The 477,981-nt window shown below is 42.7% G+C and overlaps 2 protein-coding genes, 2 non-coding genes and 1 pseudogene across 8 annotated transcripts; 1 reads left to right on the top strand and 4 right to left on the bottom strand.

Moving 5' to 3' along the window:
• Nucleotides 1–4,301: 4,301 nt before the first annotated feature.
• Nucleotides 4,302–4,386, bottom strand: TRNAR-UCU (transfer RNA arginine (anticodon UCU)). Its single transcript is given in 2 exon segments — nt 4,302–4,337; nt 4,350–4,386. It is a non-coding gene; the product is annotated as a tRNA-Arg (tRNA).
• Nucleotides 4,387–4,905: 519 nt separating this feature from the next.
• BCAR3 (BCAR3 adaptor protein, NSP family member) lies at nt 4,906–299,265 on the top strand. Of its 3 annotated transcripts, XM_012439670.2 has the most exons (18): nt 4,906–4,967; nt 6,181–6,324; nt 8,471–8,568; nt 32,770–32,894; nt 40,456–40,585; nt 65,261–65,561; nt 140,044–140,094; nt 172,445–172,772; nt 218,263–218,302; nt 270,185–270,313; nt 272,721–273,163; nt 277,978–278,081; nt 279,110–279,762; nt 285,455–285,570; nt 289,743–289,914; nt 293,672–293,783; nt 294,098–294,310; nt 298,640–299,265. In XM_012439670.2, the coding sequence occupies exons 6-18, from the start codon at nt 65,495–65,497 to the stop codon at nt 298,816–298,818; spliced, it is 2,607 nt and encodes an 868-aa protein (XP_012295093.1). In that variant the 5' UTR covers nt 4,906–4,967; nt 6,181–6,324; nt 8,471–8,568; nt 32,770–32,894; nt 40,456–40,585; nt 65,261–65,494; the 3' UTR covers nt 298,819–299,265. The 3 variants fall into 3 exon arrangements, with proteins under 3 accessions (XP_012295093.1, XP_012295099.1, XP_021523758.1); XM_012439676.3 differs by lacking the exons at nt 4,906–4,967; nt 6,181–6,324; nt 8,471–8,568; ... (4 more) ...; nt 172,445–172,772; nt 218,263–218,302 and adding an exon at nt 248,205–248,661; XM_021668083.2 differs by lacking the exons at nt 4,906–4,967; nt 6,181–6,324; nt 8,471–8,568; ... (6 more) ...; nt 270,185–270,313; nt 272,721–273,163 and adding an exon at nt 276,944–277,139.
• On the bottom strand, nt 98,318–100,772 carry LOC105708316 (long-chain-fatty-acid--CoA ligase 1-like; annotated as a pseudogene).
• Nucleotides 299,266–306,431: 7,166 nt separating the features above from the next.
• On the bottom strand, nt 306,432–409,303 carry FNBP1L (formin binding protein 1 like). Of its 3 annotated transcripts, XM_012439678.2 has the most exons (17): nt 409,185–409,303; nt 356,110–356,225; nt 340,404–340,457; nt 339,063–339,210; nt 338,241–338,303; nt 331,923–332,027; nt 330,844–330,972; nt 328,970–329,116; nt 327,020–327,223; nt 325,458–325,616; nt 320,885–320,899; nt 317,488–317,597; nt 314,700–314,832; nt 314,231–314,325; nt 311,932–312,080; nt 309,942–310,100; nt 306,432–308,646 (listed from the first exon to the last, which is right to left on the bottom strand). In XM_012439678.2, exons 1-17 carry the CDS (start codon nt 409,206–409,208, stop codon nt 308,639–308,641), a joined length of 1,818 nt encoding a protein of 605 aa, XP_012295101.1. In that variant the 5' UTR covers nt 409,209–409,303; the 3' UTR covers nt 306,432–308,638. The 3 variants fall into 3 exon arrangements, with proteins under 3 accessions (XP_012295101.1, XP_012295100.1, XP_012295103.1); XM_012439677.2 differs by having other exon boundaries at nt 306,432–310,100; XM_012439680.2 differs by lacking the exons at nt 320,885–320,899; nt 325,458–325,616 and having other exon boundaries at nt 306,432–310,100.
• Nucleotides 409,304–431,164: 21,861 nt separating this feature from the next.
• Nucleotides 431,165–431,288, bottom strand: LOC135272672 (U4atac minor spliceosomal RNA). The gene has a single exon (XR_010340672.1). It is a non-coding gene; the product is annotated as a U4atac minor spliceosomal RNA (small nuclear RNA).
• Between the last annotated feature and the right edge of the window lie 46,693 nt (nt 431,289–477,981).

Here is a 477,981-nt window from a genome sequence, read left to right as displayed (position 1 = left end):
AGTGCTTGGAGTACAGGTGTTAGCCACTGTGCCCGGCCTGTCTGTCTTTTTTATTATAGCCATCCTACTGGGTGTGAAATGGTATCTCATTGTGATTTTGAACTGAAAAACTATTTTAAATAGTAAGATAATTTAATGAGATATAAAATTATTATTTAAAATATCAAAAGCCTTCTGATATATAAATAATAACCAGTTACAAAATATAGTGGAGGAAACAATGTCCCCCCAAAAAACATAAACTATCTGGAAATAAAGTTAAAAAAAGGCAAGATACACACTCCAGAAGAGCACATACAATGATAGTAATAAACACATAATTACTACTGAACAATGAAAAGGCATAGCTGTTCTTTATTTCCTCTTGCTGCTCTTACACAGGAAGACTCAACATCCTAATTCAACGCTCCCGCTCCCGCTCCCGCTCCCGCTCCCGCTCCCGCTCCCGCTCCCGCTCCCGCTCCCGCTCCCGCTCCCGCTCCCGCTCCCGCTCCCGCTCCCGCTCCCGCTCCCGCTCCCGCTCCCGCTCCCGCTCCCGCTCCCGCTCCCGCTCCCGCTCCCGCTCCCGCTCCCGCTCCCGCTCCCGCTCCCGCTCCCGCTCCCGCTCCCGCTCCCGCTCCCGCTCCCGCTCCCGCTCCCGCTCCCGCTCCCGCTCCCGCTCCCGCTCCCGCTCCCGCTCCCGCTCCCGCTCCCGCTCCCGCTCCCGCTCCCGCTCCCGCTCCCGCTCCCGCTCCCGCTCCCGCTCCCGCTCCCGCTCCCGCTCCCGCTCCCGCTCCCGCTCCCGCTCCCGCTCCCGCTCCCGCTCCCGCTCCCGCTCCCGCTCCCGCTCCCGCTCCCGCTCCCGCTCCCGCTCCCGCTCCCGCTCCCGCTCCCGCTCCCGCTCCCGCTCCCGCTCCCGCTCCCGCTCCCGCTCCCGCTCCCGCTCCCGCTCCCGCTCCCGCTCCCGCTCCCGCTCCCGCTCCCGCTCCCGCTCCCGCTCCCGCTCCCGCTCCCGCTCCCGCTCCCGCTCCCGCTCCCGCTCCCGCTCCCGCTCCCGCTCCCGCTCCCGCTCCCGCTCCCGCTCCCGCTCCCGGCTGGAGTGCACTGGAACAATCTCAGCTCACTGCAACCTCCACCTCCCAGGTTCAAGCAATTCTCATGCCTCAGCCTCCCAAACAGCTGGGATTACAGGCATGTGCCACCACGCCCAGCTAATAGAGACAGGGTTTCACCATGTTGCCCAGGCCGGTCTCAAAACAACTGGCCTCAAGTGATCCACCAGTGTTGGCCTCCCAAAGTGCTGGGATTACAGGCATGAGCCACGGCACCTAGCCCAATTGTTTTAATCTATAAATATAACAAGACTCCAACAAAAATACCTCCTAAAATTAGTGCCAGACTAGCTGTAGCTAAAGCTCATGTGAAATGATGATAAAGAATTGTGGCTTTACCCATAGACCCAGCCTTCCTGGGTTCTCATCCAGGCTTGCTGCTTATTAGCTGTGTATCCTTGCACAAGTAACTTAACCTCTCTGTCTCAGATGCCTCTTCCATAAAAGGGGATAATAATATCTGCCTGGTAGGGCTGTCAAGAAGATTGAATGAAGATACATAGAGCACTGAGAATAGTAGCTGGCACATGACAAATGCCAAATAAGTGCTAAGTAGTAGTATTAGATGGAAAAATAATTCAAGAATGGGTAGAAAAATCTTTAAACAAAAGTAATGAGAGAGGACTGACCCTACTAGATATTAAAACAGCACAGTTCTAGTGAATCAAAATTAAGACAGAAAGATCAATGGAATAGAGCAGAGAATCTAGAAACCCACATGCAGCAGAGAATCCAGAAACCCATATGCATGTGGGAATTTAGGAAATTATAAATGTGGCACTTCAAATTGCGCTGTGTAGGAGTGTTCACTGTAGGAGTGTTCATTAAAAGTGATTTTGGGACAAAACTTCCACTTCACTCCTTACACAAAAACACATTCCAGATGAAGCGAAGATAAAACCATAAAAGGAAAGCCATTAAAGAAATTACTTAATAATCTGAGTATAGTATGACCCCAAACCTAGTATGACCCCATAGTATGACCCCAACCTATAGTATGACCCCAAATTTTTGTAAGACAGAAAAACAAAAATACCACAAACGGAGTCAAATAACAGACTGAAGAGGAATTGTAACATATATCACAAACGGCTGTTTTTCATGATACCATAGAAAAGTGAACACAACTCAAGAACAGATAAATTATGGGAAAAAATTACAAATTATTCTATGTGTGGAAAGATAATCATCTTGATTCATAATAAAAGGCACAACCCAGGCATAGTAGCTCCCGCTTGTCATCCCAACACTTGGGGAGGACAAGATAGGAGGATCACTTGAGTCCAGGAGTTCAAGACCAGTCTAGGCAACATAGAGTGACCCCCATCTCTACAAAAAAAATTTACAAATTAGCTGAGTATGTTAGCATGTGCCTGTAGTTCCAACTACTTGGGAGGCTGAGGTGGGAGGATTGCTTGAGCCCAGGAAGTTGAGTGTGCAATGAGCTGTGATAGTGCCACCGCACTCCAGTCTGGGCAACAGAGCAAGACCGTCTCAAATATAGTAATAATAATAAAATTTATTTTAAAATATATGTACATGAATTAAAATCACAGCTAGAAGCCACCTTTTGAGAACATGTGGGTTGTGTGGAAACAGACACTCTCACATTGCTAGGAAGAGAAAAATGGATAAATCTCTATGAAGCAATTTGCCAATATCTATTAATGTACAGATTAAGAATACACAAACCTTTGAAACAGCAATTCAACTTTCTTCTTTTTTGAGATGGAGTCTCGCTGTGTTGCCCAAACTGGAGTGCAGTGGCACGACTGACTCACTGAAGCCTCTACCTCTCAGGCTCAAGTGATTCTCCTGCCTCAGCCTCCCCAGTAGCTGGGATTACAGACGTGTGCCATCATGCCTGGCTAATTTTTGTATTTTTAGTAGAGATGGGGTTTTGCCACGTTGGCCGGGCTGGTCTTGAACTCCTGACAGCAGGTAATTCGCCCGCCTTGGCATCCTCCCAAAGTGCTGGGATTACAGGCGTGAGTCGCTGTGCCAGCCACAATTCAACTTTCTAGGAATCTGTCCTACAGACAGATGTACTTGTGTACAATAATATAAGAACAAGGATGTTCACTGATGCATTATTTGTAATAGGAAAATACTGGAAATCTAAATGTCCAGCTATTGGGACTGTTAAATCATTACCATACGTATGCACAATGGAACAAGGCAGCTCTATATGTATTCATTCCTAAGTAAAACAAGTATAGCATACAATCATTTGTGTTTTTAAAAGGATACATATCACATATATCAATAACATTAATGTTATGACATAATAGATGTTAAAAATGCTGACATGATCATAAAATAAATCTGAAAATATTTCCAAGAAACCATTACCACTAATGGCCTGTGGAGAGAATTGCAAGGCTGGCCTATAGGAATAACAAGGATGTTTACTTTTCCCTGTACCCTTTTTGACAATTTTGGATTTTGCATCTTTTGTGTGAATTATCTTTCATTGTATTTTATGAGTTTTAAGGTTTCATTCATTCCTTATTTGCTAAGCTTGTGCAAAGCTAAGAGTTGTCAGAAAAAGAGATACAGTAATTCCTGTCCTGAGAAGCTGATGGGCAGTGGGCCTTGGACCTCTTTGCACTGAAATAATGGGGGAGGAGAGCGGGCGACCTTAGAAATGCAGATCCTGGGCCCCGCCCCAGTCTGACCGAATTAGAGTCCCAGAGTGACAGCAGAAATCTCCATTTTTGACGGGCTCCCGCTGGGATTCGGGTGCCTGCCTGCTCACCTGGAAGCCTCCATGCTGGAGAGGCAGTCAGCTGGCACAGTCCACGCAGGGCGTAGGCGCGTTTTCTCGTCCCTCCCTCGCAGCCGCAGCCCCGCTCAAGGCGCGGAGGTGTCACCCGAGATTCGGGCCTCCCCTGCACTCTCCTTTAGGCCAAAACCGCGACCCCTCGCTTTTTTGTCGCTTCTTTTCCTTTGCCGCTGCCACCGCTCTTCTCAGGACTTAGATCGACTGCCAAGTCGGCTGAGCCGGACCTTGCGCCACCGAGGCCCGGGGAGCTGAGGGGCGCGGGGCCCTGCGACCCGCTTGAGAGGAAAGGACCGTAATGCAGTGACTGCTAGAGCAGGGAATGAGAGACGAATTAAGCTGTTTAGCAAAAAATAAAAAAAGAAAGAAAAAGCAGACATGATTGGGGCAGAAGATAAATAGTAGGGAGACGGGAAAAAAAAAAACCACGACTCCGCCGGGACTCGAACCCGGAACCTTTGAATGCCTTCAGCCTCTAGAAGTCCAATGCGCTATCCATTGCGCCACGGAGCCACCTGTTGGAGTCTCGGCGCATCTGCCATGTTAAGCCAGAGGCGACGGTCCCGCTGTCTTCCGACCGCCTTTCCAGTCGTCAGTGTCGAGACCCCGCCGCCGCGCTCAGGGCACTGCCATCCGCCTTAGACACGGGCCGCAGGCTCCCGACCTCCCCGCAGTGGTCGCCCCTCAACTAGGTCGGCAAGCCAGTTGAGCGAAGGGCGGCCGCAGTCTGCCGTCCCGGCTGGTCAGTGTGAGGGCAGCCGCAACCCGGTCTCCTGCCCGGTCCGGGCCCAGCCGTACAAATCACGGTCGCGCTTTTCCCTCCCCGGCTCCCTTCCTACCCCAAGCGCCCCGCCTACCAGGTCTCTCCGGCGGCCGCTCCCGCCCGGCCGGGACCCCAGAGTTGCAGGCCCAGGCCGGCCGTTGCACCGTTAAACCGGGTCGGTGACGCCGAGCACTTACATCGCGCCGGTGAGCGGCAGAGGCCGAGCGGCCGCCCCTCGGGCCACGAGACGTAGGCGGCGACCCCTTCTCAGGCCTGGGCTCTTCCCTCGCGGCCCAGGCCGCCTAGACCCCCTGCAGCCTGCCGCGGCGAGGTCTGTGTGCGTGCTTGTGCGTGTTTATTTGCGCGGGGATCGGAAAAACGGGGTTTGGGTTGCATTTCGCTCCCCACAGACCCAGAGCCGAATTTCTGAGGTATCCGGGCTCTGGTGGACTGAGGAGGGCGACGCGCCCCGCTCCGCGGCATCCTCCGAGAGCTCATCTTGCCTCCAGCACCTGCTTCCGGGGACGCTGAGCAGCCGTCCCGAGCCCGCGCGCCCGGGGCCCGCGGCTGCGTGGGCGGCATATGGGAGGGTGACAGTACGCGTGGGAGCGCTGGGAGCATGCGTGAGCGGGTGCATGCGGCCGGAGGGCGCGCTCCCGAGCGCGGCCGCGGCGTTTCCCGGGGGTGCGGGCGGCGGGGACAGTAGAAGGCCTGGCGTCGCTGCCCGGAAGGGTGCGGTCGCCACGAATCTGAGAAGTGGCTGGGTGGGGGCTAGCGGGTCTCCAGCGTCTGCAGTGATCCCCATCCGCAAGACCCCGAAGCCCTTCGAAATAGACGGGCTAAATAAAAGCCGCGTGGTTGCTATGCAACTGCCGCAGCGAAACCGAACGCCCGGCCCCGCCTACGGAGGATTCGCAGGGCTGCCCCTGGGCGCGCTCTCCCGCTCGTCCAAAGCCTGTTTCCGCACCAAACCCGCCAGCCGCAGCCCACCCAGTGCTCCACGCCCCCCTCCCCCCGCCGCCTCACTGCAGAATAGTCTGGCAGAGTTCAAAAAGGGAAAGGGAACTCCCGGGAAGAGTAGTGTGGTAGGGATTTTACGGTCTTAAATATTTAACAAGCCCAAGAGTAAGCTATGAGGCGGGTGCACACTACCGTCTCCTTTAGAATATAAAGGAGGGAAACCATCTAAGACAGGTTAAAGAACTCGTGTAGGGACACCCAGCTAGTGAGCGTGGAGAACTGTGAAGAAGCTGATATTTTGTTATGTTTGCAAACTAACACGTTAGCTTTCACAGTTTCATCAATGCTGACAGAACACCCCAGACTTCTGAGTCAGAGGTAAAAGACTATTACAGCAAAAGCAGTAGCCAGAGCGTCACCAAGCTTATGTTGGCTCCCTGGACCCTAATTCTCACAGGAACAAAGCACACAGGCCCAGATGCATGCTTACACACAGATGGTTGCATTAGAGAAGAGGTATGCTGAGCTTGGGGAACCCACCATGTTATAGTGAGCAGTAAGCAAGCCTGCTCTTTGTTCCGTAGGGAGACATTATCTCATCCCTCAAGATTGCTCGCTGCAAACACAACGCTGAGAAATGGCCCAAGTAAAGTGTGATCAGGGTCTTGCATTCTTGGCACATCGTAAGAACGTGCAAGGACGCTAATGGTAAATCACCTCTCCAAACAGTAAGTGGCAGAACGCTGTTTGGTGCCAGGCCTATTTAATTCTACTGTAATGTAAACAAAATTTCTTGACAGCATGCTGTATATGTGTGTGTGTGTGTGTATGTATGTGTGTGTGTATATATATATATATATATATATATATATAAAACATTGTTATGCCCCTTTAATGAAATAAAATGTCTTCACATTGCATGCATGGGGAATTCTCACGTGGATAAAATTAGCCCTTAAAATGAAATATGGTTTTAAATTGTATTTATTTAAACAAATCTTTTTGGAATTCTGAAATACGCCAGGCACTGGTGGCATCTCAGAGTCTCCACTGGTCCTAGGAGTTGCTCACAGCCCAATGGGAGGGGAGATGCTCTGTGTGCCTGTGGGAAAACCATACGGAGGAATTCTGCTGGTGGTATTGGAGCCAAATCTCAAATGATGAGGAGTCCTTGACGTGATTAAGTGACAATTGAGACTCATACATAAAAATTCTGGAAAGGGGGAATTGGAAAAGAAACGATGTACTAAGGAAAGATGTGTATGTGTTTAATTCCATTTAATGAATCAAAGGAATACTTTTAGATATTTTTTTCCTTCTACTAGATGAGACCAAAATAAATCTTATATTATGAAAAATATTGGCGATACAGTGTTAGCAGCGAGTGTGGGAAAACCAGGCTTGAGTGCAGCCTCCTGTGAGCTATCAAGGTTGTAGTTTTTGTGCTCTGCAATTAGAAGACTCCTTTGGGAGGCTGAGGTGGGAGGATCACTTGAGGTCAGGAGCTTGAGGTTACAGTGAGCTATGATCGTACGACTGCACTCCAGCCTGGGTGACAGAGTGAGACCCCGTCTCAAAAAAAAAGGAAGAGGGAGAAGACTGGGAAAGTCACAGCCAAACATGGTCAGGTGTGTTGTGGTTCTCTGAACAATTAATAAGCAGTTTATAGGTAGCAATGTTACCATGTAAGAAAAATGAAAAGAGTATTTAGTTGCCATCTGGGGAGAAAGATTCGGTGGGTTTTGTTTTCCCCTTTTCTAATCTGGCTGAATTTTCTCAGGCTGTATGTACAGTAAACAGCCATTGTACAACCTGAACCAAGAATTCTCAAAAGTGAAAAAGCAGCCACTTCCTTTCTGCCAACAGAGGGAGTCAAAGCATGGTTTATAACCATCTTCAATTGGGTTAATTTCTGCACATCTGCAGTTTGAGTTTGCTGGAGAGCAAAGCCCTAAATTAAACACAGCTTCATGTTGGTGTTTTTGTTTTGTTTTCATTTTTTGAGACAGAGTCTTGCTCTGTCACCCAGGCTGGAGTGCAATGGCAAGATCTCGGCTCACTGCAACCTCCACTTCCCTCGTTCAAGCGATTCTCCTGCCTCAGCCTCCCAGGTAACTGGGATTACAGGAATGTGCTACGGATAATTTTTGTGTTAGTAAAGACAGGGTTTCACCATGTTGTCAGGGCTGGTAAAGTGAACTCCTGACCTTTTGGTCTGCCTGCCTCGGCCTCCCAAAGTGCTGAGATTATAGGCGTGAGCCACTGCACCCAGCATGTTGGTGTTTTAAAGTTTAGATGCATTATACATCTTTGGGAATCTGCAGTAACACCTTTAATGTTGGTACAGCAGGATTATTTTTAAGTTACTGTGTGGTTAGTGATTTCAGCCTTCCCAGAAGCTCTAGAAATCAACTGTACTTCTGCTCTATATATTTTTTCACTAGCTTTGCTTTACTCCAGAGGGATAAGGTTGTGGAGTACCAGTTTAATTCAATTCAATGAGTATTTAGGGACAATACAGTTAGGCCTACTGTGGGAATAAAGTGAAAGTTTAAGACATAATTCCTACCTTCAAGGACACTCCAAATTTCCTAGGAGAAATGCAGTCTATGAATGTGAAGCAATAAGCAAATGAAGCAAGGTAGCATGTGAAAAAGTGGCAAAATGATGGGGTATCCCTACCAGTAAAAATTTTTGAGTTTGCATCCACAAAGAATACGCATGCACTATTGTACTAATTATAAAACATACCTGAAAAGGAATTTTTAAAGGGTGAGCTTGTTAAAAAAACAAAAACTGATAGTAGGGGTTAATAGTACAGCCTGTGGAGTCAGGCCCCTGTCGTTCAAATCTTGGTTCTACCTTTATTTGCAGGACAGGATCCTTAACTTCTGTGCCTGAAAAATTATAAAATTATTATGAGAATTGCAAGAGTTAATCCTCTCAAGGATTTATCTCAGTCCTGGCACATGGTAAGTGTGTAACAAACATTTGCTATTGTGTTAGTAAGCAACTCTCAATAAAGAAACCCCACATCCTGCAGAAACAAAGGGCAGTACAGATTCAGCATCAGCTAAATTTGTTGCAACTGGAGGGACATTCTGCAGCTCCCTACCCCACTCCTACTCAGCTGTACATTTCCTTTCTGTTACCAAACAGAATGCAGCTTCTCAGATTGAAAACATCTATCTTCAGCTTCAGTTTCTCACAGTTCTCAGTTCTAGAACCTTAGGCACATTTTTATTTTATTTTATTTTATTTGAGTGTGGGCCGACCCCCACCCAGCCACTCAGGCGGGCAGGAGGGCGTGCACACATTTTTATTTTCATTTTTCCCACCACATGATTTCCCAAAACAAGGGTACCGTCCACCCTTAAGGACTTAGTAAGACTCATTTCTTGCTAGATAAAATCTGCTCACCCTGTAATCCCAGCACTTTGGGAGGTCGAGGCGGGTGGATCACGAGCTCAAGAGATCGAGACCATCCTGGTCAACATGGTGAAACCCCGTCTCTACTAAAAATACAAAAAATTAGCTGGGCATGGTGGCGCGTGCCTGTAATCCCAGCTACTCAGGGGGCTGAGGCAGGAGAATTGCCTGAACCCAGGAGGCGGAGGTTGTAGTGAGCCGAGATCGCACCATTGCACTCCTGCCTGGGTAACGAGCAAAACTCCATCTCAAAAATAAATAAAAAATAAAAAATAAAAAAAATCTACTCACAACATTGAAATGAAGGCCTTTTTCATCCTAAAATCTATTCAAAACATTGAAATGAAGGCCTTTTTCATCCTAAAATATATTAGTGCTGAGTTTGATTATTGAGCCAGGCCAATAGCCAAACCACATTAGGTGGCCAAGAATAGGGGAAGGAAATGACAATTTTCTAGGATGAAGAAAAGCAGGCATCAAGACAAAAATGAGGGTCGAGTGGGTCTTTATGGAAGTACAGTTTGGGGTGATGGAAGATGTGTCAACAGATGAGGTTGGGAAGGTAGGATCCAAGCCAGATATGGCAAAAGGGGTTAGGGCAGACTTGATTCAGGATAAGGAATGTGGCAATGGTTCCCATCTGGCGTGAGAAAGGCTGTGCTTTAGAGTGATTACTGTAGGAGGGATGTGTAGGCTGAATGGAGTGGGCTAGAGGGTCAGGGAGACTGCTGCATCCTATTTAATTTGAATGATTTCTTCATCTCTTCAGCAAGCTGTCTGAGGGTCTAGTTGTATTGACCTCGGGGCATACAAAGATGAAAAAAGCATGTGCTTGGCCTACAAGTTTTATAGAAAGGATGACAGGCCAGGCTCGGTGGCTCATGCCTGTAATCCTAGCACTTTGGGAGGCCGAGGTGGGTGGATTGTCTGAGCTCAGAAGTTCAAGACCAGCCTGGCCAACACGGTAAAGACCCGTCTCTACTACAAATACAAAAATTAGCCAGGTGCAATAATGTGCACATGTAATCCTAGCTACTTGGGAGGCTGAGACAGGAGAACTGCTTGAACCCGGGAGGCAGCAGTTGCAGTGAGCCAAGATCAACTGGGAGTCCCTGAATTAAAAAAAAAATAAAGAAAGAATGTCAGGTACACAAAAAGCTGTGATGTAAAGTAAAAAGGTCTTTAAGTGAGGTACAGGTGTGGTGATATGGGACTTCAGGGAAGGCAGAGATTACATTCTGAGAGAAGGAATTAAGGAGGGAGGCTGCATTTAAAATGAGCTATCTAACCTAGGACCGACTGGCATACAAGGAATGCTGTGGCTGGGGCACAGGAGTAGAAACCAGACTCAGGGGATGTGAGGAAGAAGATAGGTCAAGGCTGGGAAAATGATGGCGGCTGAGCAGTTCAGTGCACAGTGTCTAAAAGAGTGCCACAAACGTGGCCTTGGTTGCAGCAGGTGCCGGTAAAGGTCATTGGAGTTCAGAGTACTGGTGACAAAGTCAGGCATGGTTCTGTGCCATTAGCCTGTTCACAAGAGGACACGAGTCAAAGCTGAGGATAAAGGGAACATGATCTGGCCCCGAAAGGGGAGGGCTTGGGAGACTGATTTCAGACTTAGCCTGGTAGGCTGGTATTTAGAGAAGAGGTCTAGTCATGAAGGAAAACTGAGGCAGATGCAGGTATATTATATATGAGGCAGGCGGCACCACCAATTCCAGATCCAAGTAGTAGACTCAGGAAGAAGGTAGGACTATCTTGTAAGTGGCAGGTACCTGTCTCTGGTGTTAAGATGGCTGCACAAAGGCTGAGCCTTACTTGGGGCTTCAAGGCTGACCAGGCTGGTGCCTGCACAAACAAAAGACCATATTCATTCATTTGAGCATTGAGACTAGCCAGGCTCTCTACAAGCCTCTTGGGACACTTTGGTGAAGAAAACAAATGCTGTCCTTGCTACCATGGACCTTGCAATCTTGAGCAAAGTCAGACGGCAGAGCATGGATGAGTATAGGAAATAGGCATGACTTAGGAGATACAGCTAAGAAAGTCAGTGAGGCAAAGATCCCAAAGTGCTTCAAATGCAGGGCTATGGAGCTTGTCTTGAGCAGCCCCATGCCACCTCCTCTGAGAATTTTCCCAGACATTCGTCTGCAGCCTAGTCTGGTGGTGGTGGGGAGGGACTCCTGGGTTCCTAGGGTACTTTCACAGCTCTATAATTTTCTGTGTGGTTTTCTGTCTCTTCTCTCAGACAATAAGTATCTTAGGGGAGTGAGAGGAAGGTGGGGGGAACATGTCTTCTTTTTCTTTATCTGTGTAACCTTAATCCCTAGCATTGTGGCTAGCTTACGACAAGCAGCTTTGGATTTTGATTGAACAAATGAATGAGTCCTGTAGGCAGTAAGGAACCTACTTGACTATGTGCCTAGCTTATCTTTTGTGTTAAGGCAGAAGCTCTTGTAAGCCAAACATCCATGCTTTCTAGCTGTTTTGTAATTCTCCCCAAGGCTTAGCAGAATGCCCTGTACACTGTGGACACTCCATAAATGCCTTAATGCCTTTGTGGAAGTAGAAGTTGATCTTCAATGTCCTAATTTCTGCTTTCAGTGACCCAATTTGGGGGAGTAGGTCTTAAATTTCTTCCCCTCAGAATGACATCTCTGCCTTTCAAGTTCTCAACAAGCTAGTAGGGTGACTTTTTGGTAAGTGTATTTGGGAGGAAAGGCATTCTGAGCCCCAGTCCTGGGTCTCACAACAAATAACTGTCTATTAAAGCTTAGTGAATATTAACTGTTTAGCAGTTGAAAATAATAGTGAAGTAATAATAACATCACACCAGGCCCTTTTCTGGGTTCTTCATGTATCTCAGACCTCACTTAATCTTCATAACAACCCTCTAAGATAGACAAGATCATTGCCCCATTCCAAGATGGGAAGGCAAACCACAAGGAAAGCACCAGGATTGAATCCAGGCATCTGTCCCCAAGTTCAAAGGTACCCTGGACTTCAGCAGTTTCTCCTAGGAAAGAGATCAGGAAAGAATCGGCAGGCAACTAGGAACAGACTTGTTAGACCAGTGGTCTTCAAACTCTATCATGCTGTAGAATCGTGACGCCCAGGATGCACAGTGAGGCCAGTTAAATCAGAATTTCTGGGGATGGGACCCTGGCATCAGCATTTTTTAAAACTCCGTAGGTGATTCTCCTATATAGCCAAATTTGTAAACAATGCCCTCTGCCTTCCTACAAAAATGCTGACCATGGACCAGAAGCATCAGCATTACCTAGGAGCGGATTCGAAGTGCAGGATCTCAGGCCCCACCCTAGACCTGCTGAATCAAATCACTAAGATCCCCTATGTGACTCATTTGCACTAAACTTTCAGAGGCATTGGTTTAGGGCTTAGGTATTCAAACTGTCATTATTCCACTTGGTCTTCTGTTATTAGCATTAATTTAAATCCTTAATAAGCAAATCTCAAAACTCCATCAATAAGCTCAGAATTAATCTGATATATTGGCCCAAAAAATGACTCAAGAGGAAAATAGGACCTTTTACTTCTCATTGTGTGGGGCAACTGAGGAAGAAAAGTTATATTGCTAATGGTGTCTAACAGATTGTAGGTTCAGTCCAATTTAGAAGAGGCAGATGAATAGCTCCTGGCTGCCTTCCTTCTTCTGAGTCAGAAGGATCAGGCCTACGACTTCAGTTAGGTGATGACCATACTTGAGTACCAAGCTGATTGATAAAGAAAATCCTCCAGTGAGAGGTATCTAAACTTCCATGACTTCTGCTGTTTCCCTGTGGTATGTTCCTGTTATAGACCTACAAATGACACCAACAATCCCTGTCCCAACTGAGATCTTGTTGTCATTCAGCTTTCTGAATCTAACTATATACATTGCCCACTTTTTAGTTTAGTTTAGTTTTGTTTTGTTTTGTTATTTTATTTATTTATTTATTTTTGAGTTGGTGTTTTGCTCTTTTTGCCTGGGCTGGAGTGCAATGGCGTGATCTCGGCTCACTGCAACCTCCACCTCCCAGGTTCAAGCGATTCTCTCACCTCAGCCTCCGGAGCACCTGGGATTACAGGCGTGTGCCACTATGCCCCGCTAATTTTGTGTTCTTAGTAGAGATGGGGTTTCACTATGTTGGCCAGGCAGGTCTCAAACTCCTGACCTCCAGTGCTCGGCCCCCCTCCACCTCCCAAAGTGTGAGGATTGCAGGCATGAGCTACCACGCCTAGCACTTTTTAGTTTTTATTTGCTTTAGTTTATAACTAAATAACTGAAACTTGGAACTAGACTCAGAATATGTCTTATTTCATCTGAAGGACATGGGGCCCACTGGGATGGTCCTCACTATTTCACTATTTTTTGGTCCTTGCCCACTTTTTCCTTGAAATGATTCATTTTGTGTATTTTATTATATCTCAAGACATCAGGTAGATAGTCACAACCAGTAGCAAATGCACTGGCTGAAATCACCCTCCTTGCTCTGGAATGTCTGCCCTTGAATGCAAATTAATTTACTTCTGGATCCCTGACGGTGTGATCGTATAACTGTGAATTCATCTGTAGAATGGTAAGGTCAGTATGCCTTTTTTCTCCGATCTCCAGTAGCAGACTGCAAAATGACCAGAAAGGGGAGGGCTACTTAGCATCAAGTTTTTCCACACTAGTAATGGAGAGATGCTATGGTTTGGATACAGTTAGTTGTCCCCACCAAAACTCAAGTTGATATTTGATCCCCAGTGTGGCAGTGTTGGAGGTCGGACCTAGTGGGAGGTATTAGGGTAATGAGAGTGGATCCTTCATGAATGGCGTGGTGCTGTTCTCCTGGTAGTACATGAGTTCTCTCTGTTGCTAGACTGGATTACTTCTCATGGATATGGATTTGTTCCCATGGAGTGGGTTGTAATAAAGATAGGATGCTCCTCAGGTTTTTCTCCCTCTTCATACATGTTCACTTCCTTTTTGATCTCCTTTGCCATATTGTGATGTAGCACAAAAGCCCTTGCTGGAAGCCCAGGGCCATGCCCTTGAACTTCTCAGCCTACAGAACTGTGAGCTAAACAAACCTCTTTTCTTTATAAATTACCCAGTCTCCGGTATTCTTTTATACCAATGCAAAACAGACTAAGTGCAGAAGCATAAAGAGAGAAAGAGAGAGGCCATCCCTTCCCCTCTGTTTCTCTGGATTATCTTACTTGCTGGCCAAGGGTTTGTCATTTCTACACCTGTGGCAAACAATAATGATACATGGAAAGACCCTGTAGATATTGTCCTCATAGAGTTCATGCTAGAGCCTTGAACGTGACTCATGTGGGTGTTGAATGGATGGGTGGATCAATGAATTAATTCTTCAAGTACATTTATGACTGGGGCTGATACTGAGCTTATAGGTGCTAACATGGAGTAAGGGCCAGAGTCCATTCCCATTGAGTAGGCCACCCACCACGCTGCTGGGCTGGCACCCACACTGTACCAGTCATTACAGATGGCACCTAGAATGTGAGACTGTGGCTCCATGTTGCAAGCTGGAAAACAATGTTTAAAACCCAACCTGATATGGCTTACTCATAGGACTGGTTAGAGGGAGATAAATGGAAACTGACTGGCTAGGAATCTTGAAGGAGTAGCAGTCTCAGAGCTTCAACAAGATGGATCTTGGAGCAGAAATAAGAATTTAAAGTAAGTTGAACTGAGAATGGATTAATATAGCTCCCTGGTAAATCTGGAAGCAACAGAGAAGTAAAAAGGAAGGAGAGACTAGGAACGGGAGCTGAATGGGTAGCTCGTTGAAGTTTGGGGAAATTAAGAAAGAGCAAAAAGAAAGAAGGTGTATCAATTATATTCAAGTAAGTGAATGAAGCATAGAAAACACACAACACAGAGCAACTGAAGCTTAAATGAACTGGAACTTTATTCTGTATTAGGTAATTGTGTTAGTCCATTCTCACATTGTTATGAAAACATACCTCAGACTGGGTAATTTACAAAGGAGGTTTAATTGGCTCTTGATTCCACAGGCTGTGCAGGAAGCATGATGCTGGCATCTGCTTGGCTTCTGGGAAAGCCTCAGGAAACCTACAAACATGGTAGAAGCAAAGAGGGAGTGAGCACTTCACGTGGCCAGAGTAGGAGGAAGAGAGAGTGAGTGGGGAGGTGCTGTACATTTTTAAACAACCAGACCTTGTGAGAACTCTATCATTATACAGTACCAAGAGGGGATGGTGATAAATCACCGATAAACTCCACCCCCATGATCCAGTCACCTCCTGCTGGGCCCCACGTCCAATGCTGAGGATTACAGTTGAACATGAGGTTTGGGTGGGGACACAGATCAAAAGCATTTCAGTAACAAAGTCTGGAAGTAAGCCACTCTAGGGACAGAAATGTGTGGTACATTTTCTCACCCATCATAAGGCTCACAGCCAACACTTTTTATAACAAAAGACAGGTTAACAAGGGAAAAACATAGCAAATTTATAATTTAATCAAAGTTTTAGGTCGGGTGTGGTGGCTTATGCCTGTGATCCCCAGCACTTTGGGATGCCAAGGTAATACAGGAGTTATTAAGAAATAATTTTTGCACAGCTAGAAAGTGTGAGAGTTCTCGGTGGAATTTTCCTTTAATGAAAAGCAGCCCCAAACCATTTCTTCTCTAACAAAAATCAGCCTGAGAAGTCAGGCATAGATATGCAAACTAGGAGCTTTTATATGTACATGCAGGCAACAGTACCTGAAAGCCAGGTACTTTCAGTATGGCATCTCCCACCCTCTGTTCCTTGTCAACATGTTTACAGGTGTCATGGCAGCCTCCAGGTAAAACCACGTATACAAGTATCATGGTCACAGCCAAATGTAGACCATGTTTGCATAATAAAAGACTAGGGTGGGAGGGACAGTCTTTTCACGGGCTATGTGAGTGGCACACCTGGTCAACCCAATCCCCTGAGCCCTATGTAAATCAGTCACCACCTCCTCAAGCCTCTGTACAAAACTAATTGCTTTCCACTGCACCTGAGACCCTCTTTTGAATGACCTGCTTTCTCAGCATGAGGAAACTTTTTCTCTCTCTTCTTTTCCCATTAAACTTTCCACTCCTAAACCCACTCCTCATGTGTGTCCATATCCCGAATTCTTTCTCAACTGAGACCAAAAGCCAGGGTACATTCCCCAGACAACAGTTCAAAGGTGGGCAGATGACTTGAGCCCAGGAATTCAAGACCAGCCTGGGCAACATGGTGAGACCCCATCTCTATTAAAAATACAAAAATTAGCCAGGTGTGGTGGCATGTGCCTATAGTCCCAGCTACTTGGGAGGCTGAGACACAAGGATTGCTTGAACCCAGAAGGCAGAGGTTGCAGTGAGCCGAGATCGTATTATTGTGCTCTCAGCCTGGGTGACAGAGCAAGACCCTGTCTCAAAAAAAAAAAAGTTTTCATGATGCAGGAGACTTGAAAAATGAATACACAGACACAGGGAAAACTGTCCATTTTTATGCATAGATTTGATGAAGGTGATCAGCTGTATAGAAATGTGATTGCACAGAAAGAATATGATCCAATGGTAATAAACTCGAGGGGCAGGAACCCATTGAGGCCTGTCTGTTCAGATTCTTCTGTGAAGCATTCCTTCCTCCCAGGCAGAGGGCAGAACCCTTCTGGAACAAGGATAACCTGCAGTCAGACAAGGTAGGTCAGGGAATTAATTTATGGCTAGCTTCTGCACAGAAAGGCAGAGGAAGCAATATTTCTAGGTTTTATGGTTTAATTTGGAAGAAAGCGATTCTAGTTTCTATGACTTGCCTTGGGGAAGAGGAATTATGATTTTTTTTTTTAAGAGACAGCGTCTTACTCTGTCGCCCAGGCTGGAGGGCAGTGGTTGCAATCACAGCCCAGTAACCTTGAACTCCTAGGCTCAAGTGAGTGATCCTCCTGCCTCAGCCTCCTAAGTCATTGGTATGACAGGCACATGCTACTATGCCCAGCTAAATTTTTGTATTGTTTGTAGAGACAGGCTCTTGCTTTGTAGCCCAGGTTGGTGTGCAGTGGTGCAGTAATAGCTCACTGCAGCCTCGATCTCCTGGGCTCAAACAATCCTCCTGCCTCTGCCTCCCAAAGCACTGGGATTACAGGCATGAACCACTATGCCCCGCCAGGAATTGTGATTTCTATGACTGGGGAGAATGAGGGGCAAGAGACAAGAGGGCAGGAGAAGGTCAGAGAGAACTTGCTTTGGGGGCGGCTTCTGAGGCCTTCCAATCTCTTTTAGTTTGCGGTACTCAGCATGCCAATTCTCTCACTCTTCACCAAATTCAGCTCACGTTTGCTGAGCTCCTTCTGTACATCTTACTTTGGGGTATTAGTTTCTGAGCCCCAACACTATCCATCACTTCTCTCCCTGCCCCCTGTACTTTCTCCTTCCCTTCCTTTTCCTTCTTTCTCTCCTCCTTTCCCTCCTCCCTTCTCTTCTTCTCTCTTTCCCTCCCTCTTTCCTTTTAGATGTATTTACAGGAGGGCTGGATATAGAATCAGGAGACCTAGAAACCTGGCCTGGTCTTGTCCTTAACTTAGGGTAAGTAACTCAGCCTCTCTGGACTCAGTGTCCTCATTTGTAAAATTAGGGGCTGACCAAGGGAGGATCCCTAGGGTCCTGCCCAGTTCCAAAATGCTTTGGTCCTCCGTGATCCATAAGACTGAAGGAAGTGGCTGAGACAGCACCTCTCATGTGTGGCATCAGGACAGCCCCTGGCTGGATCTCAGTCTGCTAAACTCCCCTGCCGTGTAAACTCCCATTCAGGCAGATGTCACTTAGATTTTCCCCACTGGCTCCAGATAGGGCTGCTTTGGATAAATGACAATCCTGTTTTGCTAAATTTGACCAACTCAAATCATGCCATATGTGCCTCATTACAAACTTGTCCTTGTGCCAGCCAGATGGATGCAGTGCTTTTTGGCATCCCAGCTAAAGGTTGAAATGGCCTTCATGATGGCACAGCCGGCCTGGAGAGGTGCTTTTGTTTCACTTGTTAGACACCATGTTCTATTTCAATTCTGTTTCTCTAAAGTGTTTTCATTTCTCTATTTGTTCAGTAAACACCTCTCAGGTAACTGTATGGCCATGGCAATCTGAGGGGCTCCATAATACAAACCAAATAGGTCACAGTCCCTTCCTTTCTGGAGCTGGCACTCACTGTGGCCTTCCTGGTATTCCACAATCTCTTCCTACCTAAGTCTCCAGCTTTATTTCCCTCCACTGATGATTCCTCCCTGTTGTATTGTCCTTTTCCCTGGGGAGGTTTTGCACATGCACATGCTCAGCCTGAACAGGAACCCCTGTTCAGGTACCCCAGGTACACATATGCATGCGCGCACGCACACAAACACACACCTGCACGCACACATGTGCACACACACACACACCCCATCTGTTCTGCCCCCAACTCCTGTTATATATTCCCTTAGCACCCTAACTTTCCTTCTCAAAACAGTCTCCGTCTGGTTACTCCTTTTTAAGTCTTCTCCCTCACTGGACTGTAAACTACCTGGCAGCATGAGGAGCCGGGTCTCTCTCAATCACTGCTGGATCACTTCCTGGCACACAGTAGACCCTCAATAAATGAAGTATGCATGAATATGTGGATGAATAATCTGTGAAAGGGAGAGACAAATAGACAGAGATAATATATCCTGTCAAAATCACAGAAGGAGTGGGGACAAAGACTGGTAGACAGACCTATAGAAAGGGACACCAGCAGCTGTGATAGAGAAGGGATGGGTGGCAAGGTCTCAGAAGAAATTTGTACCTGATCTTGAAGAAGGAGAAGGAATGAGTAAAGTGAAGAGGAGAGGAAAGTGCAGCTCAGGCAGAAGAGGCAGCATGAATAAAGACAGGAGGTTGTGGGCCTGGTATTTCCAGGGTCTGGAGAGAAGTTCATGAGGCAGGTGTGGAACATCAGAGGCTGCCAGGAGAAGCTGTGAGCTCCCAGACACGCCCTCCTCCTTTCATAAGAACTTGCAGAATCCCTGACTCTGGAGTCGTTATCGTGGCAGGGCACTCTAAAGAACGGAATTCTTCCTTCCCTCTCTTCTCTTTCCCTTGCTGCTTGTCATCCCTTCTCTCATTCTTCACCAAATTCAGCTCACATTTGCAGAGCTCCTTCTGTGCATCAAGAGTTAGAGAGAGAATTTTCTTCTCACTATCTGCTTTGAAAGATGAATCCAGCTCCAAGTCAGAAATGCTTCCACTGGGCTGGAACTGTGGTCAGGGAAGAAGATGAGAGCTGGCATGTGGAAAAATTAGGGCAGAAACAGAATCTTGGTGGATCCCAAAGTAGGCACAGATTTAGAGGGGCCAGGTTAGCGGAGTTACCCAGAACAGATATGGGTCAAAGAGCAAGCCTCTCTCCTGATGGGTACCCTTTAATGATGCCCTCTCCTCTGCTCGCATGGCCTGGGGGCTGGTTGACAAGTGCCCCACCTACGGGTGCTGACCCCAGAGGTTTGGCTCTGGGGAAGGAGGATGGAAGGCTGAGCTCAAGGTAGAGAAAAGGGGCACCTGGAATCCCCACGGCAAGGGGCAGGCAGAGAGTGCAGAAAAGCAGGGAGAATGACCTGTTTCCTTTCCATAAAAGAAATGGTACTGTCTCCTGCTGGGGTGACCTCTGCTCTCCGCTCTGAAGAGACCTTAACTTTTAACTGTTTAGGTTGCTTTTCTTGATCAGAGAGAAGCTCGTGCCTGCAAAACCTCCCTGTAGGTAGGCGGGAGAATATGCCAAGGGAGGCTGCTGTTGTACAGCTTCTAAAAGGAAAGTAGGGTGGGTAGCATGGGATCTCAAGGCCAGGCTGCCCCTGGTGAGTGCAGACTCTAGCAAGACATCAAAGGCCCTTCATGTTCGGGTCCCTGCCTGCTCCTCCAGCCTCATCTTTTCAGCAGTATTCAGTGCCTTTCTCCAACCATGTCCAAACTCAGAGCTGGCAGCCCTGGAAATGAGACTGGAACCCTGAGGTTGAGTGGGGGTCATAGGCGTAGCACTCCAATATTGTATCTTGAATTACGGTGTCAGGCTTTGTGTTACTGCTTCCAGAACTTGACCTTGGATGTGGAGGTAATGTCCTATACATCACCCAGAGAATCCATTCTAGAGCTGACTAAACCCACTGAGGAGGTCTCTGTATGCCCTCGTGCACCCAGGTGGGTGGCTGGCAGCCACGCCCAACAAAGCTGCCTCTTTCACAGAATCTTTCTTGGGATAGCTTAGTTATCCCATGGAGAGGGATGGTCCCCCCTGGCCACCTGGCCACACAGAACAGAGGGCCCGGATGGAAACTTGGTTAAATTCAAATTAAGTGCATTTTGTGATGAGACAGAAGAAATGAGGAAGAAGAACAGCCCTGTGGGTAGCTTTGGGCTTGCAGAAGGCATGAAAAAAATGTCATCTGAGGAAGGGGGAGAGGAGACAAAGAGGTTAGTGTGACAGGAAGCCTGGGAGGAATTAAGCCAGGAAACAGTAGGAGGAAGAGAGGGCCACTAAGAAAGGACGAGGGTCTTTTCCAGGAGGAGGCTGAAGAACAAAGGGAGAGAGGTGGTGGGGGTAAGGCCAGGGATGCAAGGAGAGCTTCTGGACCCTGAGCAGTGTTTTCCCCAGCACTGAGAGTTGTCATTGGAGGCCTGTAGCCTCCATGTTGGAGGAGCCAAACCCAGCCCTCTCCAGAGGGAGAAGAAACAACGGGCCTTTTTAGCTGAAGGAGTCAGCCTCCACCTACCTACCAGCCATGGATGGATGAGCTGCTCCTGGCCCCTGACTTGCATGTTCAATGCCAGCAGTGCTTTAGAGAGGTCAGCAGCAGCACTGGAGAATCTGAGGGAAAATGTGGACAGAAGCTGCTGGTATCCATACTGTTTTGTTCTTTAGGAGTCCTAAATGGTGCTGTGGGAACAGTTCACAGTGGTAGTGAAGGAGGCACTAAATTTAGGCAAGATGTAGAGAGGACATGGTAAAGTTGGCCAGGCCACATTGGCCAGACTGGGGTAGTGACTGAGAGTTCATTTGTTCATTCAACAAACATTAGTTGAACGTCTACTAGGAATACCGCAAACAAGACAAACTCCATGATCTCCTGGATTCTAGTTTATATTCTAGGTTACCTTCTAGTGAGGGGTGACAGACAAGTAAACAATGAGACACTTTTCTGTGTATGTTAAACAAGCTCCTTGTTTGTTTGTCTTCACTTCCCAACCAGGTCAAGGCTGCCAAGACTGTCTTCTCTTACAGCAACAGCAGAGCAGAAGCACAGTCAGTACTTTGCCTGTCAACATCTTCTTGACTTGCACAACATTTTTATACATTATTCCTCTCACCATTTCCAAAATAGTCAATAATCCCTTCAGGCGTGGGAGGGAAAAGGAAGATATCAGAGGGCAGATAGCTCCAGAAGAAGAGACCACTGCCTCCTAACTGTATTCCTTCCACCAGCTTCTCCTAATTCACCTTCCTACACCCCTGGAGGAATTCTGTAACATGCTAATGTCGCCATGGGACTTCCTGCTTTAATGGTTTAGACTGTAAATTGGTTGGGATGCTTTTGACTCCCAAGAAGTAGAAAACCCTGACTCAGCTGGCACAGTCATAAAGACACTTAGCACCTCACCCAGCAAGTAACCTGGGGAAGGTGGCTGCTGGTAGGTTAATTCAGTGATTGACTACTAGGAGCCGAAGTCCTTCCCCTCTTTCAGCTCTGTCATTCCCAGGCTTCACCCCTTCAGAGTGGCATGATGGCTACTGCATCCAGATACCACAGCACTCAGCAGGAGGAAAGACACTTCTCTCTGTGCATCTACAGCAGGGAGGGGACCTTTTCCAGGGCCCCAGCAGATTGCCTTCATGACTCATGGGCTGGACTTGAGTGATGCCTCTTCCTAAATCACTGGCAAGGGAACTGGATTTCCATGGTTGCCTCTGAGAAGCACAGTGCCATGGGTGGAGTAGATTTCCTGATCTAAAAAGGGAGCTCTGTTAGTCAATGAGTCAAGGGTGAGTGGTGATGAGTTGATGGGTAGGCAACCACAGGTGTGTGTTACAGATAACTTTGTCTCACTTTCAGGAAAAAATCAAACTCTGTAGCAAGATATCAAAGGCCCTTCATGTTCAGGTCCCTGCCTGCTCCTCTAGCCTCATCTTTTCAATAGTACTCAGGTGCCTTTCTCCAACCATATCCAAAGTATTGCTGGCTGGGCACAGTGGCTCACACCTGTAATCCCAGCCCTTTAGAGGCCAGGGCAGGCAGATTACTTTGAGCTCAGGAATTTGAGACCAGCTTGGGCAACAAGAGGAAAACTCTGTCTCAAAAAAAAAAAAATTAGCCAGGCAAAGTGGCATGCACCTGTAATCTCAGCTACTTGGGAATCTGAGGCAAGAGAATCGCTTGAACCCAGGAGGTGGAGGTTGCAGTGAGCCAAGATCATGCCACTGCACTCCATCCTGGGTAATAGAGCAAGAGTGTCTCAAAGACACACACACACACACACACACACACACACACACACACACACACACACACACACACACAGTATTGCAATCCATCTGAACCTTCTCTGTTCTCTAATGCTTCAATGCCTTTGACCACACTGTGTTCTGGCCCTTGCTGCCTTGTTCTTTCAGGCACCCTTGCTATTCTAATACTCTCCCCAAGTACATCCCAGCTTCCTAAACCTTGCTTGGCCCCCGCCTCCAGGTGGAATTAGAAGGTGCTCCTTTGCAAGTGGCTTGGTTATTGCAGACTGGTACAGTGGTTAAATATAAGGTACAGAAAGCACATACTCCAGCTCTCATGCTTACAGGCTGGGTCACTTCAGGCAAGATATTTAACTCTCTGAACAATCTAATTGATTCTTCTTCTGTGAAATGGGCATAATGATGGTAAAAATGGTCTAATAATAGTACCTACCTCATTAGGTTTTTGTGAGGATTATAAGGTATGCTAAGTGCTTAGCACAACACAAGGAGTATTGTGCTAAGTACATGCATACATGCATAGTGCTCAGTAAATGCTAATTATTTTTATTTGGTGGTAGATATTGTTATTAGCACCCTCATGGAGGGGCATCTGTAGACACACATACAAATAGAGCATCCTCCAGAATGTGATTCCAAGACATTTGCTCACTTTTCAAATGGCCCTAACATTTCACCACCCAGTAACTGCATACTGAAAGACAGGCCCCTGTAGTCTTTGGAGCTGTGGTATTTAGTGTGGGCAAACAGCATGGTGTGTACCGCAGACATTTTTGAAGGGTTTCTTTACCAACACCTCTGACCTCCGTCTGCATCCAAGGGCTATCTCTAAAGAGAAATTGAAGGCATCCACCCACAGATTCACAGAGCTCTCTCTAGGCCCTTCCCTTATCGGTCATCTCCTTAGTGAGATCAGAGGAGGTTCTGCTCCTGGCCTCTGCAGGATATTCCCGCCCTCTAATCTCTGAACTTAAATGGAATCTGGGTTAGAAGGGTCCCTGAGGGAGTCTCAAGGGAAGACAGCCGATTTACCCACTCCAGACCCCTCAGTGTTGGAGAAAGACCTTCAAGAGGCAAATGAAGATTTGAAGGTCTAGTAAGGCTCATATGTACTTGTGACATAATACAAAATATGCATTTGGCCTCTGCCCCAGTTCCTAGCACAGAACTCCTAAAACTCTTGTAATTTCCAGAGTGATAGGAGTGACAGGAGCATCTTTTTTTATAACATTTGGTCTTGGTCCCTAGTTCCTGATGTAAGAGCTTCTAACACCCCTGGAATTTCTGGAGAAATAAGATGTTAACTTGTATGCTAATGAGTTGACTCTAGGCTGGGTGGGGGTGGAGGAGCTAGACAGCTTCAGGGTGAAGTCAGCTTACCAGAGGAACCAAGCATACAATTAGAGGGTTGGAACTATCAGCCTCATCCTCTGACCTCTGGGAAGAGGGGAGTTGGAGATTGAGTTCAATCACCAGTGGCCCCTGATTTAATCAGTCATGCCAGTGTAATGGAACCTCCATAAAAACCCTAAACAATGTGATTCAGAGAGCTTCCAGGTTGGTGAACACATCCACGTGCCAGGAAGGCAAATGCCCAGAGAGAACATGGAAGTGTCATGCCTCCTCCCACATACCTTGCCTTATGCATCTGTTTTATTCGGCTGCTCCTAGGGTTGTATTCTCCATAATAAACTTACCAGAGTAAGCAAAGTATTTCACTCAGTTATGAGAAGCATTATAGCAAATTTTTGAACCTGAGGAGGGGATTTTGGGAACCCCCAATTTATAGCTGGTCAGTCAGGAATACAGGAGACTTGAGACTTGTGATTGGCATCTGAAAAGGAGGTCAGTTTTATGGGGCTCATCCCTTAACTTGTGGGGCTTGTGCTAATTCCAGGTAGTTAGTATCAAAATTGAGTTAAATGGTAAGATCCCTGGTTGGTGTCTGCAGAGAACTGAAGAAGTACTCAGTTTGGAAAACCTACACGTTTTGCTGTCAGAAGTGTTAAGAGCATTGAAAAGTAGTTTTTCTTTTGGTATTCTTACCAATTTGTGCAGAAATTGAGGTCCTGATGGATCCTTAATACTTGAGTAACATCTTCAACTGTGTTTGTGTCAATGTGTTCTGGGTTTGGAGTTTACTCTTAAATAAATCTGGCTCCTAAGCAAATTAACGCAGGAACAGAAAACCAAATACCACATGTTCTCACTTATAAATGGAAGCTAAACTTTGAGTACACATGGACACAAAGAAGGGAACAACAGACATACTGAGGGTTCTCACTTATAAATGGAGGCTAAACTTTAGAGTACACGTGGACACAAAGAAGGGAACAACAGACCTACTCTGTTGTTCCTGAGACCTACTTGAGGGTGGAGGTTAGGAGGAGGGAGAGGACCAGAAAACTATCAGGTATGATGCCCATTAGCTGGGTGATTAAATAATCGGTACACCAAACCCCACGACACACAATTTACCCACGTAATAAATATGTACTTGTACCCCGAACCTAAAATAAAAGTTGGAAAGAAAAATAAACAAATAAACAAACAAACTGGAAATAGATAAATACATCTGGCAAAGTTTTATAGTGTTTGTGGTAGGTGAAAAGATACTTGCACCCAGCAGCATCTGCCTGAATTTTCTCTGTAAGTTGCAAAGTCCCAATATTTAACACAGGTCACATTTTAGGATTAGAATTTTAATCCACTTTCAAGTTTATTCCTCGAAAAATAAAAATAAAAGATCCAGAAAAGAGCTAAGAGTAGGAAGCAACCTACCTTTGTATCTTTCGCTAAGGCTCGTATATTTTGACAGTTAAAAGCAAAAGCAAGTGGGCTTGGTAACCGGTGGGAGGAGTGGCCAGGGAAGGTGCTCACAACGTATGAATTGGTTAGCAAAATCACTTTAAAATGGGCAACCCACAGAGAATATAATTATAATAACATGTGGATTGGTGCCTTTCTATCTCAACATTATTATAACAAACATTTAATTGGTACTTTTCTACTTACAAAAATATCATACATACATTACTGATACCTAATATCTAACAATTCTTCAGCACTTACAATGTACCAAGCACTGTTTTAGGTGCTTACACTCATTTGCTCATTTAATCATTACTGACCCACAGGGCTGTATTCCAGTGCCTCCTTAGCCTGCTATTTAAAACCATTCCTCACCTACCCACTTACTCTCCTCCATAGCACTCACCACTCTCTGACACACTGTGTGTTTACTTCATTACCTGTCTGTGTGTCTGTGTCCTTCCACTAGAAAGTAAGCTCCCTGATGGTGAGAATTTGTTTTATACCCAGCCCTTAGAATAATGCCCGACATATAATAAAACAAATGGCTGGTCCTCAGTAAATACTTGATTAATGATGGAAAGTACTGTTACCTCCCATTTTACACGTGAGGAAACAGACGCTGAGTGGTTAAGCAGCTTGCTCAGATTACAGCTAGGAAGAGGCAGAACTGTGATCCAAACCCAGACACTCCCGCTCTAGAGACACCCACAACCACAACTGCAGGCAGCCCAGGTGCACAGCACTGAGTCAAGAGAATTGTGTAGTAGGCACAGAACAAGGTATTTAGCTTGTGGGAAGCAGAGGAAGGCCCCGAGAAGGAGGCGGTAGGCACCGAAGATTAACGTCAGCTCTGTGACACTTGTGCTTTAGTCTGATCCTGGCTAATGGTGCTGATATCAGCCTCTAATGAATATAGTCACACAGAAATCCACAGATATTTCTGAAGTCTTCGTGTGTATAAAGCACTGATCTTTGTGATAAGAAAGAGCACTGTACTTTGTGATAAGAAAACTACCACAAAGTACAAAAAGAGACACTTGGCACTCAAGGAGCTTATAACTGTGGAAAGCACTAGCATATGAAAAATTAAATAGCAAAGTCAGCAGTATTAAGGGTGCTGTAAAGTGGCATGTGGTTAACAACCAAACCAGGGGCCCTGGGAACCAGTGCTTCACCCCTAAGTAGAGAGTACTCAACGAAGCCTGGGTAGGCTGGGAAGTTTTGTGTGGTGTGGGGCGGCGGGGAGCAGAGCTTCCTTGGGACTGGCAGAGCCAGGAGGGCTGAAGAGGTCTAGGGGAAGGTGAACTGGGAGGATGGGAAAGCAGGGAGGAAGAGAGCTCCTTGGCAAAAACTGCTGTGAGGCAAAGTACTGCAAAGGTGCTGGGCAGGGACGTGGGGGGTAAACAGAGCCAGTCAGCTGCAACCAGTCAAAGCCAGGATGGAGAATGTCGTATGTAGTTTGTGCGTGGATGTCACCTTGAGCTGGGAAGCAACTCAGAGACTGATCAGGAAGAAGAATAGGAGTAAAATTGGAAATGCTGCCAGAGATGACATGGAAGACCACGGGGAGGGCCAGAAAACCAAATGGCTAAGGTCACGGGCTATAGAGCCCAGCCTGACTTCCAGTTCCACCTCTGCCACTTCTGAACCATATGAAAGGCCATGACACTCAACTTTCAGAGACTCATTTCCTCATCTGTAAATGAGAGAGAAAGAAAAAATTGTCTCATGGCGTATCTGTGAGGTTAATGCAATGAGATAATATGATAACATGTAAAATACTTAGCACAGTGCTCTGTAAATGGTAGCTTTTAAAAACCATGGAAGTGACCCACTGGAAATGCTGGGTTCGCAGCCCCGAGAACCAGAAAGCAATGCCAGACCATGATGCCTGCTACCCCTGTTCTGCGGGCAACCCCCACAGCCCCTGCTTTGATGCCCAGTGACCCATTCCTTCCCTCATACACGCAAGTGCCTGCTCACATACAAGGCTAAATCAAACTCCTGCAGAAACACGACAGGAAGCTGAAAAGATAACATAAAGCAGAAGCTGTTACCAGAACAGTGCTGGTTGAACAGGATGTGAGGGGACCAGGGAAACAGATGGCTGAGAAGCAGATATTGTGGAGCCATCCAGGAAGGTATTGCCCTTCCAAGCTCAGGACAGAGAAGCTAGTTCTATTATTATAACTTTGTTTTGTTTTGTTTTTTGTTTTTTTAATGTACTGATTGCTTGCTTGCCCCTGAAGGCAGTTTCAGGACTTCAGCAAAATACAAGTTAGCACCTGCTTTTATAAGTATTGCTAAGATAGTTTTAGTTTGGGGGGTTTTGTTTGGTTCTATCTTCATTTTTGTTGCATTCCTGAATATCCTGTTTCTAGCCATGGTGGTTGTTTTGACATTGTCAGTCAAGAACTCAGTGAGCAGTAGCTTAAATGCCTTCAGTATTACCATCTGTTGCTTGTTTAAACAGTTTTAATTTCTTTTTTTGAGACAGAGTCTAGCTCTGTCACCCAGGCTGGAGTACAGAGGCATGATCTCAGCTCACTGCAACCTCCGCTTCCTGGGTTCAAGTGATTCTCCTGTCTCAGCCTCACAAGTAGCTGGGATTACAGGCGCCTGCCACCATGCCCAGGTAATTTTTGTATTTTTGGTTGAGACGGGGTTTCCCTGTTTTGGCCAGGCTGGTCTCAAACTGAATCTCATGATCTGCCTGCCTTGGCCTCCCAAAGTGCTGGGATTACAAGCGTGAGCCACCATGCCTGGCCCAGAGTTTTAATTTCTAAAGGTTTCTATGAATTACTCACCAATGAAAGAAAAGCTAGAAATTGCAGTATAATTTCAGAATATTGTTTGGGGTATATGGTCATGAGAAAACATAAAACTGTATTCTCCTATGAATTCCTGAGCAAAATTATCCTACAGTGATAAAATAAACTAGTCATAGGTGGGCTTCCAGTGCAGCTAATTTATATTATATGCCTACTGTGTGCCTGGTATAGCACTAGATTCTGGGTATACAATGGTGAACAAGACAACATAGTCCTCACTCTCTTGGAATTTTCTAGTATAATTTTCCAACTAGCAGTTGGCCTTTTGCATAGCCGGATGGTCTGCATATGCACCTCTTGTTCTTTGAGTAGTAATAATGTGTTTGTGAATGTTCCACTCCCATTCTTCCCCAGCATCCTTTGTATGCAGAGTGTACTGTACACATGGCTGAGGGATCAGGGAAGGTGTAAATCAGATCCTGTAAACCCAGCACCCATGGCAGCACTCTTCTAACCTCCTAATCAGTGTAGACAAGTGTGGTTGCTACCTAATAAACCACTGTAAAATTACATTAGAACTCCTCATTATATCTTTTGGCTCAAACATGTTCTCCTATGTCTGCTGGTGTCTAGTACATCTCTGTACAAATGTTACATGGCCCTTTCCCATGTTGTATTTCATTTTCCCTTCAGAAGAAGCCTGTGTGGCAGAATGAATCAGGCAATGGTATCTCACACATGAATGAAAAGTGGCTTCCCTCCCATTCTCCTGGGGAGGGCTGCTTCCCCAGTTTGTGAAGCCCACTCCTCACAGCCTAATCTGCAGCTCCAGCTTTACCAAGTGAGGTTCATTTCATATTCAGTATTTACTGATCACCTGCTATGTGTGAGACTCTTTCCTCTGAACATGCTCCTAATTCCATTTGTTGAGTTATCAATCCCCAGGAATCCCAAGATCCCCAAATATAAAGACCCCACAGAGAAAGACTCAAGTTCACTACTGCAGACACCTCTGTTCTGAAGAGCAAATTTGAGTAAGAAAAGAAACAACTAACTATGTTTATGCTGAGAAATGTTTCTCTTCTTTCTCTCCCCCTTGATCTACTTATTTCTCATAGTTCCCTGTCTCTGAGCTTCTCCCTGGGGCCTACAAAATGCAACTTGCTGGAGTCCTGGGAGAGCACTGAATAAATATAAAGCGATAATGAGAAGGCTCTGGGCCACCTGGGAGATGCTAAGTGCAGCCAGGAGGCCCGGTAGGACCTGAATGCCTGCCCGGGGATCTCAGATGCTGTGTAATTGTTGCTCAGCTTGGTTCCTTTACCCAATAAACTGTAGCTCAGTGGGGCAAGTTGTATATTGTGCTCTCTGTATACCCCTACTGCAGTGTCTGGTGCTCCATAAATAGTTATTAAAAGAAAGAAGGCAGGCAGGTAAGGAGGAAGAAATGTGTGCGGGTGCACTAAGCTTCTGAGGTTGCACTTTTTCTTTTAAGACAGAATCCTTGGGTTAGTTGAGGTGAAAGCCCCGTGGATAACCTGTTTGACACCTGGTTAGTGGGAGTCAAGGGGTGCATGCACCTCCTCTGCTGGCTTCCATGCAGGAGCTGTGTTCAGTCTCAGGGGCATTATCAGCCTGGGGGCAGCTGTGTGGCTGTAACCCCAGTGGATGCCAGTGTAACAGCGGTACACACACCAGTGGTGACCCCCAGATGGGCCCACAGGGCAGAAACACTAAAGGCCAGGCCTCGGTCTCCCTGGGGGCTGCCTGGAGTTCCTTCACAATAGCAACAAAGGAACCTGTTGTTCATGGAAGCCTCAGGCAAGGAAGCAGCTCTGCCATGGTGGCTGTGGAGCCCAAGCCCATTGGAGATTTTGCAGGTAGTGGACATGAGTCCTGAAGAGCAGCTTCGGCACTCCAGGGACCACCAGGCCTTGCCCACCCAGAAGTCATAGCCGCCAGCGTAGACTTTAGCTTGGGAATACACTGCATGACCATCTCTGTGGGATCCCTTCACCCTCAACCATCCTATGAGGGAAGCAGGACAGGGATACTACATTCTACAGATGTGGAAATTGAGGTTCAATAAGGCTAAATTACTTGCCTAAGGTCACACAACCAGTAGAGTGTCAGGGTTTGTACTCAGGGCATCTGGTCCCTTGTCAATCACATCAGCGGAGGCATAGCAGCTGCAATGTTGAGAATGATCAGCAGAGGACAGCCTCCACAAAGAGGCCATTTAACTGCCTTGACAGAGATGAAAGCTAACATACCGGTATTGGGGCCTGTGTCACCACCTGCTCCCTAACAAGATACACTGAAAAGGATGCAACATCAATTCTGTGATTTTCCTGTCATAAAAAGCTTACCTAAACCTAATCCTGAAATGCCAGATAAACTCAAAATCAGGGCAGTCTAACAAGCAACTGGCTGGTACCCCTCAAAATTGCCAAGGTCCAAAAAGTCAAAGGCAGAACTGTTCCAGGGTAAAGGAGGGCCATGACAATTAAATGCAACTTAATGCAATAAATGTTTGATCTTTGGTTGGATCCTCGGCTGAGAAAAGATAAAAAATGTAAAGAAATGTAAAGGATATTATTGGGACAAATGATGTAATCTGAATTTGGACTATGGTTTAGATAATAGTATTGTATCAATGTTAAGTATCCTAAAGTTGTAATCATAATATGTTTACATAAGAGAATGTCTTTGATCTCAGAAATATTAAGGGGTAAAAGGGTATAATGTCTCCAACTAGCTTTAAAATAGTCAAGAAAGAACACAGAGAGATAGTGATAAGGCCACAAAGAAATGGAGCAAAATATAAGCAATAGGTGAATCTGGGCACAGGGCACATGGGAGTCCCTTAATACCATATTTACAAGTTTTCTGTAACTTTTAAATTATATCCACATTAAAAATGAATGAGAGAGAGAGAAAGGGAAAAACTGTCCTAGGTTCTCCAAAGCTTTGGCCTTGTGGTAGCCACACCTAATTTGAGGCAGTGAAAGCTTTCTCAGTCGGGGGTGGGTGGTAGGTGGTGAGGAGAGGCCTCTTTTTAGTAAAGTGTGGCTTCAGCCCACTGTGGACCCTTGACCTTTGCACTGGACTGGCCAGAGTAACTTCACACAGAGCTTACCTGATAGTAGATTTACCTGACCTAGGAGGCCTTTGCTCAAACATTTTGAGGGAGTGAATATAATTTACACCTAATTCACACCTATAGGTGGAGGAGGAACAGTGGACTTAGCTGAATGCAGAATGGAGCTCTAGGGGCTGGGGACACAGGGAGCATTCCAGGGCCTGTGAAATACAGTGGAGGGTCATCTGGAGGAGGGGTACAGGGTGGAACCACCACCTACAGCTTTGCTGGGGCAAACCTTCCAAAAGGTAAGACTGCTGGAATCTAAAACAGGGGAAATATTAACAGTAAAAAGACTGCTATGAGAGCAGCCATGAAAAAGGACATAGAGTAAAAGCTGTTGGGAATGATGTGTTAGAACCACTTGGAGGATTATCAGAATTCTGATTCGTTTAGGCCTGGCATGGAGTGGAGAATTTATATTTCTAAAAAACTACCTGGTGCTGTTGGTCTGGACCACACTGTGAGTTGCAGTGGTGTTGCAGATGATTGTGTCCAGCCCACCCTGGAGGAGTAATACCTGTGAGAACATGTGGCAGTCACAATCAAAGAGGTCCAGGGTTGACCATGGGGTACCTCTAGCTGGGCAGTAGGGATTAGGGACAGACAGCCTCATGAATGAAATGCCACTTAAACTGGGTTTCAGAGGATATGGGGTAGAGGAGGGCCTTCTAGGGAAGCAAAGACCCAGAAAACAGTCCAATCCAGTATATCATTTGGGTTCCCTGGGGAAATGATGGGAAGAAAGGCAGTTGGGGGGCCTGAGTGCCAGGTCAGGAGTTTGGACCGTATTTGGCAGGTGGTGCAGAGGCTATGGTGGAGACATGACCAGAGGCCGGGCTTTCAAAAGATTGACCTGGTAGAGATATGAAGGACAGATAGGAAAGGGGGAGACTGGAGGTGGCAAAACTAGACAGGAGGTCCCAGCAGTGGGCTTCCTGGGAGGGAAGGGCCTGGAGAAAGGGGATGACAAGTGTGCATAGAAAATAAGGGAGTTTAAGCATTCTAACAGAGTGGGAAGTAGAGTCACACAAAGAACCCATTTGTTCCGGTAGACTTTTGGCCCTGAGTTACCACCAAAATTGATAGGAAGCATTCAAGTCTTCAAAGATGTTTTTTTAAAAAAATCAGTCCATTAAATATATTTATAGGACATTTATTACTGAAAATTAAGTGTGAGCTTTCATATGAACATCGTCAAACTCCTAGGCAGCAAGTGGGCAGATGGAGACAATGATATGCTGGGAATCACTTACCAGCAGGCTGGGAGTCAGGAGAGCCCTGATTTGTAGTGAACGTCAATTTCCAAGCTATAAAATTCTCCCATAATGGCTGATTTCAACTAACAACATGATGTCAAGTAGCTTGTAAAATTCTAGAAATGTAACAGTTGGCTCTTGGGAGCCAGTACGCGCTGTTTCTAGCACACTCCAGAATGTAGAACAAATGACAGGAAGTGGTTGGAGCCATGTATAAGTAGTGTATACATTTCTTTTCAGCATTGGTTTCCGAACCCAGAGAGCCAGGATTACCTGTGGAAGCAGCTCACAGGCTGATGACTTTTGGCTCCAAGCATTGAAGCATCAGTTAACAACAGTTCTTCCCAAAGAAAGGAAAATGGCAGGTAGGTTGGATTTGTTCTAGAGCCCCAAAGCTGGGAGGATTATTTTACATAATAGAGAAGCATCAAGGAAAAGGAAGAGTCTTAAACTAAGAGGAAAGAGACCTGGTGTTTGCACATATCTCTGTCTCTGATACTTAGCAGCTGTGTGCTTAACTGCTTTGAGCCTCATCCTCTGTCTTTAAAAGCAAGGACAATACTAATAGTGTACACAGCTTCATGTAAAGCCCAGAAGGCATTCCATACCAGTCAGACTTCTTCACAACCCACTCTTTCCTCCCTGCTACAGCATTCACCCTTCTCCACTTAGGTTTATGCCGGCCCAGACCCTGTATCTGCACCATAGAACACAACCCATCCTCACGTCCGAGGGCTGTCCCACGCCTTCAGGGTAGATCTGGAAGCCACATTGGCCAGCCTGCTTCAGAGAAGAAGGCAAAGGGAGAGAAACTGACTGTGTCCGCGTCGGCTTTCATGACTGTGCCTTGGTCCCTCACAAGCTGTGCTTCCTTGCCCTTGGATTCTAGTCTTTCTTTTTTCTGATAATTTTTTTCTTTTGGCTTAAAATTGGGATTCTGTTACCTGTAACCCAAAGAGCCTGAGACACCCTAATTATCTCCCTTCAAAAGTTCTAGTAGAGACAAAAGACACTGACCCAGGAATCAGATTTGGGTTTTGACCTTGGACAACTGACTTCACCTCTCTGGGTCTTGGTTTCTCATCTGTAAGATGAATCAGTGAACCAAATGAATATAAATGAATTTTAGCACCAGTGTACTACTCTGTTCTACATAGCTTTAGCCTAATGGGAGTATATTAGAGTTAAATGCCCACTCTATTCCATTAGTCAGAAATGAGTTTATTTGAATGACCAGAGAGCTTTGGACAGTATTCACACAGTGCTGAGTAACTCCCTAACCAGTCCTGTCTGGGCACAGGTGACAGCTTAGTTTGCCTGGTGTCTATACAGGGTCTTCTAACTTGTGCAGGATTGTGAAAGGCTGCTGACAGTGGGTCTTGGCATGGAGAAGGATGATGCTGCAGGGATGTGAGGTTTTCATGAACATTTTTGAAGGCATTAAAGTGTCCTAGGATTCCTGACCTGGCATCAGAGTATGCTGATGTGGGCCAGTTTCCTGTCTGAGACTTTGAGAGATGGATGGAAAGAGGTGAATATTTCATCAGTCATGACCACCTTCAGTATTCACCGTGGGAGATGCTTTCCCTGTGTTCAGGGAAAACTTAAGGGCTAATTGTCAAAAGTTTTTTTTTTCTTTTAATTGTAACAATAAAAGAATAATTGCTATGGAAGATGCATATATTTATAAACTGTAAAGAAGAAAGTGAAATAATCTGTTAACCAAAGACCCAGACATAATTTCTAACAGCAATTTCATTTATATCCCTCTAACTCCACGCCATCAGCTTTTACACAGTCTTATAAACTGCTTATCTTAGAAATGTTTGGGAGAGTTAAAGACCTAATAAAGGTCTTTAATGATTTAAGTTCAAATAATACCAAAGACTTTATCATGAAAAACAGGAGTCACCTGCCCCACTACACTACCCCTTAGCCTTGATACACCAAAGCAAGTTTTAAGCATCTTTGTTTTGAGTTTCTTTGGTGGTTACCTCCAACAGAAGATGCTATTTATTAATTTAGCAACTTTAGTGTCTATTGACTTTCTACAGCCATAGAGGAGTCAGCTACTTCTATCCCACTCCTGTCTCCTCACCCATCCTTCTAAATATAGTTAAATCACTATTCTCAGATCTTTCTCCATCTCCTCCTCAACTTCAAAGAACACAATTAAACCCTCATTTCCTGTTCCATCAAATATAGATAGTATCTCTTTACTCTTCACTTTGTTAAAGGAACACTCGGCACCAAACCCTTTCCTCCCGCTTCTCTCTTTTCTACCTCTCAACCTCTGTCAGCCTGTTATATACTTTTACACTTTGTTTTGAAATCATTTTTGAGTTGGTTATGTTTGTCTAATATTAATTCTACAAGTTGAAGACCAGAAAATAATATTTATCTTATTTTGGCTATGGAAATATAGTTCACAGCAGATAAAGTAGTGAACTAGGATTAAATTTCTTTATGGAACCAGTGTCTCTACCCAATATAGAATATTTCTGGAACAAATTATCTTATTTTCTTTTGTTTTTAAACCCACCAATTTTCTTTATCTTATCCTCAAATCATATTTTCCATGCTTCAATCAAGCTATTTTTTTTTTAACTGATTCTACTTCTGTTCTTTCCAGTTCCCCTCCAAAGACAAAACAAAACTAAAAATATCTTTCTTCTCTTATTTCCTCTTGGTCTGTAACATTGTTGCCATACTGCAGTTTCTCTTCATTGCTCTCAGTGTTCAGAGGCGTATTTTTCAAGTCCTGAACAGCTTCCTCTTTCTTAATTTATACATTCATTTTGCTGAAGTGTATTCTCAGGTAACTTTCTAGAAAATGCTGTACAGGAGGTAGAATTCTGCTTTCATATCTGAAAATGCCTTTATTCAACTTTTCACTTAATTAATAAATTGGCTGGGTATAAAATTGTAAGTCAAACACTATATTACTCAAAACAGAATCTGTTTTTTTTGCTGGAATCTGTTAGCATCTACTTTTTATTCTTGGTGTTCTGAAAGTTTTCAATCATGTATCTATGTGTGGGTCTTTTTGATTCATTTGTTCTGGGCATTCATTGGGTCTGTTGGGGCTCTGGAAACAATACCCAAAAATATGGCCCTTTAACATGCTGAACTAATGAAGCCGACTCAAGATCTCTCTCTGATCGTCCCTACCTCCCTTTCTCTCTGATCCTCTTTCTGAATGTGCAGAGAAGGACTCTGTCTGCAATTTTTTCTTTTTTCTTCTTTCTCTCTTTTTTTTTTTTTTTGAGACGAAGTTTTGCTCTGTCACCCAGGCTGAGTGCAGCAGTGTGATCTCAGCTCACTGTAACCTCTGCCTCCCCAAACCTCCCACCTCAGACCCCCACCCCGACTGCAAGTAGCTGGGACTACAGGTCTGTACCACCACACCTGGCTAATTTTTGTATTTTTTGTAGAGACAGGGTTTTGCCATGTTGCCAAGGCTGACCTGGAACTCCTGGGGTCAAGCAGTCCTTCTGCCTCTGGCTTCCAAAGTGTTGAGATTAAAGGTGTGAGCCACAGTGCTGGGCCCGGAATTTTCTTAGTTGACCCAGAAAACTTCTTTCCAAAAGAAGCGCAGTTGTCTTAAGACTCCTTCCCTAGGAAGCTCACCAACTAACCAGGAAAGATTAATCACTGGGGAGAAGAGACAGGGAGCCATCACCACACCCACACAGACTATTAATTTATTCTTCTGAGAGTAGCAAGAAGAGATTACCTGGTTGACTTAATCTGCATAATAAGACAACTTTTCTCCACAGTGGAGTTCTACCCCTAGCCTTCCACCACCTCCCCTAGAGCTCAGAGAAACTTTTCCCAGGCCATTGTTGTTTGTGCTCATTCATTTCCCCTGAAAATCATTTGCTCCCACACCCATCATTCTCCATCTCCCCTTCCTCTGTGAAGAAGGATATAAAACCCTCACGGGGTTATTGAGTAGTCATTCTCATGGGATTTCCCTGTGCTTAGGCATGTTAAATAATTTTTCCCCCTCAATGATCCTTGTTTTGATGTTAAATAAATTTTATATGTCTTTTTCTCCTATTAATCTGTCTTTTTTTCAGTTCATTTTCAGTGAACCTTTAATGGATGGAGAGGAGGCTTTCCCCCACCCCTACGGGCCGTATCAATCAAAGACACATGTCCTTCATTTTAGAAAATTCTAGCCGGGCACAGTGGCTCATGCCTGTAATCCCAGCACTTTGGGAGGCCGAGATGGGTGGATCACAAGGTCAGGAGTTTGAGACCAGCCAACATGGTGAAACCCCGTCTCTACTAAAATTACAAAAATTAGCTGGGCATGGTGGCAGGCTCCTGTAGTCCTAGCTACTTAGGAAGCTGAGGCAGGAGAATCGCTTGAACCAGGGAGGCGGAGGCTGCAGTAAGCTGAGATCATACCACTATACTCCAGCCTGGGTGACAGCGCAAGACTCTGTCTCAAAAAAAAAAAAAGAAAATTCTACAACTCTTTTTTTTTCTTTTGAGATAAGGTCTCACCTTGTCACCCAGGCTAGAGTGCAGTGGCATGATCTCAGCTCACTGTAGCCTTGATCTCCTAGGCTCAAGCCATCCACCTCAGCCCCTCAAGTAGTTGGGACTACAGGTGTGCACTACCCTGCCAGCTAATTTTTGTAGAGACGGAGTTTTGCCATGTTGCCAAGGCTGTTCTTGAACTCCTGAGCTCAGATCTGCCCACCTTGGCCTCCCAAAGTGCTGGGATTACAGGTGTGAGCCACCATGCACAGGCTTCTACTATTCTTTTAAAACTTCTGTTGAGGTTCAGAAAATGATAACCCAAAATATGATACTTTGACATGATGAGTGCTTTCAATTAAAGAAAATTTAAAGGCCTAAAAAATAAGCTGCAGAATCAAGGTCTCTTTCTGACCTTCCTCCAGCCCCATCTTTCTGATCTTTCTGGAAGCACTGGGATGGGCTCTCTCTAGAAATTCCTTTATCTTACTTAAAAAAAAAAAAAAAAGTCTGAAGGAAATGTAATTATCTTAAAACTCCCTCCTAGGAATCTCATCAAATAACCAGGGAAGTTAACCACTAAAAGTTGTTACCGCACCCGGACAGAGTTTTCATCTGTTCTTCTGAGGGCAGTTCCAAGAGATTACCTAAGAAACTTTATCTGCATAAGATGACCTTTGCTCTTGCATAGTTTCACTCCTCGCCTTCCACGTTAGTCCCTTCTAGCTTTCAAAGATAATCATTTATAAAATAATGTCTGCCTCGCAGGTTCATATATCACTCCCTTATGAAGAGAATATTTAAGCCTTAACCATCTGTCTTCTCTTTGAATCTCATATTTTGTGTATGGCTTCTATGTTTATGCACATTAAATGAATTTCTATGTATTTTTCTTACATTAATCTGTCCATGGTTAGATCATTCCAGCAAACTTTCAGAGTTGGTAGAAGCAAAGTTTTTCCTCTTTCTTTTGTTTTAATGTTTTTCTCTTTTTGGACTTCCTGTCTTTTAGATCTCAAATCTTTATATCACCACTTTAGACCTTTTGTCTTTTTTTTTTTTTAATCACATTTTACATTTCTTTTCAAATCTATACTTGGGAGATTTCTTCAACTTCATTATTTAACCTCATCATTATTTTGGAAACCATATTTTTAATTTCAAAAAGCTCTTTCTTGTTCTCTGATTGTTTCTTTTTCATAACATCCTCTTCTTGTTTTGTCACTGTGACATATTTTCCTTAGTTTTCTCTGAGATTTTTAGAAGTCGTTGTTCATTTGTTCAATCCTTTTTTTCCCCCTATGAATTATCTTTGTTTCCTCTAAAATTGTGTTTGTCTGTTGGTTTATTTTTCCTTTTTCCTATTGCAGACTTTCCTCTCATGTCTGTTTACTCTTGGCTTTTCATTTCTGTTTAAGACTGAGGCAATAAGGAGGCGAATAGAAAATCTTAAGAACATAGGGAGAGCTTGTCCACTGTCAGGGAATGTTGATAATAAGTCATTCTTTTTGTTGAGAGTCCTGAAAGGCAGGAATGCAGAGGGCTTCACTCTGGACTTCCACATCCCATATTGGCCGCCCTAGTACTCCACAGGCAGTCTATTCAGTCTCTTCAGAGAAACACTCTCAGTGTTTTACCTAGAGGAGGTGATTGACACCTGTCTATGCAAGCACGGGTGTCAACTGTTGCACATATAGAACTTTAATGGGTTTCAGCCCCATTTTCCATTCCTGCTATCTAAGATCCTTTTCGTTTCCAGACTCAGATCACCTCTCACCTTCTGTGGAGAGACCTTGAGCTCTTAGCTGCAGCTCACTCCACCCGGCTGTATTAGCCAATATTCGTGCAGCTATTTCTGTTTCCAAGAAATTCGCTGAAATCTCTGTCTGCTGAAAGCAGATTCCTATGTTCTTCTTTGTTGTAGGCTTATGCTGTTTTAATTCCTGAGGTAGAGGATTCCTAAACTTAAATTGCCATATGGTACTCTATAATATGGTTGTATGTTAAATTGTAGCAAATGTATAAACAATGTTATGATGAAGATCCTGATAGCTAAATCATTACACACATCCATGGCTTTTTATTTAGAATAAATTGTGAGAAAAAAATTGCATTAAAATGGAAGCAGTTGTGTTTTAAAATAAATTCAACATGCATTTACCTTTAGGGTCCAGAAATCCCAGTCACAGGTATATACCAAGATAAATGAAACATAATTCCACACAAAGACTTGTACACAAGTGTTCATAACAAGTTTATTCTATGCATGATGGCTAAAGACTGTAAACAACTCAAATGTTCATCAACTGATGAATGGATGAACAAATTGTTAAACAGTGGTTCCTCCTTATCCACGGTTTTACTTTCTGCAGTTTCAGTTGCCTGCAGTCAACTTTGGTCCAAAAATATTAAGTGGAACATTCCAGAAATAAATAGTGTCCAAGTTTTAAATTGCATCCTGTTCTGAGTAGTATGATAAAATCTTATGCTGGCCGACTCTGTCCTGCCCAGGATGTGAATAATTTCTTTGTCCAGCGCATGCATACTACATACACTGCCTGTCTGTCAGTCACTTAATAGCCATCTTGGTTATCAGATTGGCCCTCATGGTATCACAGTATTTGTGTTCAAGGAATCCCTATTTTACTTAATACTGCCCTGAAAGTGCAAGAGTAGTGATAATGCCATATTGTTATAATTGTTCTATTTTATTGTAGTTATTGTTGTTAATCTCTTACTGTGCCTAGTTTGTAAATTAAACTTTATCATAGATATGTATAATGCCATCTCAGAAGAAGAAAGATTTGAATTTTAGAAGAGGTCCAAAATGGTTGTAGATTAGGCATATGGGTAATAGAAGATAGGCCTACGAATTAAAGCTGAACTGTCACCTGTGAGGCTGGAGTTTGCCAAAATTAAAAACAAAAGAATTTTAAATATATTTGAAATAGAGATGGGATCTCACTATGTTGTCCAGGCTGGTCTCAAACTCCTGGCCTTAAGCCATCCTCCCACCTCAGCCTCCCAAAGTGCTGGGATTACAGGCATGAGCTCCCATGCCCAGCCTTCGGATATTTCACTGACATGTACTTATGGCCACCTTGCCTATCATCAGATGCTAAGCACAGAGGCAGGATAGGATCAATCATCCCTCTCCAGAACCTAAGATGCCTACATATGCGTTAAACCTTTACCCTATACATGTCAATAGCATATTATAAGAATGACATCTTTGCTTCACTGCTCCCTCTTTTCATTTCCTATGTTGCAAAACATATAAATACTGTGCTTCTTGTACCCATTTGGGGATGCCTTCTCGGTGTGCCTTGAGTTTGTGTTTCCAATCTATAGTCCTTAAACTTGGCTCACCGTAAAATTAACTTTGATTTTTTTAAAGTCCATAGTGCCTGTTATTTTAACCTTTTGTGTCCACAGATGGCATAGTTGGCAGGATTCTAACAGAATCCATGGACACCCTGGACTCATTCTCTGGGACTCAGCACTTAGTACCAGAATGAACCCATTGTGTTTGGACCGACTCTGGAGGAACCACTGAGTATACAGGGTGAGTTGCCTGGAATCTGAACCTCTCTCTTTTTTTGGTAGAGATCTATTTCACTTTATTCTGAGATATTTCCAGAATCACTAAAAGGAGTAGTAAATCCTGGGTTTGCTAAATTCTTCCTGTGCTTGTTATTATTATTCTAAATTGCTAGGAAGGAAGAAAGGAAAAAATTAGGTCAACTAAGCATTGCTGCAGGTTAGAGTGGCAGTTTCTTTGATCAGCTGAGTGTTTTCAAAACTTTTTGTCTGGTCCAACCCTTTACATTCTATATGTGAATAACTGAGACAAAATTGCTCTTAAGATATGGGCCACTGTCTTCCTCCAGGCTGATTCTCGGGTACTCATAGGTGGCTAAAAATCATGTGGAGGTATTGCAGGAAATCCCTCATGACATGTAGTAGCCCAGAGAGCTTCACTATCAACAGAAGAACACTTAAATTGCAATAGATCCTCCGGGGGATGCTCATAAAGGTCAGTCATCTCGTGTTTGAAGCACCTCACTGCTTCAGCAGGTGCACATCTCCCAAGATGGAGAGGATTAACTCCAGGGTAAAAGCCTGAGGAGTGAAGTTCATAAGCAGCACATTTTTGACCCTGAACACGATTAGTTTGTTGCAGACAAGGGAGAAGGGGAGAGTCTCTTTATGTGGACAATTGGAAGAAGCTGGCTCAAAAATTACAAAAAGAATGGGATAGTTATCTCCAGGGGTATTTAGAAACTTCTAAAAAAGGGAATGATCAAATTGCTTCCATTTAAGAGGTGAGCCGCAAGATCCTGGAAACTGTTTCTCTACTGCAGAAATTGTCTGAAGTTTCCACTGTCTCACCTCCTCCTCTGACCATTCTTCTGATCCTCTAGAACCCTCTTATTCTTTGCTTTCAAAACTGCTAGCCACTCCCTCTTCCACCACCCACAGAAGTTTTGACACCATGTGTTAAAGAAAAGCCTAACCCACAGGGAAAACCTTCAGTGGCTCATACTTCCTGGACCAAGGCAGAACTTAGAGCTCTTACTAAGAAATTTCCAGATCCCACCCAGAATACTATTGGTTTTACTAAGGAGTTTAGTCTAGCTGTAAGAAATTACGAATCTTGGCCATTTAGCTCTTTGTCAGTTGGTTCACATGTTAGTATCTGAAAGAAAAGCAAGGGAATGGTGTCAAAGGCTGACTGGAAAGATCCACTAAACAGTTGTCTTTTTTTTTCTTTTAAAGTTAAGATCTCACTTGCTGCCCAGGCTGGAGTGCAGTGGTGTGATTATGAATCACCACAGTCTTGAACTCCTGGGTTCAAATGGTCCTCCCACCTCAGCCTCTTGAGTACCTGGGACTACAGGCACACACACCAGGCATGCACACCTGGCTAGCTTTTTAAAATTTTAAACATTTTTTTGTAGCGATGAGGTCCTACTATGTTGCCTAGGCTCGTCTCTAACTCTTGGCCTCAGGTGATTCTCCTGCATTGGCCTCCCAAGTCGCTGGGATTACAGTCATGAGCCACCACACTCGGCCTGAGAAACTATCTTCTTAACGAACAGCTGCAGACCAAGCAAAAGCTTGAGAACTGACAAACCATTTAGCCTAAGCAATTCCCCTGATATTTCCTAAGACCACTGACTGGTCTAAAGTCTGGCAATGTAAACAAAAACCAAACAAGATCGAGCTGGACTACTTTGAAAGATTTGAAAAGGTTATCAGACAATATTTGGGAATGAATGAAGAAAGTCTAAGGAATCATCCAAATGATTCTATTTTAAATTTACCTTCGTTAAGAGATTGGATGAGCCATTGGCCATGGTGGTCAAAATACATCAAATAAATTGGGATTCTAGGCCGAGACGGGCGGATCAGGAGGTCAAGAGATCAAGACCACCTGGCCAACATGGTGAAACCCCGTCTCTACTAAAAATACAAAAATTAGCTGGGCTTGGTGGCTAATAGTCCCAGCTACTCGGGAGGCTGAGGCAGGAAAATTGCTTGAACCCAGGAGGCGGAGGTTGCAGTGAGCTGAGATCCCACCACTATACTCCAGCCTGGCGCCTGGTGACAGAGCAAGACTCTGTCTCAAATAAATAAATAAATAAATAATAAATCGGGATTCTGTGCATACTTCAGAACTAGTGAAACTTGATGATAATTTGGCCAGTTATACAGAAGAAAAGCAACGAAACCACTAAAATCATGAATTTACAGATTCAACAACTTGCTGTTCAGTTCACCTGATCTAAACTGAGGCCTTGCTTTCAAAAAAGACTCAGAAACATCTAAAGATGTTTGTTGTTATTATAAGAAAACAGGACATCTAAAGAAAACTTGCAGAATACTGAAATGGTGCAGAAACAAAAGAAAGAAAAGGCAATGAGGGATGGGGACTCCGAGGGCATTGAGAGGGCTTTCCCCCTTCTTTTGCAATACTCTGTGGGAAGTGGAGCTATGTATATATAAATGGAGAACGAACCAAAGTATTAGTTGACATGGGAGCTACCCTTCCTGTTCTCAACCCTACGTTTTTAAAGAATGTTCTTCCTCAGAGTAATCAAACGGTTAAAATGGTAGGGATATCTACCCAACCGGTGACTATATACAAATCAGAACCTTTGCCTTTCCAACAGGGAAATTTAGATGGACATCCTTCTTTTGTTTTGGAGCCGTCCACACCAATACATCTTATAGGAGGAGATTTTTTTGGAACTTTATAATGCTCATGTTTCCTTTTTCAAAAAGAAGAAAAATGTTTTAAAAAAATAATTGAAAGAGGATTAACTCAAAATGATAAATCAGAAAATTCAGAACAGATAATCATCCAAATTCAATCATCAAGTATTAAGACAAAAAAAGAACTTGAGGCTTTATTTATTACTTATTTATTTATTTTGAGACAGTCTCATTCTGTCGCCCAGGCTGGAGTGCAGTGGCCTGATCTCAGCTCACTGCAACCTCTCCCTCCCGAGTTTCAGCAATTCTCCTCCCTCAGCCTCCCAAATACCTGGGATTACGGGCATGGAACATCAAGCCCAGCTAATTTTTTTGTATTTTTAGTCGAGACAGGATTTCACCATGTTGGCCAGGCTGGTTTTGAACTCTTGACCTCAAGGGATCCACACCCTCTTGGCCTCCCAAAGTGCTAGGATTACAAGTGTGAGCCACTGCACCTGGCCAACTTGATGCTTCATTAAGCCAAATCTCTTTAATTATTTACTGTCTGAATCATCCACCAATGTCATAAAAATTTTAACAGCACCTCTATATGGATATGAATGGATCCAAAGAAACCATTTCCAAATATTAAACAATAGCCATCAAAACAGGAAGCTGTAATAGGAGTAAAATCAATAATCAAACATTTTATTGATAAAGGATGGATTATCTCTTCCACCAGTCCTTGTAATACTCCCATCCTCCCAGTATGAAAACCTAATGGGAAAGGATGGAGATTTGTACAAGATTGGAGAACCATTAACAAGATTGTGATTCCCCATCTTTCAGTAGTCCCAAATCCCCACACATTCCTTTATTTAATATACCAGTAAGCAGCGAATTTCACTAACTGACTTATGCAGTGCCTTTTGTTTTTTAGCATACCAGTAAATCCTAACAGTCAATATTTGTTTGCCTTTACCTGGGACAGCTGTCAATATACCTGGACTGTTATGCCTCAGGGTTATGCTGAAAGCCCAACTTATTTTTCAAAATATTAAGGGCTGAGATGGCTGAGCTAAATTTTGAGGAAAATTCCACTCTACTTCAGTATGTGGATGATCTCCTATTATGCTTTTCCATTCTACATGATTGTAAAAATGACACCCTGTAGTTGCTGGAACAATTAGCTAAAACAAGGCATAAGTTATCTAAAGAAAAACTCCAGTTTTGCTTAACAGAAATAAAACATTTGGGACATATAATTTCTAAGGGGGAAATACATATAAATCCAGATCAAGTAACTGGAATTCTTGCATACCTAACTCCAAAGACTGAAAGACAGCTTAGGAGTGTTTTAGGCTTAGCTGGCTACTGTTACAGTTGGATACCCAATTTTTCTCTCATGGAACAGCCTTCATATGCATTGCTGAAAGATCAACCTGACCCCATACATTGGATATCATAAGAACAAATAACTATTCAATAAATAAAGGAAAATCTTACAAAGACCCCTGCTTTGAGCCATCCAAATTATCAGCCATCCAAATTATTATTTTTCCTTTCTGTTTATGGAAGCCATGGCATCATCCTGGGTTTCCAACCCCAAAACACAGAGGAAAATGTAGACTTATTGGCTATTACAGTCAGCAATAGACTCTATAGCTCAGGGGCTTCTCTTGTTGGATGGCCATTTCAGGCATTATCATGTTTTTCAAGGCTACTCAAGAAACTGTAATGGAGGCTCCCTTGACTATATATGTACTTCATTCTGCAGAAGCTTTTTTTGAATTCACATCATACACAACATTTTTCTGTCAACTGTCAACTGATTGGCTTTATTCCAATGTATTTTCACCCTCTGCTCCACACATTACCCTCTCTTGCTGTAATACTCTTAATCTCACAAGTTACTTCTTGAAGCAGCTGAGGAGATACCTCATGACTTTATAGAACAGCATACACTCTATATGCTGTATTGTTCTACTGCTAATAGAACAGCTTTTGATGCACAGTCAGAATTTACAGGAGACACCACTGCAAAATGCTGATGTTACCTGGTTCACAGATGGATCATATCTAAAGGATAAATTTGAAAAACACCAAACAGGCTATGTCATTGTGTCTCATGTAGACATCGTAGAGAGAAATTTCTTGCCTAAAGTAAAATCAGCACAGTTGGATGGATTAATAGTACTTACCATAGCTTATCTAACTGGCCAAAAATCAAGTAACTAATATTTATACTGACAGCCATTACACTTTTGGTGCAGCTCATGTCTTTGGAATGTTATAGAAATAGCGAGGCTATTTAACCTCCTCTGGACATCCTATTAAACATGGCTCTCAAGTTTCTGATATTCTGGAAGCCATCCAATTACCAAAAAAAAAAAAAAAAAAAAAAAAAATTGGCTATTGTTAAGAGTCCTGGACATTCCAAACACGACTCCCTGGAGTAAAGGAAATCATTTTGCTGATGCTGAGCAAAAAAAGAGTGCTTAATGCTAATATCAAATGAAACTTTAGAGATGGCCATGTTTAAAGTGAAGGAGCTCAAGAAAAGGCTCCAAAGAAGAAAAAGCAAATATGACTAACTAAGGGAGAATGCTTTTCCCCCGACTTGCAAAACATAATATAGACCCAGTGACAGAAAAGCAAATCCCTATTTTGCCTTTGGGATATCAATTTCCTACGTTACAACATGTCCATGAGTTCATTCACTGGGGACCTGAGAAAATTGCATGGGGAAAACACTATTACTGGAAACCCTTACCTACAGTAGGTCATAAGGTTTATGCTAAATGTCCAATTCGTCCTATATATAATCCAGGAAAGCCTCTTCTGAATCTCAAGGGCATTTCCCTTTGCCCACCAGACCTTTCAATATTTGAGAAATGGATTTTATCTACTTACCTCCAGCTCAGGATTACAAATATGTATTGATTATAATTTACATGTTCTCTCAATGGGTTGAAGAATTTCCTTGAGAAAAAGCCACAGTTAAGCAGTAGGAAAATGTTTGATGGAATGGATAATTTCCTTTTGAGGAATTCTTTCCAAATTACATAGTGATGGAGAACTCATTTCAGTGAATAGATAATTCACTTAATGTATAATGTGGCCTATTTTCCAATATTTTTATTGTATATGCCATCCCCAGTCTTCTGATTGGTGGAATGAACATATCAAAAATAAAACCCAGCTGGAAAATTACTGAAAGCTTTTCCTATTACTTGGCCCAAGCCTCTTCCATTGGCTTTGCTTAACCTAAGAGCAGCTCTTAGGAATAGTACATCAGTTATCCCATGAGATAATTACAGGTTGACCTATGAAAGTGAATGGCAGTTTATTTGAACCAACTTTATTGAAAGGAGATATACTCCATTATTGACAAGGCTTAACTAAACTTCTTTCTAAAAAACTAAATTGTAAAAAGAGCCTTAAATGCAATAGAGGCAGGACTTGGGACATTAAGACAAGTTGAGAATGTATTTAATGACAAAAGACATTTACAAGAAAAGTTGATACTTAACAAACTAACTAGAATAAAAAGAAAACTTCTTTCAGAAGGAAACTGAAGTTTGAGAAGTTGCATGGAAAGATAATGATGCTATTGCTAAATGGATAAATCAAACTGCCCAGCTAACGAGGGACTGTGCCAAAGCCCAACAATCAGAAAAAGCATGGGTTCAAACTCAACAAGGTTATTGACCATGCAATCCATATGGAAGCAGAAATGACCTCTAAAACATGGCCGATAATTTTGGATGCAGAAGCACAAGGTATACATTTATGGAAAACACATGGGCCCTCTTCTTCCTGGAAAATTACTAACAGGGTACATAGCCTGTACTCTTAGAGCTTCAGCAACCCACATATACAGTAACCAGAAATATAATGCAGTACAGCTAGTAGAAATAGGGATCATTTTAAATAATGCCCTTGTTTTCCCAATGAGCAGTTGATGGGACCATACTAAATAATAATATTTGGAATCCAATTTCAGTTTTAGATTGTAAATGAATTCAGGAAGAATGGTACTGTCCCCAAAACATCTGGAATCCTGAAATCATGGAAACATGGTTCCTAATTTCTACCCCTATTCAAAATAATATATAGGAAAGGGACGTTTTTGTTTGGAAGTGAAGACAAATAAGACTGTAAGTGTTTTAGATCTTACTTGAAAGCAGATAGTATTTGATTTAAATTATACTGCCATTTAGTGCACTACTGGATTCATAGGAAAGCTAGCTTTAGATATAATAATGAGGACACTGATAATCAAATATTTTGGGAATTGGAACTCAACCCTATTCAAGTTGTACTCCCAGCAGAAAATGAATGGTAAGTTAAGTAATTAGATATTATAAATCATGAGTTAATTACAGTTCTGGATAAATACACTCAAATATACCAAAAAGTGCATATAAAAGCAAAGGGAGAAGGATGATTATTTGATTAAGCACAAACTATCAAAATGTATGTTCAGAGTTCTTTTCTATATGTTATTTCTTTTCTTCATTGTCTTTAGCTAAATGAACCTCTCAGTTGTTCACTGTATTGTTTATTATTTTTCTAATATTTCTGTTACAAATGTTATAAATGCTACAGGAACTGCAAATGTCATAGAAAGAGTAGAATTCCAGCTAAAATTATGTTACTTTATCAATTTGAACTAACAGCCATAGAATGTAAGTAAAGGCAGTCTTCTATGGCCCATTTTGTCCAACACACTTTCTCCTCTACTCTGACCAAGTGGGGAAAGGCTTCCCATTAACTTTTGTTTAGCCCTAAAGTCCCAAGGCTTACAAAAGATATCAAGCTGGATATTCCTCCACCTGACTCCTCAAGTCCCTTACCAGTATGACTGACCATGCAATGCATCGTTGCCTCTAAAGAGTCTCTCCTAAGGAAGTAATCCTTATTACAATCCTGATCTCGTTTCTCCCTATGCTAATGAGAATACATTAGCATAAAACAAGGGGTTTTGGCATTCTGGAAGGAAAAATAGGAGCCTCCGCGTCTTCACTGGAAAACCAGATGATAGCACTTCATGTAGGGGTGAACGATAGCATCAGGACATTACAGAATTCTGATTTGATCCCATATGTTCTCTCATTCTAAACAAACGAGACCTAGTCTCTTCACATTTCTTTCTTTCTTTTTTTTTTTTTTTTTTAAAGATGGAGTCTCACTCTGTTGCCCAGGCTGGAGTACAATGGTGTGATCTCTGCTCACTGTAACTTCCGCCTCCGGAGCTCAAGTGATTTTCCTGCCTCAGCCTCCTGAGTAGCTAGGATTATAGGCACGTGCCGCTACACCTGGCTAATTTTTTTGGGTAAAGACGGGGTCTCATCATGTTGGTCAGGCTGATCTTGAACTTCTGACCTCATGATCCACCTGCCTTGGTCTCCCAAAGTGCTGGGATTAGAGGCATGAGCCATGCACCTGGCCACATTTCTTATTATTTGGTCTTCAAAGCCCTCCTTTGGAGGATTCTGACCAAAAGTGAGGAATTGTCAGCAAAAGTAAAATTTGAAAGAAAAAAAATCTGTAAGAGGCCCAATGTAGGTTTGACATACAGGTAATAGAAACTAGGCCTATGAGCTAAAGCTGAACTCTCACCTGTGAGGCTGCAGTTTGTTGAATATTTCACTGACATGTACTGATTGCATCCTTGCCTATCAGATGAAACATGAAGGCAGTATAGGGTCAATCATCCCTCTCCAAATCCTAAGACACCCATGTACTCGTTAAACTTTTGCTGTATATCCATCAGTTACATGTTTGCTTTGTCTTATGTATAATGTCACTAAGCACCAATCAGAATAGTCAGAATAGCTTCTTTCAGAGATACAATTTGTAACATATGTATATATACATGAAACTTAATATACAATATGTAAATATATGTAAGATATATTTGCAAATGATGACTTCACTGCCCCATCTCTCATTTTCTATGACACAAAATGTGTAAATACTGTGCCTCATGTAACACACTTTAGGATGCATTCTCAGTTTATACTGTCTGTATTTGTGGGCTATAGTCCTTGTACTTGGCTTAGAATAGAATTAACTTTGGTTTTTAAAGTCTATCGTGGCTGCTATTTTAACCTTTTGAGTCAATACCTGTGGTATATATAGATATATAGTATCTATGGTGAAAAACATACTATATATAGGTCTTAATACTGTCCTCAGTTTCAGGCATCCACCAGGGAGCTTGGAATGCTTTCCCCCATAGGTAAGGGAGGACTACTGTATATTTAGACAACAGAATGCTGTTCATAAGTAAAAGAGAACAAATTATTGATACCATAACAACATGAATGAATCTCAGAAATGTGTTGAAAGAAGCTAGACACTAAAATGACCATAATGTATAGTTCTAATTTATATGAAATCTAAAGTAGGCAAAAATAATCTGTAGTGACAAAAAGCAGTTTAATGGTTATCTGGGGCAGGGATGAGGGCCAAGAAATCTTTTGGAGGTGATGTAAATCTTCTATATCCTGATTGAAATGGTATTTATAGTGGTTTATTTGTCAAAACTCATCAAAGTAAATAGGTACATTTTTGTATGTAAATTATATCTCCATAAAGATAGAAATATTATGGAGAATAATATTATGTTTGTATTTTAAAATAATCTTTACAGTGTTTTCTTATTACATTTCTTATTACAAATTTTCTTAATACATTGTCACCAAAAAAATAAAAGCAAGAGAAACTTCAAAGAAATTTATTTTAGAAAATGAAATTTCATCATAATCTCACACTGCTCTCCACTCCCACCCCACCCCAAGATACAGACTCAATGATTAGTTTTGTGTTTGTTCTTCCAGATTACCTAATAAATATACTAATACATATCTATGCATACAATTTTTGTGGATGTGAAATGTTACTATATACATACTCTTGCAACTTGATTGTAACATTTTTAAGGTTTTTGGCTCCTGCAAAAAGCCGTTGCTTTCCCCCATAGGGAGGGCCTAGCAAAAAAACCCTTCATTTAATAGGTCTTTACATGTTAAATTCAGTGTTTTTGTTTGCTGATAAGCATTTCCTCTTGCACCAAAAGACAATATTTTAATAGGATGGGTGTGGTAGCTTGTGCCTGTAATCCCAACATTTTGGGAGGCCGAGGAGGGAGGATTGCTTGAGGCCATGAGTTAGAGACCAGCCTGGCCAAGAATTATACACATTTTTTAAAATTAGCTGGGTGCTAATTTTTAGTATTCCCAGCTATTTGAGAGGCTGAGACAGGAAAATAGCTTGAGCCCAGGAGTTAGAGGTTATAGTGAGCTAGGATCATGCCACTGCACTCTAGCCTGAGTGACAGTGAGATCCTTTCTCAAAAAAGAGAGGATATAAAGGAGGAAAAATAAAGGAAGGGAGGGAGGGAATATTTTAACAACATTTGCTGGTATTATTTTTTACTAAAATCACACATTCTCTAACTTTTAGCCTAAGTTCTTGTAGCCTAAATTGTTTCTACTACTAAAAGGAAAGCAGGTCTCAGTGGGACTCTGGGTGGTAATTGGGACCGAACAGTGACTTGGTGTGGATTAAGGCTGCCCAAAGAGTGGCCAAAAAATGAGGTTATAGGAAGATTTGAGCAGTGAGTGGCAATGGTCTATCTCTGCCAACCAGAAGAGGCTCTGGTTCCCACAGTCATCTCAGATTAACAGCAGATTTCTCAGCAGAAACCTTACAAACCAGAAGGGATTGGGGTGCTATCTTTAGCCTCCTTAAACAAAATAATTGTCAGCCAAGAATTTTGTATCCAGCAAAACTAAGCTTCATAGATGAAGGAGAGATAAAGTCTTTTTCAGACACAAGTGCTGAGGGAATTTGCCACTATCAAACCAGTACTATAAGAAATGCTAAAAGGAATTCTAAGTCTTGGAACAAAACCTCAAAATATACCAAAATAGAATTTCCTTAAAGCATAAATCTCACAGGGCCTACAAAACAGTAACACAATGAAAAATAACAAGGTATTTAGGTACTAACTAACATGATAAATAGAATAGTACCTCACATCTCAATACAAATGTTGAATATAAAAGTTCTAAAAGCTCCACTTAAAAGATACAGAATGGCAGAATGGATAAAAATCCACTAACCAACCAGGTATATACTGACTTGAAGAGACTCACCTAACACATAGGGACTCACGTAAACCTTAGGTAAAGAGGTAGAAAAAGACATTCCACGCAAATGGAAACCAAGAGCAAGGAGGAGTAGCTCTTCTTATATCAGACAAAATAGACTTAAAGAAACAACAGTAAAAAAAGACAAAGAAGGACATTATACAATGATTAAAAAATTAGTCCAACAGGAAGACATTACAATCCTAAATACATACGTCCTAACACTGGAGCTCCCAAATTTATGAAACAATTACTACTAGACCTAAGAAAATGAGATAGACGGCAACACAATAATAGTGGGGGACTTCAATACTCCACTGACAACACTAGACAGGTCATCAAGACAGAAAGCGAACAAAGGAATGATGGACTTAGACTATATCCTACAACAGATGGACTTAACAGATATTTACAGAACATTCTACCCAACAACGGCAGAATATACATTCTTCTCATCAGCACATGGAACATTCTCCAAGATAGACTATATGATAGCCCACAAAACAAGTCTCGATAAATTTAAGAAAATTGAAATCATATCAAGTATCTTCTCAGACCACAGTGGAATAAAACTGGAAATAAACTTGAAAAGGAACTCTCAAAACAATACAAATACATGGAAATTAAATAATCTGCCCTTGAATGATCTTTGGGTTAACAATATAATCAAGATGGAAATTAAAAAATTCTTTTTTGCTGAATGACATTAGGACACAACTTATCAAAACCTTTGGGATACAGCAAAAGCAGTGCTAAGAGGAAAGTTCATAGCATTAAATGCCTACATCAAAAAGTCTGAAAGAGCACAAACAAACAGCCTAATGTCACACCTTAAGGAACTAGACAAACAGGAACAAACCAAACCCAAACCCAGCGGAATAAAAGAAATAACAAAGATCAGAGCAGAACTAAATGATTATTCATCTTAAGTTTGCACCCACCATCTGTCTCAGATGCCCCCTTTCCTCTATTCCTTCAAGCTTAACACCAAGCCCACTATATCCAGTCATTGAGGACACAGGGCCTCTGTCACCTGAGAAATGAAACTGTGCTTCCTCCCCAGACAAGACACGGACGGCTTAAATGTTAAACTATGAGCATTTCTTTAAGAAATAAACTGCAGGAAAAAATGTCTTGAAGGGCTACATGGAAGATGTGTGAAGTATAGATCTCTAAACTTAGAAACAATCAGTGATTCTTAGGTGCAAAAGAATCATCTGGAAAGTGACTGAAAAATGCAGCTCTCAGGCCCCATTCTAAGGCAGTTGGCTGCAGGGGACAGTGTGAGAGTCATAGGTGGAGAAACACTGGCTCAGATGATCAACTAAAATGCTCAGTCTTCACACATAAAAAGGGTTTGGAGCAATGGTATGCTCAGTTATGGAAAGGTTGCCACTCTTTCCTCAGCCTGATGCTGGGTTTGAATTAAGCTTCAGATTGTCCATTTCCACCTGTTATTTGTCTCAGTGAGTTCTTTCTCAGCCTTGGAAACCTGGAAGGAAAACACCTTTTCCTTTTACCTTAAAAATTTTGGTTTCTGTGCTTTTGGAGGTTCTGAATTGATCTTGGGCCTTTCTTTGCCCTTGAGGAGTGTCTCTGGCTACAAATTCAACATTTGATCCTTGTTCCCCTTATCTATTTCTGTGTAAAAAGTTACTCCAAGGCTTAGTGACTTAAAACAATGACGTTCATTTATTTTAATGATGACTCTGTAATTTAGGCAAGACTGAGCAGGAATGGCTTTGTCTCTGCTCTCCATGGTCTCAACTGGGGCTACTTAAATGGCAGCAGGAGGACCCACTTTGAAGATAGTTGACTCACATAGCTGGCCAGTTAGAGCTAGCTGTTGGCTAGGAGCCCAGCTGAGTGTGTGAGCTGGGTGCTTTTGTTCCTCTCAACATGGGACTCTCCACTTCACAGGGGCCTTGGGCTCCCTCATAGTATGGAGGCTGGGCTACAGGTATGAGCATCCCCAGGGAGCAAGGCAGAAATGCATGGCACTTTTATGACTTACTAGCTTTGGAAGTCACATCATATAATTTCCACCATACTATTGCTTCAGGAATTCATAAAGTCCCACTCAGATTCAGGGGAGGAAAAGTAATCCCCACCATTTGATGGAAAGAGTGTCATGGTTACCTTATAAAAATAGCATGGGGATGGGAGGTGTTATTGCAGCCATCTTTGGAAAGTACAGTCTGTCACCAGACCCTGACCTATTTTGTATTATGTCTATGGGTTTTTCTTAAAAGCATTAGTGATGCATATTCACTAATTATTGTTAGTTGTATTCCATCTCATTTTATCCTCTTCACAATCCTGTGATGTAACTAGATATTTTTGTATACATCCAACTGTGGTTCACAGACATGTTTTGTATAGCTAGCACATTATTTTAAAAATTGTGAATTCTTATGTAAGTATTTGAATTTCTGGCTTCTCTTCACAATCATAAGATTGGATAAATCTAGGTCAAGCTTTCCTCCTATCAGCAGTGAGCTGGAGCTGAGTAGTGGTGGCTCCCTCAGTAAAAGCCTATCTTCTCTGTTTGCCGCAGTTCCCACCACTCCCTGTTACCACTTAACTCATTACATTTTATGTCCCACAAGCATTTGACTTTGAGGTTTTCCACCTTAGAAAAAATAGGCCCAGGAAGGATGTTAAAGAAAGACCTTTTAGATCCAAGATGGCTGATCACTAGCAGCTCGGGCTCATAGTTCACAGTGAAAGCGCAGAGAACGAGAGGACGCCACACTTTCAGACGAATATTTGTTGCTCACGGACCAGGAGATTCCCAGCAGAGGAGCCCCACGGGTCGCCAGGGTGACTCTTGTGGCCGGCGCGGCAGTTTTGCTGGTGCCTTAGCGCGCCAGTTTTTGGTGCAGAGTCCGGAGATTCCCGGGCAGAAAAGCACCATTCATCTTAACACCGTTGTTTTGGCCGGCGCAGTGGATTGCTCAGATTTCGGTGCTGGGAATCAACAAGTTGGACGTCTGCTGAGAGACCTAGTTAGAAAGTCGGTAATTACAAAGACAACAGACGGATAAATATATAATGAAGGGAAGAAATCAGCATAAAAAGGCAGAGAATACTCAAAATCAGAATGCCTCTCCCTCTACAGGGGATCGCAATTCCTCATCAGTAACGGAACAAGGCTTAATAGATTACGAGTGTGTTCCAATAACAGAAGCAGGTTTCAAAACGTGGGTGATAAGAAACTTCTGTGAATTAAAAGAACTTGTTCTAACCCAATGTAAAGAAACTAAGAACCTTGAAAAAAGGTTTGACGAAATGTTAACGAGAATGGACAATTTAGAGAGGAATATAAGTGAATTGATGGAGCTGAAAAACACAACACGAGAACTTTGCGAAGCATGCGCAAGTTTAAACAGTCGAATTGATCAAGTAGAAGAAAGGATATCAGAAGTCGAGAACCAGCTCAGTGAAATGAAACGAGAGGACAAGATTGGAGAAAAAAGGATGAAAAGGAATGAGCAAAGTCTCCAGGAAATATGGGACTATGTGAAAAGACCTAATTTACGTTTGATAGGTGTACCTGAATGTGATGAAGAGAATGAATCCAAGTTGGAAAACACTCTTCAGGATATCATTCAGGAAAACTTTCCCAACCTGGCAAGGCAGGGTAATATTCAACTCCAGGTAATACAGAGAACACCACAAAGATATTCTTCAAGAAGACCAACCCCAAGGCACATAATTGCCAGATTTATTAGGGTTGAAATGAAGGAGAAAATACTAAGGGCAGCCAGAGAGAAAGGTCAGGTTACCCATAAAGGGAAACCTATCAGACTTACAGCATATCTCTCAGCAGAAACCCTACAAGCCAGAAAAGAGTGGGGACCAGTATTTAACATCCTTAAAGAAAAGAACTTTCAACCCAGAATTTCCTATCCAGCCAAACTAAGCTTTATAATCGAAGGAAAAATTAAATCCTTTGCGAACAAACAAGTACTTAGAGAGTTCACCACCACCAGGCCTGCTTTACAAGAGCCTCTGAAAGAAGCACTATACATATAAAGGAACAACCAATAGCCTTTCCAAAAATATATCAAAAAGAAAAGAACATTAACACAACGAAAAATAGGCCCAGATTCTACTATGGAAAATTGTAATAGCCATACCCTTAATTTGGAGTTTCTGAAGTACTTGCTATAGAAAGCTACATTTTGGGGTTTCTGTTTTAATCCTCTCTCTCTTTGGGGAGACTGTAAGGTTACTGTTTCTTTTTTGAAGGGCACCTTCAGCTGTCCACTGACTGAAATGAACGATATGCCCTGAATCCCAGAATGGCCCAGCTGCTCAGTTCTAGCCCTTCCCTTCCAGGCTGGCCCTTTTGGAAATCCCCAAGATGGAGCAGAACTCTCCATAATCCCTTGAATTTGCTTTCTTCACTGCCTGATCAATACTGGATCCGTATACCTTGGAATTCTCAACAGGAGTAAGGGCAGCTCATACAGGGAGCACCAATGTCAAAGTTTTCTAACACCACCATCTTGCCTAGAGCCAAGTCTGCACACAAAGACCTCCGCTCTGGAAGATAAGTGCCCAGTGTTCATCCACTGTTCAGAACTAGTTCTCAATATTCCTAATGGCACAATGCTCACTTTGTCCTTTCAAGGGCTCTTGGTTTTGTTTCCAAAATGTCAACAGATAACTCTTAACTGTTGATTAAACAAGCAACAGCATTGCCTAAGGAGAGCATTGGCTGCGTGGTCTTCATCAAGCCCACTAGAGAAGCTCCAGCCTGCACAGAAAGGACAGTCTGGGCCTGACGAGGCAACTCTGTCTGATTAGGACACCTTTTTCCCCTTTGGCTCTTGGGTTTTTCTTTAGCTCTTTGATGCTGGGAGAACTGCTCACCCTCAGCATGGCTGATGCTTAGGAGTAGGAAAAGTCTGTGGTTTTACTCCTGTTAACCTTCTGAGTAGGGTCTGCCACCAAATTAGGACATTCTGTGGCGGGCAGTTCCCCACTTGATCCTGCTCCATCACATTCCCTGTCCTCCCCTCATCAATAACCATAATCCTAAATTTTATGTTTATTCTCTACTGTTTATTAGAGATTTTACCATCTATTCTGGATATCTATGGCTTAACAAAATGCCCCAAAATTTAGTGGTGTCAGTCTTTTTTTTCTTTACAAATCCATTATTTGAGCAGGGTTCTACAGGAAAAACTCATCACCACTTTGTATAGCATCACCCATGCAGCTCAACTGAGGGCTCTTGAATCCACTTCTAAGATGACTCACTGCTGGCTGGCTGTTAATGCTGGGATGAGGCCCTGGGACCTTTGTTTGTCTTCACATGGGCCTCTCCATGTGGCCTGGACTTCCTCACAACATGGTAGATGAGTTCTAAGGGTAAGCATCCCAAGAGAGAAAACCAGGCAAGAAAGCAAACCTTGCCTTTTGTGACCTAGCCTCAGAAATCACATAGTGCCTATTAATTGAAGCAGTCCCAGAGTCCCACCTGGGTTCAAGAGGAGAGGATAGTGACCACACTTTCTTTGATGGGAGAGTGGTAAGGTTCTGGAAGAGAGATGGGAGCAGAAATGTTGTAGCTATTTAATTTTGCTTGTTTTATACTTTATAGAAACATCCATACTAAATATGTTTTTCTGCAACTTTGTTCCCTCAACATTTATGAGTCACTTAGATTGTTGGGAAAAGTTCATTTATTTTTAGAATTGTGTAATATTTCATTGCAATTATTTGCTACAATTTAGTTATCTGTTATTTTGTTGAATGTTTGTGCTTTTTCTATATGTTTCCAGTCCTTTTTTCCTACATATTTATGCTTTTTGCTATTTTGTACAGCTGCTCTGAACATTTTCATAAAACTCTGCACATGAGCCTAGGGCAAGAATTCTCAACCAGGGTGATTTTTAGCAGTGTCAGAGGCATTTAGCAAATGTCCTACATACTTTTTATTTTCATGACTTGGGTAGGAGGCATTGGTACTGACATCTACCAGGTAGAGACTATGGATGCTGCTAAACATCCTACAGGACAGCCCCCTATAATAAAGAATTAGCTGGTCCAACATGTCAGTAGTGCTGAGGTTGAAAAATCCTAGCTTAGGGTATATATGGAGGAGTAGAATTCTCTCTTGATGATAGGATATTCACAGTTTCAACTTTACTATATAATACTAAATTGTTTACCCAAGTGGTTGAGCAAGTCTATACTCTTACCAAAGGGATGCTCCACATCTTCTGATATTGTCATTCTTCTTAGATTTTGCCAATTCATGTTATTTTTCCTTCTGAAATTCATGTTTGTGTGCTTTGTCTATTTTTATAGAGTCTATTTTTATAGGATTGATTTGTAGGCATTATTTATATATTCTGGATACTAACTCTTTGGTGGTTGTACGTGTTGAAAATATCTCCTCCCAGTTTGTGGCTTATCTTCTCACTTCTTCCTGGTTCTTTTGATGAACAGATGTTCTTGAGTTTCATGTAGTTAAATCCATCAATCTTCTACTGTCCTTTAAGGTTTGTGATTTAGGGTTATCATTTAAGAAAGGATGCCCTGCCCTGAGGTTCTCATTGCTTCCCAAGCCTGGCAGCATTTTGGGGCTTCATGTTTTCCAGCTGGCAAGACCTGGAGTTCCTCTTGCTGACCCCAGAGGTGACTGACCTTCCTTATTCTCCACTGTGTTTGCTCAGTCCCTATGAACACTTAGATTGGATTTCCTAATGTACTCCATTTTCCCTGCTGGGATTGGGCTCTTTCTACAACCTCTCTAGCCCTCTCTACCCAGGACTGGATTCTGCTGTTTGGGGACTGGCCTTGAACTGACTTCTCTGGAACCACAGTGCCCCACTTAGCATCAGCACTGCTGAAGATGTCCCTTAGATATTAGCCTTGCCAGGATTGAGCCCCAGTTTTCTATAGTACTTGGATGGTTTCATTTGTACTCATATGGGGTATTCTCCTCTAGGGCTAAAATCAAGAGTGGGGTAAAGCTGAAGATGCCAAGTGGTACCCAGGAACAGTGCTGCTCACAGGAGGGGCACCCCAAGATGAGCCTATCTGCTCTGACCACATACCTTCTAGCCAAGCCTACCTACCCAGTGCCCCTCAGAACTGATCATGATTAAAGGACAGCCTTGGTGAGGTCTGCTCCATCCAGGGAAATCATTCAGAGTTAATTTTGCTCCCTTTTCCCTCCATTCCGATCCTGTCCACAGCCTGACTTCTGATATTTTCTCGCTTCTGGATCCTCCTCCCACTCTTCAGATTTCACATTGATCTGGGTTTCCCTGGCATTGACACTCAGTAAGGGCTTTGGGCAAAACCCACCTTTTGGTTTTAGAAGCTCCATTTGCCCCAAGAAAAGCACCTTATCCTGGCTCAAGTCATGATGACCCAATGACCCAAACCCAAGGACCTAGATAAAGTTGAAGAGATATGGTTAAGGTGCCTAACCTGAACAATTGTCGAGCTTGGGAGAAGATAAATCTTAAAATGGGGAACAGGCAGTAGGTGAAAGTAAGAGTCTAAAAAGCCAAACAGCAGGAAGAGATAGGAAAGTAGACAGGTAGAAGAGGATTTGAGAACCCAAAATGTATACCTATGATGCAGAGCCAGCATGGGAGGCATTATAATGGCTGACAGCATGGATCTCCTATGTAGATAGGCCAGGATCTCTTAACCTTACTAATTGTGCAACCTCAGGCAGGTTATGCTCCCAGAGCCCTGTTTTCATCATCTGGAAAGTGGGGCTAGTGTAATAACTTGCTCAGTTGTACAAAGATTACATGATGATAAATATGTAAAGCATTTGCATAGTATTTGACACAGAGTAAGTGTTCGAAATGATGGGCATTATCAATATTAATTGATATTAATATTCATGGACTAATGAACAGAGGACCAGCTGCCCAGTTCCTTGATGGCTGTTTGGCACACACTGAGGGTCAGCACATTATGGCCTGTGTATCAAATCCAGCTTGTTGGTTGTGTGGCCCATGAGCTGAAAGTGGTTTTTACGTTTGTAAATGGTTGAAAAAAAATCAGAAGAAAAGTATTATTTCATGATGTGTGAAAATGACATGAAATACAAATTTCAGTGTCCATAAAGTTTTACTGGAACACAGCCATGCTCATTTATTTTGTATTGTCTTATTTTCTGCCTCTCCAAGAAAGTTTGCTGACCCCTGGCATAGGCCAAGTGGACTAGGGGCAGGTGCTTTAGTCAGCTGGACCTTGAAGAACTGGGCAATCTCCTCCACTCCACAGTTCTATGCATGCTGGCTACGCTTCTTTTCCCACTGGCCCTCCCCTGGGGTTCCAGAGTACCTTTTGGTCAAGCCTGTCCCACTTGACCCAGGGCACTGGGGTCTAGATTTCTGAACAATAAGCCAAATCACTGCAGAATCATAGGGGGAGTCAGGACAAGGCCGTTTTGAGATTAAAATGAAATAAAACCTGTGAAAGTGCTTCATAAATGCAAGGAATGTTATTATTTAGCAAATAATGGTTAAATGGTATCAGTGAGGTTTGGATGTATTTTATTCTTTGTAAATTTAGTAGTGTATGTTATGGTCACTTTTAACAAAAGGTGTTATTAACCAGAATACTCTAATTTCTGTCCAGATCAAAAAAGATTTTAAAACAAATGAAACCATCCACAATACATGTCAAACCCACACCCAAAATGGAGTTTTGAGCTTCTAGCCCTTTCTGCAAAGAAAATCCTGGCTCCTCCATCTTGTTTTTTTTTTTTTCCTCTCCTCTTCACTTCCTCTTACTATCTCCATTTTGTTTTCCAGTCTCTGTGCTTGTACTTTGGGCTACCTGATTGCTTTGGGTGGCCAGAGTAGAGAGCAGATCGATGTCATTGTGTTTGAAGAAGCCAAGGAAATGTGAGAGAACAGTTTTAAGAGAATCATCAGCCTAGGGTGGACATGTCCCAAGTGATGGTAAGAGTTTGAGTGGAAGGAACATTATGAGTCAATTCCTCAGTCACTATTATTGGATAACCAGGATTTGGCAGGAAAAGTAGAAGGAAGAGGCAGATGGCATAAGAATCAAAGGACATTTGTACAAAGGAGAGATGAGCAAAGTATCAGGGGAGCTAGGACAATGCTGATGGCCTCTGAGTCCCCACAGCAGATGGGAAACTGAGCAGCCTTCTCTGAAGAAGATGGCAAAGGAAGGCTACAGAGGAGCCCTCTAGGGGAGCAGAGGAGAAAAGGCTGAGGTTTGGGTGTTGTCTACCTTAAGCAGGCCCTGAAGGGTGGGAGGGAATTCCAGGAGCTGTGGGGGATGAGGTCAGTGGGAAGGAGGTTGGAAGCAATGTGGGGTTGAGAATGAGAAGACAATTCCTGAGGGGTTTACCTTTCGGGTGGAGGCCAAGGGCAACAGGAACTGGAGTCACCTAGGATTAGCTGGTCCCAAATTGTAAATGGAGCACTGGGGTCAAGTTGTTCCCATCCTGGGACTGGGGGAGGAGGGAGGAGTATGCATGAGAGGCCCTGCTGGCCTGGAGGTGGGTATTGCAGCTGCCACATGCCATTCCCTTGCTGCAAAATCCTTTAGCAGAATGTCTGCTATCCAGGAGTACGTGCATTGGTGAGTTTGTTCTCATTTCCTGAACAACTTACGCACTAAGCAATTACTTAAAAGCACTGAAGGAAGAGGCTCAGGTTTCTAATGACATTCTGTCAACATGACTAATGCCACCCTGGAACACCCTTCCCCTAGGTATCTGCATGGCTCACTTTCTTCTTCAACCAAGTTTCCCTCAAAGAGGGGCCTTCTCTGACCCCAGTACCCATATAGCCCTACTCATCACTCACTATCCTCTTGCCTTGCTTTATTTTCCTTCATTTTACTCATGTCCACCGACTCATCCTGTATTTGTTTATAGCCCTGGCCAAGTTATTGGACTTTAGGAATGGCATCTTTCAATTAGAAGTTGTTGCTACTCTAATATTAGATTTTGTTAACTATTGGGTAGCCTCTTTTCACCATGCTTCCTATACAAAAATGAATTGCCTAAAACTCAGCATCCATATTTCTCCCTCAAAGTTTTAGACAGTAAAATCTGACTGTTAGAAACTTAGCTGTTTGCCTTCACTGCTCCTCCTCCCATCTTGCCTTCCTCCTTAACTGCTTTTTCTGATGTTGGCCAAGATATCAGAACCTGAGCTTAGTATCAGAAAAATTGAGCTCCTACCATGACCCCACACCAAAGTCTGAGGCTTTCAATAACAAAGACAGTTAGACACCCTCCTTTCCCCAAGAGCCTATATGTTGTGAAGGAACTGATAATTAAACGTGATTATATAATGGTTTAATGAGAACCACAACAGGGGAGGTGTTACCTTCAGAAGGGCTTCCCTTGAGGAATGATACCTGAGTATTAAACTGCAGGATGAGTAGGATTCGGCTGAGAAAAGAAGGGTTGGAGAAAAGTGGACACCAGGGAAAAATCCCTGATTCTAGAGAAGTGGGTCTTGTTGGAGGAGCCCGAACTGCCAGGCGCCTGGGAACCCAGTAGGAAGTGTGAGTTGTGGGTAAAACCAGGGCTGTGACAAGCTTAGAACCAGATTATCCTAAGGCAAAAATAACCATTTCACTGCTCCTGCTGGTTTGGTTGGCAAAAGAAAAAAAAAGGACTCCACGATTTTAGTAATCAGGTTGTTGGTAATAATATTGGTATTATTATTCTGTCACTATTCACTATATATAGTATAGGATTGACCAAATAAGTAATTAATTGGCTAATGTTGAAAGAAACCAAGATTTTTCACTATAAAAGACATGCAAATATAAAATTTTAAAAATTAGTAAAAATTCTATAATTTTAAATTTGAATGAAATATATTAGTATAAACTGATGATACATTTTTATATCTTAAAAATAATCTATATCCTAGCTCTGAGCACTATTAAGGCCTAGAAACAATGACTAGTCAAATGTAGGGCATGCCCCTAGTGCTGGTTTGTAGTCTCTCAATTCTGTTTCCCACCAAATGGAACCAGGGTCTCTTGCAGAAATGGATGGTCCAGAGCAGGAATTGCATATGATGAGTCTGAAACATGACATACCAGATAGTGAGGAAAGTGTCAGAGATCCCAGGGGTCATGTCAACAGGACTCAGAAGTCAACTTGTCAAGGCTCTCACTGGCCACAAATGGGACAATGTGAACATAAATAAGAGTAACTGAAAAGGACTGAAAACCACATGAATCCTGTTGGAAATTCACAAGTTTATAATGATGTTCAAAAAAAAAACAAAAAACACGATTCTTCGCCTTTGGATGTAGAGGGGAACCAACTCTTTATTCTGAAAACAGGAAAGTAAAGAAAAGGAATCTACTTCTGCCATATAAATTGAACCTCAGGGTAACCAAATGGTAGAGGAGAGAATGTTTCTTTCCACAGGAGTATTCTAGCCAATAATTTAGAAGAAATATTGGTCCAGGTGTGGTGACTTACACCTGTAATCCCAGCACTTTGAGAGACCAAGGAAGGAGGATCATTTGAGCCCAGGAGTTTGCCACCAGCTAGTCCTAGGTGACTCCGGTTCCTATTGCCCTTGGCCTCCACCTGAAAGGTAAACCCCTCAGGACATGTCTTCTCATAGCGAGACTCCCATCTCTACAAAAAAAAAATTTTAAATTAGTCAGGTACAGCGGTGCATGCCTGTGGAGGAGGAAGAGGAGAAGGAAAGAAGAGGAGGAGGCTGGGAGCAATGGCTCATGCCTGTAGTCCCAGCACTTCGGGAGGCTGAGGTCAGGAGTTTGAGACCAGCCTGACCAACATGGAGAAACCCCGTCTCTACTAAAAATACAAAATTAGCCGGGCATGGTGGTGTATGCCTGTAATCCCAGCTACTAGGGAGGCTGAGACAGGAGAATCGCTTGAACTTGGGAGGTGGAGGTTGCAATGAGCTGAGATCACACCATTGCATTCTAGCCAGGGCAACAAGAGTGAAACTCTATCTATCTCAAAAAAAAAAAAAAAAAAGAAAAAAAAAGGAAGCAGTAGAGGAGGAGGAAGAAGAAGAAGAAAGCAGAAGAAGAAATATTATTTACAAGCCATTAAAGAAACAATTATTCTAGGTAACGATAATTGTTATTAGTTTCCTGCGGCCACATAACAATGTACCACAAACTGGCTTAAAACAACAGAAATTTATTGTCTCTCAGCTCTGGAGGCTGAAATGAGAAGTCAAAATACTGACAGGGCTGTACTCCTCTGAAGCCTCTAGAAAAGACTTCTTTTTTTTTGTTTGCCAGTGAACATCCTCAGTATTCCTTTGCTTGTAGAAGCATCACTCCCTTCTCTGCCTCCATGGTCACATGGCTATCTTCTACCTGTGTCTCTCTGTGTTCAAATTGCCTCTTATAAGGACTGAATCAGGACCCACCCTAATCCAGTATGACCTCATTTTAACCTGATTCCATCTGTGAGAACCCTATTTCCATGATCATAGGCACAGTGTTGGTGGATAGTTAAAAGTTCGACACATCTTTTTGGGGAACACAGTTCAACCAGTAATAATCATCAGGAGCAGCTTAGATCACAAATAGGAAGACACCAGACTTTATATATTTTCTGACAGAGTATACCACCTACTGCCAAGGAATTAGACACAAATCAAACTAAGTCTAGATCTACCTACCAATTTACAGGAAGTAGAGAGTACAGAAAGGCATGTTAAAAATTACCTCAGGCAGTAGAATCAGCAAGATCCAGAATGCGGGAAACTCTACAAAACAAATGACTTGGTTTCTTTGACAAATAAATTGCAAGGAAATTCCAGGAGAGAACTCTGTAAATTATAATAAAAGGGACATAAAATTCATAACAACTGAATACAATATATAAATTTTGTTTGAAAATTTAAATACTTACTAGATATTTAATAAAATAAAGGGCTATTGACAATTTAAAAAATCTTAATGATATTGTGGTAATGTTTTAAAAAAGAGAGTCCTTGACTTAGAGAAACATTTCTTCAGATAAAATGGCATGTTTGGGGATGGGAAGACACTAGGGGGGTGGGTTGGGTATAAAACAAAGTTAGCCTAGTTAATTAATGAAGCTTGGTGGTGGGGACATGGAGATTCATTATATTATTTTCTCTGTTTCATATGCAGACATTTTTTAGCCTATAAAATTAAAAAGAGTTAACATGCAGTATGTTTAGTTAATGCTTCTCAGCTTGGGAAGTATCAGAACCCACCTGACACTGCTGAGGACACCTCCCTCCCTTACCCTCACTGACATCTGCTGTTCTAGATACTTTCCTAGGAAATTAAGTTTCTCTTTTCAAACTTACTCACTGCAGCTTGATTGCTGATGAAGACCTTTTGTTTGTAGGAAGCACCTGGCTAGCTGAAGAGAATGTTTTTCATTAGGCAAGAAAGGAATTTTTCAAAACCCCTTTTATTATAAAATGCTATATACATACACAGAATCAAAAAGAAAATTCAAAAAGTGCAGAAAAATTAAGATCACTCCTCCGCCATTCTACTTTCTAGAGTCTTCACTGCTTCAAGTTTCTTGTGAATTGCTCCAGACATTTTTCTAAGCATATACAAAAATAAGCATGATTTGGCTTACCTAAGTATGTTTGCAACTTTGCTTTTTTTCCACCCAGCAATATATCTTAGAGACATTTTCATAGCAGCAAATACACATCCTCCTCTTTTTTGTTCCATTATGTGGAAAATCATATTTATTTCAAATCCGTACCTGATTGGCAGGCACGTTTTTTCCAGTGATTTCTTCTTAGAGATAATCCTGCCACACCCCTTCTTGAACACATATAGAAAATGAATTTTTTTTTAAATATGCATCTCTTAAGAAAGCCCCTCCTTTATCCTTCCAGCTCAGGACAGGAAGTGCTCCATGGTATGAAGCAAGCACACAACAAACATCCTGGACGTGTCTGCATCACCCTGTGACTCATCACCTGAACGAGTGCTGGTCAGGTAGAGGCTGGAGCAGTCAGGAGCATGCCTGGTTCTCGAGGCACGTGGAGAGCACCAGCACACCAGCGCCTGAAAGTGCACAGCTGCTCCCAGGCTGAGGGTGCTTGATACGCCCCCGAATCCCCTCTTGTATGATGCCCCAGCCCAGGAGAGATAAAAGCATCAGCACCAAGAGATTCACCTGCCTCCTGTCGTTAGGTAAGTTCGCAGGCACTGGCGTTGAAAGATTCTGGGACTGAGGGATATTAAACTCAATTAAATTTACCTGCTGCAGCAATTGCTCAGTTGGTGGTGTGTCCAAGTTAAGGCACTAAAATGCTAATGTGCAGCACCAGTGCCTCTGATGGCTTAGCGGCTTCTCTGAAAGTGGGTAACCAGAGTAAGCTTTGATTTTAGCATACTCTATTTTTTAAAAAATGTGGTTTGTGTTTAATCCTCTGGAAGTCCTTTGTGTCAGCATGGCTTTTCTTTTCTGCTGTGTGGGACTTTATACAAGACATCTCTTGCCAGATTTTGGAATTTTCTGGCAAGGAAGAGAAGCAATTTGAGTAACCTGGCCACAGACAAATACATTTCACTTCAACAAAGCTTTTCAAATGTCATTGAAGATGTGTGAGAAACCAGATAGAAAGCTATAGAAAATGCTCTTTGAAAAAGTATTCTCTCATTGACTGCTTAGTGAAGCTCTTGCCATCCAATCTCCTGAATGGGATAGATAACTTCATGCCATCTCTTTGCCAAGGAGAAGTTTGTTAGACCATAGGGACAGGGCTTGGGAGACGGTCAACTGTCTCAGTACAGGCTACGTGGGGCCTCCTTTACAGCCTGGACAATAAATATCAGGGCTGGGAGCAAAATGCACATGATTTGGTTTGCTTGTCTTTTTCTTTTTCTTTCTTTTTTTTTTTTTTTTGAGATGGAATCTTGCTCTGTTGCCCAGGCTGGAGTGCAATGGCACGATCTCAGCTCACTGCAACCTCCGCCTCCCAGGTTCAAGTGATTCTCCTGCCTCAGCCTCCTGAGTAGCTGGGACTACAGGCACATGTTACCACGCCTGGCTAATTTTTGTATTTTTAGAAGAGATGGGGTTTAACCATGTTGGCCAGGATGATCTCTACCTCCTGACCTTGTGAACCACCCATCTTGGCCTCCCAAAGAGCTTGGATTACAGGCGTGAGCCCGCTGCACCCGGCCACTTCTCCTTTTTAAAATAATTCTCATGTGCCTGTTTGAAAAGTTAACATAGGCTTACTTAGTCTCTCCCTGAGGAGTATATTTTGGAGTTACTCCTGATTGCTCTTAACTTCCTATGTGAAATTTGGCCAATTAATAGTTATTGAAAGACAAGCATATGCTTACTTTAAAGGGACCAACAAAGTTCTTGATCATCTGACAACTTTGATGTTTCAATAACAGCATTTGGCTTATGAATAGAGGCTACTTAGAAATGATCAATTTAGTGGGACTTGAGGTGGGAATTCAAGTGGTGAATGGAGGAGGACTTGAGTGGAAGTCCTGTGAGGCCAACACGAGAGATGCAGAATGAGCTGGCTAGAAGGAGAAGGCTGTTCTGGTTTTTATTTATTTATTTATTTATTTTAAAAAAGCATTAATATCAAGAAAACACAAGAAAAAAGAACTAATGGAGGTGTGCTGGCTTGGGTGAAGGAATGGACTCACCTAGAAGGTACTGGTTAGGCTGGGTCAGAGCTTTGGACACAGTTCACTGCTGATATCCAGCACCATGTAGAAAGCCAGTCCTAGACTTTATGGGCACTGGGCACTAACTGATTGTGCAGCTGGAGCCTGGTCCAAGACTTTCATGAGCAGGGTCCAGTCACCAGGTTTCATGGGGCTGTGGAAATAAATTCTGCCCAGCGACCAAGTGGATTAGATCCCAGGAGACAGACACTGATTCTTAGGAAATCACACACGGAAGCTTTCTGTCTACCCTGCTCTTCTTCCCACCTGCATAGTGGTGTCCCATTTCCTGTCCAGTCTCCCTAAACAGCATTTATGTTCTGAACTAGTTCAGCTCCATAGAGGAGCTTTTGTTAAGCACTCATTAGCTTGTAAGATATTTTCTTCACCTATGAAATTCTCTCAAGCCTTTTGACATTGTCAAGTGCCACAATGATTGATTTGAACAACTGTGACTTTCAGCTGCCTGAAAACTTGTAATGCCATCCCTGTGGATTGTAGATTCAAACTCAGGCATCTTTCAGTCAATAGGAGGAAACATTAGAAGGGGATATAGGGTCCTTTCTCCCTGCCTTTGGGGTCTGTAAGCTAAAACCTGTTTTTCCAACTAACCTGTCAATCTTCTAGTCAATCTTGATTCTAGTTCCTTTAAATTGATCAATTTCCTGGAGAGGCAGAATACCAGGGGTGCCTGGTTTAGGAATCAGAAAGCCTGGGTACAGTATTATCCCTACCACCAATGACTATCCATGGCCCTTCAGCAAATCTTTCAGTATTTCCCCTTAAGTAAAAAAGAAGAGGTTGGATCAAGATGCACAAAGATTTCAATAGCCCAAAAGGAAGAGCTGAAACTAACAAGATTAGATTTAAAACAGTTGGTTGCAGAGATAAATGCTGGGAAAGAGCTAACATTGCTATTCCTATAGAAAAGCCTCTGTTACCCTGAGCTGAATGTGAAACAAGAGTGAGCCATGGCTGCTGGTATAGTTCACCATCACTGGCAGCATTGATAGAAGCTAGGAGGTTATAGGCCTGCCTTACTGTGCCCTAGTCTGGCCATGGCGTCTCCTGCCCCCAGTCTCACATTTTCCTCCAATCCTCTAACTTGTAGTCAGAGTGATTTGTCTTAAAATCCAAATTTGTTTGTGTCACTCTCCTGCTTAAAAGCCTTCAATGGCTCTCCATTGCCCTCAGCATAGAATCTTATACAATGTCTCTCGTGCTTTGGCCCCTGCTTACCTGTCCATACTATCTCTTATACTCTACTGATCCATAATCCTCACCTTTGATAAGGCTAGAGCAAATCATATCCCACTTCTTCCTGGAAGCCCCTGGCATGGAGGGAGTTATTATGCCTCTCATAATGTTAGTGGAAGGCTAGGCATTTCAAAGGGAACAAGTGACAAACCCAAGTACATTCAGAGGAGAGTGATAAGGATGAGGGCTATGGGAATAAGGTTGAATTACAAATAACTGAAGAAGCTGAGACAGGGAAGCCTGGAAAAAAGAGCATTGTGAGAGGCATAATAACTCACTTTCCTTCCAAGTACTGCCAGGAGGAAGTGGGATATGACTTGCCCTGGCCTCACCAGGGACACAAATAGTATCTCTGGTAGGAGGGAGATGGACGTGTTGCAATCTAAGAAGCAGCTTTGGAAAATGCTATGATGTGCTATATTTGGATACATTTGGTAGAGGAAGGGTGTACCATGGAGAAGGGATGGCTTCCTGGTGACCCAAGGAGCAATCTGGCCCTAAAAGGCCTCTGTGCCATCTCAGGAATGTGATTGGAAGGATTCTTGTGTTGGGTGAGGTGTTCATGTAGATAAAATATTAAAGATCCTGCAGAACATGGATTCTAAGATCTGCCGTTCCCTGGAAGCTCTAAAAATCTGTGATTCTCTCATCTAGAGAGAATCACACAACACCACACAATTTAGAAAACTAAACAGACATTCTAACTTGTGACTTATTTTCCTTAGCAGCTTTAGGGTATTTTACCTATTCCAAATCTGGCCTTGATGCCTGGTTTACTTCATTGTTCCACTGGGAAAGGAAAAAGGGACATAGAGACATTATATAACTTGTTCTAATTTTTGCAGATAATGAAAAGAGGCAGAATCTTAATAGGAAACAGAACTCTTTCAGTTCCTAGGCACTAAAGCAGATGCTTTTCTGGGTCCCTGATGACTTCATGTGCCAAGTTGCCCTATAAAGTGTCGTGTCTCTTACCATTTTGCCTGAATTCCATATATATAGTTCAAGAAACAACTCTGACAGGGTGACTGTATGTATGGGCTCTGGAATTAGATTGCCTGTGTCACCTTAGAAAAAGTCACTTAATTTTGCTGTTTCTCATATTTCAGCTTCTCTCAGTTTCCTCATTAACCTTGGGTTAATTCCATTATCATATCCATTTTATTGATAGAGAAATGGAAAGATGAGGATAAGGATAAAATGAAAACATAGCACATGGCTATAGTAAATGTTAATAAACATTAGTATTATCAGTACTGGATGAGGACTGGACTTGAGAATAAAGATAATTGATTTATCATTCCTGTGTGAAAAGCATAGTGCAGTGGTCTTTAGACTATTTGCTGTGTAGCCTCAGAAGTTCTTCAGAGCTTCCACTGAGGGCCTGGACTGGGTTTAATGGGTGACAGATGTCACCACTGGCATAGATGAACTACATGGGGTGGGGAGTGTGCACCAAAATGGTGCTTCTATGCTGCTGTCTGTGGTCCTGAAATTCAATTTGTTAATAGGACCTAGTTAATTCTCTAGAAAACTAGTGGATACTCTATTGCCCCGTGTCTTTCCTGCCTCCCCAATAACTCCTTTCCTATGGCTAGTCCTCCCACCAACTACTAGTTGGATAAATTGCTGATAATCTATTGAAGCATAGTTTCCTTATATTTTAATGTAGGCATTTTCTACCCAGCCCCTCTGTATGTTCATGGGGATGCTCCCAGGCTATATATCATCCTATATATATAAACTTCTCCCTCAATTCCTACCTGAGGGGCACACTCAGAAAGGGGCAACATAGTGACAACAAAAAATGTTTGCCTCTGAGCTCCTTCCTAGTAGAGTTACTGGAACCCCAAGCCTACTGAAGGCATAGCCCAGTTTCTACCTGCAGAGTCCAAGGGGGCCCACGCAGATTTTTAGCAACGATTCAAGTTTTTCCAAGGCCACGATCAGAACAGAGCCACTCTCTGCACTGTCTCCTGGTGGACTACGGAGCTGTCATTGCCTCTGCCATTACTGATGCTGTACCTTCTTTCTGGTAGTCCTTATGGTGGGGACAGGGCAGGGCACTCCCGCAGCAGGGTCACAGGCTCTTCTGTTATATGCATTGAAGTATTCTTTTGCTGTTTCAATTTAAAATCATCTCAAGCAAGGCCTTGGGATTGATTTCCAGTGGAGGCTGGGCCAAGGGACAGTTGAGCCACCTTCTGTCCCCCACTATCTTGCTCAAAAGCCTTTCCCTTTTCTGTCTCATAAGCCCAGACAGTGCAATCCATCACTATTCTGGATAAAGTCCAGCCTCCACTGGGCCCTCCTCAGGGAAGACAGAGGGGGCACGCTGCTTTTGTCCTCTTTCTTGGTGTCAGGGTTTTATCTGACATCCTGCAGCACAGCTGCATTCCCAACACCCTCATCAAATAACTCTCCTAAACCCACAAGTGGGTCTTCTAAGGGCATCCCGTCAGCTGGGCTCCCTCTGGGATCCCCAGTCCAACATATGAAAGTTCTGCACCAGAGGAGTTTTCTACATTGATAGAGTGTTATTATGAGGAAAGAGTTGGAAAAAATTTCCTTTTCATAGATGCATAAAGCAGAAAACACTCTTGGTGTTGATTTGGCCCATCTTTCTGTCTCCAAGTGGAGTTAAACTCAAACAATAATGCTTTATACTTAGAAAGAGAGGAAAACACCTTCTAGAGATTAAAATGCAAAAACGCTCCCTTATAAGTTGGAGGATTTTTTTTTCTCCTAATGGCCACATTAATTCTCTGGTGGTGCAATTTGAGTCCTTTGCCTATTGTTCTGTCCTCAAGGGGAATCAGAGAGAAGATCATAGCCTTTTTAAGTATTTCCATCACGTTGCATTTCTCTCTGGCTGAGTTCTTCTCCACCTCCCTCCTTCACACACACACACATTCCTACCCACATATTTAGTCCTAAACTGTAATCACCTATGTCCGACTTGGCTCTTGGAAGTGAAGAGGGAGCCCTGTGTTTGCAATACCATGCGCATATTTTCCCCAAGAGCTGCTTATGCAGCAATCCAGAAATTCCTGTTGCTCCGCCTTTTAATTAGTTCAGGGAGTTGCAGCCTAACGGTGTGGGTATGCTTGCCAGCTGTGCTTTTCGGGAAGTTATATTGCTGCTCCTTCTGTCTTCTCCCTCAGGGTTGGGAAATTACAGAGCCTGCTCTTTTTACCCTGCAGAACCCCAGGTGCTCCAGGGCCTTTTCTGGGCCGTGCTCAAAGGCCCTTGGGGACGAAGGTGGCAACACTCAGATCTCAGGTTTTGAAGCCTGCTATCCTTAAGCAGGGTGGCAGAGATGACCTTTGAACTAAAAGGGATTATTTTAATCTGTGACTGATCAGTCCCCTCCAGTGACCTACTGTAGAATCAGTGCTTGCTGGGACCAGAAGAGGGATTTTATGGCTTGAGAGGTACCTGCATCTCTCCGAGGCAGGTCCCTGTTTGTTCTACAGGCTGCCAGATACCTTATCTCCATGAAATGAGAGGCCTCCAGCATCCCCTCCAGCCCCACTTCCTGTGATATCTCTACTTCCCCACAGAGGCTCTGGGCTGGCTACATGGCTGAAATTAAATCTCTCATTGCTGCTGACTTTTTAATTAAACTTTTTTCCCCTTCATATTTTGTTTGTGCATTCTCCCTCTGGGTGATCACATTGCACTTCCAACTCTGGTTTTAACTTCTACTGATTACCAAGGTTCAGCACATCCCCCTCCTTAAATGGGTGGGTGATGGTGTTTTTCCTGGCATCCTCCCACAGACACTTTTCCAGCTCAGCTGAGTGGTCAGTGCCTGTCTGATTTGCCCAAATGGGTAGTGTAGGTTTCTACCCCACACTTTGCACTCAAACCCATCAGGGCACAATTTTCTTTCTTCACTTATCTCAACCTTGGGCATGGGCATGGATTCCACTGTTTGTTTCTTCCTGTTTGTATACCTGCTTTTTGTTGGGCTGTTGTACACACACACACACACACCACTCAGTCTTTAGAGCAGAGTTTCTACCAGCCCTCCTCCTTGGCACTTGGCTTCTCCAGCACACCATCTCTTTGCAAATGGGGTCATTCATTGTTGCTCTGGCCATTGACTCTAATCTGACAGCCCTGCAAATAGCCACTTGCTCGCCATGTAGTCCCAGCACATCACATTGATTTTCACCGAGTATAACTTGGCAAAGCCTGAAGACAGGCACCAGCCCTGCCACGTCCCTGTCTTTTTCAAAGCCTAGACTAAGAGCACAAACCAAGAGGCTCAGAACTCTTTGATAAATGATGTTTTCCAAAACTAGGAATATGTGCTTCTGTAACCCCTATCTAGTTTCAGAAGATCTGCCTAATTGAAATGTTGTCTTGGACGTTATATTTATTTTTCAAAATAACGATGTAAATAAAACTGTTTTTTTTTCCATTTAACCCATTTCCTGTTTGCCTCAAGAATACTCTTGTCTCTAATCCTAATGTAACAGAAATATATATGATGTTACATTAGGATTAGAGACGTTATGTTCAGAAATAACTCCAAGAACAGTTTTTATATATTATTTTCATACTGAAAATCAGATTTCCTTCAGCCTCAAAGAGTGCATTTATGTAAAATTAAATGAGCGTGGGCAGTGAGCCACACTTTTATTTTCTAAACGGGAAATGGGTTAATTTTCAAAAGGCATAGTACATTCATATGTTTTGAAACCCAAAAAGTAAACTCTTTTTTTTTTTTTTGAGACAGGGTCTCACTCTGTCACACAGGCTGGAGTGCAGTGGTGTGATCATGGCTCACTGCAGCCTCGACCTCCCAGGCTCAAGTGGTCCTCCCACCTCAGTCTCCCAAGTAACTGAAACTACAGGCACATGACACCATACCTGGCTAATTTTTATATTTTTTGTAGAGGTGGGATTTCAACATGTTGTCCAGACTGATCTGGAACTCCTGGCCTCCCAAAGTGCTGGGATTACAGGCATGAGCCACCCTACCCAGCCAAAAAGTAGAAATATTCTTAGCAAAAATGCTTTCTCCCAGTCTTGTTCCCTTCTGCTCAGTTCCTGCCCTGCCTCTGTAACTACCGTTCTTGGTTTCCTGTGTTTAAGATGGATCTTAACAGTCTTGTAGCAGATTCAAAAATCAGTCAACTACTTCAAAAACAATGACATGCTGGCTACTTAAATAGAAAAGGGAGCCTTTTTTCCGCTCTGTCACACATTTGCCACTTAGCATTGAATTACCTGCCCTGCTCCCTACCCTTAGAGCTATATAAATTCTGTCCTAAACTTTTTCTGTTTCTGACAGTCTCTACAACATAGCCTTTGTTGTACTACAAATTTTTGTCTCAGCCATCTTTGTCTAAGTTTCTTTGTTTCAATGTCTTAAAGCTTAAAGCAGATTTCATTACTTGGAAGCTTAGTGAATTGGCCCCAGTTAATCAGATAAGCACTAAATAAATTCCCTGGAAACCTCCAACAGATAGACTTTAAAAGATCCAGCACAATTGGTTTATCCTGACAAGATTACAGCTGATATGGTGAAGATGGAGGAGACTCTGGTTATCTGAATAACTTGAAGTGGACTCCAAGAAAGAGGAAGGCATTGGGAGTATGGCAGGCAGCAATGCTCAGGCTCAGGCTGGATGTGTGCTGTGGCCAGCAGCTCTGGACAGCAGTCAGTGAACCAGGCAACAAGAGCCCAGCATTCCTGCAGTCAGACAGAAAATTCACCTGGGAAGAGGGACCTTCAGAGAGCTCTGGCTGCTCACTTTCTAGACGCTCTTGCCTCTCAGTCTGGAGGAAAGACCCTGGATAGCTCAGTCATGGTCAGCACCACCTCCAAGACTGCACAGCACAGTCCTCCAATACTCTACCCCAAACACATGCACACTTAATGTCACCTAATGCATTTGTCCCAAGTCTTCACTTCTCTACAAAGAGCTTTTAATTCACTGGCTCAAGTGGCTCTAGATGAGTCAGGAGAGGTCACCAATGTGGTTTCCTCTGAGGAAACTCTCTCCACAGGGTCATTTTATAAACTGACTATCCCACACATCTCTGTGAACTGCCACTGCATTTAAAGATGTTGGCGGCCCAGCGAGGTGACTCATGCCTGTAATCCCAACACTTTGGGAGGCCGAGGCAGGCAGATCATGAAGTCAAGAGTTTGAGACCAGCCTAACCAACATGGTAAAACCCTGTATCTTCTAAACATACAAAAATTAGCCAGGTGTGGTGGTGCACGCCTGTAATCCCAGCTACTCAGGAGGCCGAGGCAGGAGAATCACTCGAACCCAGGAGACAGAGGCTGCAGTGAATGGAGATTGTACCACTGCACTCCAGCCTGGGCAACAGAGCTAGACTCCATCTCAAAAAAAAAAAATAAATAAATAAGATGTTGGTCAAACTCATGGAAGCAGAGTAGCATGGTGGTTGCCAGGGATTGGCAGAAGGGGAAAGGGGAGGTGATGGTCAAAGGGTACAAAGTTTCACTTACACAAGAGAAATATGTTATGGAGATCTACTATACAGCATAGTGTCTGTAGCTTAGAATACTATATTGTATACTTAAAATTTTCTAAGAAGGTAGACCTTATGTTAAGTGTTCTTACCACACACACACAAATAATGATAATAATAATAAAGGGAATGGGAGGAAAGTTTGAGTGATGAATAGCCTTGGTGGATGGTGGTGATGGTTTCGCAGGTGATATCTACAGATTCATCAGGTCATATACATTAACTTTGTCCAGATATCTACCTGTCAATCATATCTCAATAGAGTGGTTTAAAGAAAAGAGATGCTAACTGGTGACCATAGAGATGGCCCCAGGTCCCACAAGGTTTAGAATAACCAAGAGCAGCTCACACCTGTAATCCCAGCACTTTAGGAGGCCAAGGCGGGCGGATCATGAGATCAAGAGATTGAGACCATTCTGGCTAACATGGTGAAACCCCATCTCTACTAAAAAATACAAAAATTAGCTAGGTGTGGTGGTAGGCACCTGTAGTCCCAGCTGCTCAGTAGGCTGAGGCAGGAGAATCGCTTGAACCAAGGAGGGAAATTGCAGTGAGCCGAGATTGCGCTACTCCACTCCAGCCTAGCAATGGAGTGAGACTCCGTCTCATTAAAAAAAAAAAATCAAGACCAGGGAAATGTGCTGTGGTCTCAGTAGGTAGTTTTAATATTAACACTGGATTGTGAGGCTGTGAAAACTGATCATTCCTATGTGGTGAATGTGTTTTCTTTGGTTATACCCATATTAAATATTTATTAAGAAAATGTTACTCCCAAGCCACACCTAGTAGGAATGGTTATTGTACACAGCACTGGGGACACACAAAGGAAAGCAAGTACTTGCTTTGGGTAAACCACTTGATCTTCAATTAGATTTTGGGAGGAAAATACAGGGTCCTGGCTATGAGCTGTGCCCATCTTTAGCCACCTCCCCTAGGGGTAGCCCCCAGGATATCCACTGCAGCTCATCCTGGCCTTGGGGATATTCTCTGGCCTCTGAGCAGGGGCAGCTCAATCCTTAGGGCTGCCTGGCATAAGAACAAATTCCCATTTAAACAGGAGATGCAAACACACATGTGTGCTACAGGGGGTGGACACCTTCCCCCAAGACTGTGTATGTGGCCTGGGGTAGACTGGGCAAGAGGATACCTCTGGACCAGACTCCCACTTAGGAGGCAGAAGTGCTCAATCAGGGGTAGAGATAGCGCCCAAAGGAGGCTGGAGACCAAAACTGAAGAGAGGAAGCATTCTGACCAGGTCCCCTACACTGAAGAACCCAGGTAAGTGTGAAAGCCCAGGTGAGAGGCAAGGATTCTGGACACCCTGGGCACTGAGGAGAGGAGCAGGAGGGGCAGGCCTGGTGTTGTGGGGAGCCAGGTCTCCTGGTAGCAATGTGGGGATGGGCCAGAGCAGAGGCATGCAGGTGGAAGGCTGTGGCAGCATTTCAGGAAGAGAATGGTGAAGACTGCAGCAGAGATGGGCCCGTGGGAGGCAGGAGATTGAGGCCACAGATGTCACAAGAGTAGATGCTGTAGGGCTTGGTACCTGGGCTGGAGTGGGAGAGGGGAAGGAGGTCTCAGATCATGCCCATGTTTCTGGCTTGTCTGATGCGATGAATGGTGGTGTCAGTCAGAGATTGAGACATGGAGGAATTGTTGGGTCTGTGGAGAAAGAAGATTAAGGAGGCCTGAGAGTGGCTGAATGGGAAGAACCTATGGACATCCATATTCCAGAAATATCATCACAGGAAGGAAGGAAAAGAGATAGGCCCCCAAAGGTGTGGGTGGATTAAGAAGCACAGACACACAGACACAGGCAGTGGGGTGGGGTGCTTCTGGTGGAGGAGGGAAGGGGCTGTGATGAGTCAAGTCTGCTGTGGCAAGCAGGAGACAGGGGCCTGTCTGGAAATGACAGCAGCCTTCAGTCCTGCCTGAAGACTGCCAGTGGTGGACAAAGAAATGAATGTAGGCTTTCAACAGCACTTTCCAGATCTACATGTGATCAGGTGGATGGGTGCGCGAGGTCCAAGGTACTCCATCCTTGATGAGTGGAGTCATGGAGGGTGACAGAGCTGGATCGCATCAGTGGTGTGCTGGAGCCAGCTCCTGCAGGCTCAGCTCACGGACTGTGCACCTCTCTTCCTAACTGCATTCAGTGATGTCTATTCATAACTTGAAATCAGCCATGGTGGGGGCATTTACACCATGGAGATTGGCAAATGCTGCAAGTCAGGCCTTTATTTTCCAGAAAGCCAATGTGAAACATTTATTGGCATACCATTGGGGTGGAAGGGGGAACAGAGCTGCATGTGGTCAAGTGAAAATTGGTAAGTCCAGAGAGAGAGGTGGGCAGGAGCCAGAAAATGAGCTAAGAAGACTAGAGAACAACTGAAAAGCAGTATAATTACAGTGCATTGCTTGAGAGTGTGGAATTTAAAGCCTGGAGGCTTCAGTTCAAATTTTGGCTCTGCCACTAGTTGTGTGACCTTGGGCAGGTTATTTAACCTCTCTTGGCCTCAATTTTCTCCTTTATGAAATGGGAGAAATAATGCTTGTTTCTTGAGGTTACTTTGAGATTTCAACACATTTTGCATGTAAGCACTTAGAACAGAGCATAGCACGCAGTAAGCATTCAAAAATAAGTGTTAGCAGGCTGAGTGCAGTGGCTTATACCTGTAATCCCAATACCTTGGGAGGCCAAGGCAGGAGGATCACGTGAGGCAAGCAGTTCAAGACCAGCCTGGGCAACATAGTGAGATCCCTACTCTACAAAACATTTAAAAATTAGCCATTTGTGGTGATGTGCACCTGTAATCCTAGCTACTCTGGATGCTGAGGTGGGAGGATTGCCTGAGTCTGGGAGTTTGAGATTACAATGAGCTGTGTTCGTGCCACCACACTTGTGACAGAGCAAGACCCTGTCTAAAAAAGCAAAACAAAACAAAAAAAACAGTGTTGGCTATTATAGAAGAGTTTATGTAGATCATGACATGATTGTATTTGTCTTTTGGAATGAACCCCGCAGTGTAGAGAATAGATTGAAAGGGGCAAGAGAGAAGGCAGGAAGAGCAAGCAAGGAGCAGTCATTAGACAAGACATGGGGGAGCCTGAGCTAAGGTGGAGAGAAGAGAGGAGATGTGAGGGAGCTTGAGGTGGAATTGAGGGAACTGGGAGATTAATTGACTATGACTCAGGAGGGAGAGAGAGAGTGTGTGTGAGTGAGGTGACTAGAAGAGGCTTTGGGAAAGAGGTTGGGCTCAGGCTGGGGTTTGAAGGGCCATCTTTGCAGAGAGGAGGGAGGAGGAAGCAATTTTGGAAGAGAACAAGAGTTTTTCAGAGTATTGGGGTTGGGGATGGTGTACCTGGTAGTGGCTGACAGTGATTGGGTTCAGGAGTGAAGGGTGTAATTTCAGCAGAGAAGCATGAGTTCATAGCACAGTCAGGTCTATCTGTGGCCTGACCTGCTTTTGCCTGGCCCTGGGTCTCAGCCAGGTATGGCTGTCAGCACATGTCCTCCTGCTGCCCGTGCCAACTTGTCTGCATCCACTGCTGCTGACACTGCTGCTGACACTGGGTGTACAAGAGCTCTCAGCAGCATGGTTCCGAGTTCTGACCCAATTCTATGGTCAGCATGATGGAGAGCCTTGCTTGGCAGTTTTGTCTGCTGTGTATGTGGATGGTTCATGAAGCAGAGCTGAGGACAGTGACCCTTTAGGGGGTCTGTTAGCATGAGTTGATGTGCATGGAGGCTTTCATTTATTAGCAAAGGAGGTGGAATCTCTCTTGTTTGTTAACTGTGCATCATGAAAGTGAGAGAAGGAACATGGAGGAGTAAGATGTGTCTGTCCTCAGCCTGGTCCCTGGTGCTGCTGTTTTAGACCCCTATGGAGAGACAGTTTGGAGGAAAAGTTTAAAGAGCTATTTTCATGAGGGACTTTGTGATACTTAGAGCACATATTCTGCTGCTGTGGGACCCTGGTGACAAGGTGTGGCACAGAGCCAGTGAGAAGACCATGATCCCAACTCTTGCAGGAAGTCAGTACCCTGGGCCCGGATGCTGGTGCTCTTATGATAAGCCCTGACAGCCCAGACAGCAGTATGGTACCCTTAAGTGGCTTCTTGAGTGAGCGTATCAATGAGAGAAAACCAGAAGGAGACAGGAATAGCAGGGAGGATGCTATTGATGTAATCAATGGACTGGCTCATGGGCATGTAGGCAAGTGGGGTAAGAATATGATCTTCATGTTACTGAATTTCTTTTGAATTAAACAGGATCCACAGGAAGGTGGCCTGGGGATGTTCAGATTACCCGTCAAAGTGAAACGTTAGAAGACCACATTCGTGCTAGGTTGGCTGGCTTGAGCTTGGGGTTTGCCATGGCTGCCCCAGCTGGGATGGCTGAGGGCACGCAGTAACTGCAGGACTGGGTGCACTCAAGATAGGTAGTTCATCTGTCTCCAGGGCTGTCTGGGTCACCACCTGCACCTACTCTCATGGTGAAAACAGAGAAAATATCTCAGCCAAAGACCAGCCTGTGGTTTCAACAGGTCCAGGGTGGCCCTTGCCTGAGCTGGAGTGTTCTTTGGTGATAGGATGGCACCTACTGAGGTGTTAGGTATTACTCTGTGGGGAAGGTCTGGATGAATTGGGGAATCAGGGTTGGAACTTCAGCCTCAGGAGGCAAGGCCTCCTCTCTGAGCAGGTCTACACTGGTTGTGTTCACTGGTTCCAACTTTGTAAAGACTAAATTGGTTCAGGACATTGGGGTCAGCAGAAATTGGAAGAAACTGCTATGGAGATTGAGTGTTCTAGGGAATGGAGGCTCCACACCCCCTGTCATCTCGGTCTTGTGTCTCTACAGGGGGAAGACTCCTGTCACCAGCTCTGTCCCAGCAGCATTCTACTCCACATGTCTAAAATCATCTCCTTGACCCTAAATTCCTGCTTTCCATATTTGTGTTAATGGCCCCAGCATAGAACCTCAGTAGTTATCATTTCTGAGTGTCCTACCTTCTGTCCCATCTCACTCCTTCCAACTAGAGTGGCTCATTTTCCCTTTTAGATTCCACTGTCTACCATGGTCCATGTGGACCATCAGTCACATGCCTTGCTCCTCTCTGGCCTCAAAGGTGGCATGAAATGGAAATCTGGTCAATCAGAGACCTCTATTCCTTGGGCCACAGTGATAGGTCCAAGGATGAACTCCTGACCAAGGCCTGGCCAATCAGAGTCTTTCCTGGGACCTTTCTACCAGAGGTCATGAGAAAGCTCACCTGTGTTTGTTGAGAGATGAGTCTGGGGCTGCCTAGGACACTCACCTGCCCACAGAAAGAGCTTGGCCTTGAGTGGAGCTGTGCCTGCAGCAAGAAGCATCCTTACACTTCCTAGTGACATGACTAATACATTCCTTCTTTTTTTCTCTTTTTTAGCTAATTTATATCGATTTCCACCATTTGCTAATAAATCTAATGTAACCACAACAGCATCAAAATTTGATTCCTCAAATTTATCTTTATTTTATTAGTCTCCATAATGTCTCTCATATCTGTTCCTTCGTTTCCATCCTCACTGGAATGAGTAAAGCACTTGCTACTATGTTTTATCTTGCTTTATACGTGGAAGACACCCTCCTGCTCCCATTTCTCACCGAGTCTCATCTGAGTCAGACCTTTATCACCTTATAAGTTGAGCCCCCACTGAAAATCATAAAAGATCAAAGTCGAATACCTTAATTCCTAGTGCAAGACTTTGTTTGATTCTAATCTTTCTGTTCAACCCTCCCTTCCCCCATTTCTCTCCTAGATGACCTCTCTGAATGGTTAGCTTGAAAACTCCAAAAATGCCTTTCTTTTTTCCTGTGGGCCACATTTATTCATTCATTCACTATGGCCTTTTGTATGCCAGATTCTTGCTTGGTCTTTGCCAGGAACACCTGCTTTTTAAAATCTGAATCCTGTTCCTGCTTTCACACCTAGTTTATGTTAGCCTTCCTCCAGAAAGCTTTCCCTGACCTACTGACCCATTCACTGGATGGGTTCAGTTCATCCCTGGACCTTTCACTGTGGCCCAAGGAATAGAGGTCTCTGATTGACCAGATTCTCATTTCATGCCACCTTTGAGGCCAGAGAGGAGCAAGGCATGTGACTTGACTAATGGTCCACATGGACCGTGGTAGACAGTGGGGCCTAAAAGGAAAAATGAGTCACTGGTCTGTTCCAGCCCTGGACCTCAACAGCACCTCCTGTGTGGCTTTCTGGTGCACTCGTGGCAGCTCGTTGTGCTATCATTTTCTCTTTCTTATGTGTACTTATCTTCTCCCTCCAAATAACGCAAGGGCAGGTATGTTCCTTCTCTCCCCTGAATCATTTAGTGTGATGCTTGACACCTAGTGGGCTTTCCAGAAACATTTGTTATTTGGTTACTTAAATGTCTGATTGATGGAGTTGGCATGAAAATGAAGAAAAAGCAGGAAACTTAAAAAACAAGAATTGTTTGTGAGGCCCCAATGGCACTCTTGGCTCCACACACTGCTTCACCTAGCACCCATAGAGACCACTTGGTGACACAAGAGGGGCCTCCCTGGTGGCGTCCAGCAGACAGCCTTCTAGCCAAGAACTGCTCCTGCCCCTCCTGAATGCCCAGCTCAGTGTGGAGCTGCAGTTACCCATGGCCAGTGTTGCTTAGGAAATTTGCCGGAAACTGGAGGGTTAAAAACCTCTCTCTTTTTCATGAAGGGTAGAGAAAGAGAGATCTTTCCTGTCTATACTATGCTTAGCTTTTGGCACCTTCCTGTTATCATAATGGTTCTTTGTTGGTGGCAAAAGCCTTTTCAGACCCGTGAGGCAATATTTCACCCTTGGTCACACTTTAAACGTTGTCAGGGGCTGGCTAACTGTGCCGCAGGCTGTGGGTTGCATCAGCCTGTGTGTATGCTTGTGAGGTTAGTTTGGGGATAATGTCTGGCTGGGGTTATACCTAATTTTGCATAATAGTGTTGGGAGAGGGGTAACAGGGTGCTAACAGTTATACAGTAAATGCTCTTGACTACAGCATGCAGGCCCAGAACTTTCCACCATTCCCTGCCATCTGACCAACCATCTCCCTGATGGCCTGAGAAAGGTTCACAGTGCAGAGAGTTGGACTTTTCTCCTATTCTGTTCTCATATGGCCTCTCCTCAGTTGCTACCCACTGTCCCTCCTCCCAAATGCAATAGAAAAATGAAGATGGTGGCAATGATCCCCAGGGAGTGAGCAGAGAGCAGAGAACCACATTGGACCTGATGAAGTGATGTGGTGAATGCTGATAGGCAGACATCACTCCTAGCTTTGGTCAATATCTCAGCTCCCAAGAACATTTCTCAGCTATTCTCCTCATCCAGTGTCTATGAGTCTGCTATACTTTAAAAATGACATACACTAGGAAGTGCAAAGCAGGGTAAGGTTATACTCACCTTTGGGAATCTAGTAAAAGTTTCATAGATTTAGACCATCTTAGAACTGGCTCCCAATTAGGGGTGTTTCCCAAACCAACTCTTTGTCTGCACTGGAACTCTCCTCTTAGGCTTAAACTGGTCATCTGGACTCCATCTATAAGATGGCAGCCAGTTCTTCTTCATACTGGGTCTGCCCTGCAGCTTCCAGCTGACACTTGTTCTTTTCCAGCCACTGACAGGACTCTCTGAAAACTCTTCTTTGTCCTCCGCTAGTCCTGTATCCCGATGGATCAGGCCAAGGCATTGACCTAGAGCAGTGCAGACCAGAAGCCACAGCCTTATACTTCTCTTTCTCTGATCTCTGACAGGAGCAGGTCCTGGAGAGGTGCCCAGATCTCCCTTATGGACCAAGACACTTGTCCTCCTGACTTTACGAGTGCTGCCTGCTGTTGGGTTCCTCCCTGGGAATTGCCCTCAGCCAATGGGAGCTGCCTCCCAAAGGTTACATGCCCTAGGCACAAGTGGACGATGTAGTGGTACCAAGGTATCCTCCTTTCCCTCCATTCAGGACATCTCCAAAGGGCCAACTTGGCTTCAGAGCTCCCTGTAAGATCAGCTGAGGCCTCTAGTACAATTGTGTCAACTACTCAACCCTGTGTCGGAGCCTCCTTCTCTCACTCCCTCATGGGTGTTGTTCCCAAGAGCACATTTGCACACAAATTTCCTTCCCAAAGTCTGTTTCCCAGACAACCTGACCCATGGCACTTAGAGACAATGGGCAGGAGGCTGCCAGCACAGGGGCCAGCATGTGCATTCTGCATGAGGAAGCTGTATGGTAGGAGAAGCAATGCCTGGAGACTGTACACCAAGGAGGTTGGGAGGGTGATGAACGAATGCCCTGGAGAAGGAATAGTTACTCTGGAGTACGCCTGCCTTGCCCTCTGCAGCCCATGCAGGGTTGCCTCTTCCCAAGTGGAGAAAGAGTAGAGAAAAAGTACAGAGGAGTCGTGATGCTTTCCGAAGGGTCAACTATTTACACAACAGTTAACCAAACACGTATTGTAAAATGATCTTACTCCTTGTTGCTCGGGCAAACTTCCCTCCCAGTCATTGCTTCTCTCTATTGAAAGTTGGCCTGGGAATTGGTGCAGTGAGACTTCACAGCAGCTGTCTCAGTGGAGTGTAATGTGAATGCAAAGTGAACATCAGAGAAAAGAGAAAATGGGGGCAGCTGCTGTCTGTTCTGCTCCTCTGTGGGAGAAGAGGGGTGTAGAGAAGAGAGGTCATCAGGTAGGCCTGGCCCCACTTCTTTGATGAGGCTTCGGTCCTCAGGCCCCATGATTGTGTGTCCCTTTTGGAAGACCACTCCTCACTATGACAGTAGACAGGAGTGAAGGTCTTCCTCTTTGTACCTCAACATGGATTCCAGAGGCTAAGCACACTAACCTGCCCATCAGACCCAGAACGGACCCCAATCAGCAGAGACTTTCCTACTGTGGGAGCTGAACTGGAACCACAGCTAGTAAGGGGACATGCCTGCACGTCCTCCCCACCCCTTCCTGACCCCAAAGAGGCTAGTCCAGTTCAGCATCTCTGCCTCTCCCATTCCAGGCAACTCTAGAGGCCTAGAGTGTACATTTTGTAAGGCCAGGCATCTCCCCATTTGGGGATAACCATTATATAGCATTTGGAATGGGAATGCCAGGGACTAGTCATCAAAGCCATGAGACTCTCTGAGTGCTGTTGGTGCCAAAAATCATTCTAACCCTTCCCAGAAGCTGTACCTGGGCATTCCCTGGAGTGTTCCTTATGGAGCAGGAACAATGGGCACAGATACACTTCTATTCCAAATGGAATATTACCTCTTGGGAACCTACCAAGGCCCCTTCAGTTTCTGTTAAGGTTCTTGTTCAAATGTAATTTAAAAAAATATGCTTTATAACCATTTTATTTGGAATTTGAAAATTAGCACATATACTGACTTGCTTTATCAGCTCTTCCCCTACCTTTAAGAGATCCCAGAGAATAGAAGAAATGAAATGCAAAATTTACAAGAATTTGTATAACATAAAGTGGTGCTGGGCTCTTCAGTTAGCCATCAGGGTGTTTCCTAGCATGAAGCACCAGCCACTCGTGTCCCATGCAAAGGAGGGCTCTGGATGACTTGGGGGTGGTGGGGTGTTGATTATTAGACCAGGGAGTGGTATTACAGAGCTGGAATGGCTTGGGAAGGGGTTAAGAGTGAGCACTCTAATAACAGCCTTTGGATGACCCTGGGCCAGACAGTGTTTTCTAAAAGAGGGGGAACCCAAGCCACCAAGGGCACTAATACACAAGGGGGGAAAGAAAACAATTTTAGACCACTGCATGCAATTAAAGAGGAGCTTATCTGGTTCTTTTAGGTTGTAGATCACTCTCAAATCCTGCTTATCAGTTCTGTTCATTTTGTCTGTGCCATTGGCAGTTCTCCACAATCCACTGAACTTGTCAGAGGCTCTAGACAGGAAAGCCACAAAGCCCATGAAACGGAGGATGTATTCTCCCCACTCTTACTTGTCAGGGGGAGGTGAACTGCAGTAGGAATCTGGCTCTTGCTGTGGGAATTCCCACTCTGGCTTGAGCCCTGGAGTCAGCGTGAGTCCAGATAACCCTGAGATGGGACACAACACAAAAAATGTAAATGGTGCAAAAGCCCCTGTCATCAGATATTATCTGAGATAATTTTAAATGATTAAATATTTCCTACCTTTTGCATGCACTCACACGCATGCACATGCACACACACAACACACATACCTCTTCCCTCTGTATCTTTTTATATACAGTCATATGTAGTTAATGATGGGGATACATTTTGGAAAATACATTATTAGGTGATTTTATTGTTGTGCAAACATCATAAAGTGCACTTACACAAACCTAGATGGTATACCTCTGCTGTATGGTATAGTCTGCTGTTCCTACGCTACAAACCTTTACAGCATGTTATTGTACTAAATACTGGAGGCAACTGTAACAGAATGCTAAGTATCTGTGTGTCTAAACATGTCTGAACATAGGAAAGATACAGTGAAACTACAATATAAAGATTTAAAATGGTACACATGTATAGAGCACTTACCATGAATGGAGCTTTCAGGACTGGAAGTTGCTCTAGGTGAGTCAGTCAGTGAGTGGTGGGTGAACGTGAAGGCCTAGGACACTACTGTGCACTACTGTAGACTTTAGTTTAGTAGCCTAAACACTGTACACTTAGGCTACACTAAATTTATTTTAAAACTTTATTTTCTTTGTTCAATAATACATTAACTTTTAACTTTATAAATGTTTTAATATTTTTAACTTTTTGATTTTTTTTTTTGAGATGGAGATGGAGTTTCACTTTTGTTGCCGAGGCTGGAATACAGTGGTGCAATCATGGCTCACCATGACCTATGCCTCCCAGGTTCAAGCGATTCTCCTGCCTCAGCCTCCTGACTAGCTGGGATTACAGGCCTGCGCCACCATGCCCGGCTAATTTTGTATTTTTAGTGGAGATGGTGTTTCTCCATGTTGGTCAGGCTGATCTCAAGCTCCTGATCTCAGGTGATCTGCCCACCTTAGCCTCCCAAAGTGCTGGGATTACAGGTGTGAGCCACCACACCCGGCCTTGATTATTTCATACTGACACTTAGCTTAACACACAAACACGTTGCACAGATGTGCAAAAATATTTTCTTTATATCCATGTTCAGTAGCTATTTTCTATTTTTAAATTTTTTACTTAATTTTTTTTACTTCTTAAGTTTTTTTTTTGTTAAAAACTAAGACACAAGGACACACATTAGCCTCAGCCTAGACAGTGTCAGGATCATCAGCATCACTGTGTTTCATCTCCACATCTTGTCCCACTGGAAGCTCTTCAGGGGCAGCACACATGGAGCTGTCCTCTCCTAGGATAACAGTGCCTTCTTCTGGAATACCTCCTAAAGCACCTGCCTGAGGCTGTTTTACAGTTAACTTTTTTTTTTAGTAGGGTATGCTCTAAGTTAACATAAAATTATAGTATGATAAATACATAAACCAGTATCATAGTCATTTATTATCATTATCAATTATGATGTACTCTACGTAACTGTATGTGCTGGACTTCTCTATGACTGGCAGTGCGGTAGGTTTGTTTACAGCAGCATCACCACAAACGTGAGGAACGTGCTGCACTGCGATATTGCCACAGCTATGACATCACTAGACAACAGGAACTTTTCAGGTCTGCTATAATCTTACGGGACCACTGTCATATATGTGAGTCATCATTGACTATGTTTATATATTTCTGATTCTTCATCTGTACAATGGAGACAAAGAGAAAGTCTGGCTCAATTTCACCTCTGAGATATGTTGTGTGGGTCAAATCATATCATGCAAGCTCTCCAGAAAGATGAAGTGCTGTAGAAATGGAAGGCATTTCCACCCATAACCGTAATTTCATTACTTGTTATCTGATTACTCTCTATCTTGCCCTTTGTGTTCGGGGAGCAATGGAGGCCTGCAATTTAGAGTTAAACTCTCAGTGATCTCTGTGTTGACAACGCCAAAGCTGGAGGAATCCAGCAGGACGTGAGCATGGTTTTCCCAGAAAGCTGACTGAGCAGTTCTGCAAAAGTTTGCAAGTACAGGGCGGAATTCCATCCAGCCTTGAAAGCTTGAGCCAAGACTCAGTATCAACAAAGCAAAAGTTTCATTTCTTTGACTGTGGGAGTGCTAGTCCCACCCTTTAGATGGCCATTCAGTTTTAAGTTCAATAAGCATTTTGATTGAGAAATGCTTTGCTGAGGGGTGAAAAGTCCTTGGCTTTGAATGACAAATGAGCAGTTCAGTGGCTCATGTCACAGTCTGGCCCAGCCAAAGTTGACTCCCTGGGTGGAGCATCTTAGTCACAGAGCCAGTGCCTGCTGTAGGTGTGCAGGGCTCCAGAAGGGTGTGTGTGTGTGTATATGTGTGTGTGTATGTGTGTGTGTGTGTGTGTGTCTGGGTGTGTGTGTCTATGTGTTTCTATGTGTGTGTGTTTGGGGAAGGGAGCAAGGTTGTAGGAGCATTTCTTATCTGCTCTTCTCTGCAAGATTTCCTGTGATTTAAGTCACAGTAAAGTACCCATAAGCCCATAATGCAAAAGAACCCCAAAACCAACCCAGCAGCCAACCTTGGCAGCATATAGCTGCTCTGGTCTTTAGATAGTCAGAAATGACACTTGTGGGCTCTCAGGCAGTCACTGGGTTGGGCTGCCTATTAAAGCACCAAATGGATGTATTTACCCCTGCCAAGTCTGAAATAGTCCTAGTCATGTGTGTGTCTGTGTGAGCATACGTGCACACACACGCATGCAGTACAGGGTCTGCCTACCTAAAGCAGACAAAATTCTGCAGAATGGCTGCCTCACCAGTCAAGAAGACCACCAAGGAGAGAGAGGTTGATGTGTCTCCACTACCAAGAGACAGGCTTCTGTCAGCCGGTGAGACATCCCATCCAACAATGTGAAACTGGCCACCATACCCTTGAGATGTCAATATTGAAAGTGTAGCTGCATCTTTGTTCACTGTTATGAAGTTGGGCGTAACACAACCTGAGTGGAATAAAAAAAACACAGGTTGGAAACACATGATCTGGATTTGAATCTCAGCTCTATTATTCACCTGCTATAGACTTTGAGCAAGACCTCTCTGAGGTTATCTCTTCACAGTAGGTAGAGATAAGACCTACTTCAAAGGTTCTTAAAGGCATGCCTACCTGAGTCAATGAATGCAAAAACATTCACATTTAAACTGTAATTTTAAAGCACAATACAAGTAAACAGCATTATTACCATTAAAGAGATTAACTTAGCACTGTGCATCACATGATTCATCACAGGCCATCTATGAGATATGAAATAGAGAGGTAAAGCTCACAGTAATAAAAAATATTGCCAGGGCTTTAATATAACCAGTGCACTGTTCTTTTCCTAAACAAATAACAAACAAATCTTGCCAGAGTCAAAAAGCAATGGTTTCGACCACTTTTTCTGCTTTCTCGAAAGGCAGCCTTCCTTCAAGTCTAGTCCTTTCTCTATGAAAAACGGTGAAGGAGGCACCCTCTTTGTTACAGATATGGAGTGTGGCCCTGTGTGGATCAAGCCAACGTCCTGCCTTCACTGGGCTCACAGACAACACTCACAAATATCACAGAACTCAGATCACTACCTCCAATACTTTTTCCTTCACCAAAGAAGGTGTGTCTGAACATAAGTGAGAGCAATGATATCATATGCATACCCATGAATCCACTCTTATCTTTTTATTTTGAATGCACTCCTATTTCAAACCTTTGGTACTTTCTATTATTGATAACAAATTACGTGTGATTCACCTCACAACCAATTGACATGTGATGTCACAACTGAAAGTCAAGATTGAGGACAAATGTCTGCAACCGTGGGTGAGGGGAGAGATTTGTTTTATGCATCTTAGTATTTCCCATGCCCAGGTGGATGCTCACTGCTGACTTGAATTGGCTCTAGCCTAGGAAGGAGAATCCTCACAGCTCCCGATCCATGAGCTCTGGGGCCATTCCTAATGCAGAGGGGCTAGCTGGGTAGTCATAGCCCTTTTAGGAGCTTCACAGTCACATGACAGGAGACCAGAAATGGCCTCTACAGGAGAATTCAATGTGGGACAAGCCAGCTCCCTTCACACTCTGTGGTAGTGACAGTTTTAAGTGGAAGAGTTAGTGCCCAGCTTCTTCCATGCCTGCCTTTGAAGAGGGTGGCCTCTTGCCAGTAAGAAGTGCCTGAGGTTTGGGTTTGGTGAGGGCTGGATGAAATGAGTGTGCCGGTGGTATTGCCAGGTAATAAATGTGAACAGCCAAAGCAAACCTTCAAATGCACAGCAAAGAGCTGCATTCTGAGCTGTGTTCCTAAAGACGTTCAAAATCACATGCCTCTATCTGGGTCATGTGGGTGGATCTGTAACTCAGGGCATCCACAGATGCCAGGGCCAAAGCTGGCATGGCTGTTCCCCACTAGGCTGGGAAGGCCTTGCCAGGGCAGTAGCCCCAGCCACACACCCTTGTGTTGGAGCAGTCTGGAGGCTGCCAGCCTGTGGGGCTGGCTGAGAACACCAGCATATGGGGAATCTTCTAGATAATTTGTCACAAGTGTGCTAATGGCTCTGGGGGCCAAGAGGAAATGGGTCATACTGCATGTTTGGAGATTGGAATGTGTGAATGAGTTGCTCTGTGAATTATTTTATATTTTCTCCCTGGAGTTCAGAAGAAAACTAGTTCTGATGGGCTTGGCCAAGGTTTATGAGGCAAGGCAGGGCTTCTGAGGTGAAGCTGCATGGCTGTTTGAGCCCGAGGCATGGCAGGATTGCTGCCAGAGTCTGGAAACCTCTCTGGTTATACCAGGCCAGCTTGGTACCGGGTGTAAAGTTACTCAGGTCAGAAAATGCAGAGGTTTCATTCCTTTCTTGAAAGAAGGGAATTGTAGGCAGCAAGTGGGAAAAGAGAGGAACCGTGGGAACCAAATAGATGAGGGCATGAGGGAAAGGCCGTCACAATGGAAGTCCAGAGGTTTGTGTTCACAGTCATGCTGCCACCCACTGCGTGGGAAGAGTCAGCTGCGGCTCAGAGGTGGGCTTTGCAGTTAAGCCAGGCCGAAGTATCAGCCCTGGCTCTGCCACTTCCTCCCTATGGAATTGAAGTTGTTAGCCCCTTGATCTTCAGTTTCCTCGCTGTGTGAGGGGAAAATGATGACTTCCTCCCTGAGTTCTGGTGAGGATGAAGTGAGGTGAGTGTGCAGGCCTTGCTGCTGTGCGTGGCGTTTGATGTTGTTTCTATGGTCACTGTGGTCATTGTTACCCAGTGTGACTGTTCTGATGACCGTGGCTCCATCACAAACAGCACGAATTTAGTGGCAGAAAAAAACCAACTATTTTATCATGCTCATGGATTCTGCAAGGTTAGAAATTCAGAAATGGCACAGCAAGAAGGACTCATCACTGCTCCGTGATTTCTGGGGAATCTTCTGGGAAAAGTAAAGATCCAGGGTATCTTGATGGTTGGAACCTGGAATCACCTGGAAGCTCATTCACTCACATGTCTTGAGCCTGACCTGGGAGGGATGTGACAGTTAGAATCGCCAGCCAGAGGGCCTACACATGGCCTTTCCATGTGGCTTCCCCACAACATGGCAGTCTCAGGGTAGTTAGACTTGTAACACGGTGCATGGTTTCTCCAAGAGCCAGTGTCCCAAGAAAACCAGGCAGAAGTGGAATCGTCTTTTCTAACCTAGCCTCAGGAAGTTGTAGCATTCTATGGGTTACAAGTGAGTCTCTTTAAGTTCAGCTGTCTGTAGTCAAAGAGAAGGCAGCTATGGATGGGAAGACTAGTTAAAGAATTTTAAAACCATCATTGTGACTATAGAAAATAATAATGCCTCATGCTTACAGAATGTTTATAGTTTCAAAAGCCCATTCACTTGATCCTCACAATGCCTTTGAGTGGTGAGCAGGACAGGTTAGCAAAATTCCATTTTGCAGATGTGGAAACAGCTTCAGAAAGGCTGCCACTTCATTCCCCTGAGCTACAGGATGAAGAGTTTATTCAAGATGCCCTCACTGGTGCCTGAAATGTGGTGATTTTCCGTTCCTTGCTGAAGGAGGCAGTCCTGAGCAGTTGGCTTTAGTGAAGGAAGCAGTTTGATCAGAACTCTTTACTGTTAGAACAACTTCTGTGACTTCCTAGGGCAAACTGAATTGCTTCCACTTAGCCCACACCTGGATTCTTGAAGGCGGCTAATTTTAGATTCTTTGGTCTGGTGCCAAATATCAAAGGAGAGTTGAAAGAATAACTTTTGTTCAATTGCAGTACAAATTCCTTCAACTGAGACAAATTCTGGTGCCTCATATTAAGATAGGGAAACCCCCATTTATCATATATCTTTAAGCTGAAACATTTCAACCAAAGCAGGAGAATTAAAAAAAATCAAGATCATCTTTAAGCAAATTACTCACTGAGCAAATACCAAGAATGAAGATTTTTAAGAGTATAAAATTACTAAATTTGTGCAGGTGCAATTTGCTTTACATAATACTTGTGTTACTGATTTGGTGAGTGGAAATTAAACATGTATACTTTAAGTATATTTTAAATTGACTTGAGAGCAATGTATGAATGGGGAATTTCCTAGTAAAGACTCCTGTGCAAATTTACTTCCTAGTTTCAGTTTTGTTAATTAGGGTTTTTAGAGACTGGATTTTCTTAAAGTGGGGCCAACTTGTATCACATAGTTTCCTAGTGACTTAAAGAATCTGGTTTTAGAAATTGTGAGCCTTTTATCTGTTGAAATGTCGACTTTGAAGATTGCATTAACAGAGTTTGTTTCCTTTTCTTTTATTAATGATTTATATTTTTAAAAATACTGTGAGGGAAGGGTAATAAGAAAGAGAACTATGAAGAAACATTAACCAAAACTTAAACCCAAATATATTCTTCTTTAGTGGCTCTGGAAGCCATAGTGAGAGATTAATATGCAATTAATACACATACACACACAACACACTCAGCACACACCATAATTTCTTTTTTTCTTTCTTTTTCTTCTATTTTTTGGGTGGGGGACAGAGCCTTGCTCTGACCTTGCTCCTGACCTCAGGTGATCTGCCTGGCTCAGCCTCCCAAAGTGCTGGGATTACAGGCATGAGCCACTGGACCCGGTCCCATCATTTCTTTTGTTGAAGGATACAGTAACATTTCTTCGAGACTTATGCAATGCCCTGTCTACAACAATGCTGGGCACAGACACCGCAGCTGGTGCTACTGGACACTGGACACTACTTCTAGAACAGTATAGGGGCCACTCTCTACTTTCCACAGGGATTCTTCTCTTATACTTCCAATCTTGAGTAACAGCATCACATCATCCTATTTGCAGTTGTTGGTGTCTGTCTTCACCCAAAGTGGTTAACCTACTCTTGTACATATCTCTCGATTTTGTCTCTTCCCCTGGTCCCAGCGCCCCTATGTTAGTTTAGGGTCTCATTAGTGCTCACCTGCCCTATTAAAACAGGTGGACATAGCAGCATCTATCCTCACCTGAATGGAGCCACAAGTGTGCGCCTTTTGAGCCTGGTTTCCCATTCAAAGGTGGCTTTCAGGAGGTGCATCTGGTTGCCAGATCCAAGGCTGCATGTGTGCACCCTAGCTGAGAGGGAAGCAGGAACCAGTATCCAAACTGCCTTTGCTTCCCACCTAAACTCTTAAGGTGGAGACTTCGAAGACAAAACCTGTTTAGAGGGGCTGGTCAGCCATAAAGAATGATGAATGTCCATTAAAAATATGAAGAATGAAGAAAGCAAAGAAGACCAAGACCAGAGCCCTGGGGAAAGCCAATATTTAAGGGACAGAGGAGAAAGAGACAGTGAAGGAAACTGAGAAGGAAGAAACAAGATAAAAGGAGATTCAGAAAAGTAGGAGTGTTGCAGAAGCCTTGGGAAGAGAGAGCTTTGAGCAGGACTGAGCAGGGCATTGCAAACGTCTCAAAGAAATGTTACTGTATCCTTCAACAAAAGAAATGATGGGACTGGGTCCAGTGGCTCATGCCTGTAATCCCAGGACTTTGCTGAAGACAGCAAAGGTGCTGAATCAACATTTGACTCGAGTAGACTCACCACCATAATGTGCCAGTTTAGTTTTAAAAACTAAATTGAGTTTAGAATTACAAGATGCAGATCTTGAATTTGATAGTTAGGAGGCAGCCTTTCACCTGTGGGAGAGCATTTTTAGGGACAAGTAGTGATAAAAGCCAGACTCCAGGGGTCTCAGGAGTGTGGGAGTTGTGTTAGTGAAAACAGAGTGTGGATCACTCTTTCAAGACAATTTGACTGCAAAGGGAAAAACAAAGAGAAAGTCGAAACTAAGGAGTGGCACAGAGTGGTAGGGTGTGGAGTTGGGTTTTTGAGCCTGGGGCACTTTGACTACATTTATAGGTGTACGTGCTGGGCAAACCTTGTGTTTTCTGAGGATGTCCGCAGGCTGTGGGGAGAACAAATTTAGTAATGACCTCTCCCTTTCTGCTGCTCTGAGAAAGTTGCTCTGTTCTACAAAAGTATTAGTGTTCTTTTTAAGACTAAACTACCCATGAAGCTCTCCTTCTTTAAGGATTAAGTACATAGAAAGTCTCAACTTTACATCTAGTGTTTGCAGATGTCTACTGCAAGAGGCATCTTGAAAGGCTGGAGGGAGGTGTGAGGGTTAGGGTGGGAGTCTTGAATTGAGCACAGCCTTGTAGCATCTCAGCCCAGTGCATCTTTTCCAGCTCCCGGACAGGAATGGCACCCAGCCCATATTCCTTTGGACCTGGGCTGACGGCTGCTGCTGCCACTCCTTCTGTGACTATCCCAGAAGACTTTGCAAATTAGATGCTCTTGACATCCTCCTACCCACATGCTTACAAATCCCTGAGCTGATCCACAGCCAGCTGCCTTTTTCCTGGTCGAGCACAAGGAAAGCATTAGACTTCCATTGAATTTTTCGTCCAAGTTGCATCCTTCTATCATCCCAAGACCTCTGTCTCACCTTTAGTTTCATACAAATACTGTGTTTAAGTGAATAAAAGCTTCTATCTTCTGAAGAGTTCTAAGCACTTTCACTTATGACACTCCCCTAGAAACATGCCCAGGACTTAAATATTTTTTGGTTTGTTTTTAATTTTTTAAACTAGAGATGGGGTCTTACTATGTTGCCCAGGCTGACCTTGAACTCTTGGTCTCAGGTGATCCTCCCACCTCAGCCTTCCAAAGTGCTGGGATTACAGAAATGAGCTATCATGCCCAGCCATAAAATGTGTTAAACGCCTTACTTTTCAGATGGGGGATCTAATGAAGAAGTAGATAGGGTTGCCTGCCTGCTACCTCTGCCTCCCTGCCCCACGCATGGTTATGAACACCTGGAAGAGACAAGATGAGAATCCAGGACACTTTCTTCTGCTTATCAAGTAGCAAGAGACAAGAGACTATTCAATGTTGATTTGATTGTGCTAGGGATAGAGGGGATTGATTCAGGAGAAGAAAGGTGGTGGGTGGGTAGGAGAAAGATAAGTGCATCTTGATCTCCACCTTTAATTTGCATAAAACATTTCCGCTCAAGAAGCCAACGTTTGGTAATTTCTGAATAACCACAAGAGCCTATGACAAACCAATTCTGGAAACAACTGAACCATGGGCCCCTCTTCTCTTCTCACAAATGCTGTTGATAAAGGCTCTGTTCATTTGCTGAAGGGTGAACTCATCTGTCTTCAAAGCACCTAACTCCTTGGAGGTGGGCAGAGACTGAATCCAACTGCCAACTGCCATCTGCACAGCCAAGCTGGCAGAATCACCTCTTTCCCTCCACTCACAGTCACATGACCAAACCAGCAGGTTCTTGGAGCATCTGCTTCTGCCCCACATGGTGGGCTCCACCTGGGAGACTTTCCATCACAGGCTCTTTGAAAAAGAGTCTGCTTCTTTGTGGGAAAGAGAATTGCTGTCATCCATAAGACTTCTGACCCCAGCCACCAAACAAGGGTATACCTGGTGGGTAGGGCAGACATGTGCTTGCCTGATTTCTAGCTATGGTTCCCTGGAGATAATTAAGTAAAAAAAGAAATGCCTTTGGGTTTTGGCCCAGCTCAAAGTAAAATTAGAGAAGGCCTGGAAGGGGAAAGAGAAACTGCAGTTTGGGCAAATCTCTTTCATTTGTAGTTTCTTTCTTCTCTCAGACACCATGGCAGCTTGCTTCCTAAGGGGATTTCCTTGTCGGGGAAGACATGAAACCCATTGCATTTGGCTGAGCATCCTGTTTAACGAAAGCAATGAATCATGTCAGTGAGGGAGGTCTAGAGAACTGAGCCAGGGAAGGCGGGACAGGGGTTTCTGCTGGCCTCAGGCTTGGTCCCCTTTATGATCACAGTACAGTGGGAAAAGCAAAGGTTTCATGGGATGTGCCCTAGAGAGCCCAGAGGGAAGCTGGGGGGTGCATCTCGCATTCAAACCCAGCTTACCTCTGCCTTAAGTGGGACCCTGGGTCCTGTGTATGCAGAAGGGCCAGCCTCTCTTCATCATACTATACAGATTGGTGGCCTGAGAGAGATTCAAGTAAGGTCCCAGATTCTCTCTTGCACTCATTTGTTGCTAATGGAAAGTGCTCCTATTGGAGAAGCACTTCACATTAGCAAAACGGTCTTCTCATTATGACTGCCTCTACAGTAGGCTCATTTTATAGGTATTTACCCCTGTGGAAATGTGTCCTCGGGAGGAAGACAGGGACTGATCAGGATAGCTTGCCAACTTCATACTTTGCATGGGCCTAACTCTGCAATCAAGCACCAATGGGAATAAATAATTTTGCCACTAAATTGTAATGTGTCTAAGACTCTCATCACACTCTAAGCTTTGGCATTCCAATCTGTAAAGTGGGGATAATAATGCTTACCTAATGGGGCCATTGCCAGGGTGAAAGGAGATTGCAGATGTGAATGCCCTGGATAACTGTAGTGTGCAGTGTGGGTGGTGGGGGCTATTCTTGCATACAATCTGCTGCCTCTCAGGCCTCAGGCTAATCAGGCCTGGCTAGGTTAGATCCACGGGTCTTCCCTGAACTTTCTATCCCCTCCCACTACACATCCCCATGCCCTTCCCCAGCATCCTTTTATGTTCATCCTGATATCATACTGTTGGCACCATTAAGCCTTAACCTTTCTTTTTAAGAAACAATAGTTATGTGGACTGAGAGATGACAGGCACACAGACCTATGATCTTTATACAAAGAGACACATTAAATAAATACCTATTTACATTATAGACAAATAATGTAGTCAGTGTACTCAGGAGTGGCTGGGTAAGAACGGGCTTGTCTGTACTTTCCTGGCTGATTGAGTGCTCTCATCAAAGTCCCCACAACATTTTCCAAACAGAGTCAATCTGGGAAAACACCACCTGCTTGGATCCAAATTAGACAAGTGTCTCAAGGAAAAGCCGTATCAGCACTTTCTCCTTTGAGGTTCATGTTTTAACAGTGAAAGGGAAATATTTGGTAAATTTAAATGAATTTATTTTTATGAACCTCCAATGCAAAGACTGTATGCTCCAGAGCGGTGGAAACTAAGCTGGACTATGTGAGATTTTGGAGCAGTTGGGACTGTCTGTAGGACTCTCAAGCTCTGCCTGTGTTACTGGCCCACTGATCTGGAAGGCTCACCTCCAGATCGCTCTTTTTCCTGGTCTCAGTTTTTCTCTCTTGCATGACGTGGTACATCAAATAAAACTTTGAGAAAGTGCAATTAATTAATTTATAGTCTGTTTCTCATTCCCTATTAGATGAAATGTTTTAAGAAAAAATACACAGCATAAGTTTTTTAATACATCTTGATAGTTTTAATTTCAAGCATCTCTTGAGAATACAACTTCCAAATCAACTTACATTTAAGTTTGAGGGATCTTTGGAGAATGTTGGCCTAGATTTTGCTTGGGAGAGGTTACATCAAGGGAAAGAATCACCACAGACAAAGAAAACACAGCCCTGGTCAGGGTACAGCTAGTGTGCAGTTTGCCTGAAGCAAGAGTCCATGAAGGGAAGGTAATTAGGAGCAGACTAAGGAAGTTGAGTTTTGCTCTGCTGGCAGTGGAGAACCAAAGAGGTTTTCAAGCAAGAGAGTAAAAATCAGATGAATTCACAGAGTAACAAAGTCTCTTTATCTTGAATTGTCTTTTCCTTGCCCACAATACATCTGGATGTTGTTCTTTTTTTTTTTTTTTTAATTTATTATTTTTTTTATTTTTTGAAATGCAGAAATATTTATTTTGGTTTCCTTTATTCTTTTTGGAAATTCTGTTTTGGTTTATTAAAAACATAGAAATAGCTAACACTTAAAGCAAACATTCAAAACCCCAAGGTGACAAATTACTGACTTTTTGTGCAATTAAGAATACATATATGAAGTTAGGCTACCAAATAGTGTTATTATAATGACAATTCTTTAGTGCAAGCCCTGTTGTGCTTGTATATAATACATGTACTCTCACATACCCCAAAACAGCTGTTTTAAATGTATAAATGACAGCTTAATTCAGTCAAATGTGGCAAAGACTCACAATAAAGTGAAATGCTGTTAATTTCCCAAATTAACTTAAAAAAATCCCTTGAAAAGTTAATCCCAGGAAATGAACTTTCCAGATTTCTACATCTTAGAATTTTGGCTTGTCAAACACATTTCATAGAAATCAGGTAGCATTATAAGAACATTTGTTTATTATTGTCCATTTCAGTAAGTACCCAAGTATATTTACTCCCTTAATATCTTTAAAGAAATGCTTGCCTGAGAGTTTATTTTTTGGGGAAAAAGGCAAGTTAATCCCAACATGATCTTTTGGTATGAAAACCACATTAAAAATCCGTTGGCCATTACACAGAGTGAGTGGTTCAGTGAAGATAAAGTAGACAGTTATTCAGGCATCACAGTTGAGCATGACTGATCCAGGTATCTCTTTCTTGAAATGCTTGTCTTCACTGTAGAATCTAAGGCAGATTTTTAAATAACTCCTGAAAAAGGATGGAGCAGGGGAATCAGACCTGCAGAACAAAGTCCAAGAGCATTCTGCCATGAATGAGAATCCATGCGCTCTGATGAGCACCCATTTGCCAGAGGCTCCATATCTGCATGGTTCTGAGCTGGATCTGCCCTTCTGCTTACTGGAAACTTCAAGTTCCAACAGAAACCACAGGGACTGGAGAAGAACATGAATTTCATAACCCTTATGAATCAGAAGGGTTTTGTGAGTGCCTGTGAGAAGGGGCAGTAGCAGGGATTTAAAAAAAAATCTCTGGTCCACTTGTGAGGACAGCCAGGACAGTTGTTCTTATTTTTAAAGGGCACACTTCCCTCCAGTGCGCTGTACTCTTCAGAGCAGCAGACAGCTGCAGAATTTGCAGCAAGTAGCAGACATCTCAGAGATAGCAAAGTCCTAACCCCTTGGTTAGAAAAACAGGGAGACAGAAGATTTGAAACCCACCTTTTTAACTGAGGAAGTCTCAAATAACTGAGCACATTTATAGTTTCCCCTTTACAATTTTTAAGGCTCATTTTGGAAAGTGTGTATTACCATAAACATGGTCTGCAACATGAGGTGACTGTAAGGCAGTGTTCCATTTCCTCTAACATTCCTATGAGAAGAACCCCGAATAGACAAGTCAAACACAAATGCTTCCTTCCCTACACTTGCTGTATTCAAAATTACCAACATGAAGGCCATCAGCAGGAGAAGAGATTGTGGAGCTGTGCCATTTCCTCTGAGCTTTCTTCCTCACACTAAACCTTGATAGTGGAATAAAGTTCATCTATCTGCGACCTGAAATAGTTCCACAGCTCTGGCCTTTTCTTCTTCATTGTTGGAGTCAGAAGGCCATTGTAGATAGAAAACAATTCAGGGTGCAGTGCGATGCCTTTGACCTGTTCAAATGGTTTTAGACCAGAATCCTTCCCAAGTCTCACATGTCTTCAAGGATAGCGTTTCTGACATCCTTATTTCTGCACAGTTCCTCAAAGGACCCATCAAATCCTCTCTTTTGGGCCCAGGAACATAATGTCTTGATATCTGGTACCACAATTGCAATGAGAAATGCCTGCAAGCTTTCTCCGTGGACAAACACCTGAGCAACAGGCTCACTTCGCAGGTAGATATTTTCAGCCTTTTCAGGTGCTATGTACTCTCCTTGTGCCAGCTTAAATATGTGCTTTTTCCTGTCAGTAATCTTCAAGGTGCCATTTGGTAACCATTTTCCAATGTCCCCTGTGTGTAACCAGCCGTCTTTGTCCAAAGCTTCTGCTGTTTTTGCTGGGTCCTTCAAGTAGCCCTGAAATACATTTGGCCCTTTCACACATACCTCGCCCTCGCCCTTGGCAGCGATGTAATTCATTTCTTCCACATCAACAAGTTTTATCAAATTGCAAGGCATCGGGGCCCCAACATGACCTGCGGTCCAGTGTCCAGGCACGGTCAGGCAGCACCCGGCAGTGCACTCGGTCTGTCCATAGCCTTCATAAAACCGACAGCCCAGGGCTGCTCTGAGGAACGTCAGCACAGTGGCAGACACCGGTGCCGCTCCTGCGACCATCAGCCGGACTCTTCCGTCCAGGCTCGACTGTATTTTGTGGAAGATCAGCTTGTCCCACAGGCTGTTGTTTCTGATGCTGCTGCTGTGAAGTTCTGCTTCTTTCCTCTTGTAGGCAAAGTCCAAGAGCCATCGCTTCAGTGTGGTGTTTGCTTGTCCGAAAATTCGGTCAAACATCCGGTTCAGCAGTCTCGGAACCACAGGGAAGACGAGGTTGAAGAACCTTGAGGTCATCCATAAGCAGCCTGATATCTCCTTGGAAAAATCCGATTTTAGCTCCATGACACAGCCTTACACACTCTACAACTCTCTCAAACATATGGGCGAGAGGCAAGAAAGTTATCAATATCATCTGGGCAAGGAATGACTGTATTCTGTCATTTTCACAAAAGCTGAACAATCACTCACTACATTTCGATGAGTGATCAGTGCTCCTTTGGGGTTGCCTGTAAGTCCCACTTGTGAAACAAACCACTGCAAGATCTTCGGGTGCTGGAGGCTTGGGCTTCTGTCTGTCAGCTCTTCCCAGGTCCTCCATTGCCTTCATGCTGATGACTTCCACCCCACACTTCTTGCCTTGTTCCACCAGTTCACTGCCGTAGGCATCCATGAGAACTATGATTTTAAGGCCTGGTGTTATTTTCAACACCCTCCAGTAAGAGTTTGGCCTTCTCTGGCTTGTCAACAAAAACCAGAGAGAGTTCAGCTTTGTTGACTATGTACGTGATGGCTTCAGATCCAAGGGTATCATAAAGTAGAACAATCACCATCGAATAAGCAAAGCATCCTTGTTCAATAATCACCCACTCTGGTCTATTTTGAGCAAAGATGCCAACAAACTGATCTGGGGCGGCCTTGAAACCCTCCTGGAGCAGTGCTGAGCCTATGCACTCCAATAATTCTGCAACCTGCTTGTATAAAAGCCATTCATGGGGTTGGTCTGGTTTCTGAGAGCCTAAACAGGGGCCATTATTTGACACATGTATTTCCCTCTGGAAACCTTCGTATAATGTTGTGACATCCTTATAGAAATACACCAAGGGCTCATCACTGTCAAGTAGTGTGGATCTTCGAGCACCACCACTACCCGCCACTTCCACCAACTGCATGGAGAGGTCACATGGTGGCTTCAGGGCTTTGGGTCTCGTGGCATACCAGAAAGTGGTGAGTGCTGCAAAAGCTGCGAAGCCCATAAGCGTGTTGGTCGGAAGAGTGCGCACATACTGTCGGAAGTCAACCAGCTCTGGCATTCGAGAATACCGGAACAACTCATGGGCTTGCATTGTCCTGTGTTGATAGTTCTCTAAGCTGAATTCTCCTCCGTGGGCGGGCCGCTCCACCGCCGGCTGTCACTGCAGCCCACTCCCTCTGGAAGTTGTTCTTGAATTGGCCTCTGCTGAAAAACTGAACCCATGGATGACAATGTATTCCATCACTGTCTTCTCAAGGCCTGCTATAAGGTATCTCTGCTTCCACAGTACAATTGCTACTAGACTCCTAGAATCCCAAAACAAAAGGAGATGCTTCTGGGAAGTGGCGATGAACTGTCATGCCACATCACTACATTCCACTAGAAAGAAGGCTCTAAGGCTCTTCATGTGATAAAGATGCAAGTGGCTTGCAAATCAACCAGTCCAATACAAATGAGAAAATTGAGGCCCAGAGAATAATTCATCCAACACTTCCATTATCATTCATAGGCTATTGTTATAAGCTTTATGCTGAGCACTGGGGATACATAAAAATAAGACAGCATCCCTGTCCTCGAGGAGCTTATAGTCTGGTAGAAGAGAGGAACACATAAACAGAAATAAAGTATCTCAAGAGGCATTTAGAATTAGAATAAGCGATTGCTACAATGGCATTCAGCTCCAAGTTTCTCCAGGGATCACAACTTATTCCACCACTGTCTTTTGAGTCTGCGATAGGGTGGCTCTGCCTTCACAGTACAAGAGCTGATAGACTCCTTGTATCCCAGTAAGTATGTATCCTCATGTCTATAACAAAGCAGGAGGCTTTAGTGGGTGATAAATGGATTTGGGTATTATGGAAAAATAAGAAAGAAATGCTTGACACAAACTGAGGATCACCGAAGGCTTCCCAGAACTGGTTAGTGGCCAGCCTCCAGGGGGCCCCATTGATTCTCGCCTCCTGGATTCATGCCCTTGTGTAATTCTCTCCCACACTGAACCTTGGCAGGCCTGTGTGACCAATACAGTATGGTGGAGGGGTTGGTAGAGGTGACAAATGGCACTTGAGTTTCAGTTTAATTTCTTGGGTCACCCCGGGGGAAAGCAGCCCCCTATCTTAAAAATACCCAAGATGAGGTCCCTGTGGAAAGGAACTGAGGCCTCCTGCCCACAGTCAACATCAGCTCTCCAGCCAAGTGAACGAGCTGCCTTAGGAGTGTGTCCTGCAGTCCCAGTTAAGCCTCAGCCGATCACACTCCTGACTGACGTCTGACTACCACCTCATGAGCTAGCACCAAATTCCTGATTCATGGAAACAGTGAGAGAAAAGAAATGATTGTTACTGTTTCAAGCCATTAAGTATTAGAGTAGTTTCTTACACAGCAATAAATAAGAAACCTAGCACCTGTATTAAAAACACAAGTCTTCTGTTATGCAACCCAGTAATCTCTCAACTGTATTCACTTTAGCACTCTGTCAACATTTTTTTCTGATACCAAAAACTAATCAAATAATTTTTATTAACCTACATAAAGAGTTTGACTGCCTATGATTCAATACATATGATTTAATAAAATAAGTTAATTTTGAAAATTAAAGAGTAATTTGAAAAAAGGCTTATAGAGTTAAGCAGAATATTCTTTTTCTTTCCAATTCTATTCAGTATGAAAGAAGTGGCATTCTTTCTTCAGTTCCCTTCTTTATATGATGGCATTTTGGCAAGAGAATTTCTTTTCTGTGTGGTAGCATTTCTGAAATAGTTATATGTGGGTTTGTTGTTTGTTTGTTTTCAAAATAGTAGGTTTACAAAAAAAGATCTCTGTTTCAGTTTGCAAAATAATCTACTTCAGCAGGAACCTAGGATGGTCTTGTCAGTGGTTTTAAACACAACAGATTTTTAGTACCAGCAACTTTATTCTCAGACTAATTCAGTGTGGGAGAGTTCACCAAAAATAGATGACAAGAATGAAATCTGTGTAGATAGAAAACTGCTTCTAATAGGTGTAAATCCCATTTAAGCAGATGCAGGTGTGCAAGCCAATTAGCGAAAATGGAACCTGGAGAACAGAGAGAACTGGTCCCCAGGGTCCCCTGGGAGTAGTGGGTTTTAGTCACAGCCTGTGTGAGGAACACAACTGAGATTTAGGAGATTATTAGAAACTATTAGCACCTTGTCAACTACAGGAGTCAAGAGGCCTCTTGCTTTAAACCTTGAACTGTAGTTTTCCACTTTCTTCCTAAGACTGCGAAGACACAGTTGGTGGTTATATGGAGCAACTCTGCTGGCTGAATTCTCACTTTAGAGAGCTCTTTGGATTATAGCAGGAGGCACAGTTCAGCAAGCATACTGTCCCTCACTTTAATTCTCCTGTTTCTAAGTCTTCTGGTTAGCAAATTACTCTTCCAAAGAGATCTCTTCACTCTGATGCCCTGCACCACCCACCTGCCCTTCTCCAGTGCCCTGGATAAATTCAAAGGGACATTTTAGGAGTGAGGAACGCTGGTTGGAGGTGCCAGACCCAGACAACTTTCCATTCTCCTGTCTACACTGAAGTACTGTGCAGTGGAGGCAGGTACATGGGCTCTGATTTAAATGAAGACGCCATCACTTACCATCTGGGTTAAATGAACAGATGATTTAACCTCTTTGGAGCTAGTTTTTAATCATAATGCATTTCTTACCATGTTATTATGCTTAAATTTTAAAAATAAGGCTGGGCACAGTGGCTCACGCCTGTAATCCCAGCACTTTGGGAGGCCAAGGTGGGTGGATCACCTGAGGTCAGAAGTTCAAGACCAGCCTGGCCAACATGGTGAAACCCTGTTTCTACTAATAAAAAATTAGCCAGGTGTGGTGGCACATGCCTGTAATCCCAGATACTCAAGAGGCTGAGGCAGGAGAATCACTTGAACCTGGGAGGTGAAGGTTGCAGTGAACTGAGATAGCACTGTTGCACTCCAGCCTGGGTGACAGAAGTGAAACTCTTGTCTCCAAAATAATAATAGTAATAATGATAAAACAATAGCTTCCAGTTATTGAGCACTTGCTGTGTGCTAGGCATTATTGTAAGTGCTTTATGAATATTCACTTATTTAATCCTTAAAACAACCTTATGAAGTATCCACTTTCATCCTCCTTGTTTTACTGAAAAGACAACCCAGGCACAGAGAGTAACTTTCCCATGGTCACAGAGTTAACAAGGATCACAGTGAGGCATCCCAGACAGTCTGACCTGCATCCATGATCTTAATATTGAACTGTAATGGCTTTGTGGAGGTATCAGGCATTAATAATAATTTAGGGTGTTATTGTTCAGCATGTTTTCCCCAAGTTGCAAGCTGGTATCAAATTCTGGGCCCTGCTGCCATTGCCATCATTGGAATGTTGGGGCCCAACCACCAGCCCCCACCATTAACTGATGGTAGTTACAACTTCCTTCAAGTACCACATCTTAAATTACATTTCTGGCTCCATTGAGCATATTTCCTGAAGCCACCTAGAAGATTTAGGCACTTGTCACTTGATGTCAGCCAAGCAAGGACTCTAACTCAGAGACAAGCAGGCAAAAAGCCAAGCTCTCACCCTGGTCATCTGCAGCTGTTATCAATAAAGCCAGTTGCAGAGGATGTGGAAGTCGGCAGACACACTTGCATCTAAGGGCTGAACACAATGCTGTCAGCTGGAAACACAGCCATTGCTCTCGGGTAATTCCTAATTTCCTATCAAAAATAAACAAAAAGCACCCCCTACTGAATTTCCCACTTGGCTTCTCTGCTTGGCAGCCAGTCCCTAATGCCTATCACCTAAGACAGCAAAAATATTAGGCTAGGCTGCTGGACTAGAACAAAAAGGATGGGAAAGGCCATCTCTTCCCTGACCTCTGATCCGCTAAGCGACTGATCTTGTGGGAATCCAGATGGATGAGGGTTCTGGGGGCTGGAAGGTAAGGGGCCAGCATGTGCAGTGAGGGAGGACTAAGCAGAAGACAAAAGAAGGAAAGAACACTGAGTGAGCAGAGTGGAGAAGTTCAAGACCCCTTCCTGTTAGTGGTCTCCCTGTATCTTGCTGGAAGTCCAGGCCCACCCAGGGCCCGCTGAGCAAGTCTGTCTTTGGGTAAGGGCAAACCCTGACAGGCTGACGGGACAGAGGTTACAGAGAGATTCTGGCTGAGCATCTAGAGGCTGCTCTCTGTGGGATTAAAGATGGACGGCCCAGCTTGTGGCTGAGCCTGGAAGCCTCTCCACAGCACAGCCCTTTGACTTTGTGCTGTAATGCCTGTGTCCATGGGAAAGAACGTCTTAGTGAACGTGCTAACTTTCCTAGGCTGGATGCCACACACACCTAGCCATTGTGGTTGGCATTTGGTGTCACCATGAGCGACTTCCTGGGTGACAAGATACCTACCTGAATTGACTTGACTTTTCTCCCCAAATGAAAATGCCTTCCTGTTGTGATTTTGTGCCATCACGTCTCAAATTTGGGCTGGCATTTTGGAGGCTCTTTTCTTTTTCTTTCTTTTTCTTTGAGACAGTTTTACTCTGTCGCCCAGGCTGGAGTGCAGTGGCATGATCTCGGCTCACTGCAATCTCTGCCTCCCAGATTCAAGCAATTCTCCTTCCTCAGCCTCCCGAGTAGCTGGGATTACAGGCATGTGCCACCATGCCTGGCTAATTTTTTGTATTTTTTAGTAGAGATCGGGTTTCACCATGTTGGCCAGGCTGGTCTCGAACTTCTGACCTCAAGTGATCCACCTGCCTCGGCCTCCCAAAGTGCTAGGATTACAGGTGTGAGCCACCACACCCAGTCAGCTCTTTTCTTTTTCCATGTACTGTGCTCATTTTTTAGGCATATTCCATCCCCTTAGGGCAGGACTGAGTACATAATTTTCAGGGTCCAGTGCGCAATGAACATGCAGGAAGGGCCTCATTCAAAAGTTAATAGGAATTGCAAGATGGCAGTCGCAGAGCATTAAACCAGGCGCAGGACCCTTCTAGCTCAGGGCCCTGCATGGGTTCTAAGAGGCTACATTTCTGTAGGCAAGGTTAACTGGGTCAAAGATGACATCGTATACATTTTTGGTCATTTTTAATTTTAGAATATTTTAGTACTGTTTTTAACAATCAACATATAAAGATTTTAACCAGTCATTACTAGTTCTTTTTTAAATATAGAGGACCTTAAATTTGGGAGATATGAATATCTAGGCATCCCTTTTATTAACACTTAACTGATTCTAATACTTAACATAACCCTAATTTTCTCCCATCATTGAGTAACACTGTGTTTTCCATCTCACAGTCCTCCGTGGCTCTGAAATGTCTCCTCTTAACTGGTGTAGGGGTCGCCTAAGGATGTGGCAGCTATCATGAAACCATGCTGCCCAGAGAGGACCATTTCCCCAGGGAAGGGAAGTTTATCTCCCATTTGTACAGCTAGAAACCCAGGCAGCAGAACCTGGGAGATTAACACCGACAGCACAGAGGAAGAAAGACGTTTAATATTGTCCAGCAAGTCAAGGTGGGAATTCCAGGAGATGAGAGGCAGTGCCAGGTACCTTTCCACCGGTTGCTTGGGTGGGGACAGGGAAACATATCCTCAGAGGACTGAGGCCGAGGTTTTGCCCCCTGCTCTTCCCACGGCTCCCCTTCTCTGGACCTGGCTCCTAGGTTATCCTTTGTTCACCGGATGGTCCTAACTAAAGTTGCCAGATTCAGCTAATAATACATACAAAATTCAAATTTAACTGGATAGGCTGTATTTTATCTGCCACCCCCAGTCCTAACCCTGCCACCCCTCACCCCACCCTGTCTTGGCTGACTCAGGACTGGCTTCTTCATGACTGTAACTGCACCCAGACCAGTGCTCTCCCCACCAGCGTCTCCCACCAGGCTTTCTTGGACTTAGCTGCTGCCCTGCCCTGCCCTGCCCTGCCCTGCCCTGCCCTGCCCTGCCCTCTGATGGGGACTTCACAGACAAGCTGTTAACCACCATGGAAGATGTCAGTGCCAGGCGAATACTCATCTCCAACCTGTGGTCAGCTCTGCCGGGGCCTCTGTGCATTCCTTCCCAGTGCAGCTCATCCTTGGCACTGAGACCCGTGGCAGGGGAGGGCGGAGCATAGGCTTGGCTCCATCACCAGCCTGCAAGGTAGGCCCAGAATGCATTGAGGTGGTGATTGTGGCTTGGGAATGCTTGTTAGACAAATTCTTCTCTTCAATTTCATTTCATTTTAAATTTCCCTTTCTGGAAATTAGCATGAAAAGTATTGAGTGTCAGCAATGTGCACATTTCTTGGTGATATGTTATTTAATCCTCATAACATACTCACCTCATAATACTATGACGTGAGTAATATTGTCCCTACCTTGCAGATAAAAAGACTAAGGTGCCACCATCTTCCTACTGGTAGATTTCAAAGCTTGAATTAAACTCCGGTCTTCTAAATACAAGCTCAGGGGCTGGGTGCAGTGGCTTACCTCTGTAACCCCAGCACTTTGAGAGGAGGCCAAGGCAGGAGGATTGGTTCAAGCCAGGAGTTCAAGATCAGCCAGGCAGCAAAGCACGACCCCGTCTCTACAAAAAAAAATTAAAAATAAGCCTGGCATGGTTGTGCTTGCCTGTCCTAGCTACTTGTGAGGTCGAGATGGGAGGATCACCTGAGCCCAGGATTTTGAGATTATAGTGAGCTATGATTGTGCTACTGCACTCTAGCCTGGGTGACAAAGCAAGAGCCCGTCTTAAAAAAAAAATCCAAGCCCATGCTCTGTTATTGCACAGTTTCATCACTGGCCATCCAAGCAGAAACTGTTGAATAATGAATTGTTCATACCTCACTCTTTGTCCAATCTCATCCTTATGTCCTTATGATTTTGCCACTGAAATGCCTCTCGATGTCACTGTATTGGCTTCCTAGGGCTGCTGTAACAAACAATCACAAACTGGGCGGCTTAAAACAACAGAAATTTATTCTTACAGTTTAGGAGGCCAAAGTCCAAAATCAAGAAGTCAGCAGGGTTACTTCCTTCTGGAAACTCCAAGGGGAGAAGCATCCTGTGCCTCTCTCTCTGCCTCTGGTGATTGCAGGCATCCTCGGCATTCCTTGGCTTGTAGCTGCATCGCTCCAGGCTCTGCCTCTGTTATCACATGGTTTCTTCCCTGTGTGTCTCTCTGTGTCTAGGTACATCTCTCTCTCCTGTCTCTTATATAGGCATCACTTTCTGGATTTAGGGCCCTCCCCAGTCCTCTGTGTCCTCATCTTAACTAATTACACCTGCAAAGACCCTATTTCCAAATAGGATCACATTCTGAGGTTCTGGGTGGACAGGAATTCTTGGGGGACACCATTCAACCCAGTACAACTGCTATTTCTCTAGTCTGGACTTTCACCATCACCACTGTTCCGCTTTGAGGCTTTCCCCTCTCCAGTTCATTCATTGCTCAAAAATGTGCTTTCTGAAAAGGAAATCTGACCACAGCACTCCACAACTTAAAAATGGTCACATGTCTAAATGGCTTCTAGCAGTGGTTCTCAAACTTGAGTGTGCAAAACGATCACCTGGAGAGCTTCTTAAAATTCAGGTTAGAGAGCCCCATCCCAGAGCTTCTGATTCAGTAGGCCCTGGGAGAAGCTGGAATCTGCATTTCAACATGCATAAGATGATTCTGATGTAGACAACTGTAAACCATATTTGGAGAAAGGTTTATAGGATAAAATACAAAAGCCTAACAGAACCCAGCACATAGAAAGCACTCGATGAAAGCTAACCATGGTGATTTTTTATTTTCACAGCTTTGCTCATTTTGCCTACTTTTCCTGGGAATTTTTTTCCTCCCTTTATCACTTGGAATAGTTTCTTTCATCCTTCAAGATCCAGTGAAGAAGGCATCATCTCTGTAAAGCCTTCCTGGGCTCCCCTAGTGCCGTGTTAGTTACTCTCTTCTTGGCCGTTCCCCATAATTGTTGCTGGTATTCTTTGTTCCGGTACCATCTCATGCAAAGGAATCACATATTTCTGTCTACATACATGAACAGTTTGAGGGTGTCTACCATTCTGTAGGGATTAGTAGAAAGTCTAGCGTATTTTATAATTAAACTCCTTATTCGTCTCTTCATGTAATTGAGTGTTCAATTTATTGTTTTAAAATGGAATTGCATGATTTTTTTCTTAATTTAATTCAATAATTGTACTAGCTCTTCTTTCTTCTTACTACACTGCCTGTTTTCTCTCTCCTAGACGCTCCAAGTTTCACACTGTGGTCAGTGTGCAGTGACTAGTCTGGTTGGATTGTTTCGCATTCCAAATACCTTATTTAGGAACTACGGCTTACCACCCACTTGTAGACACAACCCTTAATTCTGGTGGCAGGAATGTTCTTCCTCTGCTCTGCCTACAGAATCCATAGGAAGGATACCACATGCTGTGCTTTAAAGAGTTGTATCTGAGTCTCATAAGGAAGTTTGGCTCCTACCAGTGAAAGCTAGAAGCTTATTTGGTGGGGCAGGCCATGGAAGCTAGCTGCCTTGGCCCAAAATATCATCTTCTCTCTCTGAGAATATTATCCCAAGACCACTTTATGCAATAAATGGATAAATGAGCTTTTCATGGGCCTATAAAGATTTTGAGACTTGAAAAACTGTATGTATTTTTTCAAAATAGGGAAAGGAAACTGCATAATCAAAATTGATAAATGGAATTAAATGTCTACAAAATATAAAATGATTCAAACTAGCCAACTGCATCTGAGCTTAACTCTGATGTGGTTATGCATGTTATATTTCATGTGGATCACATTTTAATAATTTTTTATATGGGATGTGGTCTCCAAAAGCAAAAGTGCCTGATCTTTGTGAGGTTCTCAAAATGATCCCATGTTGTCTGCCATGAAGGAGCTCATGACATTGAGTGGAGTCCATGTGAGGAGTGGGAATGGAGGAGAGGAGAGTCCTTATCTGGACAGTCAGATCGAAAGAATCACATGGAAAATTATTGCACGATCCAGGCTTTTGGCATGTGGTTCCACAGGTGAAAGAGCAATTGTATAGATGATTGCTGCTCAGCGTTTGGCACTGAGGTCCAGGCCAATTCTGACCAAGCCAGAGAGGACACCAAAGGCCTAGATCCACCAAACCCAAAGGGCCTAAAACTTACATTGCGTTTCATCAACAAATATTTACTGAGCCCTATTATGTATCTAGAACTCTGCTAGTGCTAGGGAACACCACAGTGAGCGAGACAGGCAACATCTCGCTCGAGGAGTTTACAGCGCAGTTGAAAGAACAAACTCCAAGAAGCTACCACCAGTGGAAGAGGATTGCAAAGGGATGTGCAGGCTGTCATGGGTGTCTGAAAGAGGTTAATCTAGTCTGGGAGTCAGGGAGGACCACTCAGAGGAACTAACATTTAGTATGGTAACTGAAGGGTGAGTAGGAGTCAGCCACAGGAAAGAGTTTCTCAAATAAAGCCTTGTGCTGCCTTAACATGGTGTCAGAAGCCAGGAATGGGCATCCTCTATGTGCCTGCTATTCTGAAGCCCCTTCTGACTGGCCTAGTAACATCTCTGAGTCCCTGCCATGGCTTCCTGATTCACCCTTTCCTGCTGGAACTACAGCTACCCTTGCCTCTGTTGCTGGGGCCCTCCCTGCCTGGATGTAACAGCCTCTGCACTAGATGGCTTGCCCTGGGTGGCCCGTGAAAAGCTATACTGCTGCTACCATCTGTTCCCAAACATCGCCACTGCCCTGGAACACCACACCCCCTCCCACCCCATCTGACCTCCTCAGAGGTCAGCCCAGGTCAGAGCACACTTGTGTGTCACCCTCCTTTGGCCTTGGTGACTGCAGGAGTCAGCCACCCACCCTATTGTAGTCCCACCATTTCCCTCTGGCTCAGGCTTAGCTTCAATCATACCATGTGGCAGATCCTACAGAAATGCTGGAGTCATAGAGCAACGTTTCCCAAACTCAGGAATCCAATGCATCCTGAAAATATATCCATGCACTCCAGTTTGAGGAACATTGCACTGAAAGATAATGCAGTCACTTCTTATTGACATGATTATAAACCAAACACAAATGTGTGCCTTGAAACTTCATGTCAGTACTTTGTGTAAGGTATAGAATGTTTATTCCTTTAGATTAAAATCAAAATGGATTTTAAAATTAATCATTCTTTCAGATGGCAGATCTCACTTTAAAGCGTACAGCCTTAGAGTAGAAAGAGTGCCTCACCTTTCTGAGCCTCAAGCTTTCCCATCTCAAAAATGGGTGTGCATTGCCCGACTCTTGCATATTTCACAAATATTGTGAATGTATATTATTAGGTGAGGCACGTAAGACACCTGGAACTCCATCTGAAGAGGCCATGTAATTACGATTGTATATTATTGTTATTTGTCTTCATCCTGTCTGCCAGCTGAGAGAGCCAGCCCACATTTGCTCAGCAGCCTGGAACTTTCTCCTCTGATGAAAATCCAGTTCTCCCTATAGAAATAAAATAAGGCCAAATATTTAGGAGAAAAGTCACTGGTTTCTTTCTACTCAGAGATTGGATTTTGGTTTTAGGTTCTGCTTTTCAAATTAACTTGTCTACTGTGCCTATGTGGCCTAATGCTTAAAAGAAAAAGGAATGTTTGAATACCCTTTATACTAGTACCCAACAGGCCAAGGGCTCTGAGAAAATGTGAGGATCTGGAGAAGGGTAGACACATGCACGCACACACACACCGCGTGCATACACATGTGTGTACGCTCACACACACATCATCTAGCTGTGCTGAAGTCTCTGGGTAGAGAAAAGGGTACTGGCCTGTGTTTGCACTGTGCCTTTCATCTGGAGTACACAAAGTTCCTGGCAAGGAAGGCAGGCTTTGCCACTCTTCACCACCCCACTGGGAGGCTGCTTCTCCAATCAAGTCCTGGGGGATATCCCACTGGAACCCTGTGTGTCTCCTCTAAGCTCTCCTTTACCCCAAGTGCAACCCTCCTCCTGAACACCAGACCCCTGTTCCTGGCCATTTTGTCCTTAGTCCCCCTCCACTGTCCTGCCCACTGTTTGTGTAGTGGGCGGGTGGGGGGACGTACAAAAAATCCCAAATATTAAGTAAGCCAGGGCATCTTTCCTGTGGCTCTCCTGGTTTGGTATGTCTATACTTCCAGGGAACTTGTCCTCAGGTGGGCCTGAGAAGGAGACAAATCTTCAGCTGTTGGTGGGGAGGAGTTAGAATATTTGGAGTTTTCAGTGCACTATTCCTCAGGGACAAAAAAAAAAAAAAAAGCAGCCAAGACCCAGAATCTAGCAAGGATCCATAGTCCCAGATTCTGCTCTGGTAGAAGACCTGGTAAAATGCTGCAAGGGTCTCAGTGTTGCTGGGGGACTCAGATATTAACTCCATTAATAGAGTTTGGGTCAATGCAAATGCTTCTCCCTCTGCCTCTGCAGTTGTTGTTTGTGTTTAGCTGGTCTTTGTCTAGAAATGATCATTGCTACATGTGGAAGAGGCACCATTTTGCAGTGCTCAGCCTATATCGAAGGTTTCTGAAATTGCTGCCCTGAGGTCAGGCAGGTTGGGAGGAGGAGAGACCTCTTTACTTTCCTAAGACTGTTTTCTGGAGTTTGGGGTTTTGGCAAAGGCATCATGGCTGAAGGACAGTGGGATCTCCCCTAGGGGACCTCAAAGCAACTGCTGAAGTCGTTTTTCTCTGTCCTTTCAAATCAGATCTTTTCTTTTCTTTCTTTTTTTGAGACAGGGTCTCGCTCTGTCACCCAAGCTGAAGTGCAGTGGTACAATCTCAGCTCATTGCAACCTCCGCCTCCCAGGTTCAAGTGATGCTTGTACCCCAGCCTGCCAAGTAGCAGGGATTACAGGAACCCACCACCAAGCCCGGCTAATTTTTGTGTTTTTTGTAGAGACAGGGTTTTGCCATGTTGGCCAGGCTGATCTCGGAATTCCTGGCCTCACATGATCTGCCCACCTTGGCCTCCCAAAGTGCTGAGATTACAGGTGTGAGCCACCCCAGCCCAGCCAGATCATCCTTTTCAGACCTCTTTCATTTTCTGTCTCCCTCTACCTCTTGGTGCTGATTTGTCTGTCCTGAGGCTTTGTTGGCTTTACAAAGCATTCTATGGCACTGAGCACATTGTCTAGGAACAGGTTTCACTGCCAAGACCCTGTCCTAAACACTTAGCTGTGCTAATTTTGGCTCCACACTGTGAAGCCACCGGTTCTGTGAACCTCTTTCTATTCCCTAAATATACCAATTCTCTCTCTTTTTCTTTCTCACTTTCTCTGGCAAATAGAGTCTCTCTTGGATGTGCAGATGCTAGAAAGAAGTCACCTGTCCATGCGGTGTGCTCTTTTTGTTCTTGTGTGCCAGCTTTGCCCACCAGGCCCACTTCTGAGCCTCACCCATGGGGCCTCTGCCTCTACAGGCTCCAGGGTCAGAACTCTTGCTGCCCTCCTTCTCTTTTCTCAGAGGTGGTGGGGGCGGGGGAGGAGAAGGCCCCTGGAAATCTGGGAGGACACTGTTCCCACTTCCTACTCCCCAGCTGCTTGGGGCATTACATCTGAAAAGGACTGTTTGGGAGATGCTGGACAGTGATGCTGTCCAGGCTTGACTCGACCTGCAGCAAGTATAGAGTATGGGGTTTTGAACCTTATTTTGGAATCTGTCAGCCTTGTGCTGAGCCAAAGGGAGAGAAAGTTGCTTGGATTCAGGTGGCACTTGAAATACTTCATTTTATTTCACTTTAACATCTACTGTTTATTTATATAAGACACAGGCTTCCCACTGATGTTTTTATCCCATTTAGAACATGTTTTCATAGCTGAGCCCCTGGCCTTGTACCTTCTTCCTTTCCAGCCTCTGAGATAAAATGGGTTGATCAGAGGGTGGAGCAGACCCAGCGGCTTTCCCCTGGCATAGAATCGTTGTTGTGCCTCTCCTAGATTAAAACAAGAAAGAAAGAAAAAACAAACTAGCTTTAGATGAACAGAAAAGTTGCAAAGATAGTATATTTAGGAAATTCCCATAGACTCCGCACCCAGTTTCCCCGTTGTTAACCTGTTACATTCCCATGGAACGTTTGTCACAATTAAGAAGCCAACATTGGTACATTTTACTAGTGAGTCAGTCCACCCTTTATTTGGATTTCGCTAGTTTTCTCCCTGTGTCCTTTTCTGTTCCAAGATCTCATCCAGGATACCACACTGCACAGAGTCGTCCATGGCCTCCTCTGGCCTGTTTCTGACTGTTTCTGACTTTCCTTGTTCTGACGACCTTGGCAGTTCTGAGGAGTGCTTACTTGTCAGGTGTTTCGTAGCTTGTCCCGTGGTTTGCATTTGCCTGCTGCTTCTCTTGTGAATAGACCAAGGCTATGAGCTCTGGGGGGGAAGAGCAAAGAGGGCCAGTACCTTTCCTGTCACAATGTACCAGGGCACACGCTGCCCACGAGACTTCTTCCTGATGTCAGTTCACCTGATCACCTGACTGAGGAGTGTTTGCCAGGGTTCTCTACTGTCAAGTTCCTTCCCTGCTTTCCATACCATATTCTCTGAAGCAAGCCACACTCAAGGGAGTTGGGGGAAGGCGGTAAGCTCCACCTCCCAGGCGAGGGAGTACCTACACATATTACTTGGAATCTTCTGTAGGGGAGATCCCAGACATGGTGTTTTAAGTAACTCAGACATTCCCTCCAGCACTTACTAAAGGGACACTGGTGCCGGATGTGTGGATTTTGCAGGACTGGACCTCAAGTATCTCATGGGCCATACCCTGGGGTTTTCAGTTCCTTGGTGTGAGGGAAAGCAATTTGAATATGCAGAGGACAGGACTTATGTGTATAAACATGTAACCACTGTATAAAATCACGGAGTCATTCAAAAATGTTTAGCAAGGGTCCATAAATGCAGAGCATTCTGCTGGGTGCTGAAGGCCTGGAGCGGCAAATAAGACTCAATCTAGGTCCCAGGCGTGGCAGGCTGGAATGCCGTGCAGGCCAGCAGATATCTCTGCACACCCACTGTCAACCCAATCCTAGGGGCCAGTGAAGCAGCAACTACAAGCATGACGAGCAATAAGATGGAAAGTTCCAGGTGCTATCGGAGAGCTGTTTAGGGGGAGTCAGCGAAGGGCTCTCTGTGGATGTGAAGGATGGGCAGGAGCGAGCCAGGTGTTGGCGGGGGAGAAGCAGGGAAGGCTTCCAGGGAGAAAAGCTCACCAGGCCAGAACGACATGTGTTAAAAACAAACTAGTGTCAGGAGGGACATCTGGAGGAACTGAGAGAGGCTTATATAGAAATAAAACCGCTTCCTGGAAAAACATCACATGATAATTTAGTCATATGGAATAGTTCTACTTTCTTAAAATAAGCTTATTCTATTCAACTTAAGACATAAAACGCACTAGTGTTTGATAATAGATTTATGCTTTAATATTCTGCTAAATTTATGTATAAACATGCATAAAATTCAAGTGTTTCAGAACTTAAGTGCTAAAACTGAAAATGTATACTAGAGAGAAGCGTAGAAATGACTGGAAGGGTATTTTAGTGCAAGTTGATGTGGCCCCAGTTCCCCATCTCAGGACAGAGGCTCTCATTTCCTCAGATGCTGGAGTGGTGCCTGCTGAGGGCTCACAGCCAGACCACCCTAGGCGTTGCCTTCTTCTGAGGGGAGCTGCCCACCCATGGTGTACCCTCCCGATGACTGGCTGATGCAGAGGTATCAAGGCCTGGCTCCCTGGCCTTAATCTCAGACAACTCTGAGAAGCCATCCCAGCATCAGGGATCCTGGTGGGGTGGGCTAAGGCCTCTGTGACAACTGCACCCCAGTTCAACTTCCCCTCTTCCCAGTGCTACTTGTCTCACAGCATGTCAGGTCTTGTTTGTCCCCAACATATGATCATTCAACTTATGATTTTTAGACCTCTTGATGGAGCAAAAACCATCTACATTCAGTAGAACCCGTAATTCCAGTCTCCATACAACTTTTCTGTTTCTCACTTTCAGTACACTATTTAATAAACTACATGAGATATTCAATACTTTATGATGAAATAGGCTTTGTGCTAGGTGATTTTGCCCAACTCTAGGCTAATGTGAGTGTTCTGAGTACAGTTAAAGGAGGTGAGGCTAAGCTATGATGTTCAGTAAGTTAGGTGCATTTTCAACTTAAGATATTTTCAACTCACAATTGGGTTATAGAGACATAACCCCATTGTAAGTCCAGGTCATCTGTATTGTTTTCCAGCACATTCCCCGTAAACTGCTTACATAAAAATCTCTGTCTCAGAATGTATTTCCTGGGGAATTTGATCAGGGAGTGTGGTCCCTTTAAATGATACGGATGCAGGGAAGAGAAGTGCTGGGTAGAGGAGAATGTGGTTCCTGGCTAGGCTCCACCTGCACGGACCTAGGTGAGGACAGGTATTTTTGTTTTCCTGCCCAAATGTTGCATTCCCAAGACCACCCTGGCCTGCCACAGCCTCATCCTGTGTCTATAAAAGCCCTGAGACCCTAGTAGGCAGACACACAGGTGGCTGGACATCGAGAGGAGCAGATCAGTGGAAGGAGACACAGTGGCTGGAGGTCGAGAGGAGCATGCCGGCAGAAGCGCAGTGACAGATGCCAGCTCCCTCGCAGGCCATTGACCGGCAGTGGAAGGAGGCAGAGTTTGACTGGAGCAGTCAAAGGAGAGCCCAGGTACCTTGCACTCATTCTCCAAGCCCACGTGTGATCCGATTCCACCTGTACACCAAGGCAAGAACTCAGGATACAGAAAGCCCTCTATCCTTGCAACATGTAAGGGTCTAATTAAGCTTAAGATGGTTGACACAAGCCGTCTGTAGATGGCGAAACTGAAAAAGCACCCTGTAACACACACCCACTGGGGCTTCAGGAGCTGTAGATATCCACCCCTCGACACTGCCATCCATGGGGTCGGAGCTCCACGACCTGCCCGTCTTATGCTCCCCTAGAGGTTTGAGCAGTTGAGCAGTGGGGCACTAAGGAAGCAAGCCACTCCCCTGTTGCATGCCCTGCGAGGGGGACAAGGGAACTTCTCCTGTTTCACTAGGGTTGCTGTAACAAATTTATCACAAACTTGATGGCTTAAAACAATAGAAATTTATTATCTTCCCAATTCTGGAGGCCAGAAGCCTCATGTCAAAGTGTCAGCAGGGATCCACTCTCTCTGGAGGCTCAAGGGGAGAAGCCTTCCTTGCCTCTTCCAGCTTCTGGTGGCTCCAGGCATTCCTTGGTCTGTGGCAGCATCGCTTCAGTCTTGCCTTGGTCTTCGCATGGCCTTCTCCCCTGTGTCTGTTTCTTGCCCCGTCTCTTCTCTTATAAGGACTTGTCATTGGATTTAGGACCCACCCCAATCCAGGATGTTCTCATCTTGAAACTCTTACTTCATTGCATCTGCAAAGACCGTTTTTTTAAAATAAGATTATAGTTATAGGTTCCTAGTGGATGTATCTTTTGGCAGGGGGCACTATTCAACCTGCTGCATACACCAACATATTAAAGTGATTATATCCCAGGATGGGAATGGGATTTATAGGTAACTTTAATTTTCTTCTTTGTACTTTTTTGTTTATTCCAAATTTTGTACAGAAGGTATATATAACTTTTGTAATGGTGATTTTTTAGAGCTGGTGGTTTGACCTAAAGTGTGCAGTCTGGATTAAAATGTACCTGCCTCTTGCGTGTAGGGCAAGAGGTACCAGCCACAGGTAGACTGAAGGACTCTCCCATTACAAAATGACTGGATCCCCAACTCTTGAATAAAGTGCAATTTTTAATACATTGCTGGCTTACAAGAAGTATGATGAATCTCTAAGTTCTCTCCCAGTCTTTTCTACCCCAAATTCAAGAATTGAAACTAAATCTGGGTAAAGCAGTAAATAACCAAGAGTGAAAGTTGACCTGAGAGTAAGTGCCTATCTAGGAGCTAGTCCAGGAGAACAAGCCTTGGGCTAGTGGCAAGGTAAGGCTGCCACGTTAAATCCAGGGACCTCTTAAGGGGCTTATGTGGTTCCAGATTAATGCATCACATGGATCTAGACGGAAGCAATTGCAAACTTCCTCTGCAGGAAAGCATCCCCATTTAGAGCCATAGGATTCTACAGATTAAGACTGTGCCAATGCAAGCTTACAATGAAAGATCATCAAACTCACAAGGAAACAAAACCACCATGTACAAGAGCCAGGAGAAGGAGCAGACAACAGATTAAAAATTATTAGATAGATAGAAGTTCTGCGAGGATTTCTACAAATCAAAAAGAAGAAAACAACCCAAGAGAAAAGACGAAAGGAGTCATAAAACAGGCATTTCACAAAAGAAGAAAGACCAGTGTTTGATAAACATGTAGAAAGCTGCTCAGCCTCAGTAGTAAAGGTAATACAGGCTGCTGATGAATACAAAATCAGTGTACAAAAATTAATTGTATTTCTAGTCACCACCTGTGGGCAGAAATTTAGCGGTTTGTTTTTTTAAAAAAGATACTACTGCAAAGCAACAAAAGTAATGTATTTCATAGACTCTAAGACACCATCAGTGATACGAGGAACCATTACTTTATGCACTCTAAGAAAGGAAAACTGCAAGATGCCATCAACTATAAGACACAATCCAGGCTGGGCGCGGTGGCTCACGCCTGTAATCCCAGCAGTTTAGGAGGCTGAGGTGGGCAGATCACGAGGTCAAAAGTTCCAGACCAGCCTGACCAACATGGTGAAACCCTGTCTCCACTAGAAATACAAAAATTAGTTGTGCGTCGTAGTACATGCCTATAATCCCAGCTACTCAGGAGGATGAGGCAGGAGAATCACTTGAACCTGGGAGTTGCAGTGAGCTGAGATAGCACCACTACACTCCAGCCTGGGCGACAGAGTGACTCTGTCTCAAAAAAAAAAAAAAAAGACACAATCCAGATTGTGAGCAAAAGTATGAGAGCTATGTGGAGAAAAGTATAACTTTATTCAAAGGTACTAAAGAAGGCCTAAAAGTCACGAGGTAATCTGAGTTCATAGACAGGAAAACTCCCTATCACAAAGCTATCAGCTTTTCTTAAAATAATTAATTAAAGCAATTAAGTCAATGCAATTCCCCTCACAATCTCAACAGAATTTTTTTGAGATACATGATAAGATAATTCCAAATTTAGGTGGGCTATAAAGTATTAAGAATAGTTAAATAGGCCAGGCATGGTGGCTCATGCCTGTAATCCTGACACTTTGGGAGGCCAAGGTGGGAGGATTGCTTGAATCCAGGAGTCTGAGACCAGCCTGGGCAGCATGATGAGACCCTGTCTCTGTTAAAAAACAAACAAACAAAACTTTATTTAAATTCACCGAGCATGGTGGCATCCACTTGTGGTCTCAGCTACTCGGGAGGCTGAGGTGGGAGAATCACTGGAGCCTAGGAGTTCGAGGATGCATTGAGCTGTGTTCACACCACTGCACTCCAGCCTGGGCGACAGAGTGAGACCCTGTCTCAAAAAAAGAAAAAAGCTAATAACCTCTGAAGAAGAAGAATAATGAAGAGGGAGTTTCTCTACCACATATTATTGACTTTCTATAAAGTGGTGCTCAAAACAAAATGTACTAATGCCAGAATGGAAAAATTGGCTAATGGAACAGAATAGAGAGCCCAGAAATAGACCTGCCAAATATGGAATCTTGATATAAGATGGAAGTGAAGTTGCAGATTTCTGGAAAAAGAAAGGAGTAGTAACTAAGTAATGATAATTGGTGGTTAACAAGGGACAAAATTGGATCCCTACTTCACCCCGACCCAAATATCAACTCTTAGTGGATTAGTGTTTCAATGTGAAAGACAAAACTTTAAAACTTTTAGAGAGACCACTGAAGAATATCTCTGTGACTTCAGAATACAAAAATATTCATTAAATAAGAGCATTAATCATAAAAGATTCATAAATAAACTACATTAAAATTAATATACCACAAAGAAATAGAAAAGACCAACCCCCAAACTGGGAGGTACACATATAATCAATATAGGATTTCTTTCCAGAATATGTAAAAGATTTCTACAAATCAGAAAGAAATACACAAACAACCCAAGAGAAAAGATGAACAAGAGATATAAGCAGGCATTTCACTAAAGAAGAAACACAAATATGTGATAAATATGTGGACAGATGCTCAGCCTCATTAGCAAATGAAGTACAGGCAGGCTGGGCCATCTTAAGGCCCTCACAGGCCCTATGTGATACTTATTTCTGGAGGCCTAATCTTATAATATTTCACATACTATCATGCATCCACATCCCACATGAAATTTGTTCATTCAGTACATAGTTTGGAGTGCCTACTGGTGCCAGGAAATGTTGTATGTGCTTGGGATGTATTGTTGAAAAAAAGTGGGACGTAGACGATGAACAGAAGGAGGTGAAGTATGTAGTGATGCGGGCTACAGAAGGCAAAGCAGGGCAGGGTAAGAAGAAGCGGGTGGTAGGGACGGATGGGCTATAGAAGGCAAAGCAAGGCAGGGTAAGGAGAAGCGGGTGGTAGGGATGGACGGGCTACAGAAGGCAAAGCAGGGCAGGGTAAGGAGAAGCGGGTGGTAGGGACAGACGGGCTATGGAAGGCAAAGCAGGGCAGGGTAAGGAGAAGCGGGTGGTAGGGACAGACGGGCTATGGAAGGCAAAGCAGGGCAGGGTAAGGAGAAGCGGGTGGTAGGGACAGACGGGCTATAGAAGGCAAAGCAAGGCAGGGTAAGGAGAAGCGGGTGGTAGGGACAGACGGGCTATAGAAGGCAAAGCAGGGCAGGGTAAGGAGAAGCGGGTGGTAGGGACGGACGGGCTACGGAAGGCAAAGCAGGGCAGGGTAAGGAGAAGTGGGTGGTAGGGACGGACGGGCTATGGAAGGCAAAGCAGGGCAGGGTAAGGAGAAGCGGGTGGTAGGGACGGACGGGCTACGGAAGACAAAGCAGGGCAGGGTAAGGAGAAGCGGGTGGTAGGGACAGACGCAGGTGGGACTCACCCCACAGGTGCTCACAGTGTTTCCTTCAGCTGATTTCTTCCTCGGGTATCAGCTAAGAACGGTTTAGAGGGCTAACGCCTCTCAGAGGTCTTCACGGGTGGGTGGAAGTGGAGAGAACCCCTTGAGGACACCACCACCACCTCCATCCTATTCAAATACCAGCAGCAGGTCAGGGGTAGGAAGGACATTGCATCAGCCTCCCACCATCTTCTCCAGGACCTCCCTCTCCTGTGGCCCATCCCAGAGAAGGGACCCACCTCTCCAAGACCCACTAGAAGGGACCTTTCTGAGACAAGAGTCCTTGGACACCAGGCTGGGTGGCAGGAGGGGAGCTAGGTAGCTCAGACTGGCTAGCCAGTCATCCTTGTAGACACAGGCTTACAATGCTGCAGGAAGCAGGCATTTTCTGCAATCCGATCCTCTGATGCACCCCCTTGCACTAGAAAGAATCTAAGGCAGCGTTCTGAACTCTGCGGGTACCACTTATATGTACAAATTGGGTGGAGTCTATTCCTTGAAAGTTACAACAATCCAACAAATGAGGGCTCCTGTGTGTGAGGGCCCAAAGATAAGGCCACCCCAGCAGAAGCAGCCCAGGAAGGCACTGCAGGCCAGTAATGGACACAGCCTTTCAGAAGTCCACTCACAATGGGACTGGTGTGATGGTGGCCCTTTCTTTACCAATGTCCCCACTTGGGAGGCTGGACATGGAGCCCCAGCCACCAGCGCTGGCATCATAACTCTAGGGGCCTCGGCTCCCCTCTGCGGGGCTCCCCTCGTTTTCACTTTGGCTAAGCTGCCGAAGCACAGGCTGCAGCCAGTGGGATTAGTGCTCAGCCCTCCTTAATCACTTGGTTGCCCCCCAACCTGCTTGTCAAAAGCTCCTCCTGCCCTGGACAGAGGATCAGTTCATTTCTTCCAGGTCTGCAGGGACAAAGGCACTGCTATGAGGTCCCCAGAGGGAGGTGGCCAAGTGGCTTCTCTTTCATAATGGAATTCGACATCTCCTCGTAATTAGAGACCACACAGGATGGGAAAATAAGAGCAGGGCAGCCCTTGTAGCGTGAAAACCCATCTGCCTTTACCAAGAGAGCCGCTGAGAGGCCCTGCATTCCAGTCCCAGCTGTTTAAAACTCCTGGCCTCCTTCAGTGGTTATCGCAGCCTCTTTTTCCTTTGCCTCCTCCTAGATCAAATTCAAGGTCCTATCTCTGAGACAAGGTTTATGTCTCTGGGGACATCCAGTCCCCAAGAACAACCTCCCAAGGCTCGTTGTTTCTGAGGCTGCTGTGGCAGAGAAAGACATTGAATAAAGGCGTTGAGGGGGGAAAAAAATCAAACAAACTAAAACCAAGCAGAAAGTCAGAATCCATCCTTAAAGAGATGCGCTCTTCCCAGGAGACTCTCCCAGAGAGCTGGTGGGAAAGACTGGGCCTGAGGTCCCTGGAGGGAGGAGCCAATGGAGGATGCTGAAGGCCTGAGAGGAGCATAGGACTCTACCATCATCAGTGAAAGCAGCTTCCATCCTGGTGGGGAGGGAGCAGCCAGACCATTCCAGCACATCGCTCCTTTGAATACTGGGTGCCCACACCCAGATGGCCTTTCCCTAAAGGAATGTAGGCCTGTCACCATGCAGGGTATCTGTTTGCCTTTGAGCCAACAGGGCAGCTCGGCCAGAGGACACTGGAGTGTGTTTTTCTATTTCAAATCTCCCTGCAAACCACTTTCCTGGCTAAGATCACTAAGATCTGTACCCCTGCTAGGAGCATCAAGTTTCCAGAAGTACCTTATTCCTGGGGCCAAGTCAGTGTTTCAGGGAAAATTGTTTTTCTCCAGCTACACTTCTGGGACTGCCCCTGAAGCTGGGGTCCATTGGTTCCTTTCTTTCTTCCAGGCATTTTGAGGTCTTGCCTGAGAGCTTAGAGATCTCCCCAAGCCTCTAATCACTGCTGCTGCTTTGTTCTTCAGGCAGTGACCTTTAATGACATCATCTCACCCCCCATCTATTTGAATCTCCCATTCTTTTTTCCTCTTTCTGGGTTAGAGTGAAGGATTTTACTCTCAGGGGCCTAATCCTTTCGCTCTTGTGTGTGACTAATTCCCTCCCCTCCCCCTCGGCTCCTGCAAAGAGGAAGGGGCCTGTTTGCCCGATTAGAGGGTCTGCAGCTCTTGTCGGCAATCAAAGCACAAACATATTCCTCCGGGTGATTTCCTGCCTTGAGAGCCCAGCCCGGAACACAAGCCTCCTCTGTTCCCTCACAGCCCACCAGTCCCTGGGACTGGGACTTAGGCAAGAGGATTTATGATATAGAAAGTAGTAAGTCACCCTTCCAACCTGGCAACATCTCGTGCGAAAGCAAGTTGTATTGTTGTTCAGACAATGGCTCCCAGGAGGAGAAATAGTGTCACTCAGAGCCCCACAGTCCTCTAGTGGCTGCCTGTGGCTTAGGGTGTGCAGAGGTGACACAGCGCAGGATGGAGGCCTTAGTATCCCTAGGGCTCCCCATGGACCGCAGCGGGTTAGCTGTGGCTGCTGATTTCTGAAGTTAAAAAGCACATAATTATGGTATTGTTTGACTGCCAAGAATTCTGGGTTAATCTCAGTTTTATTTTGACTGCTACCGAAAATAGTAGCCTGTCCCCAAGGACAGCAGTAAAGGCCAGGAAGCCACAAACAGAAAAGCAGGCCTGAGATCTAGGAGGCCCTCACTCGGGAGTTCTGGGGAGGCTTAGATGCGTGGGATCTAGTACTGGAAGCCAAGTCACTCCCAGGCCCTCCCTTCCACAGGCCTGTCCTTAGCCACCAGCCCCAGCTGCCCCTTCCCCATGGGACCTGACCAAGGCTGTGGAGAGCTGCAGGATGGCCTGTCCCCAGCACACCCATGTCCCCTGAGGCACTCAGGACAGACCCTGTGACAGTGTGGAGATCTGCTTCTGTGATTTGGGGAGACAGGGCCAATAATAATAATAGTTGTCATTACTGAGGGCTTGTGACGCACCGGCTGCTGACCTAAGTACTCCTGCACGTGGTAATTCCTTTAGTCGTCACAGCCAGTCTTTGTGGTAGGTACTCTGATGATCTTCTAACCTGGCCAGAGCCACCATGGTTAGTAGGTAGTGGAGACAGAATTTGGACCTGAGGAATCCTTGCTCCAGTGGCCACCTCCCCTACTTTGTCACATGGCCTCTCAGGAGGTGAGTGGAGGCAGAACCCAAAGGCTCAGAAAGCAGAGCTCTCTTTGGAATCCGCAAGAGAGGCATCAGTTCCTAAGTGGAGGCCACGAGAACGGACCTGGGGAGGGGTGGTTCTCCTTCTTGGAGCACAGATAGAAGATGTGCCTCAAACATTCTCCATCATACTTAGCAAACATTTACCAAGGGTTCCAATCTGTTCCAGAGGTCTCCTGGCCACTGGGCCCTGGATCTCTAAGAAAAGTTCTGCGGCATTCCCGGGATAAGAACAATACAAAGTCATGTGTGCTCTTAGAGAGGAATGCTTTCTGCATGCAGTCAGGGAGGGCTTCCTAGGGGAGGGGACACTCAAGTTAGATCCTAAAGGATGCCAGGATTCTTCTGGGTTGTCAAAGTGGAGCTGAGCTCTCTGGGCAGAGGGGACAACCTGGGCAAACCACTGCTGTATTCCACCAGGCTCAAGATGTTGTTCTTGAGAATTCTGTTCCTGAGGATTCTGAGCCATTGGGCCCTGGGCTCCAGTCTGCAGGACATGACAAGAGCTGAGTAACTGTCCCCTCCCAGCTACTACTGATCCCCACTATGCTGCCTTCAGAGGAACCTTTCCTACCCTTCTTTCCTGCCCCACCTAGATGATACCCATCCAGTCTGAGGCATCTTTGAACTTCTAAAGTGCCCAGAGCTGCCAATCCAGCCGCTGCCAGTGGCTTCTAGCCCAGCAGTGCCACAAGGGTCAGCCTCGCCTCGGCCAGAAGCACCCACAGAGCTGGCTCAGGCCCGCCCTGCTGCCCAATGCCCTGATGCACTCCCAACTCCGCTTCACTCCATCCACCCCTGCAGGCTAATGGCAGGGCAGGCGGACACATGAAAGCACAGAGAAAAGCACAGGGCCTGGGGTTCCAGCAGCTTCTTCATTCTTCTCTCTTCCTCCCAAGCGAGGAAAAGGCACAAGGAAGGCCAAAGGGCCAGGCCCCCAGGCCCAGGGTGCGTGGAGGCAGATGGGGCTGTGTTTCTCCTGCTCCTCAGAGCATCCTCCTCCTTTCTACCTTTTTGTTGTTGTTCAATTGTTCTGTTTTGTTTTTACTTTTTCTTTTTCTTTTTTTTTTTTGTGGCTGGCTGGAATTCCATGTTGTTCAATTGTTTTAACAAAAGTGATTCTGAGTTCTTTTATTAGGAAAAAACAAACACACCAGAAACAAAGGCAGTAGGAGTTTTAAGTCTTGGCCTGTGGAGGAGGCAGTCGCAGCTCCCGAGCATGGTCCTGACTCTGGGGCTCCGTCAGCTGCTGCGGTCTGGGAAGGCAAGTGACTGTGTAAGGCACCGCCATCCAGGGAGACCAGGGACAGAGGATCAGTTCATTTCTTCCAGGTCTGCGGGGACAAAGGCACTGCTATGAGGTCCCCAGAGGGAGGTGGCCAAGTGGCTTCTCTTTCATCATGGAATTCAACATCTCCTTGTAATTAGAGACCTCACAGGATGGGAAAATAAGAGCAAGGCAGGCAGAAGCCCCTCTACTGAGCGCTGCTGCAGGCCCCTGTTTTAGCAGGTAAAGAAGGAGATTCCAAAGTTAGGTTCTATTGTGGCCAAGAGCACACAGCCAGGAAAGAGTGACACCAGCCTCTGGAGTCCAGGAGGAGGACTTTGTCTTTCTTTCTGCAGTACTAGGGAGTGCCTGATCATATGTATCAAAGTTTAGAAAACTACTTCTATCTTCCCTCGTTTTCTACCTGCTCAAATCCCATTTATTTTACCCGACTCAGGCCAAATGACATGTCCTTTGACATGAAACTTCTCCTCATCCTCTGGTTGGAATTCAGCATCTGCTACAAGTATACAGGAGTATGTTTAAATTTATAATTTAATTTTAAGAGCTGTGAAGGCGAGATGTTTCCAGTGAAAGTCTTTAGACTCTTGGAAATATTAAATGTGACAAACAGAACCACATGAAGTAGACTTTAGGCTTTCCTGTCTTTTTAGAGTGATCTGCAAATGAACAGACAAAAAGTTCAACCCTCTGCCACCAGGAATAAAAGAAATTTGCTCCGAGCGTGGTGGCTCATGTCTGTAATCCCAGCACCTTGGGAGGCCGAGGCAGGCGGATCATGAGGTCAAGAGGTGGAGATAATCCTGGCCAACATAGTGAAACCCTATCCCTACTAAAATTAAAAAATTAGCTGGGCATGGTGGCACACACCTGTAGTCCCAGCTACTCAGGAGGCTGAGGCAGGAGAATTGCTTGAACCCGGGAGGCAGAGGTTGCAGTGAGCCGAGATCGTGCCCCTGCACTCCAGCCTGACGCCTGGTGACAGAGCGAGACTCTCTCAAAAAATAAAAAATAAAAGAGATTTGCAATTGCTTTGATTTTGTTTTTAATATTAAGCTTAGACCCCCTCCAAAAATGCAGGCCACACTCTCAGACTCTTCAGACTCTTACCTATCTTTTCCACAATGAGCAGCCTCAATATATAACCCTGCAAAGGAAACCATCCTGTCACCTAAAGACAGGAATCTGGTTGTGCACAGTTCTTCGTCTCGCTCTGTCACCCAGGCTAGAGTGCAGTGGTGCGATCTTGGCTCACTGCAACCTCCACCTCCCTGATTCAAGCAATTCCCCTGCCTCAGCCTCCTGAGTAACTGGGATTACAGGGGCACACCACCATGTCTGGCTAAATTTTTTGTATTTTTAGTTAGAGACGGGGTTTCACCATGTTGGTCAGACTGATCTTGAACTCCTGACCTCAGGCAGTCTGCCCGCCTCAGCTTTCCAAAGTGCTGGGATTACAGGGGTGAGTGACCATGCCTGGCCTCTTATCTCTAGTTCTTACTTGCATGTAGCCCTTGACCTAAATGCAAAAGCGACTAACTTTTGCTGCCTAACAAACTGCCCCAAAATTTAGTTGTTCAGGGCAACAGCAGTTTATTTAATTCACGATTACAAGCTCAGCAGTTTTGGCTGGGCTGAGCTGGGCCTCCTTCGGGGCTGAGCTGGGTTCACTCCTGTGTCTGTGGTTAGCTAGCAGGTTGGCTGGGGACTGGCTGATCTGGGAGTACTCAGCTGGGATGACTCATCTCTGCTCCCTGAGGTCTCTGATCCTTCAGCAGGTAGCCTGGCCTTATTCACATGGCAGCAGCACAGATCTAAGAGTATAGATGCTGTCCGGTTTCTTGAGTTCTAGCTAAGAACTACTACAACCTTGTAACCTCTGCATTTTGTTCATCAAAAGGCAAGCCCAGAATCAAGGAGTAGAGAAATTAATTCCACTTATTGACAGAAAGCACTGCAAAGTGTTGTGTCCTCAGTGTGTATCTACTGAGCCCATTTATAGCTTCCCGGCTCGCACACCTGCATCTCCCTGCCTGAGTCCACGCTCTGTTCCTGTATGTTCAGCCTCTGCATGAAGGAGACTAGAAGATCAGAGTGGATGCCCTCCAGTCAGCCCCTCAGCCAATGAGGAGGGGAGCTGACGGACAAATCCCCTAGGTTCTTTCCCTTAGTCAGATCATTTCAAGGTGTGTTCTACACAGATTCTCCAAAGGGCTGTGGGAGATCGAGCGCAAGTTTCCCATGGTGGTCACCTGCTCATGAGGCACCCTTTCTCAACATTCCTTTTTGTCGTCTCATGTCCCCTCTACCTTACCACACTACTTGCAACCAAATCCTTCTAGGGCCTGCTTTTGGGGAAATCTATGCTAAGACAGGGAGGTAAGAGATAGATCACCCCTGATCTCATAGGCCAAGCTAATGAGTTTGAATTTATCTTGCAGGTGGTTGAGCTTCAGTGGGTTTTGAGCAGCAGAAATTGGTGTCTTACAAACAATGTTAGTGGCAAAGTAGAAACTAATAACACCCAGTTGCACTGACTTCAGGCCTGTGCTGTTACGTCAACTGTATCCTATTGCTATTTCAGGCTTTGAATGTGAGAATATGCAGATCTTTTACAGTCCATTTATTTTTAAATAAGTAGTAAATACACATGGCGCAAAATTAGAAAAGTGCCAAACATTTATTGTTAGAATCATTTTTCACCACCAAAGGAGCATTTAAATAGCCATTGTGTTTAGAGTGCATTAAGACATACGGAGTTAGCTTTTGGCTCCTTCTGAGGCCACTCCTGGTGGCATCTTTCCCTCTCACTCCCGCAAGCCTGTTCTGGGCCTTCCCAACACCCTGCAGCCCACAGATCTCTCTGCTGGAAGGGCAGGAGAGAGACGCTGACATTTGTGGTCCCAAGGAAACTTGGCGGGGCTGGTGGATGCCATCCTTGCTCCCTGTCACCACAAATAATTGCAGGCTAGCTGAGCGCTACTCAAATGCATTAAGGTTTGTGGCTTGTTCTGACAGAAATTGAAAAAGGGCAACGACAAGGCCAAGCCTACAGCTTTTATTTCAGTTAGCTGGGGAGAGGAAGAGATAATGATTCATAACACTCCAGCTCTTCACATTTCTCCTGAAGAGCCGCCATCTGTCTATAACGTGAGGGAAGAAGTGCTGTCAGGTTAATTGCCTTGCATCAGCCAAGCCGTCTGCATTTATTTAAATCAAGTCAAGTCTATAAATAGCGTTTGCTGTGGGCCAGCCCTGAGCTCCGCTCTCTAGGGTACTCAAACAAGTGTGAGCCACCAGCTCTGGCACCCTAAGAGGCAGGCTGGTGAGATGGCAGTTCTGGTAGCTTTAGAACCAGGCATGTTCAGTAAGAATCCCAGCCCCATCATCAATCAGCTGAGAGATCTTGGATAACTTAGTCGATCTCCTCAGAACCTCCATTTCCTCACCTTTAAAATGGTCCTGCCTACTGCAGAGGGGGAGGTGGAAATCTCAAAGGCAATGCTTTGCTTCTGTCATCTTTCTTGGGAACTTACAACCTTTCCAGGAAAGAAAGATAATTTTACTTTGCGAAAAGTTAAGAAAACATTTCTAAAAGGTAATCAACAGTTCAAAACATAACGAGAAAAGAAAGGCGATAAACACATGGGGTGATGAATTGCCAAACACTAGTGTTTGCTCTAGACGTTGAGCCAGGGAGAATGGCAGGGCGAAGAAACAAGGAGGTCTTCCTGGCTTGTAATTTTATTCTGTTTTTGCCTAATACAAAATTGTGTGCCTGGCACATGGTAGGCGTGCAATAAATATTGTTGAATGAGTGTTCAAGTAAACTAATAAATGAATGAATATTCTGTACAGGTTTTGTCACTGAACCTTAGGAAAGATACCCAGATGAGAGTATGTAGAGATGATAAACAGATGGAATGGGAGGCTTTTATTTTAAAAAAAAAATACTTTTCTCAAGAACTCTTTCTGGTATGTAAAGGCAGGAATTGAAAATGGATATGACAGGAGCTTACAAAACTGTGAAAGTCATGGATGAGACTATTATCATCTCTTTTAGATTTTTTATTAATTTATAAATCTTCATTAAATATATTTGTGTTGCTAGAAGTAGATACAGGATGACCTTTGAACTATATGAAGTTTTAGGACATCTGAAAAAAAAAAAGAAAGGAGGTCTTAGTTGTGATTAGTACGTTAAAAGAATTTTTATCCGTTTACACTGGAGGCTGAAAATACAAGTAAGCCAAGAGGGATTTGATGAATTCATGAAGGCTGATCTCAGAGTAAGTTGCTTCAGATTCCTCAGGGATTTTGAAGCTTATGTTCTGAAGGACTCTCATGTTAGAGACAGAATGCTGGGCTGTGGTGACCCTGGACCCAGCCTAGGAGCACACTTCTGTGGTTTTGTGTTTCTTTGGGGAATATTTAAGAATATGTACTGGGTGGGGTTCTAGAGACCAAGAACACAGCATTGGATCAGATGGTGTCCTAGACCTCCAGCACCACCAGTCTAGAGACAGAAGCAGATATGGGAAGAAATACATTTCACTTTATTGAGTTAAGTTCCATAATAAAAGTATGATGGGAGCTCTTTATGACCTCAAAAGTGTGATGACAATAATTAAATGTCTGTGCATGAAAGAGACTTGACAATATTTGATAAATAAATAAATAAACGATGAAAGACACCTGGTAGAAGGTACTAAGAGTAGGTACTCAATGCTATATGTCCTTTTGGTCACCAGGAAGAAACCTACCTATTTATTTTCAAAATTAAAAAGAAGTTGCTATAAAAATTGTTTTTCTAATTTATTTTTCTTGAAATACAGAATTTTATTTAGAAATTGTTTAAAGTAGGAAAAAACCCTGTCAAGAAAGACCAGATGCAAAATGGGTTCCCAATAAAATGGAATTTTAGAGCAACAAAAGTCTAAAAGGCCCCAAAAGAGAAATAGCACCACAGCCATTTGAACAATAGCCAGTTACTTGCATCTTTTGGCATTGTTAATCACTGAATCTGGGTTTTCCTCTGAATTCCACACACAGCATGCACTAATTTTATCATAAAATATTTGCTTTCTACACACATTTTAGGAAAAGCTACCACCAGAAACAAATCAATACAAATACAGCAAGGACTGAACAATCTCAGTAGTGGGTGAGATACATTTTGCAGAATCCCGCCAAACAAAGGAACTGAATAGGCTGTGGGCAAAGCAAATGAAAGAGAGTCAAGGAAGGAAATATTTTAAATATTAATAATTAATTCAGACACGGTACTGTATTTTCTGCAAAAGAAAATTAACATTTAGGAACACACGAATGAATTTTATCTCCAAAGACATTAGTGCACAGGCAAAGTATTCAGATTACAGTGGAGAGCTGGGAACAGCAGATACCAAAAACACCCCAGCCTTGCAGATCCCAAGACAACAATGGCCTTCACTGACCACTCTGTTTGCCAGAGGTCCAGAAAGAACTTGCAGCATGATCACCTGCCTGCTGCACTTCCAATTCTAAGCAGCAAACTTCAAGGAGCCAAAGAGGAGTCCCCAGTGGGCAAGGGGAGCAGAGGAGAGAAACATGGTAAATGTAAACCCAAAAGACGGCAAAATGGGATGCAATCTCCATTCATATCCCAGAGATGTGGGCAAGGCCCAAAAGTAGTTGTTAGTTAAAAAACTGGGCATACCTCACTTCCCCCAAAACATAATACATAGAAATTTTGGGGACAACTGGAAAAATAGAGAAATGCTTAGTGAAAACCGAGCTCTTCAACTAGAACATCTCAGGACTGAAACACATCCTCTATTATCCAGGCAGTGATATCTCTTGCTTTTTAGCAGGGAAGCAATTGGTCAATGACACCAAATGGCTTTACAGGACTTTTTAAATGTTTCTTTTAGACCAAAGCCTAGGCCTATCAGGATTCAAGCAGCCCTGCAAGACCTGTGACAGCAGGTTCCAGAGGGTCCAAGGTCTGGCCCTTTCTTCCCAGATACAATGTCAAACGCAAAATCTTCTGTCACGTTACCTTTTATATTTTGAAATATGGAAGAATATTTTAAATACTCTTAAGGCATTCATTTATGACAACATTCTCTGATTTCACATTAGCTTAAAATTCAATTCAGTCTTTACATTTCTCCACTGAGGTCACCGCCTCAGCATATTACATAACACCTGCTCCAGCACTCAGTGTGACCTGCATCTGCACGGTGAGTCCCAGGGTCAGCCTCTTTGTTTCCCAGGTGAACCAACTAGATGTTGATACTGCTCTGCTAGAAGGTAAAAGCCCCTAACTCAAACTTATTGGAAAGGGAGTGAAACGTCCGCAAAGTGCACTTTAAGAAGAGGTTCTTTTTGCTTATGAGAACTGAGAGGTTTCTTTGGCTTATTCAGTGCTGGAGCAACAAGGGAGGGACCCACTGCAGTTTCTTGACCTTGTCTGGCACCGCAGGGTCATAGTCTTTTCCATCATAGTTTGCATCAAAAAAAACTCCTTGAACCACTGAATGAATTCAACATTGTCCTGAAACTTTCATTTTACTAATTTGTCCAGAGGAATTATTTTGTCAACACCCATCCTCTTAAAACGCACTTGTAGTATTTAGTTCTAGCTTAGCTTGGAATTTCACTTCTTCAAGGCAATGGAGCCAGGGAACAGCAAGTCCATAAACTGACAATAGGCAGCCCCTGAGCACAACTGTTCAATCTTTGTCAGATTCAACTGCAGAAACTCATTGATCCAGGCCAGCATGCCATGTCGACTTAGATCATCACTGGTCACTGACGTTGACTGTAAGTTCACTGCCATCTTCAGCTCTCGGCAGAACCGTGTCCACTGCCCGCAACGGCTCCAGTTCCACCTTCTGTCTTTCTAATTTGTTAAATGCCTCTCCCCACTTGCATTTTAGAATTCCCATGTACTCAGAAAATGTTTGTGGATGCATGGATGGATGAATGAATGAATAAGTAAGAAAAATAATGAATTTTTTTGCTTCTAGACATGGGCGTATTTTTCAAATAGAAATTTATTAATATTTGAAGGTTCACTACAGTCAAATTCACTAAGTAACCATTTTAAATATTGCTATGTGTGAAAGTCCTGGAAGCTACATGATTTAATAGAAAAAAATGGCATTTCAGTTTTGTGAATCATTGCTGTGGGTTTTTTAATCTGCATTTCCAGAAATCTTGAAGGGGGAAACTCTGTGGAATGGCAGTTACAGGCCAAAAGTCATTTTTACTAAATATTGATTTTAGCAGCAAGGAACTCTTACTTCAGTGAGACTTCTCACACTTCTCCTACCCTGCAGTAAGCACATTCCGCTCTGCATGTTGCTCAGGAAGGCTGCCTCTCTAAAGAGCCTCAACGTACTTCCTAGAGCCTGGCATGCTTGATGACATCACCAGGAATTTGGTGATTGGAAGGCATAGGTCCAGCAAAACATCTTGAACCAGGAATCTGGACCTCATTAAATAATTGGTCCTTATGAGAAGCTTAGTCTCAGGTCCATATCCATGAGCAAAGAGTTCTGTGGCTTCCTCAAGCTGCCTTTCTCCCCATCTACATTTGACTACCTCCTGCCCCTTATCCTCCCTCCAATAACAAACGCCACTAAGATGAGACTCTAGAGTTATACTGTCCAGTATACAAGCCACTACCCATGTCTGGTTATGTAAGTCAATTAAAATTAAATAAAATTGAACATGTAATTCCTCAGTCGTACTAGCCACATATCAAATGCACAAAAGCCACATATGTCTATCGGCAACTATGGTGGACAGTGCAGAGAACATTCTCATCACCACAGAAAGTTCCACTGAACTGTATTGCCCTAGAGAAAAAGGAAGATGAAAGCTGAGGATGCAGGGGGTAATTTTCAAGAAAGGCTGATAACATCTAGACCAGCCATATACAGAGAAGGAACATTCTAGCAGGAAGTTGCCACAGGATGCAAAACTAGGCAACAAGTGAAAGGTATGAAGGGAGAGAGTACAGCTTTGGGACCGGAAGCCAGGTTAATCCTGATTTTAACCAAGTATGCGCCCATGAACAGGTCACGTGAGCTCTCGGAGCCTCAGTCTTTTCATAAGGGAAATGGTGATAATAATAGTTTCTATGCCATAGAGTTGATGTGAAAATTAATGAGACAATTAGCGTAAGGTGCTTAGCATGCTGCCTGGCATATGGAAAAAGGTCAAAAATAGTGAGGCGGGGAGGGGTAAGAAAAAAGAAAGGAGAGAACCTAGTGAGAAGACGGCGGACCTGGAAAGAAGAAATGTCCAGAGGATGTTTACGTGAACCTAGTCAGTGAGCACTTTACGATGGCTGGAGAGTAAAAGTCGGAAGGACAGCGCGACAGAGCAGCTGGACCTCAGGAAACCTGAGGAGCACGAGGGGAAGATCCTCTGGCCGATGGTTGGAGCTGCGTCAGGCAGGCATGATCCCATATGATCCAGTCTTCGTGCCCGTCTGTGGCAGCAGGAATTGTGCTGCTCATGGGAGTTTAGCTGTACTCATGTTTATGCCAATGATTGCATTCTTGAGACCAAGGAAAGCATGGAACAGATGTGGCTTTCCTGGCATAGGCTGGGTGAACCAGGGTTAGGGACAGAGGGGCCAGACCATGGTCACGTTGATACAGGGAATTAGAGTAAAGGGAAGAGGATGACATCTATTTAGTGCTTGCTACATGTTCAGCACTCACATATCCAATTGCGCTTCGCCCCGCAACAGTAGCCACCCCCAGTTTGTGGGAGAAGAAACTGGAGCTCACCAGAGTGAAGGAACGTGCCCAAGATCACACAGTCAGTAAACGAAATTAAGGATCTCAGCCCTGTATTTTTTCATCATCTAGCAGAGTTCTATGTAATGTCCATGTTGCACGGGGCACAAACATGAATAAGACAGGATTCTTGTCTGTAGGTGCTTCTTTAGCAGTGAGGCAGACAAGCTAAGAACAAGGTGAGAACAACTAAAGGTAAAATGTTCAAACTCATCCATGTAGGAAATACTGTACTTATTGAATCTCTAGTACGTGTCAGGTACTGTGCTAGGCTCCAGGGATACTCTAGTGTGCTGTGTTTACAGAAATGGCTGCACTTTCCCCTTTTCCTATATCCATACCCCTTTGCACTATGACTTTGCAGCTACTTCCATTAAAGTTGAGTCTATTCTCCACCGATTGAATCCAGGCTAGTCTTGTGACTTGTCTTGGCCAATAGAATGTGGTGGAAGTGATACTGTACCTCTTCCAAATCTCGGCTTTAAGAGGCCTCGTACCTATCCATTCTTATTCTCGAAACTCTCTAACTGCCATGTGAACTCATCCAAGCTAGCTGGCTGGATAATGACAGACACATGGCCCTTTCATTTTTCATTGTCCCAGTCAATGGCCAGCCACCTGACAGACATGAGTGAGGCCATTTGGACCCACACCATACATGTATATCTTCAGGGAAAGGAAGCAATAATTAAGCCAGCCTCCCACGATGGCCCCAGAGATCCCCATCCTGGTATTCACACCATGTATGGTTTCCTCCCACACTGCACCAAGGGTGGTCTGCGTAACAATGGCGCATGGCAGAAGGGATGATGTGTTGCTTCTGATACTAGTTTACAAAAGCCTGCAGCTTCTATTTTGGGTGCCTTGTCTCTCTCTCTCTCTTTTTTTTTTTTTTGAGATGGAGTCTCACTCTGTCACCCAGGCTGGAGTGCAGTGGCATGTCTTGAACCACCTCCCTGGTTCAAGCAATTCCCCTACTTCAGTCTCCTGAACAGCTGAGATTATAGCTACGCGCTACCATGCCCAGCTAATTTTTTTGTATTTTTAGTAGAGATGGGGTTTCACCATGTGGGCCAGACTGGTCTTGAACTCCTGACCTCAGGCAATCTGCCTGCCTTGGCCCTCCCAAAGTGCTGGGATTACAGTCGCGAGTCACTGCCCCCAGCCCTCTCTCTCTCTTTCTTATTCATTCTGGGAGAAGCCAGCTTCCACATCCTGAGAACACCCAGTCAGCCCATGGAGGGGTCATATGGCAAGGAACTGAGGTCTCCACCCATAGCCTAAAAAGCACTGAGGTCCACACTGAATGAGTGTGGCAGGAGATCCTGCTGCTCCAGATGACCAAAGCCCAGGCTGACAGCTTGAATGTAACCTCTTGAGAAACGCTGAACCAGAACCATGGAGCTAAGCTGCTCCCAGACTCCTGACCCAAAGAAAATGTGAGATAACAAATTTTTGTTTTAAGCAACTAGGTTTGGGGATAATTTGTTATGCAAGAAAAGATAACTGACAAAAGGAGTTAGCTAGATAAAGCAGGGGGAGGGGTGGGAGTGCTCCAGACAGAGGGAACGGTGTGAGGTGTGGGTCCTCAGGTAGGAGGGAACACAGACCCAGAAGAAACTAAAAGACTAATGCAGCAGGAGTTCGGGGAGCAAATGAGGCCGAAATGTCGTTGGGGTCAAGACTTGCTGGGTGTGGCCTGGGGGGTCTTCTTAAGAAGTTTGCATTAGGAGTGATAAGAAACCAAATTATTGAGGAACCAGCATTAGGGCTCCAAGGAAACCCAGGTATCCTGGCTAGGATAAAGTCTCTCTCCCTGCCAGTCCTCCAGATTAGTAACTTTGGGTTTTTAGTTTTCCCTACATAAAGGTGCCCTTCAAGGTCTCCAAGGAAAGGGGCAAAGGGAGACGTAGCAAACATCCAGTGTGGTAGGGGTAAGGCTTCTCCAGCTCCAGCCATGCCAGGCAGCCAGGTCCAGCAGAGCTGTGCTTTCCTGGCTGGTCAGGACTGGTCCCTCCAGCAGGGGCAAAGCCACAGACAAGGGGCACAGGTCTGGGGAGGGAGCCCACTTCTTAGTCAGTCTTTCTTGGTTCCCAGCTTCCCAGCTTCCCACCCCCTGACCATCAGGAGTGAGTTTACACTGTTTTACAAGGACTAGGGCACTTGAACTCTTACTTCATTCTCTCATGGATTTGGTCCAACTGGCCTAATCTTTTTTCTCTAGTGAAAAAGACTCTAAAGATACGAGATGTCCCCCAAAACAACTTTGCAGAAAACCAAAAGAAACACAGCATTGAACAGGTCCATTCATTTTGTGACTTGATTATAGAGAGACAATTTATATTTTTTTCTTTTAAAAATATATATTTAAGATAGAGATATAAAAAAAATTACATGATGTTCCATCAAGGAGATACATTCCACCATGATCACCTTAAAGGAGCAAAGCCCTAGTCCTAACATAGGACGGTTGAGTTGATCGGATAAAGAGTCTTTTTTCCCAATCTACAATCCCATAGATCTTAACTTTTTAAAAACCACAACAGTTTTTCACTGAACAGCCTTCCTTTTTCTCTTCTCATCTCTAGTCTAGGGGATATTCCCCTCCCTCCTTCTTGCTGTTCCAAGGGCAATCAAGAGGGACTGCCCGCTGAGCATTCACCGCTGTCAATCCTAATCTAATGCCAGTAGTTCGAGACATCCTTATACAGGGTCACCCACACTAAGAGAGAAGGCCCTGTGTTCCGGAGCCCCTGGCCAACACCTGTGCAGACCAAGGCCCGCTCCACTGAAGAGCAAGGGACGAATTGGAGGACAGAGTGTGTTGTCAGAACATCAGCGCTTGCTCAAAACCACTTCCCAGTTGGGCACATTCATTGGCCTCTCTTTCCCTTGAGTGTGCTTTGAATAGACCACAGGCTGGCTTGGAGGGACGGAAGAAGGAGAAGACACGTAGCTGTAAATCAGTGTCACCTCCCCCGCTCAGGGTCAGAGGAGGAGAACGTGGGCACCTCCAGGAAGGCCTGGTGTTATCAGATGTGCCTGAGCAGTCATGAGCACCCTGCTCTGCTGCCCTGCAGCCTGTGGACTCCCCCTCATTCCTCTGTTCTGCAGCATCAAAACAGATGCCCTTGGGAGAGGAAAAGCTCTGACTTCATCAGGGCTCCCAGGCCCTCCTTTCTCCAAACAGAACAAAGCCTGCTTAGCTTATCACAGCACTTCTTGGTGATTTTTTTTAATTAGCCTCTTCAAATGTGCAATTGACTCTCCTGATATAAAAGTTGTGAGCCCAGTTTTAGCAAGCCTGTAGCTTAGAAGCTAATCACCATCAGCGTCAACAGAAATCATCTGAATGCTCTAAGTACTGCCAGCACTTGCTAAAAAATGAAACAGCCTGCCAACCTCCTCCTGCCTGTGTCCTTGGCATAGCCCTGGTGGGGCAAAGGAGCCCCAAGGACCCCATTGTTCTTTGGAAAGAAAGAAGCAACTCTAGCCAGTTAGGGTATTTGGGGGATTATTGAGATGGTCTTTTTTTGTAGATACGATGTGGTTGGTGAATAGGGTGAGTTATATAGGGGACTCTATGATAGTGACATTTGAAAAGATTGAAGGGGGAACTGAAACTGGTTTCTGTGAGCCCAAAGTTTTATTCAGCCAGCACATGCTAGAATTTGCTACCACTATTTTTATTTTTTTCCAGAGACCTTCACGTTTTCTGAGAGTAATGGGATGCTGGGGAGAGAACTTATAGATAAACATATGAGATGGAAAGATAATGACCTCTTGCGAAGGATCCACACTGTTGGTTGGATTAGCTGTGTGGAAAGCGGTATGTGAATGATGAGGGTTAAAGAGAGAAAAACAGGCAAAACCAAACAAGGCCCCTTGCAAACAAAGTTAAGATGGTTTTTGGATTCATCTGCCCTCCTATAGGTTTCGCTTGTTTAGCTTAACATTAGTCCCATCTGCCAGAGCTTGGTGGCAAGGTCCTTAGGGGTTTAATTGTTCTGTGAGACCCTGGAGCAGGGTAAGAAGTGGCCTGGTGTCAGAGTAGAGCAGTTGGCCTATTACTGAAGGTTGTGGTTCTTTTCTCTACGCACGTTCTATGTAAGTGAGTAGTAAAAGGATATGCTTATCTCCTTCCTTTATTGTAGCCATCCACAAAGTTCCATTTCCTGCTTGAAACCTCTGACTCAATGGCTAGAGGAACCCTCCCTCACCCGTCTCCTCCTGTCTATGCTGGCAACTTTTGAGCCACCTCCTTGGGTCACCACCTTGCAGAACACTCCAGATCCATTGCTTTTACACACTGCCTTTTACCTCTTGTTTATTTTGTGTATGCAGGTCACTTGTTGTTTAGGTTAGATTGAAGTCTGGTGGCCAGGCATGGTGGCTTACACATGTAATCCCAACATTTTGGGAGGCTGAGGCGGGCAGATCACAAGGCCAGGAGTTCTAGATCAGCCTGACCAACATGGTGAAACCCCATCTTTATTAAAAATAAAAAAAATTAGCTGGGCATGTTGATGTGCACCTGTAATTCCAGCTACTCAGGAGGCTGAGGTCGGAGAATCGCTTGAACCTGGGAGGTGGAGGTTGCAGTGAGCTGAGATCACACCATTGCACTCCAGCCTGGGCAACAGAGCAAGACTCCATCTCAAAAAAAAAAAGATTGAAGTCTGAAAGATAGTATACCATATCCACATGAGCATTTAATATTAACATTGTTTTCTTTTTGATGTAACATTCAGCTTCAGCCTAGGAGGCACCCTGAATGATCCAGTCTTGGGAACCATCAGAGCTATTATTATTATTATTATTTTGTTGATTTATTTATTTACTGAGACTGAGTCTCACTCTGTAGCCCAGGCTGGAGTGCAGTGGCATGATCTCAGCTCACTGCAACCTCCATCTCTTGGGTTCAAGTGATTCTCCTGCCTCAGCCTCCCCAGTAGCTGAGATTACAGGCAGGTGCCACCAAGCTTTGTATTTTTAGAGAGGGGGTTTCACTATGTTGGCAATGCTGATCTCGAACTCCTGACCTCAAGTGATCTGCCCACCTTAGCCTCCCAAAGTGCTGGGATTACAGGCATGAGCCACTATGCCCAGACTATTATTATTAGTTTAAAGAATAATCACTTAATGTGGATTTTGCACATCTACTGCATTTGATCCCTTTCTGAATAGTTTTCACTGTTTTTTATAATTACTGTACTTCACAATACAGGAATTTCGGAAAACGGAGAAACACTCTGGTGTTTAGAATTTTTAGTACATTTTTAGCATTTTTTCAGTGCATATAGATTTATTTTCTGTTTTCAGCAATAATAGTATACAGTTTGTTTTACACCGTATACTATTAAACTGTATATTGTTTACTTTAGTAATAGATCATGGATGTATTCCCATGCTACTATAGAAATTATAATGGCTATGTAATATTGCATTATATACATTTATATAAGCAATTCTCCATTATTGGACTTTCATTTATCAAACATTTATATAAGCACTTACTATGTACCAAGCATAGTTCTAAGCTCCAAATAGATATTAACTCATTTAACTCTCACAATAGCTTTATGAGGTAAGTAATATTTTTATCCCCATTTTGCAGATGAGGAAATTGAGTCACAGGCTAAATAACTTGTCCCAGGGCACACCTCTTTGTAAGTGATGGAGCCAGATTCAAACCCAGACAATCTGGCTCCAAAGTCTGTGCTGTAATCACAGCCCTCTGCTTTTCTCCCTCTACCTCTATTGAAAAGTAAAAACCTTCCTTTACCTGGGAGAATAGCTTAATCTTCATAAGACTTCCCTGGCAAATAAGGGAACTGCTGTCCTGTGAGTCACTGTTATTTATAATTAAATCTTAAGCTGCTGAGACAACAGGCAAAGAAGCATCTGGGCGGGATGGGCAGTGTGAGCTCTGCAGCCTGGAGAAGGTGACTCCAGGAGAGGCTGTAGACTTGGATCCAACAAGCCTGAGGCCCGGGTTACTCACCCACTGGCAGAACCCAAGGGGCTTCAGCCTCCCCTGAAGCTACTGTAATTTCCTCACACCCAACTGAGAAGGTCTTTCCTTTGCATTCTGCTATAGGAGCTGCTGCATCTGACCCAAGCTGGCCCGGAGAAGGGAGGAAGAGGCAAGGTAGGAAGTGGCCTGGCTCCCTGCTGCTCTGCCCCAGAATGCAGGGCAGAAACTGCAGCTGGAGCTGTGGTGTGGTGTTGATTCGCCTATAAAGTGACTTCTGGGGCAGCGCCTGGAGTGTATGGGAATCCTCTGATTAACCTGCAGAAGCTCCAGAGTAGTTGTTTCTGGGTGACTCTAGGATCCTTATTCATCGCAGCCTTGAGACTGGGCTTTGGCTTCAGCCACCTCTTTCTTATCCTCTCCCTTCCAATAATGACAATATGATATCATAGCTGACCGTAACTGTTACGTCTGACATTTAATTCATTCTAACTCATTACATTCTCACAACAGCGCTATGAATTAGAACGATGGTTACCATAATTATCCTTATTTCAGTGGTGAAGAAAGACAGCCACAGGGAGGCTGAATAATCTGCCATAGAGGGAGAAGGGTTTCAGGTACTGGGAGCACCACAGGGTTATGACCTTGACTTGAACCTGTATCCCGAACAGACCCTGCGAAGGGAGCTGTGGCTGGAGGGGAAACTGCAGCTGAGCCACCTTGCTCCTCTCACCCCTACTGGCAGGAGAAGTTTTAAACAAGCAATTGGCATTTGACGGGGGGAGTGTTAGAGCTGGAGGTGGTCAGCAGTTGTATTTTATTGAAGCACCTTGGCAGTCATTTGCAGGGCTGGTAGCAGGTTTATATGACATAACGTTCCTGCTCTCTTCCTGGGGGGTCTGTCAGTTTTCCTTCATTTCCTCATTTACAAGGGAGACTGGAACACATATACCCCACATTCAAAGTCAATGTCACAGGGCAAATGGGTCCAGGGAAGCATGATTATCATCGCAGTCCTAAGACCTGCTGCTCTACATACTACCCAGCCCATGAAGTTCTCTTCCAAGCAGAAACTCCACACCTCGGGTTCCCACCTGGGTCAAGACTCCACCCTCTTCTCTTAAATATAGAAACAACCTGGGTAACACTGGAACCAGCTCAAGTCAAACTTCCCACTCTAGGAAGATCATTGACCTAACTTGATAACAATGTATAGAAAAGATGCTTTAAACAGAGCTAAGCTTGGCAAAAACTGGCTTTCCTGCAGCTAAATGCATGCTGGCATGTACCTATTGAGTTTTGGAGCAACTACCTCTTAGGAATGTGTGTGTACTTTTGTCTTAGGAACAAGAAAAGATACATGGTTTTATCTGCCATAGTCCTTGAAGATAAGTAAACCGTGAAAAATAAAAGTGCAATGTCTGATAGGCTTTTAAAAATAAGAATTGCTGCTCTCCTAGTTGGAGCCACAGTAATGTTATCACCTTGAAAAATGAGGCAGACCCCTGACTTGGCCATCTACCATCTATTCTCCCCACCATAAACAGACGGATCACTTAAAGTGCAGTAGATCATGTCACACTCCTGCCTCAAAACTTGCAAGGACTTCCTTTCACACCCTGATGAGGCCCACACTCCTCACAGGGCATTCATAAAGCACCCCTGACTCTGGAGATGCCATGCAGTATAGTATAATAGCTAAGTGCTCCATGGCTATGGCACCAGCTGGAATCCTGGCTCTGTCCCTTACTAGTGGTGTGACTTTGGCCAAGTATCTCCACTTCTCTGTGTCTGTGTTCTCATTTATAAAATGAGAATAGCAGTACCTACCTCATAGATGTACATAATGAGCGCCCAACAGCCAACTCAGCTGTTTTTATTATTACTTTTGACCTCATCGTCTCTACTTTCCCCACCCCCACTCATTACCCTCCAGTCACAGCAGACTTCTTTCTGTTCCTCAAATTTACCAAACTCATGTCTACACATGGACTTTTGCCCTAGAGTGTCTGAAACTGTCTGCCCACACCCCCTCCCACCCAGGCCTGTGAGCTGCTGGTTTCTTCTCATTTTCAGGTTCCAACTAAAGGCACCTCCACAGGTGCCTTCCCTGACCACCTATTGACCACAAATTAGCCCCGAGTCTCTTGCTAGCCCTGTGCTACCCTGTGGAGATTTCTGTGATGATGGAAATGTCCTGTATACCACTAACCACTAGCCACGTTGGCTATTCAGCACCTGAAATGTGGCTATTGTGAACTGAAGAACTGAATGAATTTCACTTAATTTTAATTCATTTAGACTTAAATGTAAATAACACATGTGGCTCCTGTATTAGACAGTGTGGCTATAGCCATTACCTGACTTGTGGTATTTGTCACTCCCTGGACTTGTCTTGCTGATTCATTTATCTGTTGTTTGTGGTCTGTGTCCCCTAACCAGAGAGTAAGGTCAACAGAAGTGGCGGGGGGCCTTATGCACCTTGCTCACCGCTGTGTCCCCCTGTGCCTAGGAAAATGTCTGGGTCTTTGTGGAGGCTCATTGAGACAATGGGCATATAAAAACACTCTGTAAACCAAAACACATAACATAAATGTAGTATATTGTCATTATATGTATATATAATTTGAAAGCCTCCAGGAGTATCTCTCTCTCTCTCTTTTTTTTTTTTTTTTTTTTGCTTTTTTCAGGAGACAGTGTTTCACTCTGTCACAGAGGCTGGAGTGCAGTGGCACGATTATAGCTCACTGCAGCCTCAAACTCCTAGGCTCCACTGGCCTTAGCCTCCTGAGTAGATAAGACTGCACTGGCCTTAGCCACTGCACTGGCCTTAGCCTCCTGAGTAGATAGGACTGCAGGTGTGTACTACGACACCTGCTAATTTTTAATTTTTTTTTTATAGAGACAGAGTCTGGCTTTGTTTCCCAGCCTGGTCTGGAACTCCTGCTTCAAGCAATCCTTCTGCTTCAGCCTCCCAAAGTACTGAGATTACATGTGTGAGCCACCGTGCCTGTCTGTGTTTCACGTTTTATTTAAAAATCCCTAATACACAGAGTTGATCGTTAAATGCCAATAATTTTTAAAAGTTGTTTTCCTGTTTGGAATGTATTTTTTATTTCTTCAAGTGAGACCCCCTCACCACACAGGTAATATATATAATCTGTAGTCCCTCTGGAAACTTAAGGAGGGCCTGGCCTGATCACTATTCCAATTCTAGGTGATTTCTGAGCACCTGTCTTCGGGTTAGGTAAAGTAGGGCACACTTGTGAGCTCTCTTGCCTAGCACAGGCCGTGGTGGCCAGCCCTGGACCGCAGGGGGCAGGATGCTCCCTTTGCCAGCCCCTGGGCTGTTCATCTGCTACCCAGAGGCCACTGCTCCGGGCTTGACCGGGATCAGGTCTGAAGCCTCTGACGTGCGTGGGCAGCTGCCATTCTATCGTGAAAACATGAGTTTTCCTAAGGGGATTGCAGTATTCTGGAAATTAAAAACAAGGTGGGAGCAAGTCATCTCCTTCCTGTGGGAGTAGCTGAAGCTCAGTTGTTCTGAAATACAATGCCTGGCGCTCCTGGGAGGGCTGGGACCTGGCCCGTTCCATGCCACTGGGCGGTGTGCAGTTTCCAAAAAGGGCTGGGGCTGTTATCTGACCTCCTGTCTTAATGAAGTGCTTTGGCTTCATGTCTGCCTCTGAGAGAGCTCTGTGACTGGAGCAGCAGAGTCAAATCGAAGACAGAAGACATCCCCCCTACTCCCACCCCCAACCCCACCTGGGCCTGAGCTGAGGACCTCCATGAGCACAGACTCAATGCTGCTTCCATTGCTCAAAGCCAGTTGCAGGGTCTGGGAACCAGGCTCAGCTTGCTGTGCCAGGCTGGCCTGGACCTCCCCTGACCTGGGCCTGAGCTGATAAGTTGGGGGCACAGTCAGGAGACAGTTGGGCTGAGGTTGTTTTTAAGACTACTTGCTGGATGTGGTGGCTCATGCCTGTAATCCCAGCACTTTGGGAGGCCAAGGCAGGCAGATCACAAGGTCAAGAGTCCAAGACCAGCCTGACCAACATAGTGAAACCCCGTCTCTACTAAAAATATAAAAATTAGCTGGGTGTCGTGGCAGGTGCCTGTAATCCCAGCTACTCAGGAGGCTGAGGCAGAAGAATCGCTTGAACTCGGGAGGCAGAGGTTGCACTGAGTCAAGAGTGCGCCATTGCACTCCAGCCTGGGTGACAGAGTAAGACTATGTCTCAAAGAAAATAAAAATAAAAATAAAAATAAAAAAGACTCCCCTGTGGCCCATGTGCTTGGATTTCTTGTCAAGGCTCTCCCTCCCGACCTGCCTAACTTGCCCCTCCACCGCATACCTGGGCACACGTTTTCTTCCCATAACATCAGACCCGAGATTCTCAGAATGAGTACAGGGCTTATTCATGGAGGTGCAGCTAAAGGAAGGGGCCTGCTGCAGTGGTGTACTGTGCCTGGGGGCATGAAGCAGAGACTTTCCACCATGAGAATTTCATTCCCACAACACCAGTGGGTGGATCGATATCTTTAGGAAGGTGAGGTTTCTTTTGTGGAGAAAACACCAGGAGCAGTGTGTCCACCCCCAATGCCACCCCCAGCCACAGGCTCCTGGATGGCCGGTGTTCTTCCGTGACACTCACCCAGCCCTTCTCTGTGTGAGGCCCCTGCCTGGACCACGGCCAGGTCCCACCGTGCCTCTCAAGGTGGCTCACGTCTTCTTGAGGCAGGTACCAGGAGGATGACTGGCCACTCAGGGACGCAGGAAGTGGCTCTTCTGCATGGCCTGCCTGGTGAGTCACCTGGAGAATGCTGGGCCCACGGCAGTCCTCCCAGTCCCCAAGGTCGGTAGACACCAAAAAATGGAGACAGAATCATCCTTGGAGAGAGGCCTGGGGCAGGGCTGGGAAGTGGGCAGAGTGGGGACAAAGAGGGCCACCACGTAAAAGAGGCCCCCTGTGGCCCTGCCCGGCCCTCGTCACACACGGTGCTTGGTCTGCACAGCATCTCTTTTGTCCCAGTGGCTTCATTTTGTTTCTGCTTTTCATAAATGCTTGCTAATTTGGCTTTATCTTTTTCAAAATAATATGTCATTGTGAAGAGATGTCCCCTGCCAGGCATCTTTAGGGCTTTTCTCACAGCCCAGCAGACCAACACACGTTGGGGCATCAGTGCCCCCAGCCTGGGGGATCCTGACTTCCATTCCAATGGAAGAGACGTGGGGTGGCCTGTCCCTGCCTCTCTTGAAGGTGTATTTTGGGTTGGAAGGACGCCTTGGGCCCCCTAAGGCAAGCTTAATAAGGGAACCAGTGACAGCAGAGAACTCAGCCACACAGCTCCTTTTGAGGAAAGTGGGGACCTCGCGATGACCACTGTGGTTATTCAGCACCTGCGTGTGGCAGGCCCTGTGCTCTGTGCTCCTTTGACATCGTCGTGTCTAATTCTCAAGGGCCAGTCCAAGGACGAGTATTCTCATTAACCCCATTCTCCAATGGGGAAACAGAAGCAGAGAGGTGAAGGAATTTCCCCAAAGTCACACAGCTTCAAGCAGCAGGGCCACTGCTCAAAACGCAGGTCTGTCTGCCCCCGAAGGCTGTGCTTTTATAATACCACACCACGTGCCTCCTACTGGGCGAGGTCCACTGAGGGTGCCACATCCCTGCCCTGAGCTAGGTGCTGAGGGCATAGCAGATGCCTGTGGGCAGCCCCTACCCTCTGCAATAGCTCAGAGAAATCTGCTTCCCTCCCCAAAAGGCCTGAGTCAAAACCCTCTCCACTGATGAAATGTTTCTTCCTGTGGAATTCCGCTGAAAGATGGCTCCCGACTGTGTTCGTTTGTTCTCCACAGGAGAATCCTGTAGGGGAAAGATTATCAAAATATTTGCCGGCCTTGCAGGGAGCGTTCAGAGTCGTTGCCGGAGTGCTACTGGATGTGTGAGGTGCTGCTGTTCCTTCTGGCTTCTGTTTGTATCTATCTGCCAAGGAGGGGAGAGGGGCAGAATCTCTGTTTAACCTATAGGGGGAAACTATATTTAGAATTCTGTGAGCCCACTGGGGATGCTCAGGTACAGTGCAGATGTCTACCGTGGCATGTCCAAATAGATAGGCATTTAAGGATTTTCTAGGCCAGGTGCAGTGGCTCATGCTTGTAATCCTAGCACTTTGAAAGGCTGAGGCAGGCAGATCTCTTGAGCTCAAGAGTTTGAGACCATCTCAACAAAAAATACAAAAGTTAGCCAGGTGTAGTGGTGTGCACTGTGGTTCCAGCTACTCTGGAGGCTGAGGTGGGAGGATGGCTTGAGCCCGGGAGGAGGAGGCTGCAGTGAGCCAGGATTGCACCACTGCACTCCAGCCTGGACAGCAGAGCTAGACACTGTCTCACAAGAAAAACAAAAGAATATTCTAGTTTAAAGCATTAGGAGAGATCTAAACTTTGAGCTGGGTGAAGTGCAGTCGGCATACTCCTGAAGTCGGGTGTGCTGAGCCACCAGGGTGAAGGAAAGAGTCTCGGCTTCTGGTCAGAAGACCTGACAGCTTGACTGGCTCTGCCCATGACTGGCTAGGCAAGTCCCTCGCCTCCCTGAGCTCGCTGCCTTACCTGTGAAGTGGGTAGGGTAGCTAGGGGAGATAATCTTTATCTTTGAGAGGCAGGGCAGCATCTGGGAGCCATGCTGTCCAAGTCCCTTCATCAGAGCTGGGAGATGGCAGCAGCCTCTGTTTACTCATTTGTACTGTGTGTGTGTGTGTGTGTGTGTGTGTGTGTGTGTGAAATGGGTCTATATGTAATGTCTGTGGAACAGTGCTTGGCTATTACATATTAAGCACTCAGTAAACTTGGCTATTATTATTTATGGCCCCTCCCCACTCCCACATGAACTATACTGTGGGTCTTGGCAATCATTCTCTGAGAGAAAATGCTTTAGCTGAACAATGGATTGAAAAGCTGGCTGGAGGGAAAGAAGATTCTTCCCTGCTGGACTTTAAAAACAAGACATGGGGCCGGGAGGAGGAGAGAATCACTGAGGGCCTATATATGATCAGCTGATGAGTTCTTCTGCCCACTCCCCAACAAGGTACAGCTTTAATGCAATGATTTCACCCCTATAGAAATCCTTGAGGATGGGGCAGGGGGAGGCAGGAGTGTAAATTTCCCCAGCGCCCAGGCTCCCTGATAGCATCTTGGAAGCATGAACGGGAAGAAGACTGTAGGGAGATTGGCTCAAGTGCTGAAGCAGAACTCTTCAAACGTTTCCTGTTCCTTTTCACTATTTTGGGTTTCTCTCTCCCCAAGGGAAATACTTTGCAGGTGACACAGTGTGAGTTAAGAAAACCCCATGTCTCAGAGCCAGACAGAGGGGAGAATTCAAACTGGATCTCTACAGTTTACTGACAGACCAGGGCTATTTCTTCCCTCTGAGATTCAGTTGCTTCATCTGTAAGATGGAGATAATGATATTTGTTTTACAGGGTTGTTGGAGAATCACATATGAACATACATGTACAGCAGAAAGCAGGGACTCAGAAAAGCTCGGTTCCCCCTGTTGCATCCCTCCCTGTCTCTGCCTAGGGGGTGCTCCACTTGCCTGTCCACCTTCTGTACCAACCCAAAAAAGCAGGAGGCACCATTCCCTTGTGTTGTGTGCTGTTAGCCTTCTGAGCAAGGCTATAATCTTCCTAGAAGTTCCCAGGCACGTTAGAACCTGTGGGCTGTCGTCAGTAGTGGATACTGTTAAGGTGAAGCTGTAAATAGGAATTAAACAAGAGGAGAAAACTCAACAGCCCCTTTTCACCTGACATTAGGCTACAGACAGATTGGTCACAGACTGAGCTCAGCAGCCAAGGTTGACACTAAAGGCTGAGCACAGTGGCAGCCACGGGGCAGACTAAGGACACCTCTGTTTAGCACGTATCCTCCGCCCCATTCAGGACTGGGTTGTTGGAGTTTAGGTGGCCAGGGCCGCAGTCATGAGTATACTGCCCTCTTTCCTCTGGCCATGGAGGCCTTGTGGTTGGGGTAGGCTTGGAGGGAGTAGAATGGTCCTGAAGGGGTTAAAGGAGGAATAGGGCACAGGAATAGGGCCTGGGCTGTGTCTCAATGGGCTGAAATTCTAAGCTCCCATCCAGTAAGGTCCTGGGGCTCCCAAAGCCCTCGTCATCTTCTGTCAGACCCTGGGTTCCTCTTATGTTCTCCTAAGCTCTCTCATGGCTGCTACCAGTGTCTTATCTGTCAAGGTTGTGACAATCCCACATGGTACTTTTTGCAGATTAGAAACAGGCATCCCCTTTCCCCAGGAAACGCAGTCACGTGACAGGACACACAGCTTGTGGTACAGGGGCATCGGCTGGATTTCAGCCCCAAGTTGCCCCCTTGGCTGAGCTGCCTTGTGCAGTGAACAGCGTGGCAGGCCTATTTCCCACGCTCTGCTTCAATGGTCAGGACTGGCCATACTTCCGCTGCTGCCTCCTCTGAACCTGCTGCTCCTGCCTCTGCTGTAGCCCTTCCCATGAGCAAAGCTGGCTTTCAAAGGTCACAGAAGGTAGCCTGGACATGTCAGCTTTTCTAGCCCTCTCTTTGAAAGGGCTTGTGGTCCATTCCAGGGCTGGGTCAGAAGACACTTGAAGTTTGCCACAGAGTCCAATTGTATAATTTTCTCTCTGGCATCACTCAGCACTCCAGACCCAGGTGCAGGTCTCCCCATCCCCTATAGTAGTGAGAATCCCCTGCCTATCCAAGGCTGAGGGCAGCACACCCACGACTGCATTCAAGAGTGTTCCCAAATCCTGGGGCCTCTGGCACCAGTCTTGGCCTCTTCACTTCTCCTCCCAGCAGGACAGGTAGGCTGTCTTATAAACAGTGCCTTAGGGGCCTGTTCTGGCATCTCAGGATGCCTGAGGTGGGCAGGTAAGTGGGCCACGCCCTCCCTCCCACCTGGACTGTCCCCTCGCCACTGACCTGGCCCTTAGGGTTCTGGTAGTCTGAAAACATGGCATTTTATGATTCCATCTTTCCCCCTTTGAAACCCACATCCACATCCCTGTCAGAATATCTGGACCACCTGCTTAGATGTGAACAGTCTGAAGCCAAGTTTCTGGTAGCTCTGCCAATAGCCAGGAGAGGCCACTCCCTTTGAGGGGCAGAACTTGAGGTGTGAACTTGAACCTGGGTGGTCCTGGCGCTTCACTGTGAGAGGCTGAAGGAGGGGAGGGCTGGCCTCAGACACATTTGTGGGTGCATGGAGACGCCAGCTCCCAGTCACTGAGGTAACAATCAGGGCTGGGGGAAGCTGTAACACCCTGAAACAGTCCTCAGACTTTCTCTCTGCAGCTAATAGCTGGATTTACCATATAATCTGGTAAGTGGAAGGTGACAGAACACATTTGAGAAGCACCAACCCAGCCAGATAAAGCCAGAAAAGAAGTTGCTGGGGACAAGATGCCTGGGCAAGGGATGGGATGGAGAATGTTTAGATAGAGAATGAGAGAAACTGTAGGAGCAGTGGTGTGGAGGCATTGAATACAGGGGCGAGTTCAGGGGAATCATCATGAGGATTTGGATTTCCACTTATGGGTGGCAAGAAGCTCTTAAAGGGCTTTAAGTGGTGGAAGGATGGATCAAGCTTGCCTTTCAGAAACATCACTCTGGGACCTGGGTGGAAGACACACTGGAGAAGGGACAGACAGGATGGGAGGGAGGGAGACCAGCGCGGGGGGCAACGGAGAGTCCAAGTGAGAGAGAAGGGGCCCCTGGGCCAGAGTAGTCGTGGGGGAGAGGAGGGCGTGACTTTGAGGAATGCTTAGGGATGAAGTCCCCAGGCCTTGGTGAGAGATTGGCTGTTTGTTATTTGTAAGTGGGTGGAAATGGAGAGAGACTGGGACCCAGGGTGGTTCCCAGGGTTCCAGCTTGGGCAATAGCTGAATGGAGATGCCATCCTAATATGTGAGAATTCAGGAGAAGAGGGAGCTGGCTGTGGAGCGTGCAAATTTTAAACTGTCCCATAATCAACATTTAGCAAACCATTTTGATGTAAAAACTAAGCTAAAGACACAGAGCTGGGCACAGTGGCTCATGCCTATAATTCCAACTACTCAGGAGGCTGAGGCCACTTGAGCACGGGAGGTCAAGGCTGCAGTGAGCTTTTTTTTAATTTTATTTTTAAGACAAAGTTTCCCTCTTGTTGCCCAGGCTAGAGTGCAATGGCGCGATCATAGCTCACTGCAACCTCTGCCCTCAGGGTTGAAGCGATTCTCTTGCCTTGCCTCAACCCCCAAGTAGCTGGGCTTACAAGCACCTGCCACTACGCCCAGCTAATTTTCTGTATTTTTAGTAGAGACGGGGTTTCACTCTGTTGTCCAGGCTGGTCTCAAACTCCTGACCTCAAGTGGTCCACCCACGTCGGTTTCCCAAAGTGCTGGGATTACAGGCCCGAGCCACTGCACCTGGCCTACAGTGAGCTTTGATCTCACCACTGCACTCCAGATTGGAGACAGACCTTGTCTCAAGAAAAAAAAAAAGCAGCAGCATCAGGTTGTGTTATACTGTGGAAGTGTGTGTGATGACCAGGCAGAGTAGACCAAGTGCAGGACTTGGATACACCCATTTTCAAGGTGGTTGGGGAAAGACGACACACAGGAAGACAGACTGGAAACTGTCAGAGAGGTAGCAAATGAGTCAGGAGAAAGTGTCTCAGAGGTCATGAGAGCTGAAAGATTCACAGAAGAGGAAGCAGTCAACAATGTCAAATACAGCAGAAAAGCCAAGTAACACAAGTTCTGAATCCTGCCCACAGGATCATGCACTAAGGAAGTCATTATCAACCTCAGGGAGAGCAATTTCAGAGGAGCGGCTGAGGCAGGGGTGGCTGCAGAGAATTACAGAGTCTTTGGTGAAAGGAAGACAAGAGAATGGATAAAGATGGTAGACGAGGGCATAAAATCAAGCAAGCTGTTCAGGGCAAGGGAAATCTGAGCAGCTGAATTGGCTGAGCTGGAACAGCCAGCTGAGAGGGAGGCATTAAAGATACAGAGAAAGAGGGTGATTGATAGAGTGGGATGGGATTTGGATGGATGGCAGCAAGAACATACTGGGTGGGTTTCTACTGAACCGCAGGAGGGAGACAGTGAAGAGACAGGTGGAGAGGATGACAGTGATGGCAGTTCCACTGCAGGGGGAGAGGGTGGGAGTGGGAGCTGGTGGCTTCATGGGCTCTAATTCTAGATTTGTGGTGGGGTGAGCCTGCAGGGTTGTGGGGTTTCTCTGAAGATCTCAGAGAAGATGGAATGAATTAATCTGAACATTGTTGTGTAAGTACAACAGAAAGATATGGGTCCAGACTGGCAACAAACTAGCTCGTGTGATTAACCACGGGTGGGAAGGAAGAAGAAAGCCCAGGAGGGGCCTGACAGACCAAAATGATGTTGATGCATGAAAGGATTATGCTCAAGGGCCAGGTGCCAGGGAGCAGGAATGCAGGAGGGCGAGGGGAATGTGAGCAGAAAGAGGCTATTGGTGTGAACTTACCTCGAGAGGAGCAGTCCCAGGCAATAACGAGGCCCAGGTGGGCCAGAAAGTAGGCTGAGGTTGAGCACAGGTGAAAATGATGAAGTTGGGAGGTCATTTTACTGTGAGGCTGGAACATTGGAGGTGCTGTCACAGGACAGGAGTAGGTGGCTTTGAGAGCCCCAGCCATGTCTAGGGTGAATTAGGAACAGTGTTTGGTGGATGCCAACAGGAAGAGTATGATTCGGGATTTTTTTCCCAAATGTGTTTGATCATAAGGACACACGGGCTCTTGTTAAACATGGGCCTCCAGGTCTCACTTGGATCTCTCCAACTCAGACCTCTGGGACAGGAGCCAGGGGGTCTGCATGATTCTGATGATCAAGTGATTCTGACAATCAGGAAAGTTGAAGAAGCTTGATATTAGGAAGGCATAGGCCTCCAAGTATGGAGAAGGGGACTATAGAGAAGAATGGATGAGAGGTTTGGAAAAGAAAGGAGTCGGGAGAAGAAAGAGGAAGGGCCAGGAGAGCCGTGAAGAGTGGAGTGGTGGAGAGAATTCATGCCCAGAGGACTCGCATTTTGGATGCTGAGCAAGAATGATGTGATGTGAAGCACTCTGGGGTCATGACTGGGCTCAGTCACAGTAGCCGGGGTCCCATGGTGGCTGGGAGGGCATCAGTCCCTGGAAAATCTTTTTGTCCCTTGGTGATTCACACAGGGCATCTCAGGATCCTGGAGCTGGCACCAAATTGACATGGAAGTGGATCTGCCATGTGTGATGTGGATCACCAGTGTGATGTGATTTCCACGTGTCAGGGCCCCCTACCCTGCGCTCTGTGAGCATCTCTCACTGGAAATTCCACCAGTAGCTGGGCAAGGCTGAAGCAACCAGGTGTGAAGGGAATGACATGGGCTTTAGAATCCTGGTCAGATCTGTATTCTCATCCTCTGATATGTCCTAGACATGCAACCTTGGGCAACTTAGCCTCTCTTTGAGCCTCAATTTCCTCATCTATAAAAGAGGGATAATAATACCTGCCTCAAAGAGCTGTCGTGAGGATTGGGTTGGCAAAGCACATAGAGTGCCAAGAGTAGGTGCCCAGGGGCTCGAGCAAGAGTCAGAGCCTTGGTGGTGGAGGCCACCGTCAGCTCCACTCCACACTGAGAGCCCAGAGCAGCTGGGAGACGGACAGTGGGAGGGAAGCACAGGAGGAGAGGGTCCCTGGAGCTACTCTCGCATTTCTGCCCCCTACTAGTTACCAAAATCACAGCAGTCTGTGTTTACAGAGGCATCTTACCTGTCCTCTATTTTAACTGTGTTACCAAGGTGGTAATAGTATAATATTATTTTTGTATAAAGTGATAAAGGACCATCTGATCTGTTGTCCCCAGCACCTTGCATTTTGGGGGACACTGTGTGTTCATTATCAATCTATTCTGAAATAAGAAACAGAAACCAGAAATTTAATCATCTAGTACACAGTCCACAAGAAAGGCCAATGACTCACTTCAGAATATGCGAGGATTGTTCACTCATTTCCTTCCATGTGGCGTGTTTGTCACTGCCTGGTCATGCTGTGAGGAAGAGCTGCTCTCACCTTCGTGTTCATGAACCTGAGACAGACGAGGTCACATGGAGATCACTGAAGGGGTTCGCTCTTCCTGGAAATGCTGACAACTGAGAAGTTTGCCTCCCACAGCCGTATGGAAGGTTTTGTGAGGAGGAGGTTAGGGTAGCACGAGGGCTTAGCTCCCCAAGTGCTGTTCCCTAAGCCTAGTACAGGAAAAGGAAATTTCCCAGTTCTGGATGGGGGATGACTGCTGGCTTGTTCCCTTGCAGGAGGGCTGCTGAGCTGGAGCAGTGCCTCTCACACAAGTCACTGGGAGGCTTGTTAAAATGTGGATTCTGAGTCAGTGCCTTGGGGTGGGGCTGAGATTTGGCATTTATGACAAGCTCCAGGCATTGGAGAGGCAGCTGCTCCACAGCCCCAGGACGGGGCTAGGACTCCAGGATCACACCTGTGAACCATCTATGTGGTTCCTGCCATGGGGAAAATTCAAATGTGTGTGGAGGCTTGACTGTGGTTTCTGACCTGCTTGAGACCCCACATGCCCGACTCTATGTCTGAAACTCTGTTCAAAATCACAAATATCTATGGAATGCCTAGCAAGTACCAGGCACTGGGTTAAGGTTACCTCACCCAGATTGCTTGCTTCTCTTAAGACTCACTGTGCCATTCCACACCACGCTCAAGCAATCAACCCCAACCTCTCCCACTCACTCCAAGGAACAAGGGTTCACACTGGGAGGTGAAGTGGGCAGTGGAGTCAGGGAGGCCAGTTTAGGGAGCTCCACATCCCAGCTCTGGGAACTTGGCTGGTTACTCTGCCTTTTTATGCTTCCCTTTTCTCTTCTATAAAAAGGGCTTAATAACCCCCACCCCTCTGGCTTGCTGAAAGGATTAACTCAGATGATGCACGCAAAGTTCTTAGCCCTGGGCTGATAAGCGTAGCTGTTAGGATTCATATCTGGGTTGTGTTTCCTCCATTGGAACCTTCGGTACTCTGTCCCTCTTTGCAGACACCTAGGCCAATTCTCGTGTGACTCTTTATGCTTGACTCTGTTACTATTTGGAAATTATTCTTACCATTTGGAAGATATTTGGAAACCTCAGTACTGTCAACAGCACCATTAAAAGCGAGTTCCAAATGGTTACCACACAAGAGGAGTGCCCCACAGCACCTGTGCGTGTGTTGGGGAGGGGGGTTCTTGTGAGGAAGGAACCAGAGAGGAAAGGGCCAAACTGGCAGCCTCTTGCAGCCTCCGCTCGCTGTGCCAGCTGCTCCTGCATCAGGCGCTGAGCCGTGCAGCCCGCACTTCATTCCTGATAACGCGGTGCCACAAGTTGTAAATCACTTATTTCAAAAACAAACTGGCCGTCCCTAGATTGTCTCTCTCATGGCACAACTTTCACTCACTTGCATTCCAAAGGGGTTTTAGAAACATTGTTTAACTTTTCATCATGGCATTTTTCAACCATACACAAAAGTAGAGAGAATAGTGTAAGGAACTCCAGCTTTCAGAGTTGTCCACATGGTAGCAGCAAAAGGGCTCTTAAGTGAAAGAGAATGGTGTGGGATTGTACACCCCTGCCACTCACGTGGGAGTGAATTGTACATATTCATGTCTTATTGGAAAAAAGGCTGAGAACTCTGGGTCTTTCCTATTCATTTCCATTTGAATTTTTTTTTTTTCCTGGAGAATGGGGTAATGACCCTTACTTTGCAGGGATTGACTGAGCCTGAGAAATGGGCTGCTGGTCAGAGCCCCACAAATGGACACTCCTTCCTGGGCTTTGCCTGCCCCCTGTGCTCCTGGGTGGAAAAAGGAAGGAACAGCAGGAGGCTGCTGAGGGAGCAAAGACCAAGTATCCACTCTGGCCCCTCCCACCACCGCTGGCAGCCACCTGCCTGCTGAGGCTGCCTGTCTCCTGCAGGGTGGATTGCGTCCTGCTTTGTAGAGTGATAACTGCTGTAAACATAAGCACCTTAAACAGCCAAGAGAAAGGGACAGTAATGTGACTGCGGAGGGTGTGTCTGTCATACTTGCCCTTGTGTCGATTTAGCTCTGAAGTCCAGGGGAGACCATTTTCCCCACTCAGCAACAGCAGCCTGTGAAGTAATGGGAGGCAGTTCCCCCAGTGGGACCATTACCACTACCATTTCTATAATGCTTTCCTTCTGAGAGGCTGAAGTCACCACTTCCCAACCCTGATAGCCCCACACTGGCTCAGGCAGTAGGTGTTGTGGAAAGAGGATGGGGTGTGGAATTAGAACGTGTCACTTTCAGTCCTGGCTCTGCTGTGTAATCTGCTTGGTGGCCTTGGATAATCCCTGCGCCTCCATAGTCTCCTCCTAAGAATGAGTATGATGACATTTTCCTCCAGAATGACTCTGAAACTCATATACATATTATCAGTTTTGCTGGCTTAATTGGACTGACTTTAGGCAAAGCTGTGAAACGGAAGTGTCAATTTAGCATTTTCTACTTTCTCAGATTCCCCTTTTTCCCAAGTCCCCCCTTTCCATGCACCCTTGAAGCACACAATAATGTCAAGAAGACGACCTGTAAAACCAATATACATGAAAGGGCTAGTAGTTTAATCTCAATAGATAAAAGAGTCTACATTTATCAAGTGCTCACTAAGTGCCTGGCACTAAACATATTTTTTGTAGTTTTCCCAAAGCATCATGAGGTATAACTATTATCCTCATTTTACATATGAGGAAACTGATCTGGAAGTTAGACACTTGCTAGGAATTGCACAGCTAATTTGCAAAATCTGGGATTCAAATGCAGATGTGTCTGATTCTAAAAGCAGTGCTATTTGTTTATTTAATCTTTTTGAGGCACTGAACCCTTGTGATTAAGAGCACAAAGTCTGACCCAGATGGCCTGGGTTCAGAGCTCAACTCCTTTACATACTGCTATGTGACCTGGGTAAGGACCATGTCCTCACCTGTAAAAGGGGAAAAGAACAGAGCCACCTCACAGGATTATTGTCAAAATCAAATGAGATAATGTACATAGGGCTCTTAGAACAGTGCCAGACACATAGTAAGCACTATGTAGATTATAAAACAAAATAAAAGCAATTAGTGATCATCAGAAAAAAGTCAGTTTACCATAACGTGAAAGAAAAGGTACATCCTTTTGTGCTCACCAGTCAACTTGACTTCTCAAACAGTTTGATGGGAGGAAATTCCTCCAGACACTTGAACATAATCCCACACAAATGCACGCAATTACAGAAGTCTGCTATTTTCACATGAAAAGGGCAACTTGTATTTTCATTTAACATTTCACAGCCATCTTTCTGTCAGTACCTATGGAATTATCTTATTCTTATCAGCTGCAGAGTGCATGCCAAGTATAGATGTGCTATAATTAAATCATTTATCTACAGATTTTCTGTAAATGATGCGACCATGAGCATTTCAGGATGTTTCTCTTCGTATGTACAGGTGAGTGAACTCCTGGAAGGCTGACTTTGCTCTTAGAGATTGAATTAGTACATCCAAGCAAGTCAGATTTTTCTGTCAGTCTGGCTTCTTCTGTATGGGGGTGCTGGTGAAGCATAGATGCTTCATGTTCCCTGCATTTCCCTCAACCACCTGCATTCCTCCTGCAATGGAACAAGGTGGCACAGCTCATCATCACCCATCCACCCCCAGCCCCGGGGCAGCCCAAAGCATCTAAACTGAACCCTTTCCAGTCATAACTCAAGAAAGCAATCACGTGGCCATTGCCACTAGATTTTACATACATTTGTGTCCTCTCTCTTCATTTCCATAATCAAGCTCCCTGCCCCCCTGCATCTCCTCCCTCTCCTTTTTTCTCTTTTATTTTCACGGGCATCACCAGCATCAACAGTCTGTTTCCAACACTTTTCTTTTTTTTTGAGATGTGGTTTTGCTCTTGTTGCCTAGGCTGGAGTGCAATGGCGCGATCTCAGCTCACTGCAACCTCCGCCTCCCAGGTTCAAGCAGTTCTTCTGCCTCAGCCTCCTGAGTGGCTGCGACTATAGGCATATGCCACTACACCTAGCTAATTTTTGTATTTTTTTAGTATACTTGCTGCCAAATAGAGCACTAATTTTTGTATTTTTAGTAGAGACGGGTTTCACCATGTTGACCAGGCTGGTCTCAAACCCCTGGCCTCAGGTGATCCACCGGCCTCAACCTCCCAAAGTGCTGGTATTACAGGTGTGAGCCATCCAGCCTGGCCCCCAGCACTTTTAGTCTCTCCCTTCTCTGCGTTCCCACAGCACTGGGAGCTCTGTTGCAGCCCATCCTTCCCTCCCTCCAGATCCATGCCATGCTCCCCGCTAGGATGAAAGTCCTGGTAATGTGATCACCTTCATCACCCAGGGCTAGTGATGCTTTCCATATGGTAGATGCTGAATGAATTTTTAAAACTTTGTTTATATTTTTGAAATATGTTTTTGAATTTATTTTTAAGTAACATTTTACATTATGAAAATAATATATGCTGGCCAGGCACAGTAGCTCACGCCTGTAATCCCAGCACTTTGGGAGGCCAAGGTGAGCAGATCACCCAAGGTCAGGAGTTTGAAAGCAGCCTGGCCAAAATGTTGAAACCCCGTCTCTACTAAAAATACAAAAAAAACAAAAAACAAAAACTTAGCCAGGTGTGGTGGCGTGCACCTGTAATTCCAGCTACTCAGGAGGCTGAGGCAGGAGAATCGCTTGAACCCAGAAGATGGAGGCTGCAGTGAGCTTTGATGGCTCCACTGCACTCTAGCCTAAGCGACAGAGTGAGACTCTGTCTAAAAACTAAATTTAAAACAATTTTAAATACATACATATATATGTGTATACACACACACACACATTTACTGTAAGGAAAAACTGGAAAGGAAAGCTGTGTACATAAGGAAATTAAATTATCTGGAATTCCTATCCAGAGACATTTTGGTGTATTTCTTTCCAATTGTTGAATTAAGAAGCTAATTTATGAAAAAAAAGCTAGTAATTAGACTGAGGAAGTAGATGGGAAACAGGGTCCAGAGTTTGGTGATAAGAGTAAGTGCTGAAATGGGTGATTTAAAAATAGACAATCAGGTTGAGGTGTACTTTGCACAGAAAATGAGACTGTGTTGTCAAGAACTTCCATCTTTTTTTCACTCTCTCATTATTTATTCTATAGTATTTACCGAGGATCAGTAAGCCATAGTCTTCAGACAATGATTTCTCTGGCCATTGTGATAGTGAGTATGCAGCTATCACACAGGTGTTGTGGAAGCTGAGTTGACTTCCCTGCCTAGTAGACTGGGCACCAAGTTCATGACTAGCTCTGCAGGGTAAGGCTTCTGAAAATAATTGCAGAATTTTGCCTTTCTGGTCCATATCAGAGTGGCCAGCTCTTTGTATCAGTAGTTATGATATATTAACTTCAGGGAATTCTCAATCTTTCTTTCTGGGATTGTTCAAGTTCAGCTTTTCTGATTTGTCTTCCTTTGTGATAGCTTAAGCACCTGTTATTCCTTACCTGTTACTGTTAGGGCTTGGCAAAGCAAGAACTTTAGGGATTGTTCTTTGTTAAAATGCATTTCATCTAATGTCTGCCTCAGCTGCTTGTTACCTAGTGCTGTTATGGGATGGGACTCAAGCAATGCCTGTGGCAGCAAGGAATCAACTCCAGGTTGAGTGCTCCCTGACAAGCCTCTTGTGTTGCTCAGAAGTCATTGTTATGTTGTCCTTTCACGTGTCCCTTTGGCAAAGCAACCCAGGGTTTCCATATTTAAAAGTGTAAGTGTGGTTGGGCGTGATGGTTCACGCCTGTAATCCCAGCACTTCGGGAGATGAGGCAAGTGGATTATTTGAGGTCAGGAGTTCAAGACCAGCCTGGTGAACCTGGTGTAACCTCTTCTCTACTAAAAATACAAAAATTAGCCTGGCATTGTGGCACATGCCTGTAATCCCAGCTACTTGGGAGGCTGAGGTGGGAGAATCGCTTGAACCCCGGAGGCAGAGGTTACAGTGAGCTGAGATTATGCCACTGTACTCCAGCCTGGGTGACAGAGGGAGACTCCATCTCAAAAAAATAAATAAATAAAAATAAAATAAAAGTTTAAGTCAAGCCTGGTTGTGGACTTGAGGAAATTTGAATTCTAAAATTGTTTATAGTATGACCGACATTGAGGGGATTATATTTATTTAGCCTATGGGGAGCTTTATGATTAATATAAAGGTGAAAGGCCAAAGGAGTTCATTCATTCAATAAGTACTGAGTGCCAGGCCCCAAACTAAGAACAAAACAAAGACAAAACCAGATATAGATCTTAGAGTTTATAGAGCAACAGGTATCCAACAGCAATAACAGAAATGAATAATTACCAACTGTGACAAATTCCAGGAAGGAGAGGGTGCTGTAAGGCACATATAACCAGGGAACCTGACCTATGCTGGGTGTCAGGGAAGGTTTCCTAGGGAATAGAACATCTGAGCTGCAATTGATTATTTAGTTTGTGGTACCTGAGTCTTCTCACTAGTGAAATAGGGGTACTCCCCTCTTAGAGCCACAGAGACACTAGAGGAAGAGTGGTCATGGACAAGAATGAGCTTTGAAAAATGCTGAGTGTGCCTAAAACTGAGTAGGTCCCTCCAGCCAAAGGCAGCTGTTCTCTGGCTTTGACCTCTGTCATCAAGCCAGGCAATTACTCAGGCACTTCAACTGAAGACCTTTGATCATTCTCCTCCACTCTGCCAAGCAGCAGGTGTCAGAGAGACCTGGGGTTAGCTTTGGTTCTGCCACTTAAATCTCATTTGAACTTGAGTAAGTTTCTTAATTGGTAAACCCACTTTTCTCATTTGTGAAATGGGGGCAACAATAGTATCAGCTCATGGCTTAAAGCTTGTAAAGCACTTAGCATAGTAGCTGGCATGTAGTCACTTCTAAACCAAGTATAGCTAAAGTTATCGTCATTGTTATTGCTAATGATTACCTTTTTTTTCTTTTTCTTTTTTTTTTTGAAACGGAGTCTCGCTGTGTTGCCCAGGCTGGAGTGCAGTGGCGCGACCTTGGCTCACTGCAACTTCTACCTCCTGGGTTCAAGTGATTCTCCTCCCTCGGCCTCCTGAGTAGTGGGGACTACAGGCACCCGCCACCATGCCCAGCTAATTTTTTGTATTTTTAGTAGAAACAGGGTTTCACCATGTTGGCCAGCTGTTCTCGAACTCCTGACCTCAAGTGATCCACCCACCTTGGCCTCCCAAAGTTCAGGGATTACAGGTATGAGCCACTGCGCTCAGCCTAACTTTTTTTTTGTAATGGGGGCTCAGCGTATTGCCCAGGCTGGAGTGCAGTGGCTATGAACAGGCACAATCATAGGATCATAGCACACTACAGCCTCAAGTTCCGGGCTCAAGTGATCCTCTCTCAGCCTCCCGAGTAGTTGATACTACAGGCATGCACCACAGTGCCTGGAGCTAATTAATAACTCTTGCCAATTATTTCTTTGTAATAACTTTGGCCTTTTACCTCTGTTCCCACCAGCCTAGAGAAAGCCCCTGTCATTTGGTAAGAATTTACTCCATAGAAGCCTTCTGATCAGCGCCCCACTGTGGCTCTCACTTCTCTAACTCATTCTACTTGCTTCCTAAAATAACAGTGTTTTGCATATATCACCTCTTTTAATATTATCATTGAAAAAATATTTGAAGCTCATAGCACAAAGAGCTAAACTTCTTAATATGGAAAGAAGCCCTAGAATATTGATATGAAAAAGACCTACAAATGTGTAGAAAAACAGAAATACAAATGCCAAAAAAGAAAAAAAAAAAGGCTACTAAACATGAAAAGACAAGCAGCCTCACTTATTATAAAAGAAATGTAAATGAAAATTACACTAAAATTTATAGTTTATCAAGTCGACAAAAATTAAAGGTGTTATTAATAATACCTTCTGGCCAACGTGTGGGGGAAATAGGCATTTTTTTACATTGCTGGGGAGCAGAAATTGGTACAATCCTTATAGAAGGCAATTGGCATTATTTATCAAAATTACAGAGGCATATAGCCTCTGACTAAGCAATTTTACCTCTGGAAATTTATTTTACAGAATACTCACATTTTTTATTCATTGCAGTATGATTTGTAATAAGAAAGGATTGGAAACAAGCTAAATGTCCAGTAAATTATGGTTCATCTCTTTAAAGAAATGCTATGTAAAAAAGAATAGAGTTGCTCTGTACTAATATAGGAAAATCTCCAAGATATATTAAGTGGTTTTTAAAAAGTAAAGTGTAGAACAGTGGGCATAGTATGTTACTTTTTGGGTAGGGATGGGATAATAACGCATGCACTCACACAGACATATACAGAAGCTCTGGTTGGCACACACAATAGCAGTACTTGTCTCTAGTGGGAGGGGGTCTGGGCAGATGGGAGACAGAAGTAAAAGGGGAACTTTTCATTGGAGACCTTATATAGTTTTAACTTGTGAACCATATTGCAATGGTTCTGTGAATACTACCCAGTCAAAAAATTATATTTATTCCCACTATTAAACCATTAACATATTGAGGATCTACTGTGTGCTAGACCCAGGGGATACAAATGTGAATATGGTTGTGGTTTCGTGGAAAGATTCACTGAACTTAAAATACCCATGGCTATAATCCCAGCACTTTGGAAGGCCAAGGCAGGCGGATCACTTGAGGTCAGGAGTTTGAGACCAGCCTGGCAAACAGGATGAAACCCCGTCTCTAATAAAAATACAAAAATTAGCTGGGGATGCTGGCACGTGCCTGTAATGCTAGCTACTTGGGGGGCTGAGGCAGGAGAATCACTTGAACCTGGGAGATGGAGGTTGCAGTGAACTGAGATTGCGCCATTGCACTCCAGCCTGGGCAAAGAAGCGAGACTCCGTCTCAAAAACAAAAACAAAAACAAAAAACAAAAAAAACCCACTTGATTCAAATTTGGATTCTGCTTCTCACTAGCTATTCATCTTGGCACACAGGCATGCAACAAGTATTTATCAAATGAATTTATGGTTGAAGTTACTTAATGTTTCTGAGACTGTTTCCTCCCATGTAAGATGAGTATAGAGATGCCTCCTATCTCACAGTGATATTGTGAAGACAATGATAGAATGTGTCACCACATCTAGTGATAATTAATGAGATCTGTTATGTGCTAGGCACTTTTACATCCATTATTTCCTGGACTTCTCATGGGAACCCGTGATGTGGGCATATATTCACTTACTCATGAGGAAATGGAGGGACCGAGGGGAAGAATGGCTTGCTGAAGGTTTTCTTCTGGTCTTTATTGCTACCTCCCCCATGATGCTCTGCACTAGAAACTTTGTAGGTTATGCAGGAGGTACTATATAGTAGGTACTCAGAGAACTTGGAAAATCAAGAAAAACTAATGTTTTCCCACTATTCTTAGTGACATCTCAGAGCAGCAGAAAATCAGTAGATGAATTTTGGATACTTCAATTTAGAAATATACTAGCTGGTCTGTTTGACATTCACTGCACTAAACACTTAGGGAAAATACAACAATGAAATATTCATGCTTCTAATAAAACAGGAAGGATAAAGACTAACCCACAAAAATACTCATAAGGGAAAGGTAGAAACTCAGTCTAAAGGATGCTGCACTTAGAATCTTGTAGACTTACTAACAAGTGTTTCTCATAAGGAGTAAAATGATATACCCGATATGGTACAATTTGTAAAATGTTTTTCTTGGAGTAAAACATACAAGCAGATCGTGCACAAATCAATTGATTTTTATAAACTAAAGGACAGGTGATTTTTATTAAATGACATGGATTAAGAAATAGAATATTACCAGCACCTGGTATCCACCTCTGGGATCCCTTTCTATCACAATCCATAGCTCAAGATAACCACCGTCTTCACTTTTAACATCATAGATATGCTTTGACTATTTTTGAAATTTATGTAAATGGAATTATATAGTATGTACCCATTTGTGGCCAGCTTCTTTCACTCAATATTATATTTGTAAGCTTCACTCATTTTGAGTGTAAATGTAGTTCATTCATTCTTATTACTATGTTGTATGTTACACCTTTTCTCTCTCTTCTGCTGATGGACATTTGGGTTGTTTTCCTTTTGGCTGTTATAAAGAGATACAGGCCAGGTGCAGCGGCTCACACCTGTAATCCCAGCACTTTGGGAGGCTGAGGCAGGCTGATCATGAGGTCAGGAGTTCAAGACCAGCCTGACCCACATGGTGAAACCCCGTCTCTACTAAACATACAAAAATTAGCTGGGCGTGGTGGTGCAGGCCTGTAATCCCAGCTACTCAGGAGGCTGAGGCAGAATTGCTCGAACCTGAGAGGTGGAGATTGCAGTGAGCCTAGATGGTGCCACTGCACTCCAGCCTTGGTGACAGAGTGAGACTCCATCTCAAACAACAACAAAAACAACCAAAAAAGATACATTATAAACATTTTTCAACATCTTTGGTGAATATGTGTATATATCTCTGTTGGGTGCATACTTAGGGATGGAATCGCTGGGTTGTAGGATACATGTTAATTCAGATTTCTAGATAATGCCAAACAGGTTTTTAAAGTGGTTGTAAAAAGTTCACTTTGACTAGCAGTATGGTCAGGCCCTTTTTTTTTTTTTTTTTTTTGAGACGGAGTTTCGCTAGTTACCCAGGCTGGAGTGCAATGGCGCGATCTCGGCTCACTGCAACCTCCGCCTCCTGGGTTCAGGCAATTCTCCTGCCTCAGCCTCCTGAGTAGCTGGGATTACAAGCACGCGCCACCATGCCCAGCTAATTTTTTGTATTTTTAGTAGAGACGGGGTTTCACCGTGTTGACCAGGATGGTCTCGATCTCTTGACCTCGTGATCCACCCGCCTCGGCCTCCCAAAGTGCTGGGATTACAGGCGTGAGCCACTGCGCCCGGCCGGTCAGGCCCTTTAATTGTAGTCATTCTGGATGATATGAAGTTAGATCACATTGAAATTTCAATTTGCATTTCTGGGATGTATAATAAATTGAGAACTTTTCCATATGTTTATTGACTTTTTTGAAAAATACCTGTTTGTCCTCTCTTCAGAAATGCCAGTTGAAATATTCTGCCTGTTTTTAATTGGATTTTTCGCCTTCTTCTTGCTGATCCATAGGTGTTCTTTATATATCTGTAAACAATCCTTTTTTTGGATATATGTGTTGCAATTATGTTTCTCTGTGGTTTGCCTTTTTGCTAATGTTGTCTTTTCACGAACAGAAGCTCTTAATTTTAATCTTGTCTAATGATCAGTTTTTTCTTTTAAGACATTGTCTACCCCAAGGTAATGAAGATTTTTTTGGACATTTTCTTTGGATCGTGTTATTGTTTTACGTTTTACCTTTAAAATCCATCTGGAATTGATTGGGGATGGGGGAGTCAGTTGATCCAACACCATTTACTGGAAAAACAGAGCCAATCTGACTCCCAATAGAGCACAACAGCACCTGACATAAATCAAGTGACCACATATTGTAAATCTGTTTTTGGACTTTATTCCATTGGTCAGTTTGTCTATCCTTCTACTATTTCTATGGCTTTATAATGGGTCTTGATATACGATAGTGAAAGTCTTTTCTAGTGGGCTCCAGTTTTTCACCCCATCAAACCACCTAGTGCTGAAGTGCCACCTCCAACTCGCGCTTTGCTTTCAATACGTCCGTGCGAGTGCGATTGATTTGCCCGTTCCCGTGGCTGGTTCGTTTGTAGTTACCTGAGTCTTTGTCCCATCAAAGCCCTTCACACCGAAAGCCAGCCAGGTGTCTGCAGACGAGCAAAGCAGATCTGCTGGGTAATTAAATAACGCGGGGAAGGGGGAGGAGTAGATTAGACGAGGTTGTCTCTGGAGAGAGCTTCCGAAAGGAAGTGATCGAGCTATACTGAGGACTGGCTCCTCGGAGAGATACGAAGAGAGCCAAACTCTAAAATCCGGGCAGAGGAGGGCCAGGCGAGGTCGCCGAATGTAAATGTCTCGGGGGGTTCCGCCAGGCAGCGCGAATCGGCTCGCCGGGGTGTGGCCGCGGAGCCGCAAATCACTAGTTGAGGGCCGGAGTGCCCGCCGCCGGCTCAGAGTTGCGCCTGCTGCTGCCCGGGCCGGGGTCGAAGCTGCGGGGCGCACGGGCTGGCAGCGCGCGGACTTCTCGGCGGGTACGCCCCGCGAACCATGAGCGGCCCCAGCTCCCGGAGCAGCCGCCCCGCCTGCAGTGCGAGGCAGGCCGCGCGGCGCCTTTGAGCCCCCGCCGGAGTTCCGGAGAGTTCGAGCGCCCAGCGCCGAGCCGGGAGGTGAGTCTCCGCCGCGCGCCCAGCGTCCTCGGGGTGCTGTTCCTCCCGGGGCGCCCGGACTTCCCCCACCCCGGTGAGGACGCGCTAGGAAGTTTGTTGGGGAAAGTTAGGCTCTGGGGAAAGTAAAGCTGGCGGCTGTTGGTCCCTACCCTCCCCCTCGGCGGATCTGGCGTTGGAGGCGGGGGTGGCTGAAGTGGGGTCTGGGGCTTGCGCACTCCCGGCCCTCCGAGCGCCCTGGGACTCCGGGGACGCGGCCCACGGCGGGGAGCGCTCAGCGACTGAAGCCAGCCATCTCTGCTCGGTGGCACTCGAGCGGCATCTTCCCTGGCTCTGGCCTCGCCCGACCCCCTGCCCGTCCGGGCTGCTCGGCCGGCCACCCATCCCCGTCCACTCCCGCCCGGCGTCTCTCTGCGGAATCCGGCCGGAGTCGGGGATATGCCGGGGCTCAGAGCGCTCCGCTGGAAGCCCAAGGCTCGGGGGAGACGAGTTCCTCCGCTAATCCCTTGGGAAGTTTGCAAAGAAAGCGAAGGAGCCTGCCCTGTAACTGTTGACAACATCTCCCTCCCTCTCTCCCTTTGTTGAGAAAGAATGAATAGTCGGTTGTGTAGCTCCCTCCGCGTCGCGGTAGGGAGAGGGGAGGGGAGGCGAAGGGAGGGACGGTGGGCGCGATTTGGGAAGGAGGTTCGGATATATCGCACAGCCGATCCCTCCTTACCCACTTAGGCCGCTAAGGGCGCCGCCGCTTTAAAACAGTGTGATCAGGTGTAGACACTCGTCGGGGAGGAGGTCGAGCGGACTCCGAAGCATCTGGCAAGGCGGCATGTTCCTTGGGGCGGTGGGTCGGGTCATGGTTGGAGTTTTGGGGGTGGAGAACTCGTGTTGGCGTTAAGTCGCTTGAAGCAAGGTGCAAAGGAGGAAAAACCATTCGCCTAACCTCATGTCTGTTTTCGCTTAAAGCTGTTGGCTGAGATGAAAAATAGAGCCGTGCATTCAGATTCTTTTAATCCTTGACTTTATCTCTCAAGGCTACGCAGACCTCCCCATGGAAAGTACATTGGCCGAGGGAAGGTCAGTTTGGGAGCTGATAGCCTCCCTTGTGTTGCCTGGGACTGAGTTGAGATCCTGGGGGCTGGGGGAGACCTCAGTGCTGGGGGTGGGTCCCAGCTGAACAAAGGTCCAAGTGGGAAGGGGCTACCCAGATAACAACGGGGAAGCCGGCAGGCAAAGCGCTTGTCTGCAGGTGCACCAGGGGGTGTTGAGGGTAAAGTAAAGACCTTGCCAAGCCGGGGCTCCCACACCGCCCCAGCTCCAACTTTCTCTAAACTGCTGCTGAGAAGGCTGACATTTCTAGGATGACTAACCAAGGTCTCAGTCTCCTGTTCATATAGAAAGAACTGCTTGTCAAATGCATGCTAATCTTAAGAACCTTATCGGGTAAATCCTGTAACTGTGTTGCTCTAATGACAATCCATGGAAGAATTATTCATACTTGAATCATTTGGCCAGACTTCATAAGTTTACTTCAAAAATAAAGGGATATTCTTAATTCCTAAACCCAAGCAAAACTTCATTTGAAGTGAATAAGCCAATTGAATATATATGGTTGTTCCATCTCCTCTCCCTGGCTGGCTCTCCAGAGAAGATATAAAACTACAGATCCAAGTTGTAAATTCTCTTCATGGGGCAGTCAAGATGGTTACATTTCCAGAGTTTAAAATATAATGAAAGATTTTTAAAGCCAAGCCCACATCAGATAACCATTATGAGTTTAACTTGAAAATATCCCATTTCAGAAACAAAAGAGTAAAATCCAAACAAGTGGGCTGCTTATCTCTGCCTCAGCTTGCAAGATCATCAGTTTCTTTGAGAATCATTGTAAAACAAGTGAGTTGGGCCTCCGTTCACAAGCATTTCAAAGCGCAGAGACTGACCAGGCCCAGGAGGCAGCGCATATGGTAGAGTTTGTCAGGCTTGCTCTTGTTCCTGGTGTTTACATGGGTCTCAGACTTTCATACCAAGATGCAGTCTTTGACCTTTGTATAGTATTTCAAAATCTGGCATTAGACTGAGTCAGGATGTTGTATCTGTTTTCCTGCACAGTAGAGAGTAGTCAGATGGTCAGAGTCTCACCCAGGCTTTTTTCTAAAGACTGCATGTAGGCTCACTTGGTATGCCTGTGTGTGTTGTCTGTGTCTGTGTCCTGCTTGACTTGGTGTCTTCGCATCTATTGTTCTAGGTTAAAACATTTCCCTCTCCGTCCTTCCCAGTTGCAGTCTTCATTTGTAAACTCTCAGTGACTTCCTTTGCTAACTCTCAGTATAACAGAGATACAGTGACTCTTATCTGACAAGACAGACCTGGCCCCTGCCCTGCTTAGAGGGGACCTACTATTTACTAAGTGCTTGCTGTATTTCAAGAACTTGTATACACAATCACTTTTAATTTTTACGACAATCTTATGAAATAGCTGTTAAGTCATTTTTAAAATAAGAAACTGTCAGAGAGAGGCCAGGTGTGGTGGCTCACGCCTGTAATCCCAGCACTTTGGGAGGCTGAAGTGGGTGTATCACGAGGTCAGGAGATGGAGACCAGCCTGGCTAACATAGTGAAACCCTGTCTCTACTGAAAAATACAAAAAGTTGGCCAGGTGGCGCACGCCTGTAGTCCCAGCTACTTGAAAGGCTGAGGCAGGAAAATCGCTTGAACCCGGGAGGCGGAGGTTGCAGTGAGCCAAGATGGCGCCACTGCACTCCAGCCTGGGCGACAGAGTGAGTCCCAAGCCATATAGCTGGTAAGTCAGCGGCAGAGTAGGGATTTGAACCTGTAAATATCTGCTTCCAAAGCCTAGGTTCTAAGTCATACCATTTTATTTTTTAAAAATCAAATGGGACAGCCAGGTGCAGTGGCTCACGCCTGTAATCCCAGCACTTGGGGAGGCCGAGGTGCGTGGATCATGAGGTCAGGAGTTCAAGACTAGCCTGGCCATATAGTGAAACTCTGTCTTCACTAAAAATAAGCTGGGCATGGTGGCACACGCCTGTAGTCCCAGCTACTCAGGAGGCTGAGGCAGGAGAATCACTTGAACCCGGGATGTGGAGGTTGTGGTGAGCCAAGATCGTGCCACTGCACTCCAGCTTGGGCAACAAAGCGAGACTCTAGCTCAAAAAAAAACAAAAACAAGTGGTACATAGGAAGTATATAATGACTAGGGACATTGAGACAGAAACATTTCCACGTGGAGAAAACATGGGAGCCAGAGGCTGGAGTCGGGTTTAGTCTCCATGGTGCTGTCGTTCCAAGCACTTGTTCCTACGGCAAGACCTCTGCATTTGCTGGATCCCCTGCCTGGAACTCCCTTCAGATCTTTTCTTGACTGGTTCCTTCCCTTCCGTTTTTTCAGGTCTTATGTTGTAACCTTTTCAGAGAGGCCTTCCCAGTCCACCCTAATGTAAAGTAGCCCATAGCATCTTTTGTTAGTTCATCCTGTTTTATATTCTTTAACCTGCTTACAACTTGGATGTTACCTCATTTATTTTCTTTTTGTTTGTATAGGTTGGATTCCTCCATAAGAGCAGGACCTTGTCTAATTTATAATATCCTCAGCCTAGGTACACCATGAGCCCTCAGAATATAAATTGAATGAATGAACATTTATTTCCCTTATCTAGAAAAATGAACTGGGAATTACCAGGACCTATGGTCATTACTTACTGGCTGCTTCCTCCAGAGTATTATTAACTTCATGAGGACAGACAACTTCTGTCTTGTGTAATGCTGTCCCCAACACCTAACACCATACCAGCCATAAAAGAGGCCCTCCCTGAGTGTATGTGTTGAAGAATGAATGTTTCTACTGATTGAATGATACCTCTTCATCATCACTGAATTCTGTTTCTCAGGTAAACAATTCTGACTGAATTGCTGTGTACCAGAGAGACTCACAAATCCAGAGGTTCTCAATCCTGGCTTCCCATTGGACAATACTGGAGACTGATGCCAGTGTCCCACCCACAGAGATTCTCATTTCATTGTTCTGGGCTGAGGCTTAGGCATCAGGATTTTAAGAGCTTCCCAGAGGATTCTTATATGCAAGAGGTACTTTCACAGCTGTTATCACATCTGATAATAACAAGCTAAGGAATCTACTCTCTGGTTTAAATATTCCCTTTATGTTGATGACTCCTAAAAATCTCCATCTACCTTCACTCCTAATTGTGCATACCAGTATTTAACCTCCTCCTAGATCGAACTATTCGCTGGTAACTCACGTGCAGCAGCTCCAGTGGTGCACATGGTTCCTGCAGGGGTCTCCTTCTCAAACTACTCAGCGTGTTACAGCATCACACCACCTCCCATGGCTGTAGGCTCCTTCGTTCCAGCCAGATGCCTCGAGCTCTGATGTCTCTTCACTTTCTCCTTCCTCTCCCTTCACCCAGCTGCTGCCCCAGGTCAGACTCCATTGTTCCTCCATGGATTGTCACCATCAGCCTCAGTGACCTCCCTGCCTCCTTTTTCTCTCCCCTCCAGAACAACCAGAGTCACTTACCTGGGTACAGACTGGGTCCTGTCCTTCCCTTCCAGATCTTCCCTAGCACTTACAGTCAAGTCCAGACACCTCAGCAGGGCCTTCAGGACTCCATGGTCTGGTCCTAACCTGACCTGCTTCTGGGAAATGCTTCTCAACTTCACTGGAGCCACAGACACAACTTGGAGTGTCCTGAGCCTGTGGGAACCTTCCATGCCTTTATGCATCTGCCACTGTAGCATCCTCTCGGGAGGCTTTTCCCTACATGTTAACTTTTCAAAATGCTTTGTCTCTATTGTTGCCCTCTCTGAGACTCCTCAAGTGTTTTGTCAAAATTGTTCCTTCCAGCATAAGCGTTTCTGTTTATGAATTATTCTCTCTTAAGTTCATGGTCAGGTACTGGAGCTTAAGCATTTTGTTTCTCCAGGCATCTTCTATGAAGTAGGCACTTAAATGTTGAACTGAAGGTAGGAAGGGGAAGTATTAACATCCCTTGTTATGGGAGAACAAATTGAGGTGTTGGTAACTTGAAGGGCATTTTAGAACACTTTAGGGCAGTCTTGAAGTCCAGATAGATTTTGGAAAAGCAGAGAGGAAACAGGCTGCCAAAGGCACTGGTGTTAGGATGACTTTTGCCCATCACACTATCCTGGAAATAGATTTGATCGACAATGTGGCCCTATGCACATAAAGAAGTGTGGTAGGGTGCTGCAGGCCTCCCCATGAGGTTCTTTAAAATGATCCAGGCCTGTCTGTGAAGAAAGAAGTTGCCGATAGCTGAACAGGCGAGAATTCACAAGGGGTGTGTGTGTGTGTGTGTGTGTGTGTGTGTGTTGGAAGAATCCTAGTTGGTTTACGTCACTTGTGTTCAGGCAGGGGGGCTAGGGAGTTTGGTTTCCTTTCTAATACAGATGGTTGGCATTGAGCAAGTGCTGATGGTGTGCCAGGTACTGGCCAGAGCTGGGGGGGCTGCACGGGACTCTGTCCTATTGTTCTGCACCCACTGTGAGCAGGCCTTGTGTGTGGTCCCAGTTAGACATAGAGCAGGCAAGTTCCAGAATTACTGGCTTTGACAAAGAACTGAGGACAAGGTTAGGATTCTATACCCTTAGTAAAGATGCTTCTTCCACCTGACGCCCCTACCTCTGTGCTTCTCCCTGTCTTGTGTGGAAGCAGTGGAACATGTGTGTTTTGTTGCATACACACATACAAACACGTGTTTTCTTTACACACTCCAACGTCATTGTCTCGGTTCCACTAGTAACAGCTTGTGGAGGGCTGCATTCTTGGTTGTCCTCAAGCCATGTCCCAAGTCCGCAGTTCCTTTGTAGAACCGACTTTGCAGTAGTGCTATTAAGTGACGATTTTCACTCAAAGCTCTTCCCCAAATAATGCAGCGGAAGGTGGGCCGCGACGAAAGAGGGCTGCAGGACTGGAGAGCACACTGAGAGGCAGCTCTCCTCACCAGTCTGGGGGAAGGGCTGTGTGTTGGGCTTGGCCGCCCTGCAGTGCCGTCCAGACCAGCCAGATTCTGGTATCATGACTAGTGTAGCACGGATTCTGGAGCCTGTGTCTCCAGGGGCCAGCCCTCTTTTTTTGTTTTGCCTCCTATTTCTTTTCCTCTGTACATTGGCCTTAAAAATGTCTTATATAATTTGTCTTAGGCCAAAACTATAGTTTGCTTTGGAGCTGGAGGCACTGCCTCTGCTCAAGGTAAACATTTGGCCCCGTGGTCCTAGCTAGGAGCACGTGTCAGGTCCAGTTCTGCACACAGCTCGTGTGCATTCTTTCTTCCCTTTCCACGCTCCCTTTGCCCCCCACCCTCACCACTGTTTTTCTTTTCTTCTTCCCTTTTCCTGTCTCTTCTTCCCTGACTGTACAGGCACCCATGGGCATTGCCTAACCCTGCTGGTGGCAGGCAGATCCTGACTCCTCTGGGTGCCATGTACCTGCAGCCTCCTCCCTAGCGGCTTTCCTCTGCAGCTGAGCCCTCTGGTATATGGCTGAATGGCCCACCTCTTGACCCCTGACCCTAGCCCATGTTCACTAATTAGAGTACATTGATTTATTTATAAATACTGGGTCTTTGCCAGAAAAATTCTGTCCCATTGTCATGGGTAGCACAACTGAGGGCTGGTCTGGCACTGAAGGCAATTCTAGCAGCTCAAGAAATCCAATAATTTCCACCCATTCTTATCATTTACAGGGTGGTGGAAATATGTGAGCTAATTATCTAACAGTTTATAATATTTTCTTTCACGTACTTATTACTGCAACTGTGAGTCCTCCCTGAATCATCTTTTTTTGCTAGTTGTGTTTTTTCCATCAGTCATCTGAAATAATAAATGGCTTATATGCCACTAACAACTCTGAAAGTATTCACTCTCTTGGTTTTGCTGCCAACCCAGGAGAATTCCTATGTAGGATCATTTCAGGAGGAAGATAAGTAAACTTCCCGATCTTATTAGACTCCACTATGATGCCATTAAATGTTGATCTGTTAATGGTCTGTGAATATTTCATTTTATGTGCCATATTTCCATTACTTTTTGTAAGAAAGAAGTCAGTTCTTGTGACTCTCTTAGATTTATACCTTCACTCTTTTCTTTTCCCCTTAGAGTTGAGAATTATGGCTGCAGGAAAATTTGCAAGCCTTCCCAGAAACATGCCGGTGAATCACCAGTTCCCCCTGGCCTCGTCCATGGACCTTCTGAGCAGCAAGTCCTCTCTCACTGAGCATCGCACAGATGCCTATCAAGACGTGTCTATACACAGCACCCTTCCACGGAAGAAAAAAGGTCCTCCTCCCATAAGGTCCTGTGATGACTTCAGTCACATGGGCACCCTCCCCCATTCCAAATTCCCACGGCAGAACTCGCCTCTGACCCAGGACGGCGTCCAGGAGAGCCCACGGCAGGACCGGCAAGGCGAAACCTTCACCTTCAGGTAACTTCTGTAATTTCACAAGTGAAGATGATTTGTCTTAAAGGGCTTTTTAAAAAGTTTGTGTTAGGAAAAACGTCAAACATACACAAAGTTGAGCAAATAATTTAATTACTCCCTTGAGCCGGTCACCCGGCTCCAGTAGTTCCCAGCTCAGGGCCAGTTCTGTTTTGTCTGTCTACCTACTTCCCTCCTCTGGTATTATTTTGAAGCAAATCTCAGATTTCATGTTATTTTATCTGTAAATATTTTGATCTGTTCCTTTCAAAGATAATGACTTTTATTTTGAAAACTATATAACCACAATATAAAAAACTGTAACACCTAAATAAAAATTAACCACTTCTTAGCATTATGTAACATTTGAGGGTATTTTGAAATCCATCTTCCTCTGTCAAGTCCCTTAAAAGAAAGCCCAAGTATTTTTTTTTATCAGATTGTGAACTATGTCCATCCACTTCTATAGAGATGCCACAATGTCTACAAATTGACCCCATATCTCCTTATATTTAGTTGTCAGCATGCTGAAATAAAATTTTATATGGATGTACCATTAGTTCAGCTTCAGAACACTTGGACAAGAATTGATTTTTCCCTCTCTGTGACAGAGATCTGAGTAAATGAGCTTAATGGTTGTAAATGCTTTTTCTCTGGGTTTGTAATGGGCCTGGCTGTGACTGGTTTCTGTCTGTTAGAGCTAGTGTGGAAACTGCACTCCTTTTCCTGTTGGGGAAGATCAGCAGCCTGTGATGCTATCTGGTGAAGAGTGGGGCAGTTTCTTTTATTATCTCTCTTTTTGTCCAATGTTGTTCTTTGATCTTAGCTCATTTATTTGTTCAATATCTATATATGGAGCACTTATATTAGAGTATGTTGATTTTATAAGCCCCAGGGCTTACCAGGAAAATTCTGCTCAGTCCTTCTGATTATCTTAACTGAAGGGCTGGTCCAGCATTGAAGACATTCTAGTGGCCAAATTATTGCAGCAATCTGTGCTTGCCCGTTTATAGGGGTGGTGGAAATATGTGAACTAACAGGCTAGCAGTGGAACATCTGAAGCAATGTCTTCCCAGAGCTTACATTCTAGTGAGCGACTTAGGTAATACATACAAATAAATAAGACAATTGCAGATTATACCAAATGCTGTAGAGGAAATGGAGTGATATGCTGGAGATTTATTGGAGGTAATACGTTTTTGGTAGGATGAACAGGTTTCTGAGATGGTATTTAAGCTAAGACTTGCATAAGAAGGGAAGGCAACCACGGGCCTCCCAGGCTGTTGCAGGCATAGGGAAGGCAAGTGCAGAGAACTGGAGGTGAGAGTAAGTGTGGCATGTTTAAAAACCCCAAAATGAACTAGAATGGCCTGTGGCTGGAGTGTAGCACGTTGAGAGGAGAACAGTGTCGGTGTCGGTACAAAGCTAAGGTGAACGAGAGTTCAGAATTATTTTCAGTTCCATAATTGCAATAGTACAGAAAATAAGTGGAGGCCCAGATCATGTCCATAGAAACCATTAGAGAGCCCTGAACTGCTTCTGACACCAGATTGGAACATTCCTTGACCTGGGGGTTAGAAGGTCCTGGACCCACTCCACAAAATCTAGGTGGGTGACCTCCCAGCTCAGAGAGCTAGCAGTCAGCCAGTGCTGGAATGGGTGAACACAGAGGCGCATACCTGTGCACAGGATTGTTAATATCGCATCATTGGCACTTAAGGGGCAAGAATGCAGGAGGGAGCAGCAAAGACAGGTAACTTCTGGCCTGCTAAAGATGAGCACAGATGCCAGGCTGCATGATGTGGAGTCAGAACCAACTAGCTGGCTTCCAGTGGACTGCGTTTCATTTATTAACTTGAACTGCACTGAGTGAGGTGTCTACCATATACTAGACACAGACAGTTTATAGACTCACTCCTTGAAGTTCTGAGGCCCTGGCTAGGTGCCAACTCTTACAAAGGGAAACTCCACACACTGGGGGGTGGGTAGGGAGGCGGTAGTAATGGAGTCACTCTTCCTATCTTGGGGAATTTTTTGGTAAACACCCAAGGTCCAAGCTGTCAAGCTGCCAACAGTTTAAAGCTTTTTGATTTGAAAACTGACTTGGACAGAGGCCATATTTCTGTAAAAGATGTTACCAGAGGGTGGGTGCAGGACCTGAGTTTGAAGTCCAGGCTGTGGAAGACTTAAGCACTGCTGGTTTAAGGTTTGTTTATGATTGAGAGCTATATTAATCCAAATTCACATCTTTTTTTCTTAACTGAAAATATCTTACTGTTAAAGATGAATACAGGAATAACAAATGTGTATCCCTCAAAAACTGTGTTGAGTGAGAAGATGCATGGTTCTCTGTCAAAGGGTCATAAAGTCCTACCCCACTCTGTTCTATTATTAATATATTTATTTTTCTAACACATTTTTTAAAAAGTCCTGAGGCGTTCCCAATTTTGAGGAGTTCAAAATACCTTACAAATTTTTTTTGTTCAGTATTTCTAATAAGATTATAAGCTGCCTCATTTCCGTTTTGAAATCAGCCATGATGTAAACAGAGTTTTTACATATGAAAAGCTAGGACCAAGCAGCCTGAATGGGAACCCAAGGCTCTAGAGAGGGAGGTTTTGCCAAAGGTGCCGCAGCAGAAATACAGTGAGGGAAATAGAACTTCTCATTCAGCAATTTCAGTTGAAAGGAGCTGTGGAACATCAGCCATTTGCACCAGCTCAGTCACCTCTTTTTTTCTTTTCATAGTGAATTCAGGGGTTAATTTCAGTTGACAGTGACTTGCCCAGATGTCAGCTCTGAAAACACTGCATCCCTTCGCCTTGGGTATTGGCCTGACGAATGTTGGCATGAAGACAGTGGGCCGCCTTGGATGTCTCCTGCGTCCCCTATCTAGCTCCGTGGCCAGTAACTGACGGTCGCTCAGAGGGAGGCCCTCCAGATAAGCACCTCCTTGTCCTGTGAAGTACTCTGTTGCAAGTTTGTGCTTTTCCCAAAAAAATAGTTTAGCTTATTAGTCATTAAAAAGTCACCTTTATTATAATTGAACATTCATTGAATATCCATCCTGTGGGAGGCCCAAGACAAAGCAGAGGAAGTCTCCTCTTTGATCTTAAAACTTGCATGATTAAGCTGTCATATCTATATGTGTCATTTCCTCCTGAATTATTGATTCCTACACTATTAATCATTAATTATCCTGATTATTATTTACACATTCTTAATTATCCTAATAATTATTAATTGTTATCTATCTCCTACATTTTGGAGTTTTCAGAGAGCTTACAAGATATGTTCATAAACTATCTTGTTTGAACGTTGCAACCCTGTATGAGAGATGTAGCAGATCGTTATGAACACTGTTATCTCCATCATTAGTATCATCATTTAGAGTTGAGGAAATGGATTCAGGGATATTGAGGCACCTAAGATCATACCTAATGGATGACTGAGGTAGGATTAGAACCTAGAAAGTATTCTAAGGCTTGCCCCGGACAGTGTGTTCCATACCAGCTATGGGCATCGTCTGACCTATCTTCTTGCACAGGAGTCAGTAACCTGCCTGTATTCAGTGGCTTGGACACCTGCTTTGGGGAGAATGGAGCCTTACCTGTCAAGAGCCAGGCAGAAGGCTCACCTGGATGGGGTTGGTCTCTTTTGGAGACTGTATCTGTTGTCTTTGTTGTTGTCCTGGAAGGAGTTGTCTTCTCTTTTGGAGACTGTATCTGGTGTCTTTGTTGTTGTCCTGGAAGGAGTTGTCTTCTCTTTTGGAGACTGTATCTGGTGTCTTTGTTGTTGTCCTGGAAAGGGTTGGTCTCGTTTGGAGACTGTATCTGGTGTCTTTGTTGTTGTCCTGGAAGGGGTTGGTCTCTTTTGGAGACTGTATCTGGTGTCTTTATTGTTGTCCTGGAAGGGGTTGGTCTCGTTTGGAGACTGTATCTGGTGTGTTTGTTGTTGTCCTGGAAGGGGTTGGTCTCGTTTGGAGACTGTATCTGGTGTCTTTATTGTTGTCCTGGAAGGGATTGTCTTCTCTTTTGGGGACTGTATCTGGTGTCTTTGTTGTTGTCCTGGAGGGGGTTGGTCTCGTTTGGAGACTGTATCTGGTGTGTTTGTTGTTGTCCTGGAAGGGGTTGGTCTCTTTTGGAGACTGTATCTGGTGTCTTTGTTGTTGTCCTGGAGGGGGTTGGTCTCTTTTGGAGACTGTATCTGGTGTCTTTGTAGTTGTCCTGGAGGGGCTTGGTCTCGTTTGGAGACTGTATCTGGTGTCTTTGTTGTTGTCCTGGAGGGGGTTGGTCTCGTTTGGAGACTGTATCTGGTGTCTTTGTTGTTGTCCTGGAGAGGGTTGGTCTCGTTTGGAGACTGTATCTCGTGTCTTTGTTGTTGTCCTGGAAGGGGTTGTCTTCTCTTTTGGGGACTGTATCTGGTGTCTTTGTTGTTGTCCTGGAGGGGGTTGGTCTCGTTTGGAGACTGTATCTGGTGTGTTTGTTGTTGTCCTGGAAGGGGTTGGTCTCTTTTGGAGACTGTATCTGGTGTCTTTGTTGTTGTCCTGGAGGGGGTTGGTCTCTTTTGGAGACTGTATCTGGTGTCTTTGTAGTTGTCCTGGAGAGGGTTGGTCTCTTTTGGAGACTGTATCTGGTGTCTTTGTTGTTGTCCTGGAAGGGGTTGGTCTTCTCTTTTGGAGACTGTATCTGGTGTCTTTGTTGTTGTCCTGGAAGGGGTTGTCTTCTGTTTTGGAGACTGTATCTGGTGTCTTTGTTGTTGTCCTGGAGGGGGTTGGTCTCGTTTGGAGACTGTATCTGGTGTGTTTGTTGTTGTCCTGGAAGGGGTTGGTCTTCTCTTTTGGAGACTGTATCTGGTGTCTTTGTTGTTGTCCTGGAAGGGGTTGTCTTCTCTTTTGGAGACTGTATCTGGTGTCTTTGTTGTTGTCCTGGAAGAGGTTGTCTTCTGTTTTGGAGACTGTATCTGGTGTCTTTGTTGTTGTCCTGGAGGGGGTTGGTCTCGTTTGGAGACTGTATCTGGTGTCTTTGTTGTTGTCCTGGAAGGGGTTGGTCTCTTTTGGAGACTGTATCTGGTGTCTTTATTGTTGTCCTGGAAGGGGTTGGTCTCGTTTGGAGACTGTATCTGGTGTCTTTATTGTTGTCCTGGAAGGGGTTGGTCTCTTTTGGGGACTGTATCTGGTGTCTTTATTGTTGTCCTGGAAGGGGTTGGTCTCGTTTGGAGACTGTATCTGGTGTCTTTGTTGTTGTCCTGGAGGGGGTTGGTCTCGTTTGGAGACTGTATCTGGTGTCTTTGTTGTTGTCCTGGAAGGGATTGTCTTCTCTTTTGGAGACTGTATCTGGTGTCTTTGTTGTTGTCCTGGAGGGAGTTGGTCTCATTTGGAGACTGTATCTGGTGTGTTTGTTGTTGTCCTGGAAGGGGTTGTCTTCTCTTTTGGGGACTGTATCTGGTGTCTTTGTTGTTGTCCTGTCTGCCCGTGGATGTACTTGTGGTTTTGGAAGGTGGCCAAAGCCAAAAGCCAGGGAGCTCTTAAACCTGCTGCTTGATGTCACAGAAGGAGCCTTTGTTCCGAAAGTGGACCCAGGTTTCTCTTGATTTCCTCTTGATATTCACATCATTCGGCTGATATCCCCTTGATTCATTTATCTTCAAGGATGATTTTTTAATTTTATTTTTATTTTCTATAAGTTATTGAAGTACGGGTGGTATTTGGTTACGTGAGTAAGTTCTTTAATGGTGACTTGTGAGATTTTGGTGTACCCAGCACTCGAGCATTATACACTGCATCGTATTTGTGGTCTTTTATCCCTCACTCCCCTCCCACTCTTCCCCATAAGTCCCCAAAGTCCATTGTGTCATTCTTATGCCTTTGCCTCCTCATAGCTCAGCTCCCGCATATCAGTGAGAACATATGATATTTGGTTTTCCATTCCTGAGTCACTCTATTTAGAATAATAGTCTCCAATCTCATCCAGGTCACTGTAAATGCTGTTAATTCATTCTCAAGGATAAATTTGTATTCGAGTCTGGAAACTTCCTTGGGCTGAGAGAGGACTGGTTCCTGTTTTCGGGATGTCTGTGTTGCTAGAATAGCTAAGAGATCAGAGCTTGGAGACCATTCAGGTCTTTTCCTGCCTGTGGGTACGTGGAGGCACACATTCCTGGGAACAGCTGCGAGTGCCTAATTCCTTCTGCCTCTTGTGCTGTGGGAGCATGTGGTGGGACAATGTGGTGTTTCATTAGTTTGCATGAGTGGAGCTGACTGACTCATCACAAGTGTTTCAACTGACAGTGGCCAGAAAGTCTGCAGAATTATCCCTAGTTAAAATCTGGTATGCTTTCCCAGGCAGTAAGTAACCTACCCTGTCACAATGTCAGATCTTCAACGTTGAAGCAAAGATGTAAGGTCCAGGATCTATGTAGCTTTTTCCTCTAAAACACTGATTTAAAGACCTAACTCTGGACTGTGTCAATGCTGTCATCTGAAAATGGTTTTAGTTGTTCCTCTTCAGAACCACTGATTTCTTTGACTATTGCCTTCTCCTTAACAAAGCAAGGTGTTCCCTCAGACATCTAAATACACCAGCCTTTAGCTCAGAGTTAATCAGAAGGATGTACGATATGAAGATCCACACGCAAACATCTGCAGTTTATTTATACCCAAGCGTGTCTGCTATCTGCAAATTGGAAGCTTTTTATGTACTTTTTGGAGAAGAAAATTGGACTTTGAGTTTTTTAAAAAAATCTTGAGCCGGGCGCAGTGGCTCACACCTGAATCCCAGCACTTTGGGAGACTGAGGCAGGTAGATCACCTGAGGTTAGGAGTTTGAGGCCAGCCTGGCCAACGTGGTGAAGCCCCGTCTCTACTAATAATAGAAAAATTATCCAGACATGGTGGCACATGCCTGTAATCCCAGCTACTTAGGAGGCTGAGGCAGAAGAATCGTGTGAACCCGGGAGGCAGAGGTTGCAGTGAGCCGACATCACACCACTGCACTCCAGCCTGGGTGACAATAGTGAAACTCCATCTCAAAAAAAATTTTTTTTTTCTAGATTAATAGATCCTATTTAACAGAAGGTATAATTACTGAGTTAGCATCGTGACAGTGCCTTTTTAACAGCCCAAGTTCAAGAATGTTTCTGGAAAATAATAGTCCATGGGTTGAATTTATGTTTTTATAAACTTAAAGTTGAGTTTTACTAACGTTTTGAATACCCCTTGGTGTTTGAATGCAGCCGTTGTGAATGGTTTAGTCAATTCTGAGAAATGGTGACTATCCTGGCCCCTGGTGGCTTCTAGCATGCTGAGGACAGGAGCAGCTGGGTTAGAGGTGAGCTCAGCTCCTGCATCTTGTGCCGCTCCTGGGTTAAAGAAGCTCAGACTGTGGGGAGTGCCTGCAGTTCTACCAGCCAGCTGTCTGGTGGTTGTCTAAATCCTCTACTGACAAGGATGATTTGAACCTCAATGCCAAGATCTGTGCATTCTCAGCTGTTCTGGGGCAAAAAAAAATTTTAACTGATTGCAAACCACAACCAAGAAAATGATCAGAGAATTACACAATGCAGTCCTTGTTGAGTGGAGCTGCTTAACATCGCCTCTGGACTGCACCCCTCCTCCATCCCGCCCCAGGAGAGACCTGTTTTAAATCATGTTTTTTCAGGCCACCCGCCTGCCATTTGGGAAAGGTCAGGTATTTTAGTCTTCTGGGTTTTTCATGCCCCTCAATATATGTTAAACCACCTTGTAAACTGAAGGTGCTATGCAGTCACAAATTATTACTCATATTCTTATCGCGTGTGGATTTGTGAGCCTGCTGAGCCTGGCTAGAATATGCAAGCTGGAGAGGTCTTAGTTGCAACCTGAAGGAGTAGTTGCTGTGGTTGATTGGAAGGAGACTGTCCTCAGGGGGACTGGACTGGGTGGCCAGACTGGCCTGAGCTACATGGCTGATACGCCCTCGGGTCGTGTTTCATAATGGTGTCACTATCCAGTCTTTTCCCAAGAGGCTATCGGTTAAATTGGATGTAGAATTTCAAGCTGTCTTCTCAGAGGCCCCAAAGACAAGCATGTAGGGCCTCGTTTGGAGGGTTGTGCTGTTAATTTACAGGTTATAGAGGTCTGAGAAAGCTTCCCTAGGTGCCCCAGCTTCTGTGCAGTGTGGCTTGTCTGTAGTTCCAGTTTGCTTGTGAATGTAATCACTAAAGATAAAAGAACTCCTTTTGTGAAGAGGAGAAAAAGCACAAGACAGATAATCCAGAGGTTTCAGTTCGGATCCTTGTTTTTGCCACTTATTAGGTACGCAAACTCTACAGCAAGTTCTAAACTGTAAAATGGGAGTGAAAATAACCTACCCAAGGAGTGCTATGAAGGTTAACTGCTGACTAAATATGAAGGTTCCACAGAATGTCAGTGCTCTGAATTTCACGCTTGGGCCTGGTACACCTACTGGGAGTCTGCGTTGAACAGGTCCCATGCCTGCCCTAGCTCCCACCTGGTCACCAGCAGTTTCTTCTTTTCCTGCTCAACTCTGCTGGGATGCCTGGCCGAAAGCCACTGAGGCCTTTGCTGGGATGTCAATGTAGCCATGGCTATCAAAGAAAACCACTAGTGTCCTTGACACCGACTCCAGCAGCCTGACCTGATAGCTTTGTGATCTTGGGTAAGTTAGTTTACCTTTCTGAGTCTCCATGTCTTCAAAGGGTGACTCTAAGGATCAGATACAATCTCATGTGAGGGTGCCTGACACAGAACCTGGCATGGAGGAGGCTCAGACTGATTGGTTTCCTTCCTTCCTTCCTCCTGGAAGGCTAGAGCTGGGTGGTGCCTAATCCTCTGGTGTAACCTGAGATCACGTTCAATGACGGCAGCTTCTGTGGGAGAAAGTTTCTCACTTGTTGATGGAGCTTGGCTAGAATCCCTGTGTCTGAGTCTGCCCTACAGCAATGAGTCTTGGCCAACACTCATAGTTTACAGGTATAACAACCATACAGTGCACTAAAATATCAGCATACCATTGTACTAAGACACAAAACAGAGCCTGTCTTCAGGGAACGGGCCCCAGCCCTTGCCCAATTGTTCGTGTACTTAATGTCAGTGTCTGCTGTTTATTCTTTGATGCATATTTATTAGCTTGTCTTATGCCAGGCATGGTACTAGGTGCCAGGTACCTAGTGAAACACAAAACAGATGTAGCCCCTGTCCTTAGGGAGTTCTCAGTTTAGGGGCATTCAGGCAAAGGCATCATTAAGTACATAAATACAAAATGAGGAGGTACAAGGAAGATACAACATCAGAGGACCCCAAATTACTTAGACTGGTGGAGAGAAGGCCTCTCTGGCATAGGTATTTGAAGATTTAATATAAAAAGGGAATATATTTCATTAATAATTTTTATGTAATCATGTTGAAATGATAGTATCTTTGAAATAGTAGATTAAAGAAAAGATTAACATAAACATCATCTTTTTTTTTTTTTTTGAGATAGAGTTTCACTCTTATTGCCCAGGCTGGAGTGCAATGGTGCCATCTTGGCTCATCGCAACCTCTGCCTCCTGGGTTCAAGTGATTCTCCTGCCTCAGTCTCCAAAGTAGCTGGGATTACAGGCGTGCACCACCATACCCAACTAATTTTGTATTTTTAGCAGAGATGGGGTTTCTGCATGTTGGTCAGGCTGGTCTTGAACTTCCAACCTCAGATGATTCGCCTGCCTTGGCTGCCCAAAGTGCTGGGATTACTGGCATGAGCCACTGCACCCGGCCATCTTCATCAGTTTTTTTAAGTTGACTACTAGAAAATTTAAAATTACCTATGTGGTTCGCATTGTGTTTTTATTGGATAGCACTGGTCTAGATTTGGGTAAGGAGTTCTGATTTTCTCTGTAGGGTAAAAGGACATCTACCCTTAAAAGATTTTAAGCAAGGGAATGGCACGATCAGTTTTTAGAAGATTGCTTTGTCTCTGTGTGGAGAATGATTGATGGAGAAGAGGATGTGGGGGAAGGCAGGAGGTGGTTGTAAAAGTACAGGGAGCAGGTGGGGGTCTGTACCAGGGTGGCTGTAGAGGAGAGAAGTCGGTAGATTCAATACACAGTTTGCAGGTACAGTCTGCCATATCTGCTGAGGGCTGAATGTGGTGGGGTGAGGGAAAGGTATAGTCAAGCGTGGCGCAGGCAGCTGGGCGTATGGGATAGGGTCATTTGCTGAGATAAGGAAGCTTGGGAGAGGACCGAGTATTTATTTATTTGGTTGATTGTATTTTCTTAGGGAAGGGGGTTATAGTAGATTGCTGAGAATCAGGACTTCTGTTTGGGGTAGGCTAAGTTTGAGATGCATGCATGTCTAAGTGGAGGTGTTAACCAGACAGACGGTTGGAATTATGAGCCTGGAGCTCTGCAAAAAGGTCTTGCCTAAAAGGTATAAAGTTAGGAGTCTGCACACAAATGAAATTAGAGCCATGGAAATGGATGCCCTCATCTAAGGAGAGATCTAGAGCTCTGTGTAAAGAGTAAAGGGAAGGAATCCTAAGAACGACCCCAGAGGAACCTCAGCACAGTTCATTCCAGGGAGTCAACAGAGGGGGCCGAGTGCAGAGAAATGAGATAGGCTATTGATAGATAGGATCTGGATAGGGTTGGTGTTCAAAGGAAGATTTTTTTTTTTTTTAAGATAATAGACAAAATTCAATAGAATATTTTGCCATTTAAACTGAAACAAAGTACATTTTATCCTTTACTTGATTTTTTTAATCAATATGTTTTATTTGGTTAAAACAGACCTATTTTCAGGGCCACCTTCCCTGGGGTCTGTGTCAGCAGCATGGTGTTTGTACTCCTGTGGTTCCTTCCTAGTGGGCCTGGACATTTCCAAAGGACCCTGGAGACAGAAGAGGTACATGGGCACTGCACTGTCTGCTTTTGCCTGAGAGGTGATGGCTGCTTTTCCAAGGTTTAGGTGGGTGGCCACATTGAGAGGATGAATGTCTGCCCTGGAAGACAGGTCAAGGGGGTATGTTCCTTTATCTGGTAGGCAGAAGTCCTTCCTCTTAGAGGCTTGAGGACAGCATCTCAAAACCATAGCATTTTATTCTGCCTCTGGATTAGTTAGAAAAAGCCTTTACAAACACACTCTTTCAGAAGCCGGTAGGAAATGGGTAGGGGGTGGGGTAGATGGGACTAGTGGGATTGGAGGAAGGGCAGATAGATAGCAGCCAAACAAAGCATCTGCTTTTATCAAAAGTGCTGCGTTTGGGCTTAGACAGCCTGAAGCCTGGTGATTCAGATCCTCTCTGCCTGCCAAGAGACATGCTGGCCTTGATACGGTTTTTCTTGTTCTTACCCTATTCAATTTGACTGACTGCTGCCAAGTTAAAATTTCAACAGTGGCTTTTAGCTTCATGCTGTCACTAGAATTCTGCTGAGCCCAGGTTAACCCGTGACTGGGTCAAGTTTTTAATCAACCAATACAACTTTGTATTAGTCTTGGATTCTTATATAGACTCACAATAGTGTAATGTGGGATATTTAAATGATGCCGTTTTAACAGGAGGGAAACTGAAAAAGGAGTTTAGTTGCCATTCTTTTAATATAGTTCATGAGCACATTCATCAGGCATTTCTATGTTTTCAGATAAGACAGACACTGACTCATAGAAAAGTAGGAACTGGCTGTTGAAATGAAAGAAGCAGGCATTTTAGAAGTAATCGGGCTTTAGAATCTCTGACAGCCAGGGAGGGAAATGTGTTCTCATCTACAGTCTACCCTGGACTGTAAGAAAAAGGATTCCCAAAGTCGAGGGACATGATAAACATGGTCCCATGGCCTCAAGTTCCAAAAGAGAAACACGGTTCAGGACAATTAAAAACAATGCTGTGAACTGGGCACGGTGGCTCATGCCTGTAATCCCAGCACTTTGGGAGGCCGAGGTGGGCGGATCACCTGAGGTTGGGAGTTCGAGACCAGCCTGACCAACATGGAGAAACTCTGTCTCTACTAAAAATACAAAATTTTTATTAGCGACAGGGAGGGTTGTGCTGGGTGTGGTGGCATATGCCTGTAATCCCAGCTACTCAGGAGGCTGAGGCAGGAGAATCTCTTGAACCTGGGAGGTGGAGGCTGCCGTGAGCATAGATCATGCCATTGCACTCCAGCCTAGGCAACAAGAGAGAAACTCCATCTCAAAAAAAAAAAAAAAAAAAAAAACAGTGCTGTGACCCCACTTCCAAAGGAGGAAGAGGTATGTGGCCATCTAGGTAGCTCTTCTGTTTCAGGATGCACATGAAAGACTGACTCCAGTCTGAGCCTCCTGCCCCTTTAAAGGATTCCCCCAGTGTGGTATGGGAGCCAGGGCCACTTTGATGTGTTCATTCACAAGTGTGTTGAACATTGGTGTACCAGGCTTTGTGCCAGGTGCTGGAGCTTCAAAGACAGAAAGGCCAGGTCTTTATGCATTTAAGGAGCCCCAGGAGAAAGGGATGCCATTTGAACCACCTCCCCTTTGCAGTACCCATTCTCCATCTTCTTTGCAAGTGACCTAATTTCTCATCCATGGTACCGTTCCACTGGTTTGATAAGCAATCCTGCCTTTCCTGACCTCTGACCTTAACATTTTTCCAGGTATCATGTTACTTTTTCTCCTTGAGTTGCTGACTACAGGTGGCACTTTCTAGATAACCCTTTCCTCTGGACCTGCCTTCTCTGTGCTGCCACTTCCTCTGTGCTGTCCTGACCTTGGACCCTGAGCCAGACCCAGGAAAGATCGGGTCATGCAACCAAGGTCCACATCAGAGGGTGGCTCTGGGCTGTAAAAGAAACAGAGTGCAAAGTGAAAAGAGGACTTTGAAAAATGCGAAGGGTTACAAAAGGGCTTTCAGAAGTTATGTTTGGAACAATAAGACCAAAGAGAGGGGTTTGTGAGAGAAACCAAACTGCTGATGTTCGGCTTGCATTTTTTTCCATCAAGAAATGACTTCTCTGATTGGAAAGGGTAGGACAAATGTGAAGCAAGAATTGCTGACCTGGAGTGGATGAGGCCATGACAGGAGGCTCTGATGTCACCAGATAAGGTGAAGCCCCAAAGTCCAAGAAGACTGAGGGAGTGTGAGACTGAGATCATCAAATCATGTGATGTTGGAGGAATAATGTAGTAACAGCTACAGGAAGGAAGCAGGTGGATACATAGTTTAATTTTTTTAAAAAGGGTTTGGGGAGATAAAAGCTACAAAATGATAAGCTTGATATTGATCTCAGGAAATACTGTATTATAAAGTGGATTATCAAGACATTGATTTTTGAATACTTGGTAAAGGAAGCAGTCACCATTAGTAGCTATCGGGGCTTTGCTAAAAGCCAGTCATACCAGATTAACTTTACTTCCTGGGGTTACTTGGTTGGAAGCTTAGAAGAATGTTGAGAAGGCATGCATGCAAATCAGTCACTGGAGCTGTCTGTGGGGTGAGGGAGATTCAGGCTAGATGATAGTGCAGGAAGCATGCTGGAGGCTATGTCCCCTGTTTTCATCAGTTTAAAATAAATCATCTAGACAGTTATATTGGCATATAGATCACATACATGAATGACAAATCTAGGGGAATTGCTAATATGTCAGAACAACAGAAATGAATTTTTGTTGTTTTGTGTTTTTTGAGACAGAGTCTCACTGTGTCTCCCATGCTGGAATGCAATGGCACAATCTCAATCTCGGCTCACTGCAACCTCCACGTCCCAGGTTCAAGTGATTCTCGTGCCTCAGCCTCCAGAGTAGCTAGGACTACAGGCATGTGCCACCACACCCAGCTAATTTTTGTATTTTTAGTACAGACGGGGTTTCATCATTTTGACCAGGCTGGTCTTGAACTCCTAGCCTCAAGTAATCCACCCACCTTGGCCTCCCAAGGCGCTGGGATTACAGGCATGAGCCACCGCGCCCAGCCGAGATTTTTTTTTAAAAAAGAGATTTTGGTATTTTGAAAGAGCAAACCAAATCTAATTGAATAAAACTTGAGAGAGAGAAAGAAAGACTTACATGAGAGCCCAAAACCATTCATTACAAGGGAATGTATGGGGCTCGGCTAAACAGCCACACATGAAAAATATTTCAAGATTTGGAAAACTGCAGCCTCAGAGTGAGTCAGCAGCATGCTATGGCTATCAAAGAAGCTACTGTGATTGTTAGGAGCATTAACTGAAGTTAATATTTCTGACCATGGGAGGTGGTCACACATGGATGCCCAGATCGTACCTGGTGAATTGTTTTTAGCTCTAGACATCAGAAATGGAAGGTGAATCTGTCCCTTACTGCAGAGCAGTGAGCTTCTGTTAGACCTCGCCGGCTTTGAAGCACTTCTATTGCTTTAATCTTGAAGTATCCCTAACATTCTTCTGTATTCGTGAAAAGGAACTTCTCATGTCATGTGTTAACCCTGGGTAGAGAATATAAAATGAGTGCCAGTCTTAATCCTGCTAATTGCTAGTAAAGCATACTTTAACAAATAAGATCAATGCATATGTTGTAAGATGTGGAAAAGTGAATCTCTTCTCATTTATTTTGCAAGGCGATGAAACAAAAATATTTAAATGCCCATCTAGAAGTGTTGTAGTTCTCTGTTTAAAGCTACATTGGGGCCAGGCATGGTGGCTCATGTCTGTAATCCCACCACTTAGGGAGGCCAAAAGTGTTATAAAAAATTATTTAAAAATTATCATTTTTTTATAATTCATAAAAATATTTAAAAATTATATTTTTTATAATTCATAAAAATTATTTTAAAATAATTTTTTATAATTCGTAAAAATTATTTTAAATTATAATTTTTTATAATTCATAAAAAATTAGCTGATTGTGGTGGCACACATGCCTATAACCCCAGCTACTTGGGAGGCTGAGGCAGGAGAATCGCTGGAACCCGGGAGGTAGAGGTTGCAGTGAGCCAAGATTATGCCATTGCACTCCAGCAATGATTCTGTCTAAAAAAAATTCTGTCTAAAAAAATTTAGACAGAGCAAAATTCTGTCTAAAAAAAAAAAAAAAACTACATTGGGCCAGGTCCGTTTTCTCATGCCTGTAATCTGAGTGCTTTGGGAGGCTGAGGCGAGCAGATCACTTCAGGTCAGGAGTTCGAGACCAGCCTGGCCAACATGGTGAAACCTTATCTCTACTAAAAATACAAAAATTAGCCAGGTGTGGTGGCAGGCATCTGTAATCCCAGCTACTCGGGAGGCTGAGGCAGGAGAATCACTTGAACCTGGGTGGCAGAGGTTGCAGTGAGCCGAGATCACACCTTTGCACTCTGGGCTGGGTGACACTGCAAGACTCCATCTCAAAAATAAATAAATAAATAAAATTACATTGCTTTAAAATTAGCAAAGGCTATATGCACAACATTCCCCTGCCTGCAGTGAGAAAGTAACTCTTTATTGGGACCTTAATATGATTGTCAACATCAGTAAATAACCTGTTAATCTAAGCAGACACTAGCTGATACTTTTCCAAAAATGTTATTTCTACACTCACCAGGCCTGTCCCATCTTAAGACTCTTGTTTTCTCATTTTGCCGGTAAACAGATAGAAATGGCCCTGTGGTTATCTCCCTGATTAAGTTTCTCCCTGGTATTTTAAACATGTTCAGAGAGACTTATTTTCAACAAGAGCAGCCAGACTTTCAGTGTGACTTTGAAAACATCTGGTCTCAGTGGGGCCGGGGAGCCGGGCACCGCCCTGGCAGCAGTGATGTTCTGTGCTGAGGGAGTTCTATCTGAGGCCATCACAGTTCAGTAGCCGGCCTGTGGCTAAGTTATCCCCTTAATGAGGGCGCCCATCAATGCAAGAACAACATTTCTCTCTTGTTCCTTCTCTCCTTCCAATGTCTTCTTCCCTTGGTGAGCTCAGAGTGTAGTGGGAGGAAGGTCTAGGTCTTCCATATAATGGAGAACACACATAAACACACACACACACACACATACACACACGTTTGCTCAAACCAACATACTTGGAGCAACTGCACGGGAGGTACGAAGGTGAATACGGTATGGTCCCTGTTCTCAGTGAGCTCATAGTCCACTAAGGGAGACACACAGGAATACACATGGGATATTGAATTGTAATTGTTTGTCATCACAAAGTTTTATAATTCACAGGAAAGGAGCACTGAGGAGATGTCGTTGATTGTATGAATTGTGTGTATGGATGGGAGTGGGAACTTGTGGTCAGAGAAGGTGGGAATGAATGGGAAAAGGATGGGGACTCTAGGCCTGTTGTTTCAGGGAATTCCAAGTAGTTGAATTTGCTGGAGTACAAGGAGCAAGGTGAGGCGATGAGGCTGATGAGTTGGGCAAGACTTTAGAACCATGATTGTCATCTAATAAATATAAAATGAGAATGCTAGACTGTTCCATGTATTAATCTTACCTGATAGAATATAATTATATATGTAACCATATATATAATATATAATTCTATTATAGTAGAAGGAATATTATCCAGTAGATGCAAAATCTTGATAGACTTAAAGCCTGCTGCTGGAGGCATGGTGGCTCATGACTATAATCTTGGTGTTTTGGGAGGCGGAGCAAGGAGGATTGCTTGAGCCCAGGAGTTTGAGACTAGCCTAGACAGCATAGCAAGACCCCATCTCTACAAAAAATAAAAAATTAGTCAGCTATGGTGGGGTGCAACTGTAGTCCCAGCTACTCAGGAGGCTGAGTCGGGACTGATTAAGCCCGGGAGGTTGAGACTACAGTGAACCGTGATTGCACCACTGCACTCCAACCTGGGCAGCAGCGAGGCCCTGTCTCAAACAACAATAAAAAACCCTGTTGCTGTTTCTCTTTCCCCATCCCTTCATTCCCACTTCTCCCCAGCTAAGATTTGGAGATGTTGCTGAAACTTCATGCTGGAGAACAAGGGGTGAAGCCTCTGGATTCCAAGGCCATATACAGATGCAAATGAGCGGAAGCCCCCAGGTTGCCTGTGGTGGGCACACTGTCTCCCAGTTGTTCAGTTCACCTTTCCTGATTGCGTGACATACCCTGATGCATGGGTTGGTTAAGATTGGTGAACTAGTGGACTCTGAGGCCGAGATGTTTTCCCCTTGAGGCTCACTACTTCCGGTAAACAGAGAGCTTCAGCCCACTGGCTACACTCATCTTAAGTCTTGTTGTGTAATTAAGTGTTCTAGTAATTAGTTCATACATTGTAATTAAGTGTTCAGGAATGACTTGATTCATGATGAATAAACACCAGCAAAGCAAGAACTCCATCCCAGACATGTAAGCCTTCTAGTCCCTGCCCTCAGTAAGTTTTAAATCTAAGAGTTTTGCATAGTGCTTTTATATCCAGGAAGCTTGCTCTACCTTTCTTTTTTATTTTTGAGACAGGGTCTCACTCTATCACCTAGGCTGGAGTGCAGTGGCGCCATCTTGACTCACTGCAACCTCCAACTCCCGGGTTCAAGCAATTCTCCCACCTCAGCCTCCAGAGTAGCTGAGACTATAGGAGTGTGCCACCATGCCTGGCTAATTTTTGTATTTTTTTTGGTAGAGACAGGGTCTCACCATATTGGCCAGACTGGTCTTGAACTCTGCTCAACTCTCTTATAAGCTCTGCATAGATTCTTTGTGTGTTCTACGCAGACAGTCATCATTTGTGAATCATTACACTTTTGTCCTTTCTTTTCCAGTCCTGATACCTTTTATTTATTTTACTTTATTTAACTGTACTGGTTAAGACCTCCAGGATGATGTTGAAAAGAAAGCAGTAACAGTGGACATCCGGTCGTGTTTCTAATGATTGATTTTAGTGATGCTTCTAATACTTCACCATCAAGAATGATGCTTGCTGTTTTTGGCAGATACCCTTTTCAGGTTGAAGAAATTCTCTTCTATGTCTAGTTCATTAAGCTTTTTTTAATCCCAGAGATAATGAAAAGGTGAGGATTTTTTTTTTCTTTTTTTTTTTTTTTGGACCATACATCAGACTTAAAGGATTTTTTAATGCTTTTTTTTTATCAATTTGATGTCCAAAATTATTTTTCTCTTTTAATCTGTGAATGTGGTAAATTATATTAACAGGTTTTCTAACAGTAAACTGACTGTATATGCCTAGAATAAACTTTATTTGATTATGATATGTTATACATTCTTGGATTTGGTTTGCCAATTTTTTTTTAGGATTTGTTCATACCTACCCATGTGATATTAGCCTATGCTTTTCCTTTCTTTTCCTGACTTTGTTTTTGGCATCAAAGTTATAATGCCCTCTTTTTCAAGTCTCCAGAAGAGTTTATATAATTTTCAAGTAACAAATAATTTCAAAGTTTGGAAGAATTTGCTATGTAGTAAAACTATATAGGCCTGATACACACACACACACACATATACATACACACACACATACACACAACATAGATACAACATCAACATACACACAAATAAATATTTATATATATTTATATATACATTTTTTTTTAGACGGAGTTTAGCTCTTGTTGCCCAGGTTAGAGGAAATGGCGTGATCTTGGCTCACCACAACCTCTGTCTCCTGGGTTCAAGCGATTCTCCTGCCTCAGCCTCCTGAGTAGCTGGGATTACAAGCATGTGCCCCACACCTGGCTAATTTTGTATTTTTAGTAGAGATGGGGTTTCTCCATGTTGGTCAGGCTTGTCTTGAACTCCCGACCTCAGGTGATCCTCCCGCCTCGGCATCCCAAAGTGCTGGGATTACAGGCGTGAGTCACCGTGCCCAGCCAGGCCTGATATTTTCTTTGTGGGAAGATATTGAACTACTTCTTAAGTTTATTTTTAATGGTTATAGGACTATATTGATTTTCTGTTTTTTTGTTTGTTTGTTTGTTTTTCCCAGACAGAGTTTCACTCTTGTTGCCCAGGCTGGAGTGCAATGGTGCGATCTTGGCTCACTGCAACCTCTGCCTCCTGGGTTCAAGTGATTCTCCTGCCTCAGCCTCCTGAGTAACTGGGATTAAAGGCACCTGCCACCATACCCGGCTAATTTTTTTGTATTTTTAAGTAGAGATAGGGTTTCATTATGTTGGCCAGGCTGGTTTCAGGTGATCCACCCGCCTCGGTCTCCCAAAGTGTTAGGATTACAGGCATGAGCCACGGCGCCTGGCCGATTTGTTGTTTCTGAGTCTGTTTTGGTATTATCTTTTCCAGGAACTAACAGAGTAAGAACTTTATCACCCTCTTCCCCCAGAGGATTAATCTGTCCATGAGAGATCTGCCACCATGACCCAGACACCTTCCATTAGGCCCCACCCACAACATTGGGAATCAAATTTCAACAAGAGATTTGGAGGGGACAAACATCTAAACCCTAGCACCATGCTAATGGGTGTGAGGTGGTAGTTTGTCTTTTTAACTCCACAAATGAGACATCTGTCTTGCTTTATACCATCAGTTCTGATTTTGAATTACCTACCTGCTTACCAGTTTCTTCGTGAATCGTGTGTTTCTAGATCTGAGGCTTTCCTTTTGGCATCCTTTTCCTTCTTCCTGAAGGGCATTCTCTGTTTTTGTTTGTCTGGAATTCTCTGTATTCACCCTCGTTCTTAATGGTTTTGCTGGGTACGAAATTTTGAGCACTTCACTTTCCCTTTTGGCTGATGAAAATCTGCTATCAGTTTAATTGTTTCGGTACTTTCTTTTCTTTTTGACTGCTTTTGAGATCTTTTCATTGACTTCGGTGGTCTGTAGTTTTGTTGCAATGTCTCTAGGTGAAGATTTACTTTTTGTTTATTCTGCTTCAGATTGATTGCAGTGTCTGCATCTGGGGATTAGTATTTTTTTTTTATTAATTTTGAAGATTTCCCATCATTATTTATTTGACTATTGTCTTTTCCTTTCTCTCAGTTTTCTCCTCTAGAGCTCTGGTTAAATGTACTTGGGGCTTTTCTACCTTCAGTGTCTCTTTCACACCTTCCATTGCCTTTTCTCTCTGTGCTATGTTCTGTGTGATTACTTTATGTCTTTAATTCATAAGTATTTTCTTCAGTCATATCTAATTTGTTATTTAACCTAGCCATTGGTTTTGATATTTTTATTAAGTTTTTTACTTCTAGAAATTATAGTAGCTTCTTATGTTCTCCTGTTTATTCTGAGGCCGCTTATGATTTTATCTTATTTTTAAAAAAAAAAAAAAGTACCATACACTGTTATTTTATAGTCTGTGTCTGATATTCCAGTATCTGAAGTCTTTTTATTTTTTTGAGAAAGTGTTTTACTCTGTCACCCAGGCTGAAGTACAGTACATGATCATAGCTCACTGCAGCTTGACCTCCTGGGCTTAAATGATCTTCCTACTGCAGCCTCTTGAGTAGCTAGGACTACAGGCGTGTACACCACACCCAGCTAATTTTTAAATTTTTTGTAGAGACAGGGCCTTGCTATGTTGATCCTCACACCTTAGCCTCCCAAAGTGCTAGGTTCATAGGTATGAGCCACCGCACCCAGCCTCTAATTAAGTCTTTGTGGATCCCAATCTATTGTTATTTCTGCTGACTTTCACTCTCTGGGGCTTCTTTCCCAGTGCATATGGCTGTTTCTGAAAGGGAATTTACGTTTAACCAAATTTGTGGATAACCTGAGTAGCATTCTGTTGAGCAAGTTTTCCTCCAAAAAAGTTTCACATTGTTTCATTACTAGTGGGCACTGCCAACCCAGATACTTTGATTTCTCTATTATGGATTTCTCTATGAAAGCAGGTAATATGAATTTGAATTCCCAACCAACATAGAGAGTTGATCCGTGGTTACGGATTCTTAGGAGAGACTATTTTAATGCTATTATTTTTTCCCAGCAGCATTTGTGTGGAGACAATAGGTTTCTTTCTTGGTTCTCTTTGCTAGAGCGTGTTTTATTTTTAGCCCATTTCTCTCTCCTTTGGGGTGGGGGTAGCCCCATTTTGATGGTTTCATGGTTACACAGGGCTTCAGGGCCCAGAGGGCATCCTCCCTGCCTTCCCCCTTGCCTTTCTTTTGTCGTTTATGTTTTGAATGGATTTATTCTGTTTCTGTTTCTGTTTTGTATATGCGTATGTATTTCTTCTCTTTTTTTTTTTGGAAGAAAGAAAGAAAGAAAAAAAGAATGAAGAAGAGGAAGAAAAAGGAAGAGAAAGAGAGAGAGAGAATGGGAGTATTGCTTTCTTGCCCGGGCTAGAATTGCAGTTTAGAAATGGGTATTGAAAACCTCTTTTATACCAATAATTATACTTAATGATGTAGACAGGAAAGAATAAGGAAAGAAAATAACAAACAAGCAGCCAACCAATATTTCATTTAAACCTATGAAATGCTATGCGATTACTGAGGAGTGATTTACTTCCAATTATGTAGTCACTTTTGGAATAGGTGTGATATGGTACTGATAAGAATGTATGCTCTGTGTATTTGAAGTGGAGAGTTCTATAAATGTTTATTAAGTTTACTTGTTCCAGGTCTGAGTTCAAGTCCTGGATGTCCTTGTTAATTTTCTGTCTCGTTGATCTATAGAATCGTTAGCTCTTCTTGTTACATTGATCCTTTTGCCATTATGTAATGTCCTTCTTTGCCTCTTTTGATCTTTGTTGCTTTAAAGTCTACTTTATCAGAGGCAAGAATTGCATCTCCTGCTTTTTGTTTATTTGTTTATTTTTACTCTCTGTTTGGTTGGTAATTCTTCCTCCTTCTCTTTGTTTTGAGTCTTTGTGCATCGTTGCATGTGAGATGGGTCTGGATGCAACATATCGATGGGTTTTGGCTTTTTATCCAATGAGAATATATATAAGTTTAATACTGGCATTTGATGCTAGCTGGCTGTTTTGCCCATTAGTTGGTGTAGATTTTTCATTGTGTTAATGTTCTTTGCTTTTTCATATATTTTTGGAAAGGCTGATATTGGTTGTTCCTTTATATGTATAGTGCTTCTTTCAGAAGCTCTTGTAAAGCAGGCCTGGTGGTGGTGAAGTCTCTAAGTACTTGTTTGTTCGCAAAAGATTTAATTTTTCCTTCGCTTATAAAGCTTAGTTTGGCTGGCGTGTGTATTTCTTGAGAATTTCCCTTTCTTGGACTTTAGCGACATGTTTGAAAATATATTTGTAATTTAACTATCATTTAGTTTTCAGAATTCCTGGTTTACCATATTGAGCAAATGAAGGTCTTATAGTAAAAAATTTCAAATTTTCTGAGGCCTTAATTGGATTGCTTAGATGTAACACAAGGTTGATTATTTGTGGTTTATTTTGTATTTGTCCATTTTTACTCTTATTAATTGGTTACTATGTTCAGGTACTGTTCTAAGGGCTCAGTATACATTGGTGAGCAAAAGCGAAATATCCCCTGCCCTCATGGAGTTTATAGTCCAGTGGAAAAGACAAATAAGCAGCGGCCACTTACTGGGCAGGATGATGGAGAAGTGCAAAGGTTATATACAATTGGGCATTCTTAACTAGGGTCTGCACAGCTCCCTTGTTTTGTTGTTCTCTGCTTTTCCTTCATGGATTAACTATTTTTGTTGGTCCGAAGGAATCCCTTAAATGTTTGTCATATTTCATTGTACTTTTTGGGAAGGATTTATGGGTCCGTAATTTGAAGGATGTGAAAGACTCTCCTGAACTTACTTGCCAGTGAGAGGGAAGGAGAGCTTATTTGTCATTCAGTAGTTGGCATGGCAGCAGTCATATGTGCACTGGTAGCCACGGAAAATAAGTAGTAATGAGGAGAAGTCTTATTTTTTCAGATCCCAGTGGTCTTGAAAGTGTCTAGTGTAGTGCTTGGAGGACAAGGTGTTTGCTAATTCATTGTTAAATGGATTGAGTGCCTACATGTACCAGGCACGATCTACTTAGTTCCCTTGGAAACAATTCTGTGAGTGTCCTTACCTCTCTCTTCCCTTTCATTCACCAAAGCCAGTCATTTACCAAGATCTATCTATTCTTGGGAAAATTTCTTAAATCTTTACACTGTCCCCCCACTTCCCACACTCTAGTTCAAGTGTCATCATCATCTTTCATCCAGATGATGCCAACATCCTCTTCTTTGGTCTTTCTGAGTCTGTCTTGCCCTTCAGCTAATCTAATTTTCATGCTGTTGCAGGGGGACTTTTCAAAAACACAAATCTCTGGTTATTTTCCAACTTAAGATCCTTCAATAAATCCCACTGTTTTCATGATAAAGTCTAAGCATGTTTGTGTGGCCTCCAAGCCCCTCGTGACCCGGCCCCGCCTCCTCTCCAGCCTCAGCTCCCAGCCCGTCGTGACCTGGCCCCGCCTCCTCTCCAGCCTCAGCTCCCAGCTCCTCGCCGTTGCCGCTGCTGCCCCAAACCCTGCGCTTAGGTTTCTCATTCTCAAGAATCCAGCAAATGCTCACTGGGCAGCTGCCATGTGCAAAGCACTGGGGGTACCAAGGTGAATAAACTAGACGAAGTCTTACCTTGGAGGGTTGTATTCCAGAGGAAAGATAGACCCTGAGCAAATAAACATTCACTGTAATATCAGGTATGATGGAAACAATAGAGCCAGACTGGCAGATAGAAGGGAGTGTTGGGGCTAATCTAATAGGCGAGGCAAGGAAGATCTCCTGGAGGAGGTGGTGTGTGAGCAGAGACCTGAATGGTGGGAGGGAGTAAGCACCTGAGTTTCTGGGGATGAATATTCTGGACAAAAGAAGTCAGTACCAAGGCACTGGAGCAGAGGCAGGCTTGGCATGTCTGACAACAAGAAGAAAAAGTCAGTGTGGCTGAAATGGAAGAGTGGAATAGACAATGCGTATGTTCATTTTCTTTTGCTGTGTAACAAAAACTTGGCGACTTCATACCCATTCATTACCTCATAGTGTCTGTAAGTCAGAAGTCTGGTGTAGCTCGGCTGAGGTCTCAGTTCAGGGCGTCCCACTCAGGATGTCAGCTTTGAGGAAGAATCTGCTCCCACACTCATTCAGGTTATTGGCAGAATTCAGCTCCTTATGGTTCTAGGACTGACGTCTCTGTTTCCTGGCTGTCAGTGGTGAGGGCAGCTCCCATCTCCTGGAGACCACTTGAAGTTCTGTGCCGTGGGCCTTCTCCCAGGCCCTCTTGTAACACTGCACCAGCAGCAGGATCCCGCACATCAGTCCCCTCACGCTTCGTGTCAGGCCCACCTGGATGATCACCATATCGTAACATCAACTGACTTCGGCCCTTAATTCCATCTGCAAAATCCCTGTGCAACAGCACTAATCTAAATGACTAATTTTTAACTGAGTAGCTGGGGAATGTGAGTTTTGCGGGGCTGTCTTAGGAATTCTGCCTGCCATGAAGTTGGACTGGTGGCTGTAGTCGTGCGAACCAGGCTCGTAGGGCGTGGTAAGGACTTGAGGGTTTTGTTCTGATGAGGTGGGAGCGGCCTGAGTAAAGACCACTGTGGCTCTGGGTGGAAAGCAAATTGTGGAGCTGGCGAGAAGCAGAAGGTATTGCAGGTGTCCAGCGGGAGATGGTGGCCTGCGCTCAGGTGGCATTGACTCCTGAACAGCTTGTGCGGTCCCCTACATGTACCGTGTTGCCTTGTGTCCCTGTCTTTGCACATGCTTCTCCTGTTGCCTGGAGCATTTCTCATTACCACCTACCCCATGTGGGACTTCTTCACTGAAACAAGTCCCCACTGAGTGCTCCAGACCCAGCTCAGATGCTGCCTGGAGGCCCCTCCACAGTGTTCCCACCTCCTGGCACCTTCTCGTCAGTCTGAGCTGTGCTGGGTCTGTTAAGCTGTTTTTCACCCTGGCCTGTAACCTCTCTGGAGTCAGGGCTTTATCTTTGGTTCCTGTGTTTGCATTGTGTAGCCTAGTCCATGGCATATTGTAGATGCTTGATGATGTTTGTAGGATGAATACAAGAACTGTGGGAGATGATTGGGCATGAAGAAGACATGTTACAACTGTTGGAAAGCTCACTCTTAGAGAGAAAGAGCACTTATAAATAAATATTCAATACAATGTACCGGAATACAGACACCATGCCACGTGCACAGACGTGCACCACCTCTGCAGATTACTAGTATGCGTGGAGTTCAAAAGGAGCCTTTATCCTCCTCAGTCTGCAATAGATGGTGCTAGCTTTTCACATTCCTCCACTGCATGAAATAATGACAGTACTGCAAACAGTTCCATTTTGTTATATCTAAAAGGACATTTGTTTGGCAATACTCTTAGCCGTTAATTTATTCTATAATATTTAAAGAAGTAGACAATCATTCATTTAAAACATTCTATAATTTAAGACTGACAAGTGACCTTCCTTCCCCATCTGTATTCCAACCACTCGGAAACGGTTTATACTAGTGAAATTTTGCTGAAGAGCAGGACCTCTTAATTCAAAATAGCAAACACAGATCAAGTGTCCTTTTAAGAGGGAGGAAATTGTCAATCTGGTTGCTAATGAGAAACAAATTAAAATAGTTAAGTATATCATTTCTGTGACTCAACTAAACATTTCTCAAGTTTGAACTTTAAAAAGTGGAACGCTGTAAAGAATGATTTCACCAAAGTAGACACAGTGATGTCATTTAAAACTTCATAAGCTTAAAAGCAATGTAATGAGAGAGTCCAGTTTCACCCTGCTGGCTTCTCTGTTGGCCATTCACAGTGGGGCAGCGTGCCCGCCAGCAGGGGCTGAGGTGCCTGCCAGACCCTCCATTGCAAGTAGAGATGTACCCACCATGGAATCACATGGTTAAGGACTCATAATTGGCATAAGCCAAAAAAAGTTATAAAAAAAAAAAAACCCGAAAAACCTTTTCATTTATATTGCCAAGTTCCTCTGTTTGTTTTCTAGTGATCTATCTTGGAGAATAGAAGTCCGTGGTGCAAGAACTGTTTGCTGTACAGTCTTGTATAAATAATTGGATATTCTATTTTCAATTAGAGGCTGGGGCTATAGGGCCAACTATGATGCTTTCTAGCTCCCTGGAAAGGGCGGTTGGGTGTGGAGAATGTCTTCTTTCTGGTGAGCTGCGATTGGGTGGCTGGCTGGGAAAGGAGACACAGCATTTCTGCATTTAAGTATAATTTTAATTTGGTTCAGATTTTTAAAAGTTTTTGGAGTTGTAATGGATTAACTTGGTTTTATGATACTGTCCTTATATTCCTTCCCTTGCTTCTCAAAAAGGGTGGGGAGAATAAGCAGATCCAGGACCCCTTGGAGCCCTGAAACTAGAATCTGAGAACACTTGAACTCCCGTTTGCTCTCAGAACGGAATGAACAACGCTCCCTTAGCAGGCCTGCTGGGTTCACCTGGGGGCAGCGCTAAGTGGAACTTCAGTCTTAACCCTTTTCTCTGCTTTCAAGGCCTTTTAGATGAAGAAAAGCAGAATAATTTCATGGGAAGTACCAGATACCCCCTCCAAAGTTCTCTGGGTAGTTTGCCTGACTTTTTTTGGCCTCACTGCCGGAGAGCACCACTGGTTTGTCTGTGCGTGGCAGCGTGGGCTGACATGTTGAGGTGGGGACCCGGTGCGGATGCTCCCACAGGCCTGGTGAGGTCAGTGCTGGCGCAGGCTTGGGAGGCTTCCCAAACTTGCTGCGGCTTCTCCTGGCTTCCCTTTTATAAAAGCAGGAAGGGAAGGAGGTAGGGTAAGGCCAGAGAGGGAGGGGTAGTGGCAACTTCTCCATACCTTTTCTTTTTCTTTTTTTTTCTTTTTTGAGACAAAGTCTTACTCTGTCACCCAGACTGGAGTGCAGTGGTGCCATCTCGGCTCACTGCAACCTCCACCTCCCAGGTTCAAGTGATTCTCCTGCCTCAGCCTCCCAAGTAGCTGGGATTACAGGCACCCACCACCATGTCTGGCTAATTTCTTTTTTTTTTTTTTTTTTTTTTGTATTTTTTTGTAGAGACCAGGTTTCACCATGTTGGCCAGACTGGTCTCAAACTCCTGACCTCAGGTGATCCACCCACCTCGGCCTCCCAAAGTGCTGGGATTACAGGTATGAGCCACCACACCTGGCCTCTCCATGGCTTTTTTATAGCCTCAGTGTTGAATAGTCAGCTGCACATCTAATTGACTTCTTTAGCCAATACTCCTGAGAGCCTCAACTTGCTGGCACTGTTCCTGGACATTCAGTCGATTGTAGTCCACATCTGGTTCAAGCCCCAGACTCCTCTTCCAAGCTGACTCTCCTGTTTTATGGTCTGTAAGTTGAGGATAGTACCACTTTCTTCACAGGATTAGGAAAATTAAATCTTTTAGTTTATGTAAGTCACTAGCACAAAGTAAGTGCTCAATAAATGTTTTCTTGTTTTTAAAAGACAGATATAGCCAGGCATGGTGACTCACATCTGTAATCTCAGCATTTTGGGAGGCTGAGGCAGGAGGATCACAAGGTCAGGAGTTCAAGACCAGCCTGACTAACATGGTGAAGCCTGTCTCTACTGAAAATACAAAAATTAGCCAGGCGTGGTGGCGCTCACCTGTAATCCCAGCTACTCAGGAGGCTGAGGCAGGAGAATCGCTTGAACCCAGGAGGCGGAGGTTGCAGTGAGCCGAGATTGCGCTACTGTACTCCAGCCTGGGTGACAGAGCGAGACTCCATCAATCAATCAATTAATCAATCAATCAATCAAAGCTAAAAGACAGATAACAATCTCTACTTTCACACGCTAGCTGTTTCCAACAGCCTGGACAAAGGCCTATCCAGCTTCCCATCCACCAGAAGACCATGGACCTTCACACCCACCTTGGAAGGCAGTTTATCCCATTTTCAGATGGTGATGTGAAAATCACCTGAAGTGATGCAAAAATCTTCCTCCCCGTAGGTCCCCCTGGCTGAGCCTAAACGGAATATTTGCTCCTTCTTCCATACAGAAGTTCTAAGCTGTTACTGACAAGCGGCCTATGTCTACCTTCTCCCCAAGCCCACTCTCACCCAGGCTAAATGTTCCTCTTCCTTTTGATCTTCCCATGTTATATGGCTTCAATACCTTCTCTCCTTCCTGGTTGCTAGTTTTCTGGAGCTGTCCTGGGAGCCAGCGTTCTATTTATTCCTGTTTTATTTACTTTCAGGGTATAAGTGAATAGTCCAGATGTGCTCTGACAAATGGCTCCTACCTTCTTTCATTCTGGTTTTTAATCTGTCAATGTTGCCTAACATCCCCCTGGCATCCTTGATAAATGTATCCTGCTGTTTCACGATTAAACTTGGTCAAATTTCACATCTTTCCCATATTCTACTTGCACAAGTGAAAGAAACCAGGAGGTGCTGAACAATCTGTGTCTCCCTTAGCCCAGTGCCCTTCGCTACCAGCAGTTGGCTCTCCTCGTTCTCAGCCTTCTTACCCTAGTTATTAGAGTTTTCTTGTGCTTCTTAATTTTTCCTTTCTGGTTCCTTAAAGCTGGAGCTGGTGTTCAGGAAGACTTCCCTGCCCTCTAAAGCAGGGAACAGTCAGTGAGAGCAGTCAGTCTCCCTGGGGAAGTTAGGTCCAAGCAGGGGGAAGGATGACTACTGATGTAGGGTGGACTGCAGGAATGGTACAGACCAGGGAGGCTGCAGCCGGGAGCCAGGCTGAGGGAAGGCGCATCAGGGAGGGCTTCCTGGAGGAGGTTGGACCAAGACCCACTGGTTGGGACAGGCAGTCTCGGCTGGAGTGATGGTGGACCTCGGAGAGAAGAGGAAAATGAGGCTCCTCAGGTAACTTGGGGCTTCCAGATAGCTGGTCCTCAGTTTTGCTGTCAGGACACTGAAGTACTACTGATACGAATTAGCAAGTTTTAATCACAAGTAGGAGAAAATCTAAGCAAGCACTGACCAATGATAGTTAATGTTAGAGACTGTGGGAGAGAGAGCTGGGAAGACAAACCTCAAACTTCTTTAGCCAATTAATGGAAATTGTCCATTTTGTTCTTTTTCTCATTTATCCCCATCTCTTTCATTTAAGACCTTAGTTTTTAAAGAGTCTCCTTTTGGGTCTCTACTGTCAAACCTCATTAAACACCATCCCTTTTCATTTTTAATGTGCAATTTCCATTTACTAAGAGTAGCTTTTAGAGAGAGATCAAGTTCAAACCATTTACCTCTACACATAGCACCTCTTTCCTCCATCCCATTATGCCTCTCACTAAAGCAGAACGAAAACCCTCACCTCAAAACCCTGGCTTTTATTGCAGACATTTCAAGGAAATGGCGCTGGATGGCTTTAATAAAATTTTCCCTAATCTGAGTCATTTATCCAGTGCTGTGTCGTATTTGAGTGACCCATGTTACTCTTCTCATGTAGAGATAGTCCACTGGCACCCAAATATTTCAGAATTTTAAGTGAAAAAGAAAAGATGTATTTCAAGAAAACAATCCATAGGTACTTTATCATGCTGTTGGTCTGATGTCATTGTTTGGGGCTACCTTATAAGTGAGAGCACCTCAAATCTCCTTTGGTACTTTAAGTCATAACCAAGAGCAGCAATGTGAGGGTCTCTTTGGAAGCAGAGTGTTCTTCTATTTAGAAAAAGTGTTTTCTCTAGAATATCCAGTAGGACTCTCTAGAATGTCCGTAGAACTTTTTGCAGTGTTGGAAATATTCTGTAACTGGGTCATGCTAGCTGCTAGCCACTAGTGTAACTGAGGAGCTGATTTGTAAATTTTATTTGGCTTTAATTTAAATAAAGGCTTGTTTAAACATCTTAAATTTTATAACTTTTGTTGTCGTTGAGATGGAGTTTCACCCTGTCACCTAGGCCGGAATGCAGTGGCACAATGTCAGCTCACTGCAACTTTTGCCTCCTGGGTTCAAGTGATTCTCCTGCCTCAGCCTCCCAAGTACCTGGGACTATAGGCACCCACCACCACACTTGGCTAATTTTTGTATTTTTAGTAGAGACAGGGTTTCACCATGTTGGCCAGGCTGGTCTCGAACTCCTGACCTCGTGATCCACCTGCCTCGGCCTCCCAAAGTGCTGGGATTAGAGGTGTGAGCTGCTGCACCTGGTCAAATTTTGTAAGTCTATTAACCTGTATGTTTTTATGTTCCGGTCTCAGGAACCCTTTTTTACCCCCAGACCATTTTACCTTTTCTTGTGAAAAGGGTTCAGGTTCCTAGCAAGGAGTTGCATCTGTAAGACAAATTTGATAAGGCTTCTTAAACAGTCCTCTGATTCTGTGGGAGGGGCACTCATGTTTAGGGCAAAAATTCACCACACAAGATTCTTTCTTATAAAATTTCCTTTTACTTTCTTTACCAAAAATGCCTCTTTCTATCTTCAACTTTTTTTTTACATCTCTTATTTCCTGATTCCTTTACCTTGTTTTATACATAACCCTATAAGGTTTGAATTAGACAAAGATATTTTGCCTTTAATAAGAACATTAAAAAGAAAGTGTTTTCCTGTAATTCTTAAATTGGAAATTACCCAGATACCTAATATCAGATACCTTAGATCGTAAATTATGACAAGTTTGTTTATGAGCATTTATTCCATTACATTGACCTGATTAATTTAATAGTTTACCTAGATTATTAACAGAAACTCTGAAAGCTAATATTTAAAGTTATTTTCCTATTAGCTATTTTTATAGCTGTGAATTTCAGGTATTTAAAACTTGAAATAAAACTTATGGCAATAAAACTTATGGTTAATTTTAAGGGTATTTATACCAATAACTCAGGATTTAGCTATTTTCATTAAGCCAACAATATTTCATAGGTATACACAAGCAGAGATTATTCTATCTTGGGCTGGGTTTTATAATTTATAACCCTTATGGCAAATTTTATAGTATTCTGCAGGAATAAACATGAAACCACTTGATTTTTTAAGATGCTAACAAAATGCTAACCATTTTTAAGACATTGCTAATATTATTTTACCAATAATTTTAAAGCCACCTTATTTATTAAACATTTTACTTAAGTCATGAGTATCTAGGTAGTTTCCAATCTAAGAATTACAGGACCACATTTTCTTTTTAATGTTGGTATTAAAGGTAAAATATCTTTGTCTAATTCAAACCTTCTAGGGTTATGTCTCAAAGTGTTCAACTAATCTTTTAAGTATCTGATTTAAGCACTTTTATATATTAAGCCAATTAATTAGAGCTCTTTGTATATTTTTAGTAGTGAAACATTGTGTACACAGCATATAAATACATAGATGTATTTAGGCATGCTGATGGAAATATATTTTATAGATTCCTAAAGACTTCCTTTTTCCTTTTTTTCTAGTTTAGACTTAAAATTCTTGATAATATGTTGCATCACTCTAGGCAGTTCTCAGCTAAATAGTCCTAAATTTGCATATTAAAAGAAATAACTCAGGTGAAGATCAGATAGCAAAATTTACATGATAAGGTACAGGGAGAAAAAGTTTGGTGTGCTAGAGGAAAATTAAAATGAATTAACTTGCCAATTAAAGTTATGTAATTTATAAAGGCCTTTTTAATATATACAGATACATACATATACAGACACACACAGATCCTAAAGCTTTACTCATACTTTAGCCATGAAATAAGTATAAATTCGCCAGCTTGCAAAAAAAACTTGTTAGATCTAAACAGTGGTTTCTATCTCAGTAGAAAAGTAACAGCAGATGTAAAGCAGGCAGAAAGGAGAAGAGAACTTAGGAACTCTGTAGTTTGCAGGTCGACCTTAGGGTTCTTTTCCTTAATGCAAATGTGTGCCAAGACCATATTACTTCTATTTTACATAAACTCTGGCAAATAGAGATGCCGTAAAACCTGCGAAGTACTTGAAAGGGGGTCGTTCTCCTTGTTTTCTCCTTTTTTTTAGATTATTTCTTTCCCATTTTTTTTTTTTTTTTTTCTTAAAAAGAGGAAGGAATTGAGCTGTGACCTAGGGTTTCTGTGTGGTAGATGGATATGTGTCCTGGACGAGCCATTTTTAAATTAATTTTTGTTGGGGATTTCCTTGCAGGGTTGCTGCACGTCGTGGGGGGGTCAACCCCCCAGACACTCTCACGAGACCCCCAGTCACCCAAGGGTGCCTTTTGGCTGGGAGGAGCAAATGCCCTTTCTCTTGGGAGCCAAAAAAACCCAAGTCTCTCATTTCCCTATAAAAACAACAGTTCAGTTTCTCATGCAAATATGCCCAGGCAAACTAAATTGAGATTAATTCCAAGAGAAAAAGCAATAAATACCCTTTAGAATGCATCTCCGAACTAGAATTAGAATCCTTAAACAACAAATTCCTAGGAGAAAATCCAGCTCAAAATAAATTAAGTCCCATCAACCAAAACGGGAGGCCAGAGCTCAGGAGGCCTTCCCAGTTCCACCAGAGAAGAAGCTCAGACTCTGTGGGGCTTCAGTGGGCCCCAGCTGGTACCTTAGCTCTGGTTTTGGGCAACTTTTTCGGGGTTCTGAGTCTTCTCTGAGGCCCCACGTGTTTTGATCAAATAATTGTCAATGAAAAGAGTCAAACTCTGTAAAATATTTGAAGAGATTTATTCTGAGTCAATTAGAATGTCCACGGCCTGTGACACTGCCCTCAGTAGGTCTTCAGAGCACGTGCTCCAGATGGTAGGGGCACAGCTTGGTTTTATACATTTTAGGGAGGCATGAGAAATGAATCAGATACATTTGAGAAATACATTGGTTTGGTCCAGAAAGGCGGGACAACTCAAAGCAGAGGCTTCCAGGCTGTAGGTAAATTTAAACATGTTCTGGTTGACAATTGGTTGAGTTTGTCTAGAACTGGGGATTGATAGAAAGGAAATGTTCAGGTTAAGGTAAAAGATTGTGGAGACCAAGGTTCCTTTGAAGTCTTATACAGACTTCACTTTGAGACAACAGATGACAGATGTTTCCTATTCCAATCTTTAAAAGGTGCTAGACTTTTAATCTCTTTAGGATTCATAGGATCTGGAAGAAAAAAATCTACCTATGTTAATAGAGATTCTTTACAGATGCACATTTCCCCCCACAAGCTTTACAGGGCCACTTCAAGATGTGGCAAAAAAACATGTTTTGGGGTAAAATATTTTGACTTTCTTCTTTGTCACATAATGTTACACTAGAGTCAGATTGGAAAGTAAGTCACAATACATAGGATTAAATAACACCCATTTGATGAAAATTTATGGTTTGTGGGGCATGACTCTCCAGACCCCTTAGATAGGAATTTGGGCAAGATTAAAAAAAAAATTGGAGCTTAGTCCTTGGTATGTATCCAAAATATACAACGTGATGCTATGGAATACATGTAATAGTTAAAAGGTTACTATAACGAAGCAAATTAACATATTCATCATCTCACATAGTTATCTACTTTTTTTTGTTTTTGTGGCAAGATTAATTGAAATATACTCAGCATGAATTCTAAATACAGTGCGTTGTATTACCTGTAGTCCTCATGTTGTCCGTTGGAGCTCTAGGCTTGTTCATCCTACATATCTGCTGCTTTTTATCCTTTGACATACATCTCCCCATTTCCTCTGCCTTCTGCTCCCATCCCCATAACCACTGTTGTATTCTCTCTCTATATATATTGGATTTAAAAAAAAAATTCCAGGCCAGGCATGGTAATCCACACCCGTAATCCTGTAATCCCAGCAATTTGGGAGGCGGAGGTGGAGGCTGAAGCTGAGGCTGTGGCTGTGGAGGATCGCTTGAGCCCAGGAGTTCAAGCCCAGCCTGGGGAAGATAGTGAGACCTCATCTCTACAAGAAAATAAAAATAGTAAATAGCCAGTTGTGGTGGTACATGCCTGTAGTCTCAGCTTCTCGGGAGATTGAGGCAAAAGGATCAAAAGCTGGGGAGGTTGAGGCTGCAGTGAGCCTCGATTAGGCCACTGCACTCCAGCCTGGGTGACAGAATAAGACTGTCTCAAAAAAAAAAAATCCACATATAAATGAGATCATGCAATATATTTTTTTCTGTGTCTGGCTTATTTCCCATAGCATAATGTCTTCCAGGCTCACCCATGTTGAGGCAAATAGCAAGATCTCATTCTTTTTTAGGGCTCAATAATATTCCATTGTGTATGGAATATATATACATGTATGCGTGTTTGTGTGTATATTCATATATGTATATATATACACATGTATATTGGGCCACCACATATGTGTGTACACACACATATGTACATATACATATATACACACATACACAAAGCCACCTGCCTTGAGGTAACCCCCCTGCATGGGACACTGCTAACTGTACATATGTATGTATATTTCCATATGCATACATATATACATATATGTATTAAAGTAAATGTTAAAATTTTATTTTATTTTTATTTTCCTTTTTCTTTTTAATATATTTTATTGCACTTTAGGTTCTGGGGTACATGTGCAGAACATGCAGGATTGTTGCATAGGTACACACATGGCAGTGTGGTTTGCTGTCTCCATCCCCTCGTCACCTATATCTGGCATTTCTCCCCATGTTATCCCTCCCAAACTCCCTACCCCGCACTGTCCCTCTCTTATTCCCGCACAACAGACCCCAGTGTGTGATGCTCTCCTCCCTGTGTCCATGTGTTCTCATTGTTCAACACCCGCCTGTGAGTGACAACATGTGGTGTTTGATTTTCTGTTCTTGTGTCAGTTTGCTGAGAATGATGGTGTCCGGATTCATCCATGTCCCTGCAAAGGACACGAACTCATCATTTTTTGTGGCTGCATAGTATTCCATGGTGTATATGTGCCACATTTTCCTTGTCCAGTCTATCATTGATGGGCATTTGGGTTGGTTCCAGGTCTTTGCTATCATAAACTGTGCCTCAATGAACATACGTGTGCATGTGTCTTCATAATAGAACGATTTATAATCCTTTGGATATATACCCAGTAATGGGATTGCTGCGTCAAATGGAATTTCTATTTCTAGGTCCTTGAGGAAGCGCCACACTGTCTTCCACAATGGTTGAACTGATTTACACTCCCACCAACAGTGTAAAAGTGTTCCTGTTTCTCCACATCCTCTCCAGCATCTGTTGTCTCCAGATTTTTTAATGATCACCATTCTAACTGGTGTGAGATGGTATCTCAATGTGGTTTTGATTTGCATTTCTCTAATGACCAGTGATGATGAGCATTTTTTCATATGTTTTTTGGCCTCGTATATGTCTTCTTTTGAAAAGTGTCTGTTCATATCCTTCTCCCACTTTTGAATGGGTTTGTTTGTTTTTTTCTTGTGAATCTATTTTAGTTCTTTGTAGATTCTGGATATTAGCCCTTTGTCAGATGTGTAAATTGCAAAATTTTTTTCCCATTCTGTTGGTTGCCGATTCACTCTAATGACTTTTTCTTTTGCTGTGCAGAAGCTCTTGGAGTTTAATTAGATCCCATTTGTCTATTTTGGCTTTTGCTTTTGGTGTTTTGGTCATGAAGTCCTTGCCTATGCCTACGTACTGAATGGTTTTGCCTAGGTTTTCTTCTAGAGTTTTTATGGTGTTAGGTCTTATGTTTAAGTCTTTAATCCATCTGGAGTTAATTTTAGTGTAAGGTGTCAGGAAGGGGTCCAGTTTCTACTTTCTGCACATGGCTAGCCAGTTTTCCCAACACCATTTATTAAACAGGGAATCCTTTCCCCATTGCTTGTTTTTGTGAGGTTTGTCAAAGATCAGATGGTTGTAGATGTGTGACATTGCCTCTGAGGCCTCTGTTCTGTTCCATTGGTCTATATCTCTGTTTTGGTATCAGTACCATGCTGTTTTGATTACTGTAGCTTTGTAGTATAGTTTGAAGTCAGTTAGTGTGATGCCTCCAGCTTTGTTCTTTTTGCTTAGAATTGACTTGGCTATGTGGGCTCTCTTTTGGTTCCATATGAAGTTTAAGGTAGTTTTTTTTCCAGTTCTGTGAAGAAGGTCATTGGTAGCTTGATGGGGATAGCATTGAATCTGTAAATTACTTTGGGCAGTATGGCCATTTTCATGATATTGATTCTTCCTAACCATGAGCATGAAATGTTTCTCCATCTGTTTGTGTCCTCTCTTATTTCGTTGAGCAGTGGTTTGTAGTTCTCCTTGAAGAGGTCCTTTACGTTCCTTGTTAGTTGTATTCCTAGGTATTTTATTCTCTTTGTAGCAATTGTGAATGGCAGTTCGTTCTTGATTTGGCTCTCTTTAAGTCTGTTATTGGTGTATAGGAATGCTTGTGATTTTTGCACATTGATTTTGTATCCTGAGACTTTGCTGAAGTTGCTTATCAGTTTCAGGAGATTTTGGGCTGAGACGATGGGGCCTTGTAAATATACAGTCATGTTGACTGCAAATAGAGACAATATGACTTCCTCCTTTCCTAATTGAATATGCTTTATTTTTTTTTCTTGCCTGATTGCTCTGGCTAGAACTTCCAGTACTATATTGAATAGGAGTGGTGAGAGAGGGCATCCTTGTCTAGTGCCAGATTTCAAAGGGAATGCTTCCAGCCTTTGCCCATTCAGTATGATATCGATTGTGGGTGTGTCATACATAGCTTTTATTATTTTGAGAAACGTTCCGTCGATACCTAGTTTATTGAAAGTTTTTAGAATAAAGGGCTGCTGAATTTTGTCAAAGGCCTTCTGTGCATCTATTGAGATAATGTGGTTTTTGTCTTTGGTTCTGTTTGTGTGGTGAATTACGTTTATAGACTTGCATATGTTGAACCAGCCTTGCATCCCTGGGATGAATCCTACTTGATCATGGTGGATAAGCTTTTTGATGTGCTGTTGCAATCAGTTTGCCAGTATTTTATTGAAGATTTTTGCAGCAATGTTCATCACGGATATTGGCCTGAAGTTTTCTTTTCTTGTTGAGTCTTTGTTGGGTTTTGGTATCAGGATGATGTTGGTCTCATAAAATGATTTGGGAAGGATTCCCTCTTTTTGGATTGTTTGGAATAGTTTCGGAAGGAGTGGTACCAACTCCTCTTTGTATGTCTGGTAGAATTCAGCTGTGAACCCATCTGGACCTAGCCTTTTTTTGGTTGATAGGCTGTTAATTGCTGCCTCAACTTCAGCCCTTGTTTTTGGTCTATTCAGGGTTTCAACTTCTTCCTGGTTTAGGCTTGGGAGGGTGCATGTGTCCAGGAATTTATCCATTTCTTTCAGGTTTACTGGTTTATGTGCACAGAGTTGTTTGTAGTAGTCTCTGATGGTAGTTTGTATTTCTGTGTAATCTGTGGTGATATCCCCTTTATTGTTTTTTATTGCATCTATTTTATTATTCTCTTTTCTTTTTTATTAATCTGGCTAGTGGTCTATTTTGTTGATCTTTTCAAAAAACCAGCTCCTGGATTTATTGATTTTTTGAAGGTTTTTTTGTGTCTCTGTCTTCTTCAGTTTTGCTCTGATCTTAGTTATATATTGTGTTCTGCTAGCTTTTGAGTTGTTTTGATCTTGCTCCTCTAGCTCTTTTAATTTTGATGATAGGGTGTCGATTTTAGATCTTTCTTCGCTTCTCATGTGGGCATTTATTGCTATAAATTTCCCTCTAGACACTGCTTTAAATGTGTCCCGGAGATTCTGGTATGTTGTGTCTTCGTTCTCATTGGTTTCGAAGAACATCTTTATTTCTGCCTTCATTTCATTATGTATCCAGTCAACATTCAAGAGCCAGTTGTTCAGTTTCCATGAAGTTATGTGGTTCTGAGTTAGTTTCTTAATCCTGAGTTTTAATTTGATTGCACTGTGGTCTGAGAGACTGTTTGTTATGGTTTCCATTCTTTTGCATTTGCTGAGGAGTGATTTACTTCCAATTATGTGGTCAGTTTTAGAGTAGGTGTGACATGGTGCTGAGAAGAATGTATATTCTGTGGATTTGAGGTGGAGAGTTCTGTAAATGTCTATTAGGTTTGCTTGGTCCAGGTCTGAGTTCAAGTCCTGGATATCCTTGTTAATTTTCTGTCTCGTTGATCTGTCTAATATTGACAGTGGAGTGTTAAAGTCTCCCACTATTATTGTGTGGGAGTCTAAGTCTCTTTGTAAGTTGTTAAGAACTTGCTTTATGCATGTGAGTGTTCCTGTATTGGGCACGTATATATTTAGGATCGTTAGCTCTTCTTGTTGCATTGATCCTTTTACTATTATGTAATGTCCTTCTTTGTCTCTTTTGATCTTTGTTGGTTTAAAATGTTTCATCAGAGACTAGGATTGCAACTCCTGCTTTTTTTTTGCTCTCCATTTGCTTAGTAGATCTTCCTCCATCCCTTTATTTTGAACCTGTGTGTATCCTTGCATGTGAGATGGGTTTCCTGGATACAGCACACTAATGGGTTTTGACTTTTTATCCAATTTGCCAGTCTGTGTCTTTCAGTTGGGGCATTTAGTCCATTTACATTTAGGGTTAATATTGTTATGAGTGAATTTGATCCTGCCATTTTGATGCTAGCTGGTTGTTTTGCCCGTTAGTTGATGCAGTTTCTTCATTGTGTTGATGCTCTTTACCATTTGGTACGTTTTTGGAGTGGCTGGTACTGGTTGTTCCTTTCTATGTTTAATGCTTCTTTTAGGAGCTCTTGTAAGGCAGGCCTGGTGGTGATGAAATCTCTGAGAAATTGCTTGTTCTTAAAGGATTTTATTTCTCTTTGCTTTTGAAGCTTAGTTTGGCTGGATACAAAATTCTAGGTTGAAAGTTCTTTTCTTTAAGGATGTTGAATATTGGCCCCTACTCTCTTCTGGCGTGTAGGGTTTCTGCCAAGAGATCCGCTGTGAGTCTGATGGGCTTCCCTTTGTGGGTAACCTGACCTTTCTCTCTGGCTGCCCTTAGCATTTTCTCCTTCATTTTAACTCTGGTGAATCTGACAATTATGTGCCTTAGGGTTACTCTTCTTGAGGAATATCTTTGTGATGTTGGGGAAGTTCTCCTGGATAATATCCTGAAGAGGGTTTTCCAGCTTGGGTTCATTCTCTCCGTCACATTCAGGTACAGCTATCAAAGGTAGATTAGGTCTTCTCACATAATCCCATATTTCTCGAAGGCTTTGTTCATTTCTTTGTACTCTTTTTTTCTCTAATCTTGCCTTCTTGTTTTATTTCATTGAGTTGATCTTCAGTCTCTGATATCCTTTCTTCTGCTTAGTTGATTCAGCTATTGAAATTTGTGTATGCTTCACGAAGTTCTTGTGCTGTTTTTTTCAGCTCCATCAATTCATTTATATTGTTCTCTAAGCTGTTTATTCTCGTTAGCATTTTGTCAAACCTTTTTTCAAGATTGTTAGTTTCTTTGCGTTTGTTTAGAACATGTTCTTTTAGCTCAGAGAAGTTTGTTATTACCCACTTTCTGAAGCCTGTTTCTGTCAGTTCATCAGACTCATTCTCTGTCCAGCTTTGTTCCCTTGCTGATGAGGTATTGTGATCCCTTGGAGGTGGAGAGATATTCTGGTTTTTGGTGTTTTCATCCTTTTTGCACTGGTTTCTTCCCATCTTAGTGGCTTTCTCTACCTGTGTTCTTTGTAGTTGGTGACTTTCAGATGGGGTCTCTGAGTGGACGTCCTTTATGTTGATGATGAAGTTATTTCTTTCTGTTTTTTAGTTTTCCTTCTAACAGTCAGGCCCCTCTGCTGTAGGACTGCTGGAGGCCCACTCCAGACCCTGCTTGCCTGGGGATCACCTGCAGCAGCTGCAGAACAGTAAGGATTAACGCCAGTTTCTTCTTCTGTTATCGTCCCCGAAGGATACCCACCAGATCAGCCTGAGCTCTCCTTTACGAGGTGTCTCTTTGGATATATGGGGGTTGGGGATCTGCTTGGGAGACAGTCTGTCCCTTATAGGAGCTCAACTGCTGAGCTGTGAGCTCTGTTGTTCTGTTCAGAGTGCTGAGCAGGTACGTTTAAGTCTGCTGCAGCGGAACTCATAACCGCCTTTTTTTCCCAGGTGCTCTGTCTTGGGAAGGTGGGGCTTTATAAAAGTTCCTGACGTGCTGCTGCCTTTTTTCAGAGACGCCCTGCCTGTGAGGAGGTAGCCTAGTCACAGTCTGCCAGCAGAGGCGTTGCTGAGCTGCCATGGGCTCTGCCCAGCTGCTGTGTGAACTTCTTGTAGTTTTGTTTATGCAGGTATAGTTAGAACTGCCTTGGTAATGGCAGTCTGCCTCAGTAATGGCGGACTGTCTCGATAGTGGTGGACTGCCTTGGTAATGGTGGACACTCTTCCCCGCACAGAGCTGGACCATTCAGGGTCCAGCTGTGCTTGCTGTGAAACTCAATCCAGAGCATTTCAGATTGTTGGTCTTTGTGGTGGTGGGACCCGCCGAGCCAGATCACCTGGCTCCCTGTTTCAGCCTCTTCTTTTTCAGTTGAATGGGTGGTTCTCTCTCCCAGGCATTTCAGGCGCCAGTTGAAACAGCTGCCCTTATTTGTGTGAGTTTTTGTGTGGAGACCCACTGCGCCAGCTCAAACAGCCATGCTGGAAACTCATGGCACTTTTCTGCCCAGAAATCTTCTGGTCTGTGGGCAGTAAAAATTCGTTTGGAAATGCAGTGATCACTCACCCTCTGCGTTCTCACTGGGAACTGCACTCCAGAGCTGTTCGTATTCGGCCATCTTGGATCTGCTTTTTCTCAAGTTTTGACTTTCATCTTACCACTACTAAAAGTTATAATTTTCTATCATTTTGAATTTGCCCCCTAAAATTTTATTTTAAAGTACATAGGAGGATGTGTGTAGGTTATACGCAAACACTACACCAATTTAGATAAGCGATTTGAACATATACATATATATATACACACACACACGTATATATATATATGCCCATATACATATACACTTATGTGCATATACGCATATGTATATATACTTATGTACATATATACACGTGTATATGTATATACACGTGTATATACACATATGTATATGTGTATGCATATGTATGCATATGTATATGTGTATGCATATGTATGCATATGTATACACATACACATATATATGTATATACACATATATTCCATATACACATTGGAATAGTATTTAGCCCTAAATAATACTTACATATAGGTGTATGTATGTATGTAGAGTGCAGAGCAAGGCAATGCCACCAAGCTGTACTAATACTCATTGTATTCTTCAGCCCTGTGCTCTCACAGTTCTTTTTAAAAAATTAACTTCTTGGACTGGGCATGGTGGCTCACCCCTGTAATTCCAGCACTTTGGGAGGCCAAGGTGGGTGGATCACGAGGTCAAGAGATCAAGACCATCCTGGCCAACATGGTGAAACCCTCTCTATACTAACATTACAATAGTTAGCTGGGTGTGGTGATATACACCTGTACTTCCAGCTACCTGGGAGGCTGAGGCAGGAGAATTGCTTGAACCTGGGAGGCGGAGGTTGCAGTGAGTCGAGATCCAGCCTGGAGACAGAGCGAGACTCTGTCTCAAAAAAAAAAAAAAATTAACTTCGGCTAGACACGGTAGCTCACGCCTGTAATCCCAGCATTTTGAGAGGCTGGGTGGATCACTTGAAGCCAGGAGTTCAAGACCAGTCTGGACAACATGGTTAAACCCGTCTTTACTAAAAATACAAATTTAGCTGGACATGGTGGCCGGTGCCTGTAATCCCAGCTACTCAGGATGCTGAGATAAGAATCCCTTAAACCCAGGAGGTGGAAGTTGCAGCGAGCTGAGATCATACCACTGCATTCCAGCCTGGGTGACAGAGCAAGAGTCTGTCTCCAAAAAAAAAAAAAAAAAAAAAAAAATTTAGTTTCTCTTAAGAATGTTATTAAATCACAGCTCTTGAATATACGTCTCTTTAGTGTTTTGTTAAAATAGGAAGTAGATATCAAATAATTCTGTGCATACCAAAGTAAGATGGTTGTCTGGGAGGAAAAGCCCTTATTTGCATTTTGATTGCTGCCTAAACCAGCCATTTTTTCATGATGTGGTATTTCCTTGAAAAGTGCTCTTAAACACCTTGTCTTTCAAAGCTGTCTCCCCAACCCCTGTCCCAAGGAACCAGAAAGAAAAAATTAAGGAGAATAAGAAAAATATAATAAAGAAGTTGTTCTAACTGAGGCAGGGTTGTGGGGACAGCACAGACCCCCTGCCTCGAGGTAACCCCTCTGCTGGGACAGTGCGAACTGCAGCCAGTGTTACCCCAGGAACCCGGCCTGGCCAGTGTTAGTATCCTGCTGCCTCCTCAAGAGAGGTTGAAGTTCGGCCTGAGAGAATGAGCTCAGGGAGTGCAGGGAGTTTTTTTTTCTTTTTTTCTTTTGAGACAGAGTCTCACGCTTGTCGCTCAGGCTGGAGTACAGTGGTGCGATCTTGGCTCACTGCAACCTCCGCCTCCCGGGTTCAAGTGATTCTCCTGCCTCAGCCTACGGAGTAGCTGGGACTACAGGCATGTGCCAGCATACCCAGGTAATTTTTGTGTTTTTAGTAGAGATGAGATTTCTCCATGTTGGCCAGACTGGTCTTGAGCTCCTGACCTCAGGTGATCCACCCACCTCGGCCTCCCAAAGTGCTGGGATTATAGGCATGAGCCTCCACGCCCAGCCTAGTACAGGGAGTTGTCATGTGCATCTCTAGAGAAAGGAAGAGAGGAATGTTTAAGCCTTCAAAAGGTGAAGGGAAAGGGATTTTGCAACCAAATCTGATGGGTAAAGCAAAGATTCTAGGCACAATTCTAAACAAAAATACTAAAATAATGATATGCAGTGTGCTTGAAAAAAGGGAGTTAAAGTTAAAATCACAAATCACGACTGTATGGTCTTGGTATTTGACAGATATTTTCCCAAAAATTAATGAAATGAAACTCAAGGAAAATATTTGACAGCGTTTAGTTGCCAGTGAAAAAAATCTGGGCTTTCAAATAAAAATTAGAATTTTGGAGAATGTATATCCTCCACCATAAGCTTGACAGTTCCTAACACAGCCCTTCCTCATCCATGAATTCAGTCAACTGTAGATTGAAAATATTCAGAAAAAAATGGATGGTTTCATCTGTACCGAACATGTACAGACTTTTCCTTGACATTTTTTAAAAAACAATACAGTGTAGCAGCTATCTATATAGCATTCATATTGTATTAGGTATTATAGTAATCGAGAGCTGATTGAGAGTACCTGGGAGGGCGGGGCAAAGTCGCTCACACCTGGAGTCACAGCACTTTGGGAGGCCAAGGCAGGAAGGATAGCTTGAGGCCAGGAATTTGAGACCAGCCTGTAACATGGTGAGACCCCGTCTCTACAAAGAATGTTTAAAAACTAGCTGGGTATAATGTATGATGGCATGTGCCTGTGGTCCCAACTGCTTGGGAGGGCGGAGGTGGGAGGATCACTTGAGGCCAAGAGATCCAGGCGAAAGTGGGACGAAGATGAAAAACAGCACTTCAGTGGTCCTGACATCTTTCTGTACTCCCAGGAGCAGACCACTAGGCCAGACAATGCCTCTAAGTCTCAAATGTCAGTTCAGTAGAAAATCAGGGGTTCAAGAACTTAAAGGGGACACACAACCAAAATGCTGCTGACAGAGTTTTTACTCACTAGCTGAGTGGTTCCATGGACCCAAAGCCTGATGACGTTGGCACAGTGTCCAGAGTATGCACTTGGAGGCGTGAGTATGGTACTGACGCCACAGAGACCTTCAAATGATGAGTGTGTCTGCTTACAAAAAGTCTAAACCCCTTTCAAGAGCTTAAGCTCTTCTCCAGTCCTTTGGCCCTACACAGGGACTCTTTTCAGAACCTAATCTGTTTGCCTGCAGAGGAGCATCTTGGATGCCAGAGTACCCCTGAGCATACACCCTGTGCACAGCCCTAAATAGATAAACCAGCCTGAGGATGGCTTGGGGGCTGGATCCATTTCCCCCACAAGACAGATGTGTCCCTGACCTGTGGGGTTGGGACTGCTTGTGCCCCAGCCAGGGCCTTGCTGCTCTTGTTCAGAGGAGTGCTGTAGTCTCCGTCTCCTGGGGCTCTCTCCACAGCCAGTGAATCTGTCCACTCCCACGGGTTTGGGGTTGAGCCACCCTCCAAGGTGACTGCTTCCCAGTAGGGCCCCCCTGCCTTCTGATGGACGCAGACTTTCTGTAGATACGCTAAGACAGACCAGCTTCCCCCACTTCAGAGGACAGACTAGCCTTGCAGCCTTCTGAGTCATTCTGTCCTTTTTAAATGATCACATCTCTGCGGGGATAATTTATGCCTTTAAAGGCAGCTGTCTTCACACAGTTGGGTTGGGGAGCACCTCATAATAACCCTGCAGAAACCAAAGACATTAGCTCTCCTGTCTCTCCTTTCCTCTCCTTTTGCCCTAGTCAAATCTTCTGTCCCTTTTCATATTAAGTCCCCCTCCTCAAGGCTGGGTGAGGTGGCTCACTCCTGTAATCCCAACACTTTGGGAGGCCGAGGAGGGCGGATCACGAGGTCAGCAGTTCGAGACCAGCCTGAGCAACATGGTGAAACCCCATCTCTACTAAAAATACAAAAATTAGCCGGGCATGGTGGTGCGCGCCTGTAATCCCAGCTACTCAGGAGGCTGAGGCAGGAGAATCGCTTGAACCCAGGAGACAGAGGTTGGAGTGAACCAAGATCCCTCCACTGTACTCCAGCCTGGGCAACAGAGTGAGACTCTCTCAAAAAAAAAAAAAAAGTCTCCTCCTCAGTGCCACCTGCTGATGTGTTCTTAGTTTTGCTATTTTTAATTATTTAATGACTTCAAATTTTAGATACAAAGGGGATACATTTGCAGGTTTGTGACATGGGTATGTTGCACCTAGGTAGTGTGTGTAGTATCTAACTAGTTCTTAGCCCACGTCCCCACTCACAGCCATGTCCCCAGTGTCTGCTGTTCCCCTCTTTATGCCACAAGTACCCAGTGTTTAGCTCCCATTTGTAAGTGAGAACATGCAGTATTTGGTTTTCTGTTCCTGGGTTAATTTGCTTAGGATAATGGCCTCCAGCTGCATCCATGTTGCTGCAAAGAACGTGATTTGCTTCTTTTTTATAGCTGTGTAGTATTCTATGGTGTGTATGTACAGCACTTTCTTTCAATTGTCCTATCGTGATAAACCTAAGAGCAGCCATTAGATGCGGGAATAAAAACACTGGGCACACAGAACAGTAGGATGAATTGCTGAGGTTTCAACCGGTAGTGGGTGGGTAATAGCCAGCGCTGAGAAGAGAGGGCTCCGTTCCCTCTGTCACCCAGGCACTAGGCAACCTGGGGCAGCCCCTCCACCCACCTAAGCCTCTCTTTTCTTGTTGTCAATGTGGGAGCAACACAGTTACTGGTGGGGACGTTTTGGGGATTAACCCAGATACCACTAGTGACCGAAAGTGCCGCATGTCCCCATACCCAGTCCTGCCTGCCTCCCGCCTCTACCCTCCCTGAGCTTCAGACTTTCAGTTTCTATGCTCAAGTAAATCTAGAATTACTACATATAAATAGTCTAACACTCTGGGGCCTGAATTTGACAGGAAAGCATGTGGGAGCTTCTAGACTGAGGTCATGGTGGTATCTCCCACCCCACCACACACACCCTGTTGTGAATACTGTCTGGGAGGTGGGGCCCAGCTTAATAACTTAATGAGTAGGGTGAAATAATGTTGGACACATTATATTCAATGTAAGAATGCATCGTTCCCAACCATTCTCACATTTATATTTTCTTTTTTCAGAGAGCCACATCTTCTGGACCCAACTCTGGAATATGTGAAGGTAGGAAATCAAGATTAAACATGTAGCCATGACCCTGTGTAGCAGATTTCCCGTTTGGAACACAGTGTTGCTAAGTAATGCTGCAGCCTGGTCTGTGTAGAAAGCTGGTTAGACTCTCCCAAACAACAGGGAAGAAATTTGACTCCCTTAGGCATTTGGGAAATTTTGTAAGGGTCTCACGTCATCGTATTACAGGTACGCTTATCTGGCCCTTAGAGCCAGACGTGTTTTAAAATTCAGAGATTTTTTTTCCCCCAGAAAGGTAATATGGTATGTATAGTAATACACCCAGAGAGGTTTGGGGTCAGCACTCCATAATCACACTCATTATTTTCACAGTGACATGTAAGAATATTCACACTAAGAGGGATAAATAGATGACAAATGATTTTATGTAGTTCAGGTCATATTTTGCCACCAAATGAGGTTGCTGCCAAGTGAGGTTTTTTTTTAACTGTAGTTTTCAGAGTTTTTTGGATTTTGGAATGTAGACAGGGAATTGTGGACCCGTGCTTACCTTCAGTGGAGGACTGAGGGCTCCCTGAGATTTTATGAGCCGTCTTTTCCTTTCCAACAGCCACCCTCTTGTTCAGGGCGGATCTGGGGCCAAGTAGTAATATTAGTTACTTACTTTCCAACGGGGCTGTCAGTCAATGCTTCTAAATATTCAGCCCTTCAAAATAATGTATTTCTTGTGAGCAGGAAGAAAAGATGCTTTTCACTTCTTCCCTCTGCCTTCTCATTTTCTGGTGTTGATGTTTGCTTTATTTTCTTTTATTTTTGAGAACTGTAATCTGGTACTTCCTTCAGAAGAAAGAAGTCTGATTGTCACATTTAGTTTCTTGGATTTACAACAACATACTTACTTTTTGGGAGAAATCGTGGCAGTAGTTAGTGTTCAGAGTCAGGAGCCTCATTCCATCTTCACTGTCCCAAGGGCAGGATCCCAGATTCAGAGTATTTAGGCTTTCACTTCTGTGTGTACCTATGCCTTCCTCCAGAGTTCTGGCATTTCTTCCTTCTTTAAAAGACCAGAGGGTGGATGGGAGAGGAGGAAGCTCCAGCAGAACCACTTGGCAGTCGTAGTGAAGTTTATTGGAATGGAGGCGGATATTCTTTTTTCCCTTCTCTTACACCTGAGTGACGTCTGAGCTGTGTTTTCATGGAAGCAAATGTGTAATCCTGAACCCGCAGGGCTACCACACCAGAATCTGGTCAGAGCTTTATAAATGCTGTATCTTTGTCCGTCTCAGATGCATCACATGTTTTTGTGCAGGTTGTGCATTGCAAACTATTAGAGGATGCTATTCGCATAGACTATGATTTAACTTAACAAAAAATGCACTCTGGAATTCTGCAGTGCGTAACAGCAGCCCTTCAGAAGTCACTCCATGCCTTGTTTCAGAAATTGGCTGTCTCCTACCATGGGCATGGCTGTGTGTGTACCGCCTTTCTTTACTCCAATACCTCACTCTTTTCTTCTACAAAAGTCTAAACCCCTTTTAAGATAATTTGGTGGTGAATTCTATTTGTGTGTGTGTGTGTGTGTGTGTGTGTGTGTGTGATTTATTTTTTTTTTTAAGATGGGGTCTCGCTCTTGTTGCCTAGGCTGGAGTGCAATGGCGTGATCTCGACTCACCACAACCTCTGCCTCCCGGGTTCAAGCAATTCCTCTGTCTCAGTTTCCCAAATAGCTGGGATTACAGGCATGTGCCACCATGCCCAGCTACTTTTTTTTTTTTTTTTAAATATTTTAAGTAGACGGGGTTTCACCATGTTGGTCAGGCTGGTATCAGACTCCTGACCTCGTGATCCGCCCACCTCTACCTCCCAAAGTGCTGGCATTACAGGCATGAGCCACCACGCCCAGCCAATTTGGTGGTGAATTCTAAAGCTAAATATAGAGGATTTTGGAGTGGCCTGTTGAGGTATTATCCAAGCTACTGCATCTCGTTTTTGAATATTGATCATAGTGAGTTAAGTGGTGTTGACGAAGAAGAGATATTGGACTTGTCAGTGACTTCTGTTTATCTGGGCTCTGTTCGCCTTCTCCTGGCAGTGGGATGTGATGGAGCTGCTCTTTGAGGTTCGGAGGGTTCTCCTTTTCAAGAACTTGTTGAGGTATTCTGAAGGGTACCCTTTCCTCCTAACTCGATCTGATCTGGTCAGAGCCTTATAAATGATGTGTCTGTATCCCGCCTGAATGTATCACTTTTTTTTTTTCTTTTTCTCACTTCACCGTTGATTAGAGGGATGATTTGGGAATGTGTTGGGCCAGTGTGAGGTATTTTCATTTGCCTCTACAAACACTAAGGCTCTATAAGCACGCTTATAGAGATCTCTGACCTGAAGGTCCAAGGGGACCCAGGGACCCATTTCTTGGCTCAGGTCTGTTGTAGCATTTCTCATACTTAGTTGCCCTGTGGAGCCAGGCTGACCAGTGCCAGGAAGGCCGGACTCATAAGTTGATGCCAGCTGGTGCCACATGGCTGGAGATAAATCAAGGGAGGTAGGAGAGTTGCAGATAAACTGGGGTGCAGTTTGACCCCCTTAACTTCTTCTCTACAGTCCCCTTCTGCATTTAATGCCTCTTAAGCTTGGAGAAAAGTAGTTCTATGTGAATTATGTTGTATCATAAAGGCCCCTTCCAGTAGGTTCAGATTCATTGGCTGAAAAAACAAGCATCAAGATGCCAAGTTTTAGGATCCATTGTGACCCCAGAATGGGGGGAGTCTTATCGCATCCTGAGTCCCCCAGGATGAGAGGGAAGCACCCAACTGTGGCCAACAGTCAGCAGTCCAAACCCTGGCAGGAGCTCCAGCCCCAGGTCTTCCTCCCTCCCTGTGTCTTATAAATGTTGCTCACCTCCCCATCGGAGCATTTCCAACCATCTTCCTTGGTTTTTCCAGTGCCCGAGCAGAAGAGAGAGGCCTGGGACTGCCTCCTGCCTCCTTGGGTCTGGGAGAGACAGGGTTACTGAGGCTGACCCCTGTAGCTGGTGGGGCAATGGGACTGCAGTGTCGTGGCAGGAGAGAGCTGAGTGGAGAAAGAATCCAACATTCAGCTCTGGCGGTTTGTCTGTGTGTTGTCTAGCGCCGCACACAGTTTGTGCTGCAGTACATTCATGCCAGGTGAAAGGGGACCAGTTTGTTGGTTGCTTAGCTACAAGTTGTTCATCCCAAGTGGAATGGAGGGAACTATGCATGGCTGAGAAGCCCAGGGTTGTTGGCAGCTCTTTTACCTTGTCCGGCAGGCCGGCCTCCTGCTGCGACTCCTGACAGCACCGGGATCCCAAAGGCTTAATTTGATGTTTGGATGTGGTAGGAAAATAAATTGCTGATCCAAAAGTAGCCCAGGGATTTGGGGATCTCATTCTTCACTGTTTTTGTCTCTTTTATTCTGGCACTCAAAGGAGAGAATTTTGGTTTTTTCTTTTGTTTTTTTCCGTTTTTCTCCATGTTTTCCTAGCCTTCTCTCCTCACAATTTTTTGCCCCCACAGTAGCTCAAAACATGATCGTCTTGAGAGTCTGGTTTTACCTTTTGTCTAATCATGAGGTCCTTTTCTCTGGTCAAACATAACTGATTCTCTTTCATTGCGTTGAAAGGAAAGATTTCTTCCAGGTTGGAAAGCAGAACCCTCCAGAGTGGCTCCACCCTCCTCCTGCTGTTTACCATGTAGTTAGTGACTTTGGTTCCTGGTATACAGCTCTGGAATTTTCCTCTGCGTACCTAGCATACCTTACCCTAGATAAAACCAAACATTTTTTTTTTAATAGGAGGAAATATCTTTTAGAGCCAATAACCCTAGGCAAAATTGTGAAATAGAATTTTATCTCTTCACTGCTCAGCCTACTCACTGCCCCATTGCATTTGGCCAGATTTTTGCCTCATTAAAACACAATTACACTGTGTCCAGTTTCTTAGACCACTGTCAAGTAGTTGCTTAGAAAATCTGATAAAATAGTAGTGCTAAAATGTTAATAAATGGTAACAGCTCCATGTGTTCCCCTTCCTGGATAACATTCCAACAGACACTCCAGGTCCACATCCCATGAGGCCCCCAGCCCAGCGAGAGAGCCGGGTCCACACTCTGGTTCTTTTTTTTTTTCTGAGACAGAGTCTTGCTCTGTCGCCCAGGCTGGAGTGCAATGGCGCAATCTTGGCTCACTGCAACCTCCGCCTCCTGGGTTCAAGCGATTCTCCTGTCTCAGCCTCCTGAGTAGCTAGGATTATAGGTGCCCACCACCATGCCCAGCTAATTTTTTGTATTTTTAGTAAAGATGGGGTTTCACTGTGTTAGCCAGACTGGTCTCAATCTCCTGACCTTGTGATCCACCCACCTCGGCCTCCCAAAGTGTTGGGATTACAGGTGTGAGCCATCACACCTGGCCCATACTCTGATTCTAATTAGCAATGTGACCCTGGCCACCTTCTCTCTGTGGGTTGCATCATCCCCACAACTAGTAACCTTGGGGTGGGCTAATGTTCCTTCTGTCTTAAGGTTTTAGGATTCTTAATGCCTGGAATAGGCTAGAGAGGAAAATCTTATAGCCAGTGGTAAGGAGTTCTTAACTGTATGATCCCTGTTGATCATAAGATTGGCAGATTGATTAGAATAGGATAGCATTTTATGTTGTATCTTGGACATGAAGACCAAGACTGTGACGGATCATAACTGCCATCACCGTGTTCCCGGAAGAGTGGAAGTTACCCCAACACTCCTGCATTGCTCTGTGATCCATCATGGTTAACTTCCGTAACCCCCTTTGAACCTGTGAAGCCTAGGCTCACTTCTACTCTTTATTATTCTCCTCCTTTTATTTTCCTCTGGAGCTGCTTCTTTAAGCTTCAGAAGTTGCCCCCACAACCTGCACTAAATATAAATTTATATTATTTCCACTGGCCATGGTGGCTCACACCTGTAATCCCAGCACTTCGGGAGGCTGAGGTGGGTGGATCACCTGAAGTCAGGAGTTCGAGACCAGCCTGACCAACATGGTGAAACTCTGTCTCTACTAAAGATAAAAAAGTTAGCTGGGCATGGTGGCGGGTACCTGTAATCCCAGCTACTCAGGAGGCTGAGACAGGAGAATCTCTTGAACCTGGGAGGCAGAGATTTCAGTGAGCTGAGATCGCACCATTGCACTCCAGCCTGGGCGACAGAGCAGGACTTCATCTCAAAAAAAAAAGAAATTATATTATCTCCTTCTCCTTTATACCTATATTCTTTTTAGGCTAAACACTAATGCTGTTTTATTTGTTTTGTTTTTTGAGATAGGGGCTTACTCTGTTTCCTAGGCTGGAGTGCAGTGGCGCAGTCATAGCTCACTTGAACTACTCAGCTCAAGCAACCCTCCCATCTCAGCCCCCTCAAGTAACTGGGACCACAGATGACCACCACCATGCCTAATTTTTTTTTTTTTTTTTTTTTTTAGAAGCAGGGTCTCACTGTGTTGCCCAGGCTTGCCTTGAACCCCTGACCTCAAGTGATACTCCTGCCTTTGCCTCCCAAAGTGCTAGGATTACAGATACGAGCCACCATCCTGGGCCAAGACTACTTCTTTTTGGCCTCTTCACACACCAGCCCTACAGTTATTTTAGTAAAGAGTTTCTTTTCTGGGGATGGTTTAAGCTGTACTTTTTTAAGGGAGAAAGTGATTGGCTAGGGCAGGGCTGGGTGGTTTTTCTTTTAGAAGAAGTGTTTATTATACATTTTCCATTTTTAAATAAGTTGTCTTCAAAAGCCAGGTGTGTGGGCTCATGCCTGTCATCCCAGCACTTTGGCAGGCCGAGGCAGGTGGATCACCTGAGGTCGGGAGTTCGAGACCAGCCTGATCAACATGGTGAAACCGTGTCTTTACTAAAAATACAAAATTAGCTGGGCGAGGTGGTGCATGCCTGTAATCCCAGCTACGCAGGAGGCTGAGGCAGGAGAATTGCTTGAACCTAGGAGGCAGAGTTTGCAGTGAACCGAGGTTGTGCCACTGCACTCCAGGCTGGGCAACAAGAGTAAAACTCCATCTCAAAAAAAAAAAATTTAAATAAATTGTCCGCAAAAAAAGATACATTAGAAAATATGGTAAAGTAGAAAAGAAAATTTGGAATGCCTGTTTGTTTTTTTTTTCTCAAATTAGCCATGAGTAGACAAGTGTTTTTTGTGGCCGGCTGTAAACAGCATGCTTGCCTGCCTGTGGACAAAGTCCTGCTCTCCAGGCGACTACAGTGGGGAAGTGTCAGGACGGAATGCAGCCTTTTGTTCCTGGCTAGATTCCTAGTGAACGCATGTCCTTTTTCTTTTGTGTAGTCAGCCTTGGTGGGTTCTTGTTAGACCCACTGTGAGCTGTAATAGAATGACCTGCAGTCCCTAAGCTCGTTGCGCAGGTTAGGAGAAGAAAGGAAAGGCTGTAGCTGTTATCCTGAATGGGGACAGAGCCCTGCAGATTCTTTCTTCACAGTGCAGATAACCCCAGAGAAACTCAAGAAGCTGTCCTTTGTGGGGTCAGTGCTCCAAAAATTCTCCTTTCTAAAGGGTCTTCTAGGCCTGTAGATGTTACAGGCCATCCAAGGCTCAGATCTCAGCAAGACCATTTCCTGCAGCCGGCTGGGGATACATTAGGTCACCCAGCATCTTTAAAAAGGAGTAATTATGCAAATTCTAATGCCAAGAATAAGTGCCCTGGCTGCCGGAGACCTCAGTGGAGAAGGGATGGCGTGACCTCAGCTCCCTTTTTGTGCTCAGGATGGCTGCAGCCATGGTCACTGTTAAATAGCTGTCTTTGAGGGAAGCCTTTTCTTCCAGCAGGAAAGCAGGCCAGTCTGCTCTGAATTAGCCAGCTCGCAAAGTCATGAAAGGGACTTACAAAAACAATGGCATGCTGTACATTCCGTGAGATTTTAACAAGTTATATGAACCAAATAATGGGCCGATTGGCTGGCTCTGCAGGTTTTTGCCTGAGTGTGCACATTGGCAGAGCCAGTGCCGTCCCCTGTGGGACCAGAGATCAAATGCCGCTAGCGGTGAATGTAAAACAGCCCTGGCCTGCTCTGGGGCCCACATGCAGAGGGATGAAAGGGAGCTCCCATCCAACTTCTTCCACTCTGCCCCAGAAACATTCTCTGCAGATGTTCTTAGGAGGTTTGGTGTTACTACAGTTATTAAAAAATGCTGAGGTAGAACGTTCCCACATCCTAGGTGTGGACGACAGTCTCCCTCATTCAATGGAATCGTATCCTTTGGGTCTGTGAAACTGTCATTTATAAAAAGTAAAACCTTATCATGCAAACACATGTCCATATAAAAGTCTATATGCATGTTTATAGTGACGTTACTCATAATTGACAAAAAACTGGAGGCAATCCCAAAGTCCTTTAACTGGAACAAACTAATACGCCCATACAATGGCATATTATTCAACCATAAAGAGGAATGGACTTTTATTTACTTAGTTTTTTTGTTTGTTTGTTTTTTTGAGACAAAGTCTCATTCTGTTGCCCAGGCTGGAGTGCAGTGGTTCGATCTCAGCTGACTGCAACCTCTGCCTCCTAGGTTCAAGCGATTCTCCTGCCTCAGCCTCCTGAGTAGCTATAATTACAGGTGGGTACCACCATGACAGCTAATTTTTGTATTTTTTTTAGTAGAGATGGGGTTTCACCAAGTTAGTCAGGCTGGTCTCTAACTCCTGACCTTGTGATCCGGCCGACTTGGCCTCCCAAAGTGTTGGGCTTACAGGTTTGAGCCACCACGCCCAACCTACTTATTTTTTTAAGAAACGGAGTCTCACTCTGTTGCCCAGGCTGGAGTTCAGTGGTGCAGTCTTAGCTCACTGTAGCCTCAAACTCCTGATCTTGAGTGATCCTCCCACCTCAACCTCCTGAGTAGCTAAGACTCCAGGCACTCACTACCACACCGAGCTATAACTTGTTTATTTTTTGTAGAGATGGGGTCACCCTGTGTTTCCCAGGCTGTCTTCAACTCTGGCCTTAAGCAATCCTCCTGCCTTGGCCTCCCAAAGTGCAGGAGGATTACTTGGCAGGATGTGAGCCACTGCATCCAGCCTCGGAGTGGACTATTGATATACACAGAAACATACATCGTATTAGTCTGTTTTCACTCTGCTAAAAGACATACTCAAGACTGGGCAATTTACAAAAGAAAGAGGTTTATTGAACTTACAGTTCCATATGGCTGGGGAGGCCTCACAATCATGGCAGAAGGCAAAAGACACGTCTCACATGGCAGCAGACAAGAGAAGAGAACTTGTGCAGGAAAACTCCCCCCCCCTCTTTTTTTTTTGAGACAGTGTTTTACTGTGTTGCCCAGGCTAGAGTGCAATGGCATGATCTCGGCTCATTGCAACCTCCACCTCCCAGGTGCAAGCAATTCTCCTGCCTCAACCTCCCCAGTAGCTGGGATTACAAGTGTGCACCAACATGCCCAGCTAATTTTTTTGTATTTTTAGTAGAAATGGGGTTTTGTGCTGTTGGCCAGGCTGGTCTCTAACTCCTGGCCTCAAATGATCTGCCCGCCTCAACCTCCCAAAGTGCTGGGATTGCAGCATGAGCCACCGCACCTGGTAGAAACCCCCGTTTTTAAAACCATCACATTGGCTGGGCATGGTGGTTCATACCTGTAATCCCAGCACTTGGGAGGCTGAGGCAGGCAGATCATGAGGTCAGGAGTTCAACACCACCAGCCTGACCAACATGGTGAAACCTAGTCTCTACTAAAAATACAAAAATTAGCCAGGCGTGGTGGCACATGCCTGTAATCCCAGCTACTCAGGAGGCCGAGGCAGAGAATCACTTGAATCTGGGAAGCCGAGGTTGCGCCACTGCACTCCCCACCGGGTAACAGAGCGAGACTGTCTCAAAAAACAAAACAGGCCAGGTGTGGTGGCTCAATGCCTATAATCCTAGCACTTTGGAAGGCCCGAGGCAGGTGGATCACCTGAGTTTGGGAGTACAAGACCAGCCTGAGCAACATGGAGAAACCCTGTCTCTCCTAAAAAATTAGCAGGGCATGGTGGCGCATTCCTGTAGTCCCAGATACTCGGGAGACTGAGGTAGGAGAATTGCTTGAACCTGGAAGGTGGAGGTTGCAGTGAGCTGAGATCACGCCATTGCACTGCAGCCTGGGCAACAAGAGCAAGACTCCATCTCACAAAAAAACAAAAAAACAAAAACAAAATAAAACAAAACCCATCAGATTTCGTGAGACTTATTCACTATCACAAGAACAGCACAGGAAGGACCTGCCCCCGTGATTCAATGACCTCCCACCAGATCCCTCCCACAACATGGGAATTCAAAATGAGATTTGGATGGGGACACAGCCAAACCATATCACGCACGAATCTTGAATACATTATGTTGAGTGAAAGTGGGCAGTCTCAAAGGCTGTATACTCTGTAATTACGTTTGTATGATATTCTAGAAAAGGCAAAACTTACAGTGACAGAAAACAAATGAATGGTTGAAAAGAGGTTGGGGAAGAGATGAAGTGCACCAGGGAGCTTTTGGGGATGATAGAAATAGAAATATCATGATTGTGGTGGTGGTAACCCAACTGGGGTTTGTTGTCCATGCTCGTGGAATTGTACTAAAAAGGGTGACTTTTGCTGAATACAAATTATACCCAATAAGTCTGACTTTAAAAAGCAAGCTAGACTGGGCATGGTGGCTCACTCCTGTGATCCCAGCACTTTGGGAGGCCGAGACAGGTAGATCACAAGGTCAGGAGTTCAAGACCAGCCTGGCCAACATGATGAAACCCTGTCTCTACTAAAAAAATACAAAAATTAGCCAGGCATGGTGGTGTGTGCCTGTAATCCCAGCTCCTTGGGAGGCTGAGGCAGGAGAATTGCTTGAACCCGGGAGGAAGAGGTTGCAGTGATTCAAGATTGCACCACTGCACTCCAGCCTGGGTGACAGAGCAAAACCCTGTCTCAAAAAAAAAAAAAAAAAAAAAGCAAGCTAAAGCCTTATATTATATTTCAGTCCTTCAGTGATGCCACCTCAGTAGGAGAAATTTTCCATTTTGAGATGGGCCACATCAGGGAGGCCAGACCACTGATGAAATGGAGAAAGTGCTGAGCTTGAAAATTTTTAACTGCAGTAGCTCATTCAACAGATATTTTCTTTTCTTTTCTTTTCTTTTTTTCTTTTTCTTTTTTTTTTTTTTTTTTGAGATGGAGTCTTACTCTGTCACCCAGGCTGGAGTGCAGTGGCACAATCTTGCTCACTGCAATTTCCACCTCCCAGGTTCAAGAGATTCTCCTGCCTCAGCCTCCAGAGTAGCTGGGACTACAGGCATGCGCCATCACACTTGCTAATTTTTTTTTGTATTTTTAGTAGAGATGGGGTTTCACCATGTTGATCAGGCTGGTCTCGAACTCCTGACCTTGTGATCCACCTGCCTTGACCTCCCAAAGTACTGGGATTACAGGTGTGAGCCACTGCACCCAGCCACAAGATTTTTTTGGTATATACCATGTGTTCGTAATTGTTTGGTCAGGTCAGACCAGGTGGGAGGAAAGGGTTACCAGGAGCCTGACCTGAAATAGCAGCAGTGGAAAGTTAGGCCATGTGGTGAAGGCCTTTTAGAGACAGAATTAAGACCCAGTTATTAGGGAAGCTGAGAGATTCTAACAGGATGTAAATGGTGCAGGTGAGGGAGACAAGCTAGGGGCCCTGGGACCACACCAGTACCTAGCATTGTACCAGAAGCCAGTTAATAGGGAGGAAAGGGGATGTCCATTTGGAAACCTGTTGCCACCGTGACATTAATCTTTGAGCATTTGTGGATATCTTTAGACCAAGGGGTCAGCAAACTATAGCCTAAGACCAAATCTAGCCTACCAGCTATTTTTTTTAGCCACTAAGCTAAAAGTGGATTTTATATTTTAATACGGCTTTTTTTTTTTTTTTTTTTTTTTTTTTTTGAGATGGAGTTTTGCTCTTGCCCAGGCTGGAGTGCAATGACATGATCTCTGTCACTGCAACCTCTGCCTCCTGGGTTCAAGCGCTCCTCCTGCCTCAGCCTCCCAAGTAGTTGGGATTACAGGTGCCTGCCACCACCCCTGACTAATTTTGTATATTTTTAGTAGAGACAGGGTTTCACCATGTTTGTCAGGCTGGTCTTTAACTCTTGACTAAGCTGATCCACCACCTTGGCCTCCCAAAGTGCTAAAATGGCTTTTTAAAAATCCAAAGAAGAATGGCAAAATTATACAAAGTTCCAGTTTTGATGTGTGTCAATAGTTTTATTGGAAGACAGCCATGCCCATTCATTTATGTATTGTCTGTGGCTTCTTTCCCTATAATGGTGAGATTAAGTACAGATTATCCTCCACTTACGATGGGGCTACGTCCCAATAAACCCATCATCAACTGAATATATCTTAAGTTGAAAATGCATTTAATACACCTAATGTAGTGAATATCATAGCTTAGGCCACTGAACACTATAGCTTACCCCAGCATCACCCAAGAGTATCATAGTGCATGTTGCTAGCCTGAAAAAAATGACATTTCAAAATTTGAAGGACAGTTTTTACTGACTATGTATCACTTTAGCACCATCGTAAAGTTGAAAATCAGTGAAACCATTGTTAAGTTGGGGCCTCTGAAGTTGTGACACTATGCCCCAAAAACCTCACAGAACCTTTTATAGAACGAGCTTTCCGAGCCCTGCTCTAGACTGTTCGCACCTTTACTGTTTCTGTTTTGCCTTCGCAATAGTGTATAGCAGGCTTTCAACAAAAGTGAGTCCTTGGGCAAGTTTTGTGATCTTGCACAATCACAAGGACTGCTCTTGTCACGCTGTGCAGGATTTGGATGCATCTCTGCATCTTGTGAAGTGTACCTGTCAGCTCCGAGCAGTATCTCTCTGCTGCCCTGGTCAGTTCTGACATCTTTAGCCCCGATGGATGAAAAGGTGTGTGGGGCTGGATGGGTACTGGAACCCTGGCTGCTCCTGCCTGGGGCTTGCCCGGATAACTCCTCAGGCCAGACACTGCTTTGTCAGTGCAGCCTGAGATGTTTTTCTCATGCCCCAAGTCAGAGAGAAGTGATTTCTCACTGGGCCTCTGAACTTGGTGGTTTGAGACAAGGTCAAACGCTGTAGCTGCCCTCTGAAGTTGCTGAAAGGAACATGGCCTGGCCAGTGAGAAGAATAAGACCAGATTTACATTCTGTGTGAATTTGTATTCTGTGCTGCAGGCCTCAGCCCTGAAGCTGAGGCACCATCCTCCCTAGCTCAAGGAAAGATTCTTCTGAGATCCCGAACTGTAGGGATGGCTGAGAGACTCAAAAACTAACAGGCAAGAATTGAAACTGTGGCTTCTGACAGGACTCAGCTCCATATTGGGCTTCGAATCCAGCGTGGCCTGTCGACCTCTAACCTCGTCTCCTGCCACCCTGGTAGTCACTGTCCTCTACCACCCTGGCTTTCCCTGGTGTCCCTGGGGCTTTGCCTTCCCATCCTCCTGGAAGGTTCTCGGGCAGAATAGCTGAGTGGTTTGGAGTGGGTGCTAGGACACTGCTGTGGGTTGAATTATGTCCCCCAAAAGCGATATGTTGAAGTCCTAACCCCCAGTACCTGTGAGTGGTGACCTTATTGGGAAATAGGGCCATTGCAGATATAATTAAATTAAGATGGGCCATACTGCACAAGGGTGGGCTCTAATCCACCGGTGTCCTTATAAGAAGGGGATTTAGACCAGACACACAGACACAGGCATAGAGGGAGAAGGCCATATGAGAACAGATAGAGACGGCGGAGAGTTGGTGGGGGGATAAGTCTGCTAGCCGAGGAGTGCCAGCAACCACCAGAGACGAGGAAGAGCCAAGACAGGCTCCTCCCTGCAGGCTTCAGTGCCAGCGTGGCCCTTTGGATATTTAATTTAGGATTTCTAGCCTCCAGAGCTGTGAGACAATAAATACATTTCTATTTTAAAGTCGCCAAGTTTGTGGTAATTGGTCATGGCAGTCCTGGGAAACTAATACAGATCCAGAGCCCTGTCTTAGCCATTTTTTGGTTGTATGACCTTGGGCAAGTTACCGAAGTTCCCCTGAGCTCAATTTCCTAAACAGTGAATGAGAAAACTGGGCATTAAGCAGTGAATACAGGTGAAGTTCTTAGTTCTTAGCACAGTGCCCTGCATGTGTAAATACCAGTAAATACCAGCTTAGCACTCAGTAAATACCAGCTTAGTGACTGTGAGCATTTAATGCACCTAATGTAGTGAATATTATAGCTTAGGCCGCTCCCTATGTGGCTGGTTCATTTGACTCACATTTCACTGCCTCAGAATGGCCTTCCCTGACATCCCTACTAAAAGCGGCCCCCAAGTCACTATCTTATTACTCTGTATATTATCCTCATTTGTCCCAAACTTTGTTTATTTTATTTTATTTTTGAGATGAAGTTTTGCTCTTGTTGCCCAGGCTAGAGCACAATGGCACGATCCAGCTCACTGTAACCTCCCCCTCCTGAGTTCAAGCAATTCTCCTGCCTCAGCCTCCTGAGTAGCTGAGATCATAGGCACCCGCCACCACACCTGGCTAATTTTTGTATATGTAGTAGAGATGGGGTTTCGCCATGTTGGCCAGGCTGGTCTTGAACTCCTGACCTCAGGTAATCCACCCGCCTGGGCCTCCCAAAGTACTGGGATTACAGGCGTGAGCCACTGCACCCGGCCTGTTATTGTTATTATTATTGTTATTATCATTTGAAACAAGGTCTGGCTTTGTCACCCAGGCTGGAGTGCAATAGCACAATCTCAGCTCACTGTAATCTCTGCCTCCCAGGCTCAAGCCATGCTCCCACTTCACTTCCTGAGTAGCTGGGCCTGCAGGCATGCACCACCACACCTGGCTGATTTTTGTATTTTTTTTTTTAGACACCTGGTTTCACCATCATGTGGGCCAGGCTGGTCTTGAACTTGTGAGCTCAAGTGATTTCACCTGCCTTGGCCCCGCAAAGTACTGGGATTATGGGTATGAGCCACCACGCCCAGCCTTATTTGTACTTCCATTTTATTTTATTTTCATCCCATTTTTATTTTTGAGACAAAGTCTTGCTCTTCGCCCAAGCTGGAGTGCAGTGGCTCACTGCAACCTGCGCCTCCCAGGTTCAAGTGATTCTCCGGCCTCGGCCTCCTGAGTAGCTGGGATTACAGGTGTGAGCCACCATGTCCAGCTAATTTTTTGTATTTTTAGTAGAAACGGAGTTTCACCATGTTGGTCAGGCTAGTTTCGAACCCCTGACCTCATGATCCGCCTGCCTTGGCCTCCGAAAGTGCTGGGATTACAGGCATGAGCCACCACACCTGGCCTTGTTTACTTTTAAAAATAAAACTTCTCACTAGAATGTGAGTCCTGAGGACAAGGACCTTTCTTTGGTTTAGTGACTGACTTAGCACATACACCAGATGCACTAGGGCATTTATTTTAACTTTTCATTTGTGTGAGTGCCGAGTAGGTGTATATGAGATATTTTGATACAGGTCTACAATGTATAATAATCAAATCAGGGGAAATGGGGTATCCGCCACCTCAAGCATTTATTCTTTGTGTTACAAACCAATTATACTCTTCAGTTACTTTAAAATGTACACACACTGGGCACTTAAATTTAGGGAAGGGGGAATGCAGTTGTTCCAAAAACTTTGATGTTCCCAAAGCAGGTAACGCTGATGTCTCTAAAATTTTCCCAGAAGTTCTTAAATGTTTTTATTTTAAAACAGCAAAGAGGTTCCCACACCTAACCTCAGTCTACCTTCTCTTTCCCACCTGGTATAAAAACTGTGGGGTTGCTGTTGACACCTTAAATATTTACTCATATATTTGGGCATAGATATATACTGTTTTTAAAAATGTAGTTCTGGCAACTTCTATAGCTTAGACCTATCTACTCTTTGGGAGATCTTGTTAACTATAGCAGTCAGTAACTTCAACACCAAAATGAAAGGCCTGCATTTCTAGCTTTAGAATCATTTGCTGTGAAGCTCTTCCCTCTAGTGGTCATCAGTGTCACGACAGTGCAGTGTTTGGCTACAATATTCTGAGCGCTTTTAATATTAAATGTAATAGCACGTAAGGACATTGTATTCAACTGCAGAAAAAAGAGCTGTGTTTACAATACATGAAAAGGTAAGTGGTTTTCAATGGACTTATATAAGGTAGGTTAAAATTGTCAAGGAATTTTATTATTAAAATTAATTGTCAATGTTCTTGAACGAAAAGCTCTAAAATGCTGTAATACTGTATGTAGATTTTGAGATAGGAGGTTTGCATTTGGCTTGAAGTCTTACCTCTGTTAACTAAGAAGTTTCCTGGAAAGAACTTGTATTTGAATCGCGATTTGATATCTGAAAAAACGTCTTGGCTTGGCAGGAAGGATGCTGGTACTGGGTAAGGCAGAAGACCCCATGCCTGGGTGACAGCGTGTGCCCAGGCTGACTGGAGCAGGAGGAGCCTTGGGAGAATGGCAGATGCTCCATGTTTCTTGAATGGGAAAAGAGATTCTCGGAAGAAATCACTTTGTTAAGAGAACAATGAGTTTGGGAAGAATTTTATTTATTTATTGTGAAACTATCTAACTACATATAACTTTGCAACTTGCTCTTTTCACTGGACATCATTCCGTCTTAACCATGTGGGCCTCCCTCCTCCTTTCCTTCCCTCCAGTATTCCATTGTATGAAATGCAGGTCTAGTTAACCAGTTCCCTACTGACATTTGGGCTTTGCTAATGATTCTGTTAGAAAGAGTTTTTTGTGGCTAGTACATAGTCATTTAGTAAATATTTGTTCAGTCTCTTCCCTGAGCTGGTCACTATTCCAGGGGCTGAGAATACAGCAGCGAACGAAACATCCCTGCCCTGCTGGAGCTTTTACCTTGGGGGTGGAGGACTGGGAAGACAGTAAGAAGGACAAGCAAGTCGATCCTGTCAGCTGATGACGAGTGCTTAGCAGAAAAGATGCAGCAGGGAAAGGAGCTATGAAAGTTGGGGTAGAGGGACATAAATTTTAGATAGGGTGACCAGGGAAGGCCTCACCGAGAAGGTGACTTGGAAATGCAAATCAACTGTGATGTCTAAGGGGGAGAAGAAGGGCAAGGCTGTGAAGCCAGCCTCTTCCACGGAGGGACGAGGGGGCCAGAGGCTGGAGCTGGTGAAAGCAGCTGATGTTAAGAGCAGCAGAAGGTGATGTGCGAGGGATTGTGTACTGCCTGTGTGTCAAAATAAGGACTTTTAATTTTTTTCTGGAATGAGATGGGAGGCATCTCAGGTTCATTTGGCTTCTTTGTTGTTGCTAGACTACAGGGGACAGGGACAGAAGCAGGGAGACCAGTTGGGAGGCCACTGTGATTGTCTAGATGAGAGATGATGGTAGTTTGGACCTGTGAGAGCAGGGGAAGGGGTAAAGAAGGGGGTTCTAGGAATGTAACGTGAAGGCAGAGCAATCAGCACTTCCTGATGGATCGGACATGAGGTGGGAGAAGAGAGGAGCCGTGCGTGACGCTGGTAGGATGTGCTGTTGTCAGCGGAGGTGTCTTGGCGTGCATTTGTGCCAGAATGTCCAGAAGATAAAAATCTAGGAGTCGAATGACTCAGTGTCATTTAATAGGTCAAAATAAAACTTCTTGGCAACTAAAAGATTTTTTTAATTTGTCGTTTCTTACATTTTTCTGTTTCTAATTTTTTTCCAATAGTGTTTTTATGGTAGTTACTTATAAAAATAAAAACACCCCCATAATTTTATACCTCAGTCTATTCTGTAGATAAGATACTGAAAACTTGTGGCTCAATCAAAATTATGTAAAACAAGTAACTTAATTATTAGAGCAGAAGTTCTTAAATTGTATTGTCTGAAGACCTCTTAAAAATTATCGAGGACCCTAAAAAGTTTTTGTTATACAACTTCTAGCTATTGATATTCATCATGTTAGAAATTAAAATGGAATATTTAAAAATGTTTATTTAACTTATTTTTACTTAATGAGCATTTCATGTGTGTTATGTTTATTCATTTAAAAATGAGAAACCTATTATATATCAGTGAATGTAAATTTATGGTAAGAGTGGCATTGTTTTACATATTTGCAAATCTCCTTTGTGTCTGATAGAACACAACTTGATTCCTATATTTGCTTTGGTGTTCACTCTGTTTTATGTTATTTTGTTTGAAGTTTAAAATAATGTGGCCTTGCATAGGTGTGCAGTTAAAAAAGGGAGGAGTATTTTAATCACCTTTTCATATCATTACAGATGTTAGTCTTTGATACTAGACTAGAACTCAGCAAGTTGTAGTTCTTTAAAGGTTAATTGCAGTGTGGACTCTGAAACCCTGTCAATGAACTTGTTTCACTTTATTTCCTTAAAATTCAATTTGAGGCCAGGCACGATGGCTCATGCCTATAATCCCAGCACTTTGGGAGGCCGAGGCGGGCAAATCACAAGGTTGGGAGTCTGAGACCAGCCTGGCCAGTATGGTGAAACCCCATCTTTACTATAAATTAGCCAGACATGGTGGCAGACACCTGTAGTCCCAGCTACTCAGGAGAATCGCTTGAACCCAGGAGGTGGAAGTTGAAGTGAGCTAAGATCACACCACTGAACTCCAGCCTGGGCGACAGAGAGAGACTCCGTCTCAAAAAAAGAAAAAAAAAATCAATTTGAATGGATCTATCTTGGCAATTTGAATGGATCTTTTACCCTTGCATGAGTTTATGTCATCATGCATTGGCCATTTGAAAAATATTGGTTTACAAGTTATGCAGATCTTATAAATGTTTCACTATATAATATCAAAACTCACATTCATTAATATGACCACCAATCTCATCAGAAAATAATTAAAGTATTGGAAAGCTGATACTATATTATTTCACTATATAATATCAAAACTCATGTTCATTAATATGACCACCGATCTCATCAGAAAATAAAGTAATGGAAAGCTGTCAAACTCGTGGTGGTGAATACAAGTTTTCCAAAATTCTAATATTCACTTGAAACCTGGAATTTTATCATTGGTAACAAACACTGTCAGTTGTTTTCCCTGAAGTAACAGGCTCACTTTGTTCCCTTTTCAGACAATGGCTGCCAAATAAATACCCAAGTCTGAATAACCAAGTTTGTCAGAGATTCTTTGAAGTAAAAATGGCATTCCACAAAAAAGCAGCTAGTTGAGCCCTAATTCAGTTCTACAGCTGCTTTTCCTTCAGACAACCTCTGTGCTTGGAAACGCGGCAGAACTGTTTTCTGTGCATGTCCCGTTGCATCGTACAGAATACTAAAGAGACATGTCCTCGAGGGCCCAGATTTAATAAAGTGAATAATTCTCACTGCTTCATCAAAGACTTCTAGGTGGAACTGGCTACTTTTCTTCAATTCTTTGATCCAGTGGGAGTCAAGCAAGGGCCCCTGGTAGAATTTGGTGCCTCTGCCTTGCTTTGTGCTGAGGCACCAGGAGTTCACCCGTCATAGCCTTTGCTCCACCAGTATAAATGTCAACCCAGTGAAACAGGCAAAAAATATCTCCTTATTATGAAAATAAGTTTTGACCTCTCAGACCCCCAGAAGACCCTCCCCGACCAGCCTGAAGTGCAGACCACACTTTGAGCACCACCATACCAGCGGGGCTCTTGCTACTTAAGAGCCTAAAAGCTGCAGAAACAAAACACAAATAATCCCCTCTTGTTTATCTACATCCATCTTTGCTTCTCTAGCAAAGTTTACTTTCAGCTCAGCTTGCTCAACAGTCGCATTTACATTTAAAGAGACTGATTATTAATATAGAAAAGACATTAAACTTTCATTTAAAAATGAGGGAAAAATTGAGAATCAGTCCTCGAAGTAAGGGTCTCAATTGTGGGGCTGTTCCTTCTAGTGGAGTGGATTGCAGCACCTCCGGAAATGCTAACTGTGTGTAACACAACGAAGTCGTCCTCATGATATACCGTAAGGATCTAGTTACTCATCATACACTACAAAGTGCTGGGCCAGAAGCAATTGTAGCTCTCCTCTCAGTGTTCACATTAAAACTCTGAAATCCCCAAGCTTGGGGAGGCCAAGGCTGGGGTTATGGCGAGATGCTCTGCTTGAATGTGGAAGTGCAGTCAAGGGATAAATTCGTTGGAGGGATTTATTTCCTTGGGGCAGGCTGGAAGTGCTCATTCTCCTGATCCTTAAGCTTTTATTAATTGCTGCAGCCTGGCTCCTTCAGTGCTCCCAGTGTGGATTCACTGGCTGAGCTCCATTCGTCCTGTATGTGAATGAAGATAAGGCTGTGTCAGACCCTGGGAATGAGAGCATGCTGTTTGGCCCTTCGAGGCAATTTCCTTTGGAGTCCCAGCTCTCTCCAGATGGCATCTAATTGTTTCTTGAATGACCTCAGTGTCCAGGCTGCAGAAACCTGGTCTGAGAGGCCATTTCACATATTTATTAGCCTGTGGATGAGAACTTGCTATATAAAGCCCCCATTCACACTCTCAAAAGAGCTTTTTGTGTAGAAGAAATGAGGAAGCTGATGGACTGTTTCCTGTGACCACCAGTCTCCAGCTGGATACTTATTTTTAGCAGGCCCAGGTGGGTATATTTTGAAGGGGTCTGTGTGGTCCAACTGAGCCCATCCTAGTTCAGTCCCCTCCTGTCTCTCTTCTCTTGACAGAACAGAGTCAAGTCCTCTTACTTGCTGGTTTCAGGATTACTTGAACAGAGTACAGGTGGTGTGAGTTTGGAGTTACTGCATTTTGGAAGCCCCTCCCAGTTTGGAATCCCAGCTAGTTCAGAGTTTGAGAGTGTAAGATGACTCTTAGGGCCAAAGTACGAACCAGCCCTAATTCAGCCAGAGGCCGGCATGGCTGGTTCACCCAGTGAGGAGCATAACTTCTGGGTGGCCTCACGCCTCTGCAGTTCTGAACTATTTTTGGGGAGAGAGGGAAGGGCCCCTACCTTTCTGCAAATGTGATGAATAAGAGCCATGTCTCTAGAAATATGCATGCACACTTACTGCGTGTCTTAGTTCCAGGTGTTTGTGGACCCCAGGTTGAGAATCCCTGAGCTGTCCAGATGTTCAGTGGGCCCCTATCATGTTCAGGCATTCCAATGATGACAATAAGATGTGGGTCATGAGGGCCAGCAGACAAGGGCACCGGTCATTTTAATGAGTGCTTCAGTAGCTGAACCTGGAGGACAGGGTTAGAGCTAGGGTTCCTTACTGGGGTAAGCAGAGTAATAGCAAGGGGAGAAGGAAACCCCTATGGGCCCACACAGACTGAGAGCGGGGGCTCCCAAACTTCCAGGCCACATCCACCTAAGGACTGTCTAAGGAGCACGTGTGGGAAGATTTGAATGTAATTTGGAGATGATGTAAATGTCCCATCCTTTGACGTGGAAAGACGTCATCAGGGTTGCCCTCCCAGGTGACTGTACCTGGAAAAGTTCACCTGGCGTCAGTAAGGGAATGTCTCAGCCAGTACCTCTGAATAGGGTCCTGTTGCCTTCCACACGGCAGAATAGCCTTTTGGAAGCATCCTGGTGCCACGTAAGCAGGGCTGAGAGTGCAGTTGGTTCGTGCTTTCCCTTGGTTGGGAGGTGCTGGGCATGGGAGCAGAACTCACTCCTACACCAGTGGCACAGGACATTCCAACAACATGAATCCCTCTCCCTCTTCCTGGAGGCAAATTCATATTATCTTTATCCTTGAAAACTCAAGACAGTTCAGTTCTTTCATGCAAGTCCCTGGAAGAGATTGCAAAACACCATTAATTTCCATTCATTGCTGACACGGGAGTGCACAGCCCTATTATTAACGGGTGTATAATATGCGTGCTTTCATGTAACATCAGTTCATGTTGGCTCCTCGTAGCGTTTCTCAGATACAGAGATCACATTTTATACACATAATCTCTAACAGAGCCCAACACAGTATGTTACATCTCCGTCTAAGTTTTAATCTCACACCGATAAGGTGAGCCTGTAAACGCACGTTGATGGTGTGAGCTAGGAAACTTACCTCTGAGCAGGCAGGGGAGAAGCGGCCTGGGTCGATGACTATGTGTGGGAAGGAAAACGTCGTTAGGACCCTAAGTCTCTTGCATCTGCTGCTCTCAGCACTTTGGCCACGTTCTCTTCCATCAGCTTCTTCATGCAGTGGGGGCGTGGCTGTGGTCTGCTCCAGGCTTATAGTCTTAAAGCTTGTGGTCCAAGGGGAAAAGCAAATGTCTCCCTCAGCCCCAGTCTGAAAAATCTCAGGGAAGGACTCTGCTTGGTTTCATGTTGTTCTTGGGCCATTCCGTGTTCAGTGTTCTGATTGGCTCACACATCATTAAAAGGATGAATACACATGCTACTCAGTAAAGCTTTTAAATATAATGGCCACCACCTGCTGTCTCTACAATTTCCTCCCTACATTTTTAGGATGAGAAGTATATTCTGCTATATTTCTATTATCTCTACCTATTCAGGGTACATATATAAAATGTTGACACATGAATGGTAAGTTTTGCAAAATAATAATAATCTTTTCAAGTCCTAGCCCCATCATTCCCTAGTTTATCTACTTCCTGGTTTATGTAGTGGATACCCATTGCCTCCAAGTTTGCCAGATTCACTGCTGTTACAGAGAAGTTATGGGCAGGGGGTGGGGGTGTCCAGAGGCACTGTGGATCCCTGACGATCTAGAGCTTGGCCTTGGACAGATTCCCACATCTTATCACAAGTGACCCAGCCAGAAGGCCTGGTGTTCCTGGAGAGTTACCCAGATGGGTTTCTGCTGCTCTCCCTAGTAATTCTCCTTTCCTCCACCCAGCCCTTCCACCCATTTGGGTATACGTTGCAAGGCGTTCTCAAATCCTTGAGCCACTGGCAAAAGGAATTCATTGTCCCCACCTTGGCCAGGAAGGGCAGATGTTGGCCTTCTGGATGTCACTCCTGCGGACGGCATTGTGCCTGGCAGTTGATACGTTAGGAAGTGAGCAAACTGGCCGGCAGTCAATGAGGTCCTTCCGTGCGCAGAACCCTCTGAGTCGGCCTTTTCCTGTAGAGGAAGGAGTACTGTTGTGTTTCAATATGTGACAAAGGCGGTCCCTTAGGCCTTCCTGTGCGGTAAGACTTTGTTGCCTCCTGGTTCTTCTCAGATTGTGACGTCAGCATCCATCTGTCCCAGCCCTGCCCTTCCCTTTCAACTGTGAGTGGACTAGGATTTCTGATGGACTATTACAGATGTGACCTGCTGTCTGTGTTGCCAAGAATATCTGTCCCTTGGTTGGAGGGAGACTTGCCTTTCAGATTTACATAAGATAAAGCACTTCTGGTGACCAGGTGTTCTCCATGCGTCCCTCATCACACCTGATAGAGCCAGCCATTCTGATTCATTGTCGTTTTAATCATTAATTTTAAGAGCTGTTTGATCCCACATGTGAAATGGAGATAATAGTACTCCTCTCCTAGTGTGAGTATGAAACAGGACACTATGGTAGAAGTTCTCTGTAGAAATGCCGGCTCCTGGGGACCTTGCACACAGGGTGAGTGAGGTGAAACAATGTCTGTGATTGCTGCCAGCTTCTTCAGGGCATCTCTGAAGTCTGGTGAGGAGGGGTTGTTGAGAGTCAAATTTGTAGCTCTTTGAATTTACTATCCTAAGTATTATATGCAAACAAGTTCCTTCCACCCGCTGAGTGAAGAGGTTCCCCTGCTGGTTAAAGCAGTGAGGAACTGCAATACTGGCCCCAAGGCTGTCTGTTCCCTCCTCCTAGCAGCCACATCCCTGCCATGGCCTGAGTGTATGCAAGTTGGCCAGCCAAGGGTGGTTTATCGGTCCTCACTCACTTCCGTGACCACCAGAGTATTTTTACCTTCCTTCCCACGAGCCCCGAATCTTTCTCGATCAGAAGGAATTTTTTGGTCATATGACTCTGAGATTGGGTACAAGTAATAACCCCTCTCCTCAATGAACACAACAGTTTGTATATGGTTTCTAGTGGCTCATGGAAGCCCCAGTCCACCCCTAGGTTCAGAATTCCTAATCTGGACTGATTCTCAGCTACTTTGGCAGGTTGCAGAATTATCCAGTACATCACTCAGATGGTGATGACCATGATCAGCATATGACCACGAAAAAAGGATATTTTCCCACTGAAATAGTTTGTTTACATGGCTAGAATTTGTTTGACAGCAGAAAAGCGATTGATAAGACCATTTTCTCTCCAGGCTGGAATGTGTGGGGTTACTACTGACTCCACCTCTCACCTAGTGCAGACCCCGCCCTCTGCCCCTAGATTCCTGCCTTCCTAGGCAGGTGATCCCTTGCAGGCTGGTTCATCCACTCAGGCACTTGGCAGCCTTGCTGGGTGGAGACGGGGGTGGGTGGTTTTGGAAGAATACACTGTAACTCTGGCAGATTCTTGCCATCAGGGGCTTGAGAGAAGGAGGTCTAGGCAGAAGGCAGTATCTGGGAGGAAACAGACAGAAAGTCTAGTGAGGGCAGGCAGAGGGGTCACAGCATCCAAGGAGCTATACCAGACATGGCTGTAGTGCTAGGAATGGTTGATATCAGACAACCCAGTAATACAGGCCAGGGAAGTATGAAGGCCTCCGGCATATGGGAAGTGGCTCTCTGGGGATGCTAAACACACGTGGAAGATCTGTTCCTAGGGCTGAATTGCAGGGCCAGGGGAGGGGGCGGTGGGGCTGGGGGAGTGAGGATCTTGTAGGGTACCCAATCAGGACTGAGGCTGTAGTCCAATTCTGCAGCCAGCTTGGTCCCAAGGCAGTGGGAAAGGAGGGCTAACACCCAGGCCCCATAGGCAGAGGGAACCCACAGGATTCCCAGTCAGAGTGGCTCAGACAAGGGTGGTACATGGAGAGCTGGTAGCTGTGGATGGACCCAGGAGTCCTCTGGGTTAGGATCACGTGGGCTGTGTATACACCTGCTGCCTGTTAAATAACTCCTAACATGACAGACTCTGGAGTAGAAAATCCTGACACATCTGAGCAAGTGTAATTAAAACCATATGTGGTATTTTAATAAGCAGTTTTAAAATTTAATGAGTAACATATATTTTAAGGCTAAAAGCTCTTAAAAGTCTCCTTATTATATCAGTTTTAAGTATACCAGCTGGGAGCCAGCCGGTGGTCAGTGGCTTATGGCATGGGTGGGTGTCCACCCTTTTCTCGTGGCTACAGGCATGGTTTCTGCGGCCCAGCATGTGGGTGGGCGTGTGCCCTGCGAGCGAAGTGGGGAAGATGGGGTCTGTTGCCCCTTCCTTCACAGGGGTAAAGAAGCCCACGTTTGTTGACTGCCTGCTGTGTGTTGGGTGCCAGGGCCACCATGTGATATCCGTCTTGATGTTCACAATAACCTGGTAAGTTTGGGGAGGAAACTGAAGCTCAAAGAAGTTAGTTAATTTCCGAAGGTCACCCAGCCAGCTAGCGGTGAAGCCTGGAACCCGTCTTGGCTCTCCTGCTTGTCTCCTACCTCCAGGGTGTGTTACAGAGTCGTTTGGAAGACGAGCAGATGTCTGTCTCACAGCTCAGTTTTGGAAGATGCCATTTTACAGTGGAGATGGGAGAGAGGCAGCTGTTCCTGGCTGGTAAGGCCTCCAGAGGGCCCTGGACATGCCCCTCTGCCCATTTCTGTAGCACTCTGCATGGGAGGGACCTCTGAAGGGCTGTGTGGTGTCTGCCTTTTAGTTGTTCACATAGCTCATGCCTACCAAAAGTGGAAGGAAAGGGAAAGAGAAAAGTGTACGGCAGGAAAACCCAGGAGCTGAGACGGCAGGGAAGTAAGTGATTGCTCCAGGTGTAATTGTTGGCATAGTAAGTGTAGAAGAAACGGAATCTGGGGAAGTAGGTGGTGAATCATCATGGATGGATAAGACTCCAAGGGTATATGGATGGGCTTTAGTGGATACAAGAATCCCCTGAAGCAGAGGTGTCCAAGAGGGAGAAATGGTTCTTAGTTTCTGTTTCTGGTTGGACCAGTAAAGCCCCTTCATCCCTCTTTTCCATTTGTCACCAGAGACAGAAACTAAAAACCATGGCTTCGGCCTGGCGTGGTGGCTCATGCCTGTAATCCCAGCAGTTTGGAAGGCCAAGGTGGGCGGATCACGAGGTCAGGAGATCAAGACCATCCTGGCCAACATGGTGAAACCCCGTCTCTACTAAAGTACAAAAAAAAAAGATTAGCCGGGTGTGGTACCACGTGCCTGTAATCCCAGCTACTTGGGAGACTGAAGCAGGGGAATCGCTTCAACCCGGGAGGGGGAGGTTGCAGTGAGCCGAGATCACGCCATTGCACTCCAGCCTGGTGACAGATAGAGAGTATGTCTCAAAAAAACAAACAAAAAATCCCCCATGGCTTCAGGCTGTTAAATGCCTAAAACAGAACAAAACAGAACATCAACAACAACAAAATAAGGCAGCTCTAACAGTAAAGCATTGCAAGGATGTGTCTTGCTCTAGAAGGAGGGTCCGTGGCTTTCATCGAATCTCAGAGAAGGCCAAGATCATCAGATAGTGAGTCTGCCATTTGAGAGCTTGGGATTATCTCCTGTATGTGTTCTTTTTTCTTTTTCTTTTCTTTCTTTTTTGCCTTAATGCTAAAAACAGAAAATTGAGCTTGTGTAATACAGGATTTTTGGGGTGACACCAGGAACTACGTGGTAGTGGTAGAGAGGTGCACGGGGCAGAATTTTGTGTGATAGTGTAAGAAATCAAAACAGAGCAGAGTGCGTAATTTTGCTTCACATTACTCAGTTATACAATTTTAATAGCTAGTTAGAGAAACAGAGATCTGCTGTGAAGGCTGTACTTAGTGTCTGTTTGTGTGCTCGGCAGATCAATACTGCTTCCGGATAGAGACCATCTAACAGCCGTACTTCCATCCCCTTGAGGAATCTGGGGAAACTGTCAGACCAGGATATGTACAGCAAACACTCCTAAAAGCACCCTCTGTTCACCAGGGCGGGCGAACGTCTTGTCCACAGCAATACACAAAGGGGGCCAGAGTCTCGTTTGCATTCCCTTTTGGAGCAAGAAATCAATCAGATTTGCATATAGGGAAATGTGTGGAACTGTCTTTGGCAGCTTCCACAGCTACTCAGCCTGGCTGGAAGAGGAACTGACCTCTTGCCCAAAGTCCTCTCCTCCTGTCCTCCCTGGTTTCCCAGCTCTTCTCCCTGAGGCCCTCTCGCTCTTTGTGGGAAAGTGTCTGGGCTCCTGGCTCATTCTTTCAGAATCAGGCAGAGACAGGGTAGGTACTGGGGAAATCTTGAAAAGCAGGGCTGTGGATCAGCTTGCCTCCTTCTCTGCCTAGGGCTTGCCAGGCACCTGCCACACTGCTCTCTAGGGAGCCAGATATGCGGAGGGTCTCCTCCCTGTGACACCAGGCTGGTGCTAGGCCGGGCAAGGTCCAGGCTAATCATTGCCTACTTCCTAGGGCATGAGGAGAGATGGAGCTGGTTCCATCAGCCTCATGCCCTAGCTCATTAAAGCTGTCTTTGTTCACTGAGAGCCAGATCACTGGTGTTTAGGGGAAGCAAAAAGCCAGAAAGCATTGATCTTTGGGGGAGAGGGAGTAGGATCAAGGATCTTAGTAGTTGCCACAAGATGTTTTGAGCTGTTTTGATCATGATGAGTGGTGTTCACCCCTGACTGACATCCCTTTGGGCAGGAACGAGCCAGGCCTTGAAGCCTGGGGTGAGTCACTGTCCTTAGCCATGGGCAGAGTCACTGTCCATGGGGCTGCTTGACAGAGCCCAAGAGTGCCTCAGTATAAGCCTTGATGCCCTGATTCGGGGGGGCTTTGGGGAGGGTTTGGGGCTCTGGGCAGTACTGTGTTCGAGATGCGCCGAAACACTGAAAAGCAGGTACCTGGCAGGCATGTCTTTCTCCCGCCGTCTCCCTCCGTGCCTCGTCAGAGAGAGGGTCTACCTCACTGGGAGCCGGACCTTCTAGCGGGAGCCGTGGTGCTTTGGGAAAAGGACTCTGCACTCACTCTCTCGGCCCTTCTCAGCTGAGGGGCTGCTGCCAACAGGAAGCATGTGTCTGCTGAATATGGCTGGCAGGCAGCTCCTGCTTCCATGGTTACTAAACTGGGAAGGTTAGTATTAGGGCTGTCCAAGGAAAAACTGGCATTGAGGGCAGTGCTTATGCAGGGGTCTTCCTCTGGCTTGCTTTAACTGTCTTTTTGAATTAGGGGGTGGGCAACATTTGACCTGAGCTAATGGAGGTTTTCTTCAAGGACCTACCTGGCTTCCCAGCCCTGGCTTTAATCACAGCTGTTTTCCTCGGGGTCGAGGGGCAGGCCTTCCAGGCAGCCAGAGAGGGGTAGTGCTGCTCACCCTTCGGGACCTTTTCCAGAGCTCAGAGCTGCCTGACTGGGCCCCTCCCTTCCTCAGTCCCTGGGAGTTCCTTAGAAATGCCCTCCCCTGTCCCCAAAGGGGCATGGTGTTTAGAAAACCCTGCATCCAAATTTGATGAGTCCCCAGTTCCGTGCACCAGATCATCAGAAAGTGGCCCACTGCCCCAGGTCACAGCCCTTTCATGGGCTGTGTAACAGGTTTAATTATAAGACATTTAAAAATCTATTGTGTTTCTTCTGTGTGATCAGACACCAGGTTCTGCAGTCTGAGGTTGGAGTCCCTAGACCTTTGTTCTCTGCTGAGTGGCACACTGGTCTAGTCCTCTGTTTCTTTGTAACTAGAATAATCATTGTGGGGAGAACGGAAGGAATTGATCAGTGTAAATCGGTGATGTTTTAAAGCTTAACAAGTCAGTGAAGGACACATTCATGCAATTATCATCTTTAGTTACAAAAACAACACGTTATTTTAGTCTTCTCCTTGACCGTTTCAGGAAAAATTGATTAAAACCTTTGAGTGCTGCTTCAGAAATTATTTTTGGTGTGGAATAAAAATGAAAGTGCTTAGAAAACAGTTACCTAATAAGATTAGTCCATTATTTAATCCTGGTGGAACAAATTCTTTGGGTATTTTGGAGATATTTCTTAGAATAAACAGAGAAATCCTCAGGTAACCAGAGCTGTGATTCCACAGTGGCCTAAGTGTCTTTGATTTTGTTTTTACCCTGGCTCTGGATCACTTTATTTGTAATTCTATGTGATTTACATGTCTGAGTTATTTGCATATTACTTTCAGGAATGCATTGCATTCATGATTTCTAGGGGAAGGGTGCCTGGGCTTTGAAAGCTCTTGGCCGATTAATCTCACTGAATTTCTGTGCAGGATTTCAGGCACTGCTCCCCTCCCTTTTCCCCGGCCTGGGATGGTACCTTTCTAGCCTCTTGGGGAGGTTTTTAGCTTGAAGGAATTGTTATTTTCTCTCAAAGGAGAATACCAGGTAAAAATGACCCCTTCTGTGGTGGCTAAAGGCCTGATTGATGAGTCATGCCCACAGAACCGCTGGGACTTGGGCCTGGCTGCTCATATGCACTTACCCTTTGAACCCCATCTAACAGAAATGAGGGCAAGCCAGAAAACACTCCCTCACAGGTGCAGTGCTGAACCTTGGAAGATGGTAGGGACCCACTGACCAGACAGTCTTCAAGAGCTCTTTCAGCTCAGAAAACCCTTCTGAGTTCTGCCACCCTTGGTGCTTCCTTCTAGGTTTTCTGGTGGACTTTCTGTGGCCTGGGAGTCCTCAGGACTGCAGACCAGACCTCCAGAGTCAGAGAGGAGAAGGAGTGAGGGAGGAAAGCAGCCAAAGGAGCAGAAAGGACGTCATCGCCCACACTTGGGGCTGTGGTGATGGAACCTCACTTAGCAGCTGCATCCCCGTGTCTACACATTGGTCAGGCCAGGCCCTTGCCCTGGCATGGGCGTGCGACTGTGGCTCTCCGTACCTGCTCACTGGGCCCAGAACAAACAAGTTTCTATTTTTGCAAGCAGACTTGGCCTAGTCCAAAGGCCGAGGTCTCTTAAGGATTTGACGCTAATCCCATTGGATATTTCTCATACCTCCCTCATGCCCCATCTGGTATTGTTCCTTTCTGGACTGAATAGGTCTTGTTTCTTCCTCATTACAAGTTTCTGCCTGTGTGAAGTTTTAGAAAGCTTCATGACACATTCCGGTTTTGAGTGGCCGAAGCTACAAAAAGTTAGTATTTGGAGCAGTAGGATAGGAGAGGAAGAGCGACAGGCAGAAACCTGGATTTGATTTTTAAAAACGAAAGCGATTCATGGAGCATCCGCTATAACTAAAATGAAAGAGGAAAAGCAGTTCGTTTTCCCTAAAGGTTATGCGGCTCTTGGTAGGGGTAGAGGGCTCACATCACAGGGAATCCAGGAGGGCCTTGCCTGGCTGCATTGGATGAGAGGTTCGTGTGCAGGATCTAGGTTACGCAAAATGGGTAATCAGAGTGGTGACGAGTAATGAAAGTGAAGGATTTAAAGGAGGGCGTAGGACAAACAGTTCAGTCAGGAGGAGCATATAGTCCCCATCCTCCCAACAGGTCACACAGCCAGGTGGGAGGGCATAAGGCACTCTGGGTGTTTGCTGACAGACTTGCTAATTAAACCCAAAAGGCAATATTGCTTTGCCAGTAGTGATGGCTGTGCCAACGTTATCAGCTGCTAAACTGGCTGCCAGGAGCATCTTAATTAAAAATAAACAGCTCTGGAGGTGGGCTAGGGAGAGTGAGGACAGGGATCCTGCCTGGGTTACTTAGGACATCTAGGATTGCTCCTAGGGAAAGTCACGTTGAGGCCACCTCCTTTTCTCAAAGGAGCCTCTGTTCATAGCAAGGTGGTGTGATATGTACAACTTGCCCTGCTTCCTTAAATCCCTGGGTGCTGAAGTAACAAGCAAACAGAAGCACTAGGAGCAGGTTGCATGGTACAGTTCAGCCTCAGAAGAAAATACTGGGGGGCAGGAAGGCGGATGCTAATGATTTCTGCCTGGTCTCTAAATTGAGGGGACAGCTAAAGCCTAAGGCCTCCTCTAAGAGGGGTTAGAATTTCATCAGAAAGCAAGTCTGGTCACATGAGAATTTCTGGCACTGTGTGCATGGCAGGCTGGACACCAGCCTGCGAGAATTGAGCGAGTGGATCGTATTGGCTTCAGCAGAGGGGAAAAGTCCCAGACTAGCCCTGGAGAAGGAGCCGACTCACTCCCCTGCCTGCCGACTCCCCTGACTTCTGGGCAGAAGCAGCACAGCTGCTGTGGTGGGCTAGGGCTTTTACATCTGAAGCCCCCTTTATTTTAACCCTAAAGAAGGCGTGTGGTCCCCGGGACTGAAGACTGAAAGATGCCTAAGGAATGCAATGCTCTCCACGCCCTCTCGGCAGCTCTGTGCTGCTTCTATCACCGCAAGTCTTTCATTGGAGTCAAGGTAGGTTTGCTTTGGAAATAAAGCACATGTATAACTCTTTCGGGGGGCCCTGAAAGCACTAGTTTCCTAAAGGGCAAGAGAAAAAGTTTGCAGCTTGCTGGTGGTAAAAACAGAGGTGCTTTCCTTGACTGACGGGTCTTCAAAAGCCCCTAGTGGTATACCTTCCCTGGAAGCAGAGCCAGTGGCACAGAATGGGGCGGGCTCCTTGTCTGTTTGGGGCTGAAGCTGTTTTTCAGCCTGAGTTTTCCTTAGGCTGAAATTTTATGCTAAAGTAGCTCAATAAGACAGAGCTATTTTTCTTCCTCGTTTTTGTCTCTCTCTCTCTTCCTTCATTTCTAATGAATGCAAGGTGGCTGAGCCCTTTTCTCTGTTTATCCTGCTGGTCCATTAGATATCAATAATGTATATAATGTACAGAAGCCACAAGATATTTTCTTTCAAATGGCAGCCAGGTTTCAAAACATCTCAGAGTTCAGAACTGTTGTCTTGACTGCTCACATTTTAACATTTGTCATAAGACACCAGTGCCAAGAGCTTTGTATATCAGTACACTATTTTGATGAAAATATTCAGAGAACCTCCGTTGGCTAATTCAAGATGAGGCCTGTGTTCTATGTTGCCTGCCTGCGACGCACTAGGAATTAAGATTAATATAGGCTTTCGTTGATCTTGGGGTTTGCCTGCCTTGGAAAAAGCCTGCGGACCTCATTTATTCCTGGGAAACTGGACTCTGAAAGTTCTGAAGGAATCCTTCCCTCCGCGAAGCAGAGCTCCCTTTCCTGTGGGACTGGCTTATGCATTACCTTTGAAAAGGCTGCAACAGGGTTATGATGCTTCCTTCTTCTCAATATGCTTTTGTAAAAAAATCAGAAAAACTACCTGTTAGTGGGAGAAATCCTTTCTGCATAAAAATATACATAGTGGGGAAAGGATGAGCCTCCGCTGATTTTGCTCTCTGGTAGGAGTGTTCATTTTTGTCCCTTTGTCAAGAAATTTGATGGAGGATGAGTAATTAATTATCGGTTAGAAGCGTTCTGACTCGAGCCCCTTTCTGTCCTGGAGCCCAGTGGAGTGATGCAAGGCCCATGTGGTTTCTGGCCTAAATATGGATTGTTCTAGTGTGGGGCAGATGAAGTCATGCCATTAACGTATTTTAAAGCTTCCAAGATAGACTGGGAGGTCCCAAAGGGTATGGTGCACTTCGGGGACTGGCAGTAGGTTTCACTCTAACAGAAGTCCTTCCACAAGCCAACTTCTGCTAATTCAGAAAAGTGCAACTCAGCATTGGGTATATGAGGGAGTCGGCCTAGAAATATCTGGGTCTGACAGATGAGATTCTGTTTGGGCACCCCTGTTTGTCTGCAGTTACAGCCCCAAGGCTGCATAATGTGTAGAAAAGGCCGTTTAATGTATGGGCTTAGTCGGAAGCTGCTGTCCTTCAGCTTGTCCGCTCTCTCCCGCTCCACTGTGGCCACTCTCAGCCGTTGACTATTGGTAGAAACACTCCTCTTTCCAGCCGGGCTTCCTGCTCCATTCCCAGTTTGTCGAAGTCTTCATAGCACAGAGAGAAGGCCTGATCTGCTCACTCGCTGGAAACTGTAGCCCTCAGTCCCAACGTAGAGTTCCCCAACTGCACCCTCAAAATGAGTCTCCCTGTTTTATTTGGCTTAGCTAGTTACTTGGGAAAGAAATCTGCTTGTACCTAATCCCCCATCCTGCCAATGGCGCCCCAGTTGATAATGCCGAATCGCTTTATTGATTCGCACTTTAATTAGGGGTTTCAGATCTTGCTGCTCATAATTAGTTTCCTTTGCAATTAGAGTTTCAAAATTAAATTGTGATTGATTGCCTGATAGCAAAGAGGAAATAAAGCTCCAATTCTTGACCATGTATACTGCTTCCCTTGGCATGAATTTCTCATACCAAAAATAACACTGTGGTAGCCATGGTAACTTTCCGTTTGGTCTAATCCATATCATCTCTAGAGAAAGTATGATGGTATTAATAGTGTTTGTTGTATGGGAAGAAAACTAAAAATATAGAGGCCCCTTCCTTACATAGGAGAACAATTATACTGATGTTTTCAGAGTGTAAGATCTTATTTGCTTAGGGCTTACAGAATTTAGGATGTATTCAGAGGCCTCATATGGATTTGTGTATAAAGACCTTGGAAGGGAATTAAGTGGGAGGCCAAAATGGAGAGCAGGATCAGGGATGTGCTGGCCCTCATAGAGTTGGAGCCAAATACTGGGTGTTCCAGCCATGTTGAGGGTCGTGACTGTATCCCAAAGGGGTTCACCGTAGACAGCCATTTCATAAAAGACTACTGCACCTTTTTTTCTGGGGAAAAAAAGAGGAAAGTGTATTTTGTTTAAGCCCAGTGGAAAGGAGCTTGTAATGGAGATATTCCAGATCATAACATTAATAGACATTCAAGTTCTAGAGTCCATGGGTGTTGAATGTCGCCCCTTCCATGCAAAAGCACTCGGTTATGTGGGGAGGGGTGGAGCAGTCAATGAGAAGCAAGGCATGGGTCCTGCCTTCAAATGGCTTACCACAAGAATACTATTAGGTCATAATAGCATTTCGTTACATTTGCAAAAGACTTTCAAATGTGAGTTCTTTCACATCTTGTTCCATTGGGGTCTCAAAACAAGCTCTGTGTGCTGTGAAGACTTTAACAACTTTGCCTCATTGGAGTCTGAAAATAAGCTCTGTGAGGTAAGCAGGACATTAATTTACCCTTTCCACAGAGGAGACACCAAGGCTCAGAGAGACAGCCTGCCCAGAATCATTTCATGGGGAACCAGGAATAGAAATCACATCTTCTAGGCTGAAGCCTAGTGCTTGCTATTTATTATTTATTTATTTAGAAATAGAGTTTCACTCTTGTTGCCCAGGCTGGAGTGCAATGGCTGCAACCTCCACCTCCTGGGTTCAAGCAGTTCCCCTGCCTCAGCCTCCCAAGTAGCTGGGATTACAGGTGCCCGCCGCCACGCCTGGCTAATTTTTGTATTTTTAGTAGAGATGAGTTTTCACCACGTTGGCCAGTCTGGTCTTAAACTCTTGACCTCATGTTATCCGTCTGCCTCGGCCTCCTGAAGTGCTGGGATTACAGGTGTGGGCCACCGTGCCCGGCTGCCTAGTGCTCTTTCTACTGTACTATATTAAGACAAGTGATGCCTAAAACATGATATTGTATATGTTAATAATTTTATTTTGCAGTTCAGTTGGGACAGAACAGTGTGAGCCTATTTTTTAGAAGAGCTTCAGGGAGGATGTGGGACTCTTTTTTTTTTTTTTTTAAGAATATTTAACCCCTTTTAAATTTTTCTCCTTTTTTTTAATAACTGGGGATTTGGATGGACAAAGGAAAGAATGGTATAGGGATGGCATTTCAGCCTGGGGAAGCCACAGACCCAGTAGCTCAAAGAAAAGTCACTGGCATTTGGAAGAGTGCAGAAGGCCAGGCCTGCTCAGAGCAGAAGGTCCACTGGGAAGGTTAGTGGGCGACATGGTCAGAGAAGTCACGGAGGATCTAGGAATAATCCCAGCAGCCAGGCCTCTAGTACTAGGGGTTAATAAGTATGTGAGGCACGTTTCCCCGCTGGCTTTTATCCGATTGCGTCCCCAGTTCAGCTCAGCAGTTGCTAGCTGTGGTACCTTGGATGTGTCTTTCTTTTCTGGGTGCTGGGGACCCAGTGGGAGTTGTTGGTGCTGTGGGAAGAAGCTCTGTGGTAATACCGTGCCTGACGGGCGTTCTGCAGACATTTATCTCTGGCCGACGGAAATGATCGGTTATCAATGATGTGGTGGTGCCCTCTTTAGAGGGTGCCGTGGCTCCCCGGAGGAAAGGGCCTGGCATAGATGGGGCTGGAGTGGGGAGGGTCAGGGATGGCCTCCTGCAGGGAGGGAAGGCCTCTGCCGAGTCTGGTGAATTCGTAGAAATTATCCAGAGAAGAAGGAGAATTGGCCTTCTCGGTAGAGAGAGGAACACGCACAAAAGTATAGAGATGTGGAGTACCCAGGTGTGGGTGGCGGGAGGTACCAGCCCGGAAGGGGAGAGCAGGGAGCGGCCGCTGGCAGGCCCACCTCCAGGTCCCTGGTGAGCTGGAGAAGGAACTTGGTGAAAAGCACCCTGGGTCACATTTATGGGGCTGGCCATGGGGACAAACCCCTGTCGCTTCTGGCCCCTTGTGTCTCTGATTGTTTGTAACTTATTTATTTAAGTATTTTTGTGGGCGGAGGACAGAGGAGCTAAAACTTGTCACTTTAACAATGTCTGTGCCTGAGGAAGGTCGGGGCGGCTGTGTGTGTTAGAGGAACCTAAGACATGGGAAAGACCTTGCGAGAGCAGAAAAGCCGCCTTCTGAAAGAGCGCAGATGGAGAGGTGGGGGTGTGGCGCCTGTGGGTAAATGAATCAGCAAGTCTCAGCTAACCAGGCCTTCGGTCCAGTGGCGGTGGTCTTGTCAACGAGCAGCCACGGTTAGAGGCAGGGGAGGTTAGGCGTGTACTTTCCTAGACTTAGATTTGACTGCCTTTGCAGCCAGGAAGTTCTATGTAGTATTGTTCCTGTTTTATTTTGCTTTAAAGTCCTTTCCCCTGCCCTAAAAAAATATCTGGAGCCTCCTGTAATCCATATTATAGCCTGAGGAGTCACATCTGCCATCCTAGGGTGCTGGGCCACTGGAACTTGGTTTTATGTGAAACTGTCTTTCTGTGGTGGCGGGGGGGGTGGTGTGGTAGAGCAGAGGCCCTGCTCATCTTCCCTGTGGCTGGTCCTTTGGTCTGTCTGTTACTGTGACAGCTTGGGGACTGGTGACACATCCCAGAATTGACGATGGCCTGAGTTGCCTTTGTCAGTGGGGCAGGTGCACCATCAGCACGAGCTGTACAAGGAAGGTGGAAGAAGCCTTGCGGGAAATGTCTTTTCAGATGACCTGGCCTCTCCTTGTGACTGCTGCTAGTTGCTCACTTATCTCTCCAGCCCTCCAAAAAGAAAGGACAGCGTAGCTTTTTGAAAGAGGCTTAAATGCATTCCATTGGCATCTGGGAGCTGTGGGATCTGGTTTCAATATCAGGGGAAAGACATGCTTGACAGAGGCTGTGTCCCAGCACCCCCTTCCCTAGCAGACCCTGGAGCTGGGATCGTGGCCAAGAACTTGTTTTTGTTGGAGAGACCAAAGTGGGAAGCAGAAATGGGACTGGGATCTTGGGAAAATTCTGTTTGTGGGCTCAGCATCTCCAGGACTGCAGAGGGATGGGCCAGTCTAAATGGGGGAGGACGCTGGAGGCTTAGTGTGCTCCAGCCGCAAAGGTCTCCCTGCACAGCCAGAGTGAAAGGTCAGCAGTGCATGGGCGACCCAGGCCTGTTGCCGGGTTTAAAGATGTTGTCAGTGATAGCTTGGGGGCCTTTTAGCTGATGGATATCTTGGGTATCCCCAGGAATAGCAAAGGACACTCAGCCTGTCCTGGTTGGAAAGAAAGGAAGAAGGTTGGAAGGTTGGAACCTCAGGAGGTTGGACACCATTTCTGGCCTCAGCTGGATTTCCAATGTGTGTCCACAGTGCCAGGAGCTACTGTTGGAATCTGGCTCTAGCCATGAGAATGTTATGGCTTATTTTTCTTTGTAGCTCATCAAAGTGCTGTTTCATGTCTTTTAGTTCTTGTGGAGAAGAACTCTCCCCATTGTCTACTCTAGATCTGTGTGTGCTTTTATAAAAATAGTTGTGTACAAAGGACTGACTAGTAGAATCTGGATTCTCAGTAAGATGGGATTTGAGGAACTGTCCATCCAGCCTCACACTCAGAAGCCATTGATTCATCACCCTTCCCCACCCTACCCCTAGCATGTGCACTGAGGACCTACTGGAGGTGGAAGACAGAGGTGAATGTTCCCGCCTGAAGGAGCTCAGTTGTGTCTGATAGGCAGATGGAGATACAAGCAGCTTAAGCTGTGCTATGTGAGGGGTGCAAAGGCAGGAAGGATGCACAGCCTATTGTGAGATCTAGGGAGAGGTCTTTAACCCAACCCTGGATCAGAGGACTTCCTGGAAGAGATAACGCCGTAGGAGCCGTAGGTAGAAAAGGCATAGGAGAGGAAAAAAGCTTCCTATATGGAAGCATAAGGCTGAAGCTGAGGAGTGGAAGGAGATGAGGTGGTTGGGGATAGAGGTGGTTGGGGAATAGAGCATGCTGGGCCTGTGATGGGGGAAGAAATAGGACATTATTTTAAGGGCAGTGGGCACCCAGCAAGTGGCTTGGATGGGAAGTGAGTGAGAGCTTGAGGTCTGGGCTCTATGTGTGGGATGAGTCTGAGGAGCATCAGCAGCATCTGCCTAACTCATGCCTGTCCTCCCTGGGCCCCTGAAGCCTCCCATCTGTCCTGCTTGTCCTCGCTCAGCACACCCTAACTTTCCTTCTAACACCCACAATGAGATCGTGTTTCCTCTTAGCTTAGAAGCATGCTGTGGTCTTTCCCATGTTAAAAACCATCCTCATTTCCATGCTGTCTTCCTGGTCCCCATCTTCCCCCATCCCAACGCTGGTTAACACAGTCTTTTTTAAAATATTGATCCGGGGGTGCACGTGCAGGTTTGTGCATGGGTATATCACATAGTGGTGGGATGTGAGCTTCCAGTGAACCCATCACCCAAATACTGAACGTTGTACCAATGGGTGGCTTGTCACCCCACGCAACCCAACCCTCCCCCATCTTGTGGAGTCCCCAGTGTCTATTATGTCCCTCTGTATGTCATGTATGCATAAACTCCCACTTACAAGTTAACAGTCTTTACTCCCTCCCTTTCCATCAGCCACTCAGCCCCCCTTATGCCACCAGTGACCCGCACATTGCCAAGTGCAGGAGATGCTGTCCAATTCTGATATGATTGGAACTCTCTGTAGCACTTGACAATGTTGATCATTTCTTCCTGAAATCTGCTCTCTCAGCCTCCAGGACACTGCATACTATTTGTTCTCCTGGGTCCTTCCTGGCCAGTCCTACTGTGTTCTTGGGTTTCTCTTTCTAGTCTGCCTCTGAACAGCCTCCCCCAGCCCTCTTCTCATGCTGCATCCCATCTCTCTGGTGAAAGCTGGGATAGAATACCCCTCTATACTGAGGACTCCCAAGCCTTAGTTCTCCAGACAGGCTCACCAGTCAACCCATGCCCACAGCACCTGGATCCCGTGGCCTGGTAAGTGACTCCATCCAGATGACCCAGCAGACCCCAGTCCTACATACTCCACAAACCCGCTATGCCCTCGTGCTTTTTTATTAGGTGTTGGTGGCTCAGTCATCTTTCTGTAATGCCCATGCCCCTTCCTCCTATTCATTTTCCACATGTAATTAATTAGTGAGTCTTCACGATACTGCCTTCTAAATGTCACTCTTATCTGCCTCTTTTTTTCTGTCCCTACCACCACCCTATTCTCTTGTAGGATATAAACATTCTTGCTCACTGTTTAGCTTACAGGAATGCTGTATGGATTCATGAGATCTGAGTTGTATTGGGTTGAGTGTCTTATCCCTTTAAGTCCAGTTCCTGGTTCTCTGTTTCTTTGCATGACATCTAGGATGCTGCTTGCATTTTTTTAAATGCTTGTTAAATGAGATATGTGGGTATCAAGTCCTTTGAGCTCCTCTACAAGGAATATACCTTTAAAATGACCTGTGAGTTGTGTATTAAAAGTGGCACAGTTGATATCTGGCCAAAACCCATCTTGTGATGAATCATTTTGTTTTACTGCAAGCCTACTACATACTTAGCACTGACATATGATGCGCTTTGTCCCAGAGCAGAGTTCCGAGACGGTCGCTAGTCATGGTACTATTTTGGAGAGAGAGAGAATTTGAAAGTCATTTGTTCCACACCCCACGCTGGAAGGCTGTCTGAATCTTTGGCTTTTCTTTCGTGTGTTTGGCATATCTTGTTTTTCCTTCCAATTACATCTTTGGGTGTCTTTCAACTACAATGCATATTTTTGATTCAGTACTCTCCTTTTCTTAATTTATCTCACACATTCAAGGTGAATTATGAAAAGGGGAGTATTTGAATTAAGTTGATTTTGATTTGCTGACATTCTTACTGAATAGCAAAGGGGATATCTGGTTTGATGAACAGCTGTGTTCCAGATCATTCATAATTTGCATTAAGATGTTGAATTAACAAGATTGAATTACCAGTGGTCAAGATTTCTGGCTTGGATCCTCTAGCATTTTGAACTCTGATCAGCTGGTTTTCACTCTTTTATTAGGGTCTGCCTTAGCCAGGGCAGTCTCTGTTCTTTTCATTCTTTGTAGATGTTAACAAAGCACTACTATTACTAAGTGTAATCTTGCTGCTGAACTTGGCGATTAATATTTCACTTGCATTGTTACATTTCACCCCAGTGCCAATCCTGTGAAAGCAAGAGAAGCATTATTTGAAGTCACTCGAGGACATGGTTAAAGGGAGCAAAGTGGTTTAGAAGGAGTTTTCATAGGTTGAACTGGTGTTTAGCTTTTATCAAAGCATTTCATTTCTCTGGTCCAATAATAATTAAGTGCACCCGGTGACCTTCGGCCTTCCTCTTAAGCGTGGCATACCCGATTTCTTGCTGGGAGGAATGAGAATGCAGGACTGCCTCGTGGGGATGATTTGGATCTCTGCTTCTCTGTGGGCTGCTCCAGGAAGTTATCTAAATTTGATCTAGACGGAAGGTACCCACCAGGGCTTTCAGCAGGACAAGATGTTAACAAACAGCTTATTGGAAATCTCATCGTGTTTCGGTTCATCTAGTAACAGGGAAAGATGAGACCCGCCCCCTCCTTGGAGCTGAGCTTTGAGTGAGGGTGTAGGTAAATGATGCTCATCAAGGGGGTAAGAAACATGATGGGCAAACTCACTGGAGTCAAGAAGGGGTGGAGGGGGATGTTACAGTGCAGTGAGTACATGGAGCAGTTTCACCAGTGTGCGGGTGATCTCAGTGAAGAAAAGAAGCCATGTTTGTTGGCGTTGTGATTGCTACATTCTGTCACGCTTAGAATTCCACCTGAAGTTTTCAGGCCAATATCAGTGAGAAATAATTTTCAGTCTCTTTGGTGTCCTATCAAACTAAAACTGACCTTCAAAAACAACAGCTTCATGATTTGGCAGGATGGGAATGTGTGCAAGAGACCTTGCCCAGAGAATGACTGGGGATCAAAGGTAACAGGGGTTTAGCATCAAAGGAGCTGTGGGCACCTATCACAATGATTCTAATATAATTAGTTTGGCATGTAGGATTAAGTTACTGCTGGCTGCTTGCAGAGTGCTCTGCTCTAAGACTTCAATCTTCACAAATTTAAATTAAATTAGTCTTTTTAGTTTGCACACATGGATAACAAATTTAATGGGAATTTCTCAGAACTTTGATAAGCAAGGCTTTCTACAGATATCCTCTTCATATTTACTACTCATGGTTTCTGAGCCTCTTTTGATAGGAGATCGAGTAGGTTTGATAATGAATGAAAGGAAATCTCTTAGATTTGGGATCTCTAGGGGTTTTGATGGTATTTTCTTATATGCATTAGGGTCTGATTGCCCTTGTATCCTCACTCATCTGTGAAAGGGAAAATCATATACAGTAAGAAAATGAAGCATCTTAATTTAACAGCAAATTGCAAATCAGTTTTAATAGCACTGAGGTGAGAATTTGGTCTACAGTATGATAAATTATAGAGATCTAACTATAAAATGGTAAAACGGCATCAAAACCCATCTGCAGAATCTTTGCTGAAACGGAGATTCTTTCTAGGATTTGGAAGAGATAAATGTATTTCATCAAGGTGCTTGAACATTAACATCAGATTAATTGAAGTGTTCCAGAATGCTAAAACTTACTGAATTTTTTATGGAATCTCTGCTTTCTTTGTCAGAAGAGGCCAGAAACCCTTACTGACCCCAGATAAGATAGATGTTTACTGCTGCGCATTCTCTTCAAATGCTTTGTCTCCTCAAAGAGGCTGTGACTGCTGTCAGGGCCTGGAGTCCTCTTCCATCACAGCTGTGGCTGCCTCAGATCTAACCAGGGAGGCCGAGTAGCACCGCGGGCACGCAGTAAGTCCTTGGGTTTCATCTAAGGCACAGTGTTCCAGTGACTATCGAGCTCTTGATTGAAAATTGACCCCCTGACTGTTTCTGCAGAACTTTAGCCAACAGGGAGAAGTACGCATGGATTAGGAAGCTCTCTGCAACGGCTGCTTCACTGAGCTTTCATGAGACAGTGTGAAGGAGCTGGCTCATAGGCAAGGGGCCCAGGGAGGCCAGAGGTCCTCAGCTACCAAGAGCCCAACACCTACAAGGCAGAGAAGTCACAGGGACACACTCAGGTCCCCTCCCTGCTGGCCCATAGGGCGCCTTTGGGTGAATTAGAGTAAGACACCCTTTCCTCAACACACTTTATTGCCATCTGCTTGGCAGCTGTTGTAATCGATATACAGATTCACCACAGCTGTGTATGAGTGGCAGCTCCTTAGCCATGGTTCTGGCCACCATGTGCCCGCTGGGCCAGGCAAAGATGCCCAGTTGCCCATGTTTCACATTTGGTTTTGTTTACCAAATAGGGGATATAAAATTTGAATTTTTTTCTCTTTGAACTTTTTATTTATAAAGTTAATTATTTAAGTAAAGGCTTTGGCTTTAATCACAGTTATTAGCATAAGAAACTGTTTTTCTAGCCTAGCATCCCAATGGGAAAAGTAGGATTGGTGAATTCAGACCTTTCTTCATTTATCTTTGGATTATAATAAAATATTTTTAGGTAAGCCACAAAACCAGCAAGTGTCAATAAAAGGTGAAGCAGACCCAGTCTACTAATGATTTCATTACAAGGCTTTAGGGTTACCTCAAGTGTCAACCCTGTTCTTCCTGTTCTACTTCAGATGAAAACACCCAGGGCCTTGTACTAGAAGTAACTGGTCTTCAAACTTGTAGAGAATTGGATTTTTATTTTTCAGCTTCAGGCAGGGTTGAGAATGGTGAAAGTGATTGGGGTTTATCATTCTTTGGGTTCATGATCAATTTATGCAGGTTTTCAATTGTAAAAATGCCAATTGGTTCTTTAAAAATCCTTTATATACTTAGGAATTTGGTTGTAAACTTGGCCTGAAATGCACCACAAGGCAGGGATTCAAAAGGGCTGTTTCTGAATTCTCCAAAGAACTTCATTTTGGGGTGGATTTACTTGCAAGACGGTGCCAGATGTAGCAGCCTTCTTCAGAACGAGGCTTCAGACTGTTTTGTGTAGTGGTTTATGAAAGTGTGCTTTTTGGGGATTCATTTTCTTTATATGTTTACAGCATTACTGGGGACAGTGATGATGCAGGCCTCAGGTCATCACAGCGATTCCCAGAGTTCAGTGGATTTGAGATGTGGATCTGTCTTTTTGGACCCTTGCTTGGGCCACCTGGTGCAGTTCACAGCCCAACCCGTGGGGTTTCCCACCCCGACCTCATTGAAAGACACCTTCTTAGGCTTTGCTTAGAAATTAGACCAATGGCTAGGCGTGGTAATGCAGGCCTGTAGTCCTGGCTACCCAGGAGGCTGAGGCAGGAAGATCACCTGACCCCAGGAGGTCGAGGCTGCAGTGAGCTATGATCACGCCACTGCACTGCAGCCTGAAAGACAGAGCAAGACCCTGTCCTAAAAAAATGAAAAAGAAATTAGACCAATGTTAATACTGAAGATCCAGAACTCCAGTCAGACTTATTTTGTTTGTTATCAAAATTTCTGGATAGGATTTCTAGAAAATCCCAACCTGTGGAGTTGTTTTGTTCAATTTGATAGGAGGCCTGGACTGTTGTGGACTTCTCCCTCAAGCGAATAAACTGTTCCAAAGCTGAAGAAAAGAGGCTTTTGTTTGAGAACGCTGATAGCATTCCGGGTGTTGGAGCCGTCGCTCCCAGCTAGGATAAAATGGCCCAGCAACCTGCTAGCTCCTTTCTCCTCCCCACCTCCTCTTTTTATGCACACATTCCCTTCTTTTTTTTTCATTCAACCAAGTTAATTGCCAGCCTTGATTATAGAATAAATGAATGACCAGAAAGTTATCTCAATTTTTAAAAATCAACAAAAAATTTATCAACAGCTAAGTGTCCAAGAAGACAGAATTTACATGCAAGGACCTCTTAGCCTTGTGCAAACACAGAACTGTCTTGCACTCTTATGCAGGGCTGTGTCACCTGTGGACTTGTGGACTTGTGAGCCACCTGGAGCTAATACATACAGTTGTTACTATTGAGATATGCATACAAAGTGCTTGCCACCAAGTCACAGTATGCTGCTTACTCACGCTGCATCTATAGAGCCACTGAGTGCTACCCCAAACCCTAAGAACTATTGACTTTGAACTGAAATTAATGAAATAAACAAACCTGTGCCTAAGTAGAGATTAGTTTTCCAACTTCTAGCTTTTATATTCCCTTAGAACTAAATTCTCAAGGGCCAGATAGCTCTAAAACTTCTGATGGATTTTTTAATTTTTTTTTATTTCTTTAATGAAGTAGTTCCACTTTGTTGCTAAAAGCCGTCTTTGAAAGAGGGTTCAAATTCCACGTTGTGTCAAACAAACATCCATGTGCCAGGTATAGTGACAGATGCCTTACTTGTATTAGGTCCCGTAGTCCTGTGAGCTGGGAATTGTTACCTCACTCCTTGTGTGTACAGAAGCAAGCTCAGAAGTATAGAAATGTGCCCAAGGTCACTTGTTCTTGACTAGCCTCCAAGCTCTCTCCTCTTCTCCACACCCACCGTGACAAGGAGTCTGCTAGACAGAGGGCAAGCAGGTGAGCATGGTTCCAGCCAGTCAGTGCCTACTGGGCACTTGCTGTGTGCAGGCACTGGGCCAGGCTCTGGGAGCCAAAGGCAAATAAGGCATGGCTTCTGCTTGGCCTTCAAAGTCCCCGCCTGCCTTGCCTGACTTTCCCCTGGCTGCTCCCCAGTCCCCATCCTGGACTCCAGCCAGGCTGTGCAGTCAGCACCTCTACAGCTGTGTCACTGTGTGCTGGCCCACAAGACAGAGACATGGAGGCGGGACATGAGGAATGTTATGTTCAGAGAGCTGTGAAGTCCCTGCAATTGGGGCCCTACGTCAAAACAGTTAGCAAGTTAGCTTGTGGCCAGGTGGAAAAGGGCATTATCTACCTTATGAGGGAGGCTTTGGGCTTTATCTGGAGATTACTGTGAGCCCTTGGGAGCATAACCAGTATTTCCCCAGACCTTGGCAGCCGACAGACCCAAATAATGTCCTGAAAACTTGAATCCCTCAACTCTCTCATGGAACCCACTTCGTAATGGCAGGACCCTTGCCCATCTCCCCTGCCAGTCATGCCTCTGACAGTTATTTCTGGGGGCCCCCAAGGATACTTCCTGTTTGCATCCACAGCCTTCTCATGAGCTGGGCTCCTGGCAAATTCAGAGCTGAATCCTAGTGTGTCTGCAGGTTCAGTATATGGCAGGGGCTGTGGCTCTGCTCCCTGGGGCTACAGGGAATGTATTGAAAGCTCAGGATTCTGGAGGAACAGGGCATGATAGGAGTCTGTGCCCCCAAGGACCAGGCCTGAGCCCCCGCATGAATGAAAACCAAATATTAGAAGCTCATTGATTGCGTGTGTGTGTGTGGTGTGTGAGGGGAGTTGAAAGAGACTGTGGCTGTCATGTCGGCCTTAGCTGGAGCACTCCTGGGCTAAGACCTCCAAACCTAGGGGCAGTAGAACAAGGCTGGTGGCATGTAGGTGGCAGGTTGTGGGACTAGAGATGGGAGGTAGGGAAACCGTTAGGAGGCTATTGGAGAAGTTCTAGGAGAACAGAACCATCCTCTAAACAGTGGGGATTCAAATGGGGATAGATAAAAGAATCAGGAATTTCTTTTCTTTCTTTTTTTTGGGGTGGGGGGATGGAGTTTCGCTCTGTAGCCCAGGCTGGAGTGCAATGGTCTGATCTCGGCTCACTGCAATCTCTGCCTCCCGGGTCCCGGTTCAAGCAACTCTCCTACCTCAGCCTCCCAAGTAGTTGAGATTACAGGCATGAGCCACCATGCCCAGCTAATTTTTGTATTTTGTTAGTATAGACAGGGTTTCACCATGTTGGCCAGTCTGGTCTTGAACTCCTGACCTCGTGATCCGCCGCCCTCCCCCCACACTCCGCCCGCCTCGGCCTCCCAAAGTGCTGGGATTACAGGCGTGAGCCACCGCGCCCAGCCAGAATCAGGAATTTCTTAACCAATGGAAGCTGATCCTGAGGGTTCTAGTTCGGGTAATAATGAGGACAGAAGAGATGCCAGTGACTGGGGAGAAGGGTGAGATCAGGCTTTGCAAAGGGGATGAGTTCAGTTTATCCATATTGACATCTGAGCTCTAACACGGATTCCAGTAAATATCCCTACCAGGCACCGACCCTAAGGGCTGGAGATGGAGATCTGGTCATTGTCAGCACATTTCAAAAGACTCTGACCTGTGCCTCCAGCCCTGGTCCCCTCCAGCCCATTGCTCTCACTGCAGCCAGATTGATCTCTCTAAAAGTATCTTTTTTGTATACCTGTGGCCTTCCTGGGCAAAGAGTTTTAGTGACTCTGACTTTCTGAAGTGCGATGGTCTAAACCCTCAGCCACCAATGTTGGGCTGCCCTCAGCCAGTCCCTGCCTTTCTGGATCAGGACTGCTTTGATCACAAGTGACGGGGATCCCACTCACACTAGCCTAGGTCACAGGAAGAGTTTTCTGGCTGATGTAATCAGCTGGGGCTTAGGGATGTACGTGCCAGGGGTCACCTTCCATCTCTTGCTCCTCTTCTCTTTGCTGGTTTGATTCTCCCAGCACTTTGTTCTACCTGGCAGGAAACACGGGGGTGATGCAGCTTCCATGCTTCAAGTCTCATGGTGTTTTCACTGGAGTGGGATAGAGTATCTTCTTTGCTCAGTTCCATCTAGAAAAATCCCAGGAAGAACTCTGATTGGACCAACTTGGGACAGGGGCCCTTCCTGAGCCAACCAGCAATGGTCAGGAAGGTGGGGTCAGAACCACATGCTTGGAGTGAAGATGGGGCTCTCCTGGGGAACCGTGGGGTTGCTGGATCTATATAAAATACATAACATACTATCGTTGTGTCTTCACATGCTTTAGCCCTTTCCCCCTAGCCAGAACCTTCCAGCCAAGGCCAGCCCTTTTTGTCTTCCTTAGCTCAAATGTCCCAGATCTGATCCTCACCGTCCAACCCTGATTCTCCAGACCTCTGTCCTCCTCCCATCCCCATGAAGCTGTTTGCAGGACACTCACTCCTGGCCACAGTGACTTTTCTCATTTTTCCATGGGGAAAACCAAAGGACAAGGAGGTGGAGTAACTTGCCCTAGCGGCAGAGCTGGGAGGGACAGGGAGCAGACGGCAGGACAGGCAGTGTGTTTCTAGAGCGTGGGGTGTGTTAAATTGTTTCTTTGTGTGCTGTCTTCCAAGCAGTCTGTGCCTTCCTTGAGGGCAGGGATGAGGGCATCCATCCCCTGCGGGCAGCCAGATGCTGGGCAACTGTTTGGTCATGGTGATGGATGGCCATGGCCAGCAACAACCTCTTTTCACCCTCAGTTCCTAGGTCTGGGGATAGTCTTTCCTGGTGATTTGCACAATTTAAAATCCTGTGGGAACTAGGAAGCCTTTCTTACAGGCAGGGATTGAGTAAAATAATTATTAATTATAATGTAGATGCCATCTTTTTAAAAATCCTGCTGTCTCTTACATGTGAATGAGTGTCCTCAGCCTCCTCTGGGGCTTTCTGACAGATCCTCCAAGTGCATCCCTACCCCTCCCCTGTCTTGAGAACTGGAATCTCCTGGGTGTCCAGGGCCCATTGTTGTGCCTGATTTGAAATGCAGGCTCTGGTGCTCACACAGGAGACCCCGAGCTCCATTTCTCCCATGCTGGAATGGCTTTTCTTCCTTGGAGAGCTGCTGAAATGTGGGTTTCCGCATTAATCAAGGTTCCCAGCACGTCCATGGAGCTGGCTCTGCGCCTCCAGAACGTGTTTTCCAATCATCTCCCAGGCCCTGGCTATTCCAGCCTGTCAAGACTGGACTTGCCGGGGCCATATGGGGCTGCAGAGATGTGCTTTCCAGATTCAGAGTGATATTTATGATTTCTCCGAGCCAGCCCCAGCAAGCTAGGACCAGCCCCCTCCATGTAACCGAGCAGAGGTGCTGGGGCAGGCGGGCAGTGAGTGAGGATTGAAGAAACCTGCGGCAGGCAGCCTCCAGGCCCTCGGCAAGCTCCAGGCTGCTTCCCTTCACTGCTTCCCTCCCAAACACTGGCCTCCCTCAGCGTCCTGCATCAGACCCTGAACACGAAGCATGCTTGTTTTATGGAAACAGATTAGCAGCATCCTTATATGAGTCTATAATGACACCAGTGCCGACTGCGTGCCAGGGATGTTCTTGATGCTTTCCAGGTGCTGACCCATTTAATCCTTATGAACACCTCATGACGCATTATCTCGCCCATTTTGTAGATGAGGAGCCTCAGGCCCTACAGTTACTGTCACTTGCCCAAGGCCACATAGCAGGTCCGTGGCACAGTGGCCTGTGGATTGAGGTGGATCTTAAACACCTCGCTGTAACAGCTTTTGATATGAGTTGCGGTCTACTAAAATGCTGGGGATAGGAAAGATGTTACTAGACTCAGATTTTCATGAAAAGCATCAATTATAGTAACTTATTAATTTTCGAACTATACTGCAATTTGGTTGGACAAGAGACGGCCTCATCCACCCCCTACATTTGCCCTGTTTGTCAGTTTACCTACATCTCATCTCAGACCCCAATGCTAATGACTGGGACAAACATGAACATTTCCAAGAAGGGCCATGTACAGTAGTTACTAACTCCCCTCCCTTCTTCTCTTTCTTTCCTGCGGAAGGCATGCCTATTACTTACGTACATAGTACCTTTTCTTACTCTCCCTGTCCCCGCAAAAGGACTACTGTTAAATTTCTTGAAGCAGAAGATATGGGCCCCACCTGCATGTTTGTCTCATCGTGGTTGTGGGTGGATTTGGTCCCTGGAATGAACCTGGCAAGATCTGTGGGCACAATGTTCTTGATCCAAAGCCCAGCAGCACCCCTTCCTCCGGCGGCTGAGCCCACAGCTGCTGTGTGGTGTGAGCTCAGGATGGCTGGAGCCTGTGCCGAGGCAGTGAAAACCAACCTTGCCTCTCCAACTCCTCCCCTCTTGCCACCTCCTTCCCCCGAAGACAAAAAGCTGGAAAAACCAGGAATCAGATGCCTTCTAGGAATGAGGTTCAAACTCAGTAGCAAATGTTAGAGAATTTGATCTTGGAGAGAAGGTTGTATTACTAGATAATGTGATCATTATTAATGTTTATTGCATTTATGTAAGCGAATGATTATTCACAAGGCTTGCTCTCTCTGCCTGGCAGTTGAAGAACAACAGCCCAGAGGGCCAGAGTCCTGCATTCACACTCAGTGTCAACTTTCCAAGAGAGCACAGCTGCGTTACTCATTTTGGGTGCCACAATGGCTGCTGTCCCTTGCTAACAGAGGGATTGAGGATGATCTGAGTCCAGCCAGTCTTTGAAGCACATTGAGTTCAGAAGATGTCTACAAATGTGGTAGAGTTGGAAAAGAGAAAAGGCTGTAGGAACTGGGGTGGATTTGAATGATGTGCTTGTCTTCTTTATTTTCCCAAGATTGGAAACAGTTGGAATGCCTGGGACCTGACACCTTATTCTGTCTCTTCTCATGCATGATTCTGGGCTATCCAGTTATAACAGTGCATGTGAATATTATGTGAATGAATACAGTACTTACCTCTTCTGCCCTTCCCTTAGAAAGGTAGTCTAAGGAATGGCAGGAGGATTCTTAGGGCATTCATAGAATAAATTAGAGCTTAGAACGATTAGAGGACACCAATAGCCACACAGATGGGATGAACCCTTTGCTGAAGGCAGAAGCTCTGTTGTGTTACCTTAAAGTGCTAGAATTTGCTTCATAGCCATGTCCTAAAAACTAGCCCAGGCCATGAACAGAGTGGTTGCATTCAGGGAAAAATCCAAATTCTTCCCACATGGCAGCAGAAAAGTGGAAGGATATACTGTCACCAGTAATTCAGTTGCATGTGGGAAGCCTACGGAATTTTGCCAAATATTGCAGACACACATGACCAGTCCTATGAAGCAGGAATCTCATTTCTGGTCCCCAAGAAGCACAGCTATCAATCCCAGTGTTCTCAGGAATACAGATGGATACATTTTGCCACAATTCGTTATATGGTCACTTCTCACCTTGGGGTTTACTGTCCATCAAAGTACTTATCTATAGTGGCAAAATCATAGTTGGGGAGATCAAGATCTCATAAAATACAGGCAGCTGGGAAAAATAATTGCATTAATATATGTAATGAAAGCAGTAGTGAAAGTTCTAGAAGGCATCCACTCCCAAAATAACCACTATTTAATCATGAGGTGGCCATATGGGGTGATCCTTTTGAATTGCTTTCTTTAGTTGTCTGGGAGACGTCGTCCACATCATCTGCTGAGGCAGAGGCTCCCAGCAGCAAACCTGGCTCTGCAGCATATTCGAGCCAGCCCTCACTGGCTGGAAATGAAAAGCCTTTTGCAATTGCTTGTTCACTCTGGGTCTCCCTCTCTCCCTCCCTCTCTTTCCTCCCTTTCCCTTTCCCTCCTTCCCTTTTAAAATACAAGTCTAGGCAGTTGTGTAACCTTCAAACTTTTCATAAATTATGCAAGAGCTTAAGGGCATAGTTTTTGAAGTCTGGTCTTTCATCCCAAATTATTTGAGAGCGTTAATCTTAGTATCTTCATTTCTCTCTCTCGGTACTTTCCTGTAGTGCCCTATGATTCCCTCTCTGGAGTCTACGGGGGAAAGTGCAATAATTTAGGATTTTCCTGTTCTTCTCTTAGGAATTAGGAAGATAGCTGATTTTATATATATTTTTTGTAACCAGTTTATAACAGCATTATCTCAAAACCTGGAATAAAAGATTGATGCATATAAAGAAAAAAAAAAAAAAACGCTTGCTGTTATGAGCAGGGCTGAGAAAGGAGCCAGGGAGAGGGAGAGGTGGCTGAGTGTTAGGGCATCAGGGAGGAAGGAAAATGCAAAGATAAATATGGAAATAGCTTCTTGGATATAAGCAAATAAATTTTCAACGAAGAACTGTGCAAGACCTGCTGTATGTTTTCAGATCTCTGCATTTTCAGAGCTCAGACCAAGAAGTGGGTCCAGGGTGCAGTTCAAGGGATTTAGGCTCAGCCTGCAGACTGCCTGTCAGGGTGACTAAATGGCAGTCAGGTCACAATATGGGTTAGGACTTAGTTCAGCCACCAGTGACCGGAACACCCACAAATCCCAGGCTTACCTAAGATAGATCACCTAGGAGACCTGGAGGCTGGCAGTCCAGGGCTGGTGTGTTGGCCCCACAGTCATCAGGGACCCAGCCTCAATCAGGTCTTCCACCCAGCCATTCCTAGGTATGGCTCCCCACTCAGTCCAGAATGGTGTTGAGGCTCCGGCCATCACATCTCAGCTCCTTGGTCAGAACCGAGTCCTGTGGCCGCATCTCCCTGGAAGAGACAGAGATTGAGGAATGTGGTCTTTTGGCTGAATGGCAGCATGCCCAGTGAAAACAGGGCTTCGTGTAGCTTGAGAGAGAAAGGGAGTATCTCCATTACTAAGCAAAGTCATCATCTTTTCTCATCCTGGGTATTTGTTTACTAAATACCCAATGCCTGATGTTTTCAGGCATTGCTCAAGGGCAGTGAGGAAAAGGTAGATGGATTTCTGTTTTCATAAAACTTACAGTCTAGTGGGAGGCAAGACAGACAATAAATGAAAAATAAGCGTGGCCGGGTTGACAACCCCCATTCCACACTCGAGCTATCTTCAGATACAACTGTACAATATTAATGATGGGAGCGGATGGTGTCAAACATCACCGTCTAAAGCCTGCAGGCATCCTGGACAGCCAGCGTCAGCATATCTTGATGCAAATTCCATCCTTCAAACACTCCCGAGTGAGTGCCTGCCCAGTGAGAACAGAAGGAGGGAGCAGTACACAAGTAGTAAGCTGGAGCCCGATTTAAAATCAGCCTGAGTCGTTATTCAGCTAGTGCTCTTCATGGGCCAACGTGCAGAGAAACACTAGAGGATAAGATTTAGTCCTAAGATTTCAGGGCTTTTTTTTTTTTTTAGCGGAAAAGGATTTGGAGCTGTTCTTTGCTGAGGTGCAAAGTAGTCTAATAGGCCAGGCACAGTGGCTCACACCTGTAATCCCAGCACTTGGACAGGCCAAGGTGGTGGATGGATCACTTGAGCCCAGGAGTTTGAACCAGCCTGGGCAACATGGTGAAATGCTATCTCTAAAAAAAAAACTACAAAAATTGGCCAGGCGTGGTGGGACGTGCCTGTAGTCACAGCTACCGGGGAGGCTGAGGTGGGAGGATCGCTTGAGTCGAGGAGGCCAAGGCTGCAGTGAGCTGAGATTGCGCCACTGTGCTCTAACCTGGGCAACACAATGAAACCCTGTCTCAAAAATAAATAAATAAAATAAATAAACATTGTTAAAAAGTAGTGTGATAAGTAATAATTTTGTGGCTCTCATGGGAGTTTGAAGGGCAAGCTGGGAAACGGGAAAATCACAGGGACACAGCCCTTTTCTGCTCATGGGAGCTTCAGCAAGTGGTTCCTGAGCCTGGTCTTGCTGGAAACTGGGCAGGTTTCCAGGTTCATGTCACATGTTGTATGTGGGCTTGGTTCTAAATTAAACCTGGAGCCACTGCTGGCCACCCAGCACTCCCCGCCATGGCCACTGTGCAATGCCGCAGACCAGTGGTTCTCAAACCATCTGAGGTGAAGAACCAGGGTTGCCTTTTTAAATTTGTTTCAGTTTCCTATCTGTCATAAAAATGAAATATTAGAAAAGTGAAATAAAGACATAGACTTCTGTTATTAGATTCAAGAGACATAAAATTGCTCTGTCCATTTGCCCTAAAAGTTTCTAAAGAGTCAATTCCTGAACTTGAGTTTGCCAACAGCAAAGAAGCCAGGGCCATCGTTACCAGCCCAGGGACTGTGCTTTGGGTCAGGATCTAAGGCCAGAAGGAAACTGCTGCCCTCCGCACTCTGTGTCAGGACAGTCCTGAAGGAGAATGCAGAAGCTCCCCCGGGAAGAGAGTAGCCTGGGCAGCATGTGTCTTGCTGTCTGCACGTCTCTGGCCCTTCCCGCCCAGCTGCTTGGGTAGACTGGTAAAGGGAACTTCTTGGTAGACTCTCCTACGATAGTCTCCATGTGCAGGTAAAAATTTTATTACACACTTGTGGCCAGAGAAACGAAAGGTCACAGCTCTTTGTAATCATTATCCAGGCTCCCCTACCTGAATGCAGGCTTTAGCATAACTGGTTGGATTAGTGAAACAGGCGGTCACCTCAGCTGGCATGGCCTGGCGTGGGCTGGGCAGGGGAGCTCATGGTTGACTCTCTGTTGCAGTTCTCCAAGGAGAGGCACGTGATGGACAGGACGCCCGAGAGGCTGAAGAAGGAGCTGGAGGAGGAGCTGCTGCTGAGCAGCGAGGACCTGCGCAGCCATGCCTGGTACCACGGCCGCATTCCCCGACAGGTACCTGGGCTCGTTCCCTCCAGCACACACGCAGCTACTCTCAGGCAGTGTAGACTGATGACATGCAGGGTCCCACTCCGAGACCATGTGGGAGCAAGCTCCTGTATAACCAAAAACAAATACTCTAAAAATGACCTCATTTAGAGCCTTACCTAAGAAGACCTTGGCAAGAGCTGAGGTCAAGAACCCAGAGCACACATCCACATGTTCCGGAAGTGAAGGGACAGCCAGCGCTCCTGGGGTCTGCAAGCAGAGTTGCGGGAGGCAGCAGCCACAGGGTCAGTAACCGGAAGAACTAGGAGGGAGGGCTGTGGCCCAGGTAATTGAACGCTTGGCCAGCTGCCAGCAGCCTCCAACCATTGCAACCCCTCCCTCTCAAGGCAGCAGCTTAGCTTCAGGAGGAGAGAGAGCGGGTGGCCCAGACCAACAAGGCTGCCTGTGCCCCAGTAGAGCCAGCGTTATTCACCCTCTCCATCACTTCCATACTGGACACCATGACCCAGAGGTGGGGAAGAAGGGAATTAAACCCATGACCACAGACTCGTGGCCCAGAATATACTGTGTCATTTGGATGATTGCCATGAATAATGTTTTTTTATGTAATAGTGTAAAAATGGAAAAATAGAATAAGTCTGCAGAATTGAGGCATAGAATTTCCCTTAGGTTTTTATTGTAAACCTGATCTGGCCAATCATTAACCAAGGACAACATGACAGGAAATGTGTGGGCAGGGGCTGGGGGGAAGGGCATCATGTCATAAGTTTTTTTTTTTTTTTTTTTTGAGACAAGAGTCTTGCTGTATCACCCAGGCTGGAGTGCAGTGGCATGATCTCAGCTCACTGCAACCTCTACCTCCTGGGTTCAAGTGATTCTCCTGCCTCAGCCTCTCCAATAGCTGGGATTACAGGCACCCACCACCATGCCCAGCTAATTTTTATGTTTTTAGTAGAGATGGGGTTTCACCATGTTGACCAGGCTGGTATTGAACCTCTGACCTCAAGTGATCCACCCACCTTGGCCTCCGAAAATGCTGGGATTACAGGCATGAGTCACTACGCCTGGGCTTTTTTTTTTTTTTTAATGTAGCATATTTCTTGGCACAATCAAATAAATAATTCTTATTATGACTTTGTTCTTTTAAGTTTAAAATTGATGGTAGAAAATATAGATGCAAAAATAAGGAAATTAAACTCTTATCTATAATTCTCCTGGAGATAACCACTATGAACACTTTTGTGTACATATATTCTCCGGGGCTTTTCAAAATCAAGTATGAGATTGTACTGCATATACGTTTTTGGTAGCCCATTCTACTCACTTACTATGTCCTGGAAATTTTCACCCACTATAAAATATTCTTCCGTACCAGCCTACATTGTATGTCTGTCCATGGTATGCATGCATCACAATTTACTGGACACTTAGGGTGTTTCTAACACTGGGACCAACATCCTTTAAGGGTACTATGTTCATACCTATAATTATTTTCACAGGCTCAACAGGCCCAATTCTGTTTTTTTTGTTTGTTAGGTTTTTTTTTTTTTGAGACAGAGTCTTGCTCTGTCACCAGGCTGGAGTGCAGTGGCTCAATCTTAGCTCACTGCAATCTCCACCTCACGAGTTCAAGTGATTCTCCTGCCTCAGCCTTCCGAGTAGCTGGAACTACAGGCGTGCACCACCACGCCCAGCTAATTTTTGCATTTTTAGTAGACACAGGGTTTCACCATGTTGGCCAGAATGGTCTCGATCTCTTGACCTTGTGATCCACCTGCCTCGGCCTCCCAAAATGTTGGGATTACAGGCGTGAGCCACCACGCCCGGCCTTCACAGGCTCAATTCTAAGAAATGGAATTTCTAAGTGAAAACATTTTTAAGGCAAAGATGCAATTTCGAAGTAACCATGGTAGCCTACTGTTTTAAGCTAACAGAAGTATACTGTTGATCAAATGATGGAATGTCTCAGAAAAATTGTCAGAGTTATAAAACCGGTGGCTATCACCACTGTCCTCCTTATCATGGTCGTTAAATTTGTTTACTACTTGTCATGAATATAAATTTTCAGCCATAAATCGTTCCAAACTGGGTAACTGAACACTATAACCATAACTATAATAACAAGAGTTATTGCTAACATTTTAGCTCCTTAAATTTTTTTAGCCATCCTGTAGGTAATAGTATCATTTGTGTTTTTCAGATAATGTAAATTAGCCACAAGGAGATTATGTAATTTGTCCAGAGTCTTACAGCTGAGCCAGGATGCGAACCCAGGTGGTTGAGGCTACAGGAAGAGCCAGACTAAACAGCTGACCCAATAAGAAATGGTAGCATTGGGAGAAGTGGGTAGCCATAAGCTTTTGGAAGGAATGCGATTTTGCTTTTACTCCTCACTCACCTTTTTGTCCCAAAGGTGTCTGAAAACCTTGTGCAGCGAGATGGTGACTTCCTAGTTCGTGACTCTCTGTCCAGCCCTGGGAACTTTGTCCTAACCTGTCAGTGGAAGAACCTCGCTCAGCACTTCAAAATCAACCGGACAGTTCTGCGGCTCAGCGAGGCGTACAGCCGCGTGCAGTACCAGTTCGAGACGGAGAGCTTCGACTCCATCCCCGGCCTGGTGCGCTGCTATGTGGGCAACCGCCGGCCCATCTCCCAGCAGAGTGGTGCCATCATCTTCCAGCCCATCAACAGGACGGTGCCCCTGCGGTGCCTGGAGGAGCGTTATGGCACCTCCCCAGGCCGGGCCCGGGAGGGCAGCCTCACCGAGGGACGGCCGGATGTGGCCAAGAGACTGAGCCTCACCACGGGTGGCGTCCAGACCCAAGAGCAGAATTTGCCCAGGGGAAACCTCCTCAGGTGAGTCAAGGCCTCCTCCGCAGTTGGCACAGGACCATGAAAGGCACCAGAGGTGCCCAAACTTAGGCAGATGAAGAATTCATCATGGAACAGAGAAATAAATGATGTTAATAGGCATGCCAACTGTTCGTGGAATAGCTGCTACGAGGCACTGCACTGTTAGCTCCCAGCTGAGCAGTGCCAGCAGTAAATGGCACAGGAGCTGAGGAAGGACAGAGCGGGTGGCAACAGGAGAGACTTGTGAAGGGGGGTTAAGCTTGGGCTGGTCTGATGGCTGGGGAGAATTTGGATAGATGCTGCAAAGGGCGGGGGCTCTTCCAGGTGGGAGGCACAGCCTGGAAGTCTGGGGATGAAAAATGGCATGATCTTGGAGTGAGTGTGCAGGTGGGACTGGAACAGAAGGTCTGTGCAAGGGACCCGTAGCAGTGGGCTTAGGGAGTTAGCCCCAGCCAGATCGTGGGGGCCTTAATACCAGGTGCAGGGCTTTGAGGGAACTGCACAGACTCAGCAGAGTGAACGCAGATGTCCTAAGAATAGAAATGGACAGCAATGAACTGGGGGCAAGGAGTGAGACAGGAACAGGAAAGCCAGTTAGTAAATCATGGAGGGGCCTGGCCCCCCAGGACTCTAATGCACGTGGCAGAGTAGGAGGAGGGCACATTGGAGACAGCAGGAGTGACCAGGAGGGGGGGGACTTTGGAGGAAAAACATGCTTTTTCATCTGAGCTGGAAGACTATGGGCTTGAGCGCCAGAGTCCAGCAGGAGTTTTGGGATCCAGGAGGCCATTAGGGCTGAAGACTTAAATTAGGGCTTGGTCCACATGGAAAGGGTGGTTGACTTGGTGAGAACAGATGAGATTTCTAAGATAAGAGACTCAGAGAGCATGGGGGCTATAGTGTGAACCTTGGGAAATGGGGGCAGAGAAGGATTTCGAGCACTTGGTAGAAAATCAGGGCTTCAGAACATCGCTGAGCCTCGGCGCCCAGCTGTCAGATGTCAGCAGTGGTGGCCTGCATTTGTTTAGGGCCTGTCTTTCACAGAGCTCAGGGTCCTTGTGCACATCATCTAAATGCACTGGGAAAGGAAAGGAGGGAAAAGGCAGGTGTCAGGGACATAGACCCAGTCCAGCCCTCAGTCACACAGCAGCCCTGCCCTGGCTCCCAGCTTCTAATCTTATACACATAAACCAACATATTGTATTCTACTCACTGGTTTTCTTTATGGTCCATGAGGAAATGTCATAAACTGTCATTTCTATGCTACAGAACTTGGGGAGGAAAATACAGGACTCTGTGTGGAAAGCAAATGACAGCTGTGTGTTGCCTGGAGGCTCCAGCACATGCTAGTCAGCCTCTGGCTGTGGACCTGGTAGCCAGGCACAAATGCCTGCTCTGCACTGGGCAACTGTTCAACCAGAGTCAAGCGACTCGACCTTCCTGGGCCTCAGCTTCTTCATCTAGAAAGATGGAGCTTGTGAGGTATACATGATTTAATATATGCAAAGTGCTCAGAACAGGGCAGGCACATAGGAGCTCCAGGGAAGTGCTAATGATAATTATTATCTGGAGGGGAGTAGAATGTCAGACTCAGACCCAGCACAGTTGCTCACAACTGTAATCCCAGCACTTTGTGAGGCTAAGGTGGGAGGACTGCTTGAGCTCCAGAGTTCGAGACCAGCTTGGGCAACATGGCATAACCCTATCTCTACAAAAAATAAGAAAATTAATATAAGGAGCTCAAACAATTCTATAGGAAAAAATCTAACACTGTGATAAAAAAAAAAAAAAACTGGGTAAAAGATTTGCTCTTTTGAGAAATAGGCATTTCTAAAAAGAAGACATACACATGGGCCGGGCGCAGTGGCTCATGCCTGTAGTCTCAGCACTTTGGGAGGCCAAGGCAGGTGGATTACCTGAGGTCAGGAATTCAAGACCAACCTGGCCAACATGGTGAAACCCCATCTCTACTAAAACTGCAAAAATTAGCCAGGTGTGGTTATTCCTGTAGTCCTAGCTACTGGGGAGGCTGAGGCAGGAGAATCACTTGAACCTGGGAGGTAGAGGTTGCAGTGAGCCGAGATCGCACCACTGCAGTGGCAAACAGGCAGATGAAAAGGTACTCAACATGATTGGTTATCAGAAAAATGTAAATCAAAACTGTAACGGATATCATCTTACCCCAGTTAAAAAGGCCTATACCTAAAAGACAGGAATAACAAATGCTGGTGAGGGTTGTGGAGGAAAGGGAGCCCTCCTGTACCGTTGGTGGGAATGTAAGTTAGTAAAACCACCATGGAGAACAGTTTGGAGGTTCCTCAGAAAACTGAAAGTTGAGCTACCATATAGTCCAGCAATCCCACTGCTGGGTATATACCCAAGAGAGAGGAAGTCAGTGTATCAAAGAGCTGTCTGCACTATGTTGCAGCTCTGTTTACAATAGCTCGGCTTTGGAAGTAGCCCAAGTGTCCATCAGTAGATGGATGGATAGTGGAGTACTACTCAGCCATAAAAAGAATGAGATCCCGTCATTTGCAGCAACATGGATGGAACTGGAGATCGTTACGCTAAGTGAAACAAGCCAGGCACAGAAAGACAAATATCAAGTGTCTCACTTACTTGTGGGATCAAAAAGTCAAAACAATTGAATTACTGGACAGAGAGAGTAGAAGAATGGTAACCAGAGCCTGGGAAGGGTAGTAGTGGGTGGGGGTTGGGAGGGAGGTGGGGATGGTTAATGGGTACAAAAAAATTTAGAAAGAATGAATAAGACCTATTTGATAACACAATAGGGTGACTATAATCAAAACAACTCAATTATATATTTTAAAATAAAGATTGTAATTGGACTGTCTGTAACTCAAAAGATAAATGCGTGAGGGCATGGATACCCCATTCTCCATGACGTGCTTATTTCACATTGCATACCTGTATCAAAACATTTCATGTACCCCGTAAGTGTAGACACCTACTATGTAGCCACAATTTTTTTTAATAATTAAAAAAAAATTTTTAACACAAAAATTAGCTGGGCATGGTGGTGTGTGCCTGTGGTCCCAGCTACTTGAGAGGCTGAGGTGGGAGGACTGCTTGAGCCTGGGAGGTCAAAGCTGCAGTGAGCCATGACCAAGCCACTACACTCCAGCCTGGGCAGCAGAGCAAGACCCTGTCTCAAAACAAGCAAAAACAAACAAACAAAAAACTCAGGGCAATTACAAGGAGGGAGGCAAGGCCCGATATTTAGAAATGCTCCTCTTCATACTCATAGGATTGGACTTGAGACCCCTTACAATGTTACAGGGGTACCTTTCCTTCTGTTTGCTTTGGGAGGGATTGGCTGCTCAATAGTGGAAGCAGGGAGTTAACATCATATACAGAGTAGGAGTGTATTCGGCCAGATAACAGAACCACTGCTGTGGGGAAGGCATCCTTGTTGGCCCTGAATGATCCTGGTTTAAAAACATTTTAAGATAAGAAATGAAAAAAAGACTAAGAAAGTCTCTAAGTCAACAAGTCAGGCCTAATAGAGCCACTTTTCTGTTTGCCCTTTGGAATCCAGATCCTCCTAGGACTTGTCACCACTTTGCACAGGCAGCACGCCCAGAAACGTTTAAGTGGGAGGAGGGGAAAATACAGCCCCATGGCCTGCTGCCCTGCCCCGATGCCCTTCAGTGGCTCCCTCACGTCAGCTCTGGCCAGATGCCACCTGTCCTGACGTCGGGCCTGCTAGTTGGCTGGCTGGTGGCCTGCCCTGGGCAAAGGTGTGTGCTCACAGGCGGGTTGCATTCCAAGCCCTTCCGTTCTGGCCCTTGGAGTCCAGCCGCAGTGGTCATTACTTAAATATCACTTCTCAGGAGCCATTTCCTTTTGTAATTTGCCCTCGTTCTTGCCTTATCTTCGAAAGGTTGCTGGAATTTCTCTGTTGCTCGGAGTTTGGGGTTTTTTTGATTTGTTTGTTTTTTCTTTGGTGCTTGTAAAGGTAGGAAAGAACTTCGTGATTTCTGTAACGTAAGAATGTTTTATGCTTATGGGAAGGCCAATTAAAATTCATAACAGCTTGGCTGGTGCATGCCTCCGTCTCTAGCTAGGGAGGTTCTGGTGCTTGGTGCTAATTAGAGAAATTCCCAATTTGAATTGGAAAGGGACAGAAGGAATAACGGAGAGTGTGTTGAAAGTTACCTTCCACCTTTTCCCTGTGTGGTTACCCAGTGTGCCTCCCAGCCGCTGCTTGGTGACCATGCGGGTGCCTTTTCCCAGCTCAGCAGGAGGAGGCCATGTAGGGGGGTTCCCACAGGGCAGCCATGAGGTTGGGGAGGGCAGCCTCCCGGAGCAGTCCTGCAGGTTATTTGGGGGATGCTGAGATTTGCACCAGAATGTGAGTTGCCACACAGCTTCCTTCCTAACTGCAACGCTGTGGAGCATGTGGAAAATGCATGTTAGTTAGGCAGGCCATTTTCTCTGGGCCTGTAAGTAATTTTAGGCTCTGTTAAAAGTACACATTCCAGTTCATCAGATTTTCCCGGGAGTATCGTAAAACTTTGACCCTACTCTGTTGAACAGGATGGAACGGCCCAGAGGAGGCATCCTAGAACTTAGCTGCATTGGTCATGGGGACAGGGGGACAGAGCACACAACACAGTCGTGTATTAATTGCCACATCAGTAATTTCTTCTGCCAGCGGACATTCTTTTACTTTTAGGGTATGCTGTAGCACTCTCGTTCTGAGCAGTTTTCTTTCTTGTTTCTTTTTAAGTTTCCATGCCTAAAGGTTTTACACTTTAATGACATGTTTCTGTCCTATTTGTCTTTTGCTTCAGAAATAAAGAAAAGAGTGGTAGCCAGCCAGCCTGTCTGGATCACATGCAGGACAGAAGAGCCTTGTCCCTCAAAGCCCACCAGTCAGAGAGTTACCTGCCGATTGGTATGTCTCAGGGAATTTTCGGGGAACAGAATGTCAGCATGACCCTGGTTTCCTTTAGGCTTTTAGCCCGCCCCATCTACTCGTCTCATTTGGAAACGGCACGAGGCTTCAGGCCTGCAGCATGGAGGGGAATGGGTTTGCAGAATTATATCCAGTGGTGAGGCACTGAGCTAGACTCTGTATGCCAGCTTTTAGGCCTCACGGCAAGCCTTCAGGGTGGGCGTGATTATCGCCATTTCACAGCTGATGAAACTGAGGCACAGGTAGGTTAAGTAACTTCTTTAGAATCACCTAGCGTTTGAACCCAGGTTTTCTGATTCAAGCCCATTTGAAAACTCGTGGTCTTCCTGACAAATAAGCCTACTCCCTTAGTCCTTTTCCTGGGCGGGTGGGTGGATCCAGGGACTTTTGACAGAACAGCTGCCCAGGCCAACTCCCCTTCCTCTCCATCCTCCATTCAAGGCCAGAAGAGTGATAAGGTTTGGGGTGCAGGCACACCTCCTAAGCAGTTACATTGGTAGAACCGGGGGTTGTTTTTCATTATTTTCATAACTGACTTTGCCTGGGACCACAAAGGGGTTTTGCTAATGCCCCTGCGTAAACTACTTCCATGTGGTTACCTGTCTCTCCTCCCTTCCCTGTCTCCAGCTCTCCCTTGGAGTCATTACGTGGCTCTTAGGGCAAGATTACATTACTCATGCCTTCCACGCTCATAGATTTCCTCGTTCTGACTGTCCCAGCCTTCTATGACCACACAACAACGTTTGTAGCCCAGGTGTCAGTAGTCCCCGGGATTTAGAATTGCACCCAGGAGTGTGGGATGGGGCAAGCCCAGCCCAGCCCTCACAATGCTGTAGGCTCCCCGAGATTGGGCATGGGGCAGTCATACTGCATTTGCTTTTGGAAATGAAAATGGAAATTGAAACCCAAGGGCATGAGCAGAGGGCCGGGGAACTGCCACTCTGCTTTTGTTTGTTTTATATTCTCCACACAGATGAGCTTTTTCTGACCATTTCTTACCCCCACAGGCTGCAAGCTGCCACCTCAGTCCTCGGGTGTGGACACAAGCCCCTGCCCAAACTCACCCGTGTTCAGGACAGGAAGCGAGCCCGCCCTGAGCCCAGCAGTGGTTCGGAGGGTCTCCTCGGACGCCAGGGCTGGGGAGGCTCTGAGGGGATCAGACAGCCAGCTGTGCCCTAAGCCGCCCCCTAAGCCCTGCAAGGTGCCCCTCCTCAAGGCTCCCTCATCTCCTTCCGCCTGGCTCAACTCAGAGGCCAGCTACTGTGAACTGAACCCAGCATTTGCCACAGGCTGCGGCAGGGCAGCCAAGCTTTCCTTATGTGCCCAGGGCAGCCGCACAGAACTGCTCACAGCCAAGCAGAATGGGGCGCCAGGTCCCCGGAACTCGGGCATCAACTACTTGATCCTTGATGGTGATGACAGGGAAAGACCTTGGGAACCTGTGGCAGCTCAGACGGAGGACGGGCAGTGGGACAAGGGCGAGTTTGTGACACCCCTCCTGGAGACCGTCTCCTCCTTCAGGCCCAATGACTTTGAGTCAAAGCTCCTTCCCCCTGAGAATAAGCCCCTGGAAACAGCAATGCTGAAACGTGCAAAAGAAGTGTTCACCAACAGTGACCCCAAGATCATCGCCCATCACATACTGAGCGTGGACTGCAAGGTAAGAGCTGGGGTCCAGGTGTTGTTCTGGCTTTGGAAGGTTTGGAAGGAGGGGATCCGTCTGGCCTCACTCTGCCTCACCCATTAGTTACTTTGTCCATAGGAAGGTCTGAAGGTAACACCAGCATGGGGATTTATTTAATGGGTGGGAGCCACAAGCTGGGCAACCTTTGCCCAAGCAGGAAGCTTATAAAATTCATCTCAGACAGAGGGATGGCAGCCTGCTGCCGGGGGTGGGGGCCGCCCTGTCTACCCACCCACCCCTGCTGGTGTCAGCAGCTGCAACAGAATCCTCCTCCTCCTACCTGGTGCTATTTAAAAAATCCCCCTTGGCCTCAGCTCCATCAGAACTGGTAAAGCCAAAGCTACAGGAGAGTAGATTGTAGATGAAAATGTTTCTGGAGTAGCAGACCTTAGTTATTTTTATTACATTATATTTATGCATGATAGACTTATTACTAAAGTGGTCTTTAGTATAAATAAACATCTTTAAAGCTACCTTGATTTTTAAAATAATCCTCCCTCAGTTTAGAAAAAATCTAAAATACAGCTTAAAAGATAAAATCCAGTTAATTTCAGCTTCCGGGTGGCCCTGTCCGGGGCACCGAGGGCTGTTCTCAACTGAAGAAGGCAGTCTGCCCTGGCTTGCACGGATGAAAACACCACATGCAGTTTCCCGGAGATCACCGTTGTCAGCATTTGGTTTATGCAAAAACATTATCATTTCTCCAGAGAAATGACTTTCCACATGATTAAATAAATTGTCACTTTTTTTTTTTTTGAGACAAGGTCTCACTGTCACCCGGGCTGGAATGCAGAGGTGCACTCACAGTTCATGGCAGCCTTTGCCTCCCAGGCTCAAGTGATCCTCCCACCTCAGCTTCCTGAGTAGCTGGGACCGCAGCCACAGGCCACCACACCTGGTTAACTTTTTGTATTTTTTGTAGAGATGGGATTTTGCCATGTTGCTCAGGCTGGTCTCGAATTCCTGAGCTCAAGTGATCTGCTTGCCTTGGCCTCTCAAACTGCTGGGATTATAGGCATGAGCCACCACTCCCGGCCCATCACCATTTTTTATAGGAAACATTTATTTTAGATGTGAGTGACTTTTGTTCATTCCCAAAAGCAACCTCATCCTTAAGAGAGATTTAGTCACTTTTTTGGATCCATGGGGATTTGTTTTAGGACCTTCAGTGGCTACCAAAATCCATGGAAGCTTGCGTTCCTTATATAAAATGGAGTAGTATTTGCATATAACCTATGCAATCCTCCCGTATACTTTAAATCATCTCTAGATTACTTACAACACCTAATACAATACATATGCTTCGTAAATAGCTGTTATACTGTATTGTTCAGAGGATAATGACAAGGAAAAACGTCTACATGTTTCATACAGATGCAATTTTTTTTTCTGAATATTTTTGACCCTCGGTTGGTTGAATCTACTGTTGCAGAAGCCACAGATAAAGAGAGCTGACTGTATTCTAGACACCAGGCACCATCTCAGGCAATGGTGGTCTCAGTCCACCTTCTCAATATGAAGAGGCTGGTTCCTGGGCGTTCAAAGCCCTTTTTTTTCGTAGCTCAGTGAAGTCAATTAGCTTCAAATGTCAGGGCTTATTTAGGAACCGGGTTTTCCTCCCTTTGTGTTGGATCATGGCAAGAAGTCCAGTCTCGGAGCACCCCTGCAGGAAGTGCCAGCATTGATGGAGGGCTCCCACAAACAGCTTGAGGAACGTGAGGCAGTTGCTGGCCATCCTGGGGCAAACAATGCCCTTGCTGACAACAGAACTTGAGGATGACTCAGAAACCAGAATAACTCATTGCCCAGGCCTGGGAGGTGGGGCTGAGGGTGCACTTCTGCTGGGCAGGCCCTGAGAGGAGAGCCGGGGGACCAGCTGCATTGGAAGAACGAGGTTGTGCTGCACATTTGGCCAGATGGCCTTGGGCAGTGCTCACAGGTGGTCATGCAATTTGTGGAGTTATCGGACCTCACTTTAAGTAAGTGAGCTTAACCTGTTTGGGAGGTGAGAGGAGTGAGGATTTCTGTTCTAATCAGTCAAGCACACTGGGCCCTAGATCTGAGAGCAGAACCGTGTCAGTGGGCCAGGAGGGAGACTCTGGCCTGGTGTGAACCTGCATGGGTTCTCCATAGACGAAGCTCCTTGTAGAAATAGGCCTGGGTTTACAGAGCAGCCCAATTCTCAAGGGAACAAATCCCTCGCCTGCCCGCCTTTGGCAGGAGGTCTGGGACCCGCCCAGTACCTTTGGTAGCCATGAAACTAGACCCCGGGGATGTTCTCAACTGAAGAACACAGTCTGCCCGGGCTTGCTGTGGTGCGTTTTGTCTCCTAGTGAGGCCTCACTCTCATGTCTGCCTGCAGGCACCCCTGGACAAAGGGCTGGATGGGGTCCTCAGGCAGTGAGCAGGAGCCAGCCTGGACTCTGCCCACCCAGCCCCAGGGCAGGGCTGTGTTGAAAATTCCTCCTTCCCTGTCTCTGGAGTCTACCACCATTTCCATATTCTCCTCCTGGTATCACTGACTTCCAAGGAGGCACGATCAGCATCTCTAAGAGGAAAATACAACAAGATCTGTTGTTTCCCACCCCAAATGCAGCGGCAGCGCAGACAGGGCCACCTGGAAGCTGAGAGCAGGGTCTGGCTAGCATCTGGGACTCGCATGCTGGTTCCCAGCCATGCGGGCAGATGCCCAGATAGGCCATCAGGACAGTGGGTGGTCCTAAGAGCCCTCCAGGCTCCCTGCCCAGCTGTGTCCATCTCCCTATCCCCCAAGGGTCTGGTTAGGAGCCACTGAGCCTCTCCTACCATTCGCAAGGTCTTTGACTGTAGCTAGAAACGAGGTCCAGTAGTGAAGGGCTTGGCCTCTGTCTGAGCCTGAGTCCCACCTCTGCCACATCAGCTGAAGAGCCCCCCCTTCTCTATCTGTAAGGAATACCAACTACCCAGGTGGTCGGCGAGGACTAAATGAGATAATATATTAAAAGCCCTGGGCACCTTGCCTAGCCGACAGTGAGCACTGTTTGTATGTGTTATGCATTCAGCCTTGATGGAGTGCCTACTGTGTGCCAGGGCAGCTCGTGGCCTCTGCTCTTGGAGCACCTATTATCTGGTGGGGCTGGGCTGGGGAGGGACAGTGATGCAGGAACTTGGAGCACAACCCAGGTGGCAGATGCCCTGCAGGGGAAGGCATAGGAGCTGTGGGGCCTCCGGGCAGGGCCTTGAACAGGGAGTGGGGTGTGGAGATGGGGCCGGGACGTCTGAGATGAGTTTGGAAGGCTGCATCGTTGGCCAGATGAAGCACACAGAAAGCGTCTTGCAGGCAGCAGGCAATGCACGTGCACAGAGGCTCAGTTGTCAGAAGCGATGGAGAGAGGGTTGGTTTGCAGCAGATTGGCTCTGTGTGAGTGAAAGAAGATGGGGTTAGGGGTGCGAAGTGGGAGGGCTTCACAGGCCTTTCCTTCCGTGTTTCTAAGTCTCTACTTCTGGGCTCATACCAGGTTCCTGCCTGCGAGGCACTTCACAGTCGAGCGTAGTACAGATCTGCTCCTCTATGCCAAGGGCAACAGAACCAGCGAGCGGAGCTAGGCAGTCTCATGGTGTTTTAGAAGGGCCTCTGCGCCCGGGAGGAGGGCTGGGCTGGGCACCCACAGGGGCTCTCCTGGGTCAGTGCAGCAGCCTCCAAGGCAGTGGGACGAGGAGCAATGGGCAGAGTCCAGATGCAGCAGAGTAGGCCAGCTGAGATGTAGAGGGCCTCTGCCACCCTGCCCTGAGGAGTTGGCTCACAGGAAGTGCTCTAGACATGTTCGTCCTTCCTGTGTCTGAGCTGTACGACCTTGGGCGTTTGTCAGGGAACCTAATCCAGGCCCGGCTGTGTGAGCTTGGGATCCCCTCAGCCCTCAGGCAAGCAGGTGTGGCTCCAGTGAAGTGACCCAAGGATGGCATATACATGCTGAAGAAACACAGGCTGGAGAGCAGGGACCACCATCTGTCTGCCAGGTCTTCCAGAGCAAAACTGAATCAGTCACAGGCCTTCCAGTCTCGCCACCCAGAGTGTGGGGGACACGCTTCAGAAGTACAGGGTCTGGGACCTCTGACAGAGGGCAGCTGGTGAGGAAGTGTACATGGCATACATCTGGGCTACCTTGCCAAGGTCAAGGTATAAATCTCTTTCCCAAGATCTGGCCAGAATTCTTCCCCTTTCCACATGGCTGATGATTCACAACTTCTATTTTCAGGTAGCTTCTGGGGGTTCTAAAGTTATCTGAATCCCTTGCAAAGTCCTTGAGAAAGGCAAACTTAGCAGTTAAGTTAGAAAAGGGGAAACTGAGGCCCAGAGAGCACAGGTAGGAGCACAGTAGGAATTCTGCATCCTGTTCTGGCATCTGCCACTGGAGAACTAATTTCATAGGCTCATCCCTTCAGGGTTGACAGTGGGTTGAACCACAGAAGTTACAGGGCAGGGTTAGTAATAACACCTAAATGACCAGATGTGTTTTGATAGCCTAGAGTAATTATGGTTGAGGACACGTGCACAAGATCAAGGAAAGAAACCGTCCCGTGCCTGCCGTGTGTTTAGGTGGCTAGACTTGTTGGATATGTTAGTTCCGCTCTTAGTACATCATTATGCTGTGAGGTGTCATTAGCTGCATTTAATTTTTGTTTTGTTTTTAGGGACAGTGTCTTGCTCTGTCACCCAGGCTGAAGTGCAGTGGCATGATCATAGCTCACTGTAACCTCAAACTCCTGTACTCAAGTGATCTTCCTGTCTTAGCCTCCCAAGTAGCTAGGACTGCAGGCGCACATCACCATGCATAGCTCATTTTTAATTTTTTGTAAAGATGGGGTCTCACTATATTCCCCAGCTGGTCTCAAACTTCTGGCCTCAAGCAGTCCCCTACCTCAGCTTTCCAAAACGCTGGGATAACAGGCATAAGCCACCGTGCCTGGCCTATTAGCCCCATTCTGGAGACACACTGGCTCAGTTGTAACATTTCTCCGTGACATTGTAATAACTAATACCTGATTCTAATAAACTGAGAATTACATACTAGAATTGAGATGGGCTGAGAGCTGTCTGGGACAGCTCAGGAGAAAGAAGCGTGTTTGAGATCTCAGGTTTCCAATCACTGTACACATTTTTAATAGTTTCCAGACGTACAGAGCATTTACCGAGCCCAGGAGAAGCATAATTAAGGGTAATAGCAGCCAGCTGTGGCTGTTAAGTGAGAACATGAATGGCAAAGCCCACAGCGGAGAGGCACTTGGATGAGATTCCGCTTTTCCACTGCAGGGGATCAGCCAGCTCCGCACACATGCAGCCCTGCTGTTGGCAGCAAAATGTCGCAGCAGGATCCCGTGTTAGACAAAAGCTCAGAGAACTAAACTGTTCTCTGGCTGGGCAGAAACAACAAATCTGTAGATCTGCAGAGCAGTGTAGGCATCTCCCACCAGTCTTTCTTTTCCCCCTAAGTTTTATACTCTACTGTGTGTATTAAAACACCCTAAACATCATACAAGAACAGTACCGTCAGCTGCTGCTTATAAAGAAATGCAACATGGAAAGTGTGTCCGCGCCACCCGGTTCAGTGTGTTTCTTCTCATATGCTGAATTCGTGATCAGGCAAGCCCACTTCCTGACCCAGTGGATTTCAACTTTGGCTCTTGACAGGTTGCTAGGATACTTGACGTCTCTGAAGAGATGAAGAGGAACATGGGGGTGAGCTCAGGCCTGGAACTCATTACCTTGCCTCACGGACACCAGCTGCGCCTGGACATAATTGAAAGGTGAGCAGTGCCATCCTCTGCACTTCTGATGCTCCCAGCTCCTTGCAGGCATCAGAGCAGCAGGTTTTAGAACAGAGAGAGGCCCAGCACCAGCCCAGCCCTGGGGTAGCAGTGCTTCAGGGTGCGTGGCCTGCGGCGACTCTTCCCAGAAGCCTGAGCCAGAGAATTCCTGGAGTTGCACACAAAGACAGCACAACTCAGGAACAAAGAACATGTTCCCATCCCTGATACTGGAGGGTCGGATGGAGAGAACAGATGGTTTGAAGCCAGTGACTCAGTTGGCCTGTGTGAGCGGGAGTCACAGATCCTGCAGCCGGGGGCGGGACTGGGGTGACCAGGGCACCGCGGGGTCTCCTGGGTCTCCTGCCCCACAGCGCTGCCTGGTGAGCTGTGCCTTTGTCTCTCGGGATTAAGATTGCTTGAGGAATTACGAGGAGTTGGTGGGAAATGCTGGGAAGAGCAGAGTCTAGACAGTGTTTCCTTTGAGGGATGGACAAATAGGGTCAGAGGTCAGGGGATGATGGCATTCACCCGGGGCCTCCAAGCCATCCCTGCCCTCTTCTCATGAAAAGCCAGGGCCCTGGGTATCCATTGAAATGGAATGTTTAGGAATTAGAAAAACACCAACAGTGAGGTATGTTTTTAAGAAAAGAAGCACTAGACGAGATATCCATATTACCACAAAAGCTGGCCTTTTTGACACATTTTTTAAATGATTTGGGCAAGACTATCTTGTGAAGTTTTCTGTCCGTCCCGCCCATGTCCTAGTTGCCATGACTGCCCAGGGCTGTCCAGGGCAGCTTTCTGTGGTAACAGGCGAGTTCCGCACTGGCTATGACAGCAGCCACCAGCCATGTCACTCTCGGGCACCTGAAATGTGACTGACGTGATTGAGGGATGGCGTTTGTTAGAATTTACTACTTTCAGGGTAAAGAGCCATCTGTGGGGGGATGGGCGTCGCCGATTTGGCATTTCCGTGGGCGTAAAGCAGATAAAATGACCCCCATGCTGCTGATGTTTTGGCCTCACAGCCATGGATACATCCCATAGAAAATACCCAGAACGCTGAGTTGAAGCCACGTGGGAGGGAGGCCAGAGGTGAAGAAGTGCCCCTTGCTGACTTTGTTTGGGAACACCCATTATTTAGGCCTTTGGGGAATTCTAGGTTCTGCTTCTGAACTTCCCTGTTCTTCCTGATGAGCGTTTTCTAGGTTCCAGACTCTCTCAGGTGTCCCCTTTTTACCTCCTGCCCCAGGGCCCTGGCCTCCGGCTCCACTACCCTCCGTTCTGTCAGCAGAGGTGAGCTGTGCCGCCATACTTTGCCACCTCTCCCGTGAGACATTTCAGCCTGAAACCCCCCAGGTTCCGGGACTAATGAATCTGAGCCCTATTTTATCAGTATCATTCGGTGTGCTGGGACAGGACAAGGGTGACAGGTTTGGGGCTTCTCTCTTGGCTGTTTTCTGACTTGCCCCTTCATTTCTCGTTTCTCCTGACTGCCTCTTGGCTGGGGTCTTGTTCCTTCACTCATTTCTTGTCCAAGGCCGACCTGTGGGATCTTCTTTTTAGAGCTGGGGGAGTCGTTTCATTAATTACAATGTGTTTATTAAATAAAGGCCAAGGTTATAGAGGTCCTGATGTATCACATGACATCACCTTCTTGCATTTGACAATCAAATGCAAAACCACCCTTTATTTTTAATTTACCACCTCACCCATTCCAGGCATCCTAGGTTGGAAGTGTCCTTCACGTGACATCTGAGTGCTGCCTCTCGCCAACCACGGGAGCTTTTGCTGCAGACTTGCCAGCCTGAGTTGTTTTCCCATAGTGGGTGTATCCAGGAGGTTTCAGGCAAATGCTGGTTGAGTGAATGGATATAACCATTCCGTTAACCATTGATATAACACTAGAGGGCCATTAAAACATAGCGGGAGAAAACACTGAATAAAGGATCAGTTGAACGCAGCATGGGAAGTGAGTTTACAGTTAGTTAAAAGCAACATCTAAGATGTTCTGTCAATGTTAACATTTTGCAAATGGATAATAAAACTCTTCCAAAAATATACCGAATAACAGCCAGGTGTGGTGGCTCATGCCTGTAATCCCAGCACTTTGGGAGGCCAAGGCAGGTGGATCACTTGAGCCCAGGAATTTGAGACTAGCTGGGCAATGTGGCAAAGCTCTATTTCTACAAAAAATAGAAAAATTAGCTGGGCATGGTGGCATATGCCTGTGGTCCCAACTACTTAGGAGGCTGAGGCAGGAGGATCCCTTGAGCCAGGGAGGTCAAAGCTGCAGTGAGCCATGATCACACCACTGCACTCCAGCCTGGGCAACAGAGCAAAACCCTGTCTCAAAAAAAAAAAAATACAACAATTAATAAAAATATATTTTAGGTCTATGTTTGGATCCATTAATTGAGAAAGATAAATCAGGAAAAGAAGATAAATGGAGAAAAGAGGAAAGACGGACAAAGAGGCACCGTGGACCAAGATACAGACGGAGAGGCGTGCACAGACAGCTGTAGTGACGACTGCTATTTATCAGGCGCCTGCCAGTGCCAGGCACTTTATTATTATTATTACTTTGTTTTAAGATAGTCTCTCTTGTCACCCAGACTGGAGTGCAGCGGCGCAATCTCTGCTCACTACAGCCTCCACCTCCCAGGTTCAAGAGATTCTTATCCCTCAGCCACTAGAGTAGCTGGAACTACAGGCATGTGCCACCATGCCTAATTTTTGTTATTTTTAGTCGAAATGGGGTTGTGCCCTTGTTGCCCAGGCTGGTCTCGAACTCCTGGGCTCAAGCAATCTGCCTGCCTTGGCCTCCCAAAGTGCTGGGATTGCAGGCATGAGCCATGTCGCCTGGCTCACTTTAATTATCTTTACACCCAAACACGGTCTCTTTTTCTCACAGCGCTTGCTCCTGTCTTACAGATGAAGAACCTGAGGGGCAGAGCAGCTCGGCACCAGCCTAAGCTTACACTGCAAGTGAGCCCCACACACGCATATACGTGCAAACACACTTGGAGGCAGAGCTCATTAGCTATTTAACAAACATGAGAGAAATGAGTGACGGTAAAGCACTCAGTGAATCCCTGCTGCCCTTTGCTCAAGGAGAGCAAGACAGAGACCAGCACACCTGGACACAGAGTGACCACAGGGAGTAGCATCCTAAGCTGTGAACATGCAGGACAGAGTGGCCCTGGAGTTCGAATGCATGTTGTGTTTTAATCACTATAGCTATAAACTGGGGCTTCGTCTCCAGCACTTGTACCACAGCCTGGAAGAAATTGAGGCAATTCTGGTCTAAAGCAGTTAATTCCTGGGTCCTGATTTACAGTGGGAAGGAAAGGGGTCACAGTGTATGCTTTCTGCCACAGACTGACCCCATTCATATTAGACCTATTGTCATGCAGAGAAAAGATCACCCTGTTTCCTGTTCTGGGTCTCTGAGGTTGACCCATGTAGTTTAGGACGAGAAAAGGGAGGATTGTTGGGGAAAATGAGATTTCAACTTTATTAGGGTCTGGCCTTGTAGGCACATTCTAGCCCATCAACTAATCCATCTTTATGCTCTTCTCCATTCATTTCCTGGCTTCTGGAGTGGGGCTACAGAACACCATTCTTATCTCTTCTTTCCAGCCTTTGTTCTGATAGCTGTGTTACTGTCCTGGCTCAAGCATATCCTCTCATTTCTCTGTCCCTTTCATCCCCAAGTCGTGGCCCTGGGCTTCTCCAAGGAGAGATTCTCAGAGTGTGTTGGGGGTCCTGCTGTCTCCATGGACCTCTCATGGTACAGGGTACTAGGAGCCACATGTACTTCTGAGCAGCTTTGCCCCAGGAGCGCCCTCTTTGTGCCCCCAGGTCCAGGGTTGAACGTGGCCCTGTCCGGGGGCTTCTTGTTTCTGACTGCAAAGTATACCCTCTGTGGCCCAGCTTGGCCGTCCGCAGTCAGCCTGCTAAGGGGCGTTCTCTGTTGAGACTGGCCGTCTAAACTGTGCTGCTGAGGGGCGCTCTCTGTTGAGACCGGCTGTCTAAACTGTGCTGCTGGCACATTTCAGAGCAACAGCAGCAAGTGGCACAAACACAGCCCCTGCTCTTGGCTGATCTGGTTTAGTTTTCTTCTAGTCCCCACTGGCCCTGAACCTGACCGCCGATCTCGCTTTCAGACATAACACGATGGCCATGGGCATTGCAGTGGACATTCTGGGCTGCACGGGCACTTTGGAGGACCGAGCAGCCACTCTCAGTAAGATCATCCAGGTGGCGGTGGAACTGAAGGATTCCATGGGGGACCTCTATTCCTTCTCAGCTCTCATGAAGGCCCTGGAAATGCCACAGGTAAATTTCCAGTTACTTTATGTGTACTCACTGTTCTGTAAAGAGAGCTGCATGCTGTGCTTGGCAAATGAGACTATATTAGTCAATCTCAAAAGTAAATCGAATCTTAGCGAAGCTGCTTCAATTAGGGGGCAGTGTCCTAAGGGTTTAGGGTCTTTTTTTTCCTTTCTTGAGACAGAATCTCACTCTGCCACCTAGGCTAGAGTACAGTGGTGCGATCTCAGCTCACTGCAACTTCCACTTCCAAGGCTTAAGTGATTTTCCTGCCTCAGCATCCTGAGTAGTTGAGACTACAGACACGTGCCACCACACCCACTTTGTATTTTCAGTAGGGACAGGGTTTCACCATGTTGGCCAGGCTGGCCTCAAACTCCTGACTTCAAATGATCCACCCATCTCGGCCTCCCAAAGTGCTAGAATTACAGGCATGAGCCACTGCGCCTGGGCTGGGGTCTATATGTGTGTGTGTATATGTGTGTATATATATATGTGTGTGTGTGTGTGTGTGTGTGTGTGTGTGTGTGTGTGTATTTTTTTTTTGAAATGGAGTCTCACTCTCTTGTCCAGGCTGGAGTGAAGTGGCATGATCTTGGGTCATTGCAACCTCTGTCTCCTGAGTTCAAACTATTCTCCTGCCTTAGCCCCCTGAGTAGCTGGGATAACAGGCGTGGGCCACCATACCCGGCTAATTTTGTATTTTTGGTACAGATGGGGTTTTGCCATGTTGACCAGGCTGGTCTTGAACTCCTGGCCTCAGGTGATCTGCCCACCTCGGCCTCCCAAAGTGCTGGGATTACAGGCATGAGCCACCGTGCCCGGCCTCTAGGGTCTGTTTTTTAAAGCAGTAGATAATTTCTGACAGTCCATGCTTTCTCTTTGATGTACAGTAGCAAGTCAGCCTCATGAACAGAAGGGATTCATGGAGAATCAATTAGGATGAGACATCTGGCTACAGTGTGTTGTTTGAGAGAGAGACTGCTTCCATGTGGATCACCAGCTGTGTGGGCAGTTTAGGATAATCACTGGGAAATGAGACATTTGTGGAGCTTCTGTCAGAGAATCCTTAGACTATTTCATCTTGGGTCATCTAAAACAGACTGTCCTAATAACAAGTTCAGATTCCTGGTCCACCTGCCATAGAACTCCCTAATTACTGTTTCTAAAATTGGGCATTTGAATTTACCTGCTGTGCCAGGGGTTTGTTAGGATGAGTGTTAAACATAAAAACCTGTATTTAAGTCAAACAGGCCTCGTAGAGGAAAGTATGCCGCCACCTTTATCACTCAGGATCAGCGTTCCCGCTTCTGTTCTCTCAAGCCCTGGGTGCTCGCTCAGCGTGGCTGTTTCATAGCCACAGATTAGCTCTCAAGTCCTGCCAGGTGCTCACTGAAAATCCATCATTGCCACTGAGAAAGACAGCCACAGCCACATGTCCCACAAGTCAGACTGGCTGGAATAGAATTTATTTGCATTAAAGCAATGTAGTGCCTTCATCGGGAATTTTTGGGGGGTCAATTCCAATTATATTTCAGAAGCTTTCAAAATTCTTCAGGTAGTTTGGAATTTTGTAGGATTGGTATTTAAAATAAGCAATCGATAAATTCTGCCAGATTTTCATGATACACTGATTTCTACTATCACATTTTTCATTCAGGTATTTAAATTTGCATTATGTTTATTTCATGTCATCTAAAACTGCCTAGAATTTTGACAGCTGAGCCAACAGGCCAGGCTGTGGGTAAAGCCTTCCAGCCCAGAGCTTCCCCTGAGAGTGGTAAAGGGGACGTTTTGTGGGATCGCATGGTTGCCATCCATGACATCAAACTCAGCGGTTAGGGACTTGTCCCCAACCACATTACCATGCTTTGTAGGTGGCTCCCTGCCTTGTGACACTGTCATCCCTTCCCTTCTGGAGCACATCAGCAGTGAGAGGACACAGTCCTCCGGAGCATTCAGTGGCCTGGAAGGGAAGTGGCATACCCAGAGAAAGCCCAAAAGGAGAGTCATGTCACTTTGCTTGTCACTATCCAACCCAACCCTTACGCTATGGCCACATGTGCCACCTTCTCTTCTCAGCTTCTAGTATCGAGAGAGTACGTCCAGGAGATGGGCCTAGCCCAGACCCAGAGGCTTCTTTCAGAAAGGCAATGCCTCAGGGAGTGGGTAGGGAGCGGGTAGGGAGCGGGTAGGGAGCAGGGGTCTCCAGAAGGGAGGGCAACATGGTGCACTGCGGGAGGAAGGCCAGCCACAGCCTGTTCTTCACAGCACATCTGCTGGTGCTGAGCCTACTCACCTTCCCTTTGGATACAGGTGCTCTTTAGGGCCAAGTAAATGAATCTCAGCTCTGCCACATACCAGCTGGGAAGCCTTGGGCAGTTACCTAATCTCTTCTGTTTTCTGATCTGTAAAACGAAGCCAAAATACCTGCCCTAAAGGGCATTGTGAAGATTAAATGAAATTCTTCAGATATTTGACACAAAGCTGGCTCTTATTCCATAAATACTAATGCCCTTCCTCGTTTCATGTAGAAAACTCAACACAGCCTTGCTGGTTTTAGGGTATGAGTTGGGGACCATTTATCTTAGGACAGTCAGTCAGTGGTATATGCTTAAGATACGCGTTATCTGCAGAAGAAAAGAAGTGAGCAGCAGGCATGGTGTCTCATGCCTGTTGTCCCAGCTACTCAGGAGGCTGAGGTGGGAGGATCCCTGAGCCTGGGAGGTTGAGGCTGCAGTGAGCCGTGATCATACCACTGCACCCCTGCCTGGGCAACAGAGTGAGACCCTGTCTCAAAAAGGCATAAAACTCTTAACTGTAAAAGACTAGTTAAACTAGCTTATCCATATAGTGGAATATTATGCAGAAGTTTAACAAAATAAGGCTGTTCTGTATGTACTTATACTGAATTGCTTCTGAGGCAAGGAATAGATGTGGTTTACATAGTATAATATGCATATATATGTGTCTTTAAAAGGGGTGTGTGTACAGATAGGAATTTTTGGGAGGTCAATTCCAGTTACATTTCAAGAGCTTTCAGAACTCTTCAGCTATACTAGAATTTTCTAGGATCAATATTTGAAATAAGCAACTTATCAATTCTGCCATATTTTCATGATATGCTGATTTCTATTATGAGTTACAATGTTTCATTCAGGTGTTTTACTTTGCATCATGTTTATTTCCTCTCATCCAATACTGCCTTGAATTTTGACAGTGGACTGGCCAGCACGCCAGGCTGTATGTGAAGCATACACGCACAGGCAGTTGGAGAGAGTCATCGCTGGGATGGGCTAACAGCAATGCAGATGGGGCGGATGGGGGTTACTTTTTCTCTCTACCCTGCGTTCAACCACTTTGACATTTTTACCATAAGTATCTATTACCTGTTCCAAAATTTAAGCAAAAAGTTAATTTTATTTATTTATTTATTTACTTACTTACTTTGAGACAGGGTCTCACTCTGTCACCCAGGCTGGTGTGCAGGGGTGCGATCTTGGCTTACTGCAACCTCCGCCTCCTGGGTTCAAGCGATTCTCCTGCCTCAGCCTCCTGAGTAGCTGGGAGTACAGGCGCATGCCACCATGCCTGGCTAATTTTTGTATTTTGAGTAGAGATGGGGTTTCACCATGTTGTCCAGGATGGTCTCGAACTCCCAGCCTCAAGTGATCCACCCGCCTCGGCCTTCCAAAGTCCTGGGATTATGCTAAAAGGTAATTTTAAAAAGAACCTTTCCAAAATGATAACATCTTTCTTCCAGATCACAAGGTTAGAAAAGACGTGGACCGCCCTGCGGCACCAGTACACCCAAACTGCCATCCTCTATGAGAAACAGCTGAAGCCCTTCAGCAAAATCCTGCATGAAGGCAGAGGTGAGCACGGGGGCGGAGCGAGCACGGGGGCGGAGCGAGCACGGGGGCGGAGCGAGCACGGGGCGGAGCAAGCACGGGGCGGAGCAAGCACGGGGCTACCCCACTGGGGAGGGGAGTGCAGGTACTCAGGGCATGTTAAGAGGCCCTGAGGTAGCTGCAGCACTGTGGATGGCTCATCAGGGCTTTTATCAGATGACAGCGTTGCTTGTAGAAGGCTACAGTTGACATAACCTGGCAAGGGCTACTAGTCACCTCATTCTGTGCTTAGCTTTGGAAAGCATCTGATACGGAAAACTCTGTTCCTTATTCTTCAGAGTCCACGTGTGTTCCCCCAAGCAATGTATCAGTCCCACTGCTGATGCCCCTTGTGACCTTAATGGAGCGTCAGGCTGTCACTTTTGAAGGAACCGACATGTGGGAAAAAAACGACCGAAGCTGTGAAATCATGCTGAACCATTTGGCAACAGCACGATTCATGGCCCAGGCTGCGGACAGCTACCGGATGAACGCTGAGATGAACCTGGCAGGTAAGAGCTGGTTTTTGTAAGCTGTTCTCTAATGCCTCATGGTAACTGAAATGAACCATGACTGACTTCACTTAGGAAAGCACCAAAGAGGAAGGATTAGAGGATGGAATTCCGCTTCCTGTATGGCTGGTTATTACTTCCTCCTAACTCCAGAACGACTCAAGTGCCCTGTTTCTCCTTTCTTCTTGTGTGTTCTGTTGTTCAATGGTATAGAATTAACAGAGAGGAGGGGTCAAGAAAGAATTGGGGCCGGGCCCGGTGGCTCACACTGTAATCCCAGCACTCTGGGAGGCCGAGGCAGGTGGATCACTTGAGGTCAGGAGTTCAAGACCATCCTGGCCAACATGGTGAAAGCCCGTCTCTACGAAAAATAGAAAAATTAGCCAGGCATAGTGGCGCACGCCTGCAATCCCAGCTACTCAGGAAGCTGAGGCAGGAGAAAGAATCACTTCAACCTGGGAGGCCGAGGTTACATTGAGCCGAGATCGCGCCACTGCACTCCAGCCTGGGTTCTTGGTGACAGAGCAAGACTCCATCTGAAAGAAAAAAGAAAAGAGGAAAGGAAGAAAGAAGAAAGGAAAGAATTGGCCAACTTGCCTACCACTTATTAATAGTACCTCTAATAGCTGAGATTCGAAAAGGTGACGCGCCAAGATGAGGAGGTGGAGTTTTACCCAGGCCTCATTTATCTACATTCCTGTTCCTTCCCAGTCACACTGGGAAGTGAGCTCCCCTGCTCTTAGCATCGGACACATCCTGGAAAGTGTGGGGCAGTGTTGTGTAAATGGCTCTTTCTTATAAGTGCTATGGTGACAGAGAGGAGCCTCCTCAGTCAGCCCGGCCAGCATTTATCACAGATGTGGCATGTGCGCAGCGCCGTGCTGACTGGATGTCCCGAGGAAGTTAAGCAGGCCTCTTGGCACACAGCTGTAAGTGCAGTGTGTACTGTGGGAGCACTTGGGGAAGGGACTGATTTGGTCAGATGCTAGGAACGAGGAAGCACCTGGGGACAGCTTCCCAGAAAACGCTACCATTGCTCGTTACAGGACAAAAGTAGTTACCAGCAAGCAGGGCTGGGAATTCCACTCAGACCGCACAACCCAACCGCAGGCGCTGAGAGAGCCCAGGGAAAACTGGGATCCACAAGTGCTCGGTTTTAGATTCGTGCGAAGTATGACCTAAGGAATGGCCGACAAGGCTGCAGAGGGAAGCCCTTCCTTCCAGACAGGACCGTGGCTGAGGAAGAGCCAGTGAAGGGTTTAGCCATGGGAGGGTGTCACATGGTCAGATTTCTGTTTTAAAGTAAATTACTCTGGTATCTGTGTGGAGGAAGGCTGGAGGGCTGAATGTTTGTTGGCAGAAAGACCAGGAAGGAGGGCTTTGCCAAGACAGACAGTCATCGGGGATGACTATTTTCTGTTACTATGTAATTTTTTAAATTCTTCAAGGGCCCACAGTTTGATTCACAAGGTTAAGAACTATGTGGGGGCAGGAGACTCCATTCGTTTCATTCTAAAGGGAAGCTGCTTCAGAACCAGAATGTGGAACTCAGTCGTTTGCACCATCTACTGTGGGTACAAGCACCACATACCTGTTTCATTTTCTTCCTCAAAACGTTCTCCAGGACTGGCTGTTTGTGACTCGAACAATAAAAGCACACAAGTCAACAAATACCAGAGGAGTGCCTACTTAGACAAAGCCAATGAATACATTACAATGGTGGTTGCATATACATCAGGGTGGGTTTTGAGGAAACTGTGCCATGAGCTGCTCTACAGCTTTAAATCACCTTAAAGGCCACTGATGAAATATTTCAGTTGATCCTAATGCAGGTTGACATAGCAAGTTCCCATTGTTTTAAGTGACCGTGAACCCAGGAAAGGCAGAGATCTGCTCACCAGCATAGACCAGCCCAGGTGATACGGGAAGGGACTTAATGCCTGTTAACTGAATGAATAGAAGTCACCATCTGGGGGCTGGGTGGTGGCTCACACCTGTATCCCCAGCACTTTGGGAGGCCGAGGCAGGACTTAGAGACCAGCCTGGCCAACATGGCGAAACCCCGCTTCTGCTAAACATATAAAAATTAGCTGGGCAAGGTGGCGGGTGCCTGCAATCCCAGCTGAGAGGCTGAGACAGGCGAGTAACTTGAATCCGGGAGACAGAGGTTGCAGTGAGCCGGCCTCATGCCACTGCACCCCAGCCTGGTCTCAAAAAACAAAACAAAAGTCGCCATCATCTGGCCTTTGGCCGATTATCCATCAAGGATATTCTGGCATCATCAGGAAGAAAATATTCCGATTGTCCTTTCTACCACAAGGATCCTGTGATCTAGATGGTGGGTATATTTAATGACAAAACAAACTACCCCAGCAATAATAAAGGATGAGAAACAACAAACATATGATCTGGCTAGCAGCTGCTCCCTCTTTAATAGAGTTGCCTGAACATCTTTGGCCTTAAGTAGACCAGATCCTCTCTTAGATGATGGAATAGAGAGTTAGGAAATAGGCCCACACATATGGCTGGCTGTTGATTTTCAACAAAGGTACCAAAGTAATTCACTGGATAAAGTACAGTCCTTCTACAAATGGTGCTGGAACTACTGGATATCCACATGCAAAAAAGTGAATCTCGAGCCTTAATTAATTCATACCATACACAATAATTAACCCAAAATGGATCATAGACCCAAAATGTAAGAGTTGAAGTATAACCTCCTGCGAGAAAATATAGGAGAAATTCTTTGTGCCCTTGAGCTAAAGATTTCATTAGGACACAAAAAGCATGAACCATAGCAGAAAACATTGAGTACACATATATCCGATAAAGGACTTATAGCTAGACTATACAAAGAACTCCTCTTACAACTCAATAAGAAGAGAAAATTTAAATAAATAGACAAAAATTTGAACAGACACTACATCATAGAAGGCATACAAATAACAACTACATGAAAAGATGTTCAAAGCATTCATCATTAGGGAAATGTAAATTTAAACCAACCACAGTGAGATATTACCACACTATCTAGAATGGCTACAGTTAAAAAGAATGATAGGCCAGGCACAGGCACGGTGGCTCACGTCTGTAATCCCAGCACTTTTTGGGAGGCTGAGGTGGGTGGACCACCTGAAGTCAGAAGTTCAAGACCAGCCTGGCCAACATGGCAGAACCCCATCTCTACTAAAAATACAAAAAATTAGCCGAGAGTGGTGGCACATGACTGTAGTCCCACCTACTCAGGGGGCTGAGGCAGGAGAACTGCTTGAACCAGAGAGGCAGAGGTTGTGGTGAGCCCAGGTTGAGCCACTACACGCCAGCCTCGGTGACACAGCAAGACTCCTTCTCAAAAAAAATAATAAAAATGATAAAGGGTTGGCAGCATGTGGAAAAACTTGGAATCTTCATATGTTGCTGGTGTGAATCTAAAATGGTACAGCCATTTTGGAATAGCACTTAACAGTCTCTTGAAAAATAAACTTATACTTACCATATGACCCAATAATTCCTTTCCTAGAGAAATGAAAACACATGTCCACACAAGATTTGTAAACAAATGTTCACAACCACTTACTCATAATAGCCAGAAACTACTGGAAGCATCCAAAAGTCATCAATTAGTGAACAGATGAACAAAATGTGGGATGTCCGTAAAACTGAATACTACTGATCAGTAAAAATGAATCATTAATATGCAACATATGTAATACTCTCAGAAACATCATGCTAAGTGAAAGAAGTCAGACATTAAAGAAAGAGTCCGTAGTGGATGACTCAATTTATCCCAAATTTCTAGAAAAGGCAAAACAGTGGCAACAGAAAGTAGATCAGGGGTTGACTGAGGTCTGCAGCAGGAACAGGAATTGACTGCGAAGAGGTGGTAGGGTGATGGAAATGTAAAACAGTCTAAAACTGGTGGTGCTGTTTCAGGTAGAAACTTACCATCATAAAACTGCACAGCCAAAAACAGGTGACTCTTATGAGTGTAAACTATACATCAGTAAAGTTAGTAAAAACAAGTAACAAACTCCCGTAGGTACCGTGAACCTTCCTTCCCACAGCGGTTTGTACAAACCACTGTCGCGCTATCGTGTTTTAACGAGTTTACCTGTTTCTTCTCCGAAGGCGCTCACGTTCTGCAGGGCGGGTCTCTGCGCTCCCTTGTTTACAACAGATTCTCGCTTTTTCTTTGGGGACATTGTTTAAAGTTCTGAGAGAAAAGATGAAGTTCATCTTGATCCTACTTTAAGCAAGCTTTCAGTCTGTATTTAACACTACATCTTAGGCCGAACTGAAGTAACTTTTCGGTTGTTTTGTTTTGATTAGGTTTTCAACCAGATGAAGAAATGAATGAAATCTGCAAGACTGAATTTCAAATGCGATTGCTATGGGGCAGCAAAGGTGCACAAGTCAATCAGACAGAGAGATATGAGAAATTCAACCAGATTTTAACTGCCCTCTCACGTAAACTGGAACCTCCTCCTACAAAGCAGGCAGAGCTTTGATAACTCTCCAGAGAATCTTTAGAATATCTTTTCAAGTTTCCCCAGCTGCTTCTTTGGGAAAGCTTACGATTTGATAAAGTAATAATTGTGCAAGCCTGACAATATACAAGCTTTTAGTATCCACAGGATATTAAACGTGTAAATTGCACAGAGCACACTTATTTATGAATTGTCTAAAATTACTACTGATTTTAAAATGAATAATTTATTATTAAGGTAACTACTGCTAATGTTGATCAGCACATTCAAGAGAAGACCTAGCTATGTTGGCTGGTTGCTTTCTATTATCATGGTATTTGACGATTTTAGTTCTAATTCCATGTCAGATAAGTGTAAATAGAAGTTTAAAAGCATGAAACATTTCAGAAGGTATCAGTTATATGATATTCTTTAAACAAGAAAAATGTAAATAGTCATGAATGAAAATATATCTTTTTGTGAAACAATTGTATCCAGTCTCTTTCATTTTAAACAACTCATCTTAGTACGATAATTCTACCTCTGAGCTGCCTCAGGTTGCTCTTCCCTAGGTACTGTATCCTGCTAGTAAACCAAAATGAATGAAAGTGGTATGAAAAGTTTAAGATTTCCGGATTGGGAGACAGAGTGATAGTGACAGCTCCATGGGATCCGGGTTCAAACTCAAGCCATGGTGCTTGCTAGCAGTGGAGTTAGGCCAAGTTTACCTCATTGAATCCCATGTGCAGCATAGCACCCTGTACAAACTGGGCACCCAGATCTTAGTTATGATTAACATCTCTTCACATATTTCAAAGTATCAACTGTTGCCTTTTCCTCTAGCTGATGAGGACAATGAGTTTCCTCACTTTGCAAAGGGGATACTTTATAATTTCTTTCTAGTTTTTATCAGTATCCCCCTCAGCTTTTCCTATTGTACAAAATTTGGAATACAAGACTTTAAAATATTCTGTCACTCTGCCACCAGCTGTCAAACATTTAATAATTTTTCCTTCTTCTCGTTTAAATAACATTAGGTCCATATCATCAACCTTCATATTCATCTTAAACTGGCTGTGAAAATTTCCCCTTGTTAAATAGCCTTTAAAAAACATATTTATTGGTTCCAGAAGTTACACTGTAACTTAACCATCACCCTGTGATGGTTTTTTAAAATGGGCCACATTTTTTCAAATGGGCCACATTATGTTTTTTGTTGAAAAAAACCAAAGCACATTTCTACTTCTGGCAATACGGTGGTTCAGATGCTCTTAGAAAGCCCTCTTACCATAAGAAAATCCTGAATAAATTTTAATAAACGTACCTTTTAGTGTATGATCAACCTTGATAGAAATTCCCAAGGAACAGACTTCTCCCCCCACCACACCTGAAAAAGGTACAGCAAATCTGAATCAAAACTCCATATGAGAACCTAGAGGCACAAAGTAACATCATCAGCTCAATGAATGAGAGAGTCTGTCGGGGAAACTTAAAATGCCTTCGTTAAGCAGGAATCCTTAAAGGGTCCCTGTTAACAGGATGGAAAAAATCTACCGGCAAAGGGAGGTTGCCAGGAAACATGACTGTCTTCACATACCGCTCTGGGAAGAAAATAATTATAGTGACAATAGTCTTCGGTGAGGATTTGTAACCATGGCCTGTGCTCACATAGGTCTGGTGTAAGCAAAATCCAAACCCAAGAAATTGATTTACAGTGGTCCCAGGTTGGCGGTGCCTATCAGATATAAAAGCTCATTACTAAGCTACGGTAATTAAGCTATTATCAGAAATTTAACATGACGGAGTGATACTGTTACCAGTGGGGGCAAGGATGACTTTAAAATAATTCTTGAACAACTGGTTAAGCAAATGAAAGGGGGAAAATGGTCTCTTACCTCTTATCATACACACAAAAATAAAATCTAGATGAGTTAAGAACCTACATGTGAAAGGCAAAATCATAATACTTTTAGAAGAAAATATTTTTTACTCTGAATCAAGAATTCTTAAATTAGAAAAAGCATTAACTATAAAATAATGATTAATCTGCATTAAAATGAAGAACTTCCATTCAAAAGACATCATAGACAACCTGAAAAAAAAAAGATATTGGCAACACATAAAATGGACAACAGATTAGTATGGTAGGCAGCCTCCAAGATGGCCCCCTACGTCCTCTGCCTCCTGGTGCTCACGCTGTGTTGTCCCTTCCCACATCGTACCAGGCTTTGTGCAACGAAGCACACAGGGCAGAGGTAATGGTATGTTGCATCTGAGATAGATAGATAGGTTATGAGAAGACTGTAACTTCTATCTTGGGTCTTGAATCACTCACTCTGGGGAAAGCAAGATGCCACCTTATCAGTATCCCTATGGAGGGATCCACATGGCAAGGAACTGAAGCCTGTAGCCAACAGCCAGCAAGTAACAGAGGCTTACCAGCAACCACATGGATAATCTTAGAAGTGGACTCTCCAGCCCCAAAGCCTTGAAGATACTGCAGCCTCAGCCAGCAGTGGGACTGCCACTTCATGAGAATCCCTGAGCCAAAATCAGGTAGCTATGTTACACAGTAAAAGATAATTAGCAAAATCAGCATCCACGATACATAAAGAGCTTCCATGAATAAATATAAAAAGAGAACCAACCCCACCCCCACCAAAAAAAAGATGAAGATAAAACAGGGTTTTTACAAGAAGGAGAAACACAGTAAACACGTAGATGCACATCAAGTATCAGAGCAACACAATTTAAGCCTACAATGAAATGCTCTTTTATATCCTTTGAACTGACAAAAACTGAAGTCTGACTCCTAAGTGCTGGCCAGGATATGGAATACAAATAACCCTTGTAATAACCATTCATTGTAAAAATGTTACAATAACTTTGGGAGGAAAATGTGGCATTATATTTTAAAACTGAAAATTAAGGAAGTCCTAGCCAGAGCAGTCAGGTAAGAGAAAGAAAGAAAAGGCACACAAATAGGAAAAAGGGAAGAAATATTTTCTCTTTGCTGATATGATTCTATACCTAGAAAACCCTAAAGATTCCACCAAAAGACTCCCAGACCTCATAAATGATTTCAGCAAAGTCTCAGGATGCAAAATCAACATCCAAAAATCAGAAGCATTTCTACATACCAATTAACATTCAAGCTGAGAACCAAATCAAGAATATAATCTCATTTATAGTAGCCACCAAAAAAAACCCCAAATCAAACGGAAACAAAACTAGGACTACTTCTAACCAAGGAGACCTACGAAACACTGCTGAAAGAAATCATAGATGACACAAACAAACAGAAAAGCAATCCATGTTCATGGATTGGAAGAATCAATACCATTAAAATGTCCATGCTGCCCAAAGCAATATATATATTCAACACTATTCCTATAAAATTACCAATGTCACTTTTCACAGAATTAGAAAAAACTATTTTAAAATTCATATGGAACGAAAAAAGAGCTAGAATAGCTAAGGCAATCCTAAGCATAAAGAATACAGTGGAAGGTATCATATTACCCGACTTCAAACTATACTACAAGGCAACAGTAACCAAAACGGCATGGTACTGGTACAAAAATAGACACAATAGACCAATGGAACAGAGTAGGGACCCCTGAAATAAAGCTGCACACCCACAACCAACTGATCTGGAACAAAGTCGACAAAATAAATAATGGGGAAAGGATACCCTGTTCAGTACATGGTGCTGGGAAAACTGACTAACCATATGCAGAAGAATGAAACTGGACCCTTATCTCTCACCATATACGAAAATTAAGATGAATTAAAGACTTAACTGAAAGACCTCAAACTATAAATAGTCTAGAAGAAAACCTAGAAAATATTTTTCTAGATATTGGCCTACACAAATAATTTATGACTAAGTCCTCAAAAGCAACTGCAACAAGAACAAAGATTGGCAACTGAGACCCAACTAAACTAAGGAGCTTCTGCATAGCAAAAGAAACTATCAACAGAGTTAACAGACAACTTACAGAATGGTAGCAAATATCTGCACACTACACATCTGACCAAGGACTAATATCCAGAATCTATAAGGAACTTAAATCAGCAAGAAAAAAAAAAAAACTACTTTAAAAAGTGGGCAACAGACATGAACAGACACTTCTCAGAAGACATACAAGCAGCCAATAAACATGAAAAAATGCTTACAATCGGTCATTAGAGAGATGCAAATAAAAAAACCACGAGATACCAGCTCACACCAGTAAGAATGGCTATTGAAAAGTAAAAAAAATAACAGGTATTGGCAAGGTTGTGAAAAAAAGGGAATGCTTATACCCTACTAATGGGAATACAAATTAGTTCAGCCCCTGTGGAAAGCAGTTTGGAGATTTCTCAAAGAACTAAAACTAGAATTACAACATTTGACCCAGCAATCACATTACTGGGTATATACCCAGAGGAAAAGAAATCATTCTACAAAAAGACATCTGCACTCAAATATTTATCACAGCACTATTCACAACAGCAAAGACATGGAATCAACCCAGGTGCCCATTAATGGCTGACTGGATAAGGAAAATGTGGTGGCCAGGCACGGTGGCTCACACCTGAAATCCTAGCACTTTGGGAGGCCAAGATGGGTGGATCACCAAGGTCAGGAGTTTGAAACCAGCCTGGCCAACATGGTGAAAACCTGTCTCTACAAAAAAATCCAAAAATTAGCCAGGTGTCGTGGTGGGCATCTGTAATCCCAGCTACTCAGGAGGCTGAGACAGGAGAATCACTTGAACCCAGAAGCAGTGGTTGCGGTGAGTCAAGATTATCCCACTGCACTCCAGCCTGGGTGACAAGAGTGAAACTCTGTCTCAAAAAAAAAAAAGAAAAGAAAAAGAAAAAGTGGTACATACATACCATGGAATACTACACAGAATATGAATGAAATCATACTCTTTGCAGTAAGATGAATGCAGCTGGAGGCCATTATCTTAAGCGAATTAATGCAGAAACAGAAAACCAAATGCTGCATGTCTTCATTTATAAGTGGGAGCAAAACATTGGGTAAAAATGTACATAAAGATGGGGACAACAGACACTGGCGATCCCAAAAAGTGGGAGCAAGAGAGGGGAGAAAGGCTTGAAAAAATACCTATTGGTTACAATGTTCACTACTTGGGCAAAAGGATCATTAGAAGTCCAAATCTCAGCAGCACACACTATATCCATATAATAAACCTGTACATGTGCCCCTTGGATCTAAAATCTTAATGAAAATTAAAACCATAATCTAGCAATTCTACTCCTTGGTACAGATTTTGGAGAAACTCGTATCAGGAAACGTACATGGATATGCAACCAGCACATTTTACTAACAAAACTAATAGCCCAAATGTCCAATAAGAGGATGGATAAATTGTGTATACTTTCATAATGGAATACTGTATTATGCATAAACACAGATAAATCTTAGAAACGATGTTGAGTTAAAAAGCGAAGTCTCAAGATACAATGGAATATTTAAAATATTTGATTAGGATATTACTAAACATAAAATTCATAAATGTGTATAAATCAACTCATTTTATTCTTTAAACTACATAAAATGTATCAAGTTATAAAACTAGCACAAACCATTTATCAATCACTAATAATTTTCAAATTGTTTAAACAAATGAGTTGGTATAATCTTTTGATAAGGCTGTAACCAGGTAAAAGATGCCCCTGTGATTTGACTCAAGGAACTGCAAACTTCCAGTGACTTCCCCCATTCCACTGATCGTCATTGGTTTACCAACCACTGTCTGGCACCTGAAGAGAGGGGACAAGCAATGGATCCTCATCTCACCTCCTACCCTCATCAGTTAACAGCACCAAATGGGTGCTGGCTATATGCCAAGAGTAAGTGGCAGGAGCTCCCAGCCATAGAAAAGAATGGAGAAAAGGCAGAAAAAGGGAGTGAGATGGGTGGGGATTGCTGATCTTAGTTTGCCAGAACGAAGCTTGTAGCTTTTGTCTGTCTCATTCCACACTCAGACTGTGCTGCTTCTGTGCCCACCTGGTAATATTCTATTTGTTAAACTGGGTGATGTGTTTATCTTATAATGGTTCATAACATATACATATTATTCACAAAAAACTCCTCAGGGTGGAGATTCTGGGTTTACCAAATGAGGTCGTCAAATGCTCCCACTCTCTCTAAGTATTGTCACAACTCACAAAAAACTGAGAAATCTTGTCAAACTGAAATTGTGTTGAAAGCAAGACACTAATTGTGTCCTAGAATTCTCCCATTTGTATCAAAAGAAAGAAATGAGGCAATTTTGACATGACTTACTCTTAGGAACCTGTCAGTTGCCCAATACACTGTCCCCTAAATGCCAACATTATCTAATACTTTCAAGGGTTGTTGTCCCACTTCTCAGAATTCACTCTTCAAAATATGTTTGCCAATTCCCCAATCTTTTGGTGCCTCTTCTGTTTTCTGCAGTTTCCCTAATTCCTGGCAGTGACTATACTCAGGAATACATTGATCTTAGGTATGTGAGCTCATTGAAATTAGGTTCAGTGTTTCTTATGCATTTTTTTTTAACCTAAGCTAATACAAGTTGAGTATCCCAAGTTCAAAAATCCAAAATCTGAAACTTTCTGAGCACTGACATGATGCTCAAAGGAAATGCTCAGTGGAGAATTTTGGATTTGGAAATTAAGGATGCTCAACTGGTAAGTATGTAATGCAAATATTCTCCCCCCTCCGAAAAAAATCTGATTCTGGTCCCAAGCATTTCAGATAAGGAATACTCAACCTGCACATTCTTCAAAATAAAATCCTTTTCAATGAGCCTGGAGAGACTTTTCACTTGTTATTATTGCTTTAAGGACATTATTTTTCCCTCTCACAAATAGGATGTGATTTCCCTGATCTTAGTTTGGATAATAAAAGCCTTTTTCATTGTTTTGAACTCCCCACCCCAAACCTCTATCTGATGCTGTAACAACTGACACTATTTTCCTGCTATTTGCACTGTTTTGTGTGTTCCTACTTCCAAGCTTGGCACTGATCTCTAAATTTTCATCTCAACAATCGTAACCTCTCATTGTTCAGCATCTACCCTGAATTTTATTCCGTTTTAGTTTCTAAAAGTTTGTAGTCATAGTTTCACATTTGCATCTTTTAAAAGGTGAATCTTCTGAAATTAGACTTCCTGAAATTACAGATAATGTGTCACTAATTATGGCAAATGTTCTTTCCATGCTTTGAAATGCCAGGAAGACTTGGGTGTTGTTAACTGATCAGGAATCAAGCCAGGACACAGGAAATGCTGGCTAGCGTGTAGCGGCTAGATGAGGCTATGTGGTACAGGGACAGTTCTTATGGATGCAGTGGCTAGATGGTATAAAAAGAAAGTCTACGCAACACAGCTACTGGAGAAGAAAGATAAATCCAAATTATTGCATGCAATTTAAATTCACTCTAAAGAAACAACAAACTTCTTTTTCCTTTAGGAATGCTTAGAGAAACCAAAATTAGAATAAAATTTCCAAACTGCTTTGCAAAAGTAAAGTTGTCCTACTTATGGAACTTGTCATCTACTCTTTATTATCTGAAACTTGGCACATTCAAGAACAAAATCATTACATCTCTGATTCACACAGCAATGAGAAACCACACACTAAACACCTTAACAGACCATGAAAAGATTGTTTTATTCCATGAAAATATTCTCAACAGAGAACACTATCTTTAAATGAAGGATTTACCATTAAGAAATCAACATGTGCACAAAAAGAGTAAAAATTACCAAAAAATTAAAGATTTTTTGGGACAATTCACATGTTCAAAATTTAAGAATGATTTAAACTGTGCAAGTACAAATGTCTTTCCTATTATAATAACCCACATACAGGTTGCACTATTCCACGTCAAGGAACTTGCCTCCTACGGAAGCAAATCCTGCTTTTAGAAAAACAAACAGTAGCTTGAAAAGAACAGTTAGTCCTTACAAGAAAGTCTTAAACTTTGCCCTCTGTGGCTGTTAGCCAAAAAACCATAAGCACTTCAGGCTTTGTACAGAAGACAATCACAGCCAGATCACATTTCCTCTTCACTGCTAACCTTTAAAATAAAAATAGCACTAGATTTTAAAACTACTTCATGTAGTCTGTCAGCATTGAATAATGTCACATTATATAAATAACCCTGTAACGAGATTCAATATCTAAACTTTATAGTTTACTAGCCGCAAAGGTAATACACTATATGTCAGCTGTGTAACAGTGGTGACTTGATCTTATGAAGGCAGTGACTTTCACACAATCGTCATTCAGCTTTAGTACAACTGGTAGTATGATTCAAATAACACTGGGAAAAAGTTATTAAAGCAGTCACACAGCTTCTAAAATATTGCTTAAAATCCAATAATACACAAACTATTTCATGTTCCTTCTCCCCTCAAAACAGTGAAGAACCAAATTAATGAAGATTCAGTGGGACAAATAACCCCCCACCCGCTCCCATCTCCCTATTACAACGTCACTAAGAAATTAGTTAAGATACAAGTCATTAACAGAATCACAAATGCGAGGCAGGACACCATGAACAACAGGAGCACTAGCGACAATCATATTTACGAGGAAAAGTGCACAAAGATAATTACCAAGTTTCACTAAATTTTATCAGGTTCAAACAAAAGCATCACGTGGAAACAGACTATCATTATAATAATCAAACATGACTGTGATGACCCCAAATAAAAAGACAGCTGGGGGAGGTCCATAAAACTTCTCATAAAAACACCGAGGAAAGTAAAATGGACTTGGACATGTCTTCAGTTTGATGCATAAATTTGAAGATGCACCATCGTACATAGTAGAGCTCTAATAGCCACCGACCGAGGCTACGTCGGCAGCTGCAGCCTTGCTGCAGAGTTAAAGGAGGTCGCACTGAGCTGACACATAAAGCCCTTTGTGGGATACTGTAGTCGTAGTGTTGGCAATCAACAGATTTAGGCACTCTAGTTTAAGGCAGCATTTGAATAGAAGCAGCTGACTTTTGACAACAGTCCTTTGTCTTGAGGTGGTGAGTATCTTCTGTGTTTATTATGCCAGGATTTCAGTGCTGACTAGATTCTTCCCAGACTGAGGTGCTGAAGATGTATCACGTTTCAAAGAGTTCTTTCAACTGGGCTGTAGGCTAGAGCAGAGATGTTTTCTTTTTCTTATCGTAAATACTTCGGGTTCACAGGCTACTTCTTTGTAATGCCCAAACTGGAATGTTTGCAGTGGGGAAGTTACAGCAGTGCACACAAATACTGGGATGGAAACATTAGTGCTGGAGATGTCTGACAATGGGTTTGCGCTACAAATGTAAAACAAAACAGAGGCTTTGACAAGAACAAGGGAATCTAAAGACATGCCTGAGCAATCTAGCCCAATCATCCTAGACATGCAACAGGGTGTTAAGCGAGCACGGAGGTGGCGCAGGCAGACGCTGACAGATGGCAAGGAGCTGACGGACGGTGGGTCTAAAGCCAATTAAAACAGGGCTGGGAGGGAGACAATCCTGTTGGGACAGCTAATGTAAGACGAATTTGTTGATAGCTCTGCATTCTTTATTGATTTGACAGCAGTAAAATAAACAGAAAAATGGTAAGCCATTGTTGGCTTTTTCTTTTGTGGGAGTAAGTGAACTAGAAACTTAAGGGTTGGTATAACGATTTTTAAAAACAACGTATGGAAATGCTAATGAAGTTAGTAAAAAATAATCATGTCTGCATGCACTCATGCAACTTGCTTCTCTCACTCTCTTTGAGCCTGACAACTCTAATACCCTCCCCCCAAAAGCAGCTGCATGTAACCTCCTTCAACATCTTGCCCATTTCCTCAGAAACCCTCTTCAGGAACCTGCAGTCCAGGAGGAAAAAGAAAAGAACAATTACTGAAGACCTTTGGTAAAACCAAAAGGGGTGTTCAGTTTAAAGTGCCTGTCTCAAACGTCTCTAAAATCATTTTATAGACAGCTACCGAAAACACCAGAAATGTAAAAACATGGGCAAAATCAAAAACCGATCCTACTGCTTCTTCATTGTACCTCCCCACACCACTGACTCGGGGTGTGACCACACAGTCAGCACTGCACAATCCTGGACTGCACAGTTTCCAACAATGCTCGCTGAAATTAACAGGAAACATTTATCTACCCTCATAACTAATGATTCAGCTGAAATAACAAAATGCCCTAAATGGTGGTACCCATATCTTCCTCTAACCCAGACAGTAAAAAGTTTCTCCTTGAAAATTAAAATTTATCAACACTTCCCCTCCAAGGTTTTCTCTATCTTCAAATGCGTATTTTTCTATATATCTATGTATTTTCCTATATGTAACTGCTAAATGCTAAATAATCACTAAAGTGGTATTTCCCAAAAGATATTTTCAAGATGAAACACACAAGCATAAGGTTAGTTTGGAAGGAAACTGGTAAATTATTGAAAATTACCAGCAAACCTCAAAATATGTTGAGGTCTCGAACAAAATCTGTTTTATTCACCTAAGAGCTAGACCAGGAGATTCACTGTGCAACTCTCTTTAAATCTATTTAAACAGATTACTGTGCCAAGTGCTTATTTTCTTCCTTTAGGAAACCAAAGTTAAGAAAAGGGAAGAAAATGAAAATGATATTATTATTTTACTCAATTATCCAACTACTATTTTTCTTCCTGGAAACTGTACCTACAAATTCAAACTTCTACAAGAAACCACTCTTTGGGGAGTTGGCTTTCCATAGCATTTCAGAGCAGTTTCACTTATTCAAATTCACTAGAGTCACTGTGTTTTCTGAAGTAAAAGGGGCAGAGAGCATTACTAACCATGAATTCCTGCCCAATAAATCAAATTCTATTTGTAAGGCAGAAAAACACAAATCCTTCACACAGACTTAAGCAGGACATAAAGCAAAAGGCATCAATTAAGCTTCACACCAACATTACTCAAACAGTAAAGTGCCACAAAAAGTTTCTTGTGGTAACAGTCACAAGATCAAGCCTACGCTCAGCTCACATAGTGAACAATTAATCTTGGATGCCTTTAAATTTCCTTATTCTTTTCAACCTCTTGAATGTGTTTTCATCTTACGTTACTCTTCCTGTGTCACACATGGCACAAAGCTGCCTGGTTAGTTTAGATATAAGTTACTGCACCTTTACTGTTTTTCTCTAGGGTTACATCTATGTATGACGTGGGAACGTAGCCTTCTTCGCCGTTCTGTCTCCGAGCTCTTGTCCATCCATCACCTTTGTCCTCCTCTATAATGTAGAGAACTTCACCTTCTTTCATTGCCAGAGTACCTTCATTATGTCCTAGATGAGAGTTTTCACAAGCATAATTTAAGCACAGCGATACTTTTTTTTTTTAAGTTACAAATACAACACACAAAATAAAACGTAGATTTCAATGTGCCTGGAACCACTGACTCTCATTAGCAACATCTCTACAGTGCTTTGTGGCTTATCCAGCACCTTTATTTACATCCTCTCATTTGAGCTGCATAATAAGCCTGTAAGGCTGGATAACATCACCCCCATGTAACAGATGAAGTTAACTGAGCTACAGTGACATTACATGATTTGACAGGGTATTCTAATTCCTATTTCACTATTCCAACTTCTTTCCCAAATTTGAGTAGTCAATCAAAAAAAGTTAATCACATATGGATTAGGAAAACAGTAACTAGACACTGAAAGAGTAGGAAGAAAGAAGGAAAAAATATATAGTTTGAAGGGAGAGCAGAGAAAAATATAGGTGTGACTCTAGTGACGGTAGAAGCAGAATGGCCATACGTAACTCTCTTATTCTCTATCCCCAACTACCGCCAACCTGCTTAGCAGTAACAATTTCACAACTGAATCTTCATTTAACACAATAAATGACTTCCCTACTCTCTAGATAACATCATAGTAAGTTTGTTTTTTTTTTTTTTTAAAGAGATAGGGTCTTACTGCCCAGGCTGGATTTGAACTTCTGGGTTCAAGCGATCCTCCTGCTGCAGCCTCCCAGGTGACTGAGACTACAGGGGCACATCACTGCACTTGGCTACAAGGTCTTAAATTTAATATATTTTCTAACAGGAGGTTACTAGAGACTTTGCTCAATTTTAAACCAACATGAAGGGGGAAAAATACCTCAAATCATGTACCATTTCATGACAATTTATTTATGAAAGTGTTACTTAGCTCTCTCCTATTGGTTGAAGGAAAGTATTTTTCAGAGTCCAAGAGAAAGAAGAACTAAAAATCTACAGAAGAGGGCCTCGGTGCCTTCCTTCCCTCCCACAGTTTGTTCTTCAACTTTCATAGGGTAAGAGATGGCATAGTCTTACTACGTTCTCAGAAGCTAAGACATTCTCTCCCACTTTTATCTAAACAGGTGGCCTACAGACTCAGGATATGATGACGGCATTCAGCTAGCTATGCCTCATACCTGTCTCTCAACGTTAGTAAGCTACAAGGAAGAACATGAAGTGACATTCACCAGTATCTGCTTCCTGGGTTGGGCTGATGCTCAAGCTGCCTCAACTTTATTTTGTACATGTACGCATTAGTAAGAACTCTGGTGAAAATTCTGCACTGACCAAAGCTGATAATTAATAGTCTGTATTAGGACGCTAGCAACATGAGTAATTTCCTTTTAATTCCATGTATGGAAGAAAAATCCCTATATTCGTAATACAGTTATAACAAAAGTATACATACTAAAGAAATGGAATTATAATAATTTTCTGATGTGTATTACTTAAATAAGGACACTACAGGGAATGACTTGATGTAAATACTTTTAAAGAACCAATTTTTTTTTTTTTTTTTTTTAAGACGGAGTTTCACTCTTGTTGCCTAGGCTGGAGTGCAATGGCACGTTCTCAGCTCACTGCAACCTCCACCTCCTGGGTTCAAGCGATTCTCCTGTCTCAGCCTCCCAAGTAGCTGGGATTACAGGCACACGCCACCACGCCCAGCTAATTTTTTGTATTTTCAGTAGACAAGGTTTCACCATGTTGGCCAGGATGGTCTTGATCTCTTGACCTTGTGATCCACCCACCTCGGCCTCCCAAAGTGCTGGGATTACAGGCGTGAGCCACTGAGCCTGGCCTAAAAATCAATTTTATCAAATACAATATTATTAAGAAAATCATACCATCAAAAGGGTAGATAGCTTTGCAGTGTCCAATAGCAGGCAAGGGATCATCATCCTCAAATTCATCATCAAACTCACTGTGGTGACCCTGCTGCTGGGGTGGCCCACGGACTTCCTGGTTTGCATCATCAGTGTAACTTCCCTCAGGACTATAAAACAAAAAATTATCTCTGATCAAGTATCATAAACATGAGAATTCTACATATTATTTATAGATGGATCTCCTCAGGATCAATTCCACAAATTAAATATTAATGGCATGGTTTCCACTTAAGCCCTCTTTTTTTCAAACGTCAAGTATACAAATTACTTCTAATAGAGAATGCTGCTTTGCTGAATTTCCTGAAATAAAAAAAAAATGACAAGATTACAATATTCTAGGCACAAAGCATTACTCAGTAAAGACATCTCACTATCATGGGTCTAGAGATAAAAACAGAAAAATGTTCTAGACACTTGTCCTTCCATCATCCCAAAGTTATCACCCTAAAATTCCTTAGGGGCCCCATGTAGCCCCATGTTTAGTTCACATGCTTCAGGTGGAGTTGTTTCTATTCTGGATCTGGAGTGGCCGTCAGAGCAAGCATTTGCGTGACCAGAGTAAATACGTAGTTCATAAGTAGTCCCGTAACCCAATCAGATGTGAGAAATGCACAGGGACTTTTCTTTGGGACTCTTGGAAGAGAATTCACTCTGTCCCTTTTCTATTGGACTTGAACCCAGAGGAATTAATTGCCTAGAGCTTTGGACCCTTAAAATGAAGCCAACACAATAGAAGGCAAAGCTGTGAGGTGGAGAAAAATTGAGTCCTGAGGATAACATCTAAGTTCCCAGACCAAGCTCTCCCTAAAGTCAGCCAATGAAGTCCATGTTTAGTTTAAGCCAGCATGGGTAAAGTGTTCACTCTGTCACTGAAAATTAAAAGATTCTCAACTAAAATAAAAAGTAAAGTTAATTTCCAACTAACCACGGTAACAAGGAAGTTGGTAACAAAAAAATCCAAAAAACGGCAAGTAATACAAATATATTTTTCTTAAAATTTTTTAAATCAGAGAAAATTGTGAATAATTTTGCTGAAGAATCAAACGACTAAATTAGATTGAATAGAAAATTTTACAGAATTAGATACTGTTTGTTTTTTTGAGACAGAGTCTTGCTCTGTTGCTCAGGCTAGAGTGCAGTGGCATGATCTTGGCTCACTGCAACCTCCGCCTTCCGGGTTCAAACGATTCTCCTACCTCAGCCTCCCAAGCAGCTGGGATTACAGGCATATGCCACCGCACCTGACTAATTTTTGTATTTTTAGTAGAGACAGGGTTTCACCATGATGGTCAGGCTGGTCTCAAACTCTTGACCTCATGATCCGCCTGCCTCGGCCTCCCAAAGTGCTGAGATTAGAGGCGAGAGCCACCACACCCGGCCAAAATTAGATTTTAACAGTACTTTCAGTAAGCCTGGAAGCCAGAGAAATAACACATGCCAAAGAAATTAGATCCTTTTAACCTGAGTTTTACCTAAAAACAAAAAACAGCAATTTGTGGATATCTCTTGATATATTAAAGATACGTACTCCTTCAAGAAGTGATACTATTATTACCGCTATTTGCTACTAGGTGCTTTATGTACATTATTTACTTTTTTAATAACAAACTTGAAGGATGGATATTTTTACCTCCATTTATATTTCAGAAAATTGAGACTCAGGAAGCATTAAAAAAGAACTTGCTCAGATTACACTGTAATTAAGTAGAAAACTAGGAGTTATTACTAGATCTCTTACATTCTTCTTTAAGGCGAATCCTAATTTGTGGACTTTTATTATGGGAAAAAAGATATAATACATCAAAAAAGAAATGTCACAAGTGGTACAGAACTTAGCAAAATGTCTTTTGGAAGCTCTGGTCTAGACTAACAATATGTGTTTTTTTTTCCTTCACAAAACTTTGAGCTATTTGATAGTAAAATTTTTCTTTGGCATAAGTGACCCTAACTCCACCTGAACCTTAGGAAAGCTTCCCATGCCCGAGGAGCCTATGCCCTCAGATTGTAGCTCCAAGAATTTTCTATGTTCCTAGCTCTGTGTTTGGAAGCACAATAAACTAGGACTGACTGACTAGCAAGATGAATTTTCCTACTTCACCTGTAATTATCACTAAAGAAAATTACTTAGGTTCAAAAGACTGAGGTTATTGAAAGCTGAACTTGTTAAATTTGGGAGAAAACCAATTGTATAAAGTTTAGGACAAAAGGATGAGAAAACTTTGGGGAGAAGGAATACAAATAAAATACAAAAAATGACCTTTCTCGTCCCTGTGTTACAAGATGATTTATGTCACCGCTATGTCTTCTGTCTCCTCTCCCACCTGCTTTGCCTTCAACTTCAGAGAGCCAAGCCTTAGGAAAAAAAAAGCAAACGACTGAGCTCAATAAATAACGTTTAAAAGCTTGTTAAGATATTCTGCATTTAAAATGTGCTTTAAGTTTTTATAATCACGTAATTCTTAGAGCTGTGAAATCTTTATTCCAAATTGGTCAAATGATCAACTTTACAGCTGATTCAAAATATAGTATAAATGTTTAGTTTTATATAAAGGTTTAAATAAAAAAAAAACTTCAATGAGATTAAATAATACACACCACAATCCTTTTAGATCATAAACCCTAAAATTAAATATAAACATTTGAAGATAATTCTAATAAAAACCAATCTATCACAATGAAGTTTATAAAAATAATTTATCTTGACAACTGCTGAATAAAATATCTACCTCATTCTTGTGGATTTCCATTCGTAGGCGGTCAATGTTATTCATGGTCTCTGCTAATTTAGGCTGCAAACTCCCTGGATCCCCCATTTGTGGATTCTTCTCATATACATCTTTCATTTTGTTGAGTGCATCTCTGAAAAAGAGAAGGAAACCACAGAATTAAATATTAACTTCATACACTTCCAGATAAAAGAGTTTTATTTGACTCTGGGGACTCGTATGCAGCTTAATCTTAAGTAGAGCCGTATCTTTTTAAGTTTGTCTAACATGATCTGATTAGACAATCTGCATAAAGGTGATAACATATATAGAGTCAGTAATTTATGAAGAAGTCGGAATACCAAAAGAGAACAGAGTTCATTTCTTATTTCCTGCTTTCTAAACAAGGAATTTTATTTGTATCTACACACACACACACACACACACACAATCAAGGGCTGGAAGAATATTTTTCAATATTCTTCAGCTCATCATGTCCCAAATCAAACTCATTACATTCCCACCCAGCCACAGTATTCCACAGTGTTCCTTAGCTCATACATCATCATCGTCCTCCCACTCACCTCTGCTAGAAATAGGAATGGCAGCTTTAACTTGCCCCCACCCAAAGTCAGTCATTTGCCAATTCCTCACAACCTACCTCCTATTCTCTAATCATATTATAATCGGTTATGCCTCCATTAGCTGTCCTTGACTCTAACATCCAACACTATTGCCTAACACTCCTTAATATTCTTTTCCTTCATGACTTCCTGAAGGTTACATTTTCTTCTTCCTCCTCCTCACCTCTGCTTTCTCACAATTTCCTTCACTGGCTTCTTCTCCTTCTTTGTTCAATCTTTAAATGCATATTACATAAAATGACAAAGGTTTCCTCTCATCTCTTCCTACAGTCCTGTTGATGATCTCTTACTGTTTTAATATCATCCATCTTCAGATGATTTTCAAATGCATATCTCCAGATCCCTTTCTCTCCTGAATTCTAGATTCACATTTCCAAACCCAACTGTACACTTCCAATATGGATTTTTCACATTTCAAAAATCAACATCAAAATCTTTATCTTTGTCCTAAACCTTTTCCTTATTATTGCAATTAAATCTATAGCTGCAAGCCCCCACTTTTTAAAGCTTCCTCCATTGTTTTCTCTTCTCCAGCATCCAATCAGGTTAAAAGTACAACCTACTTTGGCTCTGAAATCGCTTTTATCTATTCCTCCTTTCTGTTCCCATAGTCATGCCTTAATTTAGGCCCTCAGCATCTCTCACCTCGACTGTTAAAGTCTTCTATCTCCAATCTCTCCTATACTATTTACTCTTCATACAGCTTTCTATTATCTTTTAGCACACACAGCTAATAATGTTACCCCTTCTCTCAATAACTGGGGATTGTAATACCTACAGAACTCAACAGAAAAGCATTCAGGATTTTTCACAAGTCCTATACTTCTTCATCCTCAACTTCTGTTATTATGCTCCATATTTTTAACCAAGCCTCTCTGGATTAGCACCAATTCCAGACCATTGCAAGAACATTCACATTTCTATGCCTTTATTCTTGTTTTGAACATGGAGAGATCAGAGAAAAATCTGAGTCATCAGAGGTACATTCAACTTCCAAGCTGAGGTCAAACCAGGTGATACTCTGGCCTTCTTGCTTGTATTCTCATGTTCTGGACATGTATCCTTTTTGCAATCTACTCATTTAGTGCAGTATTTCTCACATTTTTGTGCTTTTTGTTGATCTTGGTGTTTAAAATAGCCCCAAATCATAGCAATGAAATGCTGTCTAGTGTTCTTAAGTACAAGAAGGCTGTAATATTATTACGAGAAAATCATGTCTTAGATAAGCTTTGTTCAAGCACGAGTTACAGTGCTATTAGAAAAATTCTAAGTTAATAAATCAACATCATATATTAAATAAGGTGTCTTTACACAGAAACATAAATAAAACAAGTTATGTGTCAATTAGCTGATGGAAACATTGTACCAGAGGCTACCTAGAGCCTAACATTGTATCACCCTAAGAGCAATTTTTTTGGTATTCCATAATTCAATGTTCGCAGTGACTTTACAGAATATAGCTACTGTAAATTAGAATCAAAGGTACTGCAGTATTTCATTATGATTAAGTGCCACATCATACCTGATACGCTAATTTTTAACATCAAAACTTCAATCTTTCATGCTACAATTTAAGCCCCAATTTTATCCTCAGTGAAGATATAGCAAGTCACCAACTCACTGTAGTAACACTTTAATGATCATAATTCTTCTTTGTCCATTTTTTAAAAATTAAACTAGAGAAAACTTTTTGTAAAAATGAAAAAAAAAGTAAACCTATGTGTGAACAAATATGAAGTCATAAGTAATCAAGCACTGTTTGCCAAAGGTTTTGCTACAAAAAAAATAGCCTCAGGTTGCTACTGAAATCAATTTATATATAGAAGCAAAATAAAAATGTATCAAAGTATAAGAAGTGGTTAGTGCTGGTGAAACTAGTCTTGATAATAAAACATCAAGAATTTTTTTTGCAAATTAATGAAGGCATAAATATATACTATTAGCATCCAATAAAAATCTGTAACCAAGGAAATTCTCTAACATTTCATTTTTACCTATGACAGGACAACCATAAAAATTTCCAGTGTAGGAGTATAATTTTCTCCCAAAAGATTTCAATTAGGATATATGATTTTTAAACCTTCTGTACATCACATTTAAGGGTGTCACTCAATGTAAATCCTAAAATAAGTAATAATGATAGAGAAGACTTAAAGGAATAATACTTTTGGTCTGATTCTTTCTGTAGCTCTCTATTAAGTTCATCAATGCGCTGTTGTAGTTTTTTACGTCTCTGTTCTGGTGGCAGATGACTGAAATCTTCTAGTGCTGGGCCCTGAAAAGAGAATCTACATCATTATAATAGACATTTTTGGGAAATGTTATTTTTAAAATATACCTGCTATAAAATAAGAATACATACCAATCTTAAGTTTAATTTCAAATTTGCCTCAAGCAACCCCTTAAAAAAATCTACATAGATGTATGCGTTTATGCATATATGTTAATGAAAACAATTGAACTGAAGAAAGCTCAAATTCCTGTCATTTCATAAAGCCATGAAACAAAATATGTTAAAATTATACCCAGATACAGGTAACCGGTAGGTAGTATAACATTACTTTCAAATCTTGGCAGTTATAATGAATACATATAAACCTTCTTACAGCAACAACAACAAAATGGAAACACGTAACATCTCTTGTCTATACAGGGTATTGTTTTGTATATAACATATCACAACATTTCCAAATCAAACCCATTGCTATGACATTCAGAATGTTACAAATGTTCAAACTAAAAATATGAATATAATTAAGAAACTTACCTCACAAGGACAATCTAATGAAATATACTTTAATACTACATATAGGGCTTGGCGGTTTGGCATGGTGGCTCATATCTGTAATCCCAGCATTTTGGGAGTCCAAGGTTGGTGGATCACCTGAGGTCAGGAGTTCTAGACCAGTCTGACCTACATGGAGAAACCCCATCTACTAAAAATACAAAAATTAGCTAGGTGTGGTGGTGCATGCCTGTAATCCCAGCTACTCGGGAGGCTGAAGCAGAAGAATCCCTTGAACCCGAGAGGTGGAGGCTGCGGTGAGCTGAGATCACACCATTGCACTCCAGCCTGGGCAACAAAAGGAAAACCCAGTCTCAAAAAAAAATACTACAGATAATCTTTGAACGATTAAACCATTCAAAACATACCTGGTCATTAAAAAAACAAAAGATACAACTGTCTAGTGAGCAGAAATTATATTCCAACAAGGGGTATATTTTCTATTATCCTTTTGTAAACCAAATAACATACCTCAGTTGAGAAAGAATGATAAAATGCTTTTTAGGAAAGATGCTTGATGTCTGAAAATTTTTTAAAGTTCTGATATTCAATAAACTATGCAATTTAAGAAAAAGTGCTAGTATTTAAATGTAAACATCTGATCCAAATGATGTCTTCCCCTTAAATGTTATTTTAATCACTGTTACTTATGTTATTAGAGATTACAACAGAACCAATATTAGCAGCTATTGAATCTATTTAATATAAACCTATATTACTTCTTTATATATACTCCAGAAACTGATGATGCCTGTCACTATTCATTTTCTTTCCAAAATGGTTATTTTAAGAATATAAATATGAGGCCAGACAGGGTGGCTCATGCCTCTAATCCTAGCACTTTAGGAGGCCGAGGCGGGTGGATCACCTGAGGTCAGGAGTTCGAGACCAGCCTGGAGTCTGGCCAACAAGGTGAAACCCTGTCTCTACCAAAAATACAAAAAATTAGCCAGGCATGGTGGCAGAAACCTGTAATCCCAGCTACCTGGGAGGCTGAGGCAGGAGAACTGCTTGAACCCAGGAGGCAGAGGTTGCAGTGAGCCGAGACTGCGTCATCGCACTCCAGCCTGGGCGACAAGAGTGAGACTCCGTCTAAAACAACAAACAAAAGAATATAAATATGATTCCATTTGTTAAAGTGATGCTAAAAGGAGCTCTCAAAACAAAGACATTCTTGCTCTTTGGGCCTCTTATGCCTGTAACATATGCTAAATAGCTTTATTTCACTGTGAGTAAGAATGATGCATTTACTTTTAGAGAAGAAAAAATTCACTCCTAGGATGAGCTATGATCAAATATAGTTTAATTAATAACAGAATCCCTAGTATCTTTCCCCAGTGGCCTGCACATTATGGATATTCAACAAGCTTGCTGGAAAAAGTAGGGCATCCTAAGTGGTTTTTGTTTTTTCTCATTTACCAGTCACCAGAAACAAGGATATCAATCAACCCAACCTGACCTAAATAAATCAATGGTGAAACTTCCTATATGAAGTTCCTTCAGATTTATTGGTTAATTCTCAACATAAATTCGTCATATTTAATCTAATTTGGAGTTGAGGGTTTTTTGTAGGGTCTCACTCTGTTGCTCACAATGGAATGCAGTTGAGTGATCATAGCTCTCATGGCTTACTACAGCCTCGAACTCCTGGGCTCAACCAATCCTCCCGCCTTAGCCTCCCAAATAGCTGGGATTACAGGCAAGCAGTACAAGTTTTGAAAACTTATATATATATGCCAAAAATAAACTTCCTAATTTAAATTTTAAAAGTATTTCTGAAAATCTTGAAAAATTTAGTAATTTTTTTAATTATAATAAAATTACAATAACCTAGAAGTAAATCTGCCAGAATTCCACTTAGCCCTTATCAAACCTTCTTCTCAAATTTATGAACAGTAAATACTGAGGTACTTACGTTTCTAATATCCCTTTTGCCATGAGAACCCTATTCTTACATGGAATACAAGAATTAAACTCAACTCTATTTCCTATGGATGTTCAGAAGACCTCTGAGGCATTTAACAACCTCTCTTACTACAAAGGAAATTTATAAAAGGCTGATTCCAACAGGGTAAAAAAGAGTAGTCTATTTTCCAATAGCTTTCTATACAATAATTTTGGGGTTAGTTCCTAATGTAGCTCCATTCATTTGTTTGAAATAAATAAACATACAAAGGAACATCCCAAACACACACACCATCCCCCTGCAACACACACACACACACACACACACACACACACACACACACACGATATTTAGATCATCTGTGCTTCTATTCTCCTTAAACAGTACAGAAGAACCAAGCACTAACTCCATAATGATACTAGAAGGAAATTTTTCTTTCTTTTTTGAAAAATCTAATGATTCTCGTGATAAAACTACAAATCAAATGTATATGATTTTTAAAGAATATTAAGTAAAATAATATTTGCTAAATTTTCCTTCTGCATAACAAAGTGTGGCTCCACCATGTAATCTTTAAAAATGTTTAACCATTTAAAAATGTTTAATTTTATACTCCTATGTAACATGACAAGGACTCCATTCAATGACATTTAAGAACTTAATGGGTTGATGACAATTAACCACATTATTTTCTAATCTTATGACATCAAGAGTGCTGGCATATGCTGGACTATGAATTAAACCATAAAAAGAAAAAACAAACAAGGTGAAAACGTGGGATGTAATTTACCACTTGTTTTGAATTAAACAAAACAATGTTTTGAGATTACTTAATGTTGGCACAGTATATAGATCAGCACATAAGGCTTACCATCTTCACCGACCACTGAATAGTTCAATGGAAAACAGAAAGAAATGGTAAATTATTCACAGGAAACCATAATACAGAAGATGCAATAGCCTATTCTTTTTTTACAATGCTAAAATAAATCATGTACATTTTACAATCCAAACAGTTATGCCAGAAAACCCATTTTAAGCACATTTTGGAAAGTAAATTACTTGCAAAAAAAAAAAAAAGCAGCATACACTGATAATGGGCAGATATTTTCTATGTTTAACTAAAACTTAAAAGTAATCATTCTATCTGTAATCATGCATTTTCTTTTAAAGTGAATTTTATGTAAGTTAATTTAACTTCTATAGCTCTTTATTCTCAAATTACTAACATCTGAAAAGTTGAATATGAGCTCCAAGATTAAACATTTAAAAAGAAATCTTACATGAAATATTAAAAAATGGAATGTTCATCCCAGTGCATTAAAGAAAATACTATTATCTGCATTTTTATACTTCAAAGTACTGCTTGAATTTAAATATACCATGGTTAGGTGAGGGGAACATTTTTACTTTCGTTTTAAGATCTTTTTAAACGTACAGATACATTAAAAACACACTATTATCAAAATAATGAGTTATCTAGATTCAAGTTTCCCATGCACATTTCCAAATACATACAAATATATAGGTTGAATTTTGCTTTAAAAATATAGCTTCTATTTTTCAGGTTTTATTTTAAAATCCATATGCTTGAAGAACACTTAAAACAACTTCGATTTTTAGAAAATTGATTAGAATGTATTCTTTCTGAAAATATGCAATGACAGAGATTCTGGAGAGACCAACTGTTGTGCTCTTATACTTTATATATATGCATATATATGTGTGTGTATACAGACATAGATATGAATATGGATATGGATATATTTCCCACATTCTGTGGGTCAGGATTCTGCAACTGGCATGGCATCTATCTAGCATCCCAACTACACACACACACACACATACACACACACGGTGACCCAGAATATGCAACAGAGCTTTATAAAGTTAATCTTCACATTCATCTTAATTGGTTAGCAGCTTCTAAAATTTTTACTTTTCCCTGTTTTCTAAATCATGATGTTTTAAGAGAAAGTGTTAGGGGGAGGTCAGGTAAAATTTCACATTAAAAATATGAATGAATTTTAATAAATAATCTGACAAAAATATCTACCCCTTATCTCTGATGAGTTGGTCACCGCTATGCATTATCTTTTCAAATTAAGCTTAACATTCTTTAGACCGTCAGTATTTTTGAGAAACAAAGAACACAATTTATTTTGCTATGAAAAAACTCCTGGAAAGGAAATAAAAAGGTTTAAAGAAAGATGTTCACAGTCTTTAAAAAATGTTATTAAATGAAATTATATACAGGACAAGCACCAAAATATTTAAAGAATTTGAATCTGACTTATCTTTTATAATTTTCACCAGCAAAATTTCTAAGTGACGCAAATTATCTAATTTCTATGTTAATCTTTTAGAGAAAACATTAAGATAATTATAGATGAAATATCAAATGTTTCAGTTTTTTGTTAATCTAGTCTTACTAAATTATCAATTGGAAATTTGATCATTAGATGTACAAAACTCAAGTTCTTTGTAAAAATATTTGACATATATTCTTTGTAAGGTTTTAAAGTAATACATGTTCCATACAAAAATACCTTATTCTCATATACAATTATCATATACTCATAAACTAGAAAATTTCATATACTCAACTACATTTAATAAATGTAAGAGAGCTAAACAGGAAACCATTCAAGCAATTAAAATTATTAGGTGTTATTTCATTTTAAATAGGACAAAATCTCATGAGAACTACTCTGGAAAGATAAAAGCTTAGAAAAATGTCTCTGAAAGTCTATAAAGTCATAAATAATTTAGACAAAAAACCTGAACTCATTGCTAAATAACTTAAAAAACGGTATCTTTAAAAAGCTCAGATAAAATAGCAATAGAGTAAAAATTATTAGTTTGTATTTTAAGTAAAGTTTGGGTATATCCTCAAATATCCATTAACAGTTAAAACTTAATGTCACAGAAGGAAATTTTAGACCTTCCTCCCTCAGAAAAAATCCACTGATACCACAGTCAAACTGAAAAACACTGGTGTAATGCAACATTTTTCATATCCTTAATTTATACTGGGATCTGTACACACCAGTTTTTCTTTTAAAAAGGAAAAGAAAAAGATTTTTAAAAATTGTAATTTTTTAGAAGTTATTTAGGAAAAGCAGTGTGCAGCAAATATTGCACAAAACAAGTTTCTGAATTGAATGGTACAACTTGTCAGTTTTAAGAAACCTCTAGACTTATTTTGTAATCTTAATAAGACTGAAAATTCCATAAGCAGGTTTACTAAAGCTTACCCTCTTTTTGAATTTTTCTATATTGAGAAAATTCTTAAGTGGAAAAAAAATCTCTGTAGGTTAGTTTTTGAGATAATATCTAGTAAATAACAAATGCTCATCAAAAGAAAGAAATTTGTTAGTTGTAATCCACTTTCCTCCCTGCTCTGTCCTCTCAACCCCTAGTTGGGTTTGTCATATTTTCTACCTTGTACACTGTTTTCTTCTTTGGAGTGGTAGCTAGTAATAAATCTGGGAGGGAATTTCAGCCTTCTAAAACTAGGCCCCTATAAAAATAATTTATGTTTATAATTTGTGAGAAACAAATAACAAGCAAATAGTTTTACGTTTTACAGTTGTAAAATTCTACCTACAAACTTATTCAATAAAAATAAATAAAATGACGCAAATTTATGCTTCTCTCTCCAGGGCTCATAGCTCTAATTGCCTGAGCATTTTTTTTTTTTTTTTTTTTTTTAGAATTACACTCACCTCGTACCTCTATATGTATAAAATATGACTATGACTATATTGTGTAAAATATGACTATTTTAACTGGGCCTGGCAGACTCATTATGTAGGATACACAAACGATTACAAAAACATGACTACAACATAGTTATTTCTCATGATTTATATAACAACCTAATATTTAGTGTAGTCTAAATTGCCAGAGGAGTGGTGGTTCATGTCTGTAATCCCACAACTTTGGAAGGCTGAAGTGGGAGGATTGCTTGAGCCCAGGAGTTTGAGACCAGTCTGGGCAACACAGCAAGATCAACATCTCTATAAGAAAAAATTAAAAATAAAAATAAGTAAATAAGTAAACTGCCATGGGAATTAGTTCTAGCCTTGTAACTCAGGCAATAGAAATCCCAAATACGATTTCTCAAAAGTCTTTCAAACGTGTGTTCAGAGCTTTTAGAAGTGATTATAGGCATCCTGTAGTTATAATACATGGTGACTTTTCAAAACGTCATCAATTACCTACCATCCACATATAGAATTAGGTAAGATAGATGCAAAGAAGTTCATGTCATTGAAGGAAAAAACAAGTCCAAAAAAAAAAAAATCACAACACCCTGGAACATTTCTGCTGCATTAGTAACATCAGTTAAGTTTGTCAGAATGTTTTAAGGCAACGTAGATGTAATCTTGTCCCTAAACTAATATAGCTTCTTCTACAGGAGGCCAAAATGTAATTTGAAGACAGAAAGGAAGAAAAATAGACAGAAGGAAAGAAGGGGAAAGAAGAGAGGAGAGAGGAAGGGAGGGAAGGGAAGAAGGAAGAACAAAATAACCTAACTTTAGATTATTATTGTTAGGCTTCTTATGACACTGATAGACTGATTTCTCAACTATGGGTTAGCAAACCTATGTTTTTCAAATGTCCAATCAAAATCTTATAAATGAATCTAAATTACAGGCTATTAATATTGAAAGCACACCCTTTAAAATCAAACAAAAACAAGAAAAATTAGCCTCACTAACATAATACAGTAACACTAATGTACACACCCTTAAAATCAAACATAAACAAGAAAAATTAGCCTCACTGACATAATAGAGTAACACTAATGTATTTATTAGTAGTTTAACAGTTGTTGCTAAGCAACAGTTTAGTAAACATTACTCAGTGATACCTAGTATTTTTGTAGGCTTTACAATTTATAATATCCTTCTAATATATTATCTCAATTTGATCTGCAACAATCTTGATATTTAAAATACCTATCTTTAATATTTTTTAATTACTGCAACTGTGTTTTATACATCTCAAAGTAAGCAGGGCAATTAAAACTGAGCTTGACATTTTATTGTCAACAAAATAATACTTTATAAAATTGGCAGGTAAAGTCAGCATTGGTGACAAATTATTACAAGAGTAACTCCAGTGACAAATTACTGAAAGTCTTAAAAATGTAAATACATTACAAGACAATGGTGAACATATGCACATAAACAAAAAAATAGCTCAAATATGATTGTACCCAGCACCCTCTTTATAATACCATTCTTTTATGGTTGAGCATTTCAAATGTTATAAAGAGGAGTTGTTTTTAACTTGAGGGCAGCTATTCTTAATTCTGCGGTGTTTTTAAACTATGTATTTATAGGAGAGAGCCTTATAATGAGGGTGGAGAGTATTAAAAGCCACACTACACACACAATAGGCCATCATGCATTTTAACCCATTATTAAACTTACCCCTCTTTTGAGGCTTCTGAAAGAAGGAATTCTGGGCTTCCCTGTTTTTATTTCATTCATACAATAATGCACGGGCTCAATGGAGAATGTGAGAAACTGGGACCCATTAGGAGTACTGGATGTGAATAAACTAGTAGGGGTTAAGGGTGGGGACTGTGGCTAATATGGAAATAAAGAAAGGAATCAATAAGCCAAATGTGCATAGTTTTTTCCTAAATGAAAATTCTATTTTTGGCAACATACTTTTCACAAAATATACCTCAAATAAAGTTTACTATAAAAATACTATGAGAAAGTAAACATAGTTTTGCCCAAAACTATCATTTTAAAAAATCAAATTTACTTTTTAAAATGTACCATTTCACTTGATTACTTTTTATAAGCAGACAGATTAAAAATATAGAATACACAAATTACACTGTCAAAGAAAGCAATATGACCTAGATTTTTAAATTCTCTTCTAATTTCTAGAATATTAGCACTACCATGGTACTTAAGAGATAAAGTGGCAGCTACAGCTAAAGTTATGTAAATAGGTAATGTGACACATAAAATATTAAAACTATAACTGATTATTATCAAAAATAGGCAAAAAAACTTTCATTACATTCATGGCTTTCCTCTCAGATCTCAGACTCTTTCGATTTCATCCTTATTTCATCTTTTCCTTTTAATTATAGTATTCCTTGTACGTCTAAGCTCTTCTAGCTACCTCGATCTGACTAAAACAGGCCTCACTTCCCATCTTGACTGAACAATATTATTAAAAGCATAAATAAAGCATGAGTTAGTTATAATTGTACTTTTAAAGATGTAAGTATGAGTTAAATTTTATCTACACTCATATGCCATGATCAAAAAAATGAATTAAAACAATCAAATATAAACATAGCACATCAGATTAAAAGTATTTCTCTATTCTCCTTGCTAATAAGACACTATTGCAACCACTTAATTGATAAGAAAGACACAGCACCCATCTATTTCATTTGCTCACATGCTGATCTAGATCTATCTAAAATAAACAGCACTTCAGAAGGTAGGTTCTAACAAGTTAAGAGATTCTCTTAGCAAACTCAAAATTGTTTTAAACTTCAATTAACCAAGACTGAACCCTTCCCATTAAAAACATATATGGATGACAAAAACAATCTTAGTAGTATGATCTATAAAACCTAATCTGACATTTATTATGGCTGTGGTCAATCATTCAATCCATTGAGAATTGCAATTTCAGTGGTATTTTAGTTAGATCATGTTTCCTTAGAAATTCTGATGGGAAGTACATACAAATGAAACTTCAAAAGCATATAATTTAACTAGATATTAACAACTTTGTTAATACTCTTACCCATTATGCAGTAGTCAAATGTTAAATCCATAAATAACTTACTATTAAGGTATAAAACTATGTTTCCTAATATAAGAGAAAGGTTAACTGAATCATTCAAAGTGAAAATATTTATTCTCCATTAATGGTAAACCATTTTCCATTCAATACCCATATTCTTTTAATTGGTACACTTAAATTGATTAGCATATAGGAATTTTATGACTTTTACCTTTGGCTTCTTTCCAAAGAGCCACAATTTGCCCTTGGCCTTTCCTACTGTGGTTTTGGCATCCATCTTCCCACTCTCCTGTTTGGATGCACTGATAGTCCCATCAGAAATGGTTCTATATATATGTTGACTGTAATCTTCAAACGGAAAGTCTCCTGGAGGTTCAAAACCAGATTTGAAGGAGTCTACCACCATTTGAGAGTCCTATACAAAGGAAACATAAGTTTTAGAACTATTTTACTGGCTCATAATTCTACATTAGCTTTCAAAATTTTATTCAGTACAAGAAAACAACAAATATCCATTTAAATAAATAATTCCACAGTAATCATTAAAGTAAATACTTTATTCCTATAAACTCAAAATATTTTAATCCCAAAAGAAAAATACTTGCAAATTACCACTTAATTAATTTATAATATTCATCAAATGTTTTTATACCTGAAATTTATCTGAGGACTAGTTAGCTGATAAGAAAGACCTAACTGTCAAAAAGAATACAGAAAGAGGTTATTATCAAGTAGAAATTTTGAGAAGTTTCAAAGGAAAAAGGCTTTTTTGCTTTAAAAGATAGATGTCTACAAAGAAGCTAATCTTTGGAGTGAGGAAAGAACATCTAATTGTAAGAGAGAGTAAAAGATGAATAGGAAAGGCTTTCTAACTCATCCAACATGGGAAAAGATAAATTAAATATACACTGTGGAATGTTAACAGAGCAACACGGAAAGATCTCATAAACACTACTGAGGGCAAAAAATGTTTGAAAACATAAAGTTTAATACCATGTACTTAAAACTTTTAAATACCATGTACTTAAAACTTTTAAACTCACGTATTGTACATGTACATGTACTTAATATCATGTACTTAATATCATGTACTTAAAACTTTTAAACTCACATATTGTTTTTAGATATGCATACCTCTATCTGAATGCTTTATTGACTCTTAAACTCATTATTTTCAAACAGAATATCTCTACAAACTCCTCCCCACCCCTAACAACCTCTCCCTTTTGTTGCCTGTTTCTTTTAATAGTACATTTTGCCCTTCATTTAGTCCAAAGTCATCCTTAAGTCACAGCTTCCTTTTGTCAGTAATGCTGCCCTCAGCAACCCTTTGCTAAAGCGTAAGAAGAGAGAAGAGGGCTCTAATGATACTGTATAACGTTGCGTCCAGCCATGCTGAAATACATATGCACTTTGGAATTCCCAATCAAAGAAGCCAAAAATCCTCTTTTCTAAATTTAAGAACAATTCTATCAGTTGTTACAGAAAGGATCCTCACTAATATAGTATCTACTTGATAGGTTCATGAAGACTAAAGTATGTAGCACACATGTGATACCCTCCAAACACCAGTTCTCTTCTCTTGCTACGGCCTTTTCCTCAGTTTCTGCCAACCATGCTTTTTGATCACTCAGTCAACATTTACTGAGATGAAAGACCACTAGTCCTTAATCAAGATACAATGTGATTACCGATATTTCCCCAAGGGGAGGAAGGCTATGCTGTTTCATCTGCACAAAATGCTCTCCTTCCTCCTCCTCATGAGTCATCACTCCTTATGCTACCCACATTTCTTGATATAGTTCAAGTGCCAAACGCAACTCTGATCATTTCCTTCTGTAAATTTTCACTAAACTAATAGTTTAACACAATTTGTAACACATAGTTCTTAGGTTAGACTCTTTGATAAGAACTGAAAACTTAGTGAGAGAAGAACAGAGTTAAGAAATCATTTTTTTTTTTAAAGAAAGAATTAGAACTTTTGCATTTAGAATGAACCTTAGAACTCAAAGGAATCTATCGCAGTACGTTCTTCTACAGAATATAATTTAGAACCACCTACACATCAGATTACTTTATCCCTTTCCCAACTCATTTCACTAACTTAAACTGCACACCTAAACCAAACAGACGTATTCAAAGATAATTATGTAGCACTTACTCTTCTTTCATCAACTGATTTTGCTGCAAGAATCATTCCTTCCAAACATTTTGAAATGATAGGAATGACTTTGCGTTCTGAATCGGCAAATCCTCTGTAACACTCACTGAGTTTAATAGTCCTTCGTTCGTCCATTTCTTGTAGTTGCTAACAATCAAGAATTAAAAAAAAAGAAAACAATTTTTCAATCATTCTAAAGGAGATCAATTAGTGACTCTCCACCAAAAAAATAAAGATTTCTACCCTCATAGTTATACTGTTGTTGTTAATACCTTTTAACAAGTGCTATTGACGTACAATACTTAAAACCTGAGACGTGCTAAAGAGCAAAAGAAAGAAAAAACTTAGTAAGGCTCTTAGTATTGTTTTCCTAAAACCAGATGACACTGGTATTCTAGTCTTCTAAAAGGATCCCTTACTGGCTATCAGCTCCCTGCCGCATACCATTCCCGCCTTTTACTCTTCAATCAGAGTAGTTCTTGTTTATGCTTCTAGGAAACATTTCATTTGAAGAAAAAATTCTAGTTTTTTTGCTTTTTTTTTTTTTTTTTTAAGCAATTGGCCCATAACATATACAAGTCTAAGACTTCTAACCTCAAGTTAATTCAGGGTACTTTGGTAAGACCTGGCTGGACCAACAGTCTACACTCATTGTTTATCAACAGGTAACCAGACCCACCACAGTGTACAGCTCAGAGCTGGGGACAATAAGGAAAAACAGGAAGTCACAAGCTCAAAGGGGCACATATAGAATCCTCACAATTCAAAATTCACTGGCACGTGCCACTAGGAAATACGTTGGAACACATAAAGGCATTTTTTTGACATATCCTATTTGCCAGCACTGACCTTTCTGTTTTGTAGGAAGCAGTTACACTGCCTGTGTCCCCAAACTCCCACACACAGCCTGGGACTTTGAGACCTGCATTTTCACAGAAGAATTGATCCCATAGAAAGGTCCAAATGCAAGGATCAGGCCCAAAACAGAGAAGGTAGTTTATCTCTAAGTTATGGTCTCCCCAGAATATGAAGACTTAACTACTAAGCCTAGAAAAGTACCACGGTGAAGACCGGCAGGCTTGGTCTTCTGGATTCAATGACCAGAATTTGATACCCACTCCAGTCCACCAACTCTCACTGTGCTTCCTTTGTATTTCCAAATTGCCTTATAAAGAAGAAAAAGTATACCTGAGCTGATACTCTTCCCATATAAGCTCTGCTCTTTGAGATACTACTACCTCATCAACACTGTTTTACTAAATCCCTTTTCTGTAATTTCTCTTCTTTCTAGAAATGGCAATAACATAATTTAACCCTCATGAAAATTCTGAGGTCTTTTTTACCTGAGGCTGTTTGGCAACTGTTATCATCAAGTGATGACAGACAGGATTTATAAGCAAGCTCAACATGTGAATTACATTTATCATCTAACAGAGCCAACACGGTAAGCAGGCAAAAGTCACGCCAACAAATACATTTTGTAAGATTTATTTCTGCCATATGGACTGATGCCAATGACTCTGATTCAGTATAAAAAAGCTACATCTCAATTCTAAGTGAACAGATTACAAATTCAATTAATTCTCCTTTGTCATGTCAAAATACTTAATGATACAGTATTTAAATGTATCTTACTAATGTCATTGTTTTAGTAAACTGTTTATAACACTAATAGTAACTGTGTAGAAAATGTGTGACTTAAAAGTCAGAAAAAACTTATTTTCAAATCTGTAATCATAAAGGAATCTCTCATCCCTCATCTTGATGAGTAGTGAATCTAGAAAGATTCTGATGTCTAAGATTTACAAGTTTTTATATTTAAAGACCAGCTCTTCCAACTCTGAAATGAGATTAACTCCATATCTAAGATTTACCTTGTAAATCTGAGGAATCACTACATAAAAATGTTTGTGTTGTTCTCCATTAAAGTTTTGTAATTGTGCTGCATATTCATTTTTATTTTCATCAGCCATATGCGTACGTAGATTCAGTTGCTGTTTGGCCTAGGGGCAAATTGGTCAAAATTATTACCAAGAATAACAACAAAATCACAGAAATTCACTTTTCTGAAAATTATACTAAAACTAGGTTTTATCACTGGAGAAGCCAACACGTGACATCAAAAGAATGATGAAGTGGCATGACTTTCTCAAACTATTAATATCATTTAAAATTTAAGAAGACACTTGCAGATCTTATGGTCAGAGTGGTCTCCTTATTATAATATTCTTCCCTCCCTCATTACAGTTGTATTCTCTGATTGCAATAAGTCAGAATAATCTAATATAGTCTCTCCTTATCAAATCCAGATAAAAAACTACATAAACAAATGAAAACATTATAGCTTGAAACAGTGTGCTTCTAATCAGAAGAGAAAAACAGGTAGCTTTAGGAATATTTCAGATTGTTAAAAAAGTTAACAGTAAAACATGTCTTTATGATCCACCTACATATAACTAAAATATGAAACTAAAATCATAGTGAAACTAAATAATGATTTTTTAATAATACAGCATCCAATAGTGTTTCCACCTCTGTGTAAAACCACAAATACTTTAAAGCATGCTTACTTAGAATATAGTTCTGAGCCTCTTGATTTCTTGTACAAAGTCAAATTTTAATAGTTATTTTCTAACTAACTAGTTACTACCTCATTGACACATCTTAGGCTTTCTAACCTACTGTGGAATAGGACAAAAACTCAATCCCAGTAGCAACTACATCTTTCCTCTAAATTTGAATGCAGCTAAGATACTGTAATAAATTAACACATATTACTTTCTCAGACCAATATGTACAATTTAAAGTAGGCAAATATTTGTATATTTTAGACTTAAATACAGTATATCTCTTGAGTAAATTCTAATACTGTACTGATGCAAATGTTGTTAACTACCTTCCTTATGCAAGTAATAGTATTTTGACATCAAAGTTGGTTTGGAGTATTTCTTACCTTTTCAACATCTGCCTTGGTTGCATTAGTATCATTATCCAATCTTTCATAACTCTGTTGTGCCTTTTCTGCCTCTCTACATTCTCTTTCAAACTTCTTTTTACTCTGTTAAAAAAAATTAAAATATCACACTGAGAAAATAAAATTAGGCTAACTTCATTTAAGAAATAACTTTAGATAGCATTAGAAGAAATACCTAACATAGATGGCAGGTTGATGGGTGCAGCAAACCACAATGGCACATGTATATCTATGTAACAAAGAACATGTATATATATGCACATTCTGCACATGCGTCCCAGAACGTAAAGTATAATAATAAAAAAAAAAGAAGGCCAGGCGCGGTGGCTCACGCCTGTAATCCCAGCACTTTGGGAGGCCGAGGCGGGTGGATCACAAGGTCAGGAGATCGAGACCATCCTGGTCAACATGGTGAAACCCCGTCTCTACTAAAAATACAAAAAATTAGCTGGGCATGGTGGCGTGTGCCTGTAATCCCAGCTACTCAGGAGGCTGAGGCAGGAGAATTGCCTGAACCCAGGAGGCGGAGGTTGCGGTGAGCCGAGATCGCGCCATTGCACTCCAGCCTGGGTAACAAGAGCAAAACTCCGTCTCAAAAAAAAAGAAAAAAAGAAAAAAAGAAAAAAGAAAAAAGAAAAAAAATGTGCCATTGTGTATTATGTGGAAATGTGGAAATGAACTGCACACTAAGTAAAATTTGTCCTTTCTAAATTAGAAAATAAATTTTACTATTACAACCAATCCACATTCCTTAAATATCAGACATTACAGACTATGAAGAAAAAAAATAGGCGTGACTGAGTTAATATTTACTATGTATCTCACTCAAAAAATGTGTTTATAATTGTTATTATAAAACATGTAAGTCCTCATCTTCAGGAGAACTTTTTTGGTTTGGTGTTTTTTGTTCCGGTGGTTTTGTTTTAACAAGCATTTGTTTTCATATTTTTTTTTGGTTAGACCCAATGTAGCTTGGGATGTGGAGTGTCCCTCCAAAGTAGTTTCATATTGTTTCTTCCAGATGTCCCACAAAGACCATCAAACCAGGCCCCAGATCTTTTTAAATTTTATTTAATTCAAATTATTATGACTTTGTAAAAGCTATTCACAACTGAGCCATGTAAAATATATGTCATATTATATTTCCTTTCCTACATATTTTTTTTAAATCCTGGAGTTAATATATGTCTTCGCTTTTTCAATTTGCTTAGTTTCCAATGCACTCATCTCTAATTCAACCCCAGTTTTTCCCAGTTCTTTAAATCTCTCTGCAGTTACTTCTAACACACTAGAAATTTTCTTGTGATTTTCTTGGTAAATCTCTCCCAAAGGCTTCTAAACTCACTGAAATTTGAACTCATTACCAACTAGGCCTAATGCATAGTTGTTAGGTTAGGATTTCCCTCCCCCAGCAACCTGTGGATTCATTTCAACTCTATCTTTGTTTGGATCTCCTATTTCCTAGTTTTGTGCTTTCTCCTTTTTGATTCACTTCCTCATTTTGCTAGACACATTCAGCAGCAGCCTCCTAAAAGGTTTGCAGGTGATAACTGAATCTCCATGGCTAAAAAAGCCTTTACCATCATTTTTAATCAACAAAATTTGGCTGGATATAGAACTCTAAGGTGGAAATCATTTTCCTTCAAAAGCATTGCTCTATTATTCTTCTGGCTTCCTGTGTGACTATCCTGTCTAATTCCATTCTGATTCCGGAGACATTATATAAAGGATGTTTGTTTGCTTGGGTTTTTTCCTCCATGGAGGCTAGTAGAATCTTCTCTCTCTCCAGTGTTCTGAAATTTCAAGAGAGGTGGGGCCACTGTGCTGAGCACATGGGAAACCCTTTCCATCTGGAAATTTATGTCTTTCAGTCATAGGAAAACTTTGAGTTATTTTTGCCCTTTTCTATGTTTTCTCTTTTCTATTATGTTTATTATTTTGGAAATGAACCTACTGGGTAAGTCTTCTAATTTTCTTATATTTTCTTCCATATTTTCAATGTCTGTCATTTTGCTCTACTGAGATATTTACTGAACTTTATCTTTCATTTTTTTCTAGTGGGTTTTTTTCCTGCTATAATAAAGTTCTTTTTTGTTCTTCATATGTTTCTTTTCAAATAATCTCTTATTCTTATTTCATGGATGTAAACTTTTCTCTATTCCCTTTGAGAATATTAACTAATAGCTACAGGTATTTCCCTTGTTTTTGCATTTTAATTTTCATTTCCTTTCATAGTCACATTGCCTTCTTTCCTCCCTATTACTTCTGGTCTCTGATGTGTACATTAGATGTCTTCTTTAACTATCTGGGGATCCTTGGATATCTGCTCTTATTTAAAAAGCTGGTTAAAAGCTCCACAGAGAGGGCTTTACAGATTATATTTTCCTCTAGGGTGGCATGGCCAGGTAGTTTGTTTCCTTGGAAAAACCTGGCATCAGTTTTTTAAAGCTTTTTCCTCCCTAGCTGATTAAATTACCCAGAAAGACTCTTCCAATTTCTTGCCTGGAAAATATATACCTTGCAACCTATACTCAGAATTCCTCAGAAGAAGCAAGCAGGGATCTCAACATTTTGTATTTACCTAACCTCCTTTATAGAACCAGTTACAATGTTAATTTCTTACCTTGGAGATTACAAAGCCATAAAAAATAGTACAAATTTGGATCCCAAACCTCATTTAAACAAGATCAGAGTTTAAATTTCTCATAGGATACGTTCTTCTCCTTTGACCTTCAGACAAAGGTAAGTTTCTCTGATGGATGTCTTGGCCAGTAGGCACAATTCTTATAGTCCACCTTTCACTAAAAGATTTAGTCCTCTGGGGGTTCAAATTTTTTACAAGGGTCTCAGTTCTAACTCCCCACAGTATACAGAGCTTAACTCTGATCTCTATCTCTCTGTAAGTATTAAAACCCTAGCCCTTACCTTAGCAAGTACCGGGTCCAAGAAATCATTATACCTCAAACACCTCTGTCTCCATTTTTCCAAATGCCACTGTATCAGCTCAGACACCTATTGCTCTAGATTTATTTACCTATGGTTCCCTAGCAGTTAGCAATTTCCCTTTCTTTCAAATAACTGAGTTTAAAATACAATAGCTGTTATCTCAAGCCATTTGTAGCCAAAAGGTTTCTTAATTCAGTTTGTAAGATAGTTACAACCAGATAGGCCTGTAACTTTTATCAAATAAATGTACTCCAATATTTATTACAAATTTATTTAAATGTAGGCTTTATTTTCTACAGGTATTTTAATTAGTGTGAGACATCGAATAAGATACCTGTAATTTACTCAAAGCCCCTAAAATATTTAAATACTCATAACATACATAAAGTCACTTTGCTATAAAAATTAAGATTAAGTTTTCACATTTCATTCTCTGAAGCTGAGTTCAGAGCTGTGTTTTCAAATCAAGTAACTATAGGCTACTAATTCTGGTGCAAACTGAGGCTACTTATGTACAAAAGTATTTTTATATGTGGTGTCCTATTTGTGGAAAAACACCTACCTAGTAATTCCTTGCAACAGCAAAAGAACTACTAGTACAATAATGTTAAAAATGCTTCTTCCCTGAAAGCTAATATAACATTATACAGTATAGAAATATACTCCAGAAAAGATTCTTTCCCTTCATCCTTGGTGTGGCAGACAAAGAACAGCCACTTCTACTCCCCTACTCTTGCTTAGCAGAGCCTGTCCACCCAGTACAGAGGAAGAAAGCAGCTAATACTTGCTATCCCAGACTCCCCACAGCCAGGGCAGAGGTAAGTAACCGAATCCTGTCAAAGGCACCCAGAGGAAATTTGCTGGGAACTTTCTGGGAAAGTTTTCCTTCCCTGATAAAAAGAGATAGTTGGAAGTGAAATGCTTCCTTTTTCCCACCTCTGGATGAAGCTGAAAGAGGATATGGTGTTTGGCTCTTTAAGCCCACGGTTGACCTTAAGGAGATATGGCTGAGGAAAAGAGTACATGGTCAAGACGGCAAAGTAGACAGATGAAAAGGAGATGGAGCCTGGTGACATCCTTAAGCCACTGATGAACTCTGGATCTGCTCCATTTTGGAGCTCTACTCTTATAAATTTGTATGCTCTGTTACTTGGAGCCTCCCAACTGATGGACCTGGCATATCTGATGCTTCTATCTTCTTAATCTCTGACCATTCCTTCAAGACCCCCTTTATAGGCTCTTCTGTCCAGATCTTAAATGCCAGTACTGCCTTCTTTATTTATCCCAGGGTTAATAACTGTCTTTTAAATTTTTTGCTCAATTTTTAATACTCTGTCACTAATTCAACCTGTTTCTACCAGTTCTTTACTTCACCTCTCCATTATTTCAAAAGTGTTACGAATTCCAGAATTTCATTTTCTTAACTAAACAGGAAAACATGGAATAGGAAATAGGATCCTACAGTTGTTTCTACATATTAAACAGAAATTATATTTGTTAGTTTCCGTCACTAGACCACAGGTGCTACAAAAACAAGAACCATGTCATACTTACTTTTGTACCTCCAGGGTACGTGTCAAGAATACTTTTCAATAAACACATGTAGAGCTGAACTCCTTTTTTACAGTATTGTTAATGCCTTAAAGAAATCTCTCCTACAATTTTGATGCTTCTTTCTTACTTATGACCTCTAAAACTTTTGCTTAACAACTGTTAACTGTTCTAAAGGCAAGTTGGTGCATATTAAGAATAATTTGTGCCAACACTAATTTTTAAAGGAACCAATGACTCAGGAGTGTAGGAGTATGTTATTTTGTGCAAATGAAAACACATACACATTCATTAGGTAGCAGATACTAAGGATGAAAGTTACAGCAATTTAAAACTTAATCAACATAAATAGTTTCTAAAGTCTTACTGAAACCAATTAGAAAGAAAATGAAAAGGAAAACAGATTATTAATATATCTAAGAACTCTCAATCAGCACTGGTGATTAGAATATTACATCAATGGTAGTTCCGTAGTAGAAATTTAATCAAAGTTTTGAATATGTGTTTTTAAAAGGGAAAGAAAGGCTGAAAACAGTGGAATTATATGCGTGAGATTTTTAATCTCAAAGTCCTTTTTCTTTTTTTTTCTTTTTTTTTTTTTTTTTTGAGACGGAGTTTTGCTCTTGTTACCCAGGCTGGAGTGCAATGGCGCGATCTCGGCTCACCGCAACCTCCGCCTCCTGGGTTCAGGCAATTCTCCTGCCTCAGCCTCCTGAGTAGCTGGGATTACAGGCACGCGCCACCGTGCCCAGCTAATTTTTTTGTATTAATAGAGACGGGGTTTCACAATGTTGACCAGGATGGTCTCGATCTCTCGACCTCGTGATCCACCCGCCTCGGCCTCCCAAAGTGCTGGGATTACAGGCTTGAGCCACCGTGCCCGGCCCCTCAAAGTCCTTTTTCTAACAAGCAAAGACTAAACTGATTAATTTAACATGGAAAAAATCCCTTTGGCATAATTATGCAGTGTCCACCAGAAAAATATGCTAGTAAAAATCAAACTGTTCAATAACCTGAGAGTTCAAAAAGAACATCTTATACTACAGAACATCATTTAATAGAACTTTTTTTCTTTTTTTACTCTAACCTCATGACAGATTATAAAGCATTTTATGTAAAGGCAACTGCAGTGTTCCATGTGAACATCTTGTTTTTCAAATTATTATATACTAGACCATTTAAGAAAAACCACATGAGGAAGTGCCTTGGGGAAACTTTTAAGTAAATAATTATTATGCCTTTATAATTTTGCCCTACAAAGTACTTTATGCCCTACAATGGGATGGTTTCTGATTAGCAGGCCAATATTAGGAGCATTTACAAAATTATACAATGACTGAATTGGAAGAAACCCTTCATGTCATCTCGTTCACTCTCTTCATTTTTCACATGCTAAAAATGAAGTCAAGAGAAATCAAGTGCTAAGTTAAAGGTAGAAATAGATCTTGATTTTTCTCAGTCAAATGGTCTTCTAAGATATATCATCTTTTCCCTCTTACTTCTATACTCTATTAATACTTTATAGTAACTAAAGTAAGAAAAGAATCTCCTTAAATGTTCACAATGATTGAAGATTACAGAGTTCATAAGTATAAAGTTATAAAGGACAACAAGAAAAATGACAAAATGATCTCACATCCTCCATTTATACTTTATTAACTATTATACAACAATACCAATGTCAAATTATGAATAACACACTGAGAAACATTAAGCTCTATTAGATATGAAGCATAAAAGAATTTAGGGCTAACCTAGTCTACAGGATTTTATGTTAACCATGAAAACAACATAACTCACATTATCCATCTGTTTCCAGCACATGTCAAGATATTGTTGAGCTTTTCGTCCTTCTTGGAGATGCTGAAGATTATAATCACCACCGAGAAAACAAAAGAAAACAAAACAAACAAAAATAATTACATTTAAACACTAAAGTCTAAAGTCCCCAATGGCTTTTTACTTTATTTTTTCAAGGTACTAATTATATAGCTTTACCAAGACTTAGGAAGAAAGTAAAGCAAAACTTCCTAAAAATGCGTTTTATAGGATATGGTCTTAATACTTTAAATATAACCTTGAAAACAGATACAATTTCCAGAAAAATAATGATTGTCTTGAATAGTGGATGGCAGACATTTTCTATAAAAGGTCAGGTAAATATTTTACGCTTTTCAAGCCTCACTGTCTCTGAGACACTCAACTCTGCTGATGTAATACAAAAGCAGTCACGGGCAATATAAAATTCAATGAGTGTGGGTCCGTTCCAATAAAATTTTATGGTATGGACACTAAATATTAAACTTCATATAACTGTCAATGCCATGAAATATTATTATTTTTTCAACCATCTAAAAATATAAAAACTATTCTTGGCCTGTGGCAACTAGCAAACAAAACCAAGCAGTAGGTTGGGTTTGGCCTATAGGCTGTAGTTTGCCAAACTTAAATCCCAAAGGATCATAAATTAGCAAGAGTATTTTGTGATAATTTTTAGCTAGCAGAAATGTAGTAAAACAGAAAACCACTTTATGCGGAACATGCATTTTAAAAAAAAACCAAAGTATTTATGTGCAACTATTTCATATACTATTGCAATTGGATAAAAATTTTAAGAATTACCATTTTTCTTTCAGTTTTCAGATCATGAGCATATCTCATTAATTCACCATACACTCTGTGCGCCATTTCTTCTGCTACAACTTCTCGCTGTCCTGCATAGTCATTTAACTCATTAAGGATATTAAAAAAGGCTATACACGAGGTAAACCTGGTAAAAACATTTCAAAATGGTGAGACTTACTTTTATTTTATTACAAAAATGTTGGTGAGGTGTGGACTGAGTCTAACATTTCACAAATTTTAACATATTCAACCTAAATCTCAGCTACTAGTTCTAAATTAACTTCATACAGAAAAAATCCTGCATTAAGCTCAAGTCGTACGTTTGTATATCTTCAAGTGTCTTTCATTTATTAGTAAAGGGATATTTGGGGTCAAAAAATAATAAGAATACTACCTGCAGGCTCTTTTGGCATACTGGAATCTCTTAAGTTGCCAACTGACTGGCCTGAGCTTGGGAATGAACTTGGTTGGATTCCTAGGCTTGGCAGCTGAACCTGTTGCAGAGATGATGTGCTTGCCAAATGCATCTCGATGGCTGATCTACAGAACAATTTTGCTATCAGCTCTGGACACAGCTGCCTGTATGCCTGCCCACATCCTGAATGGAAGTGAACTGCCATTATAGTTGACACCAAAGGGGGTAGAAGGGTCAAAAATAAGGGTAAAAACGTGTGTGGAGGGAAGGAGAGAAACAAAGAGAATCACTGTGTTAATGTATATATCTACTTTGAACATACTGTGGAACACTCTCTTACAGCTGAAGATTAACAGCTCAGATAGGACTCCATTAACACTAAACCTGAGAATCCTAACAACTGACAATTATATACATAGTTGTTTAAGTCTAGTCTCTTCTTGTTTCTGCATCTAAACAGTCATTCACATATTGCTCTTTAAGACTACCAAAAAACTCCTAAGTGATTTCTAACCTTATTTCTAATCCAAAAACTCTCAGTGCTTTTCAATATTCCTTTATACCAATCAGTTAAAATGTTTTACTACCTATAAGAGTAAAAGCAAGAGTCTAAGAAGCCAACAACTACACAACAAAGTGTGAAAAATATCCTTTACTTTTGCAGAATAAATCATTCACGTGGAGTCCTAGTCTACATTTTAATTGAAAACCTGTATTTGACTATTCTAGAAAACTGCTGATCAAGCCCACTGAAGTGTTTATCCTCATAAAAGATAAAAAGTAGTTGCCTCTTTCATAAACATTAATTTTTAAATTAAACTTTTAAAATCTTTATAAAAAGCTAAGAATGTATTTATCTTACTAAATAATAAACGTATTTTTAAATGTTTTAATATGCAATAATAAACAGATATGTAATTTACCGTGGCTCTTCATCTTTGGATGAACGTTTAGGGCAGTACTTCTTAACCAGATTTCTATAGGAAGAAGATTTTTAAAAATTTATTTAAAAAATTCAACTGTTGTTACAATTGAAATAGTCTAAGTTTTCAATTTCGCTCAATCATTAATTTTGTGATATAAAATAAGACAGCAATATGATCATCTACTCTATTAACATCATAAAATGCAATCATTACTTACAATTTGTTCTTAAAATACTGACACATGGAGAAAGAAAGGTTATTTCTGTATTTTCGTATGAACATAATCAGAACAATTTGGTTCATGTTACTATCAAATAAGAAAAGAGTTAAGAGGCAGAATAGAAGAAACAAAGTACAGCTGGCCCTCTGTATCCGAGGGTTCCACAACCACAGATTCAACCACAGGTCAAAAATATAGTAACAATACAACTAAAAAAGTAATACAAATTAAAAAACAAAAGAGCCTAATAAATATTTACATAGCATTTATACTGTATTAGGGGTTCTAAGTAATCTAGAAATGATTTAAAGTATGAGGCGGATGAAGGTAGGTAATAGGCAAATGTTATGCCTTTCATATAAGGGACTGAGCATCTTTGGATTTCGGTATTTATGGGTCTGGGAACCAATCTTCCTCAGGAACAGTTACACTCAGTATACAAAACTGAGTCAGGGCAAAAAGAAACATTTCAAAGCAGTATCACTTCCTTTGTTTCACAAATTGGGGACTTTAATACTAACTAAGGTAAAATGTAAGTGGATGCTGACTCACTTAAGGGATAAAAGAACAGTTTGTCACCATCCTCCATTAACTCTACTTTTATATTAAAATAATTATGGGACTCCTTACCCTTCTCTTTTCTAGGCAAATGAATTACATTCTGACTTGTAACTGTTTTTTGCCTTCATCCATGTCTGTTCCTAACATTCTTTATTTTTTAATTTTATTTTTTTTGTCAGTGATGCAGGCATGTTCCTAACATTCTTACAGTAGAATGCTGCCTTATTTCACCTTTTAAAAATCAGAAAGAGACTTGCATATGGCCTTTGGAGCCAGATTGGACTAGTTATGTTTGAACCCTGGTTTGTTTATTGAGATAGAGTCTTGCTCTGTCCCCAGGCTGAACTGCAGTGGCGCAATCTCAGCTCACTGCAACCTCCGCCTCCCAGGTTCAGGTGATTCTCTTGCTTCAGCCTCCTGAAGAGCTGGAATTACAGGTGCACGCCACCATACCCGGCTGATTTTTGTATTTTTAGTAGAGACAGGGTTTCACCATGTTGGCCAGGCTGGTCTTGAACTCCTGACCTCAGGTGATCCACTCACCTCAGCCTCCCAAAGTGCTGGGAATACAGGCATGAGCCACCACATCCAACCTGAATCCTGGCTATTTTATGTAGTACTTATGTGGCCTTGAATAATTTCACCTAATTTCTCTGTCCCCTTATTTCCTATAAATGGTACAAACAGTACCTACCCCATACAGTTAGGATAATTAAATGATATAAAGGGCTTTATACCCTAACTCTCAAAGTGCGGTACCTGGGTCCAGCAAGGATCCATATACTCTTTGGTAACAATCTACAATGAGATAAGTGTAGAAGTTGGGAATAATTTTCTCTCTTTCCAATCTAATAATTAAAAATTAGGGCCTATATTTTGTCTCTTTTATGTCATTTTTCTAGTATTTAATTTTTATTGTATTTTATGAAAGCATCAGTACACAATGAATTGGAAACTAAAAGAAACTGGTTCATCATCACAAACAATTTGAGATGCACTGCTTTAAACTATAAGCAGTTTTAAAATAAGTGGCTTTACTATCTTTCAATACTATAAGAGAATCACTGTCTTAATTATTTTCAGATTAGTATCAATTCATTCCACTTGAATCAATTTATTCATTCTACAAATTGTCTATTATGTGCTAAGCACCATGCAAACTACTAGGAGCATCACCACATAAAGAGGACCCATGAGCAAGAGACTTATACTCTCTATTGAAAGGAAACAAGTATATACCAATAATTATAATATACAGCTTGGTAAGTGCTATGATAAAGATATACAAAGAAAAGGAAAACCTTACACCCAGTGAGGGGTGGATAAAGAACAGGCAAGACACTGAGAAAAGAGTTCAGATCAACAAGTATTGAGCTCCTACTATCAAGAAACCCATAGTTGTTGCTGGTTGTAAAGTTAGGTACAAGATGAAAACATTAGCATTTCACCCACACTAGGGTGCAACAGTGCAATCATAGCTCACCATAGCCTCAGACTCCTGGGCTTAAGTGATCCTCCTCCCTCAGCCTACCAAGTAGCTGGGACTACAGGTACACACCATCATTCCTAATAATATTTATACATACTTTTTGTAGAGACAGGGTTTCACTGCATTGGCCAGGCTGGTCTCGAACTCCTGGCCTCAAGTGATCTGCCTGCCTTGGCCTCCCAAAGTACTGGGATTACAGGTGTGAGTCATCCTTCTTGGCCTTCAAAGCTTTGCTGATATTTAATACGTCACTACACTAATACATGTATGTAATTTACAAACAATTGTGCAGTTACATGCTCAAACTTTTTTTTACAAGTGAGCAATAAAAAGTTCAGAGATCTCTGGTCTAGAGAAATCAAATATATAGACATTCTTATAATATGGTACGAACAATAGAGGGCTCTGTAAAGAGGGTTCTCCAGTGGTAGAAAACTAAAATTTCTTATTTGCTGACTGAGCCTAAAGAGATTGGGTAACTAGAAACCCCTGTGGGGATTCTGCTCATTTGAGAAGACTTAATGAGCAAGACAAACAAGGGTGGGGAGAAACAGCATTTATGAACTCTAAGTGGGTTCAATGTTGCTGTGACATCAAATATGAGCTACAGAATTGCAAGTAGTAGGCTGAAAAGTAAGTGGGAAATGAAGCAGAGACCTTTCTAAAGTCACACGAATGAACTCTGAATAAATACTCTTGACCAATGGTCATTAATCCTGGTTACACAAACACTATCGAAACTCACTGTTGTGAATGAATTAATTTACTAATTTACCCATATATCAGCAAAGCTACTATATGATATAAATTAATTATTTCAGGTACTAGACTGACAGAAAGAAAGGGATGAGTCATGGCTAGCAAACTAGTAATTGGGCAAGACCTACAGTCCTTTCTACAAAAGAACTCAAAAAGCAAGAAGGGGAAAACATGACGAACAGAAGAATTCACTAGAATAGGCAAATTCAGAGACAGAATAATAGATAATGGCCAGCACATGGGGGAGAAGGAAATGACTGCTAATGGGTACAGAATTTTCTTTTTGGGATGATAAAAATATTCTAAAATTCAATCATGGTTATGGTTGCACAACTCTGTAAATATACTAAAAACCACTCAAGTGTACACTGTTAACTAGTGAATCTAATGGCATATGAATTACACCTCAATAAAGCTATAGTTGGGCAGGCAGTCCATCTGCCACAGGTATCTCTATTCAACAAATCTAAAATGGAATTTATCTACTTTTTAATCTTCTTTTACATACCTCTTTTCTTACATTAGTGGCACTCCCATCCACCTAGAATCTAGACATTTACAGCCAAAAATTTGACAATCATGCTACACTTCTCAAGTTTCCCACACCTTAACATGTTCAATCCCTACACATTCTATTTCCTAATTAACTTTTTTAAAAACAATTTTTATACTAAGAAGGAAAAAATACACAAAGAGAAGCCCCGACTTGTGCCTACTTTATAAAATTGTTTTGAATACAGATGTAGGAGGACAGCCTGCTGGAATCTACTGCAATATCTTGAAATCATAAAGGGAAAGACCAAGTGATTTACAAAAATGCCGATCACCACTGAGCTCTAGAATGCCGCTTCCAAACTTCTTGTTATATAAAATGACTCTATTAACGTGAAGCTGAATGTTTAACTGACACTATAGAACAGCTAAATAAAAATGCCCACTGGAGATATACAGTAAAAATTAGAAGTCTAAAGAAACTTCTGGGATCAAGATACAGATATGAGAGTAAACATACGTAAAGACAGTAACAGAAACAACAGGAATTACCATTTGTCATTCATGTATTATTTGTAAATCTTAATGCTAAACTCTTTATATATAATCTTATGCTTACAACAACTGCACAGAGATATTACTAGCATGACTTTGCAGGACTCAGACACATTAAATAACTTGCCCAAGTCACATAGCTAGTCAGTGACAAAGCCAAAACCTGACTCAAATCTGATGGCATCACCTGAGATAGTTAAAATAATGAATGTGAATGAGGCTACTCAAGAAGTATGAAATGAAAGGTAGTAAAGACCATCTACAAATACAAATTTAACAGGGAAGGAAGAAGAGTTGCTTCAGAAGAACAATAAGGATGAACAGCTAGGAAGATTAGAGGTAAACAAACTACGTCCCACCACCTATTTGAGTAAAACAAAATTTTAATGGAAATACACTACACTCATTTGTGCATATATTGTCTATGCTGTTCTTGCATCACAACAACAAAGCTGAAAGACAACTGAGTTGAGCAGACATATGGGTAACAGAAAACCCAAGAGTCTGTCATTGAAGAGAAGGGATTTTTTAAAAAGACGTCCTAGGACATGCCAGGTGAGGTGTCTCACGCCTGCGATCCCAGTGCTTTGGGAGGCCAAAGTGGGAGGATCACTTGAGGCCAGGAGTTTGAGGATGCAGTGAGCTATGATCGTTGCCACTGCACTCCAGCCTGGGAAACAGAGTGAGACTCTGTCTCTTTAAAAAAAAAAAAAGAAAAGAAAAAAAGACGACACTTAAGACACTTTGTGAGGCCAAAAAAAACAGATCTTTTGAGGTCAGCAGTCTCTACCAAAAATACAAAAAATCAGTCGGACATGGTGGCGCACTCCTGTTGTCTCAGCTACTCAGGAGGCTAAGGCATGAGAATCACTTGAATCTAGAAGGCGGAGGTTGCAGTGACCCGAGATTGTGCCACTGCACTCCAGCCTGGGCAACAGAGCAAGGCTCCATCTCAAAACATAAAAGAGGAGGAGGAAGAAGAACAAGGAGAAGGAAGGAGGAGGAGGAAGGAAGAGAAGGTGGAGGAGGAGTGTTGGAGGCAGAGGGTGAAAAAGAAGTTGTTCTAAGACAGAAACAGTCAATTCATCAAAGATAATAAAACAAGTACCTAAAATATCCATGGAATTTAGCAATTACCAGGTGATTTAACAGTGTGGTTATGATGGGCACAGTCTCCAACCTATAAATGGGGTTGTATTCTAGAAACTACTTTTAAAATTCAGTGGTTTTCAAGCACAAACTCATGAACTGCATTAAACAAAACAAGTCAAATTTAAGCAAAAAGCATTTCAAAGAGTAGTTTCAAAGTTTGACTACATTTTTATATATCATTTTAATTTATTGATTGATTGATTGATCGAGATGCAGTCTCACTCTGTCACCCAGGCTGGAGTGCAGTGGCACGATCTTGGCTCACTGCAACCTCCACCTCTCAGGTTCAAGTGATTCTCCTGCCTCAGCCTCCTGAGTAGCTGGGATTACAAGCGCGCACCACTGAGCCCAGCTAATTTTTTCATTTTCAGTAGAGACAGGGTTATACTATGTTGGTCAGGATGGTCTCGAACTCCTGACTTCATGATCCACCTCAGCCTCCCAAAGTGCTGGGATTACAGTCATGAGCCGCCGCGCCCGGCCTATATCAACATTTTAAACATTGTTTAGGGTCCCAGTCTGTAGTGGACACAGTTTACCTACATGCATCATTACCCTTCTTTTATAACAGCTTGTGGAGATGCATTTCTGCTCATCAAAAACCCATGTTATTTCACACACTTCCCAGCCCCCCAACAGTTCTGTAGAACCATGTGGCCAATTTTGCATAATAGGCTATTAGCTCTGTGTAAGCACAGGCTGAAGGACTTAGAGCTTGTGCACAACCTTCTGGTCTCCCTCATTCTCTACTGAAGCAACTGTAGAGGCTGAATAATGAGATGAAGATGAAAACAGTATGGATCCCTGAGTTACCACATGGGCTGTCTGAATTTGTGGCACTTTGCAGAGTAAGAAACAAGTGTTTAGTTACGTTTAGTCCCTGGGATTTGGAATTTGTTATTCTACTATAGCCTAACATATCCTAAAATACAGCTCCTCCACTGTCATGCCTATGAACCTATGGTCAGGGTGACCACATATTAAGGTTCAGGAATATTTATGTGATCCAGGTCCATTAATCTAGGCCAATGAAACTCAATCCTAAAATTTCTGTTGTAATTCATAGCAAAGCATGCTCTCTTTCTGCTGAAGCTGTTAAACTGATAGGACATAATCTTACAGCCATGGGGAAAGAGCCTACTGGGAAATTAAACCAACAGAGAAAAGTGAAGCCAAGAAGAAAGATCCTTAACAATTCTCTGAGTACTTGGATCCCTAAATTTTTCACTCAAATAAGCCAGTAAATTCCTTTCTTTGTTTAAACCAATCTGAGTTAGGCTTCTGATACTTGAAAGAATTATGAGTCCTACAGAGGTTAACCAGAGAAGTCATTAATAGCTTAAACATCACATAAATAACAGTAATTTGAACTCTAGCTTCTGGGAGGAAGAGCACATGTAACGCAAGAGGGAAGAGGAAGAAGACAGATAACTCTGTATTTTGAGCATACAGGGTAGTCCTAAGCAATTTTAAAAATAAATTCCTCTTGCTTCCCTGTATGTAAAACTCACGCATCTATAGGTGACTCATCCAAACCCCAATGTCCAGAGCCCTCAGATACCATACAAAAGTCACTAGAGACTCCATTCAAGCCAACCCTGCAACTTGAAAAACTACAGCACTGTCCACGACGTTCTTCTCATATTCCATCAAATCCAAATTTCTAAGAAAACATATGATCTGAAAGAAGACACACGAAATAATAATAATTATTATTATTTTGAGACAGGGTCTCACTCTGCCACCTAGGCTAGAGTACAGTGGTACAATCTTGGCTCACTGCAACCTCCGCCTCCTGGCTCAAGCAATCCTCCCATCTCAGTCCCGGTGGCTGGGACTACAGGCACGTGTCACCATTCCTGGTTAATTTTTTTGTATGTTTAGTAGAGATGGGGTTTCGCCATGTTGGCCAGGCTAGTCTTGAACTTCTAGACTCAAGCAATCCACCTGCCTACACCTCCCAAAGTGCTGGGATCATGGGCATTAGCCACTGCCTGGGCTAACACACCAAATTATTAATAGTACTCACTTCTCAGGAGAAGAACTGGAAAAGGACTTGAATTTAAATGTGCTATAATGATCATATAATGCTGGCTCATGCTTGTAATCCCAGCACTTTGAGAGGCCGAGGTGGGCAGATTATCTGAGGTCAGGAGGTCAAGACCACCCTGGCCAACATGGTGAAACCCCATCTCTACTAAAAATACAAAAATTAGCTGGGCATGATGGCACATATCTGTAATCTCAGCTACTTGGGAGGCTGAGGCAGGAGAATCACTTGAGCCCGGGAGGTGGAGGTTGCAGTGAGCTGAGACTGCGCCACTGTACTCCAAGCCTGGGCAACAGAGTAAGAGTCTATCTCGAAAAAAAAAATCATACAATGCTTTCATAATTAAAAAAAATAAATAAAATTAGGCTGCATGTGGAGGCTCACACCTGTAATCCTAGCACTTTGGGAGGCTGAGGCTGGTGAATCACCTGAGGTCAGGAGTTCGAGACCAGGCGGGCCAACACTGCGAAACCCTATCTCTACTAAAAATACAAAAATTAGCTAGGTGTGGTGGGGGGGCATCTATAATCCCAGCTACTCAGGAGACTGAGGCAGTAGAATCACTTGAACTCAGGCAGCGGAGGTTGTAGTGAGCCGAGATCACACCACTTCATTCCAGCCTGGGAGGAAGAGCAAAACTCCGTCTCAAAAATAAACAAATAAATAAATAAATAAATCTAATAATAAAAATATGCAATAAGAATTTATTCTTCCAAGATAGCTAATCTCATTTGAGTCTAAAGTCAGCAAAAAGTCATACCAAGGCATGAATGGTTAAGTAAGTCCCACTAATGCCTGCTTTGCAGTTCTAACACAATATGCTTACCAGCTCAAATAAATCTTAAATATATAAGTGCAAAGCATTCAGGTTGTTCTTAAACTAAAAATATTTTAGACAATTCATCTAGTTTAAGAAATATGCCCTTAATGTCACTTCCCCTAGGCTCTTTTTCTGTTCTCCCCTCTTCTAAATCTAGATTCTCCACCAATTATGATAGCAGTTTATGTATAAGACACGTTTCTAGTATGTTGTCATAAATCAGGAGTTAACTGAAACAAAGTTTTTGATACACACAGTACATATTAGAGAAATTAGAATAGATTTCATAGATATGCTGGTACATCGTTTTGGGAAGAGAGAGAGTGTGTGTATATGTGTCATCCATGTTTTTCTATGTACTTTGGTTTCATGTACCCTGGATACAAAAGAAATTAATGTTGTTCCTTCAGTTGTCTGACAAGGCTTCTAAATTTAGTGGGCATCTCCAAAGATTATAGCAGTGTATACATAGTAGTTATATATGTGACAGTAAATCTATCACCCTACTTAATATATATTTAAGTTGTTGATTCTAATCTTTTTATCCATTCTAGTTTTGTCACGTTTATACTGACTTTTGAGTTTCAGTAAAAATTACAAAATATTCCAAATACTTTCTCAAAACATTAGTTCACTTCTATTAAAACATTTTGCAGCTAAGTGTCAGAATGTAAACTATTTCAAAAATCTTAAAAGACTCAGAATCACTTCTATACATTTTCAACCTTTCAATTATTTGAGAGGCTGAGTTCTAATTACTGTTTAACAGGTGATCGATATCCTATTTACTTACAAAATGGAATATAAATCATACTATTTCTTCTGGCAAAGGGCAGTATTAGTGACCTGAGACTTAATGACTAGTACCCCTTTTCTTAACCTACTTAAGAGCTGCCAGATTAACACATATGGCCCAATTTGTGGGTTCAGTTAAGTGACCCAACGATAGAAAACAAAATAGCTGGGCCAACGAGATCCCTTTCTGAAAGTTGTAAGACTTTGGACCTGATACAGCTTTGAGACCAGTATGGGAGCTGACTCTCTAAGACATAAAACTGGAACTGTGGGTGACTGTCTTTCCTGCCATGGGGAGAAAGCCAGTCTGCGCTAAAAGAACAAAGCCATCAACCCACCAAAAGAAGAAGAAAAAAAGACAAAGGGCTTTGGCTGTGTTTCAGATACTGTCTTCATTTTTTTCTGTGACCTGGCTGTAGTCTAAGCCTTACAGCAATTTGACTATTCTACTTCTTGAACTCAATAAAAAATTAAAATCAATAAATCAATAAATGTATATTGTAAATAAATTTCTCACTGGACTTAAATTAGCTCAAGCTGGAGTTTCTATCAAAGCCAAGAATCTTCTCTCATACAGTAAAAGATTAAACATAAAAGGCATCCATTGCAAAAGAATGAAGCTAGACCCTTATAATACATACAAATATTAATTCAAGATGTATCAAAGACCTAAAACTATGAACTGTAAGAATAAAACACAGGAGCAAAGCTCTGTGACACTGGATTTTGCAATGATTTCTTGGATAAGATACCAAAGGCAAGCAAAAATACTAAAAATAAATAAACTACATCAAAATTTAAAACTTCAGTGTAAAGAAGGACACAATAGAGAGAGTGAAAAGGCAATCTGTAGAATGGGGGAGATTTGCAAATCACATATATGGCAAGGGGTTAATATTCAGAATACATAAAGAATTCCTAAAACTCCACAACAAAAACCGAGTAGTTCAATTTAAAAAACTGACTTGAAGAGACATTTCTCCAAAGAACATAAATGGAAAATAAACATATGAAAAGATCACTAATCATCAGGGAAATGCAAGTCAGAACCACAGAGAGATAAAAACTCACACCGATTAGGCTGGCTGCTTGCAAAACAGCAAGGATGTGGACTAATTGGAAACTCTGTGCATAGCTGGTGAGAATGTAAAATCTTTCGGACAGACAAAATAGAGTGACGAAATAGAGTGACATAGAAATAGAATTCTGATAAGGAGGTATGAGGAAAGTAAAATGAGACAGAGACTATGCATTAGTCCATTTTCATGCTGCTGATAAAGACATACCCCAGACTGGGAAGAAAAAGAAGTTTAATTGAAATTACAGTTCCCCACAGCTGTGGAAGCCGCAGAATCATGGCAGAAGGCAAAAGACACTTCTTACACACTAGTTATATTTGGATTGCTCTGTATCTAAGCCTACCCGAAATATTTAGGACTGCTCTTAGTAAACACAATGATGTACATGACACGAACTTAACAACCACATCACAATGATGTACATGACACCAAACTCCAGTATTAATAGAAAGCTGTTATGTGGTCAAAGGTTCAGCATGTGGTCAGAGATTCTAATTTCTAAACTAAACAGAAACACAGATTATTCAATTATTTATTCATTCAACTTAATCACCCAGTTCCACAGGTACCAGGTAGGCTTCATATGGAGTACAGAAATGCACATAATATAATCTCTGATCAAAAGGAATTCAGAGATTACTGCTTTGGCCAAAATAAGAATAGTCTGTGGGCTTCCTGTCTTCCAGCCTAATTCTCTTCTACTATGCCATACTGCCATATTTGAACCCAAAAATGTATGTATGCTGTGAGGTGGAGGCTGAGGAATATAATTTCATACAGCACTATCTCTATGCTAGAACTTAGTACAATTACTTTTACTAGAATAAACTAAAATGATACATATTATATAGGACTCCTTTATTTACTTAGAAATCTTAATCTGTTATATAAATACAATAGTTTATTTAAAAAAATGATTGATTTCAGTTGCATTTATCTTTGCAAACAAAAACCATTCTACCAAGTGATTTGAAGTAATCAGCTTCCATCAATCAAAGTGAACATGATTCAATTGTATATAACTATGTCTCTGAATGTAATTAGATGCTTTATTTTCTATTTATTCCCATCCTCAAACCCAAACCAAAAGTCAATCAATATCAAACACCAGAATAAATTTAAATCAACACCATCAAAACACAAGAACAGAAAAGTAAAGAGAGAAAAGAAGAAAATCTGGAAGTACCAAAGACTAAGAAATCTTATTCTTGCAATGTATTTTAAACAAAATTGTTTAATATCATAAATATAGTTGCTATGATCTGACTGTGTCCACACCCAAAATCTCACCTTGCATTATAGTTCCCATAATCCCCATGTGTCATGGAAGGGACCAGGTGGAGATAACTGAATCACAGAAGCAGTTTCCCCCATCCTGTTCTTGCAACAGTAAGTGAGTTCTCAGGAGATCTGATGGTTTTATAAAGGGATTCTCCCTTCGCTGAGTAATTATTCTTCTCCTTCCACCATGATTATAAATTTCCTGAGGCCTTCCCAGCCATGCTGAACTGTGAGTCAATTAAACCTCTTTCCCTTATAAATTACCCAGTCTCAGGTATGTCTTTATTAGCAGCATGAGAATGGACTAATATAAAAGTTATGATTTAAGAGAAAAAAAAGTGCTGCCTCACCATGAAAGAAATTATCCTCTGCAGTAGCAAAAATAAGGGGAGTTAACCAAAAGAATTTTTCCCATTAAAGAGGAGGAAACAAACAAGGCAAACCTCTTCCCTTTGGACAAAACACATTCTAAAAACAGCAGCTGATAATCCAATTATTTACTAAGTAGTCATCCAAAGCAGCAAATCTCAATGTAGATCATTTCAAATTAAACATGCCTTCTCTCAACTCTTCATTATTCCTCACACATGAACACTCCAATAATTCTGCCCTTGTTGAAAATCACTGCTATCAAGAATGTTCCTCAGAATGGAAATATGCCAAATTCTTTAAGTGTCCTTCATTCCTTAAAAGATAGAAATCACTTATCTAAAGCATCAGTACATAATAAAATCCACTTTCTCAATACAAAATTCTATTTTTCATATCACAAAGTTATGGGTTCTAGCCAATCTTGCTTCAATGAACTCAAGCTCAAATCCCTTTTTTGCAGGTAAGTGAAAATTGTAATTGTTACTATCAATCTCAGAACAGACAGAAGGCAAATAAATCTGTCTTTTGATTAGATGAGTCCCATTATTCTAGCAAAACCCTAGCCATCCCAAAACCTTTGAGGTGTGAGTTGTCCTGGACAGTTAAATATTCCAGATTGCTGAAGTTTTATCTTATAAATTATCAATATTTATTTAGTTATTTATTTAAGATGGAGTTTCACTCTTGTTGCCCAGGCTGGAGTGCAATGGCGTTATCTCTACTCACTGCAACCTCTGCCTCCGGGGTTCAAGTAATTCTCCTGCCTCAGTCACCCGAGTAGCTGGGATTACAGGCATGCGCCAGCCACTATACCCAGATAAATTCTTTTTTTGTATTTTTAGTAGAGATGGGGTTTCACCATGTTGGTAAGGCTGGTCTCAAACTCCCAATCTCAGGTGATCCACCTGCCTAGGCCTCCCAAAGTGCTGGGATTACAGGCGTGAGCCACTGCGCCGCCAATTTTTATGTTATAATTTGTGATAGGAATCTCTTTTGAAGCATACCCTCTTCTTTGCTTAATAACAAGTGTTTTAAATTACAAAAGTAATACACAATCATTTAAAAGACTACAATTCAAAAGTGCATGAAATAAAAAGTTCCTTCCCTTATTCCCTACTCTCATTCCACAAGGGTAACCATTGTAATACAATCTGGGGCATAATCTTCTAGACCTCTTCAGAATACATCTAAATTTTATAAATAACTGTATATATAAACACAAGTAAGCAATATAATGATGCTACTGCACATTCAGTTCTTACTGTACATTCATCATTCAACCTGATAAAGCTTTTAAGTTTTAAAATGCTGGTATGCCTGATTTTTTTAAAACTTTATCTATCAGTCTTTTTATTCATTCTTCTACTGCCAGGCACTTTTACACCAGAAACTTTTTTTTTTCTGCATTGAAGAGTTTTGTGCATACATTTTTGCACACTTGTGTTTTTCTGCAGGAAAATTTAGAAATGAAAATGCCAGATTAAAGAACAGATTAGACTTTTTAAACATTTTGAGATACACTGTTAAATCCTCTGCCTTCTTTAAAATAATCTGATTAATTCTTTTCTTGAGGGCCCAGAATGATTCTTACCAATATTTATTTTTTCACTCTGCCTATAATACAGTGATTCTCTTGGGGCCTTAGAAGTAGATTCACGTCTCACTATGGTTTGGATATGATTTGTTTGACCCCAACCAAAACTCATGTTGAAATTTGATCTCCAAAGTGGTGGTGTTGTGAGACAGGGCCTAATGGGAGGTGCCTGGGTCATGAGGGATTTGCCCTCATGGCCAGTGGGTTGCTGTCATTCTTTTGGTAGTGAGTTGTATTCTCACGCTGATAAGACTGGATCACTTTTTGAGAGTGGGTTTTTATAAAGCCAGTGTTCCCCTCAGGTTTCTTTCTCTCTTCACACAGTCACACTTCCCTTTGACCCAACAAAAGCCTGTGCCAGAAGTCCAGGCCATGCCGTTGAACTTATCAGCCTGTACAAACATTAATTAAATAAACTTCTTTTCTTTATAAATTACCCAGTCTCAGGCATTCTGTTATGGCAACACAAAATGAACTAAGACACTCCTGCATTAAATGTCATGTATTTTTCTAATTTTTAAACCTTTTTCTTTATTGTTTGTCCCTTCACACTGCCATCACTGTATTACCTATAGCATTTTTTCTCATTTCTTTGGAAAAACTGAGAATTTTCCAATAGAAATCTGAGAATTAAATGTGCCAACATTGAGATTAAATTAAAAGTTTAAATGAAATTTTTAATTGTCCACAATGAATAGATCTGTTAGCTGCTATTTTAATCTCTCAAAGACCATTTCATGCTCTTCTAGATTCTACAGAGGTAAGGTTCCCAGATTATTAACTTTTGGATAGATGAAGTATCATCAATATGATTATTAATATACTAATAGGCTCCCTCTTCATATTCTCATGTGGAAAATACCTTGTTTAAAAGAACAAGAGGAAAATGGATTAGGAAATTAGCATAATGCCACTATTTAGTAATAATATTTTTGTAGTATGTTTCTCATTACAAAATTATAAGCAAGCTATTACTCTAGTCTATTCCATCCCTACATCCAGTCAGTTGGTTACATGCATTATTATAGTGGATACATGAGGCACTCAAATATCTTCCCCTTCCTTCTGGGACCACTAGTTTAACTTAATTTTGAGTCATTATCCTCCCCCCATCACTAGCTGTAAGTCAATCTTAGTTAATTGTTCAGGATAAACATTTAACCTAACCAGAGTCACTATGACAAAATACTGCTAGGATTTCTGGAGAAAAGAAGCTTGGTGCAAGCTTGCATTTTCCCTTACTTCCATCCCCCTTTCCCTTCTTCCATTCCTCCACTACCTCTTTCTCTCCCTTCCTTTCTCCCTGAAGGTACAATAGAGAAGACCATCATTTTTCTCCGGGATATGGGGATATGAAGATGTGAAACCTAGAGCCAAAGGAATAGAGAGGATGGTACAAATGGAACCTGAGAACAAAGAGAACAAAAGGGAGCACGGCCACGAAACGGGGCCTGAAGATTATTAGACCCCTGAATCAAAATATGTCTGGACTTTGTAGTCGTGTATGCCTGTTTAGGTTGGATTTTTCTGTCACTTCAGGACACTTTTTTGTCCTAAACCCTATAGCTAGAACCTTATACTGGTGTCTAGTCTTCAGACTTCAAGCACCATTTTTACTGAATAAGTTCCAGCAACTACTTGTCAACAAAGTTCATCAGCTTTAAGACTAAAATTCTTTTCTTTAAAACTTTTACCTTCCAACACATATTCTAAAATCACATTCATTCGTAATATGTATCTGAATACTGACAGAAAGAAATTCAGCTCAGTACACACTCAATTTCCAAGTCTTACAAACTCTGAAAACAAGAGAAATTCTGAAGAAACGTTCAATACTTTGAAAAGATGACTAAAGCAATAAGTTACAGAGGAATAAAAGTATAAAACACAGAGTAACACCCAGATATTTCTTTTTCCTAGCATTCTGCTCCCCAGTTTTCAGAGTTTTTTTTTTTTTTTTTTTTAAGATGGAGTCTTGCTTTGTCTCCCAGACTGGAGTGCAGTGGCACAATCTCAGCTGACTGCAACCTCCGCCTCCTGGGTTCAAGCGATTCTCCTGCCTCAGCTTCCCAAATAGCTGGGACTACAGGCGTGCACCACCATGCCCAGCTAGTTCTTGTATTTTTAGTAGAGATGGAGTGTCGCCATGTTGGCCAGGATGGTCTCAATCGCCTGACCTCATGATTCCACCCGCAACGACCTCCCAAAGTGCTGGGACTACAGGCATGAGCCGCCGCGCCCGGCCCAGTTTTCAGATTTTTAAGTTTCTTTCTGGAACGAAAACTACTTGTGATCTGGCTAGTCAATATTCCTTTTGGTACTGTACTAGCCAATGACTTAATTAATCATGAAAACAAACCAGTTACTAATTCAATCTATTTCTGATGAAAAACATATTAACCTCTGGAATATCACATTCATCTAATATTCAACTGTTTAAACATGTAATTTCATTTCTAAAAACTGGAATAAAAATTAACTTACCTCAATTGTTTCGCGTAGTTCTGTTCAATCTCTATTCTCTCTTTAACAAATTTGGCATATCTTTCTAAGAAGTCAATTCCCCATTGTGTATGCTTGTCTAAGCTGTCGAACTGATCCTAGAAAGGGAAGATAAAAATGCATTTTAAAAGTCTAAAATTTTATCCGCATATATTTTAATCAGCTTCTGATATCTGTACAGTGAAGCAATGAGGTATAAAAGGAAAAACCTAGGCTCTTCTACTAGTCCCACCTACTTCACCCTTTAAGACCTGGAAATAGGTCCCTAAGCTTAAATCATGCTACTTTATGCCTGAATGCCTTTACACACATGGCTCTCCTAGTTGCAACACCCTCCCCTGTCAACTTTTTGCAGTCAATTCTTCCCTGAACCCCCCCACCATGGCCTTTGAGATTCAGTTCAGGTATTATGTCTACCAGAAAATGGTCCTAAACTCTCAAACTGAAATAAGTGGTCTTTCTCTAGGTCCCCAAGGATCCCTAAAATTACTATCTTATTCATTTGCCACACTATACTGAAGGCCAGAATCATGCATTATTCAACTCTGAACCCCCACAGCCTAAGCACCATGCTTGGCACCATAGCAGGTACTCAATGAAGAAATATTTAGCTGGACAAAATCAAATATACCTGAGTTCAAATTCTGGGATCTGTCATTTCCAAGATGTTTCAAACTGGGCAAGCTAACAAGACTCCCTGAACGTTTTCCCATCTTAAAATGGAAGTCCCATCACCCACCTAACAGGATTGTGGAGATGTTATTAAAAATGTTCAGCAATGCAGGAAACATGATAATGACATATAACAGAGTACCAATGTCCTACAGGGCTCTTTCAGTCCTCAAAGTCCTGCCAGAGTAACCACCATCTCCCTTGCTTTAAGAACAAGCTCCAAACTGACTAATAAACTTGGTGCTGTCTCCTTCTCAAATATCAAGTCTGCAATGCTGAAAAAATATTCAAGTATCATCTCTTTCCATATTTACAGCTTGTTTTTTTTTTGTTTTTTTTTTTTTGAGACGGAGTCTCGCTCTTGTTACCCAGGCTGGAGTGCAATGGCGCGATCTCGGCTCACCGCAACCTCCGCCTCCTGGGTTCAGGCAATTCTCCTGCCTCAGCCTCCTGAGTAGCTGGGATTACAGGCACGTGCCACCGTGCCCAGCTAATTTTTTTGTATTAATAGAGACGGGGTTTCACAATGTTGACCAGGTTGGTCTCGATCTCTCGACCTCGTGATCCACCCGCCTCGGCCTCCCAAAGTGCTGGGATTACAGGCTTGAGCCACCGCGCCCGGCCTACAGCTTGTTTTAAAATCACTTGTGGTTTAGTCACATTATTTACAAATGAATTATTTCCCTTTGCCTTTTATCTCTTTCTCCACCTTAAATCATAAAAAAAAAAACAAAATACCTACTCCTAAAAGCAAGTAGCTACTCTTATTCTTCCAAGAAACTTTCTGATTATCATCTGTTTTTCAAAATATATTTGAATATGGCAAGAAAATGTACTGCTCAATAAACTCAATCTATATAATATGAACTATCATAAATTAGAGTTCTCATCAAACTGGAACACACTCAATGAAAAACAATTCCAAAAAAAAGCCACTTCAAAGCTGAAACAATCTTCCTTTATTTTTCCAAATTGCTTCAAAGGCTTCTCTTCCCACAAGCTACTTCACTAAATTTTATATGACACTTCTTTATCCTCTAGATTGTCTCCAAATTTTGAATTCCAAACCCTTCAGTAAAACACCTGAACAAATACCATTATATGCAGTTATTTACATATTAAATGATATACTATTGAATTATGTAGTTATGAAATTCACAATAGAAATTTTAAAAAGAAATGAAAATTAAATGAACATTAATTTTTTTTTTTCATATCTGACAAACAAAAGCCTTTGAGCAATGACTTTTAAAATATTATGGCCGAGCTCACACCTGTAATCCCAGCACTTTGGGATGCCGAGGTGGGCGGATCACTTGAGGTCAGCCTGGTCAACATGGTGAAAACCTGTCTCCATTAAAAACACAGAAATTAGCCAGGCGTAGTGGTGTGCGCCTGTGGTCCCAGCTACTCAGGAGGCTGAGGCAGGAGAATCACTTGAACCCAGGAGGCAGAGGTTGCAGTGCACCGAGACTGCTCCACTGCACTCCAGCCTAGCAACAGAGTGAGACTCTGTCTCAAAAAAAATAATAATAATTTCAAACCCCACTGAAACTAATTGTGACGATTAACTGTATGTGTCATCTGGGCTGTGCCACTATGCCCAGCTATTTACTTGGTCAAACATTATTCTGGATGTCTCTGTGAAGGTGTTTTTTAGATGAAATTAACATTGAATCCAGGTACAGTGGCTCATGACTATAATCCGAGCACTTGGGAAGACTTGGATGGGAGACTCACTTGAGGCCAGGAGTTTGCGATCAGCCTGGGCAACATAGCAAGACCCTGTCTCTACAAAACGTGAAAAAGGCTAGGTAGCTCACATCTGTAATCCCAGCACTATGGGAAGCTGAGGCAGGAGAATCTCTCCAGCTCAAGAGTTGAAGACCAGCATTAGCGACATAGTAAGACCCAGTCTCTACAAAAAAATTTTAAAAATTAGCCAGGCATGTTAGCATGTGCTTATAGTTCCAGCTACTTGGGAGACTTGAGATGGAAGGATCGTTTGAGCCCAGGAGGTCATGACTGCAGTGAGCAGTGATCACTGGACTTCAGCCTGGGCAAGAGAGAAAGACCCTGTCTCAAAAATAAATATTAATAAAGTAAATAGATAAATAAAATTAGCCAGGTGAAAGGCAGAGGCAGGAAGATCCCTTGAGTCCAGGAATTCCAGTTACAGTGAGCTGTGACTGTGTCACTGCACTCCAGCCTGGTTGACAGAGTGAAATTCTGTCCACAGCAAAGGAAGGAAAATGAGGAGAAGGAAGTAGGGGTAAGGAGATAGATTAAGAGGGAAGGAAAAAATTAATATTTAAATAGGTGAATTTTAAGTAAGGCAGATTATGCTCCAAAAATGGGTGGGTGGGTCTCATCTAATCAGTTGAAGGCTTTCATTGAATAGACTGACCTTCCCCCAGCAAGAAAGAATTCTGCCAGAATACTGACTTTGGTCTGAAACTACAACCGTTCCCTGGGCCTACCCTGCAGACCCCAAGCTTCCACAATCACATGAGCCAATTCCTTAAAAGAAATTCCTCTATATGTGTGTGTGTGTGTGTGTGTGTGTGTGTGTGTGTGTGTACATATATATATCTCCTGTTGATTATCTGTCGCTGGAGAACTCTGACTAAAACACTGACTTTACAAGTAAAAAATTTCTTTTTCCAATAGTTTTAAGTGTACAGACACAATATTTCCAAGTGAAATAAATCATTTTCAGCAACAAAATTATATAATGAATACATTTCCAAATATTCATCATCAATATGCTTTCTGTATAGCTCAAATTTCTTTGGAAAAGCAGCTATTCAGTCACCATTAAAACTTCTCTTTTATCTTGAAGGGATGGATAAGCAGCTATTCAGTCACCATTAAAACTCTTTTATCTTAAATTTTCCCAAAAACACCTGGTAGGTAAGCATACTACTGTCAGTCACTAATTAAAGAAAAACATCAACAAATTTGAAACAGCCAGGAGATAAATAGTAAACCTGTATGAAACAAAGATTTGTCAATGGTCTCTCCCTGTTTCATTTGGAAACACTGTAAACAGTCTTAAAGATATTATTTTTATAAAACTAACCATAATAAAAATATAACTTAATACTCTGTGGACTTCCTGCTTTGGTTTTCTTTGCGTACCTATAAATGCAACCTTATTCCAATTTCCTTTTTGAAATTCTAGCCAACACACTACTTTATCAGTGGTTAATACATTTACTGTTGAGAACAAATCTTTTTCAACACATCTTTCCTTTAGTGGGTAACAAAATGGCAGTTTTCAATGTAACTGCTTTACTGAAACATTATTCATTATTGAAACATAATCTAGACATTATAAGCTGAGAAACGCTGGAAACATCTGTATTTTAATCAAACTGTACAACAAACTCTCCATGTGAAATCTTTCCTAAAAAAATTTCTATTTTTCTATGTGGCCTTCTAACAGTATTTGCTAAGATAATTTACTTTGTTGCCATGTTTTACACATATAATATCACTATTTAAACCACAGAAGAGCTAGTGCTACTGACTGGTATGGTTTGGCTCTGTGTCCCCACCCAAATCTCACCTCAAATTGTAATAATCCCCACGTGTCATGGGAAGGACCTCATGGGAGGTAATTTAATCATGAGGGCAGGTTTTTCCCATGCTGTTCTTGTGACAGTGAATAAGTCTCACAAGATCTGATGGTTTTATAAAGGGGAGTTCCCCTGCACATGCTCTCTTGCCTGCTGTCATGTAGGACGTAACTTTGCTCCTCATTCACCTTCCGCCAGTATTGTGAGACCTCTCCAGCCATGTGGAACTATGAGTCAATTAAACCTCTTTCCTTTATAAATTACCCAGTCTTGGGTATGTCTTTATTAGCAGCATGCAAACAGACTAATACAGCTACATAATAAGAAATATATGCATTTGCTCTCCACCCCTGGTTCCTGACACAGAGCTTCTGAAACCCTTGGAATCCTCTGAGTCATAGGGTAGGAGGAGCATCTTTTGTTATTCATAATAACTCCTTTTCAATCATACCTAAATTTAAACTGATGAGGTGACTTTGAAGGATAGGGGCTGGTTGCTAGAGGAACCAACCATGAGATTGAGGGTTGAATCTTTCAGCTCTCCCCACCCCCAGCCTCCTGGGAAGGGAGAAGGGATGGAAATTGAATTTAATTAACAATAACTAATGATTTAATCAATCATACCTATGTAATGGCGCCTCTGTAAAAACCCTAAACCATGAGTCTGGAAGCCTTTTGGGTAGGTGAACATATCCACTTGCAGTGCATCTCAACTCCACAGGAACAGAAAATCCTGCACCCTGGGCCCTTCCAAAGTTTACCCTAGGTACCTCTTAATCTAGCTGTTCATCTGTGACCTTTACAATATCCTTTGTAATAAACCAGCAACAGTAAATAAAGTGTTTCCCTGAGTTCTGTAAGCCATTACAGCAAATTATCAAGCCTGAGAAGGGGGTCATGGGAACCCCTGATTTGTAACCAAGTCAATCAAGTAGTACCAGAAGTCCAGGACCTGCAACTGAAGCTTGAAGTCTCAGCAGTATTATGGAACTGAATCCTTCAACTGTAGGGTCTATACTAACTCCAGATAGATAGTGACAAAATTGAACTGTAAGACATCTAGTTATAGTGTCCAGAGAGTTGAAGAACTGGTTGTTCAAGTGGAAAAAAACTCACACATTTGGTGTCAGAAGAAACAATTTTTCCTTTTAGCAAGTTTACTTCTAATAGTGTGCTGCTTTTCACCACTACGTTCGAAATTTCAAGAGACTTTCCAGTAACACATATTCATAGCAGCATTATGAAAGCAACCCACTTGTCCATCAACAGATAAATGATAAAGAAATGTGGTATATAAAGACAGTGAATATCACTCAGCCTTAAAAAGGAAGAAAATTCTGGCCATGGTACAAAACATGGATAAATATTCAGGACATGATGCTAAGTAAAATAAGACAGTCAGAAAAGGACAAATACTATATGATTCCACCTATATGAGGTACTGAGAATAGTCAAAATCAAAAAGAAGGAAGTAGAACGGTAGTTGAGAGGGAATAGGGGTAGGAAAGAATAAGAAGTTAAGATGAAGATCATTCTGGAGATTTATGGTGGTGATGGCGGTACAACAATATAAATGCACTTAATGCCACTAAACTATACATTTAAAAATGGTTAAGATGGCAAATTTTACATTATGTATATTTTACACAGTAAAAAAAATCTTCATGTCTCCACCAAAAATAAATTTCCTGTGGTTCACCTATGTATTCCCCTTACCCTCTAAAACCATTTTACTCATTTTACTCTGACTTTTCCTTACCCCGGAAGAAAAGTTGGTGCTCATTAGGAGTCACTCCCTACTTCCCCCTCTCCAACACCAGCCTTAGGAAACTACTGATCTTTCTGTATCAACAGATTTACCTATTCTAGACACTTCATACAAATGAAATCATATAATTGTGATCATTGATGACTGGCATGTTTCAACTGGCATAATGAAGGAAGTAGAACAGTGGTTACCAGGGGATGGGGGAGGAAATGAGGAATTATTTTTAATTATGGAATTAATTATAGAATTACATATGGAATTAATTAATTAATTATAATAAAATGAGGAATTATATTTTATTATGTTTAATGGGTACAGAGTTTCAGTTCGGGATGATGAAAAAGCTCTAGAGATGGATGATGGTGATGGCTGTACAACAGTGTGAATGTACTTAACACCAGTGAACTATACACTTTAAATTGTAGATTTTAGGTTATCTATATTTTACTACAATTTTTAAAAAGAGGCTTCCAAACATCAATCAACTGAGTAAAATTTGGCATAGTCTTGACTTTTAACATCACTAAAAAATTGCAGAAGCCAGTGGGTCGTGGTGGCTCACACCTATAATCCCTGCACTTTGGGAGGCCAAGGCAGGGGGATTGGTTGAGCTCAGGGGTTTGAGACTAGCCTGGGCAACATGGCAAAACCCCATCTCTACTAAATATACAAAAATTAGCTGGGCATGGTGATACCCGCCTATAGTCCCAACTACTTGAGAAGCTGAGCTGGAAGGATCACTGAAGCTCAGCAGGTAGAGGCAGCAGTAAGCCATGAGTGTGCCACTGCACTCCAGCCTGGGCAACACAGGGAGACTCAGTCTCAAAAAAAAAAAAAAAAAATTGCAAAAGCCATAGTCTGGATTCTTATTTTTTAAACTCTTGCTAATTATGATGGCTTCATATTATTATCTAATATAATAAGCACAAAATACACTCAGGACAAGCCTCACTACTAACAGTAACAGATCAGTGGTCATATTTCAAATAACCTCCTCAATAACTTCTTAGAAGGTCACCTCTAGTCCATATGATTATATAGACACTATATTTTCTTTGTTAATAAACATTGTTTGTTTTTTCTCAAATATATTATGAAGCATCGGCCTGGCCATTTCTTATCATTTGCCTATGTTCACATTAAAGTATTATATTTAATCCATGGTTTCCTTTTTATTTTTTAGTTTTTAAAGAGATAGGGTCTGGATCTTTCACCTAGGAATGCAGTGGCACCATCATAGCTCACTGTAGCGTCAAACTCCTGGGCTTAAGCCATCCTCCAGCCTCAGCTTCCCAAGTAACTAGGACTACAGGCATGCACCAACATGCTTGACTAATTTTTTAAAATATTTTGTAGGCCAGGCACGGGGGCTCACGCCTGTAATCCCAGCACGTTGGGAGGCCAAGACGGTGGATCACGAGGTCAAGAGGTCAAGACCATCCTGGCCAACATGGTGAAATCCCGTCTCTACTAAAAATACAAACAAATTAGCCAGGCATGGTGGCATGTGCCAGCTACTTGGGAGGCTGAGGCAGGGGAATCACTTGAACCAGGAGGCAGAGGTTGCAGTGAGCCCAGATCGCACCACTGCACTCCAGCCTGGTGACAGGGCGAGACCCCAGTTCAAATACACACACACACACACACACACACACACACACACACACACACATACATATATACATAGAGAGAGAGTGTAAAGATGGGGTCTTGCTTTGTTGCTCAGTCTGGTCTTGAACTCCTGGCCTCAAGCAATTCTCCCACCTGGGCCTCCCAAAGCACTGGAACTATAAGCATGAGCCACCGCACCCAGCCCAATCCGTGGTTTCTTTATATGAAACTTTTTACATCCAAAACAAGACACCAGAAACAACTCACATTTTAAACACTAGTAAAGTGTCCCGTTTCTTATTTTTTATTTAATGTAAACAGAAGTTCTAAGCTCTTTTCTCCTCATGTCAGTGGATCATCTGTGTGCTCTTCTTTGAAGACCTATGCTTTAAATAATGCATTATCCTTTATCTAATTTATATCAAGTCCTTCCTACCTTACTAACATGGTCTTACTGGCTTTTTTCTTCTTGTTATCTCTTCCACCTCTAGTTCTCAGAAATAATTCATTTTCTATTTATCACTTCTCAAGCTCTTTGAGGACTCCCAAAGAAAAATTACTTCATCTAAAAAATTGATATCTAAGACCCGTGTCAGACTGTGTTTCTTTTTCTTTCTTATTTTATTTTTTTGAAATGGGGTCTCACTCTGTAACCCAGGACATTTTCACTATATTGGCCAAGCTGATCTCAAACTCCTGATCTCAGGCAATCTGCCTGCCTCGGCCTACCACAGTGCTGGGATTACAGGTATGAGCCACTGTGCCTGGCCTCAGACTGTTTTTAAAAACTAAATGTCATTCTTATTTTCTCCAATACTCAAAATCATGCATGCTGTAATTCTACTGGATAACACCCTGGACTCTATGTATGTATTAGCTCTCTCCCCTAAAGGTATTTTTAGAGTTGGTGACCAGTCAAATTTCATTTTTCAGTTACTGAAGGTTAAGTTACAAATTATAAAATTTATTTATATGTCATTTTTTAAAGTTTTAAATTTATCTTTAACTGACAAAAACTGTATATATGGATATAATGTTTAATAGTTAATGTTGATTTAAAACTCAAAAATAGAACTGTACAAGTGGAAAACTTAAGAGAAGCCTGTAATTGTGTTAAGTATATTTGATTAAGGTTGTACCATACTTTGAAATAAATTGATCCCAAATAAAAGCCAACTTTAAAAAACAGGTATCAGCTTTTAAAAGGCACCATAAAGGTAAAATATAATACAAGTTTAGCTGCAAGTGAAACAAATTCTCTTCTTTGTAACATCTGTGACCTGGCGGTAGCTCATGCCTATCATCCCAGCACTTTAGGAGGCCCAGGTGGGAGGATAACAAACAAATTTTTTTTTTTACATTAGGTCATGGTGGCACATGCCTGTAGTTCTAGCTACTGGGGAGGCTGAAATGGGAGGCCAGCTTGGGCCCAAAAGTTCAAAGTTACAGTGAGCTATGATAGTGCCACAACACTCTAGCCTGGGTGACAGAGCAAGACCCTGTCTCTTTGGAGTGGGGGAAAAAAGTCATTCAGCCTTTCTTTAGTGGTCACATCATTAGTGATCAAACAACTCCAGAAACATGAGAGAAGAAGGCTGGAAAGCAAAGAATGGTTTTGATCACCACAATATAAAGTAGAAAGTTTTTAAGTTAAAATACAACAAACAGCCAGGCACAGTGGCTCACGCCTAAGGTGGGAGGATTGCTTGAGTCCAGGAGTTCAAGACCAGTCTGGGTAACACAGCAAGAATATCTCTTCAAAAAATAATTAAAAAAAAAAATTAGCCAGGCATCATGGCCTTGCCTGTAATTCCAGCTACTCTGGAGGCTGAGGTGGGAGGACTGCTTGAGCCTGGGAGGTTGAGACTGCAGTGAGTCATGACCACACACTACACTCCAGCCTGGGTAACAGTACAAGACCCAATCTCTTAAAAATAAATAATAATAAAATATAAGAATCAAGTCATGAAGTCTTAGATTTTTCAAAAGTAACATCGTCCAATCTCTTTAGTTTCAAAGCCTGAGATCATAAATCTTCCTGCTCCATAGCAGCAAATACTTTGGGACTATGGAAAAGGTCAAGGGAAAAGATCAAGACAAACTAAAGAAGTGAAGGTGAGCAGTATTCTGAAATCATGTGTGAGTTAGAAATAAAGAAGATGATTAAGTCATCAAAGAGGCATCACTTCCCTATTCTCTCTACCTTTAGCACTGCTCTTATTCCTATATGGAATAAATTACAAGGTAGTAATTTCAGCTAGTTGGACTTACTCACTGAGTCCAACTTCCTCATTTCCTTGTCTTAGTTATCCTCTCACTTCCTTTTCCAACACATTCATTCCTACCATAGCTTGTGTGAAATGAATCTCTGTATCAGTGGTGAGCTCTAATTTAAATCTTATCATCTTATATTTAAACTCAAGAAAGCTCTTATTTTCTGTTTCCTTTGAGCATTCTTTTTAAATTTTGTAAAACAGTTAAAGTTATTTTACTGTATTTACTTGGAAACACAAGGAAAATATTCTAAATTAAAGCTGGCATCAGCACTGACGTAAATGTCCACACTATGTAGTGTTGCTCCAAGGTTCTACCGTATAGTAACGTGAGGCACTAAATACTAGGTTTACTCAATCTTCTTTCTTTCATCTGTACGTCTTTAGTGTAATTTAATATAAAAGAACTATTTTATATATCACAAAATGTTATTTTTTAGAAGTGACTATTTAATATTCAATCCTTGTTTTCCTAATTACTTTGATACAGCCTTGCATCCAAATGAAGTCCCAATAAAGTACTTTTTGGTAAAAAACCAAGGGTCACCATCACTTAAAAAATACTTTCTTCACTAAAAAGCAGAATAATGACTTTGCTGTCCTAGTTTGGGCTTGCTCTACGGCTCTGACTTTCTGCTAGATTTCCTCCAGCACTTCTGAATACCAAACTACCACCAAAAATGTTTTTAAAGATCTAACACAACTGACTTTTCTCCTCTTTAATTCGTATGAACTGCAGAAACTGTTTGTTTCAGTCTCACAGAGCTAAAATACCAATTTCCAATTCAAGATCAACCACATCTATCCTCAAAGAAAATTGAAAAATATTGTAGAGTTAAAAAAAAAAGATCAATTTAATTATTGTTGGTTTCTCATGGTGTTGTTTTTTAAAAGACAGGTGAAAACTTCCATATTTGGGAAACTTCCCCAAATCTTTTTATTTAAATTTTTAATTAAAATTTAAATTAAGCTCTTAGTGACTTCAAAATCTATCTAAATGATCTTTCCCTTTCCAATACCATATTGCAATTTTTTTGACTTCTCTATGACTTTCACTTCCACTCCACCTCAGTAAGTCACTCCCATGGTCATCTCCATTTTCATTAGCAATAACTGCCTTATAAAGTAGGAAGAATGTCAATCATTTCTCTCCCACTCCACTTCCCTGCACTAAATTTCATGAATCTCATTCTCAGACAGCTAGCCCTGTCAAGTTACTCCCTGGAATACCCCAAGTCAAACAACTTCTTGACCCCACAGAGACTACAATCCATTGATCCTACTAATTATTATTATTATCCCTCACCCGCTCCTGTCTTCGTTTCCATCTTTATACAGCTTGGATTCCTAAGCCATCATTACAATCACTCCTTCCAAATATACTCACTGTTCTTGCCCTCTCTAGCTTTGCAAAATTTCAACCCTGATTTACAGTTAGTTTTTTACTAACCCTTCTTCATGCTGCTGAAGAAGGTTGGAAAAAAGAAAAGAAAGAACCAGGTTGTCTAGTTATCCTTTGAAATCCATGTATATTACCTATGGGACTTTAATACTACATAGCTCAACTCCATTCACTACTTCATTATCCTAGCCAACTATCCCATACCTTATTCTCTTACTTGAAATTTATACCACCTCCCATCCCTCTCACTCTTAGCTAATAACCTTGCCTCCTACTTTGCTAAAAGTAGTCAGAAGGTAATTCCTTGTTCACCAACTCTATTTTTACCACAATAACTGCATGTTTTCATTAGGCCTTCCTATTACTTTGGATAAACTGTCTACACCCCTAACACTTCAGCTTACCTAGACAACTGGTGCAGTTACAAGTTCAGTTGTTAAAATGGTTAAAACCCTGGGCCTACACATGCTTGATGTATTCCAGGAAGAGCAAGAAGCTGAAGAAGCAAGCCATAGCTGAGTGAGCAAGAGGGAAGAGTAGTAGATATTGAAGTGGAGCGTGTGAGGGCCAGAATGCCAGTTTATATGTCCTATCTTCCACCATAAGGACCTTGGCTTTAACCCTGAGTTGGAAATACACTAGAGGGCATAACCTCCAATAAACCTGGCATGACCTAATACAAGTTCTTAAATAGATCACTGGAGTGTTTCTATGTTGATTAAAAACTATTTCAAGGTCCACAGACCCACCATCCCTGAACACGCCTGATCTCGTCTGATCTTGGAAGCTAAGCAGGGTAGTGTTTGGATGGGAGACTGCTTGGGTATACCGGGTGTTATAGGCTTTACCTTTAAAAAAAAACAAAACATACACAGACAGACACACAAACACACACACCAAACTCAGAGCAAGGGAGACCTTTTAAGGAGGCTACTGCAATAATCCAAACCAGAGATGAGGTTGGTTTGGTCCACATTGAAAGCGGCAGGGTGGTAAAAAGTGGCAAGATTTTGGATATATTCTGAAGTTAGTGTTAACAAAATTTTCTCATGTTTTGAGCAAGGGTTGCAAAAGAAAAACATCAACTTTGACCCCTATGAAGTAGAAGGGTAGAACTGCTTTTAATTAAAATAAGGGATCAAGTTTGGGCAATGGGAAGAGAAAAGTTTGGTTTTAGACAGTTAAGTTTGAGATGTCCTTAAGACAATCAGGTTGATATGTTGAGTAGGCAGCTAAATACATATGTCTGGAATTAATAGAGGTGGTCCTGCTGAAGACATATGATAAAGAAATGACCCTGGATGTGATCTCAATTAAGCCTGGTTGCACACCAACATTCAGAAGCCAAGGAATTGGTGAAGAACCAGCAAAGGACACTGAGGAGTGACCAATGAGGAAGAAGGAAAACTAGAAAAGTGTGGCATAATTTATAAGATGACAAATGAAGATCACTATAGTGATGAAAATCTTAGTCCTGAATTCAGGACATTTACAGCTAGTTAGGTTGACCTGTTAACAGGATCTTCCAAGGTCTTCTAAGGAACTTCATTCCTTTATATGATTTTCTCTTTCTGAATTTCCACCAGGCCTGGAGTCAAAAGTCTCTGTCATGTGGTTGGTTAGTGAAAACTTCTTTGTTCTTAAATGTAGTGACAAATTTAAGTATGATGCCAAATATATAGTGCAGCCTGACTTTGCAAATTTCAGACTGTAAGGGTTGAAATTTACTTGACAAACTATATACACAGTTTGAACACTTTAACTGACTTACCCTGATTATCCAAATAAAGCTTTATTGTATAAAAAGAAATGGTAGGTGAGTAAAGAAAGGGCAAAATCAAATCCCAAGTACCCACTGTTAAGGACATGAAACAAAACAAACAAAATTAAAAGCCAACATTTGGGGGAGAAAAAAAGGAAGCCAAATGAATAATGTATTATTTCAAGGAGGAGAAAGTAATCCACTTTGTCAGGTGCTAGTAAAAGAAGTAAAAAGACTTAAAACTGACCACTTTAGCAACATGCAGGTCACTGACAGTCTTAATAAGAGCAGTTCTGTTGAAATAACAAGGGCAAAAGCCTGACTGAAAAGGGTTCCAAAAAGATTAGATAGAAGTTGAAGACAGTAAGTATGGACATCACTTTCAAGGAATTTTGCTTGAAAGGAGAGAAGATATACAGAAAATAGCTAAGGAGAAGAGTGGGGTCAAGTGAGGGTGGTTTTTGTTTTGTTTTGAGACGGAGTCTTGCACTGTTGCTAGCACTAGAGTGCAGTGACTCGATCTCAGCTCACTGCAACCTCGGCCTCCCGGGTTCATGCGATTCTCCTGTCTCAGCCTCCTGAGCAGCTGAGAATACAGGTGCCCACCACCATGCCTAGCTAATTTTTGTATTTTTAGTAGAGAAAGGGTTTCACCATGTTGGCCAGGCTGGTCTTGAACTCCTGACCTTGTGATCTGCCCACCATGGCTTCCCAAAGTGTTGGATTACAGGTGTGAGCCACTGTGCCTGGCCCAGAAAATCTTAGTAATTAGTAATTATTCATATCAGTTAACTGCTCTGAGATTCACTTTCCTCAACTGTCAAATGAGAATACCTGTGCTGCCTACTTCACAGGGATGTTGTGAGGGTCAAAAGAGAACGTATGTTAAAGATCTGTAAAAGGTAAAGCACTAAAAAAAAAACCTGCTCTGCTACAGAGCCATACTTTACCAATTATTTTATCTTCTGAAAATTATGGAATTATAGAAGAGTGACCTTTTTATAGCTGAAATTCTAATAACTAGCTGGGCACATCTCAACATGCAAGTGATTCTGACTTTTTGAAATTCTAAAATAACTGTATTACGCCAACTAAAATACTGGTACCTCCATGCATTAAAACAGCACATAGTACATCAGACCAAACATCAGTTCTGTAATAACTATACATGAACAGTATGCTAACATTTTCTGTGTTCACTTACAGCTTTTAGTACAATAAAAACTCTAAGTACAGAATCCATTTCTAATTCTTTGTATCTACCACCTAACCCAGTGTCATTTACTAGCTCTTGATCTCTGAGCTTCCTGTTTCACAGCTGTAAAACTGGAGTAATTACACAATTCTAAAGTGAAAAGATTAAATGAAATATAAATAATGCATTTAACGCAGTACTGGCACTGGTAGCTATTACAATTCATTTAATGCAACGAATGAGTGCTGAGCTTGGCACTAGGGATATGAATAAAAATATACTTAGTGGAAAGGAGAGTTATTAATCAAATAATCACTTCTCTTTAATTTCACTGGCTAGTACCTCCAGAATGTTATATACAGTAATGACTGTTAACAATTTTTAGTGGTCAGCTTTGTATGACCGAACTTCATACAATCCACAAGTTTTATGTCTTCTAGCAAACTTGATGCGTAAATGTATTTATTTAAAAAATTAAGTTACAGGATAACTGTCATCTATAGGGGTTTTTAAAATAATGTGTGTTCTTAGGACAATTAAAATAATTTCATTAATCCAAAATAAATTTACAAACTATCAGAGCATATCACTTGTGTGAAGCAAGCTCTGTATCTGTGTAGTATATGTGACATCTTCCTCATTTAATTTTATAATTTCTGACAATACCACAACATCCACATAGATGAGCCATCTTCCCATCTTTCCACCTGGCTATCTTATTTCACAGTTGTTTGTAATTTGGAGATCCTACAATCTTTCTTTCCTTTTTTTTTTTTTTTTAAAAGAGATAGGGTCTCATTCTGTTACCCAGGCTGGAGTGCAATGGCACAATCATAGCTCACTGCAGCATTGACCTCCTGTGCTCCAGCAATCCTCCTGCCTCAGCCTCCAGAGCAGCTGGGACTACAGGTGTGTGCCACTATGCTCAGCTAATTTATTTTATTTGTAGAGACAGGGTCTCACTATCTTGGCCAGGCTGGTCTCAAAACCTGGCTTTAAGGGATGCTCTTACCTTGGCCTCCCAAAGTGCTGGGATTACAGGTGTGAATCATTCCTTCCAGTAGTTGCCTTTTTTTTGTTGTTTTTCGTTTTTTGGTGGGGAGGAGGGTTTGAGACAGAATTTCACTCTGTTGCCCAGGTTGGAGTGCAATGGCGTGATCTTGGCTCACTGCAATCTCAGCCTCCTGGGTTCAAGTGATTTTCCTGCCTCAGCCTCCTCAGTAGCTGGGATTACAGGCATGCACCACATCTGGCTAATTTTGTATTTTTAGTAGAGACAGGGTTTCTCCATGTTGGTCAGGCTGGTCTCAAACTCCTGATCTCAGGTGATCCACTCACCTCAGTCTTCCAAAATCCTGGGATTACAGGCATGAGCCACCACACCCAGCCCAGTAGCTGCCTTTCATTTCTCTTTGACATTAGCCTCTCTATTGTTCAGCGCTGCTCTGCCTCCCAAGATCTCAAACTTGACCCCAGGGTCATTCAGTAGTTAGGGTTAACGCCAAAACTAGAATTTAGGATTAATTATTTTAAATCTGTTTTCTTTATGTTATACTGTTTAGCCTTTGCTCAGATTCTCTAGTCATTTGTTTTCATCGTTACCCCTGCTACCTACCAACCTGGAACACTTTCTGCCAGGAATTCCTCTACCCTCACACCAATTAGCAACACAGTATGGTTCCCCTGTGCTGACATTTTATCCTGACACCAGAGAACATAATTAGCAAACAGGCAATTCAAGAACGAGCTAGTCTTTTGTGTATATGCGCTCATATTTTTAACATGAAAATTCTGTAGAATGGTACTAAGCATCCCTTTGCACCATCTCTCTTTGATTTCTTGACTTCTCGCTGGGCTCATTTTCCATTGTACTCTAGTTAGACTTCCCCTTTCCCCTTTCTGAGACTCAATCTACTTGGTGACTGCAATGTTTAAGTATGAAATCTAATCACAGGCCTTTAGAGCTAGAAGAGACTTCAAAGATCAGTCTCTATTTACAAATGAGGAAACTAAAGCCTCCAGATTAAACTATTTGCCCAAGGTAACAGAGCTAAGAAACAGAGCTAAATCAATGATCCAGATGTCTTGACTTAATTAGTTTTGTTCCTTTGTGTTGATGCTTATTCACTTAGTTAAGTAAATGCTCTAAGACTATTTATTATTTGGAAAGCAAATAGGCTTCCTGGCTCTAATTCAATCTGAAGGGATACTTAGTTCTTGGTATATTCATGGGAATAACTCCAAAGAGTGACCTCATATTATTCTTAGCATATAATTACAGTTAAATATTGAGATAATTTAGTTTTATCTATACATGTCCTATTATATTTTGGAAGAAGCAACACTGATCTAGACAGAATTCTTAGGGCTGATTTTTATCCATAATATTGAAAAAATCTTAATATTTTAAATTAAGAAATTATGATTAATGTATTAAATTTTATACAATAGATACAGATGCATGTTAATTTAATCAGAAGTCTCCATGATCCAAAACAGCAACATTCAGAACATATGTGATAATTTAGCTGTTGTTTATCCTTTCTTGTACGACTTACAGTGACTGTAATACTGGTTGGAGGCATTGAGTGAATGATTAAGTAAATGAATTCTCTTGTACATGAACATAAACTAGGCACTATTAGTATCACGTTAAATTTACATGGTAATTTTGTCCTTTTTATATTGACTCTATATAATTCTTTATTCAACATCAAAAACTTGCCTGCAACCTGGTAGGGTGGCTACTACTAGCTTTCCTTTTTTTTTTTTTTTTTTTTTTTTTGAGACAGGGTCTCACTCTGTTGCCCAGGTTGTAGTGCAGGGGCACCATCACAGCTCACCAAAGCACCACCAACTTTCTGGGATCAAGTGGTCCTCCCACCTCAGCCTCCCAAGTAGCTGGGACAACAGGAGTGTGATACCATGCCTGGCTAGTTCTGTTTTTTTTTGTAGAGACAGGGGTTTCACCGTGTTCCCCAGGCTAGTCTTGAACTTCTGGACTCAAAGGATCTGCCTGTCTCAGCCTCCCAAAGTGGTACGATTACAGGTGTGAGCCACTGTGTCTGGCCTGCTATGAGCTTTCATTTCAATAAATCATTACCATACACACTATTTTAAATGAATACATAATTTCAGACTTTTAAAAATAACTTCATTTTAAGAATTCTTTTTATTCCTAAAAGAGCACTAGAGTGAACCTTATACTGCACATGAAGAAGTACTTACAAGCATTATACCTACAAAAAAATTTAAAGAAAAACTATTAAAATTCTTAAGTAGACCTTTAACGTTTACACAAAATGGCTCTAAATGGAAAAGGAATGATTTCTTTTTGCTAATGTGAAATAAATCATATGTTTAGAGTAATAATTAACATATACTAGGAGAAAAGTATATACATGGAGAAAGTTTAGCAGCTAAGAAGAAACAAAAATAAGGCAAACAAAAAAACTTTTCAGGATTGTGCTTGTGTTTCTTTGGTCGATTTCTCTCTTTTCTTTTTTTGAGACAGGGTCTCACTCTGTTGCCCAGGCTGGAGTGCAGTGGTATGATCGCGATCACAGCTCACTGCAGCCTCCACCTCCTGGGCTCAGTGATCCTCCTCCCACCTCAGCCCTACCAGTAGCTGGGACCACAGGCACACGCTACTACATCTGGCTATTTTTTGCATTTTTCGTGGAGATAGGGTTTTGCCCTGTTGCCCAGGTTGGTCTCAAACTCCTGGGCTCAAGCGATCCTCTGGCCTCAGCCTACCAAAGTGCTGCGATTACAGGTGTGAACCACTGTGCCCAGCTTTTGGCAGATTTTTTTTCAAATGCAATAGACTGAAATTGTACATAAACAGACCAACACTTACTTTTCCCAACTTTTAAAAAATGTATTTATCTACTTTCAAAAAGGATTGACACAAATGACAACAATTATGTAGAAATGGACAGTTTATTTAGATGTGGCAAGGAACTCTAACAAGGTGTCAAAAAGTATTATAATTAGGACAACAGTCTGTTACTCTCTTGTATTCCAAGCTCAGAAGTAAAATTTATTTTGAACCTCAATTTCTCTTGAATTTTACTGTACCTTCATTTCAGTACAGGAGTAAAATTAATAAGATGCTTCTAAGTGTGACTTGATAAACTAGTTAAAATATTTGACTATTACTATTTTATCCCATAATTAATGGGCCAGTTTCCTTAATTTTACCTCTTAAGCATCCTTAAACATGTCAGATGTCAATATTGTTTTCCTTTCTTATGGCATTAATAGTAAAATAGAAGTTTTCATTCAGTAGCTATATATTTGATTACTGACGGGCTAGTACTGATAATGAAAGATTGGGTTTGAAGTGTGCTTTCACTAAAATATTGAAGGAAGAGTATGCAATAAATGACTGCCTCAGACTTTTATCTAAAGGGGGAAAAAAGGAGCACACATAGACCTCTGGGGCCTATCTAATTGCTTATATAGAAATTAAGAAGTTTGTTCTACACATAGAAACACTAAGATTATTTGTTGTAAAGGGACACATCATAGTTTTTCACAATTCTACCCTAATCATTATTTGCTCTTGCACAAATTGGAAGATTTGAGATACAATCTGGCCAATTTTATTATACAGAAACCTGTGGAAGAGATTTTCGTAAGTTCATTCCTTAAGAATTAAGAGACTCTAAGAGACCCAAGTTACAGGACCCCTGAGTCATCAGTAAGAAAGCAGAAAGACACTTGAAGGGAAGCACACTCCAATGTGTAATATATAGAGAAAATTTCCATGCGTTTCTCACTTAATCTTCACCCACAACCCTATGAAGTTGGTGGTATTATCCTTATTTTATAGAGAGAGGAATGGGTTCTCAAAACATTAAGTGATTTGTGAAAGTCAAAATTTCAGAGTCTTTCCAGTCACTATGGCAAGAAAAAGACAAGAACATTGTTGATGTGTCCAAGGTATTCATTCAGACTCAGGCTGGTATGTAGATGGAACAAGTGGCCCCTAGAGGTTTACCCGTTTCTCCTTGCTAAACTGTTCCAAGGTTCAGTAAAATCATAAAATGAAGAACCACATGCTTTGTGGGGAAAGGTATATGATTTAGAAGAGTTACAAATTTTGATGTATGAATTTTGCTTTAAGTTTAAAGGGCCACTTTTTGGAAAGCAGACCTCAGGATGTGTCAGATCATTAAGTATCTTCCCTGTCAATGTGACCGTGTGGATTAAAGAAGATCTGAGTCAAAATTAAACTAACCAAACATTAACCTCTTTATTTCTACATCTATCCATCTATCTATACAGAAAACCATGAGTTTACACCAACATCTCCAATTCCAATCTAACTCAACACCCTTTCAATATTTGTAATTTCCTTCTCCAACAGTGAAAAACCCTGGCTCCCTTTATCCTTAATATATTTACTCACTTAAACAATCCCCAGTAGATAATCAGTCTCTCATTGCCACCGTGGCTACACACAGGTATCCTCCTCACTGTACTCAAGGCTTCACACCTTACTGGACTGCCATTGCTGCCCCCTACTCTGACACTCTCCGTCAGGCTGATGCCACTGTGCTGCCATATGCATGGACTGTCCCCTCTCTCCACCTAGGTTCTACTACTCTGAGGCTAGCTGCCCTCCTGCATGGGATGCCCTCACCATTCCACTTAGGCTCCAACATACTGCAATGGATTATAGCTGCCACTCTTCCCACTCTCCCAAATCGTCATCCTCCTCATCCCATTTATGCTCTGATACCCTGCATTGAGTCTGCCATCCTCTCACATGGAGGCTGTCCCATCTCTACTTAGGCTCTGACTTACCATTCCAGGCCACCCTCCAACCCTCAAAGACCCAGGTTCTGATACCCTGCTCTAGACCATCGCAGCTTCCAACACTGAGGACATCAACCTTGCTAAGCCTCACCTAACTTGCTCAGAGGGTAGAAGAGAGAAAAGAAAGTTCCTGCCATTCACTGTAAATTCTGATTTACATTCTTGAACTATCAGTTCCCCATTTATCTCTAACTAGAATGATTCTTAATTCACAGTTTTCATGGTGTGAATTATTCAGTTTGCTTATTCTAGAGCCAAAGTGAATTTGTGTGTGTTTCAGACATTTTAAAAAATTAAGTTTATTTCTAACAAAGAATTAGTTGGTCTGTGTCTATCGATGGTACTTACAATTACAAAAAGTATCAGAATTGTTACAGAAACAGAAACAGCAGAATTAAAAACAATTATTGTATCTTATTACATCTTTTAGCTTTCTGGAATAAAAATGTTTTAGCCACAAAATGCACTAATGCAGGATATGGTTATAGTAGGATGTCTGAAATAGAAATATGGATTTTTCAAATTAGACCCAAGTATTTATTCTGCCTGTCTGCCTTTACTGTTCAAGAAGGTTAAGATATTCAATTTTAGAGTGAATAATCTCTTCCTTTTAATTCATTTATATTTAGAGCATTCTTCCTTTATTCTCGTATCTGAGCAGTAATAGTTTGTACTATAATTCATTTTTGTGCTGAACAGTATTTAAAGGTCTAATGAGAAACAGAAGAGCATTAAGTGCACCCAAAAGTTTGCAGAATGAACATATACAACTACTACTTTATAGATTAACATGTTTTTCTATGATGTATTTAAGATAAAAAGCTTAGTTGATAGGAACACAAATCTAAATAGGTTTATATTTACCTCATGGTTTTTATTCCAACAGATAATTCAACAGTTCTTGCTTATAAATAAATACTGTACAGTAAGACAGCATACTGCCATATTATATGTGTCTCAGCTCATTCACTTATTTTTCATTTATTCACCCAGGATACACTCACTTTGTATAATAATAAGCCATCTACTTCTCTGAATCTCTCTTGCCATCATTCTACTCCAAGCTACAATTACCATTTGTTTAATACTGCAATAGCCTCTTAACTGGTCTCTCAATGTCCTTTTTAATTATCTTCTCATCTATTTTTCACATTGTAGTTAGAGCAATCTTTTCAAAATGCAAGTGGATCATGTCAGGCAATATGGTACAAATATTAAGGGCACTGATTCTGTATGTAGGCTGCCTGTGTTCAAATACAGACTCTGCCATTTATTAGATGTGTCACCTTGGTCAAGCCACTTAACTTCTCCGCCTTGTTTCATCATTGGTAAAATGGAGAGATGACAGTTTATGTATCTTAAATGACTGGAAGGATTAAATGAACTAATATAGTAAGTGTTCTGTGAATGGCAGTCACCTTATCAACTTGAATAACAAATCCTTCTCTGTATCTGTTTTGTTCTGGCTACAATGGTGAGGTTTTTTTTCATTTTCATTTGAGAAAGACATGCTCCTGTTTAAGAGTTATTTGCACATGCTACATCTTCTATCTGAACTCCCCCTTCTGCCCACTCACACACACCTATTATCTCCTAGTAATTTTTCAGATCTCTGTTAAAATCTTTTCCACAGGACAACCTTGCTGAACTTAAGAGGTGCGTTATGTTTTTTACGCTGATATCATCTTACAGAATTTTATTCCTTTCCTTTGCAGTACTTACCACTCTGTGACTATTAGATTAACAGCTCTCTTTCCATCATACCAAAAACATAGGGATATTTTTGACATAATATCCCTAGGCTTAGGTTAACACTCAATTATTTGTTGAATTAAATGAATAGTAATAACTGCCACCAGTGCCAGGCGGTGTTGAGTGCTTTTTATATATTATCTCATTTAATCTCTCCTTGAGAGCAGGCATAATTACTCCTATTATTATACAAACATGTAAAGTAAGGCTCAGGGCTTACCAGCTAGTAAGTGACACTGGACTAGATGGAAGATACAAAGAATGAAAAGCAGATTCTACACTTATAGAGTTTACAGTCAACAAGAGCTGAATAAGTACTTTATTTGAACACAGAATCAGTTACATATCATTACATTACTATTGCAATGTTGGTGTTCGGTCTGATATTTCACATGTTTTAATGTACTAACATACCAATGAAATTAAATAAGAGAAAGAAATTGGAGGTATAAACATTGCAAAAGGAAAATATAAGCATATCGTTACTTGCAGACCGTGTACCTGCAAAATCTCAAAAACTCAAGAAAACTGACGGAAAAAATATGACAAAGTTGGGTAGCAAGATACAGAACTAAAACGTAGAAATCAGCCATTTTCATGTATAAAACTCCTGGTAAGAATGTCTGATCTCACAGCTCTGTGAAGCTAGTAACAGGCAGCCTTACTTCATGTTTCCTTTTAGTAAATAGAATAATTCAGTATTTAAAGCTGTTTATGCTTATTTTGTTATTATTTTACAATTATTCTTATGCATAATTTCTTATGAATAGCAGGTTTTATCCTTTACAAGTCATGTTAAATTGATTTTTATGTTTACAGTTTATCTAACTTTTATACTTATGCAAAATATTTCACGAAATGTGATGTCTGGCTCAGAGTAACTTTATCACATGCATGTGATGTGTAATGAGTGGAAGAAGACAGGGAGTTTGTTTTTTGTTTTGGGGGTTTTGAGACAGAGTCTCGCTCATCACCTAGGCTAGAGTGCAGTGGCACAACCACAGCTCACTGCAGCTTCGACCTCCCAGGCTCAAGTGATCCTCCCACCTCAGCCTCCCAAGTAGCTGGGACCACAGGGACATACTGAGGGACTTCTCTTCCCGGGTCCGCGAGGGGCGTGGTTTCAAAGGCAGGAGTTTCCCTGCTCCACGCCTCCATCTGGGAACCAGAGGGGTTTCAAATGTAAAGTTGTTTTTCTGGGTTTCCCCCAGGCGGGCTAGGTAGGGAAAGCCAGGTAAAGCTCCTTTGTCCCAAAAACCCCTCTGAAAGCTCTGGGAGGAGGAGAAGGCTCTGTAACTCAAGAGCTGTGGACCAAGCACCCAATCCGGTATCAGAGTCAAAGATCAAACACTCCAGAGGAAGTCTGAAAGAACTCCTCTCATTGGACGAAAACATGAATGGCGAGGGAATGACTCAAGGGTTAAAACTCCAGCTGCTCCTTACCTATAAAGATACCGGTATCCCTCTGGGTCCCCACCCACGACAGTGGGAGCTGTCTTCTTTCTCTCTAATAAACCGCTTTTCTGCAAAACTCTTTGGGTCCACGATATTTATTCAAAGGGCAAACTCACCGCGCCTCGAGGGTGGGAGGGGGACTTTCCCCGTTCTTCGGGGTTAGGGAGGCTAAGACCCTCTTTGGAACTGGAAGCTGAGTATGCTCCCCGGGTTACAGTACCACCATGCCTAGCTAACTTTTTTGTATTTTTTGTAGAGGAGGGTGTCTTCCTATGTTGCCCAGGCTGGTCTCAATCTCTGGGCTCAAGTGATCCTCCCACCTTGGCCTCCTAAAGTGCTGAAATTACAAGTGTGAGCCACCACAACTGGCCTAAATATATTTTAAATAAAAATTTTTTCATTATACATTTTCAGAACATGTAAATCTTGAATCTTTAGTTTCTAAAAGTTATGAGTATATTTTACTTCTTTCAAACTGCAGCTCTATATATTTTGCATGTCTCATAGTTTTTTAGTTTTATATGTATCATCATTCTGGATATCAAGAAAAATCTCAAGAAGAAGTCACTTCTGATTCAGTTTGCTTGGAAAAAAAATACAAATGACCTTGACTCTAGTTCTCTATTGGAAATGAACAAGCTTTTAGAATTCAGTTATCATGACAGTGCTACTGTTATCACTTTTAACTTTTATTTCTCCAGCTTCCTTGATATATACACACACACACACGTGTGTGTGTGCATGCGCGCGCACGTGTGTATACCTTCTAAGGAATTGGAGGTTCATACAAAAAGAAGCTATGTCTGAGAATGAGAACTGCTGTGAAGAGAGGCAGAAGTAGTTAGGATATAGTAATTTAACAAGGAAAGAAGGAAGGAGTTGGGGGAAGGGAGGGGAGGGGAGGAAGGAGTGACCTATCAGGCTCTGGCCATCATCTCTCTAGTTTCATCTCACGTCATTCTTTCCCTGAACCTCTAAGCCCCAGCATAATGGCCTCTAAGAAATGACTGACAAAATCACCTGAGTAGGATTTTTTAAATATATATTGCCCAGACCTAGTAAATCATAATCTCTGTAGAAGGGGACCTGTTTTTAGAACTAGGGTGTGTGAAGAATGTTCCACTGAGAAGCCTTCTGAAACTAGGTACATCTATCCTAAGTTTCCCTAGCCCTCATCGCACTTGTAATAATTTGCTCAATACTTGTCTTCACTGCTGGATGGTAAATTCCTTCAGAACAAGGGCCAGGTCTGTGCTCCTTACTGCTTCCTCGCCCAGAATCACTCTCTTTCTTTCATCAACAATTCTTTGGGCCCCAATAGACTATTATCAGTGGGTTCCCTGGCCCTCTAACTTCTCCTTTGGTTCAGTCAATTGGAGGCATTCTGAAACAGCAGGATTAAAGTGAAGTCAAAGTTTTTATTCCTCCACCACTCTGCTGCAAATTTCCTGTATTTCCCTACTAAAGGCCAGATCCTGCCAAGTAGCCCTTTCCCCTGCAGCTACTGTTTAGAGGGCTAGTAACCATTGCCTCTCTTTGCCCTTAAGGCCTAACTGCCGGCAGCTCCCAGCTGTTACTAGCTCTAGGGTAAGGCACCATCCATCACTGCTGGCTCCACTGACCAGGCCCACACCGTTATAAAAAGTTGATTTAAAACTCCTCAGTTAAGTCTTTTGAGTGCTATTTTCTACCAGGACCACAGACTAATACAATGTCTGTTCAAATACACAATAAGCTCAAGTTAAAACAGCCTATCCAGTGTTGCAATTTCTACAAGGCAGTTGGGGATGCATACCCAGAACTAGGCGCAGTGCTTTCAAATGTTTGTTGAAGATATAAATGACCCCCACTAGAGCGTTAAGAAATCTCTAGGTATATTAGATCCATTAGAGGCACACAGAAAAAGTTTTGGAGTCACATAAATCTAGATCAGAATTTAGTTTTGCATGACAAAAGTTAAACTTTCCTGGTTTCATCTTCTGTAAAATGGGAATACCACTACTAATCTCACAGAACTGACATTAAAGTAAAATAAAAAAAGAACATCTAGCAAAGTGCCTGGCACACAGACAATGTTCCAAATTATAAGATCCTTTCTTGCCCAAATTCAACTCTTTCAAAAAGATTTTTGGCCAGAATTACATAAAATAGTTCAAAATCACTTGTTAATTACCTCACACTTCCCTCTAAAGGGACATGAAGATAACAGAGCAAGATAAAATAATTATAAGAGATGAAAAATGAAAAAAATAGACAAATCTGATATCAAGAATAAAATTTGTAAACAAAATATCCTATACATTTGCTAATAGTGAACCAGAAATCTAACTTTAAGTTTTTTAGCAGCAAGTGCAAAATGAGAAACATAAACAGTTATAGAAAATGCAGTTTCTATACTATAAAAAAGCTAAAGAGTAATTTCTCCCATGAGTCTCACAGAGAATAGCATAATACAATCAGCAATACTCTTAACATCTTTATGGTAAACTGACAAACTGTTAGGATTTTTAATAATCACTCTGCACATACACCGATGGCTGGCTTCTCAATAAAAGCAATTAAATAAAAGCAGTATACTATTCATGGTAAAGAGTAAGGGCTCTGGATACAGAAACATCTGAATTTCTATCACTTTGCCACTAACTATGAAGTAGTTTTGGACAAGATGCTTAGTCTCTCTGAACCCCAAAATGTGAAATATACTGCTTATGTATTCAATAATCATTAGATTATTATTACTAAAATCAATTTAATAGGAGTACAAAGGGAAAATGACTCAGTCCAAGAACAAGGAGATTTATAATTCCCTGACTTGACATAACTACAGATTTTAGAGTACATAAAGCAATGGTTATCAAACCTTGGTACCATCAGAATCATTTGAAGTGTTTTCAGAAAACACAAATTTCTGGGCCTCATTCTAGAGATTCTGTTCAAGAGATTAGAGTAGGATTTGGGAGTATGGTTTTTACTGCCTTTAAATTCTCTAGATGATTCTAATGATTACCCAGATTTGTGTAGTGCTAATTAACAGCACCATTTCTCAGCCAAGTGAGAATCACAATCAATGAAAACTTACAAAACTATAAACTACTGCCCACCTAACACCCCCATAAATTAATGTTATTATTAGACTCTCCAAGCCAAATGCTAAAGGCTGACTGAAATATAAAGTTGTCATTGATGTTTAAAGGCATAAAATACACAAAATAAATGACTAATCTATGGACTATCAGAAGTTGAACAAAGGAATGAACCAACATTTCACCCAGGCAAGAAACAATTAGGATAAATAAAAAAGAATTAGGTTTTTGTTTTTGCTTTTGTTTCTTGAGGCAGGGTCTCACTCACTCTGTCGCCCAGGCTGGAGTACGGTGTTGCAATCATAGCTCACTGCAGGCTCCACCTCCCCAGCTCAAGCAATTCTCTCATTTCAGCCTCCCAAGTAGCTGGGACTACAGGTGCACAACACCGTGCCCAGCTAATATTTGCCTTTTTTTGTAGAGACAGGGTCTTGCCATGTTGCCTAGGCTGGTCTTGAACTGGGCTCAAGTTATCAGCCCACGTTGACCTTCCAAAGTGCTGCAATTACAGGCATGTACCACAGTGCCTGAACAAGAATTAGGTTCTTAATATGATAATAAAGTCAAAACACTAAGCAGAATAAAAATAAAAATTTAGATTTAACATAAACAACTAATGTTCTACAGGTTGAGCATCCCTAATCTGAAATGCTCCAAAATCTGAAACATTCCAAAATCCAAAAGTTTTTGAGTGACAGCATGATGCTCAAAGGAAATGCTCGTTGGAGCATTTCCTATTTCAGATTGGAATGCTCAAATCAGTAAGTAAAATGAAAGTATTCAAAAAATCCAAAAATAATGCAGAATACGAAAATCTTCTGGTCGCAAGCATTTTGGATAAGGAACACTCAACCTGTATCTACAATATGAGTAAGTACCACTGCAGTATTTGTAATCTTGCATCGCTAAAAAATAATAATATTGCCATTATTCTTCTTAGATACTACCAAAGAACAGTGAAAATATCTCAGTTATAGGAATTAATGAAATTCTAAAGTCATGTTTGAATTATGCACAAGGTTTTCATTACTTTTAAGTTATCTCCTAGACCCCACATTTCCTGGACTTTCTTTTTTGTTTTTTTTTTCTTTTGAGATGGAGTCTCACTATGTCTCCCAGGTAGGAGTGCAATGGCCTGATCTCAGTTCTCTGCAGCCTCGGGCTCCCAGGTTCAAGCGATTCTCCTGCCTCAGCCTCCGGAGTAGCTGGGATTACAGGTGTGCATCACAACATCAGGCCAATTTTTGTATTTTTAGTAGAGATGGGGTTTTGCCATGTTGGCCAGGCTGATCTCAAACTCCTGACCTCAGATGATCCACCCATTTCAGCCTCTCCAAGTGCTGGGATTACAGGTATGAGCCACTATACCCAGCCCATTTCCTGGACTTTCATACCTTTAACTACTGACAGCTAACAATGTAAAAAAGCTTTCTACTCAGACAGCAACAAAGACTCCCATCCATAGTCAGCGACAAGAAAACCAAGTCAACTGGAGTGCCAGTTAGCAGAAAAGTTTCTTTTAAAAAGTAACAGACAAGGCTGAGGGTGGCGGCTCATGCTTGTAATCCCAGCACTTTAGGAAGCCAAGGCAGAAGGAATGCTTGAGCCCAGGACTTCAAAATCAGTTTGGGCAACATAGGAAGACCCTGTATGCACACACACAAAAAGTGGCCGGGCTTGGTGGTATGCACCTATAGTCCCAGCTACTCTGGAGGCTAAGACAGGAGGCTTACTTGAGCCCAGGAGTTTGAGGTTACTGTGCTATGATGGCATCACTGCACTCCAGCCTGGGAAACAGAGTGAGACCCCATCTCAAGTAAATAAATAAATAGAAGACAGCGTAGCTAACATTCACACTTAGATTTTAAGTTTCTTAATGTTCAAAACAAGACATCACAGTATAAAAGAGTAGCGGGCAGGTTCAGGGAGGAATATCAAAGATAAATGTGATACTTTAATACCACAATTACATTTTTCCTTTTCCTTTTTCTTTTGAGAGTCAGAGTCTCACTTTGTCACCCAGACTGGAGTGCTGCAGAGACATGATCATAGCTCACTGTAGCCTTGAACTCCCAGACTCAAGTAATCCCACGCAGCTGGAACTACAAGTGTGCACTACCATGTCTCGTTAATTATTTTATTTTTATTTTCTTAGAGACAAGATCCTGCTATGTTGCCCAAGTTGACCTCAAACTCCTGGCCTCAAGCAATCCTCCTGCCTCAGCCTCCTGAGTTGCTGCCTGGCAATTTTTCCTTAATACAGTACCACTGCCATCAATATTAGTTTTTATTTATAGTTTGCTAGTACATACTACCACAGAAATTGAAGGTGAACATTCATACTTAAAAGTTAACTGAGGTAAGCAGACATTTCTTCAGTAAAGATATACAAAGGAACAGGAAGTATAAGAAAAGATGCTCAACATTATCTGTCATCAAGTAAATGTATATCAACACTACAATGAGATACTTTATATCTAACTATGATGGCTATAACCAAAAATTCAGATAATATCAACCATTGGCAAGGATGTAGAGAAATCAGGACTCTCACACATTGCTGGTGGAAACGTAAAATGCAAAGTAGTCTGGGAGTTCCTAAAACGGTTAAAAATAGACTTACCACATGACTCAACAATTCTACTGTTGAGTATACACCCAAGAGAAAGAAAAACATATCCACACAAAAACTTGTCCATTGGGCCAGAGGCGGTGGCTCACATCTGTAATCCTAGCACTTTTAGAGGCAGACTGCTTGAGCCCAGGAATTTGAGATCAGCCTGGGCAACATGGCAAAATCCCATCTCTACCAAAAATATAAAAATTAGGTGTGGTGGCCCATGTCTGTGGTACCAGCTACATAGTAGGCTGAGGTGGGAGGATCACTTGAACCCAGGAAGTCAAGGCTGCAGTGAGCAAGACTGCACCACTGCATTCCAGCATGGATGACAAAGAGAGACTCTGTCTCCAAAAAAGAAGAAAGAAAAACTTGTCCATTAATGTTCACAGCACACAGTAGCATTTTTCATACCAAAAATAGAAAACACCTAAATGTCAATCAACAGATGAATGGATGAATAATATGTGGTATATGTATATAAGGGAATATTATTCAGTTAAAAAAAAAAAAGTAATGTATATGTCACAATATGTATGAGCCTTGAAAACATTATGCTAACTGAAACATTCCAGTCAGCAATGACCACAGATCTGTAATTCCATTTATATGAAATGTCTAGAATAGGTAAATCTATTGAGACAGAAAGATTAGTCATTAAGGCTGGGGTTCGAGGAAGGGGAGAGGAAGGGACTGATTCCTAATGGGCACAAGCTTTCCTTCTGAGGTGATGAAAAGTCACAGTAAAAATATCAGTGGTTGTATGGGAAGAGGGGGTGACTAGGCAAAGCACAGAGGAATTGGGGGGAGGCGAGTAGCAATTTTTTTATTGTGGCAAAATACACATAATGTAAAATTTACAATCTTAACTTTTTTTTAGAGAGACAAGGTCTCACTCTGTTGCCCATGCTGGACTTTTGAACTCCTGAACTCAAGGGATCCTCTCACCTCACCCTCAAGAGTAGGTGGGACTATTGCACACACCACCAAGCCTAGCTTTTTTTTTTTTTTTTTTTTTTTTTAAAGAGTTGGGGTCTTGCTATGTTGTCCAGGGTGAAACGTAGTGGCTATTCACAGCCACAATCATGGCAAACTATAGCCTCAAACTCCTGGCTGCAAATGACCCTCCCACCTCAGCCTCCCAATTAGCTAAGACAACATGCATATGCCACCACACTTGGCTCTACTTTTAAGTGTACAGGTCAGTGGTATCACAATACATTCATACTGTTGTACAACCACCACCACCACCCATCTCCAGAACTTGCAAAACTGAAACTCTAAACCCATTAAATGATAACCCCATTCCTTCCTACCCCTATTCCCTGGCAACCATCATTTTACTTCCTTCTTTCCAATTTTGACTACTATAGGTACCTCATGTGAATGGAATTGTACAGTATTTGTCCTTTTCTGATGTGCCTGTTTCACTCAGCATGATGTCCTCAATGTTTTATAGAATGTGTCAGAATTTCCTTTTTAAAGCTGAATACTATTCACTGTATACCAGATTTTGTTTAGCCATTTATCTGCTGATGAACAAGTGGGTTGCTTCCATTTTTTCAAATATCTCTTTAAGACCCTACTTTTGGCCAGGTGTGGTGGCTCACGCCTGCAGTCCCAGCACCTTGGGAGGCCAAGGCAGGCGAATCACTTGAGGTCAGGAGGTTTAAGACTAGCCTGGCAATATGGTGAAACCCCATCTCTACTAAAGATACAAAAATTAGGCCAGGTGTGCTGGCTCACACCTGTGATCCCAGCACTTTGGGAGGCTGAGGTGGGTGAATGACAAGGTCAGGAGTTTGAAAACAGCCTGACCAACATGGTGAAACCCTGTCTCTACTAAAAATACAAAACATTAGCCAGGTGTAGTGGCACACACCTGCAATTCCAGCTACTCAGGAGGCTGAGGCAGGAGAATCACTTGAACCCAGGAGGCAGAGGTTGCAGTGAACCAAGATCGCACCATTACACTCCAGCTTGGGCAACAGAGTGAGATTCCATCTCAAAAAAAAATGATACTGAAATTAGCTGGGCATGGTGGCACACGCCTGTAGTCCCAGCTACTCGGGAGGCTGAGGCAGGAGAATTGCTTGAATCTGGGAGGCGGAGGTTGCTGTGAGCAAGATCGCGCCACTGCACTCTAGCCTGGGCAACAGGGGTAGACTCCGTCTAGGAAAAAAAAAAAAAAAAAGGTAAAACAAAAAAAAAGACCGAAGCCCAGCCTCGCCACCCGAGCCCGCCGCGTCCTGGCACTCAGCCTCCGTTCCAGAGGCAAGCGCTGTGATCCAGGCGCCGCAATCGCGAGGACACGGCCTCGTGGACACCGGCGGCCCCGGGGCTTCGGCGGCATTGCGGCGCAAGCAGCCGCCGCCGCCTCGGCTCCTCTCTCGAGTCCTTCCTGTCACCTCGCTGAGAGATGGTCCCGGCCGCGGGGACATTCCTTTTCGTCACCCCTCCGAGGCTCGTGGGACCAACGGACGGAAGTAGCCAGAGGGCTGGACTGCGGGACGCGGCCAGGACATTCATGAGTGGTGCTCGAGTCCCTTCAGGTGATTACTACTTAGATCTTTCCCTGGGACACCTTCTCGAAAGGACCAGCGTGGATCCATTTTGCTTAGATATAATCCCAGATTAGTGGAGTTGCTGCAAAGCAGACTGCACCTGTCTCACTAAGATTGATCCAGGAGAGAGATCCAAGATGGCCGGTTAGGAGGAGCTCAGGATTGCAAGTCCGAGTGAAAGCACAGAGGGTGAGTGGACGCCGCATTTCCAGACGGATTTTTACTGCCCACAGACCACGAGATTCCCAGGCGGAGGAGCCCCACAGGTAGCCAGCGTGGCTGTTTTGGCCGGCGCGGCTGGTTCACAGTGAAGAGTAAACGAGACTGTGTCCCCTCTTAGCCAGCAAGGGGAGCTGAAACGGGGAGCTAGGCCAGGAGATTCCCAGGCAAAAAAGCGCCATGAATCTCAGAGCCACGGTTTCAGCCGGTGCAGCAGCTCCCGGTGCAGAGCAAATGAGACTGTGTCCCCTCTTAGCCAGCAAGGGGAGCTGAAGCAGGGAGCCAGGCCAGGAGATTCCCAGAAAAAAAAGTGCCACAAATCTGAGAGCGGCGGTTTCAGCCGGCGCAGTAGCTCGCCACACGGAAAATCACACAGATCCTGGCGCCTATTCAACAGGTGACCAGGTCACCTGGTAGAGAGCCGATCGTTCAACTAAAAAAAAAAAGGCTCTGAGGGAGGGAGCCAGGTGACCAGGCTCGGCTGGTCCCACCTCCACAAAAACAAAAACAAAAACAAAAAAACAGCAATTGGAAACGCTCTGGGTTGAGACTTTCACGGCAAGCACAACTGAACCCGGGACGGTCCAGCTCTGTGGAAGAGGGACGTCCGCCAGTATGGAGGCAGCCTGCAGTTGCCGAGGCAACATGCCGTCGCCAAGGCAACCCGCCATTACAGAGAGAGTCCATCACTACGGAGGCGGGCCAACATAGCGAAAGCAGTTCTAACTACACCCATATAAACAGAACTGCAGGGAAGTTCACATGGCACCTGGGCAGAGCCCACAGCAGCTCAGCGAACCCTCTGCAGGCTGAGAGTGACTACGCTGCCTCCTTGTGGACAGGGAAAACGGCAGCAGCACAGCGGACACTCATAAAGCCCTAACTTACTGGGACAGAACATCTGGGGAAAAGAAAAAAGGGGTTTATGAGTTCTGCTGCTGCAGACTTAAACTTACCAAAATCAGAAAGTCAACAACTACAAAGTCGACAGCAGGATAAATCCACAAAGTTGGGAAGAAACCAGCACAAAAAGGAAGAAAACACCCGAAACCAGAACACCACTCCTCCTACAAGGGATCACAACTCCTCACCAACAAGGGAACAAGACTGGATGGAGAATGAGTGTGATGAAATGACAGAATCAGCCTTCAGAAAGTGGATAATAAGAAACTTCCGTGAGCTAAAAGAACATGTTCTAACCCAATGCAAAGAAACTAAGAACCTTGAAAAAAGACTGGACGAAATGCTAACGAGAATGGACAACTTAGAGAGGAATATGAGTGAATTGATGGAGTTGAAATACACAACACGAGAACTTCGTGAAGCATGCACAAGTTTCAACAGCCGAATTGACCAAGCAGAAGAAAGGATATCAGAGGTCGAAGATCAACTCAATGAAATGCTACTAGAAGGCAAGATTAGAGAAAACAGAATAAAAAGGAATGAACAAAGTCAACAAGAAATATGGGACTATGTGAAAAGACCTAATCTACGTTTGATAGGTGTACCTGAATGTGATGAAGAGGATGCATCCAAGCTGGAAAATACTCTTCAGGATATTGTCCAGGAAAACTACCCCAACCTAGCAAGGCAGGCCAATATTCAAGTCCAGCAAATACAGAGAACACCACAAAGATATTCCTCTAGAAGAGCAACCCCAAGACACATAATCATCAGATTCATCAGGGTTGAAATGAAGGAGAAAATGCTAAGGGCAGCCCAAGAGAAACGTCGGGTTACCCACAAAGGGAAGCCCATCAGATTCACAGCAGATCTCTCAGCAGAAACCCTACAAGCCAGAAGAGAGTGGGGGCCGATATTCAACATCCTTAAAGAAAAGAACTTTCAAACCAGAATTTCATATCCAGCCAAACTAAGCTTCATAAGTGAAGGAAAAATAAAATCCTTTGTGAACAAGCAAGTACTCAGAGATTTCATCACCACCAGACCAGCTTTACAAGAGCGCCTGTAAGAGGCACTACACATAGAAAAGAACAACCAGGACCAGCCACTCCAAAAACACACAAAATGGTAAAGAGCATCAACACAATGAAGAATCTGCATCGACCAATGGGCAAAACAGCCGGCTAGCATCAAAATGGCAGGATTAAAACCACACAAAACAATATTAACCCTAAACGTAAATGGACTAAATGCCCCAATCAAAAGACACAGACTGGCAAATTGGATAAAAAGACAAAACCCATCAGTGTGCTGTATCCAGGAAACCCACCTCACATGCAAGGATACACAAAGGCTCAAAATAAAGGGATGGAGGAAGATTTACCAAGCAAATGAAGAGCAAAAAAAAGCAGGAGTTGAAATTCTCATCTCTGATAAAATAGACTTTAAAGCAGCAAAGATCAAAAGAGACAAAGAAGGACATTACGTAATGGTAAAAGGATCAATGCAACAAGAAGAGCTAACCATACTAAATAGATATGCACCTAATACAGGAGCACCCAGATACACAAGGCAAGTTCTTAAAGACTTACAAAGAGACTTAGACTCCCACACAATAATAGTGGGAGACTTCAACACACCATTGCCAATATTAGACAGATCAACGAGACAGAAAATTAACAAGGATATCCAGGACTTGAACTCAGACCTGGACCAAGCAAACCTAATAGACATTTACAGAACCCTCCACCCCAAATCCACAGAATATACATTCTTCTCAGCACCACATCACACCTACTCTAAAATTGACCACATAATTGGAAGTAAATCCCTCCTCAGCAAATGCAAAAGGACGGAAACCATAACAAACAGTCTCTCAGACCACAGTGCAATCAAGTTAGAACTCAGAATTCAGAAACCAACCCAGAACCGCACAGCTTCATGGAAACTGAACAGCTTTCTCCTGAATGTTGACTGGATAAACACTGAAATGAAGGCAGAAATAAAGATGTTCTTCGAAACCAACGAGAACGAAGACACCACATACCAGAATCTCTGGGACACATTTAGAGCAGTCTCTAGAGGAAAATATATAGCAATAAGTGCTCACATGAGAAAAAAGGAGAGATCTAAAATTGACACCCTATCATCAAAATTGAAAGAGCTAGAGGAGCAAGATCAAAAAAACTCAAAACCTAGCAGAAGACAAGAAATAACTAAGATCAGAGCAGAATTGAAGGAGATAGAGACACGAAACACCCTTCAAAAAATCAATAAATCCAGGAGCTGGTTTTTTGAAAAGATCAACAAAATAGGCAGACCACTAGCCAGATTAATAAAAAAGAAAAGAGAGAATAACCAAATAGATGCAATAAAAAATGATAAAGGGGATATCACCACAGATTCCACAGAAATTCAAACCATCATCAGAGATTATTACAAACAACTCTATGCACATAAACTAGAAAACCTGGAAGAAATGGATAAATTCCTGGACAGTTGCCTCCTCCCAAGACTAAACCAGGAAGAAGTCGAAACCCTGAATAGACCAATAACAAGGTCCGAAGTCAAGGCAGCAATTAAGAGCCTACCACCCAAAAAAAGGCCAGGTCCAGATGGGTTCACAGTCGAATTCTACCAGACATACAAACATGAACTGGTACCATTCCTTCTGAAACTATTCCAAATAATCCAAAAAGAGGGAATCCTTCCCAAATCATTTTATGAGACCAACATCATCTTGATACCAAAACTCGGCAGAGACTCAACAAGAAAAGAAAACTACAGGCCAATATCCATGATGAACATAGATGCAAAAATCTTCAATAAAATACTGGCAAGCCGATTGCCACAGCACATCAAAAAGCTTATCCACCATGATCAAGTAGGATTCATCCAGGGGATGCAAGGCTGGTTCAACATACGCAAGTCCATAAACATAATTCACCACATAAACAGAACCAAAGACAAAAACCACATGATTATCTCAATTGATGCAGAGAAGGCCTTTGACAAAATTCAACAGCCCTTTATGCTAAAAACCCTCAATAAACTAGGTATCGACGGAACGTATCTCAAAATAATAAAAGCTTTTTACGACAAGCCAACAGCCAATATCATACTGAATGGGCAAAAACTGGAAGCATTCCCTTTGAAATCTAGCACTAGACAAGGACGCCCTCTCTCACCACTCCTATTCAACATAGTATTGGAAGTTCTAGCCAGAGCAGTCAGGCAAGAAAAAGAAATAAAGGGTATTCAATTAGGAAAGCAGGAAGTCAAATTGTCTCTATTTGCAGATGACATGATTGTATATCTAGAAGACCCCATCGTCTCAGCCCAAAATCTCCTGAAACTGATAAGCAACTTCAGCAAAGTCTCAGGATAAAAAATCAATGTGCAAAAATCAGAAGCATTCCTATACACCAATAACAGACGTAAAGAGAGCCAAATCAAGAACGAACTGCCATTCACAATTGCTACAAAGAGAATAAAATACCTAGGAATACAACTAACAAGGAACGTAAAGGACCTCTTCAAGGAGAACTACAAACCACTGCTCAACGAAATAAGAGAGGACACAAACAGATGGAGAAACATTCCACGTTCAGGGTTAGGAAGAATCAATATCGTGAAAATGGCCATACTGCCCAAAGTAATTTACAGATTCAACGCTATCCCCATCAAGCTACCAATGACCTTCTTCACAGAACTGGAAAAAACCACCTTAAACTTCATATGGAACCAAAAGAGAGCCCACATAGCCAAGTCAATTCTAAGCAAAAAGAAAAAAAGCAGGAGGCATCACACTACCGGACATCAAAGTATACTATAAGGCTACAGTAATCAAAACAGCATGGTACTGGTACCAAAACAGAGATATAGACCAATGGAACACAACAGAGGCGTCGGAGGCGACACAACATATCTACAACCATCCGATCTTTGACAAACCTGATAAAAACAAGCGATGGGGAAAGGATTCCCTGTTTAATAAGTGGTGTTGGGAAAACTGGCTAGCCATGTGCAGAAAGCAGAAACTGGACCCCTTCCTGACACCTTACACTAAAATTAACTCCAGATGAATTAAAGACTTAAACATAAGACCTAACACCACAAAAACCCTAGAAGAAAACCTAGGCAAAACCATTCAGGACATAGGCGTAGGCAAGGACTTCATGACCAAAACACCAAAAGCATTGGCAACAGAAGCCAAAATAGACAAATGGAACCTAATCAAACTCCACAACTTCTGCACAGCGAAAGAAACAGTCAATAGAGTGAATCGGCAACCAACAGAATGGGAAAAAATTTTTGCAGCCTACCCATCTGACAAAGGGCTGATATCCAGAATTTACAATGAACTAAAACAGATTTACAAGAAAAAAACAAACAAGCCCATTCAAAAATGGGTGAAGGATATGAACGGACACTTTACAAAAGAAGCCATTCATGAGGCCAACAAGCATATGAAAAAATGCTCATCATCACTGGTCATTAGAGAAATGCAAATCAAAACTACATTGAGATACCATCTCACACCAGTTAGAATGGCGATCATTAAAAAATCTGGAGACAACAGATGCTGGAGAGGATGTGGAGACATAGGAACACTTTTACACTGTTGATGGGAGTGTAAATCAGTTCAACCATTGTGGAAGACAGTGTGGCGATTCCTCAAGGACCTAGAAATAGAAATTCCATTTGACCAAGCAATCCCATTACTGGGTATATATATCCAAAGGATTATAAATCGTTCTACTATAAGGACACATGCACACGAATGTTCATTGCAGCACAGTTTACAATAGCAAAGACCTGGAACCAACCCAAATGCCCATCGATGATTGACTAGACAAGGAAAATGTGGGACATATACACCATGGAATATTATGCAGCCATCAAAAACGATGAGTTCGCGTCCTTTGTAGGGACATGGATGAACCTGGAAACCATCATTCTCAGCAAACTGACACAAGAACACAAAATCAAACACCACATGTTCTCACTCATAGGCGGGTGCTGAACAATGGGAACACATGGACACAGGGAGGGGAGCACTACACACTGGGGTCTGTTGGGGGGAGTCGGGGGGACAGCAGGGGGTGGGGAGTTGGGGAGAGATAGCATGGGGAGAAATGCCACATATAGGTGAAGGGGAGGAAGGCAGCAAATTGCACTGCCACGTATGCACCTAGGCAACAATCTTGCATGTTTTTCACATGTACTCCAAAACCTAAAATGCAATAAAATAAATAAATAAATTTAACTTCTGTTATTAAAAAAAAAGAAAGAAAACAAAACCAAAAAAATAAGGCTCTGAGAAATTAAAATAGCAAAAATTTAAAACTTAATATAAGAAATTCCTGTTTCTAGTAAAGGTGGACTAAGTTATCTGGGTGAACTATCACTATTTAACTGAATAAAAAATCTGGATAAAATATATTTCAAAAATTTTAAATCATTAAAGAAGACAAGTCAATATATACGAAGTAAAAAGGAGAATCCAGAAAGGTAAAAGAGCACATAAGCTACTCTTGCCCTGAAGATGTCTGCCAATCCTGAAACTGTTTTTTTAAGCCAGCAAGAGATACAGGGAGAGAAAAATCAAAATCCAACAACCACACAAGGGAACTGTACGCCTTAAACCCGGTTTAAGATGTACATTACAGACCAGTAATGACCCCAAGCAAATGGCAGAAGAAAATACAAATTCTATACATAAAATGGAATATTGCAACTAACCATGGAAGGATGATTCTCAGATATTAAGGAAGAAGATGAAAAATGGAAGAAAACAAATGTTAAATGGAAGAAGATGGAAAAAAGTACTTATCATATGGTATCATTTAAATGAAACTTTAAAACCTAAAAAAGTAATCAGTGGTGCTACAATTCAGAATAGTGGTTGGAGGTTAGACGCAACGGCTCACACTTGCAATCCCCAGCGCTTTGGGTGGCTGAGGTAGGCAGGTCATTTGAGCCCAGGAGATTAAGACCAGCCTCGGCAATATGGCTGCACGCTATCTCTACAAAAAATAGAAAAATTTGTTGGGTGTGGTGGCAAGCACCTGTAGTCCTGCTACTTAAGAGGCTGAGGAGGCAGGATCACCTGAGTCAGGTAGGTCAAAGCTATAGTAAGCTGTAATGGTGCCACTGCACTCCAGCCTGGGCTATTGGGGTGAGACCCTGTCAAGAAAGAAAAGAAAGAAGTGAGAGGGAGGGAGGGAGGGAGGGGAAAGGAATTGGCATACATTAAACACTCAAATATTTATTGAATCAGTAGAGGGATTCAAAGGCTTGCCATCCCCAGTAAATACTCCCCCATAAGCAACCACTTTTGTGTGTGGGGGTGGGGGCGGAGGGCAGGGTCTCACTCTATCACCCAGGCTGAAGTGCAGTGGCAGATCACAGCTCGTTGCAGCCTTGACTCCTGGGCTCAGGTGATCCTTTTGCCTCAGCCTCCTGAGTAGCTGGGACTACAGGTGTGCACCACCATGCCTGGCTGGTCTTTCTGGGCTCAAGAGATCTGCCCACCTTGGCCTCCCAGAGTGCTGGAGTTACAGGCATGAGCCGCTGCACCTGGCTCCTTTTCTATAGATTGGGTACACGGCATGGGAACGGCAAAAACAAAACAGACCCTTTACCCCCTAAAACAACAAAATTAAGGTGTGCTAAAAACAGAAAAATCTCACTTCACACATTTATTCTTTTCAAACTATAACAAGTATACAAATACTAGTATTTCCCAACTTTCATGAGATATTTGTAAAATCTGCTGATTAGTTTTCCATCAAGAACTTAAGGGAAAAAATTCCCCTAATTGCCAAACATGAATAATCTGGATTCAATATAGACACTTTACAAAAACTTTTATCCTTGTTATTATAGACTTTTTTTTCTTGGGCTCCATATAGATTATAAATCTTGACTCCCCCATTACAAAAAGCAGTCAGACTTTTTTTTTTCCTTGGAGACAGCATCTCATTATATTGCCCAGGCTGGACTCAAATTCCTGGGCTCAAGCTATCTTCCCTCCTCAAGCTCCCAAAGAGTTGGGACTAGAGGGGAGTACCACCATGCCCAGGTAGATAACACCTTACAATGCCTGACAGCAACCCCCTATAGTATAAAAGAGGTTTCAAAGAACTATTCAGTGAAAATTCTGTAAAACCAATCATAGAATACGACTTATTCTAAGAAAAAAAAAAAATGCTAAAAGGCACATGTGACAATATTAAAATTATTTAGATTATTTTTAATATTTTTAAAGCACAATTTGCAGTTTTAAAGCATTTATCATTGTCATCAATTGGAAGGTGATATTTCAAATATCCTAAAATATTTTGCTATTAGGAAACTCAGTACATAAATCAGCTCATGAAACTAGGAATTAAAGCAAAAGTATAGGGACCAAAACTAACTGCATTTCCCCAATGAACACCCTCTCACTTCCAGAAAAAGCACTGATATCTAAACTGATGTGGAAGTAAAAATATAGTTGTCCACCAGCATTGGTATTTGCCATGGATGCTCAAGTCCCTTATAATATGGCCTGTGGGCACAGGGCCAGGCATGGTGGCTCAGGCCTGTAAGTAATTCCAGCACTTTGGGAGGCTAACGAAGGAAAATCACTTGAGGCCAGGAGTTCATGACCAGAGTGAGCAATACAGCAAGACTTTGTCTCTACAAAAAAATAAAAGAAATTAGCGGGGTATGGTGGCACATGCCTGGAGTCCTAGCTACTTGAGAGGCTGATATGGGGGGATCACTTGAGCCCAGGAGTTTAAGGCTGAGCTATGATCATGCCACTGCACTCCAGCCTGGGTGACAGAGCAAGAACCTATCTCTAAAAATAAAATAAAAATAAAACAGCACGGTATATGCATCCTCCCATATACTTTAAGTCATTTCTAGATTATTTACAATACCTAATAAAATGTAAATGATCTGTGTAAAAGTTATGCTGTATTGTTTTTAGATTTGTGTTATTTTTATTGCTGTATAATTGTTTGAATTAATATTTCCAGTCCATGGTTGGTTGAATCCACATATGTGGAAATCACTGATATGAAGAGCCTACAGTATAAAGTCACAGATAAAAGGGAAAGAAAAAACAGTATAAATGAGCTGTAGTAATATAATTAAAAATAAAACTGATTTCAAATCAATAACATGTTATTAAAGGAACTAACATCCTTCAAATATTCTTGCAAGGGTGATAAAATCAATACACTTTCATCCTTTAAAACCCAGGGGTACCCCCTCCTGCCACCAAAGTAGTGAGAAGGAAGAGGTAATCCCTTCTACTAACAAACTAAGATTTCCTTCTGTGAATTTTTAAATGGTCTGAAAAGTGGATTGATTATATACAAAATGCATTACACACACACACACACACACACACACACACACACACACACACACAGAGTTCATGAATCAAGCATTCAGCCAAACCAATCTCTGCTTCCCTCATTCCAATCTACCCTTCATCACTTCTTTTCAGGCATTCTACACTCAAATTCAAGTCAAACCTAATACTATACTCAGGGTAGTCCAGCAAACATTTATTAAAGACCCTAATAATGGCAGGCTCTAAGCCAGGCAGGATACAGCAATGAATCAGACAATGAATAAGCAATGAATAAGATACAGTATCTGCCTTCTAGGAACTTCTCAGGAACCCCCACCTGCATAACCCTTCTTATTCCAAAACCTAGGTCAAAAGACACAGCCTTCCTAAAGATTTTCCTGTGATATCTAGAGTGAAAAGTCATTTTTCGCAGCCCTAAGGTCCATTTATTACTTTCTACTTATTTTAGGGTTGCTTTGAGGCTCATGCTGATATCTAATTGATTCTTTTAGTATGTCCCACGAAGCCTAGCTTAGTGCCTAAGCTGTAATAGGCATGAAATAAACATCTGTTGAATGAACAAACATCAGTCCTGTTTACATGTTTTGTGTTAGACATGGCCTGAACTGAAATATCGAACAGCTTTTACATTCTATAAAACAAAAACCTTTACATAACCTTTCCTACCAGTTTTTCCTATTCTATATAGTCCCCAAGACAGAATTTTTTTGCTATTGCAGTGAAAATGTTTAAAGATGAAAGATTACTAAATAAGACACCACTTGTTGATATACACAGAAGGTATTTGATAATTAAAAGCCATCACTATTCTCTTGCTATACTTTGTCTACAAACTGACAGAAAAAGTTGGTAGAATAGGTTTTTTTGAAGTTTCCAGCCAAAATCATATTTTATAGGGTGAGGGAAGGAAAAAGACAAATATTTTAAGAAAAACCAAGGAAAGCAAATGGAAGTAATTGCAGTATGAGTGGCAATGTAAAGGAGATACTGATTAGAGGCAGCTCTCCAGCTTCCAACTTATTATAGTCATTATGGAATGGTGACAAACAGATGCCTTGATAACTCACACTCATCCTCCTTAATAGCAATAACATCTGTAATACAATGTTGAACACAACAATTTCTACCAACAAAAGGGAAGATATAAATAAGTATTTATACCATGACCATTTCCCTAAGCTTTGAATGCACAAGAAATAACTATAATATAAGGTGGTAGTCCCATAAGAAAGATAATATCCAGGGTGGGAGGATCCAAGATGGCCGCTTAGGAGGAACTCGGGAATGCAGCTCCGAGAGAAAGCACAGAGGGTGAGTGGACGCCGTATTTCCAGACTGATTTTTACTGCCCACAGAACAGGAGATTCACACGCAGAGAAGCCACACGGGTCGCCAGCGCCGCTGGCGCCGCTGGCTTGAACGGCGCAGCCGCTGGGCCGGCACCCTGAGGCAACAGCTCACTGTATAAAGTGAGAGAGTCTGAGTCCCCTATAAGCCAGCAAGGGGAGCTGAAACGGGGAGCCAGGCCAGCGCCACGAATCTCAGAGCCGCGGCTTTAGCCAACGCAGCGGCTCCGGAGGCAGATCGGATGAGACGGTGTCCCCTCTTACCCAGCAAGAAGACCTGAAACACAACTGAAACCGGGACGGTCCAGCTCTGTGGAGGAGGGGCGTTCTCCATAGGCACCCTGCTGTTCTGTACCAAGGCAATCCGCCACTACAGAGACTCCGTCACTACAGGGGCGGGCCAACATAGCGGAAGCAGTTCTAACTACACCCAGAAGTTCACACGGAAGCTGGGTGGAGCCCACAGCAGCTTAGCGAAGCCTCTGCAACCTGAGTGTGACTAGGCTGCCACCTTGTGGGCAGGGAAAACAGCAACCGCACAGGGGAACATCAGAAAACAGTAACTCCCTGGGACAGAACACCTCGGGGGAAGAGCAGGGGGTTTATGAGTTCTGCCACAGCAGACTTAAAATTACCAAAATCAGAAAGACAACAACTACAAAGTCAGCAGGTGGAAAAATCCACAAAGATGGGAAGAAACCAGCGCAAAAAGGATGAAAACACCCAAAACCAGAACACTTCTCCTCCTACAAGGGATCACAACTCCCCACCAGCAAGGGAACAAGACTGGACGGAGAATGAGTGTGATGAAATGACAGAATCAGCTTTCAGAAAGTGGATAATAAGAAACTTCCGTGAGCTAAAAGAACATGTTCTAACCCAATGCAAAGAAACTAAGAACCTTGAAAAAAGACTTGACGAAATGCTAACAAGAATGGACAACTTAGAGAGGAATATGAGCGAATTGATGGAGCTGAAAAACACAACACGAGAACTTCGTGAAGCATGCACAAGTTTCAACAGCCGAATTGACCAAGCAGAAGAAAGGATATCAGAGGTCGAAGATCAACTCAATGAAATAAAACGAGAAGGCAAGATTAGAGAAAACAGGGTAAAAAGGAATGAACAAAGTCAACAAGAAATATGGGACTATGTGAAAAGACCTAATCTACGTTTGATAGGTGTACCTGAATGTGACGAAGAGAATGCATCCAAGCTGGAAAATACTCTTCAGGATATTATCCAGGAAAACTTCCCCAACCTAACAAGGCAGGCCGAGATTCAAGTCCAGGAAATACAGAGAACACCACAAAGATACTCCTCTAGAAGAGCAACCCCAAGACACATAATCATCAGATTCACCAGGGTTGAAATGAAGGAGAAAATACTAAGGGCAGCCAGAGAGAAAGGTCGGGTTACCCACAAAGGGAAGCCCATCAGACTCACTGCAGATCTCTCAGCAGAAACCCTACAGGCCAGAAGAGAGTGGGGGCCGATATTCAACATCCTTAAGGAAAAGAACTTTCAACCCAGAATTTCGTATCCAGCCAAACTAAGCTTCATAAGTGAAGGAAAAATAAAATCCTTTGTGAACAAGCAAGAACTCAGAGAGTTCATCACCACCAGACCAGCTCTACAAGAGCTCCTGAAGGAGGCACTACACATAGAAAAGAACAACCAGTACCAGCCACTCCAAAAACGCACGAAAAGGTAAAGAGCATCAACACAATGAAAAATCTGCATCAACCAAAGGGCAAAACAGCCACCTAGCACCAAAATGACAGGATTGAATTCACACATAACAATATTAACCCTAAATGTAAACGGACTAAATGCCCCAATCAAAAGACACAGACTGGCGAATTGGATAAAAAGCCAAAACCCATCAGTGTGCTGTATCCAGGAAACCCATCTCGCATGCAAGGATACACAAAGGCTCAAAATAAAGGGATGGAGGAAGATTTACCAAGCAAATGGAGAGCAAAAAAAAGCAGGAGTTGCAATTCTCATCTCTGATAAAATAGACTTTAAAGCAACAAAGATCAAAAGAGACAAAGAAGGACATTACATAATGGTAAAAGGATCAATGCAGCAAGAAGAGCTAACGATCCTAAATATATATGCACCTAATACAGGAGCACCCAGATACATAAGGCAAGTTCTTAAAGACTTACAAAGAGACTTAGACTCCCACACAATAATAGTGGGAGACTTCAACACACCACTGTCAATATTAGACAGATCAACGAGACAGAAAATTAACAAGGATATCCAGGACTTGAACTCAGACCTGGAACAAGCAAACCTAATAGACATTTACAGAACTCTCCACCCCAAATCCACAGAATATACATTCTTCTCAGCACCACATCACACCTACTCTAAAATTGACCACATAATTGGAAGTAAATCACTCCTCAGCAAATGCAAAAGAACGGAAACCATAACAAACAGTCTCTCAGACCACAGTGCAATCAAGTTAGAACTCAGAATTCAGAAACCAACCCAGAACCGCACAGCCTCATGGAAAATGAACAACTTTCTCCTGAATGTTGACTGGATAAACAATGAAATGAAGGCAGAAATAAAGACGTTCTTCGAAACCAACGAGAATGAAGACACCACATACCAGAATCTCTGGGACACATTTAAAGCAGTCTCTAGAGGAAAATATATAGCAATAAGTGCCCACATGAGAAGAAAGGAGAGATCTAAAATTGACACCCTATCGTCAAAATTGAAAGAGCTAGAGGAGCAAGATCAAAAAAACTCAAAACCTAGCAGAAGACAAGAAATAACTAAGATCAAAGCAGAACTGAAGGAGATAGAGACACGAAAAACCCTTCAAAAAATCAATAAATCCAGGAGCTGGTTTTTTGAGAAGATCAACAAAATAGACAGACCACTAGCCAGACTAATAAAAAAGAAAAGAGAGAATAACCAAATAGATGCAATAAAAAATGACAAAGGCGATATCACCACAGATTCCACAGAAATTCAAACCATCATCAGAGATTATTACAAACAACTCTATGCACATAAATTAGAAAACCTGGAGGAAATGGATAAATTCCTGGACAGCTGCCTCCTGCCAAGCCTAAACCAGGAAGAAGTCGAAACCCTGAATAGACCAATAACAAGGTCTGAAGTCGAGGCAGCAATTAAGAGCCTACCACCCAAAAAAAGCCCAGGCCCAGATGAGTTCACAGCCGAATTCTACCAGACATACAAAGAGGAACTGATACCATTCCTACTGAAACTATTCCAAATAATCCAAAAAGAGGGAATCCTTCCCAAATCATTTTATGAGACCAACATCATCCTAATACCAAAACCTGGCAGAGACTCAACAAGAAAAGAAAACTACAGGCCAATATCCATGATGAACATAGATGCAAAAATCTTCAATAAAATAATGGCAAGCCGATTACAACAGCACATCAAAAAGCTTATCCACCATGATCAAGTAGGATTCATCCCGGGGATGCAAGGCTGGTTCAATATACGCAAGTCTATAAATGTAATTCACCACATAAACAGAACCAAAGACAAAAACCACATGATTATCTCAATTGATGCAGAGAAGGCCTTCGACAAAATTCAACAGCCCTTTATGCTAAAAACCCTCAATAAACTAGGTATCGATGGAACGTATCTCAACATGATAAAAGCTATTTACGACAAACCGACAGCCAATATCATACTGAACGGGCAAAAACTGGAAGCATTCCCTTTGAAATCTGGCACTAGACAAGGATGCCCTCTCTCACCACTCCTATTCAATATAGTACTGGAAGTTCTAGCCAGAGCAATCAGGCAAGAAAAAGAAATAAAGGGTATTCAATTAGGAAAGGAGGAAGTCAAATTGTCTCTATTTGCAGACGACATGATTGTATATCTAGAAGACCCTATCACCTCAGCCCAAAAGCTCCTGAAACTGATAAGCAACTTCAGCAAAGTCTCAGGATACAAAATCAATGTGCAAAAATCACAAGCGTTCCTATACACCAATAACAGACTTAAAGAGAGCCAAATCAAGAACGAACTGCCATTCACAATCGCTACAAAGAGAATAAAATACCTAGGAATACAACTAACAAGGAATGTAAAGGACCTCTTCAAGGAGAACTACAAATCACTGCTCAACGAAATAAGAGAGGACACAAACAGATGGAGAAACATTCCATGTTCATGGTTAGGAAGAATTAATATCGTGAAAATGGCCATACTGCCCAAAGTAATATACAGATTCAATGCTATCCCCATCAAGCTACCAATGACCTTCTTCACAGAACTGGAAAAAACCACCTTAAACTTCATATGGAACCAAAAGAGAGCCCGCATAGCCAAGTCAATTCTAAGCAAAAAGAACAAAGCAGGAGGCATCACACTACCAGACATCAAACTCTACTACAAGGCTACAGTAATCAAAACAGCATGGTACTGGTACCAAAACAGAGATATAGACCAATGGAACAGAACAGAGGCATCGGAGGCAACACAACATATCTACAACCACCTGATCTTTGACAAACCTGATAAAAACAAGCAATGGGGAAAGGATTCCCTGTTCAATAAGTGGTGTTGGGAAAACTGGCTAGCCATATGCAGAAAGCAGAAAATGGACCCCTTCCTGACACCTTACACTAAAATTGACTCCAGATGGATTAAAGACTTAAACATAAGACCTAACACCATAAAAACACTAGAAGGAAACCTAGGCAAAACCATTCAGGACATAGGCGTAGGCAAGGACTTCATGACCAAAACACCAAAAGCATTGGCAACAAAAGCCAAAATAGACAAATGGGACCTAATCAAACTCCACAGCTTCTGCACAGCAAAAGAAACAGTCAATAGAGTGAATCGGCAACCAACAGAATGGGAAAAAATTTTTGCAGCCTACCCATCTGACAAAGGGCTGATATCCAGAATTTACAACGAGCTAAAAAAGATTTACAAGAAAAAAACAAACAAGCCCATTCAAAAGTGGGCGAAGGACATGAACAGATACTTTACAAAAGAAGACATACATGAGGCCAACAAGCATATGAAAAAATGCTCATCATCACTGGCCATTAGAGAAATGCAAATCAAAACTACATTGAGATACCATCTCACACCAGTTAGAATGGCAATCATTAAAAAATCTGGAGACAACAGATGCTGGAGAGGATGTGGAGAAATAGGAACACTTTTACACTGTTGGTGGGAGTGTAAATTAGTTCAACCATTGTGGAAAACAGTGTGGCGATTCCTCAAGGACCTAGAAATAGAAATTCCATTTGACCCAGCAATCCCATTACTGGGCATATATCCAAAGGATTATAAATCGTTCTACTATAAGGACACATGCACACGAATGTTCATTGCAGCACAGTTTACAATAGCAAAGACCTGGAACCAACCCAAATGCCCATCGATGATAGACTGGACAGGAAAAATGTGGCACATATACACCATGGAATATTATGCAGCCATTAAAAACGAGGAGTTCGCGTCCTTTGTAGGGACATGGATGAACCTGGAAACCATCATTCTCAGCAAACTGACACAAGAACACAAAATCAAACACCACATGTTCTCACTCATAGGCGGGTGTTGAACAAGGAGAACACATGGACACAGGGAGGGGAGCACTATACATGGGGGTCTGTTGTGGGGGAGTGGGGGGGACAGCGGGGGGGTGGGGAATTGGGGAGGGATAGCATGGGGAGAAATGCCAGATATGGGTGAAGGGGAGGAAGGCAGCAAATCACACTGCCACGTATGCACCTAAGCAACAACCTTGCATGTTTTTCACATGTACCCCAAAACCTAAAATGCAATAAAAAAAAAAAAAAAAAAAAAAAAAAAAAAAAAAGAAAGATAATATCCAGAATGTGTAGTGTGGAGGCATGGGTTGATAGGAACTGGTCAACAGAGGGCATTCTGGGTAGTGGTATCAATGTAGGGAAGTATTTTGGAGTTCGTAAAGTTGTATCACCTCAAGTCAACTTATCTTTTGTCAGGGCAGGGCCAATATCACAAGCCTTCATAAACCAAATCTCACCAAACATAACAGTGCTTCCCATATAACAGACAAAAAACAATCATTGTATTTTTAAAATAAAACTGAATTCCTATAGCAGTTTCATGGCCTTTCATTTGCTTTTGGAGAAGCAATTCAGTTTACATTAATAATGAATTTTCTTTGTCAACCTCCTCTAGACAAGTACCCTCTAAACAGTGTGAAGTAAAATTAAAGACAATAATATTATAGACAGTCCCAGCTTCTTGGAAGCTTAAGTCATGACAATTGCTGGAAAGCAGGAGTTCAAGACTGGCCTGAGAGCATAGCAAGATCCCATCTCTAAAAGTATACATATATATTACAGATATGGTCTAACCAGTAGACTATAATGAGACCCAATTCCTTTGTTCCAGATAAATCTATTAATGGGGCCTAAGATTTCACCAATTATTTAGTCAGTCACATTACCAAGCTATCATTCAAGTAAATTCACCAGAAGTTACCTGTAGGTAATTTGTTCCCCATTCTTTTACCATTTTACTTGATAAAAATGTTTAACTCAAGTAGTAAAACTTCACTCTCATTTCAGTTTTAGCTTTAGACTTTTTTGGGCTGTTATGAGATCACCTGGCCTATCATCACCTACAAAGGCCTTCAGAACCCTAAAAATACACTTACTAATTAGTAATCAATACTCTGGGTAATGCAATCAACTATGAATTCAATTGGGCAAAACATGCATGATCACCTACAAGTATTGTTTTGGTCAGTGAAAACAAAGACGAATCCAGCCTCTCTATACTCAAGGACAATCTAGTCACTTACAATGTAAATTTAAGTGGTATATAAACTGCTACAAAGCAAGATAATGAAGCATTAATGGATTAAGACTGGGGGTAATACATAAATTATCCACCTAATCTATCACTCAACCCACATTTTTCAGTTTCTTCCAAAAAGATATAAGCTTTGTCAAATGCATCTAGTTAATAATATGATGAAGGCCAGGCATAGTGGCTTACATAGTGGATTACAAATCCCAGCACTTTGGGAGGCCGAGGTGGGCAAATCACCTGAGCTCAGGAGTTTGAGACCAGCCTGGCCAACAAGGTGAAACCTGTTTCTACTAGAAATACAAAAATTAGTCGGCATGGTGGTGCGTGCCTGTAATCCTGGCTACTCGGAAGGCTGAGGTGGGAGAATCGCTTGAACCTGGGAGGCTGAGGTTGCAGTGAGCCAAGATCATGCCACTGCACTCCAGGCTGGGCGACAAAGAGATTGTCTCAAAAATAATAATAAAATAAATAATATAAAAATAACAATGGCCTTTAAATTACGCATTCTTAAACTAAGAGCCAAAGATTATATAGGCCAGGAAATTAAAGCATAAAAAAGATTTATATGCACCTATAAATTAGGTATCTGTATCCATCTTCTAACTACCAGACTTGTCCAGCATTTCCCTTGAATAGTATATTTTTCATTAAATCATATGTATGTGAGGTGCTCAGCCATATTTTTTTTTATATCTATACATACAGTCACAACCCATACACAGATTTTTTTTCTAACTTTAACCAGCTAATAAAAAAACTAAAAACCTATTTCTTAATAAGTAAAACCTATTGCTAAACATAGGTCTTCTCCAATCTCTAATTTCTCTATCAGTTAAAAAAAAAAAAAGCTAATAATTTCGAAATCCGTGCTTTGTGAAATTATTAATTCATATTTGGCTCTCTAACTGATCCAACCATTCTTACTATGTAATAAAGAAATGAACACAATAAGCAATGCCTAAGATGCTACCTTGCATCCTGAAGAAGTGAAGACAGTATCATCTCTTTCTTTGGTATTACCCAGAACACAATGCAAAACTGTGACTGTAATATGTATTCACTAATTTATTTACTCATTTGGAACACTAGAAATCCCTGTAAGCACAGCTCAAATTCATTACTAGTCAGTTCATATCTCCTAACAGCTACACAACCAGTCTGACACAATCCACTTAGCATATCATTATAAAAGTCCCAAAGTCAGTATTAGAGCTGTCCTATTGAATTCCTTCCTTTCTCAAATTTAACATGACTTAAAAAGCATTAAAATAGCAATAAAAACTCCAATGACTGTTACAAAAAACAGACTTAGGTTTGAGCATATGGCGTATTTTTTCTGTATTCTCAATAATTAACTCTCCTCAACGTATTCTCAATAATTAACTCTTCGGGACAGTAATGTGATTCTAAATATGAAGTAACAGGAGAACTGGATTCCAAATCCAAAATTTCAAGAGAATTTCCCAACCTCAAATTCCTCGACGGCAAGAGCACAGCACAGGTGTTTGTATGACATTACGATCCATTGGAAGTAAAATCCTTTTTCAAAACTGAGAACAGTAAAAACAGGAAGTACACTCAAATTTTTCTAAGGTTTCTTCCAGTCCCAACAATAGTCCTCCGCACCAAGTTCTACTTATCTAAGTTTTAGACATCAAGTTAATATTACTACATTCTACATTACTTAGTTGCTAATAAATGTTTCCCTCAAATCCTCATACAACTAAAAATCTTAAAATATAGAGATGTCTTAAATGTTAAGAGAAAAATTAAAAACATTTTTTCAGAATTTCCAAAGGACACAAAACAAATTTTAGTTAGGACAAAAATTCCCATCTCTTCTACAGTTTATCTTTTCAGATTGCTGAAAAACTATTTAAATGCTAAAAGTAAATAACCAAATTATAGGAGACAGTAGAGGAATGGAATAGTTTCCTTATGCAATACTGTAAGTTTTTTTAAAAGCTTTTAAAATCACTTTTATTCACTAAAATATTGTTTTCCCTTAAACTTTTTCTTTAGTGTGATACAAGGTGAATTTTTAAAAAATCTTAAGAGTTAAATCTAAATAACATGCCTCCACCGTTTTCCTGTTTACTTTTTTAAAGTATTCTGCTTACATTTTAGTTTCCTTTGAAGCACGAGTCATTTAAGTAGGCAAACATTAAATTATTTTGTAATTATAAAAATGGATGAATGCACTCTAGTAAGCATGAAAAATTTTAAAACATTGAAAATAAAACTATACCCATTTCCTTTCATTGATAACTCACTAAAGTCAACTACAGAATGCACAAAGTGTAAGGAAAAAAGGCCAATAATGCCTGAGAAACTAACCAATGTAAAAGGATTAAACTTTACATAATTCATGTACCGTACAAGCCTACCCAATATAAGAACAATTAATGCTATCTAAGAAACGGAATGAAAGGGCTCCTACGGTATTTCCTCTTGGGTGGTGTGTTTACAGACTGGGTAAGCACTTGTCCAGAATGTTGCACAAGAGATTCTTGGCTGGCTAAGCATTTAGATGGACTCTAAAGTCTCTCAGTTCTAAGATTCCCAATCCAAGAGTAGACGTGAAAAATAAGAAAACATTTTGTCTTTCAATTAACCGATTGGCTTTCACTCCCACCATAGCCGGGCACATACATACTCAAAAGTTATTTCTCCCCTTTCTCTGCAGTGATTTCACAAGATCCTCGCGAACAAAAGGCAAGAAAACAGGCACAGGTGGAATAAAAAGGGGAGTGGCTGAGGCCAGGAAGCTCTCGGGACAGCGCCCCCACGCCCCCACTTCCCCCGGCCGCACCTGAGAAATCACTGCCCTCCACACCTCCACCCTTCCGCGCCGGCGCCGGCGCCGGGAGCAAATTCTCCGACCTATTACCCTCCGCCCGTACCTTGGCCAGACTCTGGGCATTGTCTGGAGCCTCCGGTGCCAAAGAAAGACGGGGAGGAAAGAAAAGGAGAGAACGAAGGAGAAAGGACGAATGAGAATAAAGAACGGAGGGGGAAGTAAAGCAACAGGGAAACCGTACGCTCCTTTAAGCAAAATTACCTTCCCCATCGATCACTCAATTTATCAATTCAGCCCCCAAAACCAACCCACCGGCCAAAGGCTGCAGCGGGGGGTGGCCAAACAGGAGTCCATCGAAGCTGTGCCCGCCCGAAGCACAGTGGCAGGGAGAGGGAAATGGGCGTGTGGGCTGGGCCTGGCTGGCCCGAGGCCGGGCTCCGAACAAAGCCGCCCTGGTTCCCGTACCTGGGGCGAGGGCTCTGGGCGGCGCCTCCCCGCTCCCCACGCCGCCTCAGCCCGGCGACGCCCTGGCCCCGCGGATCCTGGCCCGGGCTAGGGACCGCGGCCGGTCCCCTCCTGGCCCTCGAGCAGCGCCCCTCGGGGACAATGGACCCCCTCCCCCGCCTGCGGGCGGAGAGATACAAAAGGAGAGACGAGCTGCCTGGCGCGAAGCCAGGCGTCGGGAAAGTGAAGGCGGAGGAGGAGAAGGGACGAGAGACGACCCCGGCAGACGCGGGAGCCCGCGGGCTGCTCCCCAGGCCGTCCCGGGCGCCGCCCGAGCCCCGCCGCGGCGGCAAAGGCGGGAGTGCGGACTAGCGGCCCCTCGACCCCCGGCCGAGAAGGAACGAGGAGTCTGCACACAAAGAGGAGCGGGACCTCCGTCCTCTGCCAGCGCCGGGCCGAGGACGGCGCCGCGCGCTCTCACCGTCCAGGGTCCGCGGCGCCCGCCCAACCCGTGCTTTTCGGGGGCCGGGGTCCACACGGGGCGCCCTCTCCTCCACTCACCCACAGCTCCGTGCCCCAGCTCATGGCGGAACTCGAGGCGTCTCTGGCCGCCTGGCGGTGCCGCTGTCCCTCCGTCTGTCCGTCGGCCCCGCCGTCAGTCTGTCCGTCCTCGCACTCGCTGGCCGGCGGGCTCGCAGCTGAGAGGCTCTGCCTCGAAAGGCGCCGCCACTGCCGGGCTCCCCAGTGAGTGCGAAAGACGCGACTGGAGAACGCGCCGCCGCCGCCGCCGCCGCCGCGTCCCCGCCTCCCCGAGCTGGGCGGGAGGGGGCCGGGACCGAGGGGAGGCGGAACGCGGCGCGGGGAGGGGGCGGGGAGCAGTGCATCCTGGGATCGGGGAGGACCCGGGCTCTCCTGGCCGCCGCCGGCGGGGTCCCCCTGCGGGCCCCTCTCGCTGGTTGAGTCTCCTCCCGCCCGTACCCCGGAGCGTGGACTGCCCCGCCGCGGCCGCCACTCGAACCCTTGTTTCCGAGATAGAAAGCGAGAGAAGGGAAAGGATCCCCACCGCCGCTATTATCTCATCCCTTTCTGCGCTGAGCCCCTTTACAAGAGGCAATTTCGGTTACCTGCCTTTCCTGCCTCTTGTCTCCTCTCGGGAGAAACCCCAAATCCTAGGGTTTAGATTGAGGAGAATTGTGTTTTATTATTTAAAATCTTGATGTTTAAAGTGATCTGTCCTTTCGAGCCTGATGCTTCGGCGTGACGATTCTTGGGAATCACGAAAATGTGCACAGGTTGAACATCAAATGTGAATGCAACATGTCCCCGATTCAGTCTTTAATTAAATATTTTAATTTTATAAATTCTGTCAAGAAATTATAAAAAGAGGCAGCTCTTCCAGTAATCATCTGGGGATGTTGCCAAGGCACGATGTGGAAGACGTGGACAAATGTGAGCCGAGCTGTCACCTGCGGAAAATGAGAAGGCAGCTCGCCCTATGTCTGAAATGGGCACCTCGTGGGTGGGGGCTGGATGGGAGCCAGATTCCTCTCTGGTAGTGTAAACAGCCTATTCGGAACTTCAGATCTCCCTCACCTCCCAGTATCGGAACCTTGGAGGCAGGCCCACTACTTCCTTTTTTCTCTGTGGAGCTACTTCCTGGCCTATCTCCATGGGAAGGCTGTCAGCGAGCTTGGCTGGTGCTACTAGATACCAAGTACCCTGAGCAACTCCCCAACATATGCTTTAGTATTAATAGCTCGTCTCCTAAAGCAGGCAAGCGCACAGACACTTCAAACCAGTCAACTAGCAGAGTACTCCTCAGTGCGTCACGACAGCCGGGTGTCTTAGGAAGCTCTCCCAACAGGTTGTCAGCACTGAAACTCCTCCTCCACCCGGCCTGCACAGGTGTTCCAACCTCTTCCGCTTAATCCTTGTCCTTGCCTAGCTGCGCTCCCTCTTGGAACTGAGGCCAATAGCCTGAGCTCGCCTGACAGTGCAGCTGCTAATCTTCCGAAATTCTCTGCTGTCCTTCTCTGAGGCCAGTTTAAGCATACAAATGCCCTCTTCCAAGTGGGTTATAGCCGATTTTTAAATGCTTAAGTGTACCATGCAATGAAAAGACTGAAGCATTGAGCAACACTTCCTACTATTTGTCTACATTGCCTCTATTTCAAATACAATTTATCCGTTTATTTATATCACCTAACACTGCTAACCGCCTCTCGTATCACTTCCTCTGACTCCATAGAATTACGAATGTATTTTGCAATCTCAAGTAACATTAATTAGTAAGAGAAAATTGATTTTTTTTTTTTTTTTTTTTTGAGACGGAGTTTCACTCTGTCGCCCAGGCGATCTGGGCTCACTGCGACCTCTGCCCTCCCTGCCCCACCTCCCCCCGGGGGTTCAAGCAAGTCTCCTGCCTCCGCCTTCCGAGTAGCTGGGATTACAGGTGCCCACCACTGCAACCAGCTAATTTTTGTGTTTTTAGTGGCGACGGGGTTTCACCATGTTGGCCTGGCTGGTCTCGACCTCCTGACCTCAAGTGATCTGCCCACCTCGGCCTCCCAAATTACTGGAATTACAGGCGCGAGCCACTGCGCCGAGGCAGGAAATGGATTTATTAAATGAATGTCTCATTATTTAGAACCACAGCAATACCAAGATTTATTATATCTAAGTATTGTCATAAAAGCTAAGACCTACAGAGTATAAGTTAAACCAAAGTTAAAGAATTTCTCTCTTCCCCAGCGCCCCGCCCCCAATGGTCTTGCTTCGTTGCCCAGCCTAGAGTGCAGCGGCTCCATCTGCCTTTCAGGCTCAAGCAATTCTCCTGCCTTAGCCTCCCACGGAGCTGGGATTACAGGTTCGCACCACCACACGCGGCTAATTTTTTGGATTTTTTGTAGAGATGCGGTTTTGCCATTCTTGCCCGCCCCGGCTAGTGTCAAGAACTCCTGGGCTCAAGCGATCCAACCCTCTCAGCCTCCCAAAGTTCTGGATTACAGGCCGTGAGCCACCATGCCCAGCCAGGATTTCTCTTTTAAAGTAAAATAATCTGTTCACATTAAAATTCCCAGCCATACTGTTTACCTAAATAAAGCTTACTTCCTATATAAAGATTTTTTTCTTCTTCCAAGGTACTGAAGCAGGATTCCACACTTAAAACAATTGATTTCTCTTCAAAAAGTTAGATTTAGGGGCATCAAGGGTTTTCTTATTTGTTTTTGTTTTGAGACAAAGTCTCCTCTGTCGTCCAGGCTGGAGTGCAGTGGCACCATCATAGCTCACTGAAGCCTCGACCTCCCAGACTCAAGTAATCCTCCCACCTCAGCCTCCCACGTGGCTAGGACAACAGGCACACCACCACACCTGGCTAATTTTATTATTTTTATTTATTTTATTTTTATTTATTTATTTGTTTTGTAGAGACAGGGGTCTCACAATGTTGCCCAGGCTGGTCTCAAATTACTGGACTCAAGTGATCTTCCTACCTCGGCCTCCCAAAGTGTTGGGATTACAGGAGTGAGCCACTGCACCCAGCCCTGCATCAAGTTTAATATTCAAATTTAAATAAAATTTCTGTTACCCTCCATTACTAGAACATTTTAAATATTTCATATTACCACCTTAAATAATCTCTTCTAAAGAATTATTTGTAATTTATAAGATTCTTTCATGACATTAAAAGTCACGGTTTCAACAATCTTTAAGCAAAGATAATTAAAAAGTGAAAACTTTCACAATAAAGAGATAAATGTTTACTGTTATATTTTGTTACAAAAATAATAAAGACTAATCAGAGTTCAAAGTATTTCTTATGATAACAAATCTCTAAAGCAGCATATAAGCATTTTAGTCAACAAACATCCAGAGATATTTTACATACACATAGCCACATACACAAATATATATTATCAGTATGGCAGTTTATAAGGTTGTTTACGATTTTTGCATAATCAAAATCATTTGGCATTAAATTATTTTTACAGATAATTTATTCTTTATAGACTCATGACAAGGCATTTTGTAAGCAGTTCAAACACAGAATTTTTATCTCTAAAAATGTTAAAACTGGCCAGGCACAATGGCTCATGCCTGTAACCCTAGCACTTTGGGAGTCTGCGGTGGGAGGATTGCTTGAGACCAGTAGTTCAAGACCAACCCAGCCCACATAGCAAGACCCCATCTCTTATTTCAAAAAATTAAAAGTAAATTAAATTTAAAATGTTAAAACACAATCTTCAGAATCTTCAAAGAAATATCTCTTTATTATAACAGAAATCTATTATTTATTTATTTCAGATGCTACCTCTATAACATACTTTGAATCATTAAATGATATAAAATTCTTCAAACCAAGTATACTTTTTTGCTACTTGACCTATTTTGGCAATAAATCACCACATAGTTTCTATTTCATATTACATAATTTATAAGGTAATAATACTCAGAAGAAATCAAGAGAATGATATTATTCTACTTTCTCCATATACAATGAATCTACAAGTAAACTTGCAAGGGCTTAAATTACAAAGGCGCTTTAGCAATTTAAACAATTATTATAATGTATCGTTTTATTATGAAAAATAACTTACTGAACCCATTTTCTCTTCAGGCATGTCATAGAACTCTGGTCTATCATAATCTATTAAAATGTTATGTTTTCTTTTCCATATATTATAATTCAAATGCAAGTTCCTTTTATAATTTCTTTATGTTATAAACATTTAGCTAATGCCCTTTCTGGTTTCAGATATGCCCTTAACGAATCATTTATTAAGGCGAAATATGAAACAAAGTTTTTCACTGCTCCATGCTGGGATATTTAATAATTTACTAGTCCAAGTACATCAACTTTCAACCGTAAATCGATCCCTTGTCATCTGAAAATCTTAAGACTATGTCTTAAAATTAAAGTTACAGAGACAGTGTCCAGAAATAAAATTTTCCTCCAAGTAGCTAGGCCAGAACAATTAAGCTAAAACTACCTTAAGGAAGAAAATCAAAGACCAGCACCATTTTAATGTTTCAAAAACGGGATCACACTTGCATGCTGAGTCCATGCCAGCCGAATGAAGAATGGCACTGGTTAGTTAATAGTCATCACTACTTCTGTACTGCCAGTTTTCCTATCCAAGATTTGGAAGAAATCCAAAACTTCAGGGCATTGTTCAAGGTGGCTCACTGAAGAAAGGGAGAAAGAGGGAAAGAAAGTGAGAGAGACAGAGAGACCATTTTATGTTTTTTGGAATTCTACTCACCATTACTGAATCTAGTTAAAGCATTTCATGTAATTGCTCTAGTGAAATGTGGAAGAAGAAAAAGAAAATTCTATATAAATCAAATGTGTTTAAAGAGGTAACTTATGTCCACTTTTCTCTGTTGGTTGGATTTTTCCCACTGCATTATGATAGGACAGTGTAACATTGAATATGTTTAGGTATTTGTTTCTATTAAATTTTCCTCAGGGCAGGAGACCTGGTGGAATAAAAGTTACAGTTTCTCTAGGTGTTTACTTTCCCCATTCAAAATTTCTATTAATTTCTTTAAGTATTCTTTTTTTTTTTTTTCTTGTTGTTGAGTTTTGTTTGGGAGTTTTTTGGCATGTGATAACAAATTTCAAGATATGCATACCAGTTAACAACAGATATTCTCTGTTTCGTTTTGTTTTGTTTTTTCTGAAAACCAGACAGGTGCATCATGTGAACTCATGGAAATAAAATCAGCTTGCACAGATTCACAAGAACAAATTGTTAAATTTTCAGGAATTTAGCAAACAGGTTGTTAAAAAATGTCAGCTTGATAGCAGTCATGGTGAGAGTATTTACACCATAGGAATTAGCAAATGCTTCAAATCAGGGCTTTTCCTCTGCAGAGCTGATTGTTAAACACAAGCATACCACTATCTAAATCCTAAGTAGATTAGTAGGGAAGGAAATGAAAATGTACCACAGCTACTATGAGAGAACAATTCTGAAATAAAACGATAATTCTTTTTTTGAGACTGAGTTTCGCTCTTGTTGCCCAGGCTGGAGTGCAATGGTGTAATCTCGGCTCACCGCAACCTCCACCTCTTGGGTTCAAGTGATTCTCCTGCTTCAGCCTCCCAAGCACCTGGGATTACAGGCATGTGCCACCATGCCTGGCTAATTTTGTATTTTTAATAGAGGGGGTTTCTCCATGTTGGTCAGGCTGGTCTTGAACTCCCAACCTCAGGCGATCCACCCACCTTAGCCTCCCAAACTGCTGGGATTATAGGCGTGAGGCACCACAGGCAGCGAAATGATACATTTTAATTTTATTGAGTCCATCCAGACATTATCTGGGATACTCAGGGTCTAAAGGGATTATAAGTTCTTTTTCATCTCTTATGTAACAGAATCATATCCATTTGTGGTAATGTTTTCTTCTACTATCTTCATAGTAGAATTCTAACATTTGTAATTCTTTGTCACTTGATATTTATTATAATCCGTTATTATTGATTTACTTAAAAGATAACCACAATTCTGCATTTTTCATGTCAGAATTTTTCACCATTTAAGTCTATGCTTAATTTTTTATTGATAAAGATGATTTAAATAATCAATCATGAACATTTTCTCTAGGGTGGTTCTCCTTATCCTTATCCAAATCCAGTTAGCTAAGATTTTAATGTTGATTCTAAACACCAACATGGCTCAGACTTTAGATATTTTAAGTTCTTTAAAAGTAAGATCATCTACTATGTGTAAATTCAAGATTTGTTGTTTTGGTGTTTTTTTTTTTTTTAAGAGATGGGGTCTTGCTCTGTTGCCCAGGCTGGAGGGCAGTAGTGTAAAGCATAACATCATCTTTCACAGCAGCCTCAAACTCCTGGACCTCAGTTCCTCCTCAAATTCAAGTGATTCTCCCACCTCAGCCTCCTGAGTAGCAGTGACTATATTGCATTCCAACAAATCTAGCTAATTTCTTGTGTTTTTAGAATCAGGCTCTCACTATGTTGCTCAGGCTGGCCTCAAACTTCTAGCCTCAAGCATATTTTTAAATTTCAGTGGCCACTTCACTGTAACAATACAGTTTATCCCATGAGATAAAACGGAAACTTAAATTCACTTATATTGAAGTAAGCCAACAGATGTCTAATTTATCGGTAAACTCAGAGAATTTGGCTTTAACCTAAAGGGCTTGGTTTTAATATTATAACCTAGGTCATCTCTAATAGAGGGCATTCTACAGAGTATCAGTTGGAATAACTTCCAATGAATCAAAATTCTCTATAGGGCTGCTAGATTAAATATTCAGACTCCCACTTAAATTTGAATTTCAGATATTAAAATATTGCATGAAATATAATAAAAACTATCTTAAGTTTTTGTTTTTTGAGATAGAGTCTCGCTCTGTTGCCCAGACTGGAGTAGGCACGATCTTGGCTCACTGCAACCTCCGCCTGCCAGGTTCAAGCAATTCTTCTGCCTCAGCCTCCTGAGTAGCTGGGACTACAGGTGCGCACCATTATGCCTGGCTAATTTTCTGTATTTTTAGTAGAGATGGGGTTTCACCATGCTGGCCAGGCTGGTCTCAAACTCCTGACCTTGTGATCTGCCCACCTCGGCCTCCCAAAGTGCTGGGATTACAGGCATGAGCCACTGTGCCCGGCCAACATCCCACCAAGTATTCTAACATTGTGCACCCTAGATCAGACACTCTTAACCCAATGGATTTAGACCACAGATTTGAGGGCATTACTGAACACATGAAATTAGATATAAAAGATTTTTAATAGATGCATCCATAGCTTTTAGGGGGGAACAGAAGCAAAACTTTTATCAGTAGCTCTTAATGAAGGATTTGCTTCAAAATCTCTTGGAGGGCCTTTTAAAGATTAGTGACTTACAATATCACAACAGTAGTAAATGATGCTGTCACTTCTGTTTAAAAGAGAAATTGTTACTGTTTGTATGCACAGAATACCTCTGGAAGGAAACACAAGAAACTGGAAGTAGTACTTCCCTCTGGACAAGGGAACTAGGAGAATGAGATGATTTTTTTAAAGCTTTTCACTACTTCTCTTTTGTACATTTAGTTTTATTGTATTGTCCATATTTCATCTATCTAAAGAGAGTGTAAAATTACAGAACCCAACAATGCCCAGGCCTCACTGTGGGACTAAGTCAGAATTTCTAAATTTCCAGTGATTAAGCCATAATGATTGCATGTATTTTTTAAACTCCACAGGGTATTTTTTTTAACTCCACACGTATTTTGATTATACATGAAAATCACACACACTGCTCTGTGGAATTTGCCAAAAAACAGCAAACACAAACACACAAACCACAAACTCATGTGAACACCATTCCCTGCATCTCCCGGGAAAGACCCGGAAAATAAATGACTCACTTAAAGCAAGGCTGGAGAGGTTCTGTTTAAGAACTCATGTGTGGTGAGTTCAAACAACTCTCCACTTAGGGGTGGTGAGACAGGAAGCTGCTCAGTGTTTAAGCTGAAGGCTTAGGAAAGGGGACCCTTCATTAATGGTTTTGGCCACCAGATTACACTGAAGGGTGTTTGAGCATTTGCTTACCCATCTATTAAGTAACCTGCCTTTTCTGCACTTCTAGTGGCTGGGTCCAGGAGTAACAAGGATCTGCACCACTGGAAACTCTTCCTGTTGTTGTGCCATCATAGGAATTTGCCCAGCTTGCTTCAAGGAAACACCCTACCTGCTCACAATTTATCTCATTTTCACTATTACTCAAATGTCATTTAAGGCCAGGTGCAGTGGCTCATGGCTATAATCCCAGCACTTGTGAGGCCAAGGCAGAAGGACAGCATGAGTCCAGGAGTTTGAGACCAGCCTGAGCATCATAGTGAGACCTTCCTGTCTCTACAAAAAATAAAAATATTATCCAGGCATGATTGCATGTGCCTATAACCCCAGTTACTCAGGAGGCTGAGGTGGGAGGATCACTTGAGCCTGAAAGATTGAGGGTGCACTAATCCGTGATCATGCCACTAGACTCTAGCCTGGGCAACAGAGAGAGGCCAGGTCTCAGAAAATAAAATGTCATTTAATGTTAAAGGAATGACTGATTACAATACTTCAAAATTCAATCTGCAAAGAGAAAACATGCCCAGCCGAGTGTCCTAGAGCACTTCCTAGATCATTCTCCTGGAGTTAACCTGAAAAAGTGGTGTCTCTTGTGCACCCTTGCTTCTCTCCATTTCAGTAAAATTGGCAGGAAAGAATTTCTTCACAGGCAAACATACAATCTGAGAAAAAATAAATTTTTATTCTATTTTCTTAGTATTCTATTTATGGTTCCTGTGTTCAGAAAAAAGGAATGCCACAAGTTACATGACTGCACGTAATAGTAAACAATTGTATTTCACAGTTTAAGCTAAAATCTACCTGGAATTGAATTTTGTGAAAATACAGAGTTTCACTGTTAATACAATGAAGTTTCTAGAACATACCATATGAGACTCTCTTCACAACTCTGGTATAAGCAGAGGTTTTTAAAACTATGTACAAAAAGCACTAACTAATCGTAAAGGAAAAAATTGATTAAATGAGTAAATTAAATTTATCAAAAAGTGCTTTTAAGAGAATGAAAAGACAAATCCAGAATGAAAAAAATATATTAGCAATATATCCCCAACAAATGACTCATATCTAGAATATATAAAGAGTTTCTACAAAACAGTAAGATAGACCACATGGTGAAAACTTGGCAAAATACATGAATCAGCATTTACATAAGAAAATATTCAGGTAGTCAACAATATATTCAAAAAGTATTTAACCTTATTAGGTATGAAAAACATGCATATTAAAACCCCACTGAAATATTGCTACGTGTCTATCAGAATGGCTGAGGTTTACAAGATCGACAGCACAAAGCATTAGTAGAGATGTGGAATGATGGAAATTCTCACACACTGCTGGTGGAAGTGTAAATTGATACAACATTGAAGAACGATTTGGCAATATTGCATACTATACAATCCAAAAATTCTACTCCTAAGTATATACTCAAAAGCCATACATTCTTTTTTTTTTTTCTTTTTTTTTTTTTTTTATTGCATTTTAGGTTTTGGGGTACATGTGAAAAACATGCAAGGTTGTTGCTTAGGTGCATACGTGGCAGTGTGATTTGCTGCCTTCCTCCCCTTCACCCATATCTGGCATTTCTCCCCATGCTATCCCTCCCCGATTCCCCACCCCCCCGCTGTCCCCCCCACTCCCCCACAACAGACCCCCATGTATAGTGCTCCCCTCCCTGTGTCCATGTGTTCTCCTTGTTCAACACCCGCCTATGAGTGAGAACATGTGGTGTTTGATTTTGTGTTCTTGTGTCAGTTTGCTGAGAATGATGGTTTCCAGGTTCATCCATGTCCCTACAAAGGACGCGAACTCCTCGTTTTTAATGGCTGCATAATATTCCATGGTGTATATGTGCCACATTTTTCCTGTCCAGTCTATCATCGATGGGCATTTGGGTTGGTTCCAGGTCTTTGCTATTGTAAACTGTGCTGCTATGAACATTCGTGTGCATGTGTCCTTATAGTAGAACGATTTATAATCCTTTGGATATATGCCCAGTAATGGGATTGCTGGGTCAAATGGAATTTCTATTTCTAGGTCCTTGAGGAATCGCCACACTGTTTTCCACAATGGTTGAACTAATTTACACTCCCACCAACAGTGTAAAAGTGTTCCTATTTCTCCACATCCTCTCCAGCATCTGTTGTCTCCAGATTTTTTAATGATTGCCATTCTAACTGGTGTGAGATGGTATCTCAATGTAGTTTTGATTTGCATTTCTCTAATGGCCAGTGATGATGAGCATTTTTTCATATGCTTGTTGAAAAGCCATACATTCTTATGTGTACCAAAGGCACATGCAACGATCTTCATCACAGAAAATTATTCATAATAGCTAAATACTGGAAAGAACCCAAATTTCCAATAGTAGAATGGATAAATAGTGGTATATTCATGTAATAAAATATGTTAACCACAAAGGAAAAAAGTGAAATATACCTACAAACAAAAATAACAAAAATATTGAGTGAAGAAAAGCCAGACATAAAGAATATATAATACATAATTACATTTATAAACTTTCTCAAATAGGAAACCCTAAATTACGATGTTAGAAGTCACAGGCCAGGCACAGTGGCTCACGCCTGTAATCCCAGCACTTTGGGAGGCTGAGGGGAGCAGATGGAAAGGTCAAGAGATTGAGACCATCCTGGCCAACATGGTGAAACCCCGTCTCTACTAAAAATTCAAAAATTAGCTGGGCATGGTGGTGTGTGCCTGTAGTCCCAGCTCTCCAGAGGCTGAGGCAGGAGAATTGCTTGAACCCAGAAGGCAGAGCGGAGATCACGCCACTGCACTCCAGCCTGGCAACAGAGGAAGACTCCATCTAAAAAAAAAAAAAGGCAGGATAATGGTTACCTCTGGGGAGGAGGGAATGGGAGACAGCACAAGGGAGTCTTCTGAGTTTCTGGTAGTGTTCCTTCATTTTATCTAGGCGATGCTTGGATGGGTGTCTTCACTTTGGGATGATGCTTCAAACCGGTAGGGCTTTCTGCGTTTTAGTGTACATATGTTATACTCCAAATTTTCAGAAAGCATATTTTGAAAAAAGCCCTGATCTCTCTGGGATACTTATTTACCTGTACAATGTCTGGTTTCAAAGAGGAATGTTAGATTATTTACCATGTCTTTCAATTTTCACAGAACTTTTTATAAATATGTCCACTGAATAACGTCTTGCACCTATGCAAATCATTATTAAACTTGGAGGTTAATCGTTGCATTAGTTTTGACTGCCATCTAATGGTAAGAATACTGTACTATATAGATGTAAAAAGAACCACTCCCTGCTGTAAGCAAAAGGACATTGACTTTGCCTACAGTTTGCAGGACTGCTTTACAGTAGAATTTATCATTTGTACTCAGTGTAAATATCAGGACATGATGTAAATATTATGACATTCAATTAGGATTGTTAAATCTGAAATAAAACAGAATCTTTCATTTGTGTAAGAAGTTCATGACCCTATTGTAATTTTAATTCTTTCTTTGACCATACTTTATAGTCCTTTCAGATTACAGCCCACTTAGTACAGCAAATATTAGGCAGCAGCACAATATATAGTCCTTTTACTATGAAAGTCCAAAAGGAGAAATAGATTTAATACATGTAATTCAATTCCTTGAATATAACCAGTGCTCCGTACAAAGCATTGGATTAATGTGCTGCTTAAAGTATTCTACTTGGACCCTACTTTTTCAGTGGGATTTTGAAAGTAGGGGTCTATGTGGCATGCTGCTATATTCTGACCTAGAAGTTACATGCATTGTGATGAAATCTACAACCAAAAGAGAAAGTTGGCTGGGCACTGGGCAACATGGTGAGACCCCATCTCTAAAAAAAACAAATGCAAAAATTAGCTGAGTATGATGGTGCTCACCTGTAGTCCCAGCTACTCAGAAGGCTGAGGTGGGAGAATCACTGGAGCCTCAGGTGGAGGTTACAGTGAACCGTGATCGCGCCACTGCACTCTAGCCTGGGCAACAGAGAGAGACCTTGTCTCAAACAAACAGGAGAGAGAGAGAAAGTTAAAAAAATTATTTGTTGAAAATAAGCACTTCTGAGGCTCAACTGTTAACTAGATATTTTTTAAGCAAAGAGGAGGCAGAGTCCTCTAAAAGGAACTTTCAGACAACTAGCAATTTTTGGTGTGTTTCAGCAACATCTATGGAAAGCCAAAAAAATGAAGAAAAAATAGAAAAGAGGAAGCTTTGTTTATATTTAAGTATCCTGCCCCCACCAAGTCCAGTTTATGAAGTAACCAAGATGAATATAGTTTCATCCTCCAGCAAAATACTCCAACCCCTTTTATCAGCTTTAATTCAAATGGAATTGGTTGTTTTTTGTTTGTATTAACAGATTTACTGAGGTACAATTGACATATAAAAGTGCATATCTATAAAGGGATATATGTATATACTCATGAAACCATTCATAAAAATCAACATGCATCACCCTCAACGATGCTCTTGTGACCCTTCGTAATCCAAACCTATCTCTCATCCCACTCTGTCCCTAGGCAGCTGCTGATTTGCTTTTGATTACAGATAAGATTACATTTTCTATAATTTTTTTATAAATAGAATCATACTGAATGTACACCATCATCTGGCTCCTTTTACCTGGTTGATTACTTTGAATTCATCTATGTTGTTGCTGTAAAATTTCTTTTTATTCTGAGTGGTATTCTATTGGGTGGATATATCACAATTTGTTTATCCATTCACTTGCTTAAGGCCTATCATTCACTTTTTGTTTTACAAATAAAATATTTGTAAATATTACAAATAAAGTTGTTATGAACATTTGTGTAAAAGATTTTGTATGGGCCAGGAGTGGTGGCTCATGCCTGTAATTCCAGCACTACCCCGGGAGGCTAAGGTGGGAGGATTGCTTGAGGCTAGGAGTTTCAGACCAGCCTGGGCAATGTGGCAAAACTTCATCTCTACAAGAAACAAAAACACTCCAAAAATTTAGCCAGGCATGGTGGTGCCTGCCTATAGTCCCCCAGGAGCCTCTTGCTTCAGCATCTAGAGTACTAGGATTAAAGGCTCACATCACTGTACCTGGCTTTAAAATGATTCTTTTAACACTGGCCATGTTCTTTGCTCAGAAATCTACTTTATCTGAAATTAATATTGTCATCATAGTATTCTTTCGATTAGTGTTAGCATGGGAATTTTTTCCATCTTTTAAGTTTTGGGTCATTTGTTTTTCAAATGGGTTTCTTATAAGCAGCATAGAGTTGGGTCTTGCTTTTTTATCCAACTTGACAATCTCTTAAACATCAAAATTGGGATGTTGAAGATACTTACACTTAACAGAATTAAGGATTTGGTTTACGTCTATCATTTCACTTTTTGTTTTCTACTTGTCCTATTTGTTTTCCGTTTTTTCTTTTTTTGTTAACTTCTCTTGGGTTGAGTATTTTTTATTATTCCATTTTATCTCCAGTTGGCCTATTAGCTACAACTCTTTGTTTTGTATTTTAGCGGTTACTTTAGGATTTCTAATATATATATTTTAAACTTTATTTTTTAAATGACCGTTTTCCTTTTTGAGACAGGGTCTTGCTCTGTCACCCAGTTTGGAGTGCAGTGGTGCAGTCTCAGCTCACTGCCACCTACATTTCTCAGGCTCAGGTGATCCTCCCACTTCAGCCTCTCAAACAGCTAGGACTACATGCATGTATCACCACACTTGACTAATTTTTTTTTTTTTTTTTCAGAATGAGATCTCACTGTTGCAGGATCCTTGGGGTGTTGCTTTTCTGGCTGGAAACCTCTGTGGCTGGTGGCACCTTTGCCTGAGTTTTGCTTGGGGCTGCTGGGCTCACTCTACCCACCTGCTGGGCTCACTCTACCCACTTGGCTTGGCAGGCTCCTCTCAGCTCATGCTACCAGCCTGGATCCCATGGCTGCCAAGGGTGAGTCAGGTGTGGAGTGGTGAGAACTGTGTAAATGAGCAAGCATGGGGCCCAGCCACTGTACACAGTCAGACATGCCAGCTGCTGCAGTGGGGCGGGTGGCTCCAAGTACTGGCATAGGCACCAACTCTCTGTAACACTGTGGCTGGGCCAGGCACACCACCAGCAACTTCCAAGGCTGCCACTGGGGAATGCAGTGATGCCCAGAAACTCAGAGACTCTAGAACCTCAAGGCCCCAAAGAGGGAGTCACAATCCTGGCTCAGGCAGGTCCCAGGTCTGGGTTTCCTGAAGAGCCACAGCTCTTCTCTCCTCTTCACCAGCAATGTGGCCAGCAAGGGGCATGTTTCAGCCCTGTTTGTGTTACAGCTTTTTTAGCCCACCATTTAACAGGTCCTGAGTTCTTGTCCTGCTACCAGGAAGAATGAAGTATACAAACAAATGGAGAATAAACAAGATGGAAGGAGCTTTATTGAGTGATAGAACAGAGGAGACCCATAGTGGGTAGCACCTTTCCACAGTTAGGGTATCCCACTGAGTGTTTTGCTCCTAGCAGAGAGGAGGCTCTGGAGAGGAAGGCTTCTCTCTGCAAGTAGGTTGTCTTGTCATCTCTGCAGCTTTCAGCAGAGAGAAGACCCTGGAGTGGGTTGTTCCTTTCTATAGCTGCTTATATTTCTGCAGCTGGTTGTCCTGATGTATCTGTAGCTTTCAGCAGAGAGGATGCCCTGGAGTGGGTAGCTCCTCTCTGCAGCCAGTTGTCCTGATGTCTGCTGCTCTCAGCAGAGAGGAGGCCCTGGAGTGGGTAGCTCCTCTCTGCAGCCAGTTGTCCTGATGTCTGCTACTCTCAGCAGAGAGGAGGCCCTGGAGTGGGTAGCTCCTCTCTGCAGCCAGTTGTCCTGATGTCTGCTGCTCTCAGCAGAGAGGAGGCCCTGGAGTGGGTAGCTCCTCTCTGCAGCCGGTCATCCCAAAGTCTACTCAGCTCTGGCTGAGTTCAGAGCTTTTATGGGCCTAAGAAGGGAGGAAGTAAGCACCAATTGGTCCATGGGTGGCCATGGGCCCAAAAAAGGCACCAGAAGTCCCCACTCTGGTCTGCAGGACTAGCAGCCTGGTCCTCAGCCTTCAGGCCCTCCCTGGCCTAAAGGTGAGGCCTCACCAAAGACCTACCCGCTTCCACCCAGGAACTTGTCTGCCTCCTGTGGCCATTTATGGTGCCCAGGCTGTAGATGCCAAGGAGAGCCTGCAGCCAAGCACCAAGATGCCCTCAGACCCCACTGGCTTCCCTCCTATGCTCATCAGTGCCCAAAGTCTGGAAGGGGCCAAGGCAGCAGGGAGCTGGTGTGTCAGCACTGCCCTGAGTGTGGGCACAACTGGCCACTCTGTGACAGCACCTGGGCTTGGCCCTGACTTTGCTGCAAGATTAGAGTGAGCATCAATAGCAGGGAGAAGCCAGGCCATGGGAGCAGGCATTTCTGAGTCTGCAAGGGCAGTGGGGCCTTTCCAGGTCCCAAAGAGTGTAGGGATGCCTGAATCCACAGCCATGGTTTGGGCAGCTGCAGCTATTCAGGGGTGTGTGTGTGTGGCAGGGGGCAGGGGGGTCCTGCCTGCTCCATGGAGCAGGAGGCCCAGGTCCACAGCCACAATTTGGGCAGCTGCAGTGGTACCCAGGGAGCTCCCCACCAGCTCAGAAGGGGAGGGGTTCCCACTTGTTCCTGGCTCCTGCTGGCTTCATGGAGTGTGCAGCCCAGCGGTGTCTCCCTGCTTCAGCTGGCATGATGGCAGCAGCTGCTCCATACAGGCTGCCACTATTATCGTGACTATATTGCCCAGGCTGGTAAAACAACATTTTTTGAGATATAATTCGCATACCATACACTTCATCTGCTTAAAATATATAATTTAATGGTTTTAGTATGGAGACAGAATTTGGCAACTATCACCATGATCAATTCTAGAACATTCTCATTCTTCCCAAAAAGAGATCCCATACACCTAAGCAATCTTTCCCTCCATTTCTCCATTCTCCTCAGCCATAGGCAACCATTAGATGTGCCTATTCTGGATATTTTGTATAAATGAAATTAAGCAATATGTGGTCATTTGTGACTGTTTTTGTCAATTAGTATGATGTTTTCAAGGTTCATCCATGTCATAAAATATATTTGTACTTTATTCCATTTATTCACAAATAATATTCCATTATATGGATATAATACATTTTATTTATCTATTCATTATCATCAGTTGATGGATAATTCTGTTGTTTTCACCTTTGGACCATTATGAATAATGATGCTGTCAATATTTATATACATGTTTCTGTGTAGACATGTGTTTGTATTTCTCTTGGCTACATACCTTGAAATGGAATTACTGGGTCATATGATAAGTCTATGTTAACCATTTTAGGAACTTCCAGACTGTTTTTCAAAGCAGCTGCATCATTTTACATTCCCACAGCGCTGGCAGTGCATTAAGGTTCTAAATTCTCCATATCTTCACTAATACTTGTGATTATTTTTCTTTTTGATGATAGCCATCCTAGTGGGTGTGAAGTAGTATCTCATTGTACTTTTACGTCACATTTAATTGATGTGTAGTATAAATCTTTAATTATTATCATCTGCCTTCAAGAATGATGGTACTTCATGTATGGTATAATAATCTTACCACAGTATACATCTATTTCCTTCCCCTGCCTTTGTGCTATTTTCATGCATTTTACTCCTTCAGATGTTATAAGCATCACAATGCATTGCCATTAATTTTTTTTATATGGGGTCTCACTCTGTTGTCAGGCTGGAGTGCAGAGATGCAATCATGGCTCACTGTAGCCTCGACCTCCTGGGCTCAAGCAATCCTCCCACATCAGCCTCCCAGATAGCTGGGACCACAGGCACTTACCACTATACTCAGCTAATTTTTAAATTATTTTGTAAAGATGGGGTCTTGTTATGGTGCCCAGGGTACTCATGAACTCCTGGTCATTTAAGGTAAATGGATCCATATCACATGTGGTCTTTTGTGACTGGCCAGCCAATTTTTTTTAAGAGACAAAGCTCTTGCTTTGGTGCTCAGGCTGGTCTTAAATGCCTGAGCTCAAGTGATCCTCCTGCCTAAGCCTCTGGAGTAGCTGGTACTATTGACATGGCTTTGATTATTTTTTAAAGAAGTGTTGTAAATTAGCAAGAAGTGTATTTTATTTTTGCCCACATTTTCACCATTTCCAGGGCTCTCTTCATTCCTTTGTGTAGTTACAGGTTTTCATCTGGTATCACTTCCCTTCTGCTTGGCAGATTTTTTTTGCTTCCTTCCTTCCTTCCTTTCTCCCTCCCTCCCTCCCCCGCTCCCGTCCTGACAGAGTCTCGTTCTGACACCCAGGCTGGAGTGCAGTGGTGCGATCTTAACTCACTGTAGCCTCTGCCTCCCAGGTTCAAATGATTCTGCTGCCTCGGCCTCCTGAATAGCTAGGATTACAGGCGCCTGCCAACACGCCTGGCTAATTTTTTGTATTTTAGTAGAGTCAGGGTTTCACCATGTTGGCCAGGCTGGTCTTGAACTCCTGACCTCAAGTGATCCACCCACCTCAGCTGGGATTATAGGTGTGAGCCACTGTACCTGGCCCTTTTAGCATTTCTTGTAGTGCAATTCTGCTGCCATTAAATTCTTCCTCTCTCTTTTTCTCTCAATATATATATGTTTATAACAATAGAAATTTATTCTCACAGTCCTGGAGGCTAAGAAGTTCAAGATCAAGGAGCTGGCAGGTTTGGTGTCTGATGAGAGCCCTGATCTCTGCTTCCAAAATAGTGTCTTGAATGCTGCATTCTCACATGGCAAAAAGGATGGAAAGCAAGGGCAAGGGGCAGGTTTTATATATCCGACAAAGCCTTTATTTTGCCTTTTTTTGAAAGATACTTTTACGGGTTTAGAACTTTAGTTTCATTTCCTTTTTCAGTGCTTTCCCAACAATGTTCCACCATCTTTTGGTTTGCATGATTTCAACAAAAAATATTCTTGATTTTTAAATCTTTGTTCTTCTCTAGTAATGTGTGTTTTTCTTCTGGCTGCTTTTAAGATTTTTTTCTTTATCACAATTAGATTATGTGCCTTGGTGTAGTTTTCATGTTTCTTATGCGTGGGGTCATAGTTTTCAGCATTTTCAAACATTTTCATTCATTACTTCATCGAGTTTTTTGTTTTCCTAGCCCCCTCTTCAGGGGCTTCAGTTATACACACATTAGGCCACTTGAATTTATCCCAAAGTTCAACTTTTTTTCTTTCTGTGTGTCATTTTGGGTAATTCCTATTGCTATATATTTTCTTGCAGTGTCTAATCTGCTATTAATCCCACCCGTATACTTTAAAAAATCTCAGACCCTGTATTTCTTATCTATAGAAGTTTGATTTAAATTTCTGTATATCTTTTATGTTTTTCTTTAACATACTTATGCTTTCCTTTACCTTCTTGAACACATAAATTATGTAACATAGTTATAATAACTTAGACTGCCCACTAATTTAATAACACAAACATTGATAATAACACATGATAATCTGTGCCATTCTGCTGTCTATTTCTACCAAGTAGTTTTTCTCCTTGTTATGTCATATTTTTTTCTGTTTCCTGGTATGCCTGATAATTTTTCACTGGATCCTCAACAATGGAGTTTTATGCCATTTGATGCTGCATTATTTGTATTCCTTTTGATATCCTTGAGTTGTGTTAAGTTCCTTCTGAGGCTTTCCCTCAAGCTTTGTTCATGAGACGAGAGTAGCGTTGAGTTTAGAGCTCACTTTGCCTCATTACTGAAGGAATACCCTGCGTGTATCCCACCTCATGTCCCACGGATTAGCCATTTTTTTCTCTCTGGCTGGTGGACTCCTGAGTGAGCTCCAGGGATTGTTCTCTCTGCTCATCTCTGGTGATTCTTTCAGCAGACCTAAATGGTTTCTTTCTACATACACTTTGGTGAGTACTCAGTTAAAGACTCAAAAAGGGCTGGGCATAGTGGCTCATGCCTGTGATCTCAGCATTTTGGGAGACCAAGGCAGGAGGATTTCTTGAGGCCAGGAGTCCGAGACCAGCCTGGGCAATATAGGGAGAACCCCATTTCTACCAAAGGAAAAAAAAAGTTTCAAGGACAACTTGGCAAATACCCAAAGCTCTTTCTCTATTTAGTTCTCTCTTTTCCATGAACCTCTCTCCTCACCAGTACTCTGCCAAGTGAAATCCAGCTACCTTACCCTGTGTGAATTCCCAACTCTGTTTCCTCTATTCAGGGAGACCAGCACAATCTGTTTTAGTCCCCATTTCTTGTGCCGTGGCCTGGAAACTCTCTTCTTGTCAGTAACCGAAACTACCGTAGGATTCACCTCATTTGTTCCCCTTCATCCTGCCTGTTGTCCAATGTCTGAAATCCTTATGTGGTAGACAGAATAATGACATCCCCCCAACTACAAAATGTTTACGTCCTAATTCCCAGAATCTGTGAACATATTAAGTGGCAAAAGGGACTTTGCCTGTGTAATTAAATGAAGGATCTTGAGAGGAGAGGTTATCATGGATTATTCAAGTAGGCTTAATGTATTGATAAGGGGTCCTTACAGGCAAAAAGCGGAAGCAGGAGAATTAGAGTGGGAGAAGATGTGACGGCAGAGCAGAGGTCAGAATGATGTGTCACTGGCTTTGAAGATGGATGAAGGCCATAAATAAATGAATACATAAGCCAATTTCCCAGCCTCTAGAAGCTAGAAAAGACAAGAAAATAAATTCTCCCCTAGATCTTCAAGGACTTCAGCCCTGCTGACACCTTGATTTTAGCCCAGTGAGATCCATTTTAGACTCTTCAGAACTGTAATAGAATACATTTGTGTTGTTTTAAGGCATTATATGTGTGGTAAATTGTTACAGTTGCAATAGGAAAGTAATATACCACCTTTCTATATATTTTGTTCAGTTTTTGATTTGTTTAAAATTTGAGTGCGCTCCGTTGCTCTTCAAGGCAACTCAAACATAGACTCTGCAGTTTCTTTTTCTTTCTTTTTGTTTTTTTGAGACAAAATCTTGCTCTGTTGTCCAGGCTGGAGTGCAGTGGTGCAATCTCGGCTTACTGCAACCTCTGCCTCTGGAGTTGAAGTGATTCTCCTGTCTCAGCCTCCTGAGTAGCTGAGACTACAGGTGCATGTCACCATGCCTGCCTAATTTTTAGTGGAGACAGGGTTTTACCATGGTGGTCAGGCTGGTCTTGAACTCCTGACCTCAAGTGATCTGCCTACCTCGCCCTCCCAAAGTGCTGAGATTACAGGCATGAGCCACTGCGCCCGACACAGACTCTGCAGTTTCTACACACACTTGCGTGCGTAGCATTTGTACTTACCACAATAGACTCCATTCTTGTGGACATATAGACTCCATTTCTCAGCTGCCCTTACAGTTGGATTTGGCCATGTGACTTGTGTTCTAGCCAATGAACGAGGAGCAGAAGTGAACAGTGTCATGGTCTATCAGTGCAATGAAATACTCTTCAACATTACAAAGGAACAAACTACTGACATATAATACGTCAAGATGAATCTCAAAAACATTGTGCTACAGGGAAGAAACCAGAAATAAGAAACCACATATTGTGTATGATTCCATTTAAATAAAATGTCCAAAAGGCAAATCCACAGAGACAGAAGATACAGTAGTGTCATCCAGTGGGATAGAAACAGAGATTAACAGGAAATGGTCACAAGGGATCTTACTGGGAGCATAAAATATGCTAAAACTGACAGGGTAATGGTTACACCACTTGGAAAAGCTACTAATCACCAAATTGTACATCTAAAAAGGAAATACTTCATGATCAGTTAAAAAAAAAAAAAAAAGCCCCAGTAAAGTTGTTTTCTTAAAAATAAAGAATAAATATGAAAATACGAATCCAGTCTGTTACCTCATCATGGCCTGAAGCAAAAGTCCTTGCCAATTCTTCCTTTTTCTCTTAATCCATGCCCACAATTCCAGTCAGGTAGAGACAGAATAAATGTAAAAACTCTCTCTCAATTGGGCACAGTGGCTCATGCCTGTAATCCCAGCATTTTGGGAGGCCAAGGCAGTTGAATTGCTTGAGTCCAGGAGCTCAAGACCAGCCTGTCCAACATGGTGAAACCCCATCTCTACCAAAGAAAAAAAAAAAATTAGCTAGGCATAGTGGCACGTGCCCATAATCCCAGCTACTTGGGAGGGAGGCAGATGTCGCAGTGAGCCGAAATCAGGCCACTGCACTCCAGCCTGGATGGCAGAGCAAGACTCTGCCTTAGGAAAAAAACAAAACAAAACAACACAAAAACCAAAAAAACTCTCCCTCTAAGGCCAGCTAACCCGTAATAAAAACCTGAAGGACCCGTATATAAGGACAGATTCTAAGGTAACAAAGAGAAGGTAAATGCATAAAACCAGAATGGAAACTTGAGCATGAAAATGCCAGAAGATGACTTATCTTTACTACGTGACTATTAAAATACACATCTAATGGAAAGGGGGAGCTGCAAGATATAAAGCAAACACGGAGCCAAAACATTTCTGCTTCTGAAGCTTTTGAAGCAGATCTTTATGTTACAGCTGTGGAATAATTTTAAAGACAAAGAAGAAGAATTTAAAAACTGATAATAATTCCTGTGTTGGTGTTTGTTTTCCTGGACCCAGGACTTTAGAATTGCCCAAGAAATCCAATCCTTTCATCATTCTGGAGGAAAAAAGGTAGCTTCTTCTATCCTATATAGAGTAGGTCAGAGTCAGTCTGTGAAAGTATTCTCTTAGCTTGAGTTCCTTGGTGGAAGATTTTCAATTATGGAATTGTGCCTTTAGAATTTTTATCAGTTTTTGTTTGTTGGTTACTTCAATAGCTTTGGGGTACAGGTGGTTTTGGTTACAGGGATAAGTTGATTAGAGGTGATTTCTGAGATTTTAGTGCACCAATTACCTGAGCAGTGTATACTGTACCCAAGATGTAGTCTTTTTTGTTTTAAAGCATTTTCGTTTTTTCCAAAAATTGCACCGACGTAAAGCAAAGCTCTAGTTGATGCAAGTGTGTTGTTTAGGGTTAGCAATACCGCCTCACTATGCGCTCATTGGACGGTAGCGCAACCCCGAGGAAAGGATGGTTCCAACATGTAGTCTTTTACTGCTCATCCCCTTCCCAGTCTTCCCCCAAGTCCCCAAAATCTAGTACATCACTCTTATGCCTTTGTGTCCTCATAGCTTACCTCCCACTTGTAAGTGAGAAGATACGATAGTTGGTTTTCTATTCCTGAGTTACTTAACATAGGATAATGGCTTCTGGCTCCATCCAAGTTGCTGCAAAAGACATTATTTTGTTCCTTTTTATGCCTGAATAGTATTCCATCATGTATATATGCCACATTTTCTTTATCCACTTGTTGGTTGATGGACACTAAGGTTGTTTCCATATCTTTGCAATTGTGAATTATACTGCTACAAACATGCACGTGTATGTCTTTTTCATATAATGATTTATTTTCCTTTGGGAAGATACCCAGTAGTGGTATTGCTGGATCGAATGGTAGTTCTACTTTTAGTTCTTTAAGGAATCTCCAAACTGTTTCCCATGGCAGTTGTACTAATTTACATTCCCACCAGCAGTATAAAAGTGTTTCTTTTTAGCACATCGATGTCAACATCCATTGCTTTTTGACTTTTTAATTACGGTCATTCTTGCAGGAGTAAGGTTATATCTCATTGTGGTTTCAATTTGCATTTCCCTGATAACTAGTGATGTTGAATGCTCGTGCATGTTTATTGCCTGTTTGTAATTTTCTTTCGGGAAATGTTCTTCGCCCACTTTTATTCATGTCCTTTTCCCAATTATTGATGGGATTGTTTTTTAATTACTGATTTGTTTGAGTTCTTTGTAGATTCTGGATGCTGGTCTTTTGTCAAATGTAAATTTGCAAAAATTTTCTCCCACTCTTTGGGGTGACTGTTTCTCTGCTGATTATTTCTTTTGCTGAGCAGGAGCTTTTTAGTTTAATTAGGTCCCATTTATTCACTTTTTGGTTGTTGTTGCATTTGCTTTGGAGGTCTTAGTCATGCATTCTTTGCTGAATTCTTCTAGAATTTTTATGGTTTCAGGTCTTAGATTTAAGTCTTTAATCCTTCTTGAGTTGATATTTGTATAAGGTGAGAGATGGGGATCCATTTCATTCTTCTACATGTGGCTTGATAGTTTCACCAGCATCATTTATTGAATAGAGTATCCTTTCCCCAATTAATGTTTTTATATGCTCTGTCCAAGATCAATTGACTGTAAGTATTGGGCTTCATTTCTGGCTTCTCAATTCTTTTCCATTGGTCTACTTTATATTTTTATATCTACCATGCTGTTTTGGTAACTACAGCCTTGTAGTATAGTGTGAAGTTGATGTATTTATATGTTTTCACACTGCTACAAAGAGCTTACCTGAGACTGGGTAATTTATAAAGAAAAGAGGGTTAATTGACTCACAGTTCTGCATGGCTGGGGAGGCCCCAGGAAACTTACAATCATGGTGGAAGGCGAAGTAGAAGCAGGTTCACCTTTTTCAAAAAGCAGCAGGAGAGAGAGTGTGCACTAAGAAAGCTACACATTTTTAAACCATTAACTCTCATGAGAACACACTCACTATCATGAGAACAGAAAGGTGGAAGTCCAACCTGATGATTAAATGAGATTCCATGAGGCCACTCCCCCAACACATGGGGATTACAATTCAAGATAAGATTTGGATGGGGACAGACAGACAACCTATATCATTCTGTCCCTGGTGCCTCCCAAATCTCATGGCCTTCTCACATTTCAAACACAATCATGCCTATCATGCCTTCGCAACGGTCCCCCAAAGTCTTACCTCATTCCAGTATTAACCCAAAAACCCAGACCCAAAGTCTCATCTGAGACAAGGCAAGTCCCTTTCCACTATGAGCATGTAAAATCAAAAGCAAGTTAGTTACTTTCATGATACAATGGGAGTACAGGCATTGGATAGATGTTCCCATTTTAAATGGGAGAAATTGGCTAAAACAAAGGAGCAACGAGCCCCAGCAAGCCCAAAACCCAACAGGGCAGCAATTAAATCATAAGGCTCCAAATAATCTCCTTTGACTCCGTGTCTTACATCCGGGCACACTGCTTCAGGAGGTGTCTCCCAAGGCATGGGAAGTTCTGCCCATGCGGCTCTGCAGGGTACAACCCCTGCAACTGCTTTCACAGGCTGGTGTTGATCACCTGTGGTTTTTCCAGGCACACAGTGCAAGCTGTCAGTGGATCTACCACTTTGGGGTCTGAGGATGGTGGCCCTCTTCTCACAGCTCCACTAGGCAGTGCCCCAGTGGGGAATCTGTGTAGGAGCTGCAACCCCACATTTCCCCTCTGCATTGCTGTAGCAGAGGCTCTCCATGAGGGCTCTGCCCCTGCAGCAGACTTCTGCCTGGACATCCAGGCATTTCCATACATCCTCCGAAATCTAGGCAGAGGCTCCCAAACTTCAACTCTTGTCTTCTGTTCACCCACAGGCCCAGCACCACATGGAAGCTGCCAAGGCTTGGGGCTTGCACCCTCTGAAACAATGACCCAAGTTGTACCTTGGCCCCTTTTAAGCCATGGCTAGAACTGGAGTGACTGGGACACAGGCATCATGTCCCAAGGCTGCACAGAGCAGCCAGGCCTTGGGCCTGGCATGAAACCATTTTTGCCTCCGAGGGCTCTAGGTCTGTGATGGGAGGGGTGCCTTGAAGATCACTGAAATGCCCTGGAGACATTTTCCCCATTGTCTTGGTGATTAACATTCAGCTTCTCTTTACTTATGCAAATTGCTGCAGGACATGGCTGAGTTTCTCCCCAGAAAATGTTTTTTTTTCTTTTCTACTACATGGGCAGGCTTCAAATTTTCAAAACTTTTACACTCTGCTTTCCTTTTAAACATAAGTTTAAATTTCACACCATGTCTTTGTGAACACATATGGACTGTATGCGTTCAGAAAAAGCCAGGTCACCTCTTGAATGCTTTGCTGCTTAGCAGTTCCTTCTACCAGATACCCTAAATCATCTCTCTCAGCTTCAAATTTCCACAGGTCTCTAGGACAGGGGTAAAATGTTGCTAGTATCTTTGCTAATGTGTAGCAAGAGCAATCCTTTCTCCAGTTTCCAGTAAGTTTCTCATCTTTGTCTGAGAACTCCTTAGCCTGGACTTCATTGTCCATATCACTATCAGCATTTTGATCAAATCCATTCAACAAGTCTTTAGGAGGTTCCAAACTTTCCGGTATCTTCCTGTCTTCTTCTGAGCCCTCCAAACTGTTCCAACCTCTTGCTGTTTCCCAGTTCCAAAGTTGCTTCCACATTTTCAGATATCTTTATAGCAATGCCCCACTCCTGGTAGCAATTTTCTATATTAGTCCATTTTGACACTGCTATAAAGAACTACCTGAGACTGGGTAATTTATGAAGAAAAGAGGTTTAATTGACTCACAGTTCTGCATGGCTGGGGAGGCCTCAGGAAACTTACAATCATGGCAGAGGGCGAAGGAGAAGCAAACACTTTCTTCACAAGGCAGCGAGAGTGAGAGAGAGAGAGAGAGAGAGAGAGAGAGAGAAGAAAGCCACAGTTTTAAACCATCAGTTCTCAAGAGAACTCACTCAATATCACCAGAACAGTGATGGGGAAGTCTGCCCCCATGATTCAATCACCTCCAAGCAGGCCCCTCCCTTGACACATGGGGATTACAATTCAAGATGAGATTTGGGTGGGGACACAGAGCCAGACCACATCAGTTGGATAATGTGATGCTTCCAGATTTGTTCTGTTTGCTTAGTATATTGTGTCATGGGCTCATTTTTTTGCTACCTGAATTTTAGGATTGCTTTTTCTTGTCCTGTGAAGGACTTTACTAATAGAAAATTTGTGGCTATAACCTATTTTGACATTGCTTCTGCAATCTTTCTCTTCTCCTGTTCTCTTTTTTTCTCTAATCCACTATCTTGTCCTCCTAGGACTTGTATCACATGCATATTAGACCTGTACCTGTGTTCTATATGCAGAGGAGGCTTCTGATACACTATATCACATCTCCTTCACATTACTAATTTCAGCGCAGCCATGGTGGACAGCTCCATGTAGCTTTTACAGAGTGCTACATCAAGCACATGCCCATCTCTATGCTCTGATTTCTCCAAAGCTGCAAAAGGCCACTCAGCCATGAGCAAGTGGAACCTAGGAATGTGGGAGAGTTAACCCTCAGCTGAATGGAGAGCAGGCATTAGTGAAAGAATGCCCCAGTCTTTCCATCTTCTAGTAGGATGATTCTATTCTAAGATATGTTTTACATGGTTCTTCAGAGGGTCTCCAGTAATGTTGGGAACTCTTTTCATCTGTTCCTGCTGCTATACAAAATACTACAGACTGGCTGGGTGCAGTGGCTCACTCCTGTAATCACAGCACTTTGGGAGGCCAAGGCAAGAGGAAGACTTTAGGTCAGGAGTTCAAGACCAGCCTGGCCAACATGAAACCCCAACTCCGCTAAAAATACAAAAATTAGCCACATGTGGTAATGGACAACTGTAACTCCAGCTACTCAGGAGGCTGAGGAAGGAGAATCACTTCAATCTGGGAGGCAGAGTTTGCAATGAGCCAAGATTGTGCCACTGCACTCCAGCCTGGGCAACAGAGCAAGATTTCATCTCAAAAAAGAAGAAAAAACACAGACTGAATAATTGATAAATAATATAAATCTATATCTTACAGTTGTGGAGGCTGGGAAATCCAAGATCAAGGTGTCTGATAAGATCTTGTTTTCTGTTTCCTAACACTTCCTTGCTGCATTCTCACATGGTAGAAGGGGCAAAAAGGGAGTGAACTCACCCCCTCAAGCCATATAAGGGTATTAATACCATCCATGAAGGTGGAGCCTTCATGGCCTAATCATTTCTTAAAGGTCCCTCTCTTAATACTTTTGTATTGGGAATCAAGTTTTATCATGAATTTTGGAGGGACATTTAAACTACAGCAAGGTCCCAAGTGACCATCATAGTAACCAACTTCTAAATACACCCTTTATTGACTATTCTTTCTTCCCCTTTCAGACAGTTTCAGTAGAGCCAGGTCACCTTAATAAAAGGAGGGACTGAGCTGATTTGAACCAAGGAGGCAGTTTTTATAATGGCTTGTATATTTACACCCCTAAGGTGTAGACCCTGGGGAATCCCAGCTGGAAAACTGGAGTTTATATTAGGATCTGTCCTTTTCGATAGGCCCTGAAGTGCAGTTTTTCTTCACATAGTTCTACACGACTGCAAGCAGCTCTGTGTACTTTCTCAATCTCTGAGTCAATAATAATTGGTACTAGGAAAGAAAGATGAAAGTAAAAAACTAAAAATATGTAAATAAATAAAAAGAAAAGAAAAAAAAGAATGCCAAACATCTTACCTCTCTGTGCGTTCTTTCCTTCTAGGATCTTGACTTCTAATGTCTTTGTTGCCTAGATAGCTCTTCAATACCTTCAGTTATTTATTTCTAAAAATATTTTGCAGTGTTTTTAGTTGTTCTCAGCAGGAGAGTTAGTCTGTAACAAGCTAAATTGCTATTAATAGAAATGGCCATTAACTCTCATCTTCTTAATAATCCTATGAGGGAGATAATACTATCTCTTCTACTGCTGAGTAAACTGAGGCACAAAGAGGCCATGTATCCTCTTAAAGGTGCTAAAGAAGAAAATTTCAAACCTGGGCAGCTGGACTCCAGAAACCAGGTTCTTAACTTCTAATAGTCTGTCTAAATATGCTGAGTTAGTAGGAGGACCAGTACTGAATTCCTACCCAAATCCAATACTCATTCAGTGTGATTTGCTCCCTAACTAATCCTTATCTCCCTCTCTTTATCGTATGCTTCTTCTCACCGCACCTTGTGCCAGCCTCACAGTGAGCTTCATCATGCTATCTTTCTCTAATTCTTTCTAGTTTGCTTCTTCTGCATCTCTAAGCTTAGTTCCCTCTTTTGTAAAGTGCTTTGGACAGTGCCTAGTGCAAGAGGTGCTTAGTAAGGGTGAGTGATTGTTTACCTTTTCAGTGCCTCAATTTCCTCAGCTATTAACAGATGATTATGACACACTCAGAAAAATACAGCTCTAAAGTAGAAAGAAAATCACTGGGAAAGCTATTTTCTGTGTGTGTGTGTGTGTGTGTGTGTGTGTGTGTGTGTTTTCTTTTCTTTCTTTCTTTTTTTTTGTACTTCATGCCAAAGGGAGAGCTATTTTCAATGGTACTTAGAAGCTTCTAAAAAAGACTCTGATAAAGTCATTTCTTTGCAAGAGAAAAACAAAAACTTGTCTACAATAATTTCTGAATTGAAAAAGACTGCCAACATTTCTCCTCATCCTTCAGTTCCCCTTTCCGTTTTGTCAAAACCTCCTTGTCCTGACTGAGCTCCCTTTCCTCCTCCTCCTCCTTCTTCTGCTGCTTTGGCTCCATTTTGGGAACACCCTGTGTTCAGTAGAGGAGAACCTGCATAGGTTGATCAACCATAGTCAAAAGTTGAACTTAAAGGCATAATTAAAGGATTTAATGATTCTTTTCAGGACCCTATTAAACTCCCTAGAAAATTAAAATCAAACATTTGAATTTATGATCCTGATTTTCTGATTCATATCAATTGGCTCAGATATTAGTGTCAGAAAGTAAAACCAAATATTAGATAGCAAATGTAGATTGGAGAAATCCTTCAGACACTAAAGGATTTAGACGTCCACAAATTTTTGGAAGCAGATTGTGAATTGGCCTACAATACTGCCAAAGCTTTGCTATATACTATTCCCTAGTTCTCTAAAGAATAGTTGGGTGGAACAAAATACAGTAATACCAACAGAATCTTGATGAGCCTGTAATATCACACTATGAGACAGTTGAAAAAGTGTTTAAACAATATTCAAGCCTAAAAGAAGAAAGATGCTAACCACCAAAATGATACTACTTAACTCAAACTTTATAAACAAATCAGATGAGAGTTGATAATTATGTTAAAGAGACAATACCCCATTTGGACTACCTGTCAAACTCATGATCTAATTAATGTTGTGAGTCAAATGTCCCATACTCCTCTAACCAGGGAAGAAAAGGAAGAAAAATTAAACAGAGAAGGAAAGCAAAGGAGGACATGAGTTTACTACTAAAACAATAGTTCAACCAATTCCTAACCTCTAAATGGCCTACACTTGTTTAATAAACTGTTCAAGCATAATTGATAAGAATTAATAAATATGTCATCTGAAGGAAAAAAGAAATAAAAATTAAATTAAATTAAAAAGAATGAATAATATAAATATAAATGCAATAAAAGTTTATAAATGAACTTTTCATAGTTTTAAAATATTTTTCAGAAACTTAAAGTCATGTCATGTAAATTAAGTATTAGATAATCATACAATGTGTGAGTCATTTATATAGAAAGGCTAAATATACTGCAATCTGTTAATAAACAAAAAAATAATGAATATCTTTCTAAAAATTATGAAATGGGCTTCATCTACAAATACTGGTATATAAGTTTAAAATTATTCACTTCCTAGGTTTTTCACTAGTATTACGGTTGCTAAGAGTTAAAATCGTAGTTAATATGTATATAATTAAAACCACAAGATATAAGAAAAACAATTCTATATACAGAGTGTATAAAGAAAGTAAGATGTGGGCCAGGCATGGTGGCTCACATCTGTAATCTTAGTACTTTGGGAGGCTGGGACAGAAGAATTGGTTGAGCCCAGGAGTTTGAGACAACATGGGCAACATGGCATTTGTATAATTGGTTTTTATTAGTCAGGTGCAGTGATGCACATCTATATTCTCAGTTCCTCAGGAGGCTGATGCAGGAGGACTGCTTGAGCCCATGAGGTCCAGGCTACAATGAGCCATTGAGGAAGGAGACCCTTAATCCTCTTCAGCCTTCTACAATGCATCTCAAAAGGATAAGTTAGAAGTCAGCCAGAGGAGGGACCTGTTGGCGTATCCAGCCAGGTTAAGGATAAGATCCCTACTGCTAACCACAATCCCATCTATAGATTATGGATATGGTATGGAGGAATCTTTCCAGAAGGCATTGTTTTTACTTAAACATGATTGAATCCCCCACCTAAGTCACGTGCCCCATGCTTACTTCATGGATTGTACTTCCTAGAGTTGTAGGCCTTTAAAAGGGCAAGGATTTTCTTTGTTGGAGATCTCGGCTGTTAGGCATCTATGCTGCCTCAGCTCCCAGCCAAATAAATCATCACTTCCTTCCCAGTTTGGTGTTCAAGAGGTTTGTTTCATGGCCCACCATCTTTGGGAAGGCACTAACCCATGACCTCCAGAAGTTTCCTGCTAAGGACTTAGGCTGCATGCTGCTCCAATATGCTAATGGCTTTTTATTGGGACACCCCTTGGCAGTCAGGTGCGCTAAAGGAACAGATACTTTACTTTGGCATCTCGAGCACTGTGGGTATAAAGTGCCTAAAAGGAAAGCCCAGATTTGCTGACAGCAAGTACAATATCTGGGGTTCACCACCCAGCAGGGAGAGTGTAGCCTAGGAGCAGAGAGGAAACAAGTCATTTGCAACCTGCCAGGATCTGAGACTAGAAGGCAGGTGAGAGAGTTCCTGGGAGCCATGGGTTTCTGTAAACTGTGAATTCCAAACTTCACGGTACTAGCCAAACCCCTTTATGAAGTCACTAAGCAGGGGGCAAATAATTAAAGAAGGATGGATCCAGCTGCCAGATGGAAGCGTAGCGGTGCTGCAGCTATTGGGGCGAGTGGTTGTACAGGCCATACATGAAACCGCTCATTTAGGTCGAGTCACTTGAGAAGTTGTTAGGCCGGTATTTTTACATCTCACACTTAACAGCCCTGATCAAAACTGTGGCACAGCGATGCATTACATGTTGGCAGCACAACGCAAGGCAAGGTCCAACTATTCCCACTGGCATTCAAGCTTATGGAGCAGCTCCGTTTGAAGAGCTTCAGGTAGATTTCACTGAAATGCCCAAGTGTGGGGGACATCATAAGTACTTGTTGGTCCTGGTGTGCACACACTCTGGGTGGGTAGAGGCCTTCCTGACTAGGAATGAAAAGGCCCATGAAGTAACCCGTGTGCTTATTTGAGATCTCATCCCTAGGCTTGGACTGCCACTGTGCATCGGATTAGACAATGGACCAGCATTTGTGGCAGATCTGGTCTGGAAAACAGCAATGGCATTGGGTATTACTTGGAAGCTGCATGCTGCCTACTGACCACAGAGTTCCAGAAAGGTGGAATGGATGAACTGGACCATTAAGAATAGCTTAGGGAAAATGTATCAGGAAACAGGATTAAAGGGGGTGCAGGCACTTCCCTTGCTGTTATTCAAAATTAGATGTACTCCCTCTAAGAAGACAGGACATTCCCCTATAAAGTCTTGTATCATAGGCCTCCTCCCATACTGCAGGAACTCCAGGGAACTCCTTGGGAGCGGGGAGAGATTGAGCTAGGATGACAGTTACAAGCTCTAGGAAAAAATCACTCAGGATATTTCAACCTGGATAAATGAAAGATGTCCTGTAAGCTTATTCTCCCCAGTTTACCCTTTCTCACCAGGTGATTTGATTGCATGTGGGTAAAGGACTGGAATGTAACTCCTCTGAAGCCATGGTGGAAAGAACCCCAGATCGTGATCCTGACTGCTCCCATAGCTGTAAAGGTAAAGGGAATCCCAGCCTGGATTCACCACAGCAGCGTGAAACCTGCAGCAGCTGAAACTTGGGAAGCTAGACCAGACCCAGACAACTGCAGAATCACCTTAAGAAGGACAACAAGCCCTGCTCCAGCCACATCCTGGAGGCTGGCTGGTCCACACATTGTCAAAGCATGAGGAAATTCATCATGGGATTTATTCTCCTTAAAATTTGGACTTGTACAGTAGGGACATTAACTGATTTTGGACAATGCTCTCAGTGTGTGCACCAGGTTACTGAGGTAGGATGGAAAGTTACTGCCATTCTTTTGTTCTATAGTTATTATGAATGTACAGGGACACAAGAGGGAACCCGTTTATATAATGGTATTCAGTATAAGGTTTGTAACCCAGGGGATGGGAAACCTGATGTCTGCTATAATCCATCAGAAGCCCCCTATGCATACGACTTTTGAAATTAAACTCCTAGCAGGTTGATGGAAAAGCCCTACTAAGTTAATAGCTAAAAAGAGAAGAGAAGCCCATAAGTATATCTGCCAGAAAACCTACTGGTGCTCTGACTGCCCATATTGGTCATGTGTCACATGGGCCACTTGGAAAAATGATAAAAATAATCCTGTTTGCCTTGTAAAAGGGAGGGACACCATTCCATGGGGTAATGTCCCCTGCATCTCAGGACATTGTAATCCAGTAGAATTAATAATCATAAACTCCCAAGACCCCAAATGGAAAAAGGAGAGGGTGTAGTGCTAGGAATTGATGGAAAATGATGTGACCCTGGAGTCAGTATCTAGATCCAGGGAAAAATCCAGAAACGCTCAGCCCAGCCAGTTTATCAGCCCTTCTATGATACATTAAATGAGACAATGCCGGAGCTTCCAAAAAAGACAAAGAACTTGTTCCTCCAACTTACTGAAAATGTGGCCCATTCCCTTAATGTCACTTCTTGCTACGTATGTGAAGGAACTACTATGGGTGATAAGTGGCCATGGGAAGCCCATGAGTTAGTACCCTCTGACCCTGTCCCTGACCTGACCTCAGTTCAAAGAATTCAAACCAAGAGTTTCTGGGTTTTAAAGCTTTCAATTATTGGACAATACTGTTTGACCAGAGAAGGAAAAGCCTTCACTGTTGCAGGAGGAAAGCTTAGCTGCTTAGGGCAACACTGTGTAATGGAACAGTGGACACTGCAGCCTGGGGGAGCTCAAACTACACAGAGAAGAACTCCTCCTAAAATTTCCAAGATTACAGGATGCTCGGAACCATCCTGGGGACTGGAGAGACTGGGCGGACCCGGCTGGGTTGTACTGAATATGTGAACATAGAGCATATGTACAACTGCCTGAAAGATAGTCAGGTAGCTGTGTCATAGGCATCATCTGTTAAGACAGGTGAGCTGTTAGGATATCTGGTCTACTCCACCCAGGAGAAAGTAAGTATAAAGATACATGAATGGAAAAATGATAAGTGGCCATCAGAGAGAATTATTGAGTATTATGGGCCAGCCATATGGGCAGAAGATGGCTCATGGCGATACCGGACTCCTATTTACATGCTCAGTCTGATCACCCGGTTGCAGGCTGTTTTGGAAATACTCGCTAATAAAATGGGAAAACTCTGTCCATTTTGGCCTGACAAGAAACTCAAATGAGAAATGCAATTTATCAGAACTGGTTGGCCTTAAATTATTTGCTAGCAGCTAAAGGAGGAGTCTGAGGAAAATTCAATCTAATCAACTGCTGCCTACACATAGATGACCAGGGTCAAGCAGTTGAGAATATTGTAAGAAACACGACCCAAACTGGCACATGCGCCTGTGCAGGTATGGCACGGATTTAGCTCTGAGTCCTTGTTTGGAGGTTGGTTCTCATCCATAGGATTCAAGACTCTCCATCGTAAGTGTTGTAATAATAATAGGTGTTTGCCCCCCTTGTTTGCTTCCCCTGTTCCTTCAGATGATTAGAGGATTCATCACTGCTGTAGTTAATCAAAAAACCAATCATAAGTATATTATATGCATCATTATCAATCAGTTTCTTCGGAAGATCATGAAAATGAGAATGAGAGTGAGACCTCTCACTAATGTTATAGGTGAGAGTCTTAAGCAGGGAGTGAGGAAGGAGACCCTTAATCCTCTTCAACCTTCCACATTGCATCTCAAAAGGAGAAGTTAGAAGTCAGCCAGAGGAGGGACTGGTTGGCGCTGCCAGCCAGGTTAAGGACAAGATCCCCTACTGCTAACCACAATCCCATCTGTAGATCACGAATATGGTATGGAGGAATCTTTCTGGAAGGCATTGTTTTTACTTAACCATGATCAAACCCCTCACTTAAGTCATGTATTCCACACCCACTTCATGGATCAAGACTCTTTCACATGTAATTTTAGAGTTATAGGCCTTTAAAAGGGCAAGGATTTTCTTTGTTGGAGAGCTTGGCTGTTAGGCATCTATGTCCACAGTTCTCGGTCGAATAAATCACCACTTCCTTCCCAGTTCGGTGTTCAAGAGGTTTGTTTCATGGCCTTTCCTGCTTCACCATGATTGTGCCACTGCATTCCAGCCTAGGTGACAAAGAAAGAGACCCTGTTTAAAAAAAAACGTAAGAAAGATGTGTTTTTGGTAAAGAAAGTTGAAAAGAGTAATTGTTTCTTTTGCATAAGGGAGAACTTGGCATAGTCAAAATAATAGGAAGGAAACAAAAGTAAATTTTTGTCCTAAGGTGGAATACCAATATAAAAAGGCAGTGTAGGACCAAACTGAAGGTTTAAGTAAGTTGCAGAAGGTTTGTGGAAGATTAATCTTGGGAAAGATTTTATGTGTGATCAAGTTGGCTAAAATTAAAAGGGAATTATATATATGTTTTTCTAAAATTTGAACATTAATATCAAAAGCATGCTGATGTAGCTGGGTCTGGTGGCTCATGCTTGTAATCCCAGCACTTTGGGAAGCTGAGGTGGGCAGATCATTTGAGGCCAGGATCTTGAGAACAGAGGCATTCCACCAAATGCACAGTTATTATAGACACAGTCTAATGGTGAATCCTTGGGTTCACTTCTTAGCATTAAGAGGCTTTTAAAAGTCTAATCCAACAGTCCTTATGAGACTAGCCTGGCCAATGTGGCAAAACCCTGTCTCTACAAAAAATCCCAAAATAATAATAATAATAATAGTCATGCTGGCATGCATCTGTAGTTTCAGCTACTGGGAAGGTAAAATCAAAAGCAAGTTAGTTACTTCCAAGATACAATGGGGATACAGGCATTAGGTAAATGCTCCCATTCCAAATAAGAGAAATTGGCTAAAACAAAGGGCTACAGGCCCCATGCAAGTTCAAAACCCAAAAGGGCAGCAATTAAATATTAACGCTCCAAAATAATCTCCGATTACTCCGTGTCTTACATCCAGGGCACACTGATGCAAGAGGTGTTCTCCCAAGGCCTTGGGCAGCTCTGCCCCTGTGGCTCTGCAGGGTACAGCCCCCGTGGCTGTGTTCACATGTTGCTGTTGAGTTCCTGAGGCTTTTCCAGGTACACAGTGCAAGCTGTTGGTGGATCTACCATTCTGGGGTTCTGGAGGACAATGGCCCTTTTCTCACAGCTTCACTAGGCAGTGCCCCAGTGGGGACAGAGTGGGGGCTCCAATTCCATATTTCCCCTCTGCATTGCCTTACTCAAGGTTCTCCATGCAGGCTCTGCTCCTAGAGCAGACTTCTGCCTGGACATCCAGGCTGAAACCTAAGCAGAGACTCTCAAAGCTTAACTCTTGTCTTCTGTACACCTGCATGCCCAACACCACATGGAAGCTGCCAAGGCTTGGGAATTGCACCCCCTGAAGCAATGATTTGAGCTGTATCTTGGCTCCTCTTAGCCATGATTAGAGTTGGAGCAGCTGGCACACAGGATGCCTTGTCCTGAGGCTGTATAGAGCAGCAGGGCCCTAGGCCCAGCCCACTAAACCATTTTTTCCTCATAGGCCTCCAGGCCTGTGATGAGAGGGGCTGCCAGGAAGATCTCTGAAATGCCCTGGAGACACTTTCCCTATTGTCTTGGCTATTACTATTCAGCTTCTCTTTACTTATGCAGATTTCTGCAGCCAGTGGCTTGAATTTCTCCCCAGAAAATGGGTTTTTCTTTTCTACTACATGGTCAGGCTTCAAATTTTCAGAACTTTTGTGCACTGCTTCCCTTTAAACATAAGTTCCAATTTCAGACTGTCTCTTTGTGAACACATATAACTGTATGCTTTCAGAAAAACCCAGTTCACTTCTTGAATACTTTGCTGCTTAGAAATTCCTTCTTCCAGATACCCTAAATCATCGCTCTTGAGTTCAAAGTTCCACAGATCTCTAGGGCAGGGGTAAAATGCTGCCAGTCTCTGTGAAAGCAAGAGTCACCTTTATTCTAGTTCCCAAAGAGTTCCTCATCTCCATCTCTAACCAACTCAGCCTGGACTTCATTGTCCATAGTACTATCAGCATTTTGGTCAAGGCCATTCAACAAGTTTCTAGGAAGTTCCAGACTTTCGCACATTTTCCTGTCTTCTTCTGAGCCCTCCAAACTGTTCCAACCTCTGCCCATTACCCAGTTCCAAAGTCACTTCCACAGTTTTGGATATCCTTATAGCAGTGCCCTACGACCTCAGCATCAATTTACTGTATTAGTTTGTTCTCATACTGCTATGAAGAAATACCTGAGACTGGGTCATTAATTTATAAATAGAAGAGGTTTAATTGACTCACAGTTCTGCATGGCTGGCGAAGCCTGAGGAAATTTTCAATCATGGTGGAAGGTGAAAGAGAAGCAAGGACCTTTTTCAAAGGGTGGCAGGTTGTAGTGAGTGGCAGCAGAGGAAATGACAAACACTTATAAAACCATTAGATCTCATGAGACTCACTCACTATCATGAAAAGTGCATGTAGGAAACTGCCCCCATGATCCAATTACCTTCACCTCGTCCTGACCTTGACACATAGGGAGTATGGGGATTAAAATTCAAGATGAGATTTTGGGTAGAGACAAAGCCAAACCATATGGCACAAAACATCATTCAATACATGTAAGATTTAAATTGGCTTGATCTGGAAGGACGGGACAATTCAAAGTGGGGGCTTCCAGGTCACAAGTAAATTTAAGCATATTCTGATTGGGAGTTGGCAATTGGTAGCAGGCTTCAGAGAAAATAGATTATGAATGTTTCCCATCAGATTTAAGGTCTGTGTTGATGTTAATGCTGGAGGGGTATAATAATGTACGTCCAACCCCTCACTTCCTGTCAGTCATGGCCCAAATCAGTCTTTCAGGTTAAATTTTAGAGTGCCCTGGCCAAGGAGGCAGTCCATTCAGATTGTTGTAGGGAGGCCTTCAAATTTTATTTTCAGTTTACACTCTGAAAAGACTGGGAACCCTGAGACACATAAGCTACCAAGCAGCACACTCTTTGTTCTGAGTGTGCCCAGCTCTCAGGGGAGTTTGTCTTATTTTTTTTTTAAGAGACAGGGTCTCACTCTGTCACCCAGGCTGGAGTGCAGTGGTGCAATAATAGCTCACTGCAGCCTCAAACTCCTGGGATTAAGAGATCCTCTTGCCTCAGCTCCTGAGTGGCTGGGACTACAGGTGTGCACCATCATGCCTGGTTAATTTCTCTTTTGTTTGGGAGAGTGGGAGATATTACCCAAGCTGATCTTGAACTCCTGGCCTCAAGGGATTCTCCTGCCTTGCTTCCCAAAGTATTGGGATTATAGGCGTGAGCCACCACACTCGGCCAGGGATGTTTTTCTTCATAAGAAGTCTTATCCAAAGGGACTTTTGTTGCCTCAATTTTTGTTACCTTGTTAGTCCTGGGAAAGTCCCATCCAAAGAGAACGTACCTGTTGTCACCAACTAAAGGATCTGTGAGTGGTGGTCCCCTATAAATTTGTGGATTATTGAAGTGCAGAGGCTAAAGCAATTCCATCTTGAATGCTTATCCACTATGTTGACTTCTGATTCCCTGTTCTGAGAATATCTCTAAGATTTCCACTTTAGGGTTACTGTAAATTCTGCCCTTAGGTCAAATAACCTTGACTTTAAGTCCTTCCCTTAGGCAGATTCACATAACATTCTTGTCTTTCCCCAGGTGTTGACTTCATTTGTCCTACACATTCCTCCCCTGTGGTATGTGAACTATTACTCTTAAAGCAAAGATGATAATCCCCCTTCCCCAAGCTAACCTACCTTTGTAGAACTAATGAAATGCCATAAGGTTAGGATTATGAGTGGGGTCTGAAGTCTGATAAGATGTAGATATAGTTTCTATAATCCCTTACTTCCCAGGAGTTATGTGGTCAGAGGTCACAAGATTTGTGACTTCTACATTTATTCCTATGGATAACATTGCTATTGTAGAATCTAACATTGGTCTTTTGAGATTTTTTTCAGACGGTCTTGCAACCAACTGACCCCACCTGGACCCATGACTCATACTCAACTGGTCCTGTGGCTCCTATCCAGAGATGGAGTTGGCACATGTGGAACATTTTCCATGCCCCTATGATTTCATCCCCAATCAATCAATAGCACCCATTTTCTATACCCCTGTCCACCAAATTGTCCATAAAAACCCTAACTTTGAGCATTCATGAAGACTGATTTGAGTAATAACTCCAGTTCTTGCACATGACCTCACATCAATAAAACTCTTTCCCTATTTCAATGCTATGCTCTAAATGAATTGATTCTCTGTACAGCAGGCAAGAAGAACACATTGGGTGACTACAAGTTTAAAATCTGTGTAACTCTTGACTTTTGGGGTACCCATTTATTTTTCTTATTCCCTCTCATGGACAGCTTTTAATTTCCTGTCTTACTAATTGTCTCTTTTATCCTTCCCTCTATGGGGCATGCAATTGTTGAGACTTTTGTTGAAGATCGTTAGTTGATAAGCCAAGACCCTAAATAATATGGTTGGTCAGAAATGTATGTTGTACTCCATTTGCAACTAGTAATTTTTTTTCCTTGAATTGTCTTTGGGGTGGTTCTGGTTCTTGTGAGAACTGCTTTATGCATCCTTGGTGAAGTCATAAAAGGCTTATAGGTTTTGGTTTAAATTACTTGAAAGACAACTTTGATTTAAAGAGGTTCAAAAGCAAGAATATTGGCTGTCCTGGATAAACTCTGATAGATTTTAAAAGATCGTTTTTAAAAAGCTTTATTTGTTGAATAGGAGTGGTGAGAGAGGGCACCCTTGTCTCGTGCCTGATTTCAAAGGGAATTCTTCCAGCTTTTGCCCGTTCAGTATGATATTGGCTGTAGGTTTGTCATCTATAGCTTTTATCATTTTATGATATGTTCCATCAATACCTAGTTTATTGAGAGTTTTTAGCATGAAGGGCTGCTGAATTTTATCGAAGGATTTCTCTGCATCCGTTGAGATAATCATGTGGTTTTTGTTTTTGGTTCCGTTTATATGATGGATTACATTTATGGATTTGTGTGTGTTGAACCAGCCTTGCATCCCTGGGATGAAGCCTACTTGGTCGTGATGGATAAGCTTCTTGATGTGCTGTTGCAATCTGTTTGCCAGTTATTTTATTGAAGATTTTTGTGTTGATGTTCATCATGGATATTGGCCTGAAGTTTTCTTTTTTAGTTGAGTCTCTGCCTGGTTTTGGTATCAGGATGATGTTGGTCCCATAAAATGAGTTAAGGAGGATTCCCTCCTTTTGTATTGTTTGATACAGCTTCAGAAGGAATGGAACCAGCTCCTTGTTGTACATCTGGTAGAACTCGGCTATGAACCCGTCTGGATCTGGACTTTTTTTGGTTGGTAGGCTATTGATTGTGCCTCTACTTCAATCCTCGTTATTGGTCTATTCAGGGTTTTAACTTCCTCCAGGTTTAGTCTTGGCAGAGTACAAGTGTCTAGGAATTTATCCATTTCTTCCTGGTTTACTGGTTTATATGAGTAGAGCTCTTTGTAGTAATCTCTGATGGTAGTTTGTATTTCTGTGGGATCAGTGGTGATATCCCCTTTATTGTTTTTTATTGCATCTATTTGATTCTTTTCCCTTTTCTTTTTTATTAATCTGGCTAGTGGTCTGTCTATTTTGTTGATCTTTTCAAAAAACCAGCTCCTGGATTTATTGATTTTTTGAAGGGTTTTTTTGTGTCTTTATCTCCAGTTTGGCTCTGGTATTTCTTGTCTTCTGCTAGATTTTGAGGTTTTTTTTGATCTTGCTCCTCCAGCTCTCAATTTTGATGATAGGATGTCGATTTTAGATCTTTCTTCTCTCATAGTATTGGAAGCTCTAGCCAGAGTAATCGGGCAAGAAAAAGTAATAAAGGGTATTCAATTAGGAAAGGAGGAAGTCAAACTGTCTCTATTTGCAGATGACATGATTGGATATCCAGAAGACCCCATCGCCTCAGCCCAAAATCTTCTCAAACTGATAAGCAACTTCAGCAAAGTCTCAGGATACAAAATCAATGTGCAGAAATCACAAGCATTCCTATATACCAATAACAGACAAACAGAGAGCCAAATTAAGAGCGAACTCCCATTCACAATCACTACAAAGAGAATAAAATACCTAGGAATACAACTAACAAAGGATGTAAAGGACCTCTTCAAGGAGAACTACAAATCACTACTCAACGAAATAAGAGAGGACACAGATGGAGAAACATTCCATGCTCATGGTTAGGAAGAATCAATATCGTGAAAATGGCCATACTGCCCAAAGTAATCTATAGATTCAACGCTATCCCCATCAAGCTACCAATGACCTTCTTCACAGAACTGGAAAAAAACACCTTAAACTTCATATGGAATCACAAAAGACCCCCGCATAGCCAAGACAATCCTAAGCAAAAAGAACAAAGCCAGAGGCATCACACTGCCGGACTTCAAACTATACTTCAAGCCTACAGTAATCAAAACAGCATGGTACTGGCACCAAAACAGAGACATAGACCAATGGAACAGAACAGAAACCCCAGAAGAAACACCACATATCTACAACCATCTGATCCTTGACAAACCCGGCAAAAACAAGCAATGGAGAAAGGACTCCATGCTTAATAAATGGTGTTGGGAAAACTGGCTAGCAATGCGCAGAAAGCAGAAACTGGACCCCTTCCTGACACCTTACACTAAAATTAATTCCAGATGGATCAAAGATTTAAACATAAAACCTAACACCATAAAAACACTAGAAGAAAATGTAGGCAAAACCATCCAGGACATAAGCATAGGCAAGGACTTCATGACAAAAACACCAAAAGCAATGGCAATAAAAGCCAAGATAGACAAATGGGATCTAATTAAACTCCAGAGCTTCTGTACAGCAAAAGAAACCATCATTAGAGTGAATCGGCAACCAACAGAATGGGAAAAAATTTTTGCAATCTACCCATCTGACAAAGGGCTAATATCCAGAATCTACAAGGAACTAAAACAGATTTACAAGAAAAAAGGAAACAACTCCATTCAAAAGCGGGTGAAGGATATGAACAGACACTTTTCAAAAGAAGACATATATGAGGCCAACAAACATATGAAAAAATGAAAAAATGCTCATCATCACTGGTCATTAGAAAAATGCAAATCAAAACCACACTGAGCTATCATCTCATGCCAGTTAGAATGGCGATCATTAAAAAATCTGGAGACAACAGATGCTGGAGAGGATGTGGAGAAATAGGAACACACTTACACAGTTGGTGGGAGTGTAAATTAGTTCAACCATTGTGGAAGACAGTGTGGCGGTTTCTCAAGGATCTAGAAACAGAAATTCCATTTGACCCAGCAATCCCATTACTGGTTATATACCCAAAGAACTAAAATTGTTCTACTATAAAGACACATGCACACGTATGTTCACCGCAGCCCTGTGTACAATAGCAAGGACCTGGAATCAACCCAAATGCCCATCAATGATAGACTGGACAAAGAAAATGTGGTACATATATACCATGGAATACTATGCAGCCATAAAAAACGATGAGTTCGTGTCCTTTGTAGGGACTTGGATGAATCTGGAAACCATCATTCTCAGCAAACTGACACAAGAACAAAAAGCCAAACACTGTATGCTCTCACTCATAGGCGGGTATTAAACAATGAGAACATATGGACCCAGGGAGAGGAACATCACACACTGGGGGCAGTTGGAGGGGGTAGGGGAGAGACAGTTGGGGGTGGGGAGGGATAACATGGGGAGTAATGCCAGATATAGTGTGCACCTAAAGTAAAATAAATAAATTTAAACAGAAATAAAAAGCTTTATGTGGTTAGAAGCCAGCTTAATTAAAAGCTGATATTCAGTCTAAAACCTTTTTTTTAAAGGCCTTTCTGGTCTTTCTCTTTTGGATCTTGTTTCTCCCATGTGACTTTTTTTTCAGTTTGCTGAAACTCTTTATAAAAAGTTGTATGTTTGGGCTGGGCATGATTATAGGCTTATGCCCATAATCCCAACATTTTGGGAGGCTGAGGTGGATCATTTAAGCCAAGGAGTTCAAGACCAGCTTGGGCAACATATGGAGAACTCATGTCTACAAAAAAAAAAAAAAAAAATTACCTGAGTATGGTGGCATGCCCCTGTGGTCCCAGCTACTTGGGAGGCTAAGATGAGAGGATCACTTGAGCCTGGGAGGTCGAGGCTGCAGTGAACAATGATGGTACCTCTGCACTCCAGCCTGGGTGACAGAGAGACCTTGTCTCAAAATGTGTGTGTGTATACATATACATACATATGTGTGTATATAATATTTATAAATATATGTAAAATAATTTTATATATTTCATCCCTCTGCCTCCTTTCCTGTTGGTATAATTTTTGCTGAGAAAAATGTAAAACTTCATTGACATTTTTTGAGAAGTCTTAAGTCTCCCCAAATTGGCTTCTCTGAGACTTGTTCTCCCATTTATTTTTATTCTTCCTTCCTTTTTTGCCACCTTTGATACCATACGAAGAGATCTAGAGCGGACCCCTTGCAACTCTGACATTCCTTAAAGAAGACAAAAAAGGTGCCCCTGACTACATTTGGGGGTCTTCTCTCTTCTTCTTGAAGCACCAAAAGTCACAAGCAGGTTCTTCTCAGGTCTAAAGCTCTGCTCTTGTTTGCATTGAGTTCCCTGATAGCTTTGGTTCTGAGGGCACCAGGAGTTCTGCTGTACTATGAGAGAACACCTGATCTTTAAGTGTGCAATGACTGGCTCTAAATTCAGTGGATGCAGTCACTGGTGAGGGCTGTAGTTTTGGAGGTGGCTGACAGTGGTTGCAATGAATGGGTATTACACAGGGGCTACTCATTTTTTTTTTTTTTTGCATGGTTAGATTTTTTTTTTTTTTTAAGTATGTTTTGGAAACTTGGAGGCTATAGAAACACCACAAAAGGATAAGACTCCTATGGGGGATACGCTGATCACAGAGTAGGCTGGAGTCCTGCCATCCTTGAGGGACTTCTATTGAGTCACCCACCAGCCTCTGGGGACTTTCCTGCCAGTGAGATATACTGTAGAAGATGGCATGAACCGTCTCCATGACCTTTCCCTCTTGGACTTTTGCCTCCACTCTGAGAACCTGGAATTCAGTGTGAAAATGGGATCATACATTTCTAGGATCTAGGTGTTCTGCCTTCCAGTTGTGTCTGCTTTTCACAAATATCAGTATTGGGCCCAGGAAACTGTAAGCACCTTTGTTGGCACTATTCATTAATGGGCTCCACCCTGAGCTCAGTGGTACAACTGGAAAATAGACTAAATTGAAAACTACCTAAAATTGATCTCCTTATAAAATTGATCTCCTGTGGTGAATTCGTATAATTTTATGTTACCTGGGAATTTTTAATGTTTCTCTGACTAACACACGCCAACTTCTTCTTCAGAAAGCTTAAATTCTCTGTGCTATGAGATATAAATGTGCTACACTGTTTTCTCTAAAAAACAAAACAAAACAAAAACCTTGATGAGGGCTTTGACTATGTGGGACAGATAAACTTTAGCTTGTTTCATTTACAATGATAGAGTCTGAATTCAACTGTCCTTTAAGTGAGTTCCACATGGCTTGTTGCTAAAATTTTTAAATCAATGCTATAAAATCTTTACTTATGTTTGTCTGTATTTTATGCATATATGTGTACATGGCTGCCTTTTTATATTATCTACATGTCACCAAATTGACCTATAAATAAATGAGTGTTCATAAATCAATCAGCCAAAATGCTTTTCAAGTTCATGTAAATTTAGTAATAGAGGTTAAAGCAAAACTAGTTTTTAAATTGTTGGTAAGGCCAAGTGCAGCGGTTCATGCCTGCAATCCCAGCACTTTGGGAGGCCAACGCAGGACTGCTTGAGCTCAGGGGTTCAAAACAAGCCTGAGTAACATAGGGAGGCCTTGTCTTTACAAAAAGTAAAAAACAAAAATTAGCCGGGCATAGTAGCACAAGCCTGTAGTCCCAGCTACTTGGGTGAGCTGAGGTGGGAGGATTGCTTGAGTCTAGGAGATGAGTTTCAGTGAGCCATGATTGGGCAAGAGAGCAAGACCTCATCTCTACAAAAATAGTTATAAATTAGCCAGGCATAATGGCATGTGCCTGTAGTCCTAACTATTCAGGAGGTTGTAAGGTAGAAAGATTGCTTGAGCTTAGGAGATCAAGGTTACAGGGAGCTACAGTCATGCCACTGTACTCCAGCCTGAATAACAGAGACTCTGTTTCTAAAAAAATTAAAATAAATAAAATTTGCTTTTCTCTTTTGAAAAAGATTTTTGTGTAGTATTAATGTGATAGTAAAAAAAATGTGTTGCTCATTTTTCAGTAAACTGCAAAAAAGTGGGGACAGGGTAAGAGACGGACAGATAGACTCTGTTTGCCTCCTGCTGTCTTTATTAGGTATTTTGATTGCTTAGAAAACTGAGTCCCCTTTCTACCATAAAGAAAAGATTTTTGCTTTTTGAATTATTTTAATTATCAGTTTTGCAAAATGAATGACGGTTATTTCACAATGACCTATGATCCTATTGCTGTTCAAGTGTTTTAAATCTTTGACATGTTTTACAGGCTTCCCAAAATCAAACTTCAAATTATAAATTAAGTCTTTTTGACTTCAAACTAACTTTTAGATACTCCGGAAGGGTTCCTGGAAATACAAGAGAGACATATTAGGCTTACTTGGTATGTTAAAATCATGCAGGAAGGATTGTGAAATAAGAAATAATGTTTAGCCTCTTTTTGAGTCATTTTTGTATAAATGTGTTAGTATGTGTTCCAAAATTATATGTGATTCTTAAAAATCTGATATGTCCTGATATGTGTTATCAGTTGTAATTATGGATATTGTGTAAAGTTGTTGTAGACCACAAAAATGACCAACTTTTCTTGTCGATTCCATCTTTAATCATGGTCATTTTAAGTCTTATTGTCCACAATTAAGCATCTGTGGTTTTATCCTTATGCTCTTGTTTTCCGAAGCTCTTTATAAATCTTTCCCGTCACCCAGGCTGCAGTGCAGTGGCATGATCTCGGCTCACTACAACCTCCGCCTCCCAGGTTCAAGTGATTCTCGTGCCTCAACCTCCTGAATAGCTGGAACTACAGGTGCACGCCACCACATCCAGCTAATTTTTTGTTATTTTAAATAGAGCTAGGGTTTTGCCGTTTGGCCAGGCTAGTCTCAAACTCCTGACCTCAGGCGATCTGCCTGCCTTGGTCTCTCCCTTTATAAATCTTAAAATTTTGTGTCTTTGAGGAAATTCGTGGAAAAGACTACAACACATAATCTTGAATACGTGTTTCTGATGACTTTAAGACTGACTCATGTCTGTAGTCCCAGCACTTTAGGAGGCCAAGGCAGAATGGCTGCTTGAGACCAGGAGTTAAAGACCAGCCTGAGCAACATAGCAAGACCTTATCTCTATTTAAATTTTTTTCTTCTTTTTATTTTTTAACAGCAAGCTCATCCTTAAAAATTTTTTAAAGGAAATCAAGATTTAATCATTAGATGGGGTAAAATAATTTCAGAACACTAAGAGAACAACAGTGGACTCATAAAATTGCTAATGTATCATCAAATGGAACAATAGTTAACTACATGAGACTGAACTGATGAAAAACGGAAATTGTTTTTTAATGACAACTTTTTGTTTGAAACATTGCTGATTCTTTTTTTCCTAGAGTAAAGAAAACATTTTTCTTTTAAGCTATTTATAGCTTACACCAACTAAGTAAAGTATACTTTTGTGAGCCAAATTGAAACATTTACCTCTTTATTTGGTCCCTCCAAAAATCAGAAACTATTTGTGAGTTTTCTTATTTTATGACAATATAATTCTTTGCAAAGATTCAGTAAAAATCTGTTTTCTTTTTAATGGTACATAATTTGAAATGCTGATTATTTTACTGAGGTTTTGACTGGAATGTCCTATTTTTAGAAATGACCAGACTTCTTTGAGGAATTGAGGTGCACTTTATAAAGCCAACAGACTTGGAAAAAGACTGGCCTGGGTCTACACAGTTCCCTTACAAGGTTCCTGACCTTGAAGTAAGTCAAGAATCTCACTTTTGTATACCTGAATGTCATGAAGAGAATGAATCCCAAGTTGGAAAATATTCTTCAGGATATTATTCAGGAAAACTTTCCTAATCTAGTAAGGCAGGACAATACTCAACTCCAGCTAATCCAGAGAACACCACAAAGATATTCATTCCTCAAGTAGAGCAACTCCAAGACACATAATCGCTAGATTCACTAGGGTTGAAATAAAGGAGAAAATTCTAAGGGCAGCTAGAGAGAAAGGTCACGTTATACCCATAAAGGGAAGCCTATCAGACTCACAGCAGACCTCTCACCAGAAACCCTACAAACTAGAAGAGAGTGGGGGTCAATATTCAATATCCTCAAAGAAAAGAATTTTCAACCCAGAATCTCATATCCTGCCAAACTAAGCTTCATAAGCGAAGGAAAAAGAAAATTTTTCGCAAATAAGCAAGCACTCAGAGATTTCATCACCACCAGGCCTGGTTTACAAGAGCTTCTGAAAGAAGCACTACAAACAGAAAGGAACAACCAGTATCAGTCATCCCAAAAACTTACCAAAATTTAAAGAGTATTTCTATAATGAAGAATCTACATCAACTAATGGGCAAAATAGCCAGCTATTTTGACAATATTGAACTCACAAATATTAATATTAATTCTAAATTTAAATGGATTAAATGGCCCAATCAAAGACAATGACAGGTAAATTGAATAAAAAGTCAAAACCCATCGGTACGCTGTTTCCAGATCTACTTCACAAGCAACAACATACAGACTCAAAACAAAGGGATGGAGGAAGATTCACCAATTAAATGGAGAGCAAACAAACAAACAAACAAAAAAACAGGAGTTGTAACTTTCATCTCTTACAAAATAGACTTTGATAGTAACGAAGACTAGAGGAAACAAAGGACATTGCATAATGGTGGAGGGATCAATGCAACAACAGGAGTTAATGATTATGGATGTATGTGCACCCAATATGGGAGCACCCAGATACATGGGACAGGTTCTTGATGACTTATGGAGAGACCTGGACTCCCGCACAATGGTAGCGGGAGATTCTGGCCACATTGTTGATGTTCGACAGATCAATGACATGGAGAATTAATAGGGACGTCTATGATTTGAACTTAGACCTGGAATAAGTAAACTTGGTGAATAGTTATAGAATTCTCCACCCCAGGTCCACAGAACATACATTTTTCTCAGTACCATATTACACCTATTTTGAGGGTGACTACATAGTCGGAGGTAAATCACTCTTCAGCATTTGCATGGCATTTCACAGACTTAAATGAAATATTGGTTGGCTGTTTGTTTGTTGATTTCTTCCCTTGTTCCTTCCTGTCTCCGTTGTTGAGCACAATTGTCAGCATAAAAGAGGTTTTTAATACCTATTTTTAGATTACATTCCAGCCCGGGCAATAGAGCAAGACTCCTGTTCTCACTCCCCCTTTTTCTCTTTCTTTCTCTCAAAAAAAAAAAAAAAAAAAAAGAATCTCACTTATGGATAGACCCAAGAAACTCAAGGTATTTTGAGGACCTTGAGAAGAAAGGTATTCACCCAATTTTTTGTGTAGGTAATACAGTGTTTGGCTTGGCTTCTAAGCTTTTTTTTTTGGTGGAGATGGGGTTTCACCATGTTGCCCAGGCTTACCTCAAGCTCTTGCGCTCTAGCAATCCACCCACCTCAGTCTCCCAAAGAACTTGGATTACAGGCATCAACCATCATACTCAGCTCTGGCTCTTAAGTTTTTAAAAAGTCAAATCTGTGATTTTTTTATGAAAACGTTCCAACAAACCGACTTGAAAGAGCCTATGTGATAAATCACTATTCTTACTGTACTTTATGCAAATAATCACCAGGTATAAGACTAAAACTTAATTTTATATATAAATTGGTCTTTCTATGATTTATCTTTGTTAGAAGTGGGGAACTAAAGAGAGGAAAACTATGTTTCAGAAGAAAATTATCATGTACCTGTTACTAAATTCCTAACCCTGCCCATTGTTTTGGGGTGTTTATTGTTTTCCTTGCAGGAAATCCTGAATCCTGAATTCTTTCCTGGCTATAAGTTTCCAAACTAATGTTTCTAAATCTTTCTTCCATTTTTCTGACTTGGACTCACCAAAACTGAAACACTTTTTCTTCTGAAGTTCAATGAGCTGAAGTTCATGCATAAACAACCTTGCAACACACAAATTATAAACTAGAAAAATCTGTCAGATTGCAACTGCCTGCTTGCTCCAACTAAAGATGTTTCAAACCCAAATCTCAATGGACTGTCTTCACAAAAGATACATTTTCCTTTCGGTTTCGATGCTGACATTAAAAGTAGACCTGTGACTTTGCTCTTTTTATTGTACAAAAAATAAATCTAAATATTTTAGCAATTTTATCTCCACTCTAGAATTACAGATCAACTAGCTGTTTACCAATCCCACTTTCTCTTCTTTGTGGATAAAAAGCATCCCTTGAAATTAGGTGTGGCTGTGTAGAATGAATTCAGGGCAATAGAATGTGAGTGAAAGTGACTTACGCTACTTCCTGGTCTGGCCCATAAAAACTGCCAATGCATGATCTGTATGCTGCTCTCTCTCTTTCCCCTTCTACCAGCTACATGTTGATTGACTACATTAAGCAAAGACCATTTCCTCCAACACTGCTTTTCAATCTCCCATTAACACCCACTGCCTAGTAGCCATTAGATTTTTACATGACTTACTCATGTAAATTTCTACTTAAGCCATTGAGATTTGGTGATTTATCTGCCTCAGTAGCTAACAGCCCCTTAACTAAAATAACCATCATCCATTTAAAAAGTACATAAACAAGCTCTTCTGAAACAAAGTAATTTTAGATTATTCCTTTTTCTCCTTGAAGTCATATTCTCATCCCACTTCTCCCATAGTACACTATCCATATATATTTTATGCTTGAATCTTTAATTGACTACTCTATTACACTTCTCTGCAACAAAAATAAGTCTATAATCTGACATTATGAAAGCTATTTGTTTCCTCTGTTCATAAAGGTCTAAATGTTGGAAAAAATATTTTGTATAGAATTATTACTACAAAACGGTACAAAACTGGAGCCTCAGGCCAGTTCACATAAGAGAGAAGGATTCAGGCCGGGTGCAGTAGCTCACGTCTGTAATCCCAGCACTTTGGGAGGCCGAGGCAGGCGGATCACCTGAGGTCAGGAGTTTGAGACCAGCCTGGCCAACATGGTGAAACCCCATCTCTAACAAAAACACAAAAATTAGCCGGGTGTGGTGGGTGGTTGTAATCCCAGCTACTTGGGATGCTGAGGCAGGAGAATTGCTTGAACCCCGGAGGCAGAGGTTGCAGTGAGCCGAGATTGCACCACTGTACTCCTGCCTGGGCGACAGAGTGACACTCCATCTAAAATTAAAAAAAAAGAGAAAGAAGGATTCATTATGTTACCAGTCCCCTGAACACCATGTCAAAGCCAGTCATCTTACACAAAACCCAGAGAAACATTGAGTCCACCCAGGACACCTACCCAGACAGCCAGGACCACACAAGAACAAGGTAAGAAGCTAGTTGGACTTCAGCAACTTAGCTTAGACAGCAGTACCACACTACCCAGCATGCTGTGGGACAAATTCATCCCAGCCCTTAAGCCATTCTCAAAACATGCAGTTTTTTCAAGGTGGTAGTGGGAGCCATGATTTATAGCCAGTTGGTCAGAAGTATTGGTAACATCCCACTACTTGGGATTGGTACCTGAAGCGGAAGCAGTCTTGTGGGACTGAGCCCTTAACCTGTGGAATCTGACCCTATCTCCAGGTAGATAGTATCAGTATTGAATTGCATTAAAGGACATCCAGCTGGTGTCAGCTGCAGAATTGACTGATGTGTGGGGAAATCACACCATATATCTGGTCACAGAAGTGTTCTGTGTTAAGTGTGTCAGTAGAGAGAAAAAGCAGTTTGGTTTTTCCTCTTGCAATGTATACCCTGAGAAAGTCTCAGGTATCTCACAGCGCACCTGTAAGGTAGACTACATGTCTATTTGGGGTAGTTGAGGGGCTCTGCTCCACATTGTGAAGACAAGTTGCATAAGCACCTTAGTCTATTTGGGCTGCTATAACAAAATACCTAAGACCGGGTAATTAAAAAATAATAGGAAGTTATTTCTCACAGGTCTGGAGGCTGGAAAGTCCAAGATCAAGATTTTATGTCTGTTGAATGCTTGCTCTCTACTTCATAGATGGTGTCTCTTAATGCATTGTTACATAGCAGAAGGGGTGAACAGCTCCCTGCACCTGTTTTGTAATGTCACTAATCCTATTCATGAGGGCTCTACCCTCACAGCTTAATCACTCCTAAAAGGCTCCACATTGTTGTCTTTTTGTTTTTTGTTTTTTTTTCAAGACTAGTCAACTGCAGTAGTGAGAAGGGAGGAAAAAGTAGAACAAGGAGTTCTATCTGTAACTGACTGGGAACAATGGAGATAACTGACTACCTTTGAACCAGCCAGCTTCCACTTCTTAATATTATCACATTGGCAATTAAGTTTCAACAATAAATTTTGGGGGCTATATTCAGACCACAGCAATAGGCAACAAACAAATCTTTATTGTTTCGAACTACTGAGAATTTAGGGTTGTTACTACAGCAAAATCTAGGTCATCCTCACTTAAGGTAGACATAGTTATCCAGAGTGGGTTGCTGCCATAACAAGAACATATAATATTTAAGAGAGACAGCAGGTAGCAAGAAAATTATTTTCAGAGTTTCAGATAGCAATCTGTGCTATGCAGTAATGAAACTTTTAGTACAATTGTTATCTACAGTAACTCGGAAGACAGGTCAAGTACTTAATACATTTGTAGCTTAGGGGGAAGGCTGGAAAACAGAATGTTGTGTGTTATTTGCTATTGGCTGCATTTGGCAAGCTATTACAAGAAGGAGATGAGCTGAGAAAAAGAACTGACCATTTTGTAAGTAATGAAGGGAATAAAGAGTTCACTAGTTTGAGGACCTACTTGTAGAACTGAAAGAGGCAACTACTTCTCAACCTCAGATAGTTAAAGAGAAATTTGAGAAATGTTTGGAATGACAAAGGATAACTAAAATTTAGCCTGGAGGCAATGTATCAATTTAAGACAATGGCTGTTCTACCAATTTTTTAAAAACTCTGAGTGAATTAATAGATGCCAGATTAAAGACCCAACCAACTAAGGCTATTTGGAACATCTTATTTCACAAATTTATCACTATCAGCATGGACTAATATTAACTCATACCTGAAGCCCATGTTGCAGCAGGACTTTACCATTTTACCAGAGCGAGTCTTACATCATATAGCAGAAAACACTCTTTCATACCTGGATGCCAGGTCTTTGTGTGTAGCAGGGCTGGTATGTAAAGAATAGTGGCAAGTGATCTCAGAACGAATGCTTTGGAAGAAGCTGATTGAATGAATGGTACACACTGATCCTCTATGGAAGGGACTTTCAGAAAGAAGAGGGTAGGACAGTACCTGTTTAAAAGCAGACCCACAGATGGCCCACCCAATTCATTTTATAGGTCATTATACTCAGAGATTATCCATGTTATAGCAACTATAGAATCTAACTGGCAGTGTGGATGACACACCTTGCCGAGGATTCAGCGACACTCTGAAAATAGTAAAGGTGTCTACTGTTTACAGTACGATGATGAAAAATTATCAGTGGCCTACGAGATAATTCTAATAAGGTAAATGAATTCTGTATGTATTATTTTTAGAATTATGCTTATGTGTTAGACACTAGCATGTGACAATCTTTCTTTTACTCCAGATTGGTTTCTATCTCTTCTACTCAATCTTGGCAGTTCTTGATGTAGTTTTAAAGAACTGGAGCCAGAGTATTTCCCTGTAACTAATACAAGAACCCGATTGTCTCACTTCTTATCTTTCTCTAAGCACATTCACATTCTATATTCTGTATTAAGAAAATATCCCAGTATCACAGGACTCTTGATTACTTTGATAGCTGGTAAGAGTATTGCTAGTTTATAAATCAAAGCCGCTATCTTTTATGGTTTCCGAGGCCTCAAATAATAATACAGTAGAATGACAGAGCAACTTATATTGCTTTCATGATGAACTGGATTATTTCTCCATGTTTAATGTGTGATGGCTGATCTGACCTGATTTTGTTTTACATTGTTTGTATTAATAGTTTATTTCCTCATACTTAAGAAAACATTAAGCTTTTTTAACTTCGTTAAAAATGTTATAATTTATAAACAGAGAAGTTCGCTCTTTAGGTGTACAATTCTAGTTTCGAGAAATACACAGAAATATAGAACTGTCACAACACTCAAGATACAGAACAGTTCTCTCAAGCTCCCCAGTTCCTTTGTCCTGCCCCTTTCTTTTCCTGGGCTTTTCTGGTTCTTTCCTGTGCTTACCCATTTCCTGTTGAAGGGCATTTGTGTTGTTTCCAGTTTCTCACAATTATGAACAAAACCACAATAAATATATAAAATAGGCTTCATCACTCTCACAATGTCTAAATTGGAAAGGAGATGACAAGCTGTTAAGAAGTAAAATAAGCTGTAAGAAAACAAAATGTAACTAATCAAACTGTTATAACTCATCAACCAGTTTAGCAGTGAACATGTTATAATCCGACTAGATTTCTTTGTTTTCTGCATTTATAAGCAAGACCTTAACTTTAAACTTCAGAACACTGACCCCATTTCTTTGGAGTCTGTTTCCCAGATGGCTATTCCCAGCGTTTTCCTTGAATAAACTCTTCGTGGTTTTTTTGTTTGTTTGTTTGTTTTGTTGTTGTTGCTGTTCTGAGACAGTCTTACTCTGTCACCCAGGCTAGTGTGCAGTGGTGCGATCATGATTCATTGCAGCCTTGACCTCCCGGGCTCAAGCGATCTTCCCACCTCAGCCTCCCCGGTAGCTGGGACTACAGGTGCATGCCACCATATCTGGCTTTTTTTTTTTTTTTTGGTAGAGACAGGGTCTTGCTATGTTGTCCAGGTTGGTGACTAAACTCTTTAAAAAAAACTGGATTTTAAAATTTTTATTGATTTTTGGGGGGGACAGGGTCTCATTCTGTTGCCCAGGTGAGAGTGCAGTGGTGTCATCACAACTCACTGTAGCCTCAGCTTCCTGGCATCAAGTGATCCTCCCACCTCAACCTCCCAAGTAGGTAGGAGTACAGGAATGTGCTACCATACCTGGCTAAGTTTTTAAATTTTTTGTAGAGATGGGGTCTTGCTATGTTGCCTAAACAGGATTTTTGATCCTTTTGATTATTTCAGGCTGACACAGGACAGCTCCTCCAGTTCCATGCTTCATATCCCTTATAAAACAGTAAACATAGCAGGGAGTAAAAGGGAGAAGGTGACTCTATCAGGAAAGATCTCTCCCTGAAGCCTCAGCATCTTCCCTCTGTGACTCATCATGCCAAGCCCACATGGATCATTGGAAAAGAAGGGGGATGCCTTGACTGATTTAGGCCTATTAAGAATCGTGCCATAGGGTACATTGCTACAACAAAACCTGGGTTTTGATAACAAAAGAGAAAGGAGAATGGCTGTTGAGTAGGCAACTAACATTTGCTACAATTCCTAAATGTGTTTCCTGAAGGTTATTAATGAAAAAATGTATCAGCCCCTTTATCTACCGTTTTATGTTGATTCTTTCAACTACTATTTATAACATCTATGATACGTTGGGTATTGTGATAGGAGAAGAAGCCTCAAAGATCATCAAGACATGGCTCCTGTCCTCAAGGTTGAATTAAATAAGAGAAAAATATGTCAATAATTCAGAACAGTGTAGCAAATGCTGAAGGAATCTCCTGGTCTGCTGGTTGCGAAGACCATGGGAAAAGTGCAGTATCTGGGCCAGAATACGCCATTCTTCCCAGTACTGTCTCTCACAGCTTCCCTTGGCTATGGGAGAGAAATCCCCTGACCCCTTGAGCTTCCTGGGTGAGGTGACACCCCACCCTACTTTGGTTCGCCCTCTGTGGGCTACCCACTGTCCAATCAGTCCCAGTGAGATGAACCGGGTACCTCAGTTGGAAATGCAGAAATCACCTGCTTCTGCGTTCATCTCACTGGGAGCTGTAGACTGAAGCTTTTCCTATTCAGCCATGTTGAAACAAGAAGTCTCCTCTTGGGTAATTTTAAGTAACCTCCAAGTTTCTTGTCACTTAAATTTTAAAACTTTACCATTCAATTTTTTTCTTGTGGTTATACTTTCGATTTATCAATGTACTTATCAAAATCTTATAATCATTTGCTTATCAGTCTTTCTTTCTGGATTACGAGGACCTCACAGAAAGAAATCTGGCCTTAATTCACCTTGGTAGACCCCATACCTAGTGGACAGATAATAAACAAATATTTACTGAATTGAGGTGTGTAATTTGCATCTGTGTGTCCCTAGTTTCCAGCACAGCTAAAAGGTTTTTTTTTCCTTCAGCACTTTAAATATGTCATGTCACTCTCTCCTGGACTGTTGGGTTTACACTAAAAAGCCTGCTGGAGACATATTGGAGCTGCACTCTGTGTTATTAATATTTCTTTTCTCTTGCTGCTTTTAGGATTCTCACTTTATCTCTGACCATTGAGAGTTTCATTTTTAAATGTCTTGAGGTAGTCAAAGCTAATCATTCTTAAATTTGTCCTTTTGAGGGCTAATCTAGATCTTTCAGGTGTGCTTCATTTTTTCTTATTGTTTCCTTTTGTCTCCTCGGCATAGCTTGTCTTCAAGCTTACTAATTCTTTTCCTTGATAAATTCTTCTATTAAGACTGATACACTTTTCAATACATCAATCACATTTTTCAACTCCAGAATTTCTGCTTGCTTTTTATTTCAACCTCTTTATCTGATAGAATTATGAACTGTTTCTCTGTGTTATCTTAAATTTTGTTGAGTTTCCTCAAAATAGCTATTTTGAACTATCTGAAAGATCACAGTATCTCTGTCTCTCTGTGACTGGTCACTGCTGCTTTATTTAGTTTGTTTGGTGAGGGCATGTTTTCTTGGAGGGTCTTGATGCTTGTGGTTATTTGTCAGTGTTTGGGCATTCGAGAGTTTATTGTAGTCATCACAGTTTTGACTTGTTTGTACCCTGATTTCAGACCCTAGCTTTCAGACTTTCTTCTTGAGAAGGCTTTCCAGGTATTTGAAGAAACTTGGGTGTTGTGATCTAAGTCTTTAGTCACTGCAGCCATATTTGCATTACGGGGCACTCTAAGCCCAATAACATGGTGGTCTTAGATAAGTTCTAGAATTATCTGGATTACCAGGCAAAGACTCTTGTTCTCTTCCTTCAGTTTTTCCCAAATCAATGTGGTCTCTCTCTATGCTGAGCTGCATGGAGCTGGGGGAGGGGTGACACAAGCACCCCTGTGACTACCACCACTGGGACTGTCCTAGGTCAGACCTGCAGCCAACACAGCATTGGTCCTTTGCCCATGGCCCATGATAAACACCGCCTAGCTACCACCTATGTTTACTCAAGGTCCTAGGGCCTTACAGTCAGCAGATGGCAAAGTCAGGCTTGCATCCTTCCCTTCAGGGAAACAAGTTCTCTCCCCACCATCCCACCCCAAGTCCTGGGCAGGTCCAGAGATGCCACCTGAGAACTAAGGCCTGGATTTTAAACCTTAGGAATCTACCTGGTGTTCTATGCTACTGCGGCTGAACTGGCATCCAACCCATAAGACAAAGTCCTTCTCACTCTTCCCTCCTCTTTCTACAAGCAGAGGAGTCTCTTTCCATGGCCACTACTGCCCCAGGCCCATGGTAAATACCACCTGGCTACCTCCAATGTTCATTCAAAGCCTAAAGCTCTTCAGTCAACTTGAAGTGAATGCTACCAGGCCTGGGACCCTCTCTTCAGGGCAGTGGACTCCTCTCTGATCCAGGGCAGGTCCAGAAATGCCATCCACAAGCCAAGGCCTGGAATCGGGGATCCCAAGAGCCTGCTTGGTGCTTTACCCAACTCTGGCCCAGCTGGTATCTAACGGTGCAAGGCAAAGTCCTCTTTACTCTCCCACCTCCTTTTCTCAAGCAGGAATTCTTCCCTGTAGCTACCATGGCTCACATCTAAGGTCAGCATGTCTCTGAGTCTCATTCGAGGCCTATGGTGAATACTGCCTGGGTACCACTGCTTATTTTTCACAGCCCAAAGGCTTCTTAGTCAGCAGGTGATGAATCCTGCCAGGACTTGGCCCCTCCCTTTGAAGCAGAGGGTTCCTTTCTGGTCCATGGTGTGTCTAGAAATGTCATCTGGGAGTTAGGGCTTAAAATGGGGACCTCGGGAATCTGCCTTGTGTCCTACTCTGTGGCTGAGGTGGTATCCAGGTTGCAAGACCAAGTCCTCTTTATTCTTTTCTCTCCTCTCAAGTGGAAGAAAGGAGCCTTTCCTAGAGCTGCAATGCCTTGGGTTGGGGGAAGAGATGGTGCAAGCATTTCCTTTGCTGCCCAGCTGGTGTCTCACTGGGTTGCATACCCCCAAGTCTACAGGCTCCAAGTCCAGTACAGCATGAGGACTTGCCCAGCAACTGCAGTCCTTGTGGCCTAAACTGACTTTCAAGTTTTTTTTAAAACCCCAGAGCCCTGTAGCTTGCAGTGGTAAGGCTTGCCAGAACACAGGTTCCAACCACTGGGATGGGCAATTCCTCTCAGACTAGGGTTCACCTAAATGCTCCCTCTGTGGGCACTGGCTGAATTCTGCCTGGTGTTACTTTCTGCTGTGACCCGACTGTGCAATTCCAATGCAAAGTCCCATAATCACTGTGCTCTCCCCTCCTTAGCTCACAGATTCTCTCTCCATGCCACGTGATGCTGACATGGGATAGGGGAGGGGTTGGCAATTCAGTCTAGGCCACAAGGGCTGCAATTCTTGGGCAAGTTCTCAGGCTGTACTGGGCCTGGAGCCAGTGAACTTCAGGGGCATGCAACCCAGTAAGACGCCAGTTGAGTAGCCAAAAGAATACCTGTACTACCCCTGCCCTAACCCAAGGCAGCACAGCTCTGGGAGACTCCTTCCTTCTGCTTGAGAGGAAGAATAAAGAGGACTTTGTCTGGTCAGCCACAGTAGGATAGGACACCAGGAGTCCTGAGGCCACCATTCCAGGCCCTAGCTCCCAGATGACATTTCTAGACACACCATGGGCCTCTTAAGTTCCTACCCTCTTAAGTTCCTTTCAATAATAAAAAGGTAAAGCCAGGTATTGTGACCACTGACCTGATTTTTGGTTCTTATGAAGGTGCTTTTTCTGTGTGGATAGTTGTTCAATGTGGTGTTCCTGTGGTGAGGATGATTGGTGAAGGCTTCTATTCAGCCATTTTCACCACCTCAAAGGGATCCTGTTAGGTTCTCTCAACTGTAGGCGTTTGCAAGAGACTGAAAAGCTAAACAACATGGAAACAATCTTCTGGCTCAGGTCATGGTACCAGCAGGGTATGATACCCAACTGTCATAAGAGTAGGCTCCTGTAGAACCTGGGTAGCAGCTAGACATCGGATCCTTATAGTGGCAGCACTGGCTGCATGGGGCACAGAGGAGCACAACTCTATTAAAGTCATGTGTAGTACGGATTGTTGTGAGTCAAATTCTACAGATGACTTGGCTCCAGAGGAAGCAGCAGCTTCCTATACTTCCTCAGTTCTGAGCAACACCACCTCTTTTTGCTCCACCAGCCCTTCTAACAACTTCATAATCTAGTTTTGTCTATTAAATCTCTCCTTACTTAAAATACCTCAGGTAACTTCCACTTTTCTTCTTAATTATACGGCATAATATTTTATCTGGCATTCCTAGAATCAGAAAATGCGCTATGCTGGAAAAATTATTTTTCCAGGTTAAGTTTCAACCTTTCAAGACAAAAATAGCAGTTGTCCTGAAATTTTTAATTGTTTAATATATGGTCCTTTCTTCCTAAACAGAGTATTTGAAATACAATTTTTTTCTCCTTTTCCATTATCCCACTGAATTTTCACCATCTTCTGCGTTTTAGGCCTCATGTTGAAACTCTAGGACAGGTGGTATGGGACTCTAGGTGAAATTAGTACTGACCAGAAGCAGATACTTACAAGTTCAATTGCAAATACTTTCACTGTTGCAGTTACTAAAGAGCTGCTGACAACATGGTTACTTTCCCTGGACACTCTCACTCTAACAATTTCATCATCTAGTTTTGTCTAACTGATTATAAACTGGAGATGGCAGGGAAAAGCTCCACATGGGTACTAAATTATAAGCTGCATCTTGCAGTATGAATGAAGGTCTGCCAGGAAAGGAGCATTTCAGAGCAGGGAAGCACCTGTGCAGACAGGTGTGGTAGCTAGTCTCTAAAGACGGTTTCCAACATCCCCATTCTATATGCTTATATCTTCTCCCTTTGAATCTGGACTGGCCCTGCAATTGCTCTGACCAGTGGAATGTGAGGGAGGAACTGTTCTGGGACTTCTGAGCCCAGCACTTAGGAGGACTAGCAGTTTCTTTCTTTTTTTTTTTTTATTGCATTTTAGGTTTTGGGGTACATGTGAAAAACATGCAAGGTAGTTGCATAGGTGCATACGTGGCAGTGTGATTTGCTGCCTTCCTCCCCTTCACCCATATCTGGCATTTCTCCCCATGCTATCCCTCCCCAACTCCCCACCCCCCCGCTGTCCCCCCCACTCCCCCACAACAGAACCCCGTGTATAGCGCTCCCCTCCCTGTGTCCATGTGTTCTCCTTGTTCAACACCCGCCTATGAGTGAGAACATGTGGTGTTTGATTTTGTGTTCTTGTGTCAGTTTGCTGAGAATGATGGTTTCCAGGTTCATCCATGTCCCTACAAAGGACGCGAACTCCTCGTTTTTAATGGCTGCTAATATTCCATGGTGTATATGTGACACATTTTTCCTGTCCAGTCTATCATCGATGGGCATTTGGGTTGGTTCCAGGTCTTTGCTATTGTAAACTGTGCTGCAATGAACATTCGTGTGCATGTGTCCTTGTAGTAGAACGATTTATAATCCTTTGGATATATGCCCAGTAATGGGATTGCTGGGTCAAATGGAATTTCTATTTCTAGGTCCTTGAGGAATCGCCACACTGTTTTCCACAATGGTTGAACTAATTTACACTCCCACCAACAGTGTAAAAGTGTTCCTATTTCTCCACATCCTCTCCAGCATCTGTTGTCTCCAGATTTTTTAATGATCGCCATTCTAACTGGTGTGAGATGGTATCTCAATGTAGTTTTGATTTGCATTTCTCTAATGGCCAGTGATGATGAGCATTTTTTCATATGCTTGTTGGCCTCATGTATGTCTTCTTTTGTAAAGTATCTGTTCATATCCTTCACCCACTTTTGAATGGGCTTGTTTGTTTTTTTCTTGTAAATCTTTTTTAGCTCGTTGTAAATTCTGGATATCAGCCCTTTGTCAGATGGGTAGGCTGCAAAAATTTTTTCCCATTCTGTTGGTTGCCGATTCACTCTATTGACTGTTTCTTTTGCTGTGCAGAAGCTGTGGAGTTTGATTAGGTCCCATTTGTCTATTTTGGCTTTTGTTGCCAATGCTTTTGGTGTTTTGGTCATGAAGTCCTTGCCTACACCTATGTCCTGAATGGTTTTGCCTAGGCTTCCTTCTAGTGATTTTATGGTGTTAGGTCTTATGTTTAAGTCTTTAATCCATCTGGAGTCAATTTTAGTGTAAGGTGTCAGGAAAGGGTCGAGTTTCTGCTTTCTGCATATGGCTAGCCAGTTTTCCCAACACCGCTTATTGAACAGGGAATCCTTTCCCCATTGCTTGTTTTTATTAGGTTTGTCAAAGATCGGGTGGTTGTAGATATGTTGTGTTGCCTCCGACGCCTCTGTTCTGTTCCATTGGTCTATATCTCTGTTTTGGTACCAGTACCATGCTGTTTTGATTACTGTAGCCTTGTAGTAGAGTTTGATGTCTGGTAGTGTGATGCCTCCCACTTTGTTCTTTTTGCTTAGAATTGACTTGGCTATGCGGGCTCTCTTTTGGTTCCATATGAAGTTTAAGGTGGTTTTTTCCAGTTCTGTGAAGAAGGTCATTGGTAGCTTGATGGGGATAGCATTGAATCTGTATATTACTTTGGGCAGTATGGCCATTTTCACGATATTAATTCTTCCTAACCATGAACATGGAATGTTTCTCCATCTGTTTGTGTCCTCTCTTATTTCGTTGAGTAGTGGTTTGTAGTTCTCCTTGAAGAGGTCCTTTACATTCCTTGTTAGTTGTATTCCTAGGTATTTTATTCTCTTTGTAGCAATTGTGAATGGCAGTTCGTTCTTGATTTGGCTCTCTTTAAGTCTGTTATTGGTGTATAGGAATGCTTGTGATTTTTGCACGTTGATTTTGTATCCTGAGACTTTGCTGAAGTTGCTTATCAGTTTCAGGAGATTTTTGGCTGAGATGATGGGGTCTTCTAGATATACAATCATGTCGTCTGCAAATACAGACAATTTGACTTCCTCCTTTCCTAATTGAATACCCTTTATTTCTTTTTCTTGCCTGATTGCTCTGGCTAGAACTTCCAGTACTATATTGAATAGGAGTGGTGAGAGAGGGCATCCTTGTCTAGTGCCAGATTTCAAAGGGAATGCTTCCAGTTTTTGCCCATTCAGTATGATATTGGCTGTCGGTTTGTCATAAATAGCTTTTATTATTTTGAGATACGTTCCGTCGATACCTAGTTTATTGAGGGTTTTTAGCATAAAGGGCTGTGGAATTTTGTCGAAGGCCTTCTCTGCCATCGATTGAGATAATCATGTGGTTTTTGTCTTTGGTTCTGTTTATGTGGTGAATTACATTTATAGACTTGCGTATATTGAACCAGCCTTGCATCCCCGGGATGAATCCTACTTGATCATGGTGGATAAGCTTTTTGATGTGCTGTTGTAATCGGCTTGCCAGTATTTTACTGAAGATTTTTGCATCTATGTTCATCATGGATATTGGCCTGTAGTTTTCTTTTCTTGTTGAGTCTCTGCCAGGTTTTGGTATTAGGATGATGTTGGTCTCATAAAATGATTTGGGAAGGATTCCCTCTTTTTGGATTATTTGGAATAGTTTCAGTAGGAATGGTATCAGTTCCTCTTTGTATGTCTGGTAGAATTCTGCTGTGAACCCATCTGGACCTGGGCTTTTTTTGGGTGGTAGGCTCTTAATTGTTGCCTCGACTTCAGACCTTGTTATTGGTCTATTCAGGGTTTTGACTTCTTCCTGGTTTAGGCTTGGGAGGAGGCAGCTGTCCAGGAATTTATCCATTTCCTCCAGGTTTTCTAGTTTATGTGCATAGAATTGTTTGTAATAATCTCTGATGATGGTTTGAATTTCTGTGGCATCTGTGGTGATATCCCCTTTGTCATTTTTTATTGCATCTATTTGGTTATTCTCTCTTTTCTTTTTTATTAGTCTGGCTAGTGGTCTGTCTATTTTGTTGATCTTTTCAAAAAACCAGCTCCTGGATTTATTGATTATTTGAAGGGTTTTTCGTGTCTCTATCTCCTTCAATTCTGCTTTGATCTTAGTTATTTCTTGTCTTCTGCTAGGTTTTGAGTTTTTTTGATCTTGCTCCTCTAGCTCTTTCAATTTTGACGATAGGGTGTCAATTTTAGATCTCTCCTTTCTTCTCATGTGGGCACTTATTGCTAAATATTTTCCTCTAGAGACTGCTTTAAATGTGTCCCAGAGATTCTGGTATGTCGTGTCTTCATTCTCGTTGGTTTCGAAGAACGTCTTTATTTCTGCCTTCATTTCATTGTTTATCCAGTCAACATTCAGGAGAAAGTTGTTCATTTTCCATGAGGCTGTGCGGTTCTGGGTTGGTTTCTGAATTCTGAGTTCTAACTTGATTGCACTGTGGTCTGAGAGACTGTTTGTTATGGTTTCCGTCCTTTTGCATTTGCTGAGGAGTGATTTACATCCAATTATGTGGTCAATTTTAGAGTAGGTGTGATGTGGTGCTGAGAAGAATGTATATTCTGTGGATTTGGGGTGGAGGGTTCTGTAAATGTCTATTAGGTTTGCTTGTTCCAGGTCTGAGTTCAAGTCCTGGATATCCTTGTTAATTTTCTGTCTCGTTGATCTGTCTAATATTGACAATGGTGTGTTGAAGTCTCCCACTATTAATGTGTGGGAGTCTAAGTCTTTTTGTAAGTCATTAAGAACTTGCCTTATGTATCTGGATGCTCCTGTATTAGGTGCATATACATTTAGGATCGTTAGCTCTTCTTGTTGCATTGATCCTTTTACCATTATGTAATGTCCTTCTTTGTCTCTTTTGATCTTTGTTGCTTTAAAGTCTATTTTATCAGAGATGAGAATTTCAACTCCTGCTTTTTTTTGCTCTCCATTTGCTTGGTAAATCTTCCTCCATCCCTTTATTTTGAGCCTTTGTGTATCCTTGCATGCGAGATGGGTTTCCTGGATAGAGCACACTGATGGGTTTTGTCTTTTTATCCAATTTGCCAGTCTGTGTCTTTTGATTGGGGCATTTAGTCCGTTTACATTTAGGGTTAATATTGTTATGTGTGAATTCGATCCTGTCATTTTGGTGCTAGGTGGCTGTTTTGCCCTTTGGTTGATGCAGATTCTTCATTGTGTTGATGCTCTTTACCTTTTAGTGTGTTTTTGGAGTGGCTGGTACTGGTTGTTCTTTTCTATGTGTAGTGCCTCCTTCAGGAGCTCTTGTAGAGCTGGTCTGGTGGTGATGAACTCTCTGAGTTCTTGCTTGTTCACAAAGGATTTTATTTTTCCTTCACTTATGAAGCTTAGTTTGGCTGGATATGAAATTCTGGGTTGAAAGTTCTTTTCCTTAAGGATGTTGAATATCGGCCCCCACTCTCTTCTGGCCTGTAGGGTTTCTGCTGAGAGATCTGCAGTGAGTCTGATGGGCTTCCCTTTGTGGGTAACCCGACCTTTCTCTCTGGCTGCCCTTAGTATTTTCTCCTTCATTTCAACCCTGGTGAATCTGATGATTATGTGTCTTGGGGTTGCTCTTCTAGAGGAATATCTTTGTGGTGTTCTCTGTATTTCCTGGACTTGAATCTTGGCCTGCCTTGTTAGGTTGGGGAAGTTTTCCTGGATAATATCCTGAAGAGTATTTTCCAGCTTGGATTCATTCTCTTTGTCACATTCAGGTACACCTATCAAACGTAGATTAGGTCTTTTCACATAGTCCCATATTTCTTGTTGACTTTGTTCATTCCTTTTTACCCTGTTTTCTCTAACCTTGCCTTCTCATTTCATTGCGTTGATCTTCGACCTCTGATATCCTTTCTTCTGCTTGGTCAATTCGGCTGTTGAAACTTGTGCATGCTTCACGAAGTTCTCGTGTTGTGTTTTTCAGCTCCATCAATTTGCTCATATTCCTCTCTAAGTTGTCCATTCTTGTTAGCATTTCGTCAAGTCTTTTTTCAAGGTTCTTAGTTTCTTTGCATTGGGTTAGAACATGTTCTTTTAGCTCACGGAAGTTTCTTATTATCCACTTTCTGAAAGCTGATTCTGTCATTTCATCACACTCATTCTCCATCCAGTCTTGTTCCCTTGCTGGTGAGGAGTTGTGATCCCTTGTAGGAGGAGAAGTGTTCTGGTTTTGGGTGTTTTCATCCTTTTTGCGCTGGTTTCTTCCCATCTTTGTGGATTTATCCACCTGTTGACTTTGTAGTTGTTGTCTTTCTGATTTTGGTAATTTTAAGTCTGCTGTGGCAGAACTCATAAACCCCCTGCTCTTCTCCCCAGGTGTTCTGTCCCAGGGAGTTACAGTTTTATGATGTTCCCCTGTGCGGTTGCTGTTTTCCCTGCCCACAAGGTGGCAGCCTAGTCACACTCAGGCTGCAGAGGCTTCGCTAAGCTGCTGTGGGCTCCACCCAGCTTCCGTGTGAACTTCTGGGTGTAGTTAGAACTGCTTCCGCTATGTTGGCCCGCCCCTGTAGTGACGGAGTCTCTGTAGTGGCGGGTTGCCTTGGTAGATTGCCCTGGGAACAGCAGGGTGCCTATGGAGAACGCCCCTCCTCCACAGAGCTGGACTGTCCCGGTTTCAGTTGTGTTTGCAGTGGCGCTTTTTTTTTTTTTTTCTTTTTTTGCTCGGGAATCTCCTGTCTTCACTCCCTGTTTCAGGTCTTCTTGCTGGGTAAGAGGGGACACCGTCTCATCTGATCTGCCTCCGGAGCCACTGCATTGGCTAAAGCCGCGGCTCTGAGATTCGTGGCGCTGGCCTGGCTCCCCGTTTCAGCTCCCCTTGCTGGCTTATAGGGGACTCAGACTCTCTCACTCTGTACAGTGAGCCGTTGCCTCAGGGTGCCGGCCCAGCGGCTGCGCCGTTCAAACCAGCGGCGCTGGCGACCCGTGTGGCTCCTCTACGTGTGAATCTCCTGGTCTGGGCAGTAAAAATCAGTCTGGAAATATGGCGTCCACTCACCCTCTGTGCTTTCTCTCGGAGCTGCATTCCCGAGTTCCTCCTAAGCGGCTATCTTGGATCGATCGATCAGGACTAGCAGTTTCTACTTCCTTCCCCCGGGAACACTCTTGAGATGGTCATTCTTAGAATCCCACCAACCTAAAAAAAGCTCAAGCCACATGGAGGAGAATCAGGGTGCTGCAACTAACCACCCCAGCTGAGATCCCTCCTGATAGTGCCAGCTAACAGCCACACAAGTTAGCCATCTTGGACCTTTTAATTTATCCCTCAGATTAATTAAAGCATATATCATACAAAGAACTGCTCAGCTGAGCTCATTCAGTTATCCAAATTGTAGGAGATGATTGTTGTTTTAAGCTGCTAAATTTTGAGGGTTGTTTTGAGGCAGGGTCTTGCTCTGTCACCCAGGATGGAGTGCATGGCATGATCTCAGCTTATTGAAGCCTCAATCTCTTGGGCTCAAGCGATTCTCCCACCTCAGCCTCCCAAATAGCTTGCACTACAGATACATGCCATGACACCGACTACTTTTTGTATTTTTTTGTAGAGACGAGGTTTCACCATGTTGCTCAGGCTGGTCTCAAACTCCTGGGCTCAAGCAGTCCATCTGCCTTGGTCCTCCAAAGCACTAGGATTATAGGCATAAGCCACTATGCCTGGCCAAAGTGATTTCTTATGCAGTGAAAGGCTCTGTTTGCATGGTGGGTCATGCCTATAATCCCAACAATTTGGGAGGCCAAGATGGATCGCTTGAGCCCAGGGCTTCCTGACCAGCCTGGGCAACATAGTGAGAGTCCATCTCTACTTAAAAAAAAATTAACTGGGCATGGTGGCATACAACTATAGTCCCAGCTACTGGGGAAGAAGAGGCTGCACTGAGCTATGATCAGGCCACTGCACTTCAGTCTGGGTAACAGAGTGAGACCCTCTCTCAAAAAAAAAAAAAAAAAAAGGCTCTGGCAGGACTGCAAGTTTCAGGATGACTAAAGGAGTTCTCATAGTTCCTCGTCGCTGGGCAATGCTGCCTCCTTACTTCTTTTGCTCCTCCAGTTCTTCTTGTAATTTTACTACCTAATCCCTATATTAAATCACTTTTGCTTGAAATATCGTAAGGTATTTCTGTTTTTCTGGCTAACCATGTGGAAAACATTGTTATCTTGTATTTCTAGAAGCAGAGAATGCTACGCTGAAAAGGTTGAATTATCTTCTGATAATTTCAATCTTTTCACTATTGAAATACTGTATTCCTGAGTTTTTCTTAAAAAACGGTTTATTCATGCACCTTTTTTTTTTTTTTTTTTTTGGGACAGGATCTCACTCTGTTATCCAGGTTACAGTGTAGTACAATCATAGCTCACTGTAGCCTCAAACTCCTGGGCTCAAGAGATCCTCCTATCTCAGCCTCCCAAAGCACTGGGATTACAAATGTGAGCCACCATGCCTGGTCTAGACCTTTCTTCTTAAACACAGCACATGAAATGTATTTTTTTTTCTTTTCCATTATCACCATCAAATATTTACCAAGTTCCTATCATGTACTGTATAGCAGTTCTAGGAGCAAATGATATGGAATATCCGGTGAACTGAAGGCTAACCACAAGCAGATACTTGTAAATTCAAGTGGAAAAACCTTTACTGTTGTCAGTTGCTAGGATGCTGAGATGATAATGATATGGTCCCTGTCCTCTAGAAGCTCCCACTGTAATAGAAATAGATTTGTGAACAAATAAATTATCATATGCCAGGAAGGATTCAAAAATAGAAATATCTACCACACATACAGATAATCAAAGAAAGGGTGACTACACATAAAAGCATCAGAGAAAACTTCACATAGGAGCTAAAATTTAAGCTGGGTCTTGAGGTATGGTTTGAAGTTTGCCAGGTAAAGATGGGAAAAGGTTATTCCAGAGTTGGGAGGAAGCATGTACAAAGGTAGTAAAAGTGATAGCATTATTTAGCCCAGATTTCAGTACAATTAAGAGATTGTAGAAAAGAATGTTGAGGTGTGCTGTGAAACATACTTTTTGCATAATACTTAACAGTCTGGACTTTATATTACGATCACCAAGGAGCAGAGAAGCCTCATATTCACTTTTGTATTTCAGAAGAATAACACTGGTGGCAATGTGAAAGATAAACTGGGGCAAGGAAGGACTGGCAGCAAGGCAAGTTAGGAGGCTACTGCAAGATTCAGATGAGAACCAATAAAGCTACAAAGTAAGGAATGTAGTTGCCTAACCTCCAAGGCAGCATGACTAGAATTCTGTGTAAAATAATTCCTAAAGTAGTTCTTTCTCCAAGGGTTATCCTTATATACTGATAGCTGCTGACTCGTCAGTACCAATGAGATCATGATCCTTAATTTCAAATTAAGAACATGAACCTCAATTTCATTTCTAGTAGCTATGGCTCACTTAAATCCTAAATAATAAGCCATAACTACTAGATTTATTTATTTACTTGCCATATCCATTGCTAAAGTAGCTACTAGATCTTATTCCTATTTGTACAACAGTAAGTTTGTTACTAGGATTTGGAAAACAGGGACCTTGCAATTTTAAAAATGCAATTTGGCCTTGGTTTTATTTTGTTTATATTCATCACTATACTAAAAGGGGATGGCCTTGTTTTTAAAAGAAAGCTTACTCCAAAGATTCTAAAATTCTGCAACATTTGGATAAGGATGAAACTAAAAACCTGACACCAGGCCACTTTTTCTACAAGCTTTCTTTAGTATTTTGACCAAAAGAAAAGTCCTATATAAAGCCTACACAACAAAACAACTTTATAAAATAACTTCTCATATTCTGTGTAACACTGAGTGAATCATTTAGATGACAGTGGACAGAAAAAGGGAGCTGAAAATAGTACTAGACATTACCTCTGCTTCCTTAGAGTAAGTTCTACAGTTACCTTGCAAAAGCAGATAATTTTGCTATCCTCGGGCAGGCTTATAATTTTTTAAAAGACTTTCAAATAAAGGTCATTTATTTCAGTATTTGTTCCAGTATTTCCAGAGTATTTTTGGGGAAAAATGGTCCAGTGGAAGAAAAATAGTTCTCAGAATTACTTATATTAGGGTTCAAATCCTTCACTTATTAGATGTTATTACAGTCAGCCCTTGGTATCTGCCAGGGATTAGCTCCAGGATACCCTGAGGATACCAAAATCCAAAATCCAAGGATACTTAGTACCTTGTAAGTTGTCTCTAGATTATACTATCTAATATAATGTAAATGATATGTAAATATTGTTATATTGTTTTTAAAATTTGTATTATTTCATTGTTGGCTTATTATTTTTTGTTTTTTTTCTCCAAATGTTTTCAATCCATCATTCCATGGTTGGTCAAATCTATGGATGTGGAACCCACAGACACAGAGGGCCAATTGTACTTAATTTCTTGGAATCTGAATTTCCTCACTTACAACATGTTTATAATAAAGACAGACTAAATTTTGCAAGGGCTACTAGTATATGTATAAGGCAACTGCATATGAAAAGCTAACACTATTAGGCTTAGAAAACATACTGTACTCTACATAATATACCAAATAAGTGTTTCAGAAATAAATATCATTGTTCTTATAGCTTAACCACACTACTATAACCTACTATATGGATTCTAGAAGTTTATTAGTGACATAAATATGAAATTAATGGCACCTTTTTATAGGCACAACAAAAGAAACAAACTTATTAGAAGAAGGTATTTGCATAATCAGACCATTTTGAGCCTGGTATGTTTTCTCCAGTAATTGGAGGATCCTTAGATGCTTTAACAACAAGCACAGTTTCTCCATCCTTTGCTGTATACATACTTTCTAATACTTTCTCTCTCCTTCCACTCCCAATTCCTAATAAAAATCTCTCATTCACATTAAAAACTTATTCTGGCAAGTCTTCCTCTTCCACCTCTACTACCTTCTATGTTGGTGACAATGCTATTCATATAAAATAAACAAAGGCAAGAAACATAAAAGGAACAGTATGTACTATTCTTCATACTCAGTACATTATACATAAAATATGGAGTTTCATAAGTAAAATATTGCATACTATATGTCTATTATTTTTAATGGTATGCCTGTGTTACCAGTCTATGACTCTGAACTATCAGTACTTACCCTCACAGACGA

The sequence above is a fragment of the Aotus nancymaae genome, unplaced genomic scaffold (assembly GCF_030222135.1).
Source record: "Aotus nancymaae isolate 86718 unplaced genomic scaffold, 86718_ANA_hifiasm-v0.15.2.pri h1tg000122l, whole genome shotgun sequence".
Taxonomy (NCBI): Eukaryota; Metazoa; Chordata; class Mammalia; order Primates; family Aotidae; genus Aotus; species Aotus nancymaae.
The sequence above is the reverse complement of the archived record's forward strand: the minus strand, read 5'-3'. Positions and strand labels throughout refer to the sequence as shown.

What these genes read in the sequence shown, in the direction of transcription:
- BCAR3 (XM_012439670.2), top strand. Translation starts at nt 65,495, where the DNA reads ATGATGCCCCAGCCCAGGAGAGATAAAAGCATCAGCACCAAGAGATTC. An exon ending in CACCTGCCTCCTGTCGTTAG is followed by an intron (nt 65,562 to 140,043) that starts GTAAGTTCGCAG and finishes ATTCTGCTATAG; the next exon opens with GAGCTGCTGCATCTGACCCA. An exon ending in GGCGAAACCTTCACCTTCAG is followed by an intron (nt 172,773 to 218,262) that starts GTAACTTCTGTA and finishes TTCTTTTTTCAG; the next exon opens with AGAGCCACATCTTCTGGACC.
- FNBP1L (XM_012439677.2), bottom strand. Translation starts at nt 409,208, where the DNA reads ATGAGCTGGGGCACGGAGCTGTGG. An exon ending in TGATTCCTCAGATTTACAAG is followed by an intron (nt 329,117 to 330,843) that starts GTAAATCTTAGA and finishes CTTGATTGTTAG; the next exon opens with CAACTACAAGAAATGGACGA. An exon ending in CAGAAAGAATCAGACCAAAA is followed by an intron (nt 314,833 to 317,487) that starts GTATTATTCCTT and finishes TCTCTTTTTCAG; the next exon opens with AGATGCACTCAACAAAATGA.